Source organism: Nematostella vectensis, chromosome 12, assembly GCF_932526225.1.
Source record: "Nematostella vectensis chromosome 12, jaNemVect1.1, whole genome shotgun sequence".
NCBI classification, from domain to species: domain Eukaryota; kingdom Metazoa; phylum Cnidaria; class Anthozoa; order Actiniaria; family Edwardsiidae; genus Nematostella; species Nematostella vectensis.
This window is the reverse complement of record NC_064045.1, coordinates 15,009,338-15,586,053: the sequence shown is the minus strand read 5'-3', so window position 1 is coordinate 15,586,053 and position 576,716 is coordinate 15,009,338. Positions and strand designations below refer to the sequence as shown.

The window sequence follows — 576,716 nt, the reverse complement described above, 5'->3', positions numbered from 1 at the left end:
AGTATACTGTTTTATTTTTCCTAATGTTACTTTTTGGAATTTACATTCGGAAAAAAAATTATCGATTGTAACCTTTTGGAGGTTACACTCGTAAAACAAATTCCCGAATGTAACCCTGAAGCTTTTCCCGAATGTAACCTCCAGTCCGATGGTGACTTTGCTTGGGATAGTTTACGATACCAATAGTATTAAAAGTAATTTTCATTACAATTCCCTTCAGCAATGCCACGTTAGTCTTTCGTTGCGGGCACTTGACTACTAACGCAGCGACCCGGGTTCGATTCCCGCTGATAGCCTATTTTTTTTCTTTATTTTTTTTTTAAATATCGATACTTAATTATACTGTTCTTGGTGTGTCATGACATAAAAAGAAGGTATAGGAACATTTTTATGTACTCTCAGCATCTTTGATGTGCTCATGCTTTGTTCAGGATCCTGTACATATTTTATGCACACAAGAACTGACTAGATTCCTTGGATAACTTGATTAAGTAGATTCTAACATAGAGCATAGCGCTCGATAGATTGATATACCTTTTTTTTCCGAGTATACTGTTTTATTTTTCCTAATGTTACTTTTTGGAATTTACATTCGGAAAAAAAATTATCGATTGTAACCTTTTGGAGGTTACACTCGTAAAACAAATTCCCGAATGTAACCCTGAAGCTTTTCCCTAATGTAACCTCCATTCCGATGGTGACTTTGCTTGGGATAGTTTACGATACCAATAGTATTAAAAGTAATTTTCATTACAATTCCCTTCAGTAATGCCACGTTAGTCTTTCGTTGCGGGCACTTGACTACTAACGCAGCGACTCGGGTTCGATTCCCGCTGATAGCCTATTTTTTTTTTCTTTATTATTTTTTTTTTAATATCGATACTTAATTATACTGTTCTTGGTGTGTCATGACATAAAAAGAAGGTATAGGGACATTTTTATGTACTCTCAGCATCTTTGATGTGCTCATGCTTTGTTCAGGATCCTGTACATATCTTATGCACACAAGAACTGACTAGATTCCTTGGATAACTTGATTAAGTAGATTCTAACATAGAGCATAGCGCTCGATAGATTGATATACCTTTTTTTCCGAGTATACTGTTTTATTTTTCCTAATGTTACTTTTTGGAATTTACATTCGGAAAAAAAATTATCGATTGTAACCTTTTGGAGGTTACACTCGTAAAACAAATTCCCGAATGTAACCCTGAAGCTTTTCCCGAATGTAACCTCCAGTTCGATGGTGACTTTGCTTTGGATAGTTTACGATACCAATAGTATTAAAAGTAATTTTCATTACAATTCCCTTCAGCAGTGCCACGTTAGTCTTTCGTTGCGGGCACTTGACTACTACCGCAGCGACCCGTGTTCGATTCCCGCTGATAGCCAATTTTTTTTTTCTTTATTTTTTTTTTAAATATCGATACTTAATTATACTGTTCTTGGTGTGTCATGACATAAAAAGAAGGTATAGGGACATTTTTATGTACTCTCAGCATCTTTGATGTGCTCATGCTTTGTTCAGGATCCTGTACATATTTTATGCACACAAGAACTAACTAGATTCCTTGGTTAACTTGATTAAGTAGATTCTAACATAGAGCATAGCGCTCGATAGATTGATATACCTTTTTTTCCGAGTATACTGTTTTATTTTCCTAATGTTACTTTTTGGAATTTACATTCGGAAAACAAATTATCGATTGTAACCTTTTGGAGGTTACACTCGTAAAACAAATTCCCGAATGTAACCCTGAAGCTTTTCCCGAATGTAACCTCCAGTCCGATGGTGACTTTGCTTGGGATAGTTGACGATACCAATAGTATTAAAAGTAATTTTCATTACAATTTCCTTCAGCAATGCCACGTTAGTCTTTCGTTGCGGGCACTTGACTACTAACGCAGCGACCCGGGTTCGATTCCCGCTGATAGCCTATTTTTTTTTTATTTTTTTTTTTTTTAAATATCGATACTTAATTATACTGTTCTTGGTGTGTCATGACATAAAAAGAAGGTATAGGGACATTTTTATGTACTCTCAGCATCTTTGATGTGCTCATGCTTTGTTCAGGATCCTGTACATATTTTATGCACACAAGAACTAACTAGATTCCTATGTTAACTTGATTAAGTAGATTCTAACATAGAGCATAGCGCTCGATAGATTGATATACCTTTTTTTTTCGAGTATACTGTTTTATTTTTCCTAATGTTACTTTTTGGAATTTACATTCGGAAAAAAAATTATCGATTGTAACCTTTTGGAGGTTACACTCGTAAAACAAATTCCCGAATGTAACCCTGAAGCTTTTCCCGAATGTAACCTCCAGTCCGATGGTGACTTTGCTTGGGATAGTTTACGATACCAATAGTATTAAAAGTAATTTTCATTATAATTCCCTTCAACAATGCCACGTTAGTCTTTCGTTGCGGGCACTTAACTACTAACGCAGAGACCCGGGTTCGATTCCCGCTGATAGCCTTTTTTTTTCTTTATTTTTTTTTTTAAATATTTATACTTAATTATACTGTTCTTGGTGTGTCATGACATAAAAAGAAGGTATAGGGACATTTTTATGTACTCTCAGCATCTTTGATGTGCTCATGCTTTGTTCAGGATCCTGTACATATTTTATGCACACAAGAACTAACTAGATTCCTTGGATAACTTGATTAAGTAGATTCTAACATAGAGCATAGCGCTCGATAGATTGATATACATTTTTTTTACGAGTATACTGTTTTATTTTTCCTAATGTTACTTTTTAGAATTTACATTCGGAAAAAAAATTATCGATTGTAACCTTTTGGAGGTTACACTCGTAAAACAAATTCCCGAATGTAACCCTGAAGCTTTTCCCGAATGTAACCTCCAGTCCGATGGTGACTTTGCTTGGGATAGTTTACGATACAAATAGTATTAAAAGTAATTTTCATTACAATTCCCTTCAGCAATCCCACGTTAGTCTTTCGTTGCGGGCACTTGACTACTAACGCAGCGACCCGGGTTCGATTCCCGCTGATAGCCTATTTTTTTTCCTAATTTTTTTTTTTAAATACCGATACTTAATTATACTGTTCTTGGTGTGTCATGACATAAAAAGAAGGTATAGGGACATTTTTATGTACTCTCAGAATCTTTGATGTGCTCATGCTTTGTTCAGGATCCTGTACATATTTTATGCACACAAGAACTAACTAGATTCTTTGGATAACTTGATCAAGTAGATTCTAACATAGAGCATAGCGCTCGATAGATTGATATACCTTTTTTTCCGAGTATACTGTTTTATTTTTCCTAATGTTACTTTTTTGGAATTTACATTCGGAAAAAAAATTATCGATGGTAACCTTTTGGAGGTTACACTCGTAAAACAAATTCCCGAATGTAACCCTGAAGCTTTTCCCGAATATAACCTCCAGTCCGATGGTGACTTTGCTTTGGATAGTTTACGATACCAATAGTATTAAAAGTAATTTTCATTACAATTCCCTTCAGCAATGCCACGTTAGTCTTTCGTTGCGGGCACTTGACTACTACCGCAGCGACCCGGGTTCGATTCCCGCTGATAGCCTATTTTTTTTTTTCTTTATTTTTTTTTTTTAAATATCGATACTTAATTATACTGTTCTTGGTGTGTCATGACATAAAAAGAAGGTATAGGGACATTTTTATGTACTCTCAGCATCTTTGATGTGCTCATGCTTTGTTCAGGATCATGTACATATTTTATGCGCACAAGAACTAACTAGATTCCTTGGATAACTTGATTAAGTAGATTCTAACATAGAGCATAGCGCTCGATAGATTGATATACCTTTTTTTCCGAGTATACTGTTTTATTTTTCCTAATGTTACTTTTTGGAATTTACATTCGGAAACAAAATTATTGATTGTAACCTTTTAGAGGTTACACTCGTAAAACAAATTCCAGAATGTAACCCTGAAGCTTTTCCCGAATGTAACCTCCAGTCCGATGGTGACTTTGCTTGGGATAGTTTACGATACCAATAGTATTAAAAGTAATTTTAATTACAATTCCCTTCAGCAATGCCACGTTAGGCTTTCGTTGCGGGCACTTGACTACTAACGCAGCGACCCGGGTTCGATTCCCGCTGATAGCCTATTTTTTTTCTTTATTTTTTTTTAAATATCGATACTTAATTATACTGTTCTTGGTGTGTCATGACATAAAAAGAAGGTATAGGGACATTTTTATGTACTCTCAGCATCTTTGATGTGCTCATGCTTTGTTCAGGATCCTGTACATATTTTATGCACACAAGAACTAACTAGATTCCTTGGATAACTTGATTAAGTAGATTCTAACATAGAGCATAGCGCTCGATAGATTGATATACCTTTTTTTTCCGAGTATACTGTTTTATTTTTCCTAATGTTACTTTTTGGAATTTACATTCGGAAAAAAAATTATCGATTGTAACCTTTTCGAGGTTACACTCGTAAAACAAATTCCCGAATGTAACCCTGAAGCTTTTCCCGAATGTAACCTCCAGTTCGATGGTGACTTTGCTTTGGATAGTTTACGATACCAATAGTATTAAAAGTAATTTTCATTACAATTCCCTTCAACAATGCCACGTTAGTCTTTCGTTGCGGGCACTTAACTACTAACGCAGGGACCCGGGTTCGATTCCCGCTGATAGCCTTTTTTTTTTCTTTATTTTTTTTTTAAATATCGATACTTAATTATACTGTTCTTGGTGTGTCATGACATAAAAAGAAGGTATAGGGACATTTTTATGTACTCTCAGCATCTTTGATGTGCTCATGCTTTGTTCAGGATCCTGTACATATTTTATGCACACAAGAACTAACTAGATTCCTTGGATAACTTGATTAAGTAGATTCTAACATAGAGCATAGCGCTCGATAGATTGATATACCTTTTTTTCTGAGTATACTGTTTTATTTTTCCTAATGTTACTTTTTGGAATTTACATTCGAAAAAAAAATTATCGATTGTAACCTTTTGGAGGTTACACTCGTGAAACAAATTCCCGAATGTAACCCTGAAGCTTTTCCCGAATATAACCTCCAGTCCGATGGTGACTTTGCTTGGGATAGTTTACGATACCAATAGTATTAAAAGTAATTTTCATTACAATTCCCTTCAGCAATGCCACGTTAGTCTTTCGTTGCGGGCACTGGACTACTAACGCAGCGACCCGGGTTCGATTCCCGCTGATAGCCTATTTTTTTTTCTTTATTTTTTTTTTTAAATATCGATACTTAATTATACTGTTCTTGGTGTGTCATGACATAAAAAGAAGGTATAGGGACATTTTTATGTACTCTCAGCATCTTTGATGTGCTCATGCTTTGTTCAGGATCCTGTACATATTTTATGCACACAGGAACTAACTAGATTCCTTGGATAACTTGATTAAGTAGATTCTAACATAGAGCATAGCGCTCGATAGATTGATATACCTTTTTTTCCGAGTATACTGTTTTATTTTTCCTAATGTTACTTTTTGGAATTTACATTCGGAAAAAAAATTATCGATGGTAACCTTTTGGAGGTTACACTCGTAAAACAAATTCCCGAATGTAACCCTGAAGCTTTTCCCGAATGTAACCTCCAGTTCGATGGTGACTTTGCTTTGGATAGTTTACGATACCAATAGTATTAAAAGTAATTTTCATTACAATTCCCTTCAGCAATGCCACGTTAGTCTTTCGTTGCGGGCACTTGACTACTACCGCAGCGACCCGGGTTCGATTCCCGCTGATAGCCTATTTTTTTTTTTCTTTATTTTTTTTTTAAATATCGATACTTAATTATACTGTTCTTGGTGTGTCATGACATAAAAAGGAGGTATAGGGACATTTTTATGTACTCTCAGCATCTTTGATGTGCTCATGCTTTGTTCAGGATCATGTACATATTTTATGCGCACAAGAACTAACTAGATTCCTTGGATAACTTGATTAAGTAGATTCTAACATAGAGCATAGCGCTCGATAGATTGATATACCTTTTTTTCCGAGTATACTGTTTTATTTTTCCTAATGTTACTTTTTGGAATTTACATTCGGAAACAAAATTATTGATTGTAACCTTTTGGAGGTTACACTCGTAAAACAAATTCCCGAATGTAACCCTGAAGCTTTTCCCGAATGTAACTTCCAGTCCGATGGTGACTTTGCTTGGGATAGTTTACGATACCAATAGTATTAAAAGTAATTTTCATTACAATTCCCTTCAGCAATGCCACGTTAGTCTTTCGTTGCGGGCACTTGACTACTAACGCAGCGACCCGGGTTCGATTCCCGCTGATAGCCTATTTTTTTTCTTTATTTTTTTTTAAATATCGATACTTAATTATACTGTTCTTGGTGTGTCATGACATAAAAAGAAGGTATAGGAACATTTTTATGTACTCTCAGCATCTTTGATGTGCTCATGCTTTGTTCAGGATCCTGTACATATTTTATGCACACAAGAACTGACTAGATTCTTTGGATAACTTGATTAAGTAGATTCTAACATAGAGCATAGCGCTCGATAGATTGATATACCTTTTTTTCCGAGTATACTGTTTTATTTTCCTAATGTTACTTTTTGGAATTTACATTCGGAAAAAAAATTATCGATTGTAACCTTTTGGAGGTTACACTCGTAAAACAAATTCCCGAATGTAACCCTGAAGCTTTTCCCGAATGTAACCTCCAGTCCGATGGTGACTTTGCTTGGGATTGTTGACGATACCAATAGTATTAAAAGTAATTTTCATTACAATTTCCTTCAGCAATGCCACGTTAGTCTTTCGTTGCTGGCACTTGACTACTAACGCAGCGACCCGGGTTCGATTCCCGCTGATAGCCTAGTTTTTTTTTTCTTTTTTTTTTTTTAAATATCGATACTTAATTATACTGTTCTTGGTGTGTCATGACATAAAAAGAAGGTATAGGGACATTTTTATCTACTCTCAGCATCTTTGATGTGCTCATGCTTTGTTCAGGATCCTGTACATATTTTATGCAAACAAGAACTAACTAGATTCCTTGGTTAACTTGATTAAGTAGATTCTAACATAGAGCATAGCGCTCGATAGATTGATATACCTTTTTTTTCCGAGTATACTGTTTTATTTTTCCTAATGTTACTTTTTGGAATTTACATTCGGAAAAAAAAATTATCGATTGTAACCTTTTGGAGGTTACACTCGTAAAACAAATTCCCGAATGTAACCCTGAAGCTTTTCCCTAATGTAACCTCCATTCCGATGGTGACTTTGCTTGGGATAGTTTACGATACCAATAGTATTAAAAGTAATTTTCATTACAATTCCCTTCAGTAATGCCACGTTAGTCTTTCGTTGCGGGCACTTGACTACTAACGCAGCGACTCGGGTTCGATTCCCGCTGATAGCCTATTTTTTTCTTTATTATTTTTTTTTAAATATCGATACTTAATTATACTGTTCTTGGTGTGTCATGACATAAAAAGAAGGTATAGGAACATTTTTATGTACTCTCAGAATCTTTGATGTGCTCATGCTTTGTTCAGGATCCTGTACATATTTTATGCACACAAGAACTAACTAGATTCTTTGGATAACTTGATTAAGTAGATTCTAACATAGAGCATAGCGCTCGATAGATTGATATACCTTTTTTTCCGAGTATACTGTTTTATTTTTCCTAATGTTACTTTTTGGAATTTACATTCGGAAAAAAAATTATCGATGGTAACCTTTTGGAGGTTACACTCGTAAAACAAATTCCCGAATGTAACCCTGAAGCTTTTCCCGAATGTAACCTCCAGTCCGATGGTGACTTTGCTTGGGATAGTTTACGATACCAATAGTATTAAAAGTAATTTTCATTACAATTCCCTTCAGCAATGCCACGTTAGTCTTTCGTTGCTGGCACTTGACTACTAACGCAGCGACTCGGGTTCGATTCCCGCTGATAGCCTATTTTTTTCTTTATTATTTTTTTTTAAATATCGATACTTAATTATACTGTTCTTGGTGTGTCATGACATAAAAAGAAGGTATAGGAACATTTTTATGTACTCTCAGAATCTTTGATGTGCTCATGCTTTGTTCAGGATCCTGTACATATTTTATGCACACAAGAACTAACTAGATTCTTTGGATAACTTGATTAAGTAGATTCTAACATAGAGCATAGCGCTCGATAGATTGATATACCTTTTTTTCCGAGTATACTGTTTTATTTTTCCTAATGTTACTTTTTGGAATTTACATTCGGAAAAAAAATTATCGATGGTAACCTTTTGGAGGTTACACTCGTAAAACAAATTCCCGAATGTAACCCTGAAGCTTTTCCCGAATGTAACCTCCAGTCCGATGGTGACTTTGCTTTGGATAGTTGACGATACCAATAGTATTAAAAGTAATTTTCATTATAATTCCCTTCAACAATGCCACGTTAGTCTTTCGTTGCGGGCACTTGACTACTAACGCAGGGACCCGGGTTCGATTCCCTCTGATAGCCTATTTTTTTTCTTTATTTTTTTTTTAAATATCGATACTTAATTATACTGTTCTTGGTGTGTCATGACATAAAAAGAAGGTATAGGGACATTTTTATGTACTCTCAGCATCTTTGATGTGCTCATGCTTTGTTCAGGATCCTGTACATATTTTATGCACACAAGAACTAACTAGATTCCTTGGATAACTTGATTAAGTAGATTTTAACATAGAGCATAGCGCTCGATAGATTGATATACCTTTTTTTCCGAGTATACTGTTTTATTTTTCCTAATGTTACTTTTTGGAATTTACATTCGGAAAAAAAATTATCGATGGTAACCTTTTGGAGGTTACACTCGTAAAACAAAATCCCGAATGTAACCCTGAAGCTTTTCCCGAATGTAACCTCCAGTTCGATGGTGACTTTGCTTTGGATAGTTTACGATACCAATAGTATTAAAAGTAATTTTCATTACAATTCCCTTCAGTAATGCCACGTTAGTCTTTCGTTGCGGGCACTTGACTACTACCGCAGCGACCCGGGTTCGATTCCCGCTGATAGCCTATTTTTTTTATCTTTATTTTTTTTTGTAAATATCGATACTTAATTATACTGTTCTTGGTGTGTCATGACATAAAAAGAAGGTATAGGGACATTTTTTATGTACTCTCAGCATCTTTGATGTGCTCATGCTTTGTTCAGGATCATGTACATATTTTATGCGCACAAGAACTAACTAGATTCCTTGGATAACTTGATTAAGTAGATTCTAACATAGAGCATAGCGCTCGATAGATTGATATACCTTTTTTTCCGAGTATACTGTTTTATTTTTCCTAATGTTACTTTTTGGAATTTACATTCGGAAACAAAATTATTGATTGTAACCTTTTGGAGGTTACACTCGTAAAACAAATTCCCGAATGTAACCCTGAAGCTTTTCCCGAATGTAACCTCCAGTCCGATGGTGACTTTGCTTGGGATAGTTTACGACACCAATAGTATTAAAAGTAATTTTCATTACAATTCCCTTCAGCAATGCCACGTTAATCTTTCGTTGCGGGCACTTGACTACTAACGCAGCGACCCGGGTTCGATTCCCGCTGATAGCCTAATTTTTTTCTTTATTTTTTTTTTAAATATCGATACTTAATTATACTGTTCTTGGTGTGTCATGACATAAAAAGAAGGTATAGGAACATTTTTATGTACTCTCAGCATCTTTGATGTGCTCATGCTTTGTTCAGGATCCTGTACATATTTTATGCACACAAGAACTGACTAGATTCCTTGGATAACTTGATTAAGTAGATTCTAACATAGAGCATAGCGCTCGATAGATTGATATACCTTTTTTTTCCGAGTATACTGTTTTATTTTTCCTAATGTTACTTTTTGGAATTTACATTCGGAAAAAAAATTATCGATTGTAACCTTTTGGAGGTTACACTCGTAAAACAAATTCCCGAATGTAACCCTGAAGCTTTTCCCTAATGTAACCTCCATTCCGATGGTGACTTTGCTTGGGATAGTTTACGATACCAATAGTATTAAAAGTAATTTTTATTACAATTCCCTTCAGTAATGCCACGTTAGTCTTTCGTTGCGGGCACTTGACTACTAACGCAGCGACTCGGATTCGATTCCCGCTGATAGCCTATTTTTTTTTTCTTTATTATTTTTTTTTTAATATCGATACTTAATTATACTGTTCTTGGTGTGTCATGACATAAAAAGAAGGTATAGGGACATTTTTATGTACTCTCAGCATCTTTGATGTGCTCATGCTTTGTTCAGGATCCTGTACATATCTTATGCACACAAGAACTGACTAGATTCCTTGGATAACTTGATTAAGTAGATTCTAACATAGAGCATAGCGCTCGATAGATTGATATACCTTTTTTTCCGAGTATACTGTTTTATTTTTCCTAATGTTACTTTTTGGAATTTACATTCGGAAACAAAATTATTGATTGTAACCTTTTAGAGGTTACACTCGTAAAACAAATTCCCGAATGTAACCCTGAAGCTTTTCCCGAATGTAACCTCCAGTCCGATGGTGACTTTGCTTGGTATAGTTTACGATACCAATAGTATTAAAAGTAATTTTCATTACAATTCCCTTCAGCAATGCCACGTTAGTCTTTCGTTGCGGGCACTTGACTACTAACGCAGGGACCCGGGTTCGATTCCCGCTGATAGCCTATTTTTTTTCTTTATTTTTTTTTTTTAAATATCGATACTTAATTATACTGTTCTTGGTGTGTCATGACATAAAAAGAAGGTATAGGGACATTTTTATGTACTCTCAGCATCTTTGATGTGCTCATGCTTTGTTCAGGATCCTGTACATATTTTATGCACACAAGAACTAACTAGATTCCTTGGATAACTTGATTAAGTAGATTTTAACATAGAGCATAGCGCTCGATAGATTGATATACCTTTTTTTCCGAGTATACTGTTTTATTTTTCCTAATGTTACTTTTTGGAATTTACATTCGGAAAAAAAATTATCGATGGTAACCTTTTGGAGGTTACACTCGTAAAACAAAATCCTGAATGTAACCCTGAAGCTTTTCCCGAATGTAACCTCCAGTTCGATGGTGACTTTGCTTTGGATAGTTTACGATACCAATAGTATTAAAAGTAATTTTTATTACAATTCCCTTCAGTAATGCCACGTTAGTCTTTCGTTGCGGGCACTTGTTTACTACCGCAGCGACCCGGGTTCGATTCCCGCTGATAGCCTATTTTTTTTTTCTTTATTTTTTTTTTTAAATGTCGATACTTAATTATACTGTTCTTGGTGTGTCATGACATAAAAAGAAGGTATAGGGACATTTTTATGTACTCTCAGCATCTTTGATGTGCTCATGCTTTGTTCAGGATCATGTACATATTTTATGCGCACAAGAACTAACTAGATTCCTTGGATAACTTGATTAAGTAGATTCTAACATAGAGCATAGCGCTCGATAGATTGATATACCTTTTTTTCCGAGTATACTGTTTTATTTTTCCTAATGTTACTTTTTGGAATTTACATTCGGAAACAAAATTATTGATTGTAACCTTTTGGAGGTTACACTCGTAAAACAAATTCCCGAATGTAACCCTGAAGCTTTTCCCGAATGTAACCTCCAGTCCGATGGTGACTTTGCTTGGGATAGTTTACGATACCAATAGTATTAAAAGTAATTTTCATTACAATTCCCTTCAGCAATGCCACGTTAATCTTTCGTTGCGGGCACTTGACTACTAACGCAGCGACCCGGGTTCGATTCCCGCTGATAGCCTAATTTTTTTCTTTATTTTTTTTTTAAATATCGATACTTAATTATACTGTTCTTGGTGTGTCATGACATAAAAAGAAGGTATAGGAACATTTTTATGTACTCTCAGCATCTTTGATGTGCTCATGCTTTGTTCAGGATCCTGTACATATTTTATGCACACAAGAACTGACTAGATTCCTTGGATAACTTGATTAAGTAGATTCTAACATAGAGCATAGCGCTCGATAGATTGATATACCTTTTTTTTCCGAGTATACTGTTTTATTTTTCCTAATGTTACTTTTTGGAATTTACATTCGGAAAAAAAATTATCAATTGTAACCTTTTGGAGGTTACACTCGTAAAACAAATTCCCGAATGTAACCCTGAAGCTTTTCCCTAATGTAACCTCCATTCCGATGGTGACTTTGCTTGGGATAGTTTACGATACCAATAGTATTAAAAGTAATTTTCATTACAATTCCCTTCAGTAATGCCACGTTAGTCTTTCGTTGCGGGCACTTGACTACTAACGCAGCGACTCGGGTTCGATTCCCGCTGATAGCCTATTTTTTTTTTCTTTATTATTTTTTTTTTATTATCGATACTTAATTATACTGTTCTTGGTGTGTCATGACATAAAAAGAAGGTATAGGGACATTTTTATGTACTCTCAGCATCTTTGATGTGCTCATGCTTTGTTCAGGATCCTGTACATATCTTATGCACACAAGAACTAACTAGATTCCTTGGATAACTTGATTAAGTAGATTCTAACATAGAGCATAGCGCTCGATAGATTGATATACCTTTTTTTCCGAGTATACTGTTTTATTTTTCCTAATGTTACTTTTTGGAATTTACATTCGGAAACAAAATTATTGATTGTAACCTTTTAGAGGTTACACTCGTAAAACAAATTCCCGAATGTAACCCTGAAGCTTTTCCCGAATGTAACCTCCAGTCCGATGGTCACTTTGCTTGGTATAGTTTACGATACCAATAGTATTAAAAGTAATTTTCATTACAATTCCCTTCAGCAATGCCACGTTAGTCTTTCGTTGCGGGCACTTGACTACTAACGCAGCGACCCGGGTTCGATTCCCGCTGATAGCCTATTTTTTTTCTTTATTTTTTTTTTAAATATCGATACTTAATTATACTGTTCTTGGTGTGTCATGACATAAAAAGAAGGTATAGGAACATTTTTATGTACTCTCAGAATCTTTGATGTGCTCATGCTTTGTTCAGGATCCTGTACATATTTTATGCACACAAGAACTAACTAGATTCCTTGGATAACTTGATTAAGTAGATTCTAACATAGAGCATAGCGCTCGATAGATTGATGTACCTTTTTTTCCGAGTATACTGTTTTATTTTTCCTAATGTTACTTTTTGGAATTTACATTCGGAAAAAAAATTATCGATGGTAACCTTTTGGAGGTTACACTCGTAAAACAAATTCCCGAATGTAACCCTGAAGCTTTTCCCTAATGTAACCTCCAGTCCGATGGTGACTTTGCTTTGGATAGTTGACGATACCAATAGTATTAAAAGTAATTTTCATTACAATTCCCTTCAGCAATGCCACGTTAGTCTTTCGTTGCGGGCACTTGACTACTACCGCAGCGACCCGGGTTCGATTCCCGCTGATAGCCTATTTTTTTTTTGTCTTTTTTTTTTTTTTTTTAAATATCGATACTTAATTATACTGTTCTTGGTGTGTCATGACATAAAAAGAAGGTATTGGGACATTTTTATGTACTCTCAGCATCTTTGATGTGCTCATGCTTTGTTCAGGATCATGTACATATTTTATGCGCACAAGAACTAACTAGATTCCTTGGATAACTTGATTAAGTAGATTCTAACATAGAGCATAGCGCTCGATAGATTGATATACCTTTTTTTCCGAGTATACTGTTTTATTTTTCCTAATGTTACTTTTTGGAATTTACATTCGGAAACAAAATTATTGATTGTAACCTTTTAGAGGTTACACTCGTAAAACAAATTCCCGAATGTAACCCTGAAGCTTTTCCCGAATGTAACCTCCAGTCCGATGGTGACTTTGCTTGGGATAGTTTACGATACCAATAGTATTAAAAGTAATTTTCATTACAATTCCCTTCAGCAATGCCACGTTAGTCTTTCGTTGCGGGCACTTGACTACTAACGCAGCGACCCGGGTTCGATTCCCGCTGATAGCCTATTTTTTGTCTTTATTTTTTTTAAATATCGATACTTAATTATACTGTTCTTGGTGTGTCATGACATAAAAAGACGGTATAGGAACATTTTTATGTACTCTCAGCATCTTTGATGTACTCATGCTTTGTTCAGGATCCTGTACATATTTTATGCACACAAGAACTGACTAGATTCCTTGGATAACTTGATTAAGTAGATTCTAACATAGAGCATAGCGCTCGATAGATTGATATACCTTTTTTTCCGAGTATACTGTTTTATTTTCCTAATGTTATTTTTTTGGAATTTACATTCGGAAAAAAAATTATCGATTGTAACCTTTTGGAGGTTACACTCGTAAAACAAATTCCCGAATGTAACCCTGAAGCTTTTCCCAAATGTAACCTCCAGTCCGATGGTGACTTTGCTTGGGATAGTTTACGATACCAATAGTATTAAAAGTAATTTTCATTATAATTCCCTTCAGCAATGCCACGTTAGTCTTTCGTTGCGGGCACTTGACTACTAACGCAGCGACCCGGGTTCGATTCCCGCTGATAGCCTATTTTTTTTCTTTATTTATTTTTAAATATCGATACTTAATTATACTGTTCTTGGTGTGTCATGACATAAAAAGAAGGTATAGGAACATTTTTATGTACTCTCAGCATCTTTGATGTGCTCATGCTTTGTTCAGGATCCTGTACATATTTTATGCACACAAGAACTGACTAGATTCCTTGGATAACTTGATTAAGTAGATTCTAACATAGAGCATAGCGCTCGATAGATTGATATACCTTTTTTTTCCGAGTATACTGTTTTATTTTTCCTAATGTTACTTTTTGGAATTTACATTCGGAAAAAAAATTATCGATTGTAACCTTTTGGAGGTTACACTCGTAAAACAAATTCCCGAATGTAACCCTGAAGCTTTTCCCTAATGTAACCTCCATTCCGATGGTGACTTTGCTTGGGATAGTTTACGATACCAATAGTATTAAAAGTAATTTTTATTACAATTCCCTTCAGTAATGCCACGTTAGTCTTTCGTTGCGGGCACTTGACTACTAACGCAGCGACTCGGGTTCGATTCCCGCTGATAGCCTATTTTTTTTTTCTTTATTATTTTTTTTTTAATATCGATACTTAATTATACTGTTCTTGGTGTGTCATGACATAAAAAGAAGGTATAGGGACATTTTTATGTACTCTCAGCATCTTTGATGTGCTCATGCTTTGTTCAGGATCCTGTACATATCTTATGCACACAAGAACTGACTAGATTCCTTGGATAACTTGATTAAGTAGATTCTAACATAGAGCATAGCGCTCGATAGATTGATATACCTTTTTTTCCGAGTATACTGTTTTATTTTTCCTAATGTTACTTTTTGGAATTTACATTCGGAAACAAAATTATTGATTGTAACCTTTTAGAGGTTACACTCGTAAAACAAATTCCCGAATGTAACCCTGAAGCTTTTCCCGAATGTAACCTCCAGTCCGATGGTGACTTTGCTTGGTATAGTTTACGATACCAATAGTATTAAAAGTAATTTTCATTACAATTCCCTTCAGCAATGCCACGTTAGTCTTTCGTTGCGGGCACTTGACTACTAACGCAGCGACCCGGGTTCGATTCCCGCTGATAGCCTATTTTTTTCCTTTATTTTTTTTTTTTAATATCGATACTTAATTATACTGTTCTTGGTGTGTCATGACATAAAAAGAAGGTATAGGGACATTTTTATGTACTCTCAGCATCTTTGATGTGCTCATGCTTTGTTCAGGATCCTGTACATATTTTATGCACACAAGAACTAACTAGATTCCTTGGATAACTTGATTAAGTAGATTCTAACATAGAGCATAGCGCTCGATAGATTGATATACCTTTTTTACCGAGTATACTGTTTTATTTTCCTAATGTTACTTTTTGGAATTTACATTCGGAAAACAAATTATCGATTGTAACCTTTTGGAGGCTACACTCGTAAAACAAATTCCCGAATGTAACCCTGAAGCTTTTCCCGAATGTAACCTCCAGTCCGATGGTGACTTTGCTTGGTATAGTTTACGATACCAATAGTATTAAAAGTAATTTTCATTACAATTCCCTTCAGCAATGCCACGTTAGTCTTTCGTTGCGGGCACTTGACTACTAACGCAGCGACCCGGGTTCGATTCCCGCTGATAGCCTATTTTTTTCCTTTATTTTTTTTTTTTAATATCGATACTTAATTATACTGTTCTTGGTGTGTCATGACATAAAAAGAAGGTATAGGGACATTTTTATGTACTCTCAGCATCTTTGATGTGCTCATGCTTTGTTCAGGATCCTGTACATATTTTATGCACACAAGAACTAACTAGATTCCTTGGATAACTTGATTAAGTAGATTCTAACATAGAGCATAGCGCTCGATAGATTGATATACCTTTTTTACCGAGTATACTGTTTTATTTTCCTAATGTTACTTTTTGGAATTTACATTCGGAAAACAAATTATCGATTGTAACCTTTTGGAGGCTACACTCGTAAAACAAATTCCCGAATGTAACCCTGAAGCTTTTCCCGAATGTAACCTCCAGTCCGATGGTGACTTTGCTTTGGATAGTTGACGATACCAATAGTATTAAAAGTAATTTTCATTATAATTCCCTTCAACAATGCCTCGTTAGTCTTTCGTTGCGGGCACTTGACTACTAACGCAGGGACCCGGGTTCGATTCCCGCTGATAGCCTATTTTTTTTCTTTATTTTTTTTTTTTAAATATCGATACTTAATTATACTGTTCTTGGTGTGTCATGACATAAAAAGAAGGTATAGGGACATTTTTATGTACTCTCAGCATCTTTGATGTGCTCATGCTTTGTTCAGGATCCTGTACATATTTTATGCACACAAGAACTAACTAGATTCCTTGGATAACTTGATTAAGTAGATTTTAACATAGAGCATAGCGCTCGATAGATTGATATACCTTTTTTTCCGAGTATACTGTTTTATTTTTCCTAATGTTACTTTTTGGAATTTACATTCGGAAAAAAAATTATCGATGATAACCTTTTGGAGGTTACACTCGTAAAACAAAATCCCGAATGTAACCCTGAAGCTTTTCCCGAATGTAACCTCCAGTTCGATGGTGACTTTGCTTTGGATAGTTTACGATACCAATAGTATTAAAAGTAATTTTCATTACAATTCCCTTCAGTAATGCCACGTTAGTCTTTCGTTGCGGGCACTTGACTACTACCGCAGCGACCCGGGTTCAATTCCCGCTGATAGCCTATTTTTTTTTTCTTTATTTTTTTTTTTAAATATCGATACTTAATTATACTGTTCTTGGTGTGTCATGACATAAAAAGAAGGTATAGGGACATTTTTATGTACTCTCAGCATCTTTGATGTGCTCATGCTTTGTTCAGGATCATGTACATATTTTATGCGCACAAGAACTAACTAGATTCCTTGGATAACTTGATTAAGTAGATTCTAACATAGAGCATAGCGCTCGATAGATTGATATACCTTTTTTTCCGAGTATACTGTTTTATTTTTCCTAATGTTACTTTTTGGAATTTACATTCGGAAACAAAATTATTGATTGTAACCTTTTGGAGGTTACACTCGTAAAACAAATTCCCGAATGTAACCCTGAAGCTTTTCCCGAATGTAACCTCCAGTCCGATGGTGACTTTGCTTGGGATAGTTTACGATACCAATAGTATTAAAAGTAATTTTCATTACAATTCCCTTCAGCAATGCCACGTTAAATTTCGTTGCGGGCACTTGACTACCAACGCAGCGACCCGGGTTCGATTCCCGCTGATAGCCTAATTTTTTTCTTTATTTTTTTTTTAAATATCGATACTTAATTATACTGTTCTTGGTGTGTCATGACATAAAAAGAAGGTATAGGGACATTTTTATGTACTCTCAGCATCTTTGATGTGCTCATGCTTTGTTCAGGATCCTGTACATATTTTATGCACACAAGAACTGACTAGATTCCTTGGATAACTTGATTAAGTAGATTCTAACATAGAGCATAGCGCTCGATAGATTGATATACCTTTTTTTTCCGAGTATACTGTTTTATTTTTCCTAATGTTACTTTTTGGAATTTACATTCGGAAAAAAAATTATCGATTGTAACCTTTTGGAGGTTACACTCGTAAAACAAATTCCCGAATGTAACCCTGAAGCTTTTCCCTAATGTAACCTCCATTCCGATGGTGACTTTGCTTGGGATAGTTTACGATACCAATAGTATTAAAAGTAATTTTCATTACAATTCCCTTCAGTAATGCCACGTTAGTCTTTCGTTGCGGGCACTTGACTACTAACGCAGCGACTCGGGTTCGATTCCCGCTGATAGCCTATTTTTTTTTTCTTTATTATTTTTTTTTTAATATCGATACTTAATTATACTGTTCTTGGTGTGTCATGACATAAAAAGAAGGTATAGGGACATTTTTATGTACTCTCAGCATCTTTGATGTGCTCATGCTTTGTTCAGGATCCTGTACATATCTTATGCACACAAGAACTAACTAGATTCCTTGGATAACTTGATTAAGTAGATTCTAACATAGAGCATAGCGCTCGATAGATTGATATACCTTTTTTTCCGAGTATACTGTTTTATTTTTCCTAATGTTACTTTTTGGAATTTACATTCGGAAACAAAATTATTGATTGTAACCTTTTAGAGGTTACACTCGTAAAACAAATTCCCGAATGTAACCCTGAAGCTTTTCCCGAATGTAACCTCCAGTCCGATGGTCACTTTGCTTGGTATAGTTTACGATACCAATAGTATTAAAAGTAATTTTCATTACAATTCCCTTCAGCAATGCCACGTTAGTCTTTCGTTGCGGGCACTTGACTACTAACGCAGCGACCCGGGTTCGATTCCCGCTGATAGCCTATTTTTTTTCTTTATTTTTTTTTTTAAATATCGATACTTAATTATACTGTTCTTGGTGTGTCATGACATAAAAAGAAGGTATAGGAACATTTTTATGTACTCTCAGAATCTTTGATGTGCTCATGCTTTGTTCAGGATCCTGTACATATTTTATGCACACAAGAACTAACTAGATTCCTTGGATAACTTGATTAAGTAGATTCTAACATAGAGCATAGCGCTCGATAGATTGATGTACCTTTTTTTCCGAGTATACTGTTTTATTTTTCCTAATGTTACTTTTTGGAATTTACATTCGGAAAAAAAATTATCGATGGTAACCTTTTGGAGGTTACACTCGTAAAACAAATTCCCGAATGTAACCCTGAAGCTTTTCCCTAATGTAACCTACAGTCCGATGGTGACTTTGCTTTGGATAGTTGACGATACCAATAGTATTAAAAGTAATTTTCATTACAATTCCCTTCAGCAATGCCACGTTAGTCTTTCGTTGCGGGCACTTGACTACTACCGCAGCGACCCGGGTTCGATTCCCGCTGATAGCCTATTTTTTTTTTGTCTTTTTTTTTTTTTTTAAAATATCGATACTTAATTATACTGTTCTTGGTGTGTCATGACATAAAAAGAAGGTATTGGGACATTTTTATGTACTCTCAGCATCTTTGATGTGCTCATGCTTTGTTCAGGATCATGTACATATTTTATGCGCACAAGAACTAACTAGATTACTTGGATAACTTGATTAAGTAGATTCTAACATAGAGCATAGCGCTCGATAGATTGATATACCTTTTTTTCCGAGTATACTGTTTTATTTTTCCTAATGTTACTTTTTGGAATTTACATTCGGAAACAAAATTATTGATTGTAACCTTTTAGAGGTTACACTCGTAAAACAAATTCCCGAATGTAACCCTGAAGCTTTTCCCGAATGTAACCTCCAGTCCGATGGTGACTTTGCTTGGGATAATTTACGATACCAATAGTATTAAAAGTAATTTTCATTATAATTCCCTTCAACAATGCCACGTTAGTCTTTCGTTGCGGGCACTTAACTACTAACGCAGCGACCTTGGTTCGATTCCCGCTGATAGCCTATTTTTTGTCTTTATTTTTTTTAAATATCGATACTAAATTATACTTTTCATGGTGTGTCATGACATAAAAAGAAGGTATAGGAACATTTTTATGTACTCTCAGCATCTTTGATGTACTCATGCTTTGTTCAGGATCCTGTACATATTTTATGCACACAAGAACTGACTAGATTCCTTGGATAACTTGATTAAGTAGATTCTAACATAGAGCATAGCGCTCGATAGATTGATATACCTTTTTTTCCGAGTATACTGTTTTATTTTCCTAATGTTACTTTTTTGGAATTTACATTCGGAAAAAAAATTATCGATTGTAACCTTTTGGAGGTTACACTCGTAAAACAAATTCCCGAATGTAACCCTGAAGCTTTTCCCAAATGTAACCTCCAGTCCGATGGTGACTTTGCTTGGGATAGTTTACGATACCAATAGTATTAAAAGTAATTTTCATTACAATTCCCTTCAGCAATGCCACGTTAGTCTTTCGTTGCGGGCACTTGACTACTAACGCAGCGACCCGGGTTCGATTCCCGCTGATAGCCTATTTTTTTTCTTTATTTTTTTTTAAATATCGATACTTAATTATACTGTTCTTGGTGTGTCATGACATAAAAAGAAGGTATAGGGACATTTTTATGTACTCTCAGCATCTTTGATGTGCTCATGCTTTGTTCAGGATCCTGTACATATTTTATGCACACAAGAACTAACTAGATTCCTTGGATAACTTGATTAAGTAGATTCTAACATAGAGCATAGCGCTCGATAGATTGATATACCTTTTTTACCGAGTATACTGTTTTATTTTCCTAATGTTACTTTTTGGAATTTACATTCGGAAAAAAAATTATCGATTGTAACCTTTTGGAGGTTACACTCGTAAAACAAATTCCCGAATGTAACCCTGAAGCTTTTCCCGAATGTAACCTCCAGTCCGATGGTGACTTTGCTTGGGATAGTTTACGATACCAATAGTATTAAAAGTAATTTTCATTATAATTCCCTTCAACAATGCCACGTTAGTCTTTCGTTGCGGGCACTTAACTACTAACGCAGCGACCTTGGTTCGATTCCCGCTGATAGCCTTTTTTTTTTCTTTATTTTTTTTTTAAATATCGATACTTAATTATACTGTTCTTGGTGTGTCATGACATAAAAAGAAGGTATAGGGACATTTTTATGTACTCTCAGCATCTTTGATGTGCTCATGCTTTGTTCAGGATCCTGTACATATTTTATGCACACAAGAACTAACTAAATTCCTTGGATAACTTGATTAAGTAGATTCTAACATAGAGCATAGCGCTCGATAGATTGATATACCTTTTTTTCTGAGTATACTGTTTTATTTTTCCTAATGTTACTTTTTGGAATTTACATTCGAAAAAAAAAATTATCGATTGTAACCTTTTGGAGGTTACACTCGTAAAACAAATTCCCGAATGTAACCCTGAAGCTTTTCCCGAATATAACCTCCAGTCCGATGGTGACTTTGCTTGGGATAGTTTACGATACCAATAGTATTAAAAGTAATTTTCATTACAATTTCCTTCAGCAATGCCACGTTAGTCTTTCGTTGCGGGCACTTGACTACTAACGCAGCGACCCGGGCTCGATTCCCGCTGATAGCCTATTTTTTTTTCTTTATTTTTTTTTTTTTAAATATCGATACTTAATTATACTGTTCTTGGTGTGTCATGACATAAAAAGAAGATATAGGGACATTTTTATGTACTCTCAGCATCCTTGATGTGCTCATGCTTTGTTCAGGATCCTGTACATATTTTATGCACACAAGAACTAACTAGATTCCTTGGATAACTTGATTAAGTAGATTCTAACATAGAGCATAGCGCTCGATAGATTGATATACCTTTTTTTCCGAGTATACTGTTTTATTTTTCCTAATGTTACTTTTTGGAATTTACATTCGGAAAAAAAATTATCGATGGTAACCTTTTGGAGGTTACACTCGTAAAACAAATTCCCGAATGTAACCCTGAAGCTTTTCCCGAATGTAACCTCCAGTTCGATGGTGACTTTGCTTTGGATAGTTTACGATACCAATAGTATTAAAAGTAATTTTCATTACAATTCCCTTCAGCAATGCCACGTTAGTCTTTCGTTGCGGGCACTTGACTACTACCGCAGCGACCCGGGTTCGATTCCCGCTGATAGCCTATTTTTTTTTCTTTATTTTTTTTTTTTAAATATCGATACTTAATTATACTGTTCTTGGTGTGTCATGACATAAAAAGAAGGTATAGGGACATTTTTATGTACTCTCAGCATCTTTGATGTGCTCATGCTTTGTTCAGGATCATGTACATATTATATGCGCACAAGAACTAACTAGATTCCTTGGATAACTTGATTAAGTAGATTCTAACATAGAGCATAGCGCTCGATAGATTGATATACCTTTTTTTCCGAGTATACTGTTTTATTTTTCCTAATGTTACTTTTTGGAATTTACATTCGGAAACAAAATTATTGATTGTAACCTTTTGGAGGTTACACTCGTAAAACAAATTCCCGAATGTAACCCTGAAGCTTTTCCCGAATGTAACCTCCAGTCCGATGGTGACTTTGCTTGGGATAGTTTACGATACCAATAGTATTAAAAGTAATTTTCATTACAATTCCCTTCAGCAATGCCACGTTAGTCTTTCGTTGCGGGCACTTGACTACTAACGCAGCGACCCGGGTTCGATTCCCGCTGATAGCCTATTTTTTTTCTTTATTTTTTTTTAAATATCGATACTTAATTATACTGTTCTTGGTGTGTCATGACATAAAAAGAAGGTATAGGAACATTTTTATGTACTCTCAGCATCTTTGATGTGCTCATGCTTTGTTCAGGATCCTGTACATATTTTATGCACACAAGAACTGACTAGATTCCTTGGATAACTTGATTAAGTAGATTCTAACATAGAGCATAGCGCTCGATAGATTGATATACCTTTTTTTCCGAGTATACTGTTTTATTTTTCCTAATGTTACTTTTTGGAATTTACATTCGGAAAAAAAATTATCGATGGTAACCTTTTGGAGGTTACACTCGTAAAACAAATTCCCGAATGTAACCCTGAAGCTTTTCCCGAATGTAACCTCCAGTCCAATGGTGACTTTGCTTTGGATAGTTTACGATACCAATAGTATTAAAAGTAATTTTCATTACAATTCCCTTCAGCAATGCCACATTAGTCTTTCGTTGCGGGCACTTGACTACTACTGCAGCGACCCGGGTTCGATTCCCGCTGATAGCCTATTTTTTTTTTCTTTTTTTTTTTTTTTTTTAAATATCGATACTTAATTATACTGTTCTTGGTGTATCATGACATAAAAAGAAGGTATTGGGACATTTTTATGTACTCTCAGCATCTTTGATGTACTCATGCTTTGTTCAGGATCATGTACATATTTTATGCGCACAAGAACTAACTAGATTCCTTGGATAACTTGATTAAGTAGATTCTAACATAGAGCATAGCGCTCGATAGATTGATATACCTTTTTTTCCGAGTATACTGTTTTATTTTTCCTAATGTTACTTTTTGGAATTTACATTCGGAAACAAAATTATTGATTGTAACCTTTTAGAGGTTACACTCGTAAAACAAATTCCCGAATGTAACCCTGAAGCTTTTCCCGAATGTAACCTCCAGTCCGATGGTGACTTTGCTTGGGATAGTTTACGATACCAATAGTATTAAAAGTAATTTTCATTACAATTCCCTTCAGCAATGCCACGTTAGTCTTTCGTTGAGGGCACTTGACTACTAACGCAGCGACCCGGGTTCGATTCCCGCTGATAGCCTATTTTTTTTCTTTATTTTTTTTAAATATCGATACTTAATTATACTGTTCTTGGTGTGTCATGACATAAAAAGAAGGTATAGGAACATTTTTATGTACTCTCAGCATCTTTGATGTGCTCATGCTTTGTTCAGGATCCTGTACATATTTTATGCACACAAGAACTGACTAGATTCCTTGGATAACTTGATTAAGTAGATTCTAACATAGAGCATAGCGCTCGATAGTTTGATATACCTTTTTTTCCGAGAATACTGTTTTATTTTCCTAATGTTACTTTTTTGGAATTTACATTCGGAAAAAAAATTATCGATTGTAACCTTTTGGAGGTTACACTCGTAAAACAAATTCCCGAATGTAACCCTGAAGCTTTTCCCAAATGTAACCTCCAGTCCGATGGTGACTTTGCTTGGGATAGTTTACGATACCAATAGTATTAAAAGTAATTTTCATTACAATTCCCTTCAGCAATGCCACGTTAGTTTTTCGTTGCGGGCACTTGACTACTAACGCAGCGACCCGGGTTCGATTCCCGCTGATAGCCTATTTTTTTTCTTTATTTTTTTTTAAATATCGATACTTAATTATACTGTTCTTGGTGTGTCATGACATAAAAAGAAGGTATAGGGACATTTTTATGTACTCTCAGCATCTTTGATGTGCTCATGCGTTGTTTAGGATCCTGTACATATTTTATGCACACAAGAACTAACTAGATTCCTTGGATAACTTGATTAAGTAGATTCTAACATAGAGCATAGCGCTCGATAGATTGATATACCTTTTTTACCGAGTATACTGTTTTATTTTCCTAATGTTACTTTTTGGAATTTACATTCGGAAAAAAAATTATCGATTGTAACCTTTTGGAGGTTACACTCGTAAAACAAATTCCCGAATGTAACCCTGAAGCTTTTCCCGAATGTAACCTCCAGTCCGATGGTGACTTTGCTTTGGATAGTTTACGATACCAATAGTATTAAAAGTAATTTTCATTACAATTCCCTTCAGCAATGCCACGTTAGTCTTTCGTTGCGGGCACTTGACTACTACCGCAGCGACCCGGGTTCGATTCCCGCTGATAGCCTATTTTTTTTTCTTTATTTTTTTTTTTAAATATCGATACTTAATTATACTGTTCTTGGTGTGTCATGACATAAAAAGAAGGTATAGGGACATTTTTATGTACTCTCAGCATCTTTGATGTGCTCATGCTTTGTTCAGGATCATGTACATATTTTATGCGCACAAGAACTAACTAGATTCCTTGGATAACTTGATTAAGTAGATTCTAACATAGAGCATAGCGCTCGATAGATTGATATACCTTTTTTTCCGAGTATACTGTTTTATTTTTCCTAATGTTACTTTTTGGAATTTACATTCGGAAACAAAATTATTGATTGTAACCTTTTAGAGGTTACACTCCTACAACAAATTCCCGAATGTAACCCTGAAGCTTTTCCCGAATGTAACCTCCATTCCGATGGTGACTTTGCTTATAGTTTACGATACCAATAGTATTAAAAGTAATTTTCATTACAATTCCCTTCAGCAATGCCACGTTAGTCTTTCGTTGCGGGCACTTGACTACTAACGCAGCGACCCGGGTTCGATTCCCGCTGATAGCCTATTTTTTTTTCTTTATTTTTTTTTAAATATCGATACTTAATTATACTGTTCTTGGTGTGTCATGACATAAAAAGAAGGTATAGGGACATTTTTATGTACTCTCAGCATCTTTGATGTGCTCATGCTTTGTTCAGGATCCTGTACATATTTTATGCACACAAGAACTAACTAGATTCCTTGGATAACTTGATTAAGTAGATTCTAACATAGAGCATAGCGCTCGATAGATTGATATACATTTTTTTCCGAGTATACTGTTTTATTTTCCTAATGTTACTTTTTGGAATTTACTTTCGGAAAAAAAATTATCGATTGTAACCTTTTGGAGGTTACACTCGTAAAACAAATTCCCGAATGTAACCCTGAAGCTTTTCCCAAATGTAACCTCCAGTCCGATGGTGACTTTGCTTGGGATAGTTTACGATACCAATAGTATTAAAAGTAATTTTCATTACAATTCCCTTCAGCAATGCCACTTTAGTCTTTCGTTGCGGGCACTTGACTACTAACGCAGCGACCCGGGTTCGATTCCCGCTGATAGCCTATTTTTTTCCTTTATTTTTTATTTTTAATATCGATACTTAATTATAGTGTTCTTGATGTGTCATGACATAAAAAGAAGGTATAGGGACATTTTTATGTACTCTCAGCATCTTTGATGTGCTCATGCTTTGTTCAGGATCCTGTACATATTTTATGCACACAAGAACTAACTAGATTCCTTGGATAACTTGATTAAGTAGATTCTAACATAGAGCATAGCGCTCGATAGATTGATATACCTTTTTTCCGAGTATACTGTTTTATTTTTCCTAATGTTACTTTTTGGAATTTACATTCGGAAACAAAATTATTGATTGTAACCTTTTGGAGGTTACACTCGTAAAACAAATTCCCGAATGTAACCCTGAAGCTTTTCCCGAATGTAACCTCCAGTCCGATGGTGACTTTGCTTGGGATAGTTTACGGAACCAATAGTATTAAAAGTAATTTTCATTACAATTCCCTTCAGCAATGCCACGTTAGTCTTTCGTTGCGGGCACTTGACTACTAACGCAGCGACCCGGGTTCGATTCCCGCTGATAGCCTATTTTTTTTTTTCTTTTTTCTTTATTTTTTTTTAAATATCGATACTTAATTATACTGTTCTTGGTGTGTCATGACATAAAAAGAAGGTATAGGGACATTTTTATGTACTCTCAGCATCTTTGATGTGCTCATGCTTTGTTCAGGATCCTGTACATATTTTATGCACACAAGAACTAACTAGATTCCTTGGATAACTTGATTAAGTAGATTCTAACATAGAGCATAGCGCTCGATAGATTGATATACATTTTTTTCCGAGTATACTGTTTTATTTTCCTAATGTTACTTTTTGGAATTTACTTTCGGAAAAAAAATTATCGATTGTAACCTTTTGGAGGTTACACTCGTAAAACAAATTCCCGAATGTAACCCTGAAGCTTTTCCCAAATGTAACCTCCAGTCCGATGGTGACTTTGCTTGGGATAGTTTACGATACCAATAGTATTAAAAGTAATTTTCATTACAATTCCCTTCAGCAATGCCACTTTAGTCTTTCGTTGCGGGCACTTGACTACTAACGCAGCGACCCGGGTTCGATTCCCGCTGATAGCCTATTTTTTTCCTTTATTTTTTATTTTTAATATCGATACTTAATTATAGTGTTCTTGATGTGTCATGACATAAAAAGAAGGTATAGGGACATTTTTATGTACTCTCAGCATCTTTGATGTGCTCATGCTTTGTTCAGGATCCTGTACATATTTTATGCACACAAGAACTAACTAGATTCCTTGGATAACTTGATTAAGTAGATTCTAACATAGAGCATAGCGCTCGATAGATTGATATACCTTTTTTCCGAGTATACTGTTTTATTTTTCCTAATGTTACTTTTTGGAATTTACATTCGGAAACAAAATTATTGATTGTAACCTTTTGGAGGTTACACTCGTAAAACAAATTCCCGAATGTAACCCTGAAGCTTTTCCCGAATGTAACCTCCAGTCCGATGGTGACTTTGCTTGGGATAGTTTACGGAACCAATAGTATTAAAAGTAATTTTCATTACAATTCCCTTCAGCAATGCCACGTTAGTCTTTCGTTGCGGGCACTTGACTACTAACGCAGCGACCCGGGTTCGATTCCCGCTGATAGCCTATTTTTTTTTTTCTTTTTTTTTTTTTTTTTTTAAATATCGATACTTAATTATACTGTTCTTGGTGTATCATGACATAAAAAGAAGATATTGGGACATTTTTATGTACTCTCAGCATCTTTGATGTACTCATGCTTTGTTCAGGATCATGTACATATTTTATGCGCACAAGAACTAACTAGATTCCTTGGATAACTTGATTAAGTAGATTCTAACATAGAGCATAGCGCTCGATAGATTGATATACCTTTTTTTCCGAGTATACTGTTTTATTTTTCCTAATGTTACTTTTTGGAATTTACATTCGGAAACAAAATTATTGATTGTAACCTTTTAGAGGTTACACTCGTAAAACAAATTCCCGAATGTAACCCTGAAGCTTTTCCCGAATGTAACCTCCATTCCGATGGTGACTTTGCTTATAGTTTACGATACCAATAGTATTAAAAGTAATTTTCATTACAATTCCCTTCAGCAATGCCACGTTAGTCTTTCGTTGCGGGCACTTGACTACTAACGCAGCGACCCGGGTTTGATTCCCGCTGATAGCCTATTTTTTTTTCTTTATTTTTTTTTAAATATCGATACTTAATTATACTGTTCTTGGTGTGTCATGACATAAAAAGAAGGTATAGGGACATTTTTATGTACTCTCAGCATCTTTGATGTGCTCATGCTTTGTTCAGGATCCTGTACATATTTTATGCACTCAAGAACTAACTAGATTCCTTGGATAACTTGATTAAGTAGATTCTAACATAGAGCATAGCGCTCGATAGATTGATATACCTTTTTTTCCGAGTATACTGTTTTATTTTCCTAATGTTACTTTTTGGAATTTACATTCGGAAAAAAAATTATCGATTGTAACCTTTTGGAGGTTACACTCGTAAAACAAATTCCCGAATGTAACCCTGAAGCTTTTCCCAAATGTAACCTCCAGTCCGATGGTGACTTTGCTTGGGATAGTTTACGATACCAATAGTATTAAAAGTAATTTTCATTACAATTCCCTTCAGCAATGCCACGTTAGTCTTTCGTTGCGGGCACTTGACTACTAACGCAGCGACCCGGGTTCGATTCCCGCTGATAGCCTATTTTTTTCCTTTATTTTTTATTTTTAATATCGATACTTAATTATAGTGTTCTTGGTGTGTCATGACATAAAAAGAAGGTATAGGGACATTTTTATGTACTCTCAGCATCTTTGATGTGCTCATGCTTTGTTCAGGATCCTGTACATATTTTATGCACACAAGAACTAACTAGATTCCTTGGATAACTTGATTAAGTAGATTCTAACATAGAGCATAGCGCTCGATAGATTGATATACCTTTTTTCCGAGTATACTGTTTTATTTTTCCTAATGTTACTTTTTGGAATTTACATTCGGAAACAAAATTATTGATTGTAACCTTTTGGAGGTTACACTCGTAAAACAAATTCCCGAATGTAACCCTGAAGCTTTTCCCGAATGTAACCTCCAGTCCGATGGTGACTTTGCTTGGGATAGTTTACGATACCAATAGTATTAAAAGTAATTTTCATTACAATTCCCTTCAGCAATGCCACGTTAGTCTTTCGTTGCGGGCACTTGACTACTAACGCAGCGACCCGGGTTCGATTCCCGCTGATAGCCTATTTTTTTTCTTTATTTTTTTTTAAATATCGATACTTAATTATACTGTTCTTGGTGTGTCATGACATAAAAAGAAGGTATAGGAACATTTTTATGTACTCTCAGCATCTTTGATGTGCTCATGCTTTGTTCAGGATCCTGTACATATTTTATGCACACAAGAACTGACTAGATTCCTTGGATAACTTGATTAAGTAGATTCTAACATAGAGCATAGCGCTCGATAGATTGATATACCTATTTTTCCGAGTATACTGTTTTATTTTTCCTAATGTTACTTTTTGGAATTTACATTCGGAAAAAAAATTATCGATGGTAACCTTTTGGAGGTTACTTTCGTAAAACAAATTCCCGAATGTAACCCTGAAGCTTTTCCCGAATGTAACCTCCAGTCCAATGGTGACTTTGCTTTGGATAGTTTACGATACCAATAGTATTAAAAGTAATTTTCATTACAATTCCCTTCAGCAATGCCACATTAGTCTTTCGTTGCGGGCACTTGACTACTACTGCAGCGACCCGGGTTCGATTCCCGCTGATAGCCTATTTTTTTTTTTTTTTTTTTTTTTTTTTTTTTAAATATCGATACTTAATTATACTGTTCTTGGTGTATCATGACATAAAAAGAAGATATTGGGACATTTTTATGTACTCTCAGCATCTTTGATGTACTCATGCTTTGTTCAGGATCATGTACATATTTTATGCGCACAAGAACTAACTAGATTTCTTGGATAACTTGATTAAGTAGATTCTAACATAGAGCATAGCGCTCGATAGATTGATATACCTTTTTTTCCGAGTATACTGTTTTATTTTTCCTAATGTTACTTTTTGGAATTTACATTCGGAATCAAAATTATTGATTGTAACCTTTTAGAGGTTACACTCGTAAAACAAATTCCCGAATGTAACCCTGAAGCTTTTCCCGAATGTAACCTCCAGTCCGATGGTGACTTTGCTTGGGATAGTTTACGATACCAATAGTATTAAAAGTAATTTTCATTACAATTCCCTTCAGCAATGCCACGTTAGTCTTTCGTTGCGGGCACTTGACTACTAACGCAGCGACCCGGGTTCGATTCCCGCTGATAGCCTATTTTTTTTCTTTATTTTTTTTAAATATCGATACTTAATTATACTGTTCTTGGTGTGTCATGACATAAAAAGAAGGTATAGGAACATTTTTATGTACTCTCAGCATCTTTGATGTGCTCATGCTTTGTTCAGGATCCTGTACATATTTTATGCACACAAGAACTGACTAGATTCCTTGGATAACTTGATTAAGTAGATTCTAACATAGAGCATAGCGCTCGATAGATTGATATACCTTTTTTTCCGAGTATACTGTTTTATTTTCCTAATGTTACTTTTTTGGAATTTACATTCGGAAAAAAAATTATCGATTGTAACCTTTTGGAGGTTACACTCGTAAAACAAATTCCCGAATGTAACCCTGAAGCTTTTCCCAAATGTAACCTCCAGTCCGATGGTGACTTTGCTTGGGATAGTTTACGATACCAATAGTATTAAAAGTAATTTTCATTACAATTCCCTTCAGCAATGCCACGTTAGTTTTTTATTGCGGGCACTTGACTACTAACGCAGCGACCCGGGTTCGATTCCCGCTGATAGCCTATTTTTTTTCTTTATTTTTTTTTTAAATATCGATACTTAATTATACTGTTCTTGGTGTGTCATGACATAAAAAGAAGGTATAGGGACATTTTTATGTACTCTCAGCATCTTTGATGTGCTCATGCTTTGTTTAGGATCCTGTACATATTTTATGCACACAAGAACTAACTAGATTCCTTGGATAACTTGATTAAGTAGATTTTAACATAGAGCATAGCGCTCGATAGATTGATATACCTTTTTTCCGAGTATACTGTTTTATTTTTCCTAATGTTACTTTTTGGAATTTACATTCGGAAAAAAAATTATCGATGGTAACCTTTTGGAGGTTACACTCGTAAAACAAATTCCCGAATGTAACCCTGAAGCTTTTCCCGAATGTAACCTCCAGTTCGATGGTGACTTTGCTTTGGATAGTTTACGATACCAATAGTATTAAAAGTAATTTTCATTACAATTCCCTTTAGTAATGCCACGTTAGTCTTTCGTTGCGGGCACTTGACTACTACCGCAGCGACCCGGGTTCGATTCCCGCTGATAGCCTATTTTTTTTTTCTTTATTTTTTTTTTAAATATCGATACTTAATTATACTGTTCTTGGTGTGTCATGACATAAAAAGAAGGTATAGGGACATTTTTATGTACTCTCAGCATCTTTGATGTGCTCATGCTTTGTTCAGGATCATGTACATATTTTATGCGCACAAGAACTAACTAGATTCCTTGGATAACTTGATTAAGTAGATTCTAACATAGAGCATAGCGCTCGATAGATTGATATACCTTTTTTCCGAGTATACTGTTTTATTTTTCCTAATGTTACTTTTTGGAATTTACATTCGGAAACAAAATTATTGATTGTAACCTTTTGGAGGTTACACTCGTAAAACAAATTCCCGAATGTAACCCTGAAGCTTTTCCCGAATGTAACCTCCAGTCCGATGGTGACTTTGCTTGGGATAGTTTACGATACCAATAGTATTAAAAGTAATTTTCATTACAATTCCCTTCAGCAATGCCACGTTAGTCTTTCGTTGCGGGCACTTGACTACTAACGCAGCGACCCGGGTTCGATTCCCGCTGATAGCCTATTTTTTTTCTTTATTTTTTTTTTAAATATCGATACTTAATTATACTGTTCTTGGTGTGTCATGACATAAAAAGAAGGTATAGGGACATTTTTATGTACTCTCAGCATCTTTGATGTGCTCATGCTTTGTTCAGGATCCTGTACATATTTTATGCACACAAGAACTGACTAGATTCCTTGGATAACTTGATTAAGTAGATTCTAACATAGAGCATAGCGCTCGATAGATTGATATACCTTTTTTTTCCGAGTATACTGTTTTATTTTTCCTAATGTTACTTTTTGGAATTTACATTCGGAAAAAAAATTATCGATTGTAACCTTTTGGAGGTTACACTCGTAAAACAAATTCCCGAATGTAACCCTGAAGCTTTTCCCTAATGTAACCTCCATTCCGATGGTGACTTTGCTTGGGATAGTTTACGATACCAATAGTATTAAAAGTAATTTTCATTACAATTCCCTTCAGTAATGCCACGTTAGTCTTTCGTTGCGGGCACTTGACTACTAACGCAGCGACTCGGGTTCGATTCCCGCTGATAGCCTATTTTTTTTTCTTTATTATTATTTTTTTAATATCGATACTTAATTATACTGTTCTTGGTGTGTCATGACATAAAAAGAAGGTATAGGGACATTTTTATGTACTCTCAGCATCTTTGATGTGCTCATGCTTTGTTCAGGATCCTGTAAATATCTTATGCACACAAGAACTAACTAGATTCCTTGGATAACTTGATTAAGTAGATTCTAACATAGAGCATAGCGCTCGATAGATTGATATACCTTTTTTTCCGAGTATACTGTTTTATTTTTCCTAAAGCTACTTTTTGGAATTTACATTCGGAAACAAAATTATTGATTGTAACCTTTTAGAGGTTACACTCGTAAAACAAATTCCCGAATGTAACCCTGAAGCTTTTCCCGAATGTAACCTCCAGTCCGATGGTGACTTTGCTTGGTATAGTTTACGATACCAATAGTATTAAAAGTAATTTTCATTACAATTCCCTTTAGCAATGCCACGTTAGTCTTTCGTTGCGGGCACTTGACTACTAACGCAGCGACCCGGGTTCGATTCCCGCTGATAGCCTATTTTTTTTTTCTTTTTTTTTTTTAAATATCGATACTTAATTATACTGTTCTTGGTGTGTCATGACATAAAAAGAAGGTATTGGGACATTTTTATGTACTCTCAGCATCTTTGATGTGCTCATGCTTTGTTCAGGATCATGTACATATTTTATGCGCACAAGAACTAACTAGATTCCTTGGATAACTTGTTTAAGTAGATTCTAACATAGAGCATAGCGCTCGATAGATTGATATACCTTTTTTTCCGAGTATACTCTTTTATTTTTCCTAATGTTACTTTTTGGAATTTACATTCGGAAACAAAATTATTGATTGTAACCTTTTAGAGGTTACACTCGTAAAACAAATTCCCGAATGTAACCCTGAAGCTTTTCCCGAATGTAACCTCCAGTCCGATGGTGACTTTGCTTGGGATAGTTTACGATACCAATAGTATTAAAAGTAATTTTCATTACAATTCCCTTCAGCAATGCCACGTTAGTCTTTCGTTGCGGGCACTTGACTACTAACGCAGCGACCCGGGTTCGATTCCCGCTGATAGCCTATTTTTTTTCTTTATTTTTTTTTAAATATCGATACTTAATTATACTGTTCTTGGTGTGTCATGACATAAAAAGAAGGTATAGGGACATTTTTATGTACTCTCAGCATCTTTGATGTGCTCATGCTTTGTTCAGGATCCTGTACATATTTTATGCACACAAGAACTAACTAGATTCCTTGGATAACTTGATTAAGTAGATTCTAACATAGAGCATAGCGCTCGATAGATTGATATACCTTTTTTACCGAGTATACTGTTTTATTTTCCTAATGTTACTTTTTGGAATTTACATTCGGAAAAAAAATTATCGATTGTAACCTTTTGGAGGTTACACTCGTAAAACAAATTCCCGAATGTAACCCTGAAGCTTTTCCCGAATGTAACCTCCAGTCCGATGGTGACTTTGCTTGGGATAGTTTACGATACCAATAGTATTAAAAGTAATTTTCATTATAATTCCCTTCAACAATGCCACGTTAGTCTTTCGTTGCGGGCACTTAACTACTAACGCAGCGACCTTGGTTCGATTCCCGCTGATAGCCTTTTTTTTTTTCTTTATTTTTTTTTTAAATATCGATACTTAATTATACTGTTCTTGGTGTGTCATGACATAAAAAGAAGGTATAGGGACATTTTTATGTACTCTCAGCATCTTTGATGTGCTCATGCTTTGTTCAGGATCCTGTACATATTTTATGCACACAAGAGCTAACTAGATTCTGTGGATAACTTGATTAAGTAGATTCTAACATAGAGCATAGCGCTCGATAGATTGATATACCTTTTTTTCTGAGTATACTGTTTTATTTTTCCTAATGTTACTTTTTGGAATTTACATTCGAAAAAAAAAATTATCGATTGTAACCTTTTGGAGGTTACACTCGTAAAACAAATTCCCGAATGTAACCCTGAAGCTTTTCCCGAATATAACCTCCAGTCCGATGGTGACTTTTCTTGGGATAGTTTACGATACCAATAGTATTAAAAGTAATTTTCATTACAATTCCCTTCAGCAATGCCACGTTAGTCTTTCGTTGCGGGCACTTGACTACTAACGCAGCGACCCGGGCTCGATTCCCGCTGATAGCCTATTTTTTTTTCTTTATTTTTTTTTTTAAATATCGATACTTAATTATACTGTTCTTGGTGTGTCATGACATAAAAAGAAGGTATAGGGACATTTTTATGTACTCTCAGCATCTTTGATGTGCTCATGCTTTGTTCAGGATCCTGTACATATTTTATGCACACAAGAACTAACTAGATTCCTTGGATAACTTGATTAAGTAGGTTCTAACATAGAGCATAGCGCTCGATAGATTGATATACCTTTTTTCCGAGTATACTGTTTTATTTTTCCTAATGTTACTTTTTGGAATTTACATTCGGAAAAAAAATTATCGATGGTAACCTTTTGGAGGTTACACTCGTAAAACAAATTCCCGAATGTAACCCTGAAGCTTTTCCCGAATGTAACCTCCAGTTCGATGGTGACTTTGCTTTGGATAGTTTACGATACCAATAGTATTAAAAGTAATTTTCATTACAATTCCCTTCAGTAATGCCACGTTAGTCTTTCGTTGCGGGCACTTGACTACTACCGCAGCGACCCGGGTTCGATTCCCGCTGATAGCCTATTTTTTTTTTCTTTATTTTTTTTTTAAATATCGATACTTAATTATACTGTTCTTGGTGTGTCATGACATAAAAAGAAGGTATAGGGACATTTTTATGTACTCTCAGCATCTTTGATGTGCTCATGCTTTGTTCAGGATCATGTACATATTTTATGCGCACAAGAACTAACTAGATTCCTTGGATAACTTGATTAAGTAGATTCTAACATAGAGCATAGCGCTCGATAGATTGATATACCTTTTTTCCGAGTATACTGTTTTATTTTTCCTAATGTTACTTTTTGGAATTTACATTCGGAAACAAAATTATTGATTGTAACCTTTTGGAGGTTACACTCGTAAAACAAATTCCCGAATGTAACCCTGAAGCTTTTCCCGAATGTAACCTCCAGTCCGATGGTGACTTTGCTTGGGATAGTTTACGATACCAATAGTATTAAAAGTAATTTTCATTACAATTCCTTTCAGCAATGCCACGTTAGTCTTTCGTTGCGGGCACTTGACTACTAACGCAGCGACCCGGGTTCGATTCCCGCTGATAGCCTATTTTTTTTCTTTATTTTTTTTTTAAATATCGATACTTAATTATACTGTTCTTGGTGTGTCATGACATAAAAAGAAGGTATAGGGACATTTTTATGTACTCTCAGCATCTTTGATGTGCTCATGCTTTGTTCAGGATCCTGTACATATTTTATGCACACAAGAACTGACTAGATTCCTTGGATAACTTGATTAAGTAGATTCTAACATAGAGCATAGCGCTCGATAGATTGATATACCTTTTTTTTCCGAGTATACTGTTTTATTTTTCCTAATGTTACTTTTTGGAATTTACATTTGGAAAAAAAATTATCGATTGTAACCTTTTGGAGGTTACACTCGTAAAACAAATTCCCGAATGTAACCCTGAAGCTTTTCCCTAATGTAACCTCCATTCCGATGGTGACTTTGCTTGGGATAGTTTACGATACCAATAGTATTAAAAGTAATTTTCATTACAATTCCCTTCAGTAATGCCACGTTAGTCTTTCGTTGCGGGCACTTGACTACTAACGCAGCGACTCGGGTTCGATTCCCGCTGATAGTCTATTTTTTTTTTCTTTATTATTATTTTTTTAATATCGATACTTAATTATACTGTTCTTGGTGTGTCATGACATAAAAAGAAGGTATAGGGACATTTTTATGTACTCTCAGCATCTTTGATGTGCTCATGCTTTGTTCAGGATCCTGTACATATCTTATGCACACAAGAACTAACTAGATTCCTTGGATAACTTGATTAAGTAGATTCTAACATAGAGCATAGCGCTCGATAGATTGATATACCTTTTTTTCCGAGTATACTGTTTTATTTTTCCTAAAGCTACTTTTTGGAATTTACATTCGGAAACAAAATTATTGATTGTAACCTTTTAGAGGTTACACTCGTAAAACAAATTCCCGAATGTAACCCTGAAGCTTTTCCCGAATGTAACCTCCAGTCCGATGGTGACTTTGCTTGGTATAGTTTACGATACCAATAGTATTAAAAGTAATTTTCATTACAATTCCCTTCAGCAATGCCACGTTAGTCTTTCGTTGCGGGCACTTGACTACTAACGCAGCGACCCGGGTTCGATTCCCGCTGATAGCCTATTTTTTTTTTCTTTTTTTTTTTTTTAAATATCGATACTTAATTATACTGTTCTTGGTGTGTCATGACATAAAAAGAAGGTATTGGGACATTTTTATGTACTCTCAGCATCTTTGATGTGCTCATGCTTTGTTCAGGATCATGTACATATTTTATGCGCACAAGAACTAACTAGATTCCTTGGATAACTTGATTAAGTAGATTCTAACATAGAGCATAGCGCTCGATAGATTGATATACCTTTTTTTCCGAGTATACTCTTTTATTTTTCCTAATGTTACTTTTTGGAATTTACATTCGGAAACAAAATTATTGATTGTAACCTTTTAGAGGTTACACTCGTAAAACAAATTCCCGAATGTAACCCTGAAGCTTTTCCCGAATGTAACCTCCAGTCCGATGGTGACTTTGCTTGGGATAGTTTACGATACCAATAGTATTAAAAGTAATTTTCATTACAATTCCCTTCAGCAATGCCACGTTAGTCTTTCGTTGCGGGCACTTGACTACTAACGCAGCGACCCGGGTTCGATTCCCGCTGATAGCCTATTTTTTTTCTTTATTTTTTTTTAAATATCGATACTTAATTATACTGTTCTTGGTGTGTCATGACATAAAAAGAAGGTATAGGGACATTTTTATGTACTCTCAGCATCTTTGATGTGCTCATGCTTTGTTCAGGATCCTGTACATATTTTATGCACACAAGAACTAACTAAATTCCTTGGATAACTTGATTAAGTAGATTCTAACATAGAGCATAGCGCTCGATAGATTGATATACCTTTTTTACCGAGTATACTGTTTTATTTTCCTAATGTTACTTTTTGGAATTTACATTCGGAAAAAAAATTATCGATTGTAACCTTTTGGAGGTTACACTCGTAAAACAAATTCCCGAATGTAACCCTGAAGCTTTTCCCGAATGTAACCTCCAGTCCGATGGTGACTTTGCTTGGGATAGTTTACGATACCAATAGTATTAAAAGTAATTTTCATTATAATTCCCTTCAACAATGCCACGTTAGTCTTTCGTTGCGGGCACTTAACTACTAACGCAGCGACCTTGGTTCGATTCCCGCTGATAGCCTTTTTTTTTTCTTTATTTTTTTTTTAAATATCGATACTTAATTATACTGTTCTTGGTGTGTCATGACATAAAAAGAAGGTATAGGGACATTTTTATGTACTCTCAGCATCTTTGATGTGCTCATGCTTTGTTCAGGATCCTGTACATATTTTATGCACACAAGAGCTAACTAGATTCCTTGGATAACTTGATTAAGTAGATTCTAACATAGAGCATAGCGCTCGATAGATTGATATACCTTTTTTTCTGAGTATACTGTTTTATTTTTCCTAATGTTACTTTTTGGAATTTACATTCGAAAAAAAAAATTATCGATTGTAACCTTTTGGAGGTTACACTCGTAAAACAAATTCCCGAATGTAACCCTGAAGCTTTTCCCGAATATAACCTCCAGTCCGATGGTGACTTTTCTTGGGATAGTTTACGATACCAATAGTATTAAAAGTAATTTTCATTACAATTCCCTTCAGCAATGCCACGTTAGTCTTTCGTTGCGGGCACTTGACTACTAACGCAGCGACCCGGGCTCGATTCCCGCTGATAGACTATTTTTTTTTCTTTATTTTTTTTTTTTAAATATCGATACTTAATTATACTGTTCTTGGTGTGTCATGACATAAAAAGAAGGTATAGGGACATTTTTATGTACTCTCAGCATCTTTGATGTGCTCATGCTTTGTTCAGGATCCTGTACATATTTTATGCACACAAGAACTAACTAGATTCCTTGGATAACTTGATTAAGTAGATTCTAACATAGAGCATAGCGCTCGATAGATTGATATACCTTTTTTTCCGAGTATACTCTTTTATTTTTCCTAATGTTACTTTTTGGAATTTACATTCGGAAAAAAAATTATCGATGGTAACCTTTTGGAGGTTACACTCGTAAAACAAATTCCCGAATGTAACCCTGAAGCTTTTCCCGAATGTAACCTCCAGTTCGATGGTGACTTTGCTTTGGATAGTTTACGATACCAATAGTATTAAAAGTAATTTTCATTACAATTCCCTTCAGCAATGCCACGTTAGTCTTTCGTTGCGGGCACTTGACTACTACCGCAGCGACCCGGGTTCGATTCCCGCTGATAGCCTATTTTTTTTTTCTTTATTTTTTTTTTTAAATATCGATACTTAATTATACTGTTCTTGGTGTGTCATGACATAAAAAGAAGGTATAGGGACATTTTTATGTACTCTCAGCATCTTTGATGTGCTCATGCTTTGTTCAGGATCCTGTACATATTTTATGCACACAAGAACTAACTAGATTCCTTGGATAACTTGATTAAGTAGATTCTAACATAGAGCATAGCGCTCGATAGATTGATATACCTTTTTTTCCGAGTATACATTTTTATTTTTCCTAATGTTACTTTTTGGAATTTACATTCGGAAAAAAAATTATCGATGGTAACCTTTTGGAGGTTACACTCGTAAAACAAATTCCCGAATGTAACCCTGAAGCTTTTCCCGGATGTAACCTCCAGTTCGATGGTGACTTTGCTTTGGATAGTTTACGATACCAATAGTATTAAAAGTAATTTTCATTACAATTCCCTTCAGCAATGCCACGTTAGTCTTTCGTTGGGGTCACTTGACTACTACCGCAGCGACCCGGGTTCGATTCCCGCTAATAGCCTATTTTTTTTTTCTTTATTTTTTTTTTTAAATATCGATACTTAATTATACTGTTCTTGGTGTGTCATGACATAAAAAGAAGGTATAGGGACATTTTTATGTACTCTCAGCATCTTTGATGTGCTCATGCTTTGTTCAGGATCATGTACATATTTTATGCGCACAAGAACTAACTAGATTCCTTGGATAACTTGATTAAGTAGATTCTAACATAGAGCATAGCGCTCGATAGATTGATATACCTTTTTTCCGAGTATACTGTTTTATTTTTCCTAATGTTACTTTTTGGAATTTACATTCGGAAACAAAATTATTGATTGTAACCTTTTGGAGGTTACACTCGTAAAACAAATTCCCGAATGTAACCCTGAAGCTTTTCCCGAATGTAACCTCCAGTCCGATGGTGACTTTGCTTGGGATAGTTTACGATACCAATAGTATTAAAAGTAATTTTCATTACAATTCCCTTCAGCAATGCCACGTTAGTCTTTCGTTGCGGGCACTTGACTACTAACGCAGCGACCCGGGTTCGATTCCCGCTGATAGCCTATTTTTTTCTTTATTTTTTTTAAATATCGATACTTAATTATACTGTTCTTGGTGTGTCATGACATAAAAAGAAGGTATAGGAACATTTTTATGTACTCTCAGCATCTTTGATGTGCTCATGCTTTGTTCAGGATCCTGTACATATTTTATGCACACAAGAACTGACTAGATTCCTTGGATAACTTGATTAAGTAGATTCTAACATAGAGCATAGCGCTCGATAGATTGATATACCTTTTTTTCCGAGTATACTGTTTTATTTTCCTAATGTTACTTTTTTGGAATTTACATTCGGAAAAAAAATTATCGATTGTAACCTTTTGGAGGTTACACTCGTAAAACAAATTCCCGAATGTAACCCTGAAGCTTTTCCCAAATGTAACCTCCAGTCCGATGGTGACTTTGCTTGGGATAGTTTACGACACCAATAGTATTAAAAGTAATTTTCATTACAATTCCCTTCAGCAATGCCACGTTAGTTTTTTGTTGCGGGCACTTGACTACTAACGCAGCGACCCGGGTTCGATTCCCGCTGATAGCCTATTTTTTTTCTTTATTTTTTTTTTAAATATCGATACTTAATTATACTGTTCTTGGTGTGTCATGACATAAAAAGAAGGTATAGGGACATTTTTATGTACTCTCAGCATCTTTGATGTGCTCATGCTTTGTTTAGGATCCTGTACATATTTTATGCACACAAGAACTAACTAGATTCCTTGGATAACTTGATTAAGTAGATTTTAACATAGAGCATAGCGCTCGATAGATTGATATACCTTTTTTCCGAGTATACTGTTTTATTTTTCATAATGTTACTTTTTGGAATTTACATTCGGAAAAAAAATTATCGATGGTAACCTTTTGGAGGTTACACTCGTAAAACAAATTCCCGAATGTAACCCTGAAGCTTTTCCCGAATGTAACCTCCAGTTCGATGGTGACTTTGCTTTGGATAGTTTACGATACCAATAGTATTAAAAGTAATTTTCATTACAATTCCCTTCAGTAATGCCACGTTAGTCTTTCGTTGCGGGCACTTGACTACTACCGCAGCGACCCGGGTTCGATTCCCGCTGATAGCCTATTTTTTTTTTCTTTATTTTTTTTTTAAATATCGATACTTAATTATACTGTTCTTGGTGTGTCATGACATAAAAAGAAGGTATAGGGACATTTTTATGTACTCTCAGCATCTTTGATGTGCTCATGCTTTGTTCAGGATCATGTACATATTTTATGCGCACAAGAACTAACTAGATTCCTTGGATAACTTGATTAAGTAGATTCTAACATAGAGCATAGCGCTCGATAGATTGATATACCTTTTTTCCGAGTATACTGTTTTATTTTTCCTAATGTTACTTTTTGGAATTTACATTCGGAAACAAAATTATTGATTGTAACCTTTTGGAGGTTACACTCGTAAAACAAATTCCCGAATGTAACCCTGAAGCTTTTCCCGAATGTAACCTCCAGTCCGATGGTGACTTTGCTTGGGATAGTTTACGATACCAATAGTATTAAAAGTAATTTTCATTACAATTCCCTTCAGCAATGCCACGTTAGTCTTTCGTTGCGGGCACTTGACTACTAACGCAGCGACCCGGGTTCGATTCCCGCTGATAGCCTATTTTTTTTCTTTATTTTTTTTTTAAATATCGATACTTAATTATACTGTTCTTGGTGTGTCATGACATAAAAAGAAGGTATAGGGACATTTTTATGTACTCTCAGCATCTTTGATGTGCTCATGCTTTGTTCAGGATCCTGTACATATTTTATGCACACAAGAACTGACTAGATTCCTTGGATAACTTGATTAAGTAGATTCTAACATAGAGCATAGCGCTCGATAGATTGATATACCTTTTTTTTCCGAGTATACTGTTTTATTTTTCCTAATGTTACTTTTTGGAATTTACATTCGGAAAAAAAATTATCGATTGTAACCTTTTGGAGGTTACACTCGTAAAACAAATTCCCGAATGTAACCCTGAAGCTTTTCCCTAATGTAACCTCCATTCCGATGGTGACTTTGCTTGGGATAGTTTACGATACCAATAGTATTAAAAGTAATTTTCATTACAATTCCCTTCAGTAATGCCACGTTAGTCTTTCGTTGCGGGCACTTGACTACTAACGCAGCGACTCGGGTTCGATTCCCGCTGATAGCCTATTTTTTTTTTCTTTATTATTATTTTTTTAATATCGATACTTAATTATACTGTTCTTGGTGTGTCATGACATAAAAAGAAGGTATAGGGACATTTTTATGTACTCTCAGCATCTTTGATGTGCTCATGCTTTGTTCAGGATCCTGTACATATCTTATGCACACAAGAACTAACTAGATTCCTTGGATAACTTGATTAAGTAGATTCTAACATAGAGCATAGCGCTCGATAGATTGATATACCTTTTTTTCCGAGTATACTGTTTTATTTTTCCTAAAGCTACTTTTTGGAATTTACATTCGGAAACAAAATTATTGATTGTAACCTTTTAGAGGTTACACTCGTAAAACAAATTCCCGAATGTAACCCTGAAGCTTTTCCCGAATGTAACCTCCAGTCCGATGGTGACTTTGCTTGGTATAGTTTACGATACCAATAGTATTAAAAGTAATTTTCATTACAATTCCCTTCAGCAATGCCACGTTAGTCTTTCGTTGCGGGCACTTGACTACTAACGCAGCGACCCGGGTTCGATTCCCGCTGATAGCCTATTTGTTTTTTCTTTTTTTTTTTTTTAAATATCGATACTTAATTATACTGTTCTTGGTGTGTCATGACATAAAAAGAAGGTATTGGGACATTTTTATGTACTCTCAGCATCTTTGATGTGCTCATGCTTTGTTCAGGATCATGTACATATTTTATGCGCACAAGAACTAACTAGATTCCTTGGATAGCTTGATTAAGTAGATTCTAACATAGAGCATAGCGCTCGATAGATTGATATACCTTTTTTTCCGAGTATACTCTTTTATTTTTCCTAATGTTACTTTTTGGAATTTACATTCGGAAACAAAATTATTGATTGTAACCTTTTAGAGGTTACACTCGTAAAACAAATTCCCGAATATAACCCTGAAGCTTTTCCCGAATGTAACCTCCAGTCCGATGGTGACTTTGCTTGGGATAGTTTACGATACCAATAGTATTAAAAGTAATTTTCATTACAATTACCTTCAGCAATGCCACGTTAGTCTTTCGTTGCGGGCACTTGACTACTAACGCAGCGACCCGGGTTCAATTCCCGCTGATAGCCTATTTTTTTTCTTTATTTTTTTTTAAATATCGATACTTAATTATACTGTTCTTGGTGTGTCATGACATAAAAAGAAGGTATAGGGACATTTTTATGTACTCTCAGCATCTTTGATGTGCTCATGCTTTGTTCAGGATCCTGTACATATTTTATGCACACAAGAACTAACTAGATTCCTTGGATAACTTGATTAAGTAGATTCTAACATAGAGCATAGCGCTCGATAGATTGATATACCTTTTTTACCGAGTATACTGTTTTATTTTCCTAATGTTACTTTTTGGAATTTACATTCGGAAAAAAAATTATCGATTGTAACCTTTTGGAGGTTACACTCGTAAAACAAATTCCCGAATGTAACCCTGAAGCTTTTCCCGAATGTAACCTCCAGTCCGATGGTGACTTTGCTTGGGATAGTTTACGATACCAATAGTATTAAAAGTAATTTTCATTATAATTCCCTTCAACAATGCCACGTTAGTCTTTCGTTGCGGGCACTTAACTACTAACGCAGCGACCTTGGTTCGATTCCCGCTGATAGCCTTTTTTTTTTTTCTTTATTTTTTTTTTTTAAATATCGATACTTAATTATACTGTTCTTGGTGTGTCATGACATAAAAAGAAGGTATAGGGACATTTTTATGTACTCTCAGCATCTTTGATGTGCTCATGCTTTGTTCAGGATCCTGTACATATTTTATGCACACAAGAGCTAACTAGATTCCTTGGATAACTTGATTAAGTAGATTCTAACATAGAGCATAGCGCTCGATAGATTGATATACCTTTTTTTCTGAGTATACTGTTTTATTTTTCCTAATGTTACTTTTTGGAATTTACATTCGAAAAAAAAAATTATCGATTGTAACCTTTTGGAGGTTACACTCGTAAAACAAATTCCCGAATGTAACCCTGAAGCTTTTCCCGAATATAACCTCCAGTCCGATGGTGACTTTGCTTGGGATAGTTTACGATACCAATAGTATTAAAAGTAATTTTCATTACAATTCCCTTCAGCAATGCCACGTTAGTCTTTCGTTGCGGGCACTTGACTACTAACGCAGCGACCCGGGCTCGATTCCCGCTGATAGCCTATTTTTTTTTCTTTATTTTTTTTTTTAAATATCGATACTTAATTATACTGTTCTTGGTGTGTCATGACATAAAAAGAAGGTATAGGGACATTTTTATGTACTCTCAGCATCTTTGATGTGCTCATGCTTTGTTCAGGAACCTGTACATATTTTATGCACACAAGAACTAACTAGATTCCTTGGATAACTTGATTAAGTAGATTCTAACATAGAGCATAGCGCTCGATAGATTGATATACCTTTTTTTCCGAGTATACTCTTTTATTTTTCCTAATGTTACTTTTTGGAATTTACATTCGGAAACAAAATTATTGATTGTAACCTTTTGGAGGTTACACTCGTAAAACAAATTCCCGAATGTAACCCTGAAGCTTTTCCCGAATATAACCTCCAGTCCGATGGTGACTTTGCTTGGGATAGTTTACGATACCAATAGTATTAAAAGTAATTTTCATTACAATTCCCTTCAGCAATGCCACGTTAGTCTTTCGTTGCGGGCACTTGACTACTAACGCAGCGACCCGGGCTCGATTCCCGCTGATAGCCTATTTTTTTTTCTTTATTTTTTTTTTTAAATATCGATACTTAATTATACTGTTCTTGGTGTGTCATGACATAAAAAGAAGGTATAGGGACATTTTTATGTACTCTCAGCATCTTTGATGTGCTCATGCTTTGTTCAGGAACCTGTACATATTTTATGCACACAAGAACTAACTAGATTCCTTGGATAACTTGATTAAGTAGATTCTAACATAGAGCATAGCGCTCGATAGATTGATATACCTTTTTTCCGAGTATACTGTTTTATTTTTCATAATGTTACTTTTTGGAATTTACATTCGGAAAAAAAATTATCGATGGTAACCTTTTGGAGGTTACACTCGTAAAACAAATTCCCGAATGTAACCCTGAAGCTTTTCCCGAATGTAACCTCCAGTTCGATGGTGACTTTGCTTTGGATAGTTTACGATACCAATAGTATTAAAAGTAATTTTCATTACAATTCCCTTCAGCAATGCCACGTTAGTCTTTTGTTGGGGGCACTTGACTACTACCGCAGCGACCCGGGTTCGATTCCCGCTAATAGCCTATTTTTTTTTTCTTTATTTTTTTTTTTAAATATCGATACTTAATTATACTGTTCTTGGTGTGTCATGACATAAAAAGAAGGTATAGAGACATTTTTATGTACTCTCAGCATCTTTGATGTGCTCATGCTTTGTTCAGGATCATGTACATATTATATGCGCACAAGAACTAACTAGATTCCTTGGATAACTTGATTAAGTAGATTCTAACATAGAGCATAGCGCTCGATAGATTGATATACCTTTTTTTCCGAGTATACTGTTTTATTTTTCCTAATGTTACTTTTTGGAATTTACATTCGGAAACAAAATTATTGATTGTAACCTTTTGGAGGTTACACTCGTAAAACAAATTCCCGAATGTAACCCTGAAGCTTTTCCCGAATGTAACCTCCAGTCCGATGGTGACTTTGCTTGGGATAGTTTACGATACCAATAGTATTAAAAGTAATTTTCATTACAATTCCCTTCAGCAATGCCACGTTAGTCTTTCGTTGCGGGCACTTGACTACTAACGCAGCGACCCGGGTTCGATTCCCGCTGATAGCCTATTTTTTTTTCTTTATTTTTTTTTAAATATCGATATTTAATTATACTGTTCTTGGTGTGTCATGACATAAAAAGAAGGTATAGGAACATTTTTATGTACTCTCAGCATCTTTGATGTGCTCATGCTTTGTTCAGGATCCTGTACATATTTTATGCACACAAGAACTGACTAGATTCCTTGGATAACTTGATTAAGTAGATTCTAACATAGAGCATAGCGCTCGATAGATTGATATACCTTTTTTTCCGAGTATACTGTTTTATTTTCCTAATGTTACTTTTTGGAATTTACATTCGGAAAAAAAATTATCGATTGTAACCTTTTGGAGGTTACACTCGTAAAACAAATTCCCGAATGTAACCCTGAAGCTTTTCCCGAATGTAACCTCCAGTCCGATGGTGACTTTGCTTGGGATAGTTGACGATACCAATAGTATTAAAAGTAATTTTCATTACAATTCCCTTCAGCAATGCCACGTTAGTCTTTCGTTGCGGGCACTTGACTACTACCGCAGCGACCCGGGTTCGATTCCCGCTGATAGCCTATTTTTTTTTTCTTTATTTTTTTTTTAAATATCGATACTTCATTATACTGTTCTTGGTGTGTCATGACATAAAAAGAAGGTATAGGGACATTTTTATGTACTCTCAGCATCTTTGATGTGCTCATGCTTTGTTCAGGATCATGTACATATTTTATGCGCACAAGAACTAACTAGATTCCTTGGATAACTTGATTAAGTAGATTCTAACATAGAGCATAGCGCTCGATAGATTGATATACCTTTTTTCCGAGTATACTGTTTTATTTTTCCTAATGTTACTTTTTGGAATTTACATTCGGAAACAAAATTATTGATTGTAACCTTTTGGAGGTTACACTCGTAAAACAAATTCCCGAATGTAACCCTGAAGCTTTTCCCGAATGTAACCTCCAGTCCGATGGTGACTTTGCTTGGGATAGTTTACGATACCAATAGTATTAAAAGTAATTTTCATTACAATTCCCTTCAGCAATGCCACGTTAGTCTTTCGTTGCGGGCACTTGACTACTAACGCAGCGACCCGGGTTCGATTCCCGCTGATAGCCTATTTTTTTTCTTTATTTTTTTTTTTTAAATATCGATACTTAATTATACTGTTCTTGGTGTGTCATGACATAAAAAGAAGGTATAGGGACATTTTTATGTACTCTCAGCATCTTTGATGTGCTCATGCTTTGTTCAGGATCCTGTACATATTTTATGCACACAAGAACTGACTAGATTCCTTGGATAACTTGATTAAGTAGATTCTAACATAGAGCATAGCGCTCGATAGATTGATATACCTTTTTTTTCCGAGTATACTGTTTTATTTTTCCTAATGTTACTTTTTGGAATTTACATTCGGAAAAAAAATTATCGATTGTAACCTTTTGGAGGTTACACTCGTAAAACAAATTCCCGAATGTAACCCTGAAGCTTTTCCCTAATGTAACCTCCATTCCGATGGTGACTTTGCTTGGGATAGTTTACGATACCAATAGTATTAAAAGTAATTTTCATTACAATTCCCTTCAGTAATGCCACGTTAGTCTTTCGTTGCGGGCACTTGACTACTAACGCAGCGACTCGGGTTCGATTCCCGCTGATAGCCTATTGTTTTTTTCTTTATTATTATTTTTTTAATATCGATACTTAATTATACTGTTCTTGGTGTGTCATGACATAAAAAGAAGGTATAGGGACATTTTTATGTACTCTCAGCATCTTTGATGTGCTCATGCTTTGTTCAGGATCCTGTACATATCTTATGCACACAAGAACTAACTAGATTCCTTGGATAACTTGATTAAGTAGATTCTAACATAGAGCATAGCGCTCGATAGATTGATATACCTTTTTTTCCGAGTATACTGTTTTATTTTTCCTAAAGCTACTTTTTGGAATTTACATTCGGAAACAAAATTATTGATTGTAACCTTTTAGAGGTTACACTCGTAAAACAAATTCCCGAATGTAACCCTGAAGCTTTTCCCGAATGTAACCTCCAGTCCGATGGTGACTTTGCTTGGTATAGTTTACGATACCAATAGTATTAAAAGTAATTTTCATTACAATTCCCTTCAGCAATGCCACGTTAGTCTTTCGTTGCGGGCACTTGACTACTAACGCAGCGACCCGGGTTCGATTCCCGCTGATAGCCTATTTTTTTTTTTCTTTTTTTTTTTTTAAAATATCGATACTTAATTATACTGTTCTTGGTGTGTCATGACATAAAAAGAAGGTATTGGGACATTTTTATGTACTCTCAGCATCTTTGATGTGCTCATGCTTTGTTCAGGATCATGTACATATTTTATGCGCACAAGAACTAACTAGATTCCTTGGATAACTTGATTAAGTAGATTCTAACATAGAGCATAGCGCTCGATAGATTGATATACCTTTTTTTCCGAGTATACTCTTTTATTTTTCCTAATGTTACTTTTTGGAATTTACATTCGGAAACAAAATTATTGATTGTAACCTTTTAGAGGTTACACTCGTAAAACAAATTCCCGAATGTAACCCTGAAGCTTTTCCCGAATGTAACCTCCAGTCCGATGGTGACTTTGCTTGGGATAGTTTACGATACCAATAGTATTAAAAGTAATTTTCATTACAATTCCCTTCAGCAATGCCACGTTAGTCTTTCGTTGCGGGCACTTGACTACTAACGCAGCGACCCGGGTTCGATTCCCGCTGATAGCCTATTTTTTTTCTTTATTTTTTTTTAAATATCGATACTTAATTATACTGTTCTTGGTGTGTCATGACATAAAAAGAAGGTATAGGGACATTTTTATGTACTCTCAGCATCTTTGATGTGCTCATGCTTTGTTCAGGATCCTGTACATATTTTATGCACACAAGAGCTAACTAGATTCCTTGGATAACTTGATTAAGTAGATTCTAACATAGAGCATAGCGCTCGATAGATTGATATACCTTTTTTTCTGAGTATACTGTTTTATTTTTCCTAATGTTACTTTTTGGAATTTACATTCGAAAAAAAAAATTATCGATTGTAACCTTTTGGAGGTTACACTCGTAAAACAAATTCCCGAATGTAACCCTGAAGCTTTTCCCGAATATAACCTCCAGTCCGATGGTGACTTTTCTTGGGATAGTTTACGATACCAATAGTATTAAAAGTAATTTTCATTACAATTCCCTTCAGCAATGCCACGTTAGTCTTTCGTTGCGGGCACTTGACTACTAACGCAGCGACCCGGGCTCGATTCCCGCTGATAGCCTATTTTTTTTTCTTTATTTTTTTTTTTTTTAAATATCGATACTTAATTATACTGTTCTTGGTGTGTCATGACATAAAAAGAAGGTATAGGGACATTTTTATGTACTCTCAGCATCTTTGATGTGCTCATGCTTTGTTCAGGATCCTGTACATATTTTATGCACACAAGAACTAACTAGATTCCTTGGATAACTTGATTAAGTAGATTCTAACATAGAGCATAGCGCTCGATAGATTGATATACCTTTTTTTCCGAGTATACTCTTTTATTTTTCCTAATGTTACTTTTTGGAATTTACATTCGGAAAAAAAATTATCGATGGTAACCTTTTGGAGGTTACACTCGTAAAACAAATTCCCGAATGTAACCCTGAAGCTTTTCCCGAATGTAACCTCTAGTTCGATGGTGACTTTGCTTTGGATAGTTTACGATACCAATAGTATTAAAAGTAATTTTCATTACAATTCCCTTCAGCAATGCCACGTTAGTCTTTTGTTGCGGGCACTTGACTACTACCGCAGCGACCCGGGTTCGATTCCCGCTGATAGCCTATTTTTTTTTTTCTTTATTTTTTTTTTAAATATCGATACTTAATTATACTGTTCTTGGTGTGTCATGACATAAAAAGAAGGTATAGGGACATTTTTATGTACTCTCAGCATCTTTGATGTGCTCATGCTTTGTTCAGGATCCTGTACATATTTTATGCACACAAGAACTAACTAGATTCCTTGGATAACTTGATTAAGTAGATTCTAACATAGAGCATAGCGCTCGATAGATTGATATACCTTTTTTTCCGAGTATACTGTTTTATTTTTCCTAATGTTACTTTTTGGAATTTACATTCGGAAAAAAAATTATCGATGGTAACCTTTTGGAGGTTACACTTGTAAAACAAATTCCCGAATGTAACCCTGAAGCTTTTCCCGAATGTAACCTCCAGTTCGATGGTGACTTTGCTTTGGATAGTTTACGATACCAATAGTATTAAAAGTAATTTTCATTACAATTCCCTTCAGCAATGCCACGTTAGTCTTTCGTTGGGGGCACTTGACTACTACCGCAGCGACCCGGGTTCGATTCCCGCTAATAGCCTATTTTTTTTTTCTTTATTTTTTTTTTTAAATATCGATACTTAATTATACTGTTCTTTGTGTGTCATGACATAAAAAGAAGGTATAGGGACATTTTTATGTACTCTCAGCATCTTTGATGTGCTCATGCTTTGTTCAGGATCATGTACATATTTTATGCGCACAAAAACTAACTAGATTCCTTGGATAACTTGATTAAGTAGATTCTAACATAGAGCATAGCGCTCGATAGATTGATATACCTTTTTTCCGAGTATACTGTTTTATTTTTCCTAATGTTACTTTTTGGAATTTACATTCGGAAACAAAATTATTGATTGTAACCTTTTGGAGGTTACACTCGTAAAACAAATTCCCGAATGTAACCCTGAAGCTTTTCCCGAATGTAACCTCCAGTCCGATGGTGACTTTGCTTGGGATAGTTTACGATACCAATAGTATTAAAAGTAATTTTCATTACAATTCCCTTCAGCAATGCCACGTTAGTCTTTCGTTGCGGGCACTTGACTACTAACGCAGCGACCCGGGTTCGATTCCCGCTGATAGCCTATTTTTTTTCTTTATTTTTTTTTTAAATATCGATACTTAATTATACTGTTCTTGGTGTGTCATGACATAAAAAGAAGGTATAGGGACATTTTTATGTACTCTCAGCATCTTTGATGTGCTCATGCTTTGTTCAGGATCCTGTACATATTTTATGCACACAAGAACTGACTAGATTCCTTGGATAACTTGATTAAGTAGATTCTAACATAGAGCATAGCGCTCGATAGATTGATATACCTTTTTTTTTCCGAGTATACTGTTTTATTTTTCCTAATGTTACTTTTTGGAATTTACATTCGGAAAAAAAATTATCGATTGTAACCTTTTGGAGGTTACACTCGTAAAACAAATTCCCGAATGTAACCCTGAAGCTTTTCCCTAATGTAACCTCCATTCCGATGGTGACTTTGCTTGGGATAGTTTACGATACCAATAGTATTAAAAGTAATTTTCATTACAATTCCCTTCAGCAATGCCACGTTAGTCTTTCGTTGCGGGCACTTGACTACTAACGCAGCGACTCGGGTTCGATTCCCGCTGATAGCCTATTTTTTTTTTCTTTATTATTATTTTTTTAATATCGATACTTAATTATACTGTTCTTGGTGTGTCATGACATAAAAAGAAGGTATAGGGACATTTTTATGTACTCTCAGCATCTTTGATGTGCTCATGCTTTGTTCAGGATCCTGTACATATCTTATTCACACAAGAACTAACTAGATTCCTTGGATAACTTGATTAAGTAGATTCTAACATAGAGCATAGCGCTCGATAGATTGATATACCTTTTTTTCCGAGTATACTGTTTTATTTTTCCTAAAGCTACTTTTTGGAATTTACATTCGGAAACAAAATTATTGATTGTAACCTTTTAGAGGTTACACTCGTAAAACAAATTCCCGAATGTAACCCTGAAGCTTTTCCCGAATGTAACCTCCAGTCCGATGGTGACTTTGCTTGGTATAGTTTACGATACCAATAGTATTAAAAGTAATTTTCATTACAATTCCCTTCAGCAATGCCACGTTAGTCTTTCGTTGCGGGCACTTGACTACTAACGCAGCGACCCGGGTTCGATTCCCGCTGATAGCCTATTTGTTTTTTCTTTTTTTTTTTTTTTAAATATCGATACTTAATTATACTGTTCTTGGTGTGTCATGACATAAAAAGAAGGTATTGGGACATTTTTATGTACTCTCAGCATCTTTGATGTGCTCATGCTTTGTTCAGGATCATGTACATATTTTATGCGCACAAGAACTAACTAGATTCCTTGGATAGCTTGATTAAGTAGATTCTAACATAGAGCATAGCGCTCGATAGATTGATATACCTTTTTTTCCGAGTATACTCTTTTATTTTTCCTAATGTTACTTTTTGGAATTTACATTCGGAAACAAAATTATTGATTGTAACCTTTTAGAGGTTACACTCGTAAAACAAATTCCCGAATATAACCCTGAAGCTTTTCCCGAATGTAACCTCCAGTCCGATGGTGACTTTGCTTGGGATAGTTTACGATACCAATAGTATTAAAAGTAATTTTCATTACAATTACCTTCAGCAATGCCACGTTAGTCTTTCGTTGCGGGCACTTGACTACTAACGCAGCGACCCGGGTTCGATTCCCGCTGATAGCCTATTTTTTTTCTTTATTTTTTTTTAAATATCGATACTTAATTATACTGTTCTTGGTGTGTCATGACATAAAAAGAAGGTATAGGGACATTTTTATGTACTCTCAGCATCTTTGATGTGCTCATGCTTTGTTCAGGATCCTGTACATATTTTATGCACACAAGAACTAACTAGATTCCTTGGATAACTTGATTAAGTAGATTCTAACATAGAGCATAGCGCTCGATAGATTGATATACCTTTTTTACCGAGTATACTGTTTTATTTTCCTAATGTTACTTTTTGGAATTTACATTCGGAAAAAAAATTATCGATTGTAACCTTTTGGAGGTTACACTCGTAAAACAAATTCCCGAATGTAACCCTGAAGCTTTTCCCGAATGTAACCTCCAGTCCGATGGTGACTTTGCTTGGGATAGTTTACGATACCAATAGTATTAAAAGTAATTTTCATTATAATTCCCTTCAACAATGCCACGTTAGTCTTTCGTTGCGGGCACTTAACTACTAACGCAGCGACCTTGGTTCGATTCCCGCTGATAGCCTTTTTTTTTTTCTTTATTTTTTTTTTTAAATATCGATACTTAATTATACTGTTCTTGGTGTGTCATGACATAAAAAGAAGGTATAGGGACATTTTTATGTACTCTCAGCATCTTTGATGTGCTCATGCTTTGTTCAGGATCCTGTACATATTTTATGCACACAAGAGCTAACTAGATTCCTTGGATAACTTGATTAAGTAGATTCTAACATAGAGCATAGCGCTCGATAGATTGATATACCTTTTTTTCTGAGTATACTGTTTTATTTTTCCTAATGTTACTTTTTGGAATTTACATTCGAAAAAAAAAATTATCGATTGTAACCTTTTGGAGGTTACACTCGTAAAACAAATTCCCGAATGTAACCCTGAAGCTTTTCCCGAATATAACCTCCAGTCCGATGGTGACTTTGCTTGGGATAGTTTACGATACCAATAGTATTAAAAGTAATTTTCATTACAATTCCCTTCAGCAATGCCACGTTAGTCTTTCGTTGCGGGCACTTGACTACTAACGCAGCGACCCGGGCTCGATTCCCGCTGATAGCCTATTTTTTTTTCTTTATTTTTTTTTTTAAATATCGATACTTAATTATACTGTTCTTGGTGTGTCATGACATAAAAAGAAGGTATAGGGACCTTTTTATGTACTCTCAGCATCTTTGATGTGCTCATGCTTTGTTCAGGAACCTGTACATATTTTATGCACACAAGAACTAACTAGATTCCTTGGATAACTTGATTAAGTAGATTCTAACATAGAGCATAGCGCTCGATAGATTGATATACCTTTTTTTCCGAGTATACTCTTTTATTTTTCCTAATGTTACTTTTTGGAATTTACATTCGGAAAAAAAATTATCGATGGTAACCTTTTGGAGGTTACACTCGTAAAACAAATTCCCGAATGTAACCCTGAAGCTTTTCCCGAATGTAACCTCCAGTTCGATGGTGACTTTGCTTTGGATAGTTTACGATACCAATAGTATTAAAAGTAATTTTCATTACAATTCCCTTCAGCAATGCCACGTTAGTCTTTCGTTGCGGGCACTTGACTACTACCGCAGCGACCCGGGTTCGATTCCCGCTGATAGCCTATTTTTTTTTTTTTTTTTTTTTTTTTAAATATCGATACTTAATTATACTGTTCTTGGTGTGTCATGACATAAAAAGAAGGTATAGGGACATTTTTATGTACTCTCAGCATCTTTGATGTGCTCATGCTTTGTTCAGGATCCTGTACATATTTTATGCACACAAGAACTAACTAGATTCCTTGGATAACTTGATTAAGTAGATTCTAACATAGAGCATAGCGCTCGATAGATTGATATACCTTTTTTTCCGAGTATACTGTTTTATTTTTCCTAATGTTACTTTTTGGAATTTACATTCGGAAAAAAAATTATCGATGGTAACCTTTTGGAGGTTACACTCGTAAAACAAATTCCCGAATGTAACCCTGAAGCTTTTCCCGAATGTAACCTCCAGTTCGATGGTGACTTTGCTTTGGATAGTTTACGATACCAATAGTATTAAAAGTAATTTTCATTACAATTCCCTTCAGCAATGCCACGTTAGTCTTTCGTTGGGGGCACTTGACTACTACCGCAGCGACCCGGGTTCGATTCCCGCTAATAGCCTATTTTTTTTTTCTTTATTTTTTTTTTTAAATATCGATACTTAATTATACTGTTCTTGGTGTGTCATGACATAAAAAGAAGGTATAGAGACATTTTTATGTACTCTCAGCATCTTTGATGTGCTCATGCTTTGTTCAGGATCATGTACATATTATATGCGCACAAGAACTAACTAGATTCCTTGGATAACTTGATTAAGTAGATTCTAACATAGAGCATAGCGCTCGATAGATTGATATACCTTTTTTTCCGAGTATACTGTTTTAATTTTCCTAATGTTACTTTTTGGAATTTACATTCGGAAACAAAATTATTGATTGTAACCTTTTGGAGGTTACACTCGTAAAACAAATTCCCGAATGTAACCCTGAAGCTTTTCCCGAATGTAACCTCCAGTCCGATGGTGACTTTGCTTGGGATAGTTTACGATACCAATAGTATTAAAAGTAATTTTCATTACAATTCCCTTCAGCAATGCCACGTTAGTCTTTCGTTGCGGGCACTTGACTACTAACGCAGCGACCCGGGTTCGATTCCCGCTGATAGCCTATTTTTTTTTCTTTATTTTTTTTTAAATATCGATATTTAATTATACTGTTCTTGGTGTGTCATGACATAAAAAGAAGGTATAGGAACATTTTTATGTACTCTCAGCATCTTTGATGTGCTCATGCTTTGTTCAGGATCCTGTACATATTTTATGCACACAAGAACTGACTAGATTCCTTGGATAACTTGATTAAGTAGATTCTAACATAGAGCATAGCGCTCGATAGATTGATATACCTTTTTTTCCGAGTATACTGTTTTATTTTCCTAATGTTACTTTTTGGAATTTACATTCGGAAAAAAAATTATCGATTGTAACCTTTTGGAGGTTACACTCGTAAAACAAATTCCCGAATGTAACCCTGAAGCTTTTCCCGAATGTAACCTCCAGTCCGATGGTGACTTTGCTTGGGATAGTTGACGATACCAATAGTATTAAAAGTAATTTTCATTACAATTCCCTTCAGCAATGCCACGTTAGTCTTTCGTTGCGGGCACTTGACTACTAACGCAGCGACCCGGGTTCGATTCCCGCTGATAGCCTATTTTTTTTCTTTATTTTTTTTAAATATCGATACTTAATTATACTGTTCTTGGTGTGTCATGACATAAAAAGAAGGTATAGGAACATTTTTATGTACTCTCAGCATCTTTGATGTGCTCATGCTTTGTTCAGGATCCTGTACATATTTTATGCACACAAGAACTGACTAGATTCCTTGGATAACTTGATTAAGTATATTCTAACATAGAGCATAGCGCTCGATAGATTGATATACCTTTTTTTCCGAGTATACTGTTTTATTTTCCTAATGTTACTTTTTTGGAATTTACATTCGGAAAAAAAATTATCGATTGTAACCTTTTGGAGGTTACACTCGTAAAACAAATTCCCGAATGTAACCCTGAAGCTTTTCCCAAATGTAACCTCCAGTCCGATGGTGACTTTGCTTGGGATAGTTTACGATACCAATAGTATTAAAAGTAATTTTCATTACAATTCCCTTCAGCAATGCCACGTTAGTCTTTTGTTGCGGGCACTTGACTACTAACGCAGCGACCCGGGTTCGATTCCCGCTGATAGCCTATTTTTTTTCTTTATTTTTTTTTAAATATCGATACTTAATTATACTGTTCTTGGTGTGTCATGACATAAAAAGAAGGTATAGGGACATTTTTATGTACTCTCAGCATCTTTGATGTGCTCATGCTTTGTTCAGGATCCTGTACATATTTTATGCACACAAGAACTAACTAGATTCCTTGGATAACTTGATTAAGTAGATTCTAACATAGAGCATAGCGCTCGATAGATTGATATACCTTTTTTTCTGAGTATACTGTTTTATTTTTCCTAATGTTACTTTTTGGAATTTACATTCGAAAAAAAAAATTATCGATTGTAACCTTTTGGAGGTTACACTCGTAAAACAAATTCCCGAATGTAACCCTGAAGCTTTTCCCGAATATAACCTCCAGTCCGATGGTGACTTTGCTTGGGATAGTTTACGATACCAATAGTATTAAAAGTAATTTTCATTACAATTCCCTTCAGCAATGCCACGTTAGTCTTTCGTTGCGGGCACTTGACTACTAACGCAGCGACCCGGGCTCGATTCCCGCTGATAGCCTATTTTTTTTTCTTTATTTTTTTTTTTAAATATCGATACTTAATTATACTGTTCTTGGTGTGTCATGACATAAAAAGAAGGTATAGGGACATTTTTATGTACTCTCAGCATCTTTGATGTGCTCATGCTTTGTTCAGGATCCTGTACATATTTTATGCACACAAGAACTAACTAGATTCCTTGGATAACTTGATTAAGTAGATTCTAACATAGAGCATAGCGCTCGATAGATTGATATACCTTTTTTTCCGAGTATACTCTTTTATTTTTCCTAATGTTACTTTTTGTAATTTACATTCGGAAAAAAAATTATCGATGGTAACCTTTTGGAGGTTACACTCGTAAAACAAATTCCCGAATGTAACCCTGAAGCTTTTCCCGAATGTAACCTCCAGTTCGATGGTGACTTTGCTTTGGATAGTTTACGATACCAATAGTATTAAAAGTAATTTTCATTACAATTCCCTTCAGCAATGCCACGTTAGTCTTTCGTTGCGGGCACTTGACTACTACCGCAGCGACCCGGGTTCGATTCCCGCTGATAGCCTATTTTTTTTTTCTTTATTTTTTTTTTTAAATATCGATACTTAATTATACTGTTCTTGGTGTGTCATGACATAAAAAGAAGGTATAGGGACATTTTTATGTACTCTCAGCATCTTTGATGTGCTCATGCTTTGTTCAGGATCCTGTACATATTTTATGCACACAAGAACTAACTAGATTCCTTGGATAACTTGATTAAGTAGATTCTAACATAGAGCATAGCGCTCGATAGATTGATATACCTTTTTTTCCGAGTATACTGTTTTATTTTTCCTAATGTTACTTTTTGGAATTTACATTCGGAAAAAAAATTATCGATGGTAACCTTTTGGAGGTTACACTCGTAAAACAAATTCCCGAATGTAACCCTGAAGCTTTTCCCGAATGTAACCTCCAGTTCGATGGTGACTTTGCTTTGGATAGTTTACGATACCAATAGTATTAAAAGTAATTTTCATTACAATTCCCTTCAGCAATGCCACGTTAGTCTTTCGTTGGGGGCACTTGACTACTACCGCAGCGACCCGGGTTCGATTCCCGCTAATAGCCTATTTTTTTTTTCTTTATTTTTTTTTTTAAATATCGATACTTAATTATACTGTTCTTGGTGTGTCATGACATAAAAAGAAGGTATAGGGACATTTTTATGTACTCTCAGCATCTTTGATGTGCTCATGCTTTGTTCAGGATCATGTACATATTATATGCGCACAAGAACTAACTTGATTCCTTGGATAACTTGATTAAGTAGATTCTAACATAGAGCATAGCGCTCGATAGATTGATATACCTTTTTTTCCGAGTATACTGTTTTATTTTTCCTAATGTTACTTTTTGGAATTTACATTCGGAAACAAAATTATTGATTGTAACCTTTTGGAGGTTACACTCGTAAAACAAATTCCCGAATGTAACCCTGAAGCTTTTCCCGAATGTAACCTCCAGTCCGATGGTGACTTTGCTTGGGATAGTTTACGATACCAATAGTATTAAAAGTAATTTTCATTACAATTCCCTTCAGCAATGCCACGTTAGTCTTTCGTTGCGGGCACTTGACTACTAACGCAGCGACCCGGGTTCGATTCCCGCTAATAGCCTATTTTTTTTTTCTTTATTTTTTTTTAAATATCGATACTTAATTATACTGTTCTTGGTGTGTCATGACATAAAAAGAAGGTATAGGAACATTTTTATGTACTCTCAGCATCTTTGATGTGCTCATGCTTTGTTCAGGATCCTGTACATATTTTATGCACACAAGAACTGACTAGATTCCTTGGATAACTTGATTAAGTAGATTCTAACATAGAGCATAGCGCTCGATAGATTGATATACCTTTTTTTCCGAGTATACTGTTTTATTTTCCTAATGTTACTTTTTGGAATTTACATTCGGAAAAAAAATTATCGATTGTAACCTTTTGGAGGTTACACTCGTAAAACAAATTCCCGAATGTAACCCTGAAGCTTTTCCCGAATGTAACCTCCAGTCCGATGGTGACTTTGCTTGGGATAGTTGACGATACCAATAGTATTAAAAGTAATTTTCATTACAATTTCCTTCAGCAATGCCACGTTAGTCTTTCGTTGCTGGCACTTGACTACTAACGCAACGACCCGGGTTCGATTCCCGCTGATAGTCTAGTTTTTTTTTCTTTTTTTTTTTTAAATATCGATACTTAATTATACTGTTCTTGGTGTGTCATGACATAAAAAGAAGGTATAGGGACATTTTTATGTACTCTCAGCATCTTTGATGTGCTCATGCTTTGTTCAGGATCCTGTACATATTTTATGCACACAAGAACTAACTAGATTCCTTGGTTAACTTGATTAAGTAGATTCTAACATAGAGCATAGCGCTCGATAGATTGATATACCTTTTTTTTCCGAGTATACTGTTTTATTTTTCCTAATGTTACTTTTTGGAATTTACATTCGGAAAAAAAAATTATCGATTGTAACCTTTTGGAGGTTACACTCGTAAAACAAATTCCCGAATGTAACCCTGAAGCTTTTCCCTAATGTAACCTCCATTCCGATGGTGACTTTGCTTGGGATAGTTTACGATACCAATAGTATTAAAAGTAATTTTCATTACAATTCCCTTCAGCAATGCCACGTTAGTCTTTCGTTGCGGGCACTTGACTACTAACGCAGCGACCCGGGTTCGATTCCCGCTGATAGCCTATTTTTTTTCTTTATTTTTTTTTAAATATCGATACTTAATTATACTGTTCTTGGTGTGTCATGACATAAAAAGAAGGTATAGGGACATTTTTATGTACTCTCAGCATCTTTGATGTGCTCATGCTTTGTTCAGGATCCTGTACATATTTTATGCACACAAGAACTAACTAGATTCCTTGGATAACTTGATTAAGTAGATTCTAACATAGAGCATAGCGCTCGATAGATTGATATACCTTTTTTACCGAGTATACTGTTTTATTTTCCTAATGTTACTTTTTGGAATTTACATTCGGAAAAAAAATTATCGATTGTAACCTTTTGGAGGTTACACTCGTAAAACAAATTCCCGAATGTAACCCTGAAGCTTTTCCCGAATGTAACCTCCAGTCCGATGGTGACTTTGCTTGGGATAGTTTACGATACCAATAGTATTAAAAGTAATTTTCATTATAATTCCCTTCAACAATGCCACGTTAGTCTTTCGTTGCGGGCACTTGACTACTAACGCAGCGACCCGGGTTCGATTCCCGCTGATAGCCTATTTTTTTTTCTTTATTTTTTTTTAAATATCGATACTTAATTATACTGTTCTTGGTGTGTCATGACATAAAAAGAAGGTATAGGAACATTTTTATGTACTCTCAGCATCTTTGATGTGCTCATGCTTTGTTCAGGATCCTGTACATATTTTATGCACACATGAACTGACTAGATTCCTTGGATAACTTGATTAAGTAGATTCTAACATAGAGCATAGCGCTCGATAGATTGATATACCTTTTTTTCCGAGTATACTGTTTTATTTTCCTAATGTTACTTTTTGGAATTTACATTCGGAAAAAAAATTATCGATTGTAACCTTTTGGAGGTTACACTCGTAAAACAAATTCCCGAATGTAACCCTGAAGCTTTTCCCGAATGTAACCTCCAGTCCGATGGTGACTTTGCTTGGGATAGTTGACGATACCAATAGTATTAAAAGTAATTTTCATTACAATTTCCTTCAGCAATGCCACGTTAGTCTTTCGTTGCTGGCACTTGACTACTAACGCAACGACCCGGGTTCGATTCCCGCTGATAGACTAGTTTTTTTTTCTTTTTTTTTTTAAATATCGATACTTAATTATACTGTTCTTGGTGTGTCATGACATAAAAAGAAGGTATAGGGACATTTTTATGTACTCTCAGCATCTTTGATGTGCTCATGCTTTGTTCAAGATCCTGTACATATTTTATGCACACAAGAACTAACTAGATTCCTTGGTTAACTTGATTAAGTAGATTCTAACATAGAGCATAGCGCTCGATAGATTGATATACCTTTTTTTTCCGAGTATACTGTTTTATTTTTCCTAATGTTACTTTTTGGAATTTACATTCGGAAAAAAAAATTATCGATTGTAACCTTTTGGAGGTTACACTCGTAAAACAAATTCCCGAATGTAACCCTGAAGCTTTTCCCTAATGTAACTCCCATTCCGATGGTGACTTTGCTTGGGATAGTTTACGATACCAATAGTATTAAAAGTAATTTTCATTACAATTCCCTTCAGTAATGCCACGTTAGTCTTTCGTTGCGGGCACTTGACTACTAACGCAGCGACTCGGGTTCGATTCCCGCTGATAGCCTATTTTTTTTTTCTTTATTTTTTTTTTTTTTAATATCGATACTTAATTATACTGTTCTTGGTGTGTCATGACATAAAAAGAAGGTATAGGGACATTTTTATGTACTCTCAGCATCTTTGATGTGCTCATGCTTTGTTCAGGATCCTGTACATATTTTATGCACACAAGAACTAACTAGATTCCTTGGATAACTTGATTAAGTAGATTCTAACATAGAGCATAGAGCTCGATAGATTGATATACCTTTTTTTCCGAGTATACTGTTTTATTTTTCCTAATGTTACTTTTTGGAATTTACATTCGGAAACAAAATCATTGATTGTAACCTTTTAGAGGTTACACTCGTAAAACAAATTCCCGAATGTAACCCTGAAGCTTTTCCCGAATGTAACCTCCAGTCCGATGGTGACTTTGCTTGGTATAGTTTACGATACCAATAGTATTAAAAGTAATTTTCATTACAATTCCCTTCAGCAATGCCACGTTAGTCTTTCGTTGCGGGCACTTGACTACTAACGCAGCGACCCGGGTTCGATTCCCGCTGATAGCCTATTTTTTTTCTTTATTTTTTTTTTAAATATCGATACTTAATTATACTGTTCTTGGTGTGTCATGACATAAAAAGAAGGTATTGGGACATTTTTATGTACTCTCAGCATCTTTGATGTGCTCATGCTTTGTTCAGGATCATGTACATATTTTATGCGCACAAGAACTAACTAGATTCCTTGGATAACTTGATTAAGTAGATTCTAACATAGAGCATAGCGCTCGATAGATTGATATACCTTTTTTTCCGAGTATACTGTTTTATTTTTCCTAATGTTACTTTTTGGAATTTACATTCGGAAACAAAATTATTGATTGTAACCTTTTAGAGGTTACACTCGTAAAACAAATTCCCGAATGTAACCCTGAAGCTTTTCCCGAATGTAACCATCAGTCCGATGGTGACTTTGCTTGGGATAGTTTACGATACCAATAGTATTAAAAGTAAATTTTATTACAATTCCCTTCAGCAATGCCACGTTAGTCTTTCGTTTCGGGCACTTGACTACTAACGCAGCGACCCGGGTTCGATTCTCGCTGATAGCCGATTTTTTTTCTTAATTTTTTTTAAAATATCGATACTTAATTATACTGTTCTTTTTTGTGTCATGACATAAAAGGAAGGTATAGGAACATTTTTATGTACTCTCAGCATCTTTGATGTGCTCATGCTTTGTTCAGGATCCTGTACATATTTTATGCACACAAGAACTGACTAGATTCCTTGGATAACTTGATTAAGTAGATTCTAGCATAGAGCATAGCGCTCGATAGATTGATATACCTTTTTTTCCGAGTATACTGTTTTATTTTCCTAAAGTTACTTTTTTGGAATTTACATTTGGAAAAAAAATTATCGATTGTAACCTTTTGGAGGTTACACTCGTAAAACAAATTCCCGAATGTAACCCTGAAGCTTTTCCCAAATGTAACCTCCAGTCCGATGGTGACTTTGCTTGGGATAGTTTACGATACCAATAGTATTAAAAGTAATTTTCATTACAATTCCCTTCAGCAATGCCACGTTAGTCTTTCGTTGCGGGCACTTGACTACTAACGCAGCGACCCGGGTTCGATTCCCGCTGATAGCCTATTTTTTTTCTTTATTTTTTTTTTTAAATATCGATACTCAATTATACTGTTCTTGGTGTGTCATGACATAAAAAGAAGGTATAGGGACATTTTTATGTACTCTCAGCATCTTTGATGTGCTCATGCTTTGTTCAGGATCCTGTACATATTTTATGCACACAAGAACTAACTAGATTCCTTGGATAACTTGATTAAGTAGATTCTAACATAGAGCATAGCGCTCGATAGATTGATATACCTTTTTTACCGAGTATACTGTTTTATTTTCCTAATGTTACTTTTTGGAATTTACATTCGGAAAAAAAATTATCGATTGTAAACTTTTGGAGGTTACACTCGTAAAACAAATTCCCGAATGTAACCCTGAAGCTTTTCCCGAATGTAACCTCCAGTCCGGTGGTGACTTTGCTTGGGATAGTTTACGATACCAATAGTATTAAAAGTAATTTTCATTATAATTCCCTTCAACAATGCCACGTTAGTCTTTCGTTGCGGGCACTTAACTTCTAACGCAGCGACCCGGGTTCGATTCCTGCTGATAGCCTTTTTTTTTCTTTATTTTTTTTTTAAATATCGATACTTAATTATACTGTTCTTGGTGTGTCATGACATAAAAAGAAGGTATAGGGACATTTTTATGTACTCTCAGCATCTTTGATGTGCTCATGCTTTGTTCAGGATCCTGTACATATTTTATGCACACAAGAACTAACTAGATTCCTTGGATAACTTGATTAAGTAGATTCTAACATAGAGCATAGCGCTCGATAGATTGATATACCTTTTTTTCTGAGTATACTGTTTTATTTTTCCTAATGTTACTTTTTGGAATTTACATTCGAAAAAAAAATTATCGATTGTAACCTTTTGGAGGTTACACTCGTAAAACAAATTCCCGAATGTAACCCTGAAGCTTTTCCCGAATGTAACCTCCAGTCCGATGGTGACTTTGCTTGGGATAGTTTACGATACCAATAGTATTAAAAGTAATTTTCATTACAATTCCCTTCAGCAATGCCACGTTAGTCTTTCGTTGCGGGCACTTGACTACTAACGCAGCGACCCGGGTTCGATTCCCGCTGATAGTCTATTTTGTTATCTTTATTTTTTTCAAATATCGATACTTAATTATACTGTTCTTGGTGTGTCATGACATCAAAAGAAGGTATAGGGACATTTTTATGTACTCTCAGCATCTTTGATGTGCTCATGATTTGTTCAGGATCCTGTACATATTTTATGCTCACAAGAACTAACTAGATTCCTTGGATAACTTGATTAAGTAGATTCTAACATAGAGCATAGCGCTCGATAGATTGATATACCTTTTTTTCCGAGTATACTGTTTTATTTTCCTAATGTTACTTTTTGGAATTTACATTCGGAAAAAAAAATTATCGATTGTAACCTTTTGGAGGTTACACTCGTAAAACAAATTCCCGAATGTAACCCTGAAGCTTTTCCCGAATGTAACCTCCAGTCCGATGGTGACTTTGCTTGGGATAGTTTACGATACCAATAGTATTAACAGTAATTTTCATTACAATTCCCTTCAGCAATGCCACGTTAGTCTTTCGTTGCGGGCACTTAATTACTAACGCAGCGACTCGGGTTCGATTCCCGCTGATACCCTTTTTTTTTTCTTTATTTTTTTTTTAAATATCGATACTTAATTATACTGTTCTTGGTGTGTCATGACATAAAAAGAAGGTATAGGGACATTTTTATGTACTCTCAGCATCTTTGATGTGCTCATGCTTTGTTCAGGATCCTGTACATATTTTATGCACACAAGAACTAACTAGATTTCTTGGATAACTTGATTGAGTAGATTCTAACATAGAACATTGCGCTCGATAGATAGATATACCTTTTTTTCCGAGTATACTGTTTTATTTTCCCAAATGTTACTTTTTGGAATTTACATTCGGAAAAAAAAATTATCGATTGTAACCTTTTGGAGGTTACACTCGTAAAACAAATTCCCGAATGTAACCCTGAAGCTTTTCCCGAATGTAACCTCCAGTCCGATGGTGACTTTGCTTGGGATAGTTTACGATACCAATAGTATTAAAAGTAATTTTCATTACAATTCCCTTCAGCAATGCCACGTTAGTCTTTCGTTGCGGGCACTTGACTACTAACGCAGAGACCCGGGTTCGATTCCCTCTGATAGCCTATTTTGTTATCTTTATTTTTTTTTTTAAATATCGATACTTAATTATACTGTTCTTGGTGTGTCATGACATAAAAACAAGGTATAGGGACATTTTTATGTACTCTCAGCATCTTTGATGTGCTCATGCTTTGTTCAGGATCCTGTACCTATTTTATGCTTACAAGAACTAACTAGATTCCTAGGATAACTTGATTAAGTAGATTCTAACATAGAGCATAGCGCTCGATAGATTGATATACCTTTTTTTCCTAGTATACTGTTTTATTTTCCTAATGTTACTTTTTGGAATTTACATTCGGAAAAAAAAAATTATCGATTGTAACCTTTTGGAGGTTACACTCGTAAAACAAATTCCCGAATGTAACCCTGAAGCTTTTCCCGAATGTAACCTCCAGTCCGATGGTGACTTTGCTTGGGATAGTTTACGATACCAATAGTATTAAAAGTAATTTTCATTACAATTCCCTTCAGCAATGCCACGTTAGTCTTTCGTTGCGGGCACTTAACTACTAACGCAGCGACTCGGGTTCGATTCCCGCTGATAGCCTTTTTTTTTCTTTATTTTTTTTTTTTAAATATCGATACTTAATTATACTGTTCTTGGTGTGTCATGACATAAAAAGAAGGTATAGGGACATTTTTATGTACTCTCAGCATCTTTGATGTGCTCATGCTTTGTTCAGGATCCTGTACATATTTTATGCACACAAGAACTGACTAGATTCCTTGGATAACTTGATTAAGTAGATTCTAACATAGAGCATAGCGCTAGATATATTGATATACCTTTTTTTTCCGAGTATACTGTTTTATTTTTCCTAATGTTACTTTTTGGAATTTACATTCGGAAAAAAAAATTATCGATTGTAACCTTTTGGAGGTTACACTCGTAAAACAAATTCCCGAATGTAACCCTGAAGCTTTTCCCGAATGTAACCTCCAGTCCGATGGTGACTTTGCTTGGGATAGTTTACGATACCAATAGTATTAAAAGTAATTTTCATTACAATTCCCTTCAGCAATGCCACGTTAGTCTTTCGTTGCGGGCACTTGACTACTAACGCAGCGACCCGGGTTCGATTCCCGCTGATAGCCAATTTTGTTATCTTTATTTTTTTTTAAATATCGATACTTAATTATACTGTTCTTGGTGTGTCATGACATCGAAAGGAGGTATAGGGACATTTTTATGTACTCTCAGCATCTTTGATGTGCTCATGCTTTGTTCAGGATCCTGTACATATTTTATGCTCACAAGAACTAACTAGATTCCTTGGATAACTTGATTAAGTAGATTCTAACATAGAGCATAGCGCTCGATAGATTGATATACCTTTTTTTCCGAGTATACTGTTTTATTTTCCTAATGTTACTTTTTGGAATTTACATTCGGAAAAAAAAATTATCGATTGTAACCTTTTGGAGGTTACACTCGTAAAACAAATTCCCGAATGTAACCCTGAAGCTTTTCCCGAATGTAACCTCCAGTCCGATGGTGACTTTGCTTGGGATAGTTTACGATACCAATAGTATTAACAGTAATTTTCATTACAATTCCCTTCAGCAATGCCACGTTAGTCTTTCGTTGCGGGCACTTAATTACTAACGCAGCGACTCGGGTTTGATTCCCGCTGATAGCCTATTTTTTTTCTTTATTTTTTTTTTAAATATCGATACTTAATTATACTGTTCTTGGTGTGTCATGACATAAAAAGAAGGTATAGGGACATTTTTATGTACTCTCAGCATCTTTGATGTGCTCATGCTTTGTTCAGGATCCTGTACATATTTTATGCACACAAGAACTAACTAGATTTCTTGGATAACTTGATTAAGTAGATTCTAACATAGAACATTGCGATCGATAGATAGATATACCTTTTTTTCCGAGTATACTGTTTTATTTTCCCAAATGTTACTTTTTGGAATTTACATTCGGAAAAAAAAATTATCGATTGTAACCTTTTGGAGGTTACACTCGTAAAACAAATTCCCGAATGTAACCCTGAAGCTTTTCCCGAATGTAACCTCCAGTCCGATGGTGACTTTGCTTGGGATAGTTTACGATACCAATAGTATTAAAAGTAATTTTCATTACAATTCCCTTCAGCAATGCCACGTTAGTCTTTCGTTGCGGGCACTTGACTACTAACGCAGAGACCCGGGTTCGATTCCCTCTGATAGCCTATTTTGTTATCTTTATTTTTTTTTTAAATATCGATACTTAATTATACTGTTCTTGGTGTGTCATGACATAAAACGAAGGTATAGGGACATTTTTATGTACTCTCAGCATCTTTGATGTGCTCATGCTTTGTTCAGGATCCTGTACATATTTTATGCTCACAAGAACTAACTAGATTCCTAGGATAACTTGATTAAGTAGATTCTAACATAGAGCATAGCGCTCGATAGATTGATATACCTTTTTTTCCTAGTATACTGTTTTATTTTCCTAATGTTACTTTTTGGAATTTACATTCGGAAAAAAAAAATTATCGATTGTAACCTTTTGGAGGTTACACTCGTAAAACAAATTCCCGAATGTAACCCTGAAGCTTTTCCCGAATGTAACCTCCAGTCCGATGGTGACTTTGCTTGGGATAGTTTACGATACCAATAGTATTAAAAGTAATTTTCATTACAATTCCCTTCAGCAATGCCACGTTAGTCTTTCGTTGCGGGCACTTAACTACTAACGCAGCGACTCGGGTTCGATTCCCGCTGATAGCCTATTTTTTTTCTTTATTTTTTTTTTTTAAATATCGATACTTAATTATACTGTTCTTGGTGTGTCATGACATAAAAAGAAGGTATAGGGACATTTTTATGTACTCTCAGCATCTTTGATGTGCTCATGCTTTGTTCAGGATCCTGTACATATTTTATGCACACAAGAACTGACTAGATTCCTTGGATAACTTGATTAAGTAGATTCTAACATAGAGCATAGCGCTCGATATATTGATATACCTTTTTTTTCCGAGTATACTGTTTTATTTTTCCTAATGTTACTTTTTGGAATTTACATTCGGAAAAAAAAAATATCGATTGTAACCTTTTGGAGGTTACACTCGTAAAACAAATTCCCGAATGTAACCCTGAAGCTTTTCCCGAATGTAACCTCCAGTCCGATGGTGACTTTGCTTGGGATAGTTTACGATACCAATAGTATTAAAAGTAATTTTCATTACAATTCCCTTCAGCAATGCCACGTTAGTCTTTCGTTGCGGGCACTTGACTACTAACGCAGCGACCCGGGTTCGATTCCCGCTGATAGCCTATTTTGTTATCTTTATTTTTTTTTAAATATCGATACTTAATTATACTGTTCTTGGTGTGTCATGACATCAAAAGAAGGTATAGGGACATTTTTATGTACTCTCAGCATCTTTGATGTGCTCATGCTTTGTTCAGGATCCTGTACATATTTTATGCCCACAAGAACTAACTAGATTCCTTGGATAACTTGATTAAGTAGATTCTAACATAGAGCATAGCGCTCGATAGATTGATATACCTTTTTTTCCGAGTATACTGTTTTATTTTCCTAATGTTACTTTTTGGAATTTACATTCGGAAAAAAAAATTATCGATTGTAACCTTTTGGAGGTTACACTCGTAAAACAAATTCCCGAATGTAACCCTGAAGCTTTTCCCGAATGTAACCTCCAGTCCGATGGTGACTTTGCTTGGGATAGTTTACGATACCAATAGTATTAACAGTAATTTTCATTACAATTCCCTTCAGCAATGCCACGTTAGTCTTTCGTTGCGGGCACTTAACTACTAACGCAGCGACTCGGGTTCGATTCCCGCTGATAGCCTTTTTTTTTTTCTTTATTTGTTTTTTTAAATATCGATACTTAATTATACTGTTCTTGGTGTGTCATGACATAAAAAGAAGGTATAGTGACATTTTTATGTACTCTCAGCATCTTTGATGTGCTCATGCTTTGTTCAGGATCCTGTACATATTTTATGCACACAAGAACTAACTAGATTTCTTGGATAACTTGATTAAGTAGATTCTAACATAGAACATTGCGCTCGATAGATAGATATACCTTTTTTTCCGAGTATACTGTTTTATTTTCCCTAATGTTACTTTTTGGAATTTACATTCGGAAAAAAAAATTATCGATTGTAACCTTTTGGAGGTTACACTCGTAAAACAAATTCCCGAATGTAACCCTGAAGCTTTTCCCGAATGTAACCTCCAGTCCGATGGTGACTTTGCTTGGGATAGTTTACGATACCAATAGTATTAAAAGTAATTTTCATTAAAATTCCCTTCAGCAATGCCACGTTAGTCTTTCGTTGCGGGCACTTGACTACTAACGCAGAGACCCGGGTTCGATTCCCTCTGATAGCCTATTTTGTTATCTTTATTTTTTTTTTAAATATCGATACTTAATTATACTGTTCTTGGTGTGTCATGACATAAAAAGAAGGTATAGGGACATTTTTATGTACTCTCAGCATCTTTGATGTGCTCATGCTTTGTTCAGGATCCTGTACATATTTTATGCTCACAAGAACTAACTAGATTCCTTGGATAACTTGATTAAGTAGATTCTAACATAGAGCATAGCGCTCGATAGATTGATATACCTTTTTTTCCGAGTACACTGTTTTATTTTCCTAATGTTACTTTTTGGAATTTACATTCGGAAAAAAAAATTATCGATTGTAACCTTTTGGAGGTTACACTCGTAAAACAAATTCCCGAATGTAACCCTGAAGCTTTTCCCGAATGTAACCTCCAGTCCGATGGTGACTTTGCTTGGGATAGTTTACGATACCAATAGTATTAACAGTAATTTTCATTACAATTCCCTTCAGCAATGCCACGTTAGTCTTTCGTTGCGGGCACTTAACTACTAACGCAGCGACTCGGGTTCGATTCCCGCTGATAGCCTTTTTTTTTCTTTATTTGTTTTTTTAAATATCGATACTTAATTATACTGTTCTTGGTGTGTCATGACATAAAAAGAAGGTATAGTGACATTTTTATGTACTCTCAGCATCTTTGATGTGCTCATGCTTTGTTCAGGATCCTGTACATATTTTATGCACACAAGAACTAACTAGATTTCTTGGATAACTTGATTAAGTAGATTCTAACATAGAACATTGCGCTCGATAGATAGATATACCTTTTTTTCCGAGTATACTGTTTTATTTTCACTAATGTTACTTTTTGGAATTTACATTCGGAAAAAAAAATTATCGATTGTAACCTTTTGGAGGTTACACTCGTAAAACAAATTCCCGAATGTAACCCTGAAGCTTTTCCCGAATGTAACCTCCAGTCCGATGGTGACTTTGCTTGGGATAGTTTACGATACCAATAGTATTAAAAGTAATTTTCATTAAAATTCCCTTCAGCAATGCCACGTTAGTCTTTCGTTGCGGGCACTTGACTACTAACGCAGAGACCCGGGTTCGATTCCCTCTGATAGCCTATTTTGTTATCTTTATTTTTTTTTTAAATATCGATACTTAATTATACTGTTCTTGGTGTGTCATGACATAAAAAGAAGGTATAGGGACATTTTTATGTACTCTCAGCATCTTTGATGTGCTCATGCTTTGTTCAGCATCCTGTACATATTTTATGCTCACAAGAACTAACTAGATTCCTTGGATAACTTGATTAAGTAGATTCTAACATAGAGCATAGCGCTCGATAGATTGATATACCTTTTTTTCCGAGTACACTGTTTTATTTTCCTAATGTTACTTTTTGGAATTTACATTCGGAAAAAAAAATTATCGATTGTAACCTTTTGGAGGTTACACTCGTAAAACAAATTCCCGAATGTAACCCTGAAGCTTTTCCCGAATGTAACCTCCAGTTTCGATGGTGACTTTGCTTGGGATAGTTTACGATACCAATAGTATTAACAGTAATTTTCATTACAATTCCCTTCAGCAATGCCACGTTAGTCTTTCGTTGCGGGCACTTAACTACTAACGCAGCGACTCGGGTTCGATTCCCGCTGATAGCCTTTTTTTTTCTTTATTTTTTTTTTTAAATATCGATACTTAATTATACTGTTCTTGGTGTGTCATGACATAAAAAGAAGGTATAGGGACATTTTTATGTACTCTCAGCATCTTTGATGTGCTCATGCTTTGTTCAGGATCCTGTACATATTTTATGCACACAAGAACTAACTAGATTCCTTGGATAACTTGATTAAGTAGATTCTAACATAGAGCATAGCGCTCGATAGATTGATGTACCTTTTTTTCCGAGTATACTATTTTATTTTTCCTAATGTTACTTTTTGGAATTTACATTCGGAAAAAAAAATTATCGATTGTAACCTTTTGGAGGTTACATTCGTAAAACAAATTCCCGAATGTAACCCTGAAGCTTTTCCCGAATGTAACCTCCAGTCCGATGGTGACTTTGCTTGGGATAGTTTACGATACCAATAGTATTAAAAGTAATTTTCATTACAATTCCCTTCAGCAATGCCAAGCTAGTCTTTCGTTGCGGGCACTTGACTACTAACGCAGCGACCCGGGTTCGATACCCGCTGATAGCCTATTTTGTTATCTTTATTTTTTTTTTTAAATATCGATACTTAATTATACTGTTCTTGGTGTGTCATGACATAAAAAGAAGGTATAGGGACATTTTTATGTACTCTCAGCATCTTTGATGTGCTCATGCTTTGTTCAGGATCCTGTACATATTTTATGCTCACAAGAACTAACTAGATTCCTTGGATAACTTGATTAAGTAGATTCTAACATAGAGCATAGCGCTCGATAGATTGATATACCTTTTTTTCCGAGTATACTGTTTTATTTTCCTAATGTTACTTTTTGGAATTTACATTCGGAAAAAAAAATTATCGATTGTAACCTTTTGGAGGTTACACTCGTAAAACAAATTCCCGAATGTAACCCTGAAGCTTTTCCCGAATGTAACCTCCAGTCCGATGGTGACTTTGCTTGGGATAGTTTACGATACCAATAGTATTAACAGTAATTTTCATTACAATTCCCTTCAGCAATGCCACGTTAGTCTTTCGTTGCGGGCACTTAACTACTAACGCAGCGACTCGGGTTCGATTCCCGCTGGTAGCCTTTTTTTTTCTTTATTTTTTTTTTTAAATATCGATACTTAATTATACTGTTCTTGGTGTGTCATGACATAAAAAGAAGGTATAGGGACATTTTTATGTACTCTCAGCATCTTTGATGTGCTCATGCTTTGTTCAGGATCCTGTACATATTTTATGCACACAAGAACTAACTAGATTTCTTGGATAACTTGATTAAGTAGATTCTAACATAGAACATAGCGCTCGATAGATAGATATACCTTTTTTTCCGAGTATACTGTTTTATTTTCCCTAATGTTACTTTTTGGAATTTACATTCGGAAAAAGAATTATCGATGGTAACCTTTTGGAGGTTACACTCGTAAAACAAATTCCCGAATGTAACCCTGAAGCTTTTCCCGAATGTAACCTCCAGTCCGATGGTGACTTTGCTTGGGATAGTTTACGATACCAATAGTATTAACAGTAATTTTCATTACAATTCCCTTCAGCAATGCCACGTTAGTCTTTCGTTGCGGGCACTTAACTACTACCGCAGCGACCCGGGTTCGATTCCCGCTGATAGCCTAGTTTTTTTTCTTTATTTTTTTTTTTAAATATCGATACTTAATTATACTGTTCTTGGTGTGTCATGACATAAAAAGAAGGTATAGGGACATTTTTATGTACTCTCAGCATCTTTGATGTGCTCATGCTTTGTTCAGGATCCTGTACATATTTTATGCACACAAGAACTAACTAGATTCCTTGGATAACTTGATTAAGTAGATTCTAACATAGAGCATAGCGCTCGATAGATTGATATACCTTTTTTTCCGAGTATACTATTTTATTTTTCCTAATGTTACTTTTTGGAATTTACATTCGGAAAAAAAAATTATCGATTGTAACCTTTTGGAGGTTACATTCGTAAAACAAATTCCCGAATGTAACCCTGAAGCTTTTCCCGAATGTAACCTCCAGTCCGATGGTGACTTTGCTTGGGATAGTTTACGATACCAATAGTATTAAAAGTAATTTTCATTACAATTCCCTTCAGCAATGCCAAGCTAGTCTTTCGTTGCGGGCACTTGACTACTAACGCAGCGACCCGGGTTCGATACCCGCTGATAGCCTATTTTGTTATCTTTATTTTTTTTTTTAAATATCGATACTTAATTATACTGTTCTTGGTGTGTCATGACATAAAAAGAAGGTATAGGGACATTTTTATGTACTCTCAGCATCTTTGATGTGCTCATGCTTTGTTCAGGATCCTGTACATATTTTATGCTCACAAGAACTAACTAGATTCCTTGGATAACTTGATTAAGTAGATTCTAACATAGAGCATAGCGCTCGATAGATTGATATACCTTTTTTTCCGAGTATACTGTTTTATTTTCCTAATGTTACTTTTTGGAATTTACATTCGGAAAAAAAAATTATCGATTGTAACCTTTTGGAGGTTACACTCGTAAAACAAATTCCCGAATGTAACCCTGAAGCTTTTCCCGAATGTAACCTCCAGTCCGATGGTGACTTTGCTTGGGATAGTTTACGATACCAATAGTATTAACAGTAATTTTCATTACAATTCCCTTCAGCAATGCCACGTTAGTCTTTCGTTGCGGGCACTTAACTACTAACGCAGCGACTCGGGTTCGATTCCCGCTGATAGCCTTTTTTTTTCTTTATTTTTTTTTTTAAATATCGATACTTAATTATACTGTTCTTGGTGTGTCATGACATAAAAAGAAGGTATAGGGACATTTTTATGTACTCTCAGCATCTTTGATGTGCTCATGCTTTGTTCAGGATCCTGTACATATTTTATGCACACAAGAACTAACTAGATTTCTTGGATAACTTGATTAAGTAGATTCTAACATAGAACATAGCGCTCGATAGATAGATATACCTTTTTTTCCGAGTATACTGTTTTATTTTCCCTAATGTTACTTTTTGGAATTTACATTCGGAAAAAGAATTATCGATGGTAACCTTTTGGAGGTTACACTCGTAAAACAAATTCCCGAATGTAACCCTGAAGCTTTTCCCGAATGTAACCTCCAGTCCGATGGTGACTTTGCTTGGGATAGTTTACGATACCAATAGTATTAACAGTAATTTTCATTACAATTCCCTTCAGCAATGCCACGTTAGTCTTTCGTTGCGGGCACTTAACTACTAACGCAGCGACTCGGGTTCGATTCCCGCTGATAGCGTTTTTTTTCTTTATTTTTTTTTAAATATCGATACTTAATTATACTGTTCTTGGTGTGTCATGACATAAAAAGAAGGTATAGGGACATTTTTATGTACTCTCAGCATCTTTGATGTGCTCATGCTTTGTTCAGGATCCTGTACATATTTTATGCACACAAGAACTAACTAGATTCCTTGGATAACTTGATTAAGTAGATTCTAACATAGAGCATAGCGCTCGATAGATTGATATACCTTTTTTTCCGAGTATACTATTTTATTTTTCCTAATGTTACTTTTTGGAATTTACATTCGGAAAAAAAAATTATCGATTGTAACCTTTTGGAGGTTACATTCGTAAAACAAATTCCCGAATGTAACCCTGAAGCTTTTCCCGAATGTAACCTCCAGTCCGATGGTGACTTTGCTTGGGATAGTTTACGATACCAATAGTATTAAAAGTAATTTTCATTACAATTCCCTTCAGCAATGCCAAGCTAGTCTTTCGTTGCGGGCACTTGACTACTAACGCAGCGACCCGGGTTCGATACCCGCTGATAGCCTATTTTGTTATCTTTATTTTTTTTTTTAAATATCGATACTTAATTATACTGTTCTTGGTGTGTCATGACATAAAAAGAAGGTATAGGGACATTTTTATGTACTCTCAGCATCTTTGATGTGCTCATGCTTTGTTCAGGATCCTGTACATATTTTATGCTCACAAGAACTAACTAGATTCCTTGGATAACTTGATTAAGTAGATTCTAACATAGAGCATAGCGCTCGATAGATTGATATACCTTTTTTTCCGAGTATACTGTTTTATTTTCCTAATGTTACTTTTTGGAATTTACATTCGGAAAAAAAAATTATCGATTGTAACCTTTTGGAGGTTACACTCGTAAAACAAATTCCCGAATGTAACCCTGAAGCTTTTCCCGAATGTAACCTCCAGTCCGATGGTGACTTTGCTTGGGATAGTTTACGATACCAATAGTATTAACAGTAATTTTCATTACAATTCCCTTCAGCAATGCCACGTTAGTCTTTCGTTGCGGGCACTTAACTACTAACGCAGCGACTCGGGTTCGATTCCCGCTGATAGCCTTTTTTTTTCTTTATTTTTTTTTTTAAATATCGATACTTAATTATACTGTTCTTGGTGTGTCATGACATAAAAAGAAGGTATAGGGACATTTTTATGTACTCTCAGCATCTTTGATGTGCTCATGCTTTGTTCAGGATCCTGTACATATTTTATGCACACAAGAACTAACTAGATTTCTTGGATAACTTGATTAAGTAGATTCTAACATAGAACATAGCGCTCGATAGATAGATATACCTTTTTTTCCGAGTATACTGTTTTATTTTCCCTAATGTTACTTTTTGGAATTTACATTCGGAAAAAGAATTATCGATGGTAACCTTTTGGAGGTTACACTCGTAAAACAAATTCCCGAATGTAACCCTGAAGCTTTTCCCGAATGTAACCTCCAGTCCGATGGTGACTTTGCTTGGGATAGTTTACGATACCAATAGTATTAACAGTAATTTTCATTACAATTCCCTTCAGCAATGCCACGTTAGTCTTTCGTTGCGGGCACTTAACTACTAACGCAGCGACTCGGGTTCGATTCCCGCTGATAGCGTTTTTTTTCTTTATTTTTTTTTAAATATCGATACTTAATTATACTGTTCTTGGTGTGTCATGACATAAAAAGAAGGTATAGGGACATTTTTATGTACTCTCAGCATCTTTGATGTGCTCATGCTTTGTTCAGGATCCTGTACATATTTTATGCACACAAGAACTAACTAGATTCCTTGGATAACTTGATTAAGTAGATTCTAACATAGAGCATAGCGCTCGATAGAATGATATACCTTTTTTTCCGAGTATACTATTTTATTTTTCCTAATGTTACTTTTTGGAATTTACATTCGGAAAAAAAATTATCGATTGTAACCTTTTGGAGGTTACATTCGTAAAACAAATTCCCGAATGTAACCCTGAAGCTTTTCCCGAATGTAACCTCCAGTCCGATGGTGACTTTGCTTGGGATAGTTTACGATACCAATAGTATTAAAAGTAATTTTCATTACAATTCCCTTCAGCAATGCCAAGCTAGTCTTTCGTTGCGGGCACTTGACTACTAACGCAGCGACCCGGGTTCGATACCCGCTGATAGCCTATTTTGTTATCTTTATTTTTTTTTTTAAATATCGATACTTAATTATACTGTTCTTGGTGTGTCATGACATAAAAAGAAGGTATAGGGACATTTTTATGTACTCTCAGCATCTTTGATGTGCTCATGCTTTGTTCAGGATCCTGTACATATTTTATGCTCACAAGAACTAACTAGATTCCTTGGATAACTTGATTAAGTAGATTCTAACATAGAGCATAGCGCTCGATAGATTGATATACCTTTTTTTCCGAGTATACTGTTTTATTTTCCTAATGTTACTTTTTGGAATTTACATTCGGAAAAAAAAATTATCGATTGTAACCTTTTGGAGGTTAAACTCGTAAAACAAATTCCCGAATGTAACCCTGAAGCTTTTCCCGAATGTAACCTCCAGTCCGATGGTGACTTTGCTTGGGATAGTTTACGATACCAATAGTATTAACAGTAATTTTCATTACAATTCCCTTCAGCAATGCCACGTTAGTCTTTTGTTGCGGGCACTTAACTACTAACGCAGCGACTCGGGTTCGATTCCCGCTGGTAGCCTTTTTTTTTCTTTATTTTTTTTTTTAAATATCGATACTTAATTATACTGTTCTTGGTGTGTCATGACATAAAAAGAAGGTATAGGGACATTTTTATGTACTCTCAGCATCTTTGATGTGCTCATGCTTTGTTCAGGATCCTGTACATATTTTATGCACACAAGAACTAACTAGATTTCTTGGATAACTTGATTAAGTAGATTCTAACATAGAACATAGCGCTCGATAGATAGATATACCTTTTTTTCCGAGTATACTGTTTTATTTTCCCTAATGTTACTTTTTGGAATTTACATTCGGAAAAAGAATTATCGATGGTAACCTTTTGGAGGTTACACTCGTAAAACAAATTCCCGAATGTAACCCTGAAGCTTTTCCCGAATGTAACCTCCAGTCCGATGGTGACTTTGCTTGGGATAGTTTACGATACCAATAGTATTAACAGTAATTTTCATTACAATTCCCTTCAGCAATGCCACGTTAGTCTTTCGTTGCGGGCACTTAACTACTACCGCAGCGACCCGGGTTCGATTCCCGCTGATAGCCTAGTTTTTTTTCTTTATTTTTTTTTTTTAAATATCGATACTTAATTATACTGTTCTTGGTGTGTCATGACATAAAAAGAAGGTATAGGGACATTTTTATGTACTCTCAGCATCTTTGATGTGCTCATGCTTTGTTCAGGATCCTGTACATATTTTATGCACACAAGAACTAACTAGATTCCTTGGATAACTTGATTAAGTAGATTCTAACATAGAGCATAGCGCTCGATAGATTGATATACCTTTTTTTCCGAGTATACTATTTTATTTTTCCTAATGTTACTTTTTGGAATTTACATTCGGAAAAAAAAATTATCGATTGTAACCTTTTGGAGGTTACATTCGTAAAACAAATTCCCGAATGTAACCCTGAAGCTTTTCCCGAATGTAACCTCCAGTCCGATGGTGACTTTGCTTGGGATAGTTTACGATACCAATAGTATTAAAAGTAATTTTCATTACAATTCCCTTCAGCAATGCCAAGCTAGTCTTTCGTTGCGGGCACTTGACTACTAACGCAGCGACCCGGGTTCGATACCCGCTGATAGCCTATTTTGTTATCTTTATTTTTTTTTTTAAATATCGATACTTAATTATACTGTTCTTGGTGTGTCATGACATAAAAAGAAGGTATAGGGACATTTTTATGTACTCTCAGCATCTTTGATGTGCTCATGCTTTGTTCAGGATCCTGTACATATTTTATGCACACAAGAACTAACTAGATTCCTTGGATAACTTGATTAAGTAGATTCTAACATAGAGCATAGCGCTCGATAGATTGATATACCTTTTTTTCCGAGTATACTATTTTATTTTTCCTAATGTTACTTTTTGGAATTTACATTCGGAAAAAAAAATTATCGATTGTAACCTTTTGGAGGTTACATTCGTAAAACAAATTCCCGAATGTAACCCTGAAGCTTTTCCCGAATGTAACCTCCAGTCCGATGGTGACTTTGCTTGGGATAGTTTACGATACCAATAGTATTAAAAGTAATTTTCATTACAATTCCCTTCAGCAATGCCAAGCTAGTCTTTCGTTGCGGGCACTTGACTACTAACGCAGCGACCCGGGTTCGATACCCGCTGATAGCCTATTTTGTTATCTTTATTTTTTTTTTTAAATATCGATACTTAATTATACTGTTCTTGGTGTGTCATGACATAAAAAGAAGGTATAGGGACATTTTTATGTACTCTCAGCATCTTTGATGTGCTCATGCTTTGTTCAGGATCCTGTACATATTTTATGCTCACAAGAACTAACTAGATTCCTTGGATAACTTGATTAAGTAGATTCTAACATAGAGCATAGCGCTCGATAGATTGATATACCTTTTTTTCCGAGTATACTGTTTTATTTTCCTAATGTTACTTTTTGGAATTTACATTCGGAAAAAAAAATTATCGATTGTAACCTTTTGGAGGTTACACTCGTAAAACAAATTCCCGAATGTAACCCTGAAGCTTTTCCCGAATGTAACCTCCAGTCCGATGGTGACTTTGCTTGGGATAGTTTACGATACCAATAGTATTAACAGTAATTTTCATTACAATTCCCTTCAGCAATGCCACGTTAGTCTTTCGTTGCGGGCACTTAACTACTAACGCAGCGACTCGGGTTCGATTCCCGCTGATAGCCTTTTTTTTTCTTTATTTTTTTTTTTAAATATCGATACTTAATTATACTGTTCTTGGTGTGTCTTGACATAAAAAGAAGGTATAGGGACATTTTTATGTACTCTCAGCATCTTTGATGTGCTCATGCTTTGTTCAGGATCCTGTACATATTTTATGCACACAAGAACTAACTAGATTTCTTGGATAACTTGATTAAGTAGATTCTAACATAGAACATAGCGCTCGATAGATAGATATACCTTTTTTTCCGAGTATACTGTTTTATTTTCCCTAATGTTACTTTTTGGAATTTACATTCGGAAAAAGAATTATCGATGGTAACCTTTTGGAGGTTACACTCGTAAAACAAATTCCCGAATGTAACCCTGAAGCTTTTCCCGAATGTAACCTCCAGTCCGATGGTGACTTTGCTTGGGATAGTTTACGATACCAATAGTATTAACAGTAATTTTCATTACAATTCCCTTCAGCAATGCCACGTTAGTCTTTCGTTGCGGGCACTTAACTACTAACGCAGCGACTCGGGTTCGATTCCCGCTGATAGCGTTTTTTTTCTTTATTTTTTTTTAAATATCGATACTTAATTATACTGTTCTTGGTGTGTCATGACATAAAAAGAAGGTATAGGGACATTTTTATGTACTCTCAGCATCTTTGATGTGCTCATGCTTTGTTCAGGATCCTGTACATATTTTATGCACACAAGAACTAACTAGATTCCTTGGATAACTTGATTAAGTAGATTCTAACATAGAGCATAGCGCTCGATAGAATGATATACCTTTTTTTCCGAGTATACTATTTTATTTTTCCTAATGTTACTTTTTGGAATTTACATTCGGAAAAAAAATTATCGATTGTAACCTTTTGGAGGTTACATTCGTAAAACAAATTCCCGAATGTAACCCTGAAGCTTTTCCCGAATGTAACCTCCAGTCCGATGGTGACTTTGCTTGGGATAGTTTACGATACCAATAGTATTAAAAGTAATTTTCATTACAATTCCCTTCAGCAATGCCACGTTAGTCTTTCGTTGCGGGCACTTGACTACTAACGCCGCGACCCGGGTTCGATTCCCGCTGATAGCTTATTTTTTTTTCTTTATTTTTTTTTTAAATATCGATACTTAATTATACTGTTCTTGGTGTGTCATGACATAAAAAGAAGGTATAGGGACATTTTTATGTACTCTCAGCATCTTTGATGTGCTCATGCTTTGTTCAGGATCCTGTACATATTTTATGCGCACAAGAACTACTAGATTCCTTGGATAACTTGATTAAGTAGATTCTAACATAGAGCATAGCGCTCGATAGATTGATATACCTTTTTTTCCGAGTATACTGTTTTATTTTTCCTAATGTTACTTTTTGGAATTTACATTCGGAAAAAAAATTATTGATTGTAACCTTTTGGAGGTTACACTCGTAAAACAAATTCCCGAATGTAACCCTGAAGCTTTTCCCGAATGTAACATGCAGTCCGATGGTGACTTTGCTTGGGATAGTTTACGATACCAATAGTATTAAAAGTAATTTTCATTACAATTCCCTTCAGCAATGCCACGTTAGTCTTTCGTTGCGGGCACTTGGCTACTAACGCAGCCACCCGGGTTCGATTCCCGCTGATAGCCTATTTTTTTTTTCTTTATTTTTTTTTAAATATCGATACTTAATTATACTGTTCTTGGTGTGTCATGACATAAAAAAAAGGTATAGGGACATTTTTATGTACTCTCAGCATCTTTGATGTGCTCATGCTTTGTTCAGGATCCTGTACATATTTTATGCACACAAGAACTGACTAGATTCCTTGGATAACTTGATTAAGTAGATTCTAACATAGAGCATAGCGCTCGATAGATTGATATACCTTTTTTTCCGAGTATACTGTTTTATTTTTCCTAATGTTACTTTTTGGAATTTACATTCGGAAACAAAATTATTGATTGTAACCTTTTGGAGGTTACACTCGTAAAACAAATTCCCGAATGTAACCCTGAAGCTTTTCCCGAATGTAACCTCCAGTCCGATGGTGACTTTGCTTGGGATAGTTTACGATACCAATAGTATTAAAAGTAATTTTCATTACAATTCCCTTCAGCAATGCCACGTTAGTCTTTCGTTGCGGGCACTTGACTACTAACGCAGCGACCCGGGTTCGATTCCCGCTGATAGCCTATTTTTTTTCTTTATTTTTTTTTAAATATCGATACTTAATTATACTGTTCTTGGTGTGTCATGACATAAAAAGAAGGTATAGGAACATTTTTATGTACTCTCAGCATCTTTGATGTGCTCATGCTTTGTTCAGGATCTGCAATCTGCAATCTGCAAGCTCCATCTTATCTAAGCCCTTGGCAATGCTGTACAATTTTTCAATCGAGTCAGGCATAGTCCCAGACAAGTTCAAGATCGCTAAGGTGATCCCTGTATTTAAATAGGGTTCCGCCCTTACCCTTTCTAACTATCGACCTATCTCCTTGCTCCCAATTTTCAACCAAATATTTGAAAAACTAATTTGCCAACGCTTAAATCATTACTTACAAACTCATAATATATTATACAGCAATCAGTTTGGATTCCGCCCTAAACACTCAACAACTCATGCTGTACTTAGCGTTGTTGACAAAATACAGAAAGCCATAGAATTGGGCCAATTTTCGTGCGGACTTTTCCTTGACCTTAGTAAAGCTTTTGATACTGTAGACCACTCGATTCTTTTACGCAAACTCGAACATTATGGAATTCGTGGCATCGCGTATGACTGGTTTTCTTCCTACCTTACAAATCGAAAACAGTTCACACAAATTGGAAGCAGCAAATCTTCATCGAGCTCCATTTCCTACGGAGTTCCCCAAGGGTCTGTGCTTGGTCCGATTCTTTTTCTACTATACATTAACGACTTTAACAACTCCTCCCAAACCCTAGACTTTAACATATTTGCAGATGATTCCAATTTGTTCTATTCAAACAAAAACCTAACCAATTTAGAATCTACCGTGAATTACGAATTAAAACATATATATACGTGGCTCTGTGCCAATAAACTCTCTCTAAATATAGATAAAACTAACTTTGTGTTATTCCATCCTCCTCAGAAAAAAGTAACTCATCCTATAAAACTGAAGATAAACAATAAACCAATCAAATCAGAAAAATACATAAAATATTTAGGAATAATGATTGATTCACATCTTAACTGGAAATGCCACATAACGGAGCTTTGCAAAAAACTTAAACGCAATCTAGGAGCACTCTCAAAGATACGTTACTTTGTCAATATTAACATTTTGAAACAACTATATTATTCACTTGTTTTCCCCCATATAACTTACGGAATTTTAGTATGGGGCAACACCTATAGTACAACACTAAAACCTCTCTTTTTAATGCAAAAACGTGCGATACGAATTATGACTTTTTCTAAATTCGATGCCCCATCTTCCCCCATCTTCAAACAACTAGGACTTCTCAAGGTAAAAGATATAGTTTACTTCCACACAGCGCTATTTATGTACCAACACCACTCTGGAACTCTCCCCACAACTTTTGACTCTTTCTTTCATATAATTTCCCACAAATACAACACCCGACTTTCTGCCAAATCTAGTTACACCCTACCTAAAGCACGCACCAACTACGGGAAATTCAACATCCGATTTAGAGGTGTACAAATTTGGAACGAACTCGACCAAAATGACAAAGACCTAAATATGAAATCCTTCAAAAAAAAATTATCAGACGACCTAATCGCCACCTATTAACCCACCCACATCTTCACCTGTAACCCATACTATCACCTAATTCTTGGCCATATATTCCTTCCTTTTGTTTTTGTTTCCGCTCTGCTTGTACCAGCTTGTATTCTTGTCGTATCCTTGTTGTATCCTTGTCGTGTCTCTATATCTGTGTTTTTCTCGTACATTCTTGCTTATGCACACAGCCTCCAGATCTCCAAACTAAGATTTTTCCCTAACATTTAAGTGCACCCTAGCCCGTTTAGCTCTCAAGCTATTCTAGGGTGCCCGCACTGAAGTATTGTCTCCCCTTGGTATGCAACTCTAGTTTTTTTTTTTTCTTTTTTTCTCTCCTCTCCCTATCAATAAATATATGAATATAAACAAACAAAAAAAAAAAACCTATGTAACACTTAATTTTGTGTGCAAATAAAAGATGTTTGTTTGAGGATCCTGTACATATTTTATGCACACAAGAACTAACTAGATTCCTTGGTTAACTTGATTAAGTAGATTCTAACATAGAGCATAGCGCTCGATAGATTGATATACCTTTTTTTCCGAGTATACTGTTTTATTTTTCCTAATGTTACTTTTTGGAATTTACGTTCAAAAAAAATTATCGATTGTAACCTTTTGGAGGTTACACTCGTAAAACAAATTCCCGAATGTAACCCTGAAGCTTTTCCCGAATGTAACCTGCAGTACGATGGTGACTTTGCTTGGGATAGTTTACGATACCAATAGTATTAAAAGTAATTTTCATTACAATTCCCTTCAGCAATGCCACGTTAGTCTTTCGTTGCGGGCACTTGACTACTAACGCAGCGACCCGGGTTCGATTCCCGCTGATAGCCTATTTTTTTTTCTTTATTTTTTTTTTAAATATCGATACTTAATTATACTGTTCTTGGTGTGTCATGACATAAAAAAAAGGTATAGGGACATTTTTATGTACTCTCAGCATCTTTGATGTGCTCATGCTTTGTTCAGGATCCTGTACATATTTTATGCACACAAGAACTAACTAGATTCCTTGGATAACTTGATTAAGTAGATTCTAACATAGAGCATAGCGCTCGATAGATTGATATACCTTTTTTTCCGAGTATACTGTTTTATTTTTCCTAATGTTACTTTTTGGAATTTACATTCGGAAACAAAATTATTGATTGTAACCTTTTGGAGGTTACACTCGTAAAACAAATTCCCGAATGTAACCCTGAAGCTTTTCCCGAATGTAACCTCCAGTCCGATGGTGACTTTGCTTGGGATAGTTTACGATACCAATAGTATTAAAAGTAATTTTCATTACAATTCCCTTCAGCAATGCCACGTTAGTCTTTCGTTGCGGGCACTTGACTACTAACGCAGCGACCCGGGTTCGATTCCCGCTGATAGCCTATTTTTTTTCTTTTTTTTTTTAAATATCGATACTTAATTATACTGTTCTTGGTGTGTCATGACATAAAAAGAAGGTATAGGGACATTTTTATGTACTCTCAGCATCTTTGATGTGCTCATGCTTTGTTCAGGATCCTGTACATATTTTATGCACACAAGAACTAACTAGATTCCTTTGATAACTTGATTAAGTAGATTCTAACATAGAGCATAGCGCTCGATAGATTGATATACCTTTTTTTCCGAGTATACTGTTTTATGTTCCTAATGTTACTTTTTGGAATTTACATTCGGAAAAAAATTATTGATTGTAACCTTTTGGAGGTTACACTCGTAAAACAAACTCCCGAATGTAACCCTGAAGCTTTTCCCGAATGTAACCTTCAGTCCGATGGTGACTTTGCTTGGGATAGTTTACGATACCAATATTATTAAAAGTAATTTTCATTACAATTCCCTTCAGTAATGCCACGTTAGTCTTTCGTTGCGGGCACTTCACTACTAACGCAGCGACCCGGGTTCGATTCCCGCTGATAGCCCATTTTTTTTTTCTTTTTTTTTTTTAAATATCGATACTTAATTATACTGTTCTTGGTGTGTCATGACATATAAAGAAGGTATAGGGACATTTTTATGTACTCTCAGCATCTTTGATGTGCTCATGCTTTGTTCAGGATCCTTTACATATTTTATGCACAACAGAACTAACTAGATTCCTTGGATAACTTGATTAAGTAGATTCTAACATAGAGCATAGCGCTCGATAGATTGATATACCTTTTTGTCCGAGTATACTGTTTTATTTTCCTAATGTTACTTTTTGGAATTTACATTCGGAAAAAAAATTATCGATTGTAACCTTTTGGAGGTTACACTCGTAAAACAAATTCCCGAATGTAACCCTGAAGTTTTTCCCGAATGTAACCTCCAGTCCGATGGTGACTTTGCTTGGGATAGTTTACGATACCAATAGTATTAAAAGTAATTTTCATTACAATTCCATTCAGCAATGCCACGTTAGTCTTTCGTTGCGGGCACTTGACTACTAACGCAGCGACCCGGGTTCGATTCCCGCTGATAGCCTATTTTTTTTATTTTTTTTTTTAAATATCAATACTTAATTATACTGTTCTTGGTGTGTCATGACATAAAAAGAAGGTATAGGGACATTTTTATGTACTCTCAGCATCTTTGATGTGCTCATGCTTTGTTCAGGATCCTGTACATATTTTATGCACACAATAACTAACTAGATTCCTTTGATAACTTGATTAAGTAGATTCTAACATAGAGCATAGAGCTCGATAGATTGATATACCTTTTTTTCCGAGTATACTGTTTTATGTTCCTAATGTTACTTTTTGGAATTTACATTCGGAAAAAAATTATTGATTGTAACCTTTTGGAGGTTACACTCGTAAAACAAACTCCCGAATGTAACCCTGAAGCTTTTCCCGAATGTAACCTTCAGTCCGATGGTGACTTTGCTTGGGATAGTTTACGATACCAATATTATTAAAAGTAATTTTCATTACAATTCCCTTCAGTAATGCCACGTTAGTCTTTCGTTGCGGGCACTTCACTACTAATGCAGCGACCCGGGTTCGATTCCCGCTGATAGCCCATTTTTTTTTTTTCTTTTTTTTTTTAAATATCGATACTTAATTATACTGTTCTTGGTGTGTCATGACATAAAAAGAAGGTATAGGGACATTTTTATGTACTCTCAGCATCTTTGATGTGCTCATACTTTGTTCAGGATCCTTTACATATTTTATGCACAACAGAACTAACTAGATTCCTTGGATAACTTGATTAAGTAGATTCTAACATAGAGCATAGCGCTCGATAGATTGATATACCTTTTTGTCCGAGTATACTGTTTTATTTTCCTAATGTTACTTTTTGGAATTTACATTCGGAAAACAAATTATCGATTGTAACCTTTTGGAGGTTACACTCGTAAAACAAATTCCCGAATGTAACCCTGAAGTTTTTCCCGAATGTAACCTCCAGTCCGATGGTGACTTTGCTTGGGATAGTTTACGATACCAATAGTATTAAAAGTAATTTTCATTACAATTCCATTCAGCAATGCCACGTTAGTCTTTCGTTGCGGGCACTTGACTACTAACGCAGCGACCCGGGTTCGATTCCCGCTGATAGCCTATTTTTTTTTTCTTTATTTTTTTTAAATATCGATACTTAATTATACTGTTCTTGGTGTGTCATGACATAAAAAGAAGGTATAGGGACATTTTTATGTACTCTCAGCATCTTTGATGTGCTCATGCTTTGTTCAGGATCCTGTACATATTTTATGCACACAAGAACTAACTAGATTCCTTTGATAACTTGATTAAGTAGATTCTAACATAGAGCATAGCGCTCGATAGATTGGTATACCTTTTTTTTCGAGTATACTGTTTTATTTTCCTAATGTTACTTTTTGGAATTTTCATTCGGAAAAAAAATTATCGATTGTAACCTTTTGGAGGTTACACTCGTAAAACAAATTCCCGAATGTAACCCTGAAGCTTTTCCCGAATGTAACCTCCAGTCCGATGGTGGCTTTGCTTGGGATAGTTTACGATACCAATAGTATTAAAAGTAATTTTCATTACAATTCCCTTCAGCAATGCCACGTTAGTCTTTCGTTGCGGCACTTGACTACTAACGCAGCAACCCGGGTTCGATTCCCGCTGATAGCCTATTTTTTTTCTTTATTTTTTTTTTAAATATCGATACTTAATTATACTGTTCTTGGTGTGTCATGACATAAAAAGAAGGTATAGGGACATTTTGATGTACTCTCAGCATCTTTGATGTGCTCATGCTTTGTTCAGGATCCTGTACATATTTTATGCACACAAGAACTAACTAGATTCCTTGGATAACTTGATTAAGTAGATTCTAACATAGAGCATAGCGCTCGATAGATTGATATACCTTTTTTTCCGAGTATACTGTTTTATTTTTCCTAATGTTACTTTTTGGAATTTACATTCGGAAAAAAAAATTATCGATTGTAACCTTTTGGAGGTTACACTCGTAAAACAAATTCCCGAATGTAACCCTGAAGCTTTTCCCGAATGTAACCTCCAGTCCGATGGTGACTGTGCTTGGGATAGTTTACGATACCAATAGTATTAAAAGTAATTTTCATTACAATTCCCTTCAGCAATGCCACGTTAGTCTTTCGTTGCGGGCACTTGACTACTAACGCAGCTACCCGGGTTCGATTCCCGCTGATAGCCTATTTTTTTTCTTTAATTTTTTTTTAAATATCGATACTTAATTATACTGTTCTTGGTGTGTCATGACATAAAAAGAAGGTATATGGACATTTTTATGTACTCTCAGAATCTTTGATGTGCTCATGCTTTGTTCAGGATCCTGTACATATTTTATGCACACAAGAACTAACTAGATTCCTTGGTTAACTTGATTAAGTAGATTCTAACATAGAGCATAGCGCTCGATAGATTGATATACCTTTTTTTCCGAGTATACTGTTTTATTTTTCCTAATGTTACTTTTTGGAATTTACATTCGGAAAAAAATTTATCGATGGTAACATTTTGGAGGTTACACTCGTAAAACAAATTCCCGAATGTAACCCTGAAGCTTTTCCCGAATGTAACCTCTAGTCCGATGGTGACTTTGCTTGGGATAGTTTACGATACCAATAGTATTAAAAGTAATTTTCATTACAATTCCCTTCAGCAATGCCACGTTAGTCTTTCGTTGCGGGCACTTAACTACTAACGCAGCTACCCGGGTTCGATTCCCTCTGATAGCCTTTTTTTTTTCTTTATTTTTTTTAAATATCGATACTTAATTATACTGTTCTTGGTGTGTCATGACATAAAAAGAAGGTATAGGGACATTTTTATGTACTCTCAGCATCTTTGATGTGCTCATGCTTTGTTCAGGATCCTGTACATATTTTATGCACACAAGAACTAACTAGATTCCTTGGTTAACTGGATTAAGTAGATTCTAACATAGAGCATAGCGCTCGATAGATTGATATACCTTTTTTTCCGAGTATACTGTTTTATTTTTCCTAATGTTACTTTTTGGAATTTACATTCGGAAAAAAAATTATCGATTGTAACCTTTTGGAGGTTACACTCGTAAAACAAATTCCCGAATGTAACCCTGAAGCTTTTCCCGAATGTAACCTCCAGTCCGATGGTGACTTTGCTTGGGATAGTTTACGATACCAATAGTATTAAAAGTAATTTTCATTACAATTCCCTTCAGCAATGCCACGTTAGTCTTTCGTTGCGGGCACTTGACTACTAACGCAGCGACCCGGGTTCGATTCCCGCTGATAGCCTATTTTTTTTCTTTATTTTTTTTTTTAAATATCGATACTTAATTATACTGTTCTTGGTGTGTCATGACATAAAAAGAAGGTATAGGGACATTTTGATGTACTCTCAGCATCTTTGATGTGCTCATGCTTTGTTCAGGATCCTGTACATATTTTATGCACACAAGAACTAACTAGATTCCTTGGTTAACTTGATTAAGTAGATTCTAACATAGAGCATAGCGCTCGATAGATTGATATACCTTTTTTTCCGAGTATACTGTTTTATTTTTCCTAATGTTACTTTTTGGAATTTACATTCGGAAAAAAATTTATCGATGGCAACCTTTTGGAGGTTACACTCGTAAAACAAATTCCCGAATGTAACCCTGAAGCTTTTCCCGAATGTAACCTCCAGTCCGATGGTGACTTTGCTTGGAATAGTTGACGATACCAATAGTATTAAAAGTAATTTTCATTACAATTTCCTTCAGCAATGCCACGTTAGTCTTTCGTTGCGGGCACTTGACTACTAACGCAGCGACCCGGGTTCGATTCCCGCTGATAGCCTATTTTTTTTTTCTTTATTTTTTTTTTAAATATCGATACTTATGTATACTGTTCTTGGTGTGTCATGACATAAAAAGAAGGTATAGGGACATTTTTATGTACTCTCAGCATCTTTGATGTGCTCATGCTTTGTTCAGGATCCTGTACATATTTTATGCACAAAAGAACTAACTAGATTCCTTGGATAACTTGATTAAGTAGATTCTAACATAGAGCATAGCGCTCGATAGATTGATATACCTTTTTGTCCGAGTATACTGTTTTATTTTCCTAATGTTACTTTTTGGAATTTACATTCGGAAAAAAAATTATCGATTGTAACCTTTTGGAGGTTACACTCGTAAAACAAATTCCCGAATGTAACCCTGAAGTTTTTCCCGAATGTAACCTCCAGTCCGATGGTGACTTTGCTTGGGATAGTTTACGATACCAATAGTATTAAAAGTAATTTTCATTACAATTCCCTTCAGCAATGCCACGTTAGTCTTTCGTTGCGGGCACTTGACTACTAACGCAGCGACCCGGGTTCGATTCCCGCTGATAGCCTATTTTTTTTTCTTTATTTTTTTAAAATATCGATACTTAATTATACTGTTCTTGGTGTGTCATGACATAAAAAGAAGGTATAGGGACATTTTTATGTACTCTCAGCATCTTTGATGTGCTCATGCTTTGTTCAGGATCCTGTACATATTTTATGCACACAAGAACTAACTAGATTCCTTTGATAACTTGATTAAGTAGATTCTAACATAGAGCATAGCGCTCGATAGATTGATATACCTTTTTTTCCGAGTATACTGTTTTATTTTCCTAATGTTACTTTTTGGAATTTACATTCGGAAAAAAAATTATCGATTGTAACCTTTTGGAGGTTACACTCGTAAAACAAATTCCCGAATGTAACCCTGAAGCTTTTCCCGAATGTAACCTCCAGTCCGATGGTGGCTTTGCTTGGGAAAGTTTACGATACCAATAGTATTAAAAGTAATTTTCATTACAATTCCCTTCAGCAATGCCACGTTAGTCTTTCGTTGCGGGCACTTGACTACTAACGCAGCGACCCGGGTTCGATTCCCGCTGATAGCCTATTTTTTTTTCTTTATTTTTTTAAAATATCGATACTTAATTATACTGTTCTTGGTGTGTCATGACATAAAAAGAAGGTATAGGGACATTTTTATGTACTCTCAGCATCTTTGATGTGCTCATGCTTTGTTCAGGATCCTGTACATATTTTATGCACACAAGAACTAACTAGATTCCTTTGATAACTTGATTAAGTAGATTCTAACATAGAGCATAGCGCTCGATAGATTGATATACCTTTTTTTCCGAGTATACTGTTTTATTTTCCTAATGTTACTTTTTGGAATTTACATTCGGAAAAAAAATTATCGATTGTAACCTTTTGGAGGTTACACTCGTAAAACAAATTCCCGAATGTAACCCTGAAGCTTTTCCCGAATGTAACCTCCAGTCCGATGGTGGCTTTGCTTGGGATAGTTTACGATACCAATAGTATTAAAAGTAATTTTCATTACAATTCCCTTCAGCAATGCCACGTTAGTCTTTCGTTGCGGCACTTGACTACTAACGCAGCAACCCGGGTTCGATTCCCGCTGATAGCCTATTTTTTTTTCTTTATTTTTTTTTTAAAAACATCGATACTTAATTATACTGTTCTTGGTGTGTCATGACATAAAAAGAAGGTATAGGGACATTTTGATGTACTCTCAGCATCTTTGATGTGCTCATGCTTTGTTCAGGATCCTGTACATATTTTATGCACACAAGAACTAACTAGATTCCTTGGATAACTTGATTAAGTAGATTCTAACATAGAGCATAGCGCTCGATAGATTGATATACCTTTTTTTCCGAGTATACTGTTTTATTTTTCCTAATGTTACTTTTTGGAATTTACATTCGGAAAAAAAAATTATCGATTGTAACCTTTTGGAGGTTACACTCGTAAAACAAATTCCCGAATGTAACCCTGAAGCTTTTCCCGAATGTAACCTCCAGTCCGATGGTGACTGTGCTTGGGATAGTTTACGATACCAATAGTATTAAAAGTAATTTTCATTACAATTCCCTTCAGCAATGCCACGTTAGTCTTTCGTTGCGGGCACTTGACTACTAACGCAGCGACCCGGGTTCGATTCCCGCTGATAGCCTATTTTTTTTTTCTTTAATTTTTTTTTAAATATCGATACTTAATTATACTGTTCTTGGTGTGTCATGACATAAAAAGAAGGTATAGGGACATTTTTATGTACTCTCAGAATCTTTGATGTGCTCATGCTTTGTTCAGGATCCTGTACATATTTTATGCACACAAGAACTAACTAGATTCCTTGGATAACTTGATTAAGTAGATTCTAACATAGAGCATAGCGCTCGATAGATTGATATACCTTTTTTTCCGAGTATACTGTTTTATTTTTCCTAATGTTACTTTTTGGAATTTACATTCTGAAAAAAATTTATCGATGGTAACCTTTTGGAGGTTACACTCGTAAAACAAATTCCCGAATGTAACCCTGAAGCTTTTCCCGAATGTAACCTCTAGTCCGATGGTGACTTTGCTTGGGATAGTTTACGATACCAATAGTATTAAAAGTAATTTTCATTACAATTCCCTTCAGCAATGCCACTTAGTCTTTCGTTGCGGGCACTTAACTACTAACGCAGCGACCCGGGTTCGATTCCCTCTGATAGCCTATTTTTTTTCTTTATTTTTTTTTTAAATATCGATACTTAATTATACTGTTCTTGGTGTGTCATGACATAAAAAGAAGGTATAGGGACATTTTTATGTACTCTCAGCATCTTTGATGTGCTCATGCTTTGTTCAGGATCCTGTACATATTTTATGCACACAAGAACTAACTAGATTCCTTGGATAACTTGATTAAGTAGATTCTAACATAGAGCATAGCGCTCGATAGATTGATATACCTTTTTTTCCGAGTATACTGTTTTATTTTTCCTAATGTTACTTTTTGGAATTTACATTCGGAAAAAAAATTATCGATGGTAACCTTTTGGAGGTTACACTCGTAAAACAAATTCCCGAATGTAACCCTGAAGCTTTTCCCGAATGTAACCTCTAGTCCGATGGTGACTTTGCTTGGGATAGTTTACGATACCAATAGTATTAAAAGTAATTTTCATTACAATTCCCTTCAGCAATGCCACGTTAGTCTTTCGTTGCGGGCACTTAACTACTAACGCAGCGACCCGGGTTCGATTCCCGCTGATAGCCTATTTTTTTTCTTTATTTTTTTTTTAAATATCGATACTTAATTATACTGTTCTTGGTGTGTCATGACATAAAAAGAAGGTATAGCGACATTTTGATATACTCTCAGCATCTTTGATGTGCTCATGCTTTGTTCAGGATCCTGTACATATTTTATGCACACAAGAACTAACTAGATTCCTTGGATAACTTGATTAAGTAGATTCTAACATAGAGCATAGCGCTCGATAGATTGATATACCTTTTTTTCCGAGTATACTGTTTTATTTTTCCTAATGTTACTTTTTGGAATTTACATTCGGAAAAAAAAATTATCGATTGTAACCTTTTGGAGGTTACACTCGTAAAACAAATTCCCGAATGTAACCGTGAAGCTTTTCCCGAATGTAACCTCTAGTCCGATGGTGACTGTGCTTGGGATAGTTTACGATACCAATAGTATTAAAAGTAATTTTCATTACAATTCCCTTCAGCAATGCCACGTTAGTCTTTCGTTGCGGGCACTTGACTACTAACGCAGCGACCCGGGTTCGATTCCCGCTGATAGCCTATTTTTTTTTTTCTTTAATTTTTTTTTAAATATCGATACTTAATTATACTGTTCTTGGTGTGTCATGACATAAAAAGAAGGTATAGGGACATTTTTATGTACTCTCAGAATCTTTGATGTGCTCATGCTTTGTTCAGGATCCTGTACATATTTTATGCACACAAGAGCTAACTAGATTCCTTGGATAACTTGATTAAGTAGATTCTAACATAGAGCATAGCGCTCGATAGATTGATATACCTTTTTTTCCGAGTATACTGTTTTATTTTTCCTAATGTTACTTTTTGGAATTTACATTCTGAAAAAAATTTATCGATGGTAACCTTTTGGAGGTTACACTCGTAAAACAAATTCCCGAATGTAACCCTGAAGCTTTTCCCGAATGTAACCTCTAGTCCGATGGTGACTTTGCTTGGGATAGTTTACGATACCAATAGTATTAAAAGTAATTTTCATTACAATTCCCTTCAGCAATGCCACGTTAGTCTTTCGTTGCGGGCACTTAACTACTAACGCAGCGACCCGGGTTCGATTCCCTCTGATAGCCTATTTTTTTTCTTTATTTTTTTTTAAATATCGATACTTAATTATACTGTTCTTGGTGTGTCATGACATAAAAAGAAGGTATAGGGACATTTTTATGTACTCTCAGCATCTTTGATGTGCTCATGCTTTGTTCAGGATCCTGTACATATTTTATGCACACAAGAACTAACTAGATTCCTTGGTTAACTTGATTAAGTAGATTCTAACATAGAGCATAGCGCTCGATAGATTGATATACCTTTTTTTCCGAGTATACTGTTTTATTTTTCCTAATGTTACTTTTTGGAATTTACATTCGGAAAAAAAATTATCGATTGTAACCTTTTGGAGGTTACACTCGTAAAACAAATTCCCGAATGTAACCCTGAAGTTTTTCCCGAATGTAACCTCCAGTCCGATGGTGACTTTGCTTGGGATAGTTTACGATACCAATAGTATTAAAAGTAATTTTCATTACAATTCCATTCAGCAATGCCACGTTAGTCTTTCGTTGCGGGCACTTGACTACTAACGCAGCGACCCGGGTTCGATTCCCGCTGATAGCCTATTTTTTTTTCTTTATTTTTTTTTTAAAAATATCGATACTTAATTATACTGTTCTTGGTGTGTCATGACATAAAAAGAAGGTATAGGGACATTTTGATGTACTCTCAGCATCTTTGATGTGCTCATGCTTTGTTCAGGATCCTGTACATATTTTATGCACACAAGAACTAACTAGATTCCTTGGATAACTTGATTAAGTAGATTCTAACATAGAGCATAGCGCTCGATAGATTGATATACCTTTTTTTCCGAGTATACTGTTTTATTTTTCCTAATGTTACTTTTTGGAATTTACATTCGGAAAAAAAAATTATCGATTGTAACCTTTTGGAGGTTACACTCGTAAAACAAATTCCCGAATGTAACCCTGAAGCTTTTCCCGAATGTAACCTCCAGTCTGATGGTGACTGTGCTTGGGATAGTTTACGATACCAATAGTATTAAAAGTAATTTTTATTACAATTCCCTTCAGCAATGCCACGTTTGTCTTTCGTTGCGGGCACTTGACTACTAACGCAGCGACCCGGGTTCGATTCCCGCTGATAGCCTATTTTTTTTTTCTTTAATTCTTTTTTAAATATCGATACTTAATTATACTGTTCTTGGTGTGTCATGACATAAAAAGAAGGTATAGGGACATTTTTATGTACTCTCAGAATCTTTGATGTGCTCATGCTTTGTTCAGGATCCTGTACATATTTTATGCACACAAGAACTAACTAGATTCCTTGGATAACTTGATTAAGTAGATTCTAACATAGAGAATAGCGCTCGATAGATTGATATACCTTTTTTTCCGAGTATACTGTTTTATTTTTCCTAATGTTACTTTTTGGAATTTACATTCGGAAAAAAATTTATCGATGGTAACCTTTTGGAGGTTACACTCGTAAAACAAATTCCCGAATGTAACCCTGAAGCTTTTCCCGAATGTAACCTCTAGTCCGATGGTGACTTTGCTTGGGATAGTTTACGATACCAATAGTATTAAAAGTAATTTTCATTACAATTCCCTTCAGCAATACCACGTTAGTCTTTCGTTGCGGGCACTTAACTACAAACGCAGCGACCCGGGTTCGATTCCCTCTGATAGCCTATTTTTTTTCTTTATTTTTTTTTAAATATCGATACTTAATTATACTGTTCTTGGTGTGTCATGACATAAAAAGAAGGTATAGGGACATTTTTATGTACTCTCAGCATCTTTGATGTGCTCATGCTTTGTTCAGGATCCTGTACATATTTTATGCACACAAGAACTAACTAGATTCCTTTGATAACTTGATTAAGTAGATTCTAACATAGAGCATAGCGCTCGATAGATTGATATACCTTTTTTTCCGAGTATACTGTTTTATTTTTCTAATGTTACTTTTTGGACTTTACATTCGGAAAAAAAATTATCGATTGTAACCTTTTGGAGGTTACACTCGTAAAACAAATTCCCGAATGTAACCCTGAAGCTTTTCCCGAATGTAACCTCCAGTCCGATGGTGACTTTGCTTGGGATAGTTTACGATACCAATAGTATTAAAATTAATTTTCATTACAATTCCATTCAGCAATGCCACGTTAGTCTTTCGTTGCGGGCACTTGACTACTAACGCAGCGACCCGGGTTCGATTCCCGCTGATAGCCTACTATTTTTTCTTTATTTGTTTTTTTAAATATCGATACTTAATTATACTGTTCTTGGTGTGTCTTGACATAAAAAGAAGGTATAGGGACATTTTTATGTACTCTCAGCATCTTTGATGTGCTCATGCTTTGTTCAGGATCCTGTACATATTTTATGCACACAAGAACTAACTAGATTCCTTTGATAACTTGATTAAGTAGATTCTAACATAGAGCATAGCGCTCGATAGATTGATATACCTTTTTTTCCGAGTATACTGTTTTATTTTTCCTAATGTTACTTTTTGGAATTTACATTCTGAAAAAAATTTATCGATGGTAACCTTTTGGAGGTTACACTCGTAAAACAAATTCCCGAATGTAACCCTGAAGCTTTTCCCGAATGTAACCTCTAGTCCGATGGTGACTTTGCTTGGGATAGTTTACGATACCAATAGTATTAAAAGTAATTTTCATTACAATTCCCTTCAGCAATGCCTCTTAGTCTTTCGTTGCGGGCACTTAACTACTAACGCAGCGACCCGGGTTCGATTCCCTCTGATAGCCTATTTTTTTTCTTTATTTTTTTTAAAATATCGATACTTAATTATACTGTTCTTGGTGTGTCATGACATAAAAAGAAGGTATAGGGACATTTTGATGTACTCTCAGCACCTTTGATGTGCTCATGCTTTGTTCAGGATCCTGTACATATTTTATGCACACAAGAACTAACTAGATTCCTTGGTTAACTTGATTAAGTAGATTCTAACATAGAGCATAGCGCTCGATAGATTGATATACCTTTTTTTCCGAGTATACTGTTTTATTTTTCCTAATGTTACTTTTTGGAATTTACATTCGGAAAAAAAATTATCGATTGTAACCTTTTGGAGGTTACACTCGTAAAACAAATTCCCGAATGTAACCCTGAAGTTTTTCCCGAATGTAACCTCCAGTCCGATGGTGACTTTGCTTGGGATAGTTTACGATACCAATAGTATTAAAAGTAATTTTCATTACAATTCCATTCAGCAATGCCACGTTAGTCTTTCGTTGCGGGCACTTGACTACTAACGCAGCGACCCGGGTTCGATTCCCGCTGATAGCCTATTATTTTTTCTTTATTTTTTTTAAATATCGATACTTAATTATACTGTTCTTGGTGTGTCATGACATAAAAAGAAGGTATAGGGACATTTTTATGTACTCTCAGCATCTTTGATGTGCTCATGCTTTGTTCAGGATCCTGTACATATTTTATGCACACAAGAACTAACTAGATTCCTTTGATAACTTGATTAAGTAGATTCTAACATAGAGCATAGCTCTCGATAGATTGATATACCTTTTTTTCCGAGTATACTGTTTTATTTTCCTAATGTTACTTTTTGGAATTTACATTCGGAAAAAAAATTATCGATTGTAACCTTTTGGAGGTTACACTCGTAAAACAAATTCCCGAATGTAACCCTGAAGCTTTTCCCGAATGTAACCTCCAGTCCGATGGTGGCTTTGCTTGGGATAGTTTACGATACCAATAGTATTAAAAGTAATTTTCATTACAATTCCCTTCAGCAATGCCACGTTAGTCTTTCGTTGCGGCACTTGACTACTAACGCAGCAACCCGGGTTCGATTCCCGCTGATAGCCTATTTTTTTTTCTTTATTTTTTTTTTAAAAATATCGATACTTAATTATACTGTTCTTGGTGTGTCATGACATAAAAAGAAGGTATAGGGACATTTTGATGTACTCTCAGCATCTTTGATGTGCTCATGCTTTGTTCAGGATCCTGTACATATTTTATGCACACAAGAACTAACTAGATTCCTTGGATAACTTGATTAAGTAGATTCTAACATAGAGCATAGCGCTCGATAGATTGATATACCTTTTTTTCCGAGTATACTGTTTTATTTTTCCTAATGTTACTTTTTGGAATTTACATTCGGAAAAAAAAATTATCGATTGTAACCTTTGGAGGTTACACTCGTAAAACAAATTCCCGAATGTAACCCTGAAGCTTTTCCCGAATGTAACCTCCAGTCCGATGGTGACTGTGCTTGGGATAGTTTACGATACCAATAGTATTAAAAGTAATTTTTATTACAATTCCCTTCAGCAATGCCACGTTAGTCTTTCGTTGCGGGCACTTGACTACTAACGCAGCGACCCGGGTTCGATTCCCGCTGATAGCCTATTTTTTTTTCTTTAATTCTTTTTTAAATATCGATACTTAATTATACTGTTCTTGGTGTGTCATGACATAAAAAGAAGGTATAGGGACATTTTTATGTACTCTCAGAATCTTTGATGTGCTCATGCTTTGTTCAGGATCCTGTACATATTTTATGCACACAAGAACTAACTAGATTCCTTGGATAACTTGATTAAGTAGATTCTAACATAGAGCATAGCGCTCGATAGATTGATATACCTTTTTTTCCGAGTATACTGTTTTATTTTTCCTAATGTTACTTTTTGGAATTTACATTCGGAAAAAAATTTATCGATGGTAACCTTTTGGAGGTTACACTCGTAAAACAAATTCCCGAATGTAACCCTGAAGCTTTTCCCGAATGTAACCTCTAGTCCGATGGTGACTTTGCTTGGGATAGTTTACGATACCAATAGTATTAAAAGTAATTTTCATTACAATTCCCTTCAGCAATACCACGTTAGTCTTTCGTTGCGGGCACTTAACTACTAACGCAGCGACCCGGGTTCGATTCCCTCTGATAGCCTATTTTTTTTCTTTATTTTTTTTTTAAATATCGATACTTAATTATACTGTTCTTGGTGTGTCATGACATAAAAAGAAGGTATAGGGACATTTTTATGTACTCTCAGAATCTTTGATGTGCTCATGCTTTGTTCAGGATCCTGTACATATTTTATGCACACAAGAACTAACTAGATTCCTTGGATAACTTGATTAAGTAGATTCTAACATAGAGCATAGCGCTCGATAGATTGATATACCTTTTTTTCCGAGTATACTGTTTTATTTTTCCTAATGTTACTTTTTGGAATTTACATTCGGAAAAAAATTTATCGATGGTAACCTTTTGGAGGTTACACTCGTAAAACAAATTCCCGAATGTAACCCTGAAGCTTTTCCCGAATGTAACCTCTAGTCCGATGGTGACTTTGCTTGGGATAGTTTACGATACCAATAGTATTAAAAGTAATTTTTATTACAATTCCCTTCAGCAATGCCACGTTAGTCTTTCGTTGCGGGCACTTAACTACTAACGCAGCGACCCGGGTTCGATTCCCTCTGATAGCCTATTTTTTTTCTTTATTTTTTTTTTAAATATCGATACTTAATTATACTGTTCTTGGTGTGTCATGACATAAAAAGAAGGTATAGGGACATTTTTATGTACTCTCAGCATCTTTGATGTGCTCATGCTTTGTTCAGGATCCTGTACATATTTTATGCACAGAAGAACTAACTAGATTCCTTGGTTAACTTGATTAAGTAGATTCTAACATAGAGCATAGCGCTCGATAGATTGATATACCTTTTTTTCCGAGTATACTGTTTTATTTTCCTAATGTTACTTTTTGGAATTTACATTCGGAAAAAAAATTATCGATTGTAACCTTTTGGAGGTTACACTCGTAAAACAAATTCCCGAATGTAACCCTGAAGCTTTTCCCGAATGTAACCTCCAGTCCGATGGTGACTTTGCTTGGGATAGTTTACGATACCAATAGTATTAAAAGTAATTTTCATTACAATTCCCTTCAGCAATGCCACGTTAGTCTTTCGTTGCGGGCACTTGACTACTAACGCAGCCACCCGGGTTCGATTCCCGCTGATAGCCTATTTTTTTTTCTTTATTTTTTTTTAAATATCGATACTTAATTATACTGTTCTTGGTGTGTCATGACATACAAAGAAGGTATAGGGACATTTTTATGTACTCTCAGCATCTTTGATGTGCTCATGCTTTGTTCAGGATCCTGTACATATTTTATGCACAAAAGAACTAACTAGATTCCTTGGATAACTTGATTAAGTAGATTCTAACATAGAGCATAGCGCTCGATAGATTGATGTACCTTTTTGTCCGAGTATACTGTTTTATTTTTTTAATGTTACTTTTTGGAATTTACATTCGGAAAAAAAATTATCGATTGTAACCTTTTGGAGGTTACACTCGTAAAACAAATTCCCGAATGTAACCCTGAAGTTTTTCCCGAATGTAACCTCCAGTCCGATGGTGACTTTGCTTGGGATAGTTTACGATACCAATAGTATTAAAAGTAATTTTCATTACAATTCCATTCAGCAATGCCACGTTAGTCTTTCGTTGCGGGCACTTGACTACTAACGCAGCGACCCGGGTTCGATTCCCGCTGATAGCCTATTTTTTTTTCTTTATTTTTTTTAAATATCGATACTTAATTATACTGTTCTTGGTGTGTCATGACATAAAAAGAAGGTATAGGGACATTTTTATGTACTCTCAGCATCTTTGATGTGCTCATGCTTTGTTCAGGATCCTGTACATATTTTATGCACACAAGAACTAACTAGATTCCTTTGATAACTTGATTAAGTAGATTCTAACATAGAGCATAGCGCTCGATAGATTGATATACCTTTTTTTCCGAGTATACTGTTTTATTTTCCTAATTTTGCTTTTTGGAATTTACATTCGGAAAAAAAATTATCGATTGTAACCTTTTGGAGGTTACACTCGTAAAACAAATTCCCGAATGTAACCCTGAAGCTTTTCCCGAATGTAACCTCCAGTCCGATGGTGACTGTGCTTGGGATAGTTTACGATACCAATAGTATTAAAAGTAATTTTTATTACAATTCCCTTCAGCAATGCCACGTTAGTCTTTCGTTGCGGGCACTTGACTACTAACGCAGCGACCCGGGTTCGATTCCCGCTGATAGCCTATTTTTTTTTTCTTTAATTCTTTTTTAAATATCGATACTTAATTATACTGTTCTTGGTGTGTCATGACATAAAAAGAAGGTATAGGGACATTTTTATGTACTCTCAGAATCTTTGATGTGCTCATGCTTTGTTCAGGATCCTGTACATATTTTATGCACACAAGAACTAACTAGATTCCTTGGATAACTTGATTAAGTAGATTCTAACATAGAGCATAGCGCTCGATAGATTGATATACCTTTTTTTCCGAGTATACTGTTTTATTTTTCCTAATGTTACTTTTTGGAATTTACATTCGGAAAAAAATTTATCGATGGTAACCTTTTGGAGTTTACACTCGTAAAACAAATTCCCGAATGTAACCCTGACGTTTTTCCCGAATGTAACCTCCAGTCCGATGGTGACTTTGCTTGGGATAGTTTACGATACCAATAGTATTAAAAGTAATTTTCATTACAATTCCATTCAGCAATGCCACGTTAGTCTTTCGTTGCGGGCACTTGACTACTAACGCAGCGACCCGGGTTCGATTCCCGCTGATAGCCTATTATTTTTTCTTTATTTTTTTTAAATATCGATACTTAATTATACTGTTCTTGGTGTGTCATGACATAAAAAGAAGGTATAGGGACATTTTTATGTACTCTCAGCATCTTTGATGTGCTCATGCTTTGTTCAGGATCCTGTACATATTTTATGCACACAAGAACTAACTAGATTCCTTTGATAACTTGATTAAGTAGATTCTAACATAGAGCATAGCGCTCGATAGATTGATATACCTTTTTTTCCGAGTATACTGTTTTATTTTCCTAATGTTCCTTTTTGGAATTTACATTCGGAAAAAAAATTATCGATTGTAACCTTTTGGAGGTTACACTCGTAAAACAAATTCCCGAATGTAACCCTGAAGCTTTTCCCGAATGTAACCTCCAGTCCGATGGTGGCTTTGCTTGGGATAGTTTACGATACCAATAGTATTAAAAGTAATTTTTATTACAATTCCCTTCAGCAATGCCACGTTAGTCTTTCGTTGCGGCACTTGACTACTAACGCAGCAACCCGGGTTCGATTCCCGCTGATAGCCTATTTTTTTTTCTTTATTTTTTTTTTAAAAATATCGATACTTAATTATACTGTTCTTGGTGTGTCATGACATAAAAAGAAGGTATAGGGACATTTTTATGTACTCTCAGCATCTTTGATGTGCTCATGCTTTGTTCAGGATCCTGTACATATTTTATGCACACAAGAACTAACTAGATTCCTTGGATAACTTGATTAAGTAGATTCTAACATAGAGCATAGCGCTCGATAGATTGATATACCTTTTTTTCCGAGTATACTGTTTTATTTTTCCTAATGTTACTTTTTGGAATTTACATTCGGAAAAAAAAATTATCGATTGTAACCTTTTGGAGGTTACACTCGTAAAACAAATTCCCGAATGTAACCCTGAAGCTTTTCCCGAATGTAACCTCCAGTCCGATGGTGACTGTGCTTGGGATAGTTTACGATACCAATAGTATTAAAAGTAATTTTTATTACAATTCCCTTCAGCAATGCCACGTTAGTCTTTCGTTGCGGGCACTTGACTACTAACGCAGCGACCCGGGTTCGATTCCCGCTGATAGCCTATTTTTTTTTTCTTTAATTCTTTTTTAAATATCGATACTTAATTATACTGTTCTTGGTGTGTCATGACATAAAAAGAAGGTATAGGGACATTTTTATGTACTCTCAGAATCTTTGATGTGCTCATGCTTTGTTCAGGATCCTGTACATATTTTATGCACACAAGAACTAACTAGATTCCTTTGATAACTTGATTAAGTAGATTCTAACATAGAGCATAGCGCTCGATAGATTGATATACCTTTTTTTCCGAGTATACTGTTTTATTTTCCTAATGTTACTTTTTGGAATTTACATTCGGAAAAAAAATTATCGATTGTAACCTTTTGGAGGTTACACTCGTAAAACAAATTCCCGAATGTAACCCTGAAGCTTTTCCCGAATGTAACCTCCAGTCCGATGGTGGCTTTGCTTGGGATAGTTTACGATACCAATAGTATTAAAAGTAATTTTCATTACAATTCCCTTCAGCAATGCCACGTTAGTCTTTCGTTGCGGCACTTGACTACTAACGCAGCAACCCGGGTTCGATTCCCGCTGATAGCCTATTTTTTTTTCTTTTTTTTTTTTTTTTAAATATCGATACTTAATTATACTGTTCTTGGTGTGTCATGACATAAAAAGAAGGTATAGGGACATTTTGATGTACTCTCAGCATCTTTGATGTGCTCATGCTTTGTTCAGGATCCTGTACATATTTTATGCACACAAGAACTAACTAGATTCCTTGGATAACTTGATTAAGTAGATTCTAACATAGAGCATAGCGCTCGATAGATTGATATACCTTTTTTTCCGAGTATACTGTTTTATTTTTTCCAATGTTACTTTTTGGAATTTACATTCGGAAAAAAAAATTATCGATTGTAACCTTTTGGAGGTTACACTCGTAAAACAAATTCCAGAATGTAACCCTGAAGCTTTTCCCGAATGTAACCTCCAGTCCGATGGTGACTGTGCTTGGGATAGTTTACGATACCAATAGTATTAAAAGTAATTTTCATTACAATTCCCTTCAGCAATGCCACGTTAGTCTTTCGTTGCGGGCACTTGACTACTAACGCAGCTACCCGGGTTCGATTCCCGCTGATAGCCTATTTTTTTTTTCTTTAATTTTTTTTTAAATATCGATACTTAATTATACTGTTCTTGGTGTGTCATGACATAAAAAAAAGGTATAGGGACATTTTTATGTACTCTCAGAATCTTTGATGTGCTCATGCTTTGTTCAGGAACCTGTACATATTTTATGCACACAAGAACTAACTAGATTCCTTGGTTAACTTGATTAAGTAGATTCTAACATAGAGCATAGCGCTCGATAGATTGATATACCTTTTTTTCCGAGTTTACTGTTTTATTTTTCCTAATGTTACTTTTTGGAATTTACATTCGGAAAAAAAATTATCGATTGTAACCTTTTGGAGGTTACACTCGTAAAACAAATTCCCGAATGTAACCCTGAAGCTTTTCCCGAATGTAACCTCCAGTCCGATGGTGACTTTGCTTGGGATAGTTTACGATACCAATAGTATTAAAAGTAATTTTCATTACAATTCCCTTCAGCAATGCCACGTTAGTCTTTCGTTGCGGGCACTTGACTACTAACGCAGCCACCCGGGTTCGATTCCCGCTGATAGCCTATTTTTTTTTCTTTATTTTTTTTTAAATATCGATACTTAATTATACTGTTCTTGGTGTGTCATGACATAAAAAGAAGGTATAGGGACATTTTTATGTACTCTCAGCATCTTTGATGTGCTCATGCTTTGTTCAGGATCCTGTACATATTTTATGCACAAAAGAACTAACTAGATTCCTTGGATAACTTGATTAAGTAGATTCTAACATAGAGCATAGCGCTCGATAGATTGATATACCTTTTTGTCCGAGTATACTGTTTTATTTTCCTAATGTTACTTTTTGGAATTTACATTCGGAAAAAAAATTATCGATTGTAACCTTTTGGAGGTTACACTCGTAAAACAAATTCCCGAATGTAACCCTGAAGTTTTTCCCGAATGTAACCTCCAGTCCGATGGTGACTTTGCTTGGGATAGTTTACGATACCAATAGTATTAAAAGTAATTTTCATTACAATTCCATTCAGCAATGCCACGTTAGTCTTTCGTTGCGGGCACTTGACTACTAACGCAGCTACCCGGGTTCGATTCCCGCTGATAGCCTATTTTTTTTCTTTATTTTTTTAAAATATCGATACTTAATTATACTGTTCTTGGTGTGTCATGACATAAAAAGAAGGTATAGGGACATTTTTATGTACTCTCAGCATCTTTGATGTGCTCATGCTTTGTTCAGGATCCTGTACATATTTTATGCACAAAAGAACTAACTAGATTCCTTGGATAACTTGATTAAGTAGATTCTAACATAGAGCATAGCGCTCGATAGATTGATATACCTTTTTGTCCGAGTATACTGTTTTATTTTCCTAATGTTACTTTTTGGAATTTACATTCGGAAAAAAATTATCGATTGTAATCTTTTGGAGGTTACACTCGTAAAACAAATTCCCGAATGTAACCCTGAAGCTTTTCCCGAATGTAACCTCCAGTCCGATGGTGGCTTTGCTTGGGATAGTTTACGATACCAATAGTATTAAAAGTAATTTTCATTACAATTCCCTTCAGCAATGCCACGTTAGTCTTTCGTTGCGGCACTTGACTACTAACGCAGCAACCCGGGTTCGATTCCCGCTGATAGCCTATTTTTTTTTCTTTATTTTTTTTTAAAAAATATCGATACTTAATTATACTGTTCTTGGTGTGTCATGACATAAAAAGAAGGTATAGGGACATTTTGATGTACTCTCAGCATCTTTGATGTGCTCATGCTTTGTTCAGGATCCTGTACATATTTTATGCACACAAGAACTAACTAGATTCCTTGGATAACTTGATTAAGTAGATTCTAACATAGAGCATAGCGCTCGATAGATTGATATACCTTTTTTTTCCGAGTATACTGTTTTATTTTTCCTAATGTTACTTTTTGGAATTTACATTCGGAAAAAAAAATTATCGATTGTAACCTTTTGGAGGTTACACTCGTAAAACAAATTCCCGAATGTAACCCTGAAGCTTTTCCCGAATGTTACCTCCAGTCCGATGGTGGCTTTGCTTGGGATAGTTTACGATACCAATAGTATTAAAAGTAATTTTCATTACAATTCCCTTCAGCAATGCCACGTTAGTCTTTCGTTGCGGCACTTGACTACTAACGCAGCAACCCGGGTTCGATTCCCGCTGATAGCCTATTTTTTTTTCTTTATTTTTTTTTAAAAAATATCGATACTTAATTATACTGTTCTTGGTGTGTCATGACATAAAAAGAAGGTATAGGGACATTTTGATGTACTCTCAGCATCTTTGATGTGCTCATGCTTTGTTCAGGATCCTGTACATATTTTATGCACACAAGAACTAACTAGATTCCTTGGATAACTTGATTAAGTAGATTCTAACATAGAGCATAGCGCTCGATAGATTGATATACCTTTTTTTTCCGAGTATACTGTTTTATTTTTCCTAATGTTACTTTTTGGAATTTACATTCGGAAAAAAAAATTATCGATTGTAACCTTTTGGAGGTTACACTCGTAAAACAAATTCCCGAATGTAACCCTGAAGCTTTTCCCGAATGTTACCTCCAGTCCGATGGTGACTGTGCTTGAGATAGTTTACGATACCAATAGTATTAAAAGTAATTTTCATTACAATTCCCTTCAGCAATGCCACGTTAGTCTTTCGTTGCGGGCACTTGACTACTAACGCAGCGACCCGGGTTCGATTCCCGCTGATAGCCTATTTTTTTTTTCTTTAATTTTTTTTTAAATATCGATACTTAATTATACTTTTCTTGGTGTGTCATGACATAAAAAGAAGGTATAGGGACATTTTTATGTACTCTCAGAATCTTTGATGTGCTCATGCTTTGTTCAGGATCCTGTACATCTTTTATGCACACAAGAACTAACTAGATTCCTTGGATAACTTGATTAAGTAGATTCTAACATAGAGCATAGCGCTCGATAGATTGATATACCTTTTTTTCCGAGTATACTGTTTTATTTTTCCTAATGTTACTTTTTGGAATTTACATTCTGAAAAAAATTTATCGATGGTAACCTTTTGGAGGTTACACTCGTAAAACAAATTCCCGAATGTAACCCTGAAGCTTTTCCCGAATGTAACCTCTTGTCCGATGGTGACTTTGCTTGGGATAGTTTACGATACCAATAGTATTAAAAGTAATTTTCATTACAATTCCCTTCAGCAATGCCACTTAGTCTTTCGTTCCGGGCACTTAACTACTAACGCAGCGACCCGGGTTCGATTCCCTCTGATAGCCTATTTTTTTTCTTTATTTTTTTTTTAAATATCGATACTTAATTATACTGTTCTTGGTGTGTCATGACATAAAAAGAAGGTATAGGGACATTTTTATGTACTCTCAGCATCTTTGATGTGCTCATGCTTTGTTCAGGATCCTGTACATATTTTATGCACACAAGAACTAACTAGATTCCTTGGTTAACTTGATTAAGTAGATTCTAACATAGAGCATAGCGCTCGATAGATTGATATACCTTTTTTTCCGAGTATACTGTTTTATTTTTCCTAATGTTACTTTTTGGAATTTACATTCGGAAAAAAAATTATCGATGGTAACCTTTTGGAGGTTACACTCGTAAAACAAATTCCCGAATGTAACCCTGAAGCTTTTCCCGAATGTAACCTCTAGTCCGATGGTGACTTTGCTTGGGATAGTTTACGATACCAATAGTATTAAAAGTAATTTTCATTACAATTCCCTTCAGCAATGCCACGTTAGTCTTTCGTTGCGGGCACTTAACTACTAACGCAGCGACCCGGGTTCGATTCCCGCTGATAGCCTATTTTTTTTCTTTATTTTTTTTTTAAATATCGATACTTAATTATACTGTTCTTGGTGTGTCATGACATAAAAAGAAGGTATAGGGACATTTTGATGTACTCTCAGCATCTTTGATGTGCTCATGCTTTGTTCAGGATCCTGTACATATTTTATGCACACAAGAACTAACTAGATTCCTTGGATAACTTGATTAAGTAGATTCTAACATAGAGCATAGCGCTCGATAGATTGATATACCTTTTTTTCCGAGTATACTGTTTTATTTTTCCTAATGTTACTTTTTGGAATTTACATTCGGAAAAAAAAATTATCGATTGTAACCTTTTGGAGGTTACACTCGTAAAACAAATACCCGAATGTAACCCTGAAGCTTTTCCCGAATGTAACCTCCAGTCCGATGGTGACTGTGCTTGGGATAGTTTACGATACCAATAGTATTAAAAGTAATTTTCATTACAATTCCCTTCAGCAATGCCACGTTAGTCTTTCGTTGCGGGCACTTGACTACTAACGCAGCGACCCGGGTTCGATTCCCGCTGATAGCCTATTTTTTTTTTCTTTAATTTTTTTTTAAATATCGATACTTAATTATACTGTTCTTGGTGTGTCATGACATAAAAAGAAGGTATAGGGACATTTTTATGTACTCTCAGAATCTTTGATGTGCTCATGCTTTGTTCAGGAACCTGTACATATTTTATGCACACAAGAACTAACTAGATTCCTTGGTTAACTTGATTAAGTAGATTCTAACATAGAGCATAGCGCTCGATAGATTGATATACCTTTTTTTCCGAGTATACTGTTTTATTTTTCCTAATGTTACTTTTTGGAATTTACATTCGGAAAAAAAATTATCGATTGTAACCTTTTGGAGGTTACACTCGTAAAACAAATTCCCGAATGTAACCCTGAAGCTTTTCCCGAATGTAACCTCCAGTCCGATGGTGACTTTGCTTGGGATAGTTTACGATACCAATAGTATTAAAAGTAATTTTCATTACAATTCCCTTCAGCAATGCCACGTTAGTCTTTCGTTGCGGGCACTTGACTACTAACGCAGCCACCCGGGTTCGATTCCCGCTGATAGCCTATTTTTTTTTCTTTATTTTTTTTTAAATATCGATACTTAATTATACTGTTCTTGGTGTGTCATGACATAAAAAGAAGGTATAGGGACATTTTTATGTACTCTCAGCATCTTTGATGTGCTCATGCTTTGTTCAGGATCCTGTACATATTTTATGCACACAAGAACTAACTAGATTCCTTGGTTAACTTGATTAAGTAGATTCTAACATAGAGCATAGCGCTCGATAGATTGATATACCTTTTTTTCCGAGTATACTGTTTTATTTTTCCTAATGTTACTTTTTGGAATTTACATTCGGAAAAAAAATTATCGATTGTAACCTTTTGGAGGTTACACTCGTAAAACAAATTCCCGAATGTAACCCTGAAGTTTTTCCCGAATGTAACCTCCAGTCCGATGGTGACTTTGATTGGGATAGTTTACGATACCAATAGTATTAAAAGTAATTTTCATTACAATTCCATTCAGCAATGCCACGTTAGTCTTTCGTTGCGGGCACTTGACTACTAACGCAGCGACCCGGGTTCGATTCCCGCTGATAGCCTATTATTTTTTCTTTATTTTTTTTTTAAATATCGATACTTAATTATACTGTTCTTGGTGTGTCATGACATAAAAAGAAGGTATAGGGACATTTTTATGTACTCTCAGCATCTTTGAAGTGCTCATGCTTTGTTCAGGATCCTGTACATATTTTATGCACACAAGAACTAACTAGATTCCTTTGATAACTTGATTAAGTAGATTCTAACATAGAGCATAGCGCTCGATAGATTGATATACCTTTTTTTCCGAGTATACTGTTTTTTTTTCCTAATGTTACTTTTTGGAATTTACATTCGGAAAAACAATTATCGATTGTAACCTTTTGGAGGTTACACTCGTAAAACAAATTCCCGAATGTAACCCTGAAGCTTTTCCCGAATGTAACCTCCAGTCCGATGGTGGCTTTGCTTGGGATAGTTTACGATACCAATAGTATTAAAAGTAATTTTCATTACAATTCCCTTCAGCAATGCCACGTTAGTCTTTCGTTGCGGCACTTGACTACTAACGCAGCAACCCGGGTTCGATTCCCGCTGATAGCCTATTTTTTTTTCTTTATTTTTTTTTTAAATATCGATACTTAATTATACTGTTCTTGGTGTGTCATGACATAAAAAGAAGGTATAGGGACATTTTTATGTACTCTCAGAATCTTTGATGTGCTCATGCTTTGTTCAGGATCCTGTACATATTTTATGCACACAAGAACTAACTAGATTCCTTGGTTAACTTGATTAAGTAGATTCTAACATAGAGCATAGCGCTCGATAGATTGATATACCTTTTTTTCCGAGTATACTGTTTTATTTTTCCTAATGTTACTTTTTGGAATTTACATTCGGAAAAAAAATTATCGATTGTAACCTTTTGGAGGTTACACTCGTAAAACAAATTCCCGAATGTAACCCTGAAGTTTTTCCCGAATGTAACCTCCAGTCCGATGGTGACTTTGCTTGGGATAGTTTACGATACCAATAGTATTAAAAGTAATTTTCATTACAATTCCATTCAGCAATGCCACGTTAGTCTTTCGTTGCGGGCACTTGACTACTAACGCAGCGACCCGGGTTCGATTCCCGCTGATAGCCTATTATTTTTTCTTTTTTTTTTTTAAATATCGATACTTAATTATACTGTTCTTGGTGTGTCATGACATAAAAAGAAGGTATAGGGACATTTTTATGTACTCTCAGCATCTTTGATGTGCTCATGCTTTGTTCAGGATCCTGTACATATTTTATGCACACAAGAACTAACTAGATTCCTTTGATAACTTGATTAAGTAGATTCTAACATAGAGCATAGCTCTCGATAGATTGATATACCTTTTTTTCCGAGTATACTGTTTTATTTTCCTAATGTTACTTTTTGGAATTTACATTCGGAAAAAAAATTATCGATTGTAACCTTTTGGAGGTTACACTCGTAAAACAAATTCCCGAATGTAACCCTGAAGCTTTTCCCGAATGTAACCTCCAGTCCGATGGTGGCTTTGCTTGGGATAGTTTACGATACCAATAGTATTAAAAGTAATTTTCATTACAATTCCCTTCAGCAATGCCACGTTAGTCTTTCGTTGCGGCACTTGACTACTAACGCAGCAACCCGGGTTCGATTCCCGCTGATAGCCTATTTTTTTTTTCTTTATTTTTTTTTAAAAAATATCGATACTTAATTATACTGTTCTTGGTGTGTCATGACATAAAAAGAAGGTATAGGGACATTTTGATGTACTCTCAGCATCTTTGATGTGCTCATGCTTTGTTCAGGATCCTGTACATATTTTATGCACACAAGAACTAACTAGATTCCTTGGATAACTTGATTAAGTAGATTCTAACATAGAGCATAGCGCTCGATAGATTGATATACCTTTTTTTCCGAGTATACTGTTTTATTTTTCCTAATGTTACTTTTTGGAATTTACATTCGGAAAAAAAAATTATCGATTGTAACCTTTTGGAGGTTACACTCGTAAAACAAATTCCCGAATGTAACCCTGAAGCTTTTCCCGAATGTAACCTCCAGTCCGATGGTGACTGTGCTTGGGATAGTTTACGATACCAATAGTATTAAAAGTAATTTTTATTACAATTCCCTTCAGCAATGCCACGTTAGTCTTTCGTTGCGGGCACTTGACTACTAACGCAGCGACCCGGGTTCGATTCCCGCTGATAGCCTATTTTTTTTTTCTTTAATTCTTTTTTAAATATCGATACTTAATTATACTGTTCTTGGTGTGTCATGACATAAAAAGAAGGTATAGGGACATTTTTATGTACTCTCAGGATCTTTGATGTGCTCATGCTTTGTTCAGGATCCTGTACATATTTTATGCACACAAGAACTAACTAGATTCCTTGGATAACTTGATTAAGTAGATTCTAACATAGAGCATAGCGCTCGATAGATTGATATACCTTTTTTTCCGAGTATACTGTTTTATTTTTCCTAATGTTACTTTTTGGAATTTACATTCGGAAAAAAATTTATCGATGGTAACCTTTTGGAGGTTACACTCGTAAAACAAATTCCCGAATGTAACCCTGAAGCTTTTCCCGAATGTAACCTCTAGTCCGATGGTGACTTTGCTTGGGATAGTTTACGATACCAATAGTATTAAAAGTAATTTTCATTACAATTCCCTTCAGCAATACCACGTTAGTCTTTCGTTGCGGGCACTTAACTACTAACGCAGCGACCCGGGTTCGATTCCCTCTGATAGCCTATTTTTTTTCTTTATTTTTTTTTTAAATATCGATACTTAATTATACTGTTCTTGGTGTGTCATGACATAAAAAGAAGGTATAGGGATATTTTTATGTACTCTCAGCATCTTTGATGTGCTCATGCTTTGTTCAGGATCCTGATCTAGTCCGATGGTGACTTTGCTTGGGATAGTTTACGATACCAATAGTATTAAAAGTAATTTTCATTACAATTCCCTTAAGCAATGCCACGTTAGTCTTTCGTTGCGGGCACTTAACTACTAACGCAGCGACCCGGGTTCGATTCCCTCTGATAGCCTATTTTTTTTCTTTATTTTTTTTTTAAATATCGATACTTAATTATACTGTTCTTGGTGTGTCATGACATAAAAAGAAGGTATAGGGACATTTTTATGTACTCTCAGCATCTTTGATGTGCTCATGCTTTGTTCAGGATCCTGTACATATTTTATGCACAGAAGAACTAACTAGATTCCTTGGTTAACTTGATTAAGTAGATTCTAACATAGAGCATAGCGCTCGATAGATTGATATACCTTTTTTTCCGAGTATACTGTTTTATTTTCCTAATGTTACTTTTTGGAATTTACATTCGGAAAAAAAATTATCGATTGTAACCTTTTGGAGGTTACACTCGTAAAACAAATTCCCGAATGTAACCCTGAAGCTTTTCCCGAATGTAACCTCCAGTCCGATGGTGACTTTGCTTGGGATAGTTTACGATACGAATAGTATTAAAAGTTATTTTCATTACAATTCCCTTCAGCAATGCCACGTTAGTCTTTCGTTGCGGGCACTTGACTACTAACGCAGCCACCAGGGTTCGATTCCCGCTGATAGCCAATTTTTTTTTCTTTATTTTTTTTTAAATATCGATACTTAATTATACTGTTCTTGGTGTGTCATGACATAAAAAGAAGGTATAGGGACATTTTTATGTACTCTCAGCATCTTTGATGTGCTCATGCTTTGTTCAGGATCCTGTACATATTTTATGCACACAAGAACTAACTAGATTCCTTGGATAACTTGATTAAGTAGATTCTAACATAGAGCATAGCGCTCGATAGATTGATGTACCTTTTTGTCCGAGTATACTGTTTTATTTTCCTAATGTTACTTTTTGGAATTTACATTCGGAAAAAAAATTATCGATTGTAACCTTTTGGAGGTTACACTCGTAAAACAAATTCCCGAATGTAACCCTGAAGTTTTTCCCGAATGTAACCTCCAGTCCGATGGTGACTTTGCTTGGGATAGTTTACGATACCAATAGTATTAAAAGTAATTTTCATTACAATTCCATTCAGCAATGCCACGTTAGTCTTTCGTTGCGGGCACTTGACTACTAACGCAGCGACCCGGGTTCGATTCCCGCTGATAGCCTATTTTTTTTTCTTTATTTTTTTTAAATATCGATACTTAATTATACTGTTCTTGGTGTGTCATGACAAAAAAGAAGGTATAGGGACATTTTTATGTACTCTCAGCATCGTTGATGTGCTCATGCTTTGTTCAGGATCCTGTACATATTTTATGCACACAAGAACTAACTAGATTCCTTGGATAACTTGATTAAGTAGATTCTAACATAGAGCATAGCGCTCGATAGATTGATATACCTTTTTTTCCGAGTATACTGTTTTATTTTCCTAATGTTACTTTTTGGAATTTACATTCGGAAAAAAAATTATCGATTGTAACCTTTTGGAGGTTACACTCGTAAAACAAATTCCCGAATGTAACCCTGAAGCTTTTCCCGAATGTAACCTCCAGTCCGATGGTGGCTTTGCTTGGGATAGTTTACGATACCAATAGTATTAAAAGTAATTTTCATTACAATTCCCTTCAGCAATGCCACGTTAGTCTTTCGTTGCGGCACTTGACTACTAACGCAGCAACCCGGGTTCGATTCCCGCTGATAGCCTATTTTTTTTTCTTTATTTTTTTAAAAAAAATATCGATACTTAATTATACTGTTCTTGGTGTGTCATGACATAAAAAGAAGGTATAGGGACATTTTGATGTACTCTCAGCATCTTTGATGTGCTCATGCTTTGTTCAGGATCCTGTACATATTTTATGCACACAAGAACTAACTAGATTCCTTGGATAACTTGATTAAGTAGATTCTAACATAGAGCATAGCGCTCGATAGATTGATATACCTTTTTTTCCGAGTATACTGTTTTATTTTTCCTAATGTTACTTTTTGGAATTTACATTCGGAAAAAAAAATTATCGATTGTAACCTTTTGGAGGTTACACTCGTAAAAGAAATTCCCGAATGTAACCCTGAAGCTTTTCCCGAATGTAACCTTCAGTCCGATGGTGACTTTGCTTGGGATAGTTTACGATACCAATATTATTAAAAGTAATTTTCATTACAATTCCCTTCAGTAATGCCACGTTAGTCTTTCGTTGCGGGCACTTGACTACTAACGCAGCGACCCGGGTTCGATTCCCGCTGATAGCCCATTTTTTTTTCTTTATTTTTTTTTTTTTTAAATATCGATACTTAATTATACTGTTCTTGGTGTGTCATGACATAAAAAGAAGGTATAGGGACATTTTTATGTACTCTCAGCATCTTTGATGTGCTCATGATTTCTTCAGGATCCTGTACATATTTTATGCACACAAGAACTAACTAGATTCCTTGGTTAACTTGATTAAGTAGATTCTAACATAGAGCATAGCGCTCGATAGATTGATGAACCTTTTTTTCCTTGTATACTGTTTTATTTTCCCTAATGTTACTTTTTGGAATTTACATTCGGAAAAAAAATTATCGATTGTAACCTTTTGGAGGTTACACTCGTAAAACAAATTCCCGAATGTAACCCTGAAGCTTTTCCCGAATGTAACCTCCAGTCCGATGGTGACTTTGCTTGGGATAGTTTACGATACCAATAGTATTAAAAGTAATTTTCATTACAATTCCCTTCAGCAATGCCACGTTAGTCTTTCGTTGCGGGCACTTGACTACTAACGCAGCTACACGGGTTCGATTCCCGCTGATAGCATATTTTTTTTTCTTAATTTTTTTTTAAATATCGATACTTAATTATACTGTTCTTGGTGTGTCATGACATAAAAAGAAGGTATAGGGACATTTTTATGTACTCTCAGCATCTTTGATGTGCTCATGCTTTGTTCAGGATCCTGTACATATTTTATGCACACAAGAACTAACTAGATTCCTTGGATAACTTGATTAAGTAGATTCTAACATAGAGCATAGCGCTCGATAGATTGATATACCTTTTTTTCAGAGTATACTGTTTTATTTTTCCTAATGTTACTTTTTGGAATTTACATTCGGAAAAAAAATTATCGATTGTAACCTTTTGGAGGTTACACTCGTAAAACAAATTCCCGAATGTAACCCTGAAGCTTTTCAGGAATGTAACCTCCAGTCCGATGGTGACTTTGCTTGGGATAGTTTACGATACCAATAGCATTAAAAGTAATTTTCATTACAATTCCCTTCAGCAATTGCCACGATAGTCTTTCGTTGCGGGCACTTGACTACTAACGCAGCGACCCGGGTTCGATTCCCGCTGATAGCCTATTTTTTTTCTTTATTTTTTTTTTTAAATATCGATACTTAATTATACTGTTCTTGGTGTGTCATGGCATAAAAAGAAGGTATAGGGACATTTTTATGTACTCTCAGCATCTTTGATGTGCTCATGCTTTGTTCAGGATCCTGTACATATTTTATGCACAAAAGAACTAACTAGATTCCTTGGATAACTTGATTAAGTAGATTCTAACATAGAGCATAGCGCTCGATAGATTGATATACCTTTTTTTCCGAGTATACTGTTTTATTTTTCCTAATGTTACTTTTTGGAATTTACATTCGGAAAAAAAAATTATCGATGGTAACCTTTTGGAGGTTACACTCGTAAAACAAATTCCCGAATGTAACCCTGAAGCTTTTCCCGAATGTAACCTCCAGTCCGATGGTGACTTTGCTTGGGATAGTTTACGATACCAATAGTATTAAAAGTAATTTTCATTACAATTCCCTTCAGCAATGCCACGTTAGTCTTTCGTTGCGGGCACTTGACTACTACCGCAGCGACCAGTGTTCGTTTCCCGCTGATAGCCTATTTTTTTTTCTTTATTTTTTTTTTTAAAAATCGATATTTAATTATACTGTTCTTGGTGTGTCATGACATAAAAAGAAGGTATAGGGACATTTTTATGTACTCTCAGCATCTTTGATGTGCTTATGCTTTGTTCAGGATCCTGTACATATTTTATGCGCACAAGAACTACTAGATTCCTTGGATAACTTGATTAAGTAGATTCTAACATAGAGCATAGCGCTCGATAGATTGATATACCTTTTTTTCCGAGTATACTGTTTTATTTTCCTAATGTTACTTTTTGGAATTTACATTCGGAAAAAAAATTATCGATTGTAACCTTTTGGAGGTTACACTCGTAAAACAAATTCCCGAATGTAACCCTGAAGCTTTTCCCGAATGTAACCTCCAGTCCGATGGTGACTTTGCTTGGGATAGTTTACGATACCAATAGTTTTAAAAGTAATTTTCATTATAATTCCCTTCAACAATGCCACGTTAGTCTTTCGTTGCGGGCACTTGACTACTAACGCAGCGACCCGGTTTCGATTCCCGCTGATAGCCTTTTTTTTTCCTTTTTTTTCTTTTTAAATATCGATACTTAATTATACGGTTCTTGGTGTGTCATGACATAAAAAGAAGGTATAGGGACATTTTTATGTACTCTCAGCATCTTTGATGTGCTTATGCTTTGTTCAGGATCCTGTACATATTTTATGCGCACAAGAACTACTAGATTCCTTGGATAACTTGATTAAGTAGATTCTAACATAGAGCATAGCGCTCGATAGATTGATATACCTTTTTTTCCGAGTATGCTGTTTTATTTTTCCTAATGTTACTTTTTGGAATTTACATTCGGAAAACAAATTATCGATTGTAACCTTTTGGAGGTTACACTCGTAAAACAAATTCCCGAATGTAACCCTGAAGATTTTCCCGAATGTAACCTCCAGTCCGATGGTGACTTTGCTTGGGATAGTTTACGATACCAATAGTATTAAAAGTAATTTTCATTACAATTCCCTTCAGCAATGCCACTTAGTCTTTCGTTGCGGGCACTTAACTACTAACGCAGCGACCCGGGTTCGATTCCCTCTGATAGCCTATTTTTTTTCTTTATTTTTTTTTAAATATCGATACTTAATTATACTGTTCTTGATGTGTCATGACATAAAAAGAAGGTATAGGGACATTTTTATGTACTCTCAGCATCTTTGATGTGCTCATGCTTTGTTCAGGATCCTGTACATATTTTATGCACACAAGAACTAACTAGATTCCTTGGATAACTTGATTAAGTAGATTCTAACATAGAGCATAGCGCTCGATAGATTGATATACCTTTTTTTCCGAGTATACTGTTTTATTTTTCCTAATGTTACTTTTTGGAATTTACATTCTGAAAAAAATTTATCGATGGTAACCTTTTGGAGGTTACACTCGTAAAACAAATTCCCGAATGTAACCCTGAAGCTTTTCCCGAATGTAACCTCTAGTCCGATGGTGACTTTGCTTGGGATAGTTTACGATACCAATAGTATTAAAAGTAATTTTCATTACAATTCCCTTCAGCAATGCCACTTAGTCTTTCGTTGCGGGCACTTAACTACTAACGCAGCGACCCGGGTTCGATTCCCTCTGATAGCCTATTTTTTTTCTTTATTTTTTTTTAAATATCGATACTTAATTATACTGTTCTTGGTGTGTCATGACATAAAAAGAAGGTATAGGGACATTTTTATGTACTCTCAGCATCTTTGATGTGCTCATGCTTTGTTCAGGATCCTGTACATATTTTATGCACACAAGAACTAACTAGATTCCTTGGTTAACTTGATTAAGTAGATTCTAACATAGAGCATAGCGCTCGATAGATTGATATACCTTTTTTTTCCGAGTATACTGTTTTATTTTTCCTAATGTTACTTTTTGGAATTTACATTCGGAAAAAAAATTATCGATTGTAACCTTTTGGAGGTTACACTCGTAAAACAAATTCCCGAATGTAACCCTGAAGCTTTTCCCGAATGTAACCTCCAGTCCGATGGTGACTTTGCTTGGGATAGTTTACGATACCAATAGTTTTAAAAGTAATTTTCATTATAATTCCCTTCAACAATGCCACGTTAGTCTTTCGTTGCGGGCACTTGACTACTAACGCAGCGACCCGGTTTCGATTCCCGCTGATAGCCTTTTTTTTTTCTTTTTTTTCTTTTTAAATATCGATACTTAATTATACGGTTCTTGGTGTGTCATGACATAAAAAGAAGGTATAGGGACATTTTTATGTACTCTCAGCATCTTTGATGTGCTTATGCTTTGTTCAGGATCCTGTACATATTTTATGCGCACAAGAACTACTAGATTCCTTGGATAACTTGATTAAGTAGATTCTAACATAGAGCATAGCGCTCGATAGATTGATATACCTTTTTTTCCGAGTATGCCGTTTTATTTTTCCTAATGTTACTTTTTGGAATTTACATTCGAAAAACAAATTATCGATTGTAACCTTTGGAGGTTACACTCGTAAAACAAATTCCCGAATGTAACCCTGAAAATTTTCCCGAATGTAACCTCCAGTCCGATGGTGACTTTGCTTGGGATAGTTTACGATACCAATAGTATTAAAAGTAATTTTCATTACAATTCCCTTCAGCAATGCCACTTAGTCTTTCGTTGCGGGCACTTAACTACTAACGCAGCGACCCGGGTTCGATTCCCTCTGATAGCCTATTTTTTTTCTTTATTTTTTTTTAAATATCGATACTTAATTATACTGTTCTTGGTGTGTCATGACATAAAAAGAAGGTATAGGGACATTTTTATGTACTCTCAGCATCTTTGATGTGCTCATGCTTTGTTCAGGATCCTGTACATATTTTATGCACACAAGAACTAACTAGATTCCTTGGTTAACTTGATTAAGTAGATTCTAACATAGAGCATAGCGCTCGATAGATTGATATACCTTTTTTTTCCGAGTATACTGTTTTATTTTTCCTAATGTTACTTTTTGGAATTTACATTCGGAAAAAAAATTATCGATTGTAACCTTTTGGAGGTTACACTCGTAAAACAAATTCCCGAATGTAACCCTGACGTTTTTCCCGAATGTAACCTCCAGTCCGATGGTGACTTTGCTTGGGATAGTTTACGATACCAATAGTATTAAAAGTAATTTTCATTACAATTCCATTCAGCAATGCCACGTTAGTCTTTCGTTGCGGGCACTTGACTACTAACGCAGCGACCCGGGTTCGATTCCCGCTGATAGCCTATTATTTTTTCTTTATTTTTTTTAAATATCGATACTTAATTATACTGTTCTTGGTGTGTCATGACATAAAAAGAAGGTATAGGGACATTTTTATGTACTCTCAGCATCTTTGATGTGCTCATGCTTTGTTCAGGATCCTGTACATATTTTATGCACACAAGAACTAACTAGATTCCTTTGATAACTTGATTAAGTAGATTCTAACATAGAGCATAGCGCTCGATAGATTGATATACCTTTTTTTCCGAGTATACTGTTTTATTTTCCTAATGTTACTTTTTGGAATTTACATTCGGAAAAAAAATTATCGATTGTAACCTTTTGGAGGTTACACTCGTAAAACAAATTCCCGAATGTAACCCTGAAGCTTTTCCCGAATGTAACCTCCAGTCCGATGGTGGCTTTGCTTGGGATAGTTTACGATACCAATAGTATTAAAAGTAATTTTCATTACAATTCCCTTCAGCAATGCCACGTTAGTCTTTCGTTGCGGCACTTGACTACTAACGCAGCAACCCGGGTTCGATTCCCGCTGATAGCCTATTTTTTTTTCTTTATTTTTTTTTTAAAAATATCGATACTTAATTATACTGTTCTTGGTGTGTCATGACATAAAAAGAAGGTATAGGGACATTTTGATGTACTCTCAGCATCTTTGATGTGCTCATGCTTTGTTCAGGATCCTGTACATATTTTATGCACACAAGAACTAACTAGATTCCTTGGATAACTTGATTAAGTAGATTCTAACATAGAGCATAGCGCTCGATAGATTGATATACCTTTTTTTCCGAGTATACTGTTTTATTTTTCCTAATGTTACTTTTTGGAATTTACATTCGGAAAAAAAAATTATCGATTGTAACCTTTTGGAGGTTACACTCGTAAAACAAATTCCCGAATGTAACCCTGAAGCTTTTCCCGAATGTAACCTCCAGTCCGATGGTGACTGTGCTTGGGATAGTTTACGATACCAATAGTATTAAAAGTAATTTTTATTACAATTCCCTTCAGCAATGCCACTTAGTCTTTCGTTGCGGGCACTTGACTACTAACGCAGCGACCCGGGTTCGATTCCCGCTGATAGCCTATTTTTTTTTTCTTTAATTCTTTTTTAAATATCGATACTTAATTATACTGTTCTTGGTGTGTCATGACATAAAAAGAAGGTATAGGGACATTTTTATGTACTCTCAGAATCTTTGATGTGCTCATGCTTTGTTCAGGATCCTGTACATATTTTATGCACACAAGAACTAACTAGATTCCTTGGATAACTTGATTAAGTAGATTCTAACATAGAGCATAGCGCTCGATAGATTGATATACCTTTTTTTCCGAGTATACTGTTTTATTTTTCCTAATGTTACTTTTTGGAATTTACATTCGGAAAAAAATTTATCGATGGTAACCTTTTGGAGGTTACACTCGTAAAACAAATTCCCGAATGTAACCCTGAAGCTTTTCCCGAATGTAACCTCTAGTCCGATGGTGACTTTGCTTGGGATAGTTTACGATACCAATAGTATTAAAAGTAATTTTCATTACAATTCCCTTCAGCAATACCACGTTAGTCTTTCGTTGCGGGCACTTAACTACTAACGCAGCGACCCGGGTTCGATTCCCTCTGATAGCCTATTTTTTTTTTTTATTTTTTTTTAAATATCGATACTTAATTATACTGTTCTTGGTGTGTCATGACATAAAAAGAAGGTATAGGGACATTTTGATGTACTCTCAGCATCTTTGATGTGCTCATGCTTTGTTCAGGATCCTGTACATATTTTATGCACACAAGAACTAACTAGATTCCTTGGATAACTTGATTAAGTAGATTCTAACATAGAGCATAGCGCTCGATAGATTGATATACCTTTTTTTCCGAGTATACTGTTTTATTTTTCCTAATGTTACTTTTTGGAATTTACATTCGGAAAAAAAAATTATCGATTGTAACCTTTTGGAGGTTACACTCGTAAAACAAATTCCCGAATGTAACCCTGAAGCTTTTCCCGAATGTAACCTCCAGTCCGATGGTGACTGTGCTTGGGATAGTTTACGATACCAATAGTATTAAAAGTAATTTTTATTACAATTCCCTTCAGCAATGCCACTTAGTCTTTCGTTGCGGGCACTTGACTACTAACGCAGCGACCCGGGTTCGATTCCCGCTGATAGCCTATTTTTTTTTTCTTTAATTCTTTTTTAAATATCGATACTTAATTATACTGTTCTTGGTGTGTCATGACATAAAAAGAAGGTATAGGGACATTTTTATGTACTCTCAGAATCTTTGATGTGCTCATGCTTTGTTCAGGATCCTGTACATATTTTATGCACACAAGAACTAACTAGATTCCTTGGATAACTTGATTAAGTAGATTCTAACATAGAGCATAGCGCTCGATAGATTGATATACCTTTTTTTCCGAGTATACTGTTTTATTTTTCCTAATGTTACTTTTTGGAATTTACATTCGGAAAAAAATTTATCGATGGTAACCTTTTGGAGGTTACACTCGTAAAACAAATTCCCGAATGTAACCCTGAAGCTTTTCCCGAATGTAACCTCTAGTCCGATGGTGACTTTGCTTGGGATAGTTTACGATACCAATAGTATTAAAAGTAATTTTCATTACAATTCCCTTCAGCAATACCACGTTAGTCTTTCGTTGCGGGCACTTAACTACTAACGCAGCGACCCGGGTTCGATTCCCTCTGATAGCCTATTTTTTTTTTTTATTTTTTTTTAAATATCGATACTTAATTATACTGTTCTTGGTGTGTCATGACATAAAAAGAAGGTATAGGGACATTTTTATGTACTCTCAGCATCTTTGATGTGCTCATGCTTTGTTCAGGATCCTGTACATATTTTATGCACACAAGAACTAACTAGATTCCTTTGATAACTTGATTAAGTAGATTCTAACATAGAGCATAGCGCTCGATAGATTGATATACCTTTTTTTCCGAGTATACTGTTTTATTTTCCTAATGTTACTTTTTGGACTTTACATTCGAAAAAAAAATTATCGATTGTAACCTTTTGGAGGTTACACTCGTAAAACAAATTCCCGAATGTAACCCTGAAGCTTTTCCCGAATGTAACCTCCAGTCCGATGGTGACTTTGCTTGGGATAGTTTACGATACCAATAGTATTAAAAGTAATTTTCATTACAATTCCCTTCAGCAATGCCACGTTAGTCTTTCGTTGCGGGCACTTGACTACTAACGCAGCGACCCGGGTTCGATTCCCGCTGATAGCCTATTTTTTTTTCTTTAATTTGTTTTTAAATATCGATACTTGATTATACTGTTCTTGGTGTGTCATGACATAAAAAGAAGGTATAGGGACATTTTTATGTACTCTCAGAATCTTTGATGTGCTCATGCTTTGTTCAGGATCCTGTACATATTTTATGCACACAAGAACTAACTAGATTCCTTGGATAACTTGATTAAGTAGATTCTAACATAGAGCATAGCGCTCGATAGATTGATATACCTTTTTTTCCGAGTATACTGTTTTATTTTTCCTAATGTTACTTTTTGGAATTTACATTCGGAAAAAAATTTATCGATGGTAACCTTTTTTAGGTTACACTCGTAAAACAAATTCCCGAATGTAACCCTGAAGCTTTTCCCGAATGTAACCTCTAGTCCGATGGTGACTTTGCTTGGGATAGTTTACGATACCAATAGTATTAAAAGTAATTTTCACTACAATTCCCTTCAGCAATGCCACGTTAGTCTTTCGTTGCGGGCACTTAACTACTAACGCAGCGACCCGGGTTCGATTCCCTCTGATATCCTATTTTTGTTCTTTATTTTTTTTTTAAATATCGATACTTAATTATACTGTTCTTGGTGTGTCATGACATAAAAAGAAGGTATAGGGACATTTTTATGTACTCTCAGCATCTTTGATGTGCTCATGCTTTGTTCAGGATCCTGTACATATTTTATGCACAGAAGAACTAACTAGATTCCTTTGATAACTTGATTAAGTAGATTCTAACATAGAGCATAGCGCTCGATAGATTGATATACCTTTTTTTCCGAGTATACTGTTTTATTTTCCTAATGTTACTTTTTGGAATTTACATTCGGAAAAAAAATTATCGATTGTAACCTTTTGGAGGTTACACTCGTAAAACAAATTCCCGAATGTAACCCTGAAGCTTTTCCCGAATGTAACCTCCAGTCCGATGGTGACTTTGCTTGGGATAGTTTACGATACCAATAGTATTAAAAGTAATTTTCATTACAATTCCCTTCAGCAATGCCACGTTAGTCTTTCGTTGCGGGCACTTGACTACTAACGCAGCGACCCGGGTTCGATTCCCGCTGATAGCCTATTTTTTTTCTTTATTTTTTTTTTTAAATATCGATACTTAATTATACTGTTCTTGGTGTGTCATGACATAAAAAGAAGGTATACGGACATTTTTATGTACTCTTAGCATCTTTGATGTGCTCATGCTTTGTTCAGGATCCTGTACATATTTTATGCACACAAGAACTAACTAGATTCCTTGGATAACTTGATTAAGTAGATTCTAACATAGAGCATAGCGCTCGATAGATTGATATACCTTTTTTTCCGAGTATACTGTTTTATTTTTCCTAATGTTACTTTTTGGAATTTACATTCTGAAAAAAATTTATCGATGGTAACCTTTCGGAGGTTACACTCGTAAAACAAATTCCCGAATGTAACCCTGAAGCTTTTCCCGAATGTAACCTCTAGTCCGATGGTGACTTTGATTGGGATAGTTTACGATACCAATAGTATTAAAAGTAACTTTCATTACAATTCCATTCAGCAATGCCACGTTAGTCTTTCGTTGCGGGCACTTAACTACTAACGCAGCGACCCGGGTTCGATTCCCGCTGATAGCCTATTTTTTTTCTTTATTTCTTTTTAAATATCGATACTTAATTATACTGTTCTTGGTGTGTCATGACATAAAAAGAAGGTATAGGGACATTTTTATGTACTCTCAGCATCTTTGATGTGCTCATGCTTTGTTCAGGATCCTGTACATATTTTATGCACACAAGAACTAACTAGATTCCTTGGTTAACTGGATTAAGTAGATTCTAACATAGAGCATAGCGCTCGATAGATTGATATACCTTTTTTTCCGAGTATACTGTTTTATTTTTCCTAATGTTACTTTTTGGAATTTACATTCGGAAAAAAAATTATCGATTGTAACCTTTTGGGGGTTACACTCGTAAAACAAATTCCCGAATGTAACCCTGAAGCTTTTCCCGAATGTAACCTCCAGTCCGATGGTGACTTTGCTTGGGATAGTTTACGATACCAATAGTATTAAAAGTAATTTTCATTACAATTCCCTTCAGCAATGCCACGTTAGTCTTTCGTTGCGGGCACTTGACTACTAACGCAGCCACCCGGGTTCGATTCCCGCTGATAGCCTATTTTTTTTTCTTTATTTTTTTTTAAATATCGATACTTAATTATACTGTTCTTGGTGTGTCATGACATAAAAAGAAGGTATAGGGACATTTTTATGTACTCTCAGCATCTTTGATGTGCTCATGCTTTGTTCAGGATCCTGTACATATTTTATGCACAAAAGAACTAACTAGATTCCTTGGATAACTTGGTTAAGTAGATTCTAACATAGAGCATAGCGCTCGATAGATTGATGTACCTTTTTGTCCGAGTATACTGTTTTATTTTCCTAATGTTACTTTTTGGAATTTACATTCGGAAAAAAAATTATCGATTGTAACCTTTTGGAGGTTACACTCGTAAAACAAATTCCCGAATGTAACCCTGAAGTTTTTCCCGAATGTAACCTCCAGTCCGATGGTGACTTTGCTTGGGATAGTTTACGATACCAATAGTATTAAAAGTAATTTTCATTACAATTCCATTCAGCAATGCCACGTTAGTCTTTCGTTGCGGGCACTTGACTACTAACGCAGCGACCCGGGTTCGATTCCCGCTGATAGCCTATTTTTTTTTCTTTATTTTTTTTAAATATCGATACTTAATTATACTGTTCTTGGTGTGTCATGACATAAAAAGAAGGTATAGGGACATTTTTATGTACTCTCAGCATCTTTGATGTGCTCATGCTTTGTTCAGGATCCTGTACATATTTTATGCACACAAGAACTAACTAGATTCCTTTGATAACTTGATTAAGTAGATTCTAACATAGAGCATAGCGCTCGATAGATTGATATACCTTTTTTTCCGAGTATACTGTTTTATTTTTCCTAATGTTACTTTTTGGAATTTACATTCGGAAAAAAAATTATCGATTGTAACCTTTTGGAGGTTACACTCGTAAAACAAATTCCCGAATGTAACCCTGAAGCTTTTCCCGAATGTAACCTCCAGTCCGATGGTGACTGTGCTTGGGATAGTTTACGATACCAATAGTATTAAAAGTAATTTTCATTACAATTCCCTTCAGCAATGCCACGTTAGCCTTTCGTTGCGGGCACTTGACTACTAACGCAGCGACCCGGGTTCGATTCCCGCTGATAGCCATTTTTTTTTCTTTAATTTTTTTTTAAATATCGATACTTAATTATACTGTTCTTGGTGTGTCATGACATAAAAAGAAGGTATAGGGACATTTTTATGTACTCTCAGAATCTTTGATGTGCTCATGCTTTGTTCAGGATCCTGTACATATTTTATGCACACAAGAACTAACTAGATTCCTTGGATAACTTGATTAAGTAGATTCTAACATAGAGCATAGCGCTCGATAGATTGATATACCTTTTTTTCCGAGTATACTGTTTTATTTTTCCTAATGTTACTTTTTGGAATTTACATTCGGAAAAAAATTTATCGATGGTAGCCTTTTGGAGGTTACACTCGTAAAACAAATTCCCGAATGTAACCCTGAAGCTTTTCCCGAATGTAACCTTCAGTCCGATGGTGACTTTGCTTGGGATAGTTTACGATACCAATATTATTAAAAGTAATTTTCATTACAATTCCCTTCAGTAATGCCACGTTAGTCTTTCGTTGCGGGCACTTGACTACTAACGCAGCGACCCGGGTTCGATTCCCGCTGATAGCCCATTTTTTTTTCTTTATTTTTTTTTTTTTTAAATATCGATACTTAATTATACTGTTCTTGGTGTGTCATGACATAAAAAGAAGGTATAGGGACATTTTTATGTACTCTCAGCATCTTTGATGTGCTCATGATTTCTTCAGGATCCTGTACATATTTTATGCACACAAGAACTAACTAGATTCCTTGGTTAACTTGATTAAGTAGATTCTAACATAGAGCATAGCGCTCGATAGATTGATGAACCTTTTTTTCCTTGTATACTGTTTTATTTTCCCTAATGTTACTTTTTGGAATTTACATTCGGAAAAAAAATTATCGATTGTAACCTTTTGGAGGTTACACTCGTAAAACAAATTCCCGAATGTAACCCTGAAGCTTTTCCCGAATGTAACCTCCAGTCCGATGGTGACTTTGCTTGGGATAGTTTACGATACCAATAGTATTAAAAGTAATTTTCATTACAATTCCCTTCAGCAATGCCACGTTAGTCTTTCGTTGCGGGCACTTGACTACTAACGCAGCTACACGGGTTCGATTCCCGCTGATAGCATATTTTTTTTTCTTAATTCTTTTTTAAATATCGATACTTAATTATACTGTTCTTGGTGTGTCATGACATAAAAAGAAGGTATAGGGACATTTTTATGTACTCTCAGCATCTTTGATGTGCTCATGCTTTGTTCAGGATCCTGTACATATTTTATGCACACAAGAACTAACTAGATTCCTTGGATAACTTGATTAAGTAGATTCTAACATAGAGCATAGCGCTCGATAGATTGATATACCTTTTTTTCCGAGTATACTGTTTTATTTTTCCTAATGTTACTTTTTGGAATTTACATTCGGAAAAAAAATTATCGATGGTAACCTTTTGGAGGTTACACTCGTAAAACAAATTCCCGAATGTAACCCTGAAGCTTTTCCCGAATGTAACCTCCAGTCCGATGGTGACTTTGCTTGGGATAGTTTACGATACCAATAGTATTAAAAGTAATTTTCATTACAATTCCCTTCAGCAATGCCACGTTAGTCTTTCGTTGCGGGCACTTGACTACTACCGCAGCGACCCGTGTTCGATTCCCGCTGATAGCCTACTTTTTTTTCTTTATTTTTTTTTTAAAAAATCGATACTTAATTATACTGTTCTTGGTGTGTCATGACATAAAAAGAAGGTATAGGGACATTTTTATATACTCTCAGCATCTTTGATGTGCTTATGCTTTGTTCAGGATCCTGTACATATTTTATGCGCACAAGAACTACTAGATTCCTTGGATAACTTGATTAAGTAGATTCTAACATAGAGCATAGCGCTCGATAGATTGATATACCTTTTTTTCCGAGTATACTGTTTTATTTTCCTAATGTTACTTTTTGGAATTTACATTCGGAAAAAAAATTATCGATTGTAACCTTTTGGAGGTTACACTCGTAAAACAAATTCCCGAATGTAACCCTGAAGCTTTTCCCGAATGTAACCTCCAGTCCGATGGTGACTTTGCTTGGGATAGTTTACGATACCAATAGTTTTAAAAGTAATTTTCATTATAATTCCCTTCAACAATGCCACGTTAGTCTTTCGTTGCGGGCACTTGACTACTAACGCAGCGACCCGGTTTCGATTCCCGCTGATAGCCTTTTTTTTTTCTTTTTTTTCTTTTTAAATATCGATACTTAATTATACGGTTCTTGGTGTGTCATGACATAAAAAGAAGGTATAGGGACATTTTTATGTACTCTCAGCATCTTTGATGTGCTTATGCTTTGTTCAGGATCCTGTACATATTTTATGCGCACAAGAACTACTAGATTCCTTGGATAACTTGATTAAGTAGATTCTAACATAGAGCATAGCGCTCGATAGATTGATATACCTTTTTTTCCGAGTATGCTGTTTTATTTTTCCTAATGTTACTTTTTGGAATTTACATTCGGAAAACAAATTATCGATTGTAACCTTTTGGAGGTTACACTCGTAAAACAAATTCCCGAATGTAACCCTGAAGATTTTCCCGAATGTAACCTCCAGTCCGATGGTGACTTTGCTTGGGATAGTTTACGATACCAATAGTATTAAAAGTAATTTTCATTACAATTCCCTTCAGCAATGCCACGTTAGTCTTTCGTTGCGGGCACTTGACTACTAACACAGCGACCCGGTTTCCATTCCCGCTGATAGCCTATTTTTTTTTTCTTTATTTTTTTTTTTAAATATCGATACTTAATTATACTGTTCTTGGTGTGTCATGACATAAAAAGAAGGTATAGGGACATTTTTATGTACTCTCAGCATCGTTGATGTGCTCATGCTTTGTTCAGGATCCTGTACATATTTTATGCACACAAGAACTAACTAGATTCCTTGGATAACTTGATTAAGTAGATTCTAACATAGAGCATAGCGCTCGATAGATTGATATACCTTTTTTTCCGAGTATACTGTTTTATTTTCCTAATGTTACTTTTTGGAATTTACATTCGGAAAAAAAATTATCGATTGTAACCTTTTGGAGGTTACACTCGTAAAACAAATTCCCGAATGTAACCCTGAAGCTTTTCCCGAATGTAACCTCCAGTCCGTTGGTGACTTTGCTTGGGATAAATCACGATACCAATAGTATTAAAAGTAATTTTCATTACAATTCCCTTCAGCAATGCCACGTTAGTCTTTCGTTGCGGGCACTTGACTACCAACGCAGCTACCCGGGTTCGATTCCCGCTGATAGCCTATTTTTTTTTCTTTATTTTTTTTTAAAATATCGATACTTAATTATACTGTTCTTGGTGTGTCATGACATAAAAAGAAGGTATAGGGACATTTGTATGTACTCTCAGCATCTTTGATGTGCTCATGCTTTGTTCAGGATCCTGTACATATTTTATGCACACAAGAACTAACTAGATTCAAGTGCCCGCAACGAAAGACTAACGTGGCATTGCTGAAGGGAATTGTAATGAAAATTACTTTTATTACTATTGGTATCGTAAACTATCCCAAGCAAAGTCACCATCGGACTGGAGGTTACATTCGGGAAAAGCTTCAGGGTTACATTCGGGAATTTGTTTTACGAGTGTAACCTCCAAAAGGTTACAATCGATAATTTTTTTTCCGAATGTAAATTCCAAAAAGTAACATTAGGAAAAATAAAACAGTATACTCGGAAAAAAAGGTATACCAATCTATCGAGCGCTATGCTCTATGTTAGAATCTACTTAATCAAGTTAACCAAGGAATCTAGTTAGTTCTTGTGTGCATAAAATATGTACAGGATCCTGAACAAAGCATGAGCACATCAAAGATGCTGTAAGTACATAAAAATGTCCATTTACCTTCTTTTTATGTCATAACACACCAAGAACAGTATAATTAAGTATCGATATTTAAAAAAAAAATAAAGAAAAAAAAGGCTATCTGCGGGAATCGAACCCGGGTAGCTGCGTTAGTAGTTAAGTGCCCGCAACGAAAGACTAACGTGGCATTGTTGAAGGGAATTATAATGAAAATTACTTTTAATACTATTGGTATCGTAAACTATCCCAAGCAAAGTCACCATCGGACTGGAGGTTACATTCGGGAAAAGCTTCAGGGTTACATTCGGGAATTTGTTTTACGAGTGTAACCTCCAAAAGGTTACAATCGATAATTTTTTTTCCGAATGTAAATTCCAAAAAGTAACATTAGGAAAAATAAAACAGTATACTCGGAAAAAAAGGTATACCAATCTATCGAGCGCTATGCTCTATGTTAGAATCTACTTAATCAAGTTAACCAAGGAATCTAGTTAGTTCTTGTGTGCATAAAATATGTACAGGATCCTGAACAAAGCATGAGCACATCAAAGATGCTGTAAGTACATAAAAATGTCCATTTACCTTCTTTTTATGTCATAACACACCAAGAACAGTATAATTAAGTATCGATATTTAAAAAAAAAATAAAGAAAAAAAAGGCTATCTGCGGGAATCGAACCCGGGTAGCTGCGTTAGTAGTTAAGTGCCCGCAACGAAAGACTAACGTGGCATTGTTGAAGGGAATTATAATGAAAATTACTTTTAATACTATTGGTATCGTAAACTATCCCAAGCAAAGTCACCATCGGACTGGAGGTTACATTCGGGAAAAGCTTCAGGGTTACATTCGGGAATTTGTTTTACGAGTGTAACCTCCAAAAGGTTACAATCGATAATTTTTTTTCCGAATGTAAATTCCAAAAAGTAACATTAGGAAAAATAAAACAGTATACTCGAAAAAAAGGTATACCAATCTATCGAGCGCTATGCTCTATGTTAGAATCTACTTAATCAAGTTAACCAAGGAATCTAGTTAGTTCTTGTGTGCATAAAATATGTACAGGATCCTGAACAAAGCATGAGCACTTCAAAGATGCTGAGAGTACATAAAAATGTCCCTATACCTTCTTTTTATGTCATGACACACCAAGAACAGTATAATTAAGTATCGATATTTAAAAAAAAAATAAAGAAAAAAAAAATGGGCTATCAGCAGGAATCGAACCCGGGTCGCTGCGTTAGTAGTCAAGTGCCCGCAACGAAAGACTAACGTGGCATTACTGAAGGGAATTGTAATGAAAATTACTTTTAATAATATTGGTATCGTAAACTATCCCAAGCAAAGTCACCATCGGACTGAAGGTTACATTCGGGAAAAGCTTCAGGGTTACATTCGGGAATTTGTTTTACGAGTGTAACCTCCAAAAGGTTACAATCGATAATTTTTTTTCCGAATATAAATTCCAAAAAGTAACATTAGGAATAATAAAACAGTATACTCGGAAAAAAAGGTATATCAATCTATCGAGCGCTATGCTCTTTGTTAGAATCTACTTAATCAAGTTAACCAAGGAATCTAGTTAGTTCTTGTGTGCATAAAATATGTACAGGATCCTGAACAAAGCATGAGCACATCAAAGATGCTGAGAGTACATAAAAATGTCCGTATACCTTCTTTTTATGTCATGACACACCAAGAACAGTATAATTAAGTATCGATATTTAAAAAAAAATAAAGAAAAAAAATAGGCTATCAGCGGGAATCGAACCCGGGTCGCTGCGTTAGTAGTCAAGTGCCCGCAACGAAAGACTAACGTGGCATTACTGAAGGGAATTGTAATGAAAATTACTTTTAATAATATTGGTATCGTAAACTATGCCAAGCAAAGTCACCATCGGACTGAAGGTTACATTCGGGAAAAGCTTCAGGGTTACATTCGGGAATTTGTTTTACGAGTGTAACCTCCAAAAGGTTACAATCGATAATTTTTTTTCCGAATATAAATTCCAAAAAGTAACATTAGGAATAATAAAACAGTATACTCGGAAAAAAAGGTATATCAATCTATCGAGCGCTATGCTCTTTGTTAGAATCTACTTAATCAAGTTAACCAAGGAATCTAGTTAGTTCTTGTGTGCATAAAATATGTACAGGATCCTGAACAAAGCATGAGCACATCAAAGATGCTGAGAGTACATAAAAATGTCCGTATACCTTCTTTTTATGTCATGACACACCAAGAACAGTATAATTAAGTATCGATATTTAAAAAAAAATAAAGAAAAAAAATAGGCTATCAGCGGGAATCGAACCCGGGTCGCTGCGTTAGTAGTCAAGTGCCCGCAACGAAAGACTATCGTGGCATTGCTGAAGGGAATTGTAATGAAAATTACTTTTAATACTATTGGTATCGTAAACTATCCCAAGCAAAGTCACCATCGGACTGGAGGTTACATTCGGGAAAAGCTTCAGGGTTACATTCGGGAATTTGTTTTACGAGTGTAACCTCCAAAAGGTTACAATCGATAATTTTTTTTCCGAATGTAAATTCCAAAAAGTAACATTAGGAAAAATAAAACAGTATACTCGGAAAAAAAGGTATATCAATCTATTGAGCGCTATGCTCTATGTTAGAATCTACTTAATCCAGTTAACCAAGGAATCTAGTTAGTTCTTGTGTGCATAAAATATGTACTGGAACCTGAACAAAGCATGAGCACATCAAAGATGCTGAGAGTACATAAAAATGTCCCTATACCTTCTTTTTATGTCATGACACACCAAGAACAGTATAATTAAGTATCGATTTAAAAAAAAAATAAAGAAAAAAAAATAGGCTATCAGCGGGAATCGAACCCGGGTCGCTGCGTTAGTAGTCAAGTGCCCGCAACGAAAGACTAACGTGGCATTGCTAAAGGGAATTGTAATGAAAATTACTTTTAATACTATTGGTATCGTAAACTATCCCAAGCAAAGTCACCCATCGGACTGGAGGTTACATTCGGTAAAAGCTTCAGGGTTACATTCGGGAATTTGTTTTACGAGTGTAACCTCCAAAAGGTTACAATCGATAATTTTTTTTCCGAATGTAAATTCCAAAAAGTAACATTAGGAAAAATAAAACAGTCATCATTGGCAGTCCGTCGAGGCGACGATGACTGTTCTATTGTGTTGGTCCTTTGATCTTAACTCTCCATGCTGGACGATTCCGAGCAGTGGTTTGCCAAGAGTTTGAGCTTATATCCCTCCACTTCAGGTTCCTCTTTACCACATCTTTGAACCTGAGTCTAGGCCGACCCTGATTCCTGGTCCCTGTCGTGAGCTGAGAGTAGAGCAGCTGCCTAGGCAATCTGTCAGTGTCCATGCGGTGAACATGCCCAGTCCATCTGAGATTTTTCTCAATGAGTGTGTCAGCCATTGACCGTAATCCGGTCCTCTTGTATATCTCTTTGTTTGTGACTTTATCCATCCAAGTAATTTTCATTATTTCTCTCAGATGTCGCATCATATATGCATGTAAATTTTTCACCTGGCTGCGATATACAGTCCATGTTTCTGCACCGTATACTAGGGCAGATAAGACAACTGCTCGATAGACCTTGCCTTTAACCTTGAGCGATACGTGATGGTTGTCCCACAGCCGCTCTCTCAGCTTAGCATATGCTGCGCTGGCCTTCCCCTTTCTGAAGGTGATCTCATTATCTATTCGTGCATTGTCAGAGATGGTACTTCCCAAGTACACAAAGTCTTTGGTCTGGACCAGGGTCTCATTTCTTACATGGATTTCGCCAGGGAATTGAGTCAATGTCTGACGCTTCACTGGTTGAAATAAGCACTCTGTCTTTTTGATGTTGATTTTCAGGCTGAATTGTTCTGCAGCTGAGGAGAATCTGTCTACTAATCTCTGCATACTTTCCACATCATGTGCCACCAATGCGCTGTCGTCCGCATACAGCATTTCTCGTACTATGACCTGGCATGTTTTCCTTTTCGCTTTGAAGTGAGCAACATTGAATAGGTCGGCGTTATGCCTTGTTTGGATTGACACCCCATCAACACAGTCCTTGAAGGCTATCTCCAACATGGCCGACAGGTATAGAGAAAAGAGCGTTGGCGCCAGGACGCACCCTTGCTTTACTCCATTGGAGACATCGAATTGCTTCGAGTCGTTTCCGCCTTGGGATACAGAAGCTTTCATACCGCTATGGAGGGATCGTATAACATTGACAAACTTGGGTGGACAGCCAAATTTGACCAGGACCTGCCAGAGTGCCTCTCTCGATACAGTGTCAAAGGCTTTTGAGAAGTCAATGAACACTGCATATAGCGGCATGTTTTGCTCTATACACTTCTCCTGGGTCTGTCGCAGACAGAAAATCATGTCCATTGTGCCTCTGCCACTCCTGAAACCACACTGGGACTCGGGCAGTATGACTGGTGCTATGTGTCTGTTAATCCTGTTCAGCAGAACACGAGAGAGGATCTTACCAGCGATGGAAAGCAAGGATATACCTCTGTAATTTCCACAGTCTCTCCGACTACCTTTCTTGAAAATAGGGATAATACTGGCATCTCTCCAGTCATGAGGTGTGTTCTCCGCTGACCAGACTTTGAGGACAAGTTTATGCAGCTTGGACACAATCTCTGTACCACCATGCTTCCAGATTTCCGCAGGTATACCACATTTACCAGGTGATTTCCCCTCTTGTGTAGCATCGATTGCATCCACAACCTCCTTTATGTCTGGCGGCTCAGAAAGGCACACTACCTCTGGTCTTGTTTGGAGACTGTTGAGTGCTCCCTCATCCACAAGCCCTGATACATTCAGGAGTTGGTCAAAATGATCGGCAAATCTGTTTAGGATCTCCGATTTCTCCTGAAGTATTGTGCATCCGTCAGTAGCAGTGAGTTGGGTTGACCCACGCTTTGCATACTCGGAAAAAAAGGTATATCAATCTATCGAGCGCTATGCTCTATGTTAGAATCTACTTAATCAAGTTATCCAAGGAATCTAGTTAGTTCTTGTGTGCATAAAATATGTACAAGATCCTGAACAAAGCATGAGCACATCAAAGATGCTGTAAGTACATAAAAATGTCCATATACCTTCTTTTTATGTCATGACACACCAAGGACAGTATAATTAAGTATCGATTTTTAAAAAATAAAAATAAAGAAAAAAAAGAGGCTATCAGCGGGAATCGAACCCGGGTCGCTGCGTTAGTAGTTAAGTGCCCGCAACGAAAGACTAACGTGGCATTGTTGAAGGGAATTATAATGAAAATTACTTTTAATACTATTGGTATCGTAAACTATCCCAAGCAAAGTCACCATCGGACTGGAGGTTACATTCGGGAAAAGCTTCAGGGTTACATTCGGGAATTTGTTTTACGAGTGTAACTTTCAAAAGGTTACAATCGATAATTTTTTTTTCCGAATGTAAATTCCAAAAAGTAACATTAGGAAAATAAAACAGTATACTCGGAAAAAAAGGTATATCAATCTATCGAGCGCTATGCTCTATGTTAGAATCTACTTAATCAAGTTATCCAAGGAATCTAGTTAGTTCTTGTGTGCATAAAATATGTACAGGATCCTGAACAAAGCATAAGCACATCAAAGATGCTGAGAGTATATAAAAATGTCCCTATACCTTCTTTTTATGTCATGACACACCAAGAACAGTATAATTAAGTATCGATTTTTTAAAAAAAAAATAAAGAAAAAAAAGTAGGCTATCAGCGGGAATCGAACACGGGTCGCTGCGGTAGTAGTCAAGTGCCCGCAACGAAAGACTAACGTGGCATTGCTGAAGGGAATTGTAATGAAAATTACTTTTAATACTATTGGTATCGTAAACTATCCCAAGCAAAGTCACCATCGGACTGGAGGTTACATTCGGGAAAAGCTTCAGGGTTACATTCGGGAATTTGTTTTACGAGTGTAACCTCCAAAAGGTTACAATCGATAATTTTTTTTCCGAATGTAAATTCCAAAAAGTAACATTAGGAAAAATAAAACAGTATACTCGAAAAAAAAGGTATATCAATCTATCGAGCGCTATGCTCTATGTTAGAATCTACTTAATCAAGTTAACCAAGGAATCTAGTTAGTTCTTGTGTGCATAAAATATGTATAGGATCCTGAACAAAGCATGAGCACATCAAAGATGCTGAGAGTACATAAAAATGTCCCTATACCTTCTTTTTATGTCATGACACACCAAGAACAGTATAATTAAGTATCGATATTTAAAAAAAAAAATAAAGAAAAAAAAAATAGGCTATCAGCGGGAATCGAACCCGGGTCGCTGCGTTAGTAGTCAAGTGCCCGCAACGAAAGACTAACGTGGCATTACTGAAGGGAAATGTAATAAAAATTACTTTTAATACTATTGGTATTGTAAACTATCCCAAGCAAAGTCACCATCGGACTGGAGGTTACATTCGATAAAAGCTTCAGGGTTACATTCGGGAATTTGTTTTACGAGTGTAACCTCCAAAAGGTTACAATCGATAATTTTGTTTCCGAATGTAAATTCCAAAAAGTAACATTAGGAAAAATAAAACAGTATACTCGGAAAAAAAGGTATATCAATCTATCGAGCGCTATGCTCTATGTTAGAATCTACTTAATCAAGTTATCCAAGGAATCTAGTTAGTTCTTGTGTGCATAAAATATGTACAGGATCCTGAACAAAGCATGAGCACATCAAAGATGCTGTAAGTACATAAAAATGTCCCTATACCTTCTTTTTATGTCATGACACACCAAGAACAGTATAATTAAGTATCGATATTTAAAAAAAAAAATAAAAAAAAAAAGTCTATCAGCGGGATTCGAACCCGGGTCGCTGCGTTAGTAGTTAAGTGCCCGCAACGAAAGACTAACGTGGCATTGTTGAAGGGAATTATAATGAAAATTACTTTTAATACTATTGGTATCGTAAAATATCCCAAGCAAAGTCACCATCGGACTGGAGGTTACATTCGGGAAAAGCTTCAGGGTTACATTCGGGAATTTGTTTTACGAGTGTAACTTCCAAAAGGTTACAATCGATAATTTTTTTTCCGAATGTAAATTCCAAAAAGTAACATTAGGAAAATAAAACAGTATACTCGGAAAAAAAGGTATATCAATCTATCGAGCGCTATGCTCTATGTTAGAATCTACTTAATCAAGTTATCCAAGGAATCTAGTTAGTTCTTGTGTGCATAAAATATATACAGGATCCTTAACAAAGCATGAGCACATCAAAGATGCTGAGAGTACATAAAAATGTCCCTATACCTTCTTTTTATGTCATGACACACCAAGAACAGTATAATTAAGTATCGATATTTAAAAAATAAAATTAAAGAAAAAAAAAAAGGCTATCAGCGGGATTCGAACCCGGGTCGCTGCGTTAGTAGTTAAGTGCCCGCAACGAAAGACTAACGTGGCATTGTTGAAGGGAATTATAATGAAAATTACTTTTAATACTATTGGTATCGTAAACTATCCCAAGCAAAGTCACCAGCGGACTGGAGGTTACATTCGGGAAAAGCTTCAGGGTTACATTCGGGAATTTGTTTTACGAGTGTAACCTCCAAAAGTTACAATCGATATTTTTTTTTCCGAATGTAAATTCCAAAAAGTAACATTAGGAAAAATAAAACAGTATACTCGGAAAAAAAGGTATATCAATCTATCGAGCGCTATGCTCTATGTTAGAATCTACTTAATCAAGTTATCCAAGGAATCTAGTTAGTTCTTGTGTGCATAAAATATGTACAGGATCCTGAACAAAGCATGAGCACATCAAAGATGCTGTAAGTACATAAAAATGTCCCTATACCTTCTTTTTATGTCATGACACACCAAGAACAGTATAATTAAGTATCGATATTTAAAAAAAAAATAAAGAAAAAAAAAAGGCTATCAGCGGGATTCGAACCCGGGTCGCTGCGTTAGTAGTTAAGTGCCCGCAACGAAAGACTAACGTGGCATTGTTGAAGGGAATTATAATGAAAATTACTTTTAATACTATTGGTATCGTAAACTATCCCAAGCAAAGTCACCATCGGACTGGAGGTTACATTCGGGAAAAGCTTCAGGGTTACATTCGGGAATTTGTTTTACGAGTGTAACTTCCAAAAGGTTACAATTGATAATTTTTTTTCCGAATGTAAATTCCAAAAAGTAACATTAGGAAAATAAAACAGTATACTCGGAAAAAAAGGTATATCAATCTATCGAGCGCTATGCTCTATGTTAGAATCTACTTAATCAAGTTATCCAAGGAATCTAGTTAGTTCTTGTGTGCATAAAATATGTACAGGATCCTGAACAAAGCATGAGCACATCAAAGATGCTGAGAGTACATAAAAATGTCCCTATACCTTCTTTTTATGTCATGACACACCAAGAACAGTATAATTAAGTATCGATATTTAAAAAATAAAATTAAAGATAAAAAAAAAAGGCTATCAGCGGGATTCGAACCCGGGTCGCTGCGTTAGTAGTTAAGTGCCCGCAACGAAAGACTAACGTGGCATTGTTGAAGGGAATTATAATGAAAATTACTTTTAATACTATTGGTATCGTAAACTATCCCAAGCAAAGTCACCATCGGACTGGAGGTTACATTCGGGAAAAGCTTCAGGGTTACATTCGGGAATTTGTTTTACGAGTGTAACTTTCAAAAGGTTACAATCGATAATTTTTTTTTCCGAATGTAAATTCCAAAAAGTAACATTAGGAAAATAAAACAGTATACTCGGAAAAAAAGGTATATCAATCTATCGAGCGCTATGCTCTATGTTAGAATCTACTTAATCAAGTTATCCAAGGAATCTAGTTAGTTCTTGTGTGCATAAAATATGTACAGGATCCTGAACAAAGCATGAGCACATCAAAGATGCTGAGAGTACATAAAAATGTCCCTATACCTTCTTTTTATGTCATGACACACCAAGAACAGTATAATTAAGTATCGATATTTAAAAAAAAAATAAAGAAAAAAAAAAGGCTATCAGCGGGATTCGAACCCGGGTAGCTGCGTTAGTAGTCAAGTGCCCGCAACGAAAGACTAACGTGGCATTGTTGAAGGGAATTATAATGAAAATTACTTTTAATACTATTGGTATCGTAAACTATCCCAAGCAAAGTCACCATCGGACTGGAGGTTACATTCGGGAAAAGCTTCAGGGTTACATTCGGGAATTTGTTTTACGAGTGTAACTTCCAAAAGGTTACAATCGATAATTTTTTTTTCCGAATGTAAATTCCAAAAAGTAACATTAGGAAAATAAAACAGTATACTCGGAAAAAAAGGTATATCAATCTATCGAGCGCTATGCTCTATGTTAGAATCTACTTAATCAAGTTATCCAAGGAATCTAGTTAGTTCTTGTGTGCATAAAATATGTACAGGATCCTGAACAAAGCATGAGCACATCAAAGATGCTGAGAGTACATAAAAATGTCCCTATACCTTCTTTTTATGTCATGACACACCAAGAACAGTATAATTAAGTATCGATATTTAAAAAAAAAATAAAGAAAAAAAAAAGGCTATCAGCGGGATTCGAACCCGGGTCGCTGCGTTAGTAGTCAAGTGCCCGCAACGAAAGACTAACGTGGCATTGTTGAAGGGAATTATAATGAAAATTACTTTTAATACTATTGGTATCGTAAACTATCCCAAGCAAAGTCACCATCGGACTGGAGGTTACATTCGGGAAAGGCTTCAGGGTTACATTCGGGAATTTGTTTTACGAGTGTAACTTCCAAAAGGTTACAATCGATAATTTTTTTTCCGAATGTAAATTCCAAAAAGTAACATTAGGAAAATAAAACAGTATACTCGGAAAAAAAAGGTATATCAATCTATCGAGCGCTATGCTCTATGTTAGAATCTACTTAATCAAGTTATCCAAGGAATCTAGTTAGTTCTTGTGTGCATAAAATATGTACAGGATCCTGAACAAAGCATGAGCACATCAAAGATGCTGAGAGTACATAAAAATGTCCCTATACCTTCTTTTTATGTCATGACACACCAAGAACAGTATAATTAAGTATCGATATTTAAAAAAAAAAATAAAGAAAAAAAAAGGCTATCAGCGGGATTCGATCCGGGGTCGCTGCGTTAGTAGTTAAGTGCCCGCAACGAAAGACTAACGTGGCATTGTTGAAGGGAATTATAATGAAAATTACTTTTAATACTATTGGTATCGTAAACTATCCCAAGCAAAGTCACCATCGGACTGGAGGTTACATTCGGGAAAAGCTTCAGGGTTACATTCGGGAATTTGTTTTACGAGTGTAACTTCCAAAAGGTTACAATCGATAATTTTTTTTCCGAATGTAAATTCCTAAAAGTAACATTAGGAAAATAAAACAGTATACTCGGAAAAAAAGGTATATCAATCTATCGAGCGCTATGCTCTATGTTAGAATCTACTTAATCAAGTTATCCAAGGAATCTAGTTAGTTCTTGTGTGCATAAAATATGTACAGGATCCTGAACAAAGCATGAGCACATCAAAGATGCTGAGAGTACATAAAAATGTCCCTATACCTTCTTTTTATGTCATGACACACCAAGAACAGTATAATTAAGTATCGATATTTAAAAAAATTAAAGACAAAAAAAAGGCTATCAGCGGGATTCGAACCCGGGTCGCTGCGTTAGTAGTTAAGTGCCCGCAACGAAAGACTAACGTGGCATTGTTGAAGGGAATTATAATGAAAATTACTTTTAATACTATTGGTATCGTAAACTATCCCAAGCAAAGTCACCATCGGACTGGAGGTTACATTCGGGAAAAGCTTCAGGGTTACATTCGGGAATTTGTTTTACGAGTGTAACTTCCAAAAGGTTACAATCGATAATTTTTTTTCCGAATGTAAATTCCAAAAAGTAACATTAGGAAAATAAAACAGTATACTCGGAAAAAAAGGTATATCAATCTATCGAGCGCTATGCTCTATGTTAGAATCTACTTAATCAAGTTATCCAAAGATTCTAGTTAGTTCTTGTGTGCATAAAATATGTACAGGATCCTGAACAAAGCATGAGCACATCAAAGATGCTGAGAGTACATAAAAATGTCCCTATACCTTCTTTTTATGTCATGACACACCAAGAACAGTATAATTAAGTATCGATATTTAAAAAAAAAATAAAGAAAAAAAAATAGGCTATCAGCGGGAATCGAACCCGGGTCGCTGCGTTAGTAGTCAAGTGCCCGCAACGAAATACTAACGTGGCATTGCTGAAGGGAATTGTAATGAAAATTACTTTTAATACAATTGGTATCGTAAACTATCCCAAGCAAAGTCACCATCGGACTGGAGGTTACATTCGGGAAAAGCTTCAGGGTTACATTCGGGAATTTGTTTTACGAGTGTAACCTCCAAAAGGTTACCATCGATAATTTTTTTACCGAATGTAAATTCCAAAATGTAACATTAGGAAAAATAAAACAGTATACTCGGGAAAAAAAGGTATATCAATCTATCGAGCGCTATGCTCTATGTTAGAATCTACTTAATCAAGTTATCCAAGGAATCTAGTTAGTTCTTGTGTGCATAAAATATGTACAGGATCCTGAACAAAGCATGAGCACATCAAAGATGCTGTAAGTACATAAAAATGTCCCTATACCTTCTTTTTATGTCATCACACACCAAGAACAGTATAATTAAGTATCGATATTTAAAAAAAAAATAAAGAAAAAAAAAGGCTATCAGCGGGAATCGAACCCGGGTCGCTGCGTTAGTAGTTAAGTGCTCGCAACGAAAGACTAACGTGGCATTGTTGAAGGGAATTATAATGAAAATTACTTTTAATACTATTGGTATCGTAAACTATCCCAAGCAAAGTCACCATCGGACTGGAGGTTACATTCGGGAAAAGCTTCAGGGTTACATTCGGGAATTTGTTTTACGAGTGTAACCTCCAAAAGGTTACCATCGATAATTTTTTTTCCGAATGTAAATTCCAAAAAGTAACATTAGGAAAAATAAAACAGTATACTCGGAAAAAAAGGTATATCAATCTATCGAGCGCTATGCTCTATGTTAGAATCTACTTAATCAAGTTAACCAAGGAATCTAGTTAGTTCTTGTGTGCATAAAATATGTACAGGATCCTGAACAAAGCATGAGCACATCAAAGATGCTGAGAGTACATAAAAATGTCCCTATACCTTCTTTTTATGTCATGACACACCAAGAACAGTATAATTAAGTATCGATATTTAAAAAAAAAAATAAAGAAAAAAAAAGGCTATCAGCGGGATTCGAACCCGGGTCGCTGCGTTAGTAGTTAAGTGCCCGCAACGAAAGACTAACGTGGCATTGTTGAAGGGAATTATAATGAAAATTACTTTTAATACTATTGGTATCGTAAACTATCCCAAGCAAAGTCACCATCGGACAGGAGGTTACATTCGGGAAAAGCTTCAGGGTTACATTCGGGAATTTGTTTTACGAGTGTAACTTCCAAAAGGTTACAATCGATAATTTTTTTTCCGAATGTAAATTCCAAAAAGTAACATTAGGAAAATAAAACAGTATACTCGGAAAAAAAGGTATATCAATCTATCGAGCGCTATGCTCTATGTTAGAATCTACTTAATCAAGTTATCCAAGGAATCTAGTTAGTTCTTGTGTGCATAAAATATGTACAGGATCCTGAACAAAGCATGAGCACATCAAAGATGCTGAGAGTACATAAAAATGTCCGTATACCTTCTTTTTATGTCATGACACACCAAGAACAGTATAATTAAGTATCGATATTAAAAAAAAATAAAGAAAAAAAATAGGCTATCAGCGGGAATCGAACCCGGGTCGCTGCGTTAGTAGTCAAGTGCCCGCAACGAAAGACTAACGTGGCATTGCTGAAGGGAATTGTAATGAAAATTACTTTTAATACTATTGGTATCGTAAACTATCCCAAGCAAAGTCACCATCGGACTGGAGGTTACATTCGGGAAAAGCGGGAAAATAAAACAGTATACTCGAAAAAAAGGTATACCAATCTATCGAGCGCTATGCTCTATGTTAGAATCTACTTAATCAAGTTATCCAAGGAGTCTAGTTAGTTCTTGTGTGCATAAAATATGTACAGGATCCTGAACAAAGCATGAGCACATCAAAGATGCTGAGAGTACATAAAAATGTCCCTATACCTTCTTTTTATGTCATGACACACCAAGAACAGTATAATTAAGTATCGATATTTAAAAAAAAAAATAAAGAAAAAAAAAATAGGCTATCAGCGGGAATCGAACCCGGGTCGCTGCGTTAGTAGTCAAGTGCCCGCAACGAAAGACTAACGTGGCATTACTGAAGGGAAATGTAATAAAAATTACTTTTAATACTATTGGTATTGTAAACTATCCCAAGCAAAGTCACCATCGGACTGGAGGTTACATTCGATAAAAGCTTCAGGGTTACATTCGGGAATTTGTTTTACGAGTGTAACCTCCAAAAGGTTACAATCGATAATTTTGTTTCCGAATGTAAATTCCAAAAAGTAACATTAGGAAAAATAAAACAGTATACTCGGAAAAAAAGGTATATCAATCTATCGAGCGCTATGCTCTATGTTAGAATCTACTTAATCAAGTTATCCAAGGAATCTAGTTAGTTCTTGTGTGCATAAAATATGTACAGGATCCTGAACAAAGCATGAGCACATCAAAGATGCTGTAAGTACATAAAAATGTCCCTATACCTTCTTTTTATGTCATGACACACCAAGAACAGTATAATTAAGTATCGATATTTAAAAAAAAAAATAAAGAAAAAAAAGTCTATCAGCGGGATTCGAACCCGGGTCGCTGCGTTAGTAGTTAAGTGCCCGCAACGAAAGACTAACGTGGCATTGTTGAAGGGAATTATAATGAAAATTACTTTTAATACTATTGGTATCGTAAAATATCCCAAGCAAAGTCACCATCGGACTGGAGGTTACATTCGGGAAAAGCTTCAGGGTTACATTCGGGAATTTGTTTTACGAGTGTAACTTCCAAAAGGTTACAATCGATAATTTTTTTTCCGAATGTAAATTCCAAAAAGTAACATTAGGAAAATAAAACAGTATACTCGGAAAAAAAGGTATATCAATCTATCGAGCGCTATGCTCTATGTTAGAATCTACTTAATCAAGTTATCCAAGGAATCTAGTTAGTTCTTGTGTGCATAAAATATGTACAGGATCCTTAACAAAGCATGAGCACATCAAAGATGCTGAGAGTACATAAAAATGTCCCTATACCTTCTTTTTATGTCATGACACACCAAGAACAGTATAATAAAGTATCGATATTTAAAAAATAAAATTAAAGAAAAAAAAAAAGGCTATCAGCGGGATTCGAACCCGGGTCGCTGCGTTAGTAGTTAAGTGCCCGCAACGAAAGACTAACGTGGCATTGTTGAAGGGAATTATAATGAAAATTACTTTTAATACTATTGGTATCGTAAACTATCCCAAGCAAAGTCACCAGCGGACTGGAGGTTACATTCGGGAAAAGCTTCAGGGTTACATTCGGGAATTTGTTTTACGAGTGTAACCTCCAAAAGTTACAATCGATATTTTTTTTTCCGAATGTAAATTCCAAAAAGTAACATTAGGAAAAATAAAACAGTATACTCGGAAAAAAAGGTATATCAATCTATCGAGCGCTATGCTCTATGTTAGAATCTACTTAATCAAGTTATCCAAGGAATCTAGTTAGTTCTTGTGTGCATAAAATATGTACAGGATCCTGAACAAAGCATGAGCACATCAAAGATGCTGTAAGTACATAAAAATGTCCCTATACCTTCTTTTTATGTCATGACACACCAAGAACAGTATAATTAAGTATCGATATTTAAAAAAAAATAAAGAAAAAAAAAAGGCTATCAGCGGGATTCGAACCCGGGTCGCTGCGTTAGTAGTTAAGTGCCCGCAACGAAAGACTAACGTGGCATTGTTGAAGGGAATTATAATGAAAATTACTTTTAATACTATTGGTATCGTAAACTATCCCAAGCAAAGTCACCATCGGACTGGAGGTTACATTCGGGAAAAGCTTCAGGGTTACATTCGGGAATTTGTTTTACGAGTGTAACTTCCAAAAGGTTACAATTGATAATTTTTTTTCCGAATGTAAATTCCAAAAAGTAACATTAGGAAAATAAAACAGTATACTCGGAAAAAAAGGTATATCAATCTATCGAGCGCTATGCTCTATGTTAGAATCTACTTAATCAAGTTATCCAAGGAATCTAGTTAGTTCTTGTGTGCATAAAATATGTACAGGATCCTGAACAAAGCATGAGCACATCAAAGATGCTGAGAGTACATAAAAATGTCCCTATACCTTCTTTTTATGTCATGACACACCAAGAACAGTATAATTAAGTATCGATATTTAAAAAATAAAATTAAAGATAAAAAAAAAAGGCTATCAGCGGGATTCGAACCCGGGTCGCTGCGTTAGTAGTTAAGTGCCCGCAACGAAAGACTAACGTGGCATTGTTGAAGGGAATTATAATGAAAATTACTTTTAATACTATTGGTATCGTAAACTATCCCAAGCAAAGTCACCATCGGACTGGAGGTTACATTCGGGAAAAGCTTCAGGGTTACATTCGGGAATTTGTTTTACGAGTGTAACTTTCAAAAGGTTACAATCGATAATTTTTTTTTCCGAATGTAAATTCCAAAAAGTAACATTAGGAAAATAAAACAGTATACTCGGAAAAAAAGGTATATCAATCTATCGAGCGCTATGCTCTATGTTAGAATCTACTTAATCAAGTTATCCAAGGAATCTAGTTAGTTCTTGTGTGCATAAAATATGTACAGGATCCTGAACAAAGCATGAGCACATCAAAGATGCTGAGAGTACATAAAAATGTCCCTATACCTTCTTTTTATGTCATGACACACCAAGAACAGTATAATTAAGTATCGATATTTAAAAAAAAAATAAAGAAAAAAAAAAGGCTATCAGCGGGATTCGAACCCGGGTAGCTGCGTTAGTAGTCAAGTGCCCGCAACGAAAGACTAACGTGGCATTGTTGAAGGGAATTATAATGAAAATTACTTTTAATACTATTGGTATCGTAAACTATCCCAAGCAAAGTCACCATCGGACTGGAGGTTACATTCGGGAAAAGCTTCAGGGTTACATTCGGGAATTTGTTTTACGAGTGTAACTTCCAAAAGGTTACAATCGATAATTTTTTTTTCCGAATGTAAATTCCAAAAAGTAACATTAGGAAAATAAAACAGTATACTCGGAAAAAAAGGTATATCAATCTATCGAGCGCTATGCTCTATGTTAGAATCTACTTAATCAAGTTATCCAAGGAATCTAGTTAGTTCTTGTGTGCATAAAATATGTACAGGATCCTGAACAAAGCATGAGCACATCAAAGATGCTGAGAGTACATAAAAATGTCCCTATACCTTCTTTTTATGTCATGACACACCAAGAACAGTATAATTAAGTATCGATATTTAAAAAAAAAATAAAGAAAAAAAAAAGGCTATCAGCGGGATTCGAACCCGGGTCGCTGCGTTAGTAGTCAAGTGCCCGCAACGAAAGACTAACGTGGCATTGTTGAAGGGAATTATAATGAAAATTACTTTTAATACTATTGGTATCGTAAACTATCCCAAGCAAAGTCACCATCGGACTGGAGGTTACATTCGGGAAAGGCTTCAGGGTTACATTCGGGAATTTGTTTTACGAGTGTAACTTCCAAAAGGTTACAATCGATAATTTTTTTTCCGAATGTAAATTCCAAAAAGTAACATTAGGAAAATAAAACAGTATACTCGGAAAAAAAAGGTATATCAATCTATCGAGCGCTATGCTCTATGTTAGAATCTACTTAATCAAGTTATCCAAGGAATCTAGTTAGTTCTTGTGTGCATAAAATATGTACAGGATCCTGAACAAAGCATGAGCACATCAAAGATGCTGAGAGTACATAAAAATGTCCCTATACCTTCTTTTTATGTCATGACACACCAAGAACAGTATAATTAAGTATCGATATTTAAAAAAAAAAATAAAGAAAAAAAAAGGCTATCAGCGGGATTCGATCCGGGGTCGCTGCGTTAGTAGTTAAGTGCCCGCAACGAAAGACTAACGTGGCATTGTTGAAGGGAATTATAATGAAAATTACTTTTAATACTATTGGTATCGTAAACTATCCCAAGCAAAGTCACCATCGGACTAGAGGTTACATTCGGGAAAAGCTTCAGGGTTACATTCGGGAATTTGTTTTACGAGTGTAACTTCCAAAAGGTTACAATCGATAATTTTTTTTCCGAATGTAAATTCCAAAAAGTAACATTAGGAAAATAAAACAGTATACTCGGAAAAAAAGGTATATCAATCTATCGAGCGCTATGCTCTATGTTAGAATCTACTTAATCAAGTTATCCAAGGAATCTAGTTAGTTCTTGTGTGCATAAAATATGTACAGGATCCTGAACAAAGCATGAGCACATCAAAGATGCTGAGAGTACATAAAAATGTCCCTATACCTTCTTTTTATGTCATGACACACCAAGAACAGTATAATTAAGTATCGATATTTAAAAAAAAAATAAAGAAAAAAAAAGGCTATCAGCGGGATTCGAACCCGGGTCGCTGCGTTAGTAGTTAAGTGCCCGCAACGAAAGACTAACGTGGCATTGTTGAAGGGAATTATAATGAAAATTACTTTTAATACTATTGGTATCGTAAACTATCCCAAGCAAAGTCACCATCGGACAGGAGGTTACATTCGGGAAAAGCTTCAGGGTTACATTCGGGAATTTGTTTTACGAGTGTAACTTCCAAAAGGTTACAATCGATAATTTTTTTTCCGAATGTAAATTCCAAAAAGTAACATTAGGAAAATAAAACAGTATACTCGGAAAAAAAGGTATATCAATCTATCGAGCGCTATGCTCTATGTTAGAATCTACTTAATCAAGTTATCCAAGGAATCTAGTTAGTTCTTGTGTGCATAAAATATGTACAGGATCCTGAACAAAGCATGAGCACATCAAAGATGCTGAGAGTACATAAAAATGTCCGTATACCTTCTTTTTATGTCATGACACACCAAGAACAGTATAATTAAGTATCGATATTAAAAAAAAATAAAGAAAAAAAATAGGCTATCAGCGGGAATCGAACCCGGGTCGCTGCGTTAGTAGTCAAGTGCCCGCAACGAAAGACTAACGTGGCATTGCTGAAGGGAATTGAAATGAAAATTACTTTTAATACTATTGGTATCGTAAACTATCCCAAGCAAAGTCACCATCGGACTGGAGGTTACATTCGGGAAAAGCTTCAGGGTTACATTCGGGAATTTGTTTTACGAGTGTAACCTCCAAAAGGTTACAATCGATAATTTTTTTTTCCGAATGTAAATTCCAAAAAGTAACATTAGGAAAAATAAAACAGTATACTCGGAAAAAAAGGTATATCAATCTATCGAGCGCTATGCTCTATGTTAGAATCTACTTAATCAAGTTATCCAAGGAGTCTAGTTAGTTCTTGTGTGCATAAAATATGTACAGGATCCTGAACAAAGCATGAGCACATCGAAGATGCTGTAAGTACATAAAAATGTCCCTATACCTTCTTTTTATGTCATGACACACCAAGAACATTATAATTAAGTATCGATATTTAAAAAAAAAAAATAAAGAAAAAAAAAGGCTATCAGCGGGAATCGAACCCGGGTCGCTGCGTTAGTAGTTAAGTGCCCGCAACGAAAGACTAACGTGGCATTGTTGAAGGGAATTATAATGAAAATTACTTTTAATACTATTGGTATCGTAAACTATCCCAAGCAAAGTCACCATCGGACTGGAGGTTACATTCGGGAAAAGCGGGAAAATAAAACAGTATACTCGAAAAAAAGGTATACCAATCTATCGAGCGCTATGCTCTATGTTAGAATCTACTTAATCAAGTTAACCAAGGAATCTAGTTAGTTCTTGTGTGCATAAAATATGTACAGGATCCTGAACAAAGCATGAGCACTTCAAAGATGCTGAGAGTACATAAAAATATCCCTATACCTTCTTTTTATGTCATGACACACCAAGAACAGTATAATTAAGTATCGATATTTAAAAAAAAAATAAAGAAAAAAAAAAAATTGGCTATCAGCGGGAATCGAACCCGGGTCGCTGCGTTAGTAGTCAAGTGCCCGCAACGAAAGACTAACGTGGCATTACTGAAGGGAATTGTAATGAAAATTACTTTTAATAATATTGGTATCGTAAACTATCCCAAGCAAAGTCACCATCGGACTGAAGGTTACATTCGGGAAAAGCTTCAGGGTTACATTCGGGAATTTGTTTTACGAGTGTAACCTCCAAAAGGTTACAATCGATAATTTTTTTTCCGAATATAAATTCCAAAAAGTAACATTAGGAATAATAAAACAGTATACTCGGAAAAAAAGGTATATTAATCTATCGAGCGCTATGCTCTATGTTAGAATCTACTTAATCAAGTTAACCAAGGAATCTAGTTAGTTCTTGTGTGCATAAAATATGTACAGGATCCTGAACAAAGCATGAGCACATCAAAGATGCTGAGAGTACATAAAAATGTCCCTATACCTTCTTTTTATGTCATGACACACCAAGAACAGTATAATTAAGTATCGATATTTAAAAAAAAAATAAAGAAAAAAAAAGGCTATCAGCGGGAATCGAACCCGGGTCGCTGCGTTAGTAGTCAAGTGCCCGCAACGAAAGACTAACGTGGCATTGCTGAAGGGAATTGTAATAAAAATTACTTTTAATACTATTGGTATCGTAAACTATCCCAAGCAAAGTCACCATCGGACTGGAGGTTACATTCGGGAAATGCTTCAGGGTTACATTCGGGAATTTGTTTTACGAGTGTAACCTCCAAAAGGTTACAATCGATAATTTTGTTTCCGAATGTAAATTCCAAAAAGTAACATTAGGAAAAATAAAACAGTATGCTCGAAAAAAAAGGTATATCAATCTTTCGAGCGCTATGCTCTATGTTAGAATCTACTTAATCAAGTTAACCAAGGAATCTAGTTAGTTCTTGTGTGCATAAAATATGTACAGGATCCTGAACAAAGCATGAGCACATCAAAGATGCTGAGAGTACATAAAAATGTCCCTATACCTTCTTTTTATGTCATGACACACCAAGAACAGTATAATTAAGTATCGATATTTAAAAAAAAAATAAAGAAAAAAAAAGGCTATCAGCGGGATTCGGACCCGGGTCGCTGCGTTAGTAGTTAAGTGCCCGCAACGAAAGACTAACGTGGCATTGTTGAAGGGAATTATAATGAAAATTACTTTTAATACTATTGGTATCGTAAACTATCCCAAGCAAAGTCACCATCGAACTGGAGGTTACATTCGGGAAAAGCTTCAGGGTTACATTCGGGAATTTGTTTTACGAGTGTAACTTCCAAAAGGTTACAATCGATAATTTTTTTTCCGAATGTAAATTCCAAAAAGTAACATTAGGAAAATAAAACAGTATACTCGGAAAAAAAGGTATATCAATCTATCGAGCGCTATGCTCTATGTTAGAATCTACTTAATCAAGTTATCCAAGGAATCTAGTTAGTTCTTGTGTGCATAAAATATGTACAAGTTCCTGAACAAAACATGAGCACATCAAAGATGCTGAGAGTACATAAAAATGTCCCTATACCTTCTTTTTATGTCATGACACACCAAGAACAGTATAATTAAGTATCGATATTTAAAAAAAAAATAAAGAAAAAAAAATAGGCTATCAGCGGGAATCGAACCCGGGTCGCTGCGTTAGTAGTCAAGTGCCCGCAACGAAAGACTAACGTGGCATTGCTGAAGGGAATTGTAATGAAAATTACTTTTAATACAATTGGTATCGTAAACTATCCCAAGCAAAGTCACCATCGGACTGGAGGTTACATTCGGGAAAAGCTTCAGGGTTACATTCGGGAATTTGTTTTACGAGTGTAACCTCCAAAAGGTTACCATCGATAATTTTTTTACCGAATGTAAATTCCAAAATGTAACATTAGGAAAAATAAAACAGTATACTCGGGAAAAAAAGGTATATCAATCTATCGAGCGCTATGCTCTATGTTAGAATCTACTTAATCAAGTTATCCAAGGAATCTAGTTAGTTCTTGTGTGCATAAAATATGTACAGGATCCTGAACAAAGCATGAGCACATCAAAGATGCTGTAAGTACATAAAAATGTCCCTATACCTTCTTTTTATGTCATCACACACCAAGAACAGTATAATTAAGTATCGATATTTAAAAAAAAAAATAAAGAAAAAAAAAGGCTATCAGCGGGAATCGAACCCGGGTCGCTGCGTTAGTAGTTAAGTGCTCGCAACGAAAGACTAACGTGGCATTGTTGAAGGGAATTATAATTAAAATTACTTTTAATACTATTGGTATCGTAAACTATCCCAAGCAAAGTCACCATCGGACTGGAGGTTACATTCGGGAAAAGCTTCAGGGTTACATTCGGGAATTTGTTTTACGAGTGTAACCTCCAAAAGGTTACAATCGATAATTTTTTTTCCGAATGTAAATTCCAAAAAGTAACATTAGGAAAAATAAAACAGTATACTCGGAAAAAAAGGTATATCAATCTATCGAGCGCTATGCTCTATGTTAGAATCTACTTAATCAAGTTAACCAAGGAATCTAGTTAGTTCTTGTGTGCATAAAATATGTACAGGATCCTGAACAAAGCATGAGCACATCAAAGATGCTGAGAGTACATAAAAATGTCCCTATACCTTCTTTTTATGTCATGACACACCAAGAACAGTATAATTAAGTATCGATATTTAAAAAAAAAATAAAGAAAAAAAAAGGCTATCAGCGGGATTCGAACCCGGGTCGCTGCGTTAGTAGTTAAGTGCCCGCAACGAAAGACTAACGTGGCATTGTTGAAGGGAATTATAATGAAAATTACTTTTAATACTATTGGTATCGTAAACTATCCCAAGCAAAGTCACCATCGGACAGGAGGTTACATTCGGGAAAAGCTTCAGGGTTACATTCGGGAATTTGTTTTACGAGTGTAACTTCCAAAAGGTTACAATCGATAATTTTTTTTCCGAATGTAAATTCCAAAAAGTAACATTAGGAAAATAAAACAGTATACTCGGAAAAAAAGGTATATCAATCTATCGAGCGCTATGCTCTATGTTAGAATCTACTTAATCAAGTTATCCAAGGAATCTAGTTAGTTCTTGTGTGCATAAAATATGTACAGGATCCTGAACAAAGCATGAGCACATCAAAGATGCTGAGAGTACATAAAAATGTCCCTATACCTTCTTTTTATGTCATGACACACCAAGAACAGTATAATTAAGTATCGATATTTAAAAAAAAAATAAAGAAAAAAAAAGGCTATCAGCGGGATTCGAACCCGGGTCGCTGCGTTAGTAGTTAAGTGCCCGCAACGAAAGACTAACGTGGCATTGTTGAAGGGAATTATAATGAAAATTACTTTTAATACTATTGGTATCGTAAACTATCCCAAGCAAAGTCACCATCGGACAGGAGGTTACATTCGGGAAAAGCTTCAGGGTTACATTCGGGAATTTGTTTTACGAGTGTAACTTCCAAAAGGTTACAATCGATAATTTTTTTTCCGAATGTAAATTCCAAAAAGTAACATTAGGAAAATAAAACAGTATACTCGGAAAAAAAGGTATATCAATCTATCGAGCGCTATGCTCTATGTTAGAATCTACTTAATCAAGTTATCCAAGGAATCTAGTTAGTTCTTGTGTGCATAAAATATGTACAGGATCCTGAACAAAGCATGAGCACATCAAAGATGCTGAGAGTACATAAAAATGTCCCTATACCTTCTTTTTATGTCATGACACACCAAGAACAGTATAATTAAGTATCGATATTAAAAAAAAATAAAGAAAAAAAATAGGCTATCAGCGGGAATCGAACCCGGGTCGCTGCGTTAGTAGTCAAGTGCCCGCAACGAAAGACTAACGTGGCATTGCTGAAGGGAATTGTAATGAAAATTACTTTTAATACTATTGGTATCGTAAACTATCCCAAGCAAAGTCACCATCGGACTGGAGGTTACATTCGGGAAAAGCTTCAGGGTTACATTCGGGAATTTGTTTTACGAGTGTAACCTCCAAAAGGTTACAATCGATAATTTTTTTTTCCGAATGTAAATTCCAAAAAGTAACATTAGGAAAAATAAAACAGTATACTCGGAAAAAAAGGTATATCAATCTATCGAGCGCTATGCTCTATGTTAGAATCTACTTAATCAAGTTATCCAAGGAGTCTAGTTAGTTCTTGTGTGCATAAAATATGTACAGGATCCTGAACAAAGCATGAGCACATCAAAGATGCTGTAAGTACATAAAAATGTCCCTATACCTTCTTTTTATGTCATGACACACCAAGAACATTATAATTAAGTATCGATATTTAAAAAAAAAAAATAAAGAAAAAAAAAGGCTATCAGCGGGAATCGAACCCGGGTCGCTGCGTTAGTAGTTAAGTGCCCGCAACGAAAGACTAACGTGGCATTGTTGAAGGGAATTATAATGAAAATTACTTTTAATACTATTGGTATCGTAAACTATCCCAAGCAAAGTCACCATCGGACTGGAGGTTACATTCGGGAAAAGCGGGAAAATAAAACAGTATACTCGAAAAAAATGTATACCAATCTATCGAGCGCTATGCTCTATGTTAGAATCTACTTAATCAAGTTAACCAAGGAATCTAGTTAGTTCTTGTGTGCATAAAATATGTACAGGATCCTGAACAAAGCATGAGCACTTCAAAGATGCTGAGAGTACATAAAAATGTCCCTATACCTTCTTTTTATGTCATGACACACCAAGAACAGTATAATTAAGTATCGATATTTAAAAAAAAAATAAAGAAAAAAAAAATGGGCTATCAGCGGGAATCGAACCCGGGTCGCTGCGTTAGTAGTCAAGTGCCCGCAACGAAAGACTAACGTGGCATTACTGAAGGGAATTGTAATGAAAATTACTTTTAATAATATTGGTATCGTAAACTATCCCAAGCAAAGTCACCATCGGACTGAAGGTTACATTCGGGAAAAGCTTCAGGGTTACATTCGGGAATTTGTTTTACGAGTGTAACCTCCAAAAGGTTACAATCGATAATTTTTTTTCCGAATATAAATTCCAAAAAGTAACATTAGGAATAATAAAACAGTATACTCGGAAAAAAAGGTATATCAATCTATCGAGCGCTATGCTCTATGTTAGAATCTACTTAATCAAGTTAACCAAGGAATCTAGTTAGTTCTTGTGTGCATAAAATATGTACAGGATCCTGAACAAAGCATGAGCACATCAAAGATGCTGAGAGTACATAAAAATGTCCCTATACCTTCTTTTTATGTCATGACACACCAAGAACATTATAATTAAGTATCGATATTTAATAAAAAAAAAGAAAGAAACAAAATAGGCTATCAGCGGGAATCGAACCCGGGTCGCTGCGTTAGTAGTCAAGTGCCCGCAACGAAAGACTAACGTGGCATTGCTGAAGGGAATTGTAATGAAAATTACTTTTAATACTATTGGTATCGTAAACTATCCCAAGCAAAGTCACCATCGAACTGGAGGTTACATTCGGGAAAAGCTTCAGGGTTACATTCGGGAATTTGTTTTACGAGTGTAACTTCCAAAAGGTTACAATCGATAATTTTTTTTTCCGCATGTAAATTCCAAAAAGTAACATTAGGAAAATAAAACAGTATACTCGGAAAAAAAGGTATATCAATCTATCGAGCGCTATGCTCTATGTTAGAATCTACTTAATCAAGTTATCCAAGGAATCTAGTTAGTTCTTGTGTGCATAAAATATGTACAGGATCCTGAACAAAACATGAGCACATCAAAGATGCTGAGAGTACATAAAAATGTCCCTATACCTTCTTTTTATGTCATGACACACCAAGAACAGTATAATTAAGTATCGATATTTAAAAAAAAATAAAGAAAAAAAAATAGGATCAGCGGGAATCGAACCCGGGTCGCTGCGTTAGTAGTCAAGTTCCCGCAACGAAAGACTAACGTGGCATTGCTGAAGGGAATTGTAATGAAAATTACTTTAAATACAATTGGTATCGTAAACTATCCCAAGCAAAGTCACCATCGGACTGGAGGTTACATTCGGGAAAAGCTTCAGGGTTACATTCGGGAATTTTGTTTTACGAGTGTAACCTCCAAAAGGTTACAATCGATAATTTTGTTTCCGAATGTAAATTCCAAAAAGTAACATTAGGAAAAATAAAACAGTATGCTCGAAAAAAAAGGTATATCAATCTTTCGAGCGCTATGCTCTATGTTAGAATCTACTTAATCAAGTTAACCAAGGAATCTAGTTAGTTCTTGTGTGCATAAAATATGTACAGGATCCTGAACAAAGCATGAGCACATCAAAGATGCTGAGAGTACATAAAAATGTCCCTATACCTTCTTTTTATGTCATGACACACCAAGAACAGTATAATTAAGTATCGATATTTAAAAAAAAAATAAAGGAAAAAAAAGGCTATCAGCGGGATTCGAACCCGGGTCGCTGCGTTAGTAGTTAAGTGCCCGCAACGAAAGACTAACGTGGCATTGTTGAATGGAATTATAATGAAAATTACTTTTAATACTATTGGTATCGTAAACTATCCCAAGCAAAGTCACCATCGAACTGGAGGTTACATTCGTTTCTGTTTGTATTGATATTATATTGATGTATCATGTTGTTTACCCATGCAATTTTCCGCTTGACCTAGCCGCTTAAGCTCGATTAGCTATGCTATTTCTTAATGCGGCTGGTGCCCAATTATAAAAATTATAATTATTTTTCTCCTTTTCTTATTTAATAAGTAATATCTGTATAATAGAGGGTGCTAATAAATATGTCGTTGTTGTTGTTGTTGTTGTTGTTGTTGTTGGAACAGCTTCAGGGTTACATTCGGGAATTTGTTTTACGAGTGTAACTTCCAAAAGGTTACAATCGATAATTTTTTTTCCGAATGTAAATTCCAAAAAGTAACATTAGGAAAATAAAACAGTATACTCGGAAAAAAAGGTATATCAATCTATCGAGCGCTATGCTCTATGTTAGAATCTACTTAATCAAGTTATCCAAGGAATCTAGTTAGTTCTTGTGTGCATAAAATATGTACAGGATCCTGAACAAAGCATGAGCACATCAAAGATGCTGAGAGTACATAAAAATGTCCCTATACCTTCTTTTTATGTCATGACACACCAAGAACATTATAATTAAGTATCGATATTTAATAAAAAAAAAGAAAGAAACAAAATAGGCTATCAGCGGGAATCGAACCCGGGTCGCTGCGTTAGTAGTCAAGTGCCCGCAACGAAAGACTAACGTGGCATTGCTGAAGGGAATTGTAATGAAAATTACTTTTAATACTATTGGTATCGTAAACTATCCCAAGCAAAGTCACCATCGAACTGGAGGTTACATTCGGGAAAAGCTTCAGGGTTACATTCGGGAATTTGTTTTACGAGTGTAACTTCCAAAAGGTTACAATCGATAATTTTTTTTTCCGCATGTAAATTCCAAAAAGTAACATTAGGAAAATAAAACAGTATACTCGGAAAAAAAGGTATATCAATCTATCGAGCGCTATGCTCTATGTTAGAATCTACTTAATCAAGTTATCCAAGGAATCTAGTTAGTTCTTGTGTGCATAAAATATGTACAGGATCCTGAACAAAACATGAGCACATCAAAGATGCTGAGAGTACATAAAAATGTCCCTATACCTTCTTTTTATGTCATGACACACCAAGAACAGTATAATTAAGTATCGATATTTAAAAAAAAATAAAGAAAAAAAAATAGGATCAGCGGGAATCGAACCCGGGTCGCTGCGTTAGTAGTCAAGTTCCCGCAACAAAAGACTAACGTGGCATTGCTGAAGGGAATTGTAATGAAAATTACTTTTAATACAATTGGTATCGTAAACTATCCCAAGCAAAGTCACCATCGGACTGGAGGTTACATTCGGGAAAAGCTTCAGGGTTACATTCGGGAATTTTGTTTTACGAGTGTAACCTCCAAAAGGTTACAATCGATAATTTTGTTTCCGAATGTAAATTCCAAAAAGTAACATTAGGAAAAATAAAACAGTATGCTCGAAAAAAAAGGTATATCAATCTTTCGAGCGCTATGCTCTATGTTAGAATCTACTTAATCAAGTTAACCAAGGAATCTAGTTAGTTCTTGTGTGCATAAAATATGTACAGGATCCTGAACAAAGCATGAGCACATCAAAGATGCTGAGAGTACATAAAAATGTCCCTATACCTTCTTTTTATGTCATGACACACCAAGAACAGTATAATTAAGTATCGATATTTAAAAAAAAAATAAAGAAAAAAAAAGGCTATCGGCGGGATTCGAACCCGGGTCGCTGCGTTAGTAGTTAAGTGCCCGCAACGAAAGACTAACGTGGCATTGTTGAAGGGACTTATAATGAAAATTACTTTTAATAATATTGGTATCGTAAACTATCCCAAGCAAAGTCACCATCGGACTGGAGGTTACATTCGGGAAAAGCTTCAGGGTTACATTCGGGAATTTGTTTTACGAGTGTAACCTCCAAAAGGTTACAATCGATAATTTTTTTTCAGAATGTAAATTCCAAAAAGTAACATTAGGAAAATAAAACAGTATACTCGGAAAAAAAGGTATATCAATCTATCGAGCGCTATGCTCTATGTTAGAATCTACTTAATCAAGTTATCCAAGGAATCTAGTTAGTTCTTGTGTGCATAAAATATGTACAGGATCCTGAACAAAGCATGAGCACATCAAAGATGCTGAGAGTACATAAAAATGTCCCTATACCTTCTTTTTATGTCATGACACACCAAGAACAGTATAATTAAGTATCGATATTTAAAAAAAAATAAAGAAAAAAAATAGGCTATCAGCGGGAATCGAACCCGGGTCGCTGCGTTAGTAGTCAAGTGCCCGCAACGAAAGACTAACGTGGCATTGCTGAAGGGAATTGTAATGAAAATTACTTTTAATACTATTGGTATCGTAAACTATCCCAAGCAAAGTCACCATCGGACTGGAGGTTACATTCGGGAAAAGCTTCAGGGTTACATTCGGGAATTTGTTTTACGAGTGTAACCTCCAAAAGGTTACAATCAATAATTTTTTTTCAGAATGTAAATTCCAAAAAGTAACATTAGGAAAATAAAACAGTATACTCGGAAAAAAAGGTATATCAATCTATCGAGCGCTATGCTCTATGTTAGAATCTACTTAATCAAGTTATCCAAGGAATCTAGTTAGTTCTTGTGTGCATAAAATATGTACAGGATCCTGAACAAAGCATGAGCACATCAAAGATGCTGAGAGTACATAAAAATGTCCCTATACCTTCTTTTTATGTCATGACACACCAAGAACAGTATAATTAAGTATCGATATTTAAAAAAAAAATAAAGAAAAAAAAATAGGCTATCAGCGGGAATCGAACCTGGGTCGCTGCGTTAGTAGTCAAGTGCCCGCAACGAAAGACTAACGTGGCATTGCTGAAGGGAATTGTAATGAAAAATACTTTTAATACTATTGGTATCGTAAACTATAAGCAAAGTCACCATCGGAATGGAGGTTACATTCGGGAAAAGCTTCAGGGTTACATTCGGGAATTTGTTTTACGAGTGTAACCTCCAAAAGTTACAATCGATATTTTTTTTCCGAATGTAAATTCCAAAAAGTAACATTAGGAAAAATAAAACAGTATACTCGGAAAAAAAGGTATATCAATCTATCGAGCACTATGCTCTATGTTAGAATCTACTTAATCAAGTTATCCAAGGAATCTAGTTAGTTCTTGTGTGCATAAAATATGTACAGGATCCTGAACAAAGCATGGGCACATCAAAGATGCTGAGAGTACATAAAAATGCCCCTATACGTTCTTTTTATGTCATGACACACCAAGAACAGTATAATTAAGTATCGATATTTAAAAAAAAAAATAAAGAAAAAAAAAATAGGCTATCAGCGGGAATCGAACCCGGGTCGCTGCGATAGCAGTCAAGTGCCCGCAACGAAAGACTAACGTGGCATTACTGAAGGGAATTGTAATGAAAATTACTTTTAATACTATTGGTATCGTAAACTATCCCAAGCAAAGTCACCATCGGACTGGAGGTTATATTCGGGAAAAGCTTCAGGGTTACATTCGGGAATTTGTTTTACGAGTGTAACCTCCAAAAGGTTACAATCGATAATTTTTTTTCCGAATGTAAATTCCAAAAAGTAACATTAGTAAAAAGAAAACAGTATACTCGGAAAAAAAGGTATATCAATCTATCGAGCGCTATGCTCTATGTTAGAATCTACTTAATCAAGTTAACCAAGGCATCTAGTTAGTTCTTGTGTGCATAAAATATGTACAGGATCCTGAACAAAGCATGAGCACATCAAAGATGCTGAGAGTACATAAAAATGTCCCTATACCTTCTTTTTATGTCATGACACACCAATAACAGTATAAATAAGTATCGATATTTTTTAAAAAAAAAGAAAGAAAAAAAATAGGCTATCAGCGGGAATCGAACACGGGTCGCTGCGTTAGTAGTCAAGTGCCCGCAACGAAAGACTAACGTGGCATTGTTGAAGGGAATTGTAATGAAAATTACTTTTAATACTATTGGTATCGTAAACTATCCCAAGCAAAGTCACCATCGGACTGGAGGTTACATTCGGGAAAAGCTTCAGGGTTACATTCGGGAATTTGTTTTACGAGTGTAACCTCCAAAAGGTTACAATCGATAATTTTTTTTCCGAATGTAAATTCCAAAAAGTAACATTAGGAAAATAAAACAGTATACTCGGAAAAAAAGGTATATCAATCTATCGAGCGCTATGCTCTATGTTAGAATCTACTTAATCAAGTTATCCAAAGAATCTAGTTAGTTCTTGTGTGCATAAAATATGTACAGGATCCTGAACAAAGCATGAGCACATCAAAGATGCTGAGATTACATAAAAATGTCCCTATACCTTCTTTTTATGTCATGACACACCAAGAACAGTATAATTAAGTATCGATATTTAAAAAAAAATAAAGAAAAAAAAATAAGCTATCAGCGGGAATCGAACCCGGGTCGCTGCGTTAGTAGTCAAGTGCCCGCAACGAAAGACTAACGTGGCATTGCTGAAGGGAATTGTAATGAAAATTACTTTTAATACTATTGGTATCGTAAACTATCCCAAGCAAAGTCACCATCGGACTGGAGGTTACATTCGGGAAAAGCTTCAGGGTTACATTCGGGAATTTGTTTTACGAGTGTAACCTCCAAAAGGTTACAATCGATAATTTTTTTTCAGAATGTAAATTCCAAAAAGTAACATTAGGAAAATAAAACAGTATACTCGGAAAAAAAGGTATATCAATCTATCGAGCGCTATGCTCTATGTTAGAATCTACTTAATCAAGTTATCCAAGGAATCTAGTTAGTTCTTGTGTGCATAAAATATGTACAGGATCCTGAACAAAGCATGAGCACATCAAAGATGCTGAGAGTACATAAAAATGTCCCTATACCTTCTTTTTATGTCATGACACACCAAGAACAGTATAATTAAGTATCGATATTTAAAAAAAAATAAAGAAAAAAAAATAGGCTATCAGCGGGAATCGAACCCGGGTCGCTGCGTTAGTAGTCAAGTGCCCGCAACGAAAGACTAACGTGGCATTGCTGAAGGGAATTGTAATGAAAATTACTTTTAATACTATTGGTATCGTAAACTATAAGCAAAGTCACCATCGGAATGGAGGTTACATTCGGGAAAAGCTTCAGGGTTACATTCGGGAATTTGTTTTACGAGTGTAACCTCCAAAAGTTACAATCGATAATTTTTTTTCCGAATGTAAATTCCAAAATGTAACATTAGGAAAAATAAAATAGTATACTCGGAAAAAAGGTATATCAATCTATCGAGCACTATGCTCTATGTTAGAATCTACTTAATCAAGTTATCCAAGGAATCTAGTTAGTTCTTGTGTGAATAAAATATGTACAGGATCCTGAACCTTTACCTTTAACCTTTAAATACAATAATTGCCACTAGCGAGCTAATCCGGCAATGAGGGGCAGCGTACCAACTACCCATGCACATACTACGGTTGATAATAAATAAATAATAAATAAAACAAAAGAAACAATAAATGAATGAATAAATAAATAAATAAACGTAACAATTCGATAAGATGATGAGATAACAATACACATGTACATGGGTAGTATGGCAACTAAATCATTGCCGGGCCAGCTCGCCAGTGACGGCTATCTTAAATTCATCGACAGAGCTGAGGTCTAGCATTTGTTGGGGCAGAGAGTTCCAAACGGGGATAGTTCTTGAAAAGAAGGAGTATTTGAATTGGTTTATACTGGGAGGCGGGAGTGTAAGTTGGCATGTGTTCCTGACGCTTGACCTGGTTGCGTAGGAACCAGGTTTGCGAATTACATCACTCGGGAAATCGATTTTTACTAGCCCGTGGTAGATCTTATAAAACATGACAGAGTCGAATACTGTTCGCCTAAGTTCTAGCTGGTGCCATCCTAGGTGTGTCAGCATATTCGTGACGCTGCTATGCCTTCCGTAGTCGTTGCACACAAATCTGGCAGCGCGGCGTTGTACAGATTCAACTTTTTGAATGTCCTTCTTAGTGTGGGGGCTCCATGCTTCCGTCCCGTACTCCACCAGTGGCCGTACCAGCGCCTTGTAGGCTTGCTCTTTAACCGCAGCTGGGCAGGAAGATAAATTTCTTTGTAGGATACCCAGTACTGCGTTAGCCTTCTTCTTGACTTCCTCCGTGTGCTTTGACCAATTGAGAGATGTAGAAATGTGGACTCCAAGGTATTTTTGAACGCTAACCCCCTCCAGTGTGGTTCCACACAAATGGTATGGGAACTGGGACTTGTCGCGTTTTAAGGTGATGGTCATGACGTAACATTTTTTGGGCGCAAACTTCATCTGCCACTGTTCTGCCCATCGTTCAAGGTGGTGAAGATCTTGCTGTAGGGCGTGGTGGTCATCAAGGCTCTTAATTGGGCGGTATAGGACGCTGTCGTCGGCAAACAGTTTCACGTGTGATTTGATGCCAGATGGCAGGTCGTTTATGAAGAGCAGGAATAATATCGGTCCTAAGACCGTGCCCTGAGGCACACCTGATAGCACAGGGGACCAGGTAGAAGAGGCCCCGTTCACGACCACTCGCTGTCTTCTGTTGGTAAGAAAGTGCCTTAACCACAGTAAGAGTCTTCCTCTGATTCCATAGAACTCGGCCTTGATCAGTAGGCGTTCGTGAGGGACTGAATCGAACGCCTTGGCGAAATCAAGAAATACCACGTCAACTTGCCCATGGTCGTTCAGGACCGACGACCAATCATGAATAACAGATATTAGTTGGGTGGAGCAAGAGAGGCCTTTCAGGAAACCATGCTGTAGCTGAGTAATGATGTTGTTTGCGGACAGGTGACACATTATGTGTTTTGAGACAATGTGTTCCATCAGTTTGGAGACCAAGGATGTTAAAGATACTGGGCGATAGTTCTGTGGGTCAGATCTTAGACCCTTCTTATAAATGGCTGATATGTTCGCGTCCTTCCACACAGTAGGGAGTACGCCATCCTTCATCGACTGCTCGAACAGTAATGTAAGGATAGGTGCGAGTTCTGTTGCAGCCACCTTCAGGACTCTGGCTGGGACGGCATCTGGGCCACACGCCTTGTCTACACGGATGTTATCGAGTTGTACTCTAACGCCGTTAACAGAGAAGGAGATGTCTTTGGTGTCTTGGTAAGGGGACGCGCCGAGAGTGGGAACATTAAGATTATCTTCCTGCGTGAATACACTGTCATACTGTGCCCTTAGCGCCTCAGCTTTACATTTGTCATTCGCGCAAACCCGTCCCTCCCAGAATAGAGTGGGTATCCCTAGTGACTCTGAGCGTAAGAGTTTCAGATATGACCACGCCCTCTTCACTCCGTTCGGCCTAGGTTCATCAGATTCAAGGTCAATCCCCTTCATAATCTCGCTCACGTAGTTATTGTGTGATTCCTTGATGCTGTTGCTTACAATGTTCCTTAGGCGTTTGTAGTTCACATGGTCTTTTTCCTTCCCAGTCCGTTTGGACTTTTTGAAGGCGCGGTCGCGTTTGCGCATCAATTTTTTGATGGGCGCGCCTATCCAGGGGAGGTGTCGCTTTGTTTTCGAAGTCTTGGATGGAATAAACCTCTCCATAGCATCACTAATGCAAGTTGAAATAGCATTCCAATTTTCCTCCACGGATCTTTCCATGTGCGATGCAGCATAGTCCCTATGGAAGGATGCGATGTGTTCTTTTAACGCAGCCATGTCCGCTTTATGGTAAAGATAAATCTTACGTGGGGGCTTGGGGATATATTTTGGAGCAAGGTCAACTTCAAATAAAACCGCGCTGTGATCACTTAGACCCGACGTAACATGACATGCATTAACAAGGCCAGGTTTAGACGAGAATGCAAGGTCCAAGAAGCTATCATATCGAGTTGGAGACTTAACATGCTGTGATAATCCATATTTTTCCGCCAACGCAATAAGGGCGAGGTCCCAGCTGTGAACAGGTGGAGTGAGTACAGCCTCGCCGCTTGACCATTCAATACCCGAGCAGTTAAAGTCACCCCCTATGATTGCATTAGGGCACTGCTGGAATTTGGTGAACACATCAAAGATGCTGAGAGTACATAAAAATGTCCCTATACCTTCTTTTTATGTCATGACACACCAAGAACAGTATAATTAAGTATCGATATTTAAAAAAAAATAAAGAAAAAAAAATAGGCTTTCAGCGGGAATCGAACACGGGTCGCTGCGTTAGTAGTCAAGTGCCCGCAACGAAAGACTAACGTGGCATTGCTGAAGGGAATTGTAATGAAAATTACTTTTAATACTATTGGTATCGTAAACTATCCCAAGCAAAGTCACCATCGGACTGTAAGTTACATTCGGGAAAAGCTTCAGGGTTACATTCGGGACTTTGTTTTACGAGTGTAACCTCCAAAAGGTTACAATCGATAATTTTTTTTTTCCGAATGTAAATTCCAAAAAGTAACATTAGAAAAATAAAACAGTATACTCGGAAAAAAAGGTATATCAATCTATCGAGCGCTATGCTCTATGTTAGAATCTACTTAATCAAGTTATCCAAGGAATCTAGTTAGTTCTTGTGTGCATAAAATATGTACAGGATCCTGAACAAAGCATGAGCACATCAAAGATGCTGAGAGTACATAAAAATGTCCCTATACCTTCTTTTTATGTCATGACACACCAAGAACAGTATAATTAAGTATCGATATTTAAAAAAAAATAAAGAAAAAAACATAGGCTATCAGCGGGAATCGAACCCGGGTCGCTGCGTTAGTAGTCAAGTGCCCGCAACGAAAGACTAACGTGGCATTGCTGAAGGGAATTGTAATGAAAATTACTTTTAATACTATTGGTATCGTAAACTATCCCAAGCAAAGTCACCATCGGACTGGAGGTTACATTCGGGAAAAGCTTCAGGGTTACATTCGGGAATTTGTTTTACGAGTGTAACCTCCAAAAGGTTACAATCGATAATTTTTTTTCAGAATGTAAATTCCAAAAAGTAACATTAGGAAAATAAAACAGTATACTCGGAAAAAAAGGTATATCAATCTATCGAGCGCTATGCTCTATGTTAGAATCTACTTAATCAAGTTATCCAAGGAATCTAGTTAGTTCTTGTGTGCATAAAATATGTACAGGATCCTGAACAAAGCATGAGCACATCAAAGATGCTGAGAGTACATAAAAATGTCCCTATACCTTCTTTTTATGTCATGACACACCAAGAACAGTATAATTAAGTATCGATATTTAAAAAAAAAATAAAGAAAAAAAAAAATAGGCTATCAGCGGGAATCGAACCCGGGTCTCTGCGTTAGTAGTCAAGTGCCCGCAACGAAAGACTAACGTGGCATTGCTGAAGGGAATTGTAATGAAAATTACTTTTAATACTATTGGTATCGTAAACTATAAGCAAAGTCACCATCGGAATGGAGGTTACATTCGGGAAAAGCTTCAGGGTTACATTCGGGACTTTGTTTTACGAGTGTAACCTCCAAAAGGTTACAATCGATAATTTTTTTTTTCCGAATGTAAATTCCAAAAAGTAACATTAGAAAAATAAAACAGTATACTCGGAAAAAAAGGTATATCAATCTATCGAGCGCTATGCTCTATGTTAGAATCTACTTAATCAAGTTATCCAAGGAATCTAGTTAGTTCTTGTGTGCATAAAATATGTACAGGATCCTGAACAAAGCATGAGCACATCAAAGATGCTGAGAGTACATAAAAATGTCCCTATACCTTCTTTTTATGTCATGACACACCAAGAACAGTATAATTAAGTATCGATATTTAAAAAAAAATAAAGAAAAAAACATAGGCTATCAGCGGGAATCGAACCCGGGTCGCTGCGTTAGTAGTCAAGTGCCCGCAACGAAAGACTAACGTGGCATTGCTGAAGGGAATTGTAATGAAAATTACTTTTAATACTATTGGTATCGTAAACTATCCCAAGCAAAGTCACCATCGGACTGGAGGTTACATTCGGGAAAAGCTTCAGGGTTACATTCGGGAATTTGTTTTACGAGTGTAACCTCCAAAAGGTTACAATCGATAATTTTTTTTCAGAATGTAAATTCCAAAAAGTAACATTAGGAAAATAAAACAGTATACTCGGAAAAAAAGGTATATCAATCTATCGAGCGCTATGCTCTATGTTAGAATCTACTTAATCAAGTTATCCAAGGAATCTAGTTAGTTCTTGTGTGCATAAAATATGTACAGGATCCTGAACAAAGCATGAGCACATCAAAGATGCTGAGAGTACATAAAAATGTCCCTATACCTTCTTTTTATGTCATGACACACCAAGAACAGTATAATTAAGTATCGATATTTAAAAAAAAAATAAAGAAAAAAAAAATAGGCTATCAGCGGGAATCGAACCCGGGTCTCTGCGTTAGTAGTCAAGTGCCCGCAACGAAAGACTAACGTGGCATTGCTGAAGGGAATTGTAATGAAAATTACTTTTAATACTATTGGTATCGTAAACTATAAGCAAAGTCACCATCGGAATGGAGGTTACATTCGGGAAAAGCTTCAGGGTTACATTCGGGAATTTGTTTTACGAGTGTAACCTCCAAAAGTTACAATCGATAATTTTTTTTCCGAATGTAAATTCCAAAAAGTAACATTAGGAAAAATAAAATAGTATACTCGGAAAAAAGGTATATCAATCTATCGAGCACTATGCTCTATGTTAGAATCTACTTAATCAAGTTATCCAAGGAATCTAGTTAGTTCTTGTGTGAATAAAATATGTACAGGATCCTGAACCTTTACCTTTAACCTTTAAATACAATAATTGCCACTAGCGAGCTAATCCGGCAATGAGGGGCAGCGTACCAACTACCCATGCACATACTACGGTTGATAATAAATAAATAATAAATAAAACAAAAGAAACAATAAATGAATGAATAAATAAATAAATAAACGTAACAATTCGATAAGATGATGAGATAACAATACACATGTACATGGGTAGTATGGCAACTAAATCATTGCCGGGCCAGCTCGCCAGTGACGGCTATCTTAAATTCATCGACAGAGCTGAGGTCTAGCATTTGTTGGGGCAGAGAGTTCCAAACGGGGATAGTTCTTGAAAAGAAGGAGTATTTGAATTGGTTTATACTGGGAGGCGGGAGTGTAAGTTGGCATGTGTTCCTGACGCTTGACCTGGTTGCGTAGGAACCAGGTTTGCGAATTACATCACTCGGGAAATCGATTTTTACTAGCCCGTGGTAGATCTTATAAAACATGACAGAGTCGAATACTGTTCGCCTAAGTTCTAGCTGGTGCCATCCTAGGTGTGTCAGCATATTCGTGACGCTGCTATGCCTTCCGTAGTCGTTGCACACAAATCTGGCAGCGCGGCGTTGTACAGATTCAACTTTTTGAATGTCCTTCTTAGTGTGGGGGCTCCATGCTTCCGTCCCGTACTCCACCAGTGGCCGTACCAGCGCCTTGTAGGCTTGCTCTTTAACCGCAGCTGGGCAGGAAGATAAATTTCTTTGTAGGATACCCAGTACTGCGTTAGCCTTCTTCTTGACTTCCTCCGTGTGCTTTGACCAATTGAGAGATGTAGAAATGTGGACTCCAAGGTATTTTTGAACGCTAACCCCCTCCAGTGTGGTTCCACACAAATGGTATGGGAACTGGGACTTGTCGCGTTTTAAGGTGATGGTCATGACGTAACATTTTTTGGGCGCAAACTTCATCTGCCACTGTTCTGCCCATCGTTCAAGGTGGTGAAGATCTTGCTGTAGGGCGTGGTGGTCATCAAGGCTCTTAATTGGGCGGTATAGGACGCTGTCGTCGGCAAACAGTTTCACGTGTGATTTGATGCCAGATGGCAGGTCGTTTATGAAGAGCAGGAATAATATCGGTCCTAAGACCGTGCCCTGAGGCACACCTGATAGCACAGGGGACCAGGTAGAAGAGGCCCCGTTCACGACCACTCGCTGTCTTCTGTTGGTAAGAAAGTGCCTTAACCACAGTAAGAGTCTTCCTCTGATTCCATAGAACTCGGCCTTGATCAGTAGGCGTTCGTGAGGGACTGAATCGAACGCCTTGGCGAAATCAAGAAATACCACGTCAACTTGCCCATGGTCGTTCAGGACCGACGACCAATCATGAATAACAGATATTAGTTGGGTGGAGCAAGAGAGGCCTTTCAGGAAACCATGCTGTAGCTGAGTAATGATGTTGTTTGCGGACAGGTGACACATTATGTGTTTTGAGACAATGTGTTCCATCAGTTTGGAGACCAAGGATGTTAAAGATACTGGGCGATAGTTCTGTGGGTCAGATCTTAGACCCTTCTTATAAATGGCTGATATGTTCGCGTCCTTCCACACAGTAGGGAGTACGCCATCCTTCATCGACTGCTCGAACAGTAATGTAAGGATAGGTGCGAGTTCTGTTGCAGCCACCTTCAGGACTCTGGCTGGGACGGCATCTGGGCCACACGCCTTGTCTACACGGATGTTATCGAGTTGTACTCTAACGCCGTTAACAGAGAAGGAGATGTCTTTGGTGTCTTGGTAAGGGGACGCGCCGAGAGTGGGAACATTAAGATTATCTTCCTGCGTGAATACACTGTCATACTGTGCCCTTAGCGCCTCAGCTTTACATTTGTCATTCGCGCAAACCCGTCCCTCCCAGAATAGAGTGGGTATCCCTAGTGACTCTGAGCGTAAGAGTTTCAGATATGACCACGCCCTCTTCACTCCGTTCGGCCTAGGTTCATCAGATTCAAGGTCAATCCCCTTCATAATCTCGCTCACGTAGTTATTGTGTGATTCCTTGATGCTGTTGCTTACAATGTTCCTTAGGCGTTTGTAGTTCACATGGTCTTTTTCCTTCCCAGTCCGTTTGGACTTTTTGAAGGCGCGGTCGCGTTTGCGCATCAATTTTTTGATGGGCGCGCCTATCCAGGGGAGGTGTCGCTTTGTTTTCGAAGTCTTGGATGGAATAAACCTCTCCATAGCATCACTAATGCAAGTTGAAATAGCATTCCAATTTTCCTCCACGGATCTTTCCATGTGCGATGCAGCATAGTCCCTATGGAAGGATGCGATGTGTTCTTTTAACGCAGCCATGTCCGCTTTATGGTAAAGATAAATCTTACGTGGGGGCTTGGGGATATATTTTGGAGCAAGGTCAACTTCAAATAAAACCGCGCTGTGATCACTTAAACCCGACGTAACATGACATGCATTAACAAGGCCAGGTTTAGACGAGAATGCAAGGTCCAAGAAGCTATCATATCGAGTTGGAGACTTAACATGCTGTGATAATCCATATTTTTCCGCCAACGCAATAAGGGCGAGGTCCCAGCTGTGAACAGGTGGAGTGAGTACAGCCTCGCCGCTTGACCATTCAATACCCGAGCAGTTAAAGTCACCACCTATGATTGCATTAGGGCACTGCTGGAATTTGGTGAACACATCAAAGATGCTGAGAGTACATAAAAATGTCCCTATACCTTCTTTTTATGTCATGACACACCAAGAACAGTATAATTAAGTATCGATATTTAAAAAAAAATAAAGAAAAAAAAATAGGCTTTCAGCGGGAATCGAACACGGGTCGCTGCGTTAGTAGTCAAGTGCCCGCAACGAAAGACTAACGTGGCATTGCTGAAGGGAATTGTAATGAAAATTACTTTTAATACTATTGGTATCGTAAACTATCCCAAGCAAAGTCACCATCGGACTGTAAGTTACATTCGGGAAAAGCTTCAGGGTTACATTCGGGACTTTGTTTTACGAGTGTAACCTCCAAAAGGTTACAATCGATAATTTTTTTTTTCCGAATGTAAATTCCAAAAAGTAACATTAGAAAAATAAAACAGTATACTCGGAAAAAAAGGTATATCAATCTATCGAGCGCTATGCTCTATGTTAGAATCTACTTAATCAAGTTATCCAAGGAATCTAGTTAGTTCTTGTGTGCATAAAATATGTACAGGATCCTGAACAAAGCATGAGCACATCAAAGATGCTGAGAGTACATAAAAATGTCCCTATACCTTCTTTTTATGTCATGACACACCAAGAACAGTATAATTAAGTATCGATATTTAAAAAAAATAAAGAAAAAAACATAGGCTATCAGCGGGAATCGAACCCGGGTCGCTGCGTTAGTAGTCAAGTGCCCGCAACGAAAGACTAACGTGGCATTGCTGAAGGGAATTGTAATGAAAATTACTTTTAATACTATTGGTATCGTAAACTATCCCAAGCAAAGTCACCATCGGACTGGAGGTTACATTCGGGAAAAGCTTCAGGGTTACATTCGGGAATTTGTTTTACGAGTGTAACCTCCAAAAGGTTACAATCGATAATTTTTTTTCAGAATGTAAATTCCAAAAAGTAACATTAGGAAAATAAAACAGTATACTCGGAAAAAAAGGTATATCAATCTATCGAGCGCTATGCTCTATGTTAGAATCTACTTAATCAAGTTATCCAAGGAATCTAGTTAGTTCTTGTGTGCATAAAATATGTACAGGATCCTGAACAAAGCATGAGCACATCAAAGATGCTGAGAGTACATAAAAATGTCCCTATACCTTCTTTTTATGTCATGACACACCAAGAACAGTATAATTAAGTATCGATATTTAAAAAAAAAATAAAGAAAAAAAAAATAGGCTATCAGCGGGAATCGAACCCGGGTCTCTGCGTTAGTAGTCAAGTGCCCGCAACGAAAGACTAACGTGGCATTGCTGAAGGGAATTGTAATGAAAATTACTTTTAATACTATTGGTATCGTAAACTATCCCAAGCAAAGTCACCATCGGACTGTAAGTTACATTCGGGAAAAGCTTCAGGGTTACATTCGGGACTTTGTTTTACGAGTGTAACCTCCAAAAGGTTACAATCGATAATTTTTTTTTTCCGAATGTAAATTCCAAAAAGTAACATTAGAAAAATAAAACAGTATACTCGGAAAAAAAGGTATATCAATCTATCGAGCGCTATGCTCTATGTTAGAATCTACTTAATCAAGTTATCCAAGGAATCTAGTTAGTTCTTGTGTGCATAAAATATGTACAGGATCCTGAACAAAGCATGAGCACATCAAAGATGCTGAGAGTACATAAAAATGTCCCTATACCTTCTTTTTATGTCATGACACACCAAGAACAGTATAATTAAGTATCGATATTTAAAAAAAATAAAGAAAAAAACATAGGCTATCAGCGGGAATCGAACCCGGGTCGCTGCGTTAGTAGTCAAGTGCCCGCAACGAAAGACTAACGTGGCATTGCTGAAGGGAATTGTAATGAAAATTACTTTTAATACTATTGGTATCGTAAACTATCCCAAGCAAAGTCACCATCGGACTGGAGGTTACATTCGGGAAAAGCTTCAGGGTTACATTCGGGAATTTGTTTTACGAGTGTAACCTCCAAAAGGTTACAATCGATAATTTTTTTTCAGAATGTAAATTCCAAAAAGTAACATTAGGAAAATAAAACAGTATACTCGGAAAAAAAGGTATATCAATCTATCGAGCGCTATGCTCTATGTTAGAATCTACTTAATCAAGTTATCCAAGGAATCTAGTTAGTTCTTGTGTGCATAAAATATGTACAGGATCCTGAACAAAGCATGAGCACATCAAAGATGCTGAGAGTACATAAAAATGTCCCTATACCTTCTTTTTATGTCATGACACACCAAGAACAGTATAATTAAGTATCGATATTTAAAAAAAAAATAAAGAAAAAAAAAATAGGCTATCAGCGGGAATCGAACCCGGGTCTCTGCGTTAGTAGTCAAGTGCCCGCAACGAAAGACTAACGTGGCATTGCTGAAGGGAATTGTAATGAAAATTACTTTTAATACTATTGGTATCGTAAACTATCCCAAGCAAAGTCACCATCGGACTGTAAGTTACATTCGGGAAAAGCTTCAGGGTTACATTCGGGACTTTGTTTTACGAGTGTAACCTCCAAAAGGTTACAATCGATAATTTTTTTTTTCCGAATGTAAATTCCAAAAAGTAACATTAGAAAAATAAAAGAGTATACTCGGAAAAAAAGGTATATCAATCTATCGAGCGCTATGCTCTATGTTAGAATCTACTTAATCAAGTTATCCAAGGAATCTAGTTAGTTCTTGTGTGCATAAAATATGTACAGGATCCTGAACAAAGCATGAGCACATCAAAGATGCTGAGAGTACATAAAAATGTCCCTATACCTTCTTTTTATGTCATGACACACCAAGAACAGTATAATTAAGTATCGATATTTAAAAAAAATAAAGAAAAAAACATAGGCTATCAGCGGGAATCGAACCCGGGTCGCTGCGTTAGTAGTCAAGTGCCCGCAACGAAAGACTAACGTGGCATTGCTGAAGGGAATTGTAATGAAAATTACTTTTAATACTATTGGTATCGTAAACTATCCCAAGCAAAGTCACCATCGGACTGGAGGTTACATTCGGGAAAAGCTTCAGGGTTACATTCGGGAATTTGTTTTACGAGTGTAACCTCCAAAAGGTTACAATCGATAATTTTTTTTCAGAATGTAAATTCCAAAAAGTAACATTAGGAAAATAAAACAGTATACTCGGAAAAAAAGGTATATCAATCTATCGAGCGCTATGCTCTATGTTAGAATCTACTTAATCAAGTTATCCAAGGAATCTAGTTAGTTCTTGTGTGCATAAAATATGTACAGGATCCTGAACAAAGCATGAGCACATCAAAGATGCTGAGAGTACATAAAAATGTCCCTATACCTTCTTTTTATGTCATGACACACCAAGAACAGTATAATTAAGTATCGATATTTAAAAAAAAAATAAAGAAAAAAAAAATAGGCTATCAGCGGGAATCGAACCCGGGTCTCTGCGTTAGTAGTCAAGTGCCCGCAACGAAAGACTAACGTGGCATTGCTGAAGGGAATTGTAATGAAAATTACTTTTAATACTATTGGTATCGTAAACTATCCCAAGCAAAGTCACCATCGGACTGGAGGTTACATTCGGGAAAAGCTTCAGGGTTACATTCGGGAATTTTTTTTACGAGTGTAACCTCCAAAAGGTTACAATCGATAATTTTTTTTCAGAATGTAAATTCCAAAAAGTAACATTAGGAAAAATAAAACAGTATACTCGGAAAAAAAGGTATATCAATCTATCGAGCACTATGCTCTATGTTAGAATCTACTTAATCAAGTTATCCAAGGAATCTAGTTAGTTCTTGTGTGCATAAAATATGTACAGGATCCTGAACAAAGCATGAGCACATCAAAGATGCTGAGAGTACATAAAAATGCCCCTATACCTTCTTTTTATGTCATGACACACCAAGAACAGTATAATTAAGTATCGATATTTAAAAAAAAAAATAATAAAGAAAAAAAAATAGGCTATCAGCGGGAATCGAACCTGGGTCGCTGCGTTAGTAGTCAAGTGCCCGCAACGAAAGTCTAACGTGGCATTGTTGAAGGGAATTGTAATGAAAATTACTTTTAATACTATTGGTATCGTAAACTATCCCAAGCAAAGTCACCATCGGACTGGAAGTTACATTCGGGAAAAGCTTCAGGGTTACATTCGGGACTTTGTTTTACGAGTGTAACCTCCAAAAGGTTACAATCGATAATTTTTTTTTCCGAATGTAAATTCCAAAAAGTAACATTAGAAAAATAAAACAGTATACTCGGAAAAAAAGGTATATCAATCTATCGAGCGCTATGCTCTATGTTAGAGTCTACTTAATCAAGTTATCCAAGGAATCTAGTTAGTTCTTGTGTGCATAAAATATGTACAGGATCCTGAACAAAGCATGAGCACATCAAAGATGCTGAGAGTACATAAAAATGTCCCTATACCTTCTTTTTATGTCATGACACACCAAGAACAGTATAATTAAGTATCGATATTTAAAAAAAATAAAGAAAAAAAATAGGCTTTCAGCGGGAATCGAACCCGGGTCGCTGCGTTAGTAGTCAAGTGCCCGCAACGAAAGACTAACGTGGCATTGCTGAAGGGAATTGTAATGAAAATTACTTTTAATACTATTGGTATCGTAAACTATCCCAAGCAAAGTCACCATCGGACTGGAGGTTACATTCGGGAAAAGCTTCAGGGTTACATTCGGGAATTTGTTTTACGAGTGTAACCTCCAAAAGGTTACAATCGATAATTTTTTTTCAGAATGTAAATTCCAAAAAGTAACATTAGGAAAATAAAACAGTATACTCGGAAAAAAAGGTATATCAATCTATCGAGCGCTATGCTCTATGTTAGAATCTACTTAATCAAGTTATCCAAGGAATCTAGTTAGTTCTTGTGTGCATAAAATATGTACAGGATCCTGAACAAAGCATGAGCACATCAAAGATGCTGAGAGTACATAAAAATGTCCCTATACCTTCTTTTTATGTCATGACACACCAAGAACAGTATAATTAAGTATCGATATTTAGAAAAAAAATAAAGAAAAAAAAATAGGCTATCAGCGGGAATAGAACCCGGGTCGCTGCGTTAGTAGTCAAGTGCCCGCAACGAAAGACTAACGTGGCATTGCTGAAGGGAATTGTAATGAAAATTACTTTTAATACTATTGGTATCGTAAACTATAAGCAAAGTCACCATCGGAATGGAGGTTACATTCGGGAAAAGCTTCAGGGTTACATTCGGGACTTTGTTTTACGAGTGTAACCTCCAAAAGGTTACAATCGATAATTTTTTTTTCCGAATGTAAATTCCAAAAAGTAACATTAGAAAAATAAAACAGTATACTCGGAAAAAAAGGTATATCAATCTATCGAGCGCTATGCTCTATGTTAGAATCTACTTAATCAAGTTATCCAAGGAATCTAGTTAGTTCTTGTGTGCATAAAATATGTACAGGATCCTGAACAAAGCATGAGCACATCAAAGATGCTGAGAGTACATAAAAATGTTCCTTTACCTTCTTTTTATGTCATGACACACCAAGAACAGTATAAATAAGTATCGATATTTAGAAAAAAAATAAAGAAAAAAAAATAGGCTATCAGCGGGAATCGAACCTGGGTCGCTGCGTTAGTAGTCAAGTGCCCGCAACGAAAGGCTAACGTGGCATTGTTGAAGGGAATTGTAATGAAAATTACTTTTAATACTATTGGTATCGTAAACTATCCCAAGCAAAGTCACCATCGGACTGGAAGTTACATTCGGGAAAAGCTTCAGGGTTACATTCGGGAATTTGTTTTACGAGTGTAACCTCCAAAAGGTTACAATCGATAATTTTTTTTTTCGAATGTAAATTCCAAAAAGTAACATTAGAAAAATAAAACAGTATACTCGGAAAAAAAGGTATATCAATCTATCGAGCGCTATGCTCTATGTTAGAATCTACTTAATCAAGTTATCCAAGGAATCTAGTTAGTTCTTGTGTGCATAAAATATGTACAGGATCCTGAACAAAGCATGAGCACATCAAAGATGCTGAGAGTACATAAAAATGTCCCTATACCTTCTTTTTATGTCATGACACACCAAGAACAGTATAATTAAGTATCGATATTTAGAAAAAAAATAAAGAAAAAAAAATAGGCTATCAGCGGGAATCGAACCCGGGTCGCTGCGTTAGTAGTCAAGTGCCCGCAACGAAAGACTAACGTGGCATTGCTGAAGGGAATTATAATGAAAATTACTTTTAATACTATTGGTATCGTAAACTATAAGCAAAGTCACCATCGGAATGGAGGTTACATTCGAGAAAAGCTTCAGGGTTACATTCGGGAATTTGTTTTACGAGTGTAACCTCCAAAAGGTTACAATCGATAATTTTTTTTTCCGAATGTAAATTCCAAAAAGTAACATTAGAAAAATAAAACAGTATACTCGGAAAAAAAGGTATATCAATCTATCGAGCGCTATGCTCTATGTTAGAATCTACTTAATCAAGTTATCCAAGGAATCTAGTTAGTTCTTGTGTGCATAAAATATGTACAGGATCCTGAACAAAGCATGAGCACATCAAAGATGCTGAGAGTACATAAAAATGTCCCTATACCTTCTTTTTATGTCATGACACACCAAGAACAGTATAATTAAGTATCGATATTTAAAAAAAATTAAGAAAAAAAAATAGGCTTTCAGCGGGAATCGAACCCGGGTCGCTGCGTTAGTAGTCAAGTGCCCGCAACGAAAGACTAACGTGGCATTGCTGAAGGGAATTGTAATGAAAATTACTTTTAATACTATTGGTATCGTAAACTATCCCAAGCAAAGTCACCATCGGACTGGAGGTTACATTCGGGAAAAGCTCCAGGGTTACATTCGGGAATTTGTTTTACGAGTGTAACCTCCAAAAGGTTACAATCGATAATTTTTTTTCAGAATGTAAATTCCAAAAAGTAACATTAGGAAAATAAAACAGTATACTCGGAAAAAAAGGTATACCAATCTATCGAGCGCTATGCTCTATGTTAGAATCTACTTAATCAAGTTATCCAAGGAATCTAGTTAGTTCTTGTGTGCATAAAATATGTACAGGATCCTGAACAAAGCATGAGCACATCAAAGATGCTGAGAGTACATAAAAATGTCCCTATACCTTCTTTTTATGTCATGACACACCAAGAACAGTATAATTAAGTATCGACATTTAGAAAAAAAATAAAGAAAAAAAAATAGGCTATCAGCGGGAATCGAACCCGGGTCGCTGCGTTAGTAGTCAAGTGCCCGCAACGAAAGACTAACGTGGCATTGCTGAAGGGAATTGTAATGAAAATTACTTTTAATACTATTGGTATCGTAAACTATAAGCAAAGTCACCATCGGACTGGAGGTTACATTCGGGAAAAGCTTCAGGGTTACATTCGGGAATTTGTTTTACGAGTGTAACCTCCAAAAGTTACAATCGATAATTTTTTTTCAGAATGTAAATTCCAAAAAGTAACATTAGGAAAAATGAAACAGTATACTCGGAAAAAAAGGTATATCAATCTATCGAGCACTATGCTCTATGTTAGAATCTACTTAATCAAGTTATCCAAAGAATCTAGTTAGTTCTTGTGTGCATAAAATATGTACAGGATCCTGAACAAAGCATGAGCACATCAAAGATGCTGAGAGTACATAAAAATGCCCCTATACCTTCTTTTTATGTCATGACACACCAAGAACAGTATAATTAAGTATCGATATTTAAAAAAAAAAAATAAGGAAAAAAAAATAGGCTATCAGCGGGAATCGAACCCGGGTCGCTGCGTTAGTAGTCAAGTGCCCGCAACGAAAGACTAACGTGGCATTGCTGAAGGAAATTGTAATGAAAATTACTTTTAATACTATTGGTATCGTAAACTATCCCAAGCAAAGTCACCATCGGACTGGAGGTTACATTCGGGAAAAGCTTCAGGGTTACATTCGGGAATTTGTTTTACGAGTGTAACCTCCAAAAGGTTACAATCGATAATTTTTTTTCAGAATGTAAATTCCAAAAAGTAACATTAGGAAAATAAAACAGTATACTCGGAAAAAAAGGTATATCAATCTATCGAGCGCTATGCTCTATGTTAGAATCTACTTAATCAAGTTATCCAAGGAATCTAGTTAGTTCTTGTGTGCATAAAATATGTACAGGATCCTGAACAAAGCATGAGCACATCAAAGATGCTGAGAGTACATAAAAATGTCCCTATACCTTCTTTTTATGTCATGACACACCAAGAACAGTATAATTAAGTATCGATATTTAAAAAAAAATAAAGAGAAAAAAATAGGCTATCAGCGGGAATCGAACCCGGGTCGCTGCGTTAGTAGTCAAGTGCCCTCAACGAAAGACTAACGTGGCATTACTGAAGGGAATTGTAATGAAAATTACTTTTAATACTATTGGTATCGTAAACTATCCCAAGCAAAGTCACCATCGGACTGGAGGTTACATTCGGGAAAAGCTTCAGGGTTACATTCAGGAATTTGTTTTACGAGTGTAACCTCCAAAAGGTTACAATCGATAATTTTTTTTCCGAATGTAAATTCCAAAAAGTAACATTAGGAAAAAGAAAACAGTATACTCGGAAAAAAAGGTATATCATTCTATCGAGCGCTATGCTCTATGTTAGAATCTACTTAATCAAGTTAACCAAGGAATCTAGTTAGTTCTTGTGTGCATAAAATATGTACAGGATCCTGAACAAAGCATGAGCACATCAAAGATGCTGAGAGTACATAAAAATGTCCCTATACCTTCTTTTTATGTCATGACACACCAAGAACAGTATAAATAAGTATCGATATTTTTTTTAAAAAAAAGAAAGAAAAAAAAATAGGCTATCAGCGGGAATCGAACACGGGTCGCTGCGTTAGTAGTCAAGTGCCCGCAACGAAAGACTAACGTGGCATTGTTGAAGGGAATTGTAATGAAAATTACTTTTAATACTATTGGTATCGTAAACTATCCCAAGCAAAGTCACCATCAGACTGGAGGTTACATTCGGGAAAAGCTTCAGGGTTACATTCGGGAATTTGTTTTACGAGTGTAACCTCCAAAAGGTTACAATCGATATTTTTTTTTCCGAATGTAAATTCCAAAAAGTAACATTAGGAAAATAAAACAGTATACTCGGAAAAAAAGGTATATCAATCTATCGAGCGCTATGCTCTATGTTAGAATCTACTTAATCAAGTTATCCAAGGAATCTAGTTAGTTCTTGTGTGCATAAAATATGTACAGGATCCTGAACAAAGCATGAGCACATCAAAGATGCTGGGAGTACATAAAAATGTCCCTATACCTTCTTTTTATGTCATGACACACCAAGAACAGTATAATTAAGTATCGATATTTAGAAAAAAAATAAAGAAAAAAAAATAGGCTATCAGCGGGAATCGAACCCGTGTCGCTGCGTTAGTAGTCAAGTGCCCGCAACGAAAGACTAACGTGGCATTGCTGAAGGGAATTGTAATGAAAATTACTTTTAATACTATTGGTATCGTAAACTATCCCAAGCAAAGTCACCATCGGACTGGAGGTTACATTCGGGAAAAGCTTCAGGGTTACATTCGGGAATTTGTTTTACGAGTGTAACCTCCAAAAGGTTACAATCGATAATTTTTTTTTCAGAATGTAAATTCCAAAAAGTAACATTAGGAAAATAAAACAGTATACTCGGAAAAAAAGGTATATCAATCTATCGAGCGCTATGCTCTATGTTAGAATCTATTTAATCAAGTTATCCAAGGAATCTAGTTAGTTCTTGTGTGCATAAAATATGTACAGGATCCTGAACAAAGCATAAGCACATCAAAGATGCTGAGAGTACATAAAAATGTCCCTATACCTTCTTTTTATGTCATGACACACCAAGAACAGTATAAATAAGTATCGATATTTAAAAAAAAATAAAGAAAAAAAAATAGGCTATCAGCGGGAATCGAACCTGGGTCGCTGCGTTAGTAGTCAAGTGCCCGCAATGAAAGGCTAACGTGGCATTGTTGAAGGGAATTGTAATAAAAATTACTTTTAATACTATTGGTATCGTAAACTATCCCAAGCAAAGTCACCATCGGACTGGAAGTTACATTCGGGAAAAGCTTCAGGGTTACATTCGGGACTTTGTTTTACGAGTGTAACCTCCAAAAGGTTACAATCGATAATTTTTTTTCCGAATGTAAATTCAAAAAAGTAACATTAGAAAAATAAAACAGTATACTCGGAAAAAAAGGTATATCAATCTATCGAGCGCTATGCTCTATGTTAGAATCTACTTAATCAAGTTATCCAAGGAATCTAGTTAGTTCTTGTGTGCATAAAATATGTACAGGATCCTGAACAAAGCATGAGCACATCAAAGATGCTGAGAGTACATAAAAATGTCCCTATACCTTCTTTTTATGTCATGACACACCAAGAACAGTATAATTAAGTATCGATATTTAAAAAAAAATAAAGAAAAAAAAAATAGGCTATCAGCGGGAATCGAACCCGGGTCGCTGCGTTAGTAGTCAAGTGCCCGCAACGAAAGACTAACGTGGCATTGCTGAAGGGAATTGTAATGAAAATTGCTTTTAATACTATTGGTATCGTAAACTATCCCAAGCAAAGTCACCATCGGACTGGAGGTTACATTCGGGAAAAGCTTCAGGGTTACATTCGGGAATTTGTTTTACGAGTGTAACCTCCAAAAGGTTACAATCGATAATTTTTTTCAGAATGTAAATTCCAAAAAGTAACATTAGGAAAATAAAACAGTATACTCGGAAAAAAAGGTATATCAATCTATCGAGCGCTATGCTCTATGTTAGAATCTACTTAATCAAGTTATCCAAGGAATCTAGTTAGTTCTTGTGTGCATAAAATATGTACAGGATCCTGAACAAAGCATGAGCACATCAAAGATGCTGAGAGTACATAAAAATGTCCCTATACCTTCTTTTTATGTCATGACACACCAAGAACAGTATAATTAAGTATCGATATTTAAAAAAAAAATAAAGAAAAAAAAAATAGGCTATCAGCGGGAATCGAACCCGGGTCGCTGCGTTAGTAGTCAAGTGCCCGCAACGAAAGACTAACGTGGCATTGCTGAAGGGAATTGTAATGAAAATTACTTTTAATACTATTGGTATCGTAAACTATAAGCAAAGTCACCATCGGAATGGAGGTTACATTCGGGAAAAGCTTCAGGGTTACATTCGGGAATTTGTTTTACGAGTGTAACCTCCAAAAGTTACAATCGATAATTTTTTTTCCGAATGTAAATTCCAAAAAGTAACATTAGGAAAAATAAAACAGTATACTCGGAAAAAAAGGTATATCAATCTATCGAGCACTATGCTCTATGTTAGAATCTACTTAATCAAGTTATCCAAGGAATCTAGTTAGTTCTTGTGTGCATAAAATATGTACAGGATCCTGAACAAAGCATTAGCACATCAAAGATGCTGAGAGTACATAAAAATGCCCCTATACCTTCTTTTTATGTCATGACACACCAAGAACAGTATAATTAAGTATCGATATTTAAAAAAAAAATAAAGAAAAAAAAAATAGGCTATCAGCGGGAATCGAACCCGGGTCGCTGCGTTAGTAGTCAAGTGCCCGCAACGAAAGACTAACGTGGCATTACTGAAGGGAATTGTAATGAAAATTACTTTTAATACTATTGGTATCGTAAACTATCCCAAGCAAAGTCACCATCGGACTGGAGGTTACATTCGGGAAAAGCTTCAGGGTTACATTCGGGAATTTGTTTTACGAGTGTAACCTCCAAAAGGTTACAATCGATAATTTTTTTTCAGAATGTAAATTCCAAAAAGTAACATTAGGAAAATAAAACAGTATACTCGGAAAAAAAGGTATATCAATCTATCGAGCGCTATGCTCTATGTTAGAATCTACTTAATCAAGTTATCCAAGGAATCTAGTTAGTTCTTGTGTGCATAAAATATGTACAGGATCCTGAACAAAGCATGAGCACATCAAAGATGCTGAGAGTACATAAAAATGTCCCTATACCTTCTTTTTATGTCATGAAACACCAAGAACAGTATAAATAAGTATCGATATTTAAAAAAAAAAAAAAGAAAGAAAGAAAAATAGGCTATCAGCGGGAATCGAACCTGGGTCGCTGCGTTAGTAGTCAAGTGCCCGCAACGAAAGGCTAACGTGGCATTGTTAAAGGGAATTGTAATGAAAATTACTTTTAATACTATTGGTATCGTAAACTATCCCAAGCAAAGTCACCATCGGACTGGAAGTTACATTCGGGAAAAGCTTCAGGGTTACATTCGGGACTTTGTTTTACGAGTGTAACCTCCAAAAGGTTACAATCGATAATTTTTTTTCCGAATGTAGATTCCAAAAAGTAACATTAGAAAAATAAAACAGTATACTCGGAAAAAAAGGTATATCAATCTATCGAGCGCTATGCTCTATGTTAGAATCTACTTAATCAAGTTATCCAAGGAATCTAGTTAGTTCTTGTGTGCATAAAATATGTACAGGATCCTGAACAAAGCATGAGCACATCAAAGATGCTGAGAGTACATAAAAATGTCCCTATACCTTCTTTTTATGTCATGACACACCAAGAACAGTATAATTAAGTATCGATATTTAAAATAAAATAAAGAAAAAAAATAGGCTATCAGCGGGAATCGAACCCGGGTCGCTGCGTTAGTAGTCAAGTGCCCGCAACGAAAGACTAACGTGGCATTGTTGAAGGGAATTGTAATGAAAATTACTTTTAATACTATTGGTATCGTAAACTATCCCAAGCAAAGTCACCATCGGACTGGAGGTTACATTCGGGAAAAGCTTTAGGGTTACATTCGGGAATTTGTTTTACGAGTGTAACCTCCAAAAGGTTACAATCGATAATTTTTTTTCAGAATGTAAATTCCAAAAAGTAACATTAGGAAAATAAAACAGTATACTCGGAAAAAAAGGTATATCAATCTATCGAGCGCTATGCTCTATGTTAGAATCTACTTAATCAAGTTATCCAAGGAATCTAGTTAGTTCTTGTGTGCATAAAATATGTACAGGATCCTGAACAAAGCATGAGCACATCAAAGATGCTGAGAGTACATAAAAATGTCCCTATACCATCTTTTTATGTCATGACACACCAAGAACAGTATAAATAAGTATCGATATTTAAAAAAAAAAATAAAGAAAAAAAAATAGGCTATCAGCGGGAATCGAACCTGGGTCGCTGCGTTAGTAGTCAAGTGCCCGCAACGAAAGGCTAACGTGGCATTGTTGAAGGGAATTGTAATAAAAATTACTTTTAATACTATTGGTATCGTAAACTATCCCAAGCAAAGTCACCATCGGACTGGAAGTTACATTCGGGAAAAGCTTCAGGGTTACATTCGGGACTTTGTTTTACGAGTGTAACCTCCAAAAGGTTACAATCGATAATTTTTTTTCCGAATGTAAATTCAAAAAAGTAACATTAGAAAAATAAAACAGTATACTCGGAAAAAAAGGTATATCAATCTATCGAGCGCTATGCTCTATGTTAGAATCTACTTAATCAAGTTATCCAAGGAATCTAGTTAGTTCTTGTGTGCATAAAATATGTACAGGATCCTGAACAAAGCATGAGCACATCAAAGATGCTGAGAGTACATAAAAATGTCCCTATACCTTCTTTTTATGTCATGACACACCAAGAACAGTATAATTAAATATCGATATTTAAAAAAAAAAAAAAAGAAAGAAAGAAAAATAGGCTATCAGCGGGAATCGAACCTGGGTCGCTGCGTTAGTAGTCAAGTGCCCGCAATGAAAGGCTAACGTGGCATTGTTGAAGGGAATTGTAATGAAAATTACTTTTAATACTATTGGTATCGTAAACTATCCCAAGCAAAGTCACCATCGGACTGGAAGTTACATTCGGGAAAAGCTTCAGGGTTACATTCGGGACTTTGTTTTACGAGTGTAACCTCCAAAAGGTTACAATCGATAATTTTTTTTCCGAATGTAAATTCAAAAAAGTAACATTAGAAAAATAAAACAGTATACTCGGAAAAAAAGGTATATCAATCTATCGAGCGCTATGCTCTATGTTAGAATCTACTTAATCAAGTTATCCAAGGAATCTAGTTAGTTCTTGTGTGCATAAAATATGTACAGGATCCTGAACAAAGCATGAGCACATCAAAGATGCTGAGAGTACATAAAAATGTCCCTATACCTTCTTTTTATGTCATGACACACCAAGAACAGTATAATTAAGTATCGATATTTAAAAAAAAATAAAGAAAAAAAAAATAGGCTATCAGCGGGAATCGAACCCGGGTCGCTGCGTTAGTAGTCAAGTGCCCGCAACGAAAGACTAACGTGGCATTGCTGAAGGGAATTGTAATGAAAATTGCTTTTAATACTATTGGTATCGTAAACTATCCCAAGCAAAGTCACCATCGGACTGGAGGTTACATTCGGGAAAAGCTTCAGGGTTACATTCGGGAATTTGTTTTACGAGTGTAACCTCCAAAAGGTTACAATCGATAATTTTTTTCAGAATGTAAATTCCAAAAAGTAACATTAGGAAAATAAAACAGTATACTCGGAAAAAAAGGTATATCAATCTATCGAGCGCTATGCTCTATGTTAGAATCTACTTAATCAAGTTATCCAAGGAATCTAGTTAGTTCTTGTGTGCATAAAATATGTACAGGATCCTGAACAAAGCATGAGCACATCAAAGATGCTGAGAGTACATAAAAATGTCCCTATACCTTCTTTTTATGTCATGACACACCAAGAACAGTATAATTAAGTATCGATATTTAAAAAAAAAATAAAGAAAAAAAAAATAGGCTATCAGCGGGAATCGAACCCGGGTCGCTGCGTTAGTAGTCAAGTGCCCGCAACGAAAGACTAACGTGGCATTGCTGAAGGGAATTGTAATGAAAATTACTTTTAATACTATTGGTATCGTAAACTATAAGCAAAGTCACCATCGGAATGGAGGTTACATTCGGGAAAAGCTTCAGGGTTACATTCGGGAATTTGTTTTACGAGTGTAACCTCCAAAAGTTACAATCGATAATTTTTTTTCCGAATGTAAATTCCAAAAAGTAACATTAGGAAAAATAAAACAGTATACTCGGAAAAAAAGGTATATCAATCTATCGAGCACTATGCTCTATGTTAGAATCTACTTAATCAAGTTATCCAAGGAATCTAGTTAGTTCTTGTGTGCATAAAATATGTACAGGATCCTGAACAAAGCATGAGCACATCAAAGATGCTGAGAGTACATAAAAATGCCCCTATACCTTCTTTTTATGTCATGACACACCAAGAACAGTATAAATAAGTATCGATATTTAATAAAAAAAAGAAAGAAAAAAAAATAGGCTATCAGCGGGAATCGAACCCGGGTCGCTGCGTTAGTAGTCAAGTGCCCGCAACGAAAGACTAACGTGGCATTGCTGAAGGGAATTGTAATGAAAATTACTTTTAATACTATTGGTATCGTAAACTATCCCAAGCAAAGTCACCATCGGACTGGAGGTTACATTCGGGAAAAGCTTCAGGGTTACATTCGGGAATTTGTTTTACGAGTGTAACCTCCAAAAGGTTACAATCGATAATTTTTTTTCAGAATGTAAATTCCAAAAAGTAACATTAGGAAAATAAAACAGTATACTCGGAAAAAAAGGTATATCAATCTATCGAGCGCTATGCTCTATGTTAGAATCTACTTAATCAAGTTATCCAAGGAATCTAGTTAGTTCTTGTGTGCATAAAATATGTACAGGATCCTGAACAAAGCATGAGCACATCAAAGATGCTGAGAGTACATAAAAATGTCCCTATACCTTCTTTTTATGTCATGACACACCAAGAACAGTATAAATAAGTATCGATATTTAAAAAAAAAAAAAAGAAAGAAAGAAAAATAGGCTATCAGCGGGAATCGAACCTGGGTCGCTGCGTTAGTAGTCAAGTGCCCGCAACGAAAGGCTAACGTGGCATTGTTAAAGGGAATTGTAATGAAAATTACTTTTAATACTATTGGTATCGTAAACTATCCCAAGCAAAGTCACCATCGGACTGAAAGTTACATTCGGGAAAAGCTTCAGGGTTACATTCGGGACTTTGTTTTACGAGTGTAACCTCCAAAAGGTTACAATCGATAATTTTTTTTCCGAATGTAGATTCCAAAAAGTAACATTAGAAAAATAAAACAGTATACTCGGAAAAAAAGGTATATCAATCTATCGAGCGCTATGCTCTATGTTAGAATCTACTTAATCAAGTTATCCAAGGAATCTAGTTAGTTCTTGTGTGCATAAAATATGTACAGGATCCTGAACAAAGCATGAGCACATCAAAGATGCTGAGAGTACATAAAAATGTCCCTATACCTTCTTTTTATGTCATGACACACCAAGAACAGTATAATTAAGTATCGATATTTAAAATAAAATAAAGAAAAAAAATAGGCTATCAGCGGGAATCGAACCCGGGTCGCTGCGTTAGTAGTCAAGTGCCCGCAACGAAAGACTAACGTGGCATTGTTGAAGGGAATTGTAATGAAAATTACTTTTAATACTATTGGTATCGTAAACTATCCCAAGCAAAGTCACCATCGGACTGGAGGTTACATTCGGGAAAAGCTTTAGGGTTACATTCGGGAATTTGTTTTACGAGTGTAACCTCCAAAAGGTTACAATCGATAATTTTTTTTCAGAATGTAAATTCCAAAAAGTAACATTAGGAAAATAAAACAGTATACTCGGAAAAAAAGGTATATCAATCTATCGAGCGCTATGCTCTATGTTAGAATCTACTTAATCAAGTTATCCAAGGAATCTAGTTAGTTCTTGTGTGCATAAAATATGTACAGGATCCTGAACAAAGCATGAGCACATCAAAGATGCTGAGAGTACATAAAAATGTCCCTATATCTTTTTTTTATGTCATGACACACCAAGAACAGTATAAATAAGTATCGATATTTAAAAAAAAAAATAAAGAAAAAAAAATAGGCTATCAGCGGGAATCGAACCTGGGTCGCTGCGTTAGTAGTCAAGTGCCCGCAACGAAAGGCTAACGTGGCATTGTTGAAGGGAATTGTAATAAAAATTACTTTTAATACTATTGGTATCGTAAACTATCCCAAGCAAAGTCACCATCGGACTGGAAGTTACATTCGGGAAAAGCTTCAGGGTTACATTCGGGACTTTGTTTTACGAGTGTAACGTCCAAAAGGTTACAATCGATAATTTTTTTTCCGAATGTAAATTCAAAAAAGTAACATTAGAAAAATAAAACAGTATACTCGGAAAAAAAGGTATATCAATCTATCGAGCGCTATGCTCTATGTTAGAATCTACTTAATCAAGTTATCCAAGGAATCTAGTTAGTTCTTGTGTGCATAAAATATGTACAGGATCCTGAACAAAGCATGAGCACATCAAAGATGCTGAGAGTACATAAAAATGTCCCTATACCTTCTTTTTATGTCATGACACACCAAGAACAGTATAATTAAATATCGATATTTAAAAAAAAAAAAAAAGAAAGAAAGAAAAATAGGCTATCAGCGGGAATCGAACCTGGGTCGCTGCGTTAGTAGTCAAGTGCCCGCAACGAAAGGCTAACGTGGCATTGTTAAAGGGAATTTTAATGAAAATTACTTTTAATACTATTGGTATCGTAAACTATCCCAAGCAAAGTCACCATCGGACTGGAAGTTACATTCGGGAAAAGCTTCAGGGTTACATTCGGGACTTTGTTTTACGAGTGTAACCTCCAAAAGGTTACAATCGATAATTTTTTTTCCGAATGTAAATTCCAAAAAGTAACATTAGAAAAATAAAACAGTATACTCGGAAAAAAAGGTATATCAATCTATCGAGCGCTATGCTCTATGTTAGAATCTACTTAATCAAGTTATCCAAGGAATCTATTTAGTTCTTGTGTGCATAAAATATGTACAGGATCCTGAACAAAGCATGAGCACATCAAAGATGCTGAGAGTACATAAAAATGTCCCTATACCTTCTTTTTATGTCATGACACACCAAGAACAGTATAATTAAGTATCGATATTTAAAATAAAATAAAGAAAAAAAATAGGCTATCAGCGGGAATCGAACCCGGGTCGCTGCGTTAGTAGTCAAGTGCCCGCAACGAAAGACTAACGTGGCATTGTTGAAGGGAATTGTAATGAAAATTACTTTTAATACTATTGGTATCGTAAACTATCCCAAGCAAAGTCACCATCGGACTGGAGGTTACATTCGGGAAAAGCTTTAGGGTTACATTCGGGAATTTGTTTTACGAGTGTAACCTCCAAAAGGTTACAATCGATAATTTTTTTTCAGAATGTAAATTCCAAAAAGTAACATTAGGAAAATAAAACAGTATACTCGGAAAAAAAGGTATATCAATCTATCGAGCGCTATGCTCTATGTTAGAATCTACTTAATCAAGTTATCCAAGGAATCTAGTTAGTTCTTGTGTGCATAAAATATGTACAGGATCCTGAACAAAGCATGAGCACATCAAAGATGCTGAGAGTACATAAAAATGTCCCTATACCTTCTTTTTATGTCATGACACACCAAGAACAGTATAAATAAGTATCGATATTTAAAAAAAAAAATAAAGAAAAAATAGGCTATCAGCGGGAATCGAACCTGGGTCGCTGCGTTAGTAGTCAAGTGCCCGCAACGAAAGGCTAACGTGGCATTGTTGAAGGGAATTGTAATAAAAATTACTTTTAATACTATTGGTATCGTAAACTATCCCAAGCAAAGTCACCATCGGACTGGAAGTTACATTCGGGAAAAGCTTCAGGGTTACATTCGGGACTTTGTTTTACGAGTGTAACCTCCAAAAGGTTACAATCGATAATTTTTTTTCCGAATGTAAATTCCAAAAAGTAACATTAGAAAAATAAAACAGTATACTCGGAAAAAAAAGGTATATCAATCTATCGAGCGCTATGCTCTATGTTAGAATCTACTTAATCAAGTTATCCAAGGAATCTAGTTAGTTCTTGTGTGCATAAAATATGTACAGGATCCTGAACAAAGCATGAGCACATCAAAGATGCTGAGAGTACATAAAAATGTCCCTATACCTTCTTTTTATGTCATGACACACCAAGAACAGTATAATTAAATATCGATATTTAAAAAAAATAAAGAAAAAAAAATAGGCTATCAGCGTGAATCGAACCCGGGTAGCTGTGTTAGTAGTCAAGTGCCCGCAACGAAAGACTAACGTGGCATTGCTGAAGGGAATTGTAATGAAAATTACTTTTAATACTATTGGTATCGTAAACTATCCCAAGCAAAGTCACCATCGGACTGGAGGTTACATTCGGGAAAAGCTTCAGGGTTACATTCGGGAATTTGTTTTACGAGTGTAACCTCCAAAAGGTTACAATCGATAATTTTTTTTCAGAATGTAAATTCCAAAAAGTAACATTAGGAAAATAAAACAGTATACTCGGAAAAAAAGGTATATCAATCTATCGAGCGCTATGCTCTATGTTAGAATCTACTTAATCAAGTTATCCAAGGAATCTAGTTAGTTCTTGTGTGCATAAAATATGTACAGGATCCTGAACAAAGCATGAGCACATCAAAGATGCTGAGAGTACATAAAAATGTCCCTATACCTTCTTTTTATGTCATGACACACCAAGAACAGTATAATTAAATATCGATATTTAAAAAAAATAAAGAAAAAAAAAATAGGCTATCAGCGTGAATCGAACCCGGGTAGCTGTGTTAGTAGTCAAGTGCCCGCAACGAAAGACTAACGTGGCATTGCTGAAGGGAATTGTAATGAAAATTACTTTTAATACTATTGGTATCGTAAACTATCCCAAGCAAAGTCACCATCGGACTGGAGGTTACATTCGGGAAAAGCTTCAGGGTTACATTCGGGAATTTGTTTTACGAGTGTAACCTCCAAAAGGTTACAATCGATAATTTTTTTTCAGAATGTAAATTCCAAAAAGTAACATTAGGAAAATAAAACAGTATACTCGGAAAAAAAGGTATATCAATCTATCGAGCGCTATGCTCTATGTTAGAATCTACTTAATCAAGTTATCCAAGGAATCTAGTTAGTTCTTGTGTGCATAAAATATGTACAGGATCCTGAACAAAGCATGAGCACATCAAAGATGCTGAGAGTACATAAAAATGTCCCTATACCTTCTTTTTATGTCATGACACACCAAGAACAGTATAATTAAGTATCGATATTTAAAAAAAAAATAAAGAAAAAAAAATAGGCTATCAGCGGGAATCGAACCCGGGTCGCTGCGTTAGTAGTCAAGTGCCCGCAACGAAAGACTAACGTGGCATTGCTGAAGGGAATTGTAATGAAAATTACTTTTAATACTATTGGTATCGTAAACTATAAGCAAAGTCACCATCGGAATGGAGGTTACATTCGGGAAAAGCTTCAGGGTTACATTCGGGAATTTGTTTTACGAGTGTAACCTCCAAAAGTTACAATCGATAATTTTTTTTCCGAATGTAAATTCCAAAAAGTAACATTAGGAAAAATAAAACAGTATACTCGGAAAAAAAGGTATATCAATCTATCGAGCACTATGCTCTATGTTAGAATCTACTTAATCAAGTTATCCAAGGAATCTAGTTAGTTCTTGTGTGCATAAAATATGTACAGGATCCTGAACAAAGCATGAGCACATCAAAGATGCTGAGAGTACATAAAAATGCCCCTATACCTTCTTTTTATGTCATGACACACCAAGAACAGTATAATTAAGTATCGATATTTAAAAAAAAAATAAAGAAAAAAAAAATAGGTTATCAGCGGGAATCGAACCCGGGTCGCTGCGTTAGTAGTCAAGTGCCCGCAACGAAAGACTAACGTGGCATTGCTGAAGGGAATTGTAATGAAAATTACTTTTAATACTATTGGTATCGTAAACTATAAGCAAAGTCACCATCGGAATGGAGGTTACATTCGGGAAAAGCTTCAGGGTTACATTCGGGAATTTGTTTTACGAGTGTAACCTCCAAAAGTTACAATCGATAATTTTTTTTTCCGAATGTAAATTCCAAAAAGTAACATTAGGAAAAATAAAACAGTATACTCGGAAAAAAAGGTATATCAATCTATCGAGCACTATGCTCTATGTTAGAATCTACTTAATCACACGCCGGGTCAGTTGTCACGGGATATCGGACTTCCGCTTGAAGTCGAAAATGGCTTCCGGAACGATTGATATCCGCGTAGTACTGGGAACTACCTCCACCGTGTATATAAATGGCTCGCTGGGGCTTCTGGGTTTACGCGGGCAAATCAAAGACGCTCACAGTCAGAAAGCGGGAAAAATAAACTTTACAATGATACCAAACATGACTATATACGCTTGATTAACACTTCTTGAATCAAAGGCGCTTTTAGTACACGATAGAGCTCGCAAATTTTGATGATAATTTCCCCATTTTGGGGTTCTAAAGGCTTTTTCGCTTAGCCTAACTTACAGTCGAGATGAGGAGTTCTAGATTGAAGATTTATCAGGTAAGAATCGGGTCGTTTTGGATTTTTGAGAATTGCGCTCCTTATTGAGAAATTTTCGAAAATCTGAATCCCTTCATACATAATCAGCTGCTGTTCACTCTGTATCTTAGTGATCCCCGTACAATGCCTCGGAAGCGCAACAATAATTTTCCTATCGGCACGTACGCGAAGAAGAAGAGGGCAGTTCTTGAAGAATTATGCGAGGAAAAAGTCCATGCACTTTCGGAAGTCAAGATCCAACAGCAGAAGATCCGCAGACTGAAGGAAAAGGTAATATTTATAGCGAATCAGAGCGACCGCCAGTTGCGTGTTTATGCCAAAACTAACTCACTCGTAAATAAATCTGTTAAGAAATTTTAATTTGGTCTTCACTGGTTTCCATTTGTAGCAGACTTTTGATAATTGTATTATTGTTGCAGTTTTTATTTTTTGGAATCGATTTCTTACACGCATTGTTGTTTTTTAGACAAATGTTTAGATTTTGATGAGATATGAAAATCTTATAAGACCAAGCCCATCATTATTGTTCGTATGTAATGAGAATCTAAATTTTGATCAGGGTCATTAGTCCTTTGTATTTATTTAATTCCAGGGACATGTTCTGAGACAAACAGCCGAGAACACAAACACGGGAATTCAAACACCCCCAAGTACTAAGGTAAACATGTTTTTTTGTATATTATTTTTGACCATCAGTGTTAAATAGGAGGATTTTAGTTCATGAATAAAACAAGCTTACCAAAGCTTTTATTTATTTTTATTTGTCACAAACAAATGTTTTTTTTTTTCAGAGGCAACTTCGAGTGTTGACACCAACTTCATTGGAAAATCCTATGATAACACCTAGGGAGTCTAGAAGGAGGAGAGTCAATACAATCGAAGCTGCAGCAAAAATCCATGGGGCAACAAACAGCAACATCAAACCAGCATTGGATGGGCTTTTTGACACTCTTCAAGGAAAGTGCAAAACCAGTGAGTTAGGGGACTATGTCCTAAAGGACGAAGAGCTTGCAGGTTATATAGTTAAACAAATTCAAAAAAAAGAAAAACATACTTTTCATAATTCAGCACGCAATATTTTGAGAAGTATTGCTGCATACTATAGTGCTGGAGTAATGGGCAAGAGAAAGTATCAGGCAGTAAGGCTTGCCACCTCAATGACATGTAGTAAAAGGAAAAGGGGTGGGAGAACTAGCATTAAGTATATGGGTAGTCTAGATATTCCAAAACTACTCACTTACAATACTCTGGTTAAAGAAATTAATGCTATTGATATAGGCAATGTTCAGTCAGTGCAAGTCTTTGCATTAGATAATGAAGATAGCACTACTCGTGGATGCTTTCGAGACTTACGAGAATACTTACCAAGATTAGCTAAGCATTATCTATCTGGTACAGATAATCTTAAGTGGTTTGGAGAAACAGAGGGGACTTTTAAGGTTGCCTTTGGGGGAGATGGCTGCCCATTTGGGAAATTTGAAACTGCATGCTCCTTTTTAGTGAGCTTCCTCAACACTGGAAAGAAAGTAGCCTCTAGCAGTGATAACTTTTTAGTTTTTGGGGCTAACTGTGAGGAAACATCTTCCCTTGTTAAAAAATATGTGCTGTCAATATACAAGCAAATATCAGATATTGAAGGCACATTGTATGAAATAGATGGCTTTCATGTGTCATTTCAATTTGCTGAGCTCCCAAATGATATGAAAATGCTTGCAATGCTTGCTGGAGAGCTCTCAAATGCTGCTACTTACTTTTCATCCTTTGCTAACGTAAGCTCAGCTGATAGTGGCAACCTTCAAGGCAGATTTGGTACTGACGAAGAATGTAAATGGAAACCGTGGAGCTACAACCAAAGGAATGAAGTGGCTAGTAAAGTTAAAGCACTCAAAGCTAAGCTCGAAAACCAAACTCTCTGTCAACAGACAAAAAGGTCTAAAGTTACAGATTTCATTTCCAAACAAAAGAGCCGCCAAGAATTTCAACCCATGCTAGGCAAGTTTATTGACAAAGCACACGTTGAGCCTCTCCATCTCAAAAACAATGCCTGGCAGTACTTCTTTAGATCTGTCTTAAAAGAAGCATTAGGAAAAACCTGCTTACTACCATCTCATAAAACCTTTGAAGAAATACCACCAGACAGTTGTTTTGCTAGAGTTATTAATGCACTTCAACATGAAGTAAAGACCAAACGGCTAGCTAAAAGAGTAAGGCAATGGTATAATGAAACCCAAGGCAAAAAAGGAGATCTACAATATAGATTTACAGGCAAAGAATCTCGTCTTTTTTGTCATAACTTCATGCGACTGTTGAAGTATCTAAGCAGTGAGGAAGATACTCCCAAGCAAAAACAAACTGTCTTGGCACTAGTTTATATAGGTATCAGGTTAATAGGGACTGCTGCTCTATTTTCAACCGCCTTGATATCAATGAACAAGATATTGCAAAGCTAGAAGTTGCTGCCATTGAGTATTGCCATGCAAACAAATTGTTTCTTCCCTACACCATCAACCCAACTATATGGACTCTAGGTCATGTACTTCCCGTGCATGCTAGAGATGTATTTTCAAAGTACCAGCAGGGACTCCTAACAGTGACAATGGAAGGTAGGGAGGCAAAACATATTGCATTGCAGAGGTTAAGTCACAACACTACATACCAGTCTAGGTGGCAAGAAATCTTTAGGCATGAATTTATTATGCTAGTCTGGCTGCCTGAGCAAGGCCATCAGCCCTGCTCTTACACAGAAAGCAAAGATGTTTATATCCCAGAAAGAGTCAATGATCCAGCTTATTGCTACTGTGGCCTGCTGAAAGCTTCCCCAGCAAACACTCATTGCTGTTTCTGTGGGGACAAACTAATGACCCTAATCCATGAGAGTGTAGTAAATAAGAAGTACAGCCCAGGCTTGTCAATGTAAATGTAATATACCCCTAGTTACTGTGTGAATTTATTAGATAGGTAAATTGGAATTGCCTTTGGAAAATACCATGCAGTAATTAAAAGCATTCTAGTTATTGCACAACTCTGTCATTCCAGTTAACACACAGGGCAAAATTTCAAGATTTTGGTTGAATACAGCATTGATTATTGGGTTCTGTAATAAAAGGTGTTTACTTCAAAATTCGGTTGTTTCTTTTACAATAAAGCTCTACAAAATCAAATCTACCGAGTGAAAAAACTACAACATAAGACAACGAGGAGCCCTATCCTCGGGGGGGGCCCATAAGATAAATAAGGGGCCACAGGGGGCCCAAAACAAATAATATTATAACATCTCCCTTCTCAACAAAGTGTTAGGTTAAGTGTTCAATAAATGTTCTTAACAATGTTCAATAAGTCTTTGTGGTTTTTTGATAACCCTGCCAGATGCTGTGCTCATCGGTGTCGTCTCGTGTTGCCTCTCAGAAGACTTTGGTGGTGTAGGCGATGCTGTCACATTATTGCTTAACTGTGTGGGGTTGTTGGTACTTTCTGGTGGTAGTTGAGGAATGGCTGGTATAACAAAAGGACTTGTGCTCATCGATTGATCATTAGGTGTTGAAATGATTTGTCGTCGATTTCTCCTGAAGACACGCCCACGCTCATCTCCTAATAAGTACGATCGGGGCAATACTTCTGCTTTCCTCCACTCAGCCTCCCGGTTTGGACGGATACGCACCTTATCTCCAACTTGTAAAGGAGGGAGATCATGACTATGACTATCATAATACTTTTTTGAAACACTCTGACGATGTTTCAATGTCTTCACAACTTGATTTGGGTCAACAGGCTGAGGCAGTAGCAAACGTCGATGAGTCGGTAGTTGGGTACGTGTTCTCCTACTCATTAGCAGCTGAGCTGGAGACACACCTAAGTCATCAAAGGGTGTATTCCTGTATTTGAGTAATCCTTCAAAAGGATCTTTGTTGTCAGCAGCCGCTTTCTTTAAAATCCGTTTTGCGGTCTGAACTGCTTTCTCGGCAGCTCCATTTGATTGTGGATACTCTGGAGAGCTTGTGGTGTGACGGAAACCCCACTCATCTGCAAACTTTTTGAACTCATGTGAACTATTAAAAAGGTTTCTAGTGTTACTGTACTGGGAGCCATTGTCGCTCAGAACTTCCACCGGGATCCCAAACCTTGCAAAAATCTTCTTTAAGTTATTGATAACACAATTAGCAGTGGTTTGGCGTAACAACTCAATCTCAAAGTACTTTGAATACAAATCGGTAACAAGCAAATAGGAATGTCCGGCATATTCAAAGATGTCAGTACTGATCACTTGCCAAGGCAATCCAGGAACCTCACGTGGTAGTAGGGTCTCTCTTGGCTGTTGGTTTCGGAAGGCATTACATATGGAGCAGGAACTAATCTTGTCTTTGATCTGTGCAGTCATTGAGGGCCAGAAAACATATTCTCTTGCAAAACTGAGACTTTTGTTCTCACCCATGTGTGCGCCATGAATTTCTTCTAGCACCTCTGCCCTCAACGATCTCGGGACAATGATTCTGTCTGCTTTGAATAACAAACCATCTTCTACGCTAAGTTCCTCTCTAAAACTCCAGTATTCTCTCGCTAGCTCATCAAGTTGATGTTTTTCTGCTGGCCAACCTTTAACGACATATTCCATGACCACTTGAGAGGTAACATCGCAGTTTGATGCTTCCTTGAATTTTTGCAAAGTGCTTGAATCTACACCAAGACTGTCAATTAAGTTGATTCCAATCATCTCTTCTGGTTCACTAACTGGTTTAGTGTCACTAACTGGGGCTCTGCTTAAGCAATCTGAGATGAATTGTTTCTTTCCTGGCACATAACGAACATCAAGGTCATACTTTGTCAGCTTTAACAACATCCTCTGCAATCTCGGTGGTGCTTCATTCAAGGGCTTTTTGAAGATGGCTTCTAGTGGTTTGTGGTCGGTTTCAACTACAACACGACGTCCATAAACATAAGTATGGAACTTTTCAGTTCCCCAGACAATTGCCAGAAGCTCTCGCTCGATGTTGGCATACCTTGTCTCAGCAGGTGATAGTGTTTTTGAGCCAAATGCTACAGGTCTTTCGTCCTGCAGAATCACAGCACCTAATCCCGTGCCACTTGCATCAACATTAAGCACTGTCTCTTTGGTGTTGTCAAAATAGGCTAAAACTGGCGCTGAGGTAATGACTGCTTTGAGCTTGTCAAATGCATGCTGTTGAGGTGTCTCCCATACGAATGCGGTATCATTCCTTGTTAGCTGCGAGATAGGGCCCTGGAGATCAGCTTTATGTTCAATAAATTTATCCAGATAGTTTACAGTTCCTAGGAAACGTAGTATGCCATCTTTATCGGTCGGGGCAGGCATCTCGTTGATAGCTCTTACCTTTTCAGGATCAGGCTTTAAACCGTCTGCAGTAAATAGGTGTCCAACGTAGCTGACTTCAGGAACTCGAAGTTTGGCTTTACGTGGATTGAACTTTAGACCTATCTCACGGCTCCTCTTCAATACTGCAATCATCTTGTGATCTAGCTCACATTGATTTCCACCATGTATCAAAAAGTCGTCAACGATTATTTCTACTGGTACTCCTGCGAAGAGTCGGTCCATCTCTCGTTGGTAAATCTCGGGCGCGGAACTTATGCCGAATGGGAGCCGCAGGAATCTGTATCGACCCCAGGGGGTATTGAAAGTCAGGAGCTTCGAGCTTTCTTCGTCTACTGGTGGTAGTTGCCAAAAACCGCTGCATGCATCCAACGTTGAGAATATTTCAGCACCGGTGAGTTTGTTGGCAACCTGTTCCACTGTGGCCATCGGATAATGGGGTCTCTTGAGGGCTCTATTGAGATCACGTGGGTCTATACATATTCTGATGTTGTCTTTGGTTGGTGGGCTTTTCTTTTCTTTGCCTTTTCGTTTATCGATTACTAACATCGAAGAGACCCAAGGGGTATGTTCTTCTTCTTTAACAATGATCCCATCTTCTTCCATCTCTCTCAGCTTCTGTTGAGTTGGGTCTAACATGGATACTGGGATCTTTCTGGGTGCGTGTATAACTGGAGTTACTGCAGAGTCTACCTCTAGGTGTACTTTGTTGGGTAACATTCCTGGTTTGTTACTGAAGCAATCAAGGTAATCTTTCAGAACAGGGTCACTTGTGAGGGTTGTGGTACTTTTGCTTTGTTCTCTGGACAAGTCGATGTTTGATGTTTGTGCTGATGGTGAATCTAGCAATGTGAGATCCATGAACTGTAGGACTTCAAGATCAAGGCAAGCCTCACAACTTAGTAGTGGGGTGAACTCTCCATCAACTACAAGATATAACAGATCTATCTTTCGATCTTTGTACTGTGTTGGAAGGCGGACACATCCTTTAGGGTAGATGGGCTTAGTCGCAAGCCAGCCCTTCAAAGGCTGGTGTACACGTTTCAACGGCTTGTTGGTGATGCTCTTGTACAAGTTGTAGGGGATGACAGTAGCCTCCGCACCCGTGTCTGCTTTCAGTTTGACCTCTTTTCCTGCTATCATGACTTTTATCAGGCTCTTTTTGGGTTGCTGGTTCTGTAACACGCTTCCGACTTCAATGGATCCAAAGTATGTGTGGGTTTCGTTGCTGTCACTTGAGTCATACTCCTGTTCCACCACATGCACTTCTGGATCTTTTTTCTGTTTGTTTTTACACATCTTTGCAAAATGGCCTGTTTTGCTACAAATCTTGCAATTCCTTTTAAAGGCTGGGCATCGTGTTGGGTGTGCAAATGAATGGCGATATCCACAGAACTTACAAGACGGCTGTTCTTTCTTAACTTGGACTGGTTGCACAGACACTGTTTTACTTGGGACTACTGTCTGTGGAACAAACTTATACTTCTGCAGCTCAGTCGCCTCATAAGTTCTGCAGTAATCATGCGCGGTTTGTAGGGTAAGGTCTGGCTTTTTCAACAACTCCCCTCGCAATTCATCGCTGGTTACTCCCCCCACAATACGGTCTCGTATCAATGAATCTCTAAGTGCTCCAAAGTCACAGTTTAATGAAAGCCGTTTTAGCTCACTAACAAAGTTGTCAATTCGTTCACCCTCCTTTTGGTTTCTAAGATTGAAGAGCAGTCGCTCATAAATGACATTCTTAGCTCCTCGACAAAGTTCATGGAACTTTCGGCACACATCACCATAAGATTCATTACTCTCGCCTGCAGTATACACAAAGTGGCTATACTCTTCAATTGCACTCGGTCCAGCACAGTTAAGTAACAAATTAACTTTTAACTTATCTCCCTTGTCGTCCTTTCCTTTTGCAACCAAGTAAATTTCGAACTGCATTAGGAACTTTCTCCAATTTTCTGATGCATTCGCATCCAACACCAAAGGTCCCGGAGCTCGATGATACATTTCCCCACTTTCGGCCATCGTTTCCTTGTTTTGTCGACTTTTCTTTAACAATTAATATTCTCCAGTGGTTAACCACTTCTAACACCATGTAATAAAAGGTGTTTACTTCAAAATTCGGTTGTTTCTTTTACAATAAAGCTCTACAAAATCAAATCTACCGAGTGAAAAAACTACAACATAAGACAACGAGGAGCCCTATCCTCGGGGGGGGCCCATAAGATAAATAAGGGGCCACAGGGGGCCCAAAACAAATAATATTATAACAGGTTCATTATTAAATTCAAGAATGCATTCAGAAATCCAATATTTTAATCGAATTAAGCTATTAGTAGAGCTATTTGTAAAGATAGGTAGACAATTACGATAATACAATAACAAGTAAGGCAATAAAATAATTTATTGTGATTTTATTTGTTATCAATTTTGAAATTCTTTATTCCAGTATAGAATTTTAATTATATTCTTAGTTTAAAAAAATAACAGAAGTTATATGAAACAATTCATTACGTAAATATTTCTCAGAGAAATGATTGGATAAAAAGAAAGTAATAACAATGCTATTTATTGACTTGAATATGTTTATTGAAAGTGGCAATCAGCTCTAAATCATATTCCAATCATAAAATGTTTGACAATTTCCAAAGTACAGTAGAAATAGTACTTATTAATATAATGAAATTGTAAAAGTTTGATAAGACTGCCTGCTATCACAAATATGTTTAACATTGAAAGATGTTTTTTATCATTATTATTGTAAACTATACACTGTATAATAAATTCATTTTTTCAATCAATCAACATGTAAATATTTTTGTGTATTTTTGTAAGTTATTTAGCCATGGAAAGCATATCCTAGCTCATTCCAAAACCCAAAATGGCATGCAATTATTATATATAAACGTCTGGGGTCATAGCTTATGACAACAGGCTTTTCATTTGTAACTAATAGCTCTGCTTTACAGCCATCTTGCTTCCCTTTAAAAATTTTCTGGAGAAAATCCCTGACTTCCCTTGTTTCAATGCCTGCTAGTTTAGCAAAGTCACGTACAAGCCTTTTCTTGTGGTTGAATGTGATTTTAAGGTTCTTTGATTCAACCAAAACGCCAAAACTAGTTGGTGTTTTTGATACAGCCATCAGGATTGTATCAAATATGGCCCTTGGTAGATCCCGTTTTAACTCAATTCGATACGGGTCTCTAGCCTTTCGTGAAGGTAAAAGCCGCCTATGGACACTTTTCAGCCATATAACAACTTCTGTGGCGATGATTGGGCCAACCTTTATGCTCATATTTAGAGCCCTTTCGCTTTCAGTGTAAAACCCTTCCTTGTTCCTTTTAAACACTTCTTCCAATGCGTTCTTAGCTTCCTCTTCGAAGGCCAAAACGGATCGAATATCACCTCGAAGTGGCCTAAAACATCGCACGGCATTTTTTACTGCCTCCTCAAGACTTGGTACTTCCTCTTCACTACTAATTTCACCATCTTCAGCACAAACCTCTTCCAAAACTTGATCCAATGATATACTATCTGTTCTCGTCGCCATTTTGTTTTTGAAGATACCCGCTGACCATGTATGCGTTGACCGCGGTAGCTAAATGTCCGCTTGGCCGAGCCAGCTGACCCGGCGTGATCGGTGCTTGGGGCCTTCGGGTTCTTTACAGCCTTCCGTAAAAGCCTTGTGCTGCCATACCGATTGGGTAATCCGTATGTATGGTTTCCGTTTTGTTCTTCAGACCGGGTTCGATCCCAGGCCAATGGGCTTTTTTTTTATTCGTTTCCTTTCTTTGTGCTTGACCCCCCTAATCCTGATTGGTTTTGCGCAAAAAAAAATAAAAAAAGTGAGTTTGCAAAATAAGCTTGCTGGATTTATTGATTATATGTATTCAATGTGTTCCTAGGAAGTTAACAAAAAACACAAAGCAAAGAGTTTGAGGAAGTAAACAAGTATGTGAACTTTAATGTTATATTTGAAGGGGCGCATTTTGTACAGGGAAGCATACATAGAATGCTTAACTGGTGGAGAGGGGAGAGGTAACAGTTTATTGAGCATAATGTCAACAATAGCAGGGGGAAGGGAGGGGCACTCTCTTCATACAATATTGCAGTTGTTACCTATTATTAAATAAGTTTGTAACATGTCTTTGTTTATTAAGCAAGGTCTATTTCTGAGACAAGCAAACTCAAGTAAGAGCTGTTGAAATAACAGGTGAGTGTTAAAAGAAAAACAATTATCTGATTAGAAAACTACTGTAGATTCCTTTGCACCAAAATAAGAACAAACTTCATTTTGTTTGTTATTTATGAGGAACGAGATGGGCTCTACAAAGCCATAAAGAAATATGTATTGCTCATCTAAATTATACAAGTAAATGATAATATTAAAAAAGAACTACTGTAAGTAATTAGAATGGTTTTCATTAACCCGTGAAACAAAGTGTGATAGTTAAACGGTAATAGTTAGTAAAACACAAAAAAGAACAATAGAATCAGATCACCACAAAGTGTAATACGCTAAAGCGTAGTTCACGGGTTAATGAAGGTTTTGACATTTCAACCTTACATCCACATGAAAGTAATGCCTAATATCGAGTGCCCTACAGTAAGTGTTTTGCAGTCAAGTTGTTTTCTGTTAGTAGGTAAAAAATTATTCTAAATAATAGTAATCATAGCTATGGTCACCACTTACACTTATAGCACTTGTAATGAAAAGAAAGAAAAAATATATATATGCAGTCAAACAACAGAATTGCATGATAACCTTGAATATATTGAATAAAGGACTGCAAAAAAACATCTTTTGTACTAGTTGCTTGAATTGACCCTTGGCTATTTTGGCTGAATTTCCCTCCCCCTCTAAAAAAGAAAATAATAATAAAAATAATAATAGAACAAAACTAAAAAGAAAACAAACACAACAGAGAACCCCACCAACAATTTTGATTTTTTTTTACTTTCCTTTAAAGGGGGAGTGTCATGTTTAAGAGATTTGCAATAGCTCTAGAGCCCTGACACAATGAACTTCAGTGAAATTCTAATACTGACTTATGAGCTTTTGATACATGTGGGAGACTTTAAACAAAACAAAAAAAATGACCACAAACTGTCAATTAACATAGTTTTCAATATAATATTGCATATTATTTAATAAGGTATTGACAGCTTTTAAAAAGTTCAACTGTTTCTGGACACTTAAAAGCCTACAATAAACACTGACTCCAGACATGCGCAGTACTATGCTGCTGCCCCTTTAAAGTATAATAAAGCTTTACTTAGTCAGCGTAGACAATATTGCGGATTTTGTCAATATTCTAATATGAATATGTCAATATTCTCCCCCCTTACGTCTTTATTTCGATTTATTTTATGCTTTTCACATGATACCAAAACAGCGTCTTTTTTCTTCGCTAATTTGATGTCATGTACACAATAAAAGAGATGCGCCCGTGCGGATGGCGAGTCCCCAATGGACCCAAGACGCCCAAATAGACCTCTATTTTTTGTCATCAACAATCTCGCCGAGCTGTGCGTGGCGTAACCGTATTACAGGCCTGGGATCCTGGTTATTGTCCTCCCCATTAATGCGCGGGTTGGGATAACCTTGCAAGAGTGTTGTACAGCATATTCGCTCGGAAATATCGGTGCTTGGGGCCTTCGGGTTCTTTACAGCCTTCCGTAAAAGCCTTGTGCTGCCATACCGATTGGGTAATCCGTATGTATGGTTTCCGTTTTGTTCTTCAGACCGGGTTCGATCCCAGGCCAATGGGCTTTTTTTTTATTCGTTTCCTTTCTTTGTGCTTGACCCCCCTAATCCTGATTGGTTTTGCGCAAAAAAAAATAAAAAAAGTGAGTTTGCAAAATAAGCTTGCTGGATTTATTGATTATATGTATTCAATGTGTTCCTAGGAAGTTAACAAAAAACACAAAGCAAAGAGTTTGAGGAAGTAAACAAGTATGTGAACTTTAATGTTATATTTGAAGGGGCGCATTTTGTACAGGGAAGCATACATAGAATGCTTAACTGGTGGAGAGGGGAGAGGTAACAGTTTATTGAGCATAATGTCAACAATAGCAGGGGGAAGGGAGGGGCACTCTCTTCATACAATATTGCAGTTGTTACCTATTATTAAATAAGTTTGTAACATGTCTTTGTTTATTAAGAAAGGTCTATTTCTGAGACAAGCAAACTCAAGTAAGAGCTGTTGAAATAACAGGTGAGTGTTAAAAGAAAAACAATTATCTGATTAGAAAACTACTGTAGATTCCTTTGCACCAAAATAAGAACAAACTTCATTTTGTTTGTTATTTATGAGGAACGAGATGAGCTCTACAAAGCCATAAAGAAATATGTATTGCTAATCTAAATTATACAAGTAAATGATAATATTAAAAAAGAACTACTGTAAGTAATTAGAGTGGTTTTCATTAACCCGTGAAACAAAGTGTGATAGTTAAACGGTAATAGTTAGAAAAAAAACACAAAAAAGAACAATAGAATCAGATCACCACAAAGTGTAATACGCTAAAGCGTAGTTCACGGGTTAATGAAGGTTTTGACATTTCAACCTTACATCCACATGAAAGTAATGCCTAATATCGAGTGCCCTACAGTAAGTGTTTTGCAGTCAAGTTGTTTTCTGTTAGTAGGTAAAAAATTATTCTAAATAATAGTAATCATAGCTATGGTCACCACTTACACATATAGCACTTGTAATGAAAAGAAAGAAAAAATATATATATATGCAGTCAAACAACAGAATTGCATGATAACCTTGAATATATTGAATAAAGGACTGCAAAAAAACATCTTTTGTACTAGTTGCTTGAATTGACCCTTGGCTATTTTTAGCTGAATTCCCCTCCCCCTCTAAAAAAGAAAATAATAATAGAACAAAACTAAAAAGAAAACAAACACAACAGAGACCCCCACCAACAATTTTGATTTTTTTTTTACTTTCCTTTAAAAGGGGAGTGTCATGGTTAAGAGATTTGCAATAGCTCTAGAGCCCTGACACAATGAACTTCAGTGAAATGCTAATACTGACTTATGAGCTTTTGGTACATGTGGGAGACTTTAAACAAAACAAATAAAATGACCACAAACTGTCAGTTAACATAGTTTTCAATATAATATTGCATATTATTTAATAAGGTATTCACAGCTTTTAAAAAGTTCAACTGTTTGTTGACACTTAAAAGCCTACAATAATCACTGACTCCAGACATGCGCAGTACTATGTTGCTGCCCCTTTAAAGTAAACTACAGCTTTACTTAGTCAGCGTTTACAAAATTGCGGATTTTGTCAATATTCTAATATGAAGATGTCAATATTCTCCCCCCTTACGTCTTTATTTCTATTTATTTTATGATTTTCACATGATACCAAAACAGCGTCTTTTTTCTTCGCTAATTTGATGTCATGTACACAATAAAAGAGATGCGCCCGTGCGCATGGCGAGTCCCCAAGGGACCCAAGACGCCCAAACAGACCTCTATTTTTTGTCATCCACAATCTTGGCGAGCTGTGCGTGGCGTAACCGTATTACAGGCCTGGGATCCTGGTTATTGTCCTCCCCATTAATGCGCGGGTTGGGATAACCTTGCAAGAGTGTTGTACAGCATATTCGCTCGGAAATATCGGTGCTTGGGGCCTTCGGGTTCTTTACAGCCTTCCGTAAAAGCCTTGTGCTGCCATACCGATTGGGTAATCCGTATGTATGGTTTCCTTTTTGTTCTTCAGACCGGGTTCGATCCCAGACCAATGGGCTTTTTTTTTAATTAGTTTTTTTTCTTTGTGCTGGACCCCCTTAATCCTGATAGGTTTTGCGCCAAAAAAATAATAAAAAAAGTGAGTTTGCAAAATAAGCTTGCTAGATTTATTGATTATATGTATTCAATTTGTTCCTAGGAAGTTAACAAAAAACACAAAGCAAAGAGTTTGAGGAAGAAAACAAGTATGTGAACTTTAATGTTCTATTTGAAGGGGTGCATTTTGTACAGGGAAGCATACATAGAATGCTTAACTGGTGGAGAGGGAAGAGGTAAAAGTTTATTGAGCATAATTTCAACAATAGCAGGGGGAAGAGAGGGGCACTCTCTTCATACAATATTGCAGTTGTTACCTATTATCAAATAAGTTTGTAACATGTCTTTGTTTATTAAGCAAGGTCTATTTCTGAGACAAGCAAACTCAAGTAAGGCTGTTGAAATAACAGGTGAGTGTTAAAAGAAAAACAATTATCTGATTAGAAAACTACTGTAGATTCCTTTGCACCAAAATAAGAACAAACTTCATTTTGTTTGTTATTTAGGAGGAACGAGATGAGCTCTACAAAGCCATAAAGAAATATGTATTGCTCATCTAAATTATACAGGTAAATGATAATATTAAAAAAGAACTACTGTAAGTAATTAGAGTGGTTTTCATTAACCCGTGAAACAAAGTGTGATAGTTAAACGGTAATAGTTAGAAAAAAACAAAAAAAAGAACAATAGAATCAGATCACCACAAAGTGTAATACGCTAAAGCGTAGTTCACGGGTTAATGAAGGTTTTGACATTTCAACCTTACATCCACATGAAAGTAATGCCTAATATCGAGTGCCCTACAGTAAGTGTTTTGCAGTCAAGTTGTTTTCTGTTAGTAGGTATAAAATTATTCTAAATAATAGTAATCATAGCTATGGTCACCACTTACACATATAGCACTTGTAATGAAAAGAAAGAAAAAATATATATATATATGCAGTCAAACAACAGAATTGCATGATAACCTTGAATATATTGAATAAAGGACTGCAAAAAAACATCTTTTGTACTAGTTGCTTGAATTGACCCTTGGCTATTTTTAGCTGAATTCCCCTCCCCCTCTAAAAAAGTAAAAAATAATAGAACAAAACTAAAAAGAAAACAAACACAACAGAGACCCCCACCAACAATTTTGATTTTTTTTTACTTTCCTTTAAAAGGGGAGTGTCATGGTTAAGAGATTTGCAATAGCTCTAGAGCCCTGACACAATGAACTTCAGTGAAATTCTAATACTGACTTATGAGCTTTTGGTACATGTGGGAGACTTTAAACAAAACAAATAAAATGACCACAAACTGTCAATTAAAATAGTTTTCAATATAATATTGCATATTATTTAATAAGGTATTCACAGCTTTTAAAAAGTTCAACTGTTTGTTGACACTTAAAAGCCTACAATAATCACTGACTCCAGACATGCGCAGTACTATGTTGCTGCCCCTTTAAAGTAAACTACAGCTTTACTTAGTCAGCGTTTACAAAATTGCGGATTTTGTCAATATTCTAATATGAAGATGTCAATATTCTCCCCCCTTACGTCTTTATTTCTATTTATTTTATGATTTTCACATGATACCAAAACAGCGTCTTTTTTCTTCGCTAATTTGATGTCATGTACACAATAAAAGAGATGCGCCCGTGCGCATGGCGAGTCCCCAAGGGACCCAAGACGCCCATATATACCTCTATTTTTTGTCATCCACAATCTTGGCGAGCTGTGCGTGGCGTAACCGTATTACAGGCCTGGGATCCTGGTTATTGTCCTCCCCATTAATGCGCGGGTTGGGATAACCTTGCGAGAGTGTTGTACAGCATATTCGCTCGGAAATATCGGTGCTTGGGGCCTTCGGGTTCTTTACAGCCTTCCGTAAAAGCCTTGTGCTGCCATACCGATTGGGTAATCCGTATGTATGGTTTCCGTTTTGTTCTTCAGACCGGGTTCGATCCCAGGCCAATGGGCTTTTTTTTAATTCGTTTTTTTTTTTCTTTGTGCTTGACCCCCTTAATCCTGATAGGTTTTGCGCAAAACTAATAAAAAAAGTGAGTTTGCAAAATAAGCTTGCTAGATTTATTGATTATATGTATTCAATTTGTTCCTAGGAAGTTAACAAAAAACACAAAGCAAAGAGTTTGAGGAAGTAAACAAGTATGTGAACTTTAATGTTCTATTTGAAGGGGTGCATTTTGTACAGGGAAGCATACATAGAATGCTTAACTGGTGGAGAGGGAAGAGGTAAAAGTTTATTGAGCATAATTTCAACAATAGCAGGGGGAAGGGAGGGGCACTCTTTTCATACAATATTGCAGTTGTTACCTATTATTAAATAAGTTTGTAACATGTCTTTGTTTATTAAGCAATGTATATTTCTGAGACAAGCAAACTCAAGTAAGAGCTGTTGAAATAACAGGTGAGTGTTAAAAGAAAAACAATTATCTGATTAGAAAACTACTGTAGATTCCTTTGCACCAAAATAAGAACAAACTTCACTTCGTTTGTTATTTTTGAGGACCGAGATGAGCTCTACAAGGCCAAGAAGAAATATGTATTGCTCATCTAAATTATACAAGTAAATAATAATATTAAAAAAGAATTACTGTAAGTAATTAGAGTGGTTTTCATTAACTCGTGAAACAAGGTGTGATAGTTGAACAGTAATAGTTAGTAAAACACAAAAAAGAACAATAAAATCAGATCACAACAAAGAGTAATACGCTAAAGCGTAGTTCACGGGTTAATGAAGGTTGGGACATTTCAACCTTACATCCACATGAAGGTAATGCCTAATATCGAGTGCCCTACAGTAAGTGTTTTGCAGTCAAGTTGTTTTCTTTTAGTAGGTAAAAAATATTCTAAATAATAGTAATCATAGCTATGGTCACCACTTACACATATAGAACTTGTAATGAAAAGAAAGAAAATATATATATATATATATATGCAGTCAAACAACAGAATTGCATGATAACCTTGAATATATTGAATAAAGGACTGCAAAAAAACATCTTTTGTACTAGTTGCTTGAATTGACCCTTGGCTATTTTTAGCTGAATTCCCCTCCCCCTCTAAAAAAGAAAATAATAATAATAATAGAACAAAACTAAAAAGAAAACAAACACAACAGAGACCCCCACCAACAATTTTGATTTTTTTTACTTTCCTTTAAAGGGGGAGTGTCATGGTTAAGAGATTTGCAATAGCTCTAGAGCCCTGACACAATGAACTTCAGTGAAATTCTAATACTGACTTATGAGCTTTTGGTACATGTGGGAGACTTTAAACAAAACAAAAAAAATGACCACAAATTGTCAATTAACATAGTTTTCAATATAATATTGCATATTATTTAATAAGGTATTCACAGCTTTTAAAAAGTTCAACTGTTTGTTGACACTTAAAAGCCTACAATAATCACTGACTCCAGACATGCGCAGTACTATGCTGCTGCCCCTTTAAAGTAAAATACAGCTTTACTTAGTCAGCGTAGACAAAATTGCGGATTTTGTCAATATTCTAATATGAAGATGTCAATATTCTCCCCCCTTACGTCTTTATTTCTATTTATTTTATGATTTTCACATGATACCAAAACAGCGTCTTTTTTCTTCGCTAATTTGATGTCATGTACACAATAAAAGAGATGCGCCCGTGCGCATGGCGAGTCCCCAAGGGACCCAAGACGCCCAAATAGACCTCTATTTTTTGTCATCCACAATCTCGCCGAGCTGTGCGTGGCGTAACCGTTTTACAGGCCTGGGATCCTGGTTATTGTCCTCCCCATTAATGCGCGGGTTGGGATAACCTTGCAAGAGTGTTGTACAGCATATTCGCTCGGAAATATCGGTGCTTGGGGCCTTCGGGTTCTTTACAGCCTTCCGTAAAAGCCTTGTGCTGCCATACCGATTGGGTAATCCGTATGTATGGTCTCCGTTTTGTTCTTCAGACCGGGTTCGATCCCAGGCCAATGGGCTTTTTTTTTTTATTCGTTTTTTTTCTTTGTGCTGGACCCCCTTAATCCTGATAGGTTTTGCGCAAAAATAATAAAAAAAAGTCAGTTTGCAAAATAAGCTTGCTAGATTTATTGATTATATGTATTCAATTTGTTCCTAGGAAGTTAACAAAAAAACACAAAGCAAAGAGTTTGAGGAAGTAAACAAGTATGTGAACTTTAATGTTCTATTTGAAGGGGTGCATTTTGTACAGGGAAGCATACATAGAATGCTTAACTGGTGGAGAGGGAAGAGGTAAAAGTTTATTGAGCAAAATTTCAACAATAGCAGGGGGAAGAGAGGGGCACTCTCTTCATACAATATTGCAGTTGTTACCTATTATTAAATAAGTTTGTAACATGTCTTTGTTTATTAAGCAAGGTCTATTTCTAAGACAAGCAAACTCAAGTTAGGCTGTTGAAATAACAGGTGAGTGTTAAAAGAAAAACAATTATCTGATTAGAAAACTACTGTAGATTCCTTTGCACCAAAATAAGTACAAACTTCATTTTGTTTGTTATTTATGAGGAACGAGATGAGCTCTACAAAGCCATAAAGAAATATGTATTGTTCATGTAAATTATACAAGTAAATGATAATATTAAAAAAGAACTACTGTAAGTAATAAGAGTTGTTTTCATTAACCCGTGAAACAAAGTGTGATAGTTAAACGGTAATAGTTAGAAAAAAAAACACAAAAAAGAACAATAGAATCAGATCACCACAAAGTGTAATACTCTAAAGCGTAGTTCACGGGTTAATGAAGGTTTTGACATTTCAACCTTACATCCACATGAAAGTAATGCCTAATATCGAGTGCCCTACAGTAAGTGTTTTGCAGTCAAGTTGTTTTCTGTTAGTAGGTAAAAAATTATTCTAAATAATAGTAATCATAGCTATGGTCACCACTTACACTTATAGCACTTGTAATGAAAAGAAAGAAAAAATATATATATGCAGTCAAACAACAGAATTGCATGATAACCTTGAATATATTGAATAAAGGACTGCAAAAAAACATCTTTTGTACTAGTTGCTTGAATTGACCCTTGGCTATTTTGGCTGAATTTCCCTCCCCCTCTAAAAAAGAAAATAATAATAATAATAATAGAACAAAACTAGAAAGAAAACAAACACAACAGAGAACCCCACCAACAATTTTGATTTTTTTTACTTTCCTTAAAAGGGGGAGTGTCATGTTTAAGAGATTTGCAATAGCTCTAGAGCCCTGACACAATGAACTTCAGTGAAATTCTAATACTGGCTTATGAGCTTTTGGTACATGTGGGAGACTTTAAACAAAACAAAAAAAATGACCACAAACTGTCAATTAACATAGTTTTCAATATAATATTGCATATTATTTAATAAGGTATTGACAGCTTTTAAAAAGTTCAACTGTTTCTAGACACTTAAAAGCCTACACTAAACACTGACTCCAGACATGCGCAGTACTATGCTGCTGCCCCTTTAAAGTAAAATACAGCTTTACTTAGTCAGCGTAGACAATATTGCGGATTTTGTCAATATTCTAATATGAATATGTCAATATTCTCCCCCCTTACGTCTTTATTTCTATTTATTTTATGCTTTTCACATGATACCAAAACAGCGTCTTTTTTCTTCGATAATTTGATGTCATGTACACAATAAAAGAGATGCGCCCGTGCGGATGGCGAGTCCCCAAGGGACCCAAGACGCCCAAATAGACCTCTATTTTTTGTCATCCACAATCTCGGCGAGCTGTGCGTGGCGTAACCGTATTACAGGCCTGGGATCCTGGTTATTGTCCTCCCCATTAATGCGCGGGTTGGGATAACCTTGCAAGAGTGTTGTACAGCATATTCGCTCGGAAATATCGGTGCTTGGGGCCTTCGGGTTCTTTACAGCCTTCCGTAAAAGCCTTGTGCTGCCATACCGATTGGGTAATCCGTATGTATGGTTTCCGTTTTGTTCTTCAGAGCGGGTTCGATCCCAGGCCAATGGGCTTTTTTTTTATTCGTTTTCTTTCTTTGTGCTTGACCACTCTAATCCTGATTGGTTTTGCGCAAAAAAAATAAAAAAAGTGAGTTTGCAAAATAAGCTTGCTGGATTTATTGATTATATGTATTCAATGTGTTCCTAGGAAGTTAACAAAAAACACAAAGCAAAGAGTTTGAGGAAGTAAACAAGTATGTGAACTTTAATGTTATATTTGAAGGGGCGCATTTTGTACAGGGAAGCATACATAGAATGCTTAACTGGTGGAGAGGGGAGAGGTAACAGTTTATTGAGCATAATGTCAACAATAGCAGGGGGAACGGAGGGGCACTCTCTTCATACAATATTGCAGTTGTTACCTATTATTAAATAAGTTTGTAACATGTCTTTGTTTATTAAGCAAGGTCTATTTCTGAGACAAGCAAACTCAAGTAAGAGCTGTTGAAATAACAGGTGAGTGTTAAAAAAAAAACAATTATCTGATTAGAAAACTAATGCAGATTCCTTTGCACCAAATAAGAACAAACTTCATTTTGTTTGTTATTTATGAGGAACGAGATGAGCTCTACAAGGCCAAGAAGAAATATGTATTGCTCATCTAAATTATACAAGTAAATAATAATATTAAAAAAGAATTACTGTAAGTAATTAGAGTGGTTTTCATTAACCCGTAAAACAAAGTGTGATAGTTAAACGGTAATAGTTAGTAAAACACAAAAACGAACAATAGAATCAGAGCACAACAAAGTGTAATACGCTAAAGCGTAGTTCACGGGTTAATAAAGGTTTTGACATTTCAACCTTACATCCACATGAAAGTAATGCCTAATATCGAGTGCCCTACAGTAAGTGTTTTGCAGTCAAGTTGTTTTCTGTTAGTAGGTAAAAAATTATTCTAAATAATAGTAATCATAGCTATGGTCACCACTTACACTTATAGCACTTGTAATGAAAAGGAAGAAAAAAATATGTATATGCAGTCAAACAACAGAATTGCATGATAACCTTGAATATATTGAATAAAGGACTGCAAAAAAAACATCTTTTGTACTAGTTGCTTGAATTGACCCTTGGCTATTTTTAGCTGAAATCCCCTCCCCCTCTAAAAAAGAAAATAATAATTATAATAGAACAAAACTAAAAAGAAAACAAACACAACAGAGACCCCCACCAACAATTTTGATTTTTTTTACTTTCCTTTAAAGGGGGAGTGTCATGCTTAAGAGATTTGCAATAGCTCTAGAGCCCTGACACAATGAACTTCAGTGAAATTCTAATACTGACTTATGAGCTTTTGGTACATGTGGGAGACTTTAAACAAAACAAAACAAAATGACCACAAACTGTCAATTAACATAGTTTACAATATAATATTGCATATTATTTAATAAGGTATTGACAGCTTTTAAAAAGTTCAACTGTTTGTAGACACTTAAAAGCCTACAATAATCACTGACTCCAGACATGCGCAGTACTATGTTGCTGCCCCTTTAAAGTAAAATACAGCTTTACTTAATCAGCGTAGACAATATTGCGCATTTTGTCAATATTCTAATATGAATATGTCAATATTCTCCCCCCTTACGTCTTTATTTCTATTTATTTTATGATTTTCACATGATACCAAAACAGCGTCTTTTTTCTTCGCTAATTGGATGTCATGTACACAATAAAAGAGATGCGCCCGTGCGCATGGCGAGTCCCCAAGGGACCCAAGACGCCCAAATAGACCCCTATTTTTTGTCATCCACAATCTCGGCGAGCTGTGCGTGGCGTAACCGTATTACAGGCCTGGGATCCTGGTTATTGTCCTCCCCATTAATGCGCGGGTTGGGATAACCTTGCAAGAGTGTTGTACAGCATATTCGCTCGGAAATATCGGTGCTTGGGGCCTTCGGGTTCTTTACAGCCTTCCGTAAAAGCCTTGTGCTGCCATACCGATTGGGTAATCCGTATGTATGGTTTCCGTTTTGTTCTTCAGACCGGGTTCGATTCCAGGCCAATGGGCTTTTTTTTTATGCGTTTTCTTTCTTTGTGCTAGACCCCCCTAATCCTGATTGGTTTTGCGCAAAAATAATAAAAAAAAGTGAGTTTGCAAAATAAGCTTGCTGGATTTATTGATTATATGTATTCAATTTGTTCCTAGGAAGTTAACAAAAAACACAAAGCAAAGAGTTTGAGGAAGTAAACAAGTATGTGAACTTTAATGTTCTATTTGAAGGGGTGCATTTTGTACAGGGAAGCATACATAGAATGCTTAACTGGTGGAGAGGGAAGAGGTAAAAGTTTATTGAGCATAATTTCAACAATAGCAGGGGGAAGAGACGGGCACTCTCTTCATACAATATTGCAGTTGTTACCTATTATTAAATAAGTTTGTAACATGTCTTTGTTTATTAAGCAAGGTCTATTTCTGAGACAAGCAAACTCAAGTAAGGCTGTTGAAATAACAGGTGAGTGTTAAAAGAAAAACAATTATCTGATTAGAAAACTACTGTAGATTCCTTTGCACCAAAATAAAAACAAACTTCATTTTGTTTGTTATTTATGAGGAACGAGATGAGCTCTACAGAGCCATAAAAAAATATGTATTGCTCATCTATATTATACAAGTAAATGATAATATTAAAAAAGAACTACTGTAAGTAATTAGAGTGGTTTTCATTAACCCGTGAAACAAAGTGTGATAGTTAAACGGTAATAGTTAGAAAAAAAAACACAAAAAAGAACAATAGAATCAGATCACCACAAAGTGTAATACGCTAAAGCGTAGTTCACGGGTTAATGAAGGTTTTGACATTTCAACCTTACATCCACATGAAAGTAATGCCTAATATCGAGTGCCCTACAGTAAGTGTTTTGCAGTCAAGTTGTTTTCTGTTAGTAGGTAGAAAAATTATTCTAAATAATAGTAATCATAGCTATGGTCACCACTTACACTTATAGCACTTGTAATGAAAAGAAAGAAAAAATATATATATGCAGTCAAACAACAGAATTGCATGATAACCTTGAATATATTGAATAAAGGACTGCAAAAAAACATCTTTTGTACTAGTTGCTTGAATTGACCCTTGGCTATTTTTAGCTGAATTCCCCTCCCCCTCTAAAAAAGAAAATAATAATAATAATAGAACAAAACTAAAAAGAAAACAAACACAGCAGAGACCCCCACCAACAATTTTGATTTTTTTTTTTTACTTTCCTTTAAAGGGGGAGTGTCATGTTTAAGAGATTTGCAATAGCTCTAGAGCCCTGACACAATGAACTTTAGTGAAATTCTAATACTGACTTATGAGCTTTTGGTACATGTGGGAGACTTTAAACAAAACAAAAAAAAATGACCACAAACTGTCCATTAACATAGTTTTCAATATAATATTGCATATTATTTAATAAGGTATTGACAGCTTTTAAAAAGTTCAACTGTTTGTAGATACTTAAAAGCCTACAATAAACACTGACTCCAGACATGCGAAGTAATATGCTGCCGCCCCTTTAAAGTAAAATACAGCTTTACTTAGTCAGCGTAGACAAAATTGCGGATTTTGTCAATATTCTAATATGAAGATGTCAATATTCTCCCCCCTTACGTCTTTATTTCTATTTATTTTATGATTTTCACATGATACCAAAACAGCGTCTTTTTTCTTCGCTAATTTGATGTCATGTACACAATAAAAGAGATGCGCAAGTGCGCATGGCGAGTCCCCAAGGGACCCAAGACGCCCAAATAGACCTCTATTTTTTGTCATCCACAATCTCGGCGAGCTGTGCGTGGCGTAACCGTATTACAGGCCTGGGATCCTGGTTATTGTCCTCCCCATTAATGCGCGGGTTGGGATAACCTTGCAAGAGTGTTGTACAGCATATTCGCTCGGAAATATCGGTGCTTGGGGCCTTCGGGTTCTTTACAGCCTTCCGTAAAAGCCTTGTGCTGCCATACCGATTGGGTAATCCGTATGTATGGTTTCCGTTTTGTTCTTCAGACCGGGTTCGATCCCAGGCCAATGGGCTTTTTTTTTAATTCGCTTTTTTTTCTTTGTGCTGGACCCCCTTAATCCTGATAGGTTTTGCGCAAAAATAATAAAAAAAAGTCAGTTTGCAAAATAAGCTTGCTAGATTTATTGATTATATGTATTCAATTTGTTCCAAGGAAGTTAACAAAAAACACAAAGCAAAGAGTTTGAGGAAGTAAACAAGTATGTGAACTTTAATGTTCTATTTGAAGGGGTGCATTTTGTACAGGGAAGCATACATAGAATGCTTAACTGGTGGAGAGGGGAGAGGTAACAGTTTATTGAGCATAATGTCAACAATAGCAGGGGGAAGGGAGGGGCACTCTCTTCATACAATATTGCAGTTGTTACCTATTATTAAATAAGTTTGTAACATGTCTTTGTTTATTAAGCAAGGTCTATTTCTAAGACAAGCAAACTCAAGTAAGGCTGTTGAAATAACAGGTGAGTGTTAAAAAAACAATTATCTGATTAGAAAACTAATGTAGATTCCTTTGCACCAAATAAGAACAAACTTCATTTTGTTTGTCATTTATGAGGAACGAGATGAGCTCTACAAGGCCAAGAAGAAATATGTATTGCTCATCTAAATTATACAAGTAAATAATAATATTAAAAAAGAATTACTGTAAGTAATGAGAGTGGTTTTCATTAACCCGTGAAATAAAGTGTGATAGTTAAACGGTAATAGTTAGTAAAACACAAAAAAGAACAATAGAATCAGATCACCACAAAGTGTAATACGCTAAAGCGTAGTTCACGGGTTAATGAAGGTTTTGACATTTCAACTTTACATCCACATGAAAGTAATGACTAATATCGAGTGCCCTACAGTAAGTGTTTTGCAGTCAAGTTGTTTTCTGTTAGTAGGTAAAAAATTATTCTAAATAATAGTAATCATAGCTATGGTCACCACTTACACTTATAGCACTTGTAATGAAAAGAAAGAAAAAATATATATATGCAGTCAAACAACAGAATTGCATGATAACCTTGAATATATTGAATAAAGGACTGCAAAAAAACATCTTTTGTACTAGTTGCTTGAATTGACCCTTAGCTATTTTTAGCTGAATTCCCCTCCCCCTCTAAAAAAGAAAATAATAATAATAATAGAACAAAACTAAAAAGAAAACAAACACAGCAGAGACCCCCACCAACAATTTTGATTTTTTTTTTACTTTCCTTTAAAGGGGGAGTGTCATGTTTAAGAGATTTGCAATAGCTCTAGAGCCTTGACACAATGAACTTCAGTGAAATTCTAACACTGAATTATGAGCTTTTGGTACATGTGGGAGACTTTAAACAAAACAAAAAAAATGACCACAAACTGTCCAATAACATAGTTTTCAATATAATCGCATATTATTTAATAAAATATTGACAGCTTTTAAAAAGTTCTACTGTTTGTAGACACTTAAAAGCCTACAATAAACACTGACTCCAGACATGCGCTGTACTATGCTGCTGCCCCTTTAAAGTAAAATACAGCTTTACTTAGTCAGCGTAGACAATATTGCGGATTTTGTCAATATTCTAATATGAAGATGTCAATATTCTCCCCCCTTACGTCTTTATTTCTATTTATTTTATGCTTTTCACATGATACCAAAACAGCGTCTTTTTTCTTCGCTAATTTGATGTCATGTACACAATAAAAGAGATGCGCCCGTGCGCATGGCGAGTCCCCAAGGGACCCAAGACGCCCAAATAGACCTCTATTTTTGGTCATCCACAATCTCGGCGAGCTGTGCGTGGCGTAACCGTATTACAGGCCTGGGGTCCTGGTTATTGTCCTCCCCATTAATGCGCGGGTTGGGATAACCTTGCAAGAGTGTTGTACAGCATATTCGCTCGGAAATATCGGTGCTTGGGGCCTTCGGGTTCTTTACAGCCTTCCGTAAAAGCCTTGTGCTGCCATACCGCTTGGGTAATCCGTATGTATGGTTTCCGTTTTGTTCTTCAGACCGGGTTCGATCCCAGGCCAATGGGCCTTTTTTTTATTCGTTTTCTTTCTTTGTGCTTGACCCCCCTAATCCTGATTGGTTTTGCGCAAAAATAATAAAAAAATGTGAGTTTGCAAAAAAAGCTTGCTGGATTTATTGATTATATGTATTCAATTTGTTCCTAGGAAGTAAACAAAAAACACAAAGCAAAGAGTTTGAGGAAGTAAACAAGTATGTGAACTTTAATGTTCTATTTGAAGGGGTGCATTTTGTACAGGGAAGCATACATAGAATGCTTAACTGGTGGAGAGGGGAGAGGTAACAGTTTATTGAGCATAATGTCAACAATAGCAGGGGGAAGGGAGGGGCACTCTCTTCATACAATATTGCAGTTGTTACCTATTATTAAAGAAGTTTGTAAGATATATTTTTTTATTAAGCAAGGTCTATTTCTGAGACAAGCAAACTCAAGTAAGAGCTGTTGAAATAACAGGTGAGTGTTAAAAAAAACAATTATCTGATTAGAAAACTAATGTAGATTCCTTTTCACCAAATAAGAACAAACTTCATTTTGTTTGTTATTTATGAGGAACGAGATGAGCTCTACAAGGCCAAGAAGAAATATATATTGCTCATCTAAATTATACAAGTAAATAATAATATTAAAAAAGAATTACTGTAAGTAGTTAGAGTGGTTTTCATTAACCCGTGAAACAAAGTGTGATAGTTAAACGGTAATAGTTAGTAAAACACAAAAAAGAACAATAGAATCAGATCACAACAAAGTGTAATACGCTAAAGCGTAGTTCACGGGTTAATGAAGGTTTTGACATTTCAACCTTACATCCACATGAAAGTAATGCCTAATATCGAGTGCCCTACAGTAAGTGTTTTGCAGTCAAGTTGTTTCCTTTTAGTAGGTAAAAAATTATTCTAAATAATAGTAATCATAGCTATGGTCACCACTTACACATATAGAACTTGTAATGAAAAGAAAGAAAAAAAATATATATATATGCAGTCAAACAACAGAATTGCATGATAACCTTGAATATATTGAATAAAGGACTGCAAAAAAACATCTTTTGTACTAGTTGCTTGAATTAACCTTTGGCTATTTTTAGCTGAATTCCCCTCCCCCTCTAAAAAAGAAAATAATAATAATAATAATAATAATAATAGAACAAATCAAAACAGAAAATAAAAACAAAGAGACCCCCACCAACAGTTTTGATTTTTTTTTACTTTCCTTTAAAGGTGGAGTGTCATGTTTAAGAGATTTGCAATAGCTCTAGAGCCTTGACACAATGAACTTCAGTGAAATTCTAATACTGACTTATGAGCTTTTGGTACATGTGGGAGACTTTACACAAAACAAAAAAAATGACCACAAACTGTCCATTAACATAGTTTTCAATATAATATTGCATATTATTTAATAAGGTATTCACAGCTTTTAAAAAGTTCAACTGTTTGTTGACACTTAAAAGCCTACAATAATCACTGACTCCAGACATGCGCAGTACTATGCTGCTGCCCCTTTAAAGTAAAATACAGCTTTACTTAGTCAGCGTAGACAAAATTGCGGATTTTGTCAATATTTTAATATGAAGAAGTCAATATTCTCCCCCCTTACGTCTTTATTTCTATTTATTTTATGATTTTCACATGATACCAAAACAGCGTCTTTTTTCTTCGCTAATTTGATGTCATGTACACAATAAAAGAGATGCGCCCGTGCGCATGGCGAGTCCCCAAGGGACCCAAGACGCCCAAATAGACCTCTATTTTTGTCATCCACAATCTCGGCGAGCTGTGCGTGGCGTAACCGTATTACAGGCCTGGGATCCTGGTTATTGTCCTCCCCATTAATGCGCGGGTTGAGATAACCTTGCAAGAGTGTTGTACAGCATATTCGCTCGGAAATATCGGTGCTTGGGGCCTTCGGGTTCTTTACAGCCTTCCGTAAAAGCCTTGTGCTGCCATACCGATTGGGTAATCCGTATGTATGGTTTCCGTTTTGTTCTTCAGACCGGGTTCGATCCCAGGCCAATGGGCTTTTTTTTTTAATTCGTTTTTTTTTCTTTGTGCTGGACCCCCTTAATCCTGATAGGTTTTGCGCAAAAATAATAAAATAAGTGAGTTTGCAAAATAAGCTTGCTAGATTTATTGATTATATGTATTCAATTTGTTCCTAGGAAGTTAACAAAAAAACACAAAACAAAGAGTTTGAGGAAGTAAACAAGTATGTGAACTTTAATGTTCTATTTGAAGGGGTGCATTTTGTACAGGGAAGCATACATAGAATGCTTAACTGGTGGAGAGGGAAGAGGTAAAAGTTTATTGAGCATAATTTCAACAATAGCAGGGGGAAGAGAGGGGCACTCTCTTCATACAATATTGCAGTTGTTACCTATTATTAAATAAGTTTGTAACATGTCTTTGTTTATTAAGCAAGGTCTATTTCTGAGACAAGCAAACTCAAGTAAGGCTGTTGAAATAACAGGTGAGTGTTAAAAGAAAAAAAATTATCTGATTAGAAAACTACTGTAGATTCCTTAGCACCAAAATAAGAACAAACTTCATTTTGTTTGTTATTTATGAGGAACGAGATGAGCTCTACAAAGACATAAAGAAATATGTATTGTTCATCTAAATTATACAAGTAAATGATAATATTAAAAAAGAACTACTGTAAGTAATTAGAGTGGTTTTCATTAACCCGTGAAACAAAGTGTGATAGTTAAAAGGTAATAGTTAGTAAAATACAAAAAAGAACAATAGAATCAGATCACCACAAAGTGTAATACGCTAAAGCGTAGTTCACGGGTTAATGAAGGTTTTGACATTTCAACCTTACATCCACATGAAAGTAATGCCTAATATCGAGTGCCCTACAGTAAGTGTTTTGCAGTCAAGTTGTTTTCTGTTAGTAGGTAAAAAAAATATTCTAAATAATAGTAATCATAGCTATGGCCACCACTTACACATATAGAACTTGTAATGAAAAGAAAGAAAAAATATATATATGCAGTCAAACAACAGAATTGCATGATAACCTTGAATATATTGAATAAAGGACTGCAAAAAAACATCTTTTGTACTAGTTGCTTGAATTGACCCTTGGCTATTTTTAGCTGAATTCCCCTCCCCCTCTAAAAAAGAAAATAATAATAATAATAGAACAAAACTAAAAAGAAAACAAACACAACAGAGACCCCCACCAACAATTTTGATTTTTTTTACTTTCCTTTAAAAGGGGAGTGTCATGGTTAAGAGATTTGCAATAGCTCTAGAGCCCTGACACAATGAACTTCAGTGAAATTCTAATACTGACTTATGAGCTTTTGGTACATGTGGGAGACTTTAAACAAAACAAAAAAAAATGACCACAAACTGTCAATTAACATAGTTTTCAATATAATATTGCATATTATTTAATAAGGTATTCACAGCTTTTAAAAAGTTCAACTGTTTGTTGACACTTAAAAGCCTACAATAATCACTGACTCCAGACATGCGCAGTACTATGTTGCTGCCCCTTTAAAGTAAAATACAGCTTTACTTAGTCAGCGTAGACAAAATTGCGGATTTTGTCAATATTTTAATATGAAGATGTCAATATTCTCCCCCCTTACGTCTTTATTTCTATTTATTTTATGATTTTCACATGATACCAAAACAGCGTCTTTTTTCTTCGCTAATTTGATGTCATGTACACAATAAAAGAGATGCGCCCGTGCGCATGGCGAGTCCCCAAGGGACCCAAGACGCCCAAATAGACCTCTATTTTTGTCATCCACAATCTCGGCGAGCTGTGCATGGCGTAACCGTATTACAGGCCTGGGATCCTGGTTATTGTCCTCCCCATTAATGCGCGGGTTGGGATAACCTTGCAAGAGTGTTGTACAGCATATTCGCTCGGAAATATCGGTGCTTGGGGCCTTCGGGTTCTTTACAGCCTTCCGTAAAAGCCTTGTGCTGCCATACCGATTGGGTAATCCGTATGTATGGTTTCCGTTTTGTTCTTCAGACCGGGTTCGATCCCAGGCCAATGGGCTTTTTTTTTTAATTCGTTTTTTTTTCTTTGTGCTGGACCCCCTTAATCCTGATAGGTTTTGCGCAAAAATAATAAAATAAGTGAGTTTGCAAAATAAGCTTGCTAGATTTATTGATTATATGTATTCAATTTGTTCCTAGGAAGTTAACAAAAAAACACAAAGCAAAGAGTTTGAGGAAGTAAACAAGTATGTGAAATTGAATGTTCTATTTGAAGGGGTGCATTTTGTACAGGGAAGCATACATAGAATGCTTAACTGGTGGAGAGGGAAGAGGTAAAAGTTTATTGAGCATAATTTCAATAATAGCAGGGGGAAGAGAGGGGCACTCTCTTCATACAATATTGCAGTTGTTACCTATTATTAAATAAGTTTGTAACATGTCTTTGTTTATTAAGCAAGGTCTATTTCTGAGACAAGCAAACTCAAGTAAGGCTGTTGAAATAACAGGTGAGTGTTAAAAGAAAAAAAATTATCTGATTAGAAAACTACTGTAGATTCCTTAGCACCAAAATAAGAACAAACTTCATTTTGTTTGTTATTTATGAGGAACGAGATGAGCTCTACAAAGACATAAAGAAATATGTATTGTTCATCTAAATTATACAAGTAAATGATAATATTAAAAAAGAACTACTGTAAGTAATTAGAGTGGTTTTCATTAACCCGTGAAACAAAGTGTGATAGTTAAAAGGTAATAGTTAGTAAAACACAAAAAAGAACAATAGAATCAGATCACCACAAAGTGTAATACGCTAAAGCGTAGTTCACGGGTTAATGAAGGTTTTGACATTTCAACCTTACATTTACATGAAAGTAATGCCTAATATCGAGTGCCCTACAGTAAGTGTTTTGCAGTCAAGTTGTTTTATGTTAGTAGGTAAAAAAAATATTCTAAATAATAGTAATCATAGCTATGGCCACCACTTACACATATAGAACTTGTAATGAAAAGAAAGAAAAAAAAACTATATATATGCAGTCAAACAACAGAATTGCATGATAACCTTGAATATATTGAATAAAGGACTGCAAAAAACATCTTTTGTACTAGTTGCTTGAATTGACCCTTGGCTATTTTTAGCTGAATTCCCCTCCCCCTCTAAAAAAGAAAATAATAATAATAATAATAGAACAAAACTAAAAAGAAAACAAACACAACAGAGACCCCCACCAACAATTTTGATTTTTTTTACTTTCCTTTAAAAGGGGAGTGTCATGGTTAAGAGATTTGCAATAGCTCTAGAGCCCTGACACAATGAACTTCAGTGAAATTCTAATACTGACTTATGAGCTTTTGGTACATGTGGGAGACTTTAAACAAAACAAAAAAAATGACCACAAACTGTCAATTAACATAGTTTTCAATATAATATTGCATATTATTTAATAAGGTATTCACAGCTTTTAAAAAGTTCAACTGTTTGTAGACACTTAAAAGCCTACAATAAACACTGACTCCAGACATGCGCAGTACTATGCTGCTGCCCCTTTAAAGTAAAATACCGCTTTACTTAGTCAGCGTAGACAATATTGCGGATTTTGTCAATATTCTAATATGAAGATGTCAATATTCTCCAACCTTACGTCTTTATTTCTATTTATTTTATGCTTTTCACATGATACCAAAACAGCGTCTTTCTTCTTCGCTAATTTGATGTCATGTACACAATAAAAGAGATGCGCCCGTGCGCATGGCGAGTCCCCAAGGGACCCAAGACGCCCAAATAGACCTCTATTTTTTGTCATCCACAATCTCGGCGAGCTGTGCGTGGTGTAACCGTATTACAGGCCTGGGATCCTGGTTATTGTCCTCCCCATTAATGCGCGGGTTGGGATAACCTTGCAAGAGTGTTGTACAGCATATTCGCTCGGAAATATCGGTGCTTGGGGCCTTCGGGTTCTTTACAGCCTTCCGTAAAAGCCTTGTGCTGCCATACCGATTGGGTAATCCGTATGTATGGTTTCCGTTTTGTTCTTCAGACCGGGTTCGATCCCAGGCCAATGGGCTTTTTTTTTATTCGTTTTCTTTCTTTGTGCTTGACCCCCCTAATCCTGATTGGTTTTGCGCAAAAATAATAAAAAAAAGTGAGTTTGCAAAATAAGCTTGCTGGATTTATTGATTATATGTATTCAATTTGTTCCTAGGAAGTTAACAAAAAAAACAAAGCAAAGAGTTTGAGGAAGTAAACAAGTATGTGAACTTTAATGTTCTATTTGAAGGGGTGCATTTTGTACAGGGAAGCATACATAGAATGCTTAACTGGTGGAGAGGGAAGAGGTAAAAGTTTATTGAGCATAATTTCAACAATAGCAGGGGGAAGAGAGGGGCACTCTCTTCATACAATATTGCAGTTGTTACCTATTATTAAATAAGTTTGTAACATGTCTTTGTTTATTAAGCAAGGTCTATTTCTGAGACAAGCAAACTCAAGTAAGGCTGTTGAAATAACAGGTGAGTGTTAAAAGAAAAACAATTATCTGATTAGAAAACTACTGTAGATTCCTTTGCACCAAAATAAGAACAAACTTCATTTTGTTTGTTATTTATGAGGAACGAGATGGGCTCTACAAAGCCATAAAGAAATATGTATTGCTCATCTAAATTATACAAGTAAATGATAATATTAAAAAAGAACTACTGTAAGTAATTAGAGAGGTTTTCATTAACCCGTGAAACAAAGTGTGATAGTTAAACGGTAATAGTTAGTAAAACACAAAAAAGAACAATAGAATCAGATCACCACAAAGTGTAATACGCTAAAGCGTAGTTCACGGGTTAATGAAGGTTTTGACATTTCAACCTTACATCCACATGAAAGTAATGCCTAATATCGAGTGCCCTACAGTAAGTGTTTTGCAGTCAAGTTGTTTTCTGTTAGTAGGTAAAAAAATATTCTAAATAATAGTAATCATAGCTATGGTCACCACTTACACATATAGAACTTGTAATGAAAAGAAAGAAAAAATATATATATATGCAGTCAAACAAAAGAATTGCATGATAACCTTGAATATACTGAATAAAGGACTGCAAAAAAACATCTTTTGTACTAGTTGCTTGAATTGACCCTTGGCTATTTTTAGCTGAATTCCCCTCCCCCTCTAAAAAAGAAAATAATAATAATAATAATAATAATAGAACAAAACTAAAAAGAAAACAAACACAACAGAGACCCCCACCAACAATTGTGATTTTTTTACTTTCCTTTAAAAGGGGAGTGTCATGGTTAAGAGGTTTGCAAGAGTTTGAGGAAGTAAACAAGTATGTGAACTTTAATGTTCTATTTGAAGGGGTGCATTTTGTACAGGGAAGCATACATAGAATGCTTAACTGGTGGAGAGGGAAAAGGTAAAAGTTTATTGAGCATAATTTCAACAATAGCAGGGGGAAGAGAGGGGCACTCTCTTCATACAATATTGCAGTTGTTACCTATTATTAAATACGTTTGTAGCAAGGTCTATTTCTGAGACAAGCAAACTCAAGTAAGGCTGTTGAAATAACAGGTGAGTGTTAAAAGAAAAATAATTATCTGATTAGAAAACTACTGTAGATTCCTTTGCACCAAAATAAGAACAAACTTCATTTTGTTTGTTGTTTATGAGGAACGAGATGGGCTCTACAAAGCCATAAAGAAATATGTATTGCTCATCTAAATTATACAAGTAAATGATAATATTAAAAAAGAACTACTGTAAGTAATTAGAGTGGTTTCCATTAACCCGTGAAACAAAGTGTGATAGTTAAACGGTAATATTTAGAAAAAAACACAAAAAAGAACAATAGAATCAGATCACCACAAAGTGTAATACGCTAAAGCGTAGTTCACGGGTTAATGAAGGTTTTGACATTTCAACCTTACATCCACATGAAAGTAATGCCTAATATCGAGTGCCCTACAGTAAGTGTTTTGCAGTCAAGTTGTTTTCTGTTAGTAGGTAAAAAAATATTCTAAATAATAGTAATCATAGCTATGGTCACCACTTACACATATAGAACTTGTAATGAAAAGAAAGAAAAAAAAATATATATATATGCAGTCAAACAACAGAATTGCTTGATAACCTTGAATATATTGAATAAAGGACTGCAAAAAACATCTTTTGTACTAGTTGCTTGAATTGACCCTTGGCTATTTTTAGCTGAATTCCCCTCCCCCTCTAATAAAGAAAATAATAATAATAATAATAATAATAATAATAATAATAGAACAAAACTAAAAAGAAAACAAACACAAAAGAGACCCCCACCAACAATTGTGATTTTTTTACTTTCCTTTAAAGGGGGAGTGTCTTGGTTAAGAGATTTGAAATAGCTCTAGAGCCCTGACACAATGAACTTCAGTGAAATTCTAATACTGACTTATGAGCTTTTGGTACATGTGGGAGACTTTAAACAAAACAAAAAAAATGACCACAAACTGTCCATTAACATAGTTTTCAATATAATATTGCATATTATTTAATAAGGTATTCACAGCTTTTAAAAAGTTCAACTGTTTGTAGACACTTAAAAGCCTACAATAAACACTGACTCCAGACATGCGCAGTACTATGCTGCTGCCCCTTTAAAGTAAAATACAGCTTTACTTAGTCAGCGTAGACAATATTGCGGATTTTGTCAATATTCTAATATGAAGATGTCAATATTCTCCCCCTTACGTCTTTATTTCTATTTATTTTATGCTTTTCACATGATACCAAAACAGCGTCTTTTTTCTTCGCTAATTTGATGTCATGTACACAATAAAAGAGATGCGCCCGTGCGCATGGCGAGTCCCCAAGGGACCCAAGACGCCCAAATAGACCTCTATTTCTTGTCATCCACAATCTCGACGAGCTGTGCGTGGCGTAACCGTATTACAGGCCTGGGATCCTGGTTATTGTCCTCCCCATTAATGCGCGGGTTGGGATAACCTTGCAAGAGTGTTGTACAGCATATTCGCTCGGAAATATCGGTGCTTGGGGCCTTCGGGTTCTTTACAGCCTTCCGTAAAAGCCTTGTGCTGCCATACCGATTGGGTAATCCGTATGTATGGTTTCCGTTTTGTTCTTCAGACCGGGTTCGATCCCAGGCCAATGGGCTTTTTTTTTAATTCGTTTTTTTTCTTTGTGCTGGACCCCCTTAATCCTGATAGGTTTTGCGCAAAAATAACAAAAAAAAGTGAGTTTGCAAAATAAGCTTGCTAGATTTATTGATTATATGTATTCAATTTGTTCCTAGGAAGTTAACAAAAAACACAAAGCAAAGAGTTTGAGGAAGTAAACAAGTATGTGAACTTTAATGTTCTATTTGAAGGGGTGCATTTTGTACAGGGAAGCATACATAGAATGCTTAACTGGTGGAGAGGGAAGAGGTAAAAGTTTATTGAGCATAATTTCAACAATAGCAGGGGGAAGAGAGGGGCATTCTCTTCATACAATATTGCAGTTGTTACCTATTATTAAATAAGTTTGTAACATGTCTTTGTTTATTAAGCAAGGTCTATTTCTGAGACAAGCAAACTCAAGTAAGGCTGTTGAAATAACAGGTGAGTGTTAAAAGAAAAACAATTATCTGATTATAAAACTACTGTAGATTCCTTTGCACCAAAATAAGAACAAACTTCATTTTGTTTGTTATTTATGAGGAACGAGATGAGCTCTACAAAGCCATAAAGAAATATGTATTGCTCATCTAAATTATACAAGTAAATGATAATATTTAAAAAGAACTACTGTAAGTAATTAGAGTGGTTTTCATCAACCCGTGAAACAAAGTGTGATAGTTAAACGGTAATAGTTAGTAAAACACAAAAAAGAACAATAGAATCAGATCACCACAAAGTGTAATACGCTAAAGCGTTGTTCACGGGTTAATGAAGGTTTTGACATTTCAACCTTACATCCACATGAAAGTAATGCCTAATATCGAGTGCCCTACAGTAAGTGTTTTGCAGTCAAGTTGTTTTCTGTTAGTAGGTAAAAAAATATTCTAAATAATAGTAATCATAGCTATGGTCACCACTTACACATATAGAACTTGTAATGAAAAGAAAGAAAAAAAATATATATATATGCAGTCAAACAACAGAATTGCTTGATAACCTTGAATATATTGAATAAAGGACTGCAAAAAACATCTTTTGTACTAGTTGCTTGAATTGACCCTTGGCTATTTTTAGCTGAATTCCCCTCCCCCTCTAAAAAAGAAAATAATAATAATAATAATAGAACAAAACTAAAAAGAAATCAAACACAACAGAGACCCCCACCAACAATTTTGATTTTTTTACTTTCCTTTAAAAGGGGAGTGTCATGGTTAAGAGATTTGCAATAGCTCTAGAGCCCTGACACAATGAACTTCAGTGAAATTCTAATACTAACTTATGAGCTTTTGGTACATGTGGGAGACTTTAAACAAAACAAACAAAAATGACCACAAACTGTCCATTAACATAGTTTTCAATATAATATTGCATATTATTTAATAAGGTATTGACAGCTTTTAAAAAGTTCAACTGTTTGTAGACACTTAAAAGCCTACAATAAACACTGACTCCAGACATGCGCAGTACTATGCTGCTGCCCCTTTAAAGTAAAATACAGCCTTACTTAGTCAGCGTAGACAATATTGCGGATTTTGTCAATATTCTAATATAAAGATGTCAATATTCTCCCCCCTTACGTCTTTATTTCTATTTATTTTATGTTTTTCACATGATACCAAAACAGCGTCTTTTTTCTTCGCTAATTTGATGTCATGTACACAATAAAAGAGATGCGCCCGTGCGCATGGCGAGTCCCCAAGGGACCCAAGACGCCCAAATAGACCTCTATTTTTTGTCATCCACAATCTCGGCGAGCTGTGCGTGGCGTAACCGTATTACAGGCCTGGGATCCTGGTTATTGTCCTCCCCATTAATGCGCGGGTTGGGATAACCTTGCAAGAGTGTTGTACAGCATATTCGCTCGGAAATATCGGTGCTTGGGGCCTTCGGGTTCTTTACAGCCTTCCGTAAAAGCCTTGTGCTGCCATACCGATTGGGTAATCCGTATGTATGGTTTCCGTTTTGTTCTTCAGACCGGGTTCGATCCCAGGCCAATGGGCTTTTTTTTTTATTCGTTTTCTTTCTTTGTGCTTGACCCCCCTAATCCTGATTGGTTTTGCGCAAAAATAATAAAAAAAGTGAGTTTGCAAAATAAGCTTGCTGGATTTATTGATTATATGTATTCAATTTGTTCCTAGGAAGTTAACAAAACACACAAAGCAAAGAGTTTGAGGAAGTAAACAAGTATGTGAACTTTAATGTTCTATTTGAAGGGGTGCATTTTGTACAGGGAAGCATACATAGAATGCTTAACTGGTGGAGAGGGAAGAGGTAAAGGTTTATTGAGCATAATTTCAACAATGGCAGGGGGAAGAGAGGGGCACTCTCTTCATACAATATTGCAGTTGTTACCTATTATTAAATAAGTTTGTAACATGTCTTTGTTTATTAAGCAAGGTCTATTTCTGAGACAAGTAAACTCAAGAAAGGCTGTTGAAATCACAGGTGAGTGTTAAAAGAAAAACAATTATCTGATTAGAAAACTACTGTAGATTCCTTTGCACCAAAATAAGAACAAACTTCATTTTGTTTGTTATTTATGAGGAACGAGATGGGCTCTACAAAGCCATAAAGAAATATGTATTGCTCATCTAAATTATACAAGTAAATGATAATATTAAAAAAGAACTACTGTAAGTAATTAGAGTGGTTTTCATTAACCCGTGAAACAAAGTGTGATAGTTAAAAGGTAATAGTTAGTAAAACACAACAAAGAACAATAGAATCAGATCACCACAAAGTGTAATACGCTAAAGCGTAGTTCACGGGTTAATGAAGGTTTTGACATTTCAACCTTACATCCACATGAAAGTAATGCCTAATATCGAGTGCCCTACAGTAAGTGTTTTGCAGTCAAGTTGTTTTCTGTTAGTAGGTAAAAAAAATATTCTAAATAATAGTAATCATAGCTATGGCCACCACTTACACATATAGAACTTGTAATGAAAAGAAAGAAAAAAAAACTATATATATGCAGTCAAACAACAGAATTGCATGATAACCTTGAATATATTGAATAAAGGACTGCAAAAAACATCTTTTGTACTAGTTGCTTGAATTGACCCTTGGCTATTTTTAGCTGAATTCCCCTCCCCCTCTAAAAAAGAAAATAATAATAATAATAGAACAAAACTAAAAAGAAAACAAACACAACAGAGACCCCCACCAACAATTTTGATTTTTTTTTACTTTCCTTTAAAGGGGGAGTGTCATGGTTAAGAGATTTGCAATAGCTCTAGAGCCCTGACACAATGAACTTCAGTGAAATTCTAATACTGACTTATGAGCTTTTGGTACATGTGGGAGACTTTAAACAAAACAAAAAAAATGACCACAAACTGTCAATTAACATAGTTTTCAATATAATATTGCATATTATTTAATAAGGTATTCACAGCTTTTAAAAAGTTCAACTGTTTGTAGACACTTAAAAGCCTACAATAAACACTGACTCCAGACATGCGCAGTACTATGCTGCTGCCCCTTTAAAGTAAAATACCGCTTTACTTAGTCAGCGTAGACAATATTGCGGATTTTGTCAATATTCTAATATGAAGATGTTAATATTCTCCAACCTTACTTCTTTATTTCTATTTATTTTATGCTTTTCACATGATACCAAAACAGCGTCTTTCTTCTTCGCTAATTTGATGTCATGTACACAATAAAAGAGATGCGCCCGTGCGCATGGCGAGTCCCCAAGGGACCCAAGACGCCCAAATAGACCTCTATTTTTTGTCATCCACAATCTCGGCGAGCTGTGCGTGGTGTAACCGTATTACAGGCCTGGGATCCTGGTTATTGTCCTCCCCATTAATGCGCGGGTTGGGATAACCTTGCAAGAGTGTTGTACAGCATATTCGCTCGGAAATATCGGTGCTTGGGGCCTTCGGGTTCTTTACAGCCTTCCGTAAAAGCCTTGTGCTGCCATACCGATTGGGTAATCCGTATGTATGGTTTCCGTTTTGTTCTTCAGACCGGGTTCGATCCCAGGCCAATGGGCTTTTTTTTTATTCGTTTTCTTTCTTTGTGCTTGACCCCCCTAATCCTGATTGGTTTTGCGCAAAAATAATAAAAAAAAGTGAGTTTGCAAAATAAGCTTGCTGGATTTATTGATTATATGTATTCAATTTGTTCCTAGGAAGTTAACAAAAAAAACAAAGCAAAGAGTTTGAGGAAGTAAACAAGTATGTGAACTTTAATGTTCTATTTGAAGGGGTGCATTTTGTACAGGGAAGCATACATAGAATGCTTAACTGGTGGAGAGGGAAGAGGTAAAGGTTTATTGAGCATAATTTCAACAATGGCAGGGGGAAGAGAAGGGCACTCTCTTCATACAATATTGCAGTTGTTACCTATTATTAAATAAGTTTGTAACATGTCTTTGTTTATTAAGCAAGGTCTATTTCTGAGACAAGTAAACTCAAGAAAGGCTGTTGAAGTCACAGGTGAGTGTTAAAAGAAAAACAATTATCTGATTAGAAAACTACTGTAGATTCCTTTGCACCAAAATAAGAACAAACTTCATTTTGTTTGTTATTTATGAGGAACGAGATGGGCTCTACAAAGCCATAAAGAAATATGTATTGCTCATCTAAATTATACAAGTAAATGATAATATTAAAAAAGAACTACTGTAAGTAATTAGAGTGGTTTTCATTAACCCGTGAAACAAAGTGTGATAGTTAAAAGGTAATAGTTAGTAAAACACAACAAAGAACAATAGAATCAGATCACCACAAAGTGTAATACGCTAAAGCGTAGTTCACGGGTTAATGAAGGTTTTGACATTTCAACCTTACATCCACATGAAAGTAATGCCTAATATCGAGTGCCCTACAGTAAGTGTTTTGCAGTCAAGTTGTTTTCTGTTAGTAGGTAAAAAAAATATTCTAAATAATAGTAATCATAGCTATGGCCACCACTTACACATATAGAACTTGTAATGAAAAGAAAGAAAAAAAAACTATATATATGCAGTCAAACAACAGAATTGCATGATAACCTTGAATATATTGAATAAAGGACTGCAAAAAACATCTTTTGTACTAGTTGCTTGAATTGACCCTTGGCTATTTTTAGCTGAATTCCCCTCCCCCTCTAAAAAAGAAAATAATAATAATAATAGAACAAAACTAAAAAGAAAACAAACACAACAGAGACCCCCACCAACAATTTTGATTTTTTTTTACTTTCCTTTAAAGGGGGAGTGTCATGGTTAAGAGATTTGCAATAGCTCTAGAGCCCTGACACAATGAACTTCAGTGAAATTCTAATACTGACTTATGAGCTTTTGGTACATGTGGGAGACTTTAAACAAAACAAAAAAAATGACCACAAACTGTCAATTAACATAGTTTTCAATATAATATTGCATATTATTTAATAAGGTATTCACAGCTTTTAAAAAGTTCAACTGTTTGTAGACACTTAAAAGCCTACAATAAACACTGACTCCAGACATGCGCAGTACTATGCTGCTGCCCCTTTAAAGTAAAATACCGCTTTACTTAGTCAGCGTAGACAAAATTGCGGATTTTGTCAATATTTTAATATGAAGATGTCAATATTCTCCCCCCTTACGTCTTTATTTCTATTTATTTTATGATTTTCACATGATACCAAAACAGCGTCTTTTTTCTTCGCTAATTTGATGTCATGTACACAATAAAAGAGATGCGCCCGTGCGCATGGCGAGTCCCCAAAGGGACCCAAAACGCCCAAATAGACCTCTATTTTTTGTCATCCACAATCTCGGCGAGCTGTGCGTGGCGTAACCGTATTACAGGCCTGGGATCCTGGTTATTGTCCTCCCCATTAATGCGCGGGTTGGGATAACCTTGCAAGAGTGTTGTACAGCATATTCGCTCGGAAATATCGGTGCTTGGGGCCTTCGGGTTCTTTACAGCCTTCCGTAAAAGCCTTGTGCTGCCATACCGATTGGGTAATCCGTATGTATGGTTTCCGTTTTGTTCTTCAGACCGGGTTCGATCACAGGCCAATGGGCTTTTTTTTTAATTCGTTTTTTTTCTTTGTGCTGGACCCCCTTAATCCTGATAGATTTTGCGCAAAAATAATAAAAAAAAGTGAGTTTGCAAAATAAGCTTGCTAGATTTATTGATTATATGTATTCAATTTGTTCCTAGGAAGTTAACAAAAACACAAAGCAAAGAGTTTGAGGAAGTAAACAAGTATGTGAACTTTAATGTTCTATTTGAAGGGGTGCATTTTGTACAGGGAAGCATACATAGAATGCTTAACTGGTGGAGAGGGAAGAGGTAAAAGTTTATTGAGCATAATTTCAACAATAGCAGGGGGAAGAGAGGGGCATTCTCTTCATACAATATTGCAGTTGTTACCTATTATTAAATAAGTTTGTAACATGTCTTTGTTTATTAAGCAAGGTCTATTTCTGAGACAAGCAAACTCAAGTAAGGCTGTTGAAATAACAGGTGAGTGTTAAAAGAAAAACAATTATCTGATTAGAAAACTACTGTAGATTCCTTTGCACCAAAATAAGAACAAACTTCATTTTGTTTGTTATTTATGAGGAACGAGATGAGCTCTACAAAGCCATAAAGAAATATGTATTGCTCATCTAAATTATACAAGTAAATGATAATATTTAAAAAGAACTACTGTAAGTAATTAGAGTGGTTTTCATCAACCCGTGAAACAAAGTGTGATAGTTAAACGGTAATAGTTAGTAAAACACAAAAAAGAACAATAGAATCAGATCACCACAAAGTGTAATACGCTAAAGCGTTGTTCACGGGTTAATGAAGGTTTTGACATTTCAACCTTACATCCACATGAAAGTAATGCCTAATATCGAGTGCCCTACAGTAAGTGTTTTGCAGTCAAGTTGTTTTCTGTTAGTAGGTAAAAAATTATTCTAAATAATAGTAATCATAGCTAAGGTCACCACTTACACATATAGCACTTGTAATGAAAAGAAAGAAAAATATATGTATATATGCAGTAAAACAACAGAATTGCATGATAACCTTGAATATATTGAATAAAGGACTGCAAAAAAACATCTTCTGTACTAGTTGCTTGAATTGACCCTTGGCTATTTTTAGCTGAATTCCCCTCCCCCTCTAAAAAAGAAAATAATAATAATAATAATAGAACAAAACTAAAAAGAAATCAAACACAACAGAGACCCCCACCAACAATTTTGATTTTTTTACTTTCCTTTAAAAGGGGAGTGTCATGGTTAAGAGATTTGCAATAGCTCTAGAGCCCTGACACAATGAACTTCAGTGAAATTCTAATACTAACTTATGAGCTTTTGGTACATGTGGGAGACTTTAAACAAAACAAACAAAAATGACCACAAACTGTCCATTAACATAGTTTTCAATATAATATTGCATATTATTTAATAAGGTATTGACAGCTTTTAAAAAGTTCAACTGTTTGTAGACACTTAAAAGCCTACAATAAACACTGACTCCAGACATGCGCAGTACTATGCTGCTGCCCCTTTAAAGTAAAATACAGCTTTACTTAGTCAGCGTAGACAATATTGCGGATTTTGTCAATATTCTAATATGAAGATGTCAATATTCTCCCCCCTTACGTCTTTATTTCTATTTATTTTATGCTTTTCACATGATACCAAAACAGCGTCTTTTTTCTTCGCTAATTTGATGTCATGTACACAATAAAAGAGATGCGCCCGTGCGCATGGCGAGTCCCCAAGGGACCCAAGACGCCCAAATAGACCTCTATTTTTTGTCATCCACAATCTCGGCGAGCTGTGCGTGGCGTAACCGTATTACAGGCCTGGGATCCTGGTTATTGTCCTCCCCATTAATGCGCGGGTTGGGATAACCTTGCAAGAGTGTTGTACAGCATATTCGCTCGGAAATATCGGTGCTTGGGGCCTTCGGGTTCTTTACAGCCTTCCGTAAAAGCCTTGTGCTGCCATACCGATTGGGTAATCCGTATGTATGGTTTCCGTTTTGTTCTTCAGACCGGGTTCGATCCCAGGCCAATGGGCTTTTTTTTTTATTCGTTTTCTTTCTTTGTGCTTGACCCCCCTAATCCTGATTGGTTTTGCGCAAAAATAATAAAAAAAGTGAGTTTGCAAAATAAGCTTGCTGGATTTATTGATTATATGTATTCAATTTGTTCCTAGGAAGTTAACAAAACACACAAAGCAAAGAGTTTGAGGAAGTAAACAAGTATGTGAACTTTAATGTTCTATTTGAAGGGGTGCATTTTGTACAGGGAAGCATACATAGAATGCTTAACTGGTGGAGAGGGAAGAGGTAAAGGTTTATTGAGCATAATTTCAACAATGGCAGGGGGAAGAGAGGGGCACTCTCTTCATACAATATTGCAGTTGTTACCTATTATTAAATAAGTTTGTAACATGTCTTTGTTTATTAAGCAAGGTCTATTTCTGAGACAAGTAAACTCAAGAAAGGCTGTTGAAATCACAGGTGAGTGTTAAAAGAAAAACAATTATCTGATTAGAAAACTACTGTAGATTCCTTTGCACCAAAATAAGAACAAACTTCATTTTGTTTGTTATTTATGAGGAACGAGATATGCTCTACAAAGCCATAAAGAAATATGTATTGCTCATCTAAATTATACAAGTAAATGATAATATTAAAAAAGAACTACTGTAAGTAATTAGAGTGGTTTTCATTAACCCGTGAAACAAAGTGTGATAGTTAAAAGGTAATAGTTAGTAAAACACAACAAAGAACAATAGAATCAGATCACCACAAAGTGTAATACGCTAAAGCGTAGTTCACGGGTTAATGAAGGTTTTGACATTTCAACCTTACATCCACATGAAAGTAATGCCTAATATCGAGTGCCCTACAGTAAGTGTTTTGCAGTCAAGTTGTTTTCTGTTAGTAGGTAAAAAAAATATTCTAAATAATAGTAATCATAGCTATGGCCACCACTTACACATATAGAACTTGTAATGAAAAGAAAGAAAAAAAAACTATATATATATGCAGTCAAACAACAGAATTGCATGATAACCTTGAATATATTGAATAAAGGACTGCAAAAAACATCTTTTGTACTAGTTGCTTGAATTGACCCTTGGCTATTTTTAGCTGAATTCCCCTCCCCCTCTAAAAAAGAAAATAATAATAATAATAGAACAAAACTAAAAAGAAAACAAACACAACAGAGACCCCCACCAACAATTTTGATTTTTTTTTACTTTCCTTTAAAAGGGGAGTGTCATGGTTAAGAGATTTGCAATAGCTCTAGAGCCCTGACACAATGAACTTCAGTGAAATTCTAATACTGACTTATGAGCTTTTGGTACATGTGGGAGACTTTAAACAAAACAAAAAAAATGACCACAAACTGTCAATTAACATAGTTTTCAATATAATATTGCATATTATTTAATAAGGTATTCACAGCTTTTAAAAAGTTCAACTGTTTGTAGACACTTAAAAGCCTACAATAAACACTGACTCCAGACATGCGCAGTACTATGCTGCTGCCCCTTTAAAGTAAAATACCGCTTTACTTAGTCAGCGTAGACAATATTGCGGATTTTGTCAATATTCTAATATGAAGATGTCAATATTCTCCAACCTTACTTCTTTATTTCTATTTATTTTATGCTTTTCACATGATACCAAAACAGCGTCTTTCTTCTTCGCTAATTTGATGTCATGTACACAATAAAAGAGATGCGCCCGTGCGCATGGCGAGTCCCCAAGGGACCCAAGACGCCCAAATAGACCTCTATTTTTTGTCATCCACAATCTCGGCGAGCTGTGCGTGGTGTAACCGTATTACAGGCCTGGGATCCTGGTTATTGTCCTCCCCATTAATGCGCGGGTTGGGATAACCTTGCAAGAGTGTTGTACAGCATATTCGCTCGGAAATATCGGTGCTTGGGGCCTTCGGGTTCTTTACAGCCTTCCGTAAAAGCCTTGTGCTGCCATACCGATTGGGTAATCCGTATGTATGGTTTCCGTTTTGTTCTTCAGACCGGGTTCGATCCCAGGCCAATGGGCTTTTTTTTTATTCGTTTTCTTTCTTTGTGCTTGACCCCCCTAATCCTGATTGGTTTTGCGCAAAAATAATAAAAAAAAGTGAGTTTGCAAAATAAGCTTGCTGGATTTATTGATTATATGTATTCAATTTGTTCCTAGGAAGTTAACAAAAAAAACAAAGCAAAGAGTTTGAGGAAGTAAACAAGTATGTGAACTTTAATGTTCTATTTGAAGGGGTGCATTTTGTACAGGGAAGCATACATAGAATGCTTAACTGGTGGAGAGGGAAGAGGTAAAAGTTTATTGAGCATAATTTCAACAATAGCAGGGGGAAGAGAGGGGCACTCTCTTCATACAATATTGCAGTTGTTACCTATTATTAAATAAGTTTGTAACATGTCTTTGTTTATTAAGCAAGGTCTATTTCTGAGACAAGCAAACTCAAGTAAGGCTGTTGAAATAACAGGTGAGTGTTAAAAGAAAAACAATTATCTGATTAGAAAACTACTGTAGATTCCTTTGCACCAAAATAAGAACAAACTTCATTTTGTTTGTTATTTATGAGGAACGAGATGGGCTCTACAAAGCCATAAAGAAATATGTATTGCTCATCTAAATTATACAAGTAAATGATAATATTAAAAAAGAACTACTGTAAGTAATTAGAGAGGTTTTCATTAACCCGTGAAACAAAGTGTGATAGTTAAACGGTAATAGTTAGTAAAACACAAAAAAGAACAATAGAATCAGATCACCACAAAGTGTAATACGCTAAAGCGTAGTTCACGGGTTAATGAAGGTTTTGACATTTCAACCTTACATCCACATGAAAGTAATGCCTAATATCGAGTGCCCTACAGTAAGTGTTTTGCAGTCAAGTTGTTTTCTGTTAGTAGGTAAAAAAATATTCTAAATAATAGTAATCATAGCTATGGTCACAACTTACACATATAGAACTTGTAATGAAAAGAAAGAAAAAATATATATATATGCAGTCAAACAACAGAATTGCATGATAACCTTGAATATACTGAATAAAGGACTGCAAAAAAACATCTTTTGTACTAGTTGCTTGAATTGACCCTTGGCTATTTTTAGCTGAATTCCCCTCCCCCTCTAAAAAAGAAAATAATAATAATAATAATAATAGAACAAAACTAAAAAGAAAACAAACACAACAGAGACCCCCACCAACAATTGTGATTTTTTTACTTTCCTTTAAAAGGGGAGTGTCATGGTTAAGAGGTTTGCAAGAGTTTGAGGAAGTAAACAAGTATGTGAACTTTAATGTTCTATTTGAAGGGGTGCATTTTGTACAGGGAAGCATACATAGAATGCTTAACTGGTGGAGAGGGAAAAGGTAAAAGTTTATTGAGCATAATTTCAACAATAGCAGGGGGAAGAGAGGGGCACTCTCTTCATACAATATTGCAGTTGTTACCTATTATTAAATACGTTTGTAGCAAGGTCTATTTCTGAGACAAGCAAACTCAAGTAAGGCTGTTGAAATAACAGGTGAGTGTTAAAAGAAAAATAATTATCTGATTAGAAAACTACTGTAGATTCCTTTGCACCAAAATAAGAACAAACTTCATTTTGTTTGTTATTTATGAGGAACGAGATGGGCTCTACAAAGCCATAAAGAAATATGTATTGCTCATCTAAATTATACAAGTAAATGATAATATTAAAAAAGAACTACTGTAAGTAATTAGAGTGGTTTTCATTAACCCGTGAAACAAAGTGTGATAGTTAAACGGTAATATTTAGAAAAAAAAAAAAAAAAGAACAATAGAATCAGATCACTACAAAGTGTAATACGCTAAAGCGTAGTTCACGGGTTAATGAAGGTTTTGACATTTCAACCTTACATCCACATGAAAGTAATGCCTAATATCGAGTGCCCTACAGTAAGTGTTTTGCAGTCAAGTTGTTTTCTGTTAGTAGGTAAAAAAATATTCTAAATAATAGTAATCATAGCTATGGTCACCACTTACACATATAGAACTTGTAATGAAAAGAAAGAAAAAAAATATATATATATGCAGTCAAACAACAGAATTGCTTGATAACCTTGAATATATTGAATAAAGGACTGCAAAAAACATCTTTTGTACTAGTTGCTTGAATTGACCCTTGGCTATTTTTAGCTGAATTACCCTCCCCCTCTAAAAAAGAAAATAATAATAATAATAGAACAAAACTAAAAAGAAAACAAACACAACAGAGACCCCCACCAACAATTTTGATTGTTTTACTTTTCTTTAAAAGGGGAGTGTCATGGTTAAGAGATTTGCAATAGCTCTAGAGCCCTGACACAATGAACTTCAGTGAAATTCTAATACTGACTTATGAGCTTTTGGTACATGTGGGAGACTTTAAACAAAACAAAAAAAAATGACCACAAACTGTCCATTAACATAGTTTTCAATATAATATTGCATATTATTTAATAAGGTATTCACAGCTTTTAAAAAGTTCAACTGTTTGTTGACACTTAAAAGCCTACAATAACCACTGACTCCAGACATGCGCAGTACTATGCTGATGCCCCTTTAAAGTAAAATACAGCTTTACTTAGTCAGCGTAGACAAAATTGCGGATTTTGTCAATATTTTAATATGAAGATGTCAATATTCTCCCCCCTTACGTCTTTATTTCTATTTATTTTATGCTTTTCACATGATACCAAAACAGCGTCTTTTTTCTTCGCTAATTTGATGTCATGTACACAATAAAAGAGATGCGCCCGTGCGCATGGCGAGTCCCCAAAGGGACCCAAAACGCCCAAATAGACCTCTATTTTTTGTCATCCACAATCTCGGCGAGCTGTGCGTGGCGTAACCGTATTACAGGCCTGGGATCCTGGTTATTGTCCTCCCCATTAATGCGCGGGTTGGGATAACCTTGCAAGAGTGTTGTACAGCATATTCGCTCGGAAATATCGGTGCTTTGGGCCTTCGGGTTCTTTACAGCCTTCCGTAAAAGCCTTGTGCTGCCATACCGATTGGGTAATCCGTATGTATCGTTGCCGTTTTGTTCTTCAGACCGGGTTCGATCACAGGCCAATGGGCTTTTTTTTTAATTCGTTTTTTTTCTTTGTGCTGGACCCCCTTAATCCTGATAGATTTTGCGCAAAAATAATAAAAAAAAGTGAGTTTGCAAAATAAGCTTGCTAGATTTATTGATTATATGTATTCAATTTGTTCCTAGGAAGTTAACAAAAACACAAAGCAAAGAGTTTGAGGAAGTAAACAAGTATGTGAACTTTAATGTTCTATTTGAAGGGGTGCATTTTGTACAGGGAAGCATACATAGAATGCTTAACTGGTGGAGAGGGAAGAGGTAAAAGTTTATTGAGCATAATTTCAACAATAGCAGGGGGAAGAGAGGGGCATTCTCTTCATACAATATTGCAGTTGTTACCTATTATTAAATAAGTTTGTAACATGTCTTTGTTTATTAAGCAAGGTCTATTTCTGAGACAAGCAAACTCAAGTAAGGCTGTTGAAATAACAGGTGAGTGTTAAAAGAAAAACAATTATCTGATTAGAAAACTACTGTAGATTCCTTTGCACCAAAATAAGAACAAACTTCATTTTGTTTGTTATTTATGAGGAACGAGATGAGCTCTACAAAGCCATAAAGAAATATGTATTGCTCATCTAAATTATACAAGTAAATGATAATATTTAAAAAGAACTACTGTAAGTAATTAGAGTGGTTTTCATCAACCCGTGAAACAAAGTGTGATAGTTAAACGGTAATAGTTAGTAAAACACAAAAAAGAAAAATAGAATCAGATCACCACAAAGTGTAATACGCTAAAGCGTTGTTCACGGGTTAATGAAGGTTTTGACATTTCAACCTTACATCCACATGAAAGTAATGCCTAATATCGAGTGCCCTACAGTAAGTGTTTTGCAGTCAAGTTGTTTTCTGTTAGTAGGTAAAAAATTATTCTAAATAATAGTAATCATAGCTAAGGTCACCACTTACACATATAGCACTTGTAATGAAAAGAAAGAAAAATATATGTATATATGCAGTAAAACAACAGAATTGCATGATAACCTTGAATATATTGAATAAAGGACTGCAAAAAAACATCTTCTGTACTAGTTGCTTGAATTGACCCTTGGCTATTTTTAGCTGAATTCCCCTCCCCCTCTAAAAAAGAAAATAATAATAATAATAATAATAGAACAAAACTAAAAAGAAATCAAACACAACAGAGACCCCCACCAACAATTTTGATTTTTTTACTTTCCTTTAAAAGGGGAGTGTCATGGTTAAGAGATTTGCAATAGCTCTAGAGCCCTGACACAATGAACTTCAGTGAAATTCTAATACTAACTTATGAGCTTTTGGTACATGTGGGAGACTTTAAACAAAACAAACAAAAATGACCACAAACTGTCCATTAACATAGTTTTCAATATAATATTGCATATTATTTAATAAGGTATTGACAGCTTTTAAAAAGTTCAACTGTTTGTAGACACTTAAAAGCCTACAATAAACACTGACTCCAGACATGCGCAGTACTATGCTGCTGCCCCTTTAAAGTAAAATACAGCTTTACTTAGTCAGCGTAGACAATATTGCGGATTTTGTCAATATTCTAATATGAAGATGTCAATATTCTCCCCCCTTACGTCTTTATTTCTATTTATTTTATGCTTTTCACATGATACCAAAACAGCGTCTTTTTTCTTCGCTAATTTGATGCCATGTACACAATAAAAGAGATGCGCCCGTGCGCATGGCGAGTCCCCAAGGGACCCAAGACGCCCAATTAGACCTCTATTTCTTGTCATCCACAATCTCGACGAGCTGTGCGTGGCGTAACCGTATTACAGGCCTGGGATCCTGGTTATTGTCCTCCCCATTAATGCGCGGGTTGGGATAACCTTGCAAGAGTGTTGTACAGCATATTCGCTCGGAAATATCGGTGCTTGGGGCCTTCGGGTTCTTTACAGCCTTCCGTAAAAGCCTTGTGCTGCCATACCGATTGGGTAATCCGTATGTATGGTTTCCGTTTTGTTCTTCAGACCGGGTTCGATCCCAGGCCAATGGGCTTTTTTTTTTATTCGTTTTCTTTCTTTGTGCTTGACCCCCCTAATCCTGATTGGTTTTGCGCAAAAATAATAAAAAAAGTGAGTTTGCAAAATAAGCTTGCTGGATTTATTGATTATATGTATTCAATTTGTTCCTAGGAAGTTAACAAAACACACAAAGCAAAGAGTTTGAGGAAGTAAACAAGTATGTGAACTTTAATGTTCTATTTGAAGGGGTGCATTTTGTACAGGGAAGCATACATAGAATGCTTAACTGGTGGAGAGGGAAGAGGTAAAGGTTTATTGAGCATAATTTCAACAATGGCAGGGGGAAGAGAGGGGCACTCTCTTCATACAATATTGCAGTTGTTACCTATTATTAAATAAGTTTGTAACATGTCTTTGTTTATTAAGCAAGGTCTATTTCTGAGACAAGTAAACTCAAGAAAGGCTGTTGAAATCACAGGTGAGTGTTAAAAGAAAAACAATTATCTGATTAGAAAACTACTGTAGATTCCTTTGCACCAAAATAAGAACAAACTTCATTTTGTTTGTTATTTATGAGGAACGAGATATGCTCTACAAAGCCATAAAGAAATATGTATTGCTCATCTAAATTATACAAGTAAATGATAATATTAAAAAAGAACTACTGTAAGTAATTAGAGTGGTTTTCATTAACCCGTGAAACAAAGTGTGATAGTTAAAAGGTAATAGTTAGTAAAACACAACAAAGAACAATAGAATCAGATCACCACAAAGTGTAATACGCTAAAGCGTAGTTCACGGGTTAATGAAGGTTTTGACATTTCAACCTTACATCCACATGAAAGTAATGCCTAATATCGAGTGCCCTACAGTAAGTGTTTTGCAGTCAAGTTGTTTTCTGTTAGTAGGTAAAAAAAATATTCTAAATAATAGTAATCATAGCTATGGCCACCACTTACACATATAGAACTTGTAATGAAAAGAAAGAAAAAAAAACTATATATATATGCAGTCAAACAACAGAATTGCATGATAACCTTGAATATATTGAATAAAGGACTGCAAAAAACATCTTTTGTACTAGTTGCTTGAATTGACCCTTGGCTATTTTTAGCTGAATTCCCCTCCCCCTCTAAAAAAGAAAATAATAATAATAATAGAACAAAACTAAAAAGAAAACAAACACAACAGAGACCCCCACCAACAATTTTGATTTTTTTTTACTTTCCTTTAAAAGGGGAGTGTCATGGTTAAGAGATTTGCAATAGCTCTAGAGCCCTGACACAATGAACTTCAGTGAAATTCTAATACTGACTTATGAGCTTTTGGTACATGTGGGAGACTTTAAACAAAACAAAAAAAATGACCACAAACTGTCAATTAACATAGTTTTCAATATAATATTGCATATTATTTAATAAGGTATTCACAGCTTTTAAAAAGTTCAACTGTTTGTAGACACTTAAAAGCCTACAATAAACACTGACTCCAGACATGCGCAGTACTATGCTGCTGCCCCTTTAAAGTAAAATACCGCTTTACTTAGTCAGCGTAGACAATATTGCGGATTTTGTCAATATTCTAATATGAAGATGTCAATATTCTCCAACCTTACTTCTTTATTTCTATTTATTTTATGCTTTTCACATGATACCAAAACAGCGTCTTTCTTCTTCGCTAATTTGATGTCATGTACACAATAAAAGAGATGCGCCCGTGCGCATGGCGAGTCCCCAAGGGACCCAAGACGCCCAAATAGACCTCTATTTTTTGTCATCCACAATCTCGGCGAGCTGTGCGTGGTGTAACCGTATTACAGGCCTGGGATCCTGGTTATTGTCCTCCCCATTAATGCGCGGGTTGGGATAACCTTGCAAGAGTGTTGTACAGCATATTCGCTCGGAAATATCGGTGCATTGGGCCTTCGGGTTCTTTACAGCCTTCCGTAAAAGCCTTGTGCTGCCATACCGATTGGGTAATCCGTATGTATGGTTTCCGTTTTGTTCTTCAGACCGGGTTCGATCCCAGGCCAATGGGCTTTTTTTTTATTCGTTTTCTTTCTTTGTGCTTGACCCCCCTAATCCTGATTGGTTTTGCGCAAAAATAATAAAAAAAAGTGAGTTTGCAAAATAAGCTTGCTGGATTTATTGATTATATGTATTCAATTTGTTCCTAGGAAGTTAACAAAAAAAACAAAGCAAAGAGTTTGAGGAAGTAAACAAGTATGTGAACTTTAATGTTCTATTTGAAGGGGTGCATTTTGTACAGGGAAGCATACATAGAATGCTTAACTGGTGGAGAGGGAAGAGGTAAAAGTTTATTGAGCATAATTTCAACAATAGCAGGGGGAAGAGAGGGGCACTCTCTTCATACAATATTGCAGTTGTTACCTATTATTAAATAAGTTTGTAACATGTCTTTGTTTATTAAGCAAGGTCTATTTCTGAGACAAGCAAACTCAAGTAAGGCTGTTGAAATAACAGGTGAGTGTTAAAAGAAAAACAATTATCTGATTAGAAAACTACTGTAGATTCCTTTGCACCAAAATAAGAACAAACTTCATTTTGTTTGTTATTTATGAGGAACGAGATGGGCTCTACAAAGCCATAAAGAAATATGTATTGCTCATCTAAATTATACAAGTAAATGATAATATTAAAAAAGAACTACTGTAAGTAATTAGAGAGGTTTTCATTAACCCGTGAAACAAAGTGTGATAGTTAAACGGTAATAGTTAGTAAAACACAAAAAAGAACAATAGAATCAGATCACCACAAAGTGTAATACGCTAAAGCGTAGTTCACGGGTTAATGAAGGTTTTGACATTTCAACCTTACATCCACATGAAAGTAATGCCTAATATCGAGTGCCCTACAGTAAGTGTTTTGCAGTCAAGTTGTTTTCTGTTAGTAGGTAAAAAAATATTCTAAATAATAGTAATCATAGCTATGGTCACAACTTACACATATAGAACTTGTAATGAAAAGAAAGAAAAAATATATATATATGCAGTCAAACAACAGAATTGCATGATAACCTTGAATATACTGAATAAAGGACTGCAAAAAACATCTTTTGTACTAGTTGCTTGAATTGACCCTTGGCTATTTTTAGCTGAATTCCCCTCCCCCTCTAAAAAAGAAAATAATAATAATAATAATAATAGAACAAAACTAAAAAGAAAACAAACACAACAGAGACCCCCACCAACAATTGTGATTTTTTTACTTTCCTTTAAAAGGGGAGTGTCATGGTTAAGAGGTTTGCAAGAGTTTGAGGAAGTAAACAAGTATGTGAACTTTAATGTTCTATTTGAAGGGGTGCATTTTGTACAGGGAAGCATACATAGAATGCTTAACTGGTGGAGAGGGAAAAGGTAAAAGTTTATTGAGCATAATTTCAACAATAGCAGGGGGAAGAGAGGGGCACTCTCTTCATACAATATTGCAGTTGTTACCTATTATTAAATACGTTTGTAGCAAGGTCTATTTCTGAGACAAGCAAACTCAAGTAAGGCTGTTGAAATAACAGGTGAGTGTTAAAAGAAAAATAATTATCTGATTAGAAAACTACTGTAGATTCCTTTGCACCAAAATAAGAACAAACTTCATTTTGTTTGTTATTTATGAGGAACGAGATGGGCTCTACAAAGCCATAAAGAAATATGTATTGCTCATCTAAATTATACAAGTAAATGATAATATTAAAAAAGAACTACTGTAAGTAATTAGAGTGGTTTTCATTAACCCGTGAAACAAAGTGTGATAGTTAAACGGTAATAGTTAGTAAAACACAAAAAAGAACAATAGAATCAGATCACCACAAAGTGTAATACGCTAAAGCGTAGTTCACGGGTTAATGAAGGTTTTGACATTTCAACCTTACATCCACATGAAAGTAATGCCTAATATCGAGTGCCCTACAGTAAGTGTTTTGCAGTCAAGTTGTTTTCTGTTAGTAGGTAAAAAAATATTCTAAATAATAGTAATCATAGCTATGGTCACCACTTACACATATAGAACTTGTAATGAAAAGAAAGAAAAAAATATATATATATGCAGTCAAACAACAGAATTGCATGATAACCTTGAATATATTGAATAAAGGACTGCAAAAAACATCTTTTGTACTAGTTGCTTGAATTGACCCTTGGCTATTTTTAGCTGAATTACCCTCCCCCTCTAAAAAAGAAAATAATAATAATAATAGAACAAAACTAAAAAGAAAACAAACACAACAGAGACCCCCACCAACAATTTTGATTGTTTTACTTTTCTTTAAAAGGGGAGTGTCATGGTTAAGAGATTTGCAATAGCTCTAGAGCCCTGACACAATGAACTTCAGTGAAATTCTAATACTGACTTATGAGCTTTTGGTACATGTGGGAGACTTTAAACAAAACAAAAAAAAATGACCACAAACTGTCCATTAACATAGTTTTCAATATAATGTTGCATATTATTTAATAAGGTATTCACAGCTTTTAAAAAGTTCAACTGTTTGTTGACACTTAAAAGCCTACAATAATCACTGACTCCAGACATGCGCAGTACTATGCTGATGCCCCTTTAAAGTAAAATACAGCTTTACTTAGTCAGCGTAGACAAAATTGCGGATTTTGTCAATATTTTAATATGAAGATGTCAATATTCTTCCCCCTTACGTCTTTATTTCTATTTATTTTATGCTTTTCACATGATACCAAAACAGCGTCTTTTTTCTTCGCTAATTTGATGTCATGTACACAATAAAAGAGATGCGCCCGTGCGCATGGCGAGTCCCCAAGGGACCCAAGACGCCCAAATAGACCTCTATTTCTTGTCATAAACAATCTCGACGAGCTGTGCGTGGCGTAACCGTATTACAGGCCTGGGATCCTGGTTATTGTCCTCCCCATTAATGCGCGGGTTGGGATAACCTTGCAAGAGTGTTGTACAGCATATTCGCTCGGAAATATCGGTGCTTGGGGCCTTCGGGTTCTTTACAGCCTTCCGTAAAAGCCTTGTGCTGCCATACCGATTGGGTAATCCGTATGTATGGTTTCCGTTTTGTTCTTCAGACCGGGTTCGATCCCAGGCCAATGGGCTTTTTTTTTAATTCGTTTTTTTTTCTTTGTGCTGGACCCCCTTAATCCTGATAGATTTTACGCAAAAATAATAAAAAAAGTGAGTTTGCAAAATAAGCTTGCTAGATTTATTGATTATATGTATTCAATTTGTTCCTAGGAAGTTAACAAAAACACAAAGCAAAGAGTTTGAGGAAGTAAACAAGTATGTGAACTTTAATGTTCTATTTGAAGGGGTGCATTTTGTACAGGGAAGCATACATAGAATGCTTAACTGGTGGAGAGGGAAGAGGTAAAAGTTTATTGAGCATAATTTCAACAATAGCAGGGGGAAGAGAGGGGCATTCTCTTCATACAATATTGCAGTTGTTACCTATTATTAAATAAGTTTGTAACATGTCTTTGTTTATTAAGCAAGGTCTATTTCTGAGACAAGCAAACTCAAGTAAGGCTGTTGAAATAACAAGTGAGTGTTAAAAGAAAAACAATTATCTGATTATAAAACTACTGTAGATTCCTTTGCACCAAAATAAGAACAAACTTCATTTTGTTTGTTATTTATGAGGAACGAGATGAGCTCTACAAAGCCATAAAGAAATATGTATTGCTCATCTAAATTATACAAGTAAATGATAATATTAAAAAAGAACTACTGTAAGTAATTAGAGTGGTTTTCATTAACCCGTGAAACAAAGTGTGATAGTTAAACGGTAATAGTTAGTAAAACACAAAAAAGAACAATAGAATCAGATCACCACAAAGTGTAATACGCTAAAGCGTTGTTCACGGGTTAATGAAGGTTTTGACATTTCAACCTTACATCCACATGAAAGTAATGCCTAATATCGAGTGCCCTACAGTAAGTGTTTTGCAGTCAAGTTGTTTTCTGTTAGTAGGTAAAAAATTATTCTAAATAATAGTAATCATAGCTAAGGTCACCACATACACATATAGCACTTGTAATGAAAAGAAAGAAAAATATATGTATATATGCAGTCAAACAACAGAATTGCATGATAACCTTGAATATATTGAATAAAGGACTGCAAAAAAACATCTTCTGTACTAGTTGCTTGAATTGACCCTTGGCTATTTTTAGCTGAATTCCCCTCCCCCTCTAAAAAAGAAAATAATAATAATAATAATAGAACAAAACTAAAAAGAAATCAAACACAACAGAGACCCCCACCAACAATTTTGATTTTTTTACTTTCCTTTAAAAGGGGAGTGTCATGGTTAAGAGATTTGCAATAGCTCTAGAGCCCTGACACAATGAACTTCAGTGAAATTCTAATACTAACTTATGAGCTTTTGGTACATGTGGGAGACTTTAAACAAAACAAATAAAAATGACCACAAACTGTCCATTAACATAGTTTTCAATATAATATTGCATATTATTTAATAAGGTATTGACAGCTTTTAAAAAGTTCAACTGTTTGAAGACACTTAAAAGCCTACAATAAACACTGACTCCAGACATGCGCAGTACTATGCTGCTGCCCCTTTAAAGTAAAATACAGCTTTACTTAGTCAGCGTAGACAATATTGCGGATTTTGTCAATATTCTAATATGAAGATGTCAATATTCTCCCCCCTTACGTCTTTATTTCTATTTATTTTATGCTTTTCACATGATACCAAAACAGCGTCTTTTTTCTTCGCTAATTTGATGTCATGTACACAATAAAAGAGATGCGCCCGTGCGCATGGCGAGTCCCCAAGGGACCCAAGACGCCCAAATAGACCTCTATTTTTTGTCATCCACAATCTCGGCGAGCTGTGCGTGGCGTAACCGTATTACAGGCCTGGGATCCTGGTTATTGTCCTCCCCATTAATGCGCGGGTTGGGATAACCTTGCAAGAGTGTTGTACAGCATATTCGCTCGGAAATATCGGTGCTTGGGGCCTTCGGGTTCTTTACAGCCTTCCGTAAAAGCCTTGTGCTGCCATACCGATTGGGTAATCCGTATGTATGGTTTCCGTTTTGTTCTTCATACCGGGTTCGATCCCAGGCCAATGGGCTTTTTTTTTATTCGTTTTCTTTCTTTGTGCTTGACCCCCCTAATCCTGATTGGTTTTGCGCAAAAATAATAAAAAAAGTGAGTTTGCAAAATAAGCTTGCTGGATTTATTGATTATATGTATTCAATTTGTTCCTAGGAAGTTAACAAAACACACAAAGCAAAGAGTTTGAGGAAGTAAACAAGTATGTGAACTTTAATGTTCTATTTGAAGGGGTGCATTTTGTACAGGGAAGCATACATAGAATGCTTAACTGGTGGAGAGGGAAGAGGTAAAGGTTTATTGAGCATAATTTCAACAATGGCAGGGGGAAGAGAGGGGCACTCTCTTCATACAATATTGCAGTTGTTACCTATTATTAAATAAGTTTGTAACATGTCTTTGTTTATTAAGCAAGGTCTATTTCTGAGACAAGTAAACTCAAGAAAGGCTGTTGAAATCACAGGTGAGTGTTAAAAGAAAAACAATTATCTGATTAGAAAACTACTGTAGATTCCTTTGCACCAAAATAAGAACAAACTTCATTTTGTTTGTTATTTATGAGGAACGAGATATGCTCTACAAACCCATAAAGAAATATGTATTGCTCATCTAAATTATACAAGTAAATGATAATATTAAAAAAGAACTACTGTAAGTAATTAGAGTGGTTTTCATTAACCCGTGAAACAAAGTGTGATAGTTAAACGGTAATAGTTAGTAAAACACAAAAAAGAACAATAGAATCAGATCACCACAAAGTGTAATACGCTAAAGCGTTGTTCACGGGTTAATGAAGGTTTTGACATTTCAACCTTACATCCACATGAAAGTAATGCCTAATATCGAGTGCCCTACAGTAAGTGTTTTGCAGTCAAGTTGTTTTCTGTTAGTAGGTAAAAAATTATTCTAAATAATAGTAATCATAGCTAAGGTCACCACATACACATATAGCACTTGTAATGAAAAGAAAGAAAAATATATGTATATATGCAGTCAAACAACAGAATTGCATGATAACCTTGAATATATTGAATAAAGGACTGCAAAAAAACATCTTCTGTACTAGTTGCTTGAATTGACCCTTGGCTATTTTCAGCTGAATTCCCCTCCCCCTCTAAAAAAGAAAATAATAATAATAATAATAGAACAAAACTAAAAAGAAATCAAACACAACAGAGACCCCCACCAACAATTTTGATTTTTTTACTTTCCTTTAAAAGGGGAGTGTCATGGTTAAGAGATTTGCAATAGCTCTAGAGCCCTGACACAATGAACTTCAGTGAAATTCTAATACTAACTTATGAGCTTTTGGTACATGTGGGAGACTTTAAACAAAACAAATAAAAATGACCACAAACTGTCCATTAACATAGTTTTCAATATAATATTGCATATTATTTAATAAGGTATTGACAGCTTTTAAAAAGTTCAACTGTTTGAAGACACTTAAAAGCCTACAATAAACACTGACTCCAGACATGCGCAGTACTATGCTGCTGCCCCTTTAAAGTAAAATACAGCTTTACTTAGTCAGCGTAGACAATATTGCGGATTTTGTCAATATTCTAATATGAAGATGTCAATATTCTCCCCCCTTACGTCTTTATTTCTATTTATTTTATGCTTTTCACATGATACCAAAACAGCGTCTTTTTTCTTCGCTAATTTGATGTCATGTACACAATAAAAGAGATGCGCCCGTGCGCATGGCGAGTCCCCAAGGGACCCAAGACGCCCAAATAGACCTCTATTTTTTGTCATCCACAATCTCGGCGAGCTGTGCGTGGCGTAACCGTATTACAGGCCTGGGATCCTGGTTATTGTCCTCCCCATTAATGCGCGGGTTGGGATAACCTTGCAAGAGTGTTGTACAGCATATTCGCTCGGAAATATCGGTGCTTGGGGCCTTCGGGTTCTTTACAGCCTTCCGTAAAAGCCTTGTGCTGCCATACCGATTGGGTAATCCGTATGTATGGTTTCCGTTTTGTTCTTCATACCGGGTTCGATCCCAGGCCAATGGGCTTTTTTTTTATTCGTTTTCTTTCTTTGTGCTTGACCCCCCTAATCCTGATTGGTTTTGCGCAAAAATAATAAAAAAAGTGAGTTTGCAAAATAAGCTTGCTGGATTTATTGATTATATGTATTCAATTTGTTCCTAGGAAGTTAACAAAACACACAAAGCAAAGAGTTCGAGGAAGTAAACAAGTATGTGAACTTTAATGTTCTATTTGAAGGGGTGCATTTTGTACAGGGAAGCATACATAGAATGCTTAACTGGTGGAGAGGGAAGAGGTAAAGGTTTATTGAGCATAATTTCAACAATGGCAGGGGGAAGAGAGGGGCACTCTCTTCATACAATATTGCAGTTGTTACCTATTATTAAATAAGTTTGTAACATGTCTTTGTTTATTAAGCAAGGTCTATTTCTGAGACAAGTAAACTCAAGAAAGGCTGTTGAAATCACAGGTGAGTGTTAAAAGAAAAACAATTATCTGATTAGAAAACTACTGTAGATTCCTTTGCACCAAAATAAGAACAAACTTCATTTTGTTTGTTATTTATGAGGAACGAGATATGCTCTACAAACCCATAAAGAAATATGTATTGCTCATCTAAATTATACAAGTAAATGATAATATTAAAAAAGAACTACTGTAAGTAATTAGAGTGGTTTTCATTAACCCGTGAAACAAAGTGTGATAGTTAAACGGTAATAGTTAGTAAAACACAAAAAAGAACAATAGAATCAAATCACCACAAAGTGTAATACGCTAAAGCGTAGTTCACGGGTTAATGAAGGTTTTGACATTTCAACCTTACATCCACATGAAAGTAATGCCTAATATCGAGTGCCCTACAGTAAGTGTTTTGCAGTCAAGTTGTTTTCTGTTAATAGGTAAAAAAATATTCTAAATAATAGTAATCATAGCTATGGTCACCACTTACACATATAGAACTTGTAATGAAAAGAAAGAAAAAATATATATATATATGCAGTCAAACAACAGAATTGCTTGATAACCTTGAATATATTGAATAAAGGACTCCAAAAAACATCTTTTGTACTAGTTGCTTGAATTGACCCTTGGCTATTTTTAGCTGAATTCCCCTCCCCCTCTAAAAAAGAAAATAATAATAATAATAATAGAACAAAACTAAAAAGAAAACAAACACAACAGAGACCCCCACCAACAATTGTGATTTTTTTACTTTCCTTTAAAGGGGGAGTGTCTTGGTTAAGAGATTTGAAATAGCTCTAGAGCGCTGACACAATGAACTTCAGTGAAATTCTAATACTGACTTATGAGCTTTTGGTACATGTGGGAGACTTTAAACAAAACAAAAAAAATGACCACAAACTGTCCATTAACATAGTTTTCAATATAATATTGCATATTATTTAATAAGGTATTCACAGCTTTTAAAAAGTTCAACTGTTTGTAGACACTTAAAAGCCTACAATAAACACTGACTCCAGACATGCGCAGTACTATGCTGCTGCCCCTTTAAAGTAAAATACAGCTTTACTTAGTCAGCGTAGACAATATTGCGGATTTTGTCAATATTCTAATATGAAGATGTCAATATTCTCCCCCCTTACGTCTTTATTTCTATTTATTTTATGCTTTTCACATGATACCAAAACAGCGTCTTTTTTCTTCGCTAATTTGATGTCATGTACACAATAAAAGAGATGCGCCCGTGCGCATGGCGAGTCCCCAAGGGACCCAAGACGCCCAAATAGACCTCTATTTCTTGTCATCCACAATCTCGGCGAGCTGTGCGTGGCGTAACCGTATTACAGGCCTGGGATCCTGGTTATTGTCCTCCCCATTAATGCGCGGGTTGGGATAACCTTGCAAGAGTGTTGTACAGCATATTCGCTCGGAAATATCGGTGCTTGGGGCCTTCGGGTTCTTTACAGCCTTCCGTAAAAGCCTTGTGCTGCCATACCGATTGGGTAATCCGTATGTATGGTTTCCGTTTTGTTCTTCATACCGGGTTCGATCCCAGGCCAATGGGCTTTTTTTTTATTCGTTTTCTTTCTTTGTGCTTGACCCCCCTAATCCTGATTGGTTTTGCGCAAAAATAATAAAAAAAAGTGAGTTTGCAAAATAAGCTTGCTGGATTTATTGATTATATGTATTCAATTTGTTCCTAGGAAGTTAACAAAACACACAAAGCAAAGAGTTCGAGGAAGTAAACAAGTATGTGAACTTTAATGTTCTATTTGAAGGGGTGCATTTTGTACAGGGAAGCATACATAGAATGCTTAACTGGTGGAGAGGGAAGAGGTAAAGGTTTATTGAGCATAATTTCAACAATGGCAGGGGGAAGAGAGGGGCACTCTCTTCATACAATATTGCAGTTGTTACCTATTATTAAATAAGTTTGTAACATGTCTTTGTTTATTAAGCAAGGTCTATTTCTGAGACAAGTAAACTCAAGAAAGGCTGTTGAAATCACAGGTGAGTGTTAAAAGAAAAACAATTATCTGATTAGAAAACTACTGTAGATTCCTTTGCACCAAAATAAGAACAAACTTCATTTTGTTTGTTATTTATGAGGAACGAGATATGCTCTACAAACCCATAAAGAAATATGTATTGCTCATCTAAATTATACAAGTAAATGATAATATTAAAAAAGAACTACTGTAAGTAATTAGAGTGGTTTTCATTAACCCGTGAAACAAAGTGTGATAGTTAAACGGTAATAGTTAGTAAAACACAAAAAAGAACAATAGAATCAAATCACCACAAAGTGTAATACGCTAAAGCGTAGTTCACGGGTTAATGAAGGTTTTGACATTTCAACCTTACATCCACATGAAAGTAATGCCTAATATCGAGTGCCCTACAGTAAGTGTTTTGCAGTCAAGTTGTTTTCTGTTAATAGGTAAAAAAATATTCTAAATAATAGTAATCATAGCTATGGTCACCACTTACACATATAGAACTTGTAATGAAAAGAAAGAAAAAATATATATATATATGCAGTCAAACAACAGAATTGCTTGATAACCTTGAATATATTGAATAAAGGACTGCAAAAAACATCTTTTGTACTAGTTGCTTGAATTGACCCTTGGCTATTTTTAGCTGAATTCCCCTCCCCCTCTAAAAAAGAAAATAATAATAATAATAATAGAACAAAACTAAAACGAAAACAAACACAACAGAGACCCCCACCAACAATTGTGATTTTTTTACTTTCCTTTAAAGGGGGAGTGTCTTGGTTAAGAGATTTGAAATAGCTCTAGAGCCCTGACACAATGAACTTCAGTGAAATTCTAATACTGACTTATGAGCTTTTGGTACATGTGGGAGACTTTAAACAAAACAAAAAAAATGACCACAAACTGTCCATTAACATAGTTTTCAATATAATATTGCATATTATTTAATAAGGTATTCACAGCTTTTAAAAAGTTCAACTGTTTGTAGACACTTAAAAGCCTACAATAAACACTGACTCCAGACATGCGCAGTACTATGCTGCTGCCCCTTTAAAGTAAAATACAGCTTTACTTAGTCAGCGTAGACAATATTGCGGATTTTGTCAATATTCTAATATGAAGATGTCAATATTCTCCCCCTTACGTCTTTATTTCTATTTATTTTATGCTTTTCACATGATACCAAAACAGCGTCTTTTTTCTTCGCTAATTTGATGTCATGTACACAATAAAAGAGATGCGCCCGTGCGCATGGCGAGTCCCCAAGGGACCCAAGACGCCCAAATAGACCTCTATTTCTTGTCATCCACAATCTCGACGAGCTGTGCGTGGCGTAACCGTATTACAGGCCTGGGATCCTGGTTATTGTCCTCCCCATTAATGCGCGGGTTGGGATAACCTTGCAAGAGTGTTGTACAGCATATTCGCTCGGAAATATCGGTGCTTGGGGCCTTCGGGTTCTTTACAGCCTTCCGTAAAAGCCTTGTGCTGCCATACCGATTGGGTAATCCGTATGTATGGTTTCCGTTTTGTTCTTCAGACCGGGTTCGATCCCAGGCCAATGGGCTTTTTTTTTAATTCGTTTTTTTTTCTTTGTGCTGGACCCCCTTAATCCTGATAGATTTTACGCAAAAATAATAAAAAAAAGTGAGTTTGCAAAATAAGCTTGCTAGATTTATTGATTATATGTATTCAATTTGTTCCTAGGAAGTTAACAAAAACACAAAGCAAAGAGTTTGAGGAAGTAAACAAGTATGTGAACTTTAATGTTCTATTTGAAGGGGTGCATTTTGTACAGGGAAGCATACATAGAATGCTTAACTGGTGGAGAGGGAAGAGGTAAAAGTTTATTGAGCATAATTTCAACAATAGCAGGGGGAAGAGAGGGGCATTCTCTTCATACAATATTGCAGTTGTTACCTATTATTAAATAAGTTTGTAACATGTCTTTGTTTATTAAGCAAGGTCTATTTCTGAGACAAGCAAACTCAAGTAAGGCTGTTGAAATAACAAGTGAGTGTTAAAAGAAAAACAATTATCTGATTATAAAACTACTGTAGATTCCTTTGCACCAAAATAAGAACAAACTTCATTTTGTTTGTTATTTATGAGGAACGAGATGAGCTCTACAAAGCCATAAAGAAATATGTATTGCTCATCTAAATTATACAAGTAAATGATAATATTAAAAAAGAACTACTGTAAGTAATTAGAGTGGTTTTCATTAACCCGTGAAACAAAGTGTGATAGTTAAACGGTAATAGTTAGTAAAACACAAAAAAGAACAATAGAATCAGATCACCACAAAGTGTAATACGCTAAAGCGTTGTTCACGGGTTAATGAAGGTTTTGACATTTCAACCTTACATCCACATGAAAGTAATGCCTAATATCGAGTGCCCTACAGTAAGTGTTTTGCAGTCAAGTTGTTTTCTGTTAGTAGGTAAAAAATTATTCTAAATAATAGTAATCATAGCTAAGGTCACCACTTACACATATAGCACTTGTAATGAAAAGAAAGAAAAATATATGTATATATGCAGTCAAACAACAGAATTGCATGATAACCTTGAATATATTGAATAAAGGACTGCAAAAAAACATCTTCTGTACTAGTTGCTTGAATTGACCCTTGGCTATTTTTAGCTGAATTCCCCTCCCCCTCTAAAAAAGACAATAATAATAATAATAATAGAACAAAACTAAAAAGAAATCAAACACAACAGAGACCCCCACCAACAATTTTGATTTTTTTACTTTCCTTTAAAAGGGGAGTGTCATGGTTAAGAGATTTGCAATAGCTCTAGAGCCCTGACACAATGAACTTCAGTGAAATTCTAATACTAACTTATGAGCTTTTGGTACATGTGGGAGACTTTAAACAAAACAAATAAAAATGACCACAAACTGTCCATTAACATAGTTTTCAATATAATATTGCATATTATTTAATAAGGTATTGACAGCTTTTAAAAAGTTCAACTGTTTGAAGACACTTAAAAGCCTACAATAAACACTGACTCCAGACATGCGCAGTACTATGCTGCTGCCCCTTTAAAGTAAAATACAGCTTTACTTAGTCAGCGTAGACAATATTGCGGATTTTGTCAATATTCTAATATGAAGATGTCAATATTCTCCCCCCTTACGTCTTTATTTCTATTTATTTTATGCTTTTCACATGATACCAAAACAGCGTCTTTTTTCTTCGCTAATTTGATGTCATGTACACAATAAAAGAGATGCGCCCGTGCGCATGGCGAGTCCCCAAGGGACCCAAGACGCCCAAATAGACCTCTATTTTTTGTCATCCACAATCTCGGCGAGCTGTGCGTGGCGTAACCGTATTACAGGCCTGGGATCCTGGTTATTGTCCTCCCCATTAATGCGCGGGTTGGGATAACCTTGCAAGAGTGTTGTACAGCATATTCGCTCGGAAATATCGGTGCTTGGGGCCTTCGGGTTCTTTACAGCCTTCCGTAAAAGCCTTGTGCTGCCATACCGATTGGGTAATCCGTATGTATGGTTTCCGTTTTGTTCTTCATACCGGGTTCGATCCCAGGCCAATGGGCTTTTTTTTTATTCGTTTTCTTTCTTTGTGCTTGACCCCCCTAATCCTGATTGGTTTTGCGCAAAAATAATAAAAAAAGTGAGTTTGCAAAATAAGCTTGCTGGATTTATTGATTATATGTATTCAATTTGTTCCTAGGAAGTTAACAAAACACACAAAGCAAAGAGTTTGAGGAAGTAAACAAGTATGTGAACTTTAATGTTCTATTTGAAGGGGTGCATTTTGTACAGGGAAGAATACATAGAATGCTTAACTGGTGGAGAGGGAAGAGGTAAAGGTTTATTGAGCATAATTTCAACAATGGCAGGGGGAAGAGAGGGGCACTCTCTTCATACAATATTGCAGTTGTTACCTATTATTAAATAAGTTTGTAACATGTCTTTGTTTATTAAGCAAGGTCTATTTCTGAGACAAGTAAACTCAAGAAAGGCTGTTGAAATCACAGGTGAGTGTTAAAAGAAAAACAATTATCTGATTAGAAAACTACTGTAGATTCCTTTGCACCAAAATAAGAACAAACTTCATTTTGTTTGTTATTTATGAGGAACGAGATATGCTCTACAAACCCATAAAGAAATATGTATTGCTCATCTAAATTATACAAGTAAATGATAATATTAAAAAAGAACTACTGTAAGTAATTAGAGTGGTTTTCATTAACCCGTGAAACAAAGTGTGATAGTTAAACGGTAATAGTTAGTAAAACACAAAAAAGAACAATAGAATCAGATCACCACAAAGTGTAATACGCTAAAGCGTAGTTCACGGGTTAATGAAGGTTTTGACATTTCAACCTTACATCCACATGAAAGTAATGCCTAATATCGAGTGCCCTACAGTAAGTGTTTTGCAGTCAAGTTGTTTTCTGTTAGTAGGTAAAAAAATATTCTAAATAATAGTAATCATAGCTATGGTCACCACTTACACATATAGAACTTGTAATGAAAAGAAAGAAAAAATATATATATATATGCAGTCAAACAACAGAATTGCTTGATAACCTTGAATATATTGAATAAAGGACTGCAAAAAACATCTTTTGTACTAGTTGCTTGAATTGACCCTTGGCTATTTTTAGCTGAATTCCCCTCCCCCTCTAAAAAAGAAAATAATAATAATAATATAAGAACAAAACTAAAAAGAAAACAAACACAACAGAGACCCCCACCAACAATTTTGATTTTTTTACTTTCCTTTAAAGGGGGAGTGTCTTGGTTAAGAGATTTGAAATAGCTCTAGAGCCCTGACACAATGAACTTCAGTGAAATTCTAATACTGACTTATGAGCTTTTGGTACATGTGGGAGACTTTAAACAAAACAAAAAAAATGACCACAAACTGTCCATTAACATAGTTTTCAATATAATATTGCATATTATTTAATAAGGTATTCACAGCTTTTAAAAAGTTCAACTGTTTCTAGACACTTAAAAGCCTACAATAAACACTGACTCCAGACATGCGCAGTACTATGCTGCTGCCCCTTTAAAGTAAAATACAGCTTTATTAGTCAGCGTAGACAATATTGCGGATTTTGTCAATATTCTAATATGAAGATGTCAATATTCTCCCCCTTACGTCTTTATTTCTATTTATTTTATGCTTTTCACATGATACCAAAACAGCGTCTTTTTTCTTCGCTAATTTGATGTCATGTACACAATAAAAGAGATGCGCCCGTGCGCATGGCGAGTCCCCAAGGGACCCAAGACGCCCAAATAGACCTCTATTTTTTGTCATCCACAATCTCGGCGAGCTGTGCGTGGCGTAACCGTATTACAGGCCTGGGATCCTGGTTATTGTCCTCCCCATTAATGCGCGGGTTGGGATAACCTTGCAAGAGTGTTGTACAGCATATTCGCTCGGAAATATCGGTGCTTGGGGCCTTCGGGTTCTTTACAGCCTTCCGTAAAAGCCTTGTGCTGCCATACCGATTGGGTAATCCGTATGTATGGTTTCCGTTTTGTTCTTCATACCGGGTTCGATCCCAGGCCAATGGGCTTTTTTTTTATTCGTTTTCTTTCTTTGTGCTTGACCCCCCTAATCCTGATTGGTTTTGCGCAAAAATAATAAAAAAAGTGAGTTTGCAAAATAAGCTTGCTGGATTTATTGATTATATGTATTCAATTTGTTCCTAGGAAGTTAACAAAACACACAAAGCAAAGAGTTTGAGGAAGTAAACAAGTATGTGAACTTTAATGTTCTATTTGAAGGGGTGCATTTTGTACAGGGAAGCATACATAGAATGCTTAACTGGTGGAGAGGGAAGAGGTAAAGGTTTATTGAGCATAATTTCAACAATGGCAGGGGGAAGAGAGGGGCACTCTCTTCATACAATATTGCAGTTGTTACCTATTATTAAATAAGTTTGTAACATGTCTTTGTTTATTAAGCAAGGTCTATTTCTGAGACAAGTAAACTCAAGAAAGGCTGTTGAAATCACAGGTGAGTGTTAAAAGAAAAACAATTATCTGATTAGAAAACTACTGTAGATTCCTTTGCACCAAAATAAGAACAAACTTCATTTTGTTTGTTATTTATGAGGAACGAGATATGCTCTACAAACCCATAAAGAAATATGTATTGCTCATCTAAATTATACAAGTAAATGATAATATTAAAAAAGAACTACTGTAAGTAATTAGAGTGGTTTTTATTAACCCGTGAAACAAAGTGTGATAGTTAAACGGTAATAGTTAGTAAAACACAAAAAAGAACAATAGAATCAGATCACCACAAAGTGTAATACGCTAAAGCGTAGTTCACGGGTTAATGAAGGTTTTGACATTTCAACCTTACATCCACATGAAAGTAATGCCTAATATCGAGTGCCCTACAGTAAGTGTTTTGCAGTCAAGTTGTTTTCTGTTAGTAGGTAAAAAAATATTCTAAATAATAGTAATCATAGCTATGGTCACCACTTACACATATAGAACTTGTAATGAAAAGAAAGAAAAAATATATATATATATGCAGTCAAACAACAGAATTGCTTGATAACCTTGAATATATTGAATAAAGGACTGCAAAAAACATCTTTTGTACTAGTTGCTTGAATTGACCCTTGGCTATTTTTAGCTGAATTCCCCTCCCCCTCTAAAAAAGAAAATAATAATAATAATAATAGAACAAAACTAAAAAGAAAACAAACACAACAGAGACTCCCACCAACAATTGTGATTTTTTTACTTTCCTTTAAAGGGGGAGTGTCTTGGTTAAGAGATTTGAAATAGCTCTAGAGCCCTGACACAATGAACTTCAGTGAAATTCTAATACTGACTTATGAGCTTTTGGTACATGTGGGAGACTTTAAACAAAACAAAAAAAATGACCACAAACTGTCCATTAACATAGTTTTCAATATAATATTGCATATTATTTAATAAGGTATTCACAGCTTTTAAAAAGTTCAACTGTTTGTAGACACTTAAAAGCCTACAATAAACACTGACTCCAGACATGCGCAGTACTATGCTGCTGCCCCTTTAAAGTAAAATACAGCTTTACTTAGTCAGCGTAGACAATATTGCGGATTTTGTCAATATTCTAATATGAAGATGTCAATATTCTCCCCCCTTACGTCTTTATTTCTATTTATTTTATGCTTTTCACATGATACCAAAACAGCGTCTTTTTTCTTCGCTAATTTGATGTCATGTACACAATAAAAGAGATGCGCCCGTGCGCATGGCGAGTCCCCAAGGGACCCAAGACGCCCAATTAGACCTCTATTTCTTGTCATCCACAATCTCGACGAGCTGTGCGTGGCGTAACCGTATTACAGGGCTGGGATCCTGGTTATTGTCCTCCCCATTAATGCGCGGGTTGGGATAACCTTGCAAGAGTGTTGTACAGCATATTCGCTCGGAAATATCGGTGCTTGGGGCCTTCGGGTTCTTTACAGCCTTCCGTAAAAGCCTTGTGCTGCCATACCGATTGGGTAATCCGTATGTATGGTTTCCGTTTTGTTCTTCAGACCGGGTTCGATCCCAGGCCAATGCGCTTTTTTTTTAATTCGTTTTTTTTCTTTGTGCTGGACCCCCTTAATCCTGATAGGTTTTGCGCAAAAATAACAAAAAAAAGTGAGTTTGCAAAATAAGCTTGCTAGATTTATTGATTATATGTATTCAATTTGTTCCTAGGAAGTTAACAAAAAACACAAAGCAAAGAGTTTGAGGAAGTAAACAAGTATGTGAACTTTAATGTTCTATTTGAAGGGGTGCATTTTGTACAGGGAAGCATACATAGAATGCTTAACTGGTGGAGAGGGAAGAGGTAAAAGTTTATTGAGCATAATTTCAACAATAGCAGGGGGAAGAGAGGGGCACTCTCTTCATACAATATTGCAGTTGTTACCTATTATTAAATACGTTTGTAACATGTCTTTTTTTATTAAGCAAGGTCTATTTCTGAGACAAGCAAACTCAATTAAGGCTGTTGAAATAACAGGTGAGTGTTAAAAGAAAAACAATTATCTGATTAGAAAACTACTGTAGATTCCTTTGCACCAAAATAACAACAAACTTCATTTTGTTTGTTATTTATGAGGAACGAGATGGGCTCTACAAAGCCATAAAGAAATATGTATTGCTCATCTAAATTATACAAGTAAATGATAATATTAAAAAAGAACTACTGTAAGTAATTAGAGTGGTTTTCATTAACCCGTGAAACAAAGTGTGATAGTTAAACGGTAATAGTTAGTAAAACACAAAAAAGAACAATAGAATCAGATCACCACAAAGTGTAATACGCTAAAGCGTAGTTCACGGGTTAATGAAGGTTTTGACATTTCAACCTTACATCCACATGAAAGTAATGCCTAATATCGAGTGCCCTACAGTAAGTGTTTTGCAGTCAAGTTGTTTTCTGTTAGTAGGTAAAAAAATATTCTAAATAATAGTAATCATAGCTATGGTCACCACTTACACATATAGAACTTGTAATGAAAAGAAAGAAAAAATATATATATATGCAGTCAAACAACAGAATTGCATGATAACCTTGAATATATTGAATAAAGGACTGCAAAAAACATCTTTTGTACTAGTTGCTTGAATTGACCCTTGGCTATTTTTAGCTGAATTACCCTCCCCCTCTAAAAAAGAAAATAATAATAATAATAGAACAAAACTAAAAAGAAAACAAACACAACAGAGACCCCCACCAACAATTTTGATTGTTTTACTTTTCTTTAAAAGGGGAGTGTCATGGTTAAGAGATTTGCAATAGCTCTAGAGCCCTGACACAATGAACTTCAGTGAAATTCTAATACTGACTTATGAGCTTTTGGTACATGTGGGAGACTTTAAACAAAACAAAAAAAAATGACCACAAACTGTCCATTAACATAGTTTTCAATATAATATTGCATATTATTTAATAAGGTATTCACAGCTTTTAAAAAGTTCAACTGTTTCTAGACACTTAAAAGCCTACAATAATCACTGACTCCAGACATGCGCAGTACTATGCTGATGCCCCTTTAAAGTAAAATACAGCTTTACTTAGTCAGCGTAGACAAAATTGCGGATTTTGTCAATATTTTAATATGAAGATGTCAATACTCTCCCCCCTTACGTCTTTATTTCTATTTATTTTATGCTTTTCACATGATACCAAAACAGCGTCTTTTTTCTTCGCTAATTTGATGTCATGTACACAATAAAAGAGATGCGCCCGTGCGCATGGCGAGTCCCCAAGGGACCCAAGACGCCCAAATAGACCTCTATTTCTTGTCATCCACAATCTCGACGAGCTGTGCGTGGCGTAACCGTATTACAGGCCTGGGATCCTGGTTATTGTCCTCCCCATTAATGCGCGGGTTGGGATAACCTTGCAAGAGTGTTGTACAGCATATTCGCTCGGAAATATCGGTGCTTGGGGCCTTCGGGTTCTTTACAGCCTTCCGTAAAAGCCTTGTGCTGCCATACCGATTGGGTAATCCGTATGTATGGTTTCCGTTTTGTTCTTCAGACCGGGTTCGATCCCAGGCCAATGGGCTTTTTTTTTAATTCGTTTTTTTTCTTTGTGCTGGACCCCCTTAATCCTGATAGATTTTACGCAAAAATAATAAAAAAAAGTGAGTTTGCAAAATAAGCTTGCTAGATTTATTGATTATATGTATTCAATTTGTTCCTAGGAAGTTAACAAAAAACACAAAGCAAAGAGTTTGAGGAAGTAAACAAGTATGTGAACTTTAATGTTCTATTTGAAGGGGTGCATTTTGTACAGGGAAGCATACATAGAATGCTTAACTGGTGGAGAGGGAAGAGGTAAAAGTTTATTGAGCATAATTTCAACAATAGCAGGGGGAAGAGAGGGGCACTCTCTTCATACAATATTGCAGTTGTTACCTATTATTAAATACGTTTGTAACATGTCTTTTTTTATTAAGCAAGGTCTATTTCTGAGACAAGCAAACTCAATTAAGGCTGTTGAAATAACAGGTGAGTGTTAAAAGAAAAACAATTATCTGATTAGAAAACTACTGTAGATTCCTTTGCACCAAAATAACAACAAACTTCATTTTGTTTGTTATTTATGAGGAACGAGATGGGCTCTACAAAGCCATAAAGAAATATGTATTGCTCATCTAAATTATACAAGTAAATGATAATATTAAAAAAGAACTACTGTAAGTAATTAGAGTGGTTTTCATTAACCCGTGAAACAAAGTGTGATAGTTAAACGGTAATAGTTAGTAAAACACAAAAAAGAACAATAGAATCAGATCACCACAAAGTGTAATACGCTAAAGCGTAGTTCACGGGTTAATGAAGGTTTTGACATTTCAACCTTACATCCACATGAAAGTAATGCCTAATATCGAGTGCCCTACAGTAAGTGTTTTGCAGTCAAGTTGTTTTCTGTTAGTAGGTAAAAAAATATTCTAAATAATAGTAATCATAGCTATGGTCACCACTTACACATATAGAACTTGTAATGAAAAGAAAGAAAAAATATATATATATGCAGTCAAACAACAGAATTGCATGATAACCTTGAATATATTGAATAAAGGACTGCAAAAAACATCTTTTGTACTAGTTGCTTGAATTGACCCTTGGCTATTTTTAGCTGAATTACCCTCCCCCTCTAAAAAAGAAAATAATAATAATAATAGAACAAAACTAAAAAGAAAACAAACACAACAGAGACCCCCACCAACAATTTTGATTGTTTTACTTTTCTTTAAAAGGGGAGTGTCATGGTTAAGAGATTTGCAATAGCTCTAGAGCCCTGACACAATGAACTTCAGTGAAATTCTAATACTGACTTATGAGCTTTTGGTACATGTGGGAGACTTTAAACAAAACAAAAAAAAATGACCACAAACTGTCCATTAACATAGTTTTCAATATAATATTGCATATTATTTAATAAGGTATTCACAGCTTTTAAAAAGTTCAACTGTTTCTAGACACTTAAAAGCCTACAATAATCACTGACTCCAGACATGCGCAGTACTATGCTGATGCCCCTTTAAAGTAAAATACAGCTTTACTTAGTCAGCGTAGACAAAATTGCGGATTTTGTCAATATTTTAATATGAAGATGTCAATACTCTCCCCCCTTACGTCTTTATTTCTATTTATTTTATGCTTTTCACATGATACCAAAACAGCGTCTTTTTTCTTCGCTAATTTGATGTCATGTACACAATAAAAGAGATGCGCCCGTGCGCATGGCGAGTCCCCAAGGGACCCAAGACGCCCAAATAGACCTCTATTTCTTGTCATCCACAATCTCGACGAGCTGTGCGTGGCGTAACCGTATTACAGGCCTGGGATCCTGGTTATTGTCCTCCCCATTAATGCGCGGGTTGGGATAACCTTGCAAGAGTGTTGTACAGCATATTCGCTCGGAAATATCGGTGCTTGGGGCCTTCGGGTTCTTTACAGCCTTCCGTAAAAGCCTTGTGCTGCCATACCGATTGGGTAATCCGTATGTATGGTTTCCGTTTTGTTCTTCAGACCGGGTTCGATCCCAGGCCAATGGGCTTTTTTTTTAATTCGTTTTTTTTCTTTGTGCTGGACCCCCTTAATCCTGATAGATTTTACGCAAAAATAATAAAAAAAAGTTAGTTTGCAAAATAAGCTTGCTAGATTTATTGATTATATGTATTCAATTTGTTCCTAGGAAGTTAACAAAAAACACAAAGCAAAGAGTTTGAGGAAGTAAACAAGTATGTGAACTTTAATGTTCTATTTGAAGGGGTGCATTTTGTACAGGGAAGCATACATAGAATGCTTAACTGGTGGAGAGGGAAGAGGTAAAAGTTTATTGAGCATAATTTCAACAATAGCAGGGGGAAGAGAGGGGCACTCTCTTCATACAATATTGCAGTTGTTACCTATTATTAAATACGTTTGTAACATGTCTTTTTTTATTAAGCAAGGTCTATTTCTGAGACAAGCAAGGCAAGGCAAGGCAATATAACTTTATTTATACCACACACAGAAATTACAGTAAGAAAATAAATAATAATTACAGATTTTGGGTATTGGCTGCCTAGAAGTAACTAAAAAGCTAATCTGGCTAGGCAGCACAAAATAGTTCAATTAAATGGAGCGTATAGCAAGGACGTACAAGGCACGAATACAAAATACATGAAAGCAGCAGCAAAATAAAATGCAATAAAACAAAAAAACTAGATAGAAGCTAATAATTTTCAAGGATTGAGGTCTTTATTGCAGCCTTGAAGCTAGGCAAACGCATGGTTTTGGTAGGTTCTTTGATGTTATTCCAAATTGAGGCACCTTTAAAACGAATATTAAACTTTCCATAATTAGTTCGAGGTAAAGGGAGGCAGTACGATGATTTAGAAGCCAGTCTTGTATTATATTTGTGCCTTGAAGCAACCGTAGTAAAAAAAGAATCAAAAGGAGTTGGAAGTAGATTCAAATTAAATTTGTACATAAATATTGTGTTTAAGTAATAGATTAGATCAGGAGATTTCAAGATATTTAGTTTTCTAAAGATAGGAGAAGTATGTTCAATGTAAAATGAGAAAGTTATGATTCTAACAGCTTTCTTCTGTAAAATAAAAAGAGGCTTGATTGTTGATTCATATGTGTTGCCCCAAATAATAGCACCATAAGTAAGAAATGGATAAATTAGAGAATAATATAGCTGAGTGAGAATTGTTGGTGATACATAGTAACGCAGCTTTGCTATTATTCCGACCCCTCTGGAGATTTTCTTACTTAACTGGTTAATGTGCTCCTTCCAGTTAAGAAAGGAGTCAATAACTACACCAAGATATTTGATATTATTTTTTTGTTTAATGGTATTATTATTGATTGATAAAGAAATAGAACTAGCCAGCCTCTTTTGTGCTGGTCGAAAAATGACAAAATTAGTTTTACTGATGTTCAAAGCCAATTTATTTGCACAAAGCCAACGATTTATATTATACAGATCTGTGTTTACTTTGGTCTCTAAGGATGTCAATGAAGAATCGGCACAAAATAAATTGGCATCATCAGCAAATAAATGAAAGTCAAATAAGTTGGAGCAGTTATTAAAATCATTAATGTACAGAAGAAAGAGAAGGGGACCAAGTACTGAACCTTGAGGCACTCCACATGTTATTGGTAGTGGTGCAGATGACACATTACCAATAGAAACAAACTGTTGCCTGTTTGATAAGTAGGAAACAAACCATTCATAAGCTATGCCACGGATGCCGTATGAATAAAGTTTTGCTAATAATATTTTATGATCAACAGTATCAAAAGCTTTGCTAAAATCAAGAAATATGCCACAAGAGTATTGACCACCCTCAATTGATCTTTGGATTTTATCGGTAATAAGCAGAAGAGCATGTTCTGTAGAATGATTGGCTCGAAAGCCAAATTGATTTTTGTACAAAATATCGTATTTGTCTAGAAATTTTATGACTCTGTTATACATTAACCTTTCAAGTAACTGATTAAAAATAGATAATAATGATATTGGTCTAAAATTAGAAGTGTCAAAATGAGAGCCTGATTTGTAAATAGGTATGACACGTGCAATTTTGAAGGCATCAGGTACAATGCCAGAAGAAAAGGACAGATTGTATAATATCTCCAGAGGCCTTGAAATAATAGAGCTTAGTATTTGAAGAACTGTAATTGGAAGGCTAGAAGAACCACAAGCTTTACCTGATTTAATTCCTAAGATTATACTTCTAATTTCCTCTGTAGATGTGGGAGCTAGAAGAAAGCTGTTAGAATTAGCTGTTGGAAGAAATTCTGAAAATAAAGTGTTTACTTTTGGAATATTGTTGCTGATATTTCTGCCAACATTAGCAAAGAAGTAATTGAACTCATTTGCTATCTCATTTACATTGGTAAAAACCTTATTAGAAGATACAATTTTTGAAGGTGTGAAATGAGCCTTAGGCTTTAGCACGACAATTTCTTTTATCCCTTTCCAGATATTTTTTATGTTAGATTTGTTAAAATTAAAGTACTTTTCATAGTATTTTCTCTTACTTATTGCAATTAAATGGTTCAATTTATTTCTATAGATTTTGTATTTTTCAAAATGATATTGATTTCTAGATTTAATAAACTTCCTATAGAGCCTGTTCTTATAATTAATCGAAGTTCTGATGCCCTTGGATATCCAAGGTTTTGCTTTGAATTTAATTTCTTTTCTAGAAAGTTTTTTCATTGGAGCATGGGAATTAATTATTTCATTAGACTTAGCAAGAAAACAGGAAAAAATATCGTTAACATTATCCATACCATAAAACTGTAAAGACCAATCAATTTGGCTAAAATCATTAATTAAAGCTTCCTGATCCAACCTAGAATAGTCCCTTTGGTAGAAGTCATTTTTTGAGACATTGATATTAATTGAATCTATTGTCAGAAAATTGGGAAGATGATCTGTTAAGGGATAAACAATATTGCCACTACAAGTTTTATGTTCGAGCGAGTTAAAAAATATATTGTCTATGAGCGTGGCCGAATGATCAGTTATTCTAGTAGGTTGCAAGATCTGTGGCTGAAAAGAATATGAAAATAAAGTATTAAGAAATTCCCCTGTTAGTTGGTGGGAGTCTGAATTTAATAAATTCAAATTTATGTCACCTGAAAAAAGGCAGAGCTTTCCCTCCTTACTGATTTTGTCCATGGTTTTATAGAAATGTTCTAAAAAGGGGTCAAGAGAACTATTTGGATGGCGGTAAATAACTCCACATAATATGTTTTTGCTACCCTTATTATTTTGTATTTCAACCCATAAAGATTCTTGTTGATCATTTGAAATGGATAAGTCCTCCCTCAAAATGAAATTAAAAGAAACAGCTATAAATAAACCTACTCCCCCAACTGAAAATTTAGTCGGTTTCGATATACAAGCAAACTCAATTAAGGCTGTTGAAATAACAGGTGAGTGTTAAAAGAAAAACAATTATCTGATTAGAAAACTACTGTAGATTCCTTTGCACCAAAATAACAACAAACTTCATTTTGTTTGTTATTTATGAGGAACGAGATGGGCTCTACAAAGCCATAAAGAAATATGTATTGCTCATCTAAATTATACAAGTAAATGATAATATTAAAAAAGAACTACTGTAAGTAATTAGAGTGGTTTTCATTAACCCGTGAAACAAAGTGTGATAGTTAAACGGTAATAGTTAGTAAAACACAAAAAAGAACAATAGAATCAGATCACCACAAAGTGTAATACGCTAAAGCGTAGTTCACGGGTTAATGAAGGTTTTGACATTTCAACCTTACATCCACATGAAAGTAATGCCTAATATCGAGTGCCCTACAGTAAGTGTTTTGCAGTCAAGTTGTTTTCTGTTAGTAGGTAAAAAAATATTCTAAATAATAGTAATCATAGCTATGGTCACCACTTACACATATAGAACTTGTAATGAAAAGAAAGAAAAAATATATATATATGCAGTCAAACAACAGAATTGCATGATAACCTTGAATATATTGAATAAAGGACTGCAAAAAACATCTTTTGTACTAGTTGCTTGAATTGACCCTTGGCTATTTTTAGCTGAATTACCCTCCCCCTCTAAAAAAGAAAATAATAATAATAATAGAACAAAACTAAAAAGAAAACAAACACAACAGAGACCCCCACCAACAATTTTGATTGTTTTACTTTTCTTTAAAAGGGGAGTGTCATGGTTAAGAGATTTGCAATAGCTCTAGAGCCCTGACACAATGAACTTCAGTGAAATTCTAATACTGACTTATGAGCTTTTGGTACATGTGGGAGACTTTAAACAAAACAAAAAAAAATGACCACAAACTGTCCATTAACATAGTTTTCAATATAATATTGCATATTATTTAATAAGGTATTCACAGCTTTTAAAAAGTTCAACTGTTTGTTGACACTTAAAAGCCTACAATAATCACTGACTCCAGACATGCGCAGTACTATGCTGATGCCCCTTTTTAACGTAAAATACAGCTTTACTTAGTCTGCGTAGACAAAATTGCGGATTTTGTCAATATTTTAATATGAAGATGTCAATATTCTCCCCCCTTACGTCTTTATTTCTATTTATTTTATGCTTTTCACATGATACCAAAACAGCGTCTTTTTTCTTCGCTAATTTGATGTCATGTACACAATAAAAGAGATGCGCCCGTGCGCATGGCGAGTCCCCAAGGGACCCAAGACGCCCAAATAGACCTCTATTTTTTGTCATCCACAATCTCGGCGAGCTGTGCGTGGCGTAACCGTATTACAGGCCTGGGATCCTGGTTATTGTCCTCCCCATTAATGCGCGGGTTGGGATAACCTTGCAAGAGTGTTGTACAGCATATTCGCTCGGAAATATCGGTGCTTGGGGCCTTCGGGTTCTTTACAGCCTTCCGTAAAAGCCTTGTGCTGCCATACCGATTGGGTAATCCGTATGTATGGTTTCCGTTTTGTTCTTCAGACCGGGTTCGATCCCAGGCCAATGGGCTTTTTTTTTATTCGTTTTCTTTCTTTGTGCTTGACCCCCCTAATCCTGATTGGTTTTGCGCAAAAATAATAAAAAAAGTGAGTTTGCAAAATAAGCTTGCTGGATTTATTGATTATATGTATTCAATTTGTTCCTAGGAAGTTAACAAAAACACAAAGCAAAGAGTTTGAGGAAGTAAACAAGTATGTGAACTTTAATGTTCTATTTGAAGGGGTGCATTTTGTACAGGGAAGCATACATAGAATGCTTAACTGGTGGAGAGGGAAGAGGTAAAAGTTTATTGAGCATAATTTCAACAATAGCAGGGGGAAGAGAGGGGCATTCTCTTCATACAATATTGCAGTTGTTACCTATTATTAAATAAGTTTGTAACATGTCTTTGTTTATTAAGCAAGGTCTATTTCTGAGACAAGCAAACTCAAGTAAGGCTGTTGAAATAACAGGTGAGTGTTAAAAGGAAAACATTTATCTGATTATAAAACTACTGTAGATTCCTTTGCACCAAAATAAGAACAAACTTCATTTTGTTTGTTATTTATGAGGAACGAGATGAGCTCTACAAAGCCATAAAGAAATATGTATTGCTCATCTAAATTATACAAGTAAATGATAATATTAAAAAAGAACTACTGTAAGTAATTAGAGTGGTTTTCATTAACCCGTGAAACAAAGTGTGATAGTTAAACGGTAATAGTTAGTAAAACACAAAAAAGAACAATAGAATCAGATCACCACAAAGTGTAATACGCTAAAGCGTTGTTCACGGGTTAATGAAGGTTTTGACATTTCAACCTTACATCCACATGAAAGTAATGCCTAATATCGAGTGCCCTACAGTAAGTGTTTTGCAGTCAAGTTGTTTTCTGTTAGTAGGTAAAAAATTATTCTAAATAATAGTAATCATAGCTAAGGTCACCACTTACACATATAGCACTTGTAATGAAAAGAAAGAAAAATATATGTATATATGCAGTCAAACAACAGAATTGCATGATAACCTTGAATATATTGAATAAAGGACTGCAAAAAAACATCTTCTGTACTAGTTGCTTGAATTGACCCTTGGCTATTTTTAGCTGAATTCCCCTCCCCCTCTAAAAAAGAAAATAATAATAATAATAATAGAACAAAACTAAAAAGAAATCAAACACAACAGAGACCCCCACCAACAATTTTGATTTTTTTACTTTCCTTTAAAAGGGGAGTGTCATGGTTAAGAGATTTGCAATAGCTCTAGAGCCCTGACACAATGAACTTCAGTGAAATTCTAATACTAACTTATGAGCTTTTGGTACATGTGGGAGACTTTAAACAAAACAAATAAAAATGACCACAAACTGTCCATTAACATAGTTTTCAATATAATATTGCATATTATTTAATAAGGTATTGACAGCTTTTAAAAAGTTCAACTGTTTGAAGACACTTAAAAGCCTACAATAAACACTGACTCCAGACATGCGCAGTACTATGCTGCTGCCCCTTTAAAGTAAAATACAGCTTTACTTAGTCAGCGTAGACAATATTGCGGATTTTGTCAATATTCTAATATGAAGATGTCAATATTCTCCCCCCTTACGTCTTTATTTCTATTTATTTTATGCTTTTCACATGATACCAAAACAGCGTCTTTTTTCTTCGCTAATTTGATGTCATGTACACAATAAAAGAGATGCGCCCGTGCGCATGGCGAGTCCCCAAGGGACCCAAGACGCCCAAATAGACCTCTATTTTTTGTCATCCACAATCTCGGCGAGCTGTGCGTGGCGTAACCGTATTACAGGCCTGGGATCCTGGTTATTGTCCTCCCCATTAATGCGCGGGTTGGGATAACCTTGCAAGAGTGTTGTACAGCATATTCGCTCGGAAATATCGGTGCTTGGGGCCTTCGGGTTCTTTACAGCCTTTCGTAAAAGCCTTGTGCTGCCATACCGATTGGGTAATCCGTATGTATGGTTTCCGTTTTGTTCTTCATACCGGGTTCGATCCCAGGCCAATGGGCTTTTTTTTTATTCGTTTTCTTTCTTTGTGCTTGACCCCCCTAATCCTGATTGGTTTTGCGCAAAAATAATAAAAAAAGTGAGTTTGCAAAATAAGCTTGCTGGATTTATTGATTATATGTATTCAATTTGTTCCTAGGAAGTTAACAAAACACACAAAGCAAAGAGTTTGAGGAAGTAAACAAGTATGTGAACTTTAATGTTCTATTTGAAGGGGTGCATTTTGTACAGGGAAGCATACATAGAATGCTTAACTGGTGGAGAGGGAAGAGGTAAAGGTTTATTGAGCATAATTTCAACAATGGCAGGGGGAAGAGAGGGGCACTCTCTTCATACAATATTGCAGTTGTTACCTATTATTAAATAAGTTTGTAACATGTCTTTGTTTATTAAGCAAGGTCTATTTCTGAGACAAGTAAACTCAAGAAAGGCTGTTGAAATCACAGGTGAGTGTTAAAAGAAAAACAATTATCTGATTAGAAAACTACTGTAGATTCCTTTGCACCAAAATAAGAACAAACTTCATTTTGTTTGTTATTTATGAGGAACGAGATATGCTCTACAAACCCATAAAGAAATATGTATTGCTCATCTAAATTATACAAGTAAATGATAATATTAAAAAAGAACTACTGTAAGTAATTAGAGTGGTTTTCATTAACCCGTGAAACAAAGTGTGATAGTTAAACGGTAATAGTTAGTAAAACACAAAAAAGAACAATAGAATCAGATCACCACAAAGTGTAATACGCTAAAGCGTAGTTCACGGGTTAATGAAGGTTTTGACATTTCAACCTTACATCCACATGAAAGTAATGCCTAATATCGAGTGCCCTACAGTAAGTGTTTTGCAGTCAAGTTGTTTTCTGTTAGTAGGTAAAAAATTATTCTAAATAATAGTAATCATAGATAAGGTCACCACTTACACATATAGCACTTGTAATGAAAAGAAAGAAAAATATATGTATATATGCAGTAAAACAACAGAATTGCATGATAACCTTGAATATATTGAATAAAAGACTGCAAAAAAACATCTTTTGTACTAGTTGCTTGAATTGACCCTTGGCTATTTTTAGCTGAATTCCCCTCCCCCTCTAAAAAAGAAAATAATAATAATAATAGAACAAAACTAAAAAGAAAACAAACACAACAGAGACCCCCACCAACAATTTTGATTTTTTTACTTTCCTTTAAAAGGGGAGTGTCATGGTTAAGAGATTTGCAATAGCTCTAGAGCCCTGACACAATGAACTTCAGTGAAATTCTAATACTGACTTATGAGCTTTTGGTACATGTGGGAGACTTTAAACAAAACAAAAAAAAATGACCACAAACTGTCCATTAACATAGTTTTCAATATAATATTGCATATTATTTAATAAGGTATTGACAGCTTTTAAAAAGTTCAACTGTTTGTAGACACTTAAAAGCCTACAATAAACACTGACTCCAGACATGCGCAGGACTATGCTGCTGCCCCTTTAAAGTAAAATACAGCTTTACTTAGTCAGCGTAGACAATATTGCGGATTTTGTCAATATTCTAATATGAAGATGTCAATATTCTCCCCCCTTACGTCTTTATTTCTATTTATTTTATGCTTTTCACATGATACCAAAACAGCGTCTTTTTTCTTCGCTAATTTGATGTCATGTACACAATAAAAGAGATGCGCCCGTGCGCATGGCGAGTCCCCAAGGGACCCAAGACGCCCAAATAGACCTCTATTTTTTGTCATCCACAATCTCGGCGAGCTGTGCGTGGCGTAACCGTATTGCAGGCCTGGGATCCTGGTTATTGTCCTCCCCATTAATGCGCGGGTTGGGATAACCTTGCAAGAGTGTTGTACAGCATATTCGCTCGGAAATATCGGTGCTTGGGGCCTTCGGGTTCTTTACAGCCTTCCGTAAAAGCCTTGTGCTGCCATACCGATTGGGTAATCCGTATGTATGGTTTCCGTTTTGTTCTTCAGACCGGGTTCGATCCCAGGCCAATGGGCTTTTTTTTTATTCGTTTTCTTTCTTTGTGCTTGACCCCCCTAATCCTGATTGGTTTTGCGCAAAAATAATAAAAAAAGTGAGTTTGCAAAATAAGCTTGCTGGATTTATTGATTATATGTATTCAATTTGTTCCTAGGAAGTTAACAAAACACACAAAGCAAAGAGTTTGAGGAAGTAAACAAGTATGTGAACTTTAATGTTCTATTTGAAGGGGTGCATTTTGTACAGGGAAGCATACATAGAATGCTTAACTGGTGGAGAGGGAAGAGGTAAAAGTTTATTGAGCATAATTTCAACAATGGCAGGGGGAAGAGAGGGGCACTCTCTTCATACAATATTGCAGTTGTTACCTATTATTAAATAAGTTTGTAACATGTCTTTGTTTATTAAGCAAGGTCTATTTCTGAGACAAGTAAACTCAAGAAAGGCTGTTGAAATCACAAGTGAGTGTTAAAAGAAAAACAATTATCTGATTAGAAAACTAATGTAGATTCCTTTGCACCAAAATAAGAACAAACTTCATTTTGTTTGTTATTTATGAGGAACGAGATATGCTCTACAAAGCCATAAAGAAATATGTATTGCTCATCTAAATTATACAAGTAAATGATAATATTAAAAAAGAACTACTGTAAGTAATTAGAGTGGTTTTCATTAACCCGTGAAACAAAGTGTGATAGTTAAACGGTAATAGTTAGTAAAACACAAAAAAGAACAATAGAATCAGATCACCACAAAGTGTAATACGCTAAAGCGTAGTTCACGGGTTAATGAAGGTTTTGACATTTCAACCTTACATCCACATGAAAGTAATGCCTAATATCGAGTGCCCTACAGTAAGTGTTTTGCAGTCAAGTTGTTTTCTGTTAGTAGGTAAAAAGTTATTCTAAATAATAGTAATCATAGCTAAGGTCACCACTTACACATATAGCACTTGTAATGAAAAGAAAGAAAAATATATGTATATATGCAGTAAAACAACAGAATTGCATGATAACCTTGAATATATTGAATAAAGGACTGCAAAAAAACATCTTCTGTACTAGTTGCTTGAATTGACCCTTGGCTATTTTTAGCTGAATTACCCTCCCCCTCTAAAAAAGAAAATAATAATAATAATAATAGAACAAAACTAAAAAGAAATCAAACACAACAGAGACCCCCACCAACAATTTTGATTTTTTTACTTTCCTTTAAAAGGGGAGTGTCATGGTTAAGAGATTTGCAATAGCTCTAGAGCCCTGACACAATGAACTTCAGTGAAATTCTAATACTAACTTATGAGCTTTTGGTACATGTGGGAGACTTTAAACAAAACAAACAAAAATGACCACAAACTGTCCATTAACATAGTTTTCAATATAATATTGCATATTATTTAATAAGGTATTGACAGCTTTTAAAAAGTTCAACTGTTTGTAGACACTTAAAAGCCTACAATAAACACTGACTCCAGACATGCGCAGTACTATGCTGCTGCCCCTTTAAAGTAAAATACAGCTTTACTTAGTCAGCGTAGACAATATTGCGGATTTTGTCAATATTCTAATATGAAGATGTCAATATTCTCCCCCCTTACGTCTTTATTTCTATTTATTTTATGCTTTTCACATGATACCAAAACAGCGTCTTTTTTCTTCGCTAATTTGATGTCATGTACACAATAAAAGAGATGCGCCCGTGCGCATGGCGAGTCCCCAAGGGACCCAAGACGCCCAAATAGACCTCTATTTTTTGTCATCCACAATCTCGGCGAGCTGTGCGTGGCGTAACCGTATTACAGGCCTGGGATCCTGGTTATTGTCCTCCCCATTAATGCGCGGGTTGGGATAACCTTGCAAGAGTGTTGTACAGCATATTCGCTCGGAAATATCGGTGCTTGGGGCCTTCGGGTTCTTTACAGCCTTCCGTAAAAGCCTTGTGCTGCCATACCGATTGGGTAATCCGTATGTATGGTTTCCGTTTTGTTCTTCAGACCGGGTTCGATCCCAGGCCAATGGGCTTTTTTTTTATTCGTTTTCTTTCTTTGTGCTTGACCCCCCCTAATCCTGATTGGTTTTGCGCAAAAATAATAAAAAAAGTGAGTTTGCAAAATAAGCTTGCTGGATTTATTGATTATATGTATTCAATTTGTTCCTAGGAAGTTAACAAAACACACAAAGCAAAGAGTTTGAGGAAGTAAACAAGTATGTGAACTTTAATGTTCTATTTGAAGGGGTGCATTTTGTACAGGGAAGCATACATAGAATGCTTAACTGGTGGAGAGGGAAGAGGTAAAAGTTTATTGAGCATAATTTCAACAATGGCAGGGGGAAGAGAGGGGCACTCTCTTCATACAATATTGCAGTTGTTACCTATTATTAAATAAGTTTGTAACATGTCTTTGTTTATTAAGCAAGGTCTATTTCTGAGACAAGTAAACTCAAGAAAGGCTGTTGAAATCACAGGTGAGTGTTAAAAGAAAAACAATTATCTGATTAGAAAACTACTGTAGATTCCTTTGCACCAAAATAAGAACAAACTTCATTTTGTTTGTTATTTATGAGGAACGAGATATGCTCTACAAAGCCATAAAGAAATATGTATTGCTCATCTAAATTATACAAGTAAATGATAATATTAAAAAAGAACTACTGTAAGTAATTAGAGTGGTTTTCATTAACCCGTGAAACAAAGTGTGATAGTTAAACGGTAATAGTTAGTAAAACACAAAAAAGAACAATAGAATCAGATCACCACAAAGTGTAATACGCTAAAGCGTAGTTCACGGGTTAATGAAGGTTTTGACATTTCAACCTTACATCCACATGAAAGTAATGCCTAATATCGAGTGCCCTACAGTAAGTGTTTTGCAGTCAAGTTGTTTTCTGTTAGTAGGTAAAAAATTATTCTAAATAATAGTAATCATAGCTAAGGTCACCACTTACACATATAGCACTTGTAATGAAAAGAAAGAAAAAATATATATATATGCAGTCAAACAACAGAATTGCATGATAACCTTGAATATATTGAATAAAGGACTGCAAAAAAACATCTTCTGTACTAGTTGCTTGAATTGACCCTTGGCTATTTTTAGCTGAATTCCCCTCCCCCTCTAAAAAAGAAAATAATAATAATAATAATAGAACAAAACTAAAAAGAAATCAAACACAACAGAGACCCCCACCAACAATTTTGATTTTTTTACTTTCCTTTAAAAGGGGAGTGTCATGGTTAAGAGATTTGCAATAGCTCTAGAGCCCTGACACAATGAACTTAAGTGAAATTCTAATACTAACTTATGAGCTTTTGGTACATGTGGGAGACTTTAAACAAAACAAACAAAAATGACCACAAACTGTCCATTAACATAGTTTTCAATATAATATTGCATATTATTTAATAAGGTATTGACAGCTTTTAAAAAGTTCAACTGTTTCTAGACACTTAAAAGCCTACAATAAACACTGACTCCAGACATGCGCAGTACTATGCTGCTGCCCCTTCAAAGTAAAATACAGCTTTACTTAGTCAGCGTAGACAATATTGCGGATTTTGTCAATATTCTAATATGAAGATGTCAATATTCTCCCCCCTTACGTCTTTATTTCTATTTATTTTATGCTTTTCACATGATACCAAAACAGCGTCTTTTTTCTTCGCTAATTTGATGTCATGTACACAATAAAAGAGATGCGCCCGTGCGCATGGCGAGTCCCCAAGGGACCCAAGACGCCCAAATAGACCTCTATTTTTTGTCATCCACAATCTCGGCGAGCTGTGCGTGGCGTAACCGTATTACAGGCCTGGGATCCTGGTTATTGTCCTCCCCATTAATGCGCGGGTTGGGATAACCTTGCAAGAGTGTTGTACAGCATATTCGCTCGGAAATATCGGTGCTTGGGGCCTTCGGGTTCTTTACAGCCTTCCGTAAAAGCCTTGTGCTGCCATACCGATTGGGTAATCCGTATGTATGGTTTCCGTTTTGTTCTTCAGACCGGGTTCGATCCCAGGCCAATGGGCTTTTTTTTTATTCGTTTTCTTTCTTTGTGCTTGACCCCCCTAATCCTGATTGGTTTTGCGCAAAAATAATAAAAAAAGTGAGTTTGCAAAATAAGCTTGCTGGATTTATTGATTATATGTATTCAATTTGTTCCTAGGAAGTTAACAAAACACACAAAGCAAAGAGTTTGAGGAAGTAAACAAGTATGTGAACTTTAATGTTCTATTTGAAGGGGTGCATTTTGTACAGGGAAGCATACATAGAATGCTTAACTGGTGGAGAGGGAAGAGGTAAAAGTTTATTGAGCATAATTTCAACAATGGCAGGGGGAAGAGAGGGGCACTCTCTTCATACAATATTGCAGTTGTTACCTATTATTAAATAAGTTTGTAACATGTCTTTGTTTATTAAGCAAGGTCTATTTCTGAGACAAGTAAACTCAAGAAAGGCTGTTGAAATCACAGGTGAGTGTTAAAAGAAAAACAATTATCTGATTAGAAAACTACTGTAGATTCCTTTGCACCAAAATAAGAACAAACTTCATTTTGTTTGTTATTTATGAGGAACGAGATATGCTCTACAAAGCCATAAAGAAATATGTATTGCTCATCTAAATTATACAAGTAAATGATAATATTAAAAAAGAACTACTGTAAGTAATTAGAGTGGTTTTCATTAACCCGTGAAACAAAGTGTGATAGTTAAACGGTAATAGTTAGTAAAACACAAAAAAGAACAATAGAATCAGATCACCACAAAGTGTAATACGCTAAAGCGTAGTTCACGGGTTAATGAAGGTTTTGACATTTCAACCTTACATCCACATGAAAGTAATGCCTAATATCGAGTGCCCTACAGTAAGTGTTTTGCAGTCAAGTTGTTTTCTGTTAGTAGGTAAAAAATTATTCTAAATAATAGTAATCATAGCTAAGGTCACCACTTACACATATAGCACTTGTAATGAAAAGAAAGAAAAATATATGTATATATGCAGTAAAACAACAGAATTGCATGATAACCTTGAATATATTGAATAAAGGACTGCAAAAAAACATCTTCTGTACTAGTTGCTTGAATTGACCCTTGGCTATTTTTAGCTGAATTCCCCTCCCCCTCTAAAAAAGAAAATAATAATAATAATAATAGAACAAAACTAAAAAGAAATCAAACACAACAGAGACCCCCACCAACAATTTTGATTTTTTTACTTTCCTTTAAAAGGGGAGTGTCATGGTTAAGAGATTTGCAATAGCTCTAGAGCCCTGACACAATGAACTTCAGTGAAATTCTAATACTAACTTATGAGCTTTTGGTACATGTGGGAGACTTTAAACAAAACAAACAAAAATGACCACAAACTGTCCATTAACATAGTTTTCAATATAATATTGCATATTATTTAATAAGGTATTGACAGCTTTTAAAAAGTTCAACTGTTTGTAGACACTTAAAAGCCTACAATAAACACTGACTCCAGACATGCGCAGTACTATGCTGCTGCCCCTTTAAAGTAAAATACAGCTTTACTTAGTCAGCGTAGACAATATTGCGGATTTTGTCAATATTCTAATATAAAGATGTCAATATTCTCCCCCCTTACGTCTTTATTTCTATTTATTTTATGCTTTTCACATGATACCAAAACAGCGTCTTTTTTCTTCGCTAATTTGATGTCATGTACACAATAAAAGAGATGCGCCCGTGCGCATGGCGAGTCCCCAAGGGACCCAAGACGCCCAAATAGACCTCTATTTTTTGTCATCCACAATCTCGGCGAGCTGTGCGTGGCGTAACCGTATTACAGGCCTGGGATCCTGGTTATTGTCCTCCCCATTAATGCGCGGGTTGGGATAACCTTGCAAGAGTGTTGTACAGCATATTCGCTCGGAAATATCGGTGCTTGGGGCCTTCGGGTTCTTTACAGCCTTCCGTAAAAGCCTTGTGCTGCCATACCGATTGGGTAATCCGTATGTATGGTTTCCGTTTTGTTCTTCAGACCGGGTTCGATCCCAGGCCAATGGGCTTTTTTTTTATTCGTTTTCTTTCTTTGTGCTTGACCCCCCTAATTCTGATTGGTTTTGCGCAAAAATAATAAAAAAAGTGAGTTTGCAAAAAAAGCTTGCTGGATTTATTGATTATATGTATTCAATTTGTTCCTAGGAAGTTAACAAAACACACAAAGCAAAGAGTTTGAGGAAGTAAACAAGTATGTGAACTTTAATGTTCTATTTGAAGGGGTGCATTTTGTACAGGGAAGCATACATAGAATGCTTAACTGGTGGAGAGGGAAGAGGTAAAGGTTTATTGAGCATAATTTCAACAATGGCAGGGGGAAGAGAGGGGCACTCTCTTCATACAATATTGCAGTTGTTACCTATTATTAAATAAGTTTGTAACATGTCTTTGTTTATTAAGCAAGGTCTATTTCTGAGACAAGTAAACTCAAGAAAGGCTGTTGAAATCACAGGTGAGTGTTAAAAGAAAAACAATTATCTGATTAGAAAACTACTGTAGATTCCTTTGCACCAAAATAAGAACAAACTTCATTTTGTTTGTTATTTATGAGGAACGAGATATGCTCTACAAAGCCATAAAGAAATATGTATTGCTCATCTAAATTATACAAGTAAATGATAATATTAAAAAAGAACTACTGTAAGTAATTAGAGTGGTTTTTATTAACCCGTGAAACAAAGTGTGATAGTTAAACGGTAATAGTTAGTAAAACACAAAAAAGAACAATAGAATCAGATCACCACAAAGTGTAATACGCTAAAGCGTAGTTCACGGGTTAATGAAGGTTTTGACATTTCAACCTTACATCCACATGAAAGTAATGCCTAATATCGAGTGCCCTACAGTAAGTGTTTTGCAGTCAAGTTGTTTTCTGTTAGTAGGTAAAAAATTATTCTAAATAATAGTAATCATAGCTAAGGTCACCACTTACACATATAGCACTTGTAATGAAAAGAAAGAAAAAATATATATATATGCAGTCAAACAACAGAATTGCATGATAACCTTGAATATATTGAATAAAGGACTGCAAAAAAACATCTTCTGTACTAGTTGCTTGAATTGACCCTTGGCTATTTTTAGCTGAATTCCCCTCCCCCTCTAAAAAAGAAAATAATAATAATAATAATAGAACAAAACTAAAAAGAAATCAAACACAACAGAGACCCCCACCAACAATTTTGATTTTTTTTACTTTCCTTTAAAAGGGGAGTGTCATGGTTAAGAGATTTGCAATAGCTCTAGAGCCCTGACACAATGAACTTCAGTGAAATTCTAATACTGACTTATGAGCTTTTGGTACATGTGGGAGACTTTAAACAAAACAAAAAAAATGACCACAAACTGTCCATTAACATAGTTTTCAATATAATATTGCATATTATTTAATAAGGTATTCACAGCTTTTAAAAAGTTCAACTGTTTGTAGACACTTAAAAGCCTACAATAAACACTGACTCCAGACATGCGCAGTACTATGCTGCTGCCCCTTTAAAGTAAAATACAGCTTTACTTAGTCAGCGTAGACAATATTGCGGATTTTGTCAATATTCTAATATGAAGATGTCAATATTCTCCCCCCTTACGTCTTTATTTCTATTTATTTTATGCTTTTCACATGATACCAAAACAGCGTCTTTTTTCTTCGCTAATTTGATGTCATGTACACAATAAAAGAGATGCGCCCGTGCGCATGGCGAGTCCCCAAGGGACCCAAGACGCCCAAATAGACCTCTATTTTTTGTCATCCACAATCTCGGCGAGCTGTGCGTGGCGTAACCGTATTACAGGCCTGGGATCCTGGTTATTGTCCTCCCCATTAATGCGCGGGTTGGGATAACCTTGCAAGAGTGTTGTACAGCATATTCGCTCGGAAATATCGGTGCTTGGGGCCTTCGGGTTCTTTACAGCCTTCCGTAAAAGCCTTGTGCTGCCATACCGATTGGGTAATACGTATGTATGGTTTCCGTTTTGTTCTTCAGACCGGGTTCGATCCCAGGCCAATGGGCTTTTTTTTTATTCGTTTTCTTTCTTTGTGCTTGACCCCCCTAATCCTGATTGGTTTTGCGCAAAAATAATAAAAAAAGTGAGTTTGCAAAATAAGCTTGCTGGATTTATTGATTATATGTATTCAATTTGTTCCTAGGATGTTAACAAAACACACAAAGCAAAGAGTTTGAGGAAGTAAACAAGTATGTGAACTTTAATGTTCTATTTGAAGGGGTGCATTTTGTACAGGGAAGCATACATAGAATGCTTAACTGGTGGAGAGGGAAGAGGTAAAGGTTTATTGAGCATAATTTCAGCAATGGCAGGGGGAAGAGAGGGGCACTCTCTTCATACAATATTGCAGTTGTTACCTATTATTAAATAAGTTTGTAACATGTCTTTGTTTATTAAGCAAGGTCTATTTCTGAGACAAGTAAACTCAAGAAAGGCTGTTGAAATCACAGGTGAGTGTTAAAAGAAAAACAATTATCTGATTAGAAAACTACTGTAGATTCCTTTGCACCAAAATAAGAACAAACTTCATTTTGTTTGTTATTTATGAGGAACGAGATATGCTCTACAAAGCCATAAAGAAATATGTATTGCTCATCTAAATTATACAAGTAAATGATAATATTAAAAAAGAACTACTGTAAGTAATTAGAGTGGTTTTCATTAACCCGTGAAACAAAGTGTGATAGTTAAACGGTAATAGTTAGTAAAACACAAAAAAGAACAATAGAATCAGATCACCACAAAGTGTAATACGCTAAAGCGTAGTTCACGGGTTAATGAAGGTTTTGACATTTCAACCTTACATCCACATGAAAGTAATGCCTAATATCGAGTGCCCTACAGTAAGTGTTTTGCAGTCAAGTTGTTTTCTGTTAGTAGGTAAAAAATTATTCTAAATAATAGTAATCATAGCTAAGGTCACCACTTACACATATAGCACTTGTAATGAAAAGAAAGAAAAAATATATATATATGCAGTCAAACAACAGAATTGCATGATAACCTTGAATATATTGAATAAAGGACTGCAAAAAAACATCTTCTGTACTAGTTGCTTGAATTGACCCTTGGCTATTTTTAGCTGAATTCCCCTCCCCCTCTAAAAAAGAAAATAATAATAATAATAATAGAACAAAACTAAAAAGAAATCAAACACAACAGAGACCCCCACCAACAATTTTGATTTTTTTACTTTCCTTTAAAAGGGGAGTGTCATGGTTAAGAGATTTGCAATAGCTCTAGAGCCCTGACACAATGAACTTCAGTGAAATTCTAATACTGACTTATGAGCTTTTGGTACATGTGGGAGACTTTAAACAAAACAAAAAAAATGACCACAAACTGTCCATTAACATAGTTTTCAATATAATATTGCATATTATTTAATAAGGTATTGACAGCTTTTAAAAAGTTCAACTGTTTGTAGACACTTAAAAGCCTACAATAAACACTGACTCCAGACATGCGCAGTACTATGCTGCTGCCCCTTTAAAGTAAAATACAGCTTTACTTAGTCAGCGTAGACAATATTGCGGATTTTGTCAATATTCTAATATGAAGATGTCAATATTCTCCCCCCTTACGTCTTTATTTCTATTTATTTTATGCTTTTCACATGATACCAAAACAGCGTCTTTTTTCTTCGCTAATTTGATGTCATGTACACAATAAAAGAGATGCGCCCGTGCGCATGGCGAGTTTCCAAGGGACCCAAGACGCCCAAATAGACCTCTATTTTTTGTCATCCACAATCTCGGCGAGCTGTGCGTGGCGTAACCGTATTACAGGCCTGGGATCCTGGTTATTGTCCTCCCCATTAATGCGCGGGTTGGGATAACCTTGCAAGAGTGTTGTACAGCATATTCGCTCGGAAATATCGGTGCTTGGGGCCTTCGGGTTCTTTACAGCCTTCCGTAAAAGCCTTGTGCTGCCATACCGAATGGGTAATCCGTATGTATGGTTTCCGTTTTGTTCTTCAGACCGGGTTCGATCCCAGGCCAATGGGCTTTTTTTTTATTCGTTTTCTTTCTTTGTGCTTGACCCCCCTAATCCTGATTGGTTTTGCGCAAAAATAATAAAAAAGTGAGTTTGCAAAATAAGCTTGCTGGATTTATTGATTATATGTATTCAATTTGTTCCTAGGATGTTAACAAAACACACAAAGCAAAGAGTTTGAGGAAGTAAACAAGTATGTGAACTTTAATGTTCTATTTGAAGGGGTGCATTTTGTACAGGGAAGCATACATAGAATGCTTAACTGGTGGAGAGGGAAGAGGTAAAGGTTTATTGAGCATAATTTCAGCAATGGCAGGGGGAAGAGAGGGGCACTCTCTTCATACAATATTGCAGTTGTTACCTATTATTAAATAAGTTTGTAACATGTCTTTGTTTATTAAGCAAGGTCTATTTCTGAGACAAGTAAACTCAAGAAAGGCTGTTGAAATCACAGGTGAGTGTTAAAAGAAAAACAATTATCTGATTAGAAAACTACTGTAGATTCCTTTGCACCAAAATAAGAACAAACTTCATTTTGTTTGTTATTTATGAGGAACGAGATATGCTCTACAAAGCCATAAAGAAATATGTATTGCTCATCTAAATTATACAAGTAAATGATAATATTAAAAAAGAACTACTGTAAGTAATTAGAGTGGTTTTCATTAACCCGTGAAACAAAGTGTGATAGTTAAACGGTAATAGTTAGTAAAACACAAAAAAGAACAATAGAATCAGATCACCACAAAGTGTAATACGCTAAAGCGTAGTTCACGGGTTAATGAAGGTTTTGACATTTCAACCTTACATCCACATGAAAGTAATGCCTAATATCGAGTGCCCTACAGTAAGTGTTTTGCAGTCAAGTTGTTTTCTGTTAGTAGGTAAAAAATTATTCTAAATAATAGTAATCATAGCTAAGGTCACCACTTACACATATAGCACTTGTAATGAAAAGAAAGAAAAAATATATATATATGCAGTCAAACAACAGAATTGCATGATAACCTTGAATATATTGAATAAAGGACTGCAAAAAAACATCTTCTGTACTAGTTGCTTGAATTGACCCTTGGCTATTTTTAGCTGAATTCCCCTCCCCCTCTAAAAAAGAAAATAATAATAATAATAATAGAACAAAACTAAAAAGAAATCAAACACAACAGAGACCCCCACCAACAATTTTGATTTTTTTACTTTCCTTTAAAAGGGGAGTGTCATGGTTAAGAGATTTGCAATAGCTCTAGAGCCCTGACACAATGAACTTCAGTGAAATTCTAATACTGACTTATGAGCTTTTGGTACATGTGGGAGACTTTAAACAAAACAAAAAAAATGACCACAAACTGTCCATTAACATAGTTTTCAATATAATATTGCATATTATTTAATAAGGTATTGACAGCTTTTAAAAAGTTCAACTGTTTGTAGACACTTAAAAGCCTACAATAAACACTGACTCCAGACATGCGCAGTACTATGCTGCTGCCCCTTTAAAGTAAAATACAGCTTTACTTAGTCAGCGTAGACAATATTGCGGATTTTGTCAATATTCTAATATGAAGATGTCAATATTCTCCCCCCTTACGTCTTTATTTCTATTTATTTTATGCTTTTCACATGATACCAAAACAGCGTCTTTTTTCTTCGCTAATTTGATGTCATGTACACAATAAAAGAGATGCGCCCGTGCGCATGGCGAGTTTCCAAGGGACCCAAGACGCCCAAATAGACCTCTATTTTTTGTCATCCACAATCTCGGCGAGCTGTGCGTGGCGTAACCGTATTACAGGCCTGGGATCCTGGTTATTGTCCTCCCCATTAATGCGCGGGTTGGGATAACCTTGCAAGAGTGTTGTACAGCATATTCGCTCGGAAATATCGGTGCTTGGGGCCTTCGGGTTCTTTACAGCCTTCCGTAAAAGCCTTGTGCTGCCATACCGAATGGGTAATCCGTATGTATGGTTTCCGTTTTGTTCTTCAGACCGGGTTCGATCCCAGGCCAATGGGCTTTTTTTTTATTCGTTTTCTTTCTTTGTGCTTGACCCCCCTAATCCTGATTGGTTTTGCGCAAAAATAATAAAAAAGTGAGTTTGCAAAATAAGCTTGCTGGATTTATTGATTATATGTATTCAATTTGTTCCTAGGAAGTTAACAAAACACACAAAGCAAAGAGTTTGAGGAAGTAAACAAGTATGTGAACTTTAATGTTCTATTTGAAGGGGTGCATTTTGTACAGGGAAGCATACATAGAATGCTTAACTGGTGGAGAGGGAAGAGGTAAAGGTTTATTGAGCATAATTTCAACAATGGCAGGGGGAAGAGAGGGGCACTCTCTTCATACAATATTGCAGTTGTTACCTATTATTAAATAAGTTTGTAACATGTCTTTGTTTATTAAGCAAGGTCTATTTCTGAGACAAGTAAACTCAAGAAAGGCTGTTGAAATCACAGGTGAGTGTTAAAAGAAAAACAATTATCTGATTAGAAAACTACTGTAGATTCCTTTGCACCAAAATAAGAACAAACTTCATTTTGTTTGTTATTTATGAGGAACGAGATATGCTCTACAAAGCCATAAAGAAATATGTATTGCTCATCTAAATTATACAAGTAAATGATAATATTAAAAAAGAACTACTGTAAGTAATTAGAGTGGTTTTCATTAACCCGTGAAACAAAGTGTGATAGTTAAACGGTAATAGTTAGTAAAACACAAAAAAGAACAATAGAATCAGATCACCACAAAGTGTAATACGCTAAAGCGTAGTTCACGGGTTAATGAAGGTTTTGACATTTCAACCTTACATCCACATGAAAGTAATGCCTAATATCGAGTGCCCTACAGTAAGTGTTTTGCAGTCAAGTTGTTTTCTGTTAGTAGGTAAAAAATTATTCTAAATAATAGTAATCATAGCTAAGGTCACCACTTACACATATAGCACTTGTAATGAAAAGAAAGAAAAAATATATATATATGCAGTCAAACAACAGAATTGCATGATAACCTTGAATATATTGAATAAAGGACTGCAAAAAAACATCTTCTGTACTAGTTGCTTGAATTGACCCTTGGCTATTTTTAGCTGAATTCCCCTCCCCCTCTAAAAAAGAAAATAATAATAATAATAATAGAACAAAACTAAAAAGAAATCAAACACAACAGAGACCCCCACCAACAATTTTGATTTTTTTACTTTCCTTTAAAAGGGGAGTGTCATGGTTAAGAGATTTGCAATAGCTCTAGAGCCCTGACACAATGAACTTCAGTGAAATTCTAATACTGACTTATGAGCTTTTGGTACATGTGGGAGACTTTAAACAAAACAAAAAAAATGACCACAAACTGTCCATTAACATAGTTTTCAATATAATATTGCATATTATTTAATAAGGTATTGACAGCTTTTAAAAAGTTCAACTGTTTGTAGACACTTAAAAGCCTACAATAAACACTGACTCCAGACATGCGCAGTACTATGCTGCTGCCCCTTTAAAGTAAAATACAGCTTTACTTAGTCAGCGTAGACAATATTGCGGATTTTGTCAATATTCTAATATGAAGATGTCAATATTCTCCCCCCTTACGTCTTTATTTCTATTTATTTTATGCTTTTCACATGATACCAAAACAGCGTCTTTTTTCTTCGCTAATTTGATGTCATGTACACAATAAAAGAGATGCGCCCGTGCGCATGTCGAGTCCCCAAGGGACCCAAGACGCCCAAATAGACCTCTATTTTTTGTCATCCACAATCTCGGCGAGCTGTGCGTGGCGTAACCGTATTACAGGCCTGGGATCCTGGTTATTGTCCTCCCCATTAATGCGCGGGTTGGGATAACCTTGCAAGAGTGTTGTACAGCATATTCGCTCGGAAAAATCGGTGCTTGGGGCCTTCGGGTTCTTTACAGCCTTCCGTAAAAGCCTTGTGCTGCCATACCGAATGGGTAATCCGTATGTATGGTTTCCGTTTTGTTCTTCAGACCGGGTTCGATCCCAGGCCAATGGGCTTTTTTTTTTATTCGTTTTCTTTCTTTGTGCTTGACCCCCCTAATCCTGATTGGTTTTGCGCAAAAATAATAAAAAAAGTGAGTTTGCAAAATAAGCTTGCTGGATTTATTGATTATATGTATTCAATTTGTTCCTAGGAAGTTAACAAAACACACAAAGCAAAGAGTTTGAGGAAGTAAACAAGTATGTGAACTTTAATGTTCTATTTGAAGGGGTGCATTTTGTACAGGGAAGCATACATAGAATGCTTAACTGGTGGAGAGGGAAGAGGTAAAGGTTTATTGAGCATAATTTCAACAATGGCAGGGGGAAGAGAGGGGCACTCTCTTCATACAATATTGCAGTTGTTACCTATTATTAAATAAGTTTGTAACATGTCTTTGTTTATTAAGCAAGGTCTATTTCTGAGACAAGTAAACTCAAGAAAGGCTGTTGAAATCACAGGTGAGTGTTAAAAGAAAAACAATTATCTGATTAGAAAACTACTGTAGATTCCTTTGCACCAAAATAAGAACAAACTTCATTTTGTTTGTTATTTATGAGGAACGAGATATGCTCTACAAAGCCATAAAGAAATATGTATTGCTCATCTAAATTATACAAGTAAATGATAATATTAAAAAAGAACTACTGTAAGTAATTAGAGTGGTTTTCATTAACCCGTGAAACAAAGTGTGATAGTTAAACGGTAATAGTTAGTAAAACACAAAAAAGAACAATAGAATCAGATCACCACAAAGTGTAATACGCTAAAGCGTAGTTCACGGGTTAATGAAGGTTTTGACATTTCAACCTTACATCCACATGAAAGTAATGCCTAATATCGAGTGCCCTACAGTAAGTGTTTTGCAGTCAAGTTGTTTTCTGTTAGTAGGTAAAAAATTATTCTAAATAATAGTAATCATAGCTAAGGTCACCACTTACACATATAGCACTTGTAATGAAAAGAAAGAAAAAATATATATATATGCAGTCAAACAACAGAATTGCATGATAACCTTGAATATATTGAATAAAGGACTGCAAAAAAACATCTTCTGTACTAGTTGCTTGAATTGACCCTTGGCTATTTTTAGCTGAATTCCCCTCCCCCTCTAAAAAAGAAAATAATAATAATAATAATAGAACAAAACTAAAAAGAAATCAAACACAACAGAGACCCCCACCAACAATTTTGATTTTTTTACTTTCCTTTAAAAGGGGAGTGTCATGGTTAAGAGATTTGCAATAGCTCTAGAGCCCTGACACAATGAACTTCAGTGAAATTCTAATACTGACTTATGAGCTTTTGGTACATGTGGGAGACTTTAAACAAAACAAAAAAAATGACCACAAACTGTCCATTAACATAGTTTTCAATATAATATTGCATATTATTTAATAAGGTATTGACAGCTTTTAAAAAGTTCAACTGTTTGTAGACACTTAAAAGCCTACAATAAACACTGACTCCAGACATGCGCAGTACTATGCTGCTGCCCCTTTAAAGTAAAATACAGCTTTACTTAGTCAGCGTAGACAATATTGCGGATTTTGTCAATATTCTAATATGAAGATGTCAATATTCTCCCCCCTTACGTCTTTATTTCTATTTATTTTATTCTTTTCACATGATACCAAAACAGCGTCTTTTTTCTTCGCTAATTTGATGTCATGTACACAATAAAAGAGATGCGCCCGTGCGCATGGCGAGTCCCCAAGGGACCCAAGACGCCCAAATAGACCTCTATTTTTTGTCATCCACAATCTCGGCGAGCTGTGCGTGGCGTAACCGTATTACAGGCCTGGGATCCTGGTTATTGTCCTCCCCATTAATGCGCGGGTTGGGATAACCTTGCAAGAGTGTTGTACAGCATATTCGCTCGGAAATATCGGTGCTTGGGGCCTTCGGGTTCTTTACAGCCTTCCGTAAAAGCCTTGTGCTGCCATACCGATTGGGTAATACGTATGTATGGTTTCCGTTTTGTTCTTCAGACCGGGTTCGATCCCAGGCCAATGGGCTTTTTTTTTATTGGTTTTCTTTCTTTGTGCTTGACCCCCCTAATCCTGATTGGTTTTGCGCAAAAATAATAAAAAAAGTGAGTTTGCAAAATAAGCTTGCTGGATTTATTGATTATATGTATTCAATTTGTTCCTAGGAAGTTAACAAAACACACAAAGCAAAGAGTTTGAGGAAGTAAACAAGTATGTGAACTTTAATGTTCTATTTGAAGGGGTGCATTTTGTACAGGGAAGCATACATAGAATGCTTAACTGGTGGAGAGGGAAGAGGTAAAGGTTTATTGAGCATAATTTCAACAATGGCAGGGGGAAGAGAGGGGCACTCTCTTCATACAATATTGCAGTTGTTACCTATTATTAAATAAGTTTGTAACATGTCTTTGTTTATTAAGCAAGGTCTATTTCTGAGACAAGTAAACTCAAGAAAGGCTGTTGAAATCACAGGTGAGTGTTAAAAGAAAAACAATTATCTGATTAGAAAACTACTGTAGATTCCTTTGCACCAAAATAAGAACAAACTTCATTTTGTTTGTTATTTATGAGGAACGAGATATGCTCTACAAAGCCATAAAGAAATATGTATTGCTCATCTAAATTATACAAGTAAATGATAATATTAAAAAAGAACTACTGTAAGTAATTAGAGTGGTTTTCATTAACCCGTGAAACAAAGTGTGATAGTTAAACGGTAATAGTTAGTAAAACACAAAAAAGAACAATAGAATCAGATCACCACAAAGTGTAATACGCTAAAGCGTAGTTCACGGGTTAATGAAGGTTTTGACATTTCAACCTTACATCCACATGAAAGTAATGCCTAATATCGAGTGCCCTACAGTAAGTGTTTTGCAGTCAAGTTGTTTTCTGTTAGTAGGTAAAAAATTATTCTAAATAATAGTAATCATAGCTAAGGTCACCACTTACACATATAGCACTTGTAATGAAAAGAAAGAAAAAATATATATATATGCAGTCAAACAACAGAATTGCATGATAACCTTGAATATATTGAATAAAGGACTGCAAAAAAACATCTTCTGTACTAGTTGCTTGAATTGACCCTTGGCTATTTTTAGCTGAATTCCCCTCCCCCTCTAAAAAAGAAAATAATAATAATAATAATAGAACAAAACTAAAAAGAAATCAAACACAACAGAGACCCCCACCAACAATTTTGATTTTTTTACTTTCCTTTAAAAGGGGAGTGTCATGGTTAAGAGATTTGCAATAGCTCTAGAGCCCTGACACAATGAACTTCAGTGAAATTCTAATACTGACTTATGAGCTTTTGGTACATGTGGGAGACTTTAAACAAAACAAAAAAAATGACCACAAACTGTCCATTAACATAGTTTTCAATATAATATTGCATATTATTTAATAAGGTATTGACAGCTTTTAAAAAGTTCAACTGTTTGTAGACACTTAAAAGCCTACAATAAACACTGACTCCAGACATGCGCAGTACTATGCTGCTGCCCCTTTAAAGTAAAATACAGCTTTACTTAGTCAGCGTAGACAATATTGCGGATTTTGTCAATATTCTAATATGAAGATGTCAATATTCTCCCCCCTTACGTCTTTATTTCTATTTATTTTATTCTTTTCACATGATACCAAAACAGCGTCTTTTTTCTTCGCTAATTTGATGTCATGTACACAATAAAAGAGATGCGCCCGTGCGCATGGCGAGTCCCCAAGGGACCCAAGACGCCCAAATAGACCTCTATTTTTTGTCATCCACAATCTCGGCGAGCTGTGCGTGGCGTAACCGTATTACAGGCCTGGGATCCTGGTTATTGTCCTCCCCATTAATGCGCGGGTTGGGATAACCTTGCAAGAGTGTTGTACAGCATATTCGCTCGGAAATATCGGTGCTTGGGGCCTTCGGGTTCTTTACAGCCTTCCGTAAAAGCCTTGTGCTGCCATACCGATTGGGTAATACGTATGTATGGTTTCCGTTTTGTTCTTCAGACCGGGTTCGATCCCAGGCCAATGGGCTTTTTTTTTATTGGTTTTCTTTCTTTGTGCTTGACCCCCCTAATCCTGATTGGTTTTGCGCAAAAATAATAAAAAAAGTGAGTTTGCAAAATAAGCTTGCTGGATTTATTGATTATATGTATTCAATTTGTTCCTAGGAAGTTAACAAAACACACAAAGCAAAGAGTTTGAGGAAGTAAACAAGTATGTGAACTTTAATGTTCTATTTGAAGGGGTGCATTTTGTACAGGGAAGCATACATAGAATGCTTAACTGGTGGAGAGGGAAGAGGTAAAGGTTTATTGAGCATAATTTCAACAATGGCAGGGGGAAGAGAGGGGCACTCTCTTCATACAATATTGCAGTTGTTACCTATTATTAAATAAGTTTGTAACATGTCTTTGTTTATTAAGCAAGGTCTATTTCTGAGACAAGTAAACTCAAGAAAGGCTGTTGAAATCACAGGTGAGTGTTAAAAGAAAAACAATTATCTGATTAGAAAACTACTGTAGATTCCTTTGCACCAAAATAAGAACAAACTTCATTTTGTTTGTTATTTATGAGGAACGAGATATGCTCTACAAAGCCATAAAGAAATATGTATTGCTCATCTAAATTATACAAGTAAATGATAATATTAAAAAAGAACTACTGTAAGTAATTAGAGTGGTTTTCATTAACCCGTGAAACAAAGTGTGATAGTTAAACGGTAATAGTTAGTAAAACACAAAAAAGAACAATAGAATCAGATCACCACAAAGTGTAATACGCTAAAGCGTAGTTCACGGGTTAATGAAGGTTTTGACATTTCAACCTTACATCCACATGAAAGTAATGACTAATATCGAATGCCCTACAGTAAGTGTTTTGCAGTCAAGTTGTTTTCTGTTAGTAGGTAAAAAATTATTCTAAATAATAGTAATCATAGCTAAGGTCACCACTTACACATATAGCACTTGTAATGAAAAGAAAGAAAAAATATATATATATGCAGTCAAACAACAGAATTGCATGATAACCTTGAATATATTGAATAAAGGACTGCAAAAAAACATCTTCTGTACTAGTTGCTTGAATTGACCCTTGGCTATTTTTAGCTGAATTCCCCTCCCCCTCTAAAAAAGAAAATAATAATAATAATAATAGAACAAAACTAAAAAGAAATCAAACACAACAGAGACCCCCACCAACAATTTTGATTTTTTTACTTTCCTTTAAAAGGGGAGTGTCATGGTTAAGAGATTTGCAATAGCTCTAGAGCCCTGACACAATGAACTTCAGTGAAATTCTAATACTAACTTATGAGCTTTTGGTACATGTGGGAGACTTTAAACAAAACAAACAAAAATGACCACAAACTGTCCATTAACATAGTTTTCAATATAATATTGCATATTATTTAATAAGGTATTGACAGCTTTTAAAAAGTTCAACTGTTTGTAGACACTTAAAAGCCTACAATAAACACTGACTCCAGACATGCGCAGTACTATGCTGCTGCCCCTTTAAAGTAAAATACAGCTTTACTTAGTCAGCGTAGACAATATTGCGGATTTTGTCAATATTCTAATATGAAGATGTCAATATTCTCCCCCCTTACGTCTTTATTTCTATTTATTTTATGCTTTTCACATGATACCAAAACAGCGTCTTTTTTCTTCGCTAATTTGATGTCATGTACACAATAAAAGAGATGCGCCCGTGCGCATGGCGAGTCCCCAAGGGACCCAAGACGCCCAAATAGACCTCTATTTTTTGTCATCCACAATCTCGGCGAGCTGTGCGTGGCGTAACCGTATTACAGGCCTGGGATCCTGGTTATTGTCCTCCCCATTAATGCGCGGGTTGGGATAACCTTGCAAGAGTGTTGTACAGCATATTCGCTCGGAAATATCGGTGCTTGGGGCCTTCGGGTTCTTTACAGCCTTCCGTAAAAGCCTTGTGCTGCCATACCGATTGGGTAATCCGTATGTATGGTTTCCGTTTTGTTCTTCAGACCGGGTTCGATCCCAGGCCAATGGGCTTTTTTTTTATTCGTTTTCTTTCTTTGTGCTTGACCCCCCTAATCCTGATTGGTTTTGCGCAAAAATAATAAAAAAAGTGAGTTTGCAAAATAAGCTTGCTGGATTTATTGATTATATGTATTCAATTTGTTCCTAGGAAGTTAACAAAACACACAAAGCAAAGAGTTTGAGGAAGTAAACAAGTATGTGAACTTTAATGTTCTATTTGAAGGGGTGCATTTTGTACAGGGAAGCATACATAGAATGCTTAACTGGTGGAGAGGGAAGAGGTAAAAGTTTATTGAGCATAATTTCAACAATGGCAGGAGGAAGAGAGGGGCACTCTCTTCATACAATATTGCAGTTGTTACCTATTATTAAATAAGTTTGTAACATGTCTTTGTTTATTAAGCAAGGTCTATTTCTGAGACAAGTAAACTCAAGAAAGGCTGTTGAAATCACAGGTGAGTGTTAAAAGAAAAACAATTATCTGATTAGAAAACTACTGTAGATTCCTTTGCACCAAAATAAGAACAAACTTCATTTTGTTTGTTATTTATGAGGAACGAGATATGCTCTACAAAGCCATAAAGAAATATGTATTGCTCATCTAAATTATACAAGTAAATGATAATATTAAAAAAGAACTACTGTAAGTAATTAGAGTGGTTTTCATTAACCCGTGAAACAAAGTGTGATAGTTAAACGGTAATAGTTAGTAAAACACAAAAAAGAACAATAGAATCAGATCACCACAAAGTGTAATACGCTAAAGCGTAGTTCACGGGTTAATGAAGGTTTTGACATTTCAACCTTACATCCACATGAAAGTAATGCCTAATATCGAGTGCCCTACAGTAAGTGTTTTGCAGTCAAGTTGTTTTCTGTTAGTAGGTAAAAAATTATTCTAAATAATAGTAATCATAGCTAAGGTCACCACTTACACATATAGCACTTGTAATGAAAAGAAAGAAAAATATATGTATATATGCAGTAAAACAACAGAATTGCATGATAACCTTGAATATATTGAATAAAGGACTGCAAAAAAACATCTTCTGTACTAGTTGCTTGAATTGACCCTTGGCTATTTTTAGCTGAATTCCCCTCCCCCTCTAAAAAAGAAAATAATAATAATAATAATAGAACAAAACTAAAAAGAAATCAAACACAACAGAGACCCCCACCAACAATTTTGATTTTTTTACTTTCCTTTAAAAGGGGAGTGTCATGGTTAAGAGATTTGCAATAGCTCTAGAGCCCTGATACAATGAAATTAAGTGAAATTCTAATACTAACTTATGAGCTTTTGGTACATGTGGGAGACTTTAAACAAAACAAACAAAAATGACCACAAACTGTCCATTAACATAGTTTTCAATATAATATTGCATATTATTTAATAAGGTATTGACAGCTTTTAAAAAGTTCAACTGTTTGTAGACACTTAAAAGCCTACAATAAACACTGACTCCAGACATGCGCAGTACTATGCTGCTGCCCCTTTAAAGTAAAATACAGCTTTACTTAGTCAGCGTAGACAATATTGCGGATTTTGTCAATATTCTAATATGAAGATGTCAATATTCTCCCCCCTTACGTCTTTATTTCTATTTATTTTATGCTTTTCACATGATACCAAAACAGCGTCTTTTTTCTTCGCTAATTTGATGTCATGTACACAATAAAAGAGATGCGCCCGTGCGCATGGCGAGTCCCCAAGGGACCCAAGACGCCCAAATAGACCTCTATTTTTTGTCATCCACAATCTCGGCGAGCTGTGCGTGGCGTAACCGTATTACAGGCCTGGGATCCTGGTTATTGTCCTCCCCATTAATGCGCGGGTTGGGATAACCTTGCAAGAGTGTTGTACAGCATATTCGCTCGGAAATATCGGTGCTTGGGGCCTTCGGGTTCTTTACAGCCTTCCGTAAAAGCCTTGTGCTGCCATACCGATTGGGTAATCCGTATGTATGGTTTCCGTTTTGTTCTTCAGACCGGGTTCGATCCCAGGCCAATGGGCTTTTTTTTTATTCGTTTTCTTTCTTTGTGCTTGACCCCCCTAATTCTGATTGGTTTTGCGCAAAAAATAATAAAAAAAGTGAGTTTGCAAAAAAAGCTTGCTGGATTTATTGATTATATGTATTCAATTTGTTCCTAGGAAGTTAACAAAACACACAAAGCAAAGAGTTTGAGGAAGTAAACAAGTATGTGAACTTTAATGTTCTATTTGAAGGGGTGCATTTTGTACAGGGAAGCATACATAGAATGCTTAACTGGTGGAGAGGGAAGAGGTAAAGGTTTATTGAGCATAATTTCAACAATGGCAGGGGGAAGAGAGGGGCACTCTCTTCATACAATATTGCAGTTGTTACCTATTATTAAATAAGTTTGTAACATGTCTTTGTTTATTAAGCAAGGTCTATTTCTGAGACAAGTAAACTCAAGAAAGGCTGTTGAAATCACAGGTGAGTGTTAAAAGAAAAACAATTATCTGATTAGAAAACTACTGTAGATTCCTTTGCACCAAAATAAGAACAAACTTCATTTTGTTTGTTATTTATGAGGAACGAGATATGCTCTACAAAGCCATAAAGAAATATGTATTGCTCATCTAAATTATACAAGTAAATGATAATATTAAAAAAGAACTACTGTAAGTAATTAGAGTGGTTTTCATTAACCCGTGAAACAAAGTGTGATAGTTAAACGGTAATAGTTAGTAAAACACAAAAAAGAACAATAGAATCAGATCACCACAAAGTGTAATACGCTAAAGCGTAGTTCACGGGTTAATGAAGGTTTTGACATTTCAACCTTACATCCACATGAAAGTAATGCCTAATATCGAGTGCCCTACAGTAAGTGTTTTGCAGTCAAGTTGTTTTCTGTTAGTAGGTAAAAAATTATTCTAAATAATAGTAATCATAGCTAAGGTCACCACTTACACATATAGCACTTGTAATGAAAAGAAAGAAAAAATATATATATATGCAGTCAAACAACAGAATTGCATGATAACCTTGAATATATTGAATAAAGGACTGCAAAAAAACATCTTCTGTACTAGTTGCTTGAATTGACCCTTGGCTATTTTTAGCTGAATTCCCCTCCCCCTCTAAAAAAGAAAATAATAATAATAATAATAGAACAAAACTAAAAAGAAATCAAACACAACAGAGACCCCCACCAACAATTTTGATTTTTTTTACTTTCCTTTAAAAGGGGAGTGTCATGGTTAAGAGATTTGCAATAGCTCTAGAGCCCTGACACAATGAACTTCAGTGAAATTCTAATACTGACTTATGAGCTTTTGGTACATGTGGGAGACTTTAAACAAAACAAAAAAAATGACCACAAACTGTCCATTAACATAGTTTTCAATATAATATTGCATATTATTTAATAAGGTATTGACAGCTTTTAAAAAGTTCAACTGTTTGTAGACACTTAAAAGCCTACAATAAACACTGACTCCAGACATGCGCAGTACTATGCTGCTGCCCCTTTAAAGTAAAATACAGCTTTACTTAGTCAGCGTAGACAATATTGCGGATTTTGTCAATATTCTAATATGAAGATGTCAATATTCTCCCCCCTTACGTCTTTATTTCTATTTATTTTATGCTTTTCACATGATACCAAAACAGCGTCTTTTTTCTTCGCTAATTTGATGTCATGTACACAATAAAAGAGATGCGCCCGTGCGCATGGCGAGTCCCCAAGGGACCCAAGACGCCCAAATAGACCTCTATTTTTTGTCATCCACAATCTCGGCGAGCTGTGCGTGGCGTAACCGTATTACAGGCCTGGGATCCTGGTTATTGTCCTCCCCATTAATGCGCGGGTTGGGATAACCTTGCAAGAGTTTTGTACAGCATATTCGCTCGGAAATATCGGTGCTTGGGGCCTTCGGGTTCTTTACAGCCTTCCGTAAAAGCCTTGTGCTGCCATACCGATTGGGTAATCCGTATGTATGGTTTCCGTTTTGTTCTTCAGACCGGGTTCGATCCCAGGCCAATGGGCTTTTTTTTTTTATTCGTTTTCTTTCTTTGTGCTTGACCCCCCTAATCCTGATTGGTTTTGCGCAAAAATAATAAAAAAAGTGAGTTTGCAAAAAAAGCTTGCTGGATTTATTGATTATATGTATTCAATTTGTTCCTAGGAAGTTAACAAAACACACAAAGCAAAGAGTTTGAGGAAGTAAACAAGTATGTGAACTTTAATGTTCTATTTGAAGGGGTGCATTTTGTACAGGGAAGCATACATAGAATGCTTAACTGGTGGAGAGGGAAGAGGTAAAAGTTTATTGAGCATAATTTCAACAATGGCAGGGTGAAGAGAGGGGCACTCTCTTCATACAATATTGCAGTTGTTACCTATTATTAAATAAGTTTGTAACATGTCTTTGTTTATTAAGCAAGGTCTATTTCTGAGACAAGTAAACTCAAGAAAGGCTGTTGAAATCACAGGTGAGTGTTAAAAGAAAAACAATTATCTGATTAGAAAACTACTGTAGATTCCTTTGCACCAAAATAAGAACAAACTTCATTTTGTTTGTTATTTATGAGGAACGAGATATGCTCTACAAAGCCATAAAGAAATATGTATTGCTCATCTAAATTATACAAGTAAATGATAATATTAAAAAAGAACTACTGTAAGTAATTAGAGTGGTTTTCATTAACCCGTGAAACAAAGTGTGATAGTTAAACGGTAATAGTTAGTTAAACACAAAAAAACAATAGAATCAGATCACCACAAAGTGTAATACGCTACAGCGTAGTTCACGGGTTAATGAAGGTTTTGACATTTCAACCTTACATCCACATGAAAGTAATGCCTAATATCGAGTGCCCTACAGTAAGTGTTTTGCAGTCAAGTTGTTTTCTGTTAGTAGGTAAAAAAATATTCTGAATAATAGTAATCATAGCTATGGTCACCACTTACACATATAGAACTTGTAATGAAAAGAAAGAAAAAAAATATATATGCAGTCAAACAACAGAATTGCATGATAACCTTGAATATATTGAATAAAGGACTGCAAAAAAACATCTTTTGTACTAGTTGCTTGAATTGACCCTTGGCTATTTTTAGCTGAATTCCCCTCCCCCTCTAAAAAAGAAAATAATAATAATAATAAAACAAAACTAAAAAGAAATCAAACACAACAGAGACCCCCACCAACAATTTTGATTTTTTTTACTTTCCTTTAAAAGGGGAGTGTCATGTTTAAGAGAATTGCAATAGCTCTAGAGCCCTGACACAATAAGCTTCAGTGAAATTCTAATACTGACTTATGAGCTTTTGGTACATGTGGGAGACTTTAAACAAAACAAGAAAAATGACCACAAACTGTCCATTAACATAGTTTTCAATATAATATTGCATATTATTTAAAAAGGTATTGACAGCTTTTAAAAAGTTTAACTGTTTGTAGACACTTAAAAGCCTACAATAAACACTGACTCCAGACATGCGCAGTACTATGCTGCTGCCCCTTTAAAGTAAAATATAGCTTTACTTAGTCAGCGTAGACAATACTCCGGATTTTGTCAATGTTCTAATATGAATATGTCAATATTCTCCCCCCTTACGTCTTTATTTCTATTTATTTTATGCTTTTCACATGATACCAAAACAGCGTCTTTTTTCTTCGCTAATTTGATGTCATATACACAATAAAAGAGATGCGCCCGTGCGCATGGCGAGTCTCCAAGGGGCCCAAGACGCCCAAATAGACCTCTATTTTTTGTCATCCACAATCTCGGCGAGCTGTGCGTGGCGTAACCGTATTACAGGCCTGGGATCCTGGTTATTGTCCTCCCCATTAATGCGCGGGTTGGGATAAACTTGCAAGAGTGTTGTACAGCATATTCGCTCTGAAATATCGGTGCTTGGCGCCTTCGGGTTCTTTACAGCCTTCCGTAAAAGCCTTGTGCTGCCATACCGATTGGGTAATCCGTATGTATGGTTTCCGTTTTGTTCTTCAGACCGGGTTCGATCCCAGGCCAATGGGCTTTTTTTTATTCGTTTTTTTTTCTTTGTGCTGGACCCCCTTAATCCTGATAGGTTTTGCGCAAAAATAATAAAAAAAAGTGAGTTTGCAAAATAAGCTTGCTAGATTTATTGATTATATGTATTCAATTTGTTCCTAGGAAGTTAACAAAAAACACAAAGCAAAGAGTTTGAGGAAGTAAACAAGTATGTGAACTTTAATGTTCTATTTGAAGGGGTGCATTTTGTACAGGGAAGCATACATAGAATGCTTAACTGGTGGAGAGGGAAGAGGTAAAAGTTTATTGAGCATAATTTCAACAATAGCAGGGGGAAGAGAGGGGCACTCTCTTCATACAATATTGCAGTTGTTACCTATTATTAAATAAGTTTGTAACATGTCTTTGTTTATTAAGCAAGGTCTATTTCTGAAACAAGCAAACTCAAGTAAGGCTGTTGAAATAACAGGTGAGTGTTAAAAGAAAAGCAATTATCTGATTAGAAAACTACTGTAGATTCCTTTGCACCAAAATAAGAACAAACTTCATTTTGTTTGTTATTTATGAGGAACGAGATGAGCTCTACAAAGCCATAAAGAAATATGTATTGCTCATCTAAATTATACAAGTAAATGATAATATTTAAAAAGAACTACTGTAAGTAATTAGAGTGGTTTTCATTAACCCGTGAAACAAAGTGTGATAGTTAAACGGTAATAGTTAGTAAAACACACAAAAAACAATAGAATCAGATCACCACAAAGTGTAATACGCTAAAGCGTAGTTCACGGGTTAATGAAGGTTTTGACATTTCAACCTTACATCCACATGAAAGTAATGCCTAATATCGAGTGCCCTACAGTAAGTGTTTTGCAGTCAAGTTGTTTTCTGTTAGTAGGTAAAAAAATAATCTAAATAATAGTAATCATAGCTATGGTCACCACTTACACATATAGAACTTGTAATGAAAAGAAAGAAAAAATATATATATGCAGTCAAACAACAGAATTGCATGATAACCTTGAATATATTGAATAAAGGACTGCAAAAAAACATCTTTTGTACTAGTTGCTTGAATTGACCCTTGGCTATTTTTAGCTGAATTCCCCTCCCCCTCTAAAAAAGAAAATAATAATAATAATAAAACAAAACTAAAAAGAAATCAAACACAACAGAGACCCCCACCAACAATTTTGATTTTTTTTACTTTCCTTTAAAAGGGGAGTGTCATGTTTAAGAGAATTGCAATAGCTCTAGAGCCCTGACACAATAAGCTTCAGTGAAATTCTAATACTGACTTATGAGCTTTTGGTACATGTGGGAGACTTTAAACAAAACAAGAAAAATGACCACAAACTGTCCATTAACATAGTTTTCAATATAATATTGCATATTATTTAAAAAGGTATTGACAGCTTTTAAAAAGTTTAACTGTTTGTAGACACTTAAAAGCCTACAATAAACACTGACTCCAGACATGCGCAGTACTATGCTGCTGCCCCTTTAAAGTAAAATATAGCTTTACTTAGTCAGCGTAGACAATACTCCGGATTTTGTCAATGTTCTAATATGAATATGTCAATATTCTCCCCCCTTACGTCTTTATTTCTATTTATTTTATGCTTTTCACATGATACCAAAACAGCGTCTTTTTTCTTCGCTAATTTGATGTCATGTACACAATAAAAGAGATGCGCCCGTGCGCATGGCGAGTCTCCAAGGGGCCCAAGACGCCCAAATAGACCTCTATTTTTTGTCATCCACAATCTCGGCGAGCTGTGCGTGGCGTAACCGTATTACAGGCCTGGGATCCTGGTTATTGTCCTCCCCATTAATGCGCGGGTTGGGATAACCTTGCAAGAGTGTTGTACAGCATATTCGCTCGGAAATATCGGTGCTTGGGGCCTTCGGGTTCTTTACAGCCTTCCGTAAAAGCCTTGTGCTGCCATACCGATTGGGTAATCCGTATGTATGGTTTCTGTTTTGTTCTTCAGACCGGGTTCGATCCCAGGCCAATGGGCTTTTTTTTTAATTCGTTTTTTTTCTTTGTGCTGGACACACTTAATCCTGATTGGTTTTGCGCAAAAAAAAAAAAAAAAAAGTGAGTTTGCAAAGTAAGCTTGCTGGATTTATTGATTATATGTATTCAATTTGTTCCTAGGAAGTTAACAAAAAACACAAAGCAAAGAGTTTGAGGAAGTAAACAAGTATGTGAACTTTAATGTTCTATTTGAAGGGGCGCATTTTGTACAGGGAAGCATACATAGAATGTTTAACTGGTGGAGAGGGGAGAGGTAACAGTTTATTGAGCATAATGTCAACAATAGCAGGGGGAAGGGAGGGGCACTCTCTTCATACAATATTGCAGTTGTTACCTATTATTAAATAAGTTTGTAACATGTCTTTGTTTATTAAGCAATGTCTATTTCTGAGACAAGCAAACTCAAGTAAGAGCTGTTGAAATAACAGGTGAGTGTTAAAAAAAACAATTATCTGATTAGAAAACTACTGTGGATTCCTTTGCACCAAAATAAGAACAAACTTCATTTTGTTTGTTATTTATGAGGAACGAGATGAGCTATACAAAGCCATAAAGAAATATGTATTGCTCATCTAAATTATACAAGTAAATGATAATATTAAAAAAGAACTACTGTAAGTAATTAGAGTGGTTTTCATTAACCCGTGAAACAAAGTGTGATAGTTAAACGGTAATAGTTAGAAAAAAACACAAAAAAGAACAATAGAATCAGATCACCACAAAGTGAAATACGCTAAAGCGTAGTTCACGGGTTAATGAAGGTTTTGACATTTCAACCTTACATCCACATGAAAGTAATGCCTAATATCGAGTGCCCTACAGTAAGTGTTTTGCAGTCAAGTTGTTTTCTGTTAGTAGGTAAAAAATTATTCTAAATAATAGTAATCATAGCTATGGTCACCACTTACACATATAGAACTTGTAATGAAAAGAAAGAAAAAATATATATATATGCAGTCAAACAACAGAATTGCATGATACCCTTGAATATATTGAATAAAGGACTGCAAAAAAACATCTTTTGTACTAGTTGCTTGAATTGACCCTTGGCTATTTTTAGCTGAATTCCCCTCCCCCTCTAAAAAAGAAAATAATAATAATAATAGAACAAAACTAAAAAGAAAACAAACACAGCAGAGACCCCCACCAACAATTTTGATTTTTTTTTTACTTTCCTTTAAAGGGGGAGTGTCATGTTTAAGAGATTTGCAATAGCTCTAGAGCCCTGACACAATGAACTTCAGTGAAATTCTAATACTGACTTATGAGCTTTTGGTACATGTGGGAGACTTTAAACAAAACAAGAAAAATGACCACAAACTGTCCATTAACATAGTTTTCAATATAATATTGCATATTATTTAAAAAGGTATTGACAGCTTTTAAAAAGTTTAACTGTTTGTAGACACTTAAAAGCCTACAATAAACCCTGACTCCAGACATGCGCAGTACTATGCTGCTGCCCCTTTAAAGTAAAATATAGCTTTACTTAGTCAGCGTAGACAATACTCCGGATTTTGTCAATGTTCTAATATGAATATGTCAATATTCTCCCCCCTTACGTCTTTATTTCTATTTATTTTATGCTTTTCACATGATACCAAAACAGCGTCTTTTTTCTTCGCTAATTTGATGTCATGTACACAATAAAAGAGATGCGCCCGTGCGCATGGCGAGTCCCCAAGGGGCCCAAGACGCCCAAAAAGACCTCTATTTTTTGTCATCCACAATCTCGGCGAGCTGTGCGTGGCGTAACCGTATTACAGGCCTGGAATCCTGGTTATTGTCCTCCCCATTAATGCGCGGGTTGGGATAACCTTGCAAGAGTGTTGTACAGCATATTCGCTCGGAAATATCGGTGCTTGGGGCCTTCGGGTTCTTTACAGCCTTCCGTAAAAGCCTTGTGCTGCCATACCGATTGGGTAATCCGTATGTATGGTTTCCGTTTTGTTCTTCAGACCGGGTTCGATCCCAGGCCAATGGGCTTTTTTTTATTCGTTTTCTTTCTTTGTGCTTGACCCCCCTAATCCTGATTGGTTTTGCGCAAAAATAAAAAAAAAAGTGAGTTTGCAAAGTAAGCTTGCTGGATTTATTGATTATATGTATTCAATTTGTTCCTAGGAAGTTAACAAAAAACACAAAGCAAAGAGTTTGAGGAAGTAAACAAGTATGTGAACTTTAATGTTCTATTTGAAGGGGTGCATTTTGTACAGGGAAGCATACATAGAATGCTTAACTGGTGGAGAGGGGAGAGGTAACAGTTTATTGAGCATAATGTCAACAATAGCAGGGGGAAGGGAGGGGCACTCTCTTCATACAATATTGCAGTTGTTACCTATTATTAAATAAGTTTGTAACATGTCTTTGTTTATTAAGCAAGGTCTATTTCTGAGACAAGCAAACTCAAGTAAGAGCTGTTGAAATAACAGGTGATTGTTAAAAAAAAACAATTATCTGATTAGAAAACTAATGTAGATTCCTTTGCACCAAATAAGAACAAACTTCATTTTGTTTGTTATTTATGAGGAACGAGATGAGCTCTACAAAGCCATAAAGAAGTATGTATTGCTCATCTAAATTATACAAGTAAATGATAATATTAAAAAAGAACTACTGTAAGTAATTAGAGTGTTTTTCATTAACCCGTGAAACAAAGTGTGATAGTTAAACGGTAATAGTTAGTAAAACACAAAAAAGAACAATAGAATCAGATCACCACATAGTGTAATACGCTAAAGCGTAGTTCACGGGTTAATGAAGGTTTTGACATTTCAACCTTACATCCACATGAAAGTAATGCCTAATATCGAGTGCCCTACAGTAAGTGTTTTGCAGTCAAGTTGTTTTCTGTTAGTAGGTAAAAAATATTCTAAATAATAGTAATCATAGCTATGGTCACCACTTACACATATAGAACTTGTAATGAAAAGAAAGAAAAAATATATATATGCAGTCAAACAACAGAATTGCATGATAACCTTGAATATATTGAATAAAGGACTGCAAAAAAACATCTTTTGTACTAGTTGCTTGAATTGACCCTTGGCTATTTTTAGCTGAATTCCCCTCCCCCTCTAAAAAAGAAAATAATAATAATAATAGAACAAAACTAAAAAGAAAACAAACACAACAGAGACCCTCACCAACAATTTTGATTTTTTTTACTTTCCTTTAAAAGGGGAGTGTCATGGTTAAGAGATTTGCAATAGCTCTAAAGACCTGACACAATGAACTTCAGTGAAATTCTAATACTGACTTATGAGCTTTTGGTACATGTGGGAGACTTTAAACAAAACAAAAAAAAATGACCACAAACTGTCAATTAACATAGTTTTCAATATAATACTGCATATTATTTAATAAGGTATTCACAGCTTTTAAAAAGTTCAACTGTTTGTTGACACTTAAAAGCCTACAATAATCACTGACTCCAGTCATGCGCAGTACTATGTTGCTGCCCCTTTAAAGTAAAATACAGCTTTACTTAGTCAGCGTAGACAAAATTGCGGATTTTGTCAATATTCTAATATGAAGATGTCAATATTCTCCCCCCTTACGTCTTTATTTCTATTTATTTTATGATTTTCACATGATACCAAAACAGCGTCTTTTTTCTTCGCTAATTTGATGTCATGTACACAATAAAAGAGATGCGCCCGTGCGCATGGCGAGTCCCCAAGGGACCCAAGACGCCCAAAAAGACCTCTATTTTTTGTCATCCACAATCTCGGCGAGCTGTGCGTGGCCACGTTAGTCTTTCGTTGCGGGCACTTGACTACTAACGCAGCGAGCCGGGTTCGATTCCCGCTGATAGCCTATTTTTTTTTCTTTATTTTTTTTTTAAATATCGATACTTAATTATACTGTTCTTGGTGTGTCATGACATAAAAAGAAGGTATAGGGACATTTTTATGTACTCTCAGCATCTTTGATGTGCTCATGCTTTGTTCAGGATCCTGAACATATTTTATGCACACAAGAACTAACTAGATTCCTTGGATAACTTGATTAAGTAGATTCTAACATAGAGCATAGCGCTCGATATATTGATATACCTTTTTTTCCGAGTATACTGTTTTATTTTTCCTAATGTTACTTTTTGGAATTTACATTCGGAAAAAAAATTATCGATTGTAACCTTTTGGAGGTTACACTCGTAAAACAAATTCCCGAATGTAACCCTGAAGCTTTTCCCGAATGTAACCTCCAGTCCGATGGTGACTTTGCATGGGATAGTTTACGATACCAATAGTATTAAAATTAATTTTCATTACAATTCCCTTCAGCAATGCCACGTTAGTCTTTCGTTGCGGGCACTTGACTACTAACGCAGCGACCCGGGTTCGATTCCCGCTGATAGCCTATGTTTTTTTTCTTTTTTTTTTTTTTTAAATATCGATACTTAATTATACTGTTCTTGGTGTGTCATGACATAAAAAGAAGGTATAGGGACATTTTTATGTACTCTCAGCATCTTTGATGTGCTCATGCTTTGTTCAAGATCCTGTACATATTTTATGCACACAAGAACTAACTAGATTCCTTGGATAACTTGATTAAGTAGATTCTAACATAGAGCATAGCGCTCGATAGATTGATATACCTTTTTTTCCGAGTATACTGTTTTATTTTTTCTAATGTTACTTTTTGGAATTTACATTTGGAAAAAAAATTATCGATTGTAACCTTTTGGAGGTTACACTCGTAAAACAAATTCCCGAATGCAACCCTGAAGCTTTTCCCGAATGTAACCTCCAGTCCGATGGTGACTTTGCTTGGGATAGTTTACGATACCAATAGTATTAAAAGTAGTTTTCATTACAATTCCCTTCAGCAATGCCACGTTAGTCTTTCGTTGCGGGCACTTGACTACTAACGCAGCGACCCGGGTTCGATTCCCGCTGATAGCCTATTTTTTTTCTTTATTTTTTTTTAAATATCGATACTTAATTATACTGTTCTTGGTGTGTCATGACATAAAAAGAAGGTATAGGGACATTTTTATGTACTCTCAGCATCTTTGATGTGCTCATGCTTTGTTCAGGATCCTGTACATATTTTATGCACACAAGAACTAACTAGATTCCTTGGATAACTTGATTAAGTAGATTCTAACATAGAGCATAGCGCTCGATAGATTGATATACCTTTTTTTCCGAGTATACTGTTTTATTTTTCCTAATGTTACTTTTTGGAATTTACATTCGGAAAAAAAATAACCTTTTGGAGGTTACACTCGTAAAACAAATTCCCGAATGTAACCCTGAAGCTTTTCCCGAATGTAACCTCCAGTCCGATGGTGACTTTGCTTGGGATAGTTTACGATACCAATAGTATTAAAAGTAATTTTCATTACAATTCCCTTCAGCAATGCCACGTTAGTCTTTCGTTGCGGGCACTTGACTACTAACCCAGCTACCCGGGTTCGATTCCCGCTGATAGCCTATGTTTTTTTTCTTTATTTTTTTTTTAAATATCGATACTTAATTATACTGTTCTTGGTGTGTCATGACATAAAAAGAAGGTATAGGGACATTTTTATGTACTCTCAGCATCTTTGATGTGCTCATGCTTTTTTCAGGATCCTGTACATATTTTATGCACACAAGAACTAACTAGATTCCTTGGACAACTTGATTAAGTAGATTCTAACATAGAGCATAGCGCTCGATAGATTGATATACCTTTTTTTCCGAGTATACTGTTTTATTTTTCCTAATGTTACTTTTTGGAATTTACATTCGGAAAAAAAATTATCGATTGTAACCTTTTGGAGGTTACACTCGTAAAACAAATTCCCGAATGTAACCCTGAAGCTTTTCCCGAATGTAACCTCCAGTCCGATGGTGACTTTGCTTGGGATAGTTTACGATACCAATAGTATTAAAAGTAGTTTTCATTACAATTCCCTTCAGCAATGCCACGTTAGTCTTTCGTTGCGGGCACTTGACTACTAACGCAGCGACCCGGGTTCGATTCCCGCTGATAGCCTATTTTTTTTCTTTATTTTTTTTTAAATATCGATACTTAATTATACTGTTCTTGGTGTGTCATGACATAAAAAGAAGGTATAGGGACATTTTTATGTACTCTCAGCATCTTTGATGTGCTCATGCTTTGTTCAGGATCCTGTACATATTTTATGCACACAAGAACTAACTAGATTCCTTGGATAACTTGATTAAGTAGATTCTAACATAGAGCATAGCGCTCGATAGATTGATATACCTTTTTTTCCGAGTATACTGTTTTATTTTTCCTAATGTTACTTTTTGGAATTTACATTCGGAAAAAAAATAACCTTTTGGAGGTTACACTCGTAAAACAAATTCCCGAATGTAACCCTGAAGCTTTTCCCGAATGTAACCTCCAGTCCGATGGTGACTTTGCTTGGGATAGTTTACGATACCAATAGTATTAAAAGTAATTTTCATTACAATTCCCTTCAGCAATGCCACGTTAGTCTTTCGTTGCGGGCACTTGACTACTAACCCAGCTACCCGGGTTCGATTCCCGCTGATAGCCTATGTTTGTTTTCTTTATTTTTTTTTTAAATATCGATACTTAATTATACTGTTCTTGGTGTGTCATGACATAAAAAGAAGGTATAGGGACATTTTTATGTACTCTCAGCATCTTTGATGTGCTCATGCTTTTTTCAGGATCCTGTACATATTTTATGCACACAAGAACTAACTAGATTCCTTGGACAACTTGATTAAGTAGATTCTAACATAGAGCATAGCGCTCGATAGATTGATATACCTTTTTTTCCGAGTATACTGTTTTATTTTTCCTAATGTTACTTTTTGGAATTTACATTCGGAAAAAAAATTATCGATTGTAACCTTTTGGAGGTTACACTCGTAAAACAAATTCCCGAATGTAACCCTGAAGCTTTTCCCGAATGTAACCTCCAGTCCGATGGTGACTTTGCATGGGATAGTTTACGATACCAATAGTATTAAAAGTAATTTTCATTACAATTCCCTTCAGCAATGCCACGTTAGTCTTTCGTTGCGGGCACTTGACTACTAACCCAGCGACCCGGGTTCGATTCCCGCTGATAGCCTATGTTTTTTTTCTTTATTTTTTTTTTTAAATATCGATACTTAATTATACTGTTCTTGGTGTGTCATGACATAAAAAGAAGGTATAGGGACATTTTTATGTACTCTCAGCATCTTTGATGTGCTCATGCTTTTTTCAGGATCCTGTACATATTTTATGCACACAAGAACTAACTAGATTCCTTGGATAACTTGATTAAGTAGATTCTAACATAGAGCATAGCGCTCGATAGATTGATATACCTTTTTTTCCGAGTATACTGTTTTATTTTTCCTAATGTTACTTTTTGGAATTTACATTCGGAAAAAAAAATTAGCGATTGTAACCTTTTGGAGGTTACACTCGTTCTACTTCTACTTCTACTTTATTAACTGATAAAACCATGTCGGTATCACATCAGTATAAATAAATACAAGGTAAAAATATACAGATCTGGAATAATTTACATAACTTATACAATATATTCATAATTTGTAAAATAAATTTATAAAATAATTTTCAATAAAGTAATTCAATTAAATAATTTAGCTTAATTAATTTATAACTTGAATACTAGAACCACTGGCCATTATCAATTAAATGCTGCTGAAGCTTCTCTTTGAATTTGCCCTTTTCTTTTATGTTGGTAATTGAACCTGGTAAATTGTTCCAAAAATTTATAGACCACGGGAAAAAGCTATTTGCATGCTGGTTGCACTTGGAATGTGTTCTATGGAAGCGCTTGGAGTTGCCATTCCTTGAAGGCCGGTCCATCGGAACCAAGAAGGGCTCTCCCTCAATGTCCACAGTTCCATAAACAACCTGATGGAACATGGACATTCGAGAGAGAGTCCGTCTGCCCTCAAGGGATGGCCACTCCAGCTCTCTTAGCATGTTTGTTACGACCCCTGGCTCCCTCAAATAATTATTATAGCAAACTCTGGCTGCAGTCCTCTGCACCATATCAAGGCGGTGTTTATCCTTTTGGAGATGCGGGTACCAGACAGAGTTTGCATATTCAAGCTTCGGTCTAACTAGACTGCAATAGAGTTTAGACTTGCAGTCTACCGAGGCTGTTCTAAAATTTCTTCTAATGACCCCAAGGGTCTGATTTGCACTAGATGTAATTTGTGCGATGTGTTTATCCCATTTTAAATCCCCTGAGAGTAGTACTCCTAGATAGGAGTGATGGTAAACCCTCTCTAGAATCCTGTTGTTAAGTATATAGGGATGGTCTGGAATTTTCGCTCTGCTTGTAGAGAAGCACATAGTGTGGCATTTCTCCACATTAAAGGCCATTTGCCAATCCCTCTCCCATCTATTTAGAGCATCAAGATCGTTTTGTAAAGCTAGGCTGTCATTTGAGCCATCAATAGTGCGATATAAAAGGCAGTCATCTGCAAAAAGCCTAATAGTTGACGAGATATTTAGAGGGAGATCATTTACAAAAAGCAGGAACAAAAGTGGTCCTAAAACTGTTCCTTGTGGTACACCAGAGGTAACAGAGCATTGACTGGATGTTGCACCCTCTAGTGTTACACACTGTGATCTCTGGGTGAGGAAATCTTCCATCCAGGTCAGCAAGCTACCCCTGATGCCATAATAGCTTAATTTGTAAAGAAGTCGTCTATGCGGCACTCGGTCAAAGGCCTTTGAAAAATCTAAGATAAAAGCATCAACCCGTTTCCCTTGATTTATGGCGCTTACCAAGTCATGGCATGTTATAATTAATTGTGTTTCACAGTTCCTCCTTTTACGGAAACCATGTTGAAAATCGCTAAGTATGCCATGCTGCTCCAAATGTTGCCAAACATGGTGGCATATTACATGCTCCAAGATTTTGCAAGTAACAGATGTAAGGGAAACGGGTCGATAGTTATTTGGTGATGATCTTTTACCTTTTTTAAAAATTGGCACTACATTGGCAATTTTCCAGTCCATGGGTAATTTTCCCTGATCTAAGGACTGTTGGAAAAGTTGTGTATATAGGGGTGCCAACTCTTGGGATAATTCCTTTAAAATACGAGTTGGCAATTTATCAGGCCCCCCAGCCTTATTTGAATCAAGTGAATTCAAAAGCTTCTGAACACCATTTGAGGTGACTATGATTTTACCCATTTCTTGGCTTGATGAATTTGGATTTAAGCTTGGTAAAGTAAAACAAATTCCCGAATGCAACCCTGAAGCTTTTCCCGAATGTAACCTCCAGTCCGATGGTGACTTTGCTTGGGATAGTTTACGATACCAATAGTATTAAAAGTAATTTTCATTACAATTCCCTTCAGCAATGCCACGTTAGTCTTTCGTTGCGGGCACTTGACTACTAACGCAGCGACCCGGGTTCGATTCCCGCTGATAGCCTATTTTTTTTCTTTATTTTTTTTTAAAATATCGATACTTAATTATACTGTTCTTGGTGTGTCATGACATAAAAAGAAGGTATAAGGACATTTTTATGTACTCTCAGCATCTTTGATGTGCTCATGCTTTGTTCAGGATCCTGTACATATTTTATGCACACAAGAACTAACTAGATTCCTTGGATAACTTGATTAAGTAGATTCTAACATAGAGCATAGCGCTCGATAGATTGATATACCTTTTTTTCCGAGTATACTGTTTTATTTTTCCTAATGTTACTTTTTGGAATTTACATTCGGAAAAAAAATAACCTTTTGGAGGTTACACTCGTAAAACAAATTCCCGAATGTAACCCTGAAGCTTTTCCCGAATGTAACCTCCAGTCCGATGGTGACTTTGCTTGGGATAGTTTACGATACCAATAGTATTAAAAGTAATTTTCATTACAATTCCCTTCAGCAATGCCACGTTAGTCTTTCGTTGCGGGCACTTGACTACTAACCCAGCGACCCGGGTTCGATTCCCGCTGATAGCCTATGTTTTTTTTCTTTATTTTTTTTTTAAATATCGATACTTAATTATACTGTTCTTGGTGTGTCATGACATAAAAAGAAGGTATAGGGACATTTTTATGTACTCTCAGCATCTTTGATGTGCTCATGCTTTTTTCAGGATCCTGTACATATTTTATGCACACAAGAACTAACTAGATTCCTTGGATAACTTGATTAAGTAGATTCTAACATAGAGCATAGCGCTCGATAGATTGATATACCTTTTTTTCCGAGTATACTGTTTTATTTTTCCTAATGTTACTTTTTGGAATTTACATTCGGAAAAAAAATTATCGATTGTAACCTTTTGGAGGTTACACTCGTAAAACAAATTCCCGAATGCAACCCTGAAGCTTTTCCCGAATGTAACCTCCAGTCCGATGGTGACTTTGCTTGGGATAGTTTACGATACCAATAGTATTAAAAGTAATTTTCATTACAATTCCCTTCAGCAATGCCACGTTAGTCTTTCGTTGCGGGCACTTGACTACTAACGCAGCGACCCGGGTTCGATTCCCGCTGATAGCCTATTTTTTTTCTTTATTTTTTTTTTAAATATCGATACTTAATTATACTGTTCTTGGTGTGTCATGACATAAAAAGAAGGTATAGGGACATTTTTATGTACTCTCAGCATCTTTGATGTGCTCATGCTTTGTTCAGGATCCTGTACATATTTTATGCACACAAGAACTAACTAGATTCCTTGGATAACTTGATTAAGTAGATTCTAACATAGAGCATAGCGCTCGATAGATTGATATACCTTTTTTTCCGAGTATACTGTTTTATTTTTCCTAATGTTATTTTTTGGAATTTACATTCGGAAAAAAAATAACCTTTTGGAGGTTACACTCGTAAAACAAATTCCCGAATGTAACCCTGAAGCTTTTCCCGAATGTAACCTCCAGTCCGATGGTGACTTTGCTTGGGATAGTTTACGATACCAATAGTATTAAAAGTAATTTTCATTACAATTCCCTTCAGCAATGCCACGTTAGTCTTTCGTTGCGGGCACTTGACTACTAACCCAGCGACCCGGGTTCGATTCCCGCTGATAGCCTATGTTTTTTTTCTTTATTTTTTTTTTTTTAAATATCGATACTTAATTATACTGTTCTTGGTGTGTCATGACATAAAAAGAAGGTATAGGGACATTTTTATGTACTCTCAGCATCTTTGATGTGCTCATGCTTTTTTCAGGATCCTGTACATATTTTATGCACACAAGAACTAACTAGATTCCTTGGATAACTTGATTAAGTAGATTCTAACATAGAGCATAGCGCTCGATAGATTGATATACCTTTTTTTCCGAGTATACTGTTTTATTTTTCCTAATGTTACTTTTTGGAATTTACATTCGGAAAAAAAATTATCGATTGTAACCTTTTGGAGGTTACACTCGTAAAACAAATTCCCGAATGCAACCCTGAAGCTTTTCCCGAATGTAACCTCCAGTCCGATGGTGACTTTGCTTGGGATAGTTTACGATACCAATAGTATTAAAAGTAATTTTCATTACAATTCCCTTCAGCAATGCCACGTTAGTCTTTCGTTGCGGGCACTTGACTACTAACGCAGCGACCCGGGTTCGATTCCCGCTGATAGCCTATTTTTTTTCTTTATTTTTTTTTTAAATATCGATACTTAATTATACTGTTCTTGGTGTGTCATGACATAAAAAGAAGGTATAGGGACATTTTTATGTACTCTCAGCATCTTTGATGTGCTCATGCTTTGTTCAGGATCCTGTACATATTTTATGCACACAAGAACTAACTAGATTCCTTGGATAACTTGATTAAGTAGATTCTAACATAGAGCATAGCGCTCGATAGATTGATATACCTTTTTTTCCGAGTATACTGTTTTATTTTTCCTAATGTTATTTTTTGGAATTTACATTCGGAAAAAAAATAACCTTTTGGAGGTTACACTCGTAAAACAAATTCCCGAATGTAACCCTGAAGCTTTTCCCGAATGTAACCTCCAGTCCGATGGTGACTTTGCTTGGGATAGTTTACGATACCAATAGTATTAAAAGTAATTTTCATTACAATTCCCTTCAGCAATGCCACGTTAGTCTTTCGTTGCGGGCACTTGACTACTAACCCAGCGACCCGGGTTCGATTCCCGCTGATAGCCTATGTTTTTTTTCTTTATTTTTTTTTTTTAAATATCGATACTTAATTATACTGTTCTTGGTGTGTCATGACATAAAAAGAAGGTATAGGGACATTTTTATGTACTCTCAGCATCTTTGATGTGCTCATGCTTTTTTCAGGATCCTGTACATATTTTATGCACACAAGAACTAACTAGATTCCTTGGATAACTTGATTAAGTAGATTCTAACATAGAGCATAGCGCTCGATAGATTGATATACCTTTTTTTCCGAGTATACTGTTTTATTTTTCCTAATGTTACTTTTTGGAATTTACATTCGGAAAAAAAATTATCGATTGTAACCTTTTGGAGGTTACACTCGTAAAACAAATTCCCGAATGCAACCCTGAAGCTTTTCCCGAATGTAACCTCCAGTCCGATGGTGACTTTGCTTGGGATAGTTTACGATACCAATAGTATTAAAAGTAATTTTCATTACAATTCCCTTCAGCAATGCCACGTTAGTCTTTCGTTGCGGGCACTTGACTACTAACGCAGCGACCCGGGTTCGATTCCCGCTGATAGCCTATGTTTTTTTTCTTTATTTTTTTTTTAAATATCGATACTTAATTATACTGTTCTTGGTGTGTCATGACATAAAAAGAAGGTATAGGGACATTTTTATGTACTCTCAGCATCTTTGATGTGCTCATGCTTTGTTCAGGATCCTGTACATATTTTATGCACACAAGAACTAACTAGATTCCTTGGATAACTTGATTAAGTAGATTCTAACATAGAGCATAGCGCTCGATAGATTGATATACCTTTTTTTCCGAGTATACTGTTTTATTTTTCCTAATGTTATTTTTTGGAATTTACATTCGGAAAAAAAATAACCTTTTGGAGGTTACACTCGTAAAACAAATTCCCGAATGTAACCCTGAAGCTTTTCCCGAATGTAACCTCCAGTCCGATGGTGACTTTGCTTGGGATAGTTTACGATACCAATAGTATTAAAAGTAATTTTCATTACAATTCCCTTCAGCAATGCCACGTTAGTCTTTCGTTGCGGGCACTTGACTACTAACCCAGCGACCCGGGTTCGATTCCCGCTGATAGCCTATGTTTTTTTTCTTTATTTTTTTTTTTTAAATATCGATACTTAATTATACTGTTCTTGGTGTGTCATGACATAAAAAGAAGGTATAGGGACATTTTTATGTACTCTCAGCATCTTTGATGTGCTCATGCTTTTTTCAGGATCCTGTACATATTTTATGCACACAAGAACTAACTAGATTCCTTGGATAACTTGATTAAGTAGATTCTAACATAGAGCATAGCGCTCGATAGATTGATATACCTTTTTTTCCGAGTATACTGTTTTATTTTTCCTAATGTTACTTTTTGGAATTTACATTCGGAAAAAAAATTATCGATTGTAACCTTTTGGAGGTTACACTCGTAAAACAAATTCCCGAATGCAACCCTGAAGCTTTTCCCGAATGTAACCTCCAGTCCGATGGTGACTTTGCTTGGGATAGTTTACGATACCAATAGTATTAAAAGTAATTTTCATTACAATTCCCTTCAGCAATGCCACGTTAGTCTTTCGTTGCGGGCACTTGACTACTAACGCAGCGACCCGGGTTCGATTCCCGCTGATAGCCTATGTTTTTTTTCTTTATTTTTTTTTTAAATATCGATACTTAATTATACTGTTCTTGGTGTGTCATGACATAAAAAGAAGGTATAGGGACATTTTTATGTACTCTCAGCATCTTTGATGTGCTCATGCTTTGTTCAGGATCCTGTACATATTTTATGCACACAAGAACTAACTAGATTCCTTGGATAACTTGATTAAGTAGATTCTAACATAGAGCATAGCGCTCGATAGATTGATATACCTTTTTTTCCGAGTATACTGTTTTATTTTTCCTAATGTTACTTTTTGGAATTTACATTCGGAAAAAAAATAACCTTTTGGAGGTTACACTCGTAAAACAAATTCCCGAATGTAACCCTGAGCTTTTCCCGAATGTAACCTCCAGTCCGATGGTGACTTTGCTTGGGATAGTTTACGATACCAATAGTATTAAAAGTAATTTTTATTACAATTCCCTTCAGCAATGCCACGTTAGTCTTTCGTTGCGGGCACTTGACTACTAACGCAGCTACCCGGGTTCGATTCCCGCTGATAGCCTATTTTTTTTCTTTATTTTTTTTTTAAATATCGATACTTAATTATACTGTTCTTGGTGTGTCATGACATAAAAAGAAGGTATAGGGACATTTTTATGTACTCTCAGCATCTTTGATGTGCTCATGCTTTGTTCAGGATCCTGTACTTATTTTATGCACACAAGAACTAACTAGATTCCTTGGATAACTTGATTAAGTAGATTCTAACATAGAGCATAGCGCTCCATAGATTGATATACCTTTTTTTCCGAGTATACTGTTTTATTATTCCTAATGTTACTTTTTGGAATTTACATTCGGAAAAAAAAATAACCTTTTGGAGGTTACACTCGTAAAACAAATTCCCGAATGTAACCCTGAAGCTTTTCCCGAATGTAACCTCCAGTCCGATGGTGACTTTGCTTGGGATAGTTTACGATACCAATAGTATTAAAAGTAATTTTCATTACAATTCCCTTTAGCAATGCCACGTTAGTCTTTCGTTGCGGGCACTTGACTACTAACGCAGCGACCCGGGTTTGATTCTCGCTGATAGCGTATTTTTTTTTTCTTTATTTTTTTTTTTAAATATCGATACTTAATTATACTGTTCTTGGTGTGTCATGACATAAAAAGAAGGTATAGGGACATTTTTATGTACTCTCAGCATCTTTGATGTGTTCATGCTTTGTTCAGTGTCCTGTATATATTTTATGCACACAAGAAAATAACTATATTCCTTACATAACTTGATTCTTTAGATTCTAACGCAGAGCACAGTCGAACCTCTATTAAGCGGCCCTCTATTCAACGGTCATTTACCAAAGTCCCGAATTTTCCCCCTTATGTTTACTGTAAATTTGACCTCTATTGAGCGGTCACCTCTATTAAGCGGACGCGGTCACCAAAGGAGGGTCCAAATTGGTTGATTTTATTGTTTTTCACCTCTATTAAACGGTCATCATCAATATTTGCCAGCATGACAACAGAAAGTGCACGTCATATTTTTAACTGTCTAATCTAATTACTATGGCTAATCGTCTTGTGAGACCTGTGTGGTCTTGTGCGGATCAGTCGCATCAAATTCCTCAATTACCAATTTCCGCTTTAGCCAGCTATAAGAAAAACTGTCACCTTCAAATATGTATTCACAAGGAATCTCGAGTCCATAGCCACCACCTCTGTTCACCCACTCCCCTTTGACTACGACTTTCTCACAGTTCGTAGGTCTCTTGAGATATTTGGTAACCCACGTTGACATCAGTTTGGGAATATGCCTGATAACTTCGTAATCGTCAACTAGAGTATTCGGGTGACCGTCTCCATCCATCACCGTTTTGTCGGCTTTTTCTCTTACGATTGCAACAGCATTCGGGTCCTTTATGTTAGTTGGTTCCCGCATGAGTTTGTAAACATCTTCTAGTGCTGGTTCCCACTCAGTCATGTATTCATGGTATCCCCGAATGAATGCAACTGGGTCAGACTTGTGAGTTTTTGGGTTCGGCAACGCACTGCGTGTTTTTGATTCGACTTCCAAAATCGCGCAAACGCTAAATGACGGATATCGACGGAAACGACGCGTGTAACATCACCTTAACGCACTCATTTACTTTACATAACGCCAGCGAAAGTAGCTCATGCCCATAGAATTGGGCAAAGCCACAGAGCCGTATAGGCAAGAACAAACTGACTAGGCGATTTCAAACATTTTTGGATCAAATTAGAATGCACTAGGCCCCGTCTTAGGGCTAACATGATTGTTACTGTTGTAAAAAGTTCTTACGTATAATGACAGCCCGATTTACGCTAATTTAGGGGCGAAAATAGCGAAACCTCTATTAAGCGGTCACTAAGCTAAGTCCCGAGGGTGACCGCTTAATAGAGGTTCGACTGTAGTTCTTTTTTTCCGGAGTATAATCTTTTATTTTCCCCATTGTAACCTTTAGGATGTTACACTCGGAAAAAAATTATCGATTGTAACCTTTTGGAGGTTACCTTCGGGAAAAATTTCTCGAATGTAACCCTGATCATTTTTCCCTATTGTAACCTTCAGTCAGATGGTGACTTTGCTGATAGCGCATTTTTTACCTTTAATTTTTTTGTAATATTAATAATTACTTATACTGTCCTTGGTGTGTCATGACATCAAAATGAAAAAAGGATGTATAAGGACATTTTTATGTACTCTCAGCATCTTGGATGTGTTCAACCTTCATTGAAAACATTTTCTGAATTTTTGAGGGCAGTATGAAGACTTTGCGTGATTCAATGACACGTCGTTTTCTTACCGAATTTTATCGTTGAATGAGATGGTTTCTTTCGTTTTGAATCCTGCACAGGCGATATTATAAAATTACTAAAACCTTCTTTTGAATGTGGATATATTATGCAGGCAAAAAAAAAATAGTGATTTGTCGTTTCGCTGCTTTTTTATGCCTTTTTTTATGCCTTTGCAGTATCTCCACGGGTCGTTTATTGTCGGATTTGGGCTACAAAAAAGTCTGACTTTTGGATTCATGACATACGAGAGTGATCTAGCTTATGCTTTATAGCTTATGCTTTATAGTGGGGGGAGGGGGGGGGGGGGGTGAACCCCCCGACTGGGTACGGGCCTGAGCCAGTAACCTGTGTTTTCTTTGTGTTGTCACCAAATTACCACAAACGACGTGAGCTAATAATCTAGTATTATATATATATATATATTTCTATAAACTGTATTTGCCTGTACAGGGGACTATGTAAAAAGCATTTAAAAAATCAATACCAATTACTTTTATTGTTTCGTACACATTTGGACACTGTGTCTTATATAAAGGCATCTTCCTTTCGTTACGGTGTTTTAATAAAGATGCCGAGATTTTCAATTTCATGCAAACAGAGCTATCGTTTAGATGAACGGACCTTGCAATTTGCATTTCCAAAACTAGATGCAATGAGTCTTATTTTCACGTAGATGCCGCTAGCAACTGGATGCGATGAATCTCATTTCCACGTTGATGCCGCTAGCAACTGGATGCGATAAATCTCATTTCCACGTAGATGCCGCTAGCAACTGGATGCAATGAGTCTCATTTCTACGTAGATGCCGCTAGCAACTAGATGCGATAAATCTCAATTCCAAGTAGATGCCGCTAGCAACTAGATGCAGTGATCTTCATAGCAACGTGAATGTCGGATTTGGCAACAAGGAAAGACAAGTGCTGGCCAGCTTGACGGATGTGCTGCATCGCACTGGATAGAAAATAGATTATGTGCCACGAATATGTTACAATGTAATTAATACAAAACCAGATTATATGCCACAAATATGTAACAATGTAATTAATACAAAACCAGATTATATGCCACGAATATGTTACAATGTAATTAATACAAAACCAGATTATATGATCACGATTATGGTAGCGGTATGATGGTAATAAAGATGATAACAGTGATGATAGTAATCATTATAAGTGATGATTGCTTTGCTTATATACCTTTGATAGTCAGCGCCAACGAGGCTTGTACCATTAACTGCGAGAATGCGATCTCCAAGGCGCAGACGACCATCCTGAAACAATGGTTTTCACAGACATTTATAAGAAAGATCGAAAGGCGAGGCATAACAACCCATCAACTTTTCCGCTCATCATTGTTGCGTCAAGTTGTGCATCGATGGGGCTCGTTTTCACTGCGTGCCAAAACATGTCACGCGACAAAAACGTTTCTTTCTCCCTCTCCCCGCTAAATTTTGTATATGTCATACACATACGTGGGGCAATTGGGTATGTCACACAAGAACACGTGTGGAAAGCGAATATGTCACGGAGACACAGGTGGGGTAACTGAGCATGTCACGGAAGCTCAGGTGGACCAAATGGATATGTCACGCAAGCTCAGGTGGGGCAACTGGATATATCACGGCAGCACAGATAGGGCAACTGGATATGTCATGGCAACACAGATAGGGCAACTGTGCCAAGCAAGGGCGGGGCAGCTGACCTTCATGGCGGGGCCTCCTGGCACCAAAGTCTTCACATAAATTCCTGGTGACCTCAGTGGAGTGTACTGTTGGACAACAAAACATGGTCTGAACGTTTCACATTGATGTTTTCAGGGTTTTAATGCGGCGTGGATATGGTTAGAATATGGTTAGATTTGCCGGATATGGTTAGAATTTATTGTGCGACTATCTGTTATAAGTAATGCCCTTGTAACCGCACAAAAGCGCGCTTTGGTTATAGTGCTACCTAAAGTTAAATATCAAGAGGCACTGTGGCTGGCTTCAATAGATTCCAGAAGATTCCAGAATGGCTAACGCTTCATGCATAGTATAAAGCCTAACCCTCTGGGGCCGGTTCCTGAAAGCTCAGTTAGCAGTTGTCCGTAGACAAATATGCACTTTATCCTAAGATAAATCTATCCGCAGATAAATTTGGTTCCTGAAACAGCTGATAAAGTTATCATCTGATAAAGTAGCAGATAAAGTTAGCAGAGATCAGGAGGGCCCGATAAGTCGCTATCTGCTGATAATGCAATCCAAAATGGCGGATAAATTGTTGCCATGGTTATTGGGAGAACACACGGCTCCCGAGCTTGGAAACAGGACTCAAACCCCATACAATTGGGGTTTTAGAGAGAGAAAAAACTCAAATAAAATTAGATTTTAAACCCTCCAACATTTATCTTGTCATATAAGTCCTAGGTTGTCGTTCGAAATTGATAATTAGCGCTTGTAACATATTGGTTGCAAATGACAAGTTGGGAAGCCTGTGGTGACTCAAAATAGCGCTCGGTGGGTTTTGGCGTTTTTCGTACGTTTGCTTAAGCCCTAATCTATCTCAAGACATTAAGCGACATCCACTATGTAAAACCGAAGCTCTTATATCCTGACCGCGCTGTAATTCAGCCTTTGCTGCAATAGCGATAAATAAACCATTACCATTACCAACACCCATCACCAACACCCAACACCCATTACCAACACCCAGCACCCATTACCAACACCCAACACCCAACACCCATTACCAACACCCAACACCCATTACCAACACCCAACACCCATTACCAACACCCAACACCCATTACCAACACCCAACACCCAACACCCATTACCAACACCCAACACCCATTACCAACACCCAACACCCATTACCAACACCCAACACCCATTACCAACACCCAACACCCATTACCAACACCCAACACCCATTACCAACACCCAACACCCATTACCAACACCCAACACCCATTACCAACACCCAACACCCATTACCAATACCCATTACCAACACCCAACACCCATTACCAACACCCAAAAATAATTATAAGGACGCATAGTATTCAAATGCATGTGCCATCTTACCATTACCAACACCCAACACCCATTACCAACACCCAACACCCATTACCAACACCCAAAAATAATTATAAGGACGCATAGTATTCAAATGCATGTGCCATCTTACCATTACCAACACCCAACACCCATTACCAACACCCAAAAATAATTATAAGGACGCATAGTATTCAAATGCATGTGCCATCTTACCATTACCAACACCCAACACCCATTACCAACACCCAACACCCATTACCAACACCCAACACCCATTACCAACACCCAGCACCCATTACCAACACCCAACACCCATTACCAACACCCAACACCCATTACCAACACCCACTACCAACACCCAACACCCATTACCAACACCCAACACCTATTAACAACACCCAACACCCATCAGCAACACCCAACAGCCATTACCAACACCCAACACCTATTACCAACACCCAACACCCATTAGCAACACCCAACACCCATCACCAACACCCAAAAGCCATTACCAACACCCAGCACCCATTACCAACACCCAACACCCATTACCAACACCCAACACTCATTAACAACACCCATTACCCATCACCAACACCCATTACCAAAACCCAAAAATAATTATAAGGACGCATAGTATTCAAATGCATGTGCCATCTTACCATTACCAACACCCATTACCAACACCCAACACCCATTACCAACACCCAACACCCATACCCAACACCCATTACCAACACCCAACACCCATCACAATCACCCATTACCAACACCCAACACCCATTACCAACACCCAGCACCCATTACCAACACCCAACACCCATTACCAACACCCAACACCAATTACCAACACCCAACACCCATTACCAACACCCAACACCCATTACCAACACCCAACACCCATTACCAACACCCAGCACCCATTACCAACACCCAACACCCATTACCAACACCCAACAACCATTACCAACACCCAACACCCATTAACAACACCCATTACCAACACTCAACACCCAGTACCAACACTCAACACCCATTACCAACACCCAACACCCATTACCAACACCCAACACCCATTACCAACACCCAACAACCATTACCAACACCCATTACCAACACCTATTAACAACACCCAACACCCATTACCAACACCCAACACCCATTACCAACACCCAACACCCATTACCAACACCCAACACCCATTACCAACACCCAACACCCATTACCAATACCCATTACCAACACCCAACACCCATTACCAACACCCAACACCCATTACCAACACCCAACACCCATTACCAACACCCAACACCCATTACCAATACCCATTACCAACACCCAACACCCATTACCAACACCCAAAAATAATTATAAGGACGCATAGTATTCAAATGCATGTGCCATCTTACCATTACCAACACCCAACACCCATTACCAACACCCAACACCCATTACCAACACCCAAAAATAATTATAAGGACGCATAGTATTCAAATGCATGTGCCATCTTACCATTACCAACACCCAACACCCATTACCAACACCCAAAAATAATTATAAGGACGCATAGTATTCAAATGCATGTGCCATCTTACCATTACCAACACCCAACACCCATTAACAACACCCAACACCCATCACCAACACCCAACAGCCATTACCAACACCCAACACCCATTACCAACACCCAACACCCATTACCAACACCCAACACCCATTACCAACACCCATTACCAGCACCCAACACCCATTACCAACACCCAACACCCATTACCAGCACTTAACACCCATTACCAACACCCAACACCCATTACCAACACTCAACACCCATAAACAACACCCAACACCCATTACCAACACCCAACACCCATTACCAACACCCAACACCCATTACCAACACCCAACACCCATTACCAACACCCAACACCCATCACTAACACCCATTACCAACATCCAACAGCCATTACCAACACCCAACACCTATTACCAACACCCAACACCCATTACCAACACCCAACACCCATTACCAACACCCAACACCCATTACCAACACCCAACACCCATTACCAACACCCAACACCCATTACCAACACCCAACACCCATTACCAACACCCAACACCCATTAACAACACCCAACACCCATTACCAACACCCAGCACCCATTACCAACACCCAACACCCATTACCAACACCCAACACCCATTACCAACACCCAACAACCATTACCAACACCCAACACCCATTACCAACACCCAACACCCATTAACAACACCCAACACCCATCACCAACACCCAACAGCCATTACCAACACCCAACACCCATTAACAACACCCAACACCCATCACCAACACCCAACAGCCATTACCAACACCCAACACCCATTACCAACACCCAACACCCATTACCAACACCCAACACCCATTACCAACACCCATCACCAACACCCAACACCCATTACCAACACCCAAAAATAATTATAAGGACGCATAGTATTCAAATGCATGTGCCATCTTACCATTACCAACACCCAACACCCATTACCAACACCCAACACCCATTACCAAGACCCATTACCAACACCCAACACCCATTACCAACACCCATTACCAACACCCAACACCCATTACCAACATCCAACACCCATTATCAACACCCAACACCCATTATCAACACCCATCACCAACACCCAACACCCATTACCAACACCCAACACCCATCACCAACACCCAACACCCATTACCAACACCCAACACCAATTACCAACATCCAGAAATCATTATAAGGTTGCATCTTACCAGCCCATCAATGAGACCCAAACCGATGCTTGATTCAGTCCTATGCAGCTCGACAATAAATACGTCATCTTGAGTATCATCCCCAGCACGCATGCCTTCTAGCTTGTACTCTACGTCACTTCCTGTCACGTGAGCACCCCGCTGAATCTTGAAGAGCTGGTCCATGATCGGAGTTGCGTCAATTGATTGGCTGCCGCTATCCTGGAAAAACGGTAACAATTCATAAAATACAGCGCTAATTCCGTACATTGACATGTCAGACTGATCCACGCTGTTAACAGTAATAAGTAGAGTCGTGAGCACTGGATAACTTTGGATTTAACCCGAGGTCTCTATGCGTTTAATTTGATTGCAAACTGATAATGTCAAAGAAAGATCTGGAAAGTGGCAAATTAGACAAACGTGAGGTAACCTACTTTGTTATCGTCTTCAAATGGTAACACTGATAAACCACTGGGTGTGTCACTGCCCGCCGATCCGTTCACCTCGACCCATTTACTGCCATCGTCGTTCTCCTTCTGCGCTACCCTCGACGCTACATTATGATTGTCGTCCCGTATACCGTCCCGCGTCCCGCTACTCGAGAGACTGGATACCGATGACGTCATTGACCCTGATCTTCCAGGAGATCCATTGATGCTACCAGGAGGAGACCTCGCCGGCGTCGAATCAGCCGAAGTATGGCTCTTCTGTGACGTGATATTCGGAGATATTTCGGATAAAGCCGAACTATGGTCCTTGTGGGAGGTGACATTCGGAGATCTTTCGGATACAGCCGAACTACGGCCGTTTGTGGCACGCACAGGGGAAGACATTCCTGCGTCTGTTTCATGTAAGTATTTGTTGGAGATTTCAGCTGCAAGAGAGCAGGAAAATTTGGAAACATCCATTAAGCAGCCAGCCCCTAACAACTTCTATTAAGTGACCATCTAGAGCCAGGCTACTTTAAGCACTCAACCCCTAACAACTTCTAATAAGTGACCATTAAGAGCCAGGCTACATTAAGCGACCAACCCCTAACAACTTCTATTAAGTGACCATTAAGAGCCAGGCTACATTAAGCGACCAACCCCTAACAACTTCTATTAAGTGACCATTAAGAGCCAGGCTACATTAAGCGACCAACCCCTAACAACTTCTATTAAGTGACCATTAAGAGCCAGGCTACATTAAGCGACCAACCCCTAACAACTTCTATTAAGTGACCATTAAGAGCCAGGCTACATTAAGCGACCAACCCCTAACAACTTCTATTAAGTGACCATTAAGAGCCAGGCTACATTAAGCGACCACTTTGGTTCGGTCTAGAGGGTGGCCTTTTAATAAAGGCTCTCAAAAGATCTAGTCACAGGGAGGCTCCACAGAATATCTAGTCTGAGCCACTAAGCAGACTATAGTACATCAAATAATTCATATTATTCTACCTTTTGTTCTGCCAGTTTTTAAGCAAGGCTGATCTGTACCGCCGAGCGGTCGCGGGTTCGCAGGCGAAACGATGACATCAGGAGCCTCATGGTCATCCTCCTGGGAGTCCTGGGGCGAGCTAATTACAGCTTCCGTGTCGGTCTTTTGGTATCTGAAAGCACAGAGCATTGCCTCAAATCATCAAGCTAAAGGCCTTTATTTTCTGATCTAATATATAGATTTAGGCATTGCCTAAAAGCGGAGCTCCAAACGATCAAATTTTATTAAATTTTAAATTATTATATTTATGTTTTTGACGACGTCAACGATTTCACAGATCCCGCGACCAACTTGTAATACTCCCTTCCCCCCACATCTACATGATACATAACACGTTTGTTGTCATACGATGTTTCGGCGTAAGGGTAGTTTTAATTTATTGACGTAATCGTCAATAAATTTCCGTAGTTTTAATTTATTGACGTCAGGTGACCATCTCATGGCATCCCACTTGAAACATACATCACACCTTTTATTGACGTCAGGTGACCATCTCATTGCATCCCACTTGAAACATACATCACACCTACCGAATTCTGTTGTCACACGATGTTTTTGCTTTTAATCACGTTTTTGCTTGAAGTGACGTCACTGATAAAGTCACACAACATGTGACCATATTGTTGCATCCTCCTTGACACCTACATGACACCTACCGAGTTTGGTTGTCATATGATGTTTCGTTTAGGAGATATGAATAAAGGCATGACTTCTCTTAAAATGACGTCATCGATGACGTCACGCATCACGTGGCTTTGTTAGATACCTCACCTAAGATAAATAACGACCACTAGGCTTATAGATACCTCACCTAAGGTAAATAACGACCACTAGGCTTTGTTAGATACTTTACCTAAGGTAAATAACGACCACTACACTAGTGGTCGTTATTTACCTTAGGTGAGGTATCAAATAAAGCCTTGTGGTCGTTATTTACCTTAGGTGATGTATCAAACAAAGCCTTGTGGTTGTTATTTACCTTAGGTGAGGTATCAAACAAAGCGTAGTGGTCGTTATTTACCTTAGGTAAAGTATCTAACAAAGCCTAGTGGTCGTTATTTACCTTAGGTGAGGTATCTATAAGCCTAGTGGTCGTTATTTATCTTAGGTGAGGTATCAAACAAAGCGTAATGGTCGTTATTTACCTTAAGTAAAGTATCTAACAAAGCCTAGTGGTCGTTATTTACCTTAGGTGAGGTATCTATAAGCCTAGTGGTCGTTATTTATCTTAGGTGAGGTATCAAACAAAGCGTAGTGGTCGTTATTTACCTTAGGTGAGGTATCTATAAGCCTAGTGGTCGTTATTTACCTTAGGTGAGGTATCTATAAGCCTAGTGGTCGTTATTTATCTTAGGTGAGGTATCAAACAAAGCGTAGTGGTCGTTATTTACCTTAGGTGAGGTATCTATAAGCCTAGTGGTCGTTATTTATCTTAGGTGAGGTATCATACAAAGCGTAATGGTCGTTATTTACCTTAGGTAAAGTATCTAACAAAGCGTAGTGGTCGTTATTTACCTTAGGTGAGGTATCTATAAGCCTAGTGGTCGTTATTTATCTTAGGTGAGGTATCAAACAAAGCGTAATGGTCGTTATTTACCTTAGGTAAAGTATCTAACAAAGCGTAGTGGTCGTTATTTACCTTAGGTGAGGTATCTATAAGCCTAGTGGTCGTTATATATCTTAGGTGAGGTATCAAACAAAGCGTAATGGTCGTTATTTACCTTAGGTAAAGTATCTAACAAAGCGTAGTGGTCGTTATTTACCTTAGGTGAGGTATCTATAAGCCTAGTGGTCGTTATTTATCTTAGGTGAGGTATCAAACAAAGCTTAATGGTCGTTATTTACCTTAGGTAAAGTATCTAACAAAGCGTAGTGGTCGTTATTTACCTTAGGTGAGGTATCTATAAGCCTAGTGGTCGTTATTTATCTTAGGTGAGGTATCAAACAAAGCGTAATGGTCGTTATTTACCTTAGGTAAAGTATCTAACAAAGCCTAGTGGTCGTTATTTACCTTAGGTGAGGTATCTATAAGCCTAGTGGTCGTTATTTATCTTAGGTGAGGTATCAAACAAAGCGTAATGGTCGTTATTTACCTTAGGTGAGGTATCAAACAAAGCGTAGTGGTCGTTATTTACCTTAGGTAAAGTATCTAACAAAGCCTAGTGGTCGTTATTTATCGTAGGTGAGGTATCAAACAAAGCGTAATGGTCGTTATTTATCTTAGGTGAGGTATCAAACAAAGCGTAATGGTCGTTATTTACCTTCTGTGACGCTTCCAATTCCTTGTTGTCACGTGACCTGTTATCACACAAAAAAACCGCAAGTCACACCTTCCCATGATACATTGTGTTGTTCTTGAGGTTTCCTAAATATATTCAAATATCTGCCAGCTATCTGCGGTTTTTAATATTGTGGCAACTCTCGTCGACGACTTCTAACAGCTCAATGCTGTATTTCCGTGAGCTTGAATGACGGAGGACAGAAGGGTTAATAAGCTCGCCCCTGGACTCCCAGGAGGATGACCATGAGGTTCCTGATGTAATCGTTTCACCTGCGGGCCCGCGACCGCTCGGGGGAAGGTTTTAGAGCTATTCTAGCAATTGTTTCCACGCTGGTACAGTAAAAAAACACCATCACATATATTATTTATATTTTCCAATATTCGGGCTTCCTGTGGTTTCTCATCCAAGCTTTGTAGTGGAAATTAAAAAATAATTTTCGAGCCTTTACCTAAACTTCGATTTTATGGGATTTTTGATATATTATAAAGAAACGCTCAATGAGTTATACTCAGCTTAAAAAGCTTTGGTTGCAATTAGTTTAGGGTCAAAACTTTAATTTGACTGGACAAGAAACACATACCCATTCCCAGGGTTTCCATGACGACGGCCAAGTGACGGTCAAAGTCCGGACTGTCCGGGCTATCCTCCATATCGAGGCAGTAGCCATCGGTCGGCAGGGAAAGTGGAGGGTGGTCAACAAAACTCAGCAGAATGTCCGCTATAAGCAAGGTAAGGGTCAATAGAAAAGAACCACCTTGATATGACTTCATTGTATTTTAGTGGTTACGGTTAGCTTAGATATTTCCACATAGAAAGGGAATTCCTCAAATGATATAATCAAAGCTAGTCTTAGCCCATCACTGTCAACAAGTGTATGACATCACTAGGTGGCGATCCGTACTAACCGGTTCTGAGTGCCGGCTCTACTTCCTCCGGAGGTGGGAACCAGCCCCTAGGGCGTGTCTTTCCACCTCCAAGCTGGTACTCCCCGAGTATCTGCTGTACTTGTGCTGCGTTTAACGCTGGGAAATCACGGCGAATAGTCTGCCAGTCTGCCTGCCACACACAAAAACAAGAATCACAAATCATAGGTACGCTTGTAGAGCCAAAGGAAACACTCTATATGATGTTTTGAACTTGTTCTTACTTGCAGCAGCTGTACTTTTGGAGTTGCGAGCAAATCTACCGCCGTCGACAGCCTTTGTAGATAATGCACGTATTCGTCTTGCAGTCCAACCTGAGACGCCCACGCTTCCAGTGCGTCCAAGTTACCACGAATCTGCGCACCTTTAGCCCAGCGGTAAAACTTTCCCCCCGCGCCTCGTTCCATAAGAGTATTGAATAGCGACGCATTGGCAAAGAAGAAAAGATACGCAAAGAGTTGGCGGGATATGTCCTCATGCACACCACACCCGCGTAACAGAAAGTGCGTGGAGTTGAATATACCGACCACCATATCCACCTCTTGGGGGTGCTTTCCTGCCTGGTCATCATCGTCTTCAAACTGGAATGGATTCGTGTCCAGGATCACAGGTAACGCCACGTACAGCACCTGGAATACAAATAAGTGACTTGCGTGCCATAATGTTTTGTTTTTATTTTGGTTATTCAAATTTTTATCAAACTTTATCAACAAAAAGGAAGCCTTCCCTGTGTTATTTGGTGGTTCAGGCTGAGATTCGAGCATTTTTTTTTATATTTCAGGATGGATTGCTATTCCCGGTGATTCAAGCGAACTCCCTACTGTGGCGAACATCTCATTGGCATAGGGTTTTATAGCCCACGAAAACCAAACGTCAAGCTAGTCGGACTCAGGGCATTAGAACAAAAGAGTGAATTTTCTGATAACTTTAAGGACGGACAAAATAACAAGCCCAATCTATATCATCCACTTAACGCGTGGAACAAAAGTTACCGTCAGTACCTTGGTGAGGTGATAAACGGTCTGTTGGAAGCTGTACATGACAACCTCTTCCAGGCAAATCAACATCTCCTCATCTGCAGATAACAGCGCCTCCTCGCCGCCCGAGAGGTGTGATGCGTTGCCTAGATACCGTGACAGGTTGGCCTGGAGGTAATGCAGCATCTCAAGACAGTTAGCCATCCAGCAGATGACAGGGCGGAGCTGCGGCAATAGCTCAAGAAGCGCCTTTGACGGTGCCGTGTCCCTAGCGTGACAGAGAGATCAGAGAGATAGTAGGTGTCCGTTATAGCGGGATGTCTACTATACTATGTGTTCGTTATAGCGGGATGTCTACTATACTATGTGTTCGTTATAGCGGGACGTCTACTATACTATGCGTTCGTTATAGCGGGATGTCTACTATACTATGTATCCGTTATAGCGGGATGTCTACTATACTATGTGTTCGTTATAGCGGGATGTCTACTATACTATGCGTTCGTTATAGCGGGATGTCTACTATACTATGCGTTCGTTATAGCGGGACGTCTACTATACTATGCGTTCGTTATAGCGGGATGTCTACTATACTATGTATCCGTTATAGCGGGATGTCTACTATACTATGTGTTCGTTATAGCGGGATGTCTACTATACTATGCGTTCGTTATAGCGGGATGTCTACTATACTATGTATCCGTTATAGCGGGATGTCTACTATACTATGTGTTCGTTATAGCGGGATGTCTACTATACTATGTATCCGTTATAGCGGGATGTCTACTATACTATGTGTTCGTTATAGCGGGATGTCTACTATACTATTCGTTCGTTATAGCGGGATGTCTACTATACAAGGTAGCTGTTAAACCGAGGTGAGGTATTCGTTATACCTAGAAGTCCTATTTACTGGGGTGTCTGGTATACTAGCTGTCCTTTATATAGGGTTTTTTTTGGGGTGTCCAATTTACTGGGGTGTCTGGTATACTAACTGTCCTGTATATAGGGTTTTTTTTGGGAGTCCAATTTACTGGGGTGTCTGGTATACTAGCTGTCCTTCCTGTATACCGGGGTACTCTTTCTGTTGATGCCCTATAACAGGGGTGTCAGGAGTGTCGACTTACTTGTCGATAGTGTTAGACATATCACTTGTCTTCTCCTGTAATATAAATAAAATAAATAAATGTCTATTGTCTGCATGCTACTGTATGCGCATCATTGATGGCGCGTCTTTTGTAAAGTAGGTAAAGAAGCATTGTAGATTCAGGCGGAAGGATAGGAGAGCTGTATAACCCTAAATATTTGTTTCGCTACCTCCCTACAGACCAGCTCTATCCAATACGGGACTTGACGGCCTTTAGGCTTACCTTAAAGTCCGTGAATCCGACTTGCGTAACACTGTTGTTTTGTTTTTGTTTTGAATGTTTAGAACTCCCATAATTTTGAAAAATATAACTTACCCAGCATTGTTTGATATCGTAGAAATATAATCGAGTCGATTTTATTGTAGGATAGATTTTAATCCATTTAAAAATTTCAGCATGATTCAAACGGATTAAATTCACATGCATGGGGTTTGCATAGCCTACAAAACCACGCGTCACGCAAATCGGATCGCCTGGCTTTAATGCACATTGGAGTGGCTACAGTAATTAGGAGTGCTAATTAACTGCCCAAACAATGATGTGGATGGATATTAGGATGGTTCTACTAACCCACACGATGGTCTGTATAGCGTTGGCGATTCTCAGCAAAAGCTGCCGCGTCTGAGTATCCGTGTGATGCGTAGCCGAGTGTTTGACTGCCAGTAAAAGAAGGTAGGCGGGTGTTAACGGGTAAATGTCGTCCTCATCCACCAGTCCCATGACCACTTGCAGCATTCGCTCCTCGTCAGCAACTTTGTAAGGAAATCGTATCTTGTCTGTTTGATCATCCCCATTCACCACAGAATAATCGCCATCTTTATGTAGCGCGTGACTTTTTTGTAATACGTCTAGCCAATGCAGTTTCAGCTCTTTGTCAAGAGTATGCGTCGGGTCTTTAAACATGAACACATAATACTCGCCCAGGGAGACCAAGTCCCCGGGAGTGAGCTTTATCGGAGTAACGACGGACATGCCATTCACGCGTATTAGAGCGTCTTTGTAGGGCTCGAGGTACACCACAAAGTTTACTTCACATTCATCCATGTCCACATTTCCGCTTGTCTCGACTTTTTTACTCAAGATGCAGTGGTGCGGCAGGACATCAGGCGCAACCAATGAAATGTCTGGATGCTGGTCACCACGGTTACCGTGCTGGCAAATGACACGCGGGCTTGCGCCTATAACTGCCATTTGCTCATCAAGCCGATGGTAGAGGAAGTCGTCCTCGATACCGTAGCCACGGAGGAGTAGAAGAAAGGGCGTGTCTGTGGGGGGCAGGAAGGGAGACACTACTACGGACGGCCGGGTGGACGCATCCGAGCAGAAGCTCTGGAAATGGTTAACGGCTGCGGGGGGTGGGTCTGGCATGCGTACTTCCTGTACGCTGCTAGGAATGTTTACCTCACGTGTGGACGCAGCTTTCACCACGGCAACCGACATGCGAGGCTGAAAGAACGACGACTTCTCCGTCTCTAGTTTCTTACGTAGCTCGAATCTGAAAAATGTAAAACTTTGTTGAATATCATGAGTTGGAATCAAGCATGAAGAACACGATTCTTGATATTCTTCCTAAGAATATATTGAAATAATAGTAAACGAAACTGAGAGGAAAAATACGCAAACTAGATGCGCAGGTGGTTATCGACATTGATTCAGATGTGGTACTAAATTAGTTGGGCTCAATAAGTTGCAAAGTAGTGAAAATTGACTTGATGCGGGGTATCTGTTAAACAAATTGTATTTGATTTGGCTTATTGCTAAGTGCGTGAAAACTAAATTATGGCGTGCCGATTATAATTGATTCAGACGTTGAACAGTTCTGGTGCCTAATCAAACAGTTAGGAGGCAGGAGCGTGACCTATGAATCGGGCATTACCTGCGAGAGAAGCCTGTGATCGGTTTCCATAGCTGCTGCAAAACCAGCGGTTTCTCCTTGTCGCCGATCACTCGGGCGTACTCCGTCACCCAATGCTCCGAGTCACCCTCACTCGTATCGAGCTCGGAACTTATTTTCGTAGAGCCGTCGGAACCCTTAAAATAACCTATAACATCACAAAGCACGTATTCGGAAGGTTCCATTTTCAGCGAATACCTCTCGAGCGCCTCCCGGACAATATCGACGGCCGTTGTTAACTCTGTAGCGCGCACACTCTTGTAGTTTGACCCCGGGCACACGTGATCACCGAACACCTTTAGAACCCCAGGCGCCAGGGTATTTGTGGAGAGCTCTTGCGTTTTCTTGTTGGAAGCGCTTTTCTTGAGCTTCAGTAGCGACCCAAAAGAACGCTTTCTCTGTCGTTTGCCACGAACGGCCCTATAAGCATGCGCACTGCGATCTTGCTGGCTTGAATTACCGCTGACACCATCGAAAAACATCCCTAGCGCTGACCGAGGAGTGCTACGACTCTTGTCACTTCCTGAGCTGCCAGGGCGGAGGGGAGGGGAGGTAGGAGAGTCTCTGCTTGGTGATATCGCAAACCGTGGACTTGCCTTATTACTGTGTTCGCTCTCAGTGCTCCGCACACTGACTGGTGATGAGCTCACATTGTTCCGATAGGTTTCGATTTGCCGAGCAGTGTTGATCGGCGGAGACTCGGAGTTGTTCGGAGAGCGGTCGTACTCTAGCCGTAAGACGAACCGTGGAGTTCGTTTAGCATTAAGTGCGATGTCGAGTGGGTTGTCGGAAGGATCTAGACATATTTCATCCGCTAAAACATACATGTGTCAAGATGTCAGTATCACGACCCCGCAACTGATATGATCGGGGAGGTAATACCTATGCATGAACACGCAGCCTACGAACACACACCCCCAAACACGAACACGCACCCTCATACACGTACACGCACCCTCATACACGTACACGCACCCTCATACACGTACACGCACCCTCATACACGTACACACAGCCTCATCCACGTACACTCAGCCTCATACACGTACACTCAGCCTCAAACACGTACACTCAGCCTCATACACGTACACACACCCCCAAACACGAACACGCACCCCCAAACACGAACACGCACCCTCATACACGTACACGCACCCTCATACATGTACACGCACCCTCATACACGAACACACACCCTCATATAAAAAACACACACCCCCATACACGAACACGCAGCCTCATACACGTACACGCACCCTCATACACGTACACGCACCCTTATACATGAGTACGCACCCTCATACACGAATACGCACCACACACACCCCCATACACGAACACGCACCCTTATACACGAACACACACACCCATACACGAACACACACCCCCATACACGAACACACACCCCCATACACGAACACACACCCCCATACACGAACACACACCCCCATACACGAACACACACCCCCATACACGAACACACACACCCATACACGAACACACACCCCCATACACGAACACACACCCCCATACACGAACACACACCCCATACACAAACACGCACCCACACACACGAACACACACAGTCATACACAAACACACACCCACATACACGAACACACACCCCCATACACGAACACGAACCCTCATACACGGACACACACACCCATACACAAATACACACCCCCATACACGAACACACACCCTCATACACGAATACGCGCCCCCATACACGAACAGTCACGCTACCACGTATAATCTTGAAAGGAAAAGCTTGTATTTGTAGTGGTTGGGGTTATTTTTTTCGCTTCACTATTAAGTGCACGCCCTCGTGAAGTAGAACGAGAAGGGAGACAAAAGAGCTCGGCTGATGGCACAATTTGTGAAAGAACCATGGAGGTAAGAAGGATGGGTGAAAGAACTTGCACGAGAATACAAAAAAATATTAAAAAAACTGAAATAATCACAATCGCTATTACTCGGATATATTTTTGTTTTCGAAAATTTGGAAGCCCATGGCGCGCGACGGAACGAGGCCACTGGATCGGCATGTAAATTAACGGGGTAAAATGTATCTGCGGAAAACCACCGTTGTTATTTATATCAGCTTCTCCACTCGGGCGATACTAAGCACCAATTTCATGGTTCAAGGTTTCCTTGATCTCTCTTTTATGTTTGGTGTTATAAGTATTGTTTAGGCTAAAGAACTGTAAAACAATGCTTGTTGAGATATGAAATGTTTATGTCGTACGAAAAGAATATCAATTTGTATAACTAGACCAAAACAGCGTCTCTGGAGTGTATAAACCAGAAAATCAACAAAAATGATACCGATCTACAACTGATAAAACCTATGATAAAACCTAAAACGCGCTACCGATATCCGTGTTTTCTTCTATGTGCGTTTATCACCGATCTTCCCGCTTCCTCATAATTGAGGTTTTGCTAGCCGTGATAACCGGAGAAGGGACAGTCTGAAGGAATTGCATCATCACACCAAACGTTTGAGTGCTTTGGACGCCATAAGAATGTTTTTAAAACTCTTTATCTCATATTGCTGATAGCGCCTTAATACTAACTATACAGGAAGACGAATAATTACTCTTCAGACGTGATATTTGATTTGTTTCACTACTTAAGAGTTTTCTTGTCAACCTTTTCAACCGAGTTATGGAAAGAATGGAGGCAAAGTAAACAATAAATCAAGTAACGGGTGAATACTTCACAGCAATAATCAACAGAGTAGCAAGTTCTTCGCAATAGATCTCAAGTATAACCTTAGGTAGTAGTGTGATCTAGTTTGATATTAAGATATCTTGGTGGTATCTTATTAGTATACGCGCAGGCGACCTACCTGCTCTGTCCTCCAGTTCATCGTGAACTTCGTATAATTTTGCTTTCTTCACAAGAGATGCTTGGTCTAGATCTGGCTTGAATTTCTCGATTAGCGTAGGTAGAAGCTCAGAGACTAGTGTTTGATTTGTCAAGCGAACGGCTTTGGTCAATTTCTCATTTCCATCTTCAAAGTAAAATCTCAGCGCTCCGTCGAAACTGAGGTCCTGTCAACAGACGAAAAGTTAGTAAAAGTCTCGCATGTAGCCCGCCATTCACACCGATTATCACGAATTAGACCAAAACACAGACTCGAGAGCAAATCCTGGCTAGTTTGAGACTAGGTGCGTACATCTATTAACCAAAAGAAATCACTTTTCAAAGGTTTTAAACTATATTCAATTTTGGGTGAGTTACTATTATTATAGATTTTGACAGTAATAACCCAAGACCGCTCGCAGACTCAAGAGGGGTTATTAAAGAGAACTCACAGTTCAAACTTTAGCAGAAAATACAAACTGGTAAGACATGGTACTACAGTTAGTGGCTATTCACGTGAAATTATCGCGTTTAGTAGGTGCTACCTCTTTGAGCAAAATACGGAATGCTCCAAGTTGATTTCTTTTGTTATAAGCTGTGATTTTGTCAGACAGCTCGCGCTTAGTAACTGCAAACTCGGACTCGGCATCCTGCTCCTTGTCCAAACTTTGAGCTTCCTCCGCGACGATTCTCAGATGCTCAAGAATTCGTGGGTCTGAGAGAATATTACTGGACGAGCGCTTGGAGAAAAGCCCTTCAGTCTCGATAGCAGTGCCAGATTCATCCATCATTACCGCGAACCCATTCAACTGCTTTAGCAGCCATGCCAATCAAGTAAGCCAACTGCAGCGGGAATCTCTAGCTGTTGTGATGTTCTAAACCCGTAAAGATATTTGTTTTTAGAATCTTGTGCCGTGTGTACCGCTTTCGTCGCCAAATGATTGATGTGAGCGACATTTTCAATTATGGCTTTCAATTTGCTTGCCCTTGATTGGTTGAGGGAGAGTTATCGCTGTGTAATCATTGGCTGCGGCGAGAACATGAGCAAAAGGTTGAAGGCTCGCGCGCTACAATTTGACAGGAGCTCACTTTGTGATCAAAAGTTAGCAAACAAAAACGGAATGAAAAATACTCTATCTAGGTGTTAACTTGTCTCATTAATTATTCATTAAAGGTAGCGGTAAGTTTTTAACTTCCGTTCAAAAAAAAACAAACCTACCTACAATATTTCTACAACGCTTGCGCGTAATCTCGCTTTATAAAGCGATAGTAAATCAGGGACATTCCACGGGATTCGTCATTCTCACAATCCTTGCAGGTTCACTTGAAGCGAAAGAGACGAAAAACCTACGAAAAACCTTGATCAAACTTCGAGAAATTTGGTTCTCACACAGCGCGCGCTGTTGATTTTCTAAACTACTATTTTCATTGTTTTTGCTGAAGAATACAAATTCCCAGTAGTGCGGAATCCTCACAGCATTTTGATCAAAAAGTGGCGAATATCGTGGTGATAAAAGGCACATAACACAAAAAACACTAGAAAATGTGCTAAATATATTTCTTTGCTCATTATCTTTATAAGGCTTTTACAACAATGTGGTAGGGAACACAACAGAGCACTTGTGTTCTGTCAATAACAGAATAACAATCCCACCCTACCCACCCCTACTCCTTTGCGATACCGACGCATCGTTCACCTTTGCAAGTTGAGGTTATACCACAGGAAGTCCACAACCAAGCATGACAAAACCTCCTTCGTCCTTTTTAAGCTGTCCCTACAGGTCTCTAGTAAAGAAAAATGGCGCTAAATGCTAGCACGCAAATGATAGCGGATTAAATGCTGTTGATGTATCATATTATTTTAGCTACTCAATGATTTTATACATAGGGCAGTCTAACTTTCCCCTCCCCTCTAATGTTTGTTTGCGCGCTTGGCAACGCGCGACTCTTCGATTTCCAAAATGGCGGAAAGTTGTTTGAGAACCTGAAAACAAAACTTTATAAGAAACAACGTACATTTTTTACTCGAAAAAAAAAACTCCACCTATTAGAGATGAAAGAAATGGATTGCATGGATGTTTCAGTATGAAGAAGATTTTCAAAGTATTCAAAAAGTCCTCCAGTTCGTCTTCATCAAGTTCGAGTTCCGATGAAGAGACGGAGAAAGATTCAAAAGTCAGCAAACCCCCTCCCGAGAAACTTGCCGAAAGGTAAACTAACTCGTTTATTCACACTTATTCCTAGCTTTTTCTCACCCTTCTTTCCCTCTAGCCCAAAAGGTGAACCTTGGAGAATAACGCACTCCGATATCGAAGTCGAACGACCTCCAAGACACAGGTATAGTAACTTAAGATATATAATTAAACTAGAAGTTCTCGTGAAAAAGTGAAGTGCTCGAGCTCATAGAATGGTTGGTCATTCAATTGCAAGGGTTAATTCAATATTCTTTTAGATTTGTGTGGGTCAGTTCGAACATTTTCCATAAGCCAGATTTATGCAAGACCCCATTTTCTTTGCAGCCACTGTCTTGGCTGATCACTAACCCTTGGTTTCATGGTTTCTCTGTTTTGTAAGAGAAATAGAACAAAAACAAATTGCTTGTAGTCTTATTTTATTAAACAAAAGAAATTATTAAATTGAAGGCATTGTATGTCTAGAAAAGGAAAGGTAAAATCTGATAACCATAACAAACAATCTGATTAGCTGTGGAGGGGATATGCAGTCATAGATATTATGGAAAGTAAGTATATATATAAAAAAGACTGCTTTTTGGTGGTTGAGTGGGAGGGGCACAACCCCTGTACCCACGCCGAGCTACATGCCTGTACATACCCCTTCTGATATTAGAAGGGCTGAGAAGTAGGACAGAGATTGAAATGAGATTATTCGGATAGATTTTACATTTCCCTTAATACACAAGTCTCATCAAATAACACAGAGATCTACTAAATGCTTATTATTTACCCATCATTTTAGGAATTTGGTTGGTTTGTCTTCCCTACCATAAAGTAATTTCGCTCATTTGCATTTATAAACAAAGCCTTACAGTACAAACGTCAGGCAATGGGATTTGGGCTGTTTGAATACCTTTCACTTTGCCCTAGTTTAAATATCCAAGTTCTTTTATCATCAAATGACAAACTTCGAAAGCCATGATAAGCGAACCCCATAAAACATGGGATCATAAGTCGTCATACTTACCAAATAATTATTTGATATCACCATCGTATTTGCGGTATTAATCGAAGAAGGAGCTTTCAACATAATCACAGGGCAAGTGCAAAAAATCATGGCTGTTTTGTGTCACGGACTGCCAAAGGTAGCCCAAATCTTGGTGCTGACAGACGCCGTCCAAATCGAACCTGGAAAGGCAACGAATAGACTACAAATTGCGCATCAGGGAGGGGGCGAGATTTCGTTTCCAAGATGTCGGCGGCTTGTTCCACAGGAAACCCAAATCGACATGATGACTGAAATTAGCTTAAAGAAGTGAATTAGACCAATTCTTCCGCTAATACTAAGCAAGAAAGCATTTGCCCATGGATAAAATTATTTATTAGATAGACATGCTTATAGAAATAGAGATAATGAAGGTGATATCTGCTGTGCTTAACCCTTTCACTACTGAAGCCCAATGTGTGTCACATCCTGCTGTTCCTGGAGCCCAATTAGCATTCCCCACTAATTTACACACCAAAACAAAACATGCATGCTCAGTAGGTTTTGGAGGCAGATTGTAAAGAATAAAGCACAGAAACAAGTAGTGCAGATAATGAAGTTTTTAATGAACCGAAATATTGGCGTTTTTGCCACTATTGCATAGAGCGATAATGATTTGAATTTACAATTTCATACAAAAATTCAAATTTCGCGCCATCTTCTCTACCAATGATCTCAAATTTTGCATCATTTACAAGATTATTGTTTATCTTAGACACAAAATATAAATAGAACATATAATAAAGGTAGTTGTAAGCATATAGTCATAAGAAATAGTGTAAAAATAAAGTCTGTACTATGATAGTTTATGCCGTGCCATGGTCCATTTCATGGAATGCCTGGTGGCAACCTTTACGGCAGAGACCGACTTTGCAGACCACGCACTCATAGTACGTCTCGATCTTGTAGCCTTTCGGGGTTGTTTTTCCCTTCTTGCTGCAAAGAACACATGCCCTCTTCCTTCCTTCTACATGAGTGGCGACATGAGCTGAGGCTGGGATGTTCTGGGGAGTTGGGGGAGCAGGGACTCGTGGGCGCTTTCTCGAGTTGAACTTTGCAATAAGCGATTGCGCTAGTTCTGTCTTGAAAACGATAACAGTCCTCTTCGCCTTTCCTTGTAATTGGCGCTTAAATCCTTCAAGGACGAATGCGTTTGTCACTGCCAGATTGAATAAAAACCAAAACACGTATTTATACCATTTACGCGATTGCCAGCCCGAGGAATAAAACGATCGGAGCTGGTCCGCGCGGTCAACTCCTCCCATGTGCGCCGTGTAAACATCCGTCACCTTCGGCTTTTCGATGTCTATTTCTTCGATGCTGCGATACTTTCTTCTCACTGTGCGACCCGGCTCAAGAGGGGAAACATTTGTCGAAAGAAGACTGACATCCCTCTTGTCGTGCCATTTTGTGAAGAGGAGCTGGCCTCGCTGACGCTGAAGCATTTCACCGGGCTTCAACTTCTCTTTGGCACATGGCGGCAATTCCCTGCGATTCACGCGCACAGTCCCGCATGCATAGGTTTTTTGATCTAGCAAGTGGTCAAAAAGCCGAACAGTTGTAAAAAAATTATCACAGAAGATGTGTCTGTAACTGTTAAGGAAAGGCTTAGCCATATCCATAACCACATCGTAGCCGAGTCCATGGACACGCTGTCTGTTTTCTTGCCCAAGGTAAACTTTGTAGTTGCACACGTAACCGTTGTTCGCGTCGGCCGCCATCCACACTTTTATGCCGTATTTCGTCGGCTTTGCAGGCATATATTGGCGAAAACCAAGTCTTCCCTTGAAGGCAATCATTCCCTCATCGACTGATATGTCCTTTGAGGGCTCGTAAGCTTGCTGGATACTTTTTAAGACATCGCTCAGTACCGGGCGAACTTTAAAGAGACGGTCGTAATCGGCGTCCACACGTTGTGGCTCGTTGTTCGGATTGCTGAAGTGTAGGAATTGGGCGATCTCTTCAAACCTTGTCTTGGGGATCACGTCCTGAATCCCAAGGTTTCCAAATAGAGGGTTTTGGGACCAATAAAGGGCTTGCTGTGGCAAGGAATTAATCCCCATCACGAGCGCTACCCCAAGGAACATGCGGAGTTCGTCGGGAGTGACGTCCTTCCACTTCGCCAGCCGTGCCTCTCTATCGGCCTTCTGCCCGATAATAAATTGTGCATATCGGTTAGTTTCGTCAGAAATTAAACCAATAAGTTCATCCGAAAACATCAAACTAAAATAGTCTTCAGCTTTTGCATCTTCTGATACCGTTTTCTTCAACCGTTGTTGCCCGGTGAAGTCCTCGAGGTCGAAATGCGTGAGTTGCTCCGACCAATTTTTAACACTATCTTCATCGCTCTCGTCTTCACTTTCTTCCTCAGAAGAACTGCTTTCTTCCTCAGAAGAAAGTTCAAAACCCTGAAACTCATTTTCAGAATTGTTTACATCGTCATTCTCGTCAGGATTAACACCAAAAATCGCTCTAAATTCGCTCGCATCGATCGCTAAAGATTCCGCCATGTTTGCAGTACAGGGGTGACTGATAAGTTTTCGGTCGGCGCTCACGCAGCTTATACAATGAAAAATTATGCGCAGTTGGTGGGATTTGATTGGCTAATGTCGTAAGAACAATAGTCCACGTGTTTTCCTGCAGCATGAATTCCCTAGGGAGGAGGGGGACGATTGTTTTGAGTTGTATGCAAATTGGCCGCTTTTGGCCGCTCCAGGAAAAACGTCACATTTCCGTTTGGCCGCTTTTGGCCGTTTTGATAGTGAAAGGGTTAATTTATCTATCTTATCTATAGCTGTCACTATACAAAAACAAGGCCTACTTTATATTATTCTTAATATGATGCTCCTACTTATTGTTTTTTTACAGACCAAAGTCGGCAAAAGTAAAGTTAAAGGCTACTGCTGACAAGAGCTTGAGCAAAGAGCAAGAAAGTGTACCAGATGATGAACCCAGAGGATACCATCGTTTCCAAAAGAAGCCTTCAGAGAGACAGCATAAGGTATGCCATGGGACCACGAAGCAGAGAAAGTGTGACATGGATACAAGTAGCTTTTCCGATGAGAGAATGCAGCCTGTGGAGCGTCCAGCCTGGGAAATGCTACAGACCGTGAACGCTGTTCCACCTAGGGCACTGACTGTTACATCTGTACCCCAGACTAAGGAATTAATGGTAAGTATTCTTTAGGCTTTGAGAATTATTCTCATATAGCTACCAGTATGATTCAGTCATTATTTCAGTCATTATACATAATCAAAAATAGCTTATTGGTCTGTGTAAAATAAACTCTTATTCTATAGTTCTATCCCATCTAATATTAATGTTTACCACAACAATAAGTAGATTATTTATTATTTATTTCTCCTAAGCAACTAAAATCAAAGACCAGTTTTATTCTATATAATTAGCAGTGAGTTTTCGAATTTTCGAGTAATAAGGTCTTTATGATATCAGACTTTATTGGAAGTGATCTTTTTCATTTTTCGCTTTAGTCTCAAATGAAAATTGAGATTTTTTTACTGCTGTGAGAATGTGAAAACCAATGATTATTTTATTAAGAAAAAATGAAGACCAAGATAATTGTTACTGCTTCTAAGAAAACATGTTTGTCGCCTAACTTTGAGGTCAGTTGTATGTTTTTATACCATTCTGATGTAAATGTTTTTACTCCAAACAGAGCATCCAAACTGACATTTTTCTATTGCTAATATTACGTTATTTTTACCAAGCTTGAAAAACAGCAGAAATGTGTGTGCATAAGTGTTATGCAGGATTTGTATTGCCGCAAAAACACCCCATATGGCTCAAGTGAAACATCCTTTAATATTGGACTAAAAGCATTTTCTGCATTATCAACAACCCGTATCATAGCTAACACATGAGCCTAGTCCAGGAATTTATGATCCCTTATATTTTGCGATGATATGTTTTGAGGGATAGAGTTGATTAGCACTGTGTAATTCTAGGCAGTGCTTGGGCTAGAGGCGGCACATGCCGAAGGACAATCTTCCTCTGATTGGCTGGCGAGGCACAGTGTTGATGCACAAGACCTGTCCTATGATGAGATCCTTAAATGTGGAGTTCCTATCAAGTAAGTTTGAAAACTCATCATTTCATTGTGTAGAGAACTTTGTGAATAATTATTTGTGTCTATGACTAGTTAATTGCTGTGTCTGGTTATTCACTTGTGCCTATGACTGTTTTTTCACTGTAACTGATTATTCCCTTGCGTCTAGGACTGGACTGGTTATTCCCTTGTGTCTATGACTTGTTATTCACTGCAACTGGTTATTCCCTTGTGTCTATGACTGGTTATTCACTGCAACTGGTTATTCCCTTGTATCTATGACTGGTTATTCGATTTAACTGGTTATTTCCTTGTGTGTAGGACTTGTTATTCACTGCAACTGTGTGTCTAGGACTGGTTATGCACTGCAACTGGTTATTCCCTTGTGTCCATGACTTGTTTTTCACTGTGACTTCCCTTGTGTTTTGGCTGGTTATTCACTGTAATTTATTATTCCCTTGTTTATATGAATGGTTATTTACTGTGCTTGTCTCCACGACTTATATTCCCTTTTCTGTTACATATGGTAGACCTCCATCAGATGGTGATCCAGACACAGCTTACATCAAGTATGATGCCGCCAGACTTCAGGACTATGAGTTCAAGCTGAATAATGTTATTAACCTTTGCCAGGAGAGAATACGCTGGTTACTCCGTGGTAGCAGACGGGTATGGTTTGTCAGATTTTATACAGTAGTTATTTTTGTTGTTCACTGTCCTACAAATGATCTGATATCTTGGCCAAGCATGTTGTGTAGGAGTGTTGCTCCTAACATCCTTTAGACGGTGGTCTGAGAGTTGAGCATTTGCTTCAGAATTCACAAAGATGCAGGACGACAAGATAGAAATAGAGATTTATCAGTGTGATAAAGTGTGTCCCAGGTATTTTGGGCAAAATTAAAACTTTTTTCAGATTTTTGGAACAAACAAGAATGCACCCCAAAACATCAACAATTATTGTTTTCCAGACGATTGCCCTTGTTGCTTGTAGGATTTAGTCTGAAGTCAATTTATAGCAGCTTTTCTGACATTGATCTTTCTGTTCCACTGAGGAATGGTTGGGTAGGAGTATTGGTTGAGTACATACCTCATGTAGAAGTACTGTATTTAGTAGAGTACTTCATGTAGAAGTACTGTATTTAGTTGAGTACCTCATGTAGAAGTACTGTATTTAGTTGAGTACCTCATGTAGAAGTACTGTATTTAGTAGAGTACCTCATGTAGAAGTACTGTATTTAGTAGAGTACCTCATGTAGAAGTACTGTATTTAGTAGAGTACCTCATGTAGAAGTACTGTATTTAGTAGAGTACCTCATGTAGAAGTACTGTATTTAGTAGAGTCTCATGTAGAAGTACTGTATTTAGTAGAGTACCTCATGTAGAAGTACTGTATTTAGTAGAGTACCTCATGTAGAAGTACTGTATTTAGTAGAGTACCTCATGTAGAAGTACTGTATTTAGTAGAGTACCTCATGTAGAAGTACTGTATTTAGTAGAGTACCTCATGTAGAAGTACTGTATTTAGTTGAGTACCTCATGTAGAAGTACTGTATTTAGTAGAGTACCTCATGTAGAAGTACTGTATTTAGTAGAGTACCTCATGTAGAAGTACTGTATTTAGTAGAGTACTTCATGTAGAAGTACTGTATTTAGTAGAGTACCTAGAAGTACTGTATTTAGTTGAGTACCTCCTGTAGAAGTACTGTATTTAGTAGAGTACCTAGAAGTACTGTATTTAGTAGAGTACTTCATGTAGAAGTACTGTATTTAGTAGAGTACCTCATGTAGAAGTACTGTATTAAGTTGAGTACCTCATGTAGAAGTACTGTATTTAGTAGAGTACCTCATGTAGAAGTACTGTATTTAGTAGAGTACCTCATGTAGAAGTACTGTATTTAGTAGAGTACCTCATGTAGAAGTACTGTATTTCGTAGAGTACCTCATGTAGAAGTACTGTATTTTAGTTGAGTACATTATGTAGAAGTACTGTATTTAGTAGTACCTCATGTAGAAGTACTGTATTTAGTAGAGTACCTAGAAGTACTGTATTTCGTAGAGTACCTCATGTAGAAGTACTGTATTTTAGTTGAGTACATTATGTAGAAGTACTGTATTTAGTAGTACCTCATGTAGAAGTACTGTATTTAGTAGAGTACCTCATGTAGAAGTACTGTATTTAGAAGAGTACCTCATCTAGAAGTACTGTATTTAGTAGAGTACCTCATGTAGAAGTACTGTATTTAGTAGAGTACCTCATGTAGAAGTACTGTATTTAGTAGAGTACCTCATGTAGAAGTACTGTATTTAGTAGAGTACCTCATGTAGAAGTACTGTATTTAGTAGAGTACTTCATGTAGAAGTACTGTATTTAGTAGAGTACTTCATGTAGAAGTACTGTATTTAGTAGAGTACTTCATGTAGAAGTACTGTATTTAGTAGAGTACTTCATGTAGAAGTACTAGTAGAGTACCTCATGTAGAAGTACTGTATTTAGTAGAGTACCTCATGTAGAAGTACTGTATTTAGTAGAGTACCTCATGTAGAAGTACTGTATTTAGTAGAGTACCTCATGTAGAAGTACTGTATTTAGTAGAGTACCTCATGTAGAAGTACTGTATTTAGTAGAGTACCTCATGTAGAAGTACTGTATTTAGTAGAGTACCTCATGTAGAAGTACTGTATTTAGTAGAGTACCTCATGTAGAAGTACTGTATTTAGTAGAGTGCTTCATGTAGAAGTACTGTATTTAGTAGAGTACCTCATGTAGAAGTACTGTATTTAGTAGAGTACTTCATGTAGAAGTACTGTATTTAGTAGAGTACCTCATGTAGAAGTACTGTATTAAGTAGAGTACTTCATGTAGAAGTACTGTATTTAGTAGAGTGCTTCATGTAGAAGTACTGTATTTAGTAGAGTACCTCATGTAGAAGTACTGTATTTAGTAGAGTACCTCATGTAGAAGTACTGTATTTAGTAGAGTACCTCATGTAGAAGTACTGTATTTAGTAGAGTACCTCATGTAGAAGTACTGTATTTAGTAGAGTGCTTCATGTAGAAGTACTGTATTTAGTAGAGTACCTCATGTAGAAGTACTGTATTTAGTAGAGTACCTCATGTAGAAGTACTGTATTTAGTAGAGTACCTCATGTAGAAGTACTGTATTTAGTAGAGTACCTCATGTAGAAGTACTGTATTTAGTAGAGTGCTTCATGTAGAAGTACTGTATTTAGTAGAGTACTTCATGTAGAAGTACTGTATTTAGTAGAGTACCTCATGTAGAAGTACTGTATTTAGTAGAGTACCTCATGTAGAAGTACTGTATTTAGTAGAGTACCTCATGTAGAAGTACTGTATTTAGTAGAGTACCTCATGTAGAAGTACTGTATTTAGTAGAGTACCTCATGTAGAAGTACTGTATTTGGTTGAGTACTTCATGTAGAAGTACTGTATTTAGTAGAGTACTTCATGTAGAAGTACTAGTAGAGTACCTCATGTAGAAGTACTGTATTTAGTAGAGTACCTCATGTAGAAGTACTGTATTTAGTTGAGTACTTCATGTAGAAGTACTGTATTTAGTAGAGTACCTCATGTAGAAGTACTGTATTTAGTAGAGTACCTCATGTAGAAGTACTGTATTTAGTAGATAGTACCTCATGTAGAAGTACTGTATTTAGTAGAGTACCTCATGTAGAAGTACTGTATTTAGTTGAGTACCTCATGTAGAAGTACTGTATTTAGTAGAGTACCTCATGTAGAAGTACTGTATTTAGTAGAGTACCTCATGTAGAAGTACTGTATTTAGCAGAGTACCTCATGTAGAAGTACTGTATTTAGTAGAGTACCTCATGTAGAAGTACTGTATTTAGTAGAGTACCTCATGTAGAAGTACTGTATTTAGTAGAGTACCTCATGTAGAAGTACTGTATTTAGTAGAGTACCTCATGTAGAAGTACTGTATTTAGTTGAGTACCTCATGTAGAAGTACTGTATTTAGTAGAGTACCTCATGTAGAAGTACTGTATTTAGTAGAGTACCTCATGTAGAAGTACTGTATTTAGTAGAGTACCTCATGTAGAAGTACTGTATTTAGTAGAGTACTTCATGTAGAAGTACTGTATTTAGTAGAGTACCTAGAAGTACTGTATTTAGTTGAGTACCTCCTGTAGAAGTACTGTATTTAGTAGAGTACCTAGAAGTACTGTATTTAGTAGAGTACTTCATGTAGAAGTACTGTATTTAGTAGAGTACCTCATGTAGAAGTACTGTATTTAGTAGAGTACCTCATGTAGAAGTACTGTATTTAGTAGAGTACCTCATGTAGAAGTACTGTATTTAGTAGAGTACCTCATGTAGAAGTACTGTATTTAGTAGAGTACCTCATGTAGAAGTACTGTATTTAGTTGAGTACTTCATGTAGAAGTACTGTATTTAGTAGAGTACCTCATGTAGAAGTACTGTATTTAGTAGAGTACCTCATGTAGAAGTACTGTATTTAGTAGATAGTACCTCATGTAGAAGTACTGTATTTAGTAGAGTACCTCATGTAGAAGTACTGTATTTAGTTGAGTACTTCATGTAGAAGTACTGTATTTAGTAGAGTACCTCATGTAGAAGTACTGTATTTAGTAGAGTACCTCATGTAGAAGTACTGTATTTAGTAGATAGTACCTCATGTAGAAGTACTGTATTTAGTAGAGTACCTCATGTAGAAGTACTGTATTTAGTTGAGTACCTCATGTAGAAGTACTGTATTTAGTAGAGTACCTCATGTAGAAGTACTGTATTTAGTAGAGTACCTCATGTAGAAGTACTGTATTTAGTAGAGTACCTCATGTAGAAGTACTGTATTTAGTAGAGTACCTCATGTAGAAGTACTGTATTTAGTAGAGTACCTCATGTAGAAGTACTGTATTTAGTAGAGTACCTCATGTAGAAGTACTGTATTTAGTAGAGTACCTCATGTAGAAGTACTGTATTTAGTTGAGTACCTCATGTAGAAGTACTGTATTTAGTAGAGTACCTCATGTAGAAGTACTGTATTTAGTAGAGTACCTCATGTAGAAGTACTGTATTTAGTAGAGTACCTCATGTAGAAGTACTGTATTTAGTAGAGTACTTCATGTAGAAGTACTGTATTTAGTAGAGTACCTAGAAGTACTGTATTTAGTTGAGTACCTCCTGTAGAAGTACTGTATTTAGTAGAGTACCTAGAAGTACTGTATTTAGTAGAGTACTTCATGTAGAAGTACTGTATTTAGTAGAGTACCTAGAAGTACTGTATTTCGTAGAGTACCTCATGTAGAAGTACTGTATTTTAGTTGAGTACATTATGTAGAAGTACTGTATTTAGTAGTACCTCATGTAGAAGTACTGTATTTAGTAGAGTACCTAGAAGTACTGTATTTAGTAGAGTACCTCATGTAGAAGTACTGTATTTAGTAGAGTACCTCATGTAGAAGTACTGTATTTAGTAGAGTACATTATGTAGAAGTACTGTATTTAGTAGAGTACATTATGTAGAAGTACTGTATTTAGTAGAGTACCTCATGTAGAAGTACTGTATTTAGTAGAGTACCTCATGTAGAAGTACTGTATTTAGTAGAGTACCTCATGTAGAAGTACTGTATTTAGTAGAGTACCTCATGTAGAAGTACTGTATTTAGTAGACTACTTCATGTAGAAGTACTGTATTTAGTAGAGTACCTCATGTAGAAGTACTGTATTTAGTAGAGTACCTCGTGTAGAAGTACTGTATTTAGTAGAGTACTTCATGTAGAAGTACTGTATTTAGTAAAGAGTACCCTCATGTAGAAGTACTGTATTTAGTAGAGTACCTCATGTAGAAGTACTGTATTTAGTAGAGTACCTAGAAGTACTGTATTTAGTTGAATACCTCATGTAGAAGTACTGTATTTAGTAGAGTACTTCATGTAGAAGTACTGTATTTAGTAGAGTACCTCATGTAGAAGTACTGTATTTAGTAGAGTACCTCATGTAGAAGTACTGTATTTAGTAGAGTACCTCATGTAGAAGTAGTGTATTTAGTAGAGTACCTCATGTAGAAGTACTGTATTTAGTAGATAGTACCTCATGTAGAAGTACTGTATTTCGTAGAGTACCTCATGTAGAAGTACTGTATTTAGTAGAGTACCTCATGTAGAAGTACTGTATTTAGTTGAGTACCTCATGTAGAAGTACTGTATTTAGTAGAGTACCTCATGTAGAAGTACTGTATTTAGTAGAGTACCTCATGTAGAAGTACTGTATTTAGTTGAGTACCTCATGTAGAAGTACTGTATTTAGTAGAGTACCTCATGTAGAAGTACTTTATTTAGTAGAGTACCTCATGTAGAAGTACTGTATTTAGTAGAGTACCTCATGTAGAAGTACTGTATTTAGTAGAGTACCTCATGTAGAAGTACTGTATTTAGTTGAGTACCTCATGTAGAAGTACTGTATTTAGTAGAGTACCTCATGTAGAAGTACTGTATTTAGTTGAGTACCTCATGTAGAAGTACTGTATTTAGTAGAGTACCTCATCTAGAAGTACTGTATTTAGTAGAGTACCTCATGTAGAAGTACTGTATTTAGTAGAGTACCTCATGTAGAAGTACTGTATTTAGTAGAGTACCTCATGTAGAAGTAGTGTATTTAGAAGAGTACCTCATGTAGAAGTACTGTATTTAGAAGAGTACCTCATGTAGAAGTACTGTATTTAGTAGAGTACCTCATGTAGAAGTACTGTATTTAGAAGAGTACCTCATGTAGAAGTACTGTATTTAGTTGAGTACCTCATGTAGAAGTACTGTATTTAGTAGAGTACCTCATGTAGAAGTACTGTATTTAGTTGAGTACCTCATGTAGAAGTACTGTATTTAGTAGAGTACCTCATGTAGAAGTACTGTATTTAGTAGAGTACCTCATGTAGAAGTACTGTATTTAGTAGAGTACCTCATGTAGAAGTACTGTATTTAGTAGAGTACCTCATGTAGAAGTACTGTATTTAGTTGAGTACCTCATGTAGAAGTACTGTATTTAGTAGAGTACCTCATGTAGAAGTACTGTATTTAGTTGAGTACCTCATGTAGAAGTACTGTATTTAGTAGAGTACCTCATGTAGAAGTACTGTATTTAGTAGAGTACCTCATGTAGAAGTACTGTATTTAGTAGAGTACCTCATGTAGAAGTACTGTATTTAGTAGAGTACCTCATGTAGAAGTAGTGTATTTAGAAGAGTACCTCATGTAGAAGTACTGTATTTAGAAGAGTACCTCATGTAGAAGTACTGTATTTAGTAGAGTACCTCATGTAGAAGTACTGTATTTAGAAGAGTACCTCATGTAGAAGTACTGTATTTAGTAGAGTACCTCATGTAGAAGTACTGTATTTAGTAGAGTACCTCATGTAGAAGTAGTGTATTTAGAAGAGTACCTCATGTAGAAGTACTGTATTTAGTAGAGTACCTCATGTAGAAGTAGTGTATTTAGTAGAGTACCTCATGTAGAAGTAGTGTATTTAGAAGAGTACCTCATGTAGAAGTACTGTATTTAGTAGAGTACCTCATGTAGAAGTACTGTATTTAGTAGAGTACTTCATGTAGAAGTACTGTATTTAGTAGAGTACTTCATGTAGAAGTACTAGTAGAGTACCTCATGTAGAAGTACTGTATTTAGTAGAGTACATTATGTAGAAGTACTGTATTTAGTAGAGTACATTAATGTAGAAGTACTGTATTTAGTAGAGTACCTCATGTAGAAGTACTGTATTTAGTAGAGTACCTCATGTAGAAGTACTGTATTTAGTAGAGTACCTCATGTAGAAGTAGTGTATTTAGAAGAGTACCTCATGTAGAAGTACTGTATTTAGAAGAGTACCTCATGTAGAAGTAGTGTATTTAGTAGAGTACCTCATGTAGAAGTACTGTATTTAGAAGAGTACCTCATGTAGAAGTACTGTATTTAGTAGAGTACCTCATGTAGAAGTACTGTATTTAGTAGAGTACCTCATGTAGAAGTACTGTATTTAGTAGAGTACCTCATGTAGAAGTACTGTATTTAGTTGAGTACCTCATGTAGAAGTACTGTATTTAGTAGAGTACCTCATGTAGAAGTACTGTATTTAGTAGAGTACCTCATGTAGAAGTAGTGTATTTAGTAGAGTACCTCATGTAGAAGTAGTGTATTTAGTTGAGTACCTCATGTAGAAGTACTGTATTTAGTTGAGTACCTCATGTAGAAGTACTGTATTTAGTAGAGTACCTCATGTAGAAGTACTGTATTTAGTAGAGTACCTCATGTAGAAGTACTGTATTTAGTTGAGTACCTCATGTAGAAGTACTGTATTTAGTAGAGTACCTCATGTAGAAGTACTGTATTTAGTAGAGTACCTCATGTAGAAGTACTGTATTTAGTAGAGTACCTCATGTAGAAGTAGTGTATTTAGAAGAGTACCTCATGTAGAAGTACTGTATTTAGTAGAGTACCTCATGTAGAAGTACTGTATTTAGTAGAGTACTTCATGTAGAAGTACTGTATTTAGTAGAGTACTTCATGTAGAAGTACTAGTAGAGTACCTCATGTAGAAGTACTGTATTTAGTAGAGTACATTATGTAGAAGTACTGTATTTAGTAGAGTACATTAATGTAGAAGTACTGTATTTAGTAGAGTACCTCATGTAGAAGTACTGTATTTAGTAGAGTACCTCATGTAGAAGTACTGTATTTAGTAGAGTACCTCATGTAGAAGTACTGTATTTAGTAGAGTACTTCATGTAGAAGTACTGTATTTAGTAGAGTACTTCATGTAGAAGTACTAGTAGAGTACCTCATGTAGAAGTACTGTATTTAGTAGAGTACATTATGTAGAAGTACTGTATTTAGTAGAGTACATTAATGTAGAAGTACTGTATTTAGTAGAGTACCTCATGTAGGAGTACTGTATTTAGTAGAGTACCTCATGTAGAAGTACTGTATTTAGTAGAGTACCTCATGTAGAAGTACTGTATTTAGTAGAGTACCTCATGTAGAAGTACTGTATTTAGTAGAGTACTTTATGTAGAAGTACTAGTAGAGTACCTCATGTAGAAGTACTGTATTTAGTAGAGTACATTATGTAGAAGTACTGTATTTAGTAGAGTACATTAATGTAGAAGTACTGTATTTAGTAGAGTACCTCATGTAGAAGTACTGTATTTAGTAGAGTACCTCATGTAGAAGTACTGTATTTAGTAGAGTACCTCATGTAGAAGTACTGTATTTAGTAGAGTACTTCATGTAGAAGTACTGTATTTAGTAGAGTACCTCATGTAGAAGTACTGTATTAAGTAGAGTACTTCATGTAGAAGTACTGTATTTAGTAGAGTGCTTCATGTAGAAGTACTGTATTTAGTAGAGTACCTCATGTAGAAGTACTGTATTTAGTAGAGTACCTCATGTAGAAGTACTGTATTTAGTAGAGTACCTCATGTAGAAGTACTGTATTTAGTAGAGTACCTCATGTAGAAGTACTGTATTTAGTAGAGTACTTCATGTAGAAGTACTGTATTTAGTAGAGTACTTCATGTAGAAGTACTAGTAGAGTACCTCATGTAGAAGTACTGTATTTAGTAGAGTACATTATGTAGAAGTACTGTATTTAGTAGAGTACATTAATGTAGAAGTACTGTATTTAGTAGAGTACCTCATGTAGGAGTACTGTATTTAGTAGAGTACCTCATGTAGAAGTACTGTATTTAGTAGAGTACCTCATGTAGAAGTACTGTATTTAGTAGAGTACCTCATGTAGAAGTACTGTATTTAGTAGAGTACTTCATGTAGAAGTACTAGTAGAGTACCTCATGTAGAAGTACTGTATTTAGTAGAGTACATTATGTAGAAGTACTGTATTTAGTAGAGTACATTAATGTAGAAGTACTGTATTTAGTAGAGTACCTCATGTAGGAGTACTGTATTTAGTAGAGTACCTCATGTAGAAGTACTGTATTTAGTAGAGTACCTCATGTAGAAGTACTGTATTTAGTAGAGTACCTCATGTAGAAGTACTGTATTTAGTAGAGTACTTTATGTAGAAGTACTAGTAGAGTACCTCATGTAGAAGTACTGTATTTAGTAGAGTACATTATGTAGAAGTACTGTATTTAGTAGAGTACATTAATGTAGAAGTACTGTATTTAGTAGAGTACCTCATGTAGAAGTACTGTATTTAGTAGAGTACCTCATGTAGAAGTACTGTATTTAGTAGAGTACCTCATGTAGAAGTACTGTATTTAGTAGAGTACCTCATGTAGAAGTACTGTATTTAGTAGAGTACCTCATGTAGAAGTACTGTATTTAGTTGAGTACCTCATGTAGAAGTACTGTATTTAGTAGAGTACCTCATGTAGAAGTACTGTATTTAGTAGAGTACTTCATGTAGAAGTACTGTATTTAGTAGAGTACCTCATGTAGAAGTACTGTATTTAGTAGAGTACCTCATGTAGAAGTACTGTATTTAGTAGAGTACCTCATGTAGAAGTACTGTATTTAGTTGAGTACCTCATGTAGAAGTACTGTATTTAGTTGAGTACCTCATGTAGAAGTACTGTATTTAGTAGAGTACCTCATGTAGAAGTACTGTATTTAGTAGAGTACCTCATGTAGAAGTACTGTATTTAGTAGAGTACTTCATGTAGAAGTACTGTATTTAGTAGAGTACCTCATGTAGAAGTACTGTATTTAGTAGAGTACCTCATGTAGAAGTACTGTATTTAGTAGAGTACCTCATGTAGAAGTACTGTATTTAGTAGAGTACCTCATGTAGAAGTACTGTATTTAGTAGAGTACCTCATGTAGAAGTACTGTATTTAGTAGAGTACCTCATGTAGAAGTACTGTATTTAGTAGAGTACCTCATGTAGAAGTACTGTATTTAGTTGAGTACCTCATGTAGAAGTACTGTATTTAGTAGAGTACCTCATGTAGAAGTACTGTATTTAGTAGAGTACTTCATGTAGAAGTACTGTATTTAGTAGAGTACCTCATGTAGAAGTACTGTATTTAGTTGAGTACCTCATGTAGAAGTACTGTATTTAGTAGAGTACCTCATGTAGAAGTACTGTATTTAGTTGAGTACCTCATGTAGAAGTACTGTATTTAGTAGAGTACCTCATGTAGAAGTACTGTATTTAGTAGAGTACCTCATGTAGAAGTACTGTATTTAGTAGAGTACCTCATGTAGAAGTACTGTATTTAGTAGAGTACCTCATGTAGAAGTACTGTATTTAGTAGAGTACCTCATGTAGAAGTACTGTATTTAGTAGAGTACCTCATGTAGAAGTACTGTATTTAGTAGAGTACCTCATGTAGAAGTACTGTATTTAGTAGAGTACCTCATGTAGAAGTACTGTATTTAGTAGAGTACCTCATGTAGAAGTACTGTATTTAGTAGAGTACTTCATGTAGAAGTACTGTATTTAGTAGAGTACTTCATGTAGAAGTACTGTATTTAGTAGAGTACCTCATGTAGAAGTACTGTATTTAGTAGAGTACCTCATGTAGAAGTACTGTATTTGGTTGAGTACCTCATGTAGAAGTACTGTATTTAGTAGAGTACCTCATGTAGAAGTACTGTATTTAGTAGAGTACCTCATGTAGAAGTACTGTATTTAGTAGAGTACCTCATGTAGAAGTACTGTATTTAGTAGAGTACCTCATGTAGAAGTACTGTATTTAGTAGAGTACCTCATGTAGAAGTACTGTATTTGGTTGAGTACCTCATGTAGAAGTACTGTATTTAGTAGAGTACCTCATGTAGAAGTACTGTGTTTAGTAGAGTACTTCATGTAGAAGTACTGTATTTAGTAGAGTACCTCATGTAGAAGTACTGTATTTAGTAGAGTACTTCATGTAGAAGTACTGTATTTAGTAGAGTACTTCATGTAGAAGTACTGTATTTAGTAGAGTACTTCATGTAGAAGTACTGTATTTAGTGGAGTACTTCATGTAGAAGTACTGTATTTGGTAGAGTACCTCATGTAGAAGTACTGTATTAAGTTGAGTACATTATGTAGAAGTGCTACATTTTAATTGAGTACCTCATGTAGAAGTACTGTTTGCATTTAGTTGGTACTTGTAATTGATTGAGTACATCAATGTAGGAGTATTTTGTTAAGTAGTGTACCTTTGTCCTCCAGGCTTTTGGCATGGTGAAGGGGAGTCATGTAGGAGTGTTGGTTGACACTTCAGATGCTAATTGTGGCTATGGTCGACTTCAGCTTTTCCAGGAATCTCTGGTGGTAAGTGTCACCATCATCACATCATTATCCAAAATGCAATTCTTTGGCCTGGGCTATAAATTGGTATACTCACTCGAGTGACTCACTCTGTCTAATTACAAACAGGGTCTAATAAATGAACAACTGGTCAACAAGGATCAGCTCTTCTTTGTTGGTTTTGGCACTTGCGCCGCTCCGCTATGGAGTGTTGTCAGAGATGTCAATTGCAGAATGTAAGTAAATCTTTATGTTATTATTGCTATGTTCTATTGTTATCCGTACCTTCACACGGCCTTTCTATTGTTGTCCTTCCGTTATTTTGTCCATGAATTATTTTTTATCTTTTTCCACACCCTAGATAATCACTCAACCCTGACCCCTTTACCCCATCCTCATCCCTCACCCCATCCCTAACCCCACCCTCATCCCTTACTCAACCCTCATGCCTTAATCCCACCCACTTGTTCCTTAAACCACCCTCATCTTCCTACCCCTTACCCAACCCTCCCTTCTCCATTCCTTACCCCTTCCTTGTTCTCTACACCACCCTCATCCTCCCACCCTTTATGCCTACCTTATCCCTTGCCCTTTCCACTCATCCCCTACCCCATCCCTCAACCAGTCTCCTCATCCTTTACCCCCCTCATCCCCCATAATACCCCACCCCTTACCCCATTCCCCCAACCTCATCCTTTGCTCCATTCCGGACTTACAGAGTAGATGAAGCCCTGTGGTGGGTCAACAACTTGAAGCAGTCAGGAGGGTGCAATCTTCTTGGTGCACTCAAGCAAGTTATCAAGCGGAGGGAACTTGATTCTATTGTTGTCATCCTTGGGAACACGTGAGTGCATAACACTTTTCTCCTAATCAGTTCTATCTTACACAACTTGGCAACCCTTGTATCCTTACACAACTTTGCAAACCTTGTATCGTTATACAACTTTGCAAACTGTGCATAATTGAGAATAATCATGGGGTTTTAAATATTCAATATATTCTACTCATATATATTTCATTTAGGAGTTCTATAGTGGGAAAATAATTGTTAGGATTGATCTTCTAGAATACTCCTGAAAAGTTCTTTCTATATCACTCGATGATGTGTTTCCTCGGCATCGTCTAGTTATTAACTCATGCTTCTACCTGATTCTACTGATCCTTTTGTGTGTATCTGTATGTAGACCTGACCAGAACCCCAAACTGATCAGTAAATACATCCATGAGTCAACAGCTGGACGGAACGTGCAACTTCACACTGTAGCCTATGACTGCTCAGTATCATCAACAAATGTAAGTGTCAATGCCTTGCACATGTCAGCACTTCCACCAGAAACACCAATTGTAGGGTCTCTATTACCACAATAACCATCACAAACATCATAACCAATATCATAACCAACATCATCATAACTATCACTATCATAACTATCACTATCATAACTATCACTATCATCACCACCATCAGCATAACCATTACCACCACCATCATCCCACCACCACTACAACCATTATCACTAATACCATAGCACCACCATCACCATCATTATTACCACCATTGCCACCACCACCAACACCTTTATCACCACCATCTTCATTGCCAACATCATTACTGTCACCACAAACACCACCACTACCTCTATCAAAACTATCATCAGCACAACCCCTATCAAAACTATCATCAGCACAACCCCTATCAAAACTATCATCAGCACAACCCCTATCAAAACTATCATCAGCACAACTCCTATCACTGCAACTACCATCACCACCACAGCCATCATCATCATCACCACCATCACCTCTACTCCCATCTCAACCACCATCACCACTACTCCCATCTCAACCACCATCACCACAACTATCAGCATAGTCTCACCTTTAGCACTGGTACCATCACCAGCATAACCACAACCTTTAGCACTGGTACCATCACCAGCATAACCTTACCTTTAGCACTGGTACCATCACCAGCATAACCTCACCTTCAGCACTGGTACCATCACCAGCATAACCTTACCTTTAGCACTGGCACCATCACCAGCATAACCACACCTTCAGCACTCGTACCATCACCAACATAACCTTACCTTTAGCACTGGTACCATCACCAGCATAACCTCACCTTTAGCACTGGTACCATCACCAGCATAACCTTACCTTTAGCACTGGTACCATCACCAGCATAACCTTACCTTTAGCACTGGTACCATCACCAGCATAACCTCACCTTCAGCACTGGTACCATCACCAGCATAACCTTACCTTTAGCACTGGCACCATCACCAGCATAACCTCACCTTCAGCACTCGTACCATCACCAACATAACCTTACCTTTAGCACTGGTACCATCACCAGCATAACCTCACCTTCAGCACTGGTACCATCACCAGCATAACCACAACCTTTAGCACTGGTACCATCACCAGCATAACCTTACCTTTAGCACTGGTACCATCACCAGCATAGCCTCACCTTTAGCACTGGTACCATCACCAGCATAACCTCACCTTTAGCACTGGTACCATCACCAGCATAACCTCACCTTTAGCACTGGTACCATCACCAGCATAACCTTACCTTTAGCACTGGTACCATCACCAGCATAACCTCACCTTCAGCACTGGTACCATCACCAGCATAACCTTACCTTTAGCACTGGCACCATCACCAGCATAACCTCACCTTCAGCACTCGTACCATCACCAACATAACCTTACCTTTAGCACTGGTACCATCACCAGCATAACCTCACCTTCAGCACTGGTACCATCACCAGCATAACCACAACCTTTAGCACTGGTACCATCACCAGCATAACCTTACCTTTAGCACTGGTACCATCACCAGCATAACCTCACCTTCAGCACTGGTACCATCACCAGCATAACCTTACCTTTAGCACTGGCACCATCACCAGCATAACCTCACCTTCAGCACTCGTACCATCACCAACATAACCTTACCTTTAGCACTGGTACCATCACCAGCATAACCTCACCTTCAGTACTGGTACCATCACCAGCATAACCTTACCTTTAGCACTGGTACCATCACCAGCATAACCACACCTTCAGCACTCGTACCATCACCAACATAACCTTACCTTTAGCACTGGTACCATCACCAGCATAACCTTACCTTTAGCACTGGCACCATCACCAGCATAACCACACCTTCAGCACTCGTACTGTCACCAGCATAACCTTACCTTTAGCACTGGTACCATCACCAGCATAACCTCACCTTCAGCACTGGTACCATCACCAGCATAACCTCACCTTTAGCACTGGTACCATCACCAGCATAACCACACCTTTAGCACTGGTACCATCACCAGCATAACCTTACCTTTAGCACTGGTACCATCACCAGCATAACCTCACCTTTAGCACTCGTACTGTCACCAGCATAACCTCACTTTTAGCACTGGTACCATCACCAGCATAACCACACCTTTAGCACTGGTACCATCACCAGCATAGCCTCACCTTTAGCACTGGTACCATCACCAGCATAACCTCACCTTCAGCACTGGTACCATCACCAGCATAACCACACCTTTAGCACTGGTACCATCACCAGCATAACCACACCTTCAGCACTCGTACCATCACCAGCATAACCTCACCTTTAGCACTGGTACCATCACCAGCATAACCACACCTTTAGCACTGGTACCATCACCAGCATAACCTCACCTTTAGCACTGGTACCATCACCAGCGTAACCTCACCTTTAGCACTGGTACCATCACCAGCGTAACCTCACTTTTAGCACTGGTACCATCACCAGCATAACCTCACCTTTAGCACTGGTACCATCACCAGCATAGCCTCACCTTTAGCACTCGTACCATCACCAGCATAACCTCACTTTTAGCACTGGTACCATCACCAGCAAAGCCTCACCTTCAGCACTGGTACCATCACCAGCAAAACCTCACCTTCAGCACTGGTACCATCACCAGCATAGCCTCACCTTCAGCACTGGTACCATCACCAGCATAACCTCACCTTTAGCACTGGTACCATCACCAGCATAACCACACCTTTAGCACTGGTACCATCACCAGCATAACCTCACCTTTAGCACTGGTACCATCACCAGCGTAGCCTCACCTTCAGCACTGGCACCATCACCAGCATAACCACACCTTCAGCACTGGTACCATCACCAGCATAACCTCACTTTTAGCACTGGTACCATCACCAGCATAACCACACCTTTAGCACTGGTACCATCACCAGCATAACCTCACCTTCAGCACTGGTACCATCACCAGCATAACCACACCTTCAGCACTGGTACCATCACCAGCATAACCTCACTTTTAGCACTGGTACCATCGCCAGCATAACCACACCTTTAGCACTGGTACTATCACCAGCATAGCCTCACCTTTAGCACTGGTACCATCGCCAGCATAACCACACCTTTAGCACTGGTACTATCACCAGCATAGCCTCACCTTTAGCACTGGTACCATCACCAGCATAACCACACCTTTAGCACTGGTACCATCACCAGCATAACCACACCTTCAGCACTGGTACCATCACCAGCATAACCTCACCTTTAGCACTGGTACCATCACCAGCGTAGCCTCACCTTCAGCACTGGCACCATCACCAGCATAACCACACCTTTAGCACTCGTACCATCACCAGCATAACCACACCTTTAGCACTGGTACCATCACCAGTATAACCTCACCTTCAGCACTGGTACCATCACCAGCATAACCTCACCTTCAGCACTGGTACCATCACCAGCATAACCACACCTTTAGCACTGGTACCATCACCAGTATAACCTCACCTTCAGCACTGGTACCATCACCAGCATAACCTCACCTTCAGCACTGGTACCATCACCATCAAAACCTCACCTTCAGCACTGGTACCATCACCAGCATAACCTCACCTTTAGCACTGGTACCATCACCAGCATAACCACACCTTCAGCACTCGTACCATCACCAGCATAACCACACATTCAGCACTGGTACCATCACCAGCATAACATCACTCAACTTCAGTACTGGTACCATTGTTCTCTGAATGTTATTTTCTATCATCCACCCATCCATCAATCAGACCTTCTGTATTTCCTGTGCTTTTCAGTTGTTTCTAAAAGAGCTTGCTGAACAGACTAAGGGAAGGTACCACTGTTACGCGTCCACAAGTGATGTAAGTTTGCAAAACCTTTTTTTATCACCAAAATAAAATAACAAACAGTTTATGTTTACTTTTGTAAAGATATATGTGTATCAGAATCACTTAATTGCACAGTACAAATGGTTCCTAGCCAGACAGCAGCATCAAAAAGTTGCAAATAGAGGCAAAATATAATTAAAATAACATACAAAGGTGAATCCACCTTTGCTTGCAAATATCTATTAGCAAAGCACTCAATTATGCCCCAATAGACTTCATGATGTCCTGAGGCACTCTCCTAACATGCTCATAGCTGTATTTTTTATGAAAAATACAAGCAACCATCAATTTGTGCTGGCTTCAGCACAACGACGAGGGATTAAAAGTGGGGACCGCAAAGCACTGTTGGGAAGCTTGGATACCGCTGACTAGGTGCAGCTGTGTTTGACTTTGACGGGCTGTATAAAACTCAGAATAGGGGAGGTATCTGTTTTCAGTCTGCTTTTTTGTAAATTCAGCTAAAAAATAGCCAGGAGTCAATGGGTTAAAAATAATAATTAGCCTAAAAAGTTATTAAATGGTTGGTAGTACCAATTGAGATTTATAAAGTATGTTGGTAGAAGTAAAACATGTCTAAAATACATTTTTCCTATCAGGAGCAAATCATGACTGGTACTGATCTTAGTCTTGTTGCTGCTGAGATGAACAAAGCAATGGAAGTCTTGAGAAAAGTCCAGGAAATGAGAGGGCATGTAGCAGCCTCTACTGCCAGCAATGAGAGTCTGGAGGTATGTATCTTATTCATAACCTATTGCTAGCGATGACTTTCGGGAGATATGTATCTTATTCATAACCTATTGCTAGCGATGACTTTCGGGAGATATGTATCTTATTCATAACCTATTGCTAGCAATGACACACTGGAGGTGTGTATCTAATGAATAATCTACTGCTAGCGATGACACTCTGGAGGTACAGTATGTATCTTATTCATAATCTACTGCTAGCGATGACGCACGTGAGATATGTATCTTCTTCATAATCTGCTATGTAGCAATGACACACAGGAAGTATTGCGTCTCATAAATTATCTACTGCTAGCAATGACACACTGGAGGTATTGTGTCCCATTCACAATATACTGCTAGCGATTGCAATGCACTGCGACGTGCGATCTGTGAATTCTATAAGTTTTTTTTGTTGATCTTTTATTTACAGCTTCTTTTTCCTACAGCAGTCATTGCATGATAGTAAAGCAGTGGTACGATATGCCAAGGGCGAGTTCTCCCAGGTCAGCAAGTATACCAGCAGCAGTTCACCTCTTGTGGTTGAGCATCCGTCTTTTCCAGCGCGCACGTCATTTGATTGGCTCCAGCAGCATGGTCTCAAAGGTGTGTATAACCACAGTCTTTGTTTGTAGAGGGCAAGCCATCATATTTATTTAAAGAGTGTAAGAAAATCAGTATAGCCTGGGTTTATTTAAAGAGTGTAAGCAAATTAGTATAGCCTGGGTTTATTTAAAGAGTGCAAGCAAATTAGTATAGCCTGGGTTTATTTAAAGAGTGAAAGCAAATTAGTGCAGCCTGGGTTTAATTTAAAGAGTGTAAGCAAATCAATATAGCCTAGGTTTATTTATAGTGTAAGCAAATCAGTATGTATAGGCTAGGGTTATTCATAGGAGGTAAGCAAATTAATATTATTGGTTTATTTATAGGGGAAAGGCAAATTAGCATAGTATGGTTTTATTACGAGGGTAAGCAAATTAGTATTAGTCCGATTTTATGTCACTCAGTCTCCCTGCCCTTGAAACTATTTAATATTGACATGAGTTCTCAGGGAATGACTAGACAGTAGGAAATCACTATCTTTAGGACTCACTATCTTTCATGGATGATCCATGGTGATAACCTGAACACTGTTGTTGCAGCCAAAGGCCTTAACCTCTACCAAGTGCTAGCGCCAAATGCGTACTCATATGTGGATGGGTACATCTCATCTATCAATCGGAATGTCCAATCGAGAGTACATGAGATGGTGGGTACCTTATGTAGCAATACCTATTGCTATCGACTAAAGACTCCAGTGCAATAACACACTGACATGTATCAAATTACCAGTACTGACATGTATCAAATTACAAGTACATTACCAGTACTGACATGTATCAAATTACCAGTACAGTACCAGTACTGACATGTATCAAATTACCAGTACAATACCAGTACTGACATGTATCAAATTACCAGTGCAGTACCAGTACTGACATGTATCAAATTACCAGTACAGTACCAGTACTGACATGTATCAAATTACCAGTGCAGTACCAGTACTGACATGTATCAAATTACCAGTACTGACATGTATCAAATTACCAGTACTGACATGTATCAAATTACCAGTACTGACATGTATCAAATTACCAGTACTGACATATATCAAATTACCAGTACTGACATGTATTAAATTACCAGTACAGTACCAGTACTGACATGTATTAAATTACCAGTACAGTACCAGTACTGACATGTATCAAATTACCAGTACTGACATGTATCAAATTACCAGTACTGACATGTATCAAATTACCAGTACTGACATATATCAAATTACCAGTACTGACATGTATTAAATTACCAGTACAGTACCAGTACTGACATGTATTAAATTACCAGTACAGTACCAGTACTGACATGTATCAAATTACCAGTACAATACCAGTACTGACATGTATCAAATTACCAGTACAATACCAGTACTGACATGTATCAAATTACCAGTGCAATACCAGTACTGACATGTATCAAATTACCAGTACAATACCAGTACTGACATGTATCAAATTACCAGTACAGTACCAGTACTGACATGTATCAAATTACCAGTACAGTACCAGTACTGACATGTATCAAATTATCAGTACAATACCAGTACTGACATGTATCAAATTACCAGTACTGACATGTATCAAATTACCAGTGCAATACCAGTACTGACATGTATCAAATTACCAGAACAATACCAGTGCTGACATGTATCAAATTACCAGTACAGACATGTATTAAATTACCAGTGCAATACCAGTACTGACATGTATCAAATTACCAGTACTGACATGTATCAAATTACCAGTACAATACCAGTGCTGACATGTATCAAATTACCAGTACAGTACCAGTACTGACATGTATCAAATTACCAGTACAATACCATTACTGACATGTATCAAATTACCAGTACAGTACCAGTACTGACATGAATCAAATTACCAGTGCAATACCACACTGACATGTAACAAATTACCAGTACTGACATGTATCAAATTACCAGTACTGACATGTATCAAATTACCAGTACAGTACCAGTACTGACATGTATCAAATTACCAGTGCAATACCAGTACTGACATGTATCAAATTACCAGTACAATACCAGTGCTGACATGTATCAAATTACCAGTACAGTACCAGTACTGACATGTATCAAATTACCAGTGCTGACATGTATCAAATTACCAGTACAGTACCAGTACTGACATGTATCAAATTACCAGTACAATACCAGTACTGACATGTATCAAATTACCAGTGCAATACCAGTACTGACATGTATCAAATTACCAGTACTGACATGTATCAAATTACCAGTACAGTACCAGTACTGACATGTATCAAATTACCAGTACAATACCAGTACCGACATGTATCAAATTACCAGTACAGTACCAGTACTGACATGTATCAAATTACCAATACAGTACCAGTACTGACATGTATCAAATTACCAGTACTGACATGTATCAAATTACCAGTACAATACCAGTACTGACATGTATCAAATTACCAGTGCAGTACCAGTACTGACATGTATCAAATTACCAGTACAGTACCAGTACTGACATGTATCAAGTTACCAGTACATTACCAGTACTGACATGTATCAAATTACCAGTACTGACATGTATCAAATTACCAGTACTGACATGTATCAAATTACCAGTACTGACATGTATCAAATTACCAGTACTGACATGTATCAAATTACCAGTACTGACAAGTATCAAATTACCAGTACTGACATGTATCAAATTACCAGTACTGACAAGTATCAAATTACCAGTACTGACATGTATCAAATTACCAGTACTGACATGTATCAAATTACCAGTACTGACATGTATCAAATTACCAGTACTGACATGTATCAAATTACCAGTACTGACATGTATCAAATTACCAGTACTGACAAGTATCAAATTACCAGTACTGACATGTATCAAATTACCAGTACTGACAAGTATCAAATTACCAGTACTGACATGTATCAAATTACCAGTACTGACATGTATCAAATTACCAGTACTGACATGTATCAAATTACCAGTACTGACATGTATCAAATTACCAGTACTGACATGTATCAAATTACCAGTACTGACATGTATTAAATTACCAGTACTGACATGTATCAAATTACCAGTACTGACATGTATCAAATTACCAGTACTGACATGTATCAAATTACCAGTACTGACATGTATCAAATTACTAGTACTTACATGTATTAAATTACCAGTACTGACATGTATCAAATTACCAGTACTGACATGTATCAAATTACCAGTACTGACATGTATCAAATTACCAGTACTGACATGTATCAAATTACCAGTACTGACATGTATCAAATTACCAGTACTGACATGTATCAAATTACCAGTACTGACATGTATCAAATTACTAGTACTTACATGTATTAAATTACCAGTACTGACATGTATCAAATTACCAGTACTGACATGTATCAAATTACCAGTACTGACATGTATCAAATTACCAGTACTGACATGTATCAAATTACCAGTACTGACATGTATCAAATTACCAGTACTGACATGTATCAAATTACCAGTACTGACATGTATTAAATTACCAGTACAATACCAGTACTGACATGTATCAAATTAACAGTACATTACCAGTACTGACATGTATCAAATTACCAGTACAGTACCAGTACTGACATGTATCAAATTACCAGTACAGTACCAGTACTGACATGTATCAAATTACCAGTACAGTACCATTACTGACATGTATCAAATTACCAGTACAATACCAGTACTGACATGTATCAAATTACCAGTACAGTACCAGTACTGACATGTATCAAATTACCAGTACTGACATGTATCAAATTACCAGTACTGACATGTATCAAATTACCAGTACAGTACCAGTACTGACATGTATCAAATTACCAGTACAGTACCAGTACTGACATGTATCAAATTACCAGTACAGTACCAGTACTGACATGTATCAAATTACCAGTACAGTACCAGTACTGACATGTATCAAATTACCAGTACTGACATGTATCAAATTACCAGTACAGTACCAGTACTGACATGTATCAAATTACCAGTACAGTACCAGTACTGACATGTATCAAATTACCAGTACAATACCAGTACTGACATGTATCAAATTAACAGTACATTACCAGTACTGACATGTATCAAATTACCAGTACAGTACCAGTACTGACATGTATCAAATTACCAGTACAATACCAGTACTGACATGTATCAAATTAACAGTACATTACCAGTACTGACATGTATCAAATTACCAGTACAATACCAGTACTGACATGTATCAAATTACCAGTACAGTACCAGTACTGACATGTATCAAATTACCAGTACAGTACCAGTACTGACATGTATCAAATTGTTATGGTTTACAGTTACCTTTTGTTTTCTTCAGAGTATGGCACAGTTTGAATGGCATGATGGCACAGTCAAGAATGTCCATGTGGACCCTACACTTCTGTTTGACTACCAGGTATATGCAAATAGAGCAATTACCAGTTACATATTTAGTAACCTGCTGTAAATCATGCATCATGAGAAAGCTTTCTTATAAAAGAGTATTATCATTATATTATAGCTAGTTCCACCCCTGGCTCAGTACCCTAGTAAGGAATCTTGATTAATGAACTGAAGCCCTTTAAGCTTTAACCGTGTGGTGTGTTTTGTGGTGTGTTTATCTAGCGACACCTGGAATCTGCTGTCCGCCTGTACAGGCGCCGTATGGAGTGGCTCTCTGTCGGTTGCCGTAAGATCTTTGGCACTGTTGTAGAGAGAAGGTAAGATCTTTTTGTACTATGTACAAAAAAAGTGAGGTATTGTGATGGTTGATGAAATGTTCTCATAGTGGTGATGGTTGCTATGATCAAATGTTCTCAGATTAGTGATGGTTGCTGTGATCAAATCTTCTCAGATTGGTGATGGGTGCTATGATCAAATGTTCTCATAGTGGTGATGGTTGCTATGATCAAATGTTCTCATGGTGGTGATGGTTGCTATGATCAAATGTTCTCATGGTGGTGATGGTTGCTGTGATCAAATGTTCTCATGGTGGTGATGGTTGCTGTGATCAAATGTTCTCATTGTGGTGATGGTTGCTATGATCCAATGTTCTTAGGGTGGTGATGGTTGCTATGATCAAATGTTCTTAGGGTGGTGATGGTTGTTTTGATCAAATGTTCTTAGGGTGGTGATGGTTGTTTTGATCAAATGTTCTTAGGGTGGTGGTGGTTGTTTTGATCAAATGTTCTTAGGGTGGTGATGGTTGCTATGATCAAATGTTCTTAGGGTGGTGATTCTTGTCGACATGTCCATATGCACGTCACCTGCAGTGCTCCGTCTTCATGAACACATCCGCTTACTGCTTGAGCAGCAGATGGCTAACAAGACTTCTTATAACTTCATATGGTTTGTACTTACCCCTCCCTTCCACAGATAATACAACTTAATTCAACTTAAACATCAAACATTCTTACTATTTTTTTAGAAAACTTTGTTGAACTTATTGAAGGGTTGAAATGTTGGCCTTTTTGGATAAATGATGGTATTGTTATACTTATTAAAGGTTCAAATGTGAAGATACTTTGATACTTTGATAATGTGCAACTTAAACATCAAACATTCTTACTATTTTTTTAGAAAACTTTGTTGAACTTATTGAAGCATTGAAATGTTGGCCTTTTTGGATAAATGATGGTATTGTTATACTTATTAAAGGTTCAAATGTGAAGATACTTTGATACTTTGATAATGTGAAGGTACTTTATTTTATTTTCTCAGCTTAAGATATTGCACTTGATAAACCTTTATAAGGGGGTTGTACAATAGCATTACAAATGGTTGTTTTGTTATGTTTTTTTTTTTTTGGATTCTTATCATTTGCAAATTGTTGAAAGGAACTTTTTTTATCTAGTTGTTCAGTTTCTGTATATAACTTCCACCTGTGATTGATATTCCATGTGATTCTTTCCATGTAAATTCATTGTCTATCTTTTTCAGTTTTGGCGACAAAGCAGAGATGTTCCGCCCCTGCATGGTTGAGCCATCCCCAGAATATCTAGAAGCCACTTGGAAGTGGGTGCAAACCCTATCATATCTACCCCTCCTACACACTTGTCAGTTTGTCATAGTGTACCCCTCCTACACACCTGTCAGTTTGTTATAGTGTACCCCTATTACACACCTGTCAGTTTGTCATACTGTACCCCTATTACACACCTGTCAGTTTGCCATACTGTACCCCTATTACACACCTGTCAGTTTGTCATACTGTACCCCTACTACACACCTGTCAGTTTGTCATACTGTACCCCTATTACACACCTGTCAGTTTGTCATACTGTACCCCTACTACACACCTGTCAGTTTGTCATACTGTACCCCTACTACACACCTGTCAGTTTGTCATACTGTACCCCTACTACACACCTGTCAGTTTGTCATACTGTACCCCTATTACACACCTGTCAGTTTGTCATACTGTACCCCTACTACACACCTGTCCGTTTGTCATACTGTACCCCTACTACACACCTGCCAGTTTGTCATACTGTACCCCTACTACACACCTGTCAGTTACCTGTCAGCTTGTCATACTGTACCTCTATTACACACCTGTCAGTTTGTCATACTGTACCCCTACTACACACCTGTCAGTTACCTGTCAGCTTGTCATACTGTACCCCTATTACACACCTGTCAGTTTGCCATACTGTACCCCTATTACACACCTGTCAGTTTGTCATACTGTACCCCTATTACACACCTGTCAGTTTGTCATACTGTACCCCTACTACACACCTGTCAGTTTGTCATAATGTACCCCTACTACACACCTGTCAGTTTGTCATACTGTACCCCTACTACACACCTGTCAGTTTGTCATACTGTACCCCTATTACACCCCTGTCAGTTTGCCATACTGTACCCCTATTACACACCTGTCAGTTTGTCATACTGTACCCCTACTACACACCTGTCAGTTTGTCATACTATACCTCTACTACCCACCTGTCAGTTTGTCATACTGTACCCCTACTACACACCTGTCAGTTTGTCATACTCCACCCCTACTACACACCTGTCAGTTTGCCATACTGTACCCCTACTACACACCTGTCAGTTTGCCATACTGTACCCCTACTACACACTTGTCAGTTTGTCATACTGTACCCCTATTACACACCTGTCAGTTTGCCATACTCTACCCTGCTACACACCTGTCAGTTTGTCATACTGTACCCCTATTACACACCGGTCAGTTTGTCATACTGTACCCCTACTACACACCTGTCAGTTTGTCATACTGTACCACTACTACACACTTGTCAGTTTGTCATACTGTACCCCTATTACACACCTGTCAGTTTGTCATACTGTACCCCTACTACACACCTGTCAGTTTGTCATACTGTACCCCTATTACACACCTGTCAGTTTGTCATACTGTACCCCTATTACACACCTGTCAGTTTGTCATACTGTACCCCTATTACACCCCTGTCAGTTTGTCATACTGTACCCCTATTACACACCTGTCAGTTTGCCATACTGTACCCCTATTACACACCTGTCAGTTTGTCATACTGTACCCCTATTACACACCTGTCAGTTTGTCATACTGTACCCCTACTACACACCTGTCAGTTTGTCATACTGTACCCCTATTACACACCTGTCAGTTTGTCATACTGTACCCCTATTACACACCTGTCAGTTTGTCATACTGTACCCCTATTACACCCCTGTCAGTTTGTCATACTGTACCCCTACTACACACCTGTCAGTTTGCCATACTGTACCCCTACTACACACCTGTCAGTTTGTCATACTGTACCCCTATTACACACCTGTCAGTTTGTCATACTGTACCCCTATTACACACCTGTCAGTTTGTCATACTGTACCCCTATTACACACCTGTCAGTTTGCCATACTGTACCCCTACTACACACCTGTCAGTTTGCCATACTGTACCTCTATTACACACCTGTCAGTTTGCCATACTGTACCCCTACTACACACCTGTCAGTTTGTCATACTGTACCCCTACTACACACATGTCAGTTTGTCATACTGTACCCCTATTACACACCTGTCAGTTTGCCATACTGTACCCCTATTACACACCTGTCAGTTTGTCATACTGTACCCCTATTACACACCTGTCAGTTTGCCATACTGTACCCCTATTACACACCTGTCAGTTTGCCATACTGTACCCCTACTACACACCTGTCAGTTTGTCATAGTGTACCCCTACTACCCACCTGTCAGTTTGTCATACTGTACCCCTACTACACACCTGTCAGTTTGCCATACTGTACCCCTATTACACACCTGTCAGTTTGCCATACTGTACCCCTATTACACACCTGTCAGTTTGCCATACTGTACCCCTACTACACACCTGTCAGTTTGCCATACTGTACCCCTATTACACACCTGTCAGTTTGTCATAGTGTACCCCTCCTACACACCTGTCAGTTTGTCAAACTGTACCCCTACTACACACCTGTCAGTTTGTCATACTGTACCCCTATTACACACCTGTCAGTTTGCCATACTGTACCTCTATTACACACCTGTCAGTTTGCCATACTGTACCCCTACTACACACCTGTCAGTTTGCCATACTGTAACCCTACTACACACCTGTCAGTTTGCCATACTGTACCCCTATTACACACCTGTCAGTTTGCCATACTGTACCTCTATTACACACCTGTCAGTTTGCCATACTGTACCCCTACTACACACCTGTCAGTTTGCCATACTGTACCCCTACTACACACCTGTCAGTTTGTCATACTGTACCCCTACTACACCCCTGTCAGTTTGTCATACTGTACCCCTATTACACACCTGTCAGTTTGCCATACTGTATCCCTACTACACACCTGTCAGTTTGTCATACTGTACCCCTATTACACACCGGTCAGTTTGTCATACTGTACCCCTACTACACACCTGTCAGTTTGTCAAACTGTACCCCTACTACACACCTGTCAGTTTGTCATACTGTACCCCTATTACACACCTGTCAGTTTGCCATACTGTACCTCTATTACACACCTGTCAGTTTGCCATACTGTACCCCTACTACACACCTGTCAGTTTGCCATACTGTACCTCTATTACACACCTGTCAGTTTGTCATACTGTACCCCTATTACACACCTGTCAGTTTGTCATACTCCACCCCTACTACACACCTGTCAGTTTGTCATACTCCACCCCTATTACACACCTGTCAGTTTGTCATAGTGTACCCCTCCTACACACCTGTCAGTTTGTCATACTGTACCCCTACTACACACATGTCAGTTTGTCATACTCCACCCCTATTACACACCTGTCAGTTTGTCATACTGTACCCCTACTACACACTTGTCAGTTTGTCATACTGTACCCCTATTACACACCTGTCAGTGGAACCCTTTAGTACCTAAATTTATCAATGAAAACATTTTGTGAATTTTGGCCATTTATTTATCTTGTGAACGCACAGATGGCTGCTGCAAATTGGCTGTAAAGGAAGCAGAAATTTTCTAGATGCTTTTCGGCTTGCTGTTGAAAATGAAGAGGAACTCAAGCATGGAATAGGTTTGTATTCAAACATTAAGAGAGAGAATTCGGATTCCAAATAAAAGATGTCTCTCTGATTGTGACATTGTATATTAATCGTATTTCATCAAAGGCATAACTCCAAGGTTGGAACCTCTATGTAACAAATATTACTAGAGCTCAATGATAACTGCAAGTCGGACATATTTTGTTTGTTTTGCTGAATTGAAGAGTGAAATCTCATATATCTTATAAAAGTAATAACCCTAACCATAATCTTTTTAGAGGTTGACGGTATTTATGTCATCACAAGTGGTGTGCCTGATGAGCCAAAGGTAAGACCTTCCCATCAATCCCTCCTCTCATCACTCAATTCCTTCATTACTCAAACCCCCTCCATCCATCCTTCAGCCCCTCTCCATCACTAACCTTCAGCCCCCTCTCCATCACTAACCTTGAGCCCCCTCTCCATCACTAACCTCCCCCTCTTCCATCACCCATCATTCAGCCCCCTATCCACCACTAACCTCCCCCTCTTCCATCACCCATCGTTCAGCCCCCTCTCCATCACTACCCCCCCCCCCTCTTCCATCTTCTCTTTATTCAACCCCTCGATGCGCAACACTCAGTCAGTAAAGGAATTAAAGGATTTCCATGTCCTGTTGTTAGGATGTTGTGTGTGGGTTTATGAGAGAAGCACTCGCAGGCCGAAACATCTCACTGCACACGATCTTCTACGAGGTTGATGACGAGGATGGGCTGATCGCTATTCCTGGCAAGTTCGCCGACCGGGAAGAGACTGCTCACACTCTTAAAGAAATGTCCCATAGTGTGCGTGGCCGCTTCCATTGGTATAGAAATGGAGGTTAGTTCAAGTGCGACAATTTTTGAATGCATCCAATTATGTTTATTTAATTGCTGTTATGATTTATTCCTATGTGATATACGTGACGTACATATTTGATTGACGTCATGATGTATGGGTATTCCATTGACGTTATAACGTATGTATATTCGATTGACCTTAGCACTTATTGAGAGTGATGACCTGAGAGCTGTGATCAACGAGATGGACCGAGCATTTAACTACTCCCAAAAGGTAATCCTTAAGTCTTGTGTTACTACAAACATTCAATTGCGGTTATTCGCTTTTAAGCTCCTGGTATCCATGTCCCTCGTCGTTATGAAAAGGTTCACCTGCCCCTTAGGTAACTGGTTTTCAGGTCCCTCGTTAATTGGTTGTTTAGGTTATAGTTTAGGTTACTCGTTGTTACAAGAAGGTTTTCATTCGCCTTTATACAGACTGCTATGCTGCTTGAGACAGTGAGAAAGAAAAAGATTGAGCCGGTAAGATATACCTTATCGTATTAGTACACTCCACATTTCTTGTCCAGCAACCAGTACCAATACCTTACTTACCATTACCAATCAACCGAAACACTGCAAGCCAAACCTTTTATCACACTACTTTTATAAACAATCAGCACACACTGATCTTCCTTAGCTGCTCATTGACTTACTCCCTAATTCACGCTGATCGCCCTTAGCTGCTTATTGACTTACTCCCTAATTCATGCTGATCGCCCTTAGCTGCTCATTGACTTACTCCCTAATTCACGCTGATCGCCCTTAGCTGCTTATTGACTTACTCCCTAATTTACACTGATAGCCCTTAGCTGCTCATTGACTCACTCCCTAATTCACGCTGATCGCCCTTAGCTGCTTATTGACTTACTCCCTAATTCACGCTGACCGCCCTTAGCTGTTTATTGACTTACTCTCACACCCTAATTCACGCTGATCGCCCTTAGCTGCTTATTGACCTTCTCCCTAATTCACGCTGATCGCCCTTAGCTGCTTATTGACTTACTCCCTAATTCACGCTGATCGCCCTTAGCTGCTTATTGACTTACTCTCACACCCTAATTTACACTGATCGCCCTTAGCTGCTTATTGACTTACTCTTACTCCCTAATTCACACTGATCGCCCTTAGCTGCTCATTGACTTACTTCCTAATTCACACTGATCGCCCTTAGCTGCTTATTGACTCACTCCTTAATTCACGCTGATCGCCCTTAGCTGCTTATTGACTTACTCCCTAATTCACGCTGATCGCCCTTAGCTGCTTATTGACTTACTCCCTAATTCACGCTGATCGCCCTTAGCTGCTTATTGACTCACTCCCTAATTCACGCTGATCGCCCTTAGCTGCTTATTGACTTACTCCCTAATTCACGCTGATCGCCCTTAGCTGCTTATTGACTTACTCCCTAATTCACGCTGATCGCCCTTAGCTGCTTATTGACTTACTCCCTAATTCACGCTGATCGCCCTTAGCTGCTCATTGACTTACTCCCTTATTAACGCTGATCGCCCTTAGCTGCTAATTGACTTACTCCCTAATTCACACTGATCGCCCTTAGCTGCTTATTGACTTACCCTCACTCCCTAATTCACACTGATCGCCCTTAGTTGCTTATTGACGTACTCCCTAATTCACACTGATCGCCCTTAGCTGCTTATTGACTTACTCTCACACCCTAATTCACGCTGATCGCCCTTAGTTGCTTATTGACTTACTCTCACACCCTAATTCACGCTGATCGCCCTTAGCTGCTCATTGACTTACTCCCTAATTCACGCTGATCGCCCTTAGCTGCTCATTGACTTACTCCCTAATTCACGCTGATCGCCCTTAGCTGCTCATTGATCTCACTCCATACCTGCAAATTGTCTAACTCTTACTCTTACTTCCTAACCAAATATTTATCTTCTTTGCCTCCTATCAGGTCAATACAGCTTTTGATAACCAACTAGTTCCCAGGCCCCCTTCAGCTAGTAAAGTCAAGATGGCTCTAACACCGCCGCGACACACCGCTCTCACAAAAGCCCGGATGGTAAGTATCACATGACTCACAAACACATGGGTGTCTTACTCTGTAAGACATTATGTATCACATTACTCACAAATACATGGGTTATACTCTGTAAGACATTATGTATCACATTACTCACAAATACATGGGTTATACTCTGTAAGACATTATGTATCACATGACTCACAAAAACATGGATTATACTATGTAAGACATTATGTATCACATGACTCACAAATACATGGGTTATACTCTGTAAGACATTATGTATCACATGACTCACAAATACATGGGTTATACTCTGTAAGACATTATGTATCACATGACTCACAAATACATGGGTTATACTCTGTAAGACATTATGTATCACATTACTCACAAACACATGGATTATACTCTGTAAGACATTATGTATCACATGACTCACAAATACATGGATTATACTCTGTAAGACATTATGTATCACATGACTCACAAATACATGGATTATACTCTGTAAGACATTATGTATCACATGACTCACAAATACATGGATTATACTCTGTAAGACATTATGTATCACATGACTCACAAACACATGGATTATACTCTGTAAGACATTATGTATCACATGACTCACAAATACATGGGTTATACTCTGTAAGACATTATGTATCACATGACTCACAAATACATGGGTTATACTCTGTAAGACATTATGTATCACATGACTCACAAACACATGGATTATACTATGTAAGACATTTCTTATCTAACACGCCGCGGTACACATGACCCAAATTAACGTTTTTATCAATATGTTGATTTCTAACTCACCCCTCTCTTGCAAAACATGGATTTTATCTACTCCTGCATATTTAGGACCTACAAAACCTCACAGATGACTGCAACACATATATTCTATCTACTCCTATATTTTCAAGACCTACATACCCTCATAGTTCAAAATATATATTCTAAATACGCCTATTTAACACCTACATAGGCCGAGCTCTTTTAACCAAATTTTCTTCACTTTGCCCTGAAACAGCTAAACTTCTTGCCCGATATAAACAGCGCAGCGAATTGTGTAAGAAATCAGTTCTATTTTAATTACATTAAGGACTCACATTGCACTCACCACTTTATTTTCACTGGCCGTGTTATGTGTTTGTGTATTGTACGTGTACGTTTTATCAGATTACCGAAGTTTCCTTCATATTAGAGTAATAAAGCGAGCTTATCACAGCACCGCATTTGCTCTAGTGAAATGAACACTTAGCATGCATGTATCAGCATGTATTAGCATGTATCCCGATTGTCCTGAAGTCTGTAAAATGCATGCGCCCGGCTATAATTAAATGTGTCGCAAATGTAGACTTCGCATTTCGAAATTCTGCAAATCAGGAGTCTGTAGATGTTTGTGCCGGATAGGCTTGCTGAAGTTATCTTTAAGATCCCGCTGATCTGTCAGACTCGCGGGATAGGCTTGCTGCAATTTTCTTAAGATCCCGCTGATCTGTCAGACTCGCGGGATAGGATTGCTGCAGTGTTCTTTTAGATCCCGATGATCTGTCAGACTCGCGGAATAGGCTTGCTGCAGTGTTCTTTAAGATCCCAATGATCTCTCCTCAGACTCGCCCACAAACAGCAGGTGTTGAGGCCAGCCCCAGTCCCTTATCAACGGGTAAGAAGTCACGGCCATTGAGTGCGTCATCACAGACCAAGGAGTCGTCACTAAAAGCTCTTTGCTGGAAACCCAGCACTGCCAGGAGTAGTACAACACTCATCCCAACACGTGAGTCAAACCCTGAGTTAACACGCCCTGTAGCACATACTTAACTCAAAACGTGAGCTAAACCCTGAGTTAACATGTCCTGTAGCACACATTATCTCAACACGTGAGTCAAACCCTGAGTTAACACGCCCTGTAGCACACATTATCTCAACACGTGAGTCAAACCCTGAGTTAACACGCCCTGTAGCACATATTATCTCAACACGTGAGTCAAACCCTGAGTTAACACGCCCTGTAGCACATACTTATCTCAACACGTGAGTCAAACCCTGAGTTAACACGCCATGTAGCACATATTATCTCAACACGTGAGTCAAACCCTGAGTTAACACGCCATGTAGCACATACTTATCTCAACACGTGAGTCAAACCCTGAGTTAACACGCCCTGTAGCACATATTATCTCAACACGTGAGTCAAACCCTGAGTTAACACGCCCGGTAGCACATACTTATCTCAACACGCGAGTCAAACCCTGAGTTAACACGCCATGTAGCACATATTATCTCAACACGTGAGTCAAACCCTGAGTTAACACGACATGTAGCACATACTTATCTCAACACGTGAGTCAAACCCTGAGTTAACACGCCCTGTAGCACATACTTATCTCAACACGTGAGTCAAACCCTGAGTTAACACGCCCTGTAGCACATATAATCTCAACACGTGAGTCAAACCCTGAGTTAACACGCCCTGTAGCACATACTTATCTCAACACGTGAGTCAAACCCTGAGTTAACACGCCCTGTAGCACATACTTATCTCAACACGTGAGTCAAACCCTGAGTTAACACGCCCGGTAGCACATATTATCTCAACACGTGAGTCAAACCCTGAGTTAACACGCCCTGTAGCACATACTTATCTCAACACGTGAGTCAAACCCTGAGTTAACACGCCCGGTAGCACATACTTAACTCAAAACGTGAGCTACACCCTGAGTTAACACGTCCTGTAGCACATACTTATCTCAACACGTGAGTCAAAACCTGAGTTAACACGCCCTGTAGCACATACTTATCTCAACACGTGAGTCAAACCCTGAGTTAACACGCCCGGTAGCACATACTTATCTCAACACGTGAGTCAAACCCTGAGTTAACACGCCCTGTAGCACATATAATCTCAACACGTGAGTCAAACCCTGAGTTAACACGCCCTGTAGCACATACTTATCTCAACACGTGAGTCAAACCCTGAGTTAACACGCCCTGTAGCACATACTTATCTCAACACGTGAGTCAAACCCTGAGTTAACACGCCCGGTAGCACATATTATCTCAACACGTGAGTCAAACCCTGAGTTAACACGCCCTGTAGCACATACTTATCTCAACACGTGAGTCAAACCCTGAGTTAACACGCCCGGTAGCACATACTTAACTCAAAACGTGAGCTACACCCTGAGTTAACACGTCCTGTAGCACATACTTATCTCAACACGTGAGTCAAAACCTGAGTTAACACGCCCTGTAGCACATACTTATCTCAACACGTGAGTCAAACCCTGAGTTAACACGCCCTGTAGCACATACTTATCTCAACACGTGAGTCAAACCCTGAGTTAACACGCCCTGTAGCACACATTATCCCAACACGTGAGTCAAACCCTGAGTTAACACGCCCTGTAGCACATACTTATCTCAACACGTGAGTCAAACCCTGAGTTAACACGCCCTGTAGCACATACTTATCTCAACACGTGAGTCAAACCCTGAGTTAACACGCCCTGTAGCACATACTTATCTCAACACGTGAGTCAAACCCTGAGTTAACACGCCCTGTAGCACATACTTATCTCAACACGTGAGTCAAACCCTGAGTTAACACGCCCGGTAGCACATACTTATCTCAACACGTGAGTCAAACCCTGAGTTAACACGCCCTGTAGCACATACTTATCTCAACACGTGAGTCAAACCCTGAGTTAACACGCGCTGTAGCACACATTATCTCAACACGTGAGTCAAACCCTGAGTTAACACGCCCGGTAGCACATACTTATCTCAACACGTGAGTCAAACCCTGAGTTAACACGCCCGGTAGCACATACTATCTCAACACGTGAGTCAAACCCTGAGTTAACACGCCCTGTAGCACATACTTATCTCAACACGTGAGTCAAACCCTGAGTTAACACGCCCTGTAGCACACATTATCTCAACACGTGAGTCAAACCCTGAGTTAACACGCCCTGTAGCACATACTTATCTCAACACGTAAGTCAAACCCTGAGTTAACACGCCCTGTAGCACATACTTATCTCAACACGTGAGTCAAACCCTGAGTTAACACGCCCGGTAGCACATACTTATCTCAACACGTGAGTCAAACCCAGAGTTAACACGCCCTGTAGCACATACTATCTCAACACGTGAGTCAAACCCTGAGTTAACACGCCCTGTAGCACATACTTATCTCAACACGTGAGTCAAACCCTGAGTTAACACGCCCTGTAGCACATATTATCTCAACACGTGAGTCAAACCCTGAGTTAACACGCCCTGTAGCACATACTTATCTCAACACGTGAGTCAAACCCTGAGTTAACACGCCCTGTAGCACATACTTATCTCAACACGCGAGTCAAACCCTGAGTTAACATGCCCTGTAGCACATACTTATCTCAACACGTAAGTCAAACCCTGAGTTAACACGCCCTGTAGCACATACTTATCTCAACACGTGAGTCAAACCCTGAGTTAACACGCCCGGTAGCACATACTTATCTCAACACGCGAGTCAAACCCTGAGTTAACACGCCCTGTAGCACATACTTATCTCAACACGTGAGTCAAACCCTGAGTTAACACGCCCTGTAGCACACATTATCTCAACACGTGAGTCAAACCCTGAGTTAACACGCCATGTAGCACATACTTATCTCAACACGTGAGTCAAACCCTGAGTTAACACGCCCTGTAGCACATATTATCCCAACACGTGAGTCAAACCCTGAGTTAACACGCCCTGTAGCACATATTATCCCAACACGTGAGTCAAACCCTGAGTTAACACGCCCTGTAGCACACATTATCTCAACACGTGAGTCAAACCCTGAGTTAACACGCCCGGTAGCACATACTTATCTCAACACGCGAGTCAAACCCTGAGTTAACACGCCCTGTAGCACATACTTATCTCAACACGTGAGTCAAACCCTGAGTTAACACGCCCTGTAGCACATATTATCCCAACACGTGAGTCAAACCCTGAGTTAACACGCCATGTAGCACATACTTATCTCAACACGTGAGTCAAAACCTGAGTTAACACGCCATGTAGCACACATTATCTCAACACGTGAGTCAAACCCTGAGTTAACACGTCCTGTAGCACACATTATCTCAACACGTGAGTCAAACCCTGAGTTAACACGCCCGGTAGCACATACTTATCTCAACACGTGAGTCAAACCCTGAGTTAACACGCCCTGTAACACATATTATCTCAACACGTGAGTCAAACCCTGAGTTAACACGCCCTGTAGCATATACTTATCTCAACACGTGAGTCAAACCCTGAGTTAACACGCCCTGTAGCACATACTATCTCAACACGTGAGTCAAACCCTGAGTTAACACGCCCTGTAGCACATACTTATCTCAACACGTGAGTCAAACCCTGAGTTAACACGCCCGGTAGCACATACTTATCTCAACACGTGAGTCAAACCCTGAGTTAACACGCCCTGTAGCACATACTATCTCAACACGTGAGTCAAACCCTGAGTTAACACGCCCTGTAGCACATACTTATCTCAACACGTGAGTCAAACCCTGAGTTAACACGCCCTGTAGCACATACGTATCTCAACACGTGAGTCAAACCCTGAGTTAACACGCCCTGTAGCACACATTATCCCAACACGTGAGTCAAACCCTGAGTTAACACGCCCTGTAGCACATACTTATCTCAACACGTGAGTCAAACCCTGAGTTAACACGCCCTGTAGCACATACTTATCTCAACACGTGAGTCAAACCCTGAGTTAACACGCCCTGTAGCACATACTTATCTCAACACGTGAGTCAAACCCTGAGTTAACACGCCCTGTAGCACATACTTATCTCAACACGTAAGTCAAACCCTGAGTTAACACGCCCGGTAGCACATACTTATCTCAACACGCGAGTCAAACCCTGAGTTAACACGCCCTGTAGCACATACTTATCTCAACACGTGAGTCAAACCCTGAGTTAACACGCCCTGTAGCACACATTATCTCAACACGTGAGTCAAACCCTGAGTTAACACGCCCGGTAGCACATACTTATCTCAACACGTGAGTCAAACCCTGAGTTAACACGCCCTGTAGCACATACTTATCTCAACACGTGAGTCAAACCCTGAGTTAACACGCCCTGTAGCACATATTATCCCAACACGTGAGTCAAACCCTGAGTTAACACGCCATGTAGCACATACTTATCTCAACACGTGAGTCAAAACCTGAGTTAACACGCCATGTAGCACATACTTATCTCAACACGTGAGTCAAACCCTGAGTTAACACGCCCTGTAGCACATATTATCTCAACACGTGAGTCAAACCCTGAGTTAACACGCCCTGTAGCACATACTTATCTCAACACGTGAGTCAAACCCTGAGTTAACACGCCCGGTAGCACATACTTATCTCAACACGTGAGTCAAACCCTGAGTTAACACGCCCCGTAGCACATATTATCTCAACACGTGAGCTAAACCCTGAGTTAACACGCCCTGTAGCACATACTTATCTCAACACGTGAGTCAAACCCTGAGTTAACACGCCCTGTAGCACATACTTATCTCAACACGTGAGTCAAACCCTGAGTTAACACGCCCTGTAGCACATACTTATCTCAACACGTGAGTCAAACCCTGAGTTAACACGCCCTGTAGCACACATTATCCCAACACGTCAGTCAAACCCTGAGTTAACACGCCCTGTAGCACATACTTATCTCAACACGTGAGTCAAACCCTGAGTTAACACGCCCTGTAGCACATACTTATCTCAACACGTGAGTCAAACCCTGAGTTAACACGCCCTGTAGCACATACTTATCTCAACACGTGAGTCAAACCCTGAGTTAACACGCCCTGTAGCACATACTTATCTCAACACGTGAGTCAAACCCTGAGTTAACACGCCCGGTAGCACATACTTATCTCAACACGTGAGTCAAACCCTGAGTTAACACGCCCTGTAGCACATACTTATCTCAACACGTGAGTCAAACCCTGAGTTAACACGCGCTGTAGCACACATTATCTCAACACGTGAGTCAAACCCTGAGTTAACACGCCCGGTAGCACATACTTATCTCAACACGTGAGTCAAACCCTGAGTTAACACGCCCGGTAGCACATACTATCTCAACACGTGAGTCAAACCCTGAGTTAACACGCCCTGTAGCACATACTTATCTCAACACGTGAGTCAAACCCTGAGTTAACACGCCCTGTAGCACACATTATCTCAACACGTGAGTCAAACCCTGAGTTAACACGCCCTGTAGCACATACTTATCTCAACACGTAAGTCAAACCCTGAGTTAACACGCCCTGTAGCAAATACTTATCTCAACACGTGAGTCAAACCCTGAGTTAACACGCCCGGTAGCACATACTTATCTCAACACGTGAGTCAAACCCTGAGTTAACACGCCCTGTAGCACATACTATCTCAACACGTGAGTCAAACCCTGAGTTAACACGCCCTGTAGCACATACTTATCTCAACACGTGAGTCAAACCCTGAGTTAACACGCCCTGTAGCACATATTATCTCAACACGTGAGTCAAACCCTGAGTTAACACGCCCTGTAGCACATACTTATCTCAACACGTGAGTCAAACCCTGAGTTAACACGCCCTGTAGCACATACTTATCTCAACACGTAAGTCAAACCCTGAGTTAACACGCCCTGTAGCACATACTTATCTCAACACGTGAGTCAAACCCTGAGTTAACACGCCCGGTAGCACATACTTATCTCAACACGCGAGTCAAACCCTGAGTTAACACGCCCTGTAGCACATACTTATCTCAACACGTGAGTCAAACCCTGAGTTAACACGCCCTGTAGCACACATTATCTCAACACGTGAGTCAAACCCTGAGTTAACACGCCATGTAGCACATACTTATCTCAACACGTGAGTCAAACCCTGAGTTAACACGCCCTGTAGCACATATTATCCCAACACGTGAGTCAAACCCTGAGTTAACACGCCCTGTAGCACATATTATCCCAACACGTGAGTCAAACCCTGAGTTAACACGCCCTGTAGCACACATTATCTCAACACGTGAGTCAAACCCTGAGTTAACACGCCCGGTAGCACATACTTATCTCAACACGCGAGTCAAACCCTGAGTTAACACGCCCTGTAGCACATACTTATCTCAACACGTGAGTCAAACCCTGAGTTAACACGCCCTGTAGCACATATTATCCCAACACGTGAGTCAAACCCTGAGTTAACACGCCATGTAGCACATACTTATCTCAACACGTGAGTCAAAACCTGAGTTAACACGCCATGTAGCACATACTTATCTCAACACGTGAGTCAAACCCTGAGTTAACACGCCCTGTAGCACATATTATCTCAACACGTGAGTCAAACCCTGAGTTAACACGCCCTGTAGCACATACTTATCTCAACACGTGAGTCAAACCCTGAGTTAACACGCCCGGTAGCACATACTTATCTCAACACGTGAGTCAAACCCTGAGTTAACACGCCCCGTAGCACATATTATCTCAACACGTGAGCTAAACCCTGAGTTAACACGCCCTGTAGCACATACTTATCTCAACACGTGAGTCAAACCCTGAGTTAACACGCCCTGTAGCACATACTTATCTCAACACGTGAGTCAAACCCTGAGTTAACACGCCCTGTAGCACATACTTATCTCAACACGTGAGTCAAACCCTGAGTTAACACGCCCTGTAGCACACATTATCCCAACACGTGAGTCAAACCCTGAGTTAACACGCCCTGTAGCACATACTTATCTCAACACGTGAGTCAAACCCTGAGTTAACACGCCCTGTAGCACATACTTATCTCAACACGTGAGTCAAACCCTGAGTTAACACGCCCTGTAGCACATACTTATCTCAACACGTGAGTCAAACCCTGAGTTAACACGCCCTGTAGCACATACTTATCTCAACACGTGAGTCAAACTCTGAGTTAACACGCCCTGTAGCACATACTTATCTCAACACGTGAGTCAAACCCTGAGTTAACACGCGCTGTAGCACACATTATCTCAACACGTGAGTCAAACCCTGAGTTAACACGCCCGGTAGCACATACTTATCTCAACACGTGAGTCAAACCCTGAGTTAACACGCCCGGTAGCACATACTATCTCAACACGTGAGTCAAACCCTGAGTTAACACGCCCTGTAGCACATACTTATCTCAACACGTGAGTCAAACCCTGAGTTAACACGCCCTGTAGCACACATTATCTCAACACGTGAGTCAAACCCTGAGTTAACACGCCCTGTAGCACATACTTATCTCAACACGTAAGTCAAACCCTGAGTTAACACGCCCTGTAGCACATACTTATCTCAACACGTGAGTCAAACCCTGAGTTAACACGCCCGGTAGCACATACTTATCTCAACACGTGAGTCAAACCCTGAGTTAACACGCCCTGTAGCACATACTATCTCAACACGTGAGTCAAACCCTGAGTTAACACGCCCTGTAGCACATACTTATCTCAACACGTGAGTCAAACCCTGAGTTAACACGCCCTGTAGCACATATTATCTCAACACGTGAGTCAAACCCTGAGTTAACACGCCCTGTAGCACATACTTATCTCAACACGTGAGTCAAACCCTGAGTTAACACGCCCTGTAGCACATACTTATCTCAACACGTAAGTCAAACCCTGAGTTAACACGCCCTGTAGCACATACTTATCTCAACACGTGAGTCAAACCCTGAGTTAACACGCCCGGTAGCACATACTTATCTCAACACGCGAGTCAAACCCTGAGTTAACACGCCCTGTAGCACATACTTATCTCAACACGTGAGTCAAACCCTGAGTTAACACGCCCTGTAGCACACATTATCTCAACACGTGAGTCAAACCCTGAGTTAACACGCCATGTAGCACATACTTATCTCAACACGTGAGTCAAACCCTGAGTTAACACGCCCTGTAGCACATATTATCCCAACACGTGAGTCAAACCCTGAGTTAACACGCCCTGTAGCACATATTATCCCAACACGTGAGTCAAACCCTGAGTTAACACGCCCTGTAGCACACATTATCTCAACACGTGAGTCAAACCCTGAGTTAACACGCCCGGTAGCACATACTTATCTCAACACGCGAGTCAAACCCTGAGTTAACACGCCCTGTAGCACATACTTATCTCAACACGTGAGTCAAACCCTGAGTTAACACGCCCTGTAGCACATATTATCCCAACACGTGAGTCAAACCCTGAGTTAACACGCCATGTAGCACATACTTATCTCAACACGTGAGTCAAAACCTGAGTTAACACGCCATGTAGCACACATTATCTCAACACGTGAGTCAAACCCTGAGTTAACACGTCCTGTAGCACACATTATCTCAACACGTGAGTCAAACCCTGAGTTAACACGCCCGGTAGCACATACTTATCTCAACACGTGAGTCAAACCCTGAGTTAACACGCCCTGTAACACATATTATCTCAACACGTGAGTCAAACCCTGAGTTAACACGCCCTGTAGCATATACTTATCTCAACACGTGAGTCAAACCCTGAGTTAACACGCCCTGTAGCACATACTATCTCAACACGTGAGTCAAACCCTGAGTTAACACGCCCTGTAGCACATACTTATCTCAACACGTGAGTCAAACCCTGAGTTAACACGCCCGGTAGCACATACTTATCTCAACACGTGAGTCAAACCCTGAGTTAACACGCCCTGTAGCACATACTATCTCAACACGTGAGTCAAACCCTGAGTTAACACGCCCTGTAGCACATACTTATCTCAACACGTGAGTCAAACCCTGAGTTAACACGCCCTGTAGCACATACTTATCTCAACACGTGAGTCAAACCCTGAGTTAACACGCCCTGTAGCACACATTATCCCAACACGTGAGTCAAACCCTGAGTTAACACGCCCTGTAGCACATACTTATCTCAACACGTGAGTCAAACCCTGAGTTAACACGCCCTGTAGCACATACTTATCTCAACACGTGAGTCAAACCCTGAGTTAACACGCCCTGTAGCACATACTTATCTCAACACGTGAGTCAAACCCTGAGTTAACACGCCCTGTAGCACATACTTATCTCAACACGTAAGTCAAACCCTGAGTTAACACGCCCGGTAGCACATACTTATCTCAACACGCGAGTCAAACCCTGAGTTAACACGCCCTGTAGCACATACTTATCTCAACACGTGAGTCAAACCCTGAGTTAACACGCCCTGTAGCACACATTATCTCAACACGTGAGTCAAACCCTGAGTTAACACGCCCGGTAGCACATACTTATCTCAACACGTGAGTCAAACCCTGAGGTAACACGCCCTGTAGCACATACTTATCTCAACACGTGAGTCAAACCCTGAGTTAACACGCCCTGTAGCACATATTATCCCAACACGTGAGTCAAACCCTGAGTTAACACGCCATGTAGCACATACTTATCTCAACACGTGAGTCAAAACCTGAGTTAACACGCCATGTAGCACATACTTATCTCAACACGTGAGTCAAACCCTGAGTTAACACGCCCTGTAGCACATATTATCTCAACACGTGAGTCAAACCCTGAGTTAACACGCCCTGTAGCACATACTTATCTCAACACGTGAGTCAAACCCTGAGTTAACACGCCCGGTAGCACATACTTATCTCAACACGTGAGTCAAACCCTGAGTTAACACGCCCCGTAGCACATATTATCTCAACACGTGAGCTAAATCCTGAGTTAACACGCCCTGTAGCACATACTTATCTCAACACGTGAGTCAAACCCTGAGTTAACACGCCCTGTAGCACATACTTATCTCAACACGTGAGTCAAACCCTGAGTTAACACGCCCGGTAGCACATACTTATCTCAACACGTGAGTCAAACCCTGAGTTAACACGCCCTGTAGCACATATTATCTCAACACGTGAGTCAAACCCTGAGTTAAAACGCCCTGTAGCACATATTATCTCAACACGTCAGTTAAACCCTGAGTTAACACGCCATGTAGCACATACTTATCTCAACACGTGAGTCAAACCCTGAGTTAACACGCCCGGTAGCACACATTATCTCAACACGTGAGTCAAACCCTGAGTTAAAACGCCCTGTAGCACATATTATCTCAACACGTGAGTCAAACCCTGAGTTAACACGCCATGTAGCACATACTTATCTCAACACGTGAGTCAAACCCTGAGTTAACACGCCCTGTAGCACATATTATCTCAACACGTCAGTTAAACCCTGAGTTAACACGCCATGTAGCACATACTTATCTCAACACGTGAGTCAAACCCTGAGTTAACACGCCCTGTAGCACATATTATCTCAACACGTGAGTCAAACCCTGAGTTAACACGCCATGTAGCACATAATTAACTCAACACGTGAGTCAAACCCTGAGTTAACACGCCATGTAGCACATACTTATCTCAACACGTGAGTCAAACCCTGAGTTAACACGCCCTGTAGCACATATTATCTCAACACGTCAGTTAAACCCTGAGTTAACACGCCATGTAGCACATACTTATCTCAACACGTGAGTCAAACCCTGAGTTAACACGCCCTGTAGCACATATTTTCTCAACACGTGAGTCAAACCCTGAGTTAACACGCCATGTAGCACATAATTAACTCAACACGTGAGTCAAACCCTGAGTTAACACGCCCTGTAGCACATACTTATCTCAACACGTGAGTCAAACCGTGAGTTAACACGCCCTGTAGCACATACTTATCTCAACACGTAAGTCAAACCCTGAGTTAACACGCCCTGTAGCACATACTTATCTCAACACGTGAGTCAAACCCTGAGTTAACACGCCCTGTAGCACACATTATCTCAACACGTGAGTCAAACCCTGAGTTAACACGCCATGTAGCACATACTTATCTCAACACGTGAGTCAAACCCTGAGTTAACACGCCCTGTAGCACATATTATCCCAACACGTGAGTCAAACCCTGAGTTAACACGCCCTGTAGCACATATTATCCCAACACGTGAGTCAAACCCTGAGTTAACACGCCCTGTAGCACACATTATCTCAACACGTGAGTCAAACCCTGAGTTAACACGCCCGGTAGCACATACTTATCTCAACACGCGAGTCAAACCCTGAGTTAACACGCCCTGTAGCACATACTTATCTCAACACGTGAGTCAAACCCTGAGTTAACACGCCCTGTAGCACATATTATCCCAACACGTGAGTCAAACCCTGAGTTAACACGCCATGTAGCACATACTTATCTCAACACGTGAGTCAAAACCTGAGTTAACACGCCATGTAGCACACATTATCTCAACACGTGAGTCAAACCCTGAGTTAACACGTCCTGTAGCACACATTATCTCAACACGTGAGTCAAACCCTGAGTTAACACGCCCGGTAGCACATACTTATCTCAACACGTGAGTCAAACCCTGAGTTAACACGCCCTGTAACACATATTATCTCAACACGTGAGTCAAACCCTGAGTTAACACGCCCTGTAGCATATACTTATCTCAACACGTGAGTCAAACCCTGAGTTAACACGCCCTGTAGCACATACTATCTCAACACGTGAGTCAAACCCTGAGTTAACACGCCCTGTAGCACATACTTATCTCAACACGTGAGTCAAACCCTGAGTTAACACGCCCGGTAGCACATACTTATCTCAACACGTGAGTCAAACCCTGAGTTAACACGCCCTGTAGCACATACTATCTCAACACGTGAGTCAAACCCTGAGTTAACACGCCCTGTAGCACATACTTATCTCAACACGTGAGTCAAACCCTGAGTTAACACGCCCTGTAGCACATACTTATCTCAACACGTGAGTCAAACCCTGAGTTAACACGCCCTGTAGCACACATTATCCCAACACGTGAGTCAAACCCTGAGTTAACACGCCCTGTAGCACATACTTATCTCAACACGTGAGTCAAACCCTGAGTTAACACGCCCTGTAGCACATACTTATCTCAACACGTGAGTCAAACCCTGAGTTAACACGCCCTGTAGCACATACTTATCTCAACACGTGAGTCAAACCCTGAGTTAACACGCCCTGTAGCACATACTTATCTCAACACGTAAGTCAAACCCTGAGTTAACACGCCCGGTAGCACATACTTATCTCAACACGCGAGTCAAACCCTGAGTTAACACGCCCTGTAGCACATACTTATCTCAACACGTGAGTCAAACCCTGAGTTAACACGCCCTGTAGCACACATTATCTCAACACGTGAGTCAAACCCTGAGTTAACACGCCCGGTAGCACATACTTATCTCAACACGTGAGTCAAACCCTGAGTTAACACGCCCTGTAGCACATACTTATCTCAACACGTGAGTCAAACCCTGAGTTAACACGCCCTGTAGCACATATTATCCCAACACGTGAGTCAAACCCTGAGTTAACACGCCATGTAGCACATACTTATCTCAACACGTGAGTCAAAACCTGAGTTAACACGCCATGTAGCACATACTTATCTCAACACGTGAGTCAAACCCTGAGTTAACACGCCCTGTAGCACATATTATCTCAACACGTGAGTCAAACCCTGAGTTAACACGCCCTGTAGCACATACTTATCTCAACACGTGAGTCAAACCCTGAGTTAACACGCCCGGTAGCACATACTTATCTCAACACGTGAGTCAAACCCTGAGTTAACACGCCCCGTAGCACATATTATCTCAACACGTGAGCTAAACCCTGAGTTAACACGCCCTGTAGCACATACTTATCTCAACACGTGAGTCAAACCCTGAGTTAACACGCCCTGTAGCACATACTTATCTCAACACGTGAGTCAAACCCTGAGTTAACACGCCCGGTAGCACATACTTATCTCAACACGTGAGTCAAACCCTGAGTTAACAGGCCCTGTAACACATATTATCTCAACACGTGAGTCAAACCCTGAGTTAAAACGCCCTGTAGCACATATTATCTCAACACGTCAGTTAAACCCTGAGTTAACACGCCATGTAGCACATACTTATCTCAACACGTGAGTCAAACCCTGAGTTAACACGCCCGGTAGCACACATTATCTCAACACGTGAGTCAAACCCTGAGTTAAAACGCCCTGTAGCACATATTATCTCAACACGTGAGTCAAACCCTGAGTTAACACGCCATGTAGCACATACTTATCTCAACACGTGAGTCAAACCCTGAGTTAACACGCCCTGTAGCACATATTATCTCAACACGTCAGTTAAACCCTGAGTTAACACGCCATGTAGCACATACTTATCTCAACACGTGAGTCAAACCCTGAGTTAACACGCCCTGTAGCACATATTATCTCAACACGTGAGTCAAACCCTGAGTTAACACGCCATGTAGCACATAATTAACTCAACACGTGAGTCAAACCCTGAGTTAACACGCCATGTAGCACATACTTATCTCAACACGTGAGTCAAACCCTGAGTTAACACGCCCTGTAGCACATATTATCTCAACACGTCAGTTAAACCCTGAGTTAACACGCCATGTAGCACATACTTATCTCAACACGTGAGTCAAACCCTGAGTTAACACGCCCTGTAGCACATATTTTCTCAACACGTGAGTCAAACCCTGAGTTAACACGCCATGTAGCACATAATTAACTCAACACGTGAGTCAAACCCTGAGTTAACACGCCCTGTAGCACATACTTATCTCAACACGTGAGTCAAACCATGAGTTAACACGCCCTGTAGCACATACTTATCTCAACACGTAAGTCAAACCCTGAGTTAACACGCCCTGTAGCACATACTTATCTCAACACGTGAGTCAAACCCTGAGTTAACACGCCCGGTAGCACATACTTATCTCAACACGTGAGTCAAACCCTGAGTTAACACGCCCTGTAGCACATACTTATCTCAACACGTATTTCTCATGCTGTTACTAATTCCCATCATTATATAATCTGGGTCATTTCAGCACCACCTTCAAAGAACATTATTGTGAAAGAAAAGAGACCATCGTCTTCAGTTAAAGCTTCACAACAGGCTTTTTATACAGAGTTCAAGAACCAGACAGGAGCTATATTTACACAGTACCCCACAAGTAGCATGCGGAAGCCCCGCCGACCTGTCCCCGCGGCCTTCATCCCGGACAAGGAGGAGGTTGTCACCACCCGTGAGTGGATGCGCCACTACAGTCTCGCAAAGCTCAAGCTGGACCTGAACAATATCGTGGGCACGGCGGAGTGCACCCACGCCAAGGGCAAAGTCCAATCAATCGGCCAATCAGTGCCCGCCAGGTCACATGATAATACCATTTATAGCACCATTTCCCTAGCATGATCTGTGTTGTTCGCCTGATAGTCACCCAAAGTTCGTGTGATAATCAACCCAAGTTTGTGTGATAATCAACCTGTATTTGTGTAATAGTCACCCCGTGTTTGTGTAATAGTCACCCCTTGTTTGTGTGATAGTCAACCCGTGTATTTGTGATAGTCACCCTGTATATTTGTGTGATAGACACCCTGTATATTTGTTTGATAGTCACCCCTTGTTTGTTTGATAGTCACCAAGTATTTATGTGATAATCACCATGTATGTGTGTGATAGTCACCCCATGTTCGTGCGTTAGTCGCCCTTTATTTGTATGATTCACCAAGTATAAATGTGATAGTCACCCTGTTTTCATGTGATGGTCACCCTATATTTGTGTGATAGACACCATGTATTTGTGTGATAGTCACCCCTTGTTTGTTTGATAGTCACAAGCTATTTATGTGATAATCACCATGTATGTGTGTGTCACCCCATGTTCGTGTGATAGTCACCCTGTATTTATCTGATTGCCACTGCATTGTGTGGTATAGGTACTGCACCATCTTTCCGAGTGTAGAGGTGAAGGGCGTGGTCAAGCACTTGCACCTCTTGCCTCACGAGCTCGATGACTACGAGGAGCAAGTGCAGCGTGTTATGCGCCGATATGTCAAGCGCTTGCAATGGCTTATGAGCGGTAAGTGCTATCGTGTGGGGTTCGCCTTATGTTCATCAGAACTGCAGTAAGAGCAAATAGATATGATTGTGAGTTCATTATGTGAAAGCATTACGCCTAATGCATTTCCAAACATTTGTTCGCCATCTGCCCTGGTGTCTCTCATCACTTGTTGCCCCTTGTTGGTTTGCTATGCATAGTGTATTGGTTTGATCTAACAGCGTTACTTTTTACTGACTTAGGCAGTCGACGTGTCTTTGGAACAGTCGTGGAGAAGAAAGTACGTAATAGTATGTCTCGTGGGTCAATGGCTGAATTGCGTTTGCTATTGACCACAGGTAGTACACGTAACCCAAGATCCGGTAAATAAATGGTAAATGGTAAATAAATGGCAAAGGGGTCCTACTCGTAACCCAAGGTCTGCGTTAACTTTAATGGTAAAGGGGTCCTACTCGTAACCCAAGGTCCGGTAAATAAATGGTAAATGGTAAATAAATGGCAAAGGGGTCCTACTCGTAACCCAAGGTCTGCGTTAACTTTAATGGTAAAGGGGTCCTACTCGTAACCCAAGGTCTGCGTTAACTTTAATGGTAAAGGGGTCGCCTCTCGGCGAATTCCCGAAATCTTATACTGGTCAGTTCCTTTTTTTTTTGTACATGTTTTACAGTATAATGTCGTAGTCCAAATTTCTCGTGTCACGCGTTGTCTATGCCTGTATTTTTTCTTTTTGACGTTCTTCTGTTTAAGGTATCATTAATGCAAGTGATTGTGTTGCTAGGTGATCATTTTGATTGACATATCCGGTTCCATGGTTGCTAGCATGGAAGAGTTGAAGAGAGAGCTATCTGCTCTTATCTGGGACCAAATACGAAAGACAGCTTCCATGTGCGTAAGACCTTTTGGACTGGGAACTAGGAATCGATTCTCATAACTTATCGTTTAGGCTGTTCTTTATTTTACTGTCAATCTAGTTCTCGTCTGAGGACGTCTTTTGTTTTAGGTTAAATCTAGTTCTCTTCTGAGGTCGTATTTTGTTCTAGCTTAAATCTAGTTCTCGTATGACACCGTGCTTAATTCTAGGTTAAATCTAGTTCGTGTCGTTTTCGTGGCCTTTTGTTCTAGATTCAATATAGTTCTTGTCTGAGATCGTCTTTTGTTCTAGTTTCAATATAGTTCTTGTCTGAGATCGTCTTTTGTTCTAGTTTCAATATAGTTCTTGTCTGAGATCGTCTTTTGTTCTAGTTTCAATATAGTTCTTGTCTGAGATCGTCTTTTGTTCTAGGTTCAATATAGTTCTTGTCTGAGATCGTCTTTTGTTCTAGGTTTAATTTAGTTCTTGTCTGAGATATCGCCTTTTGTTCTAGATTCAATATAGTTCTTGTCTGAGATGGCCTTTTGTTCTAGGTTCAATATAGTTCTCGTCTGACACCGTGCTTAATTTTAGGTAAAATCTAGTTCTTTTTCGTGGTCTTTTGTTCTAGATTCAATATAGTTCTTGTCTGAGATATCGTCTTTTGTTCTAGATTCAATAAAGTTCTTGTCTGAGATCGTCTTTTGTTCTAGTTTCAATATAGTTCTTGTCTGAGATCGTCTTTTGTTCTAGATTCAATATAGTTCTTGTCTGAGATCGTCTTTTTTTCTAGGTTCAATATAGTTCTTGTCTGAGATCGTCTTTTGTTCTAGGTTTTAAATAGTTCTTGTCTGTAATCGCTTTATGTTCTAGATTCAATCTAGTTCTTGTCTGAGATCGCCTTTTGTTCTAGGTTCAATCTAGTTTGCTTCTCGTCCGAGGCAGTTCCTTGGAGTCCGAGCTTGGTGTCTGTCGATGACAAGTCCTGTCAAGATGCTGTGGAATGGGTGACGTCATTTGAGGCAAATGGCAGCACGTGTACGCTAGACGCCCTGCAGCTCGCATTCGAGGACCCGGATGTCACAGGAATCTACCTCCTGACCGACGGCAAACCGGTAAGGCACATCACGTGGCACGGCATCACGTGACACGACACCACGTGACATGACACCACGACAACGACATGGTATGTTCCCGTGATCCTCTAGTCGCCTGTTTCTTTCATCGGCCCATTTCTTATTATTTTGTTGCATATATTTTATACAAAACGACAAATTTGTTAACAACTGATTATTATCTTAAAAACATTTTAGTATAATAGCAGCTGGTTATTATCTTACAAGCTTTTAATCTATTAACAACTGAGCATTTAAATATAATAACAGCTGGTTATTATCTTTTTAAAGCATTCAAACATATTAACAACTGATAGTTATCCTACAAGCATTCAAATTTATAAACAACTGATAATTATCCTACATTCAAATATATTACCATATGATTATTATCTTTCAAACATTCAAATAAATTACCATACGATTATTATCTCACAAATATTCATTCTCTTAACAACTGATAAATATCTTAGGATAACAGCACAACGATGGTTCTTCGCGAAATAGCCAAGCTAAATTCCTCTCGAAACGTCAAGATTCACTGCACATCATTTAACTGCGATGACAGGTACGTGCGTGGTGAAATGTAGGGGGAATGGTGACAGGTAGGGGCGTGGTGACAGGTAGGGGGCGTGGTGACAGCTAGGGGTGGTGGTGACAATTAGAGGGAATGGTTACATGTAGGGGGAATGGTGACAGGTAGGGGGCGTGGTGATAGGTAAGGGGCTTGATGACAGGTAGGGGGCGTGGTGTCCGGTATGGGGCGTTGTGATAGGTAGGGGGCATGGTGTCAGGTAGGGGGCGTGATGACAGGAACGGGTCATGACAGGTAGGGGGCGTGGTGACACGTAGGGGCGTGGTGACCGGTAGGGGGCCTGATGGCTGCTTACATGGTTTTTTCATGGCTTCAATATAGACATGTGCTCGCTACTGGGCTCCTCCAGTCTCGTGTTCATGATTGCTTGTCTACGTTTGTATTTTCATAACATAATTATAGCGTTTTGTGTTTTCTAAAATCAATATAGTCCTTGTTATATATGCATCAATAAAGAAATTTACTTGTTGCTCTGATTGCAGCGCTGCTAACAAGTTTCTTCAGTTATTGGCCTCACAGACAGGCGGGCGGTAAGCAACACCATCCATGTCTAGATAGAACTAGCCCACTGCTTGTTAGTTTCCCATCCCTGTTTACCTTACATAGTATTATTTTTAAAGCCATTTGAACTGCTAAATACTGTGTATTTTGGGTTTCCTGTGCCGCTCATTCTTGGCTTTTCTGTGCATTTTGATGCAGGTTTCACCGTTGCCAGGGTGATACAGATGGTCACGTGTTTGCTCATCGACTTCTTACCGAGGGGTTCAGAGATGACGAGGTAATGCATGTGCTTTAGCCTTACCGAGGGGTTCAGAGATGACGAGGTAATGCATGTGCTTAGCCTTACCGAGGGGTTCAGAGATGACGAGGTAATGCATGTGCTTCAGCCTTACCGAGGGGTTCAGAGATGACGAGGTAATGCATGTGCTTTAGCCTAACCGAGGGGTTCAGAGGTGACGAGGTAATGCATGTGCTTAGCCTTACCGAGGGGTTTAGAGGTGACGAGGTAATGCATGTGCTTAGCCTTACCGAGGGGTTCAGAGATGACGAGGTAATGCATGTGCTTTAGCCTTACCAAGGGGTTCAGAGATGACGAGGTAATGCATGTGCTTTAGCCTTACCGAGGGGTTTAGAGGTGACGAGGTAATGCATGTGCTTTAGCCTTACCGAGGGGTTTAGAGGTGACGAGGTAATGCATGTACTTAGCCTTACCGAGGGGTTCAGAGGTGACGAGGTAATGCATGTGCTTTAGCCTTACCGAGGGGTTCAGAGATGACGAGGTAATGCATGTGCTTTAGCCTTACCGAGGGGTTCAGAGATGACGAGGTAATGCATGTGCTTTAGCCTTACCAAGGGGTTCAGAGATGACGAGGTAATGCATGTGCTTTAGCCTTACCGAGGGGTTTAGAGGTGACGAGGTAATGCATGTGCTTTAGCCTTACCGAGGGGTTTAGAGGTGACGAGGTAATGCATGTACTTAGCCTTACCGAGGGGTTCAGAGATGACGAGGTAATGCATGTGCTTCAGCCTTACCGAGGGGTTTAGAGGTGACGAGGTAATGCATGTGCTTTAGCCTTACCGAGGGGTTCAGAGATGACGAGGTAATGCATGTGCTTTAGCCTTAACGAGGGGTTTAGAGGTGACGAGGTAATGCATGTGCTTAGCCTTACCGAGGGGTTCAGAGATGACGAGGTAATGCATGTGCTTCAGCCTTACCGAGGGGTTCAGAGGTGACGAGGTAATGCATGTGCTTCAGCTGTTTGAATACTTACGGCCTGCCTGTGCCTGTGGCCTGTGTGGCCATACACTGACGGTTTGCCTGTGGTTCTGCCACATACTGACGGTTTGCCTGTGGTTTTGCCATATACTGATGGTTTTCCTGTACCTTGTCATGTGTATACTGACGGTCTTCCTGTGGTTTAGCCGTTGAGTATGCCGTCATTTGAGGGGGACGACCTTCGCCGTCTTGGAAGTGAGATCGCTTCGTGTAGGAAGTTCTTGATGCAGGCGCGCTCATACAGGTATGAGAACGCGTGACACACATTACAGACATGTCATGAGAACGCGTGACACACATTACAGACATGTCATGAGAACGCGTGACACACATTACAGACATGTCATGAGAACGCGTGACACACATTACAGACATGTCATGAGAACGCGTGACACACATTACAGACATGTCATGAGAACGCGTGACACATTACAGACATGTCATGAGAACGCGTGACACACATTACAGACATGTCATGAGAACGCGTGACACACATTACAGACATGTCATGAGAACGCGTGACACACATTACAGACATGTCATGAGAACGCGTGACACACATTACAGACATGTCATGAGAACGCGTGACACATTACAGACATGTCATGAGAACGCGTGACACACATTACAGACATGTCATGAGAACGCGTGACACACATTACAGACATGTCATGAGAACGCGTGACACACATTACAGACATGTCATGAGAACGCGTGACACATTACAGACATGTCATGAGAACGCGTGACATATTACAGACATGTCATGAGAACGCGTGACATATTACAGACATGTCATGAAAACGCGTGACACATTACAGACATGTCATGAGAACGCGTGACATATTACAGATATGTCATGAGAACGCGTGACACACATTACAGACATGTGATGTGAACGCGTGACACATTACAGACATGTCATGAAAACGCGTGACACATTACAGATATGTCATGAAAACGCGTGACACATTACAGACATGTCATGAAAACGCATGACACACATTACTGTCATGTCATCAGAACGCGTGACACGTTACAGACATGTCATGAGAGCGCGTGACACATAACAGACATGTCATGAGAACGAGTGACACATCACAGGCATGTCATGAGTATGCCACGCCTTTTAATCTCGTTCTGGATACTTATGGTTCTTTGTAGAGCGCTTTTCCCCGAGCCAGGGAAAGATGACAAGAGACAACAGCACCCAGTGTCCGAGTCAACTGAGGTGTTCCATGGTAAGTAACTGGTTCCGTATACGCTAAGTATGGGCTATGTAACCGCCCTACACAGCCCTTAATTGAATTATGTCACAGCTATTTATTGAAGCATTTCACAGCCCGTAACTGAAGTATTGCACAGTCTCTAACTAAAGTATATCGCAGCCCTTAATCGAAGTATTTTGCAGCCCTGTTGTACTGACATCTGTTGCTAAGGAAAATTGAATATAGCGTAAAAGCTTTGTGGAAAGTTATAAGGGTCTGATATTTGCCAAGTTGACCACCACAAGTGTGCTGACTATTATGATGACGTTACCCAGTGACGTCATAATGTGACGTCATAGATACAGATAAAAGCAAATATTTCAAGTAAAATTGCTCGAAAACAAATATTAAATAGGTTTTATGAATCTTGGGATGGGCGCATTAAGCCAAGCATGCGTTTTAGAAATGATTGAGTAATTGTTTTTTTATGATTTTTCAAAGGTCCTGAAATCCATATTATTTGATATAATTTTGGTTTCTGTTAGATTAACACTAAATCCATGCTTGGCTATATGAAGGAGAATTTTATAAAAAGGAATACAGAAAAATAGAAAATTAGAAAACGCAGAACCGGAAGTGAAACAAAGCCCGCGCGTGCTCATTCGGCCTGCTCAGACACACTGATATCTCACATGATGAAATTTAAATGAAGTTTAAAAACAAAATCCAATAGTGTTTCATGGTATATAAACATTAAAGGAACGACATCCGTCATGTCATGATTAAAATTGTAAAAGTATTTTAAAATCCTGATATAGCGCGCGCTAATTTGAAATAAAATTTTCAGTGCGTGCGCGAGCGTTCGGTGTTTGCAGCGCGCGCAGGTAGTAAAAATTGAAAACTTTGGCTTAAAAAAAGGTTAACTTGACTAAATCTTCGCTGAATCTTCGTTTTTACAAAACATTGGAAATATCATCACCCGAAAAGGCTGAGATCGACTTGAAGTCAATTTTTAGGAACTTGAAACGCATATTTTTATTGCTTTTACTTCAGGGAAGCTTGGAATGACGAATTCCGTGTTATGTATATGCGCGCGCTCAACGCCACCAGCGTAGCAACGTCGTTAAATAAATAAATGAACAACACTAATGTCAGTACACCCTTAATTGAAGCATTTCGGGAAAATCTGAAACAACGTATTTTTTTTTCTTAAATCCGATAAAATTCAGAGATGGCAATACCACAAAATATTGGCGAATTGTTTCTATTGCAGTGCTACCCACAATAAAGCGAAGAATGATTAAAAGCCGAGAATTGTATGCGAAGAAAGAAAATATCGTTTTGTTGTAGGTTTCAAAAATAGCGCCCGCTTGGGAGAATGTCGCCATCCTTGATTGCGAATGCAGCGCGCGCACACTTGCAAATAACAATTCAAAGACTAAAAAATATCTGCTAAAGTTTGCATATTTGTTTCCTGAAGTTAAATAATCATTTGACTACCAGGTTGAGATATAAAGATCACGGTAAAAGTTGTAACTACACAACGTTCTTCAACAATAACTTAAGAAGACATGAAGACGGGAACCGGTTTAGCGCGCGCATATGTTTTCTCATGTAATTTGGTTTGCATCTCGATCTACGTCACAAATGACTGGACCCGGACCTTTCAGTTCACGGCCTTTTTTCCAAAGGTTGACCAAAACACCTCAATATCACAGATTTGAGTTATTCGCGCGAACGCGTGTTTTATAGGGTACATACGAACCACATACCATTTGGAAGATAAAAAAAAAGAATTGACAAAGTCTTTCAACTCTGAAAGGTTATATGGACTTTAATTGTTTTTTTTTTCTTTTAGGGCCTAAACGCAGTAGCACTTCCATTACAGTCACGTGACATGGACTATGTAACCCCGCTTTACAGGTGGCGATCACGTGATATCTTCAACAGTTTGCTATGCAATCTACCTCGATAACTGTTGTAGCCGAAATAGCTCTTTATTAGGTCCCCCTGCAAGGAGTTGCCCCCTTCTTCCTAAGAATCACTTATACGTCCACTCGCAGTGTATATAGCACCTCACAAGTATATAATATACAAGATATCGGTGATGTTTTATTATAGAACGTCTTAAACGAGTTAGATATGTGAACCCTAGACACCCTTGTACAGATCCAAACTGAAAAAAAGAACGGTACATAAAGTAACCGCGTTTAAACTATGTCTAAAGGTTATTAACATGAACGAATCTGTTCAACCACTCTGCGATGTCTGCTTCGTTTGTCTTCAGCCAGTCGATGCGGGCAGTGACTTTTTCGACCGCCTTCTTGAAAGAGCTTCGGACAATTCCAGAGTGCATTTTGTTAAATGCAAATGCTTTTAACTATAAAAAAAAAAGACTTGTCAATTTCGATACCTTTTTACAGCGCAAGAGCTTACCATCTGGAGTTCGTATGGACTACGCCGTACCATCTGAGATGGCGAAACATCTGAGTTGACTTACCATCTGGAGTTCGTATGGACTACGCCTTACCATTTGAGATAGCTTTCCATTTGAGTTGGCTTACCTTCTGGAATTCTTATGGACTACGCCGTACCGTCTGAGTTGGCTTACCATTTGGAGTTCGTATGTACTAGAGAATCCGCGCGTTAGGGACTCGATCATCCATTCCATTCGATCCGACTTCCCATATCTAGAAACAAGTACGTTTTTATCCTAACCAAAGAGCATCGTAACAGAAACTTCCCCGTCATCATTATCCCCCCAAACAACATCAATATTATACAAATCAGCATCATTGCTGTGGTTGTCATAATAATTGGTTTATTTGTCGTTACCATCGGTACCTGCTCATGATTAAGCCCCAGTTCTTAGTGACAAACTCCCATGCTAGTTGTCGCCCCACAGAGTTGTGCAGAGCGATGTCCCCAATCACATGCAGTGTCTCCTCTTGCTTGATCTGGCTCGGGTCGACGGCATAGTCCAGAAACCTAGAGACGAAAAGATTATATACTCCTCACCATCATCTACACAAACCACGCTACAAAGAACCAGAATCCTAGAGAAAAAAAAGATTATATACTCCTCACCATCATCTACACAAACCACGCTACAAAGTACCAGAAGCCTAGATACAATAAAGCGATATACTCCTCCCCTCATCGTCAAAGCTACAAAGCCTATACACCATACACCGCTCTTCTGCCCACAATTCAAATGTACACATCCATCCCCCTCGTGTACAATCGATATGTGTGCGCCATACGCACCGTCTAAGGATCCACGTGACCTTCGTGCCGAAAAGTCCATGTAAAATGGCGTCTTTAGCAGTCGCGTCCTTGATCGTTTTGTATTGTTTGAAGGCGAAATCCCACTCTTTTACTCCACCATACGCGACACCATAGGAGTAGACCAAGTGGCGGAAATTTGGAGGGATACTAAAACAGACAAATATCTACTTTAACTTAGTGTTCAGCATAGTACAAGTTCTTTCAACACGGGTAGCATGTGTGGTTTGTCATACTAATCACGAGTTGTGTGATCATTTTCCTCATGGGTTACCTGTGTGGTTTGATGCTACTCACGGGTTGGCTGTGCTGTTTGCCATCCAAGCCTGGAACATGGCTGTCGCATTATTGACACAAGTGACCTCTCCACAAGAGCACGCCAAGCCAACTATTACCTCGCGAAGGAGCCTGGGTAAAAGAAAAAAATCCAAGCCAGTAGTAACCTTAAATAGTAAAAATAGTAAAAATCAATTAAATTAATTTGAAAATTAAAATGCTGCATGTATAATTGCATTCTGTCTGATGGTGTTCGAAAAATTAAAGTTTTACGGTCTAGCGAGAGGGTGGACACTTAAATTATTAACTGGCCCTACTCTGTTTGTTATTGTAGAAATAAATGTTTCCGGATATAGTTATTTTTATTTTCATAGAAACTAATTTCTAACAAATGAGAAGGTGTTTTTCTCGGCCACGCTGTCCTACCCGCCGCTGCTGTTCTCTTAAAGTCCCTAATATTTAACTAAACAACAGAAGATAAAATCGGATAATCACAACCAAAAGACAAAATAAGAGGATCAGACAGAGGGACAGACCAGAAGACAGAGGATCAGACCAGAAGACAGGATCAGACCAGAAGACAGGGGATCAGACCAGAAGACAGGGGATCAGACCAGAAGACAGGGGATCAGACCAGAAGACAGGGGATTAGACCAGAAGACAGGGAATCAGACCAGAAGACAAAGGATCCGGCCAGAAGACAGGGAATCAGACCAGAAGACAGGGAATCAGACCAGAAGACAGGGGATCAGACCAGAATACAGATGATCAGACCAGAAGACAGGGGATCAGACCAGAAGACAGGGGATCAGACCAGAAGACAGAGGATCAGACCAGAAGACAGGGGATCAGACCAGAAGACAAAGAATCAGGCCAGAAGACAGGGAATCAGACCAGAAGACAGAGGATCAGACCAGAAGACAGAGGATCAGACCAGAAGACAGAGGATCAGACCAGAAGACAGAGGATCAGACCAGAAGACAGGGGGTCAGACCAGAAGACCGAGAATCAGACCATAAGACAGAGGATCAGACCATAAGACAGGGGATCAGACCAGAAGACAGGGGATCAGACCAGAAGACAGGGGATCAGACCAGAAGACAGGGGATTAGACCAGAAGACAGGGAATCAGACCAGAAGACAGGGGATCAGACCAGAAGACAGGGGATCAGACCAGAAGACAGGGGATCAGACCAGAAGACAGAGGATCAGACCAGAAGACGGGATCAGACCAGAAGACAAAGGATCCGGCCAGAAGACAGGGAATCAGACCAGAAGACAGGGAATCAGACCAGAAGACAGGGAATCAGACCAGAAGACAGAGGATCAGACCAGAAGACAGAGGATCAGACCAGAAGACAGAGGATCAGACCAGAAGACAGAGGATCAGACCAGAAGACAGAGGATCAGACCAGAATACAGAGGATCAGACCAGAAGACAGAGGATCAGACCATAAGACAGGGGGTCAGACCATAAGACAGGGGATCAGACCAGAAGACCGAGGATCAGACCAGAAGACAGAGGATCAGACCAGAAAACAGAGGATCAGACCAGAAGACAGAGGATCAGACCAGAAGACAGGGGGTCAGACCAGAAGACAGGGGATCAGACCAGAAGACCGAGAATCAGACCAGAAGACAGAGGATCAGACCAGAATACAGAGGATCAGACCAGAAAACAGAGGATCAGACCAGAAGACAGAGGATCAGACCAGAAGACAGGGGGTCAGACCAGAAGACAGGGGATCAGACCAGAAGACCGAGAATCAGACCAGAAGACAGAGGATCAGACCATAAGACAGGGGATCAGACCAGAAGACAGGGGATCAGACCAGAAGACAGAGGATCAGACCAGAAGACAGGGAATCAGACCAGAAGACAGGGGATCAGACCAGAAGACAGAGGATCAGACCAGAAGACAGGGGATCAGACCAGAAGACAGGGGATCAGACCAGAAGACAGGGAATCAGACCAGAAGACAAAGGATCCGGCCAGAAGACAGGGAATCAGACCAGAAGACAGGGAATCAGACCAGAAGACAGGGGATCAGACCAGAATACAGATGATCAGACCAGAAGACAGAGGATCAGACCAGAAGACAGGGGATCAGACCAGAAGACAAAGAATCAGGCCAGAAGACAGGGAATCAGACCAGAAGACAGAGGATCAGACCAGAAGACAGAGGATCAGACCAGAAGACAGAGGATCAGACCAGAAGACAGAGGATCAGACCAGAAGACAGGGGGTCAGACCAGAAGACCGAGAATCAGACCATAAGACAGAGGATCAGACCATAAGACAGGGGATCAGACCAGAAGACAGGGGATCAGACCAGAAGACAGGGGATCAGACCAGAAGACAGGGGATTAGACCAGAAGACAGGGAATCAGACCAGAAGACAGGGGATCAGACCAGAAGACAGGGGATCAGACCAGAAGACAGGGGATCAGACCAGAAGACAGAGGATCAGACCAGAAGACGGGATCAGACCAGAAGACAAAGGATCCGGCCAGAAGACAGGGAATCAGACCAGAAGACAGGGAATCAGACCAGAAGACAGGGAATCAGACCAGAAGACAGAGGATCAGACCAGAAGACAGAGGATCAGACCAGAAGACAGAGGATCAGACCAGAAGACAGAGGATCAGACCAGAAGACAGAGGATCAGACCAGAATACAGAGGATCAGACCAGAAGACAGAGGATCAGACCATAAGACAGGGGGTCAGACCATAAGACAGGGGATCAGACCAGAAGACCGAGGATCAGACCAGAAGACAGAGGATCAGACCAGAATACAGAGGATCAGACCAGAAAACAGAGGATCAGACCAGAAGACAGAGGATCAGACCAGAAGACAGGGGGTCAGACCAGAAGACAGGGGATCAGACCAGAAGACCGAGAATCAGACCAGAAGACAGAGGATCAGACCAGAATACAGAGGATCAGACCAGAAAACAGAGGATCAGACCAGAAGACAGAGGATCAGACCAGAAGACAGGGGGTCAGACCAGAAGACAGGGGATCAGACCAGAAGACCGAGAATCAGACCAGAAGACAGAGGATCAGACCATAAGACAGGGGATCAGACCAGAAGACAGGGGATCAGACCAGAAGACAGAGGATCAGACCAGAAGACAGGGAATCAGACCAGAAGACAGGGGATCAGACCAGAAGACAGAGGATCAGACCAGAAGACAGGGGATCAGACCAGAAGACAGGGGATCAGACCAGAAGACAGGGGATCAGACCAGAAGACAAAGGATCAGACCAGAAGACAGAGGATCAGGCCAGAAGAGAAGGAATCAGACCAGAAGACAGAGGGACATACCAGAAGACAGGGGATCAGACCAGAAGACAGAGGATCAGACCAGAAGACAGAGGATCAGACCAGAAGACAGAGAATCAGACCAGAAGACAGAGGGACATACCAGAAGACAGGGGATCAGACCAGAAGACAGAGGATCAGACCAGAAGACAGAGGATCAGACCAGAAGACAGAGAATCAGACCAGAAGACAGAGGATCAGACCAGAATACAGAGGATCAGACCAGAAGACAGAGGATCAGACCAGAAGACAGAGGATCAGACCAGAAAACAGAGGATCAGACCAGAAGACAGAGGATCAGACCAGAAGACAGGGGGTCAGACCAGAAGACAGAGGATCAGACCATAAGACAGGGGGTCAGACCATAAGACAGGGGATCAGACCAGAAGACCGAGGATCAGACCAGAAGACAGAGGATCAGACCAGAATACAGAGGATCAGACCAGAAAACAGAGGATCAGACCAGAAGACAGAGGATCAGACCAGAAGACAGGGGGTCAGACCAGAAGACAGGGGATCAGACCAGAAGACAGGGGATCAGACCAGAAGACAGGGGATCAGACCATAAGACAGGGGGTCAGACCATAAGACAGGGGATCAGACCAGAAGACCGAGGATCAGACCAGAAGACAGAGGATCAGACCAGAATACAGAGGATCAGACCAGAAAACAGAGGATCAGACCAGAAGACAGAGGATCAGACCAGAAGACAGGGGATCAGACCAGAAGACAGAGGGACAGACCAGAAGACCGAGAATCAGACCAGAAGACAGAGGATCAGACCAGAATACAGAGGATCAGACCAGAAAACAGAGGATCAGACCAGAAGACAGAGGATCAGACCAGAAGACAGGGGGTCAGACCAGAAGACAGGGGATCAGACCAGAAGACCGAGAATCAGACCAGAAGACAGAGGATCAGACCAGAAGACAGGGGATCAGACCAGAAGACAGAGGATCAGACCAGAAGACAGAGGATCAGACCAGAAGACAGAGGATCAGACCAGAAGACAGAGGATCAGACCAGAATACAGAGGATCAGACCAGAAGACAGAGGATCAGACCATAAGACAGGGGGTCAGACCATAAGACAGGGGATCAGACCAGAAGACAGGGGATCAGACCAGAAGACAGAGGATCAGACCAGAAGACAGGGGATTAGACCAGACGACAGAGGATCAGACCAGAAGACAGAGGGACAGACCAGAAGACAGAGGATCAGACCAGAAGACGGAATCAGACCAGAAGACAGAGGATCAGACCAGAAGACAGAGGATCAGACCAGAAGACAGAGGATCAGACCAGAAGACAGGGGATCAGACCAGAAGACAAAGGGTCAGGCCAGACAGGATTAACCACACCGTGCTAAGTGTGTGACAAGTATTTTACCTCTCCATGGTGCTTCCTGTATCAACGAAGCCCAACTGAAAATATTTCTTTTTGACTTGAAACCAAGTATATTTCTGAAAGTAAGACATCGTTATATACATTATATACAAATGGTGATGGCCAAAATTTAACAAACCTTTTGTTTACATTTATAATAATAAAATGTGAAGTACTTATCTTCATATTCTCGTATGTTTGGCTCCTTCGTGTGATACATTACTTATTTTCATATTGTATGTTTGGCTGGTTCGTGTGACACATTACTTGTCTTTATATATTTCTATGTTTGGCTGGCTGGTTCGTGTGACACATTACTTGTCTTTATATATTTCTATGTTTGGCTGGTTCGTGTGATACATTACTTGTCTTTATATATTTCTATGTTTGGCTGGTTCGTGTGATGCATTTCCTACCTTCATATTCTTGTATGTTTGGCTCGTTGGCGGCAGATATCTGGTTATGTCGCCTATACTCCTATCGAACGCCTTCCATGGCACAAACTCCGTTTCGTTCTGCATGTACTCAGTCATGGCGAGCAACCGGCTGTACTTTGCAATTCCTCCCCTGCAACACCGGACACATGGGATAACATCGCTTGCAATTATCTACTGTACTTCGCAATTCATGTCCTGCAACACCGGACACATGGGATAACATCGCTTGCCCTTATCTACTGTACTTCGCAATTCTTGTCCTGCAACACCGGACACATGGGATAACATCGCTTGCAATTATCTACTGTACTTCGCAATTCTTGTCCTGCAACACCGGACACATGGCATAGCATCGCTTGCCCTTATCTACTGTACTTTGCAATTCTTGTCCTGCAACACCGGACACATGGGATAACATCGCTTGCCCTTATCTACTGTACTTCGCAATTTCTTTCGCTAAACGCAGACAGTCCCAATCCTAATCAATATTTTGTTAAAATAAATAAATAAATGGAAAAAAGAATGGAAATGGAACCAGTTATGTCGCAATGTCTTAGTATACATAAAACACCATTTGATCATTCACCTGGCAAGGAAGGACAGGTCCTGAACTAGCCCTGCTCGGTCAGCGGTATCAAACACCTGTAAAAGCAACATCAGAAGAGTCTCATTCCAGCTTAGGATGTACATGCCGTAGGTTGCACGAGGTATTGGTTCACTTACCGAATAATTTGCTTTCAGTTGTGCAGCAAGATTGTCCCAATTTGCGTTATCATACTCGACGAGGTAGAATCCCTTGTGCCTGTAGTTCGCTTTGATCCAGTCCTCCCCACTCCAAGTAATAGATCCTGTGCAGGCGTAAAGTACACGGTCAAAGCGATTGCGTCATTCTTTGCGCGATGAGGTTGATGTTTTCGGTGAGCCAGTAGCGAACTCAGAATGTTAATAATATGGCGGTTAGTTTATCAATTACTATGAGTGATGGATGCGCGCGTGTGTAAGATGTTCAGCAAGTGTACGTACCTACTTTACCATCAAGTGTAAGAGTTGTCTTTTGCGATTGACGACTCGTTATGTAAGTGACGGGAATAGACCACAAGTAGCTAGAAGAGGAAATAAAAAAAACATGGAAAATTACTCGAGAAGTTTCCGTTGGGTCTCCGTTGCGTTATCACTGAGGTTATATCACTGGATTATAGCGCTGAGGGTTATATCACTTAGGCTATAGCACTGGGGTTATATCATTTAGGGTTATATCACATAGGTTATAGCACTGAGGTTCAAACACTGAGGGTTATATAATTGAGGGTTTTATCATTTAGGGTTATAACACCAAGGTTATAGCACTGAGGCATGTTCACATATTGTTGGGATCCTGGGGATAACAAATAAGGGTGACGAAGTTAAAAAAAAGTACGAAGATTTTTACCTAACTTGTTTTCCATTAAGTAAAGGCGGGGTCTAACAGACATTTGGTACGGTAGCACTTACTTGTAGGGTGATGGGTCGCCAGTGGACTGGGTTCTATTGTCAAACAAGAACCTTTTCTGGGAAACGCTATACTTAGAGGATCCATCCCGCTTTACCGAGACAACAGGGAACCCCATCTGCAGCGTCCAGGTGTCCATCATTTTCTTGACGTCCACACATGAGCCAGTAGCACAACTAGCCTACAGACGCATCCACACATGAACAAGTAGAGTAACTACTCCACAGACACATCCACACATGAACCAGTAGAATAACTACTCTACAGACACATCCACACATGAACCAGTAGAATAACTACTCTACAGACACGTCCACACATGAGCCAGTAGCACAACTAGCCTACAGACACATCCACACATGAACCAGTAGAATAACTACTCTACAGACGCATCCACACATGAACCAGTAGAATAACTACTCTACAGACACATCCAGACGTGAACCAGTAGAATAACTACTCTACAGACGCATCCACACATGAACCAGTAGAATAACTACTCTACAGACGCATCCACACATGAACCAGTAGAATAACTACTCTACAGACACATCCACACGTGAACCAGTAGAATAACTACTCTACAGACGCATCCACACATGAACCAGTAGAATAACTACTCTACAGACACATCCAGACGTGAACCAGTAGAATAACTACTCTACAGACACATCCACACGTGAACCAGTAGAATAACTACTCTACAGACGCATCCACACATGAACAACTAGAATAACTACTCTACAGACACATCCACACGTGAACCAGTAGAATAACTACTCTACAGACTCATCCACACGTGAACCAGTAGAATAACTACTCTACAGACACATCCACACATGAACAACTAGAATAACAGCCTACAGACACGTCCACACTTAAAGGAGAAGTACAACACATCCACGTTTAGTGGTAGCGCAACTAACATTTCGCAGAACTTTCCAGAGATCTTCAGCATCAGCGTTACCATAAGCATTCTGGGTAAGAAACCGCTGAGAATAAAAAGACATATCGTCACTACGATGTTGCAAACGAAACTCATTGCATGCACCCTATCTCTTGCCATGGTCCCTACCCTACGCCCCCATCCTCTTGCCATATCCCTACCCCATGTCCCCTAACCCTTACCCCGGTCCCTCCCACATGTCCTCTACCCCATGACACTTAACTCATGCCCTGGTCCCTCCCCCATGGCCCCTACACTCATGACACCTACCCCATGTCCCCTACCCCATAGCCCCTACCACATGTCCCCTATCCCATGACACCTAACTCATGCCCCGGTCCCTCCCCCATGTCCACTACCCTATGGCCTCTACCCTATGGCCCCTACCCTATGGCCCCTACCCTATGCCCCCTTCCCATGCCCCTATCTTGCTTCTGTCCCTGTAGTAGTATTGTTCTAACTTGTGTACTCAATTGGCTTAAAATAAAAAACGCTAATTGTCAATGGATTAAATAGTCAATAAAGAATGCTCATGATCAATGGGTTAAATTGTCAATAAAGAACTCTTAAATGACTACTACAGGATTTGTGTTTCTGGGTTTCACGAACATGAGTCGCTGACTAGCTCTGACAGCTTTGTTTTCACTTGCAAGACATTTTTCACGCGTTATACGTCACAACACAATACACCCCTATCCTGCCTTTGTTCTTTGGACTGAACCCCTAAATGTCGTTGTGTTTTGCTTGGAGGTGGCATACATAGGCCAGACTCCACTATCGACTGTTGACAGTGTAAAACCGATTACGTACATGTAGCTTTTTACTGCATCTCTTATCTGATTCCAAAGGACAACTTCGGTTAAAAAATTTTTTCTTTCCTATCGCGCACCCTCCCACCAGGTCATCTAACCCCGAAAAAAAAAAAGAGTTTGGAATGATAGGCTCACCTTCAGACCATTTTGATAGGCAACAGCTCCTAGGTAGTCCTCAAGCATACCTATAACGGCTCCCCCCTGAATTAACAGCAACGAGCTTGAGGCATTGTTCATGCCAATATCATTATCATAGTAGCGATGGTGATAGTAGTTTTGTTAGTGGTGTGATGGTGGTGGTGGTAGTGGTGGTGATGGTGGTTGGGCTGACGATGGTGGTTTTGATGGGAGTGATGATGGTGGTGGTGGTGGTAGTGTAGATGGTGGTAGTTGTGGTGGTAGTGGTGGTGGTGGTGGTAATGGTGCTGTGTTTGTGATGGTGGTGCTGGTTGTGCTTACGATGCTGGGGATGGTGGTTTGTTGGTAGTGGTGGTGGTAGTGTTTATGGTTGTGGTGATTGTTGTGTGTTGATGATATTGGTTATAGTGGCGATTGCAGTGAGGCAGTAGTGTTGGTGGTTACAGTAGAAGTGGCGGTAGTGTTGGTTGTTACAGTAGAAGTGGCTATAGTGTTGTTGGTTGCAGTCGAGGTGGCGGTAGTGTTCGTGGTTACAGTAGAGGTGGCGGTAGTGTTCGTGGTTACAGTAGAGGTGGCGGTAGTGTTCGTGGTTACAGTCGAGGTGGCGGTAGTGTTCGTGGTTACAGTAGAGGTGGCGGTAGTGTTCGTGGTTACAGTCGAGGTGGCGGTAGTGTTCGTGGTTACAGTAGAGGTGGCGGTAGTGTTCGTGGTTACAGTCGAGGTGGCGGTAGTGTTCGTAGTTACAGTCGAGGTGGCGGTAGTGTTCGTGGTTACAGTAGAAGTGGCGGTAGTGTTGTTGGTTGCAGTCGAGGTGGCGGTAGTGTTCGTGGTTACAGTCGAGGTGGCGGTAGTGTTCGTGGTTACAGTAGAAGTGGCGGTAGTGTTGTTGGTTGCAGTCGAGGTGGCGGTAGTGTTGGTGGTTACAGTAGAAGTGGCGGTAGTGTTGGTTGTTACAGTAGAAGTGGCTATAGTGTTGTTGGTTGCAGTCGAGGTGGCGGTAGTGTTCGTGGTTACAGTAGAGGTGGCGGTAGTGTTCGTGGTTACAGTAGAGGTGGCGGTAGTGTTGTTGGTTGCAGTCGAGGTGGCGGTAGTGTTCGTGGTTACAGTCGAGGTGGCGGTAGTGTTCGTGGTTACAGTAGAAGTGGCGGTAGTGTTGCTATTTGCAGTAAAGATGTCTGTAGTGGTAGTGGTTGCAGTAGAACTTGCGGTAGTGCAGTATCTTGTACCTTGCTATCACTAAGGAATCCCGTCACATCCTCCATATCGTCGTAGCTTGTAACATTCATACGCAATGGACGAGATGAGGCGTAACCGTCTTCTTCAAATGCCTCCCGCACAAGCTCCACAAAATAATCTTCAGGCTATAATAAAGCAAAACCCAATTTAGAACTCTTGTAACGAGGGATTAGTGTAAAATCAAATATATCAAATTTGTTGGTCGATGACATTTTTACAAAGTACTCACGATTTGCCAGGTGGGTTTTAAAGAGCTTAGAGCTTTGCCCATCACGTGATAAGTAAGCCCCTTGTAAAGCCAAAAGTCATTCCACCACTTGAACGTAACCAGGTTACCAAGCCACTAAAGACATAACTATCATTAATCACTCACATTCCCCTTTTCATTTGGATATAACATTAATTACGGCACCAGAATCAATAAAACATAGAGCTATGGTATAGTATTTGAGACATTCTTTTTGCCTATCTGACAAGATTAATGGTGTCTATACAAATTACTGTTTTTTATCCTCAGATACCTATGTTATTACCTTTAGGACCAGAAATGTGGTAGTGTCTATGTCAATCGCTCTCTTATCCTCAGATACCTATCTTATTACCTGATGGACCAAAAGAATGGTAGTATCGATGTCAATCGCTCTCTTATCCTCAGATATCTATGTTATTACCTGATGGACCAGAAGTGTGGTAGTGTCGATGTCAATCGCTCGCTTATCCTCAGATACCTAACTTATTACCTGATGGACCAGAAGTGTGGTAGTGTCTATGTCAATCGCTCTCTTATCCTCATATACCTATGTTATTACCTGATGGACCAGAAGTGTGGTAGTGTCGAGGTCAATCGCTCTCTTATCCTCAGATACCTATGTTATTACCTTTAGGGCCAGAAGTGTGGTAGTGCCGATGTCAATCGCTCTCTTATCCTCAGATACCTATGTTATTACCTGATGGACCAGAAGTGTGGTAGTGTCGATGCCAATCGCTCTCTTATCCTCAGATACCTATGTTATTACCAGATGGACCAGAAGTGTGGTAGTGTCGATGCCAATCGCTCTCTTATCCTCAGATACCTATGTTATTACCTGATGGACCAGAAGTGTGGTAGTGTCGAGGTCAATCGCTCTCTTATCCTCATATACCTATGTTATTACCTGATGGACCAGAAGTGTGGTAGTGTCGAGGTCAATCGCTCTCTTATCCTCAGATACCTATGTTATTACCTTTAGGGCCAGAAGTGTGGTAGTGTCGAGGTCAATCGCTCTCTTATCCTCAGATACCTATGTTATTACCTTTAGGGCCAGAAGTGTGGTAGTGCCGATGTCAATCGCTCTCTTATCCTCAGATACCTATGTTATTACCTGATGGACCAGAAGTGTGGTAGTGTCGATGCCAATCGCTCTCTTATCCTCAGATACCTATGTTATTACCTGATGGACCAGAAGTGTGGTAATGTCTATGTCAATCGCTCTCTTATCCTCAGATACCTATGTTACTACCTTTAGGACCAGAAGTGTGGTAGTGTCGATGTCAATCGCTCTCTTATCCTCATATACCTATCTAATTACCTTTAGGACCAGAAGTGTGGTAGTGTCGATGTCAATCGCTCTCTTATCCTCAGATACCTATGTTATTACCTGATGGACCAGAAGTGTGGTAGTGTCGATGTCAATCGCTCTCTTATCCTCAGATACCTATGTTATTACCTGATGGACCAGAAGTGTGGTAGTGTCGATGCCAATCGCTCTCTTATCCTCAGATACCTATGTTATTACCTGATGGACCAGAAGTGTGGTAGTGTCGATGCCAATCGCTCGCTGATCCTCCGAGGCCGAGTTTGCCTTGGACCAGAGCACATACTTCTCTTGTAACATCCCTATGCCCCAGTTCTCCATCATATCATGACTAAAGTCATTCAAGGCCACAAAGTCTACAACGAAATAGAAATATCAGAGTAAAGATGCTTCAAAGGTAGCAGAACTATGTCACCCTCCGCTGAATTTCAAGCCTGAATTTTTAGCAATTCATAGTAAATGGAAATCAGTTCAAGAAAAAATCGAACTAGGCTCTCATGCCTTAGCTAACTGATTTATTTCTTTCAAATATTTTTTATCCTTCGAGTTGCTGTTGTTCTTTTATAATATTATCACCCAGATTATCAAACGGTGAGGGGGAGGGAGGGGTCCGTAATATTATCACCAGATTATCAAATGGTGAGGGGGAGGGGTCAGTCCAACTAGTTTACCTAGACAAATCCTGGATGAGAAGATGGGGAGGGGAGGCTTACCCATTTTCTGCAGTGGAAACCTGATACCAAAATACGACGACAGGATGGGGATTACTTTGTGGGTTAAGTCCAATGCAAAACCCCCTTTGTCGGACTGACTTGTTTCCGTGTAAAATGAAAGCTGTAAACAGGAAATATATCGGTTAAAACTGTCGGGTGTTCCGGTGCTTGTTTGTATGGTAGTCCATTTTTATGTGAATATCGGGCTTTTTGTGGGAATAAAATAGTTTTAAGGAAACATCGTTTTTCTATAAAGATATCGGCGTCTTGTATGAGAATATTAGGGTTCTGAACGGGTATTGCACGGGTAATAGTATTGGCAAGGCATACCGGTACGTTATCACTTGTTCTGATTAGGGTTGGAACGAAGTCGCTGATCACAATTCCTAGCAGGTAAGTAGACATCTTGGGTGTGGTCGCAAAGTATGCGAACAACTTTCCATTCTTGCCGACAGTGCTGACGGCTGGCATGTTCGATATCACCTGGTAATTATGCATTGCCATGTCCATCGTACTTTCAAACGAAATAGTCAAATTAAAGGTGGCTTTGAAGGCGGGCTCGTCAAAACAGGGAAATACGCTACGGGCCTCTGCAGGGCCGAACTGTGATGCCACATAAGACCTGCCAACGAACAACTGTGAGATACAGCGAAACCCCTTTTAACTCTAATCCTCTCAAGAGAAACAAAATCAGAAAGCCCGAGTTGTCCGGGTAAAAATGACTACGAAATTGGGAACTTGAGGTAAATCCAAGCTAGTTCCATTTATTCGAGGACGAGTTATACAAGACAAATATACAGCAAGAAGTAAGATTTTAAGAAAATTCTCACGAAACATTTCCTTGCTGATGTGGCACTTCTGCAAAAGTTAAGAAACGAGTTTCTAGTGACAAACAATTACGCACTTGCCGTTTGATTGGGCCGTTTTGGTATTCGAGAATTAGTTTATATGACAGACATGTGATCCGCTACCTAGTAACCCTTACCTTGTAGCGTTGTCAGCAATTTTATAGTTCCCTACAAAGAGCCCAACCTCGTCGCCTAGCAACCCGTTGAAGGTGACCTGAAGGCTGTACTGCCCTGGCGTCAGTTCCCTTGACATCCGTATGACGTAGTACTGGTTTTTCTCAAACTGAAATCTTTGTCGAATCGGACGATAAGCTGCCAGTATAACAAAATGGGTGAATGAGCTGAACTGTCAATCGTTAGTGTTATATCATCTAGTTAGGCTTATGTTGGTTTACTCCATGGTAGTTGTGTGACCATTCTCGTTCCCAGATCTCCTCCGCTGTTTTGTCTCGGAAGCCCTGGAAGCAGACGGTCATGGGGGAATTTGATTGGCCGTCAGAAATGCACACCGAAACCTGGGAATCATACTTTCAAATGAAGCGGGGGATGATGCTCGCGCGAAATTAAGCGAGGAACTGATCGACAAACTCACACTCCCTGTTTTTGCATTGTGTTCAAATTAAACTAGGGCCAATATTTAAAAGTCCAACAATCAACGTTTACTCGAAATTTATCCGCCATCCTGCAAACGGTAAACCTGAATAGAAATATCTGGGTGTCCTGGATTGTCCTAGACTCTAGGACAATCCAGGACATTCGGTTATCGTCTGCTACCCGAACCAGAGCCTCCAGCGGTCAGCATGACCGAGGATCTTTGGGAACGGGAATGGTTGTATGATATGTTGATGTATGTCCTAGCAGTGAACCGGTGCTAGTAGTGTGGCGTTAGTTGCCTTGTGACGGTAGTCGTATGATGTCCTAGCAGTGAACCGGTGCTAGTAGTGTGGCGTTAGTTGCCTTGTAACGGTAGTCGTATGATGTCCTAGAAGTGAACCGGTACTAGTAGTGTGGCGTTAGTTGCCTTGTGACGGTAGTTGTGTGATGTCCTAGCAGTGAATCGGTACTAGTAGTGTGGCGTTAGTTGCCTTGTGACGGTAGTCGTATGATGGCCTAGCAGTGAACCGGTACTAGTAGTGTGGCGTTAGTTGCCTTGTGACGGTAGTTGTATGATGGCCTGTACCCAGGGGGGGGGGGGGGGGTGGCATTACAGGGCGTAGCCAGGGTGTTTAACGGGGGGGGGGACAAAGGGACTAACAAGGCATTTTCTCCTGTATTTTAGATGATGTCTTATACATTTACTGTATTTTTGGCTGCTAAAGGGGGGTCCAGGCCCCCTAGGCCACCCCCCTGGCTACGCCCCTGCATTAAAGTTATTTAGTCCAAGGATGAGAAATGGTACGAAAAATGAACGGTTGGCCGAGAAGCGAAGCTTCGAGGGCAACTGTGAAATTTTGAGGACCGTTTCTCATCCGCGGACATTATCCACCGATACCACAGTGAGCCAAAGATGTGGTTTATGTATTTTATATCCCAGTAACTACACTGAAATACGAAAATTGTCTTCTGCGCGCGCTGACATGCACTGGAATGGAGCCACGAGCGCGCGCTGTTATTTTTGCCATTCGCAATTCATAAAAATCCATGCAACAATTTTTTCATTATAACAAAAACTACAAGCTCAAAACTTGCATTTCCTAGACTGTTTTATTATTGTTCTGCTGAGAGCTGTAATAGAAGTTAAAGAAAAAGTTTTCATATTTTCGCTCTCGCTGACGTGCACGGGAATGACGCCACGAGCGCTCGCTGTTGTGAAGTTCTTTGTCATTGCTTTTTCTTTCGCGTTTCAGGATAAATCCTAAAAAATAATATTTGATGATAATTCTATCAAAGAAATCAAACATTCTTTCTGTGCTTTTATTGCGTTTTGAAAACCTTGGTGTTTGTTTTAGGAGTTCTTGAGCAGACGAAGAGTAAGTCTTGACTGCACAAAAATGTTCACAGGACAGATATTACTTTTGCTGGACGTTATCGACTGATATTTGTCCTGTGAAAATGTGCACGTCATCCTTATTGAAAAAATTAATCACTGGAATAAAAGTATTTATAACCTCGGTTATGTGACTGTAAATATGTGGTTTTGTGACGCTGGATATCTTTGTGGCGGTGGTTGTGTGACACTAGTGGTATGACATTAGTTGTGTGGCGATAGATGTGATGTGTGACAGTGGTTGCGTGACGGTAGTTATGTGGCGGTTGTGTTACGGTAGATATGTGGTGGTTGCGTGACGGTAGATATGAGGTGGTTGCGTGACGGTAGATATGTAGTGGTTGTGTTACGGTAGATATGTGGTGGTTGCGTGACGGTAGATATGTGGTGGTTGTGTGACGGTAGATATGTGGTGGTTGTGTGACGTAGATATGTGGTGGTTGCTTTACGGTATATATGTGGTGGTTGCGTGACGGTAGATATGTGGTGGTTGTGTTACGGTAGATATGTGGTGGTTGCGTGACGGTAGTTATGTGGTGGTTGTGTTACGGTAGATATGTGGTGGTTGCGTGACGGTAGATATGTGGTGGTTGCGTGACGGTAGATACGTAGTGGTTGTGTAAGGGTAGATATGTGGTGGTTGCGTGACGGTAGATATGTGGTAGTTGTGTGACGGTAGATATGTGGTGGTTGTGTGACGGTAGATATGTGGTGGTTGCGTGACGGTGGATTGTGGTGGTTGCGTGACGGTAGATATGTGGTGGTTGCGTGACGGTAGATATGTGGTGGTTGCATGACGATAGATTGTGGTGGTTGCGTGACGATAGATTGTGGTGGTTGCATGGCGGTAGATTGTGGTGGTTGTGTGACGGTAGATATGTGGTGGTTGTGTTACGGTAGATATGTGGTGGTTGCGTGACGGTAGATATGAGGTGGTTGCGTGACGGTAGATATGTAGTGGTTGTGTTACGGTAGATATGTGGTGGTTGCGTGACGGTAGATATGTGGTGGTTGTGTGACGGTAGATATGTGGTGGTTGTGTGACGTAGATATGTGGTGGTTGCTTTACGGTATATATGTGGTGGTTGCGTGACGGTAGATATGTGGTGGTTGTGTTACGGTAGATATGTGGTGGTTGCGTGACGGTAGTTATGTGGTGGTTGTGTTACGGTAGATATGTGGTGGTTGCGTGACGGTAGATATGTGGTGGTTGCGTGACGGTAGATATGTAGTGGTTGTGTAAGGGTAGATATGTGGTGGTTGCGTGACGGTAGATATGTGGTAGTTGTGTGACGGTAGATATGTGGTGGTTGCGTGACGGTAGATATGTGGTGGTTGTGTTACGGTAGATATGTGGTGGTTGCGTGACGGTGGATTGTGGTGGTTGCGTGACGGTAGATATGTGGTGGTTGCATGACGATAGATTGTGGTGGTTGCGTGACGATAGATTGTGGTGGTTGCGTGACAATAGATATGTGGTGGTTGCATGGCGGTAGATTGTGGTGGTTGCGTGACGGTAGATATGAGGTGGTTGCGTGACGGTAGATATGTAGTGGTTGTGTGACGGTAGATATGTGGTGGTTGTGTTACGGTAGATATGTGGTGGTTGTGTTACGGTAGATTGTGGTGGTTGTGTTACGGTAGATTGTGGTGGTTGCGTGACGGTACATATATGTAAGGCGATGGTTATGTGACCCTAATTGACACTGGTTGTTTGAAGCTCGATGTGTTACACTAGTTTTCTGACGCTTGATGTGTAAACAATGGTTGTGTTACGGTAGATATGTGTATAGCGGTGGCTGTGTGATGGTAGATATGTGCATGGCAGTGGTTGTGTGACACTAGTTGTGTGACACTGGTTTTGTGACGCTAGATGTGTTACACTGGTTTTGTGATGGTAAGGCGTGTATAGCGGTGATTGTTTAACGGTATACATGACAGTGGTGTGATACTAGTTGTGTGACACTGGTTGTGCGACCAAGGCTGTGTGACGGTAGATTGTGACAATGGTTGTGTGACGGTAGATGTGTGACAATGCTTGTATGACGCTAGAAAGGGATTCCCGGAGCCACCATTAGCGACATGAAACATTACGTTAAACCAACACCCGAACGTAATCCCACTAGAATTATAATTCATGTTGGGACAAACGACCTCAGAAGTTTGTCCCCCGTCCAAGTCGCCGATGGGATTGTTGACTTGGCCCGGGAGATTGAGTCTACGTCAACCGGCACTAAAGTTGTTATCTCCGAGCTGGTGACGCGTCGAGACTCGTTTAGAGATGGAGTACAAGAAGTGAACAAACGTCTCAAACGCTTTTGCTCACAAAATAGATGGGACAGAATTAGCCACACGAACATTACTCCGAGCATGCTGAATCAAGGAGGTCTACACCTGAACGCAAGTGGGAACGATGCCTTATTTAACAATTTCGTAGATTACTTAGGCAATGCCTGATCTGATGCTTCCATGAATGCCGTTGTCAAAAATACAGGTAACAAATATTCTAATCATCTATCGTTTCCAACAGGAATTATTTCAGCCGATGATAATGCCATTTATTGTCCTCTTCCGCGTCAGCGAGGTTTCAAACTTGCCGCGTTGAATATCAACAAATTAACTACCCACATCGATGAACTAAGAATTCTGCTTGACGAAAATCCAATCGATATACTCGCAATCAATGAGACTAAACTTGATGATAATGTTTCGGACAACGAGGTTCATTTGTCAGGGTATGAAAAAATTATTCGCCGCGACCGCACTAGTGGTGGTGGTGTTTGTTTTTATATCCGATCAGGCATAAACTATAAGGTTCGTTCGGATTTGAATATCCCTGATCTAGAAAACTTATGCATAGAGATAAATAAACCTCGTTCTACTCCTTTTTTGGTAAATACTTGGTATAGGCCACCAAATTCGCCTATCAGTATATTCGCTTCTCTTGAAATATTAATTGGCAAACTAGACTCCATGAATGTCGAATATTTTTTATTAGGTGATTTAAACTATGACCAAACCGCTGTAATTCCAGACAATAATACATGGCTTAACACAATTGATCAAAGAGGCCACTCGAATCACCGAGAACACAGCAACACTGCTCGATGTTATTTACACTAATCACCCTGACAGAATTGCCTGTTCTGGTGTTTCGCATGTTGGTATAAGTGACCATAGCCTGGTTTACGCCTATCGCAAATTGTCAATTGGTCCGCCTAACAAAGGACACTCTACTATTATATATCGCAAACTCAAAAATTTCAATTCTGATGCATTCCGCGCTGATATTGCATCTCTGAACTGGAACTTTCTTAATTCCTACAATGACCCGAATGTCATGTGGAATAATTGGAAAGAAATGTTCCTCCATTTCGTTGAAAAGCATGCGCCTTTTTGCGCTAAACGAGTCCGATTATCCAAATCGCCTTGGATTAACTCGGATTTGAAAAAACTAATGCATCAACGAGTTGTCTTTAAAATCAAGGCTATTCGCTCTAAAGACGTAAACGATTGGAAGATATTCAAAAAGTATCGGAATTTCGTAAATTGCCAAATCAAAATTGCCAAGCAAATATATTACGACAATGCTTTTCGCGAAAATGAAGGTAACATTCGGAATACCTGGAAAGTGATCAACGAGCTTACCTCGCGAAAAACGAATAACTCTACTATAAAGGAGGTAAAACTAGATGATGACCATTCTATTACAGATTCGCTCAGCTTGTCCGAAGCCTTTAATTCGCACTTTGCGACAATCGGACCTAATCTAGCGAATAACATAGCTGCTAGTAGCGATTTGTCTCATCTTAATTTCTTAACTAGAGCAGCAAATAACAATTATTTCAATCTGACCGTTACTAGCTAGTCTAAAGTTTTGGCTCTTCTTCGCAAACTAACTAAAACAAAAGCCACAGGTTTAGACAGAATTCCCGCTCGGATTCTGAGAGAATGCTCCGATCTAATTGCAGCATCTCTTTGTTTAATTTTTAACCGTTCAATTATCTCTGGAATTTTTCCTGATGAATGGAAAAGTGCTAAAGTCACTCCATTATTCAAAAATGGCCAGAGGTCCGACATAAACAATTATAGACCCATCTCTGTCACTCCTATTGTGGCGAAGATTTTTGAGAGAATTGTTTATGAACAATTTTATGATTATCTCAGTGAGAACCATTTAATTTCTAGCTTTCAATCAGGTTTTCGGTCATTGCATTCCACTGTCACTGCCCTTCTAAAAGCAACTGACGACTGGGCTTTTAACATTGACAAAGGGAATGTAAACGCAGTGGTCTTTTTAGATCTTAAAAAAGCCTTTGATACCGTAGATCACGGCATTCTTTTGTCCAAATTAAATTTCTACGGGATCTCAGGTATTGCACACGAATGGTTCAAATCCTACTTACTTAATCGTACTCAAAGGTGCTCTGTGAATAATTCTCTCTCGGGTCCCAAATTTCTTACTTGTGGTATTCCCCAGAGGACCATTTTGGGACCATTACTATTTTTGCTTTACATCAATGATCTCCCTAACTGTCTTGTTAATTCTTACCCACACATGTATGCTGACGATACTCATCTGATGTATGCCAGTAATAATGTGGGGAGCATAGAATCAAATTTGAATCAAGATCTCGCTAACGTCAGTGATTGGCTTAAAGCCAACAAACTGACCCTTAATAAATCTAAAACTGAATTCATGCTGGTCGGCTCGCGCCAAAGACTAAGTACCTTTGAGAACTCTCCTCGTTTAGTTCTCGATAATTCCCTAATTAAGGAAGTCCCTAATACAAAATCTCTAGGAGTCTGCATCGATCAACACCTCTCCTGGAACGCGCACATTACTAATATTTCCAAAAAAATTGCTTCTGGAATCGGCGCAATCAAGAGATGTCGCCCATTTGTTCCACTCGAAACACTAAGGTACGCTTTTAACGCAATTGTTCAACCCCATTTTGATTACTGCGATGTAGTATGGGGAAATTGTAATAGTACCCTTGCCACAAAACTCCAGAAGCTCCAAAACCGTGCCGCGCGAATTCTGACTTTTTCCAGTTTCGATGCCGACGCTCACCCGCTCATCGAGAGCCTAGGCTGGTCGAAGCTGGTTGATCGACGCAGGGCCCATATGGCTACTATGGTGTACAAATCTCTTAACGGCCTAGCCCCGGATTACCTTCAATCTAAATTCGAACACCATGTAAGCCACTACCAAATAAGAGATTCTGTAAACAAACTCTCTGTTCCGCAACCCCGCACCAATTATCTAAAGAACAGTTTCCATTATAGTGGTGCAGTTTTGTGGAACAGCCTTCCCCCATACCTACGTCAAGCAGAATCTCTTAACAGCTTTGAGTCCGGCTGTGGGAATTTCTTTTTATAATAATACGGCATTCATGGAAAGCAGGCAATCATTGTAATATCATAGTTTAGATTATATAGTGTATATAGAGTGTTTTTAAGCCCTGATTGTTTTACCGTGTATAAAATAAAGTTACAAGTTACAAGATGAGTGATAATGGTTATGTGACGCTAGATGAGTAACAATGGTTGCGTGACGGTAGAGGTGTGACAATGGTTGCGTGACGGTAGAGGTGTGACAATGGTTGTGTGACGCAAGATGTGTGACAATGGTCGTGTGACGCTAGAGGTGTGAGATTTGTTGCGTGACGGTAGATGTGTGACAAAGGTAGTATGACGGTAAATATGTGACAATGGTTGCGTGACGGTAGAGATGTGACAATGATGATAGTTTATTCCCACTCATTTGCAGTAAAGCCTGAATTTTAATGGTTGTGTGACGGTGTGTGACAATAGTACCGTGACAGTGTGTGACAATGCTTGTATGATGCTACATGTGTGATAATGGTTGTGTGACGGTAGGTGTGTGACAATGGTTGTGTGACGGTAGATATGTGACAATGGTTGTGTGACGCTAGATGTGTGACAATGGTTGTGTGACGGTAGATATGTGACAATGGTTGTGTGACGGTAGATGTGTGACAAAGGTTGCGTTACGGTAGATATTGTAGTCATTCTTGATCACCTGAATCCTTGTCAATCACGACAACTTGCGTGACTCGAAGGCTTCCCTTGCAATGCAAAATAACAAGATCGGTAGATTGCGTGACAGTGACCAAAATGTTGACACTTCCGGTGTAATTCTTTTTCTTCATGTTGACGTCAAGGTACAAGTCGTAGTTGTTTGGGATGACGTTAGTAGGCAACCGGAAGTTCCACCAGGCCTCTGTCCCAGGGGTGGTGGGTATGGGATTGGTGCTTGCTGACGGGCTCGGATTAAGGACGATAGCATTTTTATCTCCTGAATTAATTAAAATTAACAAACATTATCATCAACTCGCCATAATCAACGATATCATCAACTTTTCATATGTTTTATATGTTGAGGCCCCTTCCTTTAGGTGAGTGCCCACCCCATCCCCCCATGTTTTATATGTTGGTTCCCCTCTCCTTTAGGTGAGTGTTCCCCCCACCCCATCCCCCCATGTTTTATATGTTGGTTCCCCTCTCCTTTAGGTGAGTGTTCCTCCCACCCCATCCCCCCATGTTTTATATGTTGGTGCCCCCTCCTTTAGGTGAGTGTTCCCCCCACCCCATCCCCCCATGTTTTATATGTTGGTGCCCCTTCCTTTAGGTGAGTGTTCTCCCCACCCCATCCCCCCATGTTTTATATGTTGGTTCCCCTCTCCTTTAGGTGAGTGTTCCTCCCACCCCATCCCCCCATGTTTTATATGTTGGTGCCCCCTCCTTTAGGTGAGTGTTCCCCCCATCCCATCCCCCCATGTTTTATAAGTCGGTGCCCCCTCTTTTAGGTGAGTGTTCTCCCCACCCCATCCCCCCAAAGGGAAGCTCTGGATTCGCCTTAAATTATCTAATAACCTTTTAAAAGTTTGGCCTTTTTTAAAGATAATAAAATCAGTTCCTGTTAGTAGTTTGATTAAAGAATAAGTAAGTGATAATGAATAGCAAACATAAGCAACAAAATATGTAGCGTTAAAGGCTGGACAGCCCAAAATTGTATAAACAGAACTTCGCAACAGAAATAGACAATACGCATGAGAGACCTCTGTTAGCAGGGAATATGGTTCTTGGTTAAGAAATCAATGAACAAACATTATTATTTCCATAGGAGAACTAGAAAGATTCCGTATCTTCATTACACGTGTTCTCAGAGCCCCTAGGCAACTAAGCTTGTGGATTTCTGAACACATTTACAAGTCAATTTTTCGCAACAGCACAAGAGCACGGGGATGTATACGTAGTCTTTTGTTTCACAGCGCTATTACCGTGTATTCTTAAAACCGATGAAATAAAAAGCCCTATGATACGGGTTTTTGTTTTTTGGCTGAATCAATACCCTGGAAACCAGGGGCTCGAAGGTGTTTTTTTTTTTTTTTTTTCGAGCGAAAAGAAGGGGGAAGGGAGGAGGAGGAAAGAGGAGCCGCTGTTCTCTGACAGGGGGTGGATAAGGCATTCTTAATCCTCAGGCCACCAGGGTCAGCTATCAGCAATTCACTGAACCGGTCAACGGGCTATAGGATAATTTCACTCCAAAATGAAGTCGTGTGTCTTGTTAGTGTTGAATAAGCACATATTCCTACTTGACTGGATGTATTCGCCTTGGTTTCGCTCCTGCAGCGAGCTTTGTCCCTACGCGCTCGCTAGCAGGCTATGAGTAACTCGACCACCTCGGCCCCAGCGGCGCGTTTTGTCTCCTCGCTGGGGGTTGAGGTGGTCGAGTTACTCATTTCAGTCAAAGTAGGAATACGTGCTTTTTCAACACTAACAATAAATTAGACTTCATTTCGAGTCAAATTATCCTATAGCCCGTGACCGGTCAGTCGGCGGATGTCACGCAAATAATACTCCATGGTAGCAAGTCAACTACAGTCGAAGCTCTCTGAGCGACCGCTCTCGTTAGCGACCAGCCACGATAACGACCACGATCATGAATCACCGATTGAATTGTCACACAAACTCTGTAATTCTAAGCTGTCGTAAGCGACGAACTTTTCGGTGCGACCAGCTCGGTTAACGACCACAATTTCAAAACACCAACTGAGATTTTCTTTTATTTTTAAGCTCTCGTAAGCGACCACAATGATTTTTGGCTTTACAACATCAGTCATCACCTGATAAACATCATATCCAATGCATGCTGAAATCACATATAAAGCGGAAATCACAAAAGCTGCCTTTCCAGTAGACAACTATTAAAGAGTTCCATAATTTCAATTTTCTAACTTCAATTTCAAACATTTCTTTGTCTCCAGAAAATGAGTAAATGCAAGGAATCTCTAGTCCATTGCCAGCTCCACGATTTATCCTTTTTTTAGTTACAATAGCCATCCACTTGTGTGTTGCACGCTTTAGAAATCGGCTAACAAAAGACGCCATGCGATCGTCGTAGACGCAGAAGATATTCTCATGACGAAAAGCTTAAGTCGTCGATATAAACGAGCATAACGAGCTACTTTGCGTAGAATTGATTGCTATTAAATAAAACAACTCACTCTTATGATAAGTCAAATACCTAGTTTTAAAGTCAAGCAATAACCCAAAATATCACAGCGTTGTTATTATCACGATAACTTCTAGATTCCATTTTAATTAAGCTCCTGTAAGCGACCAACACCTATTGTTCAAGTTTTTGACGCCCAGTGGTCGCTTATGAGAGCAAGCTCTCGTAAGAGACCAGCTCCGTTAGCGACCACAATTCTCAGTTCCCAAGGTGGTCGCTTACGAGTGCTTCAACTGTATTAGCAATTCACTGAACTGGTCAGTCGGCGGTAATGTCACGAAAATAATAATGCAATTGTTCGTGTATCAATCAGTACAAATAGTAGCATAATTGAAGGTCGAAAGTATAACTTCTAAACTAGCTTTGAGTTTATTTGTTTATCTCCCATTTCATTGGAAGAATAAAAGATTGAAGTTTTCCTTGACGAATGTCATCATAAACTCTAATAATAGGACAACTCAGCGGAGTAGCCAGGAATTTTTGACAGGAGGGGGCCCAAAAGGTCCTTTCAAGGCAATTTCTCTTGTGTTTAGATAATGTCTCATACATTTACTGTATTTTTGGCCGTGGCGCGCGAACAGTCCCCGACGCGATATAGGTCGGGCACGTTCCGTATATCTCGTCGGGGACTCTTCGCGCGTACGGGGTAGTAGCTCGGATTACGCAACGTAACTTGACCGGGTATCTACGTAAACACGGAGAGCGCGTCGCAAAACAAGGCAAAATTCGACCAAATCAGAGGGGAGTTTCGTTGTTTGTCATCTTTAAATCAATTTACCAAACAATCTCTGTTCCCAACGCCCTTGTAATTAATTAAAGTAAAATAAACAAAATAACTTTGGCCTCAGGGTCTTATGGGTCAAGTTCGGTCTCACTGTTATACATCGCGTGACATAGGGATATAGCGACCTCAAAACTTCGTTTCGCAAAGGCTCGCTAAATTTCCAAAAGTCTCGGAATCTCGGTGCTCTTTGCGCAAGTCTCTCAGTTTCTCGAAGCTGTTGGTGACTCGTAGTCTCGGATTTTTTTACGGAAGGCTCACGCCATTGTCAAAAATTTTCTTCATCTTAGAGTCTCTGGCTCACAGTATCGCAGTAGAATCTCGGGATTTAAAGGAACCTTTGGGTTTGGATTCTAAAACGCGCCTCTCGACGCCCCGGTAAGCCTCGGATTTACCCATCGCAATGTTTAATCACATGTATATGTTTGCGTGCTTGAGTATATGTAGCAATCCAGGCATCCTAGGAATGTCTTTTGTTGATACTTTTGTTGATTCATTTGATTACCTTTTTGCAGTTTGGCTTTGGTTTGGGCAAGAACTACCGCCAGGATGAGAATGATGGTGATCAATATTAGCAGTAGAGCTATAGTGACGATGATCTTGAGTTTGGAGACAACCTTCTCGCCCCTAGCCCAGCGCGGTAATTTGCTCGAGTCATTTCTGCTATCCGCCGCCGTCAAGTTTTTGTACGGTACCGGGCCCGCCGCCTCCGTCTTCTCCTGCGTCATGTGCACGGATGGGCAGCTTCTCGTAGATGAACCAGTGAAGATGACGCGCTTCTCGTAGATGAACAAGTGAAGATGACGCGCTTCTCGTAGATAGACCAGTTAACACGACGCTAGAGATACACGAGCACGGAATAAACAAACGGAAATATAATCCCGGTCATCACGAGGGAACTAGAGAGAACCACAGGAACCCCGTACTAAAAAAATACTCTCAAACGGATTCTAAACAAGACGATGGGACTGGGATATCAATCAATCAAGTTTATTTCATCAAGTAATAGTATAATGATAATAATGCAAAACATAGTGATGATGAGGAGTGTACTAAAAAGCACAATGCTTAAGATGCGTAGCCCCCTGTCACAGCCTTAGCGGTGTGTCTACTAAACATATTAATGTTTTTTATCTGTTTTATCTAAGCTGAATACTTATTATTAAATTTACATAATACCTGATGGATTGCATGTGTATTGCAATTTTTACCATTTATTATCTCATTTGTTACACACCAAAAGCTGAACCATATAATTGTAATAACAATACTGTAAATAAATTGTTTTAATTGTGGATAGCATTTCTTACTTATTCATACAAGTGCAAAGTAAACAATAAGATCTATTTATGCTAGCATAATCTTTAGGGAGAAGTATTTCGTCAAATTTCAAGTCAAATTGGGGGAGGGGGGAGCTAAAGAAAATGCACATGAGTTAATTAGTGTACCATTTAAACACTACCACTACTAACACAACATAATCCTCTAGTTATTATCGCAAATGTTTTGTAGAAAAATATTTAATGGCATCCAATAAGAGATAGAGGTTTTATCTTAAAAAGAAAAGAAAAACAATAAACAACTCACAGGAGAGCATGGGTTATTATTAGCATAGCAACAAAGGGGAACATTTCATTGCTATTTCGAGTTTCATCAGGTTTATGGAGGAAACAATGTTTATCAAGAATTGATTCAAACATCAGGTAGACAAAGTAGTATATATAATAAGGCGAAACGGGGTTTAAATCCAATTTGAGCATGATTTTCAACAATGGATTCCTAGATAGCAAACCTTTGATTGCTTTTGCAGTTATAAAATAGCCAATCTTGACTTTTTTGACTGCACAAATACAAGCGATTTTCAGGTGAGATTTCAAAATTCAAGATGGAGGCAATCAGTGAGATTAGTGTAGAAATGCGCGAAGACTCTTGGGTATTGCGTAACTTTGTACACATCTCGGAGACCGACGACGATAAAAACAGTGGGTTACCACAGGTATCCCTTGAAAAGGTGAAACTTGAAGCTGCGGTTATATAAGGATTACCGCGTTTAGAATCAATCGCGTATCTATACTTTCGAGGTAAGCTCTTTTTGTTTTCCTATCCATGGCTTGGCACGTCATACAGGCTGAAAATCGAGTTTAAAGTGTAATAGTCAAGCCAGAACAAAGAGAACAAAGACATCACAGTGTATGTGTACTAATAAAACTAAATAGCATTTCAGGTTTTTTTTTTTTTTTAGAACAACTCAAACGCAATTCTACACTAACATGATTAGGGATAAGTTAACATCTTACTACAGCTCCTTTACATTAATCCCGAGGGGGGGGGACTCCCTTATATGGGCTATACGGGGAAGTGCCGCTGGACAGGGTATGGTTTTTTACCTCTCTACCCTGAAAAGGGTAAACATTTCAGGCCTCTCTACCCTGAACAGGGTAAACACTTCAGGCCTCTCTGTCCTGAACAGAGTAAACATTTCAGGCCTCTCTACCCTGAACAGGGTATACATTTCAGGCCTCTCTACCCTGAACAGGGTAAACATTTCAGGCCTCTCTACCCTGAACAGGGTATACATTTCAGGCCTCTCTACCCAGAACAGGGTAAACATTTCAGGCCTCTCTGTCCTGAACAGGGTAAACATTTCAGGCCTCTCTTCCCTGAACAGGGTATACATTTCAGGCCTCTCTACCCTGAACACGATAAACATTTCAGGCCTCTCTACCCTGAACAAGGTATACATTTCAGGTCTCTCTGTTCTGAACAGGGTATATATTTCAGGCCTCTCTGTCCTAAACAGGGTATATATTTCAGGCCTCTCTGTCCTAAACAGGGTATATATTTCAGGCCTCTCTGTCCTGAACAGGGTACATAATTTTATGCAAGGCTGTCCTAAACATGGTATATATTTCAGGCCTCTCTGTCCTAAACAGGGTATATATTTCAGGCCTCTCTGTCCTAAACAGGGTATATATTTCAGGCCTCTCTGTCCTAAACAGGGTAAATATTTCAGGCCTCTCTGTCCTAAACAGGGTATACATTTCAGGCCTCTTTGTCCTAAACAGGGTATATATTTCAGGCCTCTCTGTCCTAAACAGGGTATATATTTCAGGCCTCTCTGTCCTAAACAGGGTAAATATTTCAGGCCTCTCTGTCCTGAACAGGGTAAACATTTCAGGCCTCTCTGTCCTGAACAGGGTATACGTTTCAGGTCTCTCTGTCCTAAACAGGGTATTACATCTCAGGCCTCTCTGTCCTAAACAGGGTATATATTTCAGGCCTCTCTGTCCTGAACAGGGTACATAATTTTATGCAAGGCTGTCCTAAACATGTATACCCACATTTCAGGCCTCTCTGTCCTGAACAGGGTACCGATTTGGTTGCCTTGCAAAAACCCGTAACCGCTGACCCCGCCGCCGATCTGATTGCCTTGCTTTCTCTCTCGTGCTAACCGTGTGCTTGGTTATGCGATCAATTTTGCGATAAAAAGACTGCCTCGAAAAAGTATCGAACAAATTCAAACGTGGCCTCGTTTTTATGCGATCGCCTAGAGAACTGTGTTGTGCGAGAAGTATCCAGGGAGACCAAGTAATGTCGGAAGTATAATGTGGAAATAGCTATACTATAAAGTATTTAGTTATGACATTGCAAATTGTTATTGATATCAAATTGTATTTAGTGTATATAATACGATGTACATTTAATGGTATGTTAAGAGTTTCAGTTTACGTTTCTGTTGTTGCAACCTTGCACTGATTAAATGGTATTTTTGCACCCAGTTATTAAATCGATTATTTGACGTTCTATTTTGTACACTGTCTTTTAATAGATACATGACAGCATTTTTCTAGTAATTGGAGTTTAATGCTTGATGAAACGTGTCTTAAGGATGTGTTTTACCCAATAAAGAAGTTATAAATTAATTAAGTGTGTCATTTTTATTTGTCCTAAACAGGGTCCTAAACAGGATATGGTTTTTCAGAATTTTTGTCATAAACCGGCACCCCTATACCCAAACACATGCTAAGTACCCCCCCCCCCCCCCCCCCCCCCGGGACATTAAGCAAGACCTTGAGCGACTACCGCTCTCAGCTAGCCACTAAGATTAAGCAACCGTAAATCCAGACGTATTTACATGATGTATTTACAACAAAAACATGTTGGAGTATTCAGGTAGAAATCTGATGCTAAAACTAGCGATAACAGCCTGTAATTGTTATTGTATTTAATCACGGGCTATAGGATAGTTTGACTCCGAAATGAAGTCTTATATCTTGTTAGTGTTGAATAAGCACGTATCCCTCCTTCTGTTGGATGTATTTGCCTTGGTTTCGCTCCTACAGCGAGCTCTGTCCCTACGAGCTTGTGACCTTTCAAACGACGCGCTGTGTAACATCCAGTTGAAGTAGCGAAACGTGCTTTATTCAACACTAAGAAGACATTAGACTTCGGAGTCAAAACTCAGAACTCGGCTGCTTCTGTGCTTTTGAAGATAATCTCGAGTTTGTCGAAATGAGACTGGAGATTCCGTAAAATCATTCGTCCTTCTTCAAGCTCGACAATCAGCCGTTCCTGGGAGCTTTTTGTCACGGGGTTAGAATAAGACGAGGGTTTTTCTGAAAAAAAAAATAGCGAAAATAGCGAGACTATTTTCAGCGTGTTTGTAGGGTAAAGAGCGCACTGTGTATAGATACTCGTTTGAAAATGTTGTGCTCACCTATAGACTGTTTCTCTACGGCCTTCCTCTTCATCACCAAATCGAAGATGAAGCCGATGACGCACATCCCCGCGAGCACGCCAACAGACACGTACAGCAGGTGATTCATGGTCTGCTTCGAATCGATGAACAGGTTGAAGGTGGCTGGATCACTCGGGATGATCTGCTTCAGGGATGCTATATCCTGTCAATCAAGATCCATCATCATTATCATCATCATCATCATCATCATCATCATCATCATCATCACATCATCATCATTATCATTATCATTATCAACATCATGATCATCACATCACCATCATTATCATTTCAACGACATCATTATTATCACACCATCATCATTATCATTATCATCATCAACATCATGATCATAACATCATAATCATTATCATTATCAACGACATCATTATTATCACATCATCATCATTATCATTATCATCATCAACATCATGATCGTCACATCATCATCATTATCATTGCCATCATCAACATCATTATCATCACATCATCATCATTATCATTATCATCATCAACATCGTCATAAACCTCATTTCATTTTAATTCCTTCTATCATCATCACTATTATCATTGTCTTTGTTGCTCTATCATTGTTAATATTGGTAATAACAATTAACAATATTATTATTGTCTTTGTTGCTCTATCATTGTTTATATTGGTAATAACAATTAAACACTGTAATAGCATATCAAATAGCAGTCTTTACCTTCTGTGCATATTCTAGCACCTTCTTCTTGAGCTCGTACCACTCGTTCGGGACAAACTCGCCATCACGCGTGACGTCACATGCCTTTGCCCTTTGTTGAACTCTTTCAGAGCCAATCAGCAGCCCGATCTCGAATCCAGTAATATGAGGGACCTTAGCTGCAGTTAGGTTTTGTAACCCTCCGCCCTCCAGGTATCGCTTGACGTAAAAACTAGCAGTGTACCGGTCCACAAGGATGCCGTCCACGGCTTTGCTTTGAAGCGCGCTTAGCATATTGGGAAACGAGTCAAAGCCTATCGGAACAAAATTGCTGATGTTACATTTCTCCATCCCCATCATCGAGCCCACGCGCCCAACTGACCATTTGTCCGACTATCAATCTGACCAGTTGTCTGGTCCAACAGGCCATCCGGCTGTCAAACTGGCGATTTGTCCGTTACCCAAATAACCATATGTCCGGCTGCTCCGATGACCATATGTCCGCCTGCCCAAATAACCATATGTCCGCTTGCCCAGATGACCATGTGTCCGCCTGCCCAAATAACCATATGTCCGCCTGCCAAATAACCATATGCCCGCCTGCCCAAATAACCATATGTCCGCCTGCCCAGATGACCATATGTCCGCCTGCCCAAATAACCATATGTCCGCCTGCCCAGATGACCATATGTCCGCCTGCCCAAATAACCATATGTCCGCCTGCCCAGATGACCATATGCCCGCGTGCCCTGATAACCATATGTCCGCCTGCCCTATTAACCATATGCCCGCCTGCCCAGATGACCATATGCCCGCGTGCACTGATAACCATACGTCCGCCTGCCCAAATAACCATATGCCCGCCTGCCAGATGACCATATGTCCGCCTGCCTAGATGATCATATGCCCGCGTGCCCAGATGACCATATGCCCGCCTGCGAAATAACCATATCACCGCCTGCCCAGATGACCATATGCCCGCCTGCCCAGATGACTATATGCCCGCCTGCCCAGATGACCATATGCCCGCGTGCCCAGATGACCATATGTCCGCCTGCCCAAATAGCCATATGTCCGCCTGCCCAAATAGCCATATGTCCGCCTGACAAGATAACTATTTGTCCGTCTGCCTCACCGTTTATCCGTCCGTAAACTTGTTTATCCATCCGGCTTACTTACCTTTTGTTGTAGCGCCTCTTTCACCCGCTACGGTATCTTCCGTACTATTCTCGAAAACCGCAAGCTGAATTAAGAAAGGACCAGGTTAGAAAGTGCCAGAATAAGTATTTTATCCTAAAACACTGTAAATTTATAAATGAGACAACTCCTCGAGTAGACCTCGAAGGTTATTTAATTGATGACGAAATACACATACTACGCCTTCCACATCCTTGATCTAACCCTACAATTACCTCCATGTCGGCCAGGTTATAGTTGCGATGGACAGAAATGGAGGTTAGAGCTGTTGTGATGTTCGCCATAAAGACGGCGACTATGACGAGACCAACAAATATCCACACGACAGAAAAACAGCGTCCGGCAATGGTACGGGGGCACTTATCACCGTAGCTACCGACCAAAAAAACATAAGTTGAATCCACACGACAGAAAAACAGCGTCCGGCAATGGTACGGGGGCACTATCACCGTAGCTACCGACCAAAAAAACATAAGTTGAATCCACACGACAGAAAAACAGCGACCGGTAATGGTACGGGGGCACTTATCACCGTAGTTACCGACGAAAAAAATACAATCACATACGCTGAATCCATACACTTTGGACAAAACCAAAAAAAAATCGTCAAAACAAACAACAAAAACCCAGTCGTCATTCTATTAGAGTTGATTGACATCGCCATGGCCACCCGCTTATTTGAAGTGTGGTCTGAAATCGTAAGTAACATAAGCATGGTGCAAACACTACCTACCCAACTGTTGTCATTGAAACGAACGCCCACCAAAAACCTTCCCAGGATCCTTTAGTGAAATTCCTTGGAAATTCTTCGCAGTTGCCATAGGTTTCCTGGAAGAAACGTCCGAATCGAGATCAAAATGATGAAAATCACGAGTACCAGGAAATGATGCTAAAAATTGCAGTATTTTTAGATCAGGTGCGTAACCAGGGGGCTGGTACAGCCCCCCCCCCCCACCCCCCCCCCCCCCTTGTAGCAGCCAAAAATACAGTAAATAAATGAGCCATTATCTAAAAGTACAGGAGAAAATGCCTTGAAAGGACCTTTTGGGCCCCTATTGTTAAAAATCCTGGCTAGGCCGCTGTAAATAGCACATATATCCAAATACTGATGTCGGAAATTCCAATAATTTGTACGAAAACATATCATACCGGAAATTCCAGTACTTTATATATATCTAAATATTGATGCCGGAAATTCCAGTACTTTATATACAGTATATCCAAATAATGATGCCGAAAAAATTTTCAGTACTTTGTACTCACACATATCCAAATAATGATGCCGGAAATTCCAGTACAAATGATTGACAGGGCAAGAAGCGGCCAGGAGCTCATGATTGTGCCCAGGCAGATCTGGACTTGGTTATGTTTCTGTGGCATGGTAAGCAGCACGGCCCCGGGGTGGTCCAGTAAGGCCAGGAAGGGCTTGTTCGACACAGTAGTAACACCTACCACAATGCCATCGTGACATAGTTAGCCAAGATGGTCAAATCTGCTTTTGTCTGTCTTTCACATTAATACTGAGCAAAACATAAACAACGCAAATATACCTTTCTTAGCCGTTACCGGGAAAAGGAAATCTGAAGAGTTTGTGAGCGCATGCTTGAAGACGGAGCTCTCGTTACTTAGCGTTGTGACCTCAGGAGGAGAAGAGACCACCACACATTGGTCATCAGGAGGGAAATATTCCGGATCGTACAGCCTGTTGACTAGCTCTTCATTGATGAGCTCAAGCATCTGGATGTTGACATAGGGGGGTCTGGGGAGAGAATAGGAAACACTGGTCAAGTTCTTGACATAGGGGGGTCAGGGGAGAAAATAGGAAACACTAGTAAATTTCTTGAAATAGTTTTCCGATTCTCACTAGAACATAAGCGCAAGAGAACGCAACTGCTTGATTGAGTTTGACCGATTCTCACTTGTGTTGCGCTTCCGTTTGAGCTTACGCTTGCGCTTGCTTCCTATGTTATGTTATGTTATGTTATGTTATGTTATGTTATGTTATGTTATGTTATGTTATGTTATGTTATGTTATGTTATGTTATGTTATGTTATGTTATGTTATGTTATGTTATGTTATGTTATGTTATGTTATGTTATGTTATGTTATGTTATGTTATGTTATGTTATGTTATGTTATGTTATGTTATGTTATGTTATGTTATGTTATGTTATGTTATGTTATGTTATGTTATGTTATGTTATGTTATGTTATGTTATGTTATGTTATGTTATGTTATGTTATGTTATGTTATGTTATGTTATGTTATGTTATGTTATGTTATGTTATGTTATGTTATGTTATGTTATGTTATGTTATGTTATGTTATGTTATGTTACGTTACGTTACGTTATGTTATGTTATGTTATGTTATGTTTTTGAAATAGTAAGTCTATATATAGTCTGACATATGACGCGCTGTCCGACATATGACGCGCTGTCTGACATATGACGCTGTCCGACATATGACGCTGTCCGACATGTGAGCGTCAGTGGCATATTTTCGTATTTCGCAACATTGTTTTAATAATCTTTTAATGGTTCTCACCTGCTCAGGAGAGTGAACTTTAGCTGTATGTCAGAACAGTTGCCAGGCACGAAACCAGTCCCGTCGCCATGTCCTTCACAACTGATGGAGCCAATCAGCAACGCGCATATAGCAACCGTGTAGGGGACTGGCTCGACATTCATCACCGAAAAGAAAAGCCTGCTACAAAGTAATCACGGATTAGTACTTCGCAGTCGCGATGTCAGAGATATCCATAAGGAAGAACGACAGTATTTGGCGATCCTTCAGTAAGAAACAACCCACTTTTTGGCGACCAAGAGGAGGGCAAAGGGGTGAGAGTTGTACGCGCTATGTACTATGGGGATTTACATGAAGTCCTGACATCTGGCCAATGTCATGTGTTATACGTTACTGCCGTCTACTTTTTCCCTATATATAACTATACTGTTACTTTCTTACTCTTTAGTTTGTACTATCTATAATACTACTATCTATTGTGTTACAATTTGATGTGCACATTTTGCTTCGCAGGTTGATGAAAAGCAATACTCTATAAATGTGTAAATATGCTTCGTCCAAGATAATTACATGTCTTTAAGTTTCCATAGCTTATTTAAATTCCGACTCCATGCTTCGGAAAATGTACTGATGTTTATTCAACTTCGAATGAATGGGGTAGGTAGAAAAGCTATTTAAAATATATATATGTGATTCCTGTAAACAAGAATGCAGTGCCAATAGCAATACAATATAAAACATGGAAAAACTGGGCTCATACAAAAGCCATTATTTCTTTAAAAAAGGGACTTCTTGAAGGTGATATGTGTATCATGAGATAAATAGAAAACAGGACACCAGCTGCCGCCGTCCATGAAAACACTTAAGCTGAAATGTAAATATGACAATACGTACCTGAAACCTTCTTCCTGACAAAGTAGTGAACGCTGCAGACCCTTATAACCTTATTTAAATCGGCAGTAGCAACTGCAATAAGCCAACTTAAGGTGCCCAGTTACCTTTGCAGGCTATAGATCAGCCCTGACTGTCCCTCCCGTTTTAGAGCAATCTACTTAGGGAGTATCATTTTTAAGGTCTAAGTTCTAAGACGACAAGAGCAAGCTAAACTGTACATCAGATCAGAAACTCTCTTATCACAAGGACTTTTATGCGTGGGCTTGCTGTGTTTTTTCTTTAATATATTTCAGGTCTCAGATCGGGCACCGAGGCTGGTATATCGACGCGATATAAAAGTTGTTAAAAAACAAATCGCTATCGAACAGATCCCTTATCTTTTCGTTATAATGCTCTACCCAAGCAACAAGCTGAAACAAGTTAATTCACCTTTTGTGATATGGGGGAGCCAGCCAAGTTTGTATTTCATCCTTATGACCTTATTGCCTCAAACCGACTCGCCAATTGGCAGACCAGTTCATCTGTTCATCACACCGTCAGTAGTGACATATTAGCATTACATTAAATATTTAACTCGTATCGTTATACCATGCAACCGTCTTTTGTCCACGTTCAGAGTAGAAACAATCGCGAAAAGGGCCGTTGGGACCAAGTGGGATTGATGTCGCAATTAAACTTCCTGGAGCAAAAACATCCTTTACAGAATGGAATGTGTTGTTGTTTTGGTTGTTGTTGTGTCAAAACGTTTTACAAGAATGCATTATATAGCAACTTTGACAACTTTTTGGGCATTCGCTGGCGCTTTAAATGTTTGTAGATACCCTTTTTAACGGGGCTGGTAAAGATGGTCCCATGATTGTTTCTTTTTTAAATACTCTTAAAAAAGGTTCATGTAGGATGATCATAGCCACAGCAAGCCCATGAATGCAAAACTGATAAAAGCGAAGTAAAAAGAAGATGAAATAACGCACAAAAAAACATTGGCTGAATAAATATCCACGTACACACATAGAGTTTTCGTTATCTTCAATTATAGAGCAAAATGGTAGTAACCATAGCCGCTGTAGTTTACCGCTTGCAATATGGCCAGCGCGTTTAAGATTGAGTCAAATGTCAAATACAAAACAGCGTTATCAAATATTTCTTTTTCAGTTGCAATTCGAGATAGAGAAAGAAGACACAATTTCCTACAAAGGCCATCGGTTCGTTGTATTAAGGAATGATTTTCAGAGAAATTTGCCGCCTTATTAGATTTGAAATGGGCTTATGAAGCGTCATGTCGTTTCTGATAAAAAAATAAGCTCATTAAACGAGATTTTTAACGTTTTTCGCTCGTTTCTGTGGGTTTTTGTATGCGGGTTTTTTTTTTCAGAGTTTTTGTATATCAATGACAAAAAAGAATACCAATAATTATTAGTTGTGCCTTTTCAAATCTCGTTTCTCAGGTCTTCCAACCCCTTATAGATTTAACATCGAGAAATAACCTTTAAAATATTAACATCATAAAAAAGGTAGAAAAAACATCTGTTGATGTGACTGTTTCAGCGATTATTACACTCCACACTGGGCCTTTTAATATGAGTAAAATTTATATATTAGGTATCTAAGGGTATTTCGCTCACAGCCTTAGATGTATACCAGCCCGCAGACATTTGATCTCGTGATCTTATGGTATTAGTCGCTTACCAATAAGATAATACAGAAAGCCTGGATTTGGTTAGAAAACAAATCCATTTTGACAACGTCGATGTGATTTGGCCTTTGACAAGTAGTGTTTGGCCTCGATAATCTCTTGTTTGGCCCTTGATGAGCGAGAGTAAAAACTATATTTGGTGATTTTTTGCATCGCGTGATGGCTTGACTTACCAGCTATTCCTGGCGAAATCCGGATATAATTCTTCTTTCTTTCGATCGCTTACCACCACTCTTTTATGCAAAAGCGAATGTCAATATTTACCCAAACTGCACCCAAAACTCTGCTTGAGTCTGCTCTGATGTTTGGCATTATATTACCAATTCGCTGTTATTTATTGTCATTAATATATCACGTTTTTATTATAGCAGCACCTCATGTCGACTCATGGCAGACTATTCCGCTAGCTATTGGACGACACTGTATGCTTTATCAAAACAATCATATCGGAAAGGTATTCTTCTCCCCAAAAACAAATGAAAAGAAAGAGATTTGATGAGTGTGAGGAGTTCCTCTCGTACATTTAGACGCCGAAATGACGCCGCGCTTCTGATTCCTTATATTCCATGTTTCTTTTCGTAGTTTTGTTTAGACCATTATGCTTGGGTTTAGAAAACGCATTAGAGTGTAATGATTCACAATTCCCGCTGACTGTCAATTTAACAAAGTAATAATGATCGATTTTTAACCGAACCAGAACGGTGCGACTTTTTCACGCCGTTTAATATACCGCGGATCCTAGTTCCTAATTCCTCAGTTCCTATTCAGTTCCTACTCAGTTGCTAATCGGGGTCAGGGGGGACTTCATAAGAAAGGCTAAAATAGTAAAAATATCTCATTTACCGCGTAAAATCAGCTAGTATCGACAGTAAGGCATTATGAATATGGTATATAAAAAATTTACAGCAATTTTTATAATTTTTGTGAATTCTAGACTAATGGACATGACGGAAAAACCTGGAAAATTCGCAATTCGAGATAGAGAAAGAAGACACAATTTCTTATAATGGCCATCGGTTCCATGTATTCCGGACTGATTTTTGAAACACAAGTAACGTGAGGCCGAAATGCAGATACCCAGATTTTTGCCGTTTAATATACCGCGGATCCTAGTTCCTAATTCCTCAGTTCCTATTCAGTTCCTACTCAGTTGCTAATCGGGGTCAGGGGGGACTTCATAAGAAAGGCTAAAATAGTAAAAATATCTCATTTACCGCGTAAAATCAGCTAGTATCGATAGTAAGGCATTATGAATATGGTATATAAAAAATTTACAGCAATTTTTATAATTTTTGTGAATTCTAGACTAATGGACATGACGGAAAAACCTGGAAAATTCGCAATTCGAGATAGAGAAAGAAGACACAATTTCTTATAATGGCCATCGGTTCCATGTATTCCGGACTGATTTTTGAAACACAAGTAACGTGAGGCCGAAATGCAGATACCCAGATTTTTGCTTTTTAATATATTTTTTCCTTGATCATCTTTGCGCTATGTATGAGCTCAGGGACGAAAAGCTCAAATTTCAATGACACTTTACAAAAAGTCGCATTTGATATTTTGTTTGCTATTACTCACTAAGTACTTAGAGGAATTTTCCGCCTTGTTAAATCTGAAATGAGCTTATTTGAAGCGTTAAGTCATGTTTTTCCGTCATGTCAGACTAAAGTCTAGTAGAGTATCTTGTCTGGTTTCTAGTTTAGAGGCTTGCAATTGTCTACTGTAATACACAAGCAAATAGCTCTAATGTGACTAGAAGAGAAAGAATATCATGTGTTTCTATAACGTTTCTATACCGATTGAGCGCTTATTTATTGCTAAATTCATAATAAACAGTAATAAACGTTTACTGTTATACTTTTAGGCGCCGACATAATGGATGTTGTTGACGGTGAAGACCACCCAAGTAGAAGTCACGCTTGGATCACGCGCTTGTTAGTCACGCTAGCTACAGTAACAAAGTAACTGCGTTACAAAAAATACGGATAGATAAACAGAAACTGTACCTGAAGTGGGCGGGATATAATTAGAATCATCCAAAAGAAGGGGAATTATTTTTAGTTTAACAAAATTTATGCAGATTTGCAACTTTTTTAGACCAGTTTCTAATCGGCTCCTACTCGTGCCGGCAAGTAGTAACTGGTTCCGGGCTTGTACTCTCGTTCCTTAGTTATAGAAAAACGAGCACAGGAAGGTGCTAATATTGTAATTCCCTTGATAACAAGTCGCTTATGTGTTTTGTATAAGTTATAGCATGGCACGAGGGTAATTTATTGATTAATGTCCCGCAACCGAGGGATGTTTAGTTGAAGTTCCGGCACCGCAGGCGGAGGGACTTTAACCAGTCATCCCGAGGTTGCGGGAACATTTAATCACTAAATTCCCCGAAATGCCATGCTATAGCTTTGTAATACCATGATAACCGAGGAAATGAGTTGGGTGCAAGGCTGGAAGAGAAAACACGGTTCAATGGATCAGGGCATTGCATACGCATTGTTCTTTTTATCCCTCTAGAGATCACGAAAAATTCTCAAATCAAGCATAGTTGATTTACATAGTTGCTCTACATATCTACAGTTTAGTTCTTTTACGTCATTAGCACGCATGCGTACAGCAATCAAAATCACCCAACATGGATCTAGTCTAAGATTATTTTGGTATCACGAGGTCAAATACTCTGGTCTCTTGGCGCAGGGTCTATTCCTGAACTAAGCAGGTGGCTGCCTTCTATTTGTTTCTCTGGTGGAAACTAGAAGACAAGTATCTTGGTTCTAAAATTTCTCTCATGCACTGATGTAGAGGGAAATTTAGAAGAGAAAAAAATTATTTTGTCTTTTTCTAACCATCTATTGTTTTCGATGGAATTTCGCTAGTAATCGTCCCTCAGAAAACAAAAGAACCTGATGTAATTATGGTATTACTATAAAATAAGATATAAAATATGAACCAGTTACTACTTCCAGTCAGGAGGAACCGATTAGAAACTGGTCTAGAAACATGCAAATCTCTATGAACTTCGTTAAATAAGAAAGAATTCCCCTTCTTTTGGATGAATCTGCATGAATTCCTGTCAATTCCAGTGATGTTTTTCTTTTCTTCCGTCTTTCGGATGATTTGATTTTATCCCGGTCAATTCGATTCCAGTTTCAGTCCAGTTTCCAGTCCAGGGGGGAGAGTGAGTTCTTTAATGAAAATCTGACCACCCCCGAAAAAACAATATTTTATACCTTTGCCAGTATTTTCAGACCACCACGGGACGTTTATTGTCGGATTTGACTAAATATCAGAGTGATCTAGCTTATGTTTTATAGTTTTGTCTACAAATAGCACGTCTATTGAGAACCGAAAGTGGACCTTCGGCCGCATGTGTGTGTGGGGGGGATGCGTTCGTACCCCTGCACCCCCCTGAGTACGGGCCTGAAGACCCAATTATACTATGGAAAAACCTTGAAAAAAATTTACGTAAAGCGTTCCTTCCTTGATTTTCTTTTTTCAGGCTGTTAATAATTTGTGGGTGTTGGTGTTGTTACATATGACATAGATTACTTGCGATTCCTGATTTAGCTAGTTTTAACCGTAACGGGAAACAAGAAACGATCATCGAATGCTGTCTCTGTTTATTATTTATTTCTACCCGGTGTTTTCCGCTGATTTGCGATGTTCAAACGCGACATGTTGACGCGATAGACAACACAGCCATAAACAGGACATGAAGACGTCGAGTGTGATGACTAGGAAGTATTACTTCCCCTTTCAGACCCGCAAGCTCAGAACGGAATTTTCTTCTTCTTTTTTTTTTCGCGGTTTGCTCGACATTTATTTATCTGGAATTTCGCCGTCAAGGGTTTCTTGCTTGCTGCTTTTTATTTCTGGATACTTGTTTTTCCGTTGTTATTTTTTTTTTTTTTTTTCGACACTGGCCCCATAAAACAGATAAAGACCCCATTCTATCGCTATCACTTATATAGCCTACGTGTAGCCGCTGACTCGCGAAATCCTCTCGTAGCTATAAAGAACTTGGGTGAACTGGTATCTAATGGTGCCTACCGCTGCCCGCTATAGAGTGGGCTCAGTATCATCCGGGTCTTCCAAGCGGATATTTTGAGAGAGAAATACAAGGAGACAGTTATATGGCGGTAAATATGCGCAGCTTTAGACCCCCAAACCTCACGATATCTCCACAAAATTATTAAAACCGATTCTTGGGACTCTAAACTGTTCGGAAATTTTATAACACACCGGAAAACCTTAGAAAATCGGATCAAGAGTTCGTACCCGTTTGCGTGGCAACGGCGGTAGCTGTGTTTACATGCGTGTGGAAACTGCGAGATCTTCTTCCTAAACATTGGAAATAATACAGGAATTAGATTGGAACATATCCTACACAAGCTTTAGCTTGGTTCTTCTTGAAGATCGACACCTGAATTGTGTCCATTCTTTCCTCCGTCAAGAAAGTCGTTAGTTCACCTGACGTGAAACTGACAAAGAAGGAGGAATTGTCAAATTAGTACGTCGGCGCTTAGATGCTCTCTTATTATAATCACAGGGCCAACAGGGGAGGAACAGAGCAAAATCATTGAGTTATGGCAGTGTATTTTGATCATAAGATCCAAGCGCCTCTGGTCGGCGTGCAAACTCTGCTAACATGGCACAGCAGCTACCCTTTGCTTGCTGTTGCTTCTAAGACTGAGCCTGGAGTGAACGGAGCTGTAAACTTGTACTTAGACGAGGTAAGACTAAAAAGCAAGCAGAGACAATTTACATGCTGCATTGTTAGGAAATATTTAAAAAAATACTATTGACAAGAATTTTGCTGTTTACACCCCCTAATAATGCCAAACTCTTCCCTTACAACCCAGGAAATAAATAGAAGTAGGTATTGATTGATTGGGTAAAACGGAAAAATTAACAGTTCTCTTCAACAGGTGAAAACTTTTTGTCCAAAATTGTTTATCCAGTTTACAACAAAATCTGTTAGTTATGTAAATTGTCTCGACCAGTTAATCTAGTTTTTAAGTGTACATACTTTTGTTGTTAATATATTTCCTGTTGTACAGTATTTAATGTGTCTACTCCAGACTCAAAACCAAAAACATAAATAAGTGTTGACGTCTTACATGCACCTATTTGAAATAAGGTTGCACTTGGAGAATCTGTGTCGTAAGCCCCAGTGCTTCATGGGTATCAAATAAATGAATAAAAAATAAGCATAAACAAACAAATCAACACAGGTTTAGAAAGCTTTAGCTTTCTTGTTAATCTACCTCTAAATATCACATGGTGACCAGAGGCCAGGATACAGCCCTATATACATTACCCATGAACCACTGTGGATTATGATACATTATTTGCAGATGCAACTCTTTATTGAAATAGGTGTTTGCTTGTCTGTGATGAAAAGGTGTTGATGTCTTACATACATGTATATGTGTGTAATCAAATAGGTTTTGGCTCTACATACATGTATGCATGTGTGTGATCAAAAAGGTTTTGTCTTTACATACAAGAATGCGTGCGTGTGATCAAAAAGATTTTGTCTTTATATACAAGAATGTGTGTGTGTGATAAAAAAGATTTTGTCTTTACATACATGTATGCATGTGTGTGATCAAATAGTTTTTGTCTTTACATACATGTATGCATGTGTGTGATCAAATAGGTTTTGTCTTTACATACATGTATGCATGTGTGTAATCAAATAGGTTTTATCTTTACATACATGTATGCATGTGTGTGATCAAACAGGTTTTGTCTTTACATACATGTATGCATGTGTGTAATCAAATAGGTTTTGTCTTTACATACATGTATGCATGTGTGTGATCAAAAAGGTTTTGTCTTTACATACATGTATGGGTGTGTGATCAAAAAGCACACTAGGATATTATATTCAATTCAAGAGATATCCAGGAAAAAGCTTTTCAAACAAAAATATTGCAAACAAAAATATTATGAAAAGACTGATATTAGATTACGTCCCTTTGTCAAACCTGAAAATTAGCTGGATTGTTTAATTGCAAGTGATTGCATATTACAATACCCTAACTTTTTTATTAGTGATAATTCAAATTTCACCTTATTTTGTTATCAATGTGTGAAGGTAAAATTCCTTTACTGGCTTTGACTTTTTTCTGTGTTTCTTATGTACTGCCTAATCTGTTTTATGATTGGTTGACTTTTGAAAAGGATGGCTGGAAGAGTAATAGTTTGGTGCATCAGGTTCTTACCTTCTTGTGCTCACTTGGGCAACATCTCTGAGATTGGAGGAAATAATGTTTTCTGTAGCTTTTCGGGGCCTCACCCCAAAAGGGCATATTGTCATGAGAAATCTATGAATTTTAAAGATCCCTTGTTTTGTTTTTCCTAAATTTTGCGTTGGAATGGGCGAAGGATTCAGTCAATTGTTTATCAAAGTTTGAAGCAGTGCAGGTGGGCAAGAGTCTAGGTTTCATTCAATTTCCAGACAGCACATTTGTTGGAATCTTTTGCCCTTAATTAGTTTTACTTAAAATTCTGAATTAAGTGAGGATTTCCAGCATAATATTATCTATGTGTCTCAAATGATTATCCCATGCTGTAGGTGTAGATTGCACTGGCCTTACCCTTGTGTCTTGTGTCAATGTTTATGTTATAGGGTGAGCTAGTTGAGGACTCGTCAATTCAGCGTTCCTGTGAGGTAACTGCCATTAAATGGCATCCAAGCAGGAAGATCCTTGCAGTTGGGTGGCAGAGTGGCGACCTCTTGTTGTGGAATGATCATGACCATGAGCTCCACGAGGCCTTCTCCGCACATAAGGCTGCTATAAAGACAATTGAATGGAACTCATCAGGCAACAAGCTTGTCACAGGAGATGAGGTAAGACAATTGGATGGAACTCATCAGGCAACAAGCTTGTCACAGGAGATGAGGTAAGACGATTGGATGGAACTCATCAGGCAACAAGCTTGTCACAGGAGATGTGGTAAGACAATTAGATGAAACACATCAGGCAACAACAGTTTTGTGATCAGTTATAAGATCAGTCGGATGGCAGAGTAACACAATATAAAAAGTTAGTTTTTTCTTACATCCAAATGTTTATGTCTACCATTCTTAAATGGTTGGTACAATACTGTTCATATAATTCAGAAATGTTGTTAAGCTAATTTTATGTTATACTTTTTCAGGATGGGACTGTAGTGGGATGGAAGGCTGACCAAAAAGGCAGATTACAGCAGAATCCCTTGTTTCAACATGACTTGCAGTCTGCCATCACAGTCTGCATCTATAAGTCATCCACTGCAGGGTAAGCTCATGTGGAGAAGTAGGAACTAATTAATTCACCTGTCAATGCCAGTGCACTATGGTGGGGTGGGGTGGGGGGCTGAGTATTCAGCGTAGAACTCTCAAAAATTCAATCTCAGGACGTCTTGGTCAAATCCACTATATGGCGATTTTACAGGATGAGGACAGGGTACGAACCTCATGCTTTTCCATGATTACGGAGAGTGAAATGTGACGATTGCTGTTCTGCTGATGAAGTCATAATGACCACAGATTACATGTTATATAATTATATAAAAAATATTGAAAATATTTTGTTAACAAAGGAAAAGAAAAGTCGGTTCAGTTATCAGAATGTGCTATGACATACAATATTTGCTTGACCAAGGGTGGTGAATTTTGTCTCACAAAGATTGACCATATTTCTTGTTCCAGGTGGTGGGATTTTGGACCTTATTTTCTCAAAAAATGTCAATCCCATAATTCCATGTTTTTTTACCACAGGTCTGACAAGGAGTATTCTTGGCAGAAAAATAAAGTCATGGCAATACTTCAACCCCCAGCTGAAAATAACTTCTACCTTGGAACAACAGATGGTAAGATTCCAAAGATATCAAGTGTGCATGAAGGTTTCATTGAGGAACCAGAGTAAGGTTAGCTTGGGGTTTTACCTTACTGTATACACCTGCCAAAGTTATAAACCTAGCTTTCTCCATTTGGTACAACTAGAAAAAGCTACAGACAACCTGTCAAATAACCAGGACTACCTATTTTTCACATACTGTTCAGTGCTTTAAGATACAACACCCATACAGGCCAGTCTATTTTGCTCAGATAAAGGGCTAATGCTAAAAACGCCAGTGAAACTACATCTTTGCACACTAAGGTGTTAAACCTACCCTTTCAACCTTGTGTTGATTCATTTTCTCTTTATTTGGGACTGTTTTATTGCCGTTAGTCTTAGCAAATACAATAATCAGAGTCTAGTGATAAAGTGTAACTGGCAGACGATATTATTATGTCCTCATCAGCTTTATTTTGGCACAGGTAATGTGTATCATATTGATGATAGAGGCAAGTGCTTCCAAAGGTTTACAGTGGAAGGTCCAGTCAAGACTCTTCTTTATGCAGAGGGTAGAGACATGCTTGTAGCTGTCACTGATGGATTGATGCTATCACAGCACACCATAGCTAAAGACGGAAGCACTACTGAAACCATTAAGGTGAATATTGCTTGTCTTCTCTACTCTGGAACAACATTATCACCTTCCATGATAAGCACCTTCAATAAGCACCTTAAACTTTGAGTACCTTCCATAATAAGCACCTTCCATAATAAGCACCTTCCATGAAGAGCACTTTCCATGATGAGCACTTTCCATGATGAGCACCTTCCATTATGAGCACCTACCATGATAAGCACCTTCCATGATAAGCACCTTCTATGATGAGCACTTTCCATGATTAGCCCCTTCCACTATGAGCACCTACCATGATAAGCACCTTCCATGATAAGCACCTTCCATGATGAGCACTTTCCATGACGAGCACTTTCCACATTGAGCACCTACCATGATAAGCACCTTCCATGATAAGCACCTTCTATGATGAGCACTTTCAATGATTAGCCCCTTCCACTATGAGCACCTACCATGATAAGCACCCTCCATAATAAGCACCTTCTATGATGAGCACTTTCCATGATTAGCCCCTTCCACTATGAGCACCTACCATAATAAGCACCTTCCATGATAACACCTTCCATGATAAGCACCTTACACTTTGAGCACCTTCTATGATAAGCACCTTCCACTATGAGCACCTTCCACTATGAGCACCTTCCACTATGAGCACCTACAACGATAAGCACCTTCCATGATAAGAACCTTTCATGATAAGCACCTTTCATGATAAGCACCTTTCATGATAAGCACCTTTCATGATAAGCACCTTTCATGATAAGCACCTTCCATGATGAGCACCTTCCATGATTTGCACCTTCCATGATAAGCACCTTTCATGATAAGCACCTTTCATGATAAGCACCTTTCATGATAAGCACCTATCATGATAAACACCTTTCATGATAAGCACCTTTCATGATAAGCACCTTTCATGATAAGCACCTTTCATGATAAGCACCTTTCATGATAAGCACCTTTCATGATAAGCACCTTACATGATAAGCACCTTTCATGATAAGCACCTTCCGTGATAAGCACCTTCATGGTAAGCACCTTTCATGATAAGCACCTTCCATGATTATCACCTTCCATGATGAGCACCTTCCATGATGAGCACCTTCCATGATTTGTACCTTCCATGATAAGCACCTTCCATGATAGTCACCTCCCATGATAAGCACCTCGCTAGCTATAAATCTAGGGTCATCAAAAAAACATTTATCATTATTTTGCTTTTGTATTTTTCTAGACCCCTCACCCTGTCCCCATAGTATGGGGCTCTCAATAAAACTTATTTGATTTTGGTCTTAATTATTTATTGCTGATTAAATCAAGGTGAAGCTGAGTGGGCAAGCATCAAAAAGCCATTTGATATGGGCTGGTCGACAGCTTCTAGCAACAGCCACAGGAGAAAATATTGTCAGGTGAGGGCATGTTAGGGAGATAACTAGCCACAAACCCATGATTTTTTTGATAGGGGGGAAGTCATGAGTATCAATTGAAAATACCTTAAGGTCCTTCACTAAGAAATAACCTTTAGTAACATTTACCTTTTTTCTATTTATTTTGATATTGCAGAATGTGGAACTTGGAGCAGGATGATAACTATTTCTTGTCCCTCAAAGGCCAAGGCTTTGAGCCAGGAGAATGTATAAATTGTATATCATACAATAAATCAAAAGGTACAGCACTTATTGCTTTTTATGAATTCGCACTAATGAAATCATGCAGATTTTGATAAGAGATAGATATACATGCATCTTTTTATTTTATAAAACCAGTAGAATATAAACCCTGGACATTTCAGTATCGCAGCACTTTTTTACAGATCTTCTTGCTGGCTGTACCAGCAAGGGCAAGGTAGCTATGTGGAAGCATGCCTCCCCTAAAGGCAAAGGAAGAAAAGAGGAAGGTGAAGAAATGTGGGAATTACAGCCTCCTTCTATACTAGAGGGAGAGGCAGATCTCACACAAATAGAGGTAAAGTTTAATGATAGGCTTCATGATAGAGATTTACTAAGTGAGATCAAGGTATACTCAATGAATCATTGACTTGTTGCAGTGGGCTTCAAGTAAAAATATCCTGGCTGTCAATTGCATTGCGACGGTCATCATACTGAATGAGCAGGTCATGAAGGCACATTTTAATCAACAGGTATTATACCTTTTAGGTACAAGCATGTTATAAACATATTAAGTGTGGTCAGGCGCATTATAATCAACTGGAATTTGATATATACTCTATTCATGGCAGAATGCTGCATTTTTTTATATTGGTATTTTTGTATTAAGGTTGCTGCAGTGCAAGTTTCGCCAAGTCAGTTAACAATTGAGAACTTCAGCACTGCCTATCACCAAGATCTGAAGACAGATATTCACATCAAAGGAGTCTTTGTCACTAAGGTACAGTCAGATAAAGCAGTTTGTAATACTGTTCTTTGTTTCCCAGATGCCTATTTGACAGGTTGTTATTTCTGTTGCAGAGCCATACGACCATCTGGAATGGCAAGCGCGTAGTGACTTATGAAGTTTCACCTGACAAGGCTATGGTCAGGGCCGAAGGTAATCTCATTTGTACAAGCACAGATTTTATCGTTTTTAGTGCTGGCTGAATCATTCATATTTAAATTTTGATTACTGTGGTACAAACCATTTTTTCAGTTATAAAAGAATGACCATTTATGGTCCAGTGTTGAAAGACATAATTATAACTCAGAATGATATGTCCTGTGTATGTTTTTAGGTTCCTTTAGCTCAGATTCCCCTGTAGTGGTAGTCTATGAACAGAGTGTCTTCACAGCAGAACCCGGAAAAGTCCAAGCCAGGACCTTCCAGGTACAACCCATATCAAATATTGAAGTGGCTTATAGTGCTTGAGGAGAACCTCATATCAGTAGAATTTTGTACAGTAGGTAGAATCTCAGTGTTCTCTCATTTCAGTATACACTCATGTTATTATAGACTCATATCATAGTCTTACATCAGTATCAAATATAAGTATAGTTTTATATCAGTTTACCGCGATTTGAAATATTCTGCGAACTGCCATCAACAAATTCTAAATACTATAACTGCTTTCTGGTTTCCATAATTAAAACTAACAGAACTACATTCAAACTAAAAGAACTACATTCAAACTAACAGAACTACATTCAAACTAACAGAACTACATTCAAACTAACAGAAATACATTCAAACTAACAGAACTACATTCAAACTAACAGAGCTACATTCAAACTAACAGAGCTACATTCAAACTAACAGAACTACATTCAAACTAACAGAGCTACATTCAAACTAACAGAACTACATTCAAACTCACAGAACTACATTTAAACTAACAGAGCTACATTTGGTGCTTCTTGATTGGTCTGCGCTCTGCGGAGGGGTGGCGTGATTTGAAACCATTTTTGTACTGCAAGGGTTTTGAATAATGGAAGCCAGAAGACGATTTAGCAAAATTGCAGTAATCTCATCTCTTCAAGTTCAGGATATTCTACTATTTTTCCAAATCATTACTAGTACCTCTTGTACTATTGAATTGCAGCCAGGCTCATTTGCATTTTACATTACTTCGCCAGGGTACAGTGAAGCAAATCTTACCATTCTCAGAAGCAGAGGGAGACCCAGTATTGCTTGACTTATGTGGGAATTTCTTGGTTGCTGGCACCTCTCAGGGCTATGTCAAATGTTGGGACGTCTCTAGGAGGTGGGTTTGCTAAGAGAGGAAAGATTAATTAGGTTATGACAACAAAAGGAAGGTTTCTATTGAAGCACTAACCAAAAGTAATATTTGAGCTGCCAGCCAATAACCTTCTGCTATAAGTTTATCCTTGTTTTTTTTTTTTTTTTTAAGTTTATGTTTTTGAATCGGGGCAGGCATGATACAGTTATCTCAATCTTTTTTTTGTGTTTTCTTTATGTTTTAGAGAAGCAAAGCAGCACTGTACTCCAAAAAACCTGACGGAGGTGATAGCAAATCTTGGCCGACTGAAGTGTGTCAAGTGCAACAGCAGTGGGAGCAAGATCAGCATCATATGTGACCAGGTACAGTACAAACATGTGACCAGGTACAGTACAAACATGCGACCAGGTACAGTACAAAAATGCGACCAGGTACAGTACAAACATGCGACCAGGTACAGTACAAACATGTGACCAGGTACAGTACAAACATGTGACCAGGTACAGTACAAACATGCGACCAGGTACAGTACAAAAATGCGACCAGGTACAGTACAAACATGCGACCAGGTACAGTACAAACATGCGACCAGGTACAGTACAAACATGCGACCAGGTACAGTACAAACATGTGACCAGGTACAGTACAAACATGTGACCAGGTACAGTACAAACATGCGACCAGGTACAGTACAAACATGCGACCAGGTACAGTACAAACATGTGACCATGTACAGTACAAACATGTGACCAGGTACAGTACAAACATGTGACCAGGTACAGTACAAACATGTGACCAGGTACAGTACAAACATGTGACCAGGTACAGTACAAACATGTGACCAGGTACAGTACAAACATGTGACCAGGTACAGTACAAACATGTGACCAGGTACAGTACAAACATGTTACCAGGTACAGTACAAACATGTGACCAGGTACAGTACAAACATGTGGCCAGGTACAGTACAAACATGTGACCAAATACAGTACAAACATGTGACCAAATACAGTACAAACATGTGACCAGGTACAGAACAAACATGTGACCAGGTACAGAACAAACATGTGACCAAATACAGTACAAACATGTGACGAGGTACAGTACAAACATGTGACCAGGTACAGTACAAACATGTGACCAGGTACAGTACAAACATGTGACCAGGTACAGTACAAACATGTGACCAAATACAGTACAAACATGTGACCGAATACAGTACAAACATGTGACCAGGTACAGAACAAACATGTGACCAGGTACAGAACAAACATGTGACCAAATACAGTACAAACATGTGACGAGGTACAGTACAAACATGTGACCAGGTACAGTACAAACATGTGACCAGGTACAGTACAAACATGTGACCAGGTACAGTACAAACATGTGACCAGATACAGTACAAACATGTGACCAGATACAGTACAAACATGTAACCAAATACAGTACAAACATGTGACATGGTACTGTACAAACATTTGACCAGGTACAGTACAAACATGTGACCAGGTACAGTACAAACATGTGACCAAATACAGTACAAACATGTGACATGGTACTGTACAAACATGTGACCAGTCACAGAAAGTGATGAGGATGTTATGCAACCATACCCTAACCCTGACCTGGAAGTCCTGACTTATTCTTATTTTTTAGTATTATTTTGTGGGTCCCTTCATGTCTCATTTGTATTTTAATTCCAGGAAAACAACACGCCTGACAGCAGATTGTATGTGTGGGATTGTGAGTCTGATGCTCTACACACCTTTGACTTTGCCACTGGAGCAAACTCAGAGGCAGGAGATCCTGATAGCTCTGATCTTCGAGGCCAGCATGTTGCAGAGATTGCCGGGCGACGGCCCGTGGCACAGTACTGGGACCCAACTGAACCCAAATTGCTGGTCTGTGAGACTCTGAGGGGAGGGGACAGTAGCAAGACGCCCAAGAGGTCCATGAGCTTGTTATCAGACGACAAGGATTCTGCACAAGTGAGGCACACAATGCACAATACAAAAATATTACAAGGACTCCACACTAATGAGTCATAATATACACAATATAATATACACACAAAGATTACAAGGTCTCAACAAAAGTGAGTCACACAACACAGTACAATATACACACAAATATTCCACGTGAGTCACACAACGCAATACAATATACACTCAAATATTTCAAGGTCTCAACACAAGTGAGTCACACATCAGTACAATATACACGCAAATATTACATGTGAGCCACACAACACAATACAATATACACTCAAATATTTAAAGGACTCAACACAAGTGAGTCACACAACACACAGTACAATACACACACAAATATTACACGTGAGTCACTGAACACACAATACAATATACACACAAATGTTACAAGGTCTCAACACAAGTGAGTCACCCAACGCACAATACAATATGCACACAAATATTACATGTGAGTCACACAATACAATATACACTCAAATATTACAAGGTATCAACACAAGTGAGTCATATATATACACAGATAGTACAAGTACATTAGTCACGGATTGATATTTGTTGGTCTTTATCTTTTTAGGGGGAAGTCATGATAGTTTCTTTGTTCGCCACACCAGAACATGGCATACTATTACAGGACAACTTCCCTATTGATGCTTCTCACACAAGTAAGTAAAACGGGAAGAAGTTATAAAATAAGGATTAACTATGATTCTGAAATGTTCATATTCTAGTATAGTATGGTACAGTAGCTATGATTTAAATTGTTCATATTCTAGTGCGGTATGGTGCTATGATTTAAGTTGTTCATATTCTAGTGCGGTACGGTGTAGCTATGATTTTGAGATGTTCATATTCTAGTGCGGTACGGTAGCTATGATTTTGAGATGTTCGTATTCTAGTGCGGTACGGTAGCTATGATTTTGAGATGTTCATATTCGAGTGCGGTACGGTGTAGCTATGATTTTGAAATGTTCATATTCTACTATAGTACACTATCTATGATTTTGAGATGTTCGTATTCTAGTGCGGTACGGTAGCTATGATTTTGAGATGTTCATATTCTAGTGCGGTACGGTGTAGCTATGATTTTGAGATGTTCGTATTCTAGTGCGGTACGGTAGCTATGATTTTGAAATGTTCATATTCTAGTGCGGTACGGTAGCTATGATTTTGAAATGTTCGTATTCTAGTGCGGTACGGTAGCTATGATTTTGAAATGTTCGTATTCTAGTGCGGTACGGTAGCTATGATTTTGAAATGTTCATATTCTAGTGCGGTACGGTAGCTATGATTTTGAGATGTTCATATTCTAGTGCGATACGTTGTAGCTATGATTTTGAGATGTTCATATTCTAGTGCGGTACGGTGTAGCTATGATTTTGAGATGTTCATATTCTAGTGCGGTACGGTAGCTATGATTTTGAGATGTTCGTATTCTAGTGCGGTACGGTAGCTATGATTTTGAGATGTTCGTATTCTAGTGCGGTACGGTAGCTATGATTTTGAAATGTTCGTATTCTAGTGCGGTACGGTAGCTATAATTTTGAAATGTTCATATTCTAGTGCAGTATGGTAGCTATAATTTTGAAATGTTCATATTCTAGTGCGGTACGGTAGCTATGATTTTGAGATGTTCATATTCTAGTGCGGTATGGTGTAGCTATGATTTTGAGATGTTCATATTCTAGTGCGGTACGGTAGCTATGATTTTGAGATGTTCATATTCTAGTGCGGTACGGTAGCTATGATTTTGAGATGTTCGTATTCTAGTGCGGTACGGTGTAGCTATGATTTTGAGATGTTCATATTCTAGTGCGGTACGGTGTAGCTATGATTTTGAGATGTTCATATTCTAGTGCGGTACGGTAGCTATAATTTTGAAATGTTCGTATTCTAGTGCGGTACGGTGTAGCTATGATTTTGAGATGTTCATATTCTAGTGCGGTACGGTGTAGCTATGATTTTGAGATGTTCATATTCTAGTGCGGTATGGTGTAGCTATGATTTTGAGATGTTCATATTCTAGTGCGGTACGGTAGCTATGATTTTGAGATGTTCATATTCTAGTGCGGTACGGTAGCTATGATTTTGAGATGTTCGTATTCTAGTGCGGTACGGTGTTGCTATGATTTTGAGATGTTCATATTCTAGTGCGGTACGGTGTAGCTATGATTTTGAGATGTTCATATTCTAGTGCGGTACGGTAGCTATAATTTTGAAATGTTCATATTCTAGTGCGGTACTGTGTAGCTATGATTTTGAGATGTTCGTATTCTAGTGCGGTACGATGTAGCTATGATTTTGAAATGTTCGTATTATAGTGCGGTACGGTGTACTTATGATTTTGAGATGTTCATATTCTAGTGCGGTACGGTAGCTATGATTTTGAGATGTTCGTATTCTAGTGCCGTACGGTGTAGCTATGATTTTGAGATGTTCGTATTCTAGTGCGGTACGGTAGCTATGATTTTGAAATGTTCATATTCTAGTGCGGTACTGTGTAGCTATGATTTTGAGATGTTCGTATTCTAGTGCGGTACGATGTAGCTATGATTTTGAAATGTTCGTATTATAGTGCGGTACGGTGTACTTATGATTTTGAGATGTTCATATTCTAGTGCAGTACGGTAGCTATGATTTTGAGATGTTCGTATTCTAGTGCCGTACGGTGTAGCTATGATTTTGAGATGTTCGTATTCTAGTGCGGTACGGTAGCTATGATTTTGAGATGTTCGTATTATAGTGCGGTACGGTGTACTTATGATTTTGAGATGTTCATATTCTAGTGCGGTACGGTAGCTATGATTTTGAGATGTTCATATTCTAGTGCGGTACGGTAGCTATGATTTTGAGATGTTCGTATTATAGTGCGGTACGGTGTACTTATGATTTTGAGATGTTCATATTCTAGTGCGGTACGGTAGCTATGATTTTGAGATGTTCGTATTCTAGTGCGGTACGGTGTAGCTATGATTTTGAGATGTTCGTATTCTAGTGCGGTACGGTGTACTTATGATTTTGAGATGTTCATATTCTAGTGCGGTACGGTAGCTATGATTTTGAGATGTTCATATTCTAGTGCGGTACGGTAGCTATGATTTTGAGATGTTCGTATTATAGTGCGGTACGGTGTACTTATGATTTTGAGATGTTCATATTCTAGTGCGGTACGGTAGCTATGATTTTGAAATGTTCGTATTCTAGTGCGGTACGGTAGCTATGATTTTGAAATGTTCATATTCTAGTGCAGTACGGTAGCTATGATTTTGAGATGTTCATATTCTAGTGCGGTACGGTGTAGCTATGATTTTGAGATGTTCGTATTCTAGTGCGGTACGGTGCAGCTATGATTTTGAAATGTTCGTTTTCTAGTGCGGTACGGTGTACTTATGATTTTGAGATGTTCATATTCTAGTGCGGTACGGTGTAGCTATGATTTTGAGATGTTCGTATTCTAGTGCCGTACGGTAGCTATGATTTTGAGATGTTCGTATTCTAGTGCGGTACGGTGTACTTATGATTTTGAGATGTTCATATTCTAGTGCGGTACGGTAGCTATGATTTTGAGATGTTCATATTCTAGTGCGGTACGGTAGCTATGATTTTGAGATGTTCGTATTATAGTGCAGTACGGTAGCTATGATTTTGAGATGTTCATATTCTAGTGCGATACGGTGTAGCTATGATTTTGAGATGTTCGTATTCTAGTGCGGTACGGTGCAGCTATGATTTTGAAATGTTCGTTTTCTAGTGCGGTACGGTGTTGCTATGATTTTGAAATGTTCATATTCTAGTGCGGTACGGTGTAGCTATGATTGACTGGATTGCGCGGTACGGTGCAGCTATGATTTTGAGATGTTCGTTTTCTAGTGCGGTACGGTAGCTATGATTTTGAAATGTTCGTATTCTAGTGCGGTACGGTGTAGCTATGATTTTGAAATGTTCGTATTCTAGTGCGGTACGGTGTTGCTATGATTTTGAAATGTTCATATTCTAGTGCGGTACGGTGTAGCTATGATTGACTGGGTTGCGCGGTACGGTGTAACTATGATTGACTGGGTTGCGCGGTACGGTGTAGCTATGATTGACTGGATTGCGCGGTACAGTGTAGCTATGATTGACTGGATTGCGCGGTACGGTGTAGCTATGATTGACTGGATTGCGCCTAATCCTCAATTTTGTCTGTCCAAGGTCTGATGGGTGTAGAGGTCCCATTCTTCTACCTTATGAACAAGGTGAGAAAGTTTGTGGCCTTTCTTCCTATGTCGTTTAATTTTCTTTATTTGTATCCTTATTTTTATTTTATTTAAAAGAAAATACTCTCTGTGTTTTTATCCTAGGGTGGCACGGACACAAGTGAAAAGGCACCTCTGCCGGTCATGCATGGCGCAGTCTCTCCGCCTCCCCTGCCACACCGCCGTATGGTCACCAAGCACACCATGCGAGACTTCACAGGCCTAGAGAACGCCAATGACGAGGCGAAGAGAGCAATGATGGACTTCAGCTATCTGTCAGCTATCGGTAACATGGATGAGGCATTCAAGGCTATCAAGTTGATCAAGAGGTACCAGCAACTCGTTTATATTGTATCCGTTTATATTGTATCCGTTTATATTGTATCCGTTTATATTGTATCCGTTTATATTCGATCCGTTTATATTCGATCCGTTTATATTGGATCCGTTTATATTGGATCCGTTTATATTGTATCCGTTTATATTGTATCCGTTTATATTGTATCCGTTTATATTGGATCCGTTTATATTGGATCCGTTTATATTGGATCCGTTTATATTGGATCCGTTTATATTGTATATCGTATATATTGGATCCGTTTATATTAGACAAGCCGTATGTAAACAATCTAAAGCAAAACTTCAACCAAAAACAAAACACTTTGAAAGATAATAATTATATGTGTCTTGTCCCTTCAGCGAGTCAGTTTGGGAGAACATGGCACGCATGTGCGTCAAGACGAAGCGACTGGACGTAGCTACTGTGTGTCTGGGGAACATGCGCAATGCACGCGCGGCCAAAGCCCTGCGCGAGAGTGCAGATGAGCCGGAGCTTGACGCCCGAGTTGCTGTGCTTGCACTCCAGCTTGGCATGAAGGTGAAGCACATCTTTTGCTATAATAATAATAGTAATAGTAAAAGTAATAGTAATAGTAATAGTAATAGTAATAGTAATAGTAATAGTAATAGTAATAGTAATAGTAATAGTAATAATAATAGTAATAGTAATAGTAATAGTAATAGTAATAGTAATAGTAATAGTAATAGTAATAGTAATAGTAATAGTAATAATAATAATAATAATTTATTCACAGTGTATCTGTTGTAGTCGAAAATGAATGTTAGTCCAAAATAAAAATGGACTAGTCCAAAATGAAACCAAACCAGTCCAAAATAAAATTGGACTAGTCTAAAATAATATGGTTGAATATGTCAATGATTCTAAAAAGGGATTTTCCCTTTTTGGGGTCTCATTTAAAAAAATGGGGCTAGGTATTTTTCGGGGGTTTCTACTCGCTCATTTCCACTATCTCTCGTCCCTTTCCTCCTTTCTCCCATTCCTTTTCTTTTCACTCTCATTCCTTTCCTGCTTTGTCATTTTCCTCTATTCCTTACCTACCTATCTTACCTTTTTTTTCCAGTATGTGCCACCACTAGGATCTAACTCTCGATCTCTAGCTTGCCAGTCCGTTACCTTAACCACTCTGCCATCCAGACATTTCGATGGAAGACACGGTTTAGAAACTAATTTTATAACTGTGGCGCCTCTTGGGAAATGAACAACAATACAAAACTCCACGCAAGCGTAGTCACCAAAGCGTGTTTAGTTAGCAATGGCTGCTAGCGTCTGTGTCGATGCAGACGATTTCTACTCGAAATTAGAAGAATTAAAGGAAAAAGTAAGTCTAGCAAAAGCAACACAACATTATACATCTGTGACGAATTTTACGAGAAGGCCAAGCAATGGCTGAAATGTACGACGCCAGAAGAGAAGAAAGACATCGCACTGTCGGACAATGATAAGTTGAAAATCATTCGCAATAAGTGGAACGTTGACGAGGAAGGAAGAGTCATTGATGCCAAGGGAAAGTACGTTGTACATAAATCGACCATCCACGATGTCCTCTCGCAAGCTCACAAAGCAATTTGCCACCGAGGGAGGGATAAAACTGCCAAGTATCTCAGTGAGAATTATAGTAACCTACCTAAACAAATCATAACATTATTTACCTCCATATGCAAATTGCATCAAGAACAAGCCAGCCTCACCAACTATTGCAAGAAGCTGGTGACAAAACCTATTCAGGCAGATGGATTTTTGAGCCACCTGGAAATGGATTTAATTGATTTTAGTAAGATACCCTGCAATTGTGGACGGAGGCATTTATGGGCTCTTCATGTTGAAGATCATTTTTCCAAGTACTCATGGCTACTTCCATTGAAAAGGAAGGAAAGTCTTGAAGTCGCCCAAACCATCGAGCCCTTGTTTTGGCAGTTCGGATTTCCATGCAAATTGCACACAGACAGGGGAGGAGAGTTTAAAGGGAGTGTTGATGACTTCTGAGCAAAGTTCAACATACCACAAGCCCGGAGCGCTCCAAGAAACCCTTCTGCTCAGGGGACTTGTCGAGAGGGCAAACCGACTAGTAAAGGAGAATTTGTTGAGCCTCATTAAAGAGAAGGGATTAGCATCAAATGATTGGCGCAAAATTCTGAATGAGGCGGCCTACAAAAAAAATATCACTCTTCATCGAGCAATTGGCAAATCGCCCTACGAAGTTGTTTTTGGCATCTTCCCCCACAAAGAGAAGGCATTGACCCCAATGAGGGAAATAACCGGTATCCTAAGCACCGTTCAAGAAGAAGGAAACAACGATGATAAAGTCGAATCCGTGAGTAATACAGAAGAAGAGCTGGCCACTGTTGAGACAAAAGCCCAAAAACGAAAAAGAAAGAGCGACAGTCCCTGAAAGGGCAGCGACATCAAAAACAACTACCATGACAGTCAGCACCATAGAGAGCCATGATATAAATGTGGAAGAAGATGAAAGTGGAATCATCATTGAGACAAGAGCACAAAAGCGAAAACGTGAAAATGACCAAGTGTTCGAAAACCAGGCAGGTTATAATCGGAAAATGAAGGAAACACGACCAAGAAAGCTAAACTTTCAAGAAAATGATTATGTTTCTGTAAAGATCAATGTAGTCGATAAAGGTCCGCTACATCCAAACTCCCTTCTTGCTAAGATAATAGAGAAAGCAAATGACAATGCAAGAATTGTCACTAAATTTAGTGTGATTGATTCATTAATTTCCCTGAATAGATTGAACAAAATTGCCAAGCCCAACATAGTCTTTGACTATTCCACAGAGGTCTCCCTTATGAGAGCGTCAAAGATGGCGCACCTTCAATGACCCACATGACTGTAATGGCTGTATGAATGAGTAGAACGACAGTACCACTTATTATTAGATTCCTGTATTTACAACGATTAAAGCTGCTGTCATCAAATTGTGTTTGTTTTCGTCGCCTTTGTTAGTCGCTAGTTCTATTTTTTTTACTTGAAATAACCCTAACCCCACTACTTAAACTAACCCTAATCCTACTATTTAAACTAACCCTAACCCCACTACTTAAACTAACCCTAACCCTACTACTTAAACTAACCCTAGCCCCACTACTTAAACTAACCCTAACCCTACTACTTAAACTAACCCTAACCCCACTACTTAAACTAACCCTAACCCTACTACTTAAACTAACCCTAACCCCACTACTTAAACTAACCCTAACCCCACTACTTAAACTAACCCTAGCCCCACTACTTAAACTAACCCTAACCCCGCTACTTAAACTAACCCTAACCCCACTACTTAAAATAACCCTAACCCCACTACTTAAACTAACCCTAACCCTACTACTTAAACTTACCCTAACCCTACTACTTAAACTAACCCTAACCCTACTACTTAAACTAACCCTAACCCCACTACTTAAACTAACCCTAACCCTACTACTTAAACTAACCCTAACCCCACTACTTAAACTAACCCTAACCCCACTACTTAAACTAACCCTAACCCTACTACTTAAACTAACCCTAAACCTACTATTTAAACTAACCCTAACCCTACTACTTAAACTAACCCTAACCCTACTACTTAAACTAACCCTAGCCCCACTACTTAAACTAACCCTAACCCCGCTACTTAAACTAGCCCTAACCCCACTACTTAAACTAGTTAAAAACGAATATGGACTGGTTTGGTTTCATTTTTGACTAGTCCATTTTCATTTTGGACTGACATTCATTATTGACTGCAACATATCCACTAGGTGGCTCTTCATCTGCGAAGAAACTATCCTAAGCTAATTAAGTAACAATAGATATATACATCATAAATATATGAACTAAAAAGAAATTAACCTGACCTATATACAGTACGTGCTATCACGTCTCATTTGGATTACTGCAAGATCAAAGTACGCTCATCTTTTTATTCTTTTTTGTCTATATAAGGATGAGGCAGAAAAGCTCTACAAAAACAGTCAACGCTTTGACCTGCTGAACCAACTTTACCAAGCAAGCAACCAGTGGACCAAGGTACATAGAACCATAGAAAGAAAAAAACACTTCTGACTTGCACGGCTATTCATAGGCGCTCAAGAATCGTACGGTTATCATAAACTGTCTCTGTGCTTTAAAGCCTATTGGATGTACAGGAAGTTATAACTTCTTAAGAATCGTACGGTTATCGTAAACTGTTTCTGTACTTTAAAGCCTATTGGATGTACAGGTAGGTTTAACTTCTTAAGAATCGTACTGTTATCGTAAACTGTCTCTGTGCTTTAAAGCCTATTGGATGTACAGGAAGTTATAACTTCTTAAGAATCGTACGGTTATCATAAACCGTCTCTGTGTGCTTTAAAGCCTATTGGGTGTACAGGTAGGTTTAACTTCTTAAGAATCGTACGGTTATCATAAACTGTCTCTGTGTGCTTTAAAGCCTATTGGATGTACAGGTAGGTTTAACTTCTTAAGAATCGTACGGTTATCATAAACTGTCTCTGTGCTTTAAAGCCTATTGGATGTACAGGAAGTTATAACTTCTTAAGAATTGTACGGTTATCATAAACCGTTTCTGTGCTTTAAAGCCTATTGGTTGGGAGCTTCATGGGCTAAAGTACATAACCAACTCTTTACAGTGCTTTACAGGCAATGCTATATACAGGGTGATTACAGTGTGTGTCGTACAGGTTATTGTGAACCTTGCTGTGCTTTAGACTATTAGATGTACAGGCTGTCACATGTCTGTCTTACGGGCTGCAGTAACTGTCTCTATGCTTTGCAGGCTATTGAAGTTGCGGAGCTTCATGACCGCATCCACCTGCGGACGACATACTATAACTACGCCAAGCACCTTGAGTCCATGGGCAACATGTCTGCCGCTATCGTCAAGTAAGGCCCTTAGTAATGTGTTTGTTCTTAGATAAATTTTCCTTTGTACCCTATGTAATACAAAAAAGTACCTTTTCCCCTTATATAGCCTCCGGAGACAAGACTTACACCACCACACAAGGAAATTATAGCGAAAGAGATTGATTTCAAGATCCTGATCTTGTTTCCATCTCTGATTATAATTCAGAGTGTTTAATTATAGCCCTGCATTCTTTACTTGTTCTGTCTCAATGGTCAATTCTATTTCAGCTATGAGAAGTCCGACACACATCGCTTTGAAGTACCCCGGATGTTACTGGACGATCCTCATCAATTAGAGGCTTATATTCTCAAGACGAAAGACAAGTAAGCTTTGCACCACCATCTTGACTTGGCACCTCGTGACATCATGCCGTGACATCATGCCGTGACATCATGCCGTGACATCATGCCGTGAAATGTTGCCGTGACATCATGCCGTGACATCTCGTTGTGACGTCTTGTTGTGAGGTCTTGCCATGACATCTTGTCGTGACATCTTGTCGCAACGTCATATCGTGTCATCATGCCGTGTCATCATGCCGTGACATCTTGTTGTGAGGTCTTGTTGTGACGTCTTGTTATGACATAATGCCGTGACGTCTTGTTGTAACGTCTTGTTGTGACAGAATTCGTGACATCTTCGTTGCAACGTCATATTGTGACATCTTGCAGTGACATCTTGCTGTGATATCGTGTTGTGACATCTTGCCGTGACATCTTGGCATGACATCGTGTGGTGACATCTTGCCGTGACATCGTGTTGAGACGTCTTGACATCTAATGGTGATGATTACATTTTTAGGGAACTGCGTAAGTGGTGGGCCCAGTACATGGAGAGCACAAGTGAGATGGAGACTGCCTTGCAGTTCTACGAGGCCGCCCGGGATAACCTTTCCCTTGTCAGGGTCTATTGTTACTGTGGAAATCTCGAAAAGGTCATCATTGTACAGTAATTTCGTTTTATCTTTTCATATAACTGTAAAACCCTTACCTATGAAATACGATGATAACACTAACACTATTACTATCTTATCCAGGCCGCTGAAATCTGCAATGAGACTGGTGATAGAGCAGCATGTTATCATCTTGCTCGACAGTTTGAGAATCAGGTCAGTTGCCTTTTTATGATCATCCCTGTGATTTGTCTGTCCTCTTGTCTACGATGTTGCTGTTATTAACCACCAAAAGTCCTCTAGTCTAACTAAAAATTCCTGTCTGTGATGTAGGACAATGTAAAGGATGCGATCCACTTCTACACCAGAGCACACTGCTACAGCAATGCCATTCGCCTAGCTAAGGTAAGGCTATGTGCGAACAGTACAGCTATGTACGAACAGTACAGCTCCAGCTATGTGCGAACAGTACAGCTCCATTTATGTGCGAACAGTACAACTCCATTTATGTGCGAACAGTACAACTCCAGCTATGTGTGAACAGTACAACTCCATTTATGTGCGAACGGTACAGCTCCAGCTATGTGCGAACAGTACAACCCCATCTATGTGCGAACGGTACAGCTCCAGCTATGTGCGAACATTACAGCTCCAGCTATGTGCGAACGGTACAGCTCCAGCTATGTGCGAACAGTACAACTCTATTTATGTGCTAACAGTACAACTCCATTTATGTGCGAACAGTACAACTCCAATTGTGTGGAAACAGTGCAAAGCTATTTATGTGCGAACAGTACAACCTCATTTATGTGCGAACAGTACAACTTCATTTCTGTGCGAACAGTACAACTCCATTTATGCACGAACAGTACAACTCCATTTATGCGCGAACAGTACAACTCCATTTATGTGCGAACAGTACAACTCCATTTATGCGCGAACAGTACAACTCCATTTATGCGCGAACAGTACAACTTCATTTATGTGCAAACAGTACAACTCCATTTATGTGCGAACAGTACAACTCCATTTATGCGCGAACAGTACAACTCCATTTATGAGCGAACAGTACAACTCCATTTATGCGCGAACAGTACAACTCCATTTATGCGCGAACAGTACAACTCCATTTATGCGCGAACAGTACAACTCCATTTATGAGCGAACAGTACAACTCCATTTATGTGCGAACAGTACAAAGCTATTTATGTGCGAACAGTACAAAGCTATTTATGTGCGAACAGTACAACTCCATTTATGTGCGAACAGTACAACTCCATTTATGTGCGAACAGTACAAAGCTATTGATGTGCGAACAGTACAACTCCATTTATGTGCGAACAGTACAAAGCTATTGATGTGCGAACAGTACAAAGCTATTTATGTGCGAACAGTACAAAGCTTTTTATGTGCGAACAGTACAAAGCTATTTATGTGCGAACAGTACAAAGCTATTTATGTGCAAACAGTACAAAGCTATTTATGTGCGAACAGTACAAAGCTATTTATGTGCGAACAGTACAAAGCTATTTATGTGCAAACAGTACAAAGCTATTTATGTGCGAACAGTACAAAGCTATTTATGTGCGAACAGTACAACTCCATTTATGTGCGAACAGTACAACTCCATTTATTTGCGAACAGTACAAAGCTATTGATGTGCGAACAGTACAACTCCATTTATGTGCGAACAGTACAAAGCTATTGATGTGCGAACAGTACAAAGCTATTTATGTGCGAACAGTACAAAGCTTTTTATGTGCGAACAGTACAAAGCTATTTATGTGCGAACAGTACAAAGCTATTTATGCGCGAACAGTACAAAGCTATTTATGTGCGAACAGTACAAAGCTATTTATGTGCGAACAGTACAACTCCATTTATGTGCGAACAGTCCAACACCATTTATGTGCGAACAGTCCAACACCATTTATGTGCGAACAGTACAAAGCTATTTATGTGCGGACAGTACAACTCCATTTATGTGCGAACAGTACAAAGCTATTTATGTGCGAACAGTACAAAGCTATTTATGTGCGAACAGTACAACTCCATTTGTGTGCGAACAGTACAAAGCTATTTATGTGCGAACAGTACAAAGCTATTTATGTGCGAACAGTACAAAGCTATTTATGTGCGAACAGTACAAAGCTATTTATTTGCGAACAGTACAAAGCTATTTATGTGCGAACAGTACAAAGCTATTTATGTGCGAACAGTACAAAGCTATTTATGTGCGAACAGTACAACTCCATTTATGTGCGAACAGTACACGAACAGTACAACTCCATTTATGTGCGAACAGTACAACTCCATTTATGTGCGAACAGTACAACTCCATTTATGTGCAAACAGTACAAAGCTATTTATGTGCGAACAGTACAAAGCTTTTTATGTGCGAACAGTACAAAGCTATTTATGTGCGAACAGTACAAAGCTATTTATGCGCGAATAGTACAAAGCTATTTATGTGCGAACAGTACAACTCCATTTATGTGCGAACAGTCCAACTCCATTTATGTGCGAACAGTACGAAGCTATTTATGTGCGAAAAGTACAACTCCATTTATTTGCGAACAGTACAACTCCATTTATTTGCGAACAGTACAACTCCATTTATGTGCAAACAGTACAAAGCTATTTATGTGCGAACAGTACAAAGCTATTTATGTGCGAACAGTACAACTCCATTTATGTGCGAACAGTACAAAGCTATTTATGTGCGAACAGTACAACTCCATTTATTTGCGAACAGTACAACTCCATTTATGTGCAAACAGTACAAAGCTATTTATGTGCGAACAGTACAAAGCTATTTATGCGCGAACAGTACAACTCCATTTATGTGCGAACAGTACAAAGCTATTTATGTGCAAACAGTACAAAGCTATTGATGTGCGAACAGTACAACTCCATTTATGTGCGAACAGTACAACTCCATTTATGTGCGAACAGTACAAAGCTATTTATGTGCGAACAGTACAAAGCTATTTATGTGCGAACAGTACAAAGCTATTTATGTGCGAACAGTACAACTCCATTTATGTGCGAACAGTACAACTCCATTTATGTGCGAACAGTACAAAGCTATTTATGTGCGAACAGTACAACTCCATTTATGTGCGAACAGTACAAAGCTATTTATGTGCGAACAGTACAAAGCTATTTATGTCTGAACAGTACAAAGCTATTTATGTGCGAACAGTACAAAGCTATTTATGTGCGAACAGTACAACTCCATTTGTGTGCGAACAGTACGAAGCTATTTATGTGCGACCAGTACAAAGCTATTTATGTGCGAACAGTCCAACTCCAAACGTGTGCATTCAGCGGCTCTTACACAGGGTGACCTTTTGGAGCGCCCGCAAAGTATGCTGGATCTTCGAGCATGTTCATGTGCGATCAGTATAACTCGATTCATGTTCAAAAAGTACCACTCCTTTACAAATGTGAACTGCCTGATGATTTCTGCAATTCTCCTAACTTATCAGTGTTTGTTTGTTTTGTCATTCTGTTTTCATGTTAGGAACACGGCCTAGACAATGAGCTGATGAACCTCGCACTTCTCAGTACCCAGCAGGATATGATTGATGTCGCAAGGTAAGCCTTCACTTTTCTTGGAACCATTCCAGATTTTTCTTTTTCTTTTTTCTATCGGGGGAAGTTGGCCCCTTTTTTCATTTGCCATTCAAGATTGGTCTATTTCCCTGAAAGTTATATATATATATATTTTTGGTCATTTAGATTTTTCTTCTTACATTCTATGAATATTTTTCAGTTGTTTCCAAAAAAAAAAGAATCTTACTGATCGTTGATAATTTGATTAATGTAATATCTCAAGTTATAATGGATTAATGTATAATGTAAAATTATGGATTAATAAATTGTGTTTTAGGTATTACGAATCCCAGCCCAACATGCAAGACAAAGCAGTTATGCTTTACCACAAGGTAGTAAGCATTCTATAGCTGGGGGTTAGGATTATGTTATGGTTATATGTAAGGTTAGGGTTACAATACTTTATAGTTGTGTATAGCATTCTATAGCTCACCCCAGTATTTTATAGTTTTGTTTCCCTTTCTATAACTCACTCCAATACTTTATAACTGTGTATAGAATTCTTTAGTTCACTCCAGTACTTTATAGACTTAGTTGTGTATAGCATTTTAAAGTTGCCATTACTGTAATGCAGCAATTTGTCTAACAGCCATCACAGTATACTGTGAATGGATAGCTTAGCCATATTTCAGGGCGGTAATGTCTAAATCATAGCTAACTTTGTCATATTTCAGGGTGGAAACATCAGTAAAGCCTTGGAGCTATGTTTCGCCACTCAGCAGTTCGCCGCACTTCAGGTGGTTGCCGAAGACCTTGACGAGCACACGGACCCAGTGATGATTGACAAGTGTTCTGCGTTCTTCATGGATCATGGCCAGTACGACAGGGCGGTCGACCTGCTTGTGGTCGGCAAGAAGGTACGCTACACTTTGATACTTAAAGATGATAAGGCCGTATTCACTTACTTAAAATTGATGGAGTGCAAGGCTTGATTCACACGTGTTAACTTACTTAAAGGTGATGGAGTGCAAAGCTCGATTCACACGTGTTAAGTTACTTAAAGGTGATGGAGTGCAATGCTCGATTCACACGTGCTAACTTACTTAAAGGTGATGGGGTACAAGTCTTGATTCGCACGTGTTAACTTATTTAAAGGTGATGGGGTGCAAGTCTTGATTCACACATGTTCTCCGAGGTTTCTGACCTGTACCTGTTTGTCTGAAATACGTCTCTCTTTTTTAGTTCTCGGATGCGCTCGACTTGTGCATGAGGCATAATGTTGTGATCACGGAGGAACTGGGTGAGAAGATGACGCTACCCAAAGGTGCAGAGAATCGTGTGACGATGCTAGAGCGCATCGCAGAGTGCGCCATGCACCAAGGGTCTTACCACCTTGCCACCAAGAAATACACGCAGGCCGGCAACAAGATGAAGGTAGGGGTACTAGTATGAACAAGAAATACACGCAGGCCGGCAACAAGATGAAGGTAGGAATACTAGTATGAACAAGAAATACACGCAGGCCGGCAACAAGATGAAGGTAGGGGTACTAGTATGAACAAGAAATACACGCAGGCCGGCAACAAGATGAAGGTAGGGGTACTAGTATGAACAAGAAATACACGCAGGCCGGCAACAAGATGAAGGTAGGAATACTAGTATGAACAAGAAATACACGCAGGCCGGCAACAAGATGAAGGTAGGGGTACTAGTATGAACAAGAAATACACGCAGGCCGGCAACAAGATGAAGGTAGGGGTACTAGTATAAACAAGAAATACACGCAGGCCGGCAACAAGATGAAGGTAGGGGTACTAGTATAAACAAGAAATACACGCAGGCCGGCAACAAGATGAAGGTAGGGGTACTAGTATGAACAAGAAATACACGCAGGCCGGCAACAAGATGACTAGTATAAACAAGAAATACACGCAGGCCGGCAACAAGATGAAGGTAGGGGTACTAGTATGAACAAGAAATACACGCAGGCCGGCAACAAGATGAAGGTAGGGGTACTAGTATGAACAAGAAATACACGCAGGCCGGCAACAAGATGAAGGTAGGGGTACTAGTATGAACAAGAAATACACGCAGGCGGGCAACAAGATGAAGGTAGGGGTACTAGTATGAACAAGAAATACACGCAGGCCGGCAACAAGATGAAGGTAGGGGTACTAGTATGAACAAGAAATACACGCAGGCCGGCAACAAGATGAAGGTAGGAGTACTAGTATGAACAAGAAATACACGCAGGCTGGCAACAAGATGAAGGTAGGAGTACTAGTATGAACAAGAAATACACGCAGGCCGGCAACAAGATGAAGGTAGGAATATTAGTAGGAACAAGAAATACACGCAGGCCGGCAACAATATGAAGGTAGGGATACTAGTAGGAGCTATGAAGAGTGAATACAGGAATATGTTACTTATCACTAGTAGCCTACTTATCACTAATAGCCTACTTATCAATAATAGCCTACTTATCACTAATAGCCTACTTATCACTAATAGCCTACCTATCACTAGTAGCCTACTTATCACTAGTAGCCTACTTATCACTAGTAGCCTACTTATCACTAGTAGCCTACTTATCACTAATAGCCTACTTATCACTAATAGCCTACTTATCACTAGTAGCCTACTTATCACTAGTAGCCTACTTATCACTAGTAGCCTACTTATCACTAGTAGCCTACTTATCACTAGTAGCCTACTTATCACTAGTAGCCTACTTATCACTAATAGCCTACTTATCACTAGCAGCCTACTTATCACTAATAGCCTACTTATCACTAATAGCCTACTTATCACTAGTAGCCTACTTATCACTAGTAGCCTACTTATCACTAGTAGCCTACTTATCACTAGTAGCCTACTTATCACTAATAGCCTACTTATCACTAATAGCCTACTTATCACTAGTAGCCTACTTATCACTAATAGCCTACTTATCACTAGTAGCCTACTTATCACTAGTAGCCTACTTATCACTAATAGCCTACTTATCACTAATAGCCTACTTATCACCAATAGCCTACTTATCACTAGTAGCCTACTTATCACTAGTAGCCTACTTATCACTAATAGCCTACTTATCACTAATAGCCTACTTATCACTAGTAGCCTACTTATCACTAGTAGCCTACTTATCACTAGTAGCCTACTTATCACTAATAGCCTACTTATCACTAATAGCTTACTTATCACTAATAGCCTACTTATCACTAATAGCCTACTTATCACTAGTAGCCTACTTATCACTAATAGCCTACTCATCACTAGTAGCCTACTCATCACTAGTAGCCTACTTATCAGTAATAGCCTACTTATCAGTAATAGCCTACTTATCCCCTTAGGCAATGAAGGCGCTGCTGAAGTCAGGAGATACAGAGAAGATTGTGTTCTTTGCGGGTGTGTCCCGACAGCGGGAGATCTATGTGATGGCGGCCAACTACCTTCAATCACTGGACTGGCGCAAAGACCCGGAAGTCATGAAGAACATTATCGGCTTCTACACAAAGGGCCGAGCTCTAGACTCACTCGCAGGCTTCTACGACGCATGTGCACAGGTGCGTCAAATTGTCTGTATGATTCGTAGTTACGGGTATTTGTGATATACTCATGTTATGGCAGGTTTGTAGTTGTGGGTATTTGTGATATACTTATGTTATAGCAGGTTTGTAGTCACGGGTATTTGTGATATACTCATGTTATGCCAGGTTTGTAGTTACTGGTATTTGTGATATTCTCATGTTATGGCAGGTTTGTAGTTGTGGGTATTTGTGATATACTTATGTTATGGCAGGTTTGTAGTTACGGATATTTGTGATATACTTATGTTATGGCAGGTTTGTAGTTACGGATATTTGTGATATACTTATGTTATGGCAGGTTTGTAGTTACTGGTATTTGTGATATTCTCATGTTATGGCAGGTTTGTAGTTGTGGGTATTTGTGATATACTTATGTTATGGCAGGTTTGTAGTTACGGATATTTGTGATATACTTATGTTATGGCAGGTTTGTAGTCACGGATATTTGTGATAAACTTATGTTATGGCAGGTTTGTAGTTACGGATATTTGTGATAAACTTATGTTATGGCAGGTTTGTAGTCACGGATATTTGTGATAAACTTATGGCAGGTTTGTAGTTACGGATATTTGTGATATACTTATGTTATGGCAGGTTTGTAGTTGTGGGTATTTGTGATATACTTATGTTATAGCAGGTTTGTAGTCACGGGTATTTGTGTTATACTCATGTTATGTCAGGTTTGTAGTTACTGGTATTTGTGATATTCTCATGTTATGGCAGGTTTGTAGTTACGGATATTTGTGATATACTTATGTTTATAGCAGGTTTGTAGTTACAGATATTTGTGATATACTTATGTTTATAGCAGGTTTGTAGTTGCAGATATTTGTGATATACTTATGTTATGGCAGGTTCGTAGTCACGGATATTTGTGATATACTTATGTTATGGCAGGTTTGTAGTTACGGGTATTTGTGATATACTCATGTTATGGCAGGTTTGTAGTTACGGATATTTGTGATATACTTATGTTTATAGCAGGTTTGTAGTTGTGGGTATTTGTGATATACTTATGTTATAGCAGGTTTGTAGTCACGGGTATTTGTGTTATACTCATGTTATGTCAGGTTTGTAGTTACTGGTATTTGTGATATTCTCATGTTATGGCAGGTTTGTAGTTACGGATATTTGTGATATACTTATGTTTATAGCAGGTTTGTAGTTACAGATATTTGTGATATACTTATGTTTATAGCAGGTTTGTAGTTGCAGATATTTGTGATATACTTATGTTATGGCAGGTTCGTAGTCACGGATATTTGTGATATACTTATGTTATGGCAGGTTTGTAGTTACGGGTATTTGTGATATACTCATGTTATGGCAGGTTTGTAGTTACGGGTATTTGTGGTATACTTATGTATATAATATCAATACACCAAATACACTGGTATTACTTAAACTCTGCCGAATTTTTATCGTTTATAAGGTTATTTGTGATATGCTCATGTTATCTCACCCAATAGGTTGAGATTGACGAGTACCAGAATTATGACAAGGCGCTTGGCGCACTGACTGAGGCGTACAAGTGCATGGCGAAGGCCAAGATGAAGAACTCCACGGACCAAGAAGAGAAGGTCGCCTTCCTCAAGCAGAGGATCGGATTTGTCAAGAAGTTTGTCCAGGCCAGACGGTACGAGACCCCCCCTCCCAGCATTCTGTGCGTGTAGTAGAGACAGTCCTGTCGTACAATCAAGTTGTATACGAGCGCTGTTAACGGTTTATCGTATGTTCTATAAGAGCACTGTTAACTCTTTGTCATATGTTGTAGGTCGTATGAGGAAGACCCCGAGGAGTCGGTCAAACTCTGCCATATTCTTCTGGAGGAGCCTGATTTAGAGACCGCTGTACGAGTAGGTGATATCTATGGGCTCATAATTGAGCATTACGCCCGCCAGCAGAACTTCTCAAAGGTACATCCAGGCCACCAGACATCCCACACCAATAACCAGATATCCCACACCATTAACCAGATATACCACACCAATAACCAGATATCCCACACCATTAACCAGATATCCCACACCAATAACCAGACATCCCATACCATTAACCAGATATACCACACCAATAACCAGACATCCCACACCAATAACTAGATATCCCACACCAATAACCAGATATCCCACACCAATAACCAGACATCCCACACCATTAACCAGATATACCACACCAATAACCAGATGTCCCACACCATTAACCAGATATCCCACACCAATAACCAGACATCCCACACCAATAACTAGATATCCCACACCATTAACCAGATATCCCACACCAATAACCAGATATCCCACACCATTAACCAGATATCCCACACCAATAACCAGATATCCCACACCAATAACCAGATATCCCACACCATTAACCAGATATCCCACACCATTAACCAGATATTCCACACCAATAACCAGATATCCCACACCATTAACCAGATATTCCACACCAATAACCAGATATCCCACACCATTAACCAGATATCCCACACCATTAACCAGATATTCCACACCAATAACCAGATATCCCACACCATTAACCAGATATCCCACACCATTAACCAGATATTCTACACCAATAACCAGATATCCCACACCAATAACCAGATGTCCCACACCAATAACCAGATATCCCACACCATTAACCAGATATTCTACACCAATAACCAGATATCCCACACCAATAACCAGATGTCCCACACAAATAACCAGACATCCCACACCATTAACCAGATATCCTACACCAATAACCAGATATTCCACACCATTAACCAGATAGTCCACACCATTAACCAGACATTCCACACCAATAAACAGATATTCCACACCAATAACCAGATATCCCACACCAATAAACTGTCTTCTCTTATCTAGGCGTAAACTGTGTATTCTCTCTTATCTAGGCGTAAACTGTGTATTCTCTCTTATCTAGTCGTAAACTGTGTATTCTTTTATCTAGGCGTAAACTGTGTATTCTTTTATCTAGGCGTAAACTGTGTATTCTCTAATATCTAGGCGTAAACTGTGTATTATCTTATCTAGGCGTAAACTGTGTATTCTCTATTATCTAGGCGTAAACTGTGTATTCTCTTATCTAGGCGTAAACTGTGTATTCTCTTATCTAGGCGTACACTGTGTATTCTCTTATCTAGGCGTACACTGTGTATTCTCTTATCTAGGCGTAAACTGTGTATTCTCTTATCTAGGCGTAAACTGTGTATTCTCTATTATCTAGGCGTAAACTGTGTATTCTCTATTATCTAGGCGTACACGGTGATGGAGGACATGCGGCAGCGCGTCCCTAGCGTCAACATGGCCTACTATGTCAATCTCAAGACAATAGAAGCTATCCACAATGCCGTGGGGGTCCCCATGGGGAGAGGAATGGGTGCCGAAAAGCCGCACAAAGGGGGACTGGACGAGGATGACGGCGAGGAAGTCGAGGAGGAAGTGGAGGAAGACATCTATAATGGACATGATGGATATTGAACATTCGCCGCACTCTGCTGCTAGTCGGCCTAGTGCCACAAAGAGACGTGATAAATTCCGGGCGCTACTACAAGCTCGTACAGTTCGATAATAAGATAGCGAGAGATGACTAGTATCAAAGCCTGTGGAAACCTATGAAAACCTGTGTTACACAAGTGATATGAAACAAGTAACAAACACATGATGCATGACAGAAATTGGCACACAAGACGTGAAAGGTTATAACGCAAATGTGTTTCTTAAATAACGTGACGTGTAGTGCCACATGACTAAAATATTAAAACGAAGTGTTACTCTAAAGACGTGACGAAAACGTCGCGTATGACGTGACACCAGTGAAACAATACATCCGATGTAACCGATATTCTACCAAACTCGTTCCCAGAGCCACTCACCTTCGTTGCGAGTAACAAAGGGACAAGAAACACGTGGGTGTGTTGTCTCCGCGAATGAGACTGAGGCTCTACAGTCTTGCGATGGCTGGCTGTGCGCATGCGTGTTCACAATGCCCATGATATGCTGCTGAGTCGCATTCAAAACTAGCCGTTACCTCAAGAGGTCTTAGTGGGCTTTGTCCTTATTTATTCTCCTTTTCTTGTCTTATGACACAAGGAAGCCGTTGTAACAAGGAACAAATGGAAATAGACATTTATAGAATGCACTCTAACGTCTAGAGCCAACGCCGTCCATATGCATCCATATAAACCATCTCGATCGTTCTATGTTCATTTGCATGTATTTGGGTTCGAAACATGAAAAGAACGGCGTTTGCCCCAGGCCTAATACGCCACAGTGATCCTGATACCGTTGAACCCCGATATAGCGATATTTCACATCTAGCCGGTCGAATCGATGTCTGTTCCTTGCGATATCGCCACATCAGGGTTCCAATGCTGGTACTACACGCAATTTTATTGGTAAAAATTAAGGAGTGAATGTGGATGCTTTGTTATCATAAGATGCGAAGCTTATTGTCAATAAAAAGTAATAAAACTTTACCGCGTTTTTTTTTTACAAAGCAGCGTTGATTAACTGTTATATGCAGACGCACATTGCGAGCCATGCTTAACTTTTCACATGGTTCCGCTAGACCTCTCGAGCATTCAAAGATTTGACATAGGCATGTAACGGACACTCAGTTCAGACCACGGGTCTTATTGATAAAAATAAACAAAAAACTATGGGAACGAGGTTGGCAGAAACTTAAGTGTTACATTTTAAGCCAAATCATACACTTCTGTCACATTTAGTGAAACAGTGTTTGGTCGCACAAAGTGCACATTGGGAACCCTGTCGTGAACCATATAATTGGGCTCCCTGTGCCGGCTAAGCGACCTCTCCTCTGTCCATGTTTCCGGGGAGGTGTGCACGGCGTTGCGGCGATTGCGAGTGAGCTTTCTCAGAGAATCCATGAGCGTCTGGCGAACGTCACGCATGTTGGTGAACACGATGATAGGACTGAGGGCGGCGTTACCATACGCCAGCACCCCCGACGTGTACCTGGTGGTCGCAACGTACATAATTAGCCCAACCGTATGATGTACACCTTTTGCTGTTCATTACCAGGAAATGTACATTCATATGCGGCAATTCACGATCAATAACGCGAATATACATTCATTTTCGTCAAAAAGCGCTCATTTGCGTGAACACAAATATCATTAGCGATATTTACATCGCCAGTAACATTCAATCGCAAAAACCGACAGTCATTCGCGCCTTTCGTCATTCGAAGGCGAAAAATGTACTTTAATCTGCGTGTTTATTCGATCATTAACAAAAAATCTATAGACAAATGTGCGAATTGACAGTCATATGAATTTAACTTATATTTATTAGTGTTTATTGACATCTTTAACAAAAAGAGTGAATTCAATTGAATTTATAGACAACCATTTATACGGACATGAAATAAATTAGTGCGATTATACAAACATTTAGACCTTCTTTGCATTCATTAACCAAAAATCTTTTTTCAATAAAACAATAGATCATTTGAGTGGTTTTTTTTTACCAAACTAGATATTTTATAAGCTTTCGCATTCTGACAAAAGGTTATGCAACCCTTTCCAAACAAATAACGGATAAATGTAGACAACATTGTGCAGTATTTTTTTCTGTTCGGCAATACTGTACAGTTCGTGCTATTGTTCAGTACCGTTGCAATGCCTCCAAGAAATATAGAATCCCCTTTGAGCACCTCGAGTGAATTATACGGTCATTCGAAGATGAAGAAAAATATTATCTCCTGGTGGCGGACACATTGGGGGTCAACCCTTCCACAGCCCGTGGTATCGTTGCTAGATACATACGAGAAGGGAGAATTGAAGAAAGACCACGAGGTGGAAGAAAAAACGTAAGAGTAGATGACGAGATGAGAGACTGCCTAAACGATATCATCAACGACAACTGCCTTCCTACTCTCAGCCGTATCAACCAAGAACTAAGAAGGCGACTGCCCTTGAAACCAAGGATTCACGACCGCACGGTAGCGAGAACGCTAGATGGCATGTTGTTCCGTAAAAAGCTGGCAAGGCCCCTCCCAGCGGAAAGGAACAGACCTGACGTTCTACAGAAGAGAGTAGATTACGGCAACTGGTTCATTCGGTCTTTGTAAACTTAGGCCGACTTTCTTACGCAGGCTAGACTTAACCTCGACCCGGACGAGATGGTGATATTTATTTACGATGGAGCGCCACCACATCGCAACCCTGAGATACCCGGGCCCAATACAGAGCTGAAAATGCTACCACCCTACAGCCCCTTTTTGAACATTGTGGAGCAGGCAATAAACTCTCTTAAAGCGGCTATAAAAGCTGACATCTCAAGGCCAGAAGTACAAGCCCAGATGGGAGATAGGGGTGCGGCTAGAGACCAAGGCCTTGCATTGGGAGTTTTCCGTACGCGTTTGCGCGCAATATTGGTACTATAACCCCTGCGAAATGCGCTCAGTGGTACCGATTCATGCAAACATATTTACCACGATGTCTGAATGGTGAGGTGATCGAGGGCTAATGCAAAGTGCAGCGAAATGCTCTATGTAGAACTTAAACATGACTCACCGTTATTGAAATAGATTTTTCGTTATTTAATGTAAAGAACGCGCAAATGCTTGTATAAACCCAGTAATGTAGGTCATATTCGCGTGAATGACTGTCTATAAATGCTATTGAATTTCACTCTTTGTTATAAAGATGTTAATAAATATGTGTTGCACACAGTTGACTGTCAATTCGCCTAATTGTTTATCGATTTTTTGTTAATGGTCGAACGAAAACGCAGATGAAAGTATATTTTTCGCCTTTGAACGACAAAAGGCGCGAATGACTGTCGATTTTTGCGATTGAATGTTACTGGCGATGTAAATATCGCTAATGAAATTTGTGTTCACGCAAATGAGCGCTTTTTGACGAAAATGAATGTATATTCGCGTTATTGATCGTAAATTGCCGCAAATGAATGTATATTTCCTGGTAATGAACAGTCATACTGTCATACTGTACCTTATGATGTAGTTCGTGGTAACACGGGCCCCAGGATAATGTTTTACTGTACCTTATAATGTAATCTGTTGTGAAGCTGAGCACGGGCCTCAGGATCATGTTGACGGCCGAGTAGACCATGTACAGCATGTAGGGTAAGATAAAAGCCAAGATGAGCGTAGAGAACATGCGCGTACCCTGGAACCGCCACGAGTTAGTCCGTATAGTGCACTGTCTATTGTGGGCCACGAAGCGGTTACTGGTCATGTATCGGCGGATGCGGTAAGAGATGATGGTAAGGGCGATGGACGGGATGAAGTACACCACAAGGTTGAAGGTGAGGAACATCACTCGGTACACCGCCACGTCGTTGTTGTACTTGCAAATGATGGTGTAGGTGCCTTCATCGATATCGAAAGGGACCCCCCCGAATGTGGGGATTGGGATGAGGGTTACTACCACCCCTACCCCCCACGCTGCGATAACTCGGCGTCGTGTGATGCGCTCGGTGGGGACTAGGAACGGGTGAAAGGTTGCCATATACCGCTCCACGCCAATCACGACGAGATTAAACATTGTAACCACAGGAAAGACGAACTGGAAGAATCTGACGGCGCGACAACCGAAGTCGTTCTGGAACACGTCCACGAAATACTGGACGAGGACGAGCGGGAGGGAGATGACGCAACAAAGTACGTTAGACCAGGCCAGACTTTGCGTGAAGTATGACGTCATAGACCTACTAAACACGTGGTGAGACTTTCTTTTCATCTTACGCCTTAGATAGATGTACGTGCCATTGGCAACCACAGCGAACCCACCAAACAGCACCTGGATCACAGTCAGGGACATCTTCACGGGAAGTCCCGCGGGCGTGAAGACATACTCGCGGGATGTGTTGGTCGAATTGTACATCACTGAGTAATCTGAGGGAATTAGAGAAATGGGACAGGCATGTTATACTACGAGACACGTGCCCCCCTGACTATCTTACACTGAGGAACACTGAGGGAATCACAGAAATTTGATAATAATGTTATACTACAAGATACCTCCCCCGACTATCACACGCTTCTCGCTTGGTGTTGCAGCGAACGCAGTTTGTAATAAAAACAAAAAGCTGACGTACTCTGTAATACTCTGTAATAATAGGTTATAATATAGGCGTTCATCTCAGGGAATCCTGTTACGTTACGTTATACTAAAGAATGAGAGATGCTGGCGAAGCGTTCACGACACCACTGAAGTCCTCTTATCAACAAGTCTTATACTAAAGAATGAGAGATGCTGGCGAAGCCTTCATGACACCACTGAAGTCCCTCTTATCAACAAGTCTTATACTGAAGAATGAGAGATGCTGGCGAAGCGTTCCCGACACCACTAAAGTCCTCTTATCAACAAGTCTTATACTAAAGAATGAGAGATGCTGGCGAAGCCTTCATGACACCACTGAAGTCCCTCTTATCAACAAGTCTTATACTAAAGAATGAGAGATGCTGGCGAAGCCTTCGCGACACCACTGAAGTCCCTCTTATCAACAAGTCTTATACTAAAGAATGAGAGATGCTGGCAAAGCGTTCACAACACCAATGAAGCCCCACTTATCAACAAGTCTTATACTAGAGAATGTTATCCGAAAGTAGTGGGGGGCAACAAAGGAAGTGTGTTTCCTAAGTTAGAGTGAGGGAAGAAGAAAAGGCCCAAAGACAATGTACTGTGTAATGAGTACCACGGATGTGAAGTTCCTAATGAATATTGAAACAAAAGATTTGACGACGATCAAGCCTTACTTACTGTAAAGGGAAAAAATTAAACTTGACAAACTGAAATATGATTTTTCTCTCCTTTGAGATCAGAGGGAAAAGGTCGAAATAGTATGAGTTTGATATATAGAAAGTGTTAAATAGTATGATAGTTTGATATATAGAAAGTGCTAAATAGTATGATAGTTTGATATATAGAAAGTGTTAAATAGTATGATAGTTTGATATATAGAAAGAGTTAAATAGTATGATCGCTTGATATATAGAAAGAGTTAGATAGTATGATCGCTTGATATATAGAAAGAGTTAGATAGTATGATCGCTTGATATATAGATTTTAAGGGACACTAGTTCCTCTGAGCTACTAAACAGTTCACCATTAGATGAGAAAGAATCCAACATGAATTCCTGACTATTGCTATATCCTTTATTGAGAATCACAGAGTTGTGATCCATCCAAATCTCCAACATCAAACTCGGTAAACAATAGACAAGAATTCCCTTTTAATAATGGGTTCTTTTCGTCACACGTATTATGAAGACAAAATAATAGCGGGTCCTGCTGTCGGCCGATTGCATTATACATTTACACTTTGTTGTCACCTATGAAGTAATCCGTGGGGACAGCGATAAGACATTGAATATACACACTATCAGATAATGTAACCTATACACTTACAATTTAGATTTGTAAGTTTTAAAGTCATTAGATACTGAATATACACACTGTATCAGGTATTACAACCTTCACATGTATACTTAGGTATTTAAAGAGTTCTTCAGGGCAGAGTCTGCACTGAAGCAGTCTTATTAAAGACGAAAACTTGGCAGAGTCGATTATCAGATTTTTGGGTATTGTATTTATTCTTCTGGTTCACGAACACGACACTTTGGGCTTTTTGTATTTATACGCGAGAAGGCAAGATACTTGGGATCTTTAACGTCTTTGTTAGGCCTATAAACAGGGCGCGACTAGCGTATCTATGAATATAAAAGTTAGGTACTAAAAATTATTCAGAAAATTGAGCGCCCAAATGTTTGTCTCTTGTAGAACGTCATTAGTGTTCTACAAAAGAGCGTTAATATACAGGCTATCTTGTGTTCTAGCATCAAAAGATCTCAGGAAAAATAAAAAAGCACAAATCCCGATCTTGATGGCTCAAGAAATGTTATGAGCATCCATTTGTATAAGTTTTGTATAAAATTCAAGTCTACTGAATCAAATTTTGTTTGCGGAATCTTTTGTTTGAAATAAAAGGAATGAATGAGGATATCTCGAAAACAAACAAATTAGCAACGTTTTCGTTGAATATATATTCTGCTCTCTGACGGCGCCAGGTTAAACAATACTAAAACAGCTCATGTTTATGTTGCCTTACGGAACCCTTTTTGCTTTATATTTGACTACCCATTGGGGGCTTACATAAACATCTTTGGGGAAGGGGAAATGAGCTACAGTGCCAGTGTTTGTCTGTTTGAAAAGATCGCAACTTTACAAGAGCTATGGCGATTCTTCGTTTGTGCTAATTACAGAACTACTTGGTTCAATATTACTTGATTTAACTTCGGAGTCGTTCCGTAGAACTAAGCGCCGGAAATTTCACAATTGAAAAAAAAAAAAAAAAAAAAAAAAACGGGCAAACCATAAAAGAAGTATTTACAACAATGAATTCGAAAGTTGGCTTTCTCTTTTAATGTGAGTAGCATTAAGTGCCAGGAGAAGGCAATCGTATCTTACCTGGTCTATCTTCTACTGCAAGCGGGCGAGTACCGTAAGGCGGTGCATATAACAGGCTGTGGTGACAGAACCAGATCTAACGCGACGATTGCTGTAGGTAATGGCAAGGAAACGCGGGCCGGTGTAAAACAGGAGATTGCTCCATTCTACGGCGCTTGTCATTCCGGTTACTTGTTACTTATTGATTAATTGAGATTTCCGATGAAAAACGCAATTCTGGTTAGTTTTTTTAGAGTCTTTTTTACTTAATGATTTGCTTAAGTGGCGGCCCTGTCCAAAAGAAGCGTGGATTTGATAAATTCTTGTCTCGTTAGCTTCTCATTTTTTGCCGAAAATTGATCAGCGTATGGGGATCCGGAATCGACAGTAAATAATTACGAAACGTTATCGACAATAAAATTGTCAGTACAACACCTAGAAAAAGGGTTAGATTCATCCAAGATGCTGATTCTATATTTTATATCGATTGAAGTATTCTCCTAGTTATCTTTTTGCCTATAGAAGGGACGAATCGCCAGCTGTTATTTCAAGTTGCATGATGACGTAGATCGTATTTCAAAAGAGCTCATGAGCCCTGAATTGGTGTATCTGTCGTAATCGGCGGGCTGCCTTCCCCCCCACCCCGTCATCACCATCGGTCTCGTGAAGTTGTCATACCCTCCCTGAATTGGTGCATCTGTCGTAATCGGTGGGCTGCCTTCCCCCCCACCCCGTCATCACCATCGGTCTCGTGAGGTTGTCACCACCCCCCCCCCCCCCTTTCCCACCAACATCGGGTCGTAAGGTTACCGGCGGGCTCCCATACCCCCCATCCCAAAAAAGGTGGGTGGCGGCGGGTCATACCCCACCCCCCTAAAACGGGTCCCTAGCTTGGCCGATTGTTTTGACCTCGTCCCTAAGAGTAATAGTAAGAGAAAGACAAAGAGAAAGAGTTTTCTAGTAAAAAAAAATTTGATTGGCCAAGCAAAAAATGCCCCCTGGGGAAGGGACTAAACAGAAAGGTAGACGGGGGTGATCGTCACATCTTTTAGGGTATAAATTTCCGACCAACTGCCATCCCTTAGGGGGTGTTGAAGGACTTTTCTGATTTTGATTTTTTTCTGAATTCGACCAATTGCTATTCCTAAGGGGAAGTTTAGCGTTTTTTTTTCGATTCTGCCATCTCTAAGGGTTAAAATCGATTTTGCCGACGATCACCACCCCCGTCTCTTTTTATCGGAGTCTACCCCCCCCCCCCCCCGGGCCTGTATCATCCTTATTATCCTGGCTGAGGTAGACTGACCTACCACACCACTTTTTTAAAATGAATATTATAAAAAAGAATCCAAAAAGTTATCTTGAACTGTGTCATTCTAGTTGAAAGTGAATTTCTTTACAGTGGCAACTGTTCTTGTATTGGAAGGCTAGTCCAGGGCCGTAGCCAGAAGCCACCGCCAAACAGATAAATTCCATCGCTATCGCTAGACTCAAAAGACACCGCTGTGTATTGTTGGAAACTACCGACTTGGTTCAGCGGTATCTGAACTTGACTGGTAGTGTGGGAATTGAAATAAGGGAAGGGGGAATGTTTCTGTTTTTAGTCCTTTTTTCACATTTTTGCGCAAGACACAGGAGTTAGAGGGCTAACAATAAGGCTTTTGCGGAAAGGCTGTAAAGAACCCGAAGGCGAAATTCCCGGCTAATATGCTGTACAACACTCTTGCAAGGTATTCCAACCCGCGCATTAATGGGGAGGCAATAACCAGGATCCCAGACCTGTGATACGGTTACGCCACGCACAGCTCGCAGAGAAATAGGATGAAAAAAAAAATACAGGTCTATTTGGGCGCCTTGAGTCATTTGGGGGCTGCCTATGTCGGCGCGTGGCATCGTAACGCACGGGCTTATTGTATTTTATTGTGTACAGGACACCAAATAAGCGAAGAAAAAAAAGACGTATTGGGAACCGTTGTTTTGATATCATGTGAAAAGCATAAAATAAATAGAAATAAATAATGTGCGATTTGGCGATTCTCTTTTTCCTTGTGAAGCTTATTTACCTATTAACCGGCCTAAATATCCATTAAAAAAAATCAAAAGTGCAATTAAAGACGTAAGGGGGAAGGGGGTCGTAAAATCTCATAGAATATTTACAAAACCCGCAATACTGACCACGTTGACTAAGTAAATCTGTATTTTACTTTAAAGGGTTGTAAAAAAATAAAATAAGTGGGGCATATGTTTTTTTAATATCTTGATACGATAGCTTTCTGCTATTGTGACTATTTCCAGTAAATATCGTTAAATAAAAAAATATATATCAAGGTTCAATCTGATAAATTTCGGAACATCTATGATGCTCAAACAAAAGTGAGTCCGACATTGGTGGGCCTTGATCAGCCTTTAATATTGAGTTTTCTACTTCACTCTTGGTTGCAAGATTTGTCTGAAAAGAGTCTAAGGATACTGCTTACAGTTTCTCAAAATTTATTTATATAAAGACAAGATTGGTACCTGAACAATATGGAACTAGATATACAATAGTAGGAAACATTGTGAACTGAATAATTTCAACAATGACTTTCTTGCTCAGTATTATATAAACTAGACTTAAATTCGGCGCCCAAAAACATGTGACCCCCCTTTAATGACAGCCCAAAATGATGTGATCCCCCTAAATCCGCGCCCTACATATTTGCCCCGGCCCCCCCGAGCTGCCATGTTTAGGTCACATTGCATGCCTGCACTGCATCATGGGAGACTTAGTAACCGATTGACAGAGAGGCGGCAAAACCCCTCCCCCATTTTCATAAAAGTTTTTTTTTGCCCCAAAGCCAAACAAAATATCTCCAGGTCCAGCTTTGGAGCTCTGTACTATTAATTCTAAGCAAATGTTTTAACAACTTTAAAATAGACTTACACATAAAAAGTCGAGTGATAATAAAATGGCGAATCTTGCATGGTCATGGGCAACAAAATGAGTTGTCTCTTCTCACTAGTTGCTAGGGTCTGGTTGGGTTGTCTCTTCTCACTAGTTGCTAGGGTCTGGTTGGGTTGTCTCTTCTCACTAGTTGCTAGGGTCTGGTTGGGTTGTCTCTTCTCACTAGTTGCTAGGGTCTGGTTGAGTTGTCTCTTCTCACTAGTTGCTAGGGTCTGGTTGGGTTGTCTCTTCGCACTAGTTGCTAGGGTCTGGTTGGGTTGTCTCTTCTCACTAGTTGCTAGGGTCTGGTTGGGTTGTCTCTTCTCACTAGTTGCTAGGGTCTGGTTGGGTTGTCTCTTCTCACTAGTTGCTAGGGTCTGGTTGGGTTGTCTCTTCTCACTAGTTGCTAGGGTCTGGTTGGGTTGTCTCTTCTCACTAGTTGCTAGGGTCTGGTTGGGTTGTCTCTTCTCACTAGTTGCTAGGGTCTGGTTGGGTTGTCTCTTCTCACTAGTTGCTAGGGTCTGGTTGGGTTGTCTCTTCTCACTAGTTGCTAGGGTCTGGTTGGGTTGTCTCTTCTCACTAGTTGCTAGGGTCTGGTTGAGTTGTTTCTTCTCACTAGTTGCTAGGGTTTGGTTGGGTTGTCTCTTCTCGCTAGTTGCTAGGGTCTGGTTGGGGGAGGGGGAAGGGAGCAAATGGACAAAAAATAATAATTGAATTTATTTATTTGCTCTCCCACTCTCCCTCCTTTCACCCTGTATCACAGAAATTCTGTGATAATATTGGCTGGAATCAAGAGAGCATAAATAGGGGACTCTTACATGTAGATCTTTTCGCAAGCGCAAATGAATGATTTACAGCCAAATTCGTTGTTGCGCGACCTCGGCGAATCAAAAATCCTTGTCTCGTTTGGGAATAGCGCGTAGTCAGACAAAAGCTTTGGGGGCGGTTTTTCTGGTTTTGATTGTTTGGTTTGATTGACTACGCGCTATTCCCAAACGAAGAAAGGAATTTTCGATTCTGGGATGTCGCGCAACACCGAATTTGGCTATAAAAATAAACGAGATAAGCAAATATTCAGTTTCATTCAGCGTTTGAACTGTGGCGCTAGCGGTAAATCATTTTTGAACGCTAGGCGCGGGAAAAAGCCCGCCAAAAATCTGCCAAAAGCGAGGATTTATTACTATATGCGTTGTCAATACTCTAATTCTCTACCTAAAAAAACATTGATTGGCTATGTATATATAATGGTAACGATCTCGTTTTCTGTTATTGTTCGAATAGACATATTTGTAAATATCTATTTCAAATAAGCTTATTTAAGTGAAAAAATTATGGTTATACCATATCTTAAAACATTTCAGTAATGGTAAAATTACGAATACTAATCAGAATTATTTGATGTGTTCTAAAGTTTAATCCTCTCGCTTCCAATCGCATAAAATAGCTACGTGTGTCAGTGAACATGTCGAACGGGCGAATAGCCCCGTGGGGTGGGGTCGACTCTCGCATCACTACAGAATATAAATAACCACGCCTGGAGTGTGATAGAACTCTTACTGAAAGTTGCGGACATCACAAGCAAATAGAACTGCTCTAATACCGACTTTGGACGTGAGGCCCTGGGAGGCGAAGCGAGCTAAATTGTCTCACGAGCGAAAACTAACAAAGTGAAGAGTATTGGAACGAGAAAGAGTAGGAGAAAGTCTCGCGTGCAAACAAGTCACACAAGTCAACCCAACGAGGTCAGTAGCACCAAAAAAAGTTTGTTTCTTAATGGTTTTCTGTGGAATTGTTAAATATGTATAAGCCATGCTTTTATATTTTCACCAATCCATTGTAGTTACCTTTTCCTATTTGTATTAATTCAATTTTCCTATTGTTAAATTAGTTTTAATTTACCTGTAAGGCGTGCAAAAATATAACCATTGTACATTGTCAATTTCAAACTGCACAAAATATAGGATATTGAACACTGACCATTAGCTAATAATAAGCTTTTATTTATCTATATACGCTTGTTAATATAATGAAAAGTACGTTTTGTATTTCTGTTTCGACAATTTATTTTGATATAAAACAGCGAGTTTGACTCTCTCCCCATATGGAAAACAACTGGCAATACATGGTAATTATTAGGCCAAAATCTTCGTCTGATACGAGTTTGAAGTCACTGAATGCAAGTATCTTGTCAAAACTTTCCTTAGTCATGACAACCGAGGATGGGCTCTTGACCTGCTTTCACAAAACCTGCTAGAAAAAACACGGTCATGAACTTATTAGGGCTGCATGACCTTATTTGGATAGCAGGTGATTTGCGCTAATAAAAGAAAACAACAGGGCAAGGGGCTCATCGCAAATATATACCGCGACTACCAGGATCGTTGGGTTGAATATTCAAAACTTGCCTTATTTTTAGAAATACAACTTTCCCTGTATTGTTTGATACTTTAAAAATATAATTGAGCCGTTTAAGTTATAGGATGGGTTGAAATTCGTCGTGAATCGAGCGGATTTAATGCACTAACTGAGATTAACATCTCATTTGCATAAGGTTTCATAGCCTACGTTCCCACGTGTTACTCAAGTCGGATCGACGGATTTAGGATTTTTTTACTTCCCCGTATTTGAAGGACAATTGGGGTTACGAAGTAGATGCTGGTAGTGCTATAGCTTAGAGGAAAACGAGAATCTAATCAAGATACAACTATTTAAGGAGTAAACAATCAAAACAATTCAGGCAAAGAATAAACCCTATTTACAAAGAAGGTCCCAGAAGCCCCTAGATTTATGAACGATATAAAAATCGGCCACTGTACTTCAAGCGTCTAGTATGAATCATAGTACCGGTCAGCTTTGACGGGTCTTGTCAGCTTTTTGTAAGCGATCATGGCACTGTTTACACGAGGCACTTGTGTGTTAGAAATTTCCGCCTTTTAACCCACGCATCACCTATGCTATATACCACCCCTTCATTATCTACGCATCACCTATCCTTTCCACCCCACCCCCCTCATAACCATCGCATCACCTCTGCTTCCAGCCCGGCACCAGCATCCACTCATCAGCTTCTTACTTACCCCTCCCCCCTCCCTAAGCACCGCCTCCGCTATCAATATAGGCACACCAACTATTGTGTTTTCTTCTCATGTCCATATTAGGAGATGGGCCTGATGGTCTTGCTGTTGTGCTTCGCTGGGCTTCTAGGATCCGGTGAGTTACACAGTCATTCACGCGCATGCGCAAATAACGTGAGTGGCCTTGCACACTACAACTATGTTATGCTACTGAATCGCTTATTTCCTATCCAGTATACACCTTAAGGGTGTTGGCACATTTTTCTAAGGGTCGTTGTTAGGCAAACTTCAAGACTATAAATCCGCCAAACCTTGTAGGTATGGAATTAATTTATGCATGGCATCATTGTCCGTTCGTCCGTTCTTCGCAAAGATTATAGAGTTAGAAAAGCAAACCTTAAGTAGAATTATCTAAGCATGCGCAACTGAATATTTTGATAAAACCTGGTTACTAATGCGAATGTTGCGATAAAATTTTATGAAAATCAACACTTCAGCACACAAATCAGCACTTCAAGTCACTAAGAAGGTGCCCAAGGTGAAAAATCATGCTTGCCCACTTCTATTTTACGTTATTTGCTGTCTATTAGGTTATTTTCGCCAGTTTCGGGCGTTTGTTTTCGAAGCTAAAAATGTCGCGCGCGCGCAAATTGTTGTCCCGCCAATTGATTTTCCCGCCTGAAAGTGTGAAGTTCCCGGATAATGCGCGCGCGCCTATTAATCGAATCGCCAACTAACGAGAAATGTCCCAACACCCTTAATTTTGTTTATCAAAAGCTCGATTTTGACCTTGACTCTTGACCTTGACTTTTCCAGCCTCCGCATCTCCCTGGGTATTGGAAGAAATCAAGGCACTCGAGTCCGGTCCCTCTCTGTCCAAGAAGTCCGAGGTTCCCATACAAAGTGCCACACCCACTGAGACGGCAGCCGACATCAAGCAGGACATCCAGAACAGCATCCTGGGGGATGTCAACGGCAAGGATGACAATACCAAGAAGAAGCTGAAGGAAGGCGTCCAGAAACTTCTAGACTTTCTTGAATCAGGGACTTCGTCCTTAAACGAGACAAAAGGAGACTCGCCCACGGGGACAATCGCAAGTAACGTGACGAAACCGGATGTGACGCAATCCACGAATGTAACACAATCCACGAATGTTACACAATCCTCGAATGTAACACAATCCACGAATGTAACGCAAGCAAAGTATGTAACGCCAACTTCCGGTGCGTCATTTTTTGCTGGTCCCGTGACTACACTTGCAAATGAACGAAATGACCAGCGGAGTCTCATCCCTAGTGCCATTACATCCCCTTACTATGCACCGCGGGCTCAGGCCACAGGCTTCCCAAACAACGTACAGCGAAGTCAAATCTCGTTGACACCGTTGAACCGTAGCTCGGGTATAGCGCAGGCTCGCCAGTTTCCGGTGTACCAAAACGCATATCAGCGGTCCGGGATCCCTATGGCCCGCTACTATAGTGGTTATAAACCATTTGACTATCAGACTGCGCAGACTCAATCGGTCCAGTCCCCCAGACGGCTGATTCCATATCCGGGGTATAACATCATGAGGCAGAACATTCCGCACTATGCCAGTCACGTGACCCCTATGCAGACTCGCTACCAAGCAACGTACAGAAAAACACAGATCCCCAAGCCTTACTGGTATACCGCACCTGTAAAACCGGCTGCAAACCAGTTTTCCGCTCGTCGCAGTGGCTTGCCGTATGCGGCAAACTTGTATGGGCACGCATGGGCTTACAACAGCAGACCGCTGGTCAGTAACAAAGCCGGATATCCCAGTGTCCAGCGGTCAGGTATCGCAAACATGCGCAGTAAAACTAATCTCCCGTATTACCGACCTTACGCGCGTTTTCAACAAAAGCGCATGGCGATTGGCCACCGCAGGCTACCCTACAGCGGGTTGCCATCGTCACAGGTCGGCAGGAAGGCGGTGCTACCGCTGCCCATAGCTAATATTATGGCGGCGGCTCGTATTGTGGTACCAGTACATCCCAAGGCCGAGAGTGGACAGAGGATGTCCAAAATAGAGACTGGGGAGACTACTGAAGAAAGAGGGGCAGGAGCTGTGTAGCACAAGTCGACAAATGTCTAAGATAGAGACTGGGGAGACTACTGAAGAAAGAGCGGCAGGAGCTGTGTAGCACAAGTCGAGGAATGTCTAAGATAGAGACTGGGGCGAGTGCTAATGTAATGAGCTGCTAGCTACATATTCGCCTCCTTTTCTAAGACACAGGAATCCTCTCAATCGGTTTATATATAGACACAGGAATCCTCTCAGGGTTTACATGGAATCCGTGTTTCATGACTACAATGATATATAAATGATATGACATACATAGATTTAATGTATGTCATCATAATGTCATAATGTATGTTTTTTAGAAACCTTTTTTATTAAGTTATAATAAATAAATATAACTATAGGATATTCTGTATGTACTAAGCTGACGAGGGGTAGGAAAAGAGCGTAACGCATGACTGAACTTGTAGTAAAAAAAAGAACAGCGGAAAAAAGTAAATATAAAAAAAACAGTGAATTGTCGAGAATCGAACTCGTGTCAAAGAAAATAAATAGACCATACATCCAGACGAGCGCTGAATCACCGTATGGCGGCTAAAGGGAGGCAGTAACCAGGTTCCTAGACTTGTCTTGTACGGTTACGCCACACACAGCTCGCTGGGACGTAGAGCGAAACGGATTGATGTCTATCAGGGCAGCCTAAGTCTGATGGGACTCCCTAAGACTGGCCTGTAACAGTGTTGTTATTGTCATGCAAACTGCGTATGCGCGAGACAGAAATGATCATTTCATTGTGGAAAATATGCAAATTGTGTAGAGGTGTGTTAGGGGTAAGGATTTGGGTTAGCGCAAACTGGACTACTGTATTGTCGATAGGGATTTCGCGGAATGCTCATTAATGCGTGCTTCTAACCCGATTAAAAAAATACATCCTTTCCCAGTCGTTTCTTGATATCAATTTCTTTCGTGGCGCGGGTACCTGCTACTGTTTTGAAGTTTTATTATCAGCAACAGCTTAGAATGTACAATCAGGCTCTAGTGGGGTAAGTAAACTGGTCATATTCTTGATTTTCTGGTCATATTCTTGATCTTGATTTTTAAAGTAGTTTGACCCAGCGGTATAATCTTGGCTGGTTTGCTTTGGTTGTTTTGGTACAATAGCCGTGTGTCGTACGACATATTGTCGTGTTATAGCCTTTTGCCATACGACATATTGTCGTGTTATAGCCGTGTGTCGTACGACATGTTGTCGTGTTATAGCCGTGTGTCGTACGACATGTTGTCGTGTTATAGCCGTGTGTCGTACGACATGTTGTCGTGTTATTACAGGCGTGTGTCGTAAGACATGTTGTCGTGTTATAGCTGTGTGTCGTACGACATGTTGTCGTGTTATAGCCGTGTGTCGTACGACATGTTGGGTTCGTCGAACTGCGTGGCGCTCATGTGCGAATGCCACCCGGCCACGTGGTTACTCGCTGGGACCAGTTCACTAGCCTTTTTCCTACAGCAGCGGAACAGGAGCCTTTTAAGGAAATATCGGAACCTCTCGCCATGGAGCGTATAAATGATAGGATTCACGGCCGAATTAACAGTCACCATGGCAACAGAAGCAGGGTAAGCTATTTCAATGTCGACGTATCTTGGCGCGAAGGCGAAGATTGTAAATACAGTGAGTTCCGGTATCCATGACAACGTGTAGATGGCACTAACGGTCAGTACCATTTTAGTGGCTTTCATTCGCCGCTTGCGCTCAGACTCCTGGTTATTTACCTGAACCACGTCGCGCCTGCACCACAGGGTGACCACCACTTGCGAGTAGAGAAAAGACATCGTGAATATCGGGATGACTCCTAGTACGAGTAGACACAACAGGCTGTAGATTTTAAAAGAGTTTTCGGGGTCTGGCCATCGGGCGACACAGAAGCCAGTCTTGTCATCATAGCGCTTCACCGCGAAGCCGATAGCGTTCCAGCAAAGCGCGAATAACCAGCACAAAAACACCAGGAGCTTGAGGCGATGCTTAGTGATGCTAGCCCCGAATCGATGTGGTCTCGTCACCGCATAGTACCTCTCAATAGCAATAGCGACTAAGAAATAAGCCGAGGCGTAGCCCCCCATCCACGCAAAACTCTCTCCAGTCAGCAGCACGCATAACACATCTCCTGTGCGTCCTGTTGGGTGTTTATAAGCGCCGCGAAAGATGAACGTGGGAGAGAAAAATACTAGGAGTAGCATGTCGCTGATCGCGAGGTTCACAAGCAAATAATTCATGGGTGTCCTCATCGGCTTGTTCAGGAGAACTACCAAGATCACCAATATATTACCAATGACACCTGTCACGGTAACCATGGAGAACGCCGCCTTGATGAGCGCTTGCACCACCGGGGACGAAGAGTTCGTGGACATCCTGGTATTGGAACAAGACAAGTTATAGCATGTGGCACAAGTCATGTGACCTAGAGTTCTTGGAAATCCTAATGGCAGAGAAAGACAAATTAGCATATGGTGCAAGTCACGTGATATGGATTTCATGGACATTCTAGTGATGGAGCAGAAGACATGTTAGCATATGGCTCAAGTCACGTGACCTAGAATTCTTGGAAATTCTAGTCGGGGAACAGTCGGGAGTCTGCGCATAAGTAAATACTATACAAAAACTGTAGAGTCCAGTGTTTCTCTGTATAAAAAGACGATGATTTTGGGGCCGTGCACCACCCCCTCTTGGATGCGGGCCAAAAGAAACAAAAACACTTATAACGACAAGAACAGAAATTTAAAAAAATATATATGCTAGTATCGTCTTTCCACTTTCCAAGTTATTACTACATTTTTTTTTATCGGGGATGCACACGTGAGTCTTGAGCTATACCCTCAAGGGAATATCCCGGAATATACCTCGATAGCATTACCGCGATAGGTTTATTATGTCTTTGTCGTGTTCGCTATTTACAGAGTGCGTTGTTAAGTCAACATCGTTGTCACCTCACATAGCCAGATGTTTGCACTGTGTGCTCTACCTGCCATTATCATTCACTCGCCATTTGGTGACATTACACAATCGATCTCGAAGACAACCAAACTTCGGCTTTTCAGTAATTGAGTGTAAAACGATTTGAAATGCAAAGCATTCGCTCGTTCGTTTCAAACGTAAATAGAACGAACTAAAAAAACTTCCATTCCCACGTACAGGTTATTGCTTTTCAAGTTTTGTTTCAATGTAGATACGCTCTTTATTGTCCTCATTACAGGGGAAAAAACTTCTAACAGAATTTTTCTCCCTACTAAAGTCGTTTCTTGTTGAAGCGACATCATAGTTAGTAGACATATAAAGAAATTAAACAAAAAGGATATATTTTCCCGATAAAAATATGTCGTTGTTAGGCTTATTTTAATAAACGGATAATAAAGACTCGAGCAATTAAACTTATACAAGAGAATTATGGACGACTGTCATAATACTGAATGGCTGAATGGCGAGCAAAACACACGAAACTTTTTCGGTCTTGAGTGTGGCTGCCATACACACCCTCAACTAGAAATCTTAGTAAAAGTCAGAGACAGAAGAACTTTATAAGGAGCTAGAGAATCGTGATGGGGCGATGAAATTGTCACGGAACCTAAAACACTGTCACTGAATGCTTTACTAAGTGCGCTTCGCGGGGCGAGGAACCACTCAATCTGAATCCTTTACATGCGTACAAATTGTCCATGCAGAGCACACTATAATGCACAAGAGAAGAAAAAAGATCTACTTCAACCAGTAAAAGAATCAAATAACATCTGTAACTTACCCTTTATCACGGAACAGCCACAGGGCATTTACCCAGTTTGAAAAAAAAGCTTCAAAGACTTCAACTTAGCAACCCGGGTATAACGCATTTACTAGCTTCACAGTGCTGTATATGACATGCGCTAAGTCGCGTGTCAGATAGAACTCACATCTCTTGTCATTCAGCCTTATGATAGGCCACTGACGCACCTATACCTTATCATCTCGACCAAGACAAATATTGACAATGCCGGCTGAATTCATTAATATTTCCTTTTACCAAAAATCGATTATGTATTGTTTGCGAGTAAGTATTTATGACATCAGCATGACCTTGTACTTACAAAATGCAGACCAAACTTAAATTCTTGCTTACAACAAAACTCAGCATACGATAATTCAGGCATGAGGCCAGAATTTGCCGCAGGAGTATAATGTAAGACATGCATAGGGAGGGGGGCGTAAGGGGGGGGGGGGGGGGGTGCGAAAACCGCAAAACCACACAGAAAACCGCACAGAAACCGCACAGAAAAACGGCAAAACCACAAAACCGTCAAAAGGCAATAACCGTTAACCGCGCAGTCCAAAGAAGCCGCAACCGCGGAATAAAATATTACGAAAAACCGAAAAAAACCCTCCATAAGAATATGCATAGATGTAATGATGTGTAAATATGTTTAGACGTAATAATATGCAATCAGTCTAGGATTTAGCCGAAGTTAAGAAAATCCCCCTGAATTTTCGAAGACCTCGATAATTTAACGAAGCAAATCTTGTAGCCTATTCTTACGCTGATAGTCGGAAATTTAGCTTGGTCTTTCTAGGATCGATCACTTCCAAAAATCTTTTTATCGCGAAGCTGACGCTAGGCCAAAGAGCATTCTACACTCTCTTTTTTATAAAACCTTAAAAAGAAAAAGTCGACAACAACGCACTCAGTATGCATGTTCAGGTTAACCTGAAGAAGGCAGGTATTGGCCTGCCGAAATATCGTTCTAAAAAACATAAATCTGCGTTGTTGTCGACTTTTTCTTTTAAAGGTTTTATTAATTAATCAACTGTCGACGCAGACCACAAGGTCCGACGCACACCAGCAGATAGAGGCTGTCCGGTGGTTTCTTCCTACGTCTTTTTTATAGTTTTTTTTCAGTTGAGGCTGGGCCGTTTTTATTTTGGGGACATTTTAAGGCTGAATATGTTCCCAAATGTAAGTGTATATTAGTATATAATACCCAAAGAATTATTAAGAAGAGAATTAAAATAATGATCAATAGCAATAATAAGGTTGTTACTATGAGCACAATTTGATTCTGCATTTTAGAACGCATCAGGACTAAAAAAGAAAAATGTTTCTGCTATTTGAGCCTCGGCATGCTCTTAGCATGTTCTTAAAATTTGGTGAAATCTCAGGCTGGACGTTCTTATTAAAAACGTTCTTATAAAAAAAAGAGTGTATTCGGACGCGTGACCAGAAAACGCACTTTGACCGCTAGGTGCTGGGTCTATTAGCATGAGCGCAAAGTATGGTGGTCTTTGATACCCAATTCCCCGTCAATCGCGACAGCACAGCAAGCCCAAGATCGATGAAAAAATTCACCAGCTGCACTATTTGGGATTCTACCTGTAAACAAAAAACCTTTAGATAGCCCCCTTGGAACGGATGGAAGAAAACTTCATAAATGAGTCATACGGTAAGAAGTTGAGGTGGTAGTAATTACGCTATTTCGGGAAGAATAAGTGTGTATTGTTCACGTAGTATGAATGAGAAAGGAGGTTCTTATCACATACAGGCGGGTGAGATAGAGGCCCTATCTCTCTTGTCGTTCAGAGAGGATAATGAATTTGTAGCGATTTCTTCTTCATTTATCTGGATTGTTCGAGTTTTTTAGTCGTCTTAGAAACAATGTTATGTTGTGATTGCTATGACTTTTGAATTGTTATGCAAATAGCAACCCACTGACGTAAACACACTATCATGCGGAATGTTTGCAAAGTTTCGAATACATGATCGAGATATCAAATCGTCGAATATCGAATCGCACGAACTGAGAAACCTACGCAGATCCATTGAAAACGTTGTTTTGAGTAGCGTGACCCTAGGTGGTGGGCTTTATTCCAGCACAGAGCAAGGTGTTAGCTTTTCTCTTTTGAATTTATTCATCGATCGCTTTTCACGAAAATCAGTTCGGCTCAGCAACAGGAATATCCGGTCAGAGTGATCTTCTGAAAGGAAACATTTGAGGTAAAACATCATTGGAATTATATTTACAGCTTTTTCTACCGGGAGAGGTATCGATCGTTCGCTTTTAACTTCACTGTAAACAGTTGAGGTCATTTGCTTGCTAACTGTCAACGTAAATGCCAAATGTGTGGAAATTTCGCTTGTGAATATCAATTTTCGGTTACGGTATTGACTTTCTTGTAAATTTGGTGTACTCCTCAAATTGATCTTTGTGATTAAAGACCCTACTGTATTATCAACGTTCTTTCAATCGGCATTACGTGTTCTATGTGCAGTGTTGATAAATCTTCGTAATTCTTGTCCTAACATATATGGGCATATGTCCCTGGTGGAATAATGAGTCCTGTTAGTCGTTGGAAATTAAAATTTGAGTTAGCGTATCGTATTATTCAATGTACTCCCTTTAAGCAGTTGTATAATTCTTTTTAGTTAATTCATTTATTATAATTATTCAATAATACAATAATACACTTTAAACCATATTACAACCCTTGCCACCCCTCCCTTACTGTCGCCCTGTTTATGACATTATAGCTACCCTTGCCACCCCTTCCTTACTGTCACCCTGTTTATTACATTATAGCTACCCTTGCCACCCCTCCATTACTGTTGCCCTGTTTATGACATTATAGCAACCCCTACCACCCCTCCCTTACTCTTTATTACATTAATACCTTTCAATATACCTTTCTTTAGTTGAGGACGAAGCACCCCCCTTACCTCCTGGAGAAGAGAGTGCACCCCCCTTACCTCCTGGAGAAGAAAGTGCCCCATCTATGGCTAATGACCACAACAGGACCACCTCCAGTGAGTCTATTAAAATTCAAGTGAAGCCACAACAAGCTGACATCATGGAAGATTATGCCAGAGATGACTTTGATGAGTTAGAAGCTTCGCTACCTAGCCATAACTTCAGGTCGCTCCGTGGGTTGCCGTCAGATAATGTTTTCAAGAAGGGTATGCACAAGTCATTGCGCCGCCGGAGAGAAGATGTGCCAGATGAAGTTGATGGTAGTAGGGGGTTCGATGTTGACAATGAGGAAATGGTATCACATGAAAATCAAGTTTTCAACAAGTCTGTTGATTTGAATCCTGGAGAATTTGCAAACTTGCTGCATCGCAATAGGAATATTAAGGAAGTTTCCACAACTATAAGTCGCAAGCGCATTTTAAGGTTGGTAAATCTGCTATTTTATACGTATTGTTGTATTATTTATTCTCTAATTTTTATTTTCATCTCTTTTTCTCTTTATATATTCAAAACAATATTTCAAAGCTCACAAGTTTTTATTAGAGTTTTCTCATAAATGATCATTGTTTTCAGACAAAGTGTCAATGCGGCTGCTGGAAGAAATGAATCAAAGAAGAAGCTCAGTGCATGGAAAAGCTTTAAGCTTAGGTTTTCCATGGTAAATTCCAAATAATAATTATGAAATGATAAATGAATTTGGTTTTGGTATGATTGTGATGATAATTATTTGATATTTATGTTAATTGTGATAATGACATGGTTATAATGATACTTGGTTATATGTTGTTCATGATAATATTATAATATAGTAATGGTAAGAATAATATTTATGATGATATTGATGATGATGCTGGTGATTTTAGTTGACATGTGATCATTCTCTAACTCTAGGGCTGGCAGCATTTCAAAGACGGAACTAAAGAGATGTTGTATTCACTTGACTTGTGGCGAGGACACCTTAAAGTAATTCAAGGTATGACATTTTGACCTTTTGCCGGATGTGTGTGTGAACTTTGATATGGCATGCATGGCCATCAACTTATTCTCTTTTTGAAAGTCTATGGAAGTACAGTGTTGCACAATGTAGGAGGCAATGTTTATTGTTTTCAAACTATTCAAACTATGTTGTAGTGTGTATTGTTTTCAGGGAAGTTCAGTTCAGTTGTACTTTCTTACCCTGTGTGGTGTATTTTTTTTAAGGGAAGTTCGGTTCAGGTGTACTCTCTTACTTTGTGTTGCTGAGGTGGCTGTTTCTTCTAAACGTCCTGATCACCACTCTCACCCTGTTCTTCCTCTTCATCCCGCAAATTGTGTATAATCCAAGCACAAAATACAACCAGGAGTCATTTACTGGCGTTGAGCTGATCACAGGAGATGTAAGTATGTCGGTCTGATTCAATACAATAATGATACACCCATTACCTTCATGAGAAATATAGCAATTCAGCATGGACCTTGCTAGCTCTGGATCTAAAAGGACGAACCATTATGATGATTCCACAATACTGATCTGTACTCTTGTTTTGATAAAGCTTTATTCTCAACCACATACTATTGTTTTTCCTAAAGATTATTTAACAACCACATCTTTTTCTATTTTATTGTATTTTCTTGACTTTGCCACAAGCAACAGCAACTGCAACAGCATAGCAATTTACTGCATCCCCTTCGGGGGGAGGAAGAGGGGGCTAGGGTTATTTCACAATCACGTACTATTTTTTTTTAGGGTTATTTCACCAACAGTGAGGCGTATTACGGCTGGTACACTAACCACACTATAGGCATGGGTTCGGGACTGGTCTACAAGATGCCGCTTGCCTACTTGTGTGTGGGAGGGGCCTATCTTCTGCTCTGTCTAGCAATTCTCATCTACAGGTAAAATGCCTCTGGTCTCTGTTATGGCAGTACTGATAGATATGTTGACGATGATGGTGACAGTGATGGTGATAGTGATGAAGATAAAATAGTGATTATGGTGGTGGTGATGATGATGGTGATGGCGATGATATTAATGGTTGTGGTGGTTGTGATGGTAATGATGGTGATGGTGGCAGGTGCAATGATGGAGGCAGCAGTGATGATAGTGATGGTGGTGGTGATGATGATGGTGGTGATGGTGATGATATTAGTGGTTGTGGTGGTAGTGATGGTAATGATGGTAATGGTGGCAGTGGCAATGATGGTTATAATGGTAATGGTTGCAATGATGGAGGGAGCAGTGATGGTAATGATGGTGGTGATGATGATGGTGGGGGCAGTGGTTGTAATGATGGTGGTGATGGTGATGGTGATGGTGAGGTTGATGGTGAGGTTGATGGTGAGGTTGGTGGTGATGTTGATGGTGATACTGATGAGACTCTTTGTTTTCATGCAGCATGGCAGAGTCGTACCGAGATAACTATATCTATGCCGGAGATGAGTTTAGTTTCTACACATCCAAAGTGTTTTGCTCTTGGGATTACTGCATCACAAATATTGACGCTGCCAAACTCAAAGAGAAAAGCATTTTTAATGATTTAAAGGTACTTTGATGTTACATCATTTTCTACTCTTGTATTTTCACACTTGTTTAAAAAAGATTTTTCAAAGAGCTGAATGAATATTTTTAGACATGATGGCTGTCTAGGAGTTTTTGTTGGTGTCAAACTTTAAAGAAGTCTGATAATATTATGTTTTATGATAATATATGATGTTGTTGTGTGCTTGCAACAAATTATTAGTTTTTTGTGTTTCCGAGTAGGTTTGCCATATGTTTTTAGGAAGTTTCTTGTGTGTTTTCCAGAAAAGAATAGGTTCCTCGTGTGTTTCCCAGAGGGTGTTTAGTTTCCTTTTGTTTTCAAAACGATAATAGGGAGGTTGCCTGTGTATTTTCCAGGAAGTGATAGCAGAACAGTATTTCCAGCAGAAGCGGACGAGAGGAGAGCTGTGCTGCCTGGTCATGCTCAGACTTGTTACCTACCTGCTGGTACTGGGCATGATCACGGGCGCGTCCTTCCTCATCTACTACTGCACGATTATTTCAGTTGAGGTAACATGTTGGATAAAACAAGCCACAACCTGTCACACATGCAATAACAAACATCAAACATTGTCTTTCTTGAACAAGTGACACAAAACGTGATACCACATGGGATTCAACATGTGACACAAAACATCACACATCATGTGACATGACAATCATGTGTGATATTGTAATAATGTGTGATGTGGTAATCGCACATTTTGTGTATTCCAGACGGACGAAACGCTCAAGAAATTATTGCTGCCCATTGTAGTGTCTGGACTCAACTTCGTGTTGCCAATGACATTCCGCATCATCGCCAGCCTTGAGGCGTATAAACACCCACGGTCAGCCATACAAATAAGCCTTGCCAGGTATGTCATGCAATACATTCACACAATGCCACCACACAATACTGTCACACAATAGTCACACAACACCAGATAAGTATTGCCAGGTATGTCACGCAACACAGTCATGCATTGCCGCCACACAATGGTCACACAACAGCAGATAAGCCTTGCCAGGTATGTCACGCAACACAGTCATGCATTGCCACCACCCAATGGTCACACAACAGCAGATAAGCAGTATCACCACCCAATGGTCACACAACAGCAGATAAGCAGTATCACCACCCAATGGTCACACAACAGCAGATAAGCAGTATCACCACCCAATGGTCACACAACAGCAGATAAGCAGTATCACCACCCAATGGTCACACAACAGCAGATAAGCAGTATCACCACCCAATGGTCACACAACAGCAGATAAGCAGTATCACCACCCAATGGTCACACAACAGCAGATAAGCAGTATCACCACCCAATGGTCACACAACAGCAGATAAGCAGTATCACCACCCAATGGTCACACAACAGCAGATAAGCAATATCACCACCCAATGGTCACACAACAGCAGATAAGCAGTATCACCACCCAATGGTCACACAATAGCAGATAAGCAGTATCACCACCCAATGGTCACACAACAGCAGATAAGCAGTATCACCACCCAATGGTCACACAACAGCAGATAAGCAGTATCACCACCCAATGGTCACACAACAGCATATAAGCAGTATCACCACCCAATGGTCACACAACAGCAGATAAGCAATATCACCACCCAATGGTCAAACAACAGCAGATAAGCAGTATCACCACCCAATGGTCACACAACACCAGATAAGCAGTATCACCACCCAATGGTCACACAACAGCAGATAAGCAATATCACCACCCAATGGTCACACAACAGCAGATAAGCAATATCACCACCCAATGGTCACACAACAGCAGATAAGCAATATCACCACCCAATGGTCACACAACAGCAGATAAGCAGTATCACCACCCAATGGTCACACAACAGCAGATAAGCAGTATCACCACCCAATGGTCACACAACAGCAGATAAGCAGTATCACCACCCAATGGTCACACAACAGCAGATAAGCCTTGCCAGGTATGTCACGCAACACAGTCACGCATTGCCACCACACAATGGTCACACAACAGCAGATAAGCATTCCCAGGTTTGTCACACAGCACAGTCACGCAATGCTGTCACTCTATAGTCATAATGAGTGAAACTTGCAGGCCATAAAACGATGGGAACATTTGAGACTACATAAGTTTCCATACAGCCCAAGCAAATAAGGATGATAAAACAAACAGAGATTTATGGCCTGCTAATTACGAAGTAGAGGGCTCATATATATTGACAGTGGTTAATAAGTTGACAGTGGTTAAAATACGTTTGACTAATTTTTCTTGACAGGACAGCCCTGTTGAAGCTTGTCTCTCTTGGAATGATTCTTGTCTCTTTGTTTCTGGACGTCTCCAGATGTCGTCAGGGATTGCCCCTTGGCAAAGACAAGTGCCTATCGGTAAGTCCAGGGGGGTACATCATAACAAATACAAGTGTCTATCAGTAAGTCAGGGGTATACTTCATAGCAAAGACAAGTGCCTATCGGTAAATCAGGGGGGCACTTCATAACAAAGACAAGTGCCTATCAGTAAATCAGGGGGGTACTTCATAACAAAGACAAGTGCCTATCGGTAAGTCAGGGGGATACTTTATAGCAAAGACATGTGTCTATCGGTAAGTCAGGGGGATACTTTATAGCAAAGACAAGTGTCTATCGGTAAGTCAGGGGGATACTTTATAGCAAAGACATGTGTCTATCGGTAAGTCAGGGGAATACTTCATAGCAAAGACATGTGTCTATCGGTAAGTCAGGGGGATACTTCAAAGCAAAGACAAGTGTCTATCGGTAAGTCAGGGGGATACTTTATAGCAAAGACATGTGTCTATCGGTAAGTCAGGGGAATACTTCATAGCAAAGACATGTGTCTATCGGTAAGTCAGGGGGATACTTCAAAGCAAAGACAAGTGTCTATCGGTAAGTCAGGGGGATACTTCATAGCAAAGACATGTGTCTATCGGTAAGTCAGGGGGATACTTTATAGCAAAGACATGTGTCTATCGGTAAGTCAGGGGGATACTTCATAGCAAAGACATGTGTCCATCGGGAAGTCAGGGGGATACTTCATAGCAAAGACATGTGTCTATAAGTAAGTCAGGGGGATACTTTATAGCAAAGACATGTGTCTATCGGTAAGTCAGGGGGATACTTTATAGCAAAGACATGTGTCTATCGGTAAATCAGGGGGATACTTCATAGCAAAGACAAGTGTCTATCGGTAAGTCAGGGGGATACTTCATAGCAAAGACATGTGTCTATCGGTAAGTCAGGGGGATACTTTATAGCAAAGACATGTGTCTATCGGTAAATCAGGGGGATACTTCATAGCAAAGACAAGTGTCTATCGGTAAGTCAGGGGGATACTTCATAGCAAAGACATGTGTCTATCGGATCGGTAAGTCAGGGGGATACTTTATAGCACAGTAGACTTGTGTTAACCATGCTCTTAAGTGTTAACCATACTTTTGTGTTAACCATACACATGTTCTTGTTTTGTGATGTAGCTGATGAAGCAGTGTTGGGAGACATATATTGGCATTGTGTTCTATCGTCTTGTCATCGTGGATTTTGTCTTTCTTCTTCTGTCTTCCTTCTTTGGAGAATTTATCCGAAGGTAAGTGCATGAAGAGATTATCATTATATTGGATGGCACATGATTTTGATAAAGTACATGAATACAATAAAATGGATTAAAATACATGAATCAAATAAAGTAAAATAAATTGGTAAAGTAAAATACATTAATAAAATAAAACATGAACACATAGCTCAACGCTGATGAAGGTGGTGATGGTGGTTTTGGCGGAGATGGTGATGGTGGTTGTGGTGATGACGATTGTGATGTTTATGCTGCTGGTGGTGGTGATATTGATGATATTACTGATTGGGATGTTGTTTGTTTCCTTCAGAATTGTAGCGGACAATATTGGCTGGTGTAAAATGAAGGTTGGTCCTCCTGGATTTGACATCTCTCGCAATGTGCTGGATCTGGTGTACGCACAGAGCCTTTGTTGGTAAGACGCTTCTGGCTTTTTACTCTCCACCCTTTATGTACCAGCCTTCCCCCTTTTGTTTCACCCCTAGAAGAGTTTAACTACGATTGACCCTTCCTTTGGTAGTTATGTAGGAAGACGGTGAATTTTATGTATGAATTTGGATGAAAAAATATTAGATTACCTTTACTAGAGCTAAAGTGAATTGTAGTCTAGACCCCACCCTGTGTTTTTCTCTAAACACGTCCCTGCACCCTGTCCCGTCCCTCAACACCTTTTTGCTCTTTTTCCTTGGTGTAATACCTCAGGCGCGTACCCAGGTTTTGTTGAGGGGGGTGCGCAGTCATAGGAATAATAGAAAAAGCATGGTATTTGAAGATTCCTTAATAAGAAATGACCCACTTTATGGTCGCCAAGGGGGAGTGCGCGCACACCCTGCGCCTGTTATCTTTCCCTCTTTGATGCCACCCTGCCCCCCCTTTCAGCACCCTGCACCATGATGTACCACACTTTTCCTTTTGATGCCGCCCCTTCCCTCCACCCTCCCCCCTCCACCCTTGATGTATTACCCTTTTTTCTTTGATACCCTCTCAGCGCCTCAACACCTTTTTCCTTCTCCTCTTCCTCCTTCATGTTCACCACACCCCCTTTTGATGCCATCCCCCTTTCATTTTCTATCTTGAAAACAAATGACAATGTTTGTTTGCCAACGTTATTTCAGGATTGGTACGTTTTTCAGTCCACTTCTGGCGGTCGTCAATGTGATCAAGTTGTTCGTTCTATTTTACGTTAAAAGAGTAAGTAGGTGGATACGATTGGTAGCCATGGCAAATCCCGATTGTGATTGGACTCACCCTAATCGGCTTCTATTGTGTTTTTGGTTAAGTGGGGGGGGTGCTCTTCCAGGGAAACGTGATAGGGATGCTTGTCGGGAAACTCAAAAAATGCCCCTAAAAATTCCTGCACGACCAAATTTTGCTTCTCTAAAAATACCCCTGAAGCCCTAAAATTACATTTCTAGTAAAAAAGCTTATCTTTTTCTGATACCCCCAAAAATCCTAGGCCCGATTTTGCCCCTCCCCCCCCCAAAAAAAAAATGACAAGCATCCCTATCAGATCGACATCGATCGAACCCCCCTCCCCGTTCTTATTACCCTTCCCCTTGTCATTTGTCACGTACTCCTTGTCACGTGTCACGTACACTTTGTCATGTGTCACGTACTCCTTGTCATGTGTCACGTACTCCTTGTCACGTGTCACATACTCCTTGTCATGTGTCACGTACTCCTTGTCACGTGTCACGTACTCCTTGTCACGTGTCACGTACTCCTTGCAGGTCAGTGTCACGCAGAATTGCCGAGTGTCGATGCGTCCATTTCGTGCGGCGAAGATGAACCTGCTCTTCCTCGTTCTCCTCGCGGTAGCCTTTCTCGTCTCCATAGTAACCGTTGGATACACTGTCATGTCAAGAGCTGAGAAAATGTAAGGGCGTGGTTATAGATGTGTGCGGAGGGTCCCTCCAAAGGGTTCCTCTGCACACATCTATTTTTTTGTTTCTAAAGTTATCACAACGCTTGCATGCATGATCGAATATTAACACAATACGCACGAATAGTGTCCTACGTTTAGTCTTATATGGGCATACACTACTATACTCATGGATTTTTCCAGATCACGCACTTCCAGAAAAAAGAAATGCTGATTCTCGTCAAATGGAACTAAAAAGAGCAGCGAAACGTTCATTAAACACGAGGGAGGAGCGTTTATAGCGGAACCTTGTGTTTAAGAATCTGATCGCCTGGCCATATATTTATCTCACTAATCCAGAACCGCCCAAAGTCCCCGGCCCCTCAAAAGACGACCAACGGGTGTGATATATTGCTAATAATATTTAGTTACAGCCCTTGGTATCTCAAGATAAGCATTGCTTTTGCCCTGAAAGGAGAATATTTTATACCGTCGTATTGATCTTTCAGGATGAAGCCTTCTCGAACTTGTGGTCCGTTTAGGTAAGCATGGTTGTGCCCTTATTTATTTGGTGCTGATGTATTTATGTACGCCATTAGGTTAGTGCCCGTATTAATGAGGTTCTGGTGTGTTTCATGAATGAGGATTATATATACGCCATTAGATTAGTGCCCGTATTAATGAGGTTCTGGTGTGTTTCATGAATGAGGATGATATATACGCCATTATATTAGTGCCCGTATTAATGAGGTTCGGGTGTGTTTCATGAATGAGGATGATATGTACGACATTAGATTAGTGCCCGTATTAATGAGGTTCTGGTGTGTTTCATGAATGAGGATGATATGTACGACATTAGATTAGTGCCCGTATTAATGAGGTTCTGGTGTGTTTCATGAATGAGGATGATATGTACGCCATTAGGTTAGTGCCCGTATTAATGAGGTTCTGGCGTGTTTCATGAATAGGGATAATAAGTACACCATTAGATTAGTGCCCGTATTAATGAGGTTCTGGTGTTTTCCATAAATGAGGATAATATGTACGCCATTAGATTACTGCCCGTATTAATGAGGTTCTGGTGTATTTCATGAATGAGGATAATATGTACGCCATTAGGTTAGTGCCCGTATTAATGAGGTTCTGGTGTGTTTCATGAATGGGGATGATATGTACGCCATAAGGTTAGTGCCCGTATTAATGAGGTTCGGGTGTGATTCATGAATGAGGATAATATGTACGCCATTAGGTTAGTGCCCGTATTAATGAGGTTCTGGTGTGTTTCATGAATGAGGATGATATGTACGCCATTAGATTAGTGCCCTTATTAATGAGGTTCTGGTGTGTTTCATGAATGAGGATAATATGTACGCCATTAGGTTAGTGCCCGTATTAATGAGGTTCTGGTGTGTTTCATGAATAGGGATAATAAGTACGCCATTAGATTAGTGCCCGTATTAATGAGGTTCTGGTGTGTTTAATGAATGAGGATGATATGTACGCCATTAGATTACTGCCCGTATTAATGAGGTTCTGGTGTATTTCAGGAATGACGATAATATGTATGCGGTTATTACTAACGAAGTTGAGAAGTTCCCAGACGTTGTGAGACAGGCTGTTAATTACGTGTCTTCCGCAAGTTTTCTTGCAATGCTGTTCTGCATTCTTGGGTAAGATGAAATACCATTTATCGTGCCGTATTATCCACCGTGACGTATATTCCATCTCAAATGTCGTGTTATCCGTCGATGCATTCTCACGTGCAGTGCTTATTTAGGATCGTGGTATATTACTACAAGATGCTCAAGGATTCCAACGAGAAGAAAATCAAGCTTTTGAAGGAACAGATCGCACTGGTAAGTCACGCACATGTCACGCACGAGTAAGTCACGCACGAGATAACACCCAGTAACATATTGCCCAACAGCGAAGTCACACGTGACTCTATCAGGCTCTTGCTACACTTGATCATGTGACGCTACAACACCTCGGTACAAAACGGTAATAGGTATATTGTGTTATATAGGCTAATATGTGTTAGGGTGTTTGCAACAATATGTGTAAATGTGTTGCATAGCAACGGTAATATATGGAATACCTGTGTATTGCGTCACTACAGGCTGGTCAAGACAAGTTGTACCTAATGAAAAAGATCAAGATAACTGCGAATTCTAGGGCCTCAGTTGCAGCAACCGAGTAAAGCCGGGTCCTAGTGTAGTGGCAATGACCGAGTAAGTTAATGACATCCGCCATCTTGGATGACATCCGCCATCTTGGATGACATCCGCCATCTTGGATGACATCCGCCATCTCGGATGACATCCGCCATCTTGGATGACATCCGCCATCTTGGATGACATCCGCCATCTTGGATGACCTCCGCCATCTTGGATGACATCCGCCATCTTGGATGACCTCCGCCATCTTGGATGACATCCGTCATGTGAAGCCAATTGGACGCCGAGGTTACACTAAAAAGGGGGATGTCCCCTCAGAATATTTAGTGAAAGGCTGTCCGAAGTTAGCAAATTTACGAAAATGAGAATTTGTTCTCTCCAATGGGCCTTTAATCTGGTAACCGAGATGTTATGGAATGCACTTTTTAATGTGTTTCTAAGAACATGCCTCAGTGTTAGCGTGAACTCGATGTATAGGTAGTGATTAGATTGGGGGATGGGATTGATGTATCGAATCTTCACTTGCGAAATGTCAAGCGACGAAAACTCTGTGCTGCTGTATATATTTATTATAATTTTGTAATAACAATGCCCTAGACTGGCTAATTATATTTCCGAGGCTAAAGCCTCTTGCACACAGCGTGGGTGGTACCTTACTGGCATCTGTGGTTGGTACCTTACTGGCGTGTGTGGGTGGTACCTTACTGGCGTCTGTGGTTCATACCTTACTGGCGTGTGTGGGTGGTGCCTTAATGGCGTCTGTGGGTGGTACCTTACTGGCGTCTGTGGGTGGTACCTTACTGGCGTCTGTGGGTGGTACCTTACTGACGTGTGTGGGTGGTGCCTTAATGGCGTCTGTGGGTAGTACCTTACTGGCGTCTGTGGGTGGTACCTTACTGGCGTCTGTGGGTGGTACCTTACTGGCATCTGTGGGTGGTACCTTACTGACGTCTGTGGTTGGTACCTTACTGGCGTCTGTGGTTGGTACCTTACTGGCGTCTGTGGGTGGTACCTTACTGGCATCTGTGGGTGGTACCTTACTGGCGTCTGTGGGTGGTACCTTACTGGCATCTGTGGGTGGTACCTTACTGGCGTCTGTGGTTGGTACCTTACTGGCGTCTGTGGTTGGTACCTTACTGGCGTCTGTGGGTCATACCTTACTGGCGTCTGTGGGTGGTACCTTACTGGCGTCTGTGGGTGGTACCTTACTGGCGTCTGTGGTTGGTACCTTACTGGCGTCTGTGGGTGGTACCTTACTGGCATCTGTGGGTGGTACCTTACTGGCGTCTGTGGTTGGTACCTTACTGGCGTCTGTGGGTCATACCTTACTGGCGTCTGTGGGTCATACCTTACTGGCGTCTGTGGGTCATACCTTACTGGCGTCTGTGGGTGGTACCTTACTGGCGTCTGTGGGTGGTACCTTACTGGCATCTGTGGGTGGTACCTTACTGGCGTCTGTGGTTGGTACCTTACTGGCGTCTGTGGTTGGTACCTTACTGGCGCCTGTGGGTCATACCTTACTGGCGTCTGTGGGTCATACCTTACTGGCGTCTGTGGGTGGTACCTTACTGGCGTCTGTGGTTGGTACCTTACTGGCGTCTGTGGGTGGTACCTTACTGGCATCTGTGGGTGGTACCTTACTGGCGTCTGTGGTTGGTACCTTACTGGCGTCTGTGGGTCATACCTTACTGGCGTCTGTGGTTCATACCTTACTGGCGTCTGTGGGTGGTACCTTACTGACGTCTGTGGTTGGTACCTTACTGGCGTCTGTGGTTGGTACCTTACTGGCGTCTGTGGGTGGTACCTTACTTGCATCTGTGGGTGGTACCTTACTGGCATCTGTGGGTGGTACCTTACTGGCGTCTGTGGGTGGTACCTTACTGGCGTCTGTGGGTGGTACCTTACTGGCATCTGTGGGTGGTGCCTTACTGGCGTCTGTGGGTCATACCTTACTGGCGTCTGTGGGTCATACCTTACTGGCGTCTGTGGGTGGTACCTTACTGGCGTCTGTGGTTGGTACCTTACTGGCGTCTGTGGGTGGTACCTTACTGGCATCTGTGGGTGGTACCTTACTGGCGTCTGTGGTTGGTACCTTACTGGCATCTGTGGGTGGTACCTTACTGGCGTCTGTGGGTGGTACCTTACTGGCGTCTGTGGGTCATACCTTACTGGCGTCTGTGGGTCATACCTTACTGGCGTCTGTGGGTGGTACCTTACTGGCATCTGTGGGTGGTACCTTACTGGCGTCTGTGGTTGGTACCTTACTGGCGTCTGTGGTTGGTACCTTACTGGCGTCTGTGGGTCATACCTTACTGGCATCTGTGGGTGGTACCTTACTGGCATCTGTGGGTGGTACCTACCTGGCATCTGTGGTTGGTACCTTACTGGCGTCTGTGGGTGGTACCTTACTGGCATCTGTGGGTGGTACCTTACTGGCGTCTGTGGGTGGTACCTTACTGGCATCTGTGGGTGGTACCTTACTGGCGTCTGTGGGTGGTACCTTACTGGCATCTGTGGGTGGTACCTTACTGGCGTCTGTGGGTAGTACCTTACTGGCGTCTGTGGTTGGTACCTTACTGGCGTCTGTGGGTAGTACCTTACTGGCGTCTGTGGTTGGTACCTTACTGGCGTCTGTGGGTCATACCTTACTGGCGTCTGTGGGTCATACCTTACTGGCGTCTGTGTGTGGTACCTTACTGACGTCTGTGGTTGGTACCTTACTGGCGTCTGTGGGTGGTACCTTACTGGCATCTGTGGGTGGTACCTTACTGGCGTCTGTGGGTGGTACCTTACTGGCATCTGTGGGTGGTACCTTACTGGCGTCTGTTGGTGGTACCTTACTGGCATCTGTGGGTGGTACCTTACTGGCGTCTGTGGGTGGTACCTTACTGGCATCTGTGGGTGGTACCTTACTGGCGTCTGTGGGTAGTACCTTACTGGCGTCTGTGGTTGGTACCTTACTGGCGTCTGTGGGTAGTACCTTACTGGCGTCTGTGGTTGGTACCTTACTGGCGTCTGTGGGTCATACCTTACTGGCGTCTGTGGGTCATACCTTACTGGCGTCTGTGGGTGGTACCTTACTGATGTCTGTGGTTGGTACCTTACTGGCGTCTGTGGTTGGTACCTTACTGGCGTCTGTGGGTGGTACCTACCTGTTGTCTGTGGGTGGTCCCTACCTGATGTCTGTGGGTGGTTCCTACCTGGCTTCTGTGGGTGGTACCTACCTGGCTTCTGTGGGTGGTACCTACCTGGCATCTGTGGGTAATACCTTACTGGCATCTGTGGGTGGTACTTAACTGGCGTCTGTGGCTGGTACCGTACTGGCGTCTGTTGTTGGTACCTTTCTGGCGTCTGTTATCTTCCTGGTGTTAAGGTGGGTGCCTTCCTGGCCTCTTTGTATGGTAGATCGTGACACAAGGGAGATGGTTACCTAAAGATGGTTATGCAGGGTCGATAGTGTCGCAAGGGAGATGCAAGGCAGATATTACAAAAGGATCCCCTATATAAAGAACGCCCCCTTTACTAAATGCCCATCCTCCCCTCTAAGCTTAATAACAAATGATAATATAAGTCAAATTTAATTGCCTTATTGCTTAATCTATGCGAGAATGTCATAAAACGCTAGCTATGCAGGCTCCACCACTTGTGTTTGTTAGATCCCCACTACACTTGTGTTTGTTAGATCCCCACTACACTTGTGTTTGTTAGATCCCCACTACACTTGTATTTGTTAGATCCCCACTACACTTGTGTTTGTTAGATCCCCACTACACTTGTGTTTGTTAGATCCCCACTACACTTGTGTTTGTTAGATCCCCACAACACTTGTGTTTGTTAGATCCCCACTACACTTGTGTTTGTTAGATCCCCACTACACTTGTGTTTGTTAGATCCCCACTACACTTGTGTTTGTTATATCCCCACTACACTTGTGTTTGTTAGATCCCCACTACCCTTGTGTTTGTTAGATCCCCACTACACTTGTGTTTGTTAGATCCATACTTCACTTGTTTGTTAGATCCCCACTACACTTGTGTTTGTTAGATCCCCACTACACTTGTGTTTGTTAGATCCCCACTACACTTGTGTTTGTTAGATCCCCACTTCACTTGTGTTTGTTAGATCCCCACTACACTTGTTTGTTAGATCCCCACTACACTTGTGTTTGTTAGATCCCCACTACACTTGTGTTTGTTAGACCCCCACTACACTTGTGTTTGTTAGATCCCCACTACACTTGTGTTTGTTAGATCCCCACTACACTTGTTTGTTAGATCCCCACTTCACTTGTGTTTGTTAGATCCCCACTACACTTGTGTTTGTTAGATCCCCACTACACTTGTGTTTGTTAGATCCCCACTACACTTGTGTTTGTTAGATCCCCACTACACTTGTGTTTGTTAGATCCCCACTACACTTGTGTTTGTTAGATCCCCACTTCACTTGTGTTTGTTAGATCCCCACTACACTTGTGTTTGTTAGATCCCCACTACACTTGTGTTTGTTAGATCCCCACTACACGTGTTTGTTAGATCCCCACTACACTTGTGTTTGTTAGATCCCCACTACACTTGTGTTTGTTAGATCCCCACTACACTTGTTTTTAGTTTTTAATGAACGCCCCTCCTCAAACCATCTAAATTAACGCCCACGGCCTTTTTTTTTAAATAATTTACGGCAATCACGCAAGTGTCGCAACGGAGAGAATCACGCAAGATTGCCACGTGAGGGAGATGGTCACTCGAGGTAGACGGTCACGTGAGGGAGAGGTCACGTGAGGTAGACGGTTACGTGAGGGAGATGGTCACCTGATGTAGACGGTCACGTGAGGTAGATGGCCACGAGAGGGAGATGGTCATGTAAGGTAGGTCACGTGAGGAAGACGGTCGAGTGAGGGAGACGGTCACGTGAGGGAGACGGTCACGTGAGGAAAAGGGTCGAACGAGGGAGACTGTCACGATAGATCATGCACGATCAGATCACAACGTTTGTTATCTAAATAATGACTCGTTTATTACATCCGCCGTACACCTTACACGTGTGCAGGAAGGCTATTAATGTCATAACGCAAACGCAATGATCTACTCGCATTTCAACAGTACTATGTACAAGTATGTGGAGTTGGTGCATTGATGTTTGAACTATTTGACATCATCACCACCGATATCAGAATCCTTGCCTATGAGCATCTCTATTTACCATCGCAGTTCTTTTAAGCAATTGTCAACATCGCTTTGGTTCATTACGTTTGCACCAAAGGCACTCTATCCATGTAACTTTCAATTAGTTTGACCAGTTTGTCATCTGTAAACTGGTTTGCACAGTTTGTCAGCTCTCTCCACGTCGTTTTTCAACTGGTTTGGCTTGTTTGTCAAATACCGGTTTAACCGGTTTGTCAGCTCTTAACTGGATTAGCCTGTTTGCTGTCAGTATCACCTTCTTCTTGCTCTTTACCGCTGTCCTCGTGTGAGTCCGCGGTGCTCTCTCCTGCCTTGAACTTGCCACCATCTTTACTCTTTCTTCGCTTGTGCTTCTTTTTATGTTTTCGCTTTTTGTGTTTCTTGGTTTCGCCTGTAGATGGTTGGTCTATCGTTTCGGGTTCTGTTAGTGGTTTTGTGTCCTGGTTTTCATTTTTGTTTCCTGCTTTGTTTTCATCCCCTACCGATCTCTCCTCTGAGGGTTGTCCAGCATCTGCGACCTTCCCCTTCTTCTTCGCTCTTTTCTCTTCCTTATTTTTGCTCTCCTCTTCCTTATTTTTGCTCTCCTCTTCCTTATTTTTGCTCTTCTCTTCCTTATTTTTGCTCTCCTCTTCCTTATTTTTGCTTTTCTCGCCTTTGTTTTTGGACTTATCCTTGGACTTTTTCTTGGATTTTTTCTTGTCAGTCTTACCGTCGTCTGTCTGCTCCTCCGTCTTACTTTTCTTCGCGTGTTTGTGTTTATGCGTCTTCTTCCGCTTCCTGTGCTTGCGTGACTTGTCGCCGTTAGATGTTTGGGACCGCGAGTCGGGTGTGGGCGAGCGTGACGGAGTACGTGACCGGTCCCAGTCCTCTGGAGTGGGCGAGCGTGACGCACTTGAGTGCGAGAGAGAATGCGATACAGACCGTGACCATGAGCGAGGGTGTATAGGAGAGCGTGACCTTACTGGAGAGCGTGACCTTGACGTGTTGCGTGACGAGGGTTTGTGTTGACGACTGCGTTGGAGTGCACGGTACTCGGACAGCTCGTCATCAAAGTTGGTGGGTCCATCGCCATGCTTGGTGCGCTCACGTGACGAGTCACGTGATGGGTGACGTAACGGGTCACGCTCTTTCCCTCGTGATTTTAACACCTCTTTCTTCTTGTGTCTGAAAAATCAAATTGTTGATAAAGAGTTTAGCCTGCTAGCCGGCTCTCCAGTGGGTTAATTCGAAAATTTCTGTTTTGGGAGTGTCGGGATTCCTGTGGATAACGAAATAACACAGGAGAGCCGGCTCGCAGGATATAAGGAGTTATAAATCCAATCTGTTTGCTGTGTGGTTCCACATTTGTATTATATGGTAAGTATTATAGGCAAATCCAATCCCATCCATCCCATCCAATGGGATGAGATGAAAGTTTGAATTGAATTTGGCTTGAAGTATTTCACTCAGCCACACTGCAACCACCGGAAAGGAACTGAAAATGTCCACTAAAATTTTAAATCAAGACATCAAGGGCATCCGTGCTGTAGGAGAAAAAACACGGTACCTTTGTTGACAATCTTTACAAAATCTTTATTAGTTATTTACAGTGTTCCAACAAGTACTTACTTCATTTTCATCTTTCTCTGGTAGCGATAAAACTCTTCTTCGCTAAGTGGAGGGGGACCAAATCCTTCACCAGGTCCGATCCTGCCAGGGCCATTAAAGCCAGGGAACCCAGGCATGCCCATAGCAAACGGGCCTGGCACTCTGATGATGGGCTCCATGTGCATGATGGGATGGGCCATGACGGGCTGGCTGGCCATAGGGCGGATCCCTAGTGACACCGACATCAGGCCTGGCTGAGCCATGAGGACGGGCCCAGGCAGACTATGAGGGGGCCTGACGGGGGGAACGTGAAGGGCTCCTTGTGGGGGAACACCATGCGGATGGGAGGGGTCCACTGGGTGTGGCTCACCAGGCCTGAAATACAATATATTGTACTTACAAAACTACTTTTACAAACATGGATGATATAACTGATAAGAAATGGAATTTTAAAATTGAGTCTTTAGCATGTTTCTAAATGAAAATACAAATTGGTATTTCTTATATTTAGGGGAAGCTTATTCCATACTCTGTGCACGGCATAGGTTCTGTCCCCTAATAACTTCTCATATTTACAACAACGACTCCATTTAGGGATATAGGGCAATGCATGAGCTTATTTGTCAGGAAGTCATACTAACTTACATGGATTGGGTCATCTCATATTTACAACAACAACTCCATTTAGGGATACAGAGCAATGCATGGGCTAATTGGACAGGAAGTCATACTAACTTACCTGGATTGGGTCATCTCATATTTACAACTACGACTCCATTTAGGGATATAGGGCAATGCATGGGCTTATTGGACAGGAAGTCATACTAACTTACCTGGATTGGGTCATCTCATATTTACAACAACAACTCCATTTAGGGATATAGGGCAATGCATGGGCTAATTGGACAGGAAGTCATACTAACTTACCTGGATTGGGTCATCTCATATTTACAACAACAACTCCATTTAGGGATACAGAGCAATGCATGGGCTAATTGGACAGGAAGTCATACTAACTTACCTGGATTGGGTCATCTCATATTTACAACAACGACTCCATTTAGGGATACAGAGCAATGCATGGGCTAATTGGACAGGAAGTCATACTAACTTACCTGGATTGGGTCATCTCATATTTACAACAACAACTCCATTTAGGGATACAGAGCAATGCATGGGCTAATTGGACAGGAAGTCATACTAACTTACCTGGATTGGGTCATCTCATATTTACAACAACGACTCCATTTAGGGATACAGAGCAATGCATGGGCTAATTGGTCAGGAAGTCATACTAACTTACCTGGATTGGGTCATCTCATATTTACAACAACAACTCCATTTAGGGATACAGAGCAATGCATGGGCTAATTGGACAGGAAGTCATACTAACTTACCTGGATTGGGTCATCTCATATTTACAACAACGACTCCATTTAGGGATACAGAGCAATGCATGGGCTAATTGGACAGGAAGTCATACTAACTTACCTGGATTGGGTCATCTCATATTTACAACAACAACTCCATTTAGGGATACAGAGCAATGCATGGGCTAATTGGACAGGAAGTCATACTAACTTACCTGGATTGGGTCATCTCATATTTACAACAACGACTCCATTTAGGGATACAGAGCAATGCATGGGCTAATTGGACAGGAAGTCATACTAACTTACCTGGATTGGGTCATCTCATATTTACAACAACAACTCCATTTAGGGATACAGAGCAATGCATGGGCTAATTGAACAGGAAGTCATACTAACTTACATGGATTGGGTCATCTCATATTTACAACTACGACTCCATTTAGGGATATAGGGCAATGCATGAGCTTATTTGTCAGGAAGTCATACTAACTTACCTGGATTGGGTCATCTCATATTTACAACAACAACTCCATTTAGGGATACAGAGCAATGCATGGGCTAATTGGACAGGAAGTCATACTAACTTACATGGATTGGGTCATCTCATATTTACAACTACGACTCCATTTAGGGATATAGGGCAATGCATGAGCTTATTTGTCAGGAAGTCATACTAACTTACCTGGATTGGGTCATCTCATATTTACAACAACAACTCCATTTAGGGATACAGAGCAATGCATGGGCTAATTGGACAGGAAGTCATACTAACTTACCTGGATTGGGTCATCTCATATTTACAACTACGACTCCATTTAGGGATATAGGGCAATGCATGGGCTTATTGGACAGGAAGTCATACTAACTTACCTGGATTGGGTCATCTCATATTTACAACAACAACTCCATTTAGGGATACAGAGCAATGCATGGGCTTATTGGACAGGAAGTCATACTAACTTACCTGGATTGGGTCATCTCATATTTACAACTACGACTCCATTTAGGGATATAGGGCAATGCATGGGCTTATTGGTCAGGAAGTCATACTAACTTACCTGGATTGGGTCATCTCATATTTACAACAACAACTCCATTTAGGGATACAGAGCAATGCATGGGCTAATTGGACAGGAAGTCATACTAACTTACCTGGAATGGGTCATCTCATATTTACAACAACGACTCCATTTAGGGATATAGGGCAATGCATGGGCTAATTGGACAGGAAGTCATACTAACTTACCTGGATTGGGTCATCTCATATTTACAACAACGACTCCATTTAGGGATACAGAGCAATGCATGGGCTAATTGGACAGGAAGTCATACTAACTTACCTGGATTGGGTCATCTCATATTTACAACAACGACTCCATTTAGGGATATAGGGCAATGCATGGGCTAATTGAACAGGAAGTCATACTAACTTACCTGGAATGGGTCATCTCATATTTACAACTACGACTCCATTTAGGGATATAGGGCAATGCATGGGCTTATTGGTCAGGAAGTCATACTAACTTACCTGGAATGGGTCATGTGCGAGGTGTTGCCAGGGAGTGGAAGACCTGTGGAAATAAATATATGTTTTTTAGCGGTCACAGTAACGAATCCTGCATTCTGATCGGCTAATAGAGCGGTCCGGAGATTCCTATATCTGCCCTAGGTCTGAGAATCGATATTTTGCGCGCGCTGCTCGCTCAAAGTATGTTTTCGCTGGCGCTGAAAAAAAAAAAGTTATTCACCGGGTTAAAGTCGGTCCGTATCGTATTTCAATGACATCTTACCCTGTTGTCTGTATGTGTGAGCTATTCTATCAACACCTCATGACATACTATCCTGTTGTCTGTCTCTGTGAGCTATTCCATCATCACCTCATGACATACTATCCTGTTGTCTGTATGTGTGAGCTATTCTATCAACACCTCGTGACATCTTACCCAGTTGTCTGTCTCTGTGAGCGGATGGACTGCCTGTTTCATGGTCGCTTCTTGGTGATGTGATGATTTTGCTTGGCTTTAAGAAAAAAATGTTCAAATAAGAGAAAACATAAAATAAATTATATCCTTATAACAAGCACACAGGACCTTTTTAAATTAATTAAAGCGGCAATAATATTAGTGTCTGTCGCATCAAAGGTGTTTCTTTACGGTGTTCTTTACGCAAGTAAAGTAATAATAAAATGTGTAAGTAAAAATTCACTGGAAAATTCAAACTTTCTAAGGTATGGAATTTGGCCTCACTGTATTAGTGTTTTGAATAGGGATTGCCATTGGAATTGCCATTGTACTAAATCACAGCCACTTTCGCATGGCTTTTTAAGTATCTCTTCTTGGTGTAAATGCTTTTTTCCGCCATTTCTCTGCCTGAGTCCTCTGTTATTATGTCTGCTTCGTGTTTATCCATTATATGCAAGTTCCTTTATGGTTGAATTGTATGGTTGAAGCTGGGGTGTCTTGTTTGCATATAGAGGGAACCGAGGCTAGGTCGACTGGAGTCTATAGTTAAAGTTCAAGTGTGTTATTTGTGTGTACTAAGGAGATCGTGCCTGGGTCCTCACCTCAGGAGTTGAGTCCTTTGGTTCTGCTCCATTCCTTGGTGTTTCTGCATCAAACAAACATCACAAATAAGATATAGGCAACGTGTTACTATTATTGGTATGCTTCACACGTTACATGTTAGTTCTATTGCTTCATATATTTAACAATTCATTTCCATAGAGGTGGATAGTAGCAAAATACATTTTTAAGCCACAATCCGCCAAAATGGACATGGTATAATTGTTTTAGTATATAAAATGAGCTTTTGAGCAATTTTCTTTTTGGAAACACTTGCAAATCGGCTGTTACACCTGCTATTTTGCTTGATTTCGGGTTGCAGGAAAATATCCACCTCCTAAGAGGTGTATATTGCATTTTATCCCGAGTTTCTCAACCAACCAAATCGCTTGTTTTTGTGAGGTTTATATACTAATACTTTATAGGTGTTAGTTCTATTGCTTCAAATATTATATGAAATGTAAGAAAGGTGAAAAAACACATCTTTAATACTTAGAATACTGACCTTGAGGCTCTGAAGGCGGCTCCTCAATTTCTTTCTTCACAGAGTCACTATAAAAATACAGGTAAAAGATTTATAGCATATTTTTTAGCATAGCTATGAAAATGCAGTCTACAGATTCATAAATATGTACTACATACATTATTCAGTATTATGGTTAAAATACAGTAGATCGGTTTGTGGATTTGTACAGTATGGGCAGAAAATGCAGAAGATACAGTATACCATATTATATTGATTAGATCTTTTACCTTGCCTTCTTCTCCCCTGGTCCACTATCTGGTACTTGTTTATTCTGGGCAGTCTGACCAGGACTGTCAATTTCTGGCATAAATGGGCTTGCTGGTCTAACATTACGGAAGTTGTTCACAGCCTGGATAACACAGAACAGAGGGTTATCATTTCATTACACAGAATGTTTCACAATTAACTGGGTTAACTGGTAACTGGGCCATATGATCATCAAAGGCTCTATGAGCAAACTCGTGATGCAAAATATTTCCCTAGAGTTGTGTTTACCTGGCCGAGCTGTTATTGTTTACATGGCAGAGTTATTTGTGTTTACCTGGCAGAGCTGTTTGTGTTTACATGGCAGAGTTATTTGTGTTTACCTGGCAGAGCTGTTTGTGTTTACATGGTAGAGTTATTTGTGTTTACCTGGCGGAGCTGTTGGTGTTTACTGTACATGGCAGAGTTATTTGTGCTTACCTGGCGGAGGTGTTTGTGTTTACATGGCAGAATTATTTGTGTTTACCTGGCGGAGCTGTTGTTCTTTACATGGCAGAGTTATTTGTGTTTACCTGGCGGAGCTGTTGGTGTTTACTGTACATGGCAGAGTTATTTGTGTTTAGCTGGCGGAGCTGTTTGTGTTTTAGATGGCAGAGTTATTTGTGTTTACCTTGCAGTTATTTGTGTTTACCTGGCGAAGCTGTTATTGTTTACATGGCAGATTGATTTGTGTTTACCTGGCGGAGCTGTTTGTGTTTACATGGCAGAGCTGTTTGTGTTTACCTGGCGGAGCTGCTTGTTGATAATCAGGGAGTCAGGAGACACACTTTCTGCTCCACACGTCGGACATTCTTGCTCATTCTCCAGGAGGTATGTCCGGATGCCTGGATTATACAAACAACTATTAGTTCATTTACAAGTACAATAGCAAGTGGTGTATGACATTTTAAAATCCAAGAGTCTGTTGGACAGACTTGTTGTTCTGCTTTTGTTTTAAATGGTTCAAACTCTGATCAATTTGGAAAATAAAATTTTGCTGATTTGATTTGCTACTGAAAAAAATATCATATTATTTGCACTGTGTTCAATAGTCTATAAAACCAGATGAACAACCATGCCTCTTTTATTGCAATCTCTTTTAGTATTCTGTAAACTTTTTTCAACAAATTTTTACAATTTGTTTCTTATTCAGTCAAATTTCAGTTCATAGCAGAATAAAATTTGTAGCTTTTTAATTAGTTGACCTTTTTGTTGTGCAACGAGATTCGAAGCCATCTAAAGTTGGCTAACGAGAGTGATTCAAGGATGTTGATTTATCAAAGTAATAATAATATGTGATTTAAATAACTTACATTCATCGCAGTAACTAGTCCCGCAGCACGGAATAAGGACGGTATCTGTGAGCAGGTTTTTGCACATGGGGCACCGTAACTCAGAAGGCACCTTGCGGTCGGCTTTGGCTGCTGGGACGTCAGCCGCAGGGACTAACGTCTTGGGGCCATCTTCCTTCTTAGACTTTTTGGACTCACTGAAAATATGCAAACTACTGGGTTAGAGACTGCAGGCAGTGAGCATACATGATATTTTTTTATCAGATAAAGGTGAAGTCTGTGGTTATGCAATGCACATGGGTGTTTCTTTTCTGTGTTCATGAAATAATGGGTAAATTATGATATGCACAGCTATTGGTCAGAGGATCATCCAAACAAGGATTTTATCTGTCACTAAGTTTCCAGTCTGGTGCTATTCTGCACAATGTGCCAAGTAAGCCTTAAAAAAGGAATTTGGGCATTCTACAAAAAAAGATCAATTGACAGACGTGATCCCATTCAGAATCAGAATTTCTAGTTTCTGCCCCCATTCTCCCATCACTCCCTCCCCCTCCCCTCCACAAACAGAACAGGTGATAACTTCCAGGCAAGCAAATGGCCATGCTTCCTTTAGCGAGTATACATTACTTACTCTTGGCTTGGTGAAGAGCTGCGAATAGCATTTTCCACAAAAGTTTTTGGAATTCCAATCACTTGCTTCATCTGAAAATAATCATAAAGATTACAAACCTACACGAGTCTGTAGGGAAATACAGAAGGCAATACTGACAATGATTATTTTGCCTTTGCCTTGTGTGGAATCAAATGCTTACCCCGTTTTTAGGGCAGTTTCTGATGAAGTGCCCTGGCTGGTTACACCGGTAGCAAACGTAGTTAGGGGGGAGTGGCCCTGACATCATTCCTCTACCACGACCTCGTACATAGCTAATAAACACAGCACACAATCAACATTAGGCCTATACCCTGACCTCACACATAGATAACATAATTTTAATTAATTTAATTCAAACCACCACCCATGTCTTATCCACCCTTGGCAACAACACCCTTGTCGCCAACATCCTTGTCATTACCACCCTTTTTGAAACCACCTATGTGAAAACTACCCTTTTCATGAACACCCTTGTTATCACCAAATTTGTAATCAACACCCTTTTCATCCACACCCTTGTCATCAACACCCTTATCTTCACCAACCTTTTTTGTTGTCTTCAACACCACTTTATCACTTACTTGGTTGGCTGCCAGTCTTCCCCTGCTTGATTCATCATTGCCTTGAGCTTGTCATCTTCAGAGGCATCCGAATTCACAAGATCCACCATCTAAACACCAATACACATTGTCACTACCACCCCCAACAACTTATACAACACCATACACAAGATCAAACATCTTAACCCCAATAAACAACGTCACTGTCACCCACAACATCTAATGCAACACCATACACAAGATCTACCATCTAAACACCAATACACATCATCACTATCACCCACAACAACTAATACAACACCATACACAAGATCAACCATCTAAACACCAATACAAATCATCACTACCACCCACAACACTTAATACAACACCATACACAAGATCACTCATCTTAACCCCAATAAACAATGTCACTACCACCCACAACAGCTAATACACAAACCATACACAAGATCACCCATCTAAACACTTAAACTCATCACCACTACCAACTAAAACAACAATTACAACACCATACACAAGGTCACTTATCTAAACACTGAAATGCATCATCACTACCACCCATGACAACTAATACAACACCATACACAAGATCACCCATCTAAAAACTTAACCTCATCACCACTACCACCCAAAACAACAATTACAACACCATACACAAGATCACTCATCTAAACACTAAAACACATCATCACTATCACCCACAACAACAAATACAACACCATACACAAGATCGACCATTTAAACACCAATACACATCATCACTATCACCCACAACAACTAATACAACACCATACACAAGATCAACCATCTAAACATCAACATCAGAATGACACTACAACATACTACAACTTCCACTGTACAAACCACATTACCACTACACCACTTACTGTACAAACCACATCACCACTACACCACTTACTGTACAAACCACATTACCACTACACCACTTACTGTACAAACCACATTACCACTTACTGTACAAACCACATTACCACTACACCACTTACTGTACAAACCACATTACCACTAACTGTACAAACCACATCACCACTACACCACTTACTGTACAAACCACATTACCACTTACTGTACAAACCACATTACCACTACACCACTTACTGTACAAACCACATTACCACTTACTGTACAAACCACATTACCACTACACCACTTACTGTACAAACCACATTACCACTTACTGTACAAACCACATTACCACTTACTGTACAAACCACATTACCACTTACTGTACAAACCACATTACCACTTACTGTACAAACCACATTACCAATTACTGTACAAACCACATTACCACTACACCACTTACTGTACAAACCACATTACCACTACACCACTTACTGTACAAACCACATTACCACTACACCACTTACTGTACAAACCACATTACCACTACACCACTTACTGTACAAACCACATCACCACTACACCACTTACTGTACAAACCACATCACCACTACACCACTTACTGTACAAACCACATCACCACTACACCACTTACTGTACAAACCACATTACCACTACACCACTTACTGTACAAACCACATTACCACTTACTGTACAAACCACATTACCACTTACTGTACAAACCACATTACCACTTACTGTACAAACCACATTACCACTTACTGTACAAACCACATTACCAATTACTGTACAAACCACATTACCACTACACCACTTACTGTACAAACCACATTACCACTACACCACTTACTGTACAAACCACATTACCACTACACCACTTACTGTACAAACCACATTACCACTACACCACTTACTGTACAAACCACATCACCACTACACCACTTACTGTACAAACCACATCACCACTACACCACTTACTGTACAAACCACATCACCACTACACCACTTACTGTACAAACCACATTACCACTACACCACTTACTGTACAAACCACATTACCACTACACCACTTACTGTACAAACCACATTACCACTACACCACTTACTGTACAAACCACATTACCACTACACCACTTACTGTACAAACCACATTACCACTACACCACTTACTGTACAAACCACATTACCACTACACCACTTACTGTACAAACCACATTACCACTACACCACTTACTGTACAAACCACATTATAATAATAATAATATATATGTTAATAATATATATGTTTATTTCTACACCATTGCAGCTATCATGGCTGAATTACAAGTGAGAGGTCGTCACACAGAAACTAACAATAGCGCACAGTCACAAAATCTCTAAAGCTACAAGTTTTAGCTTGCGGTCCTATTATTTTCTCATTTCCTGATCTCAAATTATATCCATGTTGGACAGTTGTCATGTTATTAACCACAGATTTTAAGGGTTCAACAGTTTTAGCTCTTGCCATAAATTTCCGACATGCTTCATCCCTTCTCTCAGACAAAAATTGGAGAGACGTTGAGGCAAGGGCACTACTATAGCTCGTATATTCGTGCCTTAGAATGATTTTTAAAGCTCTTTTCTGTATAGACTCCAGGTGCTCAGATAGGTATTCCGGTAGAGCAGCCCACACCGGCGACGCATACTCGAGTACAGACCTTATGAGCGCGCAATAAATAGTACACAAATCATGTACTGATAAGCCAGCCTTTTTGAGAAGTCTTAACGAGTACAGGCGCTTATTTGCCTTACTGAACACGTGTTCTACATGATTATTCCAAGACAGGTCATGACTAATGAAAACTCCAAGAAACTTGTAGCAGGTAACCCTTTTGATAGTTGAGCCCATTAAGTTGAGTGCACATGTGGGAGATGGTTGATATTTTAGGAAATTAATTACTAGCTCCCATTACCACTACACCACTTACTGTACAAACCACATTACCACTACACCACTTACTGTACAAACCACATTACCACTACACCACTTACTGTACAAACCACATCACCACTACACCACTTACTGTACAAACCACATTACCACTACACCACTTACTGTACAAACCACATTACCACTACACCACTTACTGTACAAACCACATTACCACTACACCACTTACTGTACAAACCACATTACCACTACACCACTTACTGTACAAACCACATTACCACTACACCACTTACTGTACAAACCACATTAGCACTACACCACTTACTGTACAAACCACATTACCACTTACTGTACAAACCACATTACCACTACACCACTTACTGTACAAACCACATTACCACTACACCACTTACTGTACAAACCACATTACCACTACACCACTTACTGTACAAACCACATTACCACTACACCACTTACTGTACAAACCACATCACCACTACACCACTTACTGTACAAACCACATTACCACTACACCACTTACTGTACAAACCACATCACCACTACACCACTTACTGTACAAACCACATTACCTACTTACTGTACAAACCACATAACACTTCAACATACTACAACTAAAACAGCACATTATACACAATGCCTTAGTAACACAACAACATAATCAAACAACACCATACCCCACAACATAGTAAAAAACACCATCACACAACATCATTATTAAACAACACCATCACATAACCAATTAATGAACCTATGTCACACAGCAACATAATGATACAACATTATCACACAACAACATAATGAGACAACATTATCACACAATAACATAATGAAACAACATCATCACACAACAACATAATTAAACAACATCATCACACAACAACATAATGAAACAACATCATCACACAAAAACATAATAAAAACAACATCATCACACAACATAATGAAACAACATCATCACACAAAAACATAATAAAAACAACATCACACAACAACATAATAAAACAACATCACATGACAACATAATGAAACAACACCATCAAACAACATCATACAACAGCACCACATAACAACACAATCAAACAACACTATCAAACAACAACACAACGAAACTACACTATCAAATAACATCATACAACAGCACCACATAACAACAGCATCACATATACAATGGCATCACATAACAAAACAACACCATCAAACAGCAACATCACCGCACAACAACATAACAAAACACCTAGTTATTCTACAACATGCCCCCAGCATCACCATCCTCCATTCATCAACCCAATTACCAACAGCTATACAATACCTACATCCAAATTATCAAAACACTAGTGCATGTTGACGGCGTCTAACTGCTTGACCAATCAAAAACACTTGCCCAACAGACACACTGCTTATCATAGTATAGATATACACTGGCAATACCATCAAAGAAACACAGCACTAAGCCTACTCACACACAAAACTCATACATACAGTACATACAACATCAAAAAACATACATTCAAAATACAACTAAAGCAATAAAGGATTTCACATAGCTTCAATCAACATTAACATCACAGCAACAACCAACATCACATTATTGAATTGCTTGAATAGCACCAAGGCACTTATTCAATATTTCATGCCTCAGCTACAGTGTTTCTTTGAGGGAGGCTGTTTTTCAAGAGGAGCAACTTATTTCAAAATATTGTTTTATCTCCAGAAAATACGAGTTTTTTTACGTCCAAAAAATCAGCCTTGCATGTGTACCTTGTTTTTCTTGGAGGTATCCTGAAGATCTTGTAAATCGCTTTTCTATAGAGGAAATGATAACAATTCCATACACCCTGTTAGGCAACGCCTGCACCTAGACACAAGTCTATTGACACTTTATAATAGCCAAATAACCAGCATGTTGCCACACCCCTTTTGGAGAACTGCCATCCATCCTGCCTTACAAGCAAATGTGTTATTCCTTTATTCAAAACTATTAAGGGAGAGGAGGGGGAAATGGTGGATTGTCAACAAGCTAAAAGTTGGTTGTGATTGGGTAGGTGTAGGCTACACTTGTCTAAGTCATGTGCTTCTACTGTATTACTGTACTTAAAACATACAGTCACAAACCAAAAATACTGTATGCATTGCTACAGGCTGGGCCTGAGTGTTTGGGCAGGAAACAGAGGGGGGTTTTGGAGAAGCTCATACAACACTTGGGCAAGGGGCCATAAGGCAGGTGAAAACACATCAGAATGTTGATAAAACAATGCAGTCTTGCAGGTTATCCATTGTACCATCAAGATACTGTATGTGAGACATCAAAGGCACACCAACTTGATACACATCCCATGACTTGTTTACTTGCAACAAACCCGCAGAGTTGCAATTACTTTATCCATAGAAGAGTAGCTTGGATCAATTTCCAGTTACATCAGCCCATCTGCATCATGATATTGTATAGAACTTCCACATCACTTGAGAAAATGCCATGAAGTAGACACAGTGCCCATCAGACCTTTCCAATTGAAAAATGCTGAATGCTTTATGGCAACATAACCCGCAGTGTTACCTTCTGTAAAAGTGCTTTGCTAGCTTTCTTTAGCTGTGAACACTTGGGGAAACACATGGAACCCCCAAGAAACTTAATGCAATTCACAAGGCTCACGCCCTTTTAAGATTGCACACATCTTTATTATTGGAACAATATGAGTGGCAACCAATACTGGTTACGTGATGTTCATGTTTTTGTCTGCTCACTGAGCAGATGTATTTGAGTCTTTGCTCTGATATAGAGATTTATCAATAAATCTTGGTGCAGTTCTCAATCTACGGCCCAATGGCTCACGAGTCCTTGTGTGCACTCCCCCCGGAGTGACAAGAGTCTTAGTTTGCTATAGCTCACTGATCATTATAGTACCAAGTCTACACAAACTTGGAATCAACTGTCACAAGGAGACACTGCTCTTTATTGACGTTCTACTTATTAGGTATTACTAAGTAATGACGCAACTACTAAGTTAAAGGAGAGATGAGGGCAAACATGGGTCACAGGGCAAGAAAGTTTATAATCATTGCTTCCTGAGAGTCATAATACCACTTGTTGGTATCGACGTAAAAACTGGTGTAAACAGAATGTGAATCACTAAAAAAAACATGTGTCATGTTATATTTGCCCTCTCTTTCAACTTACAGATAAAATATTAGGCCTTGGCTGTCAAAAACCATCAAATTATTTTTTTAGGTTTATAAATTTATGCATGCATCAATGTAAAGCCCGAGGGGGGAGGGGACGGGCAGGTGAACACCTTTTTCCTCCCCACCTGGAAAATTTGACTACGAAATTTGCCCCAGGGTCATCTGTACATATAAATATGCCTTTGCAGGAGACTGGGGCTGTTTGAATTTTGGCGCGGTGGACCGAGGCCATTTGAATTCTTTGCGTGGGCCCTGGGTTCAAAACTTAACAGGTTGAGAAGCATGGCTCTTGCCTCGGTTCTAGACTTTGGCTAGACTGAGGTGTCAAAAACGTTGTTTGACGTTGCTGAGTCAAAAAGTCAAGCTTTCAAGGTAAATTGTATGCAGCTTAAACATTTTAACATTAAAAATGCTGTATCAAATATCGATTGCAATGTTTATGTTGTTTGAAAAGTAGTTTTAGGCGTGAGTGAGTGTTTAAGAGGCGTGTTCGTCCCATGATTTTATGGATGCTTTCTCCAAGCTCAGGCCTAACAAGATAGCGAGAAATTGCTGTTATTTGTAGTAATCATTGAACAAAATAAAAGGCAATTATTCACTCTGTATTGCTGTACATCGTGTGTTGATTTTCTTGGGATGGAAGCTTTCTTGTTCGCTTTAAAAAGCTTGATCTTTCGGAATCTTCTCTCTCTCTGAAGTCCGATCGACAAATTTAATACAAGAACAAATTTGGATTTGAAAAAAAAAATTGATCAGATTTGACATTTTTTCCATGTACAGGTAAGGGATTTTCCAGTCATTTGAACTCCTTTTCGGTCCAGAGGTCAGGAATTTGATGAAAAAATGCACAAAATGTCAAATGCCCTACATCTAAAAAGTCCCCCCTCCGGCTTTATATTGATACATGCATTATTGCTTGTGATATTTATTCATGAAATATGCAACAAAAACATGGTGCATAACACTAGAAGGTTTTAAAAGTTTATTAATATGTAAAACACAACATAATACTTTTTAGTAGTAATGTTTATATCCGTTTAGCAATCATTTGGCAGCCAGAGGCCGGGTACAAGTAAGATACCTTGCTATAAAAAGTTATTAATATGCACACTTATAAACCATGCTATTGAATACTAACACGCCTATGATAGAGATCTAATAAATACATACTGTTTTGGGAAGTCCCCCCGCACTTGGATCTGCCTTCTCCCTGGAAAAGACAAGAATAACCTGTGTTTACAACTATAATAATTTGTCGTCAAACTGTTGTGTTGCTACCAATTCATAATACATAGAGTCAACTCTTGCTATTTGGACACCCTAGGGATGGTTATTTATTGTCCATTACAGGGTAAGGAAAGAGTTGACAGTAAATTTACTAAGTTGGGCTCGCAGTAGTTGGCCTATAGCTGTTGCTTTCACTGCGATTTGTCGTGTAAATTCGTTATTCCCTTACTCATGTTAAATGGCAAAGGTAATAAAACAAAAATAAAATACAATAGTTCACAATGCTTTACTCAAAATTTCAAAATACACTGTTGTATAAGAACCTTTTCATAAAGAACGTTCGGCGTGAGATACTAAGAAATGCCAAGGCTCAGATAGCGGCTAAATATATATTTATTCTTTATAATAGAAAAGAGTTAAGTAGAGATTTCCATCGAAAAAATGCTTGCCTCAAGGTCATGTTGATCTTACAAGTAGCAGGTATTTTGAATACTCATGACAAGTCACCAAAAAGGGAGAGAGAGTGAGTGATAAATACTTACGCTGCCAACTGAGATTTGCTGCGAGTTCCTGTTGGAATACGTCTGATAATCACGGAAGAATTCTTGGGAATTTGAACACTTTCATCTTTGTACACTGACGAAAAATACACAAATCGTGAGCTCATGCGAATGGAAGCTGAAAAAGACTTCAATGGTATAGCAACACAAATAAAAAAATGGGTTTCGCTGTCTTTTTCCTACCTTCCTTTGTCTGAGCATTCGTTATTTCCAAGTCGAAGTCGGTTGTTTTACCAAACTTCTTTTGAGCCATAATGGCCTTTTTGAGGTCGGCAAGAGAGATCCCCAGCCCATCGAATGTAACCGTGTCATACTCTAAACTACTCCGAAACTTGTAATGAATACAAGACATCGAAAACAGACCTGCGGAAATTATGTAAGATGAGTGGAAACTCCGACAACTGGATCAACTACGACCAAGTGTTTTAGTAGCGTTCCATGTGTTCGCTTTGAAGAGAAAATAAACGTTCAAAAATTGAAAGTTAAACGACAAAAAAACAGAAAAAAAATCTAACTGAGGCGGAAACGAAACTCTGTATTTAAACTAAAGCATCTGATACAGTTTCTATAAAACTCTAAGCAAAAGAAATTCAACAAAATCGAAAGAGCTTTGAAGGTTCCTGTGAAACGTTGAAGAAATGGCGCAGATTCTAAATACTGGCGCCCCTACGCCTTCTGGGTAATCACCGATGGTTTATTGATCAGAAACTCGACATATTAAAATAAATGAACACATTATTTAAAAAACATTATTGAAAAAATTGTAGAATATGAATAATGGTCTAGAAAAAGCTAAATCTTTAATCAAAGGAAATATATTTTCACATGATTCCTCAGAATCCCGAAGTCTCACCGAATACCAAACCGAACTCTAAATTTATGTTCGGACGCTCTCCGAAGATCTTTCGGTTTGGAAACGAAATTCTAGTGGGTAGTTGATTTCTTGCCGTGGAATATGTTTTCGCTTTATCTGAAAAAGACACTAAATCATGCTACGACAGTCTCTATAAGAAAAGCCCTGCTATGTTCAAAGCCAAGTATTCAGCCAGAGCCCACGAGGAAAGCTTTTGGAGCTGTGAAGGCCGCTATGATTGTTTTACCCGGGGTGTATTTTGGAGGAATCGTATCAAAGAAACTAGCCTGCTTTTTGGAGGAATGGAATATTTTCACCCCAGATGACGACGATGATGATGACTAACAACAAACAAAAGTTGGAGATATTTCACTCAAGTGAGTCCTTTATCTTGTTTCTCTTCAGATATTCAGATTAGAATGTTATTTTGCTGTTCATGGGGGGTGGGGTGGGGGGAGGGATGACCTGTTTAGTGGCTGAAACAAAATATTGAAGTTCAGTAGATACTGTCTAATTTTAGCCAAATCACACTAGTGTAGTACTCTATCATAAATGCTGCATTCTGATTGGTTGCCCTATTAATAGGATATTAGCTATATACTGTATCCCTAGAGAAACATGCCAGATCTTAAAGCCATAAAATGGCAAATGACCAGAGAAGATAAGAGTTTTGGATTAATAAATTGGCCTACTAATGTAATTTGACTAAAACATTTATTCCTCTTGTGCAAATGGTCTCAGAGTAGATAGGCCCAGACTAAAACGCTTCACACTCAAGGAATAATTGTAAGATATTGAGTACATACATCGGAAACTTCGCTTATCAGTCATGCTGTTGTATTATTTGTTTTTTGTTTTTTTAACAGGAGTGGTATATGTTTGTAATATCCTTGCAAATGTTGATGTATTACGGGTGGAAGACATAACAACATGGAGTTGAATAATTGATGTCACCAACACAAACATTCTGTTAGTCGAACCGACAGGATAGTTTATAGACAACTCTTCATTATAATAGCCCATTATAATAAGCAGGTTATGCTTACCTGGTTCAAGTCTTGGCTGTAATAGGCTAGGTTTAAGAATTTATGTTTTTGATAGATTTTAAAAGTTTAATGATATGCTTATTGAAAAAGAGAAAGAGCTTTATTTTTTGCACTTTTTAATGAAACATTGTATTTTTGAATCAATAAAATATTTTATTATGGTGGTTAATATAATTTTAGTTGTTACTAACTTTGAGAGTTCTTTGCTATTTGGTTGTAAAGGGCAATTAAACTAGAGATGTGTAAAACACTTTGACACCTTTACTGTACAAATTAAGCTAGCTTGCCCATTCATTACAAAATGGTTTGACACCTATGAATTAATCTAGCTCACCATATTCATTTCAAACTAGTTTGTCACCTTTGAATTAAAGTAGCTCACCATTCATTACAAACTAGTTTGACACCTTTGAATTAAAGTAGCTCACCATTCATTAAAAATTAGTTTGATGCCTTTCAATTAAAGTCGCTCACCATTCATTACAAACTAGTTTGACACCTATGAATTAAAGTAGCTCACCATTCATTAAAAATTAGTTTGATGCCTTTCAATTAAAGTCGCTCACCATTCATTACAAACTAGTTTGACACCTATGGATTAAAGTAGCTCACCATTCATTGCAAACCAGTTTAGCACCTATTAATTGCACTAGGTCACTGGGGACAGGTGAACTGTATATTAGATAAAAGAAAATGCAAGGGTTGAGGTTGCAGAATTTGGGGTGTTAGCATTGTAGAAAAAAGGAAAGAAAAAAAGGATTAATGAAAGGGCAGTGTCCCATGTTTTAGGCCCTTTCTCCCAGTGGATTGATGAGGAGAGAACAGGGATGGAGGGGTAAAAAGTGCAAACAGTGGGACAGAGGAAATCCTTCTGGTGATCACAGGCCCATAAAATATTTGGGTAGAGGTGTTTGAATGTATACCCCTGAGGGCAGAAAATACAGATTTTTTGTAAGTCAATCAAGAAAAAAATTTGGAAAACACATGTTATAAAAAAGTAAGGAAAAGAAACTGCTTTCAACAAACTACAGTTTTCCAGGTACTGGGCTGAGGCCAAAATAATTGTGCTTTAAAGTGCAGACTTTGACATTTAGGTTTTGCAAGTTTGTCTTTAGTGCTTGGAGTTCTGCAAGTTTTTTTTTTTGTTAAGAATTGGCCATGCACGTTTTTTTTAATTGCCACCCTCCCTCCCCAAATTTTTAATGGTCCACCCCTAACAGTGGATAATAGCAAGAGTGTGACATGCGAGGGTAGGGGGGTTGGGTAGCAGAATGGTGAAAATGGCCCATGCAAGGGACCAATGGTCTAAGAAGTATAAGCCATTACAGGCCCACACCGAGCAGGCCCGTAGCCAGGGGGGGTTTGGGTGACCCCCCACCCGGCCTGAAGGTCTGCTCAGAGTAAACAAAAAAAATATATAACGTTTGGCTGGATTTACCGTGCACATCAATATGTCTTTAAAATGACTTTTTATAATAATCTTTTTATAATAATAATTATTGCTATATGTTAAAAAGCACCCTATTAGTAACATGTTATAAGGAGAGGGGTATACCAGGAATTTGGTCCGCTCAAATGGAAAAATGAACCACCCCCCTAAAAACCCTGGCCTGGTAATAAAAGCCTTGAAACGGAAACGTTGCCTTGGCCCAGGCACCGCTAATGCACTAAATTCGAACTTCTGAGGAACAAACAATAGAAAAAGTGGCAGAAATAACTAAATCTATATATGAATACATTGATGCGGGCGGCAACGATAAACATGTCTTTTTTACGTATCTTTTTTTTATTTCCTAATACTTCCTTGGTCATGATATTATCGTCTAATGTAATAATTGGACATGGTGCTATGTGCATTGATAGCAAGTCTATCAAGGGAGCAATTATCCCTGGCACAATAAACATTTTCCTCCAGTATACCTGAAGGTGTAATATTGGAACACACTTGTTTTAGGTCGGAAAATGGGGTTGCGACAGACAGACATAAATTTATTTATTGCAATCACCAACAACATCCCCACCCCCACCCCCATCAGGGTACCAATTGTGACCATTCCTTACATTGATTCCCAGGGTTTTTTTTTAGGGGGGAGGGGGGATTTGAAGTGGTGTAATCATTTTTTTTTCTCTATCACCAGTATTTGCTGGTACCTATGTCCAGGTATGGTACCTATGTACAGGTATGTTACCTAGGTACAGGTATGGTACCTATGTCCAGGTACGGTACCTATGTCCAGGTATGGTACCTATGTACAGGTATGGTACCTATGTACAGGTATGGTACCTATGTAAAGGTATGGTACCTATGTAAAGGTATGGTACCTATGTACAGGTATGGTACCTATGTAAAGGTATGGTACCTATGTAAAGGTATGGTACCTATGTCCAGGTATGGTACCTATGTACAGGTATGGTACCTACGTACAGGTATGGTACCTACATACAGGTATGGCACCTATGTAAAGGTATGGTACCTATGTACAGGTATGGCACCTACATACAGGTATGGCACCTATGTAAAGGTATGGTACCTATGTACAGGTATGGCACCTACATACAGGTATGGTACCTACATACAGGTATGGCACCTATGTAAAGGTATGGTACCTATGTACAGGTATGGCACCTACATACAGGTATGGCACCTACATACAGGTATGGTACCTATGTAAAGGTATGGTACCTACGTACAGGTATGGCACCTATGTACAGGTATGGTACCTATGTAAAGGTATGGTACCTACATACAGGTATGGCACCTATGTACAGGTATGGTACCTATGTACAGGTATGGTACCTACGTACAGGTATGGCACCTATGTACAGGTATGGTACCTATGTAAAGGTATGGTACCTACGTACAGGTATGGCACCTATGTACAGGTATGGTACCTACGTACAGGTATGGTACCTACATACAGGTATGGCACCTATGTACAGGTATGGTACCTATGTACAGGTATGGTACCTATGTACAGGTATGGTACCTATGTAAAGGTATGGCACCTATGTACAGGTATGGCACCTATGTACAGGTATGGTACCTATGTAAAGGTATGGTACCTACGTACAGGTATGGTACCTATGTAAAGGTATGGTACCTACGTACAGGTATGGTACCTACATACAGGTATGGCACCTATGTACAGGTATGGTACCTATGTAAAGGTATGGTACCTACGTACAGGTATGGTACCTACGTACAGGTATGGCACCTATGTACAGGTATGGTACCTATGTAAAGGTATGGTACCTACATACAGGTATGGCACCTATGTACAGGTATGGTACCTATGTAAAGGTATGGTACCTACGTACAGGTATGGTACCTACATACAGGTATGGCACCTACATACAGGTATGGTACCTATGTAAAGGTATGGCACCTATGTACAGGTATGGTACCTATGTAAAGGTACGGTACCTATGTCCAGGTATGGTACCTATTTACAGGTATGGTACCTACATACAGGTATGGCACCTATGTACAGGTATGGTACCTACGTACAGGTATGGCACCTATGTACAGGTATGGTACCTACATACAGGTATGGCACCTATGTACAGGTATGGTACCTACATACAGGTATGGTACCTACGTACAGGTATGGTACCTACATACAGGTATGGCACCTATGTACAGGTATGGTACCTATGTAAAGGTATGGTACCTACGTACAGGTATGGTACCTACATACAGGTATGGCACCTATGTACAGGTATGGTACCTATGTAAAGGTATGGTACCTACATACAGGTATGGTACCTATGTACAGGTATGGTACCTATGTCCAGGTATGGTACCTATGTCCAGGTATGGTACCTATGTAAAGGTATGGCACCTATGTACAGGTATGGCACCTATGTACAGGTATGGCACCTATGTACAGGTACGGCACCTATGTACAGGTATGGTACCTATGTACAGGTATGGTACCTATGTACAGGTATGGTACCTATGTACAGCTATGGTACCTATGTCCAGGTTTTGCTTTGGCACTTGCACTACTGGGCTGGGCAGCAAGCCAAATAAGGTAATGTCTGGACTTTCCAAGTTTGGCTTGGTGGCGGAGGGGGGAGGGTCATCAGGCCTTACTCTGCCTGCATCTGATTGCAGTTTCTTTTATTTACAAAGTTATATTCATGAAGTGGGGGGTTTATTTGAGTAATCCTATTACTGTTATATTAACTTCCAGCCCACTTGAATACAACTCTGCCAGTCAAAGTTGGGGCGATTTTGGCACCATTTATTGTCATGATGGGAGATTCACAGCGCACACTTCCTTTGTTGCTGTTTGCTTTGCTCTCATTTTGGCTACGGTAGCATCCCTGGCCGAGACCAAAGGAAGGCTTCTGCCAGAGACCTTGGATGACATTGAGGACTCATCATTCTCTAAACAGGTCGTTCTAACCCTGGGAAGGTAAAACCTTATATGGAAACCTTTATCCAATAAACAGGCTATGACCACATGACACACAAATCTTCTCAGACCTTGCTTCATACCATTCCATCACAAGACCACAGCATACACAGGTGAACCAACTTGGGCTACCTTGGCTTGATCTCCCATAATTCCTAAAAAAAAACATATAAATACACGCAGTCCTTTTTCTGAGTTCAAATGCATTTAATGCACACGCAATAATAAAAGCAACTATTACTTCCCTAATTGGATCATCCTGTAATATTGGTTTAACCAGAATTCCTAGCTTTTTGGTCAGACGTATTTGTACAGGTTTGAATGGACTATCCTCAGTAGTCCCTTGACCAATTCCACTCTGGTTTAACTGGATTCACCAGTTCCCTGACCCTGTCATACTGGTTAAACTGGACTTACTAGTTCCTTGACACTATCATACTGGTTAAACTGAACTTACTAGTTCCCTGACCCTGTCATACTGGTTTAACTGGACTTACTAGTTCCTTGACCCTGTCATACTGGTTTAACTGGACTTACTAGTTCCCTGACCCTGTCATACTGGTTTAACTGGACTTACTAGTTCCCTGACCCTGTTATACTGGTTTAACTGGACTTACTAGTTCCTTGACCCTGTCATACTGGTTTAACTGGACTTACTAGTTCCCTGACCCTGTCATACTGGTTTAACTGTACCTACTAGTTCCCTGACCCTGTCATACTGGTTTAACTGGACTTACTAGTTCCTTGATCCTGTCATACTGGTTTAACTGGACTTACTAGTTCCCTGACCCTGTCATACTGGTTAAACTGGACTTACTAGTTCCCTGACCCTGTCATACTGGTTAAACTGGACTTACTAGTTCCCTGACCCTGTCATACTGGTTTAACTGGACTTACTTGTTCCTTGACCCTGTCATACTGGTTTAACTGGACTTACTAGTTCATCCCTGACCCTGTCATACTGGTTTAAGTAGATTCACCAGTTTCCTGACCCTGCTATACTGGTTTAACTGGACCTACTAGTTCCCTGACACTGTCATACTGGTTAAACTGGACTTACTAGTTCCCTGACCCTGTCATACTGGTTTAACTGGACTTACTAGTTCCCTGTCCCTGTCATTCTGGTTTAACTGGACTTACTAGTTCCCTGACCCTGTCATACTGGATGTAATTTGGAAAGTCCAGGGGAAGCTGACGGGTAAACAGCAATCCTTGTTGTTGAAGGTGTCTTAACTTGGCTGTGAAGTGAATGTAAGCAGGACATGCAACATCTAAGTACTCCAAAGTAAAGTTCAGCCTAGAACAGGAGACAAAAGGAACAACAAACTTGAACAATTGAAAAAAGTGCATGCAATGGCAACAATTAGATAATGGGGCTGCAAAGACCTGTGAAATTATATGAAATGCACTCATACTGTACAATTGATATCAACAAAAAAACTTCACCTCTTTTCTAGTGCCAAGAGAACAACTCTGGATGAGTTTGAAGCAAAGAGACAAAGTATTTGAGATAAAAATGCATCAGTCAAGTCATCATCATATATCACTGTAACAAAAAACAATGAAAAGAAAATATCATATATCATCATCATCATCACAATGATATATCATAATATATAATTTATCATTAAATGTCATTATAATCATATATCATCCCTATAATTATATGATAATTTATATCATTATTATCATAAAATATCATCAGCATAAATCATCATTAGCCATCATATGCCACTGAAATAGTTGTCAGATGGGATGTAGGATTGATCATATATTTAAAGAATAAAAATTTGAAGTGCTTTCAAGACAAGTAAACAATTTCATGCATTCTATGTTTTTCACACTAACTAAACACTCCCCTTCCCTGCTAAATGGATACTGCAGTTCATGTGACATGTATCAGAGTGTTTTATGGTGTGTCTTACCATCGGCGGCCACTATTAGTTTAATATACTCCATCTCCTCCCTGTCTTCTGCACTCCAGCTGAATTCATCTGAACCTAAACATACTGTTGAGTTAGCTAAAGCCTTCCTCACCAGCGATTCATTTAGATTCGTAATACAGGAGAAATAAATGTGTTGAGAGATGGGGCCTCCGGCTTAACCTCCTAACCCTGGAAAACAAGGGAAGAGGCAGGTTTGGTGGAATCGATATTTCACACAAAACTAAAAAGAGGCAGGTTTGGTGGAATCGATATTTCACACAAAACTAAAAAGAGGCAGGTTTTTGCACCTCTAAAAAAATACCATTTGACCACGGGAATAAGGATACTTTGTCAGCGATTTCTTAACAAAATAAACAAAAATGAATCCCAAATTTATTTTGAATATTGAACTCATCGAATAAAATTTTTGTAACCTTATAATCCGCATATTTCCTGTGATTTGACAGCAAGCATATCACTCCAACACTGGGCATGCAAACGACTGAACTATTGTACCACTGAGCTATTGTACCACTGAGCTATTGTACCACTGAGCTATCATACGACTGAACTATTGTACCACTGAACTATTGTACCACTGAGCTATTGTACCACTGAGCTATTGTACCACTGAGCTATCATACGACTGAGCTATTGTACCACTGAGCTATTGTACCACTGAGCTATCATATGACTGAACTATTGTACCACTGAGCTATCATACGACTGAACTATTGTACCACTGAGCTATTGTACCACTGAGCTATCATACGACTGAACTATTGTACCACTGAGCTATCATACGACTGAGCTATTGTACCACTGAGCTATTGTACCACTGAGCTATTGTACCACTGAACTATTGTACCACTGAGCTATTGTACCACTGAGCTATTGTACCACTGAGCTATTGTACCACTGAGCTATTGTACCACTGAGCTATTGTACCACTGAGCTATTGTACCACTGAGCTATCATACGACTGAACTATTGTACCACTGAGCTATCATACGACTGAGCTATTGTACCACTGAGCTATCATACGACTGAGCTATTGTACCACTGAGCTATCATACGACTGAGCTATTGTACCACTGAGCTATCATACGACTGAACTATTGTACCACTGAGCTATCATACGACTGAACTATTGTACCACTGTGCTATCATACGACTGAGCTATTGTACCACTGAGCTATTGTACAACTGAGCTATTGTACCACTGAGCTATTGTACCACTGAGCTATTGTACCACTGAGCGATCATACGACTGAGCTATTGTACCACTGAGCTATTGTACCACTGAGCTATTGTACCACTGAGCTATCATACGACTGAGCTATTGTACCACTGAGCTATTGTACCACTGAGCTATTGTACCACTGAACTATTGTACCACTGAGCTATCATACGACTGAGCTATTGTACCACTGAGCTATTGTACCACTGAGCTATTGTACCACTGAACTATTGTACCACTGAGCTATCATACGACTGAGCTATTGTACCACTGAGCTATTGTACCACTGAGCTATCATACAACTGAACTATTGTACCACTGAGCTATCATACAACTGAGCTATTGTACCACTGAGCTATCATACGACTGAGCTATTGTACCACTGAGCTATCATACGACTGAGCTATTGTACCACTGAGCTATCATACAACTGAGCTATTGTACCACTGAGCTATCATACGACTGAGCTATTGTACCACTGAGCTATCATACGACTGAGCTATTGTACCACTGAGCTATCATACGACTGAGCTATTGTACCACTGAGCTATCATACGACTGAGCTATTGTACCACTGAGCTATCATACGACTGAGCTATTGTACCACTGAGCTATCATACGACTGAACTATTGTACCACTGAGCTATCATACGACTGAGCTATTGTACCACTGAGCTATCATACGACTGAGCTATTGTACCATATCATACGACTGAACTATTGTACCACTGAGCTATCATACGACTGAGCTATTGTACCACTGAGCTATCATACGACTGAGCTATTGTACCACTGAGCTATCATACGACTGAACTATTGTACCACTGAGCTATCATACGACTGAACTATTGTACCACTGAGCTATCATACGACTGAACTATTGTACCACTGAGCTATCATACGACTGAGCTATTGTACCACTGAGCTATCATACGACTGAGCTATTGTACCACTGAGCTATCATACGACTGAGCTATTGTACCACTGAGCTATCATACGACTGAGCTATTGTACAACTGAGCTATCATACGACTGAGCTATTGTACCACTGAGTTATCATACGACTGAGCTATTGTACCACTGAGCTATCATACGACTGAGCTATTGTACCACTGAGCTATCATACGACTAAACTATTGTACCACTGAGCTATCATACGACTGAACTTTTGTACCACTGAGCTATCATACGACTGAACTATTGTACCACTGAGCTATCATACGACTGAGCTTTTGTACCACTGAGTTATCATACGACTGAGCTATTGTACAACTGAGCTATCATACGACTGAGCTATTGTACCACTGAGCTATCATACGACTGAACTATTGTACCACTGAGCTATCATACGACTGAACTATTGTACCACTGTGCTATCATACGACTGAACTATTGTACCACTGAGCTATCATACGACTGAACTATTGTACCACTGAGCTATCATACGACTGAACTATTGTACCACTCTACCACTAAGCTATTGTACCACTCTCAACAGAAACAAACTTGAAGGCCAAGTTACCATACCTTGCTCCAAACAGGTGCTTATCCAGTCAAGTCTACGCACTTTTACAGTCTTATCTATAACAATAATAATAAAAACAACAATAATACTTAAAAAATAATTAATTTTAAAACTAATAACAATATATAGTATTTATATGATGTATAATAACAAGCTGTCACCTTGTGACGATAGTAAATCTACCTTAGATTAGAGATTATTTTACCAAATATTTCTAGATTCACTTTTTTAGATGTTAAAAATAAAAACACAATAATTATTTAAGATACTTGTAATCACTTAAGTATTTCAAAAGCTTAGTTCATAATTTTCATGTAGTTGAAATAGTTTTAGTTCCATGGCGAAACGATCATTTCCTTTGTCAAAGCAAAAACACGGATCAGTTTCCCGTCTCCATACGTCTTTACTAAACTTTCTCGATGGAAGCAGCCCAATCTAGATCTTCATTTTTATTATTGGGCACATCTCAGAAGGCCAAAAATCAAGTAATAAAATAAGCTTCCTAAGTATATCCCATTCCAGGCATAAATTATGCTTCAATTTGATTCCATTTATCTTCCCTATCATCAGACAAACATTGTTTGTTCTTCACATCAAGAACCCCCTTCAGAAGAATTTCATGTCCTTTACTCCAGGCTTGTCGATATACTTAGATATCTTGCACAGTTAGCAAGTTTTAAAAACACTTCTCGGGGTTTTCGGAATGTTTTGCTGTGTTTTTGATAATCTGATAATGGCGCCTGCAAGAATTCTCGTTGTGCAGGTTGATGATGCTGATAATGATTGCAATAGGGATCTGCAATCATAATGATAAAGATAACAGACCATTTGACAATCCTGGATAACCGATTGACACTTGAGCAACCTTGGATACCCCCCTGACCCTTGAGCAACCCTGGATACCCCCCCGACCCTTGGGCAACCCTGATTACCCCCCCGACCCTTGGGCAACCCTGGATACCCCCCTGACACTTGAGCAACCCTGGATACCCCCCTGACCCTTGGGCAACCCTGGATACCCCCCTGACCCTTGGGCAACCCTGGATACCCCCTGACCCTTGGGCAACCCTGGATACCCCCCTGACCCTTGGGCAACCCTGGATACCCCCCGACCCTTGGGCAACCCTGGATACCCCCCGACCCTTGAGCAACCCTGGATACCCCCTGACACTTGAACAACCCTGGATACCCCCTGACACTTGGGCAACCCTGGATGCCCCCCCGACCCTTGGGCAACCCTGGATACCCCCCCGACCCTTGAGCAACCCTGGATACCCCCCCCCCGACCCTTGGGCAACCCTGGATACCCCCGGACCCTTGAGCAATCCTGGATACCCCCCTGACCCTTGGGCAACCCTGGATACCCCCCCGACCCTTGGGCAACCCTGGATACCCCCCCGACCCTTGGGCAACCCTGGATACCCCCCCGACCCTTGAGCAATCCTGGATACCCCCCTGACCCTTGGGCAACCCTGGGATACCCCCCTGACCCTTGGGCAACCCTGGATACCCCCCCGACCTTTGGGGAACCTTTGATACCCCCCGACCCTTGGGCAATTGGATACCCCCCTGACCCTTGGGCAACCCTGATTCCCCCCCCCCCACCCTTGGGCAACCCTGGATACCCCCCCGACCCTTGGGCAACCCTGGATACCCCCCTGACCCATGAGCAACCCTGAATACCCCCCTGACCCTTGGGCAACCCTGGATACCCCCCCGACCTTTGGGGAACCTTTGATACCCCCGGACCCTTGAGCAATCCTGGATACCCCCCTGACCCTTGGGCAACCCTGGATACCCCCCCGACCCTTGGGCAACCCTGGATACCCCCCCGACCTTTGGGGAACCTTTGATACCCCCCGACCCTTGGGCAACCCTGATTACCCCCCGACCCTTGGGCAACCCTGGATACCCCCCTGACCCTTGGGCAACCTTGGATACCCCCTGACCCTTGAGCAGCCCTGGATATCCCCCCCCCAACCCTTGAGCAACCCTGGATACCCCCCCCCCCGACCCTTGGGCAACCCTGGATACCCCCCCGACCCTTGGGCAACCCTGGATACCCCCCGACCCTTGGGCAACCCTGGATACCCCTCTGACCCTTGAGCAACCCTGGATACCCCCTCGACCCTTGAGCAACCCTGGACACCCCCCTGACCCTTGGGCAACCCTGGATACCCCCCCCGACCATTGAGCAACCCTGGATACCCCCCTGACACTTGGGCAACCCTTGATACCCCCTGACCCTTGAGCAACCCTGTTACGCTCGTGTTTTGAGCTGCCCACTGTTAGGCTAGCTGCCCCGCCCACCATTCATTTGTTACCAGTATCTTACCTGTATCTGATTTGTTCTTGAACAAATGAGAATTTATCTCAACATTTTGCAGACAATTTTTCAAGATATCATCACCAACATCTAAAAGAAAAGTAAAACTGCAGGCACCTACTTAGAAAGTTTAACTGTATTGATTGATGATAAGCCCCTTCCATAAAGTGCCATACCTTGACTACCCCACACCCCCCTCCCATGTGCATACAAGCCCCTCCCGTAAATACCATACCTGGTTATACCCCACCCCCTTTCCATGAGAATACAGGCCCCTCCCCTACGGAACCATACCTTGAATACCCCCTACCCCTTCTGTGAAGGTACCATGTCATAGTCAGAAAGGCAAATACCTGTACAGAAGACTCTCTTAGCAAGCCTTGCTAAGACAATGCTACAAAGACCCACCCCAGCACCTAGCTCCAGCGCAGTGCATCCAGAATACAACCTACAAATACATGGCATGCTTATCCAGTGCAGAGCATCCAGAATACAACCTACAAATACATGGCATGCTTATCCATAGCAGAGCATCCAGAATACAACCTACAAGTACATGACATGCTAATCCATAGCAGTGCATCCAGAATACAACCTACAAGTACATGGCACACTTATACAGCGCAGAGCATCCAGAATACAACCTACAAATACATGGCATGCTTATCCATAGCAGAGCATCCAGAATACAACCTACAAGTACATGACATGCTAATCCATAGCAGTGCATCCAGAATACAACCTACAAGTACATGGCACACTTATACAGCGCAGAGCATCCAGAATACAACCTACAAGTACATGGCACACTTATACAGCGCAGAGCATCCAGAATACAACCTACAAATACATGGCATGCTTATCCAGCGCAGTGCATCCAGAATACAACCTACAAGTACATGACATGCTTATCCAGCGCAGAGCATCCAGAATACAACCTACAAGTACATGGCACGCTTGTCCATCGCACAGCATCCAGAATTCAACCTACAAATACATGGCACGATTGTCCATCGCACAGCATCCAGAATACAACCTACAAACACATGGCACACTTATCCAGCGGAGAGCATCCAGAATACAACCTACAAACACATGGCAGGCTTATCCATCGCAGAGCATCCAGAATACAACCTACAAACACATGGCACAGTTTTTATCCAGCGCACACTTTTTATCCAGCGCACACTTTTTATCCAGCGCAGAGCATCCAGAATACAACCTACAAGTATATCACAAGCTTATCTAGTGCAGAGCATCCAGAATACTGTACTTTTACCTTTCATTATGAATTAGGAAATCACATAACAATAGAGCCCCTCTCCAGACCTGCCGACAACACAAGGGTCATGTCATCCATGGTAACAGCAGCTCATTGACAATAACCGTAATCTTGAAGGCTTGTTAGGCGAGGGATCTGCTTCAAATGAGTGCCACCCTTAAATGGAAAAATATCTACCCCTTTAAAAAAACATCCCCTCCTTTTGTGACTAAAGCAAAGCAAAATTGGTCAAAAGTGCTACAGGATTAATTTCTAAGCCAGAGTACCCAGATTTAGAATCGTGTGTTGTCAATATTTCCATTAAAAATGACATCCCAGAAAAGCATTGCAAAAGCAATTCCTAAATCCAGTATTGTCCTTTTTTGCAATACTGAATTCATTTTTACACTTATTCCTAGGGCCAGTAATGTCCTTGTTTGTTATGCTGAATCATTTTACCTGCAAACCCACTTCCTTGAGAACAGTTGAAAGGCTGTGCTCTGAAACAATAACAAAAAACAAAGTTTTATTTACAATGATATAAATCACAACTTGCAACGGGTGAAATAAATTCCTCCAAACACACCCATAATAAATCACAACTTGCAACGGGTGAAATAAACTCATCCAAACACACCCATAATAAATCACAACTTGCAACGGGTGAAATAAACTCATCCAAACACACCCATAATAAATCACAACTTGCAACGGGTGAAATAAACTCATCCAAACACACCCATAATAAATCACAACTTGCAACGGGTGAAATAAACTCATCCAAACACACCCATAATAAATCACAACTTGCAACGGGTGAAATAAACTCAATCCAAACACACCCATAATAAATCACAACTTGCAACGGGTGAAATAAACTCATCCAAACACACCCATAATTGCTTGTGAGTCCCTGCCCCTAGTAACACTATATAACGCTAATGAACATTGTATTGTTAGGTGACGTAACACTATATAAGGCTAATGAACTTTGTATTGTTAGGTGATGTAATACTATATAAGGCTAATGAACATTGTATTGTTAGGTGACGTAACACTATATAAGGCTAATGAACTTTGTATTGTTAGGTGACGTAATACTATATAAGGCTAATGAACTTTGTATTGTTAGGTGACATAATACTATATAAGGCTAATGAACTTTGTATTGTTAGGTGACGTAATACTATATAAGGCTAATGAACTTTGTATTGTTAGGTGACGTAATACTATATAAGGCTAATGAACTTTGTATTGTTAGGTGACGTAATACTATATAAGGCTAATGAACTTTGTATTGTTAGGTGACGTAATACTATATAAGGCTAATGAACTTTGTATTGTTAGGCGATGTAACACTATATAAGGCTAATGAACTTTGTATTGTTAGGCGACGTAACACTATATAAGGCTAATGAACTTTGTATTGTTAGGTGACGTAACACTATATAAGGCTAATGAACTTTGTATTGTTAGGTGACGTAACACTATATAAGGCTAATGAACTTTGTATTGTTAGGTGACGTAATACTATATAAGGCTAATGAACTTTGTATTGTTAGGTGACGTAATACTATATAAGGCTAATGAACTTTGTATTGTTAGGCGATGTAACACTATATAAGGCTAATGAACTTTGTATTGTTAGGTGACGTAATACTATATAAGGCTAATGAACATTGTATTGTTAGGTGACGTAATACTATATAAGGCTAATGAACTTTGTATTTTTAGGCGACGTAACACTATATAAGGCTAATACACTTTGTATTGTTAGGCGACGTAACACTATATAAGGCTAATGAACTTTGTATTGTTAGGTGACGTAACACTATATAAGGCTAATGAACTTTGTATTGTTAGGTGACGTAACACTATATAAGGCTAATGAACTTTGTATTGTTAGGTGACGTAATACTATATAAGGCTAATGAACTTTGTATTGTTAGGTGACGTAACACTATATAAGGCTAATGAACTTTGTATGAACTTTGTATTGTTAGGTGACGTAATACTATATAAGGCTAATGAACATTGTATTGTTGGGTGACATAATACTATATAAGGCTAATGAACATTGTATTGTTAGGTGACGTAACACTATATAAGGCTAATGAACATTGTTTTGTTAGGTGACGTAATACTATATGAGGCTAATGAACATTGTATTGTTAGGTGACGTAATACTATATAAGGCTAATGAACATTGTTTTGTTAGGTGACGTAATACTATATAAGGCTAATGAACATTGTATTGTTAGGTGACGCAATACTATATAAGGCTAATGAACTTTGTATTGTTAGGTGACGAAATACTATATAAGGCTAATGAACATTGTTTTGTTAGGTGACGTAATACTATATAAGGCTAATGAACATTGTATTGTTAGGTGACGTAATACTATATAAGGCTAATGAACATTGTATTGTTAGGTGACGTAATACTATATAAGGCCAATGAACATTGTATTGTTAGGTGATGTTAAGAAGTCTGTTAAGATTTCCTTTGCCTTGTGATCAACTGAGCATATTATTATTATTAGAGTTGGCACCAACAATACTGATGCTGTATGAAAACTGTGTTGTGAGGTGATGTTAAATAATCTTCTTAGATATTCTTTGCCTTGTGGTTAAAGCATAGTTGGTACCAGCAATAATGGCTGATGTGTTTTAGCTGTTTACACGGGGCACGATGTTTCTATGTTCTAACTAGTAAGTTATAAGTAGTCAGACAATAAGGAGATAGGCGCGATATCGAACATTATCACTGATTTCTGATATTGAGATAAGGATATTATCGGTGTTTTCCTCAAATTACATGCTATTACAGATAGTGGTTTGGCCACTTTCCTCTCCTCTCCTCTTGATATTGTGATATAATCGGAGATGTATTATAATCTACTAGACGTCTATTTAGATACCCTCCTTCACACTGCTGGACCCTTGGTATTGTGATATTATCTGAGATTATCTTTTTAGAATCTACTAGATGTCTATTTAGATCCTCTCCTTCCTTCTGCTGGACCCCTCGATATTATCTGAGATTATCTTTTTAGAATGTACTAGATGTCTATTTAGATACTCCTCTTTCCTCAGCTGGACCCCTTGATATTGCGATATTATTGAAGATTATCTTATTAGAATCTACTAGATATCTACATAGATTCCTTCGTCCTCTCTGCTGGACCCTAGTCAGATATTCGACTACAAAATCTACTGTGACTGTCACATTTGTAAAAGAGTCTATGTGATATTATCTGATATTATCAAGTCGTGAGATGCAATAATCAAGGTTCAACACAGCAGTTCTAAAGTTATAGTATCTGATATATATCAGTAATTAGATGGACTTTCTATGTGTAAATCTTGTGATATTATATGATATTATCAAGTCATGAGATGCAATATTCTAGGTTCAACATAGCAGTTCTAAGGGTATAAGATCTGATAAATATCAGAAATTAGATTTGTGAGCTTTGTTATAATATCGACTGATATCTGATACTAGAACATACCTGTCAACCTCTGAAAATCTCAAGGCTTGAGAATATTTTGGGGGGAGGGGTGGGTATATCATTTTTTGGGGGGATGGGTGGGTTTAGCCTTGCAGCCGTTTGCAGTATAGAAAGCTCTCACAAACAAATCCACTTATTGATCTCAATAGGGTGTTAGATTAATTGTGCTACGCAAAGGAATTATTGTTTCAAATATTTTCAATAATAGAAAATAGGCAAAATGACAATTTTCTATAGAATAATTTTTCGGAAATGATAAAAATTGCTAAAAAGCGGGAGATTTGGTACACGGAAGAGCGGGAGAAGGGGTCCAAAGTCTTGAGACTCCCGCCTAATGCGAGAGAGTTGACAGGTATGCTAGAACCCTGTGAAGAAATATCTGATTAATTTCCGATTTTAGATGTGTGATAAATATCGTAATATCAAATGCCAGAAAGGTTTGCACCTTTATGACAATGAGAATGATGATGATAATGATGTGGGATAAGTCAATTTTCTTTGCAAATTGACATTTAGATTTAGATACTTAAGTCTTTCATTGCCATAACGCCCTGAGACGCCTGTCAAATATAGGCCCAACTCCAAAACGTCAAAAATGCAAACTAAACATCACCAGACCCGGATACTCATAGATTCATCCAAGGCATAGACGACCTTCAAAGGCGCATCTAAGCAATGTAATAGAATTGACTCTTTTGTCAAAATATCAACCTTTATTTCTGACCAATTCATAAACAAATGCTTAAACTTAGAAATATTCCTTACCAAAAAAGACACAAAATTCCGAACTACAAATAGCGACAAGCAAACACAGATCAGGTCACAAATAGATACCTTTTTTGCACTCCGTCAGGTCCCATTTTACAGCAATCAGTCACAATAATCAATGCTAGAACCTCCATTAGAAGCGAGTCACCATGTTTAGCCTATTTTGCATGCCTGCACTGCATCATGGGAGTCTGGGAAATACCTTGACAGACAGGCGGACAATCTCCTTCCCCAGAATCATAACAGTTTTTTTATAAGTCTCTTTGCCCTGAAGCCAAACAAAACATTTCCAGGTCCAAGGAACCCAGAATAAGGTTTTGAATAAGGTTGGGTAGCAAAGATGGCCCACATTGGAGAGTATGAGGTCATTCACCAGAAAATTCCTTTCTCACTTGGTGAAGCCCAGACAAGGAATTATCCCATTGAATCAACCTCAGCGTGCAAACATCTATAAGCACAGCATTAATTATGCCTAAATAGACTTTATGATGTCCTAAGGCACTCTCCAGATGTGAAAAAGCTGTAATTTTTTAGCAAATTACAAGCAAAACTGTTGTAAGCAATAGACTGTAGCAGTGCCGTCGCTAGAAAGAAAAGCCACCGCAGTGCATTGTTGGAGACTTCAAGGCATACTGTCTTGCGTCAGCGGTAGTTTAGCTTAACTGGTAGTGTTGGACTTGAAATAGAGGGGGGAAGTTTCTCTTTTCAGTCTGTTTTTCTTACAATTTTGCTCAAAAGTACCCAGGAGTGAAAGGGTTAACTACAAGATAAAAATTGGAAAAAAGCGAGATATTGTCTAAGAGTTGAGGTTCTGTATTTTACCGATTGTGATGACATCCAAACACTCAGAATGTTTGGGACATCTGCGGCGTATCACCAGGTCACCGTCATCATCAAATGGATGCAGTGAATTGCTTGCATCATTCATCACCCCCATGACGGACAGGTGTCTATCATCAGTCCCCTCCATGACAGACAGGTGTCTATAATCAGTCCCCTCTATGACGGACAGGTGTTTATCACCTGGTGTGTGCCCCCCCTCCTTGCCAGCAATTGGTGCTGTTGTGGAGGCACCACCACAACTCATTGATGGACTACAGATGTAAAACCTTGTCACAGCTGAAATATAGCACAGTCCAAATCCAGAAAGGATTCAGTTCATTCAGAGAATGACAGCTGAAGTGGATACAAGGGGAGAGGAGAGCTAGATGGATATCCACCATGTCGTAAAGTAGTGTCAAGAAATGCCTGAATACAGCATGTTATAATTCTCTGCGGAACTTAAGTACTCTGTCTCACACGGGGACATGTTTAATGTCCATCTTACCACAATCCTCGCGTCTTGTCCTTTCACACGGGGACATGTTTAATGTCCATCTTACCACAATCCTCGCGTCTTGTCCTTTCACACGGGGACATGTTTAATGTCCATCTTACCACAATCCTCGCGTCTTGTCCTTTCACACACGGAACATGTTTAATGTCCATCTTACCACAATCCTCGCGTCTTGTCCTTTCACACGGGGACATGTTTAATGTCCATCTTACCACAATCCTCGCGTCTTGTCCTTTCACACGGGGACATGTTTAATGTCCATCTTACCACAATTCTCGCGTCTTGTCCTTTGAAAAGGGAGATAAACATGCACATCCGACAATACTGTCTCGTCGGGGTCCGCCATCTTGATTCCACAGGGAGGCCGTGACTATGACACTACACAGGTAACCCGAACCTTTTGACGAAAAGGAAAACAAATATGGTGCTCCTACTCCACTTTACGCGTTCCCTGGTAGCACAGGCCTCTTTTCTCTTCATTTCGCTGGGCAATAGAGAAAAGAGGCCTCTGCTAGCAGGGAACTTTACGCGAAATGTAAGAACTTTCAACGTACAATGTGATAAATATTTAACGCGAAATGTTATGACTTCAACGCAAAATGTAATAATTTAACGTGAAAAAAATAATAACGCAAAATGTAAGAACTTTATCTATTGACTAGTTAACACGTAGAGACAAACGGAAGGAATCGCTTACTGAAAGAAGGGCAGTGCAACTTGAAAGTGCATCGTTCTTGCCTTGACTTCCAGGGTTTTTTTGGTATGGTGTGTCATTATTTGATTTTGTTTGAGAAGTGATGAGATGCATATTTGGAACAGGCCTATTGCAATCTTAATACGTAGGGAATTTTAAAAAATAGGATAAAGCATAACAAAATGTGTGTCCTTTATTTACCCATAAGTCTTTTTATTTGGAAGAATCTCGAAATCCTATACCGGTAACAGACAGACAGACAGAGTGCCGTGAACAAAGAAGTATATAGGCCATTTTAAAATCTCTGATATTTATAAATAAGATTGTCTAATTAAAAAGCAGTCATAGATGTATTTAGCTACAATGCTATGATGTCTTGGGGGGGGGGGGGGCTATTAAATCTGTAAAGTTTGGGAATTGTTTATTTAGTTGTTGCAAAAGAGTATTTCTAAGTTCTTTGTAAATTGGGCATTTGACAAGAAAGTGTTCTTCATTTTCCATAGTGTGACAGCGCGGGCAAACCCTTGATTCTGGTGTTATATAGTTTTTATTGTAGCGACCTCTTTCAATTTGTAGAATGTGGTCGCTCATTCTTAGTTTTGTTAGTGCCCTACGATATTCTGTATTCGATACTTTTAGTAAATAATCCTCTAGTTTATATTCTGATTTGAATTCTCTGAATATCGTTCTTAGTTTGTTCCCTCCAATTGGTCTGGAATTACCGTCGAAAAGGCTTGATCCCCAATCTTGTATTTCGATATCTTCTAATCTCTGTTTGAATTCTTTATAAAGTTGTTTAATTAATTTAGTGTCTAAGGTAGCCTCGCTTTGGTACCCCCAACAGTAGCCATAACCGTTTTGAAATAAAAGTGATTTCATTTCCATTGCCCAGTTCCGCGAATTCGTAAAACTCATTTCGTCCAGATATGGTTGTTTTGCTATTCTGTTTTCGTCAAGTGTCAGAAGGCGCGCCCAAAATGATATCGCTTTTGCTTTTGTCTCGACTATAACTGGCAATTGTCCCCGTTCTGCTCTGCAAGCTTTGTTTGTGGCTCTTCTGTTAACGCGTAGCATTAATTTACAGAATCTTGTATGAACTTGCTCTATCGGGTCACGTAACTCGTTGTACTTGACTGTGTCCAGTCAAGTATCACCACTGCAACCCTAGCCCCCCCCCTCCCCCCATCATCAAAAAAGCCTAACGCGCCCAGGGATTGCGTTTTGCAAGTTTTACATTGCTGCGTCCATCAAAAAAGTAAATTTGTAGAATGTTCAAGCAAAGCGTGCGTCTTCCACGGTAATATAAAACATTGCTTGTACAATTTCAAGAACTTATTGTCTTTTGAGCCATTTGATGCCGCGCTTTTTGGCGTGAGCTATTTGCACAAGCGGTCTGTTTAGACACACAGACACGCACCTGCCTGGGCCATGTAAATTCGACTACATCGCACTAAATCTGCCACTTTGTAGAACTGAATCGCCCAACCGCCACTTGAATACCGGTGAACACACGAAGATCCCTAGCAGCCACGGCATGATTCAGGGTACAAACTGTGCATTGGTCGGCAAATAGCCATCGTCGCGGAAAATCCGAGAATCACCATCATATGGCGACAGGGGAAATAGACTGGACGACGAGATAACAGCGACGGACAGCGCGAACCCAAATTTGAACACATCAAAGAGAGATGAGCAAGGAATCTTATACCATATATCAGAAATATTCCCACATGGAACTATTGTAGAGCTAGTCAATTTGGAAATCGCAAGATTCCTGGAACGTTTCTGAGAAGTGAGAATTTGGTGGAGTCGAGGACAAAAACCTACGAGGTAAATGTTGTTTTTAGGATTTTTTTTCTTTCTTTCTTGAACCAAAACCTATTTTGTTGAATTGAACATATGAGGTTATCAGTTTATATTTTGAATTATGCCAACATAGTTATTGGTAGTTAATAAATCGCGCGCAAAAAAAAAAAAAATACCGAAATGACATGGACGGGATTTCTGTTTGACTTTTGCACTTGGCTTGTCATTGCGCAAATAAAGACAACCATTTCATAAACCTTCAAGAAATCTGTAGTAATCACATTTTCTGCGCACTAGACTAATATTTAAGGTGTTAAAAGCATTTTAATAATGTCCGACATCAGTTATTCCATTTGATTCAAGAAGTGTTCTCTGTTGGCTAGATATTTTATTTCTTATTTTATTTTTACATTACACTCACGATAAAATGTTTGTAGATAATAAAATCCTTATTGAATGGAATTACATTCAATCGCAACGACGAGGAAGGTTTGAGGTATACGAAAAATCGCACGAAACTTATCAGTCGTTATCGAACGGAAACTCTGCCTCATTACCTTCCTAAACTCATTAAAAAGTAAAATTTTGACATTTCTTGTTCAAGTAGGAAATAAAATTCGTGAGCTTTCGGAAGTAGGGGCCATTTGTCGCTTAAGAAAGCTTAAAGGCGGTTGCGTAAACGCTTGCTTAAAATTACTCTTAATTTTGTATATTATTGTTCAAAGCTTGCCTGGATCAAGCAAGCACGAAAAAAACCTTCAGAAACTTGAAAGAACATCGCAGAAAGGATTCATCAAGAAGGCAATAGAAACAGGGGGAAAGAAAACAGCCGGAATAAGGTACCTGTTTAGCTATCTGTGTCCCTTCTTCTATCTAAAAAAGGGGAGACGTTTACCGTAGTATAACTATTCGCTTTAGATTCCAAAAGGGCCTTCACACTGGTGTCGGCTAAAAGAGAAAACGATTGAAGCTGATCCTTGTCGTGTCAAATGGTGCATTTCCTCCATCTGGCAGAGAGCGGATTTGGAGACTCGAAAAAGCGTAAACTACAAACCGATTAGTGTTAAAGCAAAAAATGAACTCTTGCTTTCCTATAGAGAGGGCTATTACCCTATCGATTGTCGAAGCAGGCAACATCTTGCGCGCACACATGAAAAAGACGAACTAAGAAGTAAAAAAGAAGCTTTCCCCCCTTTATCAAACATTAATAAAGATGGGCTTAACTCCACATCTGTGCGCATCGCTACAAAAGGAAAACCCAGCGGATAAGAGCTTGGTAGATAAAAACTGAAAAATGTTAAATATAGAAAGGACTTTCTATCTCTTTTAACAAATCTAACTGTGAGTAACACAGCAAGCTTTTATCCACTTTTATTCAAATTATATCTGAAAAAAAAAACAAGTTAAGCTTTCGAGTATACGGAGTCGCGGCTCTAACTATGAAGACGAAAATAGTACATGGGAAATTCACCATATTGTTGTTGCGACGTCTAATAGCCCACCTGCAGACAGTCATCCGTAGGAGATAAAACTAGATAATTACTTCACAAAAATACTTAAAAGGGCGATTACAGCGGTGTCCAATAATATGCGAAATCGACAAACAATTTCAATCATTTCAACCGCTCACCGTTTTGTGGCTTCCATCAGTTAAGCCAGTAATAACCTTCAAGTCTGGAACGGAATGTAAATTTTGCTCTGTTGTTTCCCTTGAGTTGGTCAGCACTTTGCGGTAAAATGACATGAGCGAGAGTGTTCCAGTGTTGGCCAATGAAAAAGAATCAATGGCTTTGATTGACGGAAAGCAGATGGTTAAGGAGTTAAAAAACGTTGGCGAGAATGTTCGCAGATCAGAACCCGCAGTAAAAGACATTCAAAAGGCATTTTCTTTCGTATTCAATTTCTAGCAGGCGGCACCTTTGGTAATAAAAGGCAATACTATGCTATTACTTTACTGAGAAAACTCTCCACAACATACTACTCTAAATGATGGGATGTCTCGAAAATACGGGTTTACAATTATAATATTTCGATCTATGTTTTGCCGCAAATTTATTATTATCACGAAGTCATTCACACCTTTTATAGCCATTTCAGATCTCATCGATCGACGAACAAAATATATTTCAGTTGTTACACACTGACTTGTTCACCTCCATTTAAGGTCTGTTGGAGGCGTGGCGCCATGGCAACCTCATCAAACTTGACATTCCGTGTCATCTTCTCCATCCTCATCACTTCTGACGTCATAGGGAATACCCTCGGGGTGCTGACGGTCATGCGCAGTAAGACCCTACGGACCACACCCACCTACCTCCTTCTCACCAACCTCTGCTGTGCCAACATACTAGTCGGGGTATTCTTCATACCCACTGCTTACGTCATCAATGACGCAATCACCTACCCGAACTCCTCTATTGCTGCGGGATTCCTGTGTAAATTCGTGACGCAGTCCACGCTATCATGGACTGGGCTCCAGGCCGCTGTCTTCACCCTTGTGGTAATAGCGTTTGAGAGATACTTCGTGGTGGTTCATCCACGCAGCGAATACGGGAGGTTCACACGCCGCAAGCTGAACATAGTGATCGCGGGCTCGTGGCTCTATGCTATAGTTTTTGTACTTCCAGACTTTGTTACGCAAACGTATGACGTCACACAAAGTAAATGCACCAATGAATGGACGATTACGTTCAAGACATTTTACGCGACGCTCTGGCTCCTAAGCTGCGGTGTGTTGCCATTGATAATCATGGGAGTGCTGTTTAGCAAGATCCACAGGAAAATCTCACAAAGCTGGAAAACCGAGACCGCAATATCCCAGCGTGCACTTCTCACCGCCAGGAGACGCCTGAGTCACTCAGCACTGGTCGTCATGGTGATATATGCAGTGAGCTGGCTTCCCAACCTAGTAATGTACCTAATCGATAACATCAGTTCTACGTTTTCCGAGCAGGACGTGCTGTACCTGACAAGTCATACCTTGCTCATCCTCTACTCCACCGTCATCCCATTCGTGTACCTCGGCCTCGACGAGCAGTTCCAGGCCAGCTTTAAGGCTCTGTTCTCACGTGGGAATGAGGTCATGCCCAGTGCAGAGCTTGAAGGTCGTGACGATGGTGTTGCTAAGGGCGTTACTATGGCGACGTCTTTTGTATTGACGGCTAGAGCAGACGCTGAAGCCCCAAGCTCTTATGACATCCCAATATGGGGCGCAGATATGGACGAGAAGTCGGACGAGAAGTCGGACGCGGAGAACAGCTAGGTGACGTCACCAGCCCAGCTGTTATGATATACTGCAAGCTCTTGTGGACCACCCAGAGCCAGCAACAGCAGATATGTCTAGATTAGAGGGGGTGGGGGGTTATGATCTTTCATCTTTTCATCTTTTTTCAATACAATGCCGGTTCCGGAAAGGCGGAATAGCGCTATTCCAGGGATAACTTGGCTATTCTAGTCATTTGATTGGTCAAGCACAACATTTAAATCCGCGCTATCTTTATGATGAAAAGCATGGCTGCGCCTTCAGATTGACCAGCGGTTAATTTTTTTTCAAAGATGGCGGACGGAACTCGAAGAGTCTAAAGCTCAAACAAGATAGGTCTGTTCTTCCTTGTGTTTGGTTTGGTTCAATTCTAACACCCATTACTATAGAAAGAACAACCACTTTGCTGCTAGGTCGCTGCATTTTGGTGTCACCGGATTGTATAAATTAATAACTTTTCAATGTGTGAAGTTTGAAGCTTTAATATTTATAAAGCTTCATACTAATAAGGATTCGTATTAGAAGGCCGTTTTGCTTTTTAGAAAAAAACGCGTGACTTGGTTTCTCGCTTCACCTACTTAATCCCTTTTTTGTCTTAAGCTTATGCTGTATAATAGCTTAAACAATGCATGCCAATGTTACCAGAGCAAAATCTCTATCGAACTCAGTCGGACAATGATCCTTTGACTTGTTTTGGTTTGGCTCTGCAGCACGGGGGGTGCTCGCAAAATCAATTTTAACCCTAAGGGATAGCACTAAGGGCGTGATCAACAACAAATTTTACCCCTAAGAGATAGCACATTGGGTCTGGTTGTAAAATACTTTTCAAGCGACTGGGCCACCATTTAGCGTGAGACACCCTAAAAGATAGCAGAATCGGAAAAATCCTCTTCCCCATGCATGAAAACCCCTAAAAAATGGCAGAATCAGAAAAATCCTAAAACACCTCCTAACAGAAGAATTTTATACCCTAAAAGATAGGTTGAACACCCCCGTCTACTTTTCTGGAAAATCCACCCCCAGGCTCTGCAATCAAACTCAAAACGTTTCATTGTTTTTGGTTGAAATAATTATTGGTGAGTGATTATTACTGAACCTAATTGATCACTTGCCTTTTGGTTGAGTTTGATTATCAAACGATTGATGAGTTACCCTGGGAATGCATGCAAGCGAAGACAGGCGATTGACAAGTTACCCTGGGAATGCATGCAAGCAAAGACAGGCGATTGACAAGTTACCCTGGGAATGCATGCAAGCGTAGACAGGCGATTGACAAGTTACCCTGGGAATGCATGCAAGCGAAGACAGGCGATTGACAAGTTACCCTGGGAATGCATGCAAGCGAAGACAGGCGATTGACAAGTTACCCTGGGAATGCATGCAAGCGTAGACAGGGGCAGATCAAGGAGTTCCAAAAAGGGGGGTCTGAAGCAAGGGTTTCCAGGAAGGAGGGGCCAGATTCACTGTTCTTCCATGGATTACCTTATATTTCTTGTTTTTTCTGAGCCAAATACCTGAAAATAGGGGGGGGGCACTCGGCCCAACCATAGATCCGCCCCTGTTAGAGTGTTGATGCAAGCAATGGAAAGCAAGTTAAAAAATTGAATGTTTGAGATATGTACTATGTTGTTATTATATATGTTGATCTTTGCAGAAATTTTGCATTTATTTTGTACTGAATAGTTTCTCTGAATAGAGGTTTCTGGAAGTTTGTAACCATGGCAGGGGCGGATCTAGGGAGGGCCTAGGGGGCCCAGGTGAACAATAAGTCCAGTCCCCCCTTTCTTTATACTTTGCTTTCTTTTTACTTCTGGATCCGCCCCTGCATGGAAAGCGTGCGCAGGTTATGGCAACCTAGAAAGATAATGCAGACATTTTTTAATAGCCTGTGTGTCAGCCCTTTTATCGTTCCCTTTTGAAGTATATACTGAGAAGCGAAAAAAAAATTTTTTTCCTCTCCAACTTTTGAAAAATAAAATTGCTCAATACTGGGGCTAATTTTTTCACTGTCAGTTAACTTGTGAATTTGGTGAGTGAGAAGTTTTCAAACACTAAGGTTAGCCAAAGTTTAGTTTTCCTTGTGCTACAACCTTGAATCTACTTAAAACACTAAGATAATTAAAAAGTCTTGGAAAACCAGAGTGTCTACACAAACCTTGGGTTTAATTAGAGTGCCACCTGGGAGAAACCCATGTGGGCTAGAGTAAACACCCCTTTTTTTACTCCCCTCATCCACCCAGCGTGTTTCACTTTTATACTCCCTTCGTCAACCACCCAGTGTGTTCTAACTCATACTTTGTGCCCAGACCCTCTTATTCAGTGGTCCTATATCTGTATGATTCTTTACAGAAGGACTGACTAGATTGGATGAATCGAAGGGGAGTCTATCATTACATTGTCAGCATTAGATCAACTTAATGCACTGGCTGAAGTACAACAAAACTTGGCTTTCCACATGGCTGATGGTTATGATTATGATGATATACGACAGGGCATGGACACAGCTGATGGGGGTGATATTGACAGGGAGATTTCTCAAACCAATAAACAATTTCATGATGAATTCGAGGCCAAACGCTGCGACCCAGTTAGAAGAACAGTGTGGGAAAGAACTTCAGCATAAGGAAAAAGAAATGTGCCAATGCTTGGAGTGTGGGAAAGAACTTCAGCATAAGGAAATAGAAATGTGCCAAGGCTTGGAGTGTGGGAAAGAACTTCAAGATAAGGAAAAAGAATTGCGCCAATGCTTGGAGTGTGGGAAAGAACTTCAGCATAAGGAAAAAGAATTGCGCCAATGCTTGGAGTGTGGGAAAGAACTTCTCACATCTTATAATCTTAAAAGACATGTGAAAACAGTGCAAAAACAGGAAAACCTATATAAGTGTGAGTACTATCACAAACACTTTGGGCAGAAACACAATTTAAAAAGGCATGTAGATCATCTATCGATTTCATGTTCACCAACTCTTCAAGTAGGGCCTAAGTCCAACCAGCCTCAGGCTTTGCTGTCATACGTTCATGCAAGCTCACAAAAACAGCTGGCAGTTGAGCCTACTCTGGAGAAAAGGAGGCTGCGGAAAGTCTTGCTGTGCGAGGAATGTAAAAAGGAATTTTCCAGGAAGGGTAGTTTGGTAAGACATGTGAAAACAGTGCACAAAAAAGAAAAACGGCATTTAAAATAACACCTGCCCTCTGTTATTGACGCATTTGATAAGGAGACCTCCACTAGTCAGCAAGAATCACTGAACCTTCAGGCTGGTCAGTCTCTTGATTCACAAAACAAGCTTCAAGTGTCAACACTTCTGCAGAGAAAAGTCTACCTGTGCGAGGAATGTGAAAAGGAATTTCCTAGGAAGGATAATCTGGTAAGACATGTTAAAACAGTGCACAGAAAAAAAAAACGTAATTTAAAACAACACTTGCCTTCAGCCCACCCAGTTGCTTATGACGCCTTGAATAAGGATACCTCTTCTAGTCAGCAAGAATCACTGAACCTTGAGTCTGATCAGTCCCTTGATTCACAACACAAGCTTCAAGTGTCAGCACTTCTACAGAGGAACAAACAAGTAGGCTGTATGTCCAACCAGCGTCGAGCATTGTTGTCATACGATCATGCGGGCTCAAAGAAACAGGTGCCAATTGAGCCTACCCATGGGAAAAGGCCGAGGAAAGTCTTCCAGTGTGTGGAATGTGGAAAGGAATTCCCCAGGAAGGATAGTTTGGTAAGACATGTCAAAACAGTACACCGAAAAGAAAAACGTCTCATTGCCCACCCAGTCAGACCGCCCACCCGTACAGAGACCTCCACTAGTCAGCAAGAATCACTGAAGCTTGAGTCTGGTCAGACATTTGATTCACAAAACAAGCACCAAGTGTCAACACTTCTACAGAGATACAAATGCAAGGAATGTAGGCAGTGTTTTCACAGGTATGACTATCTACAAAGACACATCAAGGTTGTTCATAGAAGAGATAGACCATTTTCGTGTGAGCATTGCGACAAATCGTATGGACACATGACGGATCTGAGAAAACATATAAAGAAACAGCACAAGGTTCATTCAGAAGAAGGGCAGGAGAAGGAGTGTAATTTGCAACTGAAAACAAAACGGTTGGGGAGGGAGAGATTTCTGTGAATAAAGATAACCTCTCATAGTCAACAGAAAGGATGTGCATATGCTTCATTTTGGCACGCATCGTTAAAATGTAACTTCAACACATTGGTTTTGCTTGAAAAATTTTTTTAAACTTAGAGATCTGCGTAGGCGTGGTGGAATCAGGCAAATTAATCAACTAAATTTGAAATTGCGTGATAAACGCCTTTGTTAAAACAGAGTAGTTTTGCTGACGTTACGAGCGTTAGCCCTTTGTCAAAGCAAAAGAGACTAAAGCGTAATATGTGTAGTGTAATATGCGAACAATAGCTAGTCGACAGAGCCGATAAAAAGTCGAAAGAGACAGTAGGCAATTTAGAGCGGTGCGCGCTGAAATCGTATTCTTCAAGACTAGGTATGACTGTTATATTACCCGGGAGAAAAACTCCCATAACAAAGACGGGGCTTGTGTGGCAAGCAGCAATTTTTACCCATAAAGATAGGACATTGTGTGGTAGAAACAATTTCTAACCATAAAAGATAGCAATGCTTAGCACGTTAAGACACTGCCATCGAGCACATCCATACTGTGACGACTTTTGAGTCGGTGGTTATTGGATAGGATGATCCATTAGTGTGAAACCCCCCTAAAGGACAGCAGAATCGGAAGAAGCTTTGAAGCGTTAGCCCTTCGTTAGAGCAACAGAGATTTAAGCAATTTATAGGGGGTTTGCAACGAATACAATTGACAATTAGTCGGCCTTCAGATGGTGCGTCAGTAACTTTATTGAACAAGAGCATCTTTAGTTATACTTGTACGATCATTTTAATAAGGTTTCATTAATTTTCACATAACATTATTTTTTTCTGTGAGCCATAGCAATTTTTTATCTTTTGCCTGTTTTATATTCCGGTCTATCTTTATACTATTTCTATTTTTGTTTTATATATACTTGGTCTGAATGGTAAAATGGTACCGTACAGGTCTGATTTGTTTATTTTGGTATGAAGTCGGTGGGCCTGATTTTCATCTCGCTCCGCTTTAGTGAGGTCGAAAAGGCCTTCCATGCCACTGCATCACCACTTGTTCGGTACTCGCCGTTCAGATGGGAATTGTAGCAGCTCTTAAACCACCACGCTCCCTTATAGTCCACCGCACAGTTCCTACCGTATGCATCGTTGTCGCGGCCCTTGGTGCTGAAGGGAGACCCGCGATGATACGACAACGAGTCTCCAGCGGTTCCTGTAATCATAGCAACAGCAAGATAGAGGATTTTGAGCAGGAAAAAAAGGAACAAAAATTATTCCATAGACAAATATGCATTTGATTTAGAGAAATAAAATCTTCGCTCGTTTAAGTGGTAGGATCATACACTTAATACATATAACGTACAGTTGTCGTTATCATTTGTGATTCATGTGTAAACTTCTATCGTCTTGTAGTATATTACGTAGCTTACCCCATTTTTGCTATACAGATTTATTCTTTTGAAATTGTGATTCATGTCTGATTATTTTGAGCTTAGCAGGGTTGATGTCGGCGTGATGCACATAGGCAATTTTGGGTCCTATAACTGAACTAAAGGTACACCATGAGAAATCACCAAAGGGTGCCATGCCTTTTTGGGTTGTACAATATAACTTTGATTTTATCTTGTTAATGACACATTGTAAAAACTGATCGTACCTGAGTAGCGTCCCAGCCCTAGCACGTATTTGCTTCTCTCTGCGGCCACCGAGAAGTAGCTGTACTCCGCGAATTTGGTGTTGCCATGCCAGTCCATCATGTCAACGCGAAGCTTGTTTCTGGTTTGGTGGGTCAGAAGGTTTATCTTATCCAGACCAAGCCAGAACTCCCCCATCACGTGACCGAACCCATGCTTGTAGGTAGACCACCCACGATAGAAGTCCACAGACCCGTCCCGCCTTCTCTGGAACACGGCCCATCCCCCGCCAGCCGTGGTCTGGTCACAGTACACCTGAACACACAAATCAACCGATCTATTAAATACTTTCCCCCTTTAAAAAAAGAAACAGATAACATGTAGCAATGATTATTCCTTTTAGGCTCGCATCACTACCCTGATGGACCCCCTGTGTACACACCTCTCTGTTTTCTTACCCTCATAGTCTCCCTGTGAACACACCTTCCTTACCTTGAACGCGCCAAATCTCGAGAAAGGTTTCACGGTGTACACACCGCTCTGTTCCCTTACCCCGGTGGTCTCCCTGTGTACACACCGCTCTGTTCCCTTACCCCGGTGGTCTCCCTGTGTGGAAAGAGCACTACTCCTTACCTTGAACGCGTCAAATCTCGAAAAAGGTTTCACGGTGTACACACCGCTTGTTTTCCCACCACACTTCAGAATGTCGACACAGTTTTTTGCCGCTAAATAAAAAACATGGTTAGAATTTATGGTAAGCATATACAAGAATTATATTTCAAACCAATTAAGATAACAAGAGTCTTGTACTTGAATTGTAATTAAAGTACGAAAAAGAAACTTTCACCCCTTTACCTTTACAAAGATTGTTTTTTTCAAGCAAAAGAGAATCAATATTTGCTTTTATGGCGTTCAGTTTGCTGTCGAGTTTCGTTTCCAATCTCTTCAAGGCCTGTTGACAACTCACATGCCTACGACTTAGACTCGAGACTTCCTCGGAGTTTCCTTGCCGTAGTTGGACAAACACAAAACCCAAAATCAAGAGTTTAGAGACACTGAGATTCATTCTTGTCAGTACTTTGCACGAGAGATCCTTTTTGCTGGCGAAGAGGAAATGATGATTCAACTTAGAGTTTGAGTCTAGATATTCTACAAGCAAGTATAAAACACGAACTTTCACGTTTTCCACTAATGAGAAAGCGCCTCGTCACAGGTATGAATTGTGGAGAATATACTTTTAGCAATGCTGGGCTCATCAATTGGTCTTTTGCACAGTGTCTTTTTTAAAAGACTTCTTCTTCGATATTTTCGCCAAATACGAAAAAAAAAACATAGTTTAATTTCTAATAAATATATTCACATTTGTCTCCGTTCCTTGGTTTTATTGATATATTCTAAATACTAAAAAGAGACCCGAATGAGGAGGTCCCAAAATTCGGACTTGCTCGCCTGGTCTTTGAAAAAGCTAACAGTTCATAGAAAGAATATATAGAAGTACTGGGGCTATCGCAAAATTTCAGTTGAATACTGAAATATTTATCAAGCGTAGAGTATTGTCAACGCTAACACAACCACATTAAAATATCTCAAAATTAGTTATTAGTGTAGTTTATTTAAGTTAATAATAACGCAAATAAAGAATGATGCTTATACGTTGCTGACATCTTGTAAAATCACATCGCTAGTTTTACTGATTTAGCGTCGTCTTTTATTTTTCATTTCATCAAAACACTTGTATAAAACAGATTCATTCATACTCAATGACTTCCGTACCCTGGGGGGAACTTTGAACTTCTTTTAAACACGATACGACACGATACGATACAAAACAATACAATAATTTATTCCGTCGATGACGTAAGGAGTGGTCACCCAGTCTCACGAGCTCGCGGGGGCTCATGGGAGGGGAGGGAAATAGTTTCCCCAAGTCTTAGCACGAAACGACGGTTGATCAGAGAGGATTCGCCGCTCGGTGCAAAGCTACCCTACGAAGGCATACCACTGTACCACGCGCGCCGGCGCAGGTCACGTACGCATAACCTCTAGAGCTCTGAGACGCTGCCCTTTGTTGTGATCTAACCTTGCCTAACAAAAGGTGATGTTACACGCGTCGTTTGCAACATCGTATTTTCCCGCGAAAAAAACAGCCACCATTTTCGGGGTACATGTTACACGGATCGTTTTGCATTATCATTTGTAACAAAATTCTAGAGCTCATTTTGTTTGTTGACACGACCTCGTTTGCACGCCCAAAACAAGATGGATTGTGGGATTTGTTGCACAAAAAACGACGACGTGATGTTTACACGGATCGATTTTTTCTAATTCGTCATTTTTTGTTGAAAGATTTTGATCCTGATTCAAAATCCTAAATCATGTTGCGAAACAAAATGTTGCGTAAAAAAACGAGGGGGAAGACCATGTTACACGGCATTCATTTTTTCGTGCAGTATGTAGCGCGAAAAAACGATGTTGCAATAAAACGACGAGTACAAGTTTCTTCACGCACGCTCGGTCTCCCTGTGTAACATTTTCCATATGTCCTATTCTTTCTCTACTTTGATAATTCAAGATGGCGCCAAAACCAAGTGTTTTCGAAGTTTTTGAAACAGAGTCAAAAGGCCGTGGTTTACGAGCGGCAAAACCCCTCAAGTCCGGGGATACTATCCTGAGCGAACAACCTGTAGTGTACATGCTCTCTAATATGCTTCGTGGGCAAAGATGTGACTTTTGCTTGGAAAAACTCTCCGACCTTCAGCGCTGTTCCCGGTGCAAGTTCGCTCGGTATTGTGGCGCGTCTTGTCAGCGCGCTGCCTGGAGAATCCACAAAAGCGAATGCGAAAGACTCAAGCGAGTATTTCCCCGTGTTCCTACGGATCTGGTGCTTCTCATGTTCAGGGTTTGGCAGTTGAAGAGCCAAAATGGCTGGTACGATTCGCTGGTGTCGAATGTGGAAAAAATCGACTCGGACACGAAAGAAGACTTCGTGTCGGTGTTAATGGTATTGAATGAATATCTTGGCTCTGAGATCTCCCCGACCGAGGGCTTGGAGCTTTTTAGTAAGATTTCCTGCAACAGTTTCGCTATTTGCGACGGCGAGATGCAAGCTATTGGTATGTAGCCTTTTGGTGACGAGATTTACTTAAATGATTGTAATTGTTTCAAGACAATTTGCTAAACAAAAACTATTAAAAATTAATCAGTAGCAAAAGAGGAAATATCTGTGGTAGTGTCCCACAGGCTTAACCCCCTACTCCCCCCATCCCCCACTCCCCAGGCTTTTCACGCCCTTACGCTGGGAGACATGGATTTTTTTGTGAATCACATTGAATCTACGGTGTAATGCAACAAAATAAGTGGTGGGGTATTACCTTTTCTCTTTCTTTGAGCCCCATTCCAAAGAGTTCTAACAATGGCTGATAATAGAAGGGAAATTTAGAAATGGCTAATGATATGGTATATAAGAGTAAGTGGCGTTAGGTTGACTTGAATCTCTACCTACCAACAGGTACTGGTATCTTCCCGAATGCTGTCTGCCTGAATCATTCATGTGCCCCTAACTCTGTTGCTGTCTTTAATGGGACCAACATCTATATAAAGGCTTTAGAAGAGATACCTGTTGGAGAAGAGCTCACGATAAGCTACATCCAGCAGCTCCACCCAAGGGAAACACGGCAAGAGGAGTTGGAGACTCAGTTCTGCTTCTATTGTCAGTGCCATAGATGTCTTGATGCTAGTGATAACAACAAGATGTTGACTTCATTGATTTGTCCAAACATAAGCTGTGAGGCAATAGTTTACCAAAGTAAGTAGATATTGAAAGATATTTAATCCCAGGGTTTTTTTACTTGATGGTAACTAAATAACTTGTACTTTATTGACTGGCTGTCTGAGCAACAAAGGTTTAATCAGCTGACTATCTGATTGAGCAACAATCTCATTTGAAAGACAAACTCGATGCCTGGATACTAGAATAACTGACTCAATGAAAAATCAACTGACTGGCTATAGCTGATTGACTGGTTAAGCAACTCACGAACAATTTGACTAGCCGGAAAATTTATCCATTAATTTATTGACCTACAGACTGATTGACCAACCGGCCAATGATTAACTGACTGACTGATTGATTGATAGACTCATTGATTGATTGATTGATTGACAGACTGATTGACAGCCTGATTGACGAACAGACCAATGATGGACTGACTGATTGATTGACTTACTGATTGACAGATTGATTGACCGACTGACCAATGATGGACTGACTGACTGATTGGTTGACTTACTGATTGACAGATTGATTGATTGACAGATTCATTGACCAACTGACCAATGATGGACTGACGGACTGCTTAATTGACTTACTGATTGACAGATTGATTGACCAACTGACAAATGATAGACTGACTGACTGACTTACTGATTGACAGATTGATTGACATACTGGCCAATGATGGACTGATTGATTGACCGACTGACCAATGATAGACTGACTGACTGATTGATTGACTTACTGATTGACAGATTGATTGACGAACTGACCAATGATGGACTGATTGATTGACTTACTGATTGACAGATTGATTGACCGACTGACCAATGATAGACTGACTGACTGATTGACAAACTGGCCAATGATGGACTGATTGATTTACTTACTGATTGACAGATTGATTGATTGACAGAGTGATTGACCGACTGACCAATGATGGACTGATTGGTTGATTGACTGGCCACTACCGTATATACTGTACGTTTGCTTTTTATGAAGGGTTTTTAAATGCTCAAAGTGTCAAACTACTATGTTTTCAGAGTGGCATACAACTAAGTACCACTCAACCATGTCTTTGTTTGAGTACAGTATCCACTTAAATGAGTGACTGAGCCAGGAGCCATTTACATACATTCATCAGTTTCATGATTTTCTCTTAGATTGGAGATGCACCAAGTGCGACACATTTGTAGATGCCAACTATTTTACTTCATGTCAAAACCAGCTTCAAGACGCCGTTCTAAAAGTGAGAGACTTGGAGAACCAAGCAAATCCGAATAACACTGAAATAGTTCACACTTGTAACAGTGCCCTTAGTGGAGGACATGGAAGCCTTTATCACCATCTCAGCATTGAACTCTGTTATAAAGCTTTTGATGCATGTGTAATGGAACAAGATTGGACAAAGGCACTGGAATATGCCACAAGGAACCTAGAGGTTTACACATGGTTCTATCCCAAGTACCATCCATGCCTTGGAGTACATCTGTACAAGATTGGTAAGTTCCTAATTTGACCAATAATAAGCAATCATAATGCCTAGTGCACACTAGCGACATATCACATAACGACATGGGCGCTTGCACTATTATCTTCGACACAACGACATGGACATAACGACATAAGAGAAAAAACATGTTTTTTCTTTAATGTCATTATGTCCATGTCGTTATGTCTGGCTAAACATAGTGTGCGCGCCCATGTCGTTATGTTGCTAAGTGTGCACTAGGCATAAGCAACCATGCATAAACACAAGAATGCAGTGGTATGATGTATCCCTATTTCAATAGGGATCCTCTATTGCAAGTTAGTTGGCTTTTTAGAGTGGCCAGGTGATTTAAAATGCACTTAGTGCATCACTTCACAAACAAAAATGTTGTTTTGAACTCTTTCCTCTGCAGAATTTATGTTGTATCACTAACCAGACAATCCATTTAGCATGAATTATCCACTGATGTTAAAGACATAGAAAATTCTGGAGGCAGACTTTTTTACTTTTTGGTGAAATGCTAATGAAATTTAAAACTTGCTTTTAGAGTGAGACCGTTAAGAGCACAAAACCATGAACACCGGAAATATGTATGGAATGTTTGTTTCGACCAATCACTTGCGAGGTATTCAAACAGTCAACTAGAAAAACATAACTTAACAAGTCTCAGTGTCTGGATTCTCACTTCTGATTGGCCAGAAGACAATTAACATTCCACACATATTTTAGATGTTCACGGTTTACTTGTCGCACTGTAAACTATCTTTTGTCTCTTGTCCGGTTTTACCTGCTAGTAGAGGCCTCTTTACTCTGTATTTTGCTGGGCTCATGAATGCCTCTGCTAGCAGGGAATTAAGGTTTTCATTGGCCCTCTGGAAGTGAACTGGTGTGATTGCTACTTCAAGTGTACAAGCTATTATACCATAGAGTTTCAGATGTAGCAGTTATCATATTTTCTTGTTTTTTTTATGGGTTTTGTTTATAAACCAAAGGCAAGCTTCTAGCTGTGACACACCAAGACCTGGAGCTTGCTGTCAAGAGGTTGGAACAGGCCAGGAAAATCCTTGAAGTTACTCATGGACAATCTCATCCATTAGTCCAAGAACTGTGTGAATATCTGTGCCAAGCTTCTGAGGAGTTAAGACAAGGAAGAATTTGATTCTTGGAATTTAACTCTTGGAATTTAACTCTTCAAGATAATAATGGTAGAGATAGTTTATTTAAATTAATCAACAGAGGAAATCTTGCCAAAAAAAGTTATTACCACAAAATGTTTTTATTTATGGATTTATATCATTCAAGTCAAATAAAATCAAGATGTCTTAGAGTAGTGTTTTAAGGATGAATTTCTGCATGTTGTTCCTGTATTTTTGTGTAATGATCTTTTAAGAGCATGGATAAGAAAAATGTCAACTAGGTAACTATATTTGACAAGCCCTGCACTATCAATAAACAGATAAATGTGTTGTCTATCTGAAACAAATACACACTTGTACAGCTCTCTAGTTTATTTTGTAATAATAAGCTTTTTACCAAAAGTAGATCCTACTTCATACAGTGAGATGTGTTCTAGTGATTTAATCGATATCTTTTATGTGTTAAATTAAGTGCACCTACATAATTATAATCCATTGATAATAGCTCTATGTATTCGTACATACAATGTACACAATTATTTCCTTAGTGGAATCTTATCAGCAAAAGGAATAAATATACTGTGGCAAAATGAACTACATATCATTTACAATCCTGTCTTTGATAGTATATCCTTGTGTTGAGCCACAAAAATAACCCAGTTTTCCTTAATAAGCCTATGGCTTAAGGGTGTTGCAAAAGCTTTGCCCCCCCGGCATTCCATGTATTAACTCACATCCTGGGGGTGTGTGAAAGAGTCACAGACTCAGCTTAGCCAGGGGGAGTTTGATAACAAAACATGGTGCATCCATAGACTTGATTTCAGAGATTGTGACAAGTTTCTCGTGAGAAGCCATAAATTACTGCAAAATCTGAGATTCAGGTTGAATCAACCACCTTTGACTAGAAAATCAAACTTAAACTTACCGCTCATACTGTTAATAAAAAAAAAGTTTTTTATGCTCAAACTCTTTCCATTGTCATTGTGTCCTCTGGCCTTAAAATATATTATATACAAGTCATCAGAATTTATTTAAATTAATTATCCCCCCCTTGGCTTAATGTATCAACTCATAATAAGAGAGGGTATGATTAAAGAACAGGTAAAAAGTTATTATTCAAAGAGAAGGACTGCTGTAGTTGACTTCCCTTAACAGAACTCATCATGGCTTGTCTATAGCTATTAGAAGTTCATGCTCCAAAAAAAACAAACAGATCCTTTGGCCTGAAATATTCTTGCTTCACTTCCAACTGCTTTCAAGGAGTTTCAAGGATGTTTTTTCAGGTTTTGAATTCCTTTAAGAATATGAAAATAACACAGTGCTTAATGTACTGTAGAATAAGCGTACATCTACACAGTGTGTCATTAAAAGTGCTATATTACACTATGTTACCCCAGCCTGCAGCCGGACCTTGCGCTAAAAAGTTCCTGGTCCAACTTTCATGATATTCTTGTTCCATTGTGAATATTGAACATTCTAAATTTTATAATTTAGCTCCTAAATATCCACGAATCTCGTTTTCATAGGTTTTCTAGGTAGAACAATGTGTGTCACATTGTTTCATGCAAGTCACAACAGGAACTTTGATAAGGCTCGACAACATCCATCCTTTTCTAGGAACTAATTCTAAGAAAACTATACATTGCTTTATCTTCAATTGATGGCATGGCCCATAGTTGAATTAGTAAAACCAGTGATGAGATTCAAAGGTTGCATGGTTCATTGTTGAATAATCCACTGACTAAAAGGCCATGTGATATGGTGTCTAGCAGGCCATGTGATATGGTGTCTAGCAGGCCATGTGATATGGTGTCTAGCAGGCCATGTGATATGGTGTCTAGCAGGCCATGTGATATGGTGTCAAGCAGGCCATGTGATATGGTGTCTAGCAGGCGATGTGATATGGTGTCTAACAGGCGATGTGATATGGTGTCTAACAGGCCATGTGATATGGTGTCTAACAGGCCATGTGATATAGTGTCTAGCAGGCCATGTCATATGGTGTCTAGCAGGCCATGTGATATGATGTCTAGCAGGCCATGTGATATGGTGTCAAGCAGGCCATGTGATATGGTGTCTAGCAGGCCGTGTGATATGGTGTCTAACAGGCCATGTGATATGGTGTCTAGCAGGCCATGTGATATGGTGTCTAGCAGGCCATGTGATATGGTGTCTAGCAGGCCGTGTGATATGGTGTCTAGCAGGCCGTGTGATATGGTGTCTAGCAGGCCATGTGATATGATGTCTAGCAGGCAATGTGATATGGTGTCTAGCAGGCCGTGTGATATGGTGTCTAGCAGGCCGTGTGATATGGTGTCTAGCAGGCCATGTGATATGATGTCTAGCAGGCAATGTGATATGATATCTAGCAGGCCATGTGATATGGTGTCTAGCAGGCCATGTGATATGGTGTCTAGCAGGCCATGTGATATAGTGTCTAGCAGGCCATGTGATATGGTGTCTAACAGGCCATGTGATATGGTGTCTAGCAGGCCATGTGATATGGTGTCAAGCAGGCCATGTGATATGGTGTCTAGCAGGCCATGTGATATGATGTCTAGCAGGCCATGTGATATGGTGTCTAGCAAGCCATGTGATAAGGTGTCTAGCAGGCCATGTGATATGGTGTCTAGCAGGCCATGTGATATGGTGTCTAGCAGGCAATGTGATATGATGTCTAGCAGGCCATGTGATATAGTGTCTAACAGGCCATGTGATATGGTGTCTAACAGGCCATGTGATATGGTGTCTAGCAGGCCATGTGATATGGTGTCTAGCAGGCCATGTGATATGATGTCAAGCAGGCCATGTGATATGGTGTCTAACAGGCCATGTGATATGGTGTCTAGCAGGCCATGTGATATGGTGTCTAGCAGGCCATGTGATATAGTGTCTAGCAGGCAATGTGATATGATGTCTAGCAGGCCATGTGATATAGTGTCTAACAGGCAATGTGATATGATGTCTAGCAGGCCATGTGATATAGTGTCTAACAGGCCGTGTGATATGGTGTCTAATAGGCCATGTGATATGTTGTCTAGCAGGCCATGTGATATGGTGTCTAATAGACCATGTGATATGGTGTCTAGCAGGCCATGTGATATGGTGTCTAGCAGGCCATGTGATATGGTGTCTAGCAGGCCGTGTGATATGGTGTTTAGCAGGCCATGTGATATAGTGTCTAGCAGGCCATGTGATATGGTGTCTAGCAGGCCATGTGATATGGTGTCTAGTAGGCCATGTGATATGGTGTCTAGCAGGCCATGTGATATGGTGTCTAGCAGGCCGTGTGATATGGCGTTTAGCAGGCCATGTGATATAGTGTCTAGCAGGCCATGTGATATGGTGTCTAGCAGGCCATGTGATATGGTGTCTAGCAGGCCATGTGATATGGTGTCTAGCAGGCCATGTGATATGGTGTCTAGCAGGCCATGTATGGTGTCTAAAAGGTCACATGACCATAAGCCACTAAAGCAGATATCAAAACGTAAATAATCCAAAGGCAGATAAAGAACACCCCTGTAGAAAACTTGCTCCAAGATGGCCCGCCAAGCTCCGCCCCACCCAGGGGCTTGACATAGCGACGCAGGAGAATCACCCCAAGGCACAGAATGGCGCACACAGTATATGTCACCACACTAGTCACCAGGGATCCCGCATTGACAGCAAACGGCTTGTTGGGCTGTGGGGAGACATGGAGGGGAGGGTCACAAACAGATAGACATGGGGTGAGTTACAATCAGAGGGAGACAGGGGAGGGGTGGGTGAGTTACAAACAGAGGGATACAGCGGAGGGGCGAGTCACAAATAGTGGGAGACAGGAAGGGGTGGGTGAGTTACAAAGAGAGGGAGACGGGAGGGTTGAGTCACAAATAGTGGGAGACAGGGAGGGGTGGGTGAGTTACAAAGAGAGGGAGACGGGAGGGTTGAGTCACAAATAGTGGGAGACAGGGAGGGGTAGGTGAGTTACAAACATAGGGAGACAGGGGAGGGGTGAGTTACAAACATAGGGAGACAGGGGAGGGGTGTGTCACAAGTAGAGAGATATAGGGGAGGGGTGTGTCACAAGTAGAGAGAGATAGGGGAGGGGTGTGTCACAAGTGGAGAGAGATGGGGGGGAGTCACAAGTAGAGAGAGATGGGGGAGTGTTCAGTCACAAGTAGAGAGAGAGATAGGGGAGGGGTGAGTCACAAGTAGAGAGAGATAGGGGGGGTGAGTCACAAGTAGAGAGAGATGGGGGAGGGGTGAGTCACAAGTAGAGAGAGATGGGGGAGGGGTGTGTCACAAGTGGAGAGAGATGGGGGAGGGGTTAGTCACAAGTAGTGAGAGATGGGGGAGGGGTGAGTCAGAAGTAGAGGGAGATAGGGGAGGGGTGAGTCACAAGTAGAGAGAGATGGGGGAGGGGTGTGTCACAAGTGGAGAGAGATGGGGGAGGGGTGAGTCACGAGTAGTGAGAGATGGGGGAGGGGTGAGTCAGAAGTAGAGGGAGATTGGGGAGGGGTGAGTCACAAGTAGAGAGAGATGGGGGAGGGTTGAGTCACAAGTAGAGAGAGATGGGGGAGTGTTCAGTCACAAGTAGTAGGGAATGGATAGGAAGGTGAACTACAAATGGAGGGAGATGGGGTGGGTCACATATTTACGGTCATGTGTTAACTGGCGATTCAGTGATATATTGGGGTATAACTGATTGCATATTTACTTACATTGACAATCTTGTGGTATATTGTCGCAATAACCCACGGTGTGCCAAGGCCCAGAAACACATTGACTGAGTTACTCCCCGTCACATTCCCAATACACGCATCTGCGTACTTCTCGTTTATGGCTGCCGCTTTGCTAGCAAACAGATCAGGGAGACTGGTACCCAGGGCCACAAATGTGAAAGCAGTCACTTCATTCTTCAGGCCAACTAGACATCCAAATATGGTAGCTAGGTCACCCACTATTGCTGTCAGGATACCAATGAAGCAAAGTGCGACAGAGAAGGTCACCCATCCACCTGCCCAGGTGCAGGGGGGGACAGCTGCAAAGATTACCTGGAAAAGATACAGAGATGAGGTTGTAACAAATTCAACAGCAAACTTTTTATGATGTCTTAATAGTTCTTGTCAAAATGTCCCCCTCCCACCAGTCATACTTGCATCTAGAAGAAGTGCATGATGTAGTCCTGACTCTCTACCACTCAGCAAACAGTTCCCCTGGCAAACTGTACTGCATCTTCCTGGCTAACCGTTTTCTTGGTTAACTGTACTCACTGACTTTCTGTACGGCCCAACAAACTGTACCCCCCTGGCAAATGTACCCCCTAGCAAACTGGATCCTTAGTTAACTTACCACCCAGCTACCTGTTCCCCCCTGCCTGACTGTACCCCCTGGCTAACTGTCCCCCCTGGCTAACTGTACCCCCTGGCTAACTGTACCCCCCTGGGTAACTGTACCCCCCTGGCTAACTGTCCCCCCCTGGCTAACTGTCCCCCCCTGGCTAACTGTACCCCCTGGCTAACTGTACCCCCCTGGGTAACTGTACTCCCTGGCTAACTGTACCCCCTGGGTAACTGTCCCCCCCTGGCTAACTGTACCCCCTGGCTAACTGTACCCCCTGGCTAACTGTACCCCCTGAATAACTGTCCCCCCTGGCTAACTGTACCCCCTGGCTAACTGTCCCCCCTGGCTAACTGTACCCCCTGGCTAACTGTCCCCCCCCTGGCTAACTGTACCCCCTGGCTAACTGTCCCCCCCTGGCTAATTGTTCCCCCCTGGCTAACTGTACCCCCCTGGCTAACTGTACCCCCCTGGCTAACTGTACCCTCTGGCTAACTGTACCCACCTGGCTAACTGTATCCCCTGGCTAACTGTAACCCCCTGGCTAACTGTACCCCCCTGGGTAACTGTCCCCCCTGGCTAATTGTTCCCCCCTGGCTAACTGTCCCCCCCTGGCTAACTGTCCCCCCTGGCTAATTGTACCCCCCTGGCTAACTGTACCCCCTGGCTAACTGTCCCCCCTGGGTAACTGAACCCCCCTGGCTAATTGTACCCCCTGGCTAACTGTACCCTCTGGCTAACTGTATCCCCTGGGTAACTGTCCCCCCTGGCTACTTGTCCCCCCTGGCTAATTGTTCCCCCCTGGCTAACTGTACCCCCCTGGCTAACTGTACCCCCCTGGCTAACTGTACCCTCTGGCTAACTGTACCCACCTGGCTAACTGTATCCCCTGGCTAACTGTACCCCCCTGGCTAACTGTACCCCCCTGGGTAACTGTACCCCCCTGGCTAACTGTACCCTCTGGCTAACTGTCCCCCCCTGGCTAACTGTCCCCCCTGGCTAATTGTACCCCCCTGGCTAACTGTCCCCCCCTGGGTAACTGTACCCCCCTGGGTAACTGAACCCCCCTGGCTTATTATACCACCCTGGCTAACTGTACCTTCTAGGCAAGTGTTAAGAAGTGCATGTACCCCCCTGGCTAATTGTACCTTCCAGGCAAGTGTTAAGAAGTGCATGATGTAGTCCATGGTGGTCGCGTTCTCAATATCACCACCATTGACAGACAGGGCGTCACGAAACTGCTGTCCCCAGGATGAGGAGCCAAGCTCTAGTCTGTCCAGGTTGAGATGGGTGAGGGCGACAACACGGTCAAACAGACGCTTGTACTCTATAGGGATTCAATAAATCCAGCGTTAATGACGTAGAAATTAGAGGGGAGCATCTTTTTTTTATGAAAAGATAAAAAGGGCGAATATTGACAGATGACAACCCAATCAAACAGATGCATTCTACATACGAGCTGTGCATGTGCTTATATCTCACCGTCGTCATTGACGATAGTGACGACTGATCGCGTGATCTTGCCAAGCGTTGCTCCACCAGTGGGATCCATAATCTCAAGGAGGAAACACTCGTCTTTTTCAAATGCCTTGTCATCCATTATTTCTATCGTGATGTCTTTCATCTGTTCCCCGTGTTCAAAGACCAGCTCCCCTATTCCCCCATGGTAGTCCTTCCCATTGATGGCTGACTGGTCTGTTGTTTTCCAGGTCACCTTTATGGTGCCATCAGTACCACCTGTCCGTTCCACCAGGAAGTTCGCTTTCCCTATGCTCTCCTTGATCACAAAGCTAGGTTTTTGCAAGGATAGCACTCCAGGTTCTAGAAGAAGAGATAATGCAAAAACGTTGATGATTGTAATTATGACTTAGCATCATCGTTGATGGTTGTGATGATGACCAACCATCATCGTTGATTATTGTGATGATGACTTACCATCATCGTTGATGATTGTGATGATGACTTACCATCATCGTTGATGATTGTAATGATGACCTATCATCATCGTTGATGATTGTGATGATGACTTACCATCATCCTTGATGATTGTGATGATGACTTACCATCATCCTTGATGATTGTACTCTTGTAATTATGACTTAGCATCATCGTTGATGATTGTGATGATGACTTACCATCATCGTTGATGATTGTGATGATGACCTACTATCATCGTTGATGGTTGTGATGATGACTTACCATCATCGTTGATAGTTGTGATGATGACTTACCATCATCGTTGATGATTGTGATGATGACTTACCATCATCGTTGATGATTGTGATGATGACTTACCATCATCGTTGATGGTTGTGATGATGACTTACCATCATCGTTGATGATTGTGATGATGACTTACCATCATTGTTGATGGTTGTGATGATGACTTACCATCATCATTGATGGTTGTGATGATGACCTACCATCATCGTTGATGATTGTGATCTCTGTGATGCTCTGCTTGCCGACCACAGTCCCTGCGTCCTTCATGTCGTAAGGAGCCAACTTGACAAAGAAGATCTCGTTCTCCTCCCACTCATTGTCGTCGATAATCTCAATGTCCAAGTGCTTGAGTGTCTCTCCTGGCTTAAATACCATCACGTCTTTCTTGGCAACATAGTCAGAGCCAGACTCGGCCGTGCCGTCAATCGTCTCGAAGCTAAACGGACAAGAGTATGTTTAAAGCAAGCTAAACGGACAAGAGTATGTTTAGAGCAAGCTAAACGGACAAGAGTATGTTTAGAGCAAGCTAAACGGACATGAGCGTGATTAGGCCAAGCTAAGCGGACAAGAGTATGATTAGACCAAGCTAAACGGACAAGAGCATGATTAAAGCAAGCTAAGCGGACAAGAGTATGATTAGACCAAGCTAAACGGACAAGAGTATGATTAGACCAAGGAAATAAGAGAACAATGGACTTGCCTCTACAAATCCCGTCACTTTTTGTATGATAACCTCGCTCGCGCTCAGGCTTTTAGTGGCAAAATAACAAAAACAAAAAACAACTTATACGGAACTTTATAACGTTTTCACTAATTCTCGAGAAGATCGTCCCATTACTTACTTAACGGAGGCGCTAACGTTCAGATTTCCAGACCTCATGACACCGATCTTGACTAGTTTGTCATTCTCCATTACTGCACACTTTGTCGTCGCGAACTCAATGACAGCAGGTTTGATCGCATCTGAAAGAAGAAAATTAATGTTTCATGCGATGAATTAGTCAATCCATAATGACCCTTTCGTGTGTCCGTCCAATTTCTATATCTAAACTGTCTGCCTTATTTGTGTTTTATATCTAAACTGTCTGCCTTATACGTGTTTCTCCACAAATACTAGTCGACTTACTCGACTTAAGAAATCACGTGACATTTTTGGATGGCAAATTTGCACGTTTTTAGCGACCTACTAACAACAACAAAAGCAACTTATTCAGCTCTCGAACCAGCCAGAATTAAGTTTCTTTGTCAAAAAGAGTTTTTTTCTCATTGAAAGATTTTATGTTTTCGCCACTCTGGCGTGACAAACGCAGCAATGTCTGTGTTTATTTTGTTGTGAGTCTTTGCCAATCAAAATAAACACGTGAATTCTATTAAAAAAATGCAGAAAGTCCAACGTTGTACTGCAAACATACCACCCATTACTTTCTTTCCGTGTAGGATAGCTGATCACCCATACCTTTCTTCCCGTGTAGGATAGTTGATGCGCCAGAGGTAGAAAAACCAACTTCAGACAACTCTTCATAGATCTTGGAGAAAAAATTAAATATGAAACTCAGCGGGAAAGGGTAAATATATTAATGCCAGCTCTAATGGGTAAATATATTAATACGAGCTCGGATGGGTAAATATATTAATACGAGCTCTGAAAGGTAAATATATTAATACGAGCTCTGATGGGTAAATATATTAATACGAGCTCTGATGGGTAAATATATTAATACGAGCTCTGATGGGTAAATATATTAATACGAGCTCTGATGGGTAAATATATTAATACGAGCTCTGATGGGTAAATATATTAATGCCAGCTCTAATGGGATTCCACTATTTGGTCAAAAATACCTCATACACACCATGTTAAGTCTTGGGTCCATTTTAGGCTTCAGTTTGTGACCGCCGCCGATATTTCGTATTGCACCAACTCGGTAGTACCCATAATTCTTTGGTTGCTTGGCTTTGATGTGAGCTGCCACCAGCTTAGCTGTGTCATCTTCAGTAATATCCGGAATCTGGCTCACTTCCTGTGGACATGATGGAACATAATGCTGCGATTAATTATGCATTCTCGTTCCCAGAGCTCCTCAGTCATACTCCCCGCCGGAGGCTCTGGTAGCAGACGAAAAGCGGAGATTCTAGGACAATCCGGGACTTTCAGTTTGTCGATATATCTCTCTTCCGGTTTATCGTTTGCAAGATGGCGGACAATCATTTTGAGGAAGCGCTGGTTGTCGGACTTTCAAATATTGGCTTCAATTTTAATTTGAAATCAAAGCAAAAACAGTCAGTGCGAGTTTTTCCCGGCACTGTTGCATCACCGGCACTTCGTATCACCGGCACTTTGTATCACCGGCAGTTTGTATCACCGGCAGTTTGTATCACCGGCAGTTTGTATCACCGGCACTTTGTATCACCGGCACTTTGTATCACCGGCAGTTTGTATCACCGGCAGTTTGTATCACCGGCACTTTGTATCACCGGCACTTTGTATCACTGGCACTGTTGCATCACCGGCACTTTGTATCACCGGCACTTTGTATCACCGGCACTTTGTATCACCGGCACTTTGTATCACCGGCACTTTGCATCACCGGCACTTTGTATCACCGGCACTTTGTATCACCGGCACTTTGCATCACCGGCACTTTGTATCACCGGCACTTTGTATCACCGGCACTTTGCTCACTTGGCGTCATAATCCCGCCATAACGAAGAGACCAACAAAACAATACGTCTCGACTTTGGTATACGATTCCCGTTGTAATTTACAATAAAACATGTTAGTATTTTCCATTTTTACCTGCGCGAATTGCCTTGATCTTTCATTAATTCCTCGCTTAGTTTCACGTGAGCTATCATCTATACACCGCTTTATTTGAACATGGATTTTCTTAGTATAATGCATCTATCAGCGGCTTCCCCCGGGATTCGACCCCCGGGGACTGGGGATTTGTTTGGTCAGCGGTAAATCAGACAAGAACGCGTGTGACTGGCTTCCAGCTTTTTGCGCTCGTGTCTGGAGCTCATCGACGACCATAATTCGTCGCATAGTGATTCAAATAAACAATAACCTGCTCATCTATTGGCACTAAGACCCACTGAAATTCTTTCTCGTACATTGATACAACGAAGAAAAACATTTTACCTTCCTCTAAAGCGAATAGAAAACGACAAAAAAACGTCATAACAATCCGTAAACTATCGTGGCCATACCGTGAACAAGTTGCAAAACGTTTGTTTGAGGCCTCGGCAATGATCACACTGTGCATGCACTATGTTATCTTATGTTGTTAAGAGTCACCAAGAAAATTCTTCATGAATTGATCCCTGGGGTACGGGATTTTGTCATTTTTTCCGCCCTGCTCCCCGGGTTTTTTTTTTAAGTTTTGTAAGGGATTTTGACAAATTCCCGGGAGTCGCAACTTGGGCTAAGCCGCTGATAGATGCATAATTCCCAGGTTTCGGTACAAGCGTAGCTTTTTGCCAAGTTATATCGGAAGTGAATGCTATCTACCGGAAATAAACGCGTTGCGCAGTAGTGTGTGCAAATTTCAAATCATTACGCAGGCATTTTTCACAGCCAATCAAATTTGCCCATAACCATCTGCTTCCAGAGCCTCCGACACACAACAGCGGAGGAGCTCTGGGAACCAGAATGTTATGCTTGTAAAGTAGTGTGAAAATAGCATTCATTTGACTGGTAAGATGTTTAGCCTGAAGTCAGTTAAGTTGGTGGTCTGAGAGAGGAATGGGTTGTTGGTATCATAAAGGTGGAGGGGATGGCGGGGTGTGGAGGAATGTTAATTATGCTTGTAAAGCAGTGTAAAATAGCATTAATTTGACTGGTAAGATGTTTAGCCTGGAGTCAGTTAAGTTGGTGGTCTAAGAGAGGAATGGGTTGTGGGTATCATAAAGGTGGAGGGGATGGTGGAGTGTGGGGGAGGGGATGGCGGGGTGTAGAGTGTGGGATAGGGGATGGCGGGGTGTAAAGTGTGGGGGAGGGGATGGCGGGGTGTAGAGTGTGGGGGAGGGGATGGCGGGGTGTAAAGTGTGGGGGAGGGGATGGCGGGGTGTAGAGTGTGGGGGAGGGGAGAGGAGGGTTGTAGAGTGTGGGGGAGGGGAAAGGAGGGATTTGTGTATTCAAAGGTGTCGGGGGTGGTGGATGTGGGTGGGTGGGGTTTGAGTGTATTGTGGAGGTAATAGTATTTTGATGTATCAGGTAATAGCAAACCTTAATAAATCCCTCTACTTCTGGGTCTTCTGTCGAAAGGTGGAACTTTTTGTCTCCCTCCTCTGCAAAAAAGACCTCATCAATATCTACCGACTAATGAAGCATTTCCTGTGAGAGTTAAATGAAACAAAGAACAATAAAACAGAAATGTGTTTGTTTACATCCTAGTCTATTACTAGACTGCTCCGAAGAGAAAATTGTTTCTATGTTTTTGCTATCACATCTCAATTCATTATTTTTTTGTATTAGCCAACTAAAATTATGCCTTTTAGTTCACATGGTGATAATAGGTCACATAACTAAATCCTGATAATAAGATGACATTTCCAAGCATATATTTATGTGTACTGTATGTGTGGCTCTCACATTGTTATCATTAAGACATTATTTTAACAATCTTATTATTATCTATACCTTTAAAATGAATGGTCTTTACCTAACTCTTACCATTTTTGGGTTAATGTACATTTTAGATAAGCTAGGACATACATCATAAGTACTGGTTAGTCACTATGGAAATAAACAATTGCATTTTTTATCTTTTGTTAGAGTTTTATGAAAGTCAAGAACTTTTCTAGATTATACTAATGTATTTAAACTCCTTTATATATTCAAATAGCAAATACCACCTGCCTGACATAACAATTGTTGGATGGACTTCAATAAGTCTGATAAATAATATATTCTGTTTTTTTCAAGAAACTCATAATGTTTTAACAACAAACTACCTCCTATTTTTAAGCATACAAATTATTGTTTTCTGCATTTCCTAGACCAACATGTTTTCCTAAAGTCTTACAGGGGGTGAATTGGCACATGGATATATAACCAAAAGTCACTCATGAAAAAGCCAAATTTAATCATTAGGGTATTAGAAATCAGTCATTATCAAGGGTAGCACAATTGGCATATCAGGACTTTTAGAGGGAAAGGGAAAGGGGGGGCTTGCAAACATAGAAAATGAGCATGTAGAGGGTGGATAATACAACTGCTGTTCCAGAAAGTATCCAGAGTTGGGAGGGGGGGGGGGAGTCACCCAATTCAATTGATCCTGCTCTTGCAGCTTTTTCCATATCGATATGTATGACTGTAACCCGATGCCCTCCCCCCCTCAGGTTAATGTGGGTATGTTATACCAGTTGTATAATATTTACCATGCAACCTTTTTGCTAGGTAATTCTTTTCTTTTTAATTGTTGTTTCTTTTCAGAAAAAACGAAAATTATAATATTATACCTATCTTTTCCTATGCCAACATTCTTGAATTATAAATTTGTTTTAGTGCAAAAAATGCCCTATTATCATATCAGACATTTTTTTTTAATTTAAATATTTTATTTGGATGAAATGAAGTGTCAAAATAAAACACCGGAAGCAATCTGATCTAGAATTAGACACATACTATACTCTTATTTGGTTTTAAAAAGCAGAATGATTGACATTTTTCATTATTTTGTTTAGTATCATGAGGAAGATTTTAGAAATAACAAATAATTCCCCATAAGAATTACTGGATAGAAGACATAACACCGTCAAGCACTACCACAAACATCTACAAAACCCGTTAAGCGCAGGAAATTGTCTCTAACGGAAAACCAAACACCCATAAACTGCTACTGATGTTCTCAAGGAAAATTTTTTAATTAGAGCAGGTGGGCTCTCTTAAAAACAACAACTTTATAACATATTGCCTATAATTTATTTTTCCGGGTAGAGATCCTTTAACTCTTAGCCTTTATTGTCTTAGATATAATACTTAAAATAATGACTCCTTTTTTTCAAACTCTTTTAATTTCTGTGGATTAAAAATTGGGAATCTTGAAAAAAGCAAGTAGATATATTTCAGTAGTTAGAGAAATCGACAGAGAAAGCAACTACAGTTAACGGAATGATATCAAACTATTATGATATATATGTTTTATATCTTTTTTCAAGTTGCTTTTTTGATTTAGTATGAATTAGCCTTTATTAACAAGAACATCAGGCCACTTGCAGTTATCGTGTAGACTCACCCAACTCCAGCATTCCTTCAGGCTCAACCCTCCCGGGACAGCAGTAGTTCTTATCCATGATGTACGCGATAATAACAAGAATGGGGAAGAACAAGAAAGTCAGGATCGCCTCCCAGAGCTCCACCACGTCCTTCGTGTTAACGGAGAGAATGATGAATAACCAGATATAAGCCAGAAGGGACGTGATGGCCGTCACTGCGAACACGTTCATGGATTTTATACGTCGGGTCTCGAACTTCGGCACAGCCATCACACATACGGCGGTGATGCAGAGAAGGTTAAACGCTGCTGACCCTACAATAGTGCTCGGGCCCAGCGCGCCGGCCTCGAATCCATTCATAATGGTAATTTCGATGATAGAGAGCAGAATTTCAGGCGCGGAGGAACCCAGCGCCATAAGAGTCAAGTTAGCAACCGTCTCATTCCATACACGGACCTCCACTTCTATAATTTCCGAGCTGTTTTGCTTGGCTATTTTTACCTTCTTGGTTTTACTTGTGATGGTTTCAATAGCACACATGAATATATCTGAGACGATAGCGACCCCCATGAAACACCATAACAGCGCTATAAGGTAGATGAACGTTCTGAGGCCTTGATTCCAGCTGGATTCATCAAGGAAGGATAGAAAGAGGGTCCCCAGGGCTTGCTTTGAGCACTTATCGTACACCAAAGGTACACAGCCCGTGCAATTCGCACAAGTCATGGCTTTAAAAGCGTGCCAATGGAAAAACTATACTCCAATGACGAATTTAATTCGTACCAACCGGTACAAACACGACCGGCGTTTTGCTAAAAAGTGTAAACAAGTTCTCGAAGTTTAAGATAAGTTCTCGTCGCCTGAGTCAATGCCAACCTCAATCCACACGCTAGACGGAATTCACGGAGATTAGGCGAGCGACAAGTAATAACCCGTGAAATTAATTTAAAAATCCTGTTCCACCAATCTTGTCTTCGTCTTGTAGAGTAATTACCAAGAAGATGAGGCTGCTGGCTCGATTTGCGAGCGAAAGTTTTCCCCCGCGAGCTTCTTGACTTTGAATTACCATGGGACCGTGCACCAACAAAGTTTTGAATACATAATATAAACATGAATGCATTGCTGAGTATATTTAAAATATGTTGCCATAGTAACTGCTTATGAATATTGTTTCGACGTAAAGCAATTAGCAAAATAAACACATCGCCGATTAGAAGGCTCTGGAATTGGGAAGTGCATCTATTATTAGTATTTTCTTCATTATACTTTACAGAAACTGTGTAATGCATTATTGTAATAATTTCAACAATCTTTTCATTCATATTTAATCCAATTTGTTTTTATCACCATTATAATCTGCATTAACGCCTTCAAGACAAGTTTGGTACAGTTTTTTTAAGAAAGATTTTGTTTTCCCGAGATACAAATTATAAAGGTATTTATTCAGGCATCGAACATGTGCAATACAGCCTTTTTTAGATCCAGATTTTTAAAACTCTCTTATCAATTTGCAGTTGTCCGTATGTTAGATTACACATCGATTATACTGTTAGGAACTGAAATAATATATTTACTCAACTCGTAAGCATTTTAATGTGAAACGTTTTATTTTAAGGACGATTAGCATGGAATAGATGTCTTGCTCTAAGAAGTTGCATGACTTTTTGAATGGCAAATTCAA

At 38.4% G+C, this 576,716-nt stretch overlaps 18 protein-coding genes, 2 long non-coding RNA genes and 1 pseudogene across 29 annotated transcripts; 11 read left to right on the top strand and 10 right to left on the bottom strand.

Annotated features, from left to right (window-relative positions):
* The first annotated feature begins 190,521 nt into the window (after positions 1–190,521).
* Positions 190,522–198,590, top strand: LOC116610260 (annotated as a pseudogene).
* LOC125557128 (uncharacterized protein K02A2.6-like) lies at positions 193,768–197,814 on the bottom strand. Its single transcript, XM_048719442.1, has one exon. The coding sequence runs from the start codon at positions 197,812–197,814 to the stop codon at positions 193,768–193,770; it is 4,047 nt and encodes a 1,348-aa protein (XP_048575399.1).
* A 118,238-nt stretch (positions 198,591–316,828) lies between the features above and the next one.
* Positions 316,829–334,720, bottom strand: LOC5501025 (ras-associating and dilute domain-containing protein). Its single transcript, XM_048720025.1, has 16 exons — positions 334,293–334,720; positions 333,731–333,935; positions 330,859–331,690; positions 329,553–330,477; positions 328,962–328,996; positions 327,859–328,102; positions 327,082–327,486; positions 326,840–326,990; positions 326,515–326,652; positions 325,914–325,950; positions 323,613–323,764; positions 322,605–323,044; positions 322,189–322,389; positions 318,056–318,121; positions 317,551–317,624; positions 316,829–317,302 (listed from the first exon to the last, which is right to left on the bottom strand). The coding sequence occupies exons 1-16, from the start codon at positions 334,536–334,538 to the stop codon at positions 317,203–317,205; spliced, it is 4,251 nt and encodes a 1,416-aa protein (XP_048575982.1). The 5' UTR covers positions 334,539–334,720; the 3' UTR covers positions 316,829–317,202.
* Positions 334,721–335,660: 940 nt separating this feature from the next.
* Positions 335,661–397,007, top strand: LOC116608103 (von Willebrand factor A domain-containing protein 3A). 2 transcript variants are annotated; one of them, XM_048719792.1, is made up of 35 exons: positions 335,661–335,957; positions 336,019–336,084; positions 339,835–340,138; positions 340,933–341,057; positions 341,564–341,702; positions 353,202–353,303; positions 353,409–353,515; positions 353,998–354,123; positions 354,464–354,572; positions 358,407–358,472; positions 359,096–359,227; positions 359,677–359,830; positions 360,367–360,473; positions 364,208–364,285; positions 364,495–364,589; positions 365,098–365,217; positions 365,809–365,883; positions 369,320–369,414; positions 369,661–369,710; positions 370,045–370,240; positions 370,404–370,474; positions 370,678–370,722; positions 372,167–372,274; positions 373,868–374,030; positions 388,237–388,558; positions 389,126–389,268; positions 389,490–389,527; positions 390,026–390,132; positions 391,011–391,212; positions 391,686–391,780; positions 392,290–392,337; positions 392,507–392,585; positions 393,731–393,828; positions 394,749–394,825; positions 396,651–397,007. In XM_048719792.1, the coding sequence occupies exons 1-35, from the start codon at positions 335,833–335,835 to the stop codon at positions 396,686–396,688; spliced, it is 4,005 nt and encodes a 1,334-aa protein (XP_048575749.1). In that variant the 5' UTR covers positions 335,661–335,832; the 3' UTR covers positions 396,689–397,007. The 2 variants fall into 2 exon arrangements, with proteins under 2 accessions (XP_048575749.1, XP_048575748.1); XM_048719791.1 differs by having other exon boundaries at positions 359,674–359,830.
* LOC5506931 (glutamyl aminopeptidase) lies at positions 396,611–423,296 on the bottom strand. The gene is made up of 21 exons (XM_048719793.1): positions 423,074–423,296; positions 419,292–419,567; positions 411,396–411,570; positions 410,741–411,032; positions 410,411–410,531; positions 409,899–410,053; positions 408,353–408,466; positions 408,114–408,248; positions 406,885–406,950; positions 405,918–405,983; positions 404,994–405,172; positions 404,526–404,605; positions 404,226–404,350; positions 404,089–404,144; positions 403,482–403,632; positions 403,069–403,142; positions 398,375–398,485; positions 398,060–398,227; positions 397,637–397,780; positions 397,404–397,482; positions 396,611–397,172 (listed from the first exon to the last, which is right to left on the bottom strand). The coding sequence occupies exons 1-21, from the start codon at positions 423,294–423,296 to the stop codon at positions 397,014–397,016; spliced, it is 2,949 nt and encodes a 982-aa protein (XP_048575750.1). The 3' UTR covers positions 396,611–397,013.
* LOC125557315 lies at positions 422,439–423,863 on the top strand. Its single transcript, XR_007305225.1, has 2 exons — positions 422,439–422,946; positions 423,084–423,863. It is a non-coding gene; the product is annotated as an uncharacterized LOC125557315 (long non-coding RNA).
* A 2,757-nt stretch (positions 423,864–426,620) lies between these two features.
* Positions 426,621–432,357, bottom strand: LOC116614398. The gene is made up of 9 exons (XM_032375352.2): positions 431,739–432,357; positions 430,740–430,948; positions 430,453–430,637; positions 429,923–430,017; positions 429,405–429,561; positions 429,172–429,235; positions 428,014–428,306; positions 427,286–427,469; positions 426,621–427,184 (listed from the first exon to the last, which is right to left on the bottom strand). Exons 1-9 carry the CDS (start codon positions 431,879–431,881, stop codon positions 427,030–427,032), a joined length of 1,485 nt encoding a protein of 494 aa, XP_032231243.2. The 5' UTR covers positions 431,882–432,357; the 3' UTR covers positions 426,621–427,029.
* Positions 432,358–438,352: 5,995 nt separating this feature from the next.
* Positions 438,353–470,457, top strand: LOC5506916 (intraflagellar transport protein 140 homolog). 3 transcript variants are annotated; one of them, XM_048719930.1, is made up of 34 exons: positions 438,353–438,443; positions 438,854–439,037; positions 440,942–441,163; positions 441,475–441,593; positions 442,076–442,167; positions 442,619–442,794; positions 444,091–444,179; positions 444,334–444,437; positions 444,584–444,735; positions 444,818–444,910; positions 445,048–445,158; positions 445,239–445,317; positions 445,499–445,590; positions 446,337–446,464; positions 446,685–446,802; positions 448,147–448,431; positions 449,009–449,096; positions 452,623–452,666; positions 452,772–452,995; positions 453,366–453,543; positions 456,968–457,051; positions 457,800–457,906; positions 458,156–458,251; positions 458,730–458,862; positions 458,965–459,036; positions 459,154–459,225; positions 462,347–462,420; positions 462,716–462,770; positions 463,113–463,295; positions 463,621–463,812; positions 465,735–465,947; positions 467,441–467,607; positions 467,746–467,887; positions 469,235–470,457. In XM_048719930.1, the coding sequence occupies exons 2-34, from the start codon at positions 438,891–438,893 to the stop codon at positions 469,457–469,459; spliced, it is 4,356 nt and encodes a 1,451-aa protein (XP_048575887.1). In that variant the 5' UTR covers positions 438,353–438,443; positions 438,854–438,890; the 3' UTR covers positions 469,460–470,457. The 3 variants fall into 3 exon arrangements, with proteins under 3 accessions (XP_048575887.1, XP_048575886.1, XP_048575888.1); XM_048719929.1 differs by having other exon boundaries at positions 438,380–439,037; XM_048719931.1 differs by lacking the exons at positions 438,353–438,443; positions 438,854–439,037; positions 440,942–441,163 and adding an exon at positions 441,173–441,216.
* Positions 470,458–470,606: 149 nt separating this feature from the next.
* On the bottom strand, positions 470,607–476,814 carry LOC5506925 (trace amine-associated receptor 5). 2 transcript variants are annotated; one of them, XM_032375371.2, is made up of 3 exons: positions 476,443–476,814; positions 473,015–473,867; positions 470,607–470,959 (listed from the first exon to the last, which is right to left on the bottom strand). In XM_032375371.2, exons 2-3 carry the CDS (start codon positions 473,854–473,856, stop codon positions 470,677–470,679), a joined length of 1,125 nt encoding a protein of 374 aa, XP_032231262.2. In that variant the 5' UTR covers positions 473,857–473,867; positions 476,443–476,814; the 3' UTR covers positions 470,607–470,676. The 2 variants fall into 2 exon arrangements, with proteins under 2 accessions (XP_032231262.2, XP_032231263.2); XM_032375372.2 differs by lacking the exon at positions 476,443–476,814 and having other exon boundaries at positions 473,015–473,877.
* Positions 476,815–480,866: 4,052 nt separating this feature from the next.
* On the top strand, positions 480,867–485,396 carry LOC5506914. Its single transcript, XM_001627554.3, has 3 exons — positions 480,867–481,083; positions 482,500–482,551; positions 483,232–485,396. Exons 2-3 carry the CDS (start codon positions 482,503–482,505, stop codon positions 484,509–484,511), a joined length of 1,329 nt encoding a protein of 442 aa, XP_001627604.3. The 5' UTR covers positions 480,867–481,083; positions 482,500–482,502; the 3' UTR covers positions 484,512–485,396.
* Positions 485,397–485,443: 47 nt separating this feature from the next.
* On the bottom strand, positions 485,444–488,375 carry LOC5506913 (substance-P receptor). Its single transcript, XM_001627529.3, has 2 exons — positions 488,252–488,375; positions 485,444–486,867 (listed from the first exon to the last, which is right to left on the bottom strand). The coding sequence occupies exon 2, from the start codon at positions 486,864–486,866 to the stop codon at positions 485,850–485,852; it is 1,017 nt and encodes a 338-aa protein (XP_001627579.2). The 5' UTR covers position 486,867; positions 488,252–488,375; the 3' UTR covers positions 485,444–485,849.
* Positions 488,376–489,770: 1,395 nt separating this feature from the next.
* LOC116614402 (transmembrane channel-like protein 6) lies at positions 489,771–501,944 on the top strand. 3 transcript variants are annotated; one of them, XM_048720057.1, is made up of 19 exons: positions 489,802–489,920; positions 491,168–491,178; positions 491,209–491,645; positions 491,796–491,880; positions 492,114–492,195; positions 492,423–492,598; positions 492,949–493,097; positions 493,597–493,744; positions 494,098–494,250; positions 494,458–494,597; positions 496,010–496,118; positions 497,223–497,332; positions 497,628–497,732; positions 498,433–498,508; positions 499,048–499,193; positions 499,688–499,720; positions 500,726–500,848; positions 500,956–501,034; positions 501,298–501,944. In XM_048720057.1, the coding sequence occupies exons 1-19, from the start codon at positions 489,890–489,892 to the stop codon at positions 501,376–501,378; spliced, it is 2,274 nt and encodes a 757-aa protein (XP_048576014.1). In that variant the 5' UTR covers positions 489,802–489,889; the 3' UTR covers positions 501,379–501,944. The 3 variants fall into 3 exon arrangements, with proteins under 3 accessions (XP_048576013.1, XP_048576014.1, XP_048576015.1); XM_048720058.1 differs by lacking the exon at positions 489,802–489,920 and adding an exon at positions 490,182–490,471; XM_048720056.1 differs by having other exon boundaries at positions 489,771–489,920; positions 491,168–491,645.
* Positions 501,945–506,346: 4,402 nt separating this feature from the next.
* Positions 506,347–523,773, bottom strand: LOC5506912 (E3 ubiquitin-protein ligase RBBP6). Its single transcript, XM_048719642.1, has 16 exons — positions 523,319–523,773; positions 523,118–523,211; positions 522,519–522,558; positions 519,927–519,971; positions 515,351–515,439; positions 514,930–515,041; positions 514,749–514,819; positions 514,139–514,314; positions 513,570–513,670; positions 512,810–512,931; positions 512,562–512,608; positions 512,059–512,102; positions 511,439–511,514; positions 511,024–511,066; positions 508,144–508,497; positions 506,347–507,699 (listed from the first exon to the last, which is right to left on the bottom strand). Exons 1-16 carry the CDS (start codon positions 523,485–523,487, stop codon positions 506,751–506,753), a joined length of 2,532 nt encoding a protein of 843 aa, XP_048575599.1. The 5' UTR covers positions 523,488–523,773; the 3' UTR covers positions 506,347–506,750.
* A 13-nt stretch (positions 523,774–523,786) lies between these two features.
* Positions 523,787–525,521, top strand: LOC116614403. The gene is made up of 2 exons (XR_004294509.2): positions 523,787–524,365; positions 524,855–525,521. It is a non-coding gene; the product is annotated as an uncharacterized LOC116614403 (long non-coding RNA).
* Positions 525,522–526,801: 1,280 nt separating this feature from the next.
* LOC5506921 (methyltransferase-like protein 22) lies at positions 526,802–547,620 on the bottom strand. Of its 4 annotated transcripts, none has more exons than XR_007305193.1 (13): positions 547,482–547,620; positions 543,619–543,748; positions 542,838–543,134; positions 538,192–538,232; positions 537,751–537,800; positions 536,825–536,919; positions 536,481–536,561; positions 534,148–534,201; positions 531,381–531,455; positions 530,902–531,001; positions 530,596–530,752; positions 529,527–529,610; positions 526,802–529,447 (listed from the first exon to the last, which is right to left on the bottom strand). XR_007305193.1 is itself a non-coding variant. In XM_048719645.1 (13 exons), the coding sequence occupies exons 2-12, from the start codon at positions 543,695–543,697 to the stop codon at positions 529,584–529,586; spliced, it is 1,056 nt and encodes a 351-aa protein (XP_048575602.1). In that variant the 5' UTR covers positions 543,698–543,748; positions 547,482–547,620; the 3' UTR covers positions 526,802–529,447; positions 529,539–529,583. The 4 variants fall into 4 exon arrangements, 3 of the variants coding, with proteins under 3 accessions (XP_048575602.1, XP_048575600.1, XP_048575601.1); XM_048719645.1 differs by having other exon boundaries at positions 529,539–529,610; XM_048719643.1 differs by having other exon boundaries at positions 526,802–529,610.
* LOC5506920 (bombesin receptor subtype-3) lies at positions 545,352–551,252 on the top strand. The gene is made up of 3 exons (XM_032375361.2): positions 545,352–545,875; positions 546,577–546,690; positions 548,016–551,252. The coding sequence occupies exon 3, from the start codon at positions 548,037–548,039 to the stop codon at positions 549,111–549,113; it is 1,077 nt and encodes a 358-aa protein (XP_032231252.2). The 5' UTR covers positions 545,352–545,875; positions 546,577–546,690; positions 548,016–548,036; the 3' UTR covers positions 549,114–551,252.
* A 419-nt stretch (positions 551,253–551,671) lies between these two features.
* Positions 551,672–553,249, top strand: LOC5506911 (zinc finger protein 43). Its single transcript, XM_048719441.1, has 2 exons — positions 551,672–552,244; positions 552,329–553,249. The coding sequence occupies exons 1-2, from the start codon at positions 551,672–551,674 to the stop codon at positions 553,247–553,249; spliced, it is 1,494 nt and encodes a 497-aa protein (XP_048575398.1).
* Positions 553,250–553,969: 720 nt separating this feature from the next.
* On the bottom strand, positions 553,970–556,003 carry LOC5506910 (fibrinogen C domain-containing protein 1). Its single transcript, XM_032375362.2, has 4 exons — positions 555,727–556,003; positions 555,505–555,596; positions 554,895–555,186; positions 553,970–554,450 (listed from the first exon to the last, which is right to left on the bottom strand). The coding sequence occupies exons 1-4, from the start codon at positions 555,935–555,937 to the stop codon at positions 554,203–554,205; spliced, it is 843 nt and encodes a 280-aa protein (XP_032231253.2). The 5' UTR covers positions 555,938–556,003; the 3' UTR covers positions 553,970–554,202.
* Positions 556,004–557,020: 1,017 nt separating this feature from the next.
* Positions 557,021–561,865, top strand: LOC5506882 (histone-lysine N-methyltransferase SMYD3). The gene is made up of 4 exons (XM_032375359.2): positions 557,021–557,984; positions 558,380–558,676; positions 559,807–560,145; positions 561,128–561,865. Exons 1-4 carry the CDS (start codon positions 557,444–557,446, stop codon positions 561,292–561,294), a joined length of 1,344 nt encoding a protein of 447 aa, XP_032231250.2. The 5' UTR covers positions 557,021–557,443; the 3' UTR covers positions 561,295–561,865.
* On the bottom strand, positions 561,629–576,433 carry LOC5506889 (sodium/calcium exchanger 2). The gene is made up of 10 exons (XM_032375350.2): positions 575,056–576,433; positions 573,045–573,106; positions 570,670–570,837; positions 570,273–570,342; positions 569,659–569,779; positions 569,017–569,252; positions 568,076–568,414; positions 567,742–567,920; positions 565,975–566,307; positions 561,629–564,953 (listed from the first exon to the last, which is right to left on the bottom strand). Exons 1-10 carry the CDS (start codon positions 575,759–575,761, stop codon positions 564,714–564,716), a joined length of 2,454 nt encoding a protein of 817 aa, XP_032231241.2. The 5' UTR covers positions 575,762–576,433; the 3' UTR covers positions 561,629–564,713.
* LOC125557127 (extracellular matrix protein A-like) lies at positions 563,030–564,684 on the top strand. The gene is made up of 2 exons (XM_048719440.1): positions 563,030–564,616; positions 564,676–564,684. The coding sequence occupies exons 1-2, from the start codon at positions 563,030–563,032 to the stop codon at positions 564,682–564,684; spliced, it is 1,596 nt and encodes a 531-aa protein (XP_048575397.1).
* Positions 576,434–576,716: the final 283 nt, after the last annotated feature.

Bases quoted from the DNA above. Each gene is read 5' to 3' on its own strand.
- LOC125557128 (XM_048719442.1), bottom strand. From the start codon at position 197,814: ATGGCCGAAAGTGGGGAAATGTATCATCGAGCTCCGGGACCTTTGGTG.
- LOC5501025 (XM_048720025.1), bottom strand. From the start codon at position 334,538: ATGATGGATGAATCTGGCACTGCTATCGAGACTGAAGGGCTTTTCTCC. The intron at 323,765-325,913 runs GTAAATAACGAC...CTGTGCTTTCAG, and splicing joins AATTGGAAGCGTCACAGAAG to ATACCAAAAGACCGACACGG. The intron at 317,303-317,550 runs GTATATAAGCAA...TTTTCTATCCAG, and splicing joins GTTGGCGCTGACTATCAAAG to TGCGATGCAGCACATCCGTC.
- LOC116608103 (XM_048719791.1), top strand. From the start codon at position 335,833: ATGAAGAAGATTTTCAAAGTATTCAAAAAGTCCTCCAGTTCGTCTTCA. The intron at 359,831-360,366 runs GTGTGTATAACC...CTGTTGTTGCAG, and splicing joins CCAGCAGCATGGTCTCAAAG to CCAAAGGCCTTAACCTCTAC. The intron at 365,218-365,808 runs GTTTGTACTTAC...TATCTTTTTCAG, and splicing joins ACTTCTTATAACTTCATATG to TTTTGGCGACAAAGCAGAGA.
- LOC5506931 (XM_048719793.1), bottom strand. From the start codon at position 423,296: ATGACGCAGGAGAAGACGGAGGCGGCGGGCCCGGTACCGTACAAAAAC. The intron at 410,054-410,410 runs GTAAGCCTCCCC...ATTTCGTTGTAG, and splicing joins GTTTCCACTGCAGAAAATGG to ACTTTGTGGCCTTGAATGAC. The intron at 404,351-404,525 runs GTACGTACACTT...ACGCCTGCACAG, and splicing joins TACACTTGATGGTAAAGTAG to GATCTATTACTTGGAGTGGG.
- LOC116614398 (XM_032375352.2), bottom strand. From the start codon at position 431,881: ATGAATGTCGAGCCAGTCCCCTACACGGTTGCTATATGCGCGTTGCTG. The intron at 430,638-430,739 runs GTATATTTGCGT...GCATTGTGGTAG, and splicing joins CCCGGTAACGGCTAAGAAAG to GTGTTACTACTGTGTCGAAC. The intron at 427,185-427,285 runs GTGAGCACAACA...TTTTTTTTTCAG, and splicing joins CGTAGAGAAACAGTCTATAG to AAAAACCCTCGTCTTATTCT.
- LOC5506916 (XM_048719930.1), top strand. From the start codon at position 438,891: ATGGCAGTGTATTTTGATCATAAGATCCAAGCGCCTCTGGTCGGCGTG. The intron at 458,252-458,729 runs GTAAGCTTTGCA...TTACATTTTTAG, and splicing joins ATTCTCAAGACGAAAGACAA to GGAACTGCGTAAGTGGTGGG. The intron at 463,813-465,734 runs GTAGGGGTACTA...TTATCCCCTTAG, and splicing joins AGGCCGGCAACAAGATGAAG to GCAATGAAGGCGCTGCTGAA.
- LOC5506925 (XM_032375371.2), bottom strand. From the start codon at position 473,856: ATGTACAATTCGACCAACACATCCCGCGAGTATGTCTTCACGCCCGCG. The intron at 470,960-473,014 runs GTACAGTAAAAC...TGCGACCACCAG, and splicing joins ACAACAGATTACATTATAAG to GTACACGTCGGGGGTGCTGG.
- LOC5506914 (XM_001627554.3), top strand. From the start codon at position 482,503: ATGGGCCTGATGGTCTTGCTGTTGTGCTTCGCTGGGCTTCTAGGATCC. The intron at 482,552-483,231 runs GTGAGTTACACA...TGACTTTTCCAG, and splicing joins CGCTGGGCTTCTAGGATCCG to CCTCCGCATCTCCCTGGGTA.
- LOC5506913 (XM_001627529.3), bottom strand. From the start codon at position 486,866: ATGTCCACGAACTCTTCGTCCCCGGTGGTGCAAGCGCTCATCAAGGCG.
- LOC116614402 (XM_048720056.1), top strand. From the start codon at position 489,890: ATGGAAGAAAACTTCATAAATGAGTCATACG. The intron at 493,745-494,097 runs GTACTTTGATGT...TGTATTTTCCAG, and splicing joins GCATTTTTAATGATTTAAAG to GAAGTGATAGCAGAACAGTA. The intron at 494,598-496,009 runs GTATGTCATGCA...TTTTCTTGACAG, and splicing joins ATACAAATAAGCCTTGCCAG to GACAGCCCTGTTGAAGCTTG.
- LOC5506912 (XM_048719642.1), bottom strand. From the start codon at position 523,487: ATGTCTTGTATTCATTACAAGTTTCGGAGTAGTTTAGAGTATGACACG. The intron at 515,440-519,926 runs GTACACATGCAA...ATTGGTGTTTAG, and splicing joins ATACCTCCAAGAAAAACAAG to ATGGTGGATCTTGTGAATTC. The intron at 512,103-512,561 runs GTCAGTATTCTA...TGTTTGATGCAG, and splicing joins GCCGCCTTCAGAGCCTCAAG to AAACACCAAGGAATGGAGCA.
- LOC5506921 (XM_048719643.1), bottom strand. From the start codon at position 543,697: ATGGCGGACCCCGACGAGACAGTATTGTCGGATGTGCATGTTTATCTC. The intron at 543,135-543,618 runs GTAAGATGGACA...GCTATATTTCAG, and splicing joins GACAAGACGCGAGAATTGTG to CTGTGACAAGGTTTTACATC. The intron at 537,801-538,191 runs GTAAAATGATTC...TGTTGTCGGCAG, and splicing joins TCAAGGAAGTGGGTTTGCAG to GTCTGGAGAGGGGCTCTATT.
- LOC5506920 (XM_032375361.2), top strand. From the start codon at position 548,037: ATGGCAACCTCATCAAACTTGACATTCCGTGTCATCTTCTCCATCCTC.
- LOC5506911 (XM_048719441.1), top strand. From the start codon at position 551,672: ATGAATTCGAGGCCAAACGCTGCGACCCAGTTAGAAGAACAGTGTGGG. The intron at 552,245-552,328 runs GTAAGACATGTG...GCATTTGATAAG, and splicing joins TTTCCAGGAAGGGTAGTTTG to GAGACCTCCACTAGTCAGCA.
- LOC5506910 (XM_032375362.2), bottom strand. From the start codon at position 555,937: ATGAATCTCAGTGTCTCTAAACTCTTGATTTTGGGTTTTGTGTTTGTC. The intron at 555,597-555,726 runs GTAAAGGGGTGA...TTTTTTATTTAG, and splicing joins AAAAAACAATCTTTGTAAAG to CGGCAAAAAACTGTGTCGAC. The intron at 554,451-554,894 runs GTACGATCAGTT...CTATGATTACAG, and splicing joins AGGGCTGGGACGCTACTCAG to GAACCGCTGGAGACTCGTTG.
- LOC5506882 (XM_032375359.2), top strand. From the start codon at position 557,444: ATGGCGCCAAAACCAAGTGTTTTCGAAGTTTTTGAAACAGAGTCAAAA. The intron at 557,985-558,379 runs GTATGTAGCCTT...ACCTACCAACAG, and splicing joins CGGCGAGATGCAAGCTATTG to GTACTGGTATCTTCCCGAAT. The intron at 558,677-559,806 runs GTAAGTAGATAT...ATTTTCTCTTAG, and splicing joins TGAGGCAATAGTTTACCAAA to ATTGGAGATGCACCAAGTGC.
- LOC125557127 (XM_048719440.1), top strand. From the start codon at position 563,030: ATGGTGTCTAGCAGGCCATGTGATATGGTGTCTAGCAGGCCATGTGAT.
- LOC5506889 (XM_032375350.2), bottom strand. From the start codon at position 575,761: ATGACTTGTGCGAATTGCACGGGCTGTGTACCTTTGGTGTACGATAAG. The intron at 573,107-575,055 runs GTGAGTCTACAC...TCTTTTTTGCAG, and splicing joins TGAAGGAATGCTGGAGTTGG to AGGAGGGAGACAAAAAGTTC. The intron at 569,780-570,272 runs GTATGGGTGATC...TTCTTCTTTCAG, and splicing joins TATCCTACACGGGAAGAAAG to ATGCGATCAAACCTGCTGTC.